The sequence below is a fragment of the Homo sapiens genome, chromosome 4, assembly GCF_000001405.40.
Source record: "Homo sapiens chromosome 4, GRCh38.p14 Primary Assembly".
NCBI classification, from domain to species: domain Eukaryota; kingdom Metazoa; phylum Chordata; class Mammalia; order Primates; family Hominidae; genus Homo; species Homo sapiens.
Genome location: NC_000004.12, coordinates 109,379,537 through 109,910,847, shown reverse-complemented (window position 1 = coordinate 109,910,847; position 531,311 = coordinate 109,379,537). Strand labels below are relative to the sequence as shown.

General features: G+C 39.7%; 8 protein-coding genes, 4 long non-coding RNA genes, 1 other non-coding gene and 5 pseudogenes across 59 annotated transcripts, besides 30 other annotated features; 9 read left to right on the top strand and 9 right to left on the bottom strand.

Moving 5' to 3' along the window:
* On the top strand, positions 30,955-31,901 carry KRT19P3 (keratin 19 pseudogene 3; annotated as a pseudogene).
* LRIT3 (leucine rich repeat, Ig-like and transmembrane domains 3) lies at positions 38,533-62,741 on the bottom strand. Of its 3 annotated transcripts, NM_198506.5 has the most exons (4): positions 62,531-62,741; positions 58,872-59,344; positions 42,902-43,207; positions 38,533-41,203 (listed from the first exon to the last, which is right to left on the bottom strand). In NM_198506.5, the coding sequence occupies exons 1-4, from the start codon at positions 62,644-62,646 to the stop codon at positions 40,059-40,061; spliced, it is 2,040 nt and encodes a 679-aa protein (NP_940908.3). In that variant the 5' UTR covers positions 62,647-62,741; the 3' UTR covers positions 38,533-40,058. The 3 variants fall into 3 exon arrangements, with proteins under 3 accessions (NP_940908.3, XP_016863656.1, XP_016863657.1); XM_017008167.2 differs by lacking the exons at positions 58,872-59,344; positions 62,531-62,741 and adding an exon at positions 45,573-45,989; XM_017008168.2 differs by lacking the exons at positions 38,533-41,203; positions 42,902-43,207 and adding an exon at positions 45,614-45,729.
* On the bottom strand, positions 65,906-82,876 carry RRH (retinal pigment epithelium-derived rhodopsin homolog). The gene is made up of 7 exons (NM_006583.5): positions 82,715-82,876; positions 77,519-77,709; positions 75,383-75,482; positions 74,688-74,841; positions 73,243-73,411; positions 68,201-68,379; positions 65,906-66,765 (listed from the first exon to the last, which is right to left on the bottom strand). The coding sequence occupies exons 1-7, from the start codon at positions 82,818-82,820 to the stop codon at positions 66,651-66,653; spliced, it is 1,014 nt and encodes a 337-aa protein (NP_006574.1). The 5' UTR covers positions 82,821-82,876; the 3' UTR covers positions 65,906-66,650.
* A 3,234-nt stretch (positions 82,877-86,110) lies between these two features.
* GAR1 (GAR1 ribonucleoprotein) lies at positions 86,111-95,338 on the bottom strand. 3 transcript variants are annotated; one of them, NM_032993.2, is made up of 7 exons: positions 95,303-95,338; positions 94,470-94,695; positions 92,758-92,912; positions 91,788-91,847; positions 88,360-88,501; positions 86,815-86,883; positions 86,111-86,430 (listed from the first exon to the last, which is right to left on the bottom strand). In NM_032993.2, exons 2-7 carry the CDS (start codon positions 94,681-94,683, stop codon positions 86,417-86,419), a joined length of 654 nt encoding a protein of 217 aa, NP_127460.1. In that variant the 5' UTR covers positions 94,684-94,695; positions 95,303-95,338; the 3' UTR covers positions 86,111-86,416. The 3 variants fall into 3 exon arrangements, with proteins under 3 accessions (NP_127460.1, XP_047271745.1, NP_061856.1); XM_047415789.1 differs by having other exon boundaries at positions 94,843-95,323; NM_018983.4 differs by lacking the exon at positions 95,303-95,338 and adding an exon at positions 95,044-95,086.
* Positions 94,341-94,410: an enhancer, noted in NCBI's record as "active region_21812". NCBI's record gives its function as "activates an Ori minimal core promoter by ATAC-STARR-seq in GM12878 lymphoblastoid cells {active_cell/tissue: GM12878}" and the evidence as "EXISTENCE:reporter gene assay evidence [ECO:0000049][PMID:35858748]".
* Positions 94,581-94,630: an enhancer, noted in NCBI's record as "active region_21811". NCBI's record gives its function as "activates an Ori minimal core promoter by ATAC-STARR-seq in GM12878 lymphoblastoid cells {active_cell/tissue: GM12878}" and the evidence as "EXISTENCE:reporter gene assay evidence [ECO:0000049][PMID:35858748]".
* Positions 94,981-95,030: an enhancer, noted in NCBI's record as "active region_21810". NCBI's record gives its function as "activates an Ori minimal core promoter by ATAC-STARR-seq in GM12878 lymphoblastoid cells {active_cell/tissue: GM12878}" and the evidence as "EXISTENCE:reporter gene assay evidence [ECO:0000049][PMID:35858748]".
* Positions 95,041-95,440: an enhancer, noted in NCBI's record as "active region_21809". NCBI's record gives its function as "activates an Ori minimal core promoter by ATAC-STARR-seq in GM12878 lymphoblastoid cells {active_cell/tissue: GM12878}" and the evidence as "EXISTENCE:reporter gene assay evidence [ECO:0000049][PMID:35858748]".
* On the top strand, positions 95,466-97,929 carry GAR1-DT (GAR1 divergent transcript). Its single transcript, NR_186620.1, has 2 exons — positions 95,466-96,017; positions 97,248-97,929. It is a non-coding gene; the product is annotated as a GAR1 divergent transcript (long non-coding RNA).
* Positions 95,611-95,710: an enhancer, noted in NCBI's record as "active region_21808". NCBI's record gives its function as "activates an Ori minimal core promoter by ATAC-STARR-seq in GM12878 lymphoblastoid cells {active_cell/tissue: GM12878}" and the evidence as "EXISTENCE:reporter gene assay evidence [ECO:0000049][PMID:35858748]".
* On the bottom strand, positions 104,260-107,176 carry LOC124900757 (uncharacterized). The gene is made up of 2 exons (XR_007058226.1): positions 107,013-107,176; positions 104,260-104,407 (listed from the first exon to the last, which is right to left on the bottom strand). It is a non-coding gene; the product is annotated as an uncharacterized LOC124900757 (long non-coding RNA).
* CFI (complement factor I) lies at positions 108,849-179,866 on the top strand. 20 transcript variants are annotated; one of them, NM_001440985.1, is made up of 15 exons: positions 108,849-108,933; positions 144,024-144,294; positions 146,158-146,311; positions 149,156-149,331; positions 150,212-150,325; positions 150,468-150,578; positions 152,892-152,912; positions 153,065-153,085; positions 158,345-158,380; positions 161,246-161,349; positions 161,527-161,630; positions 164,346-164,626; positions 168,253-168,357; positions 176,052-176,189; positions 179,506-179,866. In NM_001440985.1, exons 1-15 carry the CDS (start codon positions 108,877-108,879, stop codon positions 179,613-179,615), a joined length of 1,803 nt encoding a protein of 600 aa, NP_001427914.1. In that variant the 5' UTR covers positions 108,849-108,876; the 3' UTR covers positions 179,616-179,866. The 20 variants fall into 20 exon arrangements, 17 of the variants coding, with proteins under 17 accessions (NP_001427914.1, NP_001362207.1, NP_001362208.1 ...); NM_001375278.1 differs by having other exon boundaries at positions 152,889-152,912; NR_164672.1 differs by lacking the exons at positions 176,052-176,189; positions 179,506-179,866 and adding an exon at positions 169,738-170,153 and having other exon boundaries at positions 152,889-152,912; positions 164,348-164,626.
* Positions 179,784-180,660: an enhancer, noted in NCBI's record as "H3K27ac hESC enhancer chr4:110651344-110652220 (GRCh37/hg19 assembly coordinates)". NCBI's record gives its function as "activates a minimal SCP1, AML or CMV promoter by ChIP-STARR-seq in naive and primed H9 embryonic stem cells {active_cell/tissue: H9 hESC(naive and primed)}" and the evidence as "EXISTENCE:reporter gene assay evidence [ECO:0000049][PMID:30033119]".
* Positions 180,650-180,989: a silencer, noted in NCBI's record as "silent region_15626". NCBI's record gives its function as "represses an Ori minimal core promoter by ATAC-STARR-seq in GM12878 lymphoblastoid cells {active_cell/tissue: GM12878}" and the evidence as "EXISTENCE:reporter gene assay evidence [ECO:0000049][PMID:35858748]".
* On the top strand, positions 180,778-200,859 carry PLA2G12A (phospholipase A2 group XIIA). The gene is made up of 4 exons (NM_030821.5): positions 180,778-181,246; positions 192,089-192,165; positions 193,135-193,300; positions 196,353-200,859. The coding sequence occupies exons 1-4, from the start codon at positions 181,039-181,041 to the stop codon at positions 196,469-196,471; spliced, it is 570 nt and encodes a 189-aa protein (NP_110448.2). The 5' UTR covers positions 180,778-181,038; the 3' UTR covers positions 196,472-200,859.
* Positions 181,320-181,389: an enhancer, noted in NCBI's record as "active region_21807". NCBI's record gives its function as "activates an Ori minimal core promoter by ATAC-STARR-seq in GM12878 lymphoblastoid cells {active_cell/tissue: GM12878}" and the evidence as "EXISTENCE:reporter gene assay evidence [ECO:0000049][PMID:35858748]".
* CASP6 (caspase 6) lies at positions 201,081-246,460 on the top strand. 5 transcript variants are annotated; one of them, XM_047416244.1, is made up of 7 exons: positions 201,081-202,393; positions 212,506-212,548; positions 213,080-213,226; positions 214,362-214,438; positions 216,148-216,323; positions 219,839-219,998; positions 221,280-222,220. In XM_047416244.1, the coding sequence occupies exons 1-7, from the start codon at positions 202,378-202,380 to the stop codon at positions 221,516-221,518; spliced, it is 858 nt and encodes a 285-aa protein (XP_047272200.1). In that variant the 5' UTR covers positions 201,081-202,377; the 3' UTR covers positions 221,519-222,220. The 5 variants fall into 5 exon arrangements, 4 of the variants coding, with proteins under 4 accessions (XP_047272200.1, NP_001217.2, XP_047272201.1 ...); NM_001226.4 differs by lacking the exon at positions 201,081-202,393 and adding an exon at positions 207,403-207,492; NR_133012.2 differs by lacking the exons at positions 201,081-202,393; positions 214,362-214,438 and adding an exon at positions 207,403-207,492.
* Positions 206,982-207,031: an enhancer, noted in NCBI's record as "active region_21806". NCBI's record gives its function as "activates an Ori minimal core promoter by ATAC-STARR-seq in GM12878 lymphoblastoid cells {active_cell/tissue: GM12878}" and the evidence as "EXISTENCE:reporter gene assay evidence [ECO:0000049][PMID:35858748]".
* Positions 207,192-207,481: a silencer, noted in NCBI's record as "silent region_15625". NCBI's record gives its function as "represses an Ori minimal core promoter by ATAC-STARR-seq in GM12878 lymphoblastoid cells {active_cell/tissue: GM12878}" and the evidence as "EXISTENCE:reporter gene assay evidence [ECO:0000049][PMID:35858748]".
* Positions 207,632-207,741: a silencer, noted in NCBI's record as "silent region_15624". NCBI's record gives its function as "represses an Ori minimal core promoter by ATAC-STARR-seq in GM12878 lymphoblastoid cells {active_cell/tissue: GM12878}" and the evidence as "EXISTENCE:reporter gene assay evidence [ECO:0000049][PMID:35858748]".
* Positions 207,922-207,981: an enhancer, noted in NCBI's record as "active region_21805". NCBI's record gives its function as "activates an Ori minimal core promoter by ATAC-STARR-seq in GM12878 lymphoblastoid cells {active_cell/tissue: GM12878}" and the evidence as "EXISTENCE:reporter gene assay evidence [ECO:0000049][PMID:35858748]".
* Positions 208,742-208,801: an enhancer, noted in NCBI's record as "active region_21804". NCBI's record gives its function as "activates an Ori minimal core promoter by ATAC-STARR-seq in GM12878 lymphoblastoid cells {active_cell/tissue: GM12878}" and the evidence as "EXISTENCE:reporter gene assay evidence [ECO:0000049][PMID:35858748]".
* On the bottom strand, positions 222,129-350,602 carry MCUB (mitochondrial calcium uniporter dominant negative subunit beta). Of its 2 annotated transcripts, none has more exons than XM_006714246.4 (8): positions 349,831-350,602; positions 251,762-251,837; positions 250,483-250,653; positions 246,454-246,558; positions 228,106-228,266; positions 226,202-226,405; positions 225,481-225,597; positions 222,129-223,333 (listed from the first exon to the last, which is right to left on the bottom strand). In XM_006714246.4, the coding sequence occupies exons 1-8, from the start codon at positions 349,840-349,842 to the stop codon at positions 223,256-223,258; spliced, it is 924 nt and encodes a 307-aa protein (XP_006714309.1). In that variant the 5' UTR covers positions 349,843-350,602; the 3' UTR covers positions 222,129-223,255. The 2 variants fall into 2 exon arrangements, with proteins under 2 accessions (XP_006714309.1, NP_060388.2); NM_017918.5 differs by having other exon boundaries at positions 350,412-350,602.
* Positions 236,527-237,069, bottom strand: HIGD1AP14 (HIG1 hypoxia inducible domain family member 1A pseudogene 14; annotated as a pseudogene).
* LOC124900755 (uncharacterized) lies at positions 291,731-297,337 on the top strand. The gene is made up of 3 exons (XR_007058224.1): positions 291,731-291,772; positions 292,678-292,781; positions 297,255-297,337. It is a non-coding gene; the product is annotated as an uncharacterized LOC124900755 (long non-coding RNA).
* Positions 293,525-294,026: an enhancer, noted in NCBI's record as "NANOG hESC enhancer chr4:110537978-110538479 (GRCh37/hg19 assembly coordinates)". NCBI's record gives its function as "activates a minimal SCP1, AML or CMV promoter by ChIP-STARR-seq in primed H9 embryonic stem cells {active_cell/tissue: H9 hESC(primed)}" and the evidence as "EXISTENCE:reporter gene assay evidence [ECO:0000049][PMID:30033119]".
* Positions 344,374-344,591: a silencer, noted in NCBI's record as "fragment chr4:110487413-110487630 (GRCh37/hg19 assembly coordinates)". NCBI's record gives its function as "represses an EF-1alpha promoter that drives an FKBP-Casp9 reporter gene in an ReSE screen in K562 erythroleukemia cells {active_cell/tissue: K562}" and the evidence as "EXISTENCE:reporter gene assay evidence [ECO:0000049][PMID:32094911]".
* Positions 349,716-349,915: an enhancer, noted in NCBI's record as "active region_21803". NCBI's record gives its function as "activates an Ori minimal core promoter by ATAC-STARR-seq in GM12878 lymphoblastoid cells {active_cell/tissue: GM12878}" and the evidence as "EXISTENCE:reporter gene assay evidence [ECO:0000049][PMID:35858748]".
* Positions 350,336-350,655: a silencer, noted in NCBI's record as "silent region_15623". NCBI's record gives its function as "represses an Ori minimal core promoter by ATAC-STARR-seq in GM12878 lymphoblastoid cells {active_cell/tissue: GM12878}" and the evidence as "EXISTENCE:reporter gene assay evidence [ECO:0000049][PMID:35858748]".
* On the bottom strand, positions 355,035-355,740 carry CDC42P4 (CDC42 pseudogene 4; annotated as a pseudogene).
* SETP20 (SET pseudogene 20) lies at positions 356,712-357,796 on the top strand (annotated as a pseudogene).
* Positions 362,032-362,091: an enhancer, noted in NCBI's record as "active region_21802". NCBI's record gives its function as "activates an Ori minimal core promoter by ATAC-STARR-seq in GM12878 lymphoblastoid cells {active_cell/tissue: GM12878}" and the evidence as "EXISTENCE:reporter gene assay evidence [ECO:0000049][PMID:35858748]".
* On the bottom strand, positions 369,952-477,033 carry SEC24B (SEC24 homolog B, COPII component). Of its 19 annotated transcripts, none has more exons than NM_001300813.3 (25): positions 476,846-477,033; positions 461,339-461,431; positions 447,204-447,947; positions 437,662-437,844; positions 429,067-429,171; positions 419,441-419,521; positions 415,992-416,233; positions 404,336-404,517; positions 400,737-400,839; positions 398,765-398,891; positions 396,992-397,101; positions 394,208-394,320; positions 390,364-390,482; positions 389,676-389,731; positions 389,222-389,428; positions 385,907-386,030; positions 385,344-385,502; positions 384,449-384,622; positions 383,416-383,526; positions 380,384-380,559; positions 379,326-379,463; positions 378,105-378,209; positions 377,163-377,255; positions 372,252-372,355; positions 369,952-371,287 (listed from the first exon to the last, which is right to left on the bottom strand). In NM_001300813.3, exons 1-25 carry the CDS (start codon positions 476,976-476,978, stop codon positions 371,173-371,175), a joined length of 3,897 nt encoding a protein of 1,298 aa, NP_001287742.1. In that variant the 5' UTR covers positions 476,979-477,033; the 3' UTR covers positions 369,952-371,172. The 19 variants fall into 19 exon arrangements, with proteins under 19 accessions (NP_001287742.1, XP_011529838.1, NP_006314.2 ...); XM_011531536.4 differs by lacking the exon at positions 476,846-477,033 and adding an exon at positions 459,075-459,219 and having other exon boundaries at positions 404,336-404,520; NM_006323.5 differs by lacking the exon at positions 461,339-461,431 and having other exon boundaries at positions 404,336-404,520.
* Positions 394,533-394,702: an enhancer, noted in NCBI's record as "experimental_71805 CRE fragment used in MPRA reporter constructs". NCBI's record gives its function as "activates a minimal promoter by MPRAs in K562 erythroleukemia cells, with activity observed for both the introgressed and non-introgressed 4:110437387 variant alleles {active_cell/tissue: K562}" and the evidence as "EXISTENCE:reporter gene assay evidence [ECO:0000049][PMID:34662402]".
* MIR576 (microRNA 576) lies at positions 422,053-422,150 on the bottom strand. Its single transcript, NR_030302.1, has one exon. It is a non-coding gene; the product is annotated as a microRNA 576 (primary transcript).
* Positions 456,566-456,735: an enhancer, noted in NCBI's record as "experimental_71781 CRE fragment used in MPRA reporter constructs". NCBI's record gives its function as "activates a minimal promoter by MPRAs in K562 erythroleukemia cells, with activity observed for both the introgressed and non-introgressed 4:110375354 variant alleles {active_cell/tissue: K562}" and the evidence as "EXISTENCE:reporter gene assay evidence [ECO:0000049][PMID:34662402]".
* Positions 457,291-457,871: an enhancer, noted in NCBI's record as "OCT4-NANOG hESC enhancer chr4:110374133-110374713 (GRCh37/hg19 assembly coordinates)". NCBI's record gives its function as "activates a minimal SCP1, AML or CMV promoter by ChIP-STARR-seq in primed H9 embryonic stem cells {active_cell/tissue: H9 hESC(primed)}" and the evidence as "EXISTENCE:reporter gene assay evidence [ECO:0000049][PMID:30033119]".
* On the top strand, positions 459,780-460,076 carry RN7SL55P (RNA, 7SL, cytoplasmic 55, pseudogene; annotated as a pseudogene).
* Positions 476,021-476,315: a silencer, noted in NCBI's record as "tiled region #6018; K562 Repressive non-DNase unmatched - State 2:TssF". NCBI's record gives its function as "represses a minimal TATA promoter and a strong SV40 promoter by Sharpr-MPRA in K562 cells {active_cell/tissue: K562}" and the evidence as "EXISTENCE:reporter gene assay evidence [ECO:0000049][PMID:27701403]".
* Positions 476,054-476,203: an enhancer, noted in NCBI's record as "active region_21801". NCBI's record gives its function as "activates an Ori minimal core promoter by ATAC-STARR-seq in GM12878 lymphoblastoid cells {active_cell/tissue: GM12878}" and the evidence as "EXISTENCE:reporter gene assay evidence [ECO:0000049][PMID:35858748]".
* Positions 476,280-477,139: an enhancer, noted in NCBI's record as "H3K27ac hESC enhancer chr4:110354865-110355724 (GRCh37/hg19 assembly coordinates)". NCBI's record gives its function as "activates a minimal SCP1, AML or CMV promoter by ChIP-STARR-seq in naive H9 embryonic stem cells {active_cell/tissue: H9 hESC(naive)}" and the evidence as "EXISTENCE:reporter gene assay evidence [ECO:0000049][PMID:30033119]".
* Positions 476,280-477,403: a biological region, named in NCBI's record as "H3K27ac hESC enhancer GRCh37_chr4:110354865-110355724".
* Positions 476,694-476,963: a silencer, noted in NCBI's record as "silent region_15622". NCBI's record gives its function as "represses an Ori minimal core promoter by ATAC-STARR-seq in GM12878 lymphoblastoid cells {active_cell/tissue: GM12878}" and the evidence as "EXISTENCE:reporter gene assay evidence [ECO:0000049][PMID:35858748]".
* Positions 477,014-477,403: a silencer, noted in NCBI's record as "silent region_15621". NCBI's record gives its function as "represses an Ori minimal core promoter by ATAC-STARR-seq in GM12878 lymphoblastoid cells {active_cell/tissue: GM12878}" and the evidence as "EXISTENCE:reporter gene assay evidence [ECO:0000049][PMID:35858748]".
* SEC24B-AS1 (SEC24B antisense RNA 1) lies at positions 477,031-480,885 on the top strand. The gene is made up of 3 exons (NR_039978.1): positions 477,031-477,114; positions 479,102-479,156; positions 480,068-480,885. It is a non-coding gene; the product is annotated as an SEC24B antisense RNA 1 (long non-coding RNA).
* Positions 491,258-491,795: an enhancer, noted in NCBI's record as "OCT4-NANOG hESC enhancer chr4:110340209-110340746 (GRCh37/hg19 assembly coordinates)". NCBI's record gives its function as "activates a minimal SCP1, AML or CMV promoter by ChIP-STARR-seq in primed H9 embryonic stem cells {active_cell/tissue: H9 hESC(primed)}" and the evidence as "EXISTENCE:reporter gene assay evidence [ECO:0000049][PMID:30033119]".
* Positions 516,831-517,331: an enhancer, noted in NCBI's record as "H3K4me1 hESC enhancer chr4:110314673-110315173 (GRCh37/hg19 assembly coordinates)". NCBI's record gives its function as "activates a minimal SCP1, AML or CMV promoter by ChIP-STARR-seq in primed H9 embryonic stem cells {active_cell/tissue: H9 hESC(primed)}" and the evidence as "EXISTENCE:reporter gene assay evidence [ECO:0000049][PMID:30033119]".
* Positions 517,332-517,832: an enhancer, noted in NCBI's record as "H3K4me1 hESC enhancer chr4:110314172-110314672 (GRCh37/hg19 assembly coordinates)". NCBI's record gives its function as "activates a minimal SCP1, AML or CMV promoter by ChIP-STARR-seq in primed H9 embryonic stem cells {active_cell/tissue: H9 hESC(primed)}" and the evidence as "EXISTENCE:reporter gene assay evidence [ECO:0000049][PMID:30033119]".

Genomic DNA, 531,311 nt, shown 5'->3' with positions numbered 1-531,311 from the left:
ATCTCAAAAAAATAAATAAATAAATAAATAATAAGTTTATGTTCCTACTTCTGGATAAAACTGAACCTTTCTTGCACTCAAGAAAGGTTGAAATAAACTCTTTATTTTAAAATTGATAAGAAATGCACTATAACTTATAGGTTTGAGCTGCCAAATATGATTTAATTTCTGGAATTGAGTTAAAGTTAACTAATTCATTCGTTAATTAAACAGCTATATATGATAGAGCACTGCCTGGAGTACAAGAAACAGAAGTCGTAGTCCTTAACATCAAGAGCTTGCTGAGGTTGATTAACAGCAACAACAGAGAGTATGAGTATGAGCTAATGAATGACCAGCCACCAAGTACATGACTGGTCACAAACTGGGTGTCAGGAAAGAAGGAGGGGAGCTGCAATGTACTTTGGACTACAGCATGCAGTGTGAAGCTCTGTGGAGTAATTAGGATGCCTCAGAAGGACATAGAGAAGGAGAAGGGTCATGCTGACAGGATGTGGAACAGGAATGGACAAAAATTTTTTTTCTTATTTAATAGTTCCTTAGATCCTGAAGGGACACAGCTGGGTGGGGGAAACCCTGCTGGTAGGTCAGTAAGAAAGTTAGACATTAATAGCAAGGAGATAGCTCTGAATGGTTATAAGTGTGAGTGGACAGCAATAGCTGGAAGGGACTATTGGGACATATGTTTATGTGTGCTTGTCATAAAATTCTAACTTTTCCGATGAAATTTCCTCATTGAAACACAGGGCACCTAGTTCTCCTGGGTTATGTATTTACTGTGCTCAGCACCTCTTACTAATCATTGCCACCGCCACACCATCAACAGATTACTTCCTTAATTACAGCATGTCTCCTCATCATTCTCCCAGGTATTTTAGTTTCTAAAAATGTAAAGGTTTAGGGAAAGAATTCTGGATTTCCCAAAACAATCTTTCCCTACCCTTCAGTTCTGCTCAACCTATGAGAAGTAGAGTACCATTAAATGAAGAGCACTTCAAGTGCTCTACAAGGCTTGACAAGAGAACTAAAGATACTGTAAAATGCATATAATGAAACACTACTTGCTGGAAGTAATGAAAATGCAAACCACTATTTGCAGCTCTTATTATATGTATAAAACTGTGAATCAGGCAGGGCACGGTGGCTCACGCCTGTAATCCCAACACTTTGGGAGGCTGAGGTGGGTGGATCACAAGGTCAGAAGTTCAAGACCAGCCTGGCCAATATGGTGAAACTCCATCTCTACTAAAAATACAAAACAAAACAAAAAACTGTGAATTAGTATCCTCTTTGCTTGCCACTCAAAACTGGAAAGATGTATAAAATAGATGGTGGAGAGAAAATATTTGAGTTGGTGACATATGGATTATTTCAATTTTAAATACCAGAGAAACAAAATAAATTAAGTTGCTTTCCTTTGGTTTTCCCAGCCTGATTTCTAATTAAGATGCATTCTTTTTCATTTTCATTAAAGTAAAATTTATATAAAGTGAACAGATCTTAAGTGTACAATCTGATGAGTTGTGATAAATGTATATATACACTTCATCAATACCTCAAACTGTCTTTTAAAAAACACCATTTTTGGTAGAAATTTCCAAGCATAGAACATTTCCTTTACCGTCAAAATTTTCCATATACTCCTTCCAGTGAATCCCGCTCATAGGTAACCATTGTTCTTCTTTCTCTCATCATAGATAAGTTTTGTCTGTTCTTGAACTTTATATAAAGGCAATCATACAGCACGTTTAACTTTGGGTCTTGCTTCTTTTGTTTAACATAATGTTTTTGAGACTCTTGTAGGTTGTGCATATCAGTACTTTATTCTTTTTTATTGCTGGGAAGTATTTTTGTATGAATATAGTACAATTTGTTTATCTATTCTCTTGTTCATGAACCTTTGGATTGTTTCCAGGTTTGGCTCAATGAATGTTTTCATTTCTCAACATTTAATACCTAATTACTAGTTCATAGGGTAGATATATGTTTAACTTCATAAGTAACTGCCAAATATTTTTCCAAAGTGGCTGTTCCATTTTATACTCTCTCCAGCAATATATGTGAGATCCATTTTTCCATGTCTTCACCCACATTTGGTATTGTTAGTCTTTTAAATGTTAACCGTTTTTGTACATGTGACGTAACACATTGCAATTTTAATTTGCCTTTTCCTAAGGACTAATGGTATTGACCATCTTTTTTTGTGTTAATTGATCATTCATATATCCTCTTTTGTAATACATCTGTTCAAACCTTTTGCCTATGTTTACTGTATTGCTCAAAGTTTCATTATTGATTTGTAGAAGTTCTTTATATATAATCTAGATTCAAAATCCTTGTCAAATCTTTGTGTTACAAATATTTTTTCTAGTTTGGGGCTTATGTATTCCTTTTCTTTTTCTTTTTCTTTCTTTAAGAAAAGGTCTCACTCTATTGCCTAGGTTGGAGTATAGTGGCACAATCATAGCTCATTGTAACATCAAATTTCAAGCAATCCTCTTGCCTCAGTCCGTCAAGTAGCTAGGATTATAAGTGCACACCACCACGTCTGGCTAGTATTTTTACTTTTTGTGGAGATGGAGGTCTCACTATGTTGCCCAGGCTGGTCTCAAACTCCTGGCTTCAAGCAATCCTCCCACATTGGCCTCCCAAAGTGTTGGGATTACAGGCATAAGCCGCCACACCTGCCCTCTATTTATTTTCTTCATGGTGTCTTTTTTTTTCCAATAGGTTTTTGGGGAAGAGGTGGTGTTTGGTTACATGAATAAGTTCTTTAGTGGTGATTTCTGAGATTCTGGTGCACCTGAGCAGTGTACACTGTACCCAATGTGTAGTCTTTTATGCCTCATATCCTTCCCACACTTCCCCCAGGTCCCCAAAGTCCTTTGTATCATTCTTATGCCTTTGTGTACTCATAGCTTAGCTCCCACTTATGAGTGAGAACATATACGATGTTTGGTTTTCCATTTCTGGGTTACTTCACTTAAAATAATGGTTTCCAATTCCACCCCAGAGTGTTGCAAATGCCATTATTTCGTTCCTTTTTATGGCTGACTGGTATTCCATGGTATATATGTACCACATTTTCTTTATCCACTTGTTGATTGATGGGCATTTGGGCTGGTTCCATATTTTTGCAATTGCAAATTGTGCTGCTACAAGCATGTGTGTACAAGTGTCTTTTTTGTATAATGACTTTTTTTCATCTGGGTAGATACCAAGGAGTGGAATTGCTACATCAAATGGTAGACTTACTTTTAGTTTTTAAAGAATCTCCACACCTGTTTTCCATGGTTTACATTCTCACCAACAGCATAAAAATGTTGCCTTTTCACCACATCCACTCCAGCATCCAGTATTTTTTTATTACGGCCATTCTTATAGGAGTAAGGTGGTATCTCATTGTGGTTTTGATTTGCATTTCCCTGATAATTAGAGATGTTGAGCATTTTTTCATATGTTTGTTGGCCATTTACATATCATCTTTTGAGAATTGTCTATTCATGTCCTTAGCTCACTTTTTGATGGGATTGTTTGTTTGTTTGTTTCTTGCTGATTTGCTTGAGTTCCTTGTAGATTCTGGATATTAGTCCTTTGTTGGATGTGTAGATTGTGAAGATTTTCTCCCACTCTGTGGGTTATCTATTTACTCTGCCAATTATTTCTGTTGCTGTGCAGAAGCTTTTTAGTTTAGTTAAGTCTCATTTATTTACCTTTGTTTTTGTTCCATTTGCTTTTGCATTCTTGGTCATGAAGTCTTTGCCTAAGCCAAAGTCTAGAAGGGTTTTTCCAATGTTATCTTCTACAATTCTTATGGTTTCAGATCTTAGATTTAAGTCTTTGATCATCTTGACTTGATTTTTGTATAAGATGAGAGATGAGGATCCAGTTTCATTCTTTTGCATGTGGCTTGCCAATTATCCCAGCACCATTTGTTGAATAGGATGTCCTTTCCCCACTTTATGTTTTTGTTTGTTTTGTCGAAGATCAGTTGACTGTAAGTATTTGGGTTTATTTCTGGGTTCTCTATTCTGTTCCATTGGTCTATGTGCCTGTTTTTATACCAGTACCATGCTGTTTTGGTGACTATGGCCTTATAGTATAGTTTCAAGTCAGGTAACGTGATGCCTCCTGATTTGTTCTTTTTGCCCAGTCTTGCTTTGGCTATGTGGACTCTTTGTTGTTTCATATGAATTTCATGATTGTTTTTTCTAGTTCTGTGAAAAATGACTGTGTATTTTGATGGGAATTGCATTGAATTTGTAGATTGTTTTTGGCAGTATGGTCATTTTCACAATATTGATTCTACCCGGCCACGAGCAGGGGTTTTGTTTCCGTTTGTTTGTGTCATCTATGATTTCTTTCAGCAGTGTCTTGTAGTTTTCCTTGTAGAAGTCTTTCACCTTCTTGGTTAAGTATATTCCTCTGTATTGTATTTTTTTTCAAGCTATTGTAAAAGGAGTTGAGTTCTTCATTTGAATCTCAGCTTGGCCGCTGTTGGTGTATAACAGGGCTACTAATTTGTGTACATTAATTTTGTATCCTGAAACTTTGCTGAATTCATTTACCAGTCCTAGGAGCTTTTTGGATGAGTCATTAGAGTTTTCTAGGTACAGGATCATGTCATGAGCAAGCAGCAAGAGTTTGACTAGCTCTGGCTAAGACCATAGTGTCTTTTGATAAGCAGGTGATTTTAATTTTGATAAAGTTCAATTTATCATTTTTTTCTTTTGTGGTTAGCATTTTTTGTGTTCTCTTTAGTGGTGATTTGTGAGATTTTGGTGCACCCTTCACCTAAGCAGTGTACACTGTACCCAATGGGAATTGCATTGAATTAATAGATTTTGCAGAAATCATAATAAATCATTCTATTTTGTTCTAGGTACTTTTGAAGTTTTTGCTTTTTGTGTTTGGGTTTGTGATTCATATTAATTAATGTTTGTATATTATGTAAAGCTGAAGTTGAAGGGTTTTTTTCTCTATTTAGATATTCAGTTGCTTCAATGTCATCTTATGAAGAGAGTTTTCTTTCCTCTTGAATCACTTTGACACTTACTGAAAAATCATTTGAACATCTATGTGTGGGTCTGTTTTCAGACTTGATTTGTTGACTGCTTTGTCTGTCCTCATGCCAATACCATATGGTCTTGATTACTATTGCTTTGTAGTAAGTCTTTAAAATCTGGTAGGGTACATCCTCAGACTTTGCTGTTGTTTTTTTCAAGATTATTTTTGGCTATTCTTGGTTCTTTGCATTTCCATATACATTTTAAAAATAGTTTGTTAATTTCTACCAAAAATTTCTTTTGGAGTTTTGATTGGGATGTCAATGAATATATAGTCCAATTTGGGAAGAACAATCTTAACAATATTGAGTCTCCCAGCCTATAAACATAGCATATTTCTCCGTTTATATAGATCTTCTTTAATTTCTCTCATTTATATTTTTGACTGTTTAGTGTAGAGCTTTACACATCTTTTGTTAAATTTATTTTTGTTTTGTGTTTTTTGGATGCTTTTATGGATAGGATACTTCTATTTGTTTTATATTCCAATTTTTTGCTGGTGCTTTATATAAATAAAATTGAGTTTTGTCTATGGGCCTTGCATCTTTCCACCTTGCTAAATACTTCATTATGTCTGGAGTTTGTTTATTGAGTCCAAAGGCTAATATTTCTCCCACAATACCAGAGGTAAAATAAAAATAATAGAATAAAATGCCTATCTGGGTTTTTCAAATATCAGCCACCTTCGTTTGCCATCATTCAGGACCCACCACAAGGAAGAAGACTGAGGAAGAAAAGCATTATCTAACCTTGATGAAAGTAGGCATTAACCCAATTTATGGAAGATAAATCTGAGGTTAGAAAAGTTAAAGAAGGCTCCACATGGTGACTCACACCTGTAATTCCAGCACTTTGGGAGGCCAAAGCAGAAGAACTGCTTAAAGCCAGGAGTTGGAGACCAGCCTGGGCAACAGAGTGAGACCCTGTCTCTACAAAAAAATTTTTTAAATTAGCTGGGAGTGGTGGTGGTATATGTACCTATAGTCCCAGCTACTCGAGAGGCTGAGGTGGGAGGATCTCTTGAGCCCAGAGGCTGCACTGAGCTATGATTGTGCCACTACACTTCAACCCAGACAATAGCGCAAGACTATGTCTCAAAACAGAAAAGATAAGGAATTTGCCCAAAGTCTCACAACCGTCTCTAGTACATGAACCTAAAACACACTCTTTTTTAAGGTTTATTTTATTTCACTAATAATGTTATAATGAGCACCCATTCCCCCATGCTTGCTCCTAAGACCATCCCATCCATTCTTCCTGGTTTTACCAACTTATTTGGTGTTCCCCTGCATTTAAAATTCCACGTGTAAGGTATATCTGGCTGCTGCTGAATGCCATAATTTGTGTTGTTTGAGAAATGAAGTATTCTTCTTCAGTGATCCATAAAGATGTCCCTGGAGATAATAAGAAAAAGAGGCAGCCATGAAATTAAATAAACAGATGCCCTGATCTTCAAGGAAGTTTAAATCAGTGCTCAAGACGGGAAAATCAAATAAGAATGTAAGAAAAGAAAGCAACCCCAAGAATGAATGCAAGTGAGTGTCTTACTTGTGGAATAGCCAATAAATGGTGTTATTCCCAATTTTACACAAAGATTTTAAGTATTTTGGAGGGAGAAGAAAGAAAGGGATTTAGCCACTTTTGCTAAGACTAAAAGTCATCATGAGGCAGTTTTAAAAACACCAGATCTCAGATCCTGTCACCTGATTTAAATCAATGTCATGGAAGGGATCTATTCTCTCTGACATCACCTATGGCTCCAATTTCCCTAAGTGCTATCACATGTATATTTTAGCCATTTCATGAAATGCATCTGCTAAATCAAGAATAATAGAACAATGCAACTCTGGCACTGTGCAGATGAAATCACTTATGTAAGGTATTTTTTAAACTATACCTCAGAATCTGACTGCTTTATTTATTAAGAGGAAAGTTATGTTGTTTCCAAGAAGTTTGGGAACCAGTTGTAATTTTCTTTTTTTTTTTTTTCTTGAAACAAGGTCTCACTCTGTGTTCCAGGCTGGAGTGCAGTGGAGTGCAATCACAGCCCATGACAGCCTCAACCCCTGAAGGGCTCCTCCCGCCTCAGCCTTCCAAGTAGCTAGGACTACAGGCACATGACACCTGGCTCATCTTAAAAATATTTTGTTGAGATGGGGTTCTCCATGTTGCCCAGGCTGGTCTCAGACTTCTGGGCTCAAGCAACCTTCCTACCTCAGCCTCCCAAAGTGCTGGGATTACAGGCATGACCCATCTCACCGGCCATAATCTTCATTTTTAATCCTCTCAAGTGTTGGAGATTATGAAGTAAAATGAGATCTAACATGCATATACACAAGTAAAATTACAGCCTCAGCCCTCTCACGTATGCTATGGCAAAAAGAAGAATGGAAATAACCATACCTGAGGCTTGGGCCACAGAGTTTCCAAAATGTGACTTAGAGAAGAGGGGATCTACTTTAAAATTATGACCAAAGGGCCAGGTATGATGGCTCACACTTGCAATCCCAGCACTTTAGGAGGCCAAGGCAGGCGGATCTCTTGAGGTCAGGAATTCAAGACCAGCCTGACCAACCTGGTGAAACCCCATCTCTAATAAAAATACAAAAATTAGCCAGGTGTGGTGGAGGGTGCTGTAATCCCAGCTACGCGGGAGGCCAAGGCAGAAAAATCACTTGAAACCAGGAGGCAGAGGTTGCAGTGAGCCGAGATCATGCCACTGCACTCCAGGCTGGACGACAGAGCAAGACTCCGTCATAATTAGAAAAAAAATTATGACCAAAATGAAGAGAACTGAGGTTTGTGATTGCCTGGCCCATTCACAACATGAAGATTTTGGCACAATTGCTGGATTATATTCTTATTCTGTATGTTAAGAAATGATATATTTTATTTCTCACCAGTTGATAAATGGTTAGTTAATGTGGCACATATGTAGATCTTGTATCAAAATAAGTTTGACCTTTAAAAGCCAACTTGCTTTTGGTATAGCCCTTCCAGCAAGCTATGTGGCAACACATTTTAGTCATAAAAATATTCATAGGTGTTGACCATGTAATCTCACTCCTGGCAATTCTCCCTAAAGGAATAATCTCTCCACTATAAAAAGAAATTCTAATCATACAAATATATATTGCAATGTTATTCATAGTAGCAAACATTTAAATCCATTTTCAGTTACAATTAGCGAAACGGTTAAGACATTGTTATAAGAACATGATACAGTCATTAAAAGGGAAGTGTTTACCACAATATTAATAGAAAAAATACAAAATCATATCTACTCTACAATTACATTATTTTTTATTTTCATATACATGGATAAGAAACAGAAAAAAATGAAAATAGCTTATTTGAATAGGTAGTCAGATTATGGGCTTTTTCCTTTTTGATTTAAATTTTTGTTATTTAAAGTTGTAATTTTAGGCCAAGCACAGTGGCTCATGCCTATAATCCCAGCACTTTGGGAGGCTGAAGCAGGCAGCTCACTTGTGGTCAGGAGTTTGAGACCAGCCTGGTCAACATGACAAAACCCTGTCGCTATTAAAAATACAAAAGCTAGCCAGGCGTGGTGGCGCACCTGTAATTCCAGCTACTCAGGAGGCTGAGGCATGAGAATTGCTTGAATGGGGAGACAGAGGTTGCAGTGAGCGAAGATCGTGCCACTGCATTCCAGCCTGGGTGACAGAGTGAGACTGTCTCAAAGCAAAAAAAAAAAAAAAAAGGCATAATTTTAATGAGACTTATGAAGCCATCCACTGACCTTCAGGTGAAGACACTGTATTCAGTTCTCTTATAGCCTAAAGCCCCTTTCCTCAAGTCTGCTGCCTATGATGGTGCTCCCCTGCCCTCCATTCTGATTCAGAAGTTTTCAGCTCTATCAGACCCAATTGCCCCACTAATATCCCAAAATGACATTGACAGATAATAACCTCCCTGCCCACATATTTTTAAAAAATCAACATAATTATTAATTGTATTATAAATGAGAAATAAAAAGAAAGTAAATCAACATATGTATATAAATATATAAATGTTTGGGCATGATTATACTAGGGAAGACCCATTGAAAGTGTCAAAAACTTACCAAGTTAGGTGGATCACTGTGAATTCAAAAGCTACCAATACAGATAGAATGAATTAACATCTCAAATACTATGACTGGTCTTGCCATCAGGGGCTCAACTTTCCAAAGGGTGAACAGCTCTTAGGAACAGTTCAAAACAAATCAAAGTACAGCCTTTCTTCCATTTACATGGTGTCATAAAAGATTCCCTGTACCTAAAACCATGTAAAAATTACATTGTGTTTATATCTAAAAAGAGTTAGTCTCTAGGCTAGTAATTGTTAACCATGATTGCATATTAAAACAGCCCAGGAAGCCTTCAATGCTCCAGATGCATAGGACTCACCCCAGTCAGTTCAATCACACCTTCTGGGAGGGGGACCCATGAACCAGTGTCTTTGCGTCACCTGGAGCTGGTTATATGGGACTCTTAGGCCACATATAAGACCTGAAGAATTAGAATCTTCATTACATAAATATAAGTAGATAGAAAGGATAAGTTATAATATTCAATAATACAGTAGGGAAATTATAATAAATAATAATTTATTGTATATTTCAAAATCACTAGAAGAGAAGAATTGTAATGTTCCCAACACAAAGAGAGGATCAGTGTTGCAGGTAATGGATATCCCAATTACCTGACTTGATCATTCCACATTGTATACATGTATTAAAACACCACATGTACCTCAAAAATATATACATCTATGATATATCCGTTTTAAAAATACAAAAAAAAACCCTTCACTACATGAAGGCTCCCAAGTGGTTCATATGCCTATTAAAGTTTGAGAAACACTGGTCTAGGCTCAGATAATCACACAAAAATGTGCTCCATTAGCCTGAAAATCCAGCAGAACATCCAGGGGCTGTTTGAGATTTGGAAAACTCTTTATGGTGTGGGACTTTCTAATACATGGGGACATCTAGGATTCCTGTCTCCCTACCAATAATTGCCAGTTAGACAATCCCCCCTCCCACAATCATTCTGATAACTGAAAACACCCCAGAACTCTCTAAAAACTTCCTAGGAGTTGGAAGTATTAACCTAGGAAGAATTAACCTAATTTTTTGAAAAGTCAAGTTTACTTTCCTTGCCTTCACTACCAAACTACCTACTCTTCCCTTAATGGTAAAACTGTCACCTCGGGACTCCTAGTTGCAATTTGTTACCATTTCACACTCTCCTTTGCCTCACAGAGTCTCTTCAGATAGAGAGTAGTCATCATTCTGTCCTTTATCCACTCAATAAATATTTATTGAAAGCACTCACAGAGGGTGGAGCAAAGATGGCCAAATAGGAACAGTTCCAGTCTATAGCTCCCAGTGTGAGCGATGCAAAAGACGGGTGATTTCTGCATTTCCAACTGAGGTGCCGAGTTCATCTCACTGGGGAGTGCCAGACAGTGGGTGCAGGACAGTGGGTGCAGTGCACTGTGCGTGAGCTGAAGCAGGGCAAGGCATCGCCTCACCTGGGAAACACAAGAGGTCAGGGAATTCCCTTTCCTAGTCAAAGAAAGGGGTGACAGACGGTGCCTGGAAAATCAGGTCACTCTCACCCTAATACTGCGCTTTTCCAACAGGCTTAACAAAAGGCACACGAGGAGATTATATCTCGCACCTGGCTCGGAAGGTCCTACACCCACAGAGCCTCACTCATTGCTAGCACAGCAGTCTGAGATCAAACTACAAGGCGGCAGCAAGGCTGGGAGAGGGGCGCCCGCCATTGCCAAGGTTTGAGTTGGTAAACAAAGCGGTCTGGAAGCTCGAACTAGGTGGAGCCCACCACAGCTCAAGGAGGCCTGCCTGCCTCAATAGGCTCCACCTCTGGGGACAGGGCACAGACAAATAACCTCTGAAGACTTAAATGTCCCTCTCTGACAGCTTTGAAGAGAGTAGTGGTTCTCCCAGCACGCAGCTTGAGTTCTTAGAACGGGCAGACTGCCTCCTCAAGTGGGTCCCTGACCCCTGAGTGGCCTAACTGGGAGGCACCCCCCAGTAGGGGTGGACTGACACCTCACACGGCTGGGTACTCCTCTGAGACAAAACTTCCAGAGGAATGATCAGGCAGCAGCATTTGCGGTTCACCAATATCTGCTGTTCTGCAGCCACCGCTGCTGATACCCAGGCAAACAGGGTCTGGAGTGGACCTCCAGCAAACTCCAACAGACCTGCAGCTGAGGGTCCTGACTGTTAGAAAGAAAACTAACAAACAGAAAGACCATCCACACCAAAAACCCATCTGTACGTCACCATCATCAAAGAACAAAGGTAGATAAAACCACAAAGATGGGGAAAAAACAGAGCAGAAAAACTGGAAACTCTAAAAATCAGAGTGCCTCTCCTCCTCCAAAGGAATGCAGCTCCTCACCAGCAATGGAACAAAGCTGGATGGAGAATGACTTTGATGAGTTGAGAGAAGAAGACATCAGAAGATCAAACTACTCCGAGCTAAAGGAGAAAGTTTGAACCAATGGCAAAGAAGTTAAAAACCTTGAAAAAAAATTAGACAAATGGATAACTAGAATAACCAATGCAGAGTAGTCCTTAAAGGATCTGATGGAGCTGAAAACCACGGCACGAGAACTACATGACAAATGCACGAGCCTCAGTAGCCAATGCGATCAACTGGAAGAAAGGGTATCAGTGATGGAAGATGAAATGAATGAAGTGAAGTGAGAAGAGAAGTATAAAGAAAAAAGATTAAAAAGAAACGAACAAAGCCTCCAAGAAATATGGGACTATGTGAAAAGACCAAATCTACGTCTGATTGGTGTACCTGAAAGTGACGGGGAGAATGGAACCAAGTTGAAAAACACTCTGCAGGATATTTTCCAGGAGAACTTCCCCAATCTAGCAAGGCAGGCCAACATTCAGATTCAGGAAATACAGAGAACGCCACAAAGATACTCCTTGAGAAGAGCAACTCCAAGACACATAATTGTTAGATTCACCAAAGTTGAAATGAAGGAAAAAATGTTAAGAAGGGCAGCCAGAGAGAAAGATTGGGTTACCCACAAAGGGAAGCCCATCAGACTAACAGCTGATCTCTCAGCAGAAACTCTACAAGCCAGAAGAGAGTGGGGGCCAATATTCAACATTCTTAAAGAAAAGAATTTTCAACCCAGAATTTCATATCAAGACAAAATAAGCTTCATAGGTGAAGGAAAAATAAAATCCTTTACAGACAAGCAAATGCTGAGAGATTTTGTCACCACCAGGCCTTCCCTAAAAGAGCTCCTGAAGGAAGCACTAAACATGGAAAGGAACAACTGATACCAGCCACTGCAAAAACATGCCAAATTGTAAAGATCATCAAGGCTAGGAAGAAACTGCATCAACTAACGAACAAAATAACCAGCTAATATCATAATGACAGGATCAAATTCACACATAACAATATTAACCTTAAATGTAAATGGGCTAAATGCTCCAATTAAAAGACACAGACTGGCAAATTGGATAAAGAGTCAAGACCCATCAGTGTGCTGTATTCAGGAAACCCATCTCACATGCAGAGACACACATAGGCTCAAAATAAAGGGATGGAGGAAGATCTACCAAGCAAATGGAAAACAAAAAAAGTCAGGGGTTGCAATCCTAGTCTCTGATAAAACAGACTTTAAACTAACAAAGATCAAAAGAGACAAAGAAGGCCAAGAATGGTAAAGGGATCAATTCAACAAGAAGAACTAACTATCCTAAATATATATGCACCCAATACAGGAGCACCCAGATTCATAAAGCAAGTCCTTAGTGACCTACAAAGAGACTTAGACTCCCACACAATAATAATGGGAGACTTTAACACCCCACTGTCAACATTAGACAGATCAATGAGACAGAAAGTTAACAAGGATATCCAGGAATTGAACTCAGCTCTGCACCAAGTGGACCTAATAGACATCTACAGAACTCTCCACCCCAAATCAACAGAATATACATTCTTTTCAGCACCACACCACACCTACTCCAAAATTGACCACATAGTTGGAAGTAAAGTGCTCCTCAGCAAATGGAAAAGAACAGAAATTATAACAAACTGTCTCTTAGACCACAGTGCAATCAAACTAGAACTCAGGATTAAGAAACTCACTCAAAACTGCTCAACTACATGGAAACTGAACAACCTGCTCCTTAATGACTACTGGGTACATAACAAAATGAAGGCAGAAATAAAGATGTTCTTTGAAACCAATGAGAACAAAGACACAACTTACCAGAATCTCTGGGACACATTCAAAGCAGTGTGTAGAGGGAAATTTATAGCATAAATGCCCACAAGAGAAAGCAGGAAAGATCCAAAATTGACACCCTAACATCACAATTAAAGGAAGTAGAGAAGCAAGAGCAAACACATTCAAGAGCTGGCAGAAGGCAAGAAATAACTAAGATCAGAACAGAACTGAAGGAAATAGAGACACAAAAAAACCCTTCAAAAAAATCAATGAATCCAGGAGCTGGTTTTTTGAAAAGATCAATAAAATTGAAAGACTGCTAGCAAGACTAATAAAGAAGAAAAGAGAGAAGAAACAAAAAGACACAATGAAAAATGACAAAGGGGATATCACCACTGATCCCACAGAAATACAAACTACCATCAGAGAATACTATAAACACCTCTACACAAATAAACTAGAAAATCTAGAAGGAATGGATAAATTTCTCAACACATACACCCTCCCAAGACTAAACCAGGAAGAAGTTGAATCTCTGAATAGACCAATAACAGGATCTGAAATTGAGGCAGTGATTAATAGCTTACCAACCAAAAAAAGGCCAGGACCAGATGGATTCACAGCCAAATTCTACCAGGAGTACAAGGAGGAGCTGGTACCATTCCTTCTGAAACTATTACAATCAATAGAAAAAGAGGGAATCCTCCCTAACTCATTTTATGAGGCCAGCATCATCCTGATACCAAAGCCTGGCAGAGACACAACAAAAAAAGAGAATTTTAGACCAAGATCCTTGATGAACATTGATGCAAAAATCCTCAGTAAAATACTGGCAAACCGAATCCAGCAGCACATCAAAAAGCTTATCCACCATGATCAAGTGGGCTTCATCCCTGGGATGCAAGGCTGGTTCAACATACGAAAATCAGTAAATGTAATCCAGCGTATAAACAGAACCAATGACAAAAACCACATGATTATCTCAATAGATGCAGAAAAGACCTTTGACAAAATTCAACAACGCTTCATGCTAAAAACTCTCAATAAATTAGATATTGATGGGACATATCTCAAAATAATAAGAACTATCTATGACAAACCCACAGCCAATATCATACTGAATGGGCAAAAACTGGAAGCATTCCCTTTGAAAAAAGGGACAAGACAGGGATACCCTCTCTCACCACTCGTATTCAACATAGTATTGGAAGTTCTGGCCAGGGCAATCAGGCAGGAGAAGGAAATAAAGGGCATTCAATTAGGAAAAGAGGAAGTCAAATTGTCCCTGTTTGCAGATGACATGATTGTATACCTAGAAAACCCCATCGTCTCAGCCCAAAATCTCCTTAAGCTGATAAGCAATTTCAGCAAAGTCTCAGGATACAAAACCAATGTGCAAAAATCACAAGCATTCTTATACACCAACAACAGGCAAACAGAGAGCCAAATCATGAGTGAACTCCCATTCACAATTGCTTCAAAGAGAATAAAATACTTAGGAATCCAACTTACAAGGGATGTGAAGGACTTCTTCAAGGAGAACTACAAACCACTGCTCAAGGAAATAAAAGAGGATACAAACAAATGGAAGAACATTCCATGCTCATGGCTAGGAAGAATCAGTATTGTGAAAATGGCCACACTGCCCAAGGTAATTTATAGATTCAATGCCATCCCCATCAAGCTACCAATGACTTTCTTCATAGAATTGGAAAAAACTACTTTAAAGTTCATATGGAACCAAAAAAGAGCCCGCATTCCCAAGTCAATCCTAAGCCAAAAGAACAAAGCTGGAGGCATCACCCTACCTGACTTCAAACTATACTACAAGGCTACAGTAACCAAAACAGCATGGTACTGGTATCAAAACAGAGATATAGACCAATGGAACAGAACAGAGCCCTCAGAAATAACGCCGCATATCTACAACTATCTGATCTTTGACAAACCTGACAAAAACAAGCAATGGGGAAAGGATTCCCTATTTAATAAATGGTGCTGGGAAAACTGGCTAGCCATATGGAGAAAGCTGAAACTGGATCCCTTCCTTACACCTTATACAAAAATTAAGTCAAGATGGATTAAAGACTTACATGTTAGGCCTAAAACCATAAAAACCCTAGAAGAAAACCTAGGCAATACCACTCAGGACATAGGCATGGGCAAGGACTTCATGTCTAAAACACCAAAAGCAATGGCACAAAAGACAAAATTGACAAATGGGATCTAATTAAACTAAAGAGCTTCTGCATAGCAAAAGAAACCACCATCAGAGTGAACAGGCAACCTACAGAATGGGAGAAAATTTTTGCAACCTACTCATCTGACAAAGGACTAATATCCAGAATCTACAATGAACTCAAACAAATTTACAAGAAAAAAACAAACAACCCCATCAACAAGTGAGTGAAGGACATGAACAGACACTTCTCAAAAGAAGACATTTATGCAGCCAAAAGACACATGAAAAAATGCTCATCATCACTGGCCATCAGAGAAATGCAAATCAAAACCACAATGAGAGACCATCTCACACCAGTTAGAATGGCAATCATTAAAATGTCAGGAAACAACAGGTGCTGGAGAGGATGTGGAGAAATAGGAACACTTTTACACTGTTGGTGGGACTGTAAACTAGTTCAACCATTGTGGAAGTCAGTGTGGCGATTCCTCAGGGATCTAAAACTAGAAATACCATTTGACCCAGCCATCCCATTGGTGGGTATATACCCAAAGGGTTACAAATCATGCTGCTATAAAGACACATGCACATGTATGTTCATTGCAGCACTATTCACAATAGCAAAGACTTGGAACCAACCCAAATGTCCAACAATGATAGACTGGATTAAGAAAATGTGGCACATATAGGCCATGGAATACTATGCAGCCATAAAAATGTATGAGTTCATGTCCTTTGTAGGGACATGGATGAAACTGGAAACCATCATTCTCAGCAAACTATCGCAAGGACAAAAAACCAAACACCGCATGTTCTCACTCATAGGTGGGAATTGAACAATGAGAATACATGGACACAGGAAGGGGAACATCACTCACTGGGGCCTGTTGTGGGGTGGGGGGAGGCGGGAAGGATAGCATTAGGAGATATACCTAATGCTAAATGACGAGTTAATGGGTGCAGCACACCAACATGGCACATGTATACATATGTCACAAACCTGCATGTTGTGCACATGTACCCTAAAACTTAAAGTACAATAACATAATAAAATTTTAAAAAGCACTCATAAATGTTTATTGTTATTGAGTTAATATTATTCACTCAACACATATTTTATTTATGCAAAGCACTACTCTAGATTTAAAAAACTGATTAAGACCCAATTCAATTGTGCCTTATCTAAGAGGGAAAAGCCATGTGCTAGATACTGTAATATGATGAAATATGAGTCATAATAAAAATGCATTTTAAAACTTACATGGAAGAAAAAGAGGAGAGCGTAACAACATATTCATAATTAGCTATATCTGGTAATACAGAATTAAACTGAGAAGTTTGAGAACTTTCCTTTTCTCAAAAAAATGGATTTTTTTTGACACTAGTGTAGTGTTTGATAAATCAGACACTACAAATTTTGCGTACTAATTTGCAAAGTAGCAAAATTTTTCTGTATAAACAATGCAACACTAAAGCCATTCCAATCAAATAAATAATTTTGCAGACTTAATTAGTGGAACCCAGATTAATAAAACTTGCTTTATTCTAGCTCTAGAGCTCTGATAAATAATTTCTCTTTAAACAGCAAAACATGGATATTGGTGATCAAACCAGTAGTAAAAACGTTTTAAAGGCACACTGTATTAGTCCATCCTCACATTGCAGTAAAGAACTACCTGAGACTGGATGGTTTGTAAAGAAAAGAGGTTTAATTTACTCACAGTTCCACAGGAGGCATGGCTGGGGATGCCTTGGGAAACTTATAATCATGGCAGAAGGTGAAGGAGAAGCAGGTACAATTTTCACATGGCAGAGCAAGAGAGAGAGTGAAGGAGGAGGTGCTACATACTTTTAAACAACTAGATTTCATGAGAACTCACTCACTATCACGAGAACAGCAAGGTGGAAATCTGCCCCCATGATCCAATCACCTCACACCAGGTCCCTCCCCCAAAACTGGGGATTACAATTCAACATGAGATTTGGGTGGGGACACAGAGCCAAACCATATCAGACTCTTTAGAGTGTTCTGCTTCTAGCTGAGTCACAGCTAAACTACTAAAAATTTCATGCAGAATTCAAGACTTCATATATGTAATGATTCTAGAACCTAATCCTGATAGTTCATGTCAAGAACATTCTGAGTCAAAAACAAACATTCTCTTTAAAAATTGAGGTATTAAGATTAAAAATATTCTCCAGAGGATGTATGGCTTAAAATTTCAAGTCTCTGTATTTCCCATTGTAATTAAGTTAATTTGAGACTTAAGCTGGGACTATAGGCACATGCCACCATGCCTGACTAATTTTTTAAATTTGTGTAGAGATTGCCCACATTAGCCTTGAACTCTTGGCATCAACTGATCCTTCTGCCTTGGCCTTTCAAAGTACTAAGATCATAGGCCTAAGCCACTGTGCCTGGCCAGCACATTAATTTTTTTATCAACACTTCACATATTTCCAGCATAGGAAGAGAAACACAAAACCTCAACAGGACACTTTTCCCCGGACAATGACTAAAAAAATAGATGTTTACTTAACATAATGATTGAAAGTAAGGATATATTGGTAATACATGTGCTTAATCAGTTTTATTTTGTATGATAGTTTTCTATTTCTACCTTACTTGTTTCCCTTCTGTCTATTTTTTGATGTGTATGTATGGATGTATTAAAGTATTTCTTTCAAAACTCCTTTGAGAATATCTGGAGTTAGCCCACCGCTGTGTCTCTTCAAGATGAGACTTTCCATCACTTTCTATATGTTCGTTGGTCTTATAGTGTTAAATGTTTTTCTTATATTCAAGTAAGTGTTAAAGTAATAATGTAATGCAGTTATATATTTTTTAATATTTTATTTCCATAGGTTTTGGGGGAACAGGTTGTGTTTGTTTACATGTGTTTGTTTACGGTGGTTTCTGAGATTTTGGTGCACCCATTACCCAAGCAATATACACTGAACCCAATTTGTAGTCTTTTATACTTCACCCCCTTCCCATCCTTTCCCCCTGAGTCCCCAAAGTCCATTGTGTCATTCTTATCCCTTTGCATCCTCATAGCTTAGTTCCCATTTAAGAGTGAGAACATACAATGTTTGATTTTCCATTCCTGAGTTACTTCACTTACAATAATAGTCTCCCATCTCATCCAGGTCACTGCAAATGCTGTTAATTCATTCCTTTTTATGGCTGAGTAGTATTCCATTGTGTGTATATATATATATATATATAGATCAGTTTCTGATCAATATATATATAGATATATATATGCATTTATATATATTGATATTGATATATATATGCATTTTTAGTCATTGTCTGGGGAAAAGTGTCCTGTTGAGGCTTTGTGTTTCTCTTCCTATGCTGGAAATACGTGAAGTGTTGATAAAAAAATTAATGTGCTGGCCAGGCACAGTGGCTTAGGCCTATGATCCTAGTACTTTGAAAGGCCAAAGCAGAAGGATCAGTTGATGCCAGGAGTTCAAGACTAATGTGGGCAATATATATATATTTATATATATATATCAGTTTCTTTATCCACTTGTTGATTGATGGGCATTTGGGTTGGTTCCTCATTTTTGCAATTGTGAATTGTGCTGCTATAAACATGTGTGTGCAACTATCTTTTTCATATAATGACTTCTTTTCTTCTGGGTAGATACCTAGTAGTGGGATTGCTGGATCAAATGGTAGTTCTACCTTCAGTTCCTTAAGGAATCTCCACACTGTTTTCCATAGTGGTTGTATTAGTTTACATTCCAAGCAGCAGTGTAGAAGTGTTTCCCTTTCACCGTATCCACACCAACATCTACTGTTTTTTGGTTTTTTGATTATGGCCATTCTTGCAGGAGTAAAGTGATATCAAATTGTGGTTTTGATTTGCATTTCCCTGATCATTATAAATTTTTTAAACCAGTTTCCATGTGGAATGTTTCATGTGTAGCAATCTTACCACATCTGAGTCTTCAATGAGAAGAGTTGGTCTCATGAATCACCATTCTTTGAGGAAAACATAAATGCCTAGTCTTGAGAGTGGCAGAAAACATAGCCCCAAGAGGGTAATATTGGCATAGGATTAAAAGACAAAGACATGTCTTTGGGCTATAAATTGAAGATTTTTTTCATTTATGGAGAAAAACAATTTCTTATCTCCTACATTTACCGAGAGGAGTACCAGAACCATAAAATCAAATTAAAAGTTAGAAATCTTTTTTGATTATATCACTGATAATTTATATATGATAGCTGTAGGATCTTCTGGATTCAACAAACATATGAGATAGCCTTGACATTTATCTGAAGGGTTTGGTGTAGTTTCAATGTAGGAATCTGATTCCTATAGTACTCCAGGAACAAATGAAACTACAACAAACCCTTCAGATTAACTCAAAATCACATAACTGAGAAGGCTTGTGCTGGGAAAAGAGCCTGGATCTTAAAATTTTCCCACTTCTTTTTTTTTTTTGAGTCCTGAAAATATATTACTGCTTGATGACTGCCTTATTTTTTATTCAAAGTTAATGATCTCAGAGGAAACCTCTCCAAAGTGCTTCTACAATATTCCTAAGTCATATGACCAACCAGACATTTTGTCAATCCAGAGACACTGTCTGCAACAGAGCAGGCACTCAGTATGTCTTTGTCAAGTCAATAAATGAATGACCAGTGGGTTAAAAGTGAAAAAAAGCAGAAAAAAAATCTTGTGGCACGTGTGTGTGTGTGTGTGTGTATACAAACATAAAGACTCAAAAAATCAACTCATAGGCAAATAGTTTTCAAAAATGCTGCAATAATAGCCTTCACAAGGCTGATGGTCATGTAAAGTGCCTCTCCCTTGTGGAAATTGTCCCCAAAATATAGCATCAGTCCAAGGTAAAAACCACCTGATCATTTGGAAACTTTTGAGGAATCTGCAAGGGGAACAGAAATGTGTCATTTCTACCCTAGAGGGAAATTAGGCCACTGGGAAGGAGAAGCAATGCCCTCCTGTGAGAAGCCCTGTGACCCTATACAACCTCCCAGCTGCCCAGGAAGCAAAGCCAACATGTGGATCTCAACCTCAAATGCCATGATGAGAGAGAAAATCTAGAATGTGGCATCTGAGTCCCATAGCCAGAGACACACCCTGTTTTGGGTCACAGCTGTCCATGCTGTTCTTGGATGGGAGGGACAAGGAGGAGGCCAACTGAGAGTAAAGTCAGAAGACTTTGGCTCAGGTCATAGGAATGAATTTGTTGGCTGAACAATATCTAAACAAATTGATCTGTCCTAGAATTAATTTATTTTAAACTAGAACTTCATTTGATGCATTTGATGACCCCTTGTTCTTATTTTTTCCAACACGCCACATAGCTTGGGGTAATTCACATTTACTGACCCTTACTTAACATTCACTTGGAAGTTACTGATTATAAAGGAACCAAATCAAGAGTTAGAGAACACCAGGCTCACCAAAACCCAATAATAGGCCTTTTACTTAGTTTGTTATAAACATGCTATTTATTTTGAAATGAAGAAAGGAAAATTTTCAGCACCCACCAGTTTATTTCCCATGCTTTTTTATGTTCCTGAACACTCAGTTAATTGCATTCCTGAGAAGGTGACATTTCTCGGGCACAGAAACAATGATATCCACAGCTATTTCCCCAACCACGTTTACTACCTGGAGCAAAGAATGTCCAGTTGATGCTCAAGGGAATGTGTTTCACCTGAGATCCCCTTAGATTGAATGCATTTGTTTTATGCTGTTTATGTTGAGCAAAAGTCTGTTGGATATTTAAGTCAGTAAATCTAAAGCAAATTGTGTTCTGCTAGTCTAACACTTGGCTTTGAGTAATTCACCCGCATGAAAGTAAGGAAACCTGTGTGCCAACAGGGGCTCTAGTATCCATAATTGGTATGTTGTTATGTTGCTTTATTAAAAAGGAAAATGAAAAACGAACACACTCATGTTAGCATTTTGCCTTACAAAGCTCTTGCAAAAGTTTTCCATTTTGAATGTGCAATTAAATCATAGTAGAAAGTAATACTTATAAAACAAATTAATAAATTCACTGTCATGGGAAATTATGCTGAAAACTTTTATTAGACTGATCAGTTCTTCAGTTCTCTTAAATCCATTGTGTAGATTAAAATGCACTCAGAAGATTGTGTAGATTTTATCAACCCAATACCAAGGTCCTAGTGGTTTCCTTAGAACAATGGATTATGGCCCAGGGTGGGAAGGCCTTAGAACTGAAATTTAGAGAAATATTACTTAAATCATAGTTAAACTTTTAGCAAATAATATCAGATAGGCATCATTAGGAATCTTTAAGGCTGTGGTTCTCAACCTTAGCCACGCACTATATAATCACCTGGTGAGCTTTTAAAATCCAAGACAGCTAGGCCCTGACCAATAAAATCAGAATCTCCAGGATCTGGCAGGAGCATTTCTAAAAGCAAGTGATTACTTTAACCTGAGAAAGCTGATGGCAAAAAAATAAAATAAAATAAAATAAAAGCAAGTGATTCCAATGGAACACTTAAGATTGAGAACTCTGCTTTAGAGAAGAAAATGGAACTCCACCCCCTCAATAATTCTTAGAATGTATAGAATGTTTCGTCTAAATGGCCAAAACATATGTCATTCACTTGTCCCATGATGCAGATTACCTAAGCAGATCATATATCCGTCTTGTGGTTCGGTGTTCCACCATTCATAAGTAGTAACCCTCACAATCAATTCACCTCAGAGATGACTGAGATAATCAGAGAGGTATGTTTTTCTCAGCTATATTATTTTCCCTAACACTTATTGTAAATGTATTACATTTCATACATTTCAAGTCTGATCCTTCTACTGTATAGTTCCAAAAAATATTTTTAAATTTACAAACCAAGTTAATTTCAATTCACCCCGTTTGGCATTATATTTGCCCTCTATTTCATATCATACATAAATTAAATTTTATATAGATTAGAAACTCCAAAGTAAAATACAATTATGAAAAGTCCAGAACTTTTGGAGAATATCTAAGCAATTTCAGGATGAGGAGATCTTTTCAAGCATGGTAATAAAGCCAGAAACCATAAGAGTAATATGAACTGATACTACACAATGATGTAAAACTTCTTTATTTAAAACTTCATAAATAAAAGCTGAAAGACAAGTGAAAAACAGGGGATGAATATTTGCAGTATATATAGCAGATGAAGAGTTAATATCCTTAAGAGTTCAATGTTTTTACAAACTAAAAAGGCAAAGATTACCAACCCAGTAGAAAAACACGTAAAGTCTCCAAATAAACTATTCACAAAGAAGCATAAACAACCAAACTAGATGAAGAGATATTCGATCTCAGCGAGAAAAAAGAAATTGAAATTGAAATAATGAAGAAATGTTTGAGTACTTATCTGATTGCCATGATTTGATTAAGTCAGTGATTTCAATGGTGTGGGAAACAGACACTTTAATGCACTACCGGAGTCCGATCTTTCAGCTGAGAATAGTTTGAAAATACGTACTATAATTTTTAAATACACTTTGACTCAACAATCCTGTCTAGGGGTTTATCCTGAGAAAACAGAACATGTAGGCAAACATGAACAAATTAGGATATTCACTGGAGCATTCTTTATAATATCAAAAATATGGAAGCAACCTCATTATTCATCAATAGGAACTTGGCTAAATTAATGTGCTTCATCTTTATTAGAGAAAATTGTAAAGGGATGAAGTTGGTCTTTATCTACTGACAAGAGATGATGCCATCAATATATTGCTATTTTTTAAAAGCCGATTTCAGAACAACGTATGTAATTTCATCTTACTTAATGTAAAAAATGTTTATTTAAATTTAAAAGTCTAGAAAGGTATATACAAATTACTAATCGTTGTTATCTTTAGGAGAAGTGGCAGATGGAACAAGTAAGAACTTTTGACTCTACACATTTCTAAGTTGCTTGAAAAAAATTCATACATTAACAATCACCAAACACAAAAAAAGCTGCTTCCGTTTTGGAAAAACAAAACAAATACCTCCTGTCTGTGATACTCTAGGCCACGTGCCTGCGTTTGCACACTCCCAAGAATACGTGGGCCCCTTTGAAAGGAAGTAGACCCTTCAAACAGCCTCACTATGGGGCCTACAAGCTTAAGGGCTGAGCCTGACAAAGGCTGATGCAGTTTATGGAATTATTTCAAGCAAGTGTCTTTTGAGCTCCTTCTCTACGCTGTGTTCAGCTGTTAATTAATTATATAAAATTCATGGTTAGTAATTTTTGCATTACAAAGCGAACCAGTTGTATATAATTGGCTTAAAAAGGATACTAACATTATTTTTTCTTTTCCAGCCTTCACTAATTACGAGAACATAAAGTATCTTCCCAGTGAATAGGTAAATGAATGAATGAACAAATCAAGGAAATCTATGCTGACTATAATGAGATCTTAATTTTTTGATGGGGAAATAACTGATCCATTTTAATCTTCGATTATCCTTTATAAGGACTTTTTTCTGCCACCAAGTAAAAAAAGATAATAATTTGGCTCAGACTAGTCAAAAATATTAGTGAATATCAGAACCATAAAACTGTATTCTCCAAAAGACTTTAGTTCCTTGGTCATCATGGTAACACACGTGAAACAACCACACGTTGTTTTAGTAAGTTGACAGACATGGTCATTTCCTTCCAAGAGTTTGGTCTCTAAAATGTGATCACAGTCAATAAACTTATAGCCATACATCAAGAAACCTATTTGAACTCCAAGAGATGACTACAGGGCCAGTTTATCAAGAAGCAGACTATCTTGCAGGCATGCAATCATGCACACACAGACACACACATATATTTTTAAAAGCCAAGATGTGGGACACACCTCTTGAGCAATGCTTTGAAAATGAAAACCCTAGATGTTCCATTTTACAAATGTGCACATTGCTAGAGTGAAATAAGATTCTGCTAAGGGTAAAATGATATCAGGATTGGCAGGGATGTGTGGGCAGGGGTGGGGTGTGATGGGAGCCCTAAGGGAAGTTAACTCAATAAATGTTGAGTTTATAAGTATATCCCAGGGTTAAGGACTCCATTTGTCCAGAAGAAAGAGAATCAGCTGCTGTGTTTGGACATTGGCTATTAAATGGCATAGATCCTGTTTAAGCAAATACCAAAATTGCCTGCCTCCCTAAAGTAGTCATATTCTAATAATACATGAGCACCATTGAATTAAAGATGCACCTTAATTACATTAATATCAAATTTCAATTTTTCAATTTTCACTACTTCTCCTTCAAAGTTAGTTTTTCCTCAACAAGCTAAGGACCCTGATCTAATCATGTTCATCAAGGTGCTGGTGCTTTTCTCCAGTACATGTTGAACATGTGGAAAATGATTATAAAAATCATAAGCATCACCAACCTGAACAAAAAAAGTTTTATAACAGATTTCTGTTATAAAGATAGGATGAGGCTTGAGCAGGGTTTTTATTTCCTACCTTCATTTTAGTAGTTGATCTACTATCATCTTTTAAATAAATTTTTTTTTACTTTGAAATAATTTCTAACTCACAGAAAACTTGCAAGTGAGTTCCAAAATATCCTTTATCCAGATTCACCAGTTGTTAAGATTATGCTACATTTGCAATGTTAATCTCTTGCTATCTCCAAATATATATTAAAATATAGCTTGCATACATCTAATACATCAAAAAATCAAGGCCTCATTATAGACAGCATAGATTGCATTTGCTCCTTTTTTATTATTATTATATGTGTCTCTCCTAAGAACATGAATATTGAATATTGCCTTCATTATCTTACATAATCTCAATCAGTTATTAAATTCAAAAAATTTAGCATTGATATAATACTTTTACCTAATCTGCCATTCTTATCTTAATATTTTCCATTATCTCCATAATGTCCTTTTTACGTTCTTCCCCTCCTGCCCAGGATAACATGTTACTTAGTCGTTATTTAGTCTTTAGTCTTCTTTAATCTAGAACAATTTCCCAGCCTTTTTAAAATGCTTAATGACACAGATATTTTTAAAGAATACAAGCCAGTTATTTTTGAGAATACGCCTCAATTTAAAAATGCAGTTCTGCTGTTACCTTAGTTTAAGTGCTGTTTTTAAGAAGTCTGATGGCAGCCTAATTTTCTTAATCTTATAACTAACCCGATGTGTTTTGCTTGATCTTTTCTTTATCTTTAAAGATTGATAGTTTTTATCACAAGGACAAAAAACCGAACACCACATGTTCTCATTCATAGGTGGGAACTGAACAATGAGAACACTTGGATTCAGGAAGGGGCCTGTTGTGGGGTGGGAGGAGGGGGAAGGGATAGCATTAGGAGATATAGCTATTGTAAATGAGGAGTTAATGGGTGCAGCACAACAACATGGCACATGTATACATATGTAACAAAACTGCACGTTGCGCACATGTACCCTAGAACTTAAAGTATAACAAAAAATATATATATATATATAGAAAAAAAAGAAAATTGAGAGGCCAATTCTATTTGAGGTTGCCAAATATAGTAGGCGCCTATCTTACTAGCTATTTTCCAGGCATGGTGCCTGTAAGGACACCACCTTTGTCCAGAAATCCATGACCTCTTGTTAGGAACTCACCTACTTCTAACCTGGAGTCATTTGTACTGCTGAGCCTTTCCTGAGACTTTGGCAAGGCTGACTCTTTTTATAATTCTAACCTCTGCATTTATATATTCTTATCTTTATCTTTGTTCTTACCTCTATAAAATGAGGATGGTTATATTTCCTTGCCCATCTCCATGGTTGATGGATGAAAGTTATTTCATGAAGCGATTGTAGTATTTTATCTGTGACGTAAATTTTTATGTGATTGTGTGACAGGTCATATTTCCCCATTTTCCTTTATTGTTGTGGATAGAGTTTTATTTAAAGAGTCAATAAAATGTTTTTCTTTTAAATACAAAAAAATAAACATTGATAGTTTTAGTCTTTCTATATTTGATCTCTTGTTTGTCTTTGTTTTAAGCTGGCTTTTAGGAAGAGATGCATTTTGTTCTTGTTGTTTTAGTGTCTCTTATAGTCTCTTTCCATTCTCTTTTTTTCTATCTAACATTTTACTATCTGGTCTATAATTTTTAGTTTTTAATTTTTGTGGGTACATAGTGGGTGTATATATTTATGGAGCACACGAGATGTTTTGAATGCCTAATAATAACATCATGGAGAATGGGGTATCCATCCCTTCAAGCATTTTTCCTTTGTGTTACGAACAATCCAATTATACTCTTTTAGTTATTTCAAAATGTACAATTAAATTATTATTGACTGCAGTCACCCTGTTTTTTTTCAAATAGTAGGTCTTTATTCAGTCTAACTTTTTTTGTACCCATTAACCATCTCTACCTCTCTTCCATCCCCCCACTATGCTTCCCTGCGTCTGGTAACCATCCTTCTACTCTCTATGTCCACAAGTTCAACTGTTTTGATTTTTAAATCCCACAAATAAGTGAGAACACGTGATGTTTGTCTTTCTGTGTCTGGCTTATTTTTCTTAACATAATGATCTCCAGTTCCATCCATGCTGTTGCAAATGACAGGATCTCATTATTTTTATGGCTGAATAGTACTCCGTTATGTATATGTACATTTTCTTTGTGATCTATAATTTTTAAATAGTATTTTTTGACTACCACATATTACTTATACAGCAGGCAATTATTTTTTCCACTCTCTTATTTCTGACTTCCTTCTCTTCCTGCTTTTAGGTGCATTCTTTCTACTCTATCAGTATGTATAAATAATGTTTACATATTATTCTTCTACCCATATGATCACTCTTGTTTTAGTCTTGATCTACAATTAATTGTATTAAATGCTCAATGTCTATACTTTGGACTTAATTTTCTCCATTTTGCTTCCTTCTTTTCTCCTATTGTCATGTTTTTGAAGGACATCACGCCTTCTCTAGCTCCTTTTACCCTAGTAGCAATGCTTTTCCAGGGCTTCCAACTCTGGTCCTCTCCCTTTCATGCCCCTTCCCTGTAGGCCATGCTACAAATTACCAAGTCTCAGGCCTTTGTTCAGAATATTGGCACTGGTTTGGTTTTCACCTTCTGGATGTAATTTTGTTTGTGCTTCGCATACATCCTAAGCTCTCCTCTTCTCTTTCTTGTAGTCTCTCAAGCCTTCCTGCTTTCGCTCTCCATATCCACAGGCTTACAGCTATGGCAAAACATTTATTGGAATCTCAGCACTTTGGGAGAATATGGGAGATATTCAAAGGCACAGAAATGCCAATTACTAGAGAAATAAGATTGACTAGAGGTAGAATTATTTTATATTTTAAAAAATCATGGCATAGAATGCAAAATTTACATAATGTTTAAATAAAATAAAATTTGTAGAAATGTCTCTCTTCTGGCAGCCACTTAGGACAATTGTCCTGGTTTCTCCAGGAGCACATGTTTATTTTCCCCTCCATTAGGAATATTCAGTGAAAAAGTGTGAGAAGCACTGAAATAAGATACACTGTCTATTTTCATGCCCTCTACAAAGTTGAGAAGCCTCTATGTTCATCCAGCCATTGGTGAAAATGCTGAATAAAATAGGGTAAAGGCACGCTACTAGAGACTATAAAGCCATTAATAGACACTCTTGAAAAGAGACAATCCCATATTGCTCCATCACGGTGATACCAATTGCTAGCTGTTTCAATTTGATTTTCAAGAAATCCGTTGATCTATGTGCTTAGTATCCTCATAAAAAATAAATCAGATGAGTGTATCAAACTTGTCCTTACTTCACATTTGTTGGTTACTAATGACCTTAACATTCATTTCTGAATGCTCAAAAACTAGAGCATTTTTAACAATCTGTTGTTAAATCTGCAAATATGAATCAAGTTGTCTATAATTTCCTGAATCCTTTCTGTTCCTCTCTTAAAAATAAACATGAAATGTACCCATCTGTGGTCTTGTGGCACCTCTCCTATTTGCCATGACTTTTCAAAGACTACCAAACAGTTTATAGCTGGAAATTCTATTTGCACCCTGGTACATAATTTATCTGGTCTCATTTTAAACATCTTGGAGTTAGCTTGCCAATCCCTCTTTTATCTTGGGCTGCAATTTCTACTTTTCATAGTTTATTCTCCATATTCAATTTAAACCCCAATCTAGAAAAGAGAGGAGAAAAAAAAAGAATTGAATGATGCTGTCTTGTCTCTGATATACCTTCTGCTATCATCTCTAAGAAGTAGACTTATTTCCTTGTTCTTTTTGAAATCATGGATTGACAAATTGTAATTGTGTGTGTGTGTGTGTGTGTATATACACACACATATACCTTGTGTGTATATATATACATATACCTTGTGTGTGTGTATATACATACACATATATACCTTGTGTGTGTGTATATATGTATTTACCTTGTGTGTGTGTATGTATGTGTGTGTGTTTATATATATATATATACACATATATATATACACATATGTATATATATATACAGGGTACAAAGTAATGTTATGACATATGTATACAACATGAAATGACTAAATCAAGCTAATTAATATATCCATCACTTCAATACTTATCTTTTTTGTGGCAAGAACATTTAAAATATATTGTCTTAGCAATTTTGAAATATACATTATTATTAAATATAGTTACCATGCTATACACTATATCTAAAATAATTCCTTCCTCCTGTTTAACTGAAACTTTGTACCCTTATGAGCTCCCTTAGCTTATGGTAATGAGCTCTCTTAGCTTTTCTTTGTCTAGGAAAGCTTTTATTTCTCCCTCATTTCTGCTGAGAAATCCACTGACATTGAGACTACCTTGTATGTGATATGTTTATCTTGTGCTGCTCTCAGAATTTTTAATTAGTCTTTGATTTTTGATAGTTTGATTATTACATGTCTTGGTTAACTCTTCTTTGAGTTGAAATTGATTGCAAACTCCTGCACTTACTGTACCTAGGTATCTTTTCTCCCAAATTTGGGGAGTTTTCAGGCACCATTTCTTTAAATATGCTTTCTGACACTTTTTTTCTCTCTTCTTCTTGAATTCCTATTATATGCATGTTAGTTCTATTGATGGTGTTGCATAATTCCTGTAGGCATTCTTTATTCTTTTTTCTCCTCTGACTGAATAATTTAAAATGTTCTGTCTTTGAGATCACTGGTTCTTTATCTTGACTGAGTCTGCTGATGAAGTTTTCTATGCAGTGTTTTCAGTCCAGTAATTGTATTCCTCATCTCTAGGATTTCTAATTTTTTTAAAAGTACCTATTTCTTTATTTTTTTGTCAAACATCTCATTTTGTTCATGTTTGTTTTCTAAATTTCATTTAATTTTCTGTCAATATATTTGTGTAGTTCACTGAGCTTCTTTAAAAGAATTATTCTGAGTTCTCTGTCAGTCATTTTATAGAACTCCCTTATTTTATGGTCCATCATTGGAGCTTTATTAGTTTCTTTTGGAGGTGTCATGATTTTCTGATTCTTCATAATCCTTGTGTCCTGGGTTGGTGTCTGTGTATTTGAGGAGACAGCCACCTCTTACAGTCTACAGGTGTTCTTTGGCAGGGATAGACTTTCACTATTTAGTCTACCCTGTGATTCTGGATAGATCAGCTAGTAATGGCCACAGTAGGTAGAGTTGCTGTTGGGTTCTCTGGTTGGTTGGGCCACTGCCGTTGCTCTGAGGTTGTCTGAGACTGCTGGCTGGGCTCTGCTGTGAAGTGAGACCACTGGCTGGGCTCTGCTATCAGGTGAAGCTGATGGCCAAGCAACATGATGGTCCCTGATCAGCCAGGTAACAGGGTATATCCCTGGCTGGGTGGTATCACTGTTTGGGTTCCACAGCTGGGCAGGGCTGCAGGCTGGGTTTTGATGCTAGCAGAGTTGCCATTCGGGACAAATGGGATCAGAGGCTATACTCCATAGAAATGCACAGTTGAGGCTTGTTGCCCTGCCTGGGTGGTGCCTTGATGTGGGCTCTGGGGCCAGATCAAGCCACTTTTTGGCCTCCCATGTCAGGCAGGTTTGGCACCTGTGCTTTGAAGAAATGCAATGTTGTGGGCATCTCCCTGAGTAGGCAGGGCCTTGAAATAGGCTCTGAGGCTGGTCGTGGATGCTGGATGTCTAGAGTCTAAAGCCAGCTTGAACTTCCCACCATGATTCTGGGAGTGATCAGTCCAGCTTTGGACTTGGGCTGTGCTGTTGGCTGGTATCTCTGACTAGGCACCACAGCTGGCAGGAACACAGAGCTACTGCCAAGATCTGCACACTGGTCACTGTGAGCTCTGCCTCCTTTTTTTGTTTCTAACTGACCCCACACAGTCTAACCATGCCATTACTCCCAGTGTCCCCCATAAGGCAAGACTGGTCTGAGCTTCCAGGAATGCACCTCAGAATGCTAGGGAAGCTGGATGTCTGTCTCTTGTTGTTTTCCCATTTTAAAATCATGTGCCCCAGGCCCTCCCATGACTACAGCCACTACTACGGGACCATCGAGTACCTGTGCTACAAGATTCTTGGTGACATCATTGAGAATTCCAGGATTGTCCTGCAGATCAACAATGCCTGTCTGGCTGCAGATGACTTCTGAACTAAGTATGAGAGGGAGCAGACTCTGCTCGTGAGTGTGGAGGCTGACATAATGGCCTGCACGGGGTGCTGGTTGAGCTGACCCTGGCCAGGACCGACCTGGAGATGCAGACCGAAGGGCTGAAGGAAGAGCTGGCCTACCTGAAGAAGAACCATGAGGGGGAAATTAATGCCCTGAGGGGCCAGGTGGGAGGCCAGATCAGTGTGGAAGTGGATTCGGCTCTGGGCGCTGATGCCACCAATATCCTGAGTGACATGCAGAGCCAATATGAGGTCATGCCAAGCAGAACCGAAAGGATGCTGAACGCTGGTTCACCAGCTGCACTGAGGAACTGAACTGGGAAGTTGTTGGCCACATGGAGCAGCTCCAGATGAACAGGTCCCAGGTCACCGACCTGCGGTGCAACCTCCAGGGTCTTGAGATTGAGCTGCAGTGGCAGCTTAGCATGAAAGCCGCCTTGGAAGGTCACCAGCACGCTTTGGACCACAGCTGGCGCAGATCCAGGCGCTGATCAGCAGTATTGAAGCTCAGCTGGGCGATGTGCGAGCTGACAGTGAGAGGCAGAATCAGGAGTACCAGCTGCTCATGGACATCAAGTTGTGGCTGGAGCAGGAGCTCGCCACCTACCTCAGCCTGCTCGAGGGCCAGGAAGAGCACTACAATAGCCTGTCCACCTCCAAGATCCTCTAAGGAGGCAGGCTCCTGGGCTTCTGCTCTCCTTTAGAGGGTGTCTCCTGGGTAGGAGGATGGGAAGGAAGGGACACTTACTCCTGGCTCTTCCCTGATCTACCAATAAAATGTTATGGCTCAAGGATAAATAAAATAGAATCATGGGACCCAGGGGAATTCTGTCTGTGTGGCCCTCTGCCAACTTGGGGGGAAGGGAGGAGAGATGCGGTCAAAATAAGACCATTTCTCTTACCATTTTAATGTGGTTTTTATCCAGTTCTGTGGTCCACACTAGTGTCAGGCTCATTCCCAATTTAGGGGTTTTTTCACATAAGTTCTTGTCTGTGGATAGTTGTTAGTTGGATATTTTGTTGAAGGGACGTGAAGTCTGGGACCTTCCCATTCAACATCTTGCTGTTGTCACTCTCCCCTCCTTGTTCTTTTTGACTAAAAGAAGCATCCGTCTGGTGCAGTGGCTAATGGCTATAATCACAGCCCTTTGGGAGGTCAGGGTGAGAGGACAGCTTTAGGCCAGGAGGTTGAGGCTGCAGTGAGCCATGATCATGCCACTGCACTACAGCCTGGACAATACAGTGAGACCCTATCTCTAGAAAAATAAATAAATAAAATAAAATAAAGCCTCATGGCTCCTTTTGGTCATTGTTACCTTTTTTTTTTTTCCTCAAAAAAAGGTCACCTTTACCTTTTTTTTTTCCTCAAAATCATCTTTACCTTTTTTTTTTCTCAAAAAAAGGCCACATTTACCTTTTTTAAAATCCTCTATTCATTTGGGTCTTACTTTATAGAACTTTTATAGTAGATTTGCTACATTTCCCTATTCACCTTTGGTTACTCTCCCTTCTTATATCTTATAAACATGTCATTTAAAATTTGAGATAAATAGACAACGATTCAACTTTCCTGAGCTGTCTCCCATTTTATTTGAATTATTTCTTGGTTTTAAAAAATCTCCCTTCATTAGCCATAATCTTATTTGAGACTCAATTTCATGGGTCAAAACAATTTTTTTCCTTGAATTTTTTTAAAGTTTCCCCAAAGCCAGGGTATTTGCCTGACTCTATTCAGGGTTCCCTTTTCTGGCCATGATAAGAGCTTTGAACGCTCACAGTTTTTCATGTCACAGCATATTATTGATAATAGTCTCACAGGTGACACACTCTCACTGGTATACCATAATTTTCACAAAACTCAAATACATTTTTCCTGAAAATAAAACGTTGTAATCATTTTTAATTGCCACATATATTGGCTATATACTAGTTAGGCTTGCTCTCTACAATGTTTCTGGGGATATTGATAAACAAGCTATTGATTATGTGGCATTCTGTGCTACTTTTGCTAACACCAATCTTTCTCTCTCACTTAAGAAAACATACTTGTAAGAACATGAGAGCAATGATATCATTGAGATAACCTTGACTACACTCAAATGTATGTATTTTTAGAAGGCAGATCATGTGCAAATTTAGTGCTTTCACTATTAGTAATAAATTACTTGCAACACACCCCATGTGTCAAAACCAAGCTGAGAAATAGTCCAGGTGCGTTCTCCTGAGGTTCCTATCCCCCTCCACACTATCAACTAGCTTTTTTACTCCGTCAAAATTAAGTCCAGGCTTCGCTTGATTTTCAATATGAGGACAGTGAGTAATTTTTCTGATCAGGATGGTCCAAGTAAACTGCCTTGACAAATAACCTGCCTTTGTACAATTCAGGCACCTTTCCATATCCACCATTTGGCTCGGTAGTCTGTAACATTATACAGTCATATTATTTCTAATATTGGTAGTATTTTAGTATTCTGTTTCTATGAGCCTTTTAAATTCATGGCAATGAAATTGCATGACATCATATAGCAGAGTAAAGACATAAAAGTTTCGTAACCTTTTAATTTAAAATAAGTTGATCTAAAATAAATTCAAGCTAAACACAAAATTGTCTGCGAAAGGTATTTTTTAAAAATTGAAACAATGAATACTGAATTGAAAACTGTTAGCTCATTAGACAATGCACTGAGTGATGAAAGCACCAAGGACAACCAGGCCTGAAAGAAAGGAAAGGAGAGGGGAGGGGAGGAGAGGAGAGATGAGGGGAGGGAAGGAGAGGAGAGAGGAGGGGAGGGGAGGGGAGGGGAGGGGAGGGAAAAAGGAAAGGAATAAAAGGAAAAGAAAGGAAAGGAAGGGAGGGGGAAGGAAAGGAAAGGAAAGAAAATTACATAAGAAGGGGAATTTGGGGAGTTCTGAGAAGGCTATCCATTCATACAGATTATGCCTAAACTAGAATTATTTTTTCTTTTTAATTAAGAACCATTTAGAATGAACAATTTTTCCATTCTACAGCTGCTTGTATTATAATTTCTAGAAAGTGGTACCTTAAAGCCAATCTATTTCTTACACAAAATATTGTATTTTCTTATTATTTTAAATTTAAAAATTATTAAATTTTCTTTCTATTTCAGGACTGCTGACACAGCTTTAGAAATCTATTCTATACTCCCAAATCCTCCCTGTAACTAGAATATAATCTTTAGCAAGATGGCGGCCACAACTGCCCCCACTGCATGCTTGTGGCATCAAGAAAGGGAAGGGGATGGAGGCCCAGAACACTAGGGGGACTTCTACCCATGTCGGGGTAGAGGTAAGGGAATCCAAGAAGGGAGTGGGTGAGACTTGTAGACAGGAGTAAGGGAGAGTCACTAGAACAGGACCTCTACACCTTCTTTGGGCAGCCAGGTGAGAGGTGCCCAGCCAGCGAGTCCAGGTACCCCAATCAGCATTAGGGTGTCCTGCAGAAAGCATATTATGAAGGAAAGACAGGAATGAGTGGCATCCTTGGAACTATCTGGTGGGAGTTAAACTGCATCGGCAGAGGGGATATGGCAAGTCCAGCATCCAGTTGAGCAATTAAGGGAGATCATGAGAGCAGCGTCCAGCCGTGGATAGGGGGCAGTCTCACCATGGATAGGGGGCAGTCTCACCATGGATGGGGGCAGTCTCACCATGGATAGGGAGCAGTCTCACCATGGATAGGGGGCAGTCTCACCATGGATAGGGGCAGTCTCACCATGGATAGGGGGCAGTCTCACCATGGATGGGGGCAGTCTCACCATGGATAGGGAGCAGTCTCACCATGGATATGGAGCAGTCTCACCATGGATAGGTGAGACGGATGGGTGCACCTCACCATGGATAGGGAGTCTCACCATGGATAGGGAGCAGTCTCACCATGGATAGGGGGCAGTCTCACCATGGATAGGGGGCAGTCTCACCATGGATGGGGGCAGTCTCACCACAGATAGGGGGCAGTCTCACCACAGATAGGGGGCAGTCTCACCATGGATAGGGGGCAGTCTCACCACGGATAGGGGGCAGTCTCACCATGGATGGGGGTAGTCTCACCATGGATAGGGAGCAGTCTCACCATGGATAGGGGGCAGTCTCACCATGGATGGGGGTAGTCTCACCATGGATAGGAGGCAGTCTCACCATGGATGGGGGCAGTCTCACCAATGGATAGGGGGAAGTCTCACTATGGATAGGGGGCAGTCTCACCATGGATAGGGGGCAGTCACACTAATGGCAAAGGAGGGGCAGTTGACAGTAACCAGGGCTTGATTGTGAAGAGTGGACAAGTGGCTGAAGGTTGGTGAAGGGATGCTCAGCAAGCCAGGTTTGGCCACTCAGTGGGTGACCAAAATGACCCTGTGGTGGAAATTGTCAGTGACTTCAGTGCTGAGTAATCAGTGAGTAGGTCTCAAGAAGCAACATGTCGATGTGGAATGTTGGGCCACCTGGAGCAGTGAAAGACAGCAGGCAAACTGGGGCTTGGAAAATGGCTCTAGGGACATAAAAGGAGCTGAATGGACTTGGCAGTAGCAGGCTTGGAGCTGCTTGATTGCAGAGCAATGACAGGCCAAAATGGAAGAGGAGGACCAGGAGAACTCAGAACTAAGCAGTAATGGCTGCAGACACTGTGCACTGGAGGATGTTGTAGATACAAAAGTGTGATCTTGGAGGTGGTCCAGTGAAGTCAGAGTTTCAGGTTTTGTCCATCCCAGATGGCTGCCCAGCACAACTGAGTTTTCCAGGAGGTGCAGGCCATAGAAACTGCGGTGGAGGTGGCCTACTAGGCAAATGCCAGCTAGCGATTAGTCAAGGTTGGTGGGCCAGTCTCCATGGCTATCCTGGGTGTTAACGGTGAAGGTGTCTTTCAGCAGGTAGAGAAGTCTATGTTTGGTCCAAGAGGGCATGAAGTAGTCACTGCAGATATGATGGGGCAGGGGTCCTCATAATGCTGATACAAGGTGCACAGGCAGTGCCTGGGCCCAAAGTGTGTCTGTGACGTGAAGGTAGAGAAACTTTTGTGCACGAGGCAGCTCCTCATAGACCAGATAGAGTCAAGCTGGGGTTAAGGGCTAGATGAGTGTTGCCTCTGTCCTGTGAAGATGGAAGGTGTGTAAACCCACTGGAGCACACCTAAACGTCTCAGTAGCTCTCTTCCTTCCTTTGTGGTAGGTACCTCATCCACTTTCAGCCCTGGTTGTAAGGAGGCTCATGCTGGATTGTGCTGCTTGCCAGGCCATAAACAGCCATTGTGACAGAGCACAGGAATAGCTTCTGTCACGTCTGCCTGCTCTGGGCCCAGAGTCCCACCTGACTGTGCTTCCTGGAGAAGCTTGACAGGATCTTTAAGTAATGAAATCAATCTTCCCATCTTTGGAGATAGCTGCCAGCTGTTGTATTCTTGGCCTGTGAATTGTAGACCCTTCCTGTTCAGTACGCACACCACAGCCAGGTGGCACTTTTCCTGTTGGGCCTCTGCATCAGGTGTTTGAGCAGGCTTCGAATTTCTGCTTGTGTCAAAGGGCCTACAGTAGTACCCCCTTATTTGAGGTTTTGTTTTCCACGTTTTCAGATACCCAACTTCAACCACAGTCCGAAAATTTTTAATGGAAAATCTACAAATAAACAATTCATAAATTTTAAGTTGATCTTGGAGGTGGTCCAGTCAAGCTAGAGTTTCAGGTTTTGTCCGTTTCAGATGGCTGCCAAATGCAAGTAGGGCTCTTGAGTGTTTCCAGGAGGTGTGGCTGTGAGTTGTCTGATGAAATATTTTGCCATCCTGCTCCGTCCCACCCAGGACATAAGTCATCACTTTGTCTGGAGGATCCACACCATGCACTCCCTGCCCATCAGTCACTTAGAAGCCGCCGTGGTTATCAGATGGACTGTCGTGGTATCACGGTGCTTGCATTCCAGTAACCCTTATTTTACTTGACAGTGGTCCCAAAGCACAAGAATAGTGACGCAGGCAACTTGGATATGCCAAAGAGAAGCTGTAAAGTGCTTCCTTTACGTGAAAAGGTGCAAGTTCCTGACTTAATAAGGTAAAAAACAGAAAAACAAAAAACCCTCATATGCTTCTATGAAGCGTAAGAAACCCTCATAGGTTTCTAAAGATTTAAGGTAAGAATGCATCTTCTATCCATAAGAATTTTCTTAGTCTGTTTTCTGTGGTCATAACAGAATAGACAGGCATAAGGGAGAGTCACCAGAACAGGACACTGAGTAATTTATAAAGAAGAGAGGTTTACTTTGGCTTACAATTCTGGAGGCCTAGGAGTCAAAGATCTGCCCACTATATCTGGTCAGCTTCCAGTGAGGCCTCTGCCATGTCACAGCATGGCAGAGAAGTGGAAAAGGAAGTGAGTGTGCCAAAGGGAGCCAAGGCAAGGAAGAACCTCACTTTGTAACAACCAGCTCTGACAGTTACTAACCGAGTCCTGCTAGACAGAGTGCTTGCTTTGGGATCCGAGATTAGTTCTTCCTCACCCTCGCTGTTTGCGGAGGTGGCAGCTGCTTTCTTAACTGTGTCCAGGTGGTGACTGGCAATGCCTGTGGTGCTGCTGGGGGTAATCTGGTGCACTCAGGATGATCACAGCTCACAGGCCTCCAGGTCAGCCAGGTGCAGAGTGGCAACTCTGAGGTGAGCCCCTATGATTTGGATGTGCTGCTCATGGGCTGCTGCTGGCAGCACCCAGCAGGCATTGTAGGGGGTGGTAAAGCCCTGGAGAAGCCGCACTGTCTCACTGGGAGCATGCAGAGGAACAGGGATGGCAGCAACATGCCCGTTGGTGATTTGGTGACTTTGCTAACGGCATTAGACCGGGGTATGTTGGAGAAGTCTCTTTCCCCAGTTGGCAGACAACAGATAAGCTTTCTGTGGAGAAGATGTACTTGAGCCTTCTTGGTCTATGGGGTCATGATGCCAGGACCTTTGGGGACGAGGAGCTCCTCTCCCACAGCTGAGGCTAGAAACATACCAGCTGGTGGTTGGCTCTTCAAGCCCAGGGTGTCCCCCAGCCTACAGCATTCCTACCACCCTCCTCCTAGAAGCCCACCTTCCTGTGGGACCAGAGTGGTCTTAAAAGTAATTTTGGCAAATTTTACCTGGTGGTGACCTCCAAAACAGAGGCACAAAGTAAAGATAGAAGGCAGCAACACATGTGAAAACAGAACAAAAACTGCCAGACCCACTGTAGAGTGTTCCTCAGACCTCACCCAATCTCTCGATCAGAGCCAGGCCCTGGCCACTCTCCCTTGATCCTCCTGTAGAAATGGGTGTCATCACTCATTGGCTTACTCAAATTTCATCCTCACTGCTAGTTGTGTTCTGAGGTTTTGGGTGGTCCCAGCTAGCCAGCTTCACAAGGGTGATTTATCCCTGTCATCAAAGATGAGTCTTAGACACCATCTAATGCTCAAGTAGTTTATTCCAGCAGTGCTCTTACAAGACAGAAAGCAGGAGCTGGCTGGTGTCATAGGCCGGATATAGTCAGAGGTCAGATGACCAACTGACTAGGAGAGCTTCTATTTGAGGACCGTTCTCAGAGTTTGGGAGATCTTTCCCATTTCTTATACATGTATTCAGTCTGGGTCAATTACCAAGTGTTTCTTTCATAGAGCAAGTTTAATCTAGTAAGGTTAGGCTTTGTTCTAAAATTTATGAAAGTTGCATCTGTGCTGAGGTGGCCTTGTCTTCTGGAAATCCCTAGGCCAGGTTGCATCCTGCTAAGTGACATGTAATATCACCACTGTGAGATGCTTGAGTGGGCCTTATCGCTATCGTTAATCTTAAAGCCATGAGATGTTTCTTGTAGTATACTACAGTTATTAAAATATTCTCTTTCTAAAAAAACTAAATTTTATTTGTGAACTCCTTTCCTATGTATTTAAGTTCCCCGATGTTTTTAACCTAGGAAAAGAATCTAACCAAATGAATCCACTGAAGCTTCCCTTTTAAAGTCCTAAAATATCCTTTGGGGTTGTAAAACAGACTTTCAAAGGGCAGTAAGTAATTTCAAAAGCTTTCTCTTTATCAAGAGAATCAAAAGACAATATGGCAAAAGACAAACAGCTTGGCTCGTGATGCTTTGGCTACTTGTATATCTTCTGACAGAGCAGAAGAAAGAAAGAATGAAGGAAGGAAAGGGAGGGAAGACAAGGAAGGAAGAAAGAAGGGAGAACATAAGAGCAAACAGCAAAATATTAAAAGATTGATTTAAAGTTATTTTTAAATATCCATATAATCTGTCAGTCGATGTGTTTAAATGCAACAGTTACCATTTTTAAAGAAATGGTCTATTTGTCATAATCCTCTTTGTATACTTACTTTTGCTAATACCTATATTTCTAAAGAAAAGCAAAAATTTTTCTTACAAGAAATATGAACACAACTCTATAGTATCACAATGCATAATGGTACCAAGAGACAGAGCCCTCTCTCTCCCGTGAGTTAGATTTAACCTTAGTGAACACAAAATCCTTTATGATCCCACGCTCTCCATTAGGCAATGTCAGAAAACATCCACAGCAAATGCTATAATGCACTTCGAACATGAATAAACATCAAGGCTTAGCTGGTTTTGCTAATGTTTCCTCATGACTCAAAAAACTATATTTTTAAATACAGAGTTCACTTGCTACTTTCACATGAACTTATTTTTAAGAACTAAAACATTACCCTAAAAAGTATTAATAATTTATTAAGCACCACTCTAAAAATTATTTCTGTAGACCTTTTCCACACAAGAAAAAAAATCAACATTATTTGTCTTTTCAGTTCAGAGGTCTCATGGTATTTTTTAAACATACTTAAAAGCATTCCATTTGTGATTTTCATGTACAATGTGAAAGTCTGTCCAAAAGTCATCCAAACCTAGGGTCAATTATACCCTTAGATGCTAGTTTTGTAGCTCACATGCACCTGAGCTGCAGAACCTTAGCAATAATACTCTGGTCTGGAACCTTCACTTTTAAAAGTCACCTGAGATTCCACACTTGACCTAGAACAAAGCAGCAATTTCTCTGAGTCATCCCTGTGGCTTCGTGTCCAGAGCTCACCTACACTTTGAGACCTGGGAAACAGGGTCTCAAATTGGATATAAGTCTCCTTTGCCAAATCATCTTCCCAAAAAGGTTCTGATTTACATTGCAGTTTGCAAACTTTGTACAACAAGAAACAAATCAATGGTAAGATAACAACACAGGCAGTACTGGTCACCACGAGAAGGAGAGACCATTGAGAATCATCTCCTTCAACTCTTTCAGTAGAAAAGGTGATGCATTGGTCTTTCTGGGGAGGCACTCCTTTTGGACAGACACAGGCCATGTATTGCCCACCGGGTTCCAAGCCATCTATGGTTACTTGGTTCTTGCTGGAGTCTGCATTCAACAGCAGCAGGTCCTTCCCACCATACTTGGAATACAACACAGTCACTGCAGAGTTATGTGTGGTGTTGATCATATTCCACGTCAATGTCACACTCTCTTTAGTCTCACTGACCACCCTGAGGTTTTCTATTGCGGCATTTGTCTCCGTAAGCATTGTTTGATCCAACAATGCCAGCTCTTCTTTCTTACTTGTGCTGGCTGGAGGAAGCTTACTTCCATTCTTTGCCACCTTTAAATTTCTTTTCCCACCTTGGTGGAGCTGGAATGATCGCTTGTTGGCCATGGTGGTACTTGCTGAGATGCTTGTGCTCAGAGTTGTGGTTGAAGAAACAGTGGAGGAGGAGAAAGGAGATAAAGAGAAGGAAGCAGTAGAGGGAGGAGACAAAGTAGAAGCAGAAAAAGAAGATGTGGGGGAGAAGGAAGAGGACCAAAGATATGATGATGCGCTAGATACAGATGTAGATCTTCCAGATCCCGGCTGGACATCCCACTCAGGATGATCTCCAGTTCTTTCAGAAGTGTCTGGTGGTATTGGAGTTGTGGTAATGCCAAGCACTGTCACAGTAACCACAGCTTCTGACATCCCAGCCAGATTTTTGGCCTTACATTTGTAATCCCCAGCGTCTTTGGAAGAAATGCCTGTCAAGCTCATTATGGACCATCTGACTCCTTCCTCTGGAGATTCTTGTATTACTGGAAGAAAACAAATGTATAGTCTGTGAGGAACAAAAAGAAAATTCAAGCCACCATGCCAACTGAGGAGGAAACAACTATCCACTCTACATGCATCCTCTCACAGAAGCCAAGAGGGAAATGGCACCCTGCAAGTCTCTGACAGTGGGTGATAGTTCTGCAAACTGCTTACATCAAGGTCTAGGACCTGCCAGGTGTTGTGAGGTCTGTACAGGGAATAGTATTTTTAAAAGACAAAAGGCTGGGAATCAGGACACTTGGGTTTTAGAAACTTTTGCCCACTAAACAGTGTTTGGTTGTAGATAAGTCAATTCATATCTTTAGGCTTCTGTTTCTGCATTTATAAAATAAGAGGATGAGACGAAGTAATCTCAAAGGTCCCTTTCAATTTTAAGTCACTGTGATTCTATGGAATGTTTTTCATAAGATCTTACTTAAGTATTTCTTATTATATGTTTTCATGGTAATAAAATGCATATATCTCTATAGCCAGAGGTACAGCAGATCATTTTCTGGCATGGCAGAGTCATCATTTGTATTCCGAATAATTTATTTTATATTTAACTTAGGTAAACTGGCAAATCAAGGATTCTTTTGTTTGCAAATAACATATAGTTTTTTAAAAAATCAGAATTTTGCTATCCTAAACTCTGATATCTGGGTATATTTTCATTCTTCCTTGATTTCAGAAGCTTTTCAAAGAATAATAATAATGCGCAGAACAGTAGCCCAGTAGCCCAAAACTTAACTCACTAGCTGAAACTGTGGACCATTGACTACCTATATATAGGAACATTAGGCCTTAACTTCTTTATTTCCATCAGGTTTCATTATTTCAACCTGAATTTTAGTTTAATATTGAAGAGTTTTAAAAATATATCACTTTAATTGTCAGAATATCACTCTTGAAATTGGGCACAAAGCATACACATTGTCACACTAGGATCTGAAAAGTCTATATAATCAATATTTCTAAAAATTATACTTTTTGATTCATAATAAGGTGTCCATGTAATTTATTATTTAAATAATTATTCAAAAATGAGAGACTTGTACAAAAGCCCCCCGTCCTTTTTTTTTTTTTTTTTTTTTTAAGACAGTCTTACTCTGCAGTGGTGCGATCTTAACTCACTGCAACCTCCACCCCCCAAATTCAAGCAATTCTCCTGCCTCAGCCTCCTGAGTAGCTGGGATTACAGGTGCACACTACCAAGCCCAGCTGATTTTTGTATTTTTAGTAGAGACGGAGTTTTGCCATGTTGGCCAGGCTGGTCTCAAACTCCTGACCTCAGGTGATCCACCCACCTCGGCCTCCCAAAGTGCTGGGATTACAGGTGTGAGCCACCGCACCCAACCAGCAAAAGGCCCTTTTTAAAAAATTGTAAAGGCTGTACATTTTGAAGTAAGCTGTATCCAAGTTGATGAAGCAAGACAAAGACCTTGTCTGCCATTGATCCATCCACTGCATTGTTTCATTCTACCTAAGAAAAAGAGTTTAGATTGTTTAATTTTATCTAGGTAGTTAGATAAACTGAGGAGAATACTAATGAATAAAATGTACCTTTAAAATCCCTTGCACCCAATAATCTTGAAATATTTTATTAGTGTTAACTAGCTAATTTCAAATCACACAACACATGATGTTAACTTCAAAGCTTAGTAAACTCCTTTGATCATGGGGCTGAATTAAGAAAATACCTGTATAATTAACTGGCGAGCTGTCAGATCTGGTCCATGTGATCTGTGGGGTGGGGAAGCCAGTGGCATCACACCGCAGTAGAACATTACTGCCCAGAGCAGACATGATTTTGGTGGCTGAGGTCATCACTGATGGTTTCAGACAATGCTCCAATTCAGCCCGCTGAAACAAAATTCCTGTGAGGCGCTCAGGTTCACTGCAAGTCATCAGTGGATCCAGAAGCACTATAGCAGGGTCAACGACCTTTGACAACTCAATCATTTTGGAAATATGACAGTCACAGAACCAAGGATTGTCCTGTAGACCTAAAACAGAAGGTGGGAAAGGTTGACAAAGATTATTCTGATGACTTCAGTTTACATCCTGCCTCTTGAGAAAGTAGGGATCTACACTGTCTCCCTATAAACAGAAGTGCTTTGAGGGATGAAGCAGAGTCACCTTTATGTCAGTTTTGCTCTGCAATCCAGCAATCTCGGTGAACATATCCTGTCCATTAGTTCAGATCATTAATAATCATGGCTAATACTTATTGAGCATTCACTCTGTGCTAGATTATGTACTAAGCACTTACCTGTATTATCACATGTAATCTCAATAATCCTATGAGAAAATGATATTATTATTCCTATGTTAAAGATGAAGCTCAGACTTCATCTATCCCTATGTTAAAGATGAGGCCTCAGAGGGACCCAATAACTTGGCCAAGGTCACAAAGCTAATTAGTGTCAGAGCCAAGACTTTAATCCAGGTACCATAGAATGCCATAATACAGTAATAAAGATCTTTCAAAGGTGCTATGAAAGTACTTACAGTATTGTAAGTATTATAGGGTGCTCAGAGACACCTAACTCAACCTGGAATAGGTTATGGTTTTATGTGATTTGAAGGTATATTGAGGTAATGCAAGCTTTGTGTGGCAAAAGATATAGAGTGAGATGCTGGCAATGGCAGTAGAGAAGTCTAGAAAGACTGGTGGAAGCAAGAACATGGCTTGGCATGAATGTCATATATGGTGACCATGAAGGTGACTTGCTCAATACTCCCTTCAAGAGAGAATCAGCTGCAAGCAATGCGGTTAGCGGACAGCTTCCAGTTGCAAGCATCTTCAGGATGTCTCACTTTCAGAATTGTTAGCAGAAGCCTTTGGGCCTTCAGGAAGGCTATCAGTGAGGGCTTGAAGAAAAGTGAGGAAAATGTTGCTGGAAACTAGAGGAAAGAGGATCCTTGCTACTGAGTAGCAAAAAGTTTAGCAGCACTGTCACCTGTGGTCCACATGGAAAATCAAAAACATACTCAATGCAATGTGGTCTACCTAAGGATAGTTCCACAAAGAGTATTGAAACTACTCCCTGGTGTGTTTTAGGTAATAAAATATAAAGGAGAGGCAACAGTTAAAGAAGAACTGTTAAATATAAAGGAATCGAAATTTGCTGAGTTCAATTAAAAAATTGTTTCTTATTCTCGGCCTCTCCAAAATTCTCAAATTAAGATAGAACTTCAGAGCAAACATCGAATCCAGGCGTGACTGTAAAATTTTGTGCTAAAATCTCAGAAGGATCTAAGATGGAGCTTTAGAGCATTCTGTCAGGCAAAAGTCTCTCTAGGATCTTAGGGGTGATGTTCCATAACAGCCTCATATAAAGCCCAAGATAGAAAAAAATTTGTCACAGAGATTTGTGGTTATAGCTTTTTACTAATGGAGTGGATTATAAATTGAGAAGAAAAGACGAAACTGCAATTTTACAAATTCTAACCATGCTGGAAATGTAACTGTTAGTTCATAAATTCTATATTTTTATTATACTTTTTAAAAATTATAATAGCAAGTCATGACTGGCTCGTATTTTTCTGCCAGGATTGGTAAAAGTTTACTTTTTCATCTCCTGTTTTAGAAGTATGCTTTTCTTCCATGGGTGAATAACTTTAAACTTTTCCTCTTATATTTAATCTTGTTAATCTATACCTAGTTATTGAATCAATATTAATTTGAATTCTATTCTCTTAACTGTTGGCTCTTTCATCCAATTTTATATGGTAAGCAGACTTTCTAGTTTATTTTATATTGCTATGATTAAGTGTGGCTCTGGAACCTAACGTCTGGGCTGAAATCTTGGTTCTGTCAAGCTTCACCCCCATGAGATATCTATAATAACAACCTCTCTCAGCCTCATCTATAGAATGCAGTAGTTCTTTCATAGAGTTGCATGAATTTTTAATTACATAATTCATGGAAATTACTTTGAACAATGGTTTATTCATAGTGACCTTTAACCTTTCTTGCTAAACATAGTACTTAAAATCTTTTGTAAAATATAGTCATTTCAATCTCTGAATAAGTAACAAATTTCATTCACACAAAACATATTCCCTATACTAGAGTCCATATTTTCTTGATCTTAACAAAAGAAACCAAATGTAATACAATCTGTATGTCTACTAAGAAAGAATTCAAAACAAGTACATAAGTAATGGTGGAGATATGATCTGATAGATACCAAAACACCTATAATAATGTAGTCAGTTCATAGACATTCAAAAACCCATTTCACCACCAGATACCACATTAGATATTCAGTCATTATTGTACGTATTAGTTGACCTGATATGTGAAGGCCAGATTTAAATATATGAAAGAGAAATTTTAAAAGTAATAGGAAATGACATTCTCACCAACTTTACTGTGCCTGGGTTCCTGATGAGGCTCAACCATTAGTTAATTCTGTGACCTGGGTGATGCAACCTTGCTGAGCCTGTTTTCTCATCGGCAAAATGGGAGAGTTGACTAGATAAATGCTAGAGCTTTTTACAGCCGTAACGTTCTATCAGCCTATAAAATAAAAATAATGATCATAGACTAAAAGAAACCAAAGATGGAACAACAAACTAACACTAAAATCCATCATCACTCAGTAAAAAGCAGAAGAATATGATAGAATGCCTAATTTGTAACATTTTTATCTCTATTGATTGAGGTGCTAAAGATAATCTGTGGATCTAGACTCTCCTAATAGTGCTATTTTTAAATCTTTCAAGTTTGTGACTTTTCTATGTCTACATTGATACACAGTTCAAATGTGAATATCATACAAAGTGAAGCCAGTTTATGAACTTTGACTACAATACAGACTAAAAGTAGTCAATTCTCCTTTTATAAACAATATAACTGATTTTACTTATTAAAATGGAGGGGAGGGGGAATCATGAACCTCTTCCAAAGGCTGAAATCCTTTCAGTAGTTTATTTTACTTTGTACATGTATTTTTCACATTAACCAGTTTTGCCTTATATACATGTAAATGTTATTATAAAGAACTAAATTTGGAATTAGATTGTTAGACTGTGACCCACACAGTTTAACAAATTAATCAGGTCAGTTTGTGTATAATGTGCCAATAACCTCTACAAAAAGTTATAAAAGATTAAAAATGTTGCTATCAGTTGGTATTGTCAGCATTGTGAGCTGTAGTTTGCAAGAAATCAATGAATAAATATATGGCTTGCCTCTCACAAATAATTAAATCTCAAAGTGAGGATCCAATCACATGTCTGCTCCCTGAGTGAAAGAGAAAACCAGCAAAGAGAAGAGCACAGGATGCAAACTGGCAAGTGTCCTCTAGGGCAAAGGGATGTTATCATAGTGCCTAAGAGGAGGAAAGGGGATATTTTAAGTTAGATAAAAACAATCAAAAGATTTAGAAAGGAACATGTAAACACCCACCTTAATATAGTAAGAATTCATAAATAGAATGATACTAAAACATTTATATTGAAATAAAAGGTTACTTATATTTTATATCTATAAATTTGTGTCAAAATTTATATATAAAAGCTATGCTCATCATAGCTATTTTATTATTTAATTTTAAGATTAATTTCTAAATCTGCCAGCACATCAAATTTATTCAGTTATATAATATGTATAGACTATTTCATAGTTTGAAAACACTTCAACTTATGCCAGATTTTTTTCTTTATGTAATACTACCAATGCAAGTTACAAGTTTTGATTGCTTCCTATGTGGCAAAGACCGTGCTTCTCCAAAACTGCAGAGGCTCTGAGATTTGACCCTACTTTAGGGTGACCAACCTATTCCAGTTTGCCAGCAACTCATTTCAGTTTGCCCAGGACTTTCTTGCTTTTAGCACTGAGAGGTCCACATTCTGGGAAACTTCTCAGATATGGGCAAGTTTGCCTGCCATCGTTTTATGGATGTTGGTAGAAGACACAAGACTCCTGCTCAGGGTTGAAGGAGCTCATTGCTCACAGCACTGAAGGGAGACATCTTTATTATACTGGGTAGTAAGCATGCTTACCCTTTGCTCTGGAAGGAGATATATTTCTACCTCCAAAGCTGTTCTCTTGAAAAGATAGTGCAGAATAAAAGGTAATCCTTGAAAAGATAGTGCAGAATAAAAGGTAATCAATGTCTGCCTCTGCTCACAAGACATGCAGAGATTCAGGAGATCAAAGAACAACGGCACTAAGCGTCTGAAGGATGGACTGACTCAATCCTCACAAAAGCATGGGATAGGTAGTACTATTATCATCCCCATTTTAAAGATGAGAAAACCAAGGTTCAGGAAGCTTAAGGAATCTGCCCAGGGTCACACAATTGGACAGCCAGGATTTGAACTTCAGTATCCTGATCTTAAACCACCATGCTGGTTAAAGGTTTTAACCACCCACCACAGTGGTTAAAGCTCTTAACCGCCATGTTATGCCTTCTACCACCTCTGGAATCTGGTATTATTCTTCCAGTTTTACACCAAAGGAAGCCAAAGCACAAAGATATTACTATCTTGACTTTGTAAATGGCTTAGAATCCTACATCCCAGATTTTTTTAGCATCCTAATCTAATACCCTTTCTATCATAACTCATCTCTTTGCCATCTAAAAACATTTAGAGTCATAGTGACAGTCATAAGCGCTATTATTTACAAATAAAAAAATGTCCAGGCACAATGGCTCACACCTGTAATCCCAACACTTTGTGAGGCTGAGGTGGGAAGATTGCTTGAGGTCAGGAGTTCAAGGCCAGCCTGTGCAACATGGCAAGATCCTGTCTCTACAAAAAATACAAAAATACAAAAATTAGCCAGGTATGGTGGCGGCACTTGCCTGTTGTCCCAGCTACCAGGAGGCTGAGTTGAGGGGATCAACTGAGCCCAGGAGTCATGGTTTGTGCCACTGCACTCCAGCCTGGGTGACAAAGTGAGATACTCTTTCAAAATAAAATAAAATTTAAAAATGTTAAAGCAGCAATATCTGGAGTATAAATGTTTACACAGGGAAAGATTTAAGAGCTATACAATGTTAACAATTTATTTCATGCTTTGAAATTATTAAAAAATGTATTAATGGTGAAAGAAAATTCTTTAAAAAATTAATTTCACTGGTTATATATAAAAGTTATGTAAATATTTTTAAATCCTTCAAAAATAAAATGTCTATTTACTCCAGCTTGAAACTTCTAAGGTCAAAGGTACAATTTTTAAAACCTGAATAAAAATAGTGATCCAAGAACTGAATATATTTAAGTGTTTTTTTCTTCTGAGGACAAAGGAAAGAGAACTCTCTCAAGTTAAACTGTTACTTGCACTGCATTCCTTCAAGGCAATACATCAACTACAATTACACTAATTTGCATTAATTAGTTTACTTTATATAACTATTCTTGGATGGGACAAGTGAACTTTATCCTTTCTAAAAGAATAGTATTTATATGCATCAGAATAGTTGGACTAAATGCGCTATTTTTGTGTGAAAAGTGAGCAATAAATTTTTGTACAAAAGTTATTCTGAGGACTATAAGCCCTTGAAGGCAAAGACTATGCCTACTCAGCTTTGTGGAGACAACCATGTTTAACAATTCAGTAGGGAAAGGAACGTCTTTTTAATGAATGGTGCTGGAACAAGTGGACACGTGTTTGCAAGCATATGAACCTCAACCCCTACTTTACACAATACTCCAAAACTATTTTGAGATGGATAATAGCTATAAGCCTAAGAGCTAAGAATATACAGCTAAAAATTGAGTATAAAGGCTAAAACTATAAGAAAATATCATATCTGTGATTTTGAGGTAGGCAAACATGTTTTAGATGATACACAGAAAGCACTAACTGTAAAAGGAAAAAACTAATGAATCAAATGTCATCAAAATGTAAACCTTTTTTTACTAAAGACACCAGGAAAAAATAAATAGGCAAGTCAGCCTTGGAGAAAATATTCACAGTGCATATAACAGACAAAAGACTTATATTCAATAAAGAAAAGACAAATAGCCCTTAAAAATTAAGCAAAAGATAGTTCATAAAGGAAGATATACAGTGACCCATAAGCAAATGAAAATCTGGCCAACACCATTAATAATCAGGGAAATGGAAATTAAAAACACATTGTGATACCGCTTCCTGACCCACCCACCCCCCAGAATAGCTGAAATGAAAAAGACCAACAACATTAAGTGTTGGTGAGGATATGGAGCAACCAGACTGTCATGCAGTGCTAGTGGGAATGTATAATGTTATACAGTCTCTTTGGAAAACAGGAAGTTTCCTTAAAAGTTATACATATAGCCATTCTTTTTCTCTTTTTTTTTTTTTCCACCCAGGATGTAGTGCAGTGACGTGATCTCAATTCACTGCAACATCTGCCTCCCAGGTTTCTCCTACCTCACCTGAGTAGCTGGGACTATAGGCATGCACCACCACACCTGGCTAATTTTTGTATTTTTTAGTAGAGGCAGGGTTTCGCCACATTGACCAGGCTGGTCTCAAACTCCTGACTAAAAGTGATCTGCCTGCCTTCGCCTCCCAAAGTGTTGGGATTACAGGAGTGAGCCATGGCCCCCAGCCATATAGCCATTCTATAATCCAGCAATTTCAATTCTAGGAATTTATCCAAGATAATGAAATGAAAACATGTGCCACAAAAAGCTTTGTACAAGAATGTTAATTGCAGCTTAATTTATTATGGCCCCAAACTCGAAACACCCATGTGTCCAACATCAGGAGAAAGGATGAACAATTGCTTCATTCATACAATTGAATACAATTTTGCAATAATGAACTACCAATACATGCGACAGCATGGATGATTTTCAAAAACATGATGCTGAGTGAAAGAAGCCTGGCACAAAGGTTCATCTTATATGATTCCATTTACATAACATTCTAGAGCAGGCACAATTAACCTATAGTGATGAAAATTCAAATAGGTGAGGCAAGATTGACTGGAAAGAAACACAGAACTTTCTGAGGTCATGGAAATATTCTGTATCTTGATGATGGTGTAAGTTATGTAAGGGTATACATTTATCAGAATTTAACAAACTGTAGACTTACAATCCTGCATTCCACCTATACAAAGTATACCTTAATGTCTCCATTAAAAACAAGGTTTTAAAAAGTAAAGAGTGATGTCTTTGGAGATTAACTGTAAATTTGAAACTTGACTCTGCCAGCTATAGAAAGAGGGTGAGGATTAGAGCACCCAGCAAGGCATAAACCTTACCTATGTGGATTTGTTTCCTCAAACCAAAAAAGGGTGGGGCACATCTACAGAGATTGATAAGTGTTTTTTGAACTAAATTAACACCATTTTAGAAAAGTCTGGAAATACTAGGGCTGCCACCATCCTTCAGGCAAACTCCATTTCAAATAGGAAAAGAGCCCATGTTTACAATTCAGCAAATTTGGGTACAAGTAAAACAACACCCCCAAAAAAAAAGCATTTTATGTTTTATTCTACCACAGGCCTTTTTCTCTGAGACAAACAGTGTCAGGACTTACAGAATATGCCTGTGTAAATATTTACTTAATCTTAAGAAACAGGCCATGGAAATTTACCTGCATTGCAAAACAAAACCTGGTTTTATAGTTAATTCCAATGTTTATTTGCAGGGCAATAGTTTAAGTATTCATGGATACAATAAAGGACAATTTTACTAAGTTGATGTTTTTACTCCTGTAGAAGAGAAAGAGTAATTGAAAAGCCTCACCTTATGTAGGGAGACCCCTTGAAACTATTGCTATGGAATAAAAGATGAAATGCTCCTGATTATTGTAAGTACAAAATTGCATGCAGGATTGTGTAAGGACAATGCCAGGCTGGACTGCCAGAATGAGCCAACATGCGTGATGTGCTTCCCCCTGCAGAGAGCCTATGAATGGATGTGCAGTCAGGGAGGTTTCACATCACTAAGATTCCTATCCCAGAAAAGCAGATGTTCATAGCTCTGGGAATGGAATGTGACCCTTGTGGAGAGCCTATAAACGGATGCATGAGGTGCACCTGTCCATATGCATAAGATAGGGCTATAAACACCCTCATCTTGCCATGGCTCTTCTAGGCCTCTTTAGGGCATACTTCCTTCTGAGAATTTCTGGTCTAACCGGTTGTCTAGCTTCACGTCCTGTTTCTATGGATTGTTTGTAACCAGCTTTTGCTGCAACTGTTACTGCTGATTAATATCTTGCTAATCATAGGTTATGAAAAGACTGTGTTTCTGTTTTAAGGCTCTGTTAGAAATTACTGATGCACACACTATATTGTAAATTCTTATCTCTGTATACTGTACTTCTGCATACAGATGTTATGTTAAAGAATTACTTCATCCCCATGTGACCATCTCACACACACAATCAAATGACCCTAAATCCCTCACTAACCTACCCCCACCCTCACTAAACTTAATAATAAATGCTGGTATATCTAGTGCATTGGTGGCACCGTGGGACCAGAAGGTGGTGACCCCCCTGGATCCAGCTTTCACTATCTTGTGTGTGTCTATTATTTTTTGACCTGCTGATCTGCCTGGGAACAAAAGAAAGAGCCCCATTGCATTGTGGTTTGCTGGCCAGATCCCGCAATATCTGGCACCCATCTTTTGGAAAATTAGCTTATGTGCATGTCACAGTTGACACCTTTTCCAATTTCATCTGGGCTACCTGTCAAACCAGAGAAGCCACTTCTTATGTTAAAAAACATATGTTTTCATGTTTTGCGGTTATGGGAATTCCTAGTGAGCTCAAAACAGACAATGGTCCAGCCTATTGCAGTAAAGCTTTTAAAAATTTTCTTGATCAGTGGCATATTAAACATATTACTGGTATTCCTTATAACCCACAAGGCCAAGCTATTGTAGAAAGAAGTAACAGAACTTTAAAATTACAATTACTTAAACAAAAAGAGGGGGATAAGGAGTCTACCCCTCACATACAACTAAACTTGGCATTGCTCACATTAAATTTTCTTAATATTCCTAAATCTAGTTCTGTTACTGCTGTCGAAAAACATTTCTCTGGTAACCGTCCCATGGTAAACCAAGGAAGGGAAGTATGGTGGAAAGATGTTCAATCTAATATATGGTCAAAAGTTTCTATTTTAATGTGGGGAAGAGTCTACGCTTGTGTTTCCCCAGGTGAACATCAATCTCCTGTTTAGATTACTGCTAGACACCTGAAATTGTGTCCTGAAGATGCATGCAACAACGAGACAGAGAAATTTGCTGAAAAAATGCCACAGCAGGAAACAACTAACACATCCAATTGTCAAAAAAGAAGAAAATGACCATGCTAACTCCTTTACAACAGACAATCCAGTCAGCCATCCTGAACAACTTGTCTCCAGCGATCCAGGTCCAGCTCAACCTCTGCCTCCTCCTGATGACATTGCTCCTTCTACCCTCTGTCACTCTATAGACTGTTAAAAACTATACATATTGGGCCTATATTCCTTTTCCTCCTCTTATTCGAGCCATGACATGGATGGACGCTCCTACTGAGGTCTATGTTAATGATAGTATTTGGATGCCTGGTTCTGTAGATGATCGTTGTCCTGCCCAACCTTCAGAAGAAGGAACCCCTTTCAATATCACTTTAGGTTTTAGGTATCCACCTTTGTGCCTGAGACCCACTAATGGATGTTTCTCATTAGATATTCAAACCTTGGAGGTCACACTACCATCTGGTCACTCTGTCCCTCCTTTAGGACACTTGGTATCAGGGCTCTCATTAAAACCTCTAAGACAGATCAAAATAGGAATCGCTGATTATATTCACACATCCCAATATAAGCCTTTAGGACCTGTGTGTCCTCTCAACTTGTCTTCAAATGCTGACAAATTAATATGGAAGGATTGTGTTAGTTCAGAAGGAACTGTGTTATTTAATTCTTCTCACTACACCATTGTTGACTGGGCTCCTAAAGGTCATATTACTAATGATTGCTCTCAAGGCCACAGAGATTGTCAACATTTTCTCTATGATATTACTTATCAAAAAAGTAGTGACAACCCTTCCCTATTATATCATAGATTTAACTCCTTTTTTCCTTTAAAGTGGAAAGGGGCAGGGATTGCCCCTCCAAAGCCAAGGCTTGTTGTTCCCCACTTAGGACCTGAACATTCAGAATTATGGAGATTAACCATAGCTATGATTGGTATGAGAGTTTGGGCTGGAGAAAGGGTTATAAGTAAATCCACCTTGTCACCTTGAAAACTAAGACAACAGATTGATTTACACTACTATTTCCACACAGCCAAAAATATCACTATGGCAATCATCAAAAGGTCAATTCAAAGATGGGACAGTAAAGATTATGAGGACTTATACCCCCCTGTTGCTAATGTCCCCCTGCCACCTCTCATACAACCTATTCCCCCCACCCCACATTCACAAAAAAGAGTACCATCCCAAAATATATATACTATCTATATGGAGTCCAACAAAACTATACCACTTAAAAGTTGTGTTAAACCACCATATATGTTATTAGTAGGAAAGATGCATATTAGTTCAAAAACCAACATAATTACCTGTGTTAATTGTTACTTGTATACTTGTATTGACTCATCCTTTAATCAATATCATAGTATTTTAATAGTCAGAGCCAGAGAAGGTAGTTGGCTCCCTGTAGCCTTACATAGGCCTTGGAAATCTTCCTCTTCTATCGATGTTATTAATAATATTCTAAAGAAAATTCTTAAAAGGAGTAAACGATTTATTTTTACATTAATTGCAGTAATAATGGGCTTGATTGCTGTTACGGTGACTGCTGCTACTGCTGGAGTTGCATTACATCAATCTATTCAAACTGCTCATTTTGCGGATAAATGGCAAAAAAATTCTATTTGAATGTGGAATTCTCAGTCAGGTATTGATCAAAAATTGGCCAATCAAATTAATGATCTAAGACAAACTATTATATGGATGGGAGATAGAATTAAGAGTTTAGAACACGGATTACAAATGCAATGTGATTGGAATATTTCTGATTTTTGTATAGCTCCGTTCCAATATAATGAGTCTGTTCACAATTGGGAATCAGTAAAACGCCATTTACAAGGAAGTGAAGATAATTTGAGTTTAGACATAAGCAAGCTAAAAGAAAAGATTTTTGAGGCCTCTCAAGCACACTTAACTTCTTTACCCAGTGATGAAGTTTTAGATGGTATCTCTGAGGGGTTATCTAATCTCAACCCCATTCAATGAGTAAAATCTTTGGGAGGATCCACTATCGGTAATTTTGTTCTGTGTATAATTTGTGCTATTGGTTTATTGTTCATGTGTAAAATTGGAAAAAATATTATTCAATCCAATCATGATCAGCGCCAAGCTATGATTGCTATGGTTCATTTAAATCAGAGAAAATGAGGAGATGTAGGGAGACCCCCTGAAACTATTGCTATGGAATAAAAGATGAAATGCTTCTGATAATTGTAAGTACAAAATTGCATGCAGGATTGTGTAAAGACAATGCCAGGTTGGACTGCCAGAATGAGCCAACAGTGTGTAATGTGCTTCCCCCTGCAGAGAGCCTATGAATGGATGTGCAGTCAGGGAGGTTTCACATCACCAAGATTCCTATCTCAGAAAAGCAGATGTTCATAATTCTGGGAATGGAATGCGACCCTTGTGGAGAGCCTATAAATGGATGCATGAGGGGTGCCTGTTCATATGGATAAGATAGGGCTATAAACGCCCTCATCTTGCCACAGCTCTTCTAGGCCTCTTTAGGGTGAAGGCATACAAACTGTCTCTCAGACTACAGTGCAATCAAACTAGAACTCAGGATTAAGAAACTCACTCAAAACCACTCAACTACATGGAAACTGGACAACCTGCTCCTTAATGACTACAGGGTACATAACAAAATGAAGGCAGAAATAAAGATGTTCTTTGAAACCAATGAGAACAAAGACAGAACATACCAGAATCTCTGGGACACATTTAAAGCAGTGTGTAGAGCGAAATTTATAGCACTACATGCCCACAAGAGAAAGCAGGAAAGATCTAAAATTGACACCCTAACATCACAATTAAAAGAACTAGAGAAGCAAGAGCAAACACATTCAAAAGCTAGCAGAAGGCAAGAAATTACTAAGATCAGAGCAGAACTGAAGGAGATAGAGACAGAAAAAACCCTTCAAAATATCAGTGAATCCAGGAGCTGGTTTTTTGAAAGGATCAACAAAATTGATAGACCGCTAGCAAGACTAATAAAGAAGAAAAGAGAGAAGAATCAAATAGACTCAATAAAAAATGATAAAGGGATATAACCACTGATCCCAAAGAAATACAAACTACCATCAGAGAATACTATAAACACCTCTACACAAATAAACTAGAAAATCTAGAAGAAATGGATAAATTCCTGGACACATACACCCTCCCAATACTAAACCAGGAAGAAGTTGAATCCCTGAATAGACAAATAACAAGTTCTGAAATTGAGGCAGTAATTAAATAGCCTACCAACCAAAAACAGCCCAGGACCAGATGGATTCACAGCTGAATTCTACCAGAGGTACCAGAGGTACAAAGAAAGAAAAAAAGAAAAACAGGAATTCATTTTATGAGGCCAGCATCATCCTGCTACCAAAACCTGGCAGAGACACCACAAAAAAAGAAAATTTCAGGCCAATATCCCTGATGAACATTGACATGAAAATCCTCAATAAAATACTGGAAAACTGAATCCAGCAGCACATCAAAAAGCTTATCCACCACAATCAAGTTGGCTTCATCCCTGGGATGCAACGCTTGTTCAACATATGCAAATCAATAAATGTAATCCATCACATAAACAGAACCAGTGACAAAAAGCACATGATTATCTCAATAGTCGCAGAAAAGGCCTTCTATAAAATTCAACACCCTTTCATGCTAAAAACTCTCAATAAACTAGGTATTGATGGAATGTATCTCAAAATAATATGAGCTATTTACGACAAACCCACAGCCAATATCATACTGAATGGGCAAAAGCTGGAAGCATTCCCTCTGAAAACCGGCACAAGACAAGGATGTCCTCTCTCACCACTCCTATTCAACACAGTATTGGAAGCTCTGGCCAGGGCAATCAGGCAAAAGAAATAAAGGGTATTCAAATAGGAAGAGAGGAAGTCAAATTGTCTCTGTTTGCAGATGACATGATTGTATATTTAGAAAACCCCATCATCTTAGCCAAAGCTGAAAAGCAACTTCAGCAAAGTCTCAGGATACAAAATCAATGTGCTAAAATCACAAGCATTTCTATACACCAATAATAGACAAACAGAGCCAAATCATGAGTGAATTCCCATTCACAATTGGTAAAAAGAGAATAAAATACCTAGGAATACAATTAACAAGGGATGTGAAGGATCTCTTTAAGGAGAACTAAAAACCACTGCTCAAGGAAATAAAAGAAGATATAAACAAATGGAAAAACATTCCATGCTCATGGATAGGAAGAATCAATATTGTGAAAATGGCCATACTGCCCAAAGTAATTTATAGATTCAATGCTAACCCCATCAAGCTACCATTGACTTTCTTCACAGAATTAGGAAAAACTACTACTTTAAATTTCATATGGGACCAAAAAAGAGCCCATATAGCCAAGACAGTCCTAAGCAAAAAACAAAGCTGGAGGCATCACGCTACCTGACTTCAAAATATACTACAAGGCTACAGTAACCAAAACAGCACAGTACTGATACCAAAACAGATATATAGACAAATGGAACAGAACAGAGGTCTCAGAAATAACACCACACATTTACAACCATCTGATCTTTGACAAACCTGACAAAACAAGCAATGGGGAAAGGATTCTCTATTTAATAAATGGGGTTGGGAAAACTGGCTAGCCATATGCAGAAAACTGAAACTGCACCCTTTCCTTACACCTTATTAACTCAAGATGGATTAAAGACTTAAATGTAAGACCTAAAATCATAAAAAACCCTAGAAGAAAACCTAGGCAATACCATTCAGGACATAGGCATGGGTAAAGACTTCATGACTAAAACACCAAAAAGCAATGGCAACAAAAGCCAAAATTGACAAATGGGATCTAATTAAACTAAAGAACTTCTGCACAGCAAAAGAAACTATCATCAAAGTGATGAACAGACAACCTACAGAATGGGAGAAAATGTTTGCAATCTATCCACCTGACAAAGGGATAATATCCAGAATCTACAAGGAACTTAAACAAATTTACAAGAAAAAAGAAAAACAAACAACTCCATCAAAAAGTGGGCAGAGGATATGAACAGACACTTCTCAAAAGAAGACATTTATGCAACCAACAAACATATGAAAAAAAAGCTCATCATCACTGGTTATTAGAGAAATGCAAATCAAAACCACAATGAGATGTAATCTCATGCCAGTTAGAATGGCGATCATTAAAAAGTCAGGAAACAACAGACGCTGGAGAGGATGTGGAGAAATAGGAACGTTTTTACACTGTTGGTGGGAGTATAAATTAGTTCAATCATTGTGGAAGACAGTGTGGCAATTCCTCAAGGACCTAGAACCAGAAATACCATTTGACCCAGCAATCTCATTACTGGGTATATACCCAAAGGATTATAAATCATTCTAGTATAAAGACACATGCACATGTATGTTTATTGCAGCACTATTCACAATAGCAAAGACTTCGAACCAAATGCCCATCAGTGATAGACTGCATAAAGAAAATGTGCCATGTACACACCATGGAATACTATGCAGCCATAAAAAGCATGAGTTCATGTCCTTTGCAGGGACATGAATGAAAGTGGAAACCATCATTCTCAGCAAACTAACACAGAAACAGAAAACCAAACACTGCATGTTCTCACTCATAAGTGGGAGTTGAAAAATGAGAACACATGGACACAGGGAGGGGAACATCACACACTGGGGCCTGTTGTGGGGTAGGGGTCTAGGGGAGGGATAGCATTAGGAGAAATACCTAATGTAGATGACAAGTTGATGGGTGCAGCAAGCCACCATGGCATGTTTATACCTATGTAACAAACCTACAAGTTCTGCACATAAAGTATAATAATAATAATAATAAAAAGAACCAGAGAAATACACATAGAACCTAAACAAGACCAAGTTCAAAATTCCAAAACTAGTCACAGCTAAACTAAGAGACCAAATCAGTTAGGAGAACCATTTGGGGCCAGTAAAATAACTGGTGTTTCCACCATTTCTTTTTAGATTAAGGAAATTTAGAAGCTATTCTTCCTAACTAATGAAGCCACTGCTATCGCATAAAGATGCCAGTGCCCCTCTCCTGCTCCTGAAGAACCTAATGAAGAGTTGAAAAGCAAACTGAGCAGAACTTTGTACCAGAGTATGGAGCAATGCTGTGCTCACAAGAGTCTATGCAGTTGGTTGATTCTGTCTCTCAGCTGGATGCTCTTTAAGAGAAATGGTCCTCTCTCCATTTATGATGCAAGTTCTTCTCCACTTTTCCACACATGTATGTACACACATGCATGCACACACACACAGCTCTTACACCTTACACAGGAGAAAGGGTAACTTGACCTAGGTTAACTAATAAGGTACTATTCCAGTAAAAGTGCAATTACAGAGTAAAAAGCCAAATCCAACAAATTTTAAAAGACTGGACAAAAAAAGCTATGCATAGCAAAGTAACTATAGATGAAAAGCCCAGAGGCTTGCGAGCTTACCAAGAATAATCCTGCTTGGGGAAAGGTCCAGGACTCCAGAAGGTGTTGAAACTAAATGAGTCCAGCTCTCCAGGAAATCTGGTGGCAATGTGGTGAGTCTGTTGCTTGATAAATCCAAGTAGGCAAGGTTCTTCAGATACCTGAGCGCCTCATTTGGCACACTGGTTATTTTGTTATTGTGCAAGTCCAGGGTCCTCAGAAGGGGCATGTCCAGCAGAGATGCCCAAGGGAAAGCAGCCAGAGAATTCCCATCCAAGCGCAACTCATGCAGTTGCTTCAGGTTGTAAAAGCTGCTGGGGTCAATGCTGGCCACGGAATTGTAAGTCACCCAGAGATACTGGAGCTCCACCAGGTAATAGAAGGCCTCCGCAGAGATTCTGCGGATGACAGTCTTCTCTATGCGAAGCTTCACAGTGTCCACGGGGAGGTTCGTAGGCAGCTCGTTCATATCCATGTCATTACATAGCACCAACCTAGTGTCACAACATGAACAATGTGAGGAAACTCACTTTCCAACACCCATTTGAAAAAAATACTTCTCATTTGAAAAATGTATCAATTTTCAGCTGGGCAGTGGCTCACGCCTGTAATCCCAGCACTTTGGGAGGCCGAGGAGGGCCTTGGTTCAAATCTAACCAAGGTCTAAGGTTTGCCACCTCCTCTGTGGCCATGGAAAACCACTTCACCAGTGTCTCAACCTCATTTTCCCATATGGCACTGTTATGGATGATTAATTACAATGGATGTAAAACTCTACAACTTCCTGGCACAGAATAGGTACTCAGTAGGTATTTGCTGCTACTGTCAACAACCTCGGTTTTACATGGAAAGTAACTGAGGCCCACCAACATTCAGTAACTTTCCAAGGTCACCCAGCTAGTGGGTTTCACAGCCACCTTTCAAAACCACTTCTGTCCAACTTAAAGTGCACCTCTTTAGGAAATGGCCCATTTTAAAAGAACCCCCTGTTAAAATAATAAATCAATCCTTGTTCAGAGAATAATTTATTTAGGTGAAAAAAAAAAGTGTTCACAGTACATGTTTAAAGTTGAACTCTGTTTTAATAACGTGACTTGCACATTGCTTTCTGCCTAAGGAATAAACCAGAAATTAGGAGTTGACCTTGAGCAAGTCACATTTTGATCTTGTTTGTTGGCACATATAAAACAGGCATAGAAAAACAACACTGGGCAATGTCCCAGCTGGGCAATGTGGCTCATGGCTGTAATCCCAGCACTTTGGGAGGTCAAGGTGGGCAGATCACCTGAGGTCAGATGTTTGAGACCAGCCTGGCCAACATGACGAAACCCCGACTCCACTAAAAATACAAAAATTAGCCAGGCGCGGTGGTAGGTACCTGTAATCCTACCTACTCAGGAGGCGGAGGTGGGAGAATCGCTTGAACCTGGGAGGCAGAGGTTGCAGTCAGCCAAGATCACGCCACTGCACTCCAGCCTGGGTGACAGAGCGAGACTCCATCTCAAAATAGAAAAGAAAGAAAGAAAGAAAGAAAGAAAGAAAGAAAGAAAGAAAGAAAGAAAGAAAGAAAGAAAGGAAGGAAGGAAGGAAGGAAGGAAGGAAGGAAGGAAGGAAGGAAGGAAGGAAGGAAGGAAGGAAGGAAGACAACACTGTCCCATGTGTAAATTTAAAGTATGAGGAATCTGAGAATTTAGATTCATTTTAGCCTGGAAAAAGACTTATCTCCTATGAGATACTCATCTGAATTATGAAAAATGAACAATAAGAAGTTTTGCAAAGTATCATCTAAATTATAGCACACTATAAATTTAGTAAATAATTACAATAAAATAACCCTTTAGTGAAACATATGACATTAAATCAGTGGATTTGAAAAACCAGCTCATAATGTATACACACGTAAGCAGCATAAAGCTGCAATGTAGTGGTAGTGTTATGTCCTTTCTATAACTTCAGGAAAAGACCTCATGGAATCTTTGAAATCCTCTAGGGATATCTCTTACTTTTCATCTCTATTTTATATCACAGATTTCAGTACTACTTTATACCAGAATGGTAGCAGTTTCTACTCATTAAGAAAGTATTGGCCGGGTGCGGTGGCTCACGCCTGTAATCCCAGCACTTTGGGAGGCCGAGGTGCGTGGATTACCTGAGGTCAGGAGTTTGAGACCAGCCTGGCCAACATGATGAAACCCCATCTCTACTAAAAATACAAAAACTAGCTGGGCATGGTGGCACACGCCTGTAATCCCAGCTCCTTGGGAGGCTGAGGCAGGAGAATTGCTTGAGCCCGGGAGATGGAGGTTGCAGTGAGCCGAGATTGTGCCACTGCACTCCAGCCTGGCTGACAAAGTGAGACTCTGTCTCAAAATAAATAAATAAATAAAATAAGTATCTCAGCATGCTATCATAGAAGAAAGTCTAGTTTGTACGCTAAAAGATCTAGCATCTTTATGAACTTAGTTACTACATCAACACAATTATATGATCTAGGACAAGTCATTTGGTCTCCATACAGTTTAGTTTCTTCACTTATAAACTGACAAGGGGTTGAACTAGATTATTTCTTGCCAGGCCTAATATTCTATAATTTTTATAAAATCCATCAATAATGGGGTCACCACAAAGAAGGAAACATTTCTGTGATAGTTTCTCAAAAGTACCCTGGCCTGATCCTTCACTGCTACACGTCCCTGGACAAGTAGGTCTTTAACTTGCTACATTCTCTTCATTGTCTTTAACCACCCAGTGAATATCTCAAAAAATACCAAGAATTGGTTAACTAAAGTTTATACAATAACAAGATAAGCTTTTCACAAATATGTCTTATTTATTATTATTTATTTGTTTAAAGTTATAAGACATAAATTGGGCAACTCTTTTAACAAATTATTTTATCTGAGACACCGTTTACTTCAACCAAGTCACAAATAACCTGATTTTGTTATTAAATAACCTCTCAAAAAAAAAATTCAAGTTCTACTGTGTTTAGCTAGCAAGAGTTCTGTTTTGCATTTAACATATCTAAAAGGCCTCATGCACAATATAAGTAAATAACTCTTCTCACTACACAAGTAGATGCTAAAGCAACCTAGAGATTGAATAACTTCTGTGAGATCCTGCAGTGTCTGAAACAGACAGTATCTTTTTCAATCTTCTTTATTTTGTAAATTCCATCAGCTTAAAATGAAAAATTCTAACTATTAACCTCTCTAACTTCACTCTTGAGATCTTTCTTTCTGCCATTCAATTGGCATGAATAGTTCTCAAAGGAAGTGGAGAGCCATGAAAGCAAAGGATCTGAGCATGTCACGCAGCTCCTGTTCAGCCTGCCCTCTTAGCCTTTCTATAATCAAGGGCTTAGCTGGCCATGCACCTTTAAATCGTTTGATCTCAAGCAACAATTTGTGAACATGAGCATAATAAAAATTTTGGAACATAGAATGTGTTTAGAAATTTCCAATACCTTGAGAGGCCTTTGAGAGTTAAACTGCTCAAAACGAAAACAGTGAAGGAGTAGGTGACCAGTGTTAAAACAATTAAGTTAAAGCTTATGGACACTAAACATTCTCTTCTGTGATTTCTGATCCCCAAACATTTGCTTTCAAAAGTAGGCTTTCTTGTTTGGGTCCTTTTTGTCAAAATAATGAGAACACTTAGTAACAAGCAGAGGAGCATACCTTGATCCTGAGCCGTCATTTCTGCCGTGATAATCACAGGTGCACTGTGAAGGACACAAACAGCCCACTCCTTCCAAAAAGCTAAGGACAATGCACAGACATGCAAAGAGATGCATTGCTCCTTTTAGAGGTTATTTAAACAAAAGGTAAAAACCGAATCCTAAGCATTCAGAACCTGGTATGCCTGGAATACAAACAGCCATTTAGTAACAGCAGATTACACGGGATTAGCTGAGATCTGTAGTTACTTAACCTTCAAGTGTATCTTGCAGGAGATCAATTGATCCAGCCTTTGAATACAGTTTCAGCAAAGTAACACATTCTAAGGAAAATGAAAATCAAACACATGACAAGCAATTTCAATAGTTACCCGTAACTAGATTTGCAAGAAAATGCCTATTAAATCCCTTTCTTCTGGATGTACTTGCCACTACACCTTAAAAATATACTTAATGTAAAATAATTCAGTCTTGGCAGATGCAAGAAAATTCTGTAGATTATTTACATGTTACAACATTATAAAATGTTTTGCATTTGGTTTTTGCCAGAATGTGTTACTAATTCAGTTTTACAAAATTTAGTTTTAAAAATAGAAGCACATGACATAAAAATGATTTAGAAAAGAGTTATCGATGTTGCCACATACTGGCTATCTCTAAAAGTAAAGTAAAACAAGTCAGTTACACAGATTTTATAGGGAAAATGCTTCAATCCACTACTGATGTGGCAGGACTAAGTTCTCCAATAAGAACGTGTTCTGAGACTCTTCCAGGTCATCTCAGTGTGTGGAAGGTTTATCCCAGCACATTTATTTTTAATGCAGGCAACTATCTCTGTTCAATAGTTTCCCAAGTTATCAGCATCAAAGCCATATTTGAAGATCAACTCTAATTCTTTCAGCTATATTAGGCTCTGTCAGAAAATAAAAATTAAATGTAATTAAATTTAAAAGTATCTCCACACTCATAGAGTGGAGAATCCACAGGGACAATCAAGGATTTAAGTAATAAATATACGTCATTTAACCTTCTTAGTGGCTGCTTCTAACCATCCTCTTTAACTAAAAACCTTTTTAAAAGAAAATTAATTCTATAAAAATAAGCATATTATAGAAAATGTTATTTAAAACCAATAGAATGTATATAAAAACCATACAGTCTGAAAAACTGTGCTCAATTAAAATAAAATACTGCAGGTTTTCAGATTCTGCACAACTCGTTTGTTCATCAAATATTTACTGAGTACTTATTCTCTGCTGAGCATTGAGGGGTACAAAGATAAATAAGACAGTTATTACACATAAGGAACTCACACGATAAAGGGAGGAACAGACTACTAAAGAAGCACGAGAAAAGAGCATCAAACCCAGCCTGTGTTAGTCAAGCAAGACTTCCTAGGGTGGGTGGTGCCTGGCTGCCTTTTACAGGGTGCATGACGATGTATTATGGGAAAATCCAGAAAGTTGCATTGCAAGCAAAGGGAATAGTGGGAACAAAGGGAGGGAAGTGAGAAACAGTGTATTGTCCTCAGAGAATTTCAAGCACTTCTTGTTGCTCAGGCATAAGATTTTGAGGCAGGAAGTTAAAAAAGATAAAGCTGGAGAGATAAGCGGGGATGAAGTTATCAAGGAAACCCTTAGATTCCCTATGGAGAGCTTACTCTCAGCCTACAGGCAATGGGAGCAATAAAAGTTAGGCTTGGGAGTGGCATATCAGCTTATCCTTTCAGGAAGAATTCTCTGGCGGCTGTGTGGAGAAAAGGTTTAGACAGAGCAAGCAAGAAGAAAGGAGGAAGCTTCTAGATAGAGCAAGCAAGAAGAAAGGAGGAGGCTTCAGGTGGATGTCTGTGGTTATAGTCCAGGTGAGCAGCCATTAGGCTACAGCCTTGACTGCTGTGCTAGTAATCGTTAGGATAATGCAGCTTCAGGAAACACCCAGGAGAGAGAAATGATTGATTAGACGTAAGGATGAAGAAGGGATTTAAAAACAACCCTAAGGTTTCCCAGTGCTGGAGATGCAGTGAGAGGTGGTGGCCTCGAGTTTTTGAGCACAAGAGGAAAAAGAAATTGGATGGGTAAAGCTCTGATCGCCAAGTGACCAAGGGTTTTTGAATCATTAATTTCATGGATGTTATGACTTACATGGAAGCAAGACGTGCCAAATTGAGCATAGAAACGCTGTTTAAAGATAAAAACATCAGAAATTAGCAAACTAAGAGGTCAGAGGGAACTATGTAACCAAAGCCAGGTCTTCCTAGTTTTATCATATAAGCAAATTAAAAAATAAATAATATAGCATTGAAATATAATTACTGTACACTGTTGAAGTCCTTTATATTTGAGGCAAAGTTGCTTCTTGCTTATCGCTGGAAATGAGTTCACAGCCTTGCAAATTGGAACTCTGAGTCCATTTTTCTAGACATTATTACAGAAGTTGTCCTGGCCTTTTAATGGCTCTGGGACTTTGGGTGCAGATTTCACTATGCTTTCCCTGTAAAAAGGCTCGGCTATGATAGACAGGATGAGCGAAGACCTAGTGACACAAAGCATTCAGAGCTCTCTCGGAACACTAGACATTTTAATTTGGCCATGAAGAGAGACAAAAAGCTGAAAAGTCCCTCTTGAAGTATGTTAAAGAGGGCCTTGAAAATCCAGCTGAGGGGTTTATACTTACTTGGTGGGTGAGTGAAGGTTTTTAGCCAAAGAATTTGGGCATTGGAACTTTATTTTTAAAAGATTAGCTATGAAATTGTATTGATTGAGGTTGTATTGTATGAATTGATTGCAGTGGGAAAGTCAGAGAGTTAGGAGATAAGGTAGATTACTATGACAGTTTACCTTTCCATATACGTAGAAGACTGTACACATAAAACTAATACCTGTATTTTACTTAATATGTAGCCAAAGGTGCTAAAGAGACAATTTATAGGAAGAAAAAATAGAGATTAAAAAATACAATATGCAAAGATACACAGCCTCACTAGCAGTTAAAGAAATGTGAAATAAAATGACTTTAAGTTAGAGTATATAACTCATAATTTAAATATATACAGGACTATGAGCAGGAATATGCAGTGAAAAGCTCACTTAGACACTGCCAGTATCAGTGAAAACTAATTCAATCTTTCCATAAAGCAAGCTAGCAAAAATAATAGTGTTTTTGTATTTGTATCCAGTATTTCTAGTCTGAAAAGAAACACTCAAATAGAATAACTTCTCCAAAAGAAAAAATATATTTGCACTGAAATATTTTCAGTGGTATATCCATGAAACTAAAAACTGGAAAGCAATTTAAATGTCTACTATTTAAACAATGGTATATTGTATTATGCTTAACAGTCATTTAGAATGACAAATATGTGAAGTCTACAAATTCATTTGACATTGAAAAAATATTTATTGAGTGCCTACTACATGCCAGACAGAATTGGGTATATGTGCTAAGGATACATCAAAGAACAAACATATAAAAATCTCCACTCTGATTGAAGTTAACTCTGTTGGCAAATATATGGAATATATATGCAGAAAAATGGTACTCAAAATTGCAGAAAACATCAAAATATGCACAGGGGTCATAATGCTATATAATATATATGCATTGACTTAACATTTTATTTAGAAACAATCATGTTTAATGTTCATTTATTTTTGTTTAATAACATAAGTTAATTGATTTAAATGTTAAAATGTTGAAATTCAAAAAATGCTTTCTATTCTAACTGGGAACATCCAACAACTCATTTCAGTAATTATCTAGAATTATTCATTTATTCTAACATTAAATTAGTGACTGCTTTTATTCTAATGGAGGAGCCAGGCAAGTTAAAGGTCATCAGTACAGTGTAATGCATGCCATAATAGGGAGAAAGAAAGGGGACCTTAACCTCTGATGCCTAATTCATCAAAGGAGATGAGCAATAAGTTGATATATCAGGACACAGAGAAGCATACACTACAGCAGCCAGAGTGCACAAACAGAAGCACGAGCTGTGCTTGAGGAGCTTACACTCTCATAGGACAATGATCCATGTCTGCACTTGATCTAAATGGGCTCATATTTAAAAGAAAAGCATTGTCAAAAAACTAAAGTGTTTTGATAGTGTGTCCTTTTATCTTATTTCAGATTCTTCCAGAAGCCAATGGGTTTTGAGATACATCCATGGGTAAAATACTTGTCACAGGCATTGTTTGGTGAGTCTGACATTTGAACATGGCAAGCATTGCCCTCCGAAACCTACGATAAAAAAAGGAAAATCTGGCATTAACCCATAATGATTTGGAACTTCTAAAGCATTTTCAAATATGGCTAAGATGCCACTACTGCCAATTTACATCTCTGGATAAATTTCTGCCTCCAACTTTAACATGTCCTGTTGAGAACCTTTATAAATATATAAAGTATATGGTACAGTTAAAGCCCATTTTGCACTATTGATTCTATAGATTTCCTGTTGAGAAACTTTATAAATATATAAGGTATATGGTACAGTTAAAGGTCAATTTTGCACTGTTGATTCTACAGATTGAAGACATCTACTAAAAGTAAATAATTATATGTATTTAAAAGGATGCTACTAATGTCAAGTGCCATGAGTTGTTTATTTGAACTAACAATGTGTATTTCATCCATCTGTTCTTCCTAGCAAGAATTTTCCAAAAGAACTACCAGCAGATTCTGAATTTAAAATGTGTTCTTCATTCTTCTTATGTGGTCTGTTTGGTCTGTAAAATTTTATGTTTCTTCACATACCTGTAGCTAAAGCTGCTTTTCCAAACATTGCCATTCCAGGATAAAATTACCTGACCTCGGCTGGACGCGGTGGCTCACGCCTGTAATCCCAGCGCTTTGGGAGGCCGAGGCGGGCGGATCACGAGGTCAGGAGTTCAAGACGAGCCTGGCCAAGATGGTGAAACCCCATCTCTACTAAAAATACAAAAATTAGCCGGGTGTGGTGGCGGGCACCTGTAATCCCAGCTACTCGGGAGGCTGAGGCAGGGAATTGCTTGAACCTGGAGGCAGAGGTTGCAGTGAGCTGAGATCACACCACTGCACTCCAGCCTGGGTGACAGAGAGAGACTCCGTCTAAACTTCACTGAGGAGGCAGAAAAGGAACATTTTGCTAAGAAACCCAAAAAAGAGAGGAGGTAAGAATTCTCTAGTATCCAGATGCCTTTTATGTTGGGACTAAACTTTTCCCTTGCATTTGAATGATATGTCTTATTTCTTGTAAATATACATCTGTGCTACCCACCAAGTGAGCCCAATGTTGCCTTGTCCATTTTCCAGTTATAGAATCCCTCTTTTCTTTGGAAACCACTATTCCATGTATTTGGGGTGGGGGTAACCATTTGAACTAAGCTGACCACTGACATCCCAGGCTCTTTTCTGCCAGAGAGCCATCTGAGATGCAATTGGCATTTGGGGATGCTTAGCTGGTAGAACTTGGGTCTGGGGTTGCCCACAATCATCTCTGCCACTGTGTGGGAAGAGTCTGTAACAAATCTGGAGCTCTAAGCATTTAAGGTCCTAGATGCTGCTCCAGTCACATGAGGCAAATGACCTTTATGCTAGATTGAAGTGGGTTTCTGTCACTTCTCTCCCAAGAAGTCTTAACATTCTTTTTATATCAGTTTTATTTTGTACTGCAAGCATTTTAGACATTACTTACTTTTTATTAGCAACCACATAAATGCAGGGGTTATAGAATGTAGAAGATTTTGCAAACAGTGGAGCTATGATGGCCATGGGGGGAGGAATCTTCTTTGGGTCACCAAAAGAAGCCCATAAGCACACGATGGAATAAGGGGACCATGCCACCAGAAACATGCAGATCATGATCACAGACATCTGAAAAGAAATAAATATTCACCAAGCCCAATACCTAAAATATTTAAATATTAATATATCTAAAGTTGGGTAAAAATCTATCTGGGTTGGAATTTGAATATGTTTATGTTTTTGATGACATAAAGGAAATAGTTGAGTTTTTTTTCTGCCTTCAATGTTCTTTTTTCAAGTGCCTGAAGTCCTCGATGATAATAAGACCTTGTGAAATGGGTATATCAAGAATATATAACATTGCTTTTAAGAATGGTACACACACATAAGGAATGCCCTCTTTCTTTCTGCGTGCTAGGGGAGAGTACAAAAGCTGACTTTGATGAAAGACAGATAAAAACCCACCCCACCCCACTTCACATCATTATGCTATGAACTCCTGGCATGGCTATTATTATTATTATCACCATCATTATTATTTGCTCTTACTGGGATTACCTGCTAAATTAACAAAAGTAACTTTCTAACTTTCTAAACTCAATCTGGAAACAAATACAATCCTATCTTGAGCTCAGTGAATTCTAACACAGGCCATTTCTGCTGGATATATGTTACACACAATGCAGACAATTTTGTAAAGGAGATCTCTTGCATCTTGTTTAAATGGAAAAATTATATTTTTATATTGCTTCCCTAGATTGCCTGCTAAAATTATGGAACAGAGGTTAAAGAAGACATAAAACCATAAGGACAGAGAATCAGAGATTAGATAATACATATTTTTAATGGAAAAAATGGCCATTGGATAAGTGGCAAATTATGTAAGAAACATGAGAATAATTTTATAAATAAGTAAATAAATAAACGTTAAAAAGAGCCAACTATGAGGGAAAACCAGATACAGACCAATCCATACTACAGAGCTACAGAAATTCTAGTAACAAAGGGTACCAGAAAACTCTAGATGTGGGGGTGCACATGGAGCTCAAAATAGAACTGGTTGAAATCTACAAAGAAAGTAGACTTCCAAATCTTTACCCCTGTCCACTCAGTCTACTCAGTAACTTCCCCTTCCTCTCCCTAGAAGACTTCCAGAGGCTCAGTATAAAGAAAAAAGAAGGCTAATTTGGGAAACTCAGAACACAGGGACACCAGGTTCAGCTAAGCACTTCAGTACTGTATTGAAAAGAGGGGTACCTGTATGCTGCTCCCTCCCTGCACTGAGTGTGAAAAAACTTGGAGATAGACTTGTGCCTCCCACCCAGGAACATGAAAGGAACTGATCTGCCCAGAATAAAATACCTAAAGATATAGTTACCTAGACAGTTAGAAATTCCCCCAAACCTCCATTCCATCATTTTAGCAGGCAATCAGGAGGGAGCAACATGAAAAATATAATTTTTCCATTTAAACAAGATACAAGAGAGCTCCTTTACAAAATTATCTGCATCATGTGTAATATATATCCAGCAGAAATGGCCTGTGCTAGAATTCACTGAGCTCAAGATAGGATTGTATTTGTTTCCAGATTGAGTTTGGAAGTTAGAAAAAAAATTTTTTTGATTAGCAGATAATCACAGTGAGAGCAAATAATAATAATGATGATGGTGGTCATAATAGTAATAATAACTACAGAGACAATTAGAAATTCCCCCAAAAGAAACATCTTGCTAATGAGCATCTCCATGCTTACAATCAACATTTTTAATGCATTACTCTTAAGTATGAAGGGACAATCACTGACCACCAGACATTAAGAAAACTTTTACATTGACAGGCAAAGAAAAAAAAAAAAACAGTGCAAGAACTCAGGGGAAACAAAAATATGTGGTAAACAGAAGGAAGTATAAATATATACATAATATCACAGAAATAACAGGAGATATACATCCATAAAACAAGGAGAGAATAGAGTATAAAATAGCTGTTTTATCAATAAAAATGGTTTTTAACTCAAGAAGAGAACCCAGGCAATACCATTCAGGACATAGGCACAGGCAAAGATTTCATGATGAAGATGCCAAAAGCAATTGCAACAGAAGCAAAAGTTGACAAATAGGATCTAATTAAACTAAAGAGCTTCTACACAGCAAAAGAAACTATAAACAGAGTAAACAGACAACCGACAGAATGGGAGAAAATTTTTGCAATCTGTGCATCTGACAAAGGTCTAATATCCAGCATCTACAAGGAACTTAAACAAATTTATAAGACAAAAACAAGCAACCCCATTAAAAAGTGGGCAAGGGACATGAACAGGCATTTCTCAAAAGAAGACATACATGCAGCCAAGAAACATGAAAAAAAAAAAGCTCATCACTGATCATGAGAGAAATGCAAATCAAAACCACAATGAGATACAATCTCATACCAGTCAGAATAGCTGCTAATAAAAAGTCAAAAAATAACAGATGCTGGTGAGGTTGTGGGAAAAAAACACTTTTACACTCTTGATGGGAGTATAACTTAGTTCAACCATTGTGGAAGATTGTGTGTGGCAATTCCTCAAAGACCTAGAGACAGAAATACCATTTGTCCCACCAATTCTTTTACTGAGTATATACCCAAAGGAATATAAATCATTGTATTATAAAGACACATGCACATGTATGTTTATTGCAGCACTATTCACAATAGCAATCATGGACATGACATGGAATTAACCTAAATTCTCATCAATGATAGACTGGATAAAGAAAATGTGGTACATATACACCATGGAATACCATACAGCCATAAAGGAATGAGATCATGTCCTTTGCAGGGACATCGATGGAGCTGGAGGCCATTATCTTTAGCAAACTAATGCAGGAACAGAAAACCAAATACCTTATGTTCTCACTTATAAGTGGGAGCTAAATGATGAGAACACATGGACACACAGCGGAAGCAACACACACTGGGGCTTGTTGAAGGGTAGAGGGAGGGAGGAGGGAGAGGATCAGGAAGAACAGCTAATGGATGCTGGGCTTAATACCTGGATAGTCTGTGCAGCAAACCACCATGGCACACGTTTACCTATGTAACAAACCTACACGTCATGCACATGTACCCCTGAACTTAAAATAAAAGTTGGAAATTTAAAAAAAATGGTTTTTCTCCTATCTGTAAAAGTGAGAGTAGAATGTAAAAAATGTTACAGAAAGGTTGTATGATATTATCAGGCTGGGAACAGGGGGAGGTGAATCAGGTGAATTATATCAGTGCAGGGTCGGATCCTGTTTTTATTTAAAATTTCTATTTTGTTCAACATAATTTTTACATTAATATTGTTTTTTAAGTACTACATTAAACCACTTTTTTTATTAATGAGTTTTTTGGTGCTTGCTTGAATTTTGCACCCAAGGGTTGGCCTTCACTATCCTCACCCTTATCCTAGACCTAGATATGGTTAAGCAAATCTCCCAGAAAGTAGAAACAAAAAGAAACAAACAACAACCACAAAAGAAACAAACAAAAATAGACAATATAGGAGAGAAAATTTAAGAAAATTAGAAGGTAAATCTAGCAGATTAAATATCTAAATAAAAGGAATTCCAGGGAAAGAGAAGAAAAGAAAAAACAGAGGGACTGAAATAATCAGAGAAATGATACTAGAAATCTCCTAGAAGAGGAAGACTGGAGTCTCCACACTGAAAGTACTCACCAAGTACCCAGCACTGGATAAATACTCATACCAAGGTGCATCAGTATACATTTTCAGAAAACTAGAGACATAGAGAAGATCCTATAAGCTTCCAGAGAGAACCCACAGATCACCACAGAGCATCACCCACCAGAATGCCATCAGCCTTTGTAGTAGCAATGCTGGAAGCTAGGAGACTGTAGAGCAATGCCTTCAAAACTCTTTGAATATTACTTTTGCACCTAGAATTCTAGACCAGGCAAACAATCAGTCAAACATGATAGTAAAATTAAGACATTTTCATTCATGCAAAGTCTTAAAAAATTTACCTCTCCCATAACCTCAGGAATTAATTGAAGAATGTGCTCCACCAAATCAGAGGAAATAAACTAAGAAAAAAAAAAAGGAAGACAAGCATTCCAGAAAACAGGGGATTCGACCCTGGAAGGAGGTGAAAGCATCCTGAGCTGGTGATGAAGGGAGGCCTGAGGATGTTGGCTTTCTGAGCAGTGGTCCTCAGGAGCAATCAGTTCAAAGCAGAGCAAGAGGCCCCAGGGAACCAGGAGGATGGCTCCAAGAAGAGGATAAGGTTCATCACATCTGTGGTGTGTTTAAACATACTGAGAGCAGAGAAAGAGCCTCTTTATCTAACCAAATATTGTTAACATTATACTGACAGGTAAGGAGAGAGAAAGGTGTGGAGGAGGAGTTGGGCAGGTGGGTGGTATAAGAGAATAAATCCTCATCATCCATAGTAGGAAATCAAGAGATGATGACCAACAAAAATATCCAAAAGAGCAAACAGCATATCATTCAGAAATAAGAAGGCAAGTGGCCAGGCGCATTGGCTCACACCTGTAATCCCAGCATTTTGGGAGGCCAAGGCAGGTGGATCGCCTGAGGTCAAGAGATCAAGACCAGCCTGGCCCAACATGGTGAAACCCCATCTCTACTAAAAATACAAAAAAAATTAGCCAAGTGTGGCAGCAGGTGCCTGTAATCCCAGCTACTGGGGAGGCTGAGGCAGGAGAATCACTTGAACCCGGGAGGCGGAGGTTGCAGTGAGCCGAGATCGTGCCATTGCACTCCAGCCTGGACGATAAGAGTGAAACTCCATTTCAAAAAACAAAAGCAAAAAACAAAAATAAAAGCAAAAAAAGAAATGAGGAAGCAAACACAGAAGAAAGAGCTGGGGAGTGAGAATTGGAGATGAGGGAGAGAAGACTGCGGTGGTCCCAGGGACTCTTTCAACTATGAGTGGGTAAAAGCTCCATGACAACAATTTTTCAAGGATTTTGATCTCTTACCTTTGTTACATCTATCTGATCTGACCAGTCTCTGTTGAGGGACTCAGTGCAGTCACTGGTAGTGTGATGTTTAATGGATAGCGTGACATGGTAATAGCAGTAAAACATCACTGTCAAGGGCACAATAAAATTTATCGCAATAACTGTCATGGTGTAAGACACAAAAGATCTGAAAATAAGAAAAGGCAATCATGATTGCTCATTTAATGTCCTAAGTGGGGGAAGGAGAAAGAGGAGATAATTATTAAAAACAATACTGGTAGTCATTATATTGCTAAATAATTTTAGAAGTATATTTGACTTTTAGTTTATTTAGGCCCGGAATTGGCAAACTATGGACTGTAGGCCTATTTCAGCCTATCACTCATCTTTGTAAATAAAGTTTTATTGGAACACAGCCATGTACCCTCATTTACATACTGGCTATGGCTGCTTTTACAGGATGATGACAGAGTTGAAGAGCTGTGATAGAGAACATCTGGGCTATAAAGCCTAAATTATTTACTTTTAATTCTTTTCAAGACATAATCTTGCTCTGTCACCCAGGCTGGAGTGCAGCGGTGCAATCACGTCTCACTGTAGCCTTGAACTCCCCAGCCCAAGCCAATCTCCATTTTAGCCAACCGAGTAGCTGAGACCACAGGCATACACCACCACAGCCAGCTAATTTCCCACCCCCCGCACCACCCTCTGCTTTTTTTTTTTTTTTTTTTTGTAGAGACAGGGTCTCAATATGTTGCCCAGGCTGGTCTCAAACTCCTGGGCTGAAGTGATCTTCCTGCCCCAGCCTCACAAAGTGCTGGGATTACAGGCATGAACCACTGTGCCCAGCCTTTACTTTTTGAATCTACAGAAAAAAATTTAGATCAGGTTTGAGATCTAGAAATTTTCTGTTCATGTTTATGTCATCCTTCATTTCCTCTAATGAACTAAATTATTATCTTGTTCCTGGAAAATATAAAGAAGCCTCACTAACTAGCAGGCAAATCTTTGCAGTGACTGTGCTTTTGCTACGCAGTTCTCAGAATGTGCTGGAACACCAGACCATCTTGAAAAGACAGCAGGGAGGCAGCCTGGGCTTTTGCCAGAACTGCACACTCTGTCTAGCTTCATTAACCCTTTTCCTGCTCATGATCCTACCTTTGAAATGTGCAAATATTGGAAGGGTGATTGGTACCCTGCATTGCTGCCTTAAGAGAGAACACAGGGGAGGGAGGAAGGAATGGGATAAAGGAGACAAAGGGAGCTGGATGACCTTTACTTGCAAACAAGCATAAGTCACTTTTCTCAATTCCGTCTTTGAACTGAGAATCACATCATCACTACCAGGGAAGTGCTTCGCCACCTTCTGTATGAGGAACACATGATCTGAGCTTAAATTTGAAAGGGTGAGAAAATGTCTACATTAGAAGCATTTGATTATAAAGTGTAAACTTGTCTCTTACCTATCATTTTTCCTCCAGTTTATGGTACACGTAGCACCAGTAGGATCTGGGGCATAACTAGCCCACCCTATGATAGGCATCAAAGCCCAAAACAGGCCATTGATCCAGGCTCCCAGAATCAAGCCGATGTAAGTGTTGGTGGTCATTCTTCTCCCTATTATCAAGCACAGGAAATATTAGCAACATTTGCCATTAATGGGACTCACTTTTTAAACTTGCTTGATTTGTAAGTGTTATCAAGTAGATTCTTTACAGAGCACTTTGATTGGCCTTAGGAGCCAAAACATGAGTGCAACACCTAATAAAAGTAACACAAATATTCTCCCTTTTACTAAGCCTATCTACATAAGTTCACATTCTGGAAAAAAAAAAAGACATTTAAGCTGAAACCTAAATGAGAAAAGAATCAGCCAGAGGATAAGCAGGAAGAGTAGCTTTCCAAACCTAGCAAAACAGCAGGTATGAAAACCTCACTTTGGGCTTGGACCGTACCTCAAAGTGTGAATAGCCTTATGAAATTTGGATTTTATTCTAAGTACAATAAGAAGCCATTGAAACATTTGAACAATTATTGGCAGAGAAATAAAACTGACCCTAACTACAAACCATTAGGTTTATATTTTAGCGTATATATATATTGAGTGGCCATTAGTCAAGAAATGGATTCATTAAGAAAGCTGAGAAAAGTGTTGTACCTACGTCAGGAAGGCAGATGGTCAGGTATCGGTCCACAGCCACGACCGTGAGTAATCCAATGCTTGCCATTCCAAAAAAAATATTCAATCCAGCATAAACCTGAAAACCAAAATTGAAAAGACTCTACCATTCTAAACACCCTCCCAAGAAACATTAAATTTTTGTCCATTGTTAGAATATATCTCAAATATACTAAAGGTTTTTTACTTTACTACTTTAAAATACATCTTCATTGTCAAATTATAACTGGTTTAATAAAAGAATTTATGGAAAGTAATTTGTAATTTCATTAACTAAAATGGACTTTTTTGAAAATTTTAAGACTTACAGTGAAATTTCTTTACAACACTCTATGAACAGAGTGCAGAACAACCACAAACCAGCAAAAGACTAGTATTCAGAAGATGGGTAATTCAACAGGAGGAAAAGACAAACTCAATAGAAAAATGGCCAGATGATGAACGGGGTATTCACACAAGCCCATTAGCATTTGAATGTTTATAACATAAGACATACAACCACAATAAATATTCAAAGAAATACTGATTATAAGATGGCATTTCACACTCAAGAAAATGAAAATTTAAAAGTCTGACAATCCCAAATGTTAAGGAGAATGTGGAGTAATAGATGTTCTCATAATCTGAATAACTATTTTGGACAGCAATTTGGCTACTTCTGATAAAGTTGAAGATGAACATTCTCTACAACTTAACCATTCCACTCCTAAGCAATGTGGCTAAAGAAACTCACATATTGCAGAAGGAGACATATGTAAGAACATTTACTGAAGCCTTATCTGTGACAGAAAAAAAAATGGGGGTCCGGGCGCAGTGGCTCATGCCTGTAATCCCAGCACTTTGGGAGGCCGAGGTGGGAGGATCATGAGGTCAGGAGATCGAGACCATCCTGGCTAACACGATGAAACTCCGTCATTACTAAAAAAAAAAAAAATACAAAAAAAAAAATTAGCCAGGCTTGGTGGCAGGCACCTGTAGTCCCAGCTACTCGGGAGGCTGAGGCAGGAGAATGGTGTGAACCCAGAAGGCAGAGCTTGCAGTGAGCGGAGATCACGCCACTGCACTCCAGCCTGGGCAACGGAGCGTGACTCCATCTCAAATAAAAAAAAAAAAAAAAAAGGAAAAGAAAAAAAATGGCAACAAAGGTCCAATAAGAGTAAAATGAAAATGTACATTGGGCTTTCTACGTTCACAAAATGGAATATTATATAGCAGTTAAAATGAATGACTTACAGTCATATCCATCAACATGGATAAACCTCAAAAACATAATATCTAACAATGAAAGGAAATCGCATAATGCAAACAATATGATATCATTTACACAAAACCTGAAGTATTCAGACAGTATCTGGTTTATGTGCACATATATTAGAGAGAAAAACATTCATGGGAGGAATAAGATTGAAGATGGCATGCGGTGGCCTTCATCATTATCTGTATAGTTTTATATCTTTAAAAAGAAAAACAATCTGAAGCACAGATTGCGAAACATTAAGATTTAACAAAACTGGTTGGTACTTACGTGGTTATTCAGTATTCACTACTACTTTCATTTTATTCTCTATAGTTTTTAGGTTATGATAGTAAACTGCTAAAAGAATTAGCCTAAAAGTAATATTTGCTTACTGTCTTAAGGCAAATTAATATTAACTCATTTCCTTTTTACTAAAAAATAACATTTAGTAACAATTCTTATGGAGGACTTTCTATAGGAAAAAATTCAACAACATGGTAGCTTAACTATCTTCCATAATATTATGATTAAATCACTACTTTATTGTTTCAGATGAAAGCAGGTTATTTTTTTTAATTTGCAATATGCAAATATTTATTTGAATATGCAAATCAGCACTCTTCTCCTTTGGTTGAATGCTAGTTATTTTGTTTGTTTCTTCCTTTGAGTTGGGAGAATTTTGAAAATATAACAATGGTTGGTGATTTAATTTCTCTTATTAAAGAATATATTCCTAGTCACTTCTGTTGTTTTCCATAAAAGCACTGTATCTATTATTCTACAATATTCAATTTAAACTCTTGGGATTCGTTTTAGACATTTAAATTTACATTTATTTGATCTATTTATTTTGCTTTCATTCCAATGATCTCCAATACCTGACAGCCTGCGTATCCAAATTTCCAACTTCCATACAGATCTGAGGCAGCAGACATGGGATAGCCAATGCTACTGACCCCTATATCAGTAACAGCCAGGTTAATAATAATTGCATTTGTGGGTGTCCGAAGTTCCTTGTACTTAATGAAGATGCCCAGAACTATTATGTTGCTGATAATACTTATCATACCTGAGAACACACACAAAAATATGATGCATTTTGTTTAATTTGAATGTTTCAAAGTAGACTCAAAATTAAATATTTAAGCCCCTTTAAAAACATAACAGATCTATTTTAGTTCATTTATTTGAAGAGCTCCTGCTGTTCTTAAAACTGTATGTGACATCTTCACATCCCTTCTGTGAAACAGAAATGAGAAAATTAAAACACAAAGAATCTGGTAATTGCACAAGGCAGCACTGAACGTTGGTTTTAATGTCATTGCTATTGAGTGTTCTGTCCTTGAAACTCCTTCATTGGCTTTCATACCATTCCTACTGATTTTTAGGACAAATATATGACTGACCATGCCCTCTTTTTGTCAGCTTAACTTCCTCCTCTTCCTTCCTGGGGCCTGGGGCTCTTCTTTTTCGATAGTTGCCTTTCTCAAGCTTCAATTATCATTCTATCCTCACAGCACTTTTGTCACTATTTTCAGCCATGACACAAGCTCCAGTTCCATATCTTCTTTTTTCATTGAACTCATTGTCGTTTACTAAGCATCTACCATATGTAAGCTCATATGACTATTCCAGTATTTCTTGAAACTCAACATGTCCAAATTCTTCATTCCAACACACACACACACACACACACACACACACACACACACTACCCCAATAGAAGAATGCATACTACAAGACTTGACTATCCAGAGAGGAAGTTGAGCCAGCTTTTTGGTCCATAGAGAAGCCTCACAGCTGATACCACCTTAATCAAGTTTCTGGAAATCAAGTTTCCAGAACCTCAGTGTTGTCAGTGCCCCAGATTGGTTGCACTGAGGTAGACAGATAACTAAACTTATTAACCAGAATGCCACTGTTTTATTTTACACTGAGAAATACTGTCGAGTGTACTGGATGTGCATGTTCAACATCCCCTACATGCTGTAAAGGGCATAAGCCAGATATGGGCATACTAGATCCTAAAGGGGTGTGAGGGGGTGGGGTGTGAGTAGATTTCATCCAAGAAGCTAGAATCATTACTGGATTGTTAGAGACTAAAGGAGGGTTGTGCAACAAGCAGGAATAGAGTTGAGTTCCCCATCAAGAAAAGAATTACTTGGTGATCAATCCCCAACTATTGTCAGAGAGGGACAGTTTCCAAGCACCAACATACAACATCAGCTCAGTAAAAACTTTTAACATATCTTGGCACTTCAGTCAGAACTTCTGCCTTAGCCTGTTAAACTAACCTTCCAGATTCCTGTTCTTTTCCTCTCCTTGCTTCTGGCAGAATCAGCTTGCTATAACATAGACTTAACCATGGTTCTTCTCCTCCCGAAAACTTGTAGTATTTCCCACTGGCTGTGGGATAACAATCCAAATTTCCCAACCTGATATTCCAGGCTCTTTGCCTCATCTGTTGTCACTCTCTAGAAGCAAATTTCTACACTTGTCAAGTGAACTCTCCATTCTAGTTTTTGCCCAGATACACCATGCTTGACTCATATTTCTCCCACTTGGAGCACCCTGCTCCTTCTCTTTTCCTATCCAAATGCCATCCATCCTTCAAACTTCAGTTCAAGCCCCTAAGCCTTATCCTACCCACACTATCCTCTCCTCCCTAAATTTCCAAACTACTTGCTTATGATTAACTGAGTCTTATGTAACACTATATAATTTAACTGTTACTTTTCCTTGTCTTTTCATGTGGATTTCAGGCTCCTCATGATTTCTGTGGTTTTTGAATACGTGACATACAGCAGATTTATTTAATAAGTGGGCTACAACTAAAACCCATATTGCTTAATTTCTATCATTCCTTCAAGATAATTAGCACACAATGACAGCAAATTTGATGATTCTTTGGCCCTATTTTTAGCATCTAGGATTGTAGCATGTATACAAGATATACTCCGAAGAATTTAATGAAATGAAGACTCTTTCTGGGCTAGCTACAAATTCAATGACTTTTTAAAGTTAGATAAAAACAGTGCAGTAAATTGCTGCCTACCAAGTACGCAACCAGAATAAAGGAACTATAATTCTGGGAGTCTTAGAAATAATGGGGGTTATGAACTAAACAGTTTAGCCCTTTTCTCTATTCTCTCTGCAGCTGTACCAAGCACACTGCCTTGTTTCCACAGCTGTAGGTCTTCTAATGAGTATACAAAAGATCACCTAGTTGTTAGATTTTAGTTAAGTCCCATTTCACAGTCAGTCTAAACACTAAGTAGCACTTGATGTTGATTTCTCCTTCACTCTTGAAACATTTTCCTTCTTGTCTTCCGTGACTTCCGTGCAATCTCTTCAACAGACCCTTCTTGATCTACTTCCTGGCCTTTCTTTCTCCATCTATGTCTTATTAAATATGTGCATTGTCCAACCTTCTGTCCTAGATCCCTTTCTTTTCACATTTAACACATACTCTGAGTAATTTCTTCATACCCAAGGCTATACCCTGATATTTTTCAGCCTCCGGACACTCAAACCCATGTGTCCAGCTTTTTATTGGACACCTCTCAAACTGAACTGAGAGACTTTTTCTCCTGCCTCAAACCTGTTCTTCCCCAGGTGTGTTCCCATCTGATGAAGAGCATCACCATCTATTCAGTGGCTCAAAAAAGAAACCTAGGCATCATCTTTGATACTTCTCTCCTTCTCCCACAATCCCAACATCCAATCATCAATTCCACCTTCTGGCTCTTGAATGTATCTACTTTTTTCTGTCCCCACTGCGATTACTCCCTCCTCAGAATCACTGCAATGGCCTCCTATGTGGTCCCTTAGCTACCACTATAGCACATTTCTAAAACACAAATCAGATCATGTCACTCCCATTTCAAACCCTTCAGTGACTCCCTGTCACCTTTAAAACTTACACGGCTCATCACTGTCTGGTACTCAGCCATCTTTTTCAACCTCTCACCCTTCATTTTACAGTTCAAACATAATGATTTATTTCAGATCCTCAAATTCACCATGTCCTCTTACCTCCCAGCCTTAACTGGGGAAAGGGAGAGTGCTCAAGGACACTAAATTAACAAAATGTCTGTTGCACTGGAAGTTGTAACAGTTTATAGGAGCCAAACTATAAATGAAAGATCAAATTAAAAATTAAATAAAAAATCTAAATAGGCCCTTGGTAAAAGTAACGAATGAAATAAATGCTTTCACTACACCCTTTCCTCATAGTTTTGGTTTTGATTTGCAACTTTAAGTGAGTTTTGTTAAAGGAGGAAAGTTAGGGGATCTAAAGAAAAATAGATGCTTGATACAGGGGCAGAACAAAAGCATAAAGAGTTCAGCTATGCTTCCTTCAGTGGATCCACCAGAAACACAAACAACACACACTCATTGTATACCTTGATAAAGCTGACTCTTGGATTTATATGTGAGGGCTCTAGAACCAAAATGCCTGGGTTCAAATCCTGGTGTAGCTGCTTAGTAAATGTGTGTGCTGGACAAGTTTCTTAAGCTCTTCATCTGTATAAACTAGAGAAATAAAACTGAAGAGTAACTTACTAAATTAGTGTAAGGATGAATTATTCTGTATGTGTAAGGTTTTAGAACAGTGCTTGGTATATAGCAAGTATTCAAATGATAACATTAGTAGCAGTAGTAGTAAGATTACTATTATTATTACTGTTACAGAGATAAGAACTAAATAGAATATTTTCTGCATGCTAATTTTGTAACCAGGTCAAAAAAGGATAGTTTTGGTTGTTTTTTGGATTTTTTTTTTTTTTGGTCATCTACAAATAACTAACTAAACCAAACACTTGTATACAAAGTATTTCCATGTAATTGTTAGGAGATTTTCTCAGTCTTTTTTGCAATTACAAAAAAACTAGAACTTGTCTAGTACTTATCATAGAGGTATTCAAATGAACGAGATAACGTCACTAAAATCGCAAAACTTAACTGAGGAACTCAATTTCCAGTACTAGAAGTAATACGCTGAATTATAAGGAAGAAACGTAAACAATTATAAACTGGGTATAGGATGGTGTGTTATACTTTTCACTCTACTTTTGAATGTTTGAAAATTTTTATAAAAGTCAATCCAAAAAATAATGAACTCAATATAAGAGTTACTTCTACAACTCGTTAGAGTATAAAGTTGAAAATTAAGTGATTGCTCAATATAAAAGTTACACAATTCAATGATACATTAAAAAGATAAAAAGTTTCTGTCATTCCCCCATCCCTTTTTTTCTGCAAACAATCCTTTACATCAATGAGTGTGTAGGGAGGAAAGGGAAAAAGAAACAAATATTTGTCCAACACCTACTATATGGCATTTATGTGTCACTTAATTTTACTCCTTATAACAATCATGACAGATAACTTATTCTTATCCTTGTTTTACAGATGAGAAAATGGAAGAACAAAAAGGGAAGATACATGCTCACAGTTGCAAATATACTAAAAGATGAAATCCAAAACTCAAGAGTTTTCCAATAAGCATTCTGGAACAAGCTGAATTTTCAGACTCTGTCCTCAATGACAATATACCCTGCTCTGTCTTCTTAGGACTTTTTCTTTCCAGAACCTTTAAGTTCTTAGCTAAATTCTACCACCAAGAACAAAAATATGAGGGTTATGTATAAGAATAGTAAATGACATAAAAATATGTTTTTGCCATGGTGCATACTCTTCTCCAATAAAAACTTTAACAATCCAATAATCAAATACATAGATTTTTATGAAAGAACTATTTATCACATAGAAAACTTTTCTCAGCCCCACTTCACTGCTCTTATTTACCAAAATTCAAAATAACCTGTGGCAATGGCCATCACTAACAATGCTTTCCCTTATTCTTTCACCCACATTATCTTATTTGATCTTTACAGCCCAGAAATAGAGTATCATCATCCTCATTTACCAACGAGCAAGCCAAGTCAGGATAAATGACTTGTCAAGGTTGGCCAATAATATGGAACTTGAAACAATGCATGCCTTATGCTGAAAACTTCTGCCTTTCTTCACCCATTCTAAAGAAAAATAACTTACTTAAATATCCATACCTGCCATAATCAAGTAAGTTGCAACAATATTGTGTTCAGTCTGTGAAAAGACCGAGCCATCTTCATTTTTAGAGTCTGAACTGTTGCCTAAATTATTTCTTAGCATTTTGGAGGGAAGATACCGAAACACCCTTCATAATAAGCCTTCGATAATTATGAACTGCTTTATGAGCTACTGAGGAAAGATTTTTTAGGACCAATCATTTCCACTTAGAGACCTCAAAGAAGGGCCTTTTCATAGAGGCCCTCCCTTAACAAATTTAATTGGGCTAAAGAGGAAAGGACTTTAATTCCCAGAATAAGGGAAAAGCTTATTAGCAAAACAAAAAGAAATACCAAGCACCACACATTTTAACCTATTTGGGCATCAGTCTTCTATCTAAGGAGATTATCAAGCACACACATCCCATTTAACAATAAACAAACTCAGGAAATCAGTATAGGAGCCAGCCTTAGTCCTCTAAAACTATTCGGATTAAGGTCCCTGTTTTCTGTTGACCATTCAAGTCTTTCCATTTCGGCTCCTTTTGTTGTTTTTTTTTTCTTAACAATTTAAATATTAGTGACAAAGAAGTAGTCTCCTTCCTACTTCCAAATCTCACTCTCCTAAAGGTACCAGTATTGTTTGGTGCATATCCTTTCTTAGGCTTTTCTCTGCTTATACACATATTCATACAAGTGTTTCAGGTTTCCTCCACTTTCTTCTTGTAAATAAAAATGAGGGAAAAAAATAAGTACAAATGTATATATATAATGCAACTTGTTTTCCCATAAGGCTGTATTATAATATCCAAGTTAATAAACCCAGAATCTAATAAAGTCTAATTTATTAGTAGCTATGTATTTCATAGCATGGATATAATATGATCAACTCCACCATCCGTTAATTTCCCCTATAGTTTGATATGCACATGAGTAATTAATATTATCTGATGATAGTAATCATTGTATACTTTGCCAGAGTATCTGAATTCAATCACTGATATTGTAAAGTACAGAATAAAAATATTCTGGATTATCACATTACAACCTGAAAACCAACCTGAGCATGTTTTGTTAGAATAATAAGGTATCCCTATTACCTTTTTTCCCATATTCTTTATGCCATTAACATTATTAAAATCTGATTCTCCTCAGTTTCCTAAAATCAGTAAACATTAGAGAAATGCTTAGATGCACCAAAGTTAACAGTGTAAGCATAAAACAGAACCACTAGAGGGCTATATTTACCCACTTAGTTTAATTTTATAAAAATCCTAGAATGGCACAGCAGAAACCTAAGATAATCCTTTTGCTTCAGTTCTCTTGCCTGTGTATAAACTCAAGATGAACAGGTTGATTTATCTGTCCCAAATCTTATAGCTACCAGTACTCACATTTTTATAAATGTAATATTGTTATACCTATACTAGAAAAGCGAATCTCGTCAGTATTGTTTTCAAATGACCCTAGAGCAAAAAACATAATACCCAAGAGGAAATCACTCCCTTTAAAAAGTCTTTGTCTTTTCTTTCATTCAATATGCAAAACAAAACTTAAAATTTTTGAATTTGCTTTGGGTCATACTACCTTCCTTTTCTGTAATAAGTTATACCTAGTTGTAGCATCCATGAAAAATTTTCCAGAAATAATTATTTCTAAGAACTGAAAAATATATAATTTCAGATAGTCAGCTTTCTGCTGCAGATGAAAGTTTTGATATGAGTGAGGTAGGTGCATTTGAAGTTCTTTTTTATGCTTCCTTCATGGGTGATACAGAAAAGCTATATTGGGATAAGGCTTAGAAATACATGTGAATTTGATTCAAAATGAAATGCCTCAAAAAAACCCAGAAACTAGGCCAGGCGCAGTGGCTCACACCTGTAATCCCAGCACTTTGGGAGGCCAAAGCAGGCGGATCACCTGAGGTCAGGAATTCGAGACCAGCCTGACCAACATGGAGAAACCCCATCTCTACTAAAAATACAAAATTAGCCGGGCATGGTGGCGCATGCCTGTAATCCCAGCTACTTGGGAGGCTGAGGCAGGAGAATCGCTTGAACCCGGGAGGTAGAGGTTGCAGTGAGCCGACATTGCACCATTGCACTCCAGCCTGGGCAACAAGAACAAAACTCCGTCTCAAAAAATAATAATAATAAATAAACAAATAAATAAACCCAGAAACTATAAGGAAAAAAAAGGAAAAGATGTGGAAATAAAAGCTTAAAGATGGACAATGAAAAAAAGATATACATAAGCTAAACGGTAAAATTTCCAACTGGTTTGTCTACTGATCTATATGTTATTTCCATTATTGCCATTTTAGATTTATTTTTAATGTTAAAAAAACAAACTGTAGAAATGTTGCGCTATTATTATTTGTCCTTGGGACAATGCCATCACCCTTTGGTGCTTACTAACATCTTTTCCAAACCACGAGCAAAAGCCCTGGCCCTAACACTCCATGAAAATTTCATCACCACAATTCCAAATCAAATAATCTCCTGTCCTAAGCTGTAAAAGCATAACTGCCTATTCCTGTAAAAACTGTAATTTTCAACACATTTGCTCATCATATATATTAATGGCCTATGTATTTATTCATCCTGCTGCAATTCCATCAATCAGAAAAAGATAAAACCCCAAATACTGACAAAGACAACACTGTATGCTCCTCAAATGAGCATTCAAGAGCGTTCCTCCATGGGCATGTTAGAAAATTTAACAAACGATATAGAAACATCATTCCTTTTGAGAAGTGAAAAATGAATGGCAGGGTAAATGGCTCCATATCATGGCATTCTAACTTGCTACCACAGTCATTTCTTTACATCCACTAGCAATGGTGACCAAAACCAATTTCATTTCTAACATCCTTACCCAGCAATCTGAACATGTAGTATGCAATCGAATTCGTGTAGTATACTACACGAATATTTACGTGTAGTAAATAACACCTTAAACTTTTAGAGTCCCTTTAAAAAAGTAAAAATAAAATAACATTCAGTAAAACTTCTAATATTCCATTTATGTTGGATGAGAAAAATTAACTTTAGAAATTTCTTGCTATAGTTTTCACTTCAACAGAGCTACTGCATCTTTAATACATTACTAATATGGAAAATTTTTAAATCAATTATTAATTGCAATTAGAGAAACAGCTTAACTGATTTATGTATTAAAATACAAAAGGCAAATACAAAGCTATCTTCTCATACATAAAAGGCCAGGGTTTTGAAAGGCAGTGTCAACTTGTAAATTATCTTAAAGTACTGCTACAGTAGTCTATTTTTTAAAAGATCAGTAATATAAATAAACAAATCCTTTTTTCGATCTGCAATTCACTGGGTTTAAGCTTTAGTTATTCCTTTCTACTTTAAAAAATGGGTTTCATTTAATAAACACACTCTAAATAACTTAAGGGAATAAAACACTTTATTTTAAAAATTCAAATATGCTTCAAATGAAAACTCCTATCCATTTATTGAGCACCCACAGAGTGCCAGGCACTGTACAAAACATTAGAAAGACTTGTTCATGCTCTTTTAGAGCAAAATTCACTATTCCGTTGCACTTTGCATGATGCTGACATTTTAGATCCATTGTCATAAAATGACCAAGATCTTCAAGACTTGTTCAAGAAACAAGTTTCCAATCCATAGTAGAAACAGATCATGCAGGTTAATGCAGAAGTCAACTGGTGATGTCTGTCAACTGTTTCACTTAATGTCCTCTCCCTGATTAAGAGAAAATTAAAGTATTAAGGGCACAGAAAATGGATTTTTAATAGTATTATAACCTAAATCTCAAGTTTAAAATCAGCATTAGTTCCAATAATGTTTAGCAAACATACTTTACCAAATTTAACTGTCATTCATATTACACCTTTATTTTTCAAATTAATAATAAAGCAAAACAAATTAGAATTAGGTGAAAAAATTGAAAAGAAAAGGCAAAAAAAAAGTGATATAAAATGAAACCACAAATTAGGCTAAGCAAAGAACACCATGGTGTTCTATATACTTGCTGGCAGAGAAAATTAAACTTAAGTAAAAACAGAAAATGCCAGATAATATCAATTTTAAACATTAAGCAATTTAAAGACTTTTTAAAATACTCACCTCTGAAACCACCACCTCTTCCTCCTCTGAAGCCCCCACCTCCACCTCCTCTTCCACCTCTAAAACCACCTAAAAAACATTTATTAAATAATAACGCAAAGTATTTAAATAACAATAGAATATAATAATCATTAAGTTATTAACTGTATAACCTCTTATATTGATAAGCCTAAAAAGATCAATACAATAACTATAATTATAATGAATAAATATAGATTCACATATTTTATCAGGGAAAAAATTTTAGAAGATAAAAATGGAGAAACTGTAGTAGTTTACCAACTGGGCAACAGGCTAAAACCCCAGATTATTCCATTTCAATAAATTAGAAAAACTTGTTAAAGTATGATTCAGTCTTGTTAAATGTATGACTATTGCCTTAGCTCTTGCTTATGATAAATACTTTTTTGATTCAACTAAGGATAGTTTGATGGAACTGTGGCTTTTTATCCTAACAACAAAGGGTGGCAGATATGGGTGCTTTTGCTCTGGGGGTAAGATAATAAATATGATAGTTAAGATTAACTGAGCTACATAAGTAAGATTTTAAAAAAATAAGACAGCTGTGAATTTTTTGAAATGTTAAATGATACTCAACATAACATGAGAATAGGGGAATCTCTGTTCATCAAATTCTCAAGAAGGTACCCCTGAGAATTTTCCTACCTATATGGACACAAAAAAATACCTTTATGGAGTGAAATGGTGATTAAATTGAGAAACGCCAAAAGTGAGGCGTTCCTTCTCTTTTTCTGATCCAGTAACAAAAGCTGTCCAAGCCCAACTTTCAGCTCCTCTCCCTTTCCACTTTGGCTCTGCCCATCACCCCATCACTCGCCCTTCTCCTACTCACAGGGCATGGCAGCCCCACTCCCCAGAGCCCTGCTCATCACCTAGCTGTCCATAATGATGAATGTGCCCAAACCTTAGGGGAAAGGCATACATCAAAACAGGCATACATCAAAATACCCCAAAACCTTGGGGGAAAGGCATACATCACAACAGTGAGATCACAGTAATGAATTTATTAGTAATAGTTCTTGACATGACATCAGAAGATATGCATTTTAATTCTTGGGTCTGCCAATTGTTTGATTGGGGCAAATTAATTTCTGTAAGTCTCCGTTTCCTCATTCATAAAATAAGGATATCATCTATCTCAAAAGGTTTCGCTGAGTATTAAAAATATATACATGGAAATTAAAAGAATGTATGACCAGCTTTCAGCATGCAGTCTACACTCAATAATATTAACTAAGGAATTAAAATTAAGATAATCTTACGGTTTATTAAAATGTCCAAGAAAACATGAATAACCCAAAGAAATGAAGTCCCTCAAAAGTATACTTTAGTAGATTTTCTTCTTTTTAAGTAAGTTGTTGAAATGAAGCATTATTATTATGGACAATCTGCCAATATTGGAAAGCAGCTTTAATAAAAAGAACCATAAGGGAGGTTTGCTATGTACAAAGCTAAATTGTATTGTATGAATTAGCTGTGAAAGTCACAGTTAATTTCATTAGAAATTTTCCCCAAGTAACTTACCGCCTCTGCCACCACCTCTGCCACCTCCTCCTCTTCCTCCTCCTCGGCCTCCCCTGCCACCACCTCTTGGAGGTCCTTTCTCACCTGGAGGTCGAGGTAAAAACCTCTGCAGTGGCAGCAGCTTATATGGGTCTATATAAAACTGGAAACATAATAGAAGCAATTAGTATACAACTTGGGGGACAGTATAATATAATCATTAAGAAGCTACATGATAGAGTCAAAACTGCCTGGGTTCAAACCCCAATCCTACCACTTTCTACTACATATCCCTGGGTAGAGACTTAATTTCTTACTAACTTAGGTTTCTTTTTTTTTTTTTTTTTTTTTTTTACCTTAAGTTCTGGGATACATGTGCAGAACGTGCAGGTTTGTTACATAGGTACACATGTGCCATGGTGGTTTGCTGCACCTATCAACCCATCATCTAGGTTTTAAGCCCCGTATGCATCGGGTATTTGCCCTATTGCTCTCCCTCCCCTTCCCCCCATCCCCCGACAGGCCCAGGTATGTGATGTTTCCCTCCCTGTGTCCATGTGTTCTCACTGTTCAACTCTCACTTACGAGTGAGAACATGTGGTGTTTGGTTTTCTATTCCTGTGTTAGTTTACCTTAGTTTCCTTATCTGTAAAATGTAGAGAATAGAGTATCTATCTCACATGTTTGTGTGATGATCAAAAAAGTGATGTATATAAGGCACTTGTACTTTGGCACACAATAAGCATTACATGCATATTAAAAAATCAAGACCAATTCAATATCATTTCTCTTTAGAAATAGATTATTTAACATTTCCACTCAACAGAACTGCCGTAAGAAAAATAAAACTATTAAAAAACACAGCATTAAAATTCAAAATAAAGCATTCGCATACTAGTTGTTTCAAGTCTTTAATAAAGGATCAAAAGGGTATCTTCTGAACACACAAAGTAATGAAGGATATACAGAAACTATACCCATCCTATAATTGGGGTTAAAGAGGACATTTCTCAAATAATGAGATGTAAAGAGCATATTGTATCATAGTTCTTCTACATAAAACACACGAGGATTTCAAAACTGTAATATATGACTTATAATAAGATCTCTGAATCCCTCTCTAGATATCACCTTATTACTCATCTTCCCTTCACAGCCCATCATCTCAAAAATATTGTCTAGATCTACATTGTTCAATATGGCAGCCACCAGCCACAGGTGGCTTATATTTACATTAATTAATGTTTAAAAATTCAGTTCCTGAGTCACATGAGCCACACTTCACGTGCTCAATAGCTACATGTGGCTAAGAGCTACTTTACTGGGCAGGGATTCCCATCACTACAAAAAGTTCAAGTGGAGAGCACTGGTCTACAAACTTCACAATAACGCAGGCTGGGTAAGGAGGGCTGAATCTCAACATAGCAGGGGGTATGGAAACCGGGAGAGGTAGAATGTACTCAAGTTAGTATCTGTAATTAAAAAGCAAAAACCCAAAAAACTAAACAATAAGCCCCCAAATAAATAATTCTGAGAAATTTAAGTGATTTAAGGGATTCTGATGAATTTAAGTGGCTATTACCAGCATTTTTTTTTCAGGTCACAAGATGAGAATCCCTTTTCAGCATTGTTTCTTTCTGGGCTCAACAGCTCCAGGCACGCCAGAAGCAGTCAATCCCCTGAGTACTTGCCAAGGTTTCTACAACTAGTAGCCATATGCTGACAACAAGCTATTGTCTCCCTCTCATTTCCTAATCCATTCTGGCTCCCGGGCCCACCAATGCACTGGCTCCATGACTCCCTGATGTCTATGTGGCTGTCTTCCAATGAACACTTTGCAGCCTTTTGCCATAGCTGAGCAGTCCCTCCTGGAAACACTCTTTCAATTTTTGTGATACCACTTTTATGACAGGCTTGTGGTTTGCCTTTTTTTTTTTAACTGGCAATTACTTCTGAGTTTCCACTACCAGACCTTTAGTTTTAGGAGGTGCCCCAAAACTCTTCATAGGTGCTCTTTTCCTTTCATTCTTTCTTCCTACAATGTTTCATGTACTGTCTGTATACTTAACAAATTCCCAATTCTATTTCCAGTCTAGACTCTTCCTTTAAACTGACCATGACTGTCTCACAAGTACCTCAACCTCACTATGTCCAAAACCCAACTCATTATCTTCCCCCAATCCCCCTCCTCTGCATTGTTGCCCATTTCATTAATTGGTACCATCACCCACAAAGATGTTGATGTCAGACATCTGAAAGATGGTGATTTTTTTACTTCTTCAATTTCAATAGCTAGTCAATTACCAAGTCCTATTGATTCTACTTCCTGTATCTTTCATAAATCCATTTTTTCCATTTCCACTGTCACTACCGAGTCCAAAATACCATCTCTTTTAGAACTACTATTATAGCCTCCTATCTGGCCCCTCTCACACAATATTGACCGCTTCCCAAGGTGCCTTTTTATCTTCCCAGTATTCTTTTGAAGCATTCATTTAACTGTGTTATCCCATTATTCAAAAATAAAACACAATTGAAACTAAGGTCTAAACTCTTTCCTGTCACCTGAAGGCTTAAGTTAATCAAGCCCCCTCCTACCTCTCTGGTCTTAATTCACAACTTTCCCCACCTCTCCTAAATGTTTCATTCCTAACCTATATGTCTGCCTTTTTGTATCCTTTCAGTTGCCTGCTCTCAGAGACTGCACATACTGTTTTCTCTACTTGGAATGCACTTTCCTCTTCCTCTTTGACTAGCTCAGCAGCTCTCAAGTGTTTGACTAACTACATCAAAATTATCCAAGTGCTTTTCCTTTTTAAAATTGAATCCTGGACGCTACTTAAGAGCTCCTAGGTCAAATTTCCAGAAGTGGAAACTAGAGATACATCTTCTTAAAAGCTCCCCAAGATAACTCTGACATGCAACCAGGTGTGGAAATCACTGTTAGTCAACAATCAGGCCTCAGCTTCAAGCTCACTTTTTCAGGAAACACTACAGACTTAAAAAGCTGGTGGCACTACAAAGCTTCTCATGGCAACCTGTATTTTTCCTTCATAGCATATATCATGTTATTGAAGTTCTTGTGAAATCACTTAGTACCTACCGCCTCTCAAATAACGTAAGTTTTACAAATTAAGATTCTACCTAGAATGTTTGGTCATGAAAGCTTTTCAATAAGAGAGTTTTACATAAACAAAAAACTCTTACTCTAGCAGTTTACAGATTTTGGTAATATGAGCAAAAGTTGTAATTTTTACTTTCTAAAGGCTGTATCAAATAAATCACTTTTAAAGATTAGTGTGTTCAATATTTATAGCATGGAACATTTCAATTTAAGAGCTTTACTAGTGATATGTTGGGAAAGTCTCAAGTGCTCCAAGTAGGACTTTCCTAAGATAGGTCGTTCCCTTATAAAACCAAGGATCCCAAGTATCATAAGTTTGACTCACCTTCTGTAGTTTTTTAAAGGATGAAGCCTTCATGTTTTCTGACAACTTAACTGAAAAATACTATTATTTTCATTAAGGAACAAATGAGCAATTAAGATGAAAGATGATATCAAATGTTCTGAATTCATGTATAATTTCAAAAACAAGGTTAGAATGTATGGATATATATAGGAAAGATAAGAAATGAATTTCCAGGGGCTGGGCGTGGTGGCTCACACCTGCAAACCCAGCACTTCGGGGGGCCAAGGCGGATGGATCACTTGAGGCCAGGAGTTTGAGACCATCCTGGCCAACATGGTGAAACCCCACCTCCACCAAAAATACAAAAATCAGCCGGGCATGGTGGCGCTCACCTGTAATCTCAGCTACTTGAAAGGCTGAGGCACGAGAATTGCTCGAACCCAGGAGGCGGAGGTTGTAGTGAGATGAGATCGTGCCACTGCACTCCACCCTGGGCAACAGAGTGAGTCTCTGTCAAAAAAAAAAAAAAAAAGGAAAAAAGAAAGGAAGGAAGGGAGGAAGGGAGGGAGGGAAGAAGGCAGGGAAAGAGCAAGAGAGAGAAAGAAAGAGAGAGAGAAAGAGAGAGAAAGAAAGAAAGAGAGAAAGAGAAAAAGAGAGAGAGAGAAAGGAAGGAAGGAGTTTCCAGAGTAGTGGGGGCACCAAACAACTTCTAATTCTACATTTCCAGTGGCACCACTACATCCAAATCAGCCAACTTAATCCTGTAGTACTTATCCAAATGGCCATCATTAATAGAATTTTCCAAAAAAAAAGTCACCGTTCTAGGGTCTGTCATTTTAATATCTATGGATGAATACATTCTCCCCTTGATTCTCCTTCATGGTCCAATCTGTAGCAATCCTGTCTAATTTAATGAAGCAACAACTTTAATTTATACTTAACTGCCTCCTCAGAAAAATGCAAATAGCAACCTTTGAATATTATCAGGCCTTCCAATGAAAAAGGATACAAAATCTCTGAGTTGTCCAAATATTTCATCCACTTTTCCAATTTGTTCTTTGTTTTCTAAGTAAACAGGAGCATTGAAATAAGGCACCTTATTTTCATCTGTGGTACATTTACAAACTATGTCATCTTCACAGGGATGCAGGAACTCTCCTAATACTGAAACAGGACAAGAAAATGTTAAAACATAGAACTATTTCAAACGATACTGACCAACTGCTTCTGGAAGCTTTCTTTTTGGCTACCTGGGACTTCACCATAACTGCTCTCCTCTGAGGCAGAAGACCACAGTCTTAGGACTTCCTGGGCTGGTATACCAACTCCACAACACACTAGCTATTTGACCTAGGAGAAGTTACCCACCCTCTCTCTAATTCAGTGTCTCATTTTTAGTATGCACTAATAACATATAATGTATAGCTATACCTAATATACAGTAATGTAAGCACTCAATGGAATAACAAATGTCAAGTGCTTAGAACAGTGCCTGGCACACTGACACCATTCAACCTGTAACAGTTATGTTATTACAACTTATTATCTGATTCAAAACTCTGCTTCATTCTCTTGGTTCTCCCTTTTCTTCAATGCCTAACAGAATCAGCCTTCATTCTTTTTTTTTTTCTCTTGCCTTAGAACTTTTCCATTCCCACTACCACCTCTTTAACAATGATTCATTGTTTTCAAGGACATCTGGAATCTCAAAATAACTACCTTTATTTCTAACTAGACTGTCACCCCAAACTAAAATACCACATTCCTGCAAAACCAAGTCTTCATTCCTATCACCCAAGCTCAAAACCTGGAACCCTTTATTATCAGCATTAGCTAAGTTCTACCGATTTTGTTTCCTTTGAAATCTCTCTCCTATCTAACCCTTCCTTTTTTTTCCTCACTGTCACCATCCTGATTCAGGCTCTCAAGGTCTCATGTATGGACTGGTACAACAGCTTGTGGGCTGGGACCTTTTATTCTAGAAACTGCTCCTTTCAAACCATCCTGCATACTCATCCAAGCCATTCTTAGTTAGACACTACTCACCCTCTCTCCTCTTTAATGTAGTAAGTTTCACTTTCTGTGACTTCCATTCCCATCTCATTGTTAATTACTCTAAAACTACCCTAAATAGGTGTTTTTCTAGATTTCCTCTCTGGCAGTTTCCCTCTCAAGCAAATTGTTTTCTCACTTATCTACTTTTGAGTAGTAACAGAAAGCATGGGCTTTGGAGTCAGAATACTTGGCTTTGTATTTCTTTCTTTTCTGTACAGACAGGGTCTCCTGCTTTATTATCCAGGCTGGTCTCTAACTCCCGGCTTCAAAAGATCCTCCCGTCTTAGCTTCCCAAAGTGTTGGGATTACAGGCGTGAGCCACCGCACCCAGCCTGTATTTCAGCTATATCACTAATTGATCACTTATCACTAACCTTATGACCCCAGCAAAAAAACTTAACTCTAAATCATAGTTTTCTCATCTGTAAAATCGGGGAATTAGGCATAAGTACTCACGATTACCTATTTAATATCTTCCTGTCAACCCTCAAGTTCCACCTCCAAGATGCATTCTAAGTATCCCTCAGCTTTCTTGATCTCCCCACTCCACCCTTACATGCTACATTCTCCACACAGGCTTGTGTATCCCAAACTTGCTGCCTAACAACACAAACCCCCAACCCACACCTACTCCTTCAAATAAGCTAAATACTGAAGACTGCATACAGACTACACGTTCTGGAGGTCCTTGGTCTTGGCCTTTGTTAAAGCCTCCGCGGCCACCCCCTCGTCCAAATCCTCCCCTGCCGCCGCCTCTGAAATTGCCGCCGCCTCCACCGCCGCCTCCACCTCGGAAGTGGTTGCTGCTGCCACCTCGGTTGAAGCCGCCACCTCCACCACCTCGATTAAAGCCTCCACGACCTCCGCCTCGAAAAGACATTCTCTCTCCTCCCTGATGAAAAAAAAACGACCTATGTCTTCTGATCACTGTAGCCTCTGAGTATACTCCAACCCCTCGGAGCTGCGGTGAGAACACCATAAAGGAGACAAAAGCAGCCCTGTCACCTCACCCACGGTCAGACAGCCAGTGACCACCAACCTGATGGGTGAAGAGTTTACTTCTCCATGGTCTCGTGAGCGCCGACCGACCACACACCACCCTTGCCGCCCCATGATTAGTATCTCCTCCCCCTACAGACAGCAAGGTCTTCGCACCGCATCCCCTTCCTTCCTCCCTCCCTCCGGCAGTTGGGTTCCACGTCCAGCATTTTCAAATCCTCCGGCTTCTACGGCCACTCACCGGCGCCACGTGCCCCTCTGGCCCTGGCCTTGCGCACACACCCACCCGCGGGGTACTTCCGCCGCGCTGGAACCTCCTCGGTTACCGTACCGCCACAGAGTTTTTTAAAGACCAGAAACTTGAATAACTGGTTTGCCAAAAAAAAAAGCCAATCACCCGCGGAACAAGCAACACTGGTTCCAAAACAGCCTTTAGCGCTGGAAAAGTGGCAATAATAGATAACCTTAACCACTAATTTACAACAGAGAGGCCAACTTGCCTGACGCTGAGCCGTGGAAGTGACGTATAACAGCGGCGTCCTTTGCAGCACGACGTCCCGGAAGTGCTGCGGCAATGTTGCTCTTGGAGATAGCTGGCGTTAGGGATCCGCCTTCTCTCCCAGAGGCGGGGCAGGTTTCTGTTTGGTTGCCGCCCTAACGGCCAGAACTAAAGCACCTTGCAAGGAATGAAGTTGGTTCTTGAAGTCCGTGCTGACTGGCTGGGCGCATTTGCGCATTTGCTTCTCTGGCTGCAAAATGGCCCGCAACAGCACTCACTAATTTGTTGCTAACTTCAGGAACTGTGCGGACAGGTCTCTGAGGCTTCTGAGCCGCGCTATGTCCAGTAGATCTGGGCGCCTCAGAACCTGTCACAGCCGACGGAAGCGTTTATCTGAGTTTCTTGTTTCTTCCCAACCTTTTGATTTTCGCACCATTACGCGCTCAACTATGCCTCTTCTTTTGTCCTATGGTCTCAACTAATTAAAGGAAGAAAAGCAATGCATGTGTGTGTGTAATTTTAAAGAAACTATGCTGTCTTATAGAAAACCAAACCATCATTTTTATCTTTTGTACCAGGTATTCAAGTATGTTTTGAGCACCGACGGGCTGTGAACTGGACTGTGCTGAAAGCTCCTCTCCCTCTTCTCTCTTTAAGCCCTTTATATTTGACATCAGCTTCCCCCACATTCTCCAAAGCTTCTCTCACAAATAAAGGTAATGACTTCCCATTTATTAAATTTGGTTGGAGTCTTTTACACCCAAACCCTCTGAGACCTTACCTTGATATTTGATCTCGTGTTTAGAAGAGGGTGGAACTTGGTACCTATCTAATTCAGAGGGTTATTGTAAATGGGATTTTAAAATACCTTTGTAGGCGGGGCGTGGTGGCTCACGCCTGTAATCCCAGCACTTTGGGAGGCCAAGGCAGATGGATCACTTGAGATCAGGAGTTCGAGACCAGCCTGGCCAATACGGTGAAACCCCTTCTCTACTAAAAATACAAAAATCAGCCGGGCATGGTGGCACACGCCTGTAATCGCAGCTACTCGGGAGGCTGAGGCAGGAGAATCGCTTGAACCCGGGAGGCGGAGGTTGCCGTGAGCCGAGATCACGCCACTGCACTCCAGCCTGGACGACAGAGCAAGGCTTGGTCTCAAAACAAACAAAAAACAAAATAAGTGAGAGAGGAAACTTTACTTGTTCTTTTTCTTTTAGTTTAGTAAATGCTGCAATTTGATTTTAACGAATGTTGGTCTTTTTATGGGCCTATATAAGTGTATTATTTTTGAAACAAAAAATGAAAATTACCTATTTAGTATGAAACCTTTGCTTATCTTTTGCTGTGTATTTGCTCAATTCTGAATTGAACTTGAGATTGTCACACACAGATTGCATTTTCAACTGAAATGAGATGATTTTTGTCTTTACTCTTAAAACTTAGTGAGAAAAAGCTTGCTTGAACAAGAAGTTTTAAAGTATGTCAAAATGTTTATTACTTTCTTAAAAATGTCAAGCTGCTCTTCTTTCTCAGAAATCCAAAACTTGTAGAAGCACAGATCAGGCCAGGTGCTGTGGCTGACGCCTGTAATCCCAGCATTTTGGGAGGCTGAGGCAGGCAGATCACCTGTGGTCAGGAGTTCAAGACCAGCCTGGCCAACATGGTGAAACCCTGTCTCTACTAAAAATACAAAACTTAGCCGGGCGTGGTGGCGGGCGCCTGTAATCCTAGCTATTTGGGAGGCTGAGGCAGGAGAATCGCTTGAACCCGGGAGGCGGAGATTGCAGTGAGCCAAGATTGCGCCACTGCATTCCAGCCTGGGCAACAGAGCAAGACTCCGTCTCAAAAAAAAAAAAAAAAAAAAAAAGAAGGAGAAACACAAATAAGTACATTTCATCTTATATCTACAGTCATACATTCACAAAGTTCTTCCTCTTTTCTCAAAGCCAGGTGCTCAGGCTGAGAAGATTCAAGGAAAGGGTTCCTCACGTAGTTATACAGTTGTGTTCCAGGGGAAGGAAAATATTGTTCGGTTTTGTTCTGCAATTCCCCACGGTGGTTTTCGGTAAGACTTGAGACTTCCTTATTCTAAAGTCCAAGCAGCAGTGGAAACATTTCAAGATCCCTTTTTGCAATATAACTTTTCCAAAGATTCAATATTTATTTAAACCCAAAAATCTTGTCACTCGAAGTAAAACGATTTTCTCCAGGGCCTGAAGATCCTTGTTCAACTAGTTCATGTGATGAAAATGTCTGTTAAGTAGGTGATATGGTTTGGATGTTTGTTCCCTCCAAATCTCATGCTGAAATTTGATTCCCAGTGTCGTAGATGGGACCTCGTGGGAGGTGATTGGATCATGGGGGCAGAATTCTCATGAATGGCTTAGCACCATCCCCTTGGTGATAAGTGAGTTTTCACTCAGTTCACTTGAGATGTGGTTGTTTTAAGAGTCTGTGACCTCTTCTATTTCTCTCTTGCTCCCACTCTTGCCATGTGACATGCTGGCTCCCCATCACCTTCCGCCATGATTGTAAGCTTCTAGAGACCTCACCAGAAACTGATGCCAGCACCATGCTTCCTGTAAAGCCTCCAGAACCATAAGCCAATTAAACCTCTTTCTTTATAAATTACCTAGCCTTGGGCATTTCTTTACAGCAATGCAAAAAAAAACAAAAATGCTGGTTTCCACAGCCATTCTTTATCTTCAAAGAATTTGGTAAAATCTGGGCTACTGTTTTCTTGAATGTATTTCTGTGATTCACTTTCTAGGTCAAGCGTCCTGTTAAGGAGCAGAATCTGTATTACCTTCTCTCACTCCAATCCGTAGTGTCAATAAACATTATTTTGTGTAATTTCTGTAGGTCAGAAATTAAGGAGCAGCTTAGCTGGATGATTTTGACCCAGGGTCTCTCATAAGGTTGCAGTCAAGGTATCACCTGGGGCTGCAGTCCACTGAAGACTTGACTAGGGCTGGAGGATCCTTTTCTGAGGGAGCTCACTGACATGCCTAGCAAGCTGATGCTGCCTACTGCCAGCCCCAGTTCCTTGCCATACAGACCTCTTTACAGGGTGCTTGAGTACTGACATGACATGCCAGCTGGATTCCCCCAAAATGATCTGCTAAGCCATAAGATTTACGCATGTGGAAGGAGATTTATATGGGCCTTGTCCAGGTTTTCACATAGTTTAAAAAAAAAAATTTTTAGAAGTGAATTGCATTATGTTTGATAAGTCATCTTCATAGCATCATCTAGAACTTTTTTCATTTCTGCTCCAAAACTTTCTGACATCAGCACTCTCTGGGAAGAAAGCAATGAGTTGTGAATATGTCAGGATTTTAATGAGAATTGAAATCTCTGAGGGAACCAATCGTTGATAGGGTACCATAAATAGATACTGACACAGTTCTTCCAAGAGGTACCTTCTTTTTCCAATATGAAGACAGTAAATATATCTTTACCTTTGCTTCTTTGCAGCAGTGTTTAATAGAAGAAAAATTTTCTTGAATTTTGCCGTAATTTATAAATCTTGCAAATGCTACTTTATGACATTTGTTGTTGAAATCTGATGATTCATCAACCTGGATGAGAAGTTGTTAGGTTCTTTTGATGCTATGCAGCATTATGTGACATGTCATCAATCACATCAATTTATCAAACTTTGAAAGTGAAACCGTTTTAGTTTCTCATTACATCATATGCTGGCGTCTGACTCTCTGTAATTATACATGCTGAAATTGTGAGGTCCCATCAATTGTGGGGCTCTTTCCTTTTCTAGTCAAAAGGTTCTTCTGCTAAATAACTTGCTTTCTGGGCCTTTTTACTGAAGGTGACTTAAAAAAATAAATACATTCTTTACTCTGGGTTTCCAAAGGCCATATAAAATTATCTGCTCCTTTACTATGGTTTGCAGTTAAGTGTCTTTTCAATTTTGCTGGAGCCATTGCTTCATTTATAAGTTGTGATTCTTCATTACTAACTTTATCAGAATTATTAAGACTTAGAATTCTCTTCCATCTCCCAGTTCATCTTCAAAAATCACCACATTGGACTATAAGTCATGTTTGTAAAACACAGATGCTAATCAAGTATAAAACAAGCAAACTAAACAAGGAAATTTTTTTAAAAAATGATATCTTCAAATGCAATTCACTTTTAACCTGCAAGCTCCATGTGTCAGGCCTCTGAGCCCAAGCCTGCGTGTATACATCCAGATGGCCTGAGTCAACTGAAAACTACAAAGGAAGAGAAACAGCCTGCTCCTGTCTTAACTGATTGACCAACCTTAAGACATTCCATTATGACCTGTTCCTTCCCTGCCCAACTGATTGATTGATCGACCTCGTGACATTCTTCTTCTGGACCATGGGTCTTATGATCTCCCCACCATGCACCTTGTGACCCCCTCCTCTGCTGACAATAGATAGCCACCTTTAACTGTAACTTTCCACTGCTTATCCCAGTCCTATAAAACTGCCCCACCCCACCTCCCTTTGCCGACTCTTTTCAGACTCAGCCCACTTGCTCCCACATGAAATAAACAGCCTTGTTGCTCACACAAAGCCTGTTGGTGGACTCTTCACATGAACACGGACGAGCGTGACACCGTGTTTTACAACGTTTACAACATTAGCAAAGCAACAGGGAGGCATTTGAGTTATGGGGCATTAAAATTGCTTCCTTAAAATGTTGTCTTTGATTGTCTATTACATCAGGAGAGCTCGTTACCTGTCAGTTGACTGAATAAAGGGAGGCCAGGGGAGATTAGGAAATGTAAATCAGGAAGGAGAGGCTGATGTCATCAACCTATTGTCTCTCCCTCTCCCTCAACCTGTTGTCCCTCCTTAATTCAGCACCCACCAATCATCAACAGCACCCCCTGTTTGCATCAAAAGCTGAGAATGGACTCAATGAAATGAACATAGTTGTGTGGAGCACTGTCATGTTTGTGAATGACCTCTAGCGAAATTCCTAACAGAGTTGTTTGATCACTAGTCATTTACTACAAGTGTTGGCATTACATGGAGAAAGAAGTTCAAAAGAATGCCAAAAAAAAAAAAAAATTCCAATCTCTTCTGGAATCCCTAGTAACCGCTCCTAGACCCCTAATGACATCTGCAGAAACTCACGCTAGAGTATAAGCTCCTGAAGAATGACAACTACATCTTCTTTGTTTTGGTACCCTCAGCACTTAGTACAGTGCCTGGAATAAAATTGATGCTGATGCCCAATAAATATTTGTTAAATGGAACTGAATTCCTCTGTGCTTTGAATTTCTGCTCATGCCTTGAGAACCTACTTATCAACAAATGATCATAGAATGATGGTCAAAGAGACAAAGAAAATATGAAAGAGATGGGGGTAGAGAAAGTATATTAAGCACAGTCTAGTTGTGGTATTCAAGATCTAAGAAGGTGTCCATCCAGTTGTTTCACTGGAAGGTTAGGACATCTAATTAAAATACCAGTAAGGAGATACAGATGTTCCTCAACTTAACGATGGGGTTATATCCCAATAAACCCATCATGAGTTGAAAATATCTGAGTGGAAAATACATTTCATATATGTAACATACTGAACATCATAGCATGGCCTAGCCTACCTTGAAGGTGCTTAGAACACTTACATTAGCCTACAGTTGGGCAAAACCATCTGGCAGCACAGCACACTGGAGAGTCTCATTTGCTGCTGCTGTCCAGCATCATAAGAGAATATTGCACGCATATCACTAGCCAGGGAGAAGATCAAAGTTTAAAATTTGAAATACAGGTTTTGCTGAATGCTTATTGCTTTCACACCATTGTAAAGTAGAAAAATTATTCAGTGTAACCATTGTAAGTTGGGAGACTGTATTGCTAATGACAGAGAAGAGGGCTGGTAGCTAGGAATAGGGCTGAAATTTTTTATATTAGAACAAAATTTTAAAAGTACTTAGCTGAAGCTAGGCATGGTGGCTCACGCCTGTAATCCCAGCACTTTGGGAGACTGATGGGGGGCAGATCACCTTAGGTAAGGAGTTGGAGACTAGCCTGACCAACATGGTGAAACCCTTTCTCTACTAAAAATACCAAAATTAGCCGGGCTTGGTGGCGTGGGCCTGTAATCCCAGCTACTCGGGAGGCCAAGGCAGGAGAATCACTTGAACCCGGGAGGCTGAGGTTGCAGTGAGCCAAGATCGTGCCACTGCACTCCAGCAACACAGCAAGACTCCACCTAAAAAAAAAAAAGGCTGGGCACTGTGGCTCACACCTATAATCCCAGCACTTTGGGAGGCCAAGGTGGGTGGATCACGAGGTCAAGAGATCAAGACCATCCTCGCCAACATGGTGAAACCTCGTCTCTACTAAAAATACAAAAATTAGCTGGCCATGGTGGCACACATCTGTAGTCCCAGCTACTCGGGAGGCTGAGGCAGGAGAATAGCTTGGACCTGGGAGGCGGAGGTTACAGTGAACCAAAATGATGCTACTGCACTCTGGCCTAGTGACAGAGTGAGACTCCATCTCAAAAAAAAAAAAAAAGAAGTACTTAGCCAAGGTGCCATTAATTGTAAATATTAATGTGAACTCATGACTTTCTCTTTTATTTGGTTTTTATTATGAAAATTTCAAACGTAAACAAGAGTTGAAAGAGCAATATAATGAACTTCTCTGTACAACACCTTCAGCCTTTTGCAAATGTTATTCCTCCTATTTCCTCACTGTTATTATTAAAATTATTATTGCTAGAGTGTTTTATAGTAAACATTCTGTTCATAAATCTCCAGCAGAGGACTTTTTTAAAAAACATAAGCACAGTACCATTACCACACCTAACAAAAATTTTCTTAGTATTAGCGAATGTCCATGTGGAATTTTTCCAAGTTATTTCAAAATGTAATTTAATAATTGGATCAATCAAATGAAGATCCAAACAAGGGCCATACATTGTATTTTATTGATATGTCTCTTAATTTTCTTTTATTCTGTGTCAATTTCCTCTCCCTGTTTTTTTTCCCGCCCTGCCCCGCCATGGCATTTATTTGTTGAAAATACTGAGTCTTTTTGTCATGTAGAATTTTCTACTTTCTCACTGATTACATCCTTGTGGTGGTATAAATTGTTTTTCTATCCTCTGTATTTCCCATAAACTGGTAGTTAATTGATAGTGAGATCTAGAGACTTGATTGTTTTCAGGTTCTTTTCTTTTCTTTTCTTTTCTTTTCTTTTTTTCCTCCTTCAAGAATACTTCCTACCGTCCCATGAAGAGACACATAATATTTCTTATCCTTGTGGTGGTATAAATTGTTTTTCTATCCTCTGTATTTCCCATAAACTGATAGTTAATTGATAGTGAGATCTAGAGACTTGATTGTGTTCAGGTTCTTTTTTTTTTCGACCTGCAAGAATACTTCCTACCATCCCAGGAAGAGGCACATAAAGTCTGGTTGTCCCTCTTTGGAGATGAGATCAGTCAGTAGGATCAGTGTTATCAGCCTCATCAATCTCTTAGAGTTCCCTGCCAGCTTTTCATCTAACGGTTTTAGCAGCTGTTGGTGATCATCACTAGATCCATTGGCTCATAAGGTAGTGCAAAATAGTAATATGATAATTCTATCATTTATTTTGCAATTATTAACTGAAATAAAGAAATTTCCTTTTTTATTTCAATTTTTTGCTATCATTGTTCCTTATAATGCTTAAAATATTTCATCTTTGAGAGCCCCTTCAAGTATTTTAATACCACCAACTAGCCTCCAATGGCTTCCTTGCTTTCTGGTACAAAATATTTCTTTCACATTTTATGCCCCAGATGTGGAATCGCCCTTTCTCCAAAGAGCCTTAGTTTTTTAAATGGAAAATGGTAAGTAGAGAAGACAATCTGCCACTAAGGAGTGCTCATTGCTTCTGGATTGTTAGGACTTCTAGGCCCTATCAGTGGACACAGTGGACAACTAGAAGGTAATTATTTTTAGAAAGAAAAAAAACTGAGGGTCATAGCGGTATTTCCAATTCAAAGTTAAGACTACAGGGTTTCCATTTCTTTGAATTTAAACTTGTGTTTGTCTTACCCTGAAATTCTTATGACATTAGCATAATTATTTATTTGCCTTAGCCTCCATATATATATATATATATATATATATATATATATATATATATATGCTGTCAAGTAAGTATTATTATTAATGGTAAGATTACTGAATACTACTCAAGATTTTGTATCAGTTTGCTAATATTTTGTTTAGAGTTTATGCATCTATATTCATGAGTGAGGTTGGTCTTTTTATTGTGCTGTACCTCTGCTTTTGTAGATTCTGATTATAGAGCTCTGCCTTCAATGACTGCAGGAGAAGGGTGGGATATGAGGCCTCAAGGGTTTGCCTATGGCTTGCCTCTTAAGTTCAGAGACTCCCTTAACTTCATGGAGGCTGGTGTCATCTAGAATGCTTCTCTGCTTCTGCCTCAGTGTCCACTCAAGGGGTTCTGGGTTAGAACATGTGCTATAGAGAGCCTTACTGTAGGCTTTAGCCTGGAGTAAATGCTCAAGTTACCCCCGAGTGGGGCACTGGCTCAAATGTTCTTCCCTTTATTTATTAATTACTTAGTCTATCACTTATCTCAGATTCTACTGTTTCTATTTATTCTATGGTCTTTCTTATTTTGGATATCTCGTTGTCACCTATATGAATTTGACACTTCTTAAACTCCTTTAAGTTTTGCAGTTAATCTTTTCCTGTCTATTATATGTATTCTAGTAATTCCTCACTGTTTATGTCCTATTAATGAATCCTTCTTCATTTTTCAATGGTGCAATGGAATTACTTTTATTTTTATATTTATTTTCATTGAGATCATAGGAGGAAAGAGACTTAAACTGAATAAAATTTCAGTCCTCATGAGCACTTTACATTTTCTTTTTGTTAACTACTGTATTGGTCCATTCTTGCACTGCTATAAAGAAATACCTGAGACTGGATAATTTATAAAGAAAAGAGGTTTAATTGGTTCGTGGTTCCACAGGCTGTACAGAAAGCATGATGCTGGCATCTGCTCCGGTTCTGGGGAGGCCTCAGGAAACTTACAATCATGGCAGAAAGCAAACGGAAAGCACGTGCATTACATGGCTGGAGTAGGAGCAAGAGAGAGGGGGCATTTTAATCAGAAAGGATCAGAAACAGTTCTCATTCACATGGAATGGGCAACATATACACTTAAAGTTTTCCCAGGCCTTATCTGCCACCTTCTGATATAATATAATATGCAGAGATCTGGAGCATCTGGATTTCCCATAAGACACCATTGTTTTTCCATTGATAGCATTATCTTGATCAGAGGAGATGAGGAAGTAGCATGCTAAATACTTTGGTAAGACAGATGTGCTCCAGAGGGTAGGAAATAAAGCCTGGCACATCGGTAAAATTTTTAGGAAACCAGTGTTCAGGAACGTGCTAGCACATCCTCTTTAATGTAAAAGACAAATTATTGTATCTTGTACTTTCTTTAACAAAGAAGGAAGCACAAAATCTGATGAGGCTTTTTGGACTCTGGGAGCAAATATTCTGCAGTAGGGAATACTGCTCCAGCTGCCAAAGCAGAAATGGCTTCTGCAGTGGTCCAGCAGACTCTATGGCATCAGAAGTCTCAGTGATGGGGGAAAAAATGCTGTGTGGTGTTTGAGGAAGATCCTGTGGGAGAACCACAATATAGGACCTCAGGGTTCTGGAGCAAGGCCATGCCATCTGCAGCAGAGAATTGTGTGTCTTTTAAAGACCAATTTGTATATTACTGGTTCCTGGTAAATGTAGAATAATGAATCACAGGACACTACATCACCATACGGCCAGAACTGCCCATTATGATCTGGATCCAAATGGACCCGCAAAGTATAAGGACAAGCAGGCCTAGGAAAAATGTATTGTAAGATAGAAGTGTGACATCCAGAGCCAAACACAAACAGGACCAGAGGTATGAGCAATGTGCATAAACAGGTAGCAGGTAGCCCAGACTGCCCCTGTCCCCAGCATCCAAACAGTTGCACTCATGGCCCTTCCTTAGCTCACACCTATAGCTCCCTGGGGAATTTGGTATGACCAGCTGAAGGAGGAGAGAAAAGGTCACATTTTGTTTACAGATGGGTTGGCTTGGTATATAGGCAAGTTAAAAATAGACAGAGGCAGCTTTACAGCCACACTTTGGAGTGGTTTTGAAAGACAGTGGTGAGAGAAAGTCCTCCCAAAGGGCAGAGCTGCAGGGGGTACACCTGGTCATCCACTTCGTGTGGAAAGAGAGGTGGCCTGAGGCTAGACTTATATAGAATCACAGGCAATAGTGATTTCCTGATCATCTTTTGTTCCTGAAATGAAAAATATTCAAAGATCAAGAGCAAAAAGTTCTGGGAGGCAAACAGCAACTTTAGCCTGAGAAGTGAATGGTAACCAAGGGTTCAGACCACTCCTGAAAGAGACCGTGGGTCATGTCATCAGGTACGTCACTGAGATCAGCAGAGGTGGGAGGTCGGAGTGAAGAGAATCTAGAATGGATATGTGTACATACAGGACTGGGCATGAAGTATACAAATCTTTGTATCATGGCCAGGCACGGTGGCTCACGCCTGTAATCCCAGCACTTTGGGAGGCCGAGGCAGGTAGATCACAAGGTCAGGAGATCAAGACCATCCTGGCTAACACAGTGAAACCTCATCTCTACTAAAAATACAAAACATTAGCCGGGCGTCATGGCGGGCGCCTGTAGTCCCAGCTACTCAGGAGGCTGAGGCAGGAGAATGGCATGAACCCGGGAGTCGGAGCTTGCAGTGAGCCGAGATCACGCCACTGCACTCTAACCTGGGTGACAGAGCGAGACACTGTCTCAGAAAAAAAAAAAAAAAAGAGAGAGAGAAAAAAGAAAAAGGAAAAAAAATCTTTGTATCACATGTTAATGCCTACTAGAAAGCATCCACCAAAGAAAAGGCACTAAATAACCAACAAAATGGCTCAACCAGTTTGGCTCAACAAAACGATTGAGCCAAAATGACTGAGTCTCAGTCATCAGCCACCCCACTGCTGGCACGATGGGCACAAGAATGAAGTGACCGTGGTAACAGAGATAGAGGCCACCCATGAGGCCAATAGCACAGACCCCGAGGCTTATCTAGCTCCCATCATTAACAAATGCCCAACCTGACAGCAGCTGACACTAATACTGTCCCCACAAGATGGCACAATTCCTCAAGGAGACCAACTAGTCACTTAGTGGCAAATTAATTACATCTGATTCTTTCACTCTTTGGAGGGTCAGTGGTCTATTCTTACAGGAATAGACATATTTGAGGTATGAGTGTGCCTTTCTTGCCTGCAGGGCCTCCATTAGCACCATAATCCAGAGAATTATAGAGTGCTTAATTATCTAGCAAAGATCACATCCTGCCAGACAAGGGTGCCCACTTTACAGCAAAGCAGGCCCAGGAGTGGGCCTGTGATCATGCAATCCCCTGGTCATATCACATACCACACCACTCAGAAGCTGGTGGACTTACAGAATGTTATAATGGGCTGCTGAGGACAGAGCTGAGGTGCCAGTTAAATGCAAAACTTTGTGAGAATGGGGTGCTATCCTCCAGGAAGCAGTATATACATTCAATCAAAGACTTTCATATAGCATTATGTTCCCAATAGGAAGAATACCTGGGTCTGGGAACCAAGGAATAAAGGCAAGAATTACCACACTTACCATCACCACCATTGACCAACTGGGGGCTTTGTGCATCTTGTCTCCACAGTTGTAGACTCTGCAGGGTTCGTTATCTTGGTCTCCAAAGGACTATACTTTCACCAGGGGCAAGCAAGAGTCCCATGGAATTATAAACCAGAGCTGTTGCCTGGGGTACGCTGGGCTCTTTGTGTCTAGGAACTAGCAAGAAAGAGTCAGAATCCACAAGGGTAATTGGCCCTGATCATTCCGAGGAAGTAGGGCTGCTATTACTATAATGTGGGCAGGGAGGAAGATGTGTAGAACCCACATAACCTACTGGGGTACCTCTTATTTTTTGCTTTTTTTGGTTTCTTTTTTAAGAGAGGGTCTCTCTTTGTCACTTAGGCTAGAGTGCAGTGGTGCAATCATGGCTAACTGCAGCCTCAACCTCTCCCTGTGTTGCCCAGGCTCATCTCAAACTCCTGGCCTCAAGCAATCCTCCTGCCTTGACCTCCCAAAGTGCTGGGATTACAGGAGTGAGCCACCATGTCCAGCCTGCCTCTTGTGACAGTAGGGATAAAAATGGCAACTTTTGCCTGAGAAACAAAAGGTAACCAGGGGCTCAGACCACTCCTGAAAGAGAGTGTGGGACATGTCATCCAGTAAGTCACCGAGACCAGCAGAGGTGGGAGGTCAAGGTAAAGGGAATCTAAAATGGATAGGAAGGGGGCCAAGGGTAAGTTTCAACTACAGCCCCAAGATCAACTGCAAGGGTAGGAGCTGTAGTTTTTCCCATTAACTTCCTCTTCTAAGTTTTCTCTCAAGAATAGGGACCCACTGAAATGTTTAAGGAGCCACTCCTGGAGTGTATATGGAACATAGATCTAAGAGGTGCAAGTATGTACTCTGAAAGACACAGAGATGAGTTTCCCAGAACCCTTGTCAAGGAAGGTCTTGCTACCTGGCTGTAAAGAGTGTAGTCAGAAGATACCTCCTCCTGATAGCACATAACTGTCAGATCCTTCTGTGTCTGCCTTAGCTACAGAAAACTGTCTCACCTAAGTGTATGCCCTTCCTGGGCAATATATAGTAGGGGACCAAGCAAGGCAGAATATAATGGCCCAGCCATTTATACTGAAATCAGGGGCACTGTGACAGGTCACACTCACTCCAGTTCAACTTCTACCTCTGTTCACCCCTGCTTCCCCTCCCTTCCTTGTATGGATATCGATCCCTAACAAACACTTGTGCCCCACACTCACTGTCTCAAGTCTGCTTCTGATGAACCCAACTGTGTCAGCATTTCTGCTATCACAGATTTATTTCATAAATAGATAAACCCTGCATGATAGTTGGTACTGGCACAAGAATACTTGTTTTTAAAATTTCTTGTACTCCAAAAATACAATTTGATCACAGCACAACAAATGCATGGTAAAGAAGCTGGTTTCTAGAGTTTTAAATGTATTTTGCAGCCTTCACTATATGGTCTACTTTTATTCTTACTGTCTCCTAGTCTTCAACCTTAAGTTTAAAAAATTATATTTTTACTGTACAAAAAAAAAACCAAAAAATTGCTTCCAATATAATTTCTGTCTTCCCTGGAATACAGAATTGAGTCATTGCAATTAACAGGGTGGGAGGAAATCAGTCTCTTCTGGTGGAAACAAGTTCCTATTGGTCACCTCCCTCAGCTCTTTAATGGGAAGGCCATTTTTTGGTTTCAGTTACGGTAAATCTCTCTGGATTTCAGCCAAATTCTTTCAGAGTTCAAAAGTACAAAGCTCTTTAGGAGGTTTGTTCTTTTGAAACATTTTTTCAGAGGTTAAAAATTAAATTTCAAAAGAATACCTGGAGTGGAAAAGAGTTCTCAGCAGAGACAAAGACCCCGAACACCTCCAACATGAAGCTTCTTCATGTTTTCCTGTTATTTCTGTGCTTCCACTTAAGGTTTTGCAAGGTAAGTAATTCAACCTTTATGCAAACAATTTTAATTGATAATTTAAAGGTTGTAAAAACATAGAAAATAATCTTAAATATATAATTTTGATTTAAATATTACATAGTTCAGTTACAACAATGCCACTCTATAGTCAGCAACAAATGTTTTATGTTAATATCTTGATAAAAGTGATTTTTTAAAAATAGTTCTTTTTATGTGCTTATATATGCAGAGGCATTGAACTGAACAAGAATTTTACTAATACAAGGCTGTGATTTACTGTAATTGTAGTAAATCAAAAATATTTACCAGGCTCCTCCTGTGTGTAAGGTACAGTGCTACGAAGACAGTGAGACTGATCTCTTCCTTCAACAGCCTCTTAGTACGCTCTATAGTTATAGAAAGGGGAAATAATAAGCAAATTTGAAACATCTGAAAACACAAAAGTGCAAGTTACAAGACAGTATATATTTAATTGTCAAAAGTGATACAAATATGTGGTAAAGGACTTCAATGAGAGGACAAATCACTTCATGCTGAGAGGTCATGAAGAGATTATAGATCAAGTAGGATTTGAGCTGAACGTTTAATTCTGTATTACATGTGATCAGTGGTGAGAAAGAGGAGTGATTTCCAGCTTCTTTAGCCAGGAAAAGCAGCAAGTGCTACCATAGGAAGGCAGCAATGCACTAGGCCCCTCCAAATAAATGAATCCATTTGATCAGAATGAAGGCTTTGTGGGCTACAAAGGAACTCGAAACTGAAATGACATATTTTATTGAAGTTAGAGTGTCATCTATTAAGGTGAAAAATGTTTAAAATATTTTGGATACTTATTGATGATTGCCAACTTTGGTGGCAATCCAAAACTATCTTGTCTTAGTGCCAGCTTGTAGAAGAAAATATTTAAAGAAAACTACTTAAGAAAACACACTTTAAGATTCTTGTAACTTCTAAAATAGTTGCCATCATTGCAATGTTTATAATAGAGAATAAATGGAAATAACTAAATGCTTATTAATAAGACACTGGTTAAATTATTGTATATCCAAAATTGAACTATTACATAGCCATTGAAATGACATATTTATCTAAATAAAAAGTCCTTACTACAATTTTATTTTTATTGAAGAAAAACACACACACACATATGTATGTGTGTTTATATGCATATATATAAATGCATACTTATACCTACTTATATATATGACTAAAAGATCTTACAGTGTATGTATCAAACAGTTAATAGTTGCTATCATTGGCTAATAAGATTACTGGTGATTCTATTTTCTGTTTTCGGTTTTACTGAACCTACTCAGACAAGGAAACTAGGGGATTCAGAAAAGATGGAAAAGAAACCCATAGCACAGTGGGAGTGGCTGCTGGGGCCTTCTAATGGGGGGAATAACCAGAGGATGTTCAACAACAAGGAAGCTGACTAGGTGTGGGGGTTCACGCATGTAATCCCAGTACTTTGGGAGGCTGAGGCAAGAGGATTGCTTGAGCCCAGGAGTTTGAGGCTGCGGGGAGCTCTGATCATGCCACTGTATTCCAGCCTGGGTGACACAGCAAGATCCTGTCTCAAAAAAAAAAAAAAAAAAAAAAAAAAAACAGAGAAGCCAAATATTTCAGTCAACATGATTACCTACCATAATTGTGCTGTGACGTAATCACCAACTGATACCCTAAATTTTATTTTACCCTAAAATTTTATTACAAACTCAGGCACATATGGGTGGCATTTTAGAGAGAAAGAACTGGGGTAATGTTAAGCAGAATGACAACATCCTGGAAACAAGGGTGGCACACAGGAGGGTGTGCAGTGCAAGTGATGGCAGCGGAAATGGCAGAGTAGGCAGATCCACCAAAACCAAAAACCAAAAATCCATTTCTACAGAAACCAAAGGGAAGCTGTCAGAACCAACTTTATTTAGAACTCTGGAAAACAGTCAAAGGTTTATAGCACCTAAGAAAATGTTGAATGCAGGAACAGGCAACTAAAAATGGTATGAAAGCTTAGTAGCATTTTGCGTGTCTGTCCTTTGTGTCCTTGCCCCATACCCTCCCTAATTTGGCAGTGGTCTTGAAGGATATCTGAGTACATAAAATAGCCTTAACACAATAACAACAAATTTTGGTTTATTAAAACAAGTTCACACATTGTCATTAAAAAGACATTTTGAAATTCACTGTATTCTCATTACCTTAGTTTGCAAATGTTAAAGCAATTTTCTTCTAAAAATACAAACTGTTTCTCTTACTATGCAGAATATTATCCTAATCACTTACCACACTTCTATCACCCTATCACTTATAATACTGTTGTAAACCAACCACTAAGTGGCCTTTCCACTTACAATTTCTTCATGTATCTTAGATTTCAGTTTCTTAATCTTCCATGGGAAAGTATATAAATCTGTCTATCTAATATGGAAGAAATTCTCCTAACTCTGGTGCAGCAAACACTGACCATGTACGTTTCTCACTCAGGGAGGGACCCGGTTCCCTAGCACTGGAAAGAACAGAGAAGACCTTATTCAAAAATAATGTGTTTGTCTTTTCTATCCTAAGGCCTTCCTGTAGGACAGACCCCAGGCACTTGTCTTGGTTTCACCTAGCTCAGAACTCAGAGCAGAAAAGCATTAATATTACAAAGCACAGGCATTGCAAGATTAATGAGCAATCTCAGCTGTCTGGGGCAAAGGATTACAGTGGAGGCACACAACAGAGCACCAAAGCATGGGGAAAAACTAAGATCCTATGGAAAATTAGGGCATTCAAAAGTGCCTGTGTGTATTGGGGAGTTTAGGAAGCCCCATACATGCTCAGGGCAGGATACATGCTCAGAAAGACCTCAGAAGACTCTGAGCCTGCACCTCTGGTGGTTGTCTAAGTTCAGTGCAAGTATGAAGTGAAGGCTAAGGTAGAGTTGCAAATGGCCTGGATGAGTGAGTGCCCAGGACAGAACCAATCTGCAAAGACTGGGAGAGATTTTGAGATTTTGATTTGTTTTTCTGGGTTTCTTTTTCTTCTCTCTCTCTCTCTCCCTCCTCTTGCATTGAAGGAAATCTCTGTCTAAATACTAGCTGAATATAAGTCAAAGGAACAGACTTCAAAGACCACATGTGATAAAGAATAGACTTGCCAAAAGTAGTTTAGAAAAGTCATCAAACAAACACCAAGCAACCAAAGCAAACCCCAAGCAACCAAAACAAACCCCAAGCAGAAGGAAGAGTCTGATTTCAAGAGTTACTGTAAGAGTCAAAGTGTCAACCAAAAATTTTCAACCAAAAATTATGATGCATGCAAAGATATGAGAAAGTATGGACCATTTACAGAAGAAATGAACATAATCTGTTCCAGAAGAACCACAAACTTTGGACTCACTAAACAAAGACTTAATGGTCTTTTTAAAAAAAAAAAACACTTTATTGAGTTATGATTGACATATAATAAACTCTACATATTTAGTGTACATAACTTGATGAGTTTGAGTTTGGAGATTAGTATATGTCTGTGAAAATATCACAACATATGCCATAAACGTATTCACCACTTCTAAAAGTTTCCTCTCACTCTCTTTATTTATTATTTTGTGTGTGCATGTAACAACTCTTAACAAAGAAATTGTGCTCTTAGCAAATTTTTAAGTATACAATACAGTATTATGAACAATAGGCACTATTCTGTAGCATAGATCTCTAAGAATTATACATCTTGACCTTTGACTAACACTTCCCTGTTTCCCCCTCACCCAGTCCTTGGCAACCACCATCCCACTCTCTGGTTCCATGAGTTTGACTATCTTAGATTCCTAATATAAGTTGTATTATGTGGTATTTATCCTCCTGTCCCTGCCTTGTTTCACTTAGATTAATGTCCTCTAGGTTCATCCATATTGTCACAAATGGCAGGATTTCCTTCTTTTTTAAGGCCAAATAATATTTCATTGCATGTATATACCACATTTTCTTTATCAATTCTTCCACAACTGTAGAAGAATTTCCCTTTCTGCATATCCTCAGCTACATTTGTTACCTTTGGTTATTTTGACAATAACCATCCTAACTGGTGTGTGATTTTGATTTAAATTTCCCTAATGGTTAGTGATATTAAACACCTTTTCAAGTACCTATTGACCATTTACATATCTTATTTGAAGAAATGTCTATTCAGCTCCTTTGTCCACTTTTTAAAGTAGACTATTTGGTTCTTGGCTTTTGATTTGTAGGAATTCCCTATGTATTTTAGATAGATATTAACTTCTTACCAGATGTATAGTTTGCAAATATTTCTTCCATTGTATATGTTGTCTTTTCATTTTGCTGTGCAGAAGGTTTTTAGCTTGAGGTAGTCCCACTTGTCTGTTTTTGCTTTTGTTGCCTGTGCTTTTGTCGTCATAGTCAAGATATTATTGCCAAGACTAATGTCAAGAAGCTTATCACTTATGTTTTATTCTAAAAGTTTTATGATTTCAGGTGTATGTGTAAGTCTTTAATCCATTTTGAGTTGATTTGTGTGTATGGGGTAATATAGGGGTCCAATTTCAGTTTTTGCATGTGGATTTCCAGTTTTCCCATTACCACTTATTAAAAAGACTATTCTTCACCCATTATATATTCTTGGCTCCCTTGTTGAAGAGCAGTTGACTATCTATGCATGGTTTTATCTCTGAACTTTCTACTTTGTTCCATGAATCTATATGTCTGTTTTTATGAGAGTACCATATTGTTTTGATTACTGCAGCTTTGTGATATTTTTTGAAATCAGGAAGTGGGATGCCTCTGGCTTTGTTCTTCTTGCTCAAAAAATTGTTTTGGCTATTTTGTGTCTTTTGAAATTCCATGTAAATTTTAGAATTATATTTTCTATTTCTGTAAAAAAATGCCTTTGCAATTTTGGTAGGGATTGTATCAAATCTGTAGATTATTTGTAATAGTATAAACATTTAACAATATTAATTCTTTCAGTGAAGGAATGTGAGTTGTCTTGCCATTTCTTTGTGCCTACTTTAATTTCTTTCATCAGTGTTTTACAGTCTTCAGGGTATGAGTTTTTCACCTTGTTGGTTAAATTTATTTCTAAGTGCTTTATTCTTTTAACTGCTATTGTAAATGAGATTGTTTTGTTTTGTTAAAGACAGGGTTTTGCACTGTTGCCCAGGTGGGAATGCAATGGCAAATTATAGCCCACTGCAGTCTTCGCCTCCTGTGCTCAAGCTACCCTCCTACCCCAGCCTCTCAAGTAACCATGACCAAAGGTGTGCACTACCATGCCAACTAATTTTATTTTTTGTAGTGATGGGACCTTGCTATGTTGCCCAGACTAGTCTCAAACTCCTGGCCTCAAAGGATCCTCCCACCATGGCCTCTCAAAGCACTGGGAAATAGGCATGAACTGCTGCACCTGGCCTGAGATGGTTTTCTTAAAATTCTTTCTAGGACAGTTCATTATTGATGTATAGAAACACCACTGATTTTTGTATGTTGTTTTTGTATCCTGCAGCTTTAGTGTTGCTGTTTATCATCTTTTCATTTCAACTTGAATAAAACCTTTTATCATTTCTTGTAAGGCAGGTGATGTATTTCCTGTTTTGATTTATTAGGGAAAGTCTTTATCTCTCTTTCATTTTTAGAGGATAGTTTTTCTGGGTGTAATATTCTTGGTTGGCAGTGGTTTTGGGGTTTTTTGTTTCTTCGTTATGACACTTTGAATATATTATCCCACTCTTTCCTGGCCTGCAGTGTTTCTGAAGAAGAAGAAATTTGAAGAATAAATCCACTGATAGTTTTATAGGGTTTTCTTTGTATATGACAAGTTGCTTTTCTCGTTCTTTCAAAATTGTCTTTTTGTCTTTGACATTTGAGAATTTGATTATAATGTGTCTCAGTCTAGACCTTTTTAGGTTAGATATCTTTGTGATCCTTTTGGTCCTCATGAATCCAGATGTCCATTTCCTTCCCTAGATTTGAGATGTTTTCAGGCATTGTTAATTTAAATAAGCTTTCTTTCCTTTTCCCTTTCTCTTCTCCTTCTGTAAATAACATAATGCATTCATTCGTTGGCTTGAGGGTATCCCACAAGTCCTGTAGTCTTTATACTTTTTCATTTTGTTCCTCTGACCATATAATTTCAAATAACCTGTCTTTGAGTTCACTGATTCTCTCTTCTGTTTGACTAAGTATGGTGTATGAGCTCTCTACTGAATTTTTCAGTTCCTTTATTGTATTATTTTCACCTCCAAAATTTCTCTTTGGTTCTTTTTTATGGTTTATGTTTGTTGAATATCTCATTTTGCTCATGAATTATTTTCCCCTAATTTTGTGTAGTTGTTTATCTGTGTCCTTTTATAGCTCTTTGAGCTTCTTTAAGATGTTACTTTGAATTCTTTGTCAAGCAATTTGTAGGTCTCCAATTCTTTAGAGTCACTTATTGGAGCTTTATGTGCTCCTTGGATAGTGTCTTTTTTCTTCATAATCCTTGTAACCTGTATTAATGTCTGGATGTTTGAAGAAGCAGCCACCTCTTTCAGTCTTCACAGACTGACTTTGGCAGAAAAAGTCTTTCACAAATCAGTCAGCCAGAGATTCTGGGTGGGTCAGCTGGCAAGGCCCGTGTGAACGGCTTGTTGCTTGAGACCATGTGTGGGTGGGCCTGGTGCCTGGGTCTACCAGTGGGCTCGGTGCTGTGGTCCACGGGCAGGCCTGGTGCCACCGTCACTGTGTGGGTAGACAGTCTTGATGCCAGTGCCCAGGAGCAGGGTTGCTCTCTTTTTCCCCCACAAGAGAGCTCATGATCCAAAGGAATCTCTTTCAGCATCGTGTATGCTGTGTAGGGTAAAGGGTAACTCTATAAAGTGAAATTTATTTTCTTATCCTTTCAATTTTTTCTCATATATTTGTTCCACTTGCATGCTGTAACCTCTCACCTTGATCCTGGAGCTCTCATAAAGGTATTTTTATTTGTAGATGGTTGTTACATTGGTGTTTCTGTGGGAAGACAAGTGCTGGGACATTTTGTTCCACCATCTTGCCAATGTCACACGCTTCAACTGTCTTAAATGTGCTCAGAGCTACAGGAAACCCTGATAATAATGTATAAACAAATATAGAATATTAATAAATAAATAGAATTGTTTTGGAGACAGAGTCTTGCTCTGTCACCCAAGCTGGAGTGCAGTGGCACAATCTTGGCTCACTGCAACCTCTGCCTCCCAGGTTCAAGCAATTCTCATGCCTTAGCCCCCTGAATAGCTGGAATTACAGGTGCCCACCACCACACCCAGCTAATTTTTGTATTTTTAGTAAAGATGGGGTTTCACCATGTTGGCCAGGCTGGTTTTGAACTCCTGAACCTCAAGTGATCCACCCACCTCACCCTCCCAAAGTGCTGGGATTACAGGTATGAGCCACCGTGACTGGCCAACAAATAGAAATTTTAAAAAGGAACTAGACAAAACTTCTGGAGTTGAAAAGCACAATAACAAACATGAAAAATTTTCTAATAGGTTTCAGTAGAAGATTTGAGCAGGCAGAAGAAATAGTCAACAAACTTGAAGATCAGTCCATTTAATTAATTATCCAGTATGAGAAGCAGAAAGAAAAAAGGATGACAAGGAATGAACAGAGCCTATGAGACTCGTGTGACACCATAAAGCATACCAAAATATATATAATGGAACCCCAGAAGGAGAAAATAAGAAAGTAAGAGAGAATATATGAAGAAATAATGGCTGAAAAATTTCCACATTTGATCAAATGCATGGCTGTCCACATTCAAAAAGCTCAATGCAATCCAAGAAGGATAAACACAAAAAGGTTCAAACCAAGACACATTATAATCAAATTGTCAAAACCAAGGATGAAGAAAGTCTTGAAAACAACATAGTCATGAGATTCCGTAAGATTAGCAGCAGCTTTCTCATCAGAAACCATGGAGGGCAGATGAAAATTTTATTTGTTGAAAGTAAAAAACTGTCAACCAAGAATTCTGTATCTGGCAAAACTATCCTTCACAAATGAAGGAGAAATGAAGAAATTCACAGATAAATAGAGGCTGAAGGAGTTAGCTACTAATAGACCTGTCCTACAGGAAATGCACTACAAGTAGCTGGGTGTGGTGGCTCATTGCCTATAATCCCAGCACTTTAGGGGAATGAGGCAGGAGGACTGCTTAAGCCCAGGAGTTCAAGACTATCCTGGAAAACACAGCAGGAGCCCATCTCTCTAAAAAATAAAATTAGCTAGGTGTAGTGGCATGTATCTGTAGTCTCAGCTACTCGGGAGGCTGAGGTGGGAGAATCACTTGAGCTCAGGAGTTCAAAACTGCAGTGAGCTCTGACTACACCACTTCATTCAAACCTGGGCAACAGAGTGAGATCATCTCTAAAATAAAATTAAATTAAAATAAAGAAATACAGTGCAAGTCAGAGAACCCTGCATACTGCAGTGAAAGGACATTTGGCAGTTACTTGAAGTAATATGAAGAAATAAAGAACTCCAGTAAAGGTAACTACATAGGTAAATATAAAAGCCAGTATTATATTATTTTGGTTTTGTATCTCTTCTTTTCCTTTCCCACATGAGTTAAAAGACAACTATATAAAACGATTCTAATTCTGTGTTAACAGTGCACAATGTATAAAGATGTAACATGACAATAACAACATAAAGGAATGGATGGAGCAGTATAGGAACAGAGTTTTGTATGCTCTCAAAGCCAAGTTATCAATTCAAACTAGATTACTATAAATTTAATCACTATTAATTGTAATCTCCATAGTACCGAAAAAGAAAATATCTAAAAAATATACACAGAAGGAAATAAAGAGAGAACTGAAATAGTTGAATATGAAAAAATCAACTAAACACAAAAAGGGCAGTAATGGAGAAAATGAGAAACAAAAAAGGTATAAGACATACAATAAACAAATAGCAAATAGAAGAGTAAGTCCTTTCTTATCAGCAATTACTTTAAATGGAAGTGGATTAAATTCTAATATCAAAAGGCAGAGATTGGCAGAATCAGTTTTTTAAAATTATTATCCAACTATATGCTGTCTAAAGAGGCTGCCTTTAGGTCCAAAGAAATAAAGGATAGAAAAGATATTATGTGCAAATAACAATCAAAAAAGAGCTAAAGTGGCTATACTAATACCAGACAAAATAGACCTTAAGTCAAAAACCGTTACAAGAGATAAATTACATGATATATTAATGAAAGGGTCAATTCTTCAGGAATATATAACAATTATGAATATTATACACTAAACAATAGAGCCCCAAAAGATATGAATGAAAAGTGACAGAATAAAAGAGAGAAACAGACAATTCTTGTTTTGGGGGGGGTGGGTTTGTTTTTGTTTTTGTTTTTGTTTTTGAGATGGAGTCATCCAGGCTGGAATGCAGTGGCATGATATCGGCTCACTGCAGCTGATTCAAGTGATTCTCATGCCTCAGCCTCCCAAGTATTTGGGATTATAGGAGTGCACCACCACGCCCGGCTAATTTGTGTATTTTTAGTAGAGACAGGGTTTCACCATGTTGCCCAGGCTGATCTTGAACTCCTGACCTCAGGTGATCTGCCCTTGGCCTCCCAAAGTGCTGAGATTATAGGCGTGAGTCACTGTGCCTGACCAGAAATAGATAATAATATAATAATAGTTGGAAGCTTCAATACTCCACTTTCTATAATGAATAGAAGGTCAATAAGGAATGGAGAACTTGAACAACACTATAAGCCCAGTAGACCTAATAACTAGACATATATAGAACTCTGCACTCAATAATAGCAGAATACACATTTTTCTCAAGCGCACATGGAACAATTTCTAAGATAGACCGTATAGGACTTGTCACAAAATGAGTCTTAATAAATTTTACAAATATTGAAATTATACAGAGTAGCTTCTCTAACCACAGTGGAATAAGGCTGGAAACCAATAACAGAAAGAAAATTAGAAAATCTACAAATATGTGGAAATTAAACAACATATTCTTAAGCAACCAATGGTCAAAGAAGAAATCACAAGGGTAATTGTGAATACTTGGAGATAAATGAAAACAAAACACAACATACCAAAACATATGATATGCAGCGAAAGCAGTTATCAAAGATAAATGTATAGCAGTAAATGCCTACATTAAAAAAGAATAGAGGACCCAGAAATAAGGCTGCACCCTTACAAGTATCTGATCTTCTACAAATCTGACAAAAAGAAGCAATGGGGAAAGGACTCCCTATTCAATAAATGATGCTGGGATAACTGGCTAGCCAATTGCAGAAAATTGAAACTGGACCCCTTCTTTAGACCATATACAAAAATTAACTCAAGATAGATTAAAGAATTAAATGTAAAACCCAAAACTATGAAAACCCTGGAAGACAACCTAGGCAATACTATTCTGGACATAGGAATGAGCAAAGATTTCATGACGAAGACACCAAAAGCAATCACAACAAAGCAAAAATTGACAAATGGGATCTAATTAAACTAAAGAGCTTCTGCACAGCAAAATAAATTATCAGCAGAGTGAACAGACACCCTACGGATGGGAGAAAATGTTTGCAAATTATGCATCTGACAAAGGTCTAATATCTAGTATCTATAAGGAACTTAAACAAATTTACAAGAAAAAAACAACCCATTAAAAAGTGGACAAAGGACATGAACAGATACTTTTCAAAAGAAGACTTATATGCAGCAGCAATCATATGAAAAAAAGCCCAACATCAGTGATCACTGGATAAATGCAAATTAAAACCACAATGAAATACCATCTCACACCAGTCAGAATGGCACTATTAAAAAGTCCAAAAAAATAACATGCTGTCGAGGTTGTGGAGAAAAAGGAATGCTTATACACATTTAGTGGTAGTGTAAATTAGCTCAACCATTGTGGAACACAGTGTGGCAATTCCACAAAGACCTAAAAAGAGAAATTCCATTCAACCCAGCAATCCCATTACTGGGTATATACCTAAAGGAGTACAAATTGTTCTATCATAAAGACACATGCACACATATGTTCATTGCGGCACTATTCACAATAGCAAAGACATGGAATCACCTTAAATGCCCATCAATGGTAGACTGGATAAAGAAAATGTGGTACATATACACCATGGAGTACTACTCAGTCCTAAAAGAGAACAAGATCAACAAGATCATGTCTTTTGCAGGAACATGGATGGAGCCAGAGGCCATTTCCTCAGTAAACAAATGCAGAAACAGAAAACCAAATACCACATGTTCTCATTTATAAGTGGAAGCTAAATTATGAGAACACATAGACACATAGAGGGGCCTATCAGACACACTGGGCCTATTAGAAGATGGAGGCTGGGAGGAGGAAGAGCATCAGGAAAAATAACTAATGGTTACTAGGCTTAATACCTGGGTGATACAATAATCTGTACAACAAACCCCCATGACACGAGTTTACCTACATAACAAACCTGCACAAATTTACCTATAAAACAAACCCTGAACTTAAAAGTTTTAAAAAAGAGTAAAGATCTCAAATTGATAATCTAACTTTACAACTTAAGAAGCATATCTTCTTTAGAAAAAGGAAGAGCAAACTAAACCCAAAGCTAGAAGAAAAAATAGAATAAAGATTAGAGTAGAAACAAAAAATATATAGTAAGACAATAGAATCAATGAAATCACAAGTTCGTTCTTTGGAAATAGCCACAAAATTGTCAGACCTTAGCTAAACTGAGAAAGAAAAAAGAGAGAAGATACAAATACCTAAAATCAGAAGTGAAATTGGAGGTATTACTACTGATCTTACAGAAATAAGAATGATAAGAGAATGCTATGAGCAATTATATGCCAGCAAATTAGATAACCTAGAAATATTAATGAATTCCTAGAAACACACAAATCACCAAAACTAATTCAAGAAGAATTAGAAAATCTGAACAGACCTATAGCAAGTAAAAGTATTAAATCAGTAATTTTAAAATTTCCCAAAAAAGAAATATCTGTAACCAGATGGCTTCACTCGTGAATTCTACCAAACATATAAAGAGAATTAACACTAATTTTTCTCAAACACTTTCAAAAGGTAAAGAGGAGGGAACACTTCCTATGCATTCCGCGAGGCCAATAAATTACCATAATAGCAAAATCAAAGATACCACAAGAAAAATTGCAAAACAGAGATGAAGACTATCTTCCCACCAAATCAAAAACTCCCAAAGATTTCCAGTATCCTTAATTTATTTGTATAGATCAGATTTCCCTCTGTGATAATTTTCCTTCTGCTTTTTCTTGTACTGCAGGTATGCTGCTAATTCCTTCAGCTTTTGTGTGTCTAAAAAGGTTGTTCTTTTGCCTAAATTTTTGAATGATATTTTTACTGGGTATAGAATTATAGATTGCCAATTTTCTCTTTCAGTACTTTAAAATTGTTGCTGCATTGTCTTCGCATTTGCATTATTGATGAGAAATGTCATACTTATCTTCGTTTCTCTGTACATAGTGTCTTTTTTCCTTGACTCTTTTGAAGATTTTCTCTTAGTTATTGGTTTCCAAGTAATTTGAGTGTGACATGGTTTGGTGCAATTTCCTTCATGATTCTCCTGCTTGGGGTTCATTCCTCATTTGTTCTCAAATTTGGATAAATTTCAGCCATTATTTCTTCAAATATGTTTTTTGTTCCCTCATTTTGTCCTCTTTTTTGGAGGCTCCAATTACATATGTACTAGGCTACTTGAAGTTGCCCCACAGTTCATTTATACTCTATTCTTTAATTTTTTTATTTTTTAAAATTTTATTGTAGTTTCCATTGATATGTCTTTAAGTTTCCCAGTCTTTTCTTCTGCATATCTGGTTTGGCTTTGGTTCCATCAAGTGTATTGTAGTTTTTATCCCTAGAAGTTCAATTTGGATCCTTTTCATATCATCTGTGTCTTTATTTTTGAACATGTGGAATACAGTTAAAATAACTTTTTAAATCTCCTTGCCTAGTAATGTTAACACCTGTTTTAGAATTCTGGGTAAGTTTCAATTGCCTGTTTTTTCTCCTCATCATGGGTCATATTTTATGACTTCTCTGATGCCTACTATTTTGTATTAAATGTCAAATATTATTAATTTTGCCTTGTTGGATGCTGTTTGTACTGTAATATGTATTTTAAATTTACTTTTTAAATTTTTTACAGATTTGATTATATATCTGAATTTCCATTTAAAAATGTTCACTTTGCATTTTCTTCATAATTCATTATTCCTTTCATTTCATGATTTTTACTAAAAATAATTTTCTTATATGGGGGTGTTTTAAAAGTGTCTGTGCTGTGGGACAAATACACTAAACTTGCCATTAGTTTTGCAATTCATATTCCAGATAAAGTGCTGGTTTCTTTAATATATAAAGAGTTACTACAAAAAACAAGAAAAAATCTATATCACTGAAAGATATGGTTAGGATGTAAAGAAAGAAGTAAAAATCTCTCTTAAAATTTGAGCATACGGAAGATGCTCAACTTCACTCAGAAAAAAATGCAAGTAAAAGTGTGCTGTGGAAACATAATATATACTCTGTAATCAAGAGTATGGAAACTAGATATTCTCATATATTGATGATGGGAATGCAATTTAAAACAACCTCTGTAGAGCAAAATTAGCCAATATCTTTCTGGATATTAAAATTACTCATTCCTTTGATTCAGCAATTTCACTTCCAGGGAAGTATCTGGCAGATATACTTAGCATATGTGAGAAATGATGTGTATTATATAAGGAGATTCATCATAGCATTATTTATAATAGTAAAACATTAGAAACTATCTAACTGCCCTTTGCGGGCTGATTATAGGGCCACTAGTTACAAATGCACTGATGTTGGGGCACAGATTGGAGAGTAACATGGGCTCATGTATACATTCATGATCTCTGGAAAGACTCACAAAGAGCTGTTAAGTGGTTGCCTCTGAAGTGGGGCCTGAGTGGATTGAGAGGATAAGGAAAGGAAGGAAACATAACTTTTACAGGCACATTTTTGAACCTGTTTGAACAATTCTCTCTGTTTCCTATTCAAAAAAATCTATTAAAAATTTAAAAAATAGACAAAATTTTAGCCATCTTACATTCATTATGAAAAAAACAAGACCAGAAAACTAGACAGATGATTTTCTTTTTAATCTCTAAGACAAAAATAATGGAGTTGACCCCAAAACAATATTTCCAGTTTTTTAGAGAGACTAAAAATTAGCACACAAGAAGCCATCCTACCTGACCACAGCATACAGTCATCTTCCCACAATTCCCAACAACATTCTGATTCTGGAAAAAAGATGAATATTTATTTTTAAAATTAAAAAAAAAACAAAAGACCTTATCAAATTTCTTATGTGAATTGGAACAATTCATTGTTAGGTATTACCAGAGAAACATTCTCTCCCTATTTTTTAATCTGAATAGAATGGTTGCTGTTAAGGAGTTTGTGGGGCATCTGTGGCATCACTTTATGTCAAAAGCAGGGCTGCTCCCAGGTACAATGCAAAACGGGCAGCTCCAAGGAGAGAAAAAAGTGGAAGAAAAATTGCTAGTAAAGACCATGATGGGAATAACTAAGGCCACAGGGGGCCTAAAACTCTTTCAATGGAAAGGTTTCTGATGTGGTTGTTAACTCTTGGGATCCAAGTTGCTTATTCACTTCTGGAAGAAAGACAACAGTTATATAGTTGGCTGTTTTTGAAAGTTTTCCAATTGTTTTTCTCAGTGATTTCCAGGGAAATCATCATTGTACCAGTTGGTTAATGCCATAATAATAAAAGCACTACATAATCTCAGTGGTATACAACTTTATTAGGTATACAAGTCTGTAGGTCAGTGGGGAGTCAGCTGGCCTATACTGGGCTCAGAAGGGCTGGTTCTTCTTTTTATGTCTGTGCTAGCCTGGTCATGCTCTTCTCCTAGCTATTCAGAGAAACACAAGGACAAACCCAGTTGCACAAGTACTTTCCAAGCATCTTTCAAAGAACAGGGTAATACACCCTGTGCCCGGTAAAGCATACAGTAAAGAACTAGGGTGAAATGAGGATAGAACAAGGAGGGGCTATAGGCAGTCTACCAAAATCATTATCATATTCACATTTATACAGATCTTCAATGTTTATTTGTGTTTCCCATGTATTTTTCATCTGATCCTCACACTATCTCTGTGTGAACATTATTTTTATTTTCCACATTTTATAGAAGAGGAACAGGATCAGAAGGATAAAGTCACTTATCCAAGATCACACAGCTAATTAGCAATAGAAGGGGAACATTCCAATAGTACCCAGAAGAAAGGGAAAGGGGTGGACTTTTCCTTGCTTTAATCATAACTGATCATGTGTTTTTCTTGTTTATAGGTTAAATATGGAAAAGACAGGCAAAACAGGGCAATGAAGAAACTTGAGGATAAGGCATATAGCTATATACTGGGTTAATAAGGTCTAGAAAAAGGAGGTTGTTTTATTTCTTGTTTGTGTTCTAATGAACGACCATCTAAAATTGTTTCACTGGTCTCCTGCCTAGAGAAAAAAAAGATAAAGTTTACATAAAAATAATTGCTATGTCACTGCAAATACCAAAGAAATAATTTTTAGGCTGGATGTGGTGGCTCATGCCTGTAATCCCAGCATTTTGGGAGGCTGAGGCGAGTGGATTAATGGAGGTCAGGAGTTCGAGACCAGCCTGGCCATTATGGTGAAACAGCATCTCTACTAAAAACACAAAAATTAGCCGGGCATGGTGGCAGGCACTTGTAATCCCAGCTACACAGGAGGTTGAGGCAGAAGAATTGCTTGAACCCAGGAGACAGAAGTTGCAGTGAGCTGAAATTGTCACTGCACTCACTCTCAGAGCTAGACTTTGGTTTTTTTTGTTTTTTTTTTAAAGAATTTTTTAAAAGCCCATTGTATTAGTCCATTTTCATACTGCTATAAAGAACTGCCCAAGACTAGGTAATTTATAAAGGAAAGAGGTTTAATTGACTCACAGTTCAGCATGGCTGGGGAGGCCTCAGGAAACTCACAATCATGATGGAAGATGAAGAGGAAGCAAGGCACCTTCTCACAAAGCGGCAGGAGGAAGTATTAAGTGAAGGAGGAAGAGCCCCTTATGAAACCATCAGGTCTTGTAAGAATTCACTCGCTATTACAAGAACAGCATAGGTGAAACCGCCCCCATGATTTAATTACCTCCACTTGGTCTCTCCCTTGACACAGAATTATGGGGATTATGGGGATTATAATTCAAGATGAGATTTGGGTGGGGACACAAAGCCTAACCATATCACCCATATACACAGAGAAGCAGCAGCAGCTAGAGGAGATGGAATCATGTTTTGTAGATCACCAGGCTGATTAATAATTGTTAAAAAGATTTTGGGGAGGGCGGGTGGAGAGCAAAAAAGTGTGGGTGGGGAGCAAAAATATAAGTAAATAAATTTCTGAATATGTGCTCCTAATATATGTGAATGTATTTATATATAAATAATAAGTGCACTGCTGTACAAAGAAATGCATCTTAAAACAAACAAAATTTTCAACACAAAGATAATATTTTAACAACAATTTTGACTACTACTCTTTCATGGAATAATGCCATTAATCACACTTCATTATTTTTAAAATTTTTCACTTTATTTTAATAACATATTGGCTGGGAAAGATGTCACGTGTGTCTGTGTGAAGAGACCACCAAACAGGCTTTGTGTGAGCAATAAAGCTTTTTAATCACCTGGGTGCAGGCGGGCTGAGTCCGAAAAGAGAGTCAGCAAAGGGTGGTGAGATTATCATTAGTTCTTATAGGTTTGGGACAGACAGTGGAGTTAGGAGCAATTTGTGGGCAGGGGGTGGATCTCACAAAGTACATTCTCAAGGGTGGGGAGAATATTACAAAGTAGCTTCTTGCGGGGGTGAATATCACAAAGTACATTATCGCAAGGGTGGGGAGGGTGTATTGTCATAAGGTCAATTGACCGGTTAGAGTGGGGCAGGAACAGATCACAATGGTGGAATGTCATCTTTTGTGGTTCTTTCAGTTGCTTCAGGCCATCTGGATGTATACGTGCAGGTCACAGGAGATATGATGGCTTAGCTTGGGCTCAGAGGCCTGACAAAAGATACTTGAGAAAGAGCAACATGCACAGTAAATACATAGGAGGAGGTTCATCATTAATGTGTTAGATGTAAGTCTGTATTTCAAGTAGTCTTTTTAGTACTGCTGATGGAGAGAAAGAACTGACTTCTTGTCATATCTGATTAGCTTTTCATTATTTTTTCTTCTCATAATGTGGCTAATGAACAGCTTCTACTGATGCTAGAAGTGTAGACTCTGACATTTTTTGTTTTTCATTGGTGTTGTATTTTGGCATTGTTTTTAATCCAGGATTCATCTATCAACAAGAATCTCTTTAAATCACTTGTCAGTTTGTGAGGATTAATTTAGCTAAAACTAGATCACATAAAATTCCTTAATCAAGCGCATGTATATGATTCTCTATCTTAAAAGAAAAACTCTCCTTTAACCCTATACCCTCCTCCAACTATCACCCCATTTCTCTAAACTGTGCCCCTTCACATCTAAACTCTTAAAAATTTGTTATGCTTATTTCCCTCTTTCTATTCTTTCTTGAATGTAATTAGGCTTGGTTTTCCCCATTCCACTAAAATTACATTTGTCAAAGTCACAATGGGGAAGTATTTAACACAGTTGTTCATCACTTCTTTTTATTTATTTTTTTATTTTTCCATTAGTTATTAGGGTACAGGTGGTATTTGGTTACATGAGCAAGTTCTTTAGTGGTGATTTGTGAGATTTTGGTGCACCCATCACCCGAGCAGTATACACTGCACCATATTTGTAGTCTTTTATCCCTTGCCTCCCTCCCACTCTTCCCTCCAAGTCTCCAAAGTTCATTTTATTATTCTTATGTCTTTGGGTTCTCATAACTTAGCTTCCACATATCAGTGAGAACGTACGATATTTGGTTTTCCATTCCTGAGTTACTTCACTTAGAACAATAGTCTCCAATCTCATCCAGGTCACTGCAAATGCTGTTAATTCATTCCTTTTTATGGCTGAGTAGTATTCCATCATATATATATATATATATATATCACAGTTTCTTTATCCACTCATTGAATGGTGGGCATTTGGATTGGCTCTGCGATTTTGCAATTGTAAATTGTGCGGCCATAAACATGCATGTGCAAGTATCTTTTCAGAATAATAACTTATTTTCCTCTGAGTAGATACCCAGTAGCGGGATTGCTGAATCTGATGGTAGTTCTACTTTTAGTCCTTTAAGGAATCTCCACACTGTTTTCCACAGTGGCTGCACTACTTTACATTCCCACCAGCAGTGTAGAAGTGTTCCCTGATCACCACATCCACACCAACATCTACTATTTTTTTATTTTTTTATTATGGCCATTCTTGCAGGAGTAAGGTGGTATCACATTGTGGTTTTGATTTGCATTTCCCTGGTCATTAGTGATGTTGAGCATTTTTTCATATGTTTGTTGGCCATTTGTATATCTTCTTTTGAAAATTGTCTATCCATGTCCCTAGCCCATTTTTTGATGGGATTGTTTTTTCTTACTGATTTGTATGAGTTCATTGTAGATTATGGATGTTAGTCTTTTTTCAGATGTAAAGATTGTGAAGATTTTCTCACACCCTATGGGTTGTCTGTTTACTCTGCTGACTGTTCCTTTTGCTGTGCAAAGGTTCTTTAGTTTAATTAAGTCCCAGCTATTTATCTTTGTTTTTATTGCATTTGCTTTTGGGTTCTTGGTCATGAAATCCTTGCCTAAGCCTATGTCTAGAAGGGTTTTTCCAATGTTATCTTCTAGAATTTTTATACTTTCAGGTCTTAGGTTTAAGTCCTTAATCCATCTTGAGTTGATTTTTGTATAAGGTGAGAGATGAGAATCCACTTTCATTCTCCTACATGTGGCTAGCCAATTATCCCAGTACCATTTGTTGAAAAGGGTGTCCTTTCGCCACTTTATGTTTTTGCTTGCTTTGTCGAAGATCAGTTGGCTGTAAGTATTTGGGTTTATTTCTGGGTTCTTATTCTGTTTCATTGGTTTATGTGCCTATTTTTATACCAGTACGACACTGTTTTGGTGACTATGGCCTTATAGTATAGTTTGAAATCAGGTAGTGTGATGCTTCCAGATTTGCTCTTTTTGCTTAGTCTTGCTTTGGCTATGTGGGCTCTTTTTTTGGTTCCATATGAATTTTAGAATTTTTTTTTCTAATTCTGTGAAAAGTGATGGTGGTATTTTGGTATTTGGATTGCATTGAATTTGTAGATTTCTTTTGGCGGTATGGGCATTTTCACAATATTGATTCTATCCATCCATGAGCATGGGATGTGTTTCCATTTGTTTTTGTCATCTATGATTTCTTTCAGCACTGTTTTGTAGTTTTCCTTGTAGAAGTTTTTCAACTCCTTGGTTAGGTATATTCCTAAGTATTTTTTTTTTTTTTGCAGCTATTGTAAAAGGGGTTGAGTTCTTGATTTGATTCTGTGCTTGGTCGCTGTTGGTGTATAGAAGAGCTATTGATTTGTGTACATTAATCTTGTATCCAGAAACTTTACTAAATTCTTGTATCAGTTCTAGAGCTTTCTGGAGGAGTCTTTAGGGTTTTCAGGGTAAACAATCATTATGTCAGCAAAAAGTGACCATTTGACTTCCTCTTTACCGGTTTGGATGCCCATAAAGAGAAAGAAATAAAATTATTTCTCTTGTCTGTTTACTCTGGCTAGGACTTCCAATACTGTGTTGAAGAGGAATGGTGAGAGTGGGCATCCTTGTCTTGTTCCAGTTCTCAGAGGGAATGCTTTCAACTTTTCCCCATTCAGTACTATGTTGGCTGTGGGTTTGTCATAGATAGCTTTTATTACATTAAGGTATGCCCCTTGTATGCCGATTTTGCTGAGAGTTTTAATCCTAAAGCGATGTTAGATTTTGTCGAATGCTTTTTCTGCATCTACTGAGGTGATCATGTGACTTTGGTTTTTCATTCTGCTTATGTTGTGTATCACATTTATTGACTTGTGTATGTTAAACCACCCCTGCATCCCTGGTATGAAGCCTACTTGATCATGGTAGATTATCTTTTTGATATGTTGTTCGATTTGGTTAGCTAGTATTTTGTTAAGGATTTTAGCTTCTGTGTTCTTCAAAGATATCAGTCTGTAGTTTTCTTTTTTGGTTATGTCCTTTCCTGGGTTTGGTATAAGGGTGATGCTGGCTTCACAGAATGAATTGGGGAGGGTTCCTTCTTTCTCTATCTTGTGGAATAGTGTCAAAAGGATAGGTACAAATTCTTCTTTGAGTGTCTGGTAGAATTCTGCTGTGAATCTGTCTGGTCCTGGACCTTTTGTTCATTGGTAATTTTTTAATTACCATTTCAATATGGCTGATTGTTATTGGTCTGTTCAGGGTATCTAATTCTTCCTCATTTAAGCTAGAAGGGTTGTATTTTTCCAGGAATTTATCCATCTCTTCTAGTCTAGTTTATGTGCGTAAAGATGTTCATAGTAGCCTTGAATGATCTTTTGTATTTCAGTGGTGTCAGTTGTAGTATCTCCTGTTTCCTTTCTTATCGAGCTTATTTGAATTTTTTTCTCTTCTTTTCTTGGTTAATCTTGCTAATGGTCTATCAATTTTATTTATATTTTTAAAGAACCAGCTTCTTGTTTCATTTATCTTTAACTTTTTTTTCCAATTTCATTGGGTCAAAAAGAAAATCAAGTTGGAAATTTTTTTTTATACTTTAAGTTCTAGGCTGCATGTGCACAACGTGCAGTTTTGTTACATATGTATACATGTGCCATGTTGGTGTGCTGCACACGTTAACTTGTCATGTACATTAGGTATATCTCCTAATGCTATCCCTCCCCGCTCCCCTGACCCCATGACAGGCCCCAGTGTGTGATGTTCCCCACCCTGTGTCCAAGTGTTTTCATTGTTCAATTCCCACCTGTGAGTGAGAACATGCGGTGTTTGGTTTTCTGTCCTTGTGATAGTTTGCTCAGAATGATGGTTTCTAGCTTCATCCATGTCCCTACAAAGGACATGAACTCATCAATTTTTATGGCTGCATAGTATTCCATGGTGTATATGTTCCACGTTTTCTTAATCCAGTCTATCATTGATGGACAGTTGGGTTGATTCCAAGTCTTTGCTATTGTGAATAGTGCCGCAATAAACATACGTGTGCATGTGTCTTTATATCAGCATGATTTATAATTCTTTGGGTATATGCCCAGTAATGGGATGGCTGGGTCAAATGGTATTTCCAGTTCTAGATCTGTGAGGAATCGCCACACTGTCTTCCACAATGGTTGAACTACTTTATAGTCCCACCAACAATGTAAAAGCGTTCCTATTTCTCCATATCCTCTCCAGCACCTGTTGCTTCCTGACTTTTTAATGATCGCCATTCTAACTGGTGTGAGATGGTATCTCATTGTGGTTTTGATTTGCATTTCTCTGATGGCCAGTGATGATGAGCATTTTTTCATGTGTCTGTTGGCTGCATAAATGTCTTCTTTTGAGAAGTGTCTCTTCATATCCTTCGACCACTTTTTGATGGGGTTTTTTTATTTTTTCTTGTAAATTTGTTTGAGTTCTTTGTAGAGTCCAGATATTAGCCTGTCGTCAGATGGGTAGATTGCAAAAATTTTCTCCCATTCTGTAGGTTGCCTGTTCACTCTGATGGTAGTTTCTTTTCCTGTGCAGAAGCTCTTTAATTTAATTAGATCCCATTTGTCAATTTTGGCTTTTGTTGCCATTGCTTTTTGGTGTTTTAGTCATGAAGTCCTTGCCCATGCCTATGGCCTGAATGGTGTTGCCTGCGTTTTCTTCTAGGGTTTTTATGGTTTTAGGTCTAACATTTAAATCTTTAATCCATCTTGAATTAATTTTTTATAAGGTGTAAATATACACCTTATAAGGAAGGGATCCAGTTTCAGCTTTCTACTTATGGCTAGCCAGTTTTCCCAGCACCATTTATTAAATAGGGAATCCTTTCCCCATTTCTTGTTGTCAGGTTTGTCAAAGATCAGATGGTTGTTGATGTGTAGTATTATTTCTGAGGCCTCTGTTCTGTTGGATTGGTCTATGTCTCTGTTTTGGTACCAGTACTGTGCTGTTTTGGTTACTGTAGACTTGTAGTATAGTTTGAAGTCAGGTCACATGATGCCTCCAGCTTTCTTCTTTTGGCTTAGGATTGTCTTGGCAATGTGGGCTCTTTTTTGGTTCCATATGAACTTTAAAGTAGTTTTTTCCAATTCTGTGAAGAAAGTCATTGGTAGCTTGATGGGGATGGCATTGAATCTATAAATTACCTTGGGTAGTATGGCCATTTTCACAATATTGATTCTTCCTCTCCATGAGCATGGAATGTTCCTCCATTTGTTTTTGTCCTCTTTTATTTCGTTGAGCAGTGGTTTGTAGTTCTCCTTGAAGAGGTCCTTGACATCCCTTGTAAGTTGGATTCCTAGGTATTTTATTCTCTTTGAAGCAATTGTGAATGGGAGTTCACTCATGATTTGGCTCTCTGTGCGTCTGTTCTTGGTGTATAGGAATGCTGGTGATTTTTGCACATTGATTTTGTATCCTGAGACTTTGCTGAAATTGCTTATCAGCTTAAGGAGATTTCGGGCTGAGACGATGGGGTTTTCTAAATATACAATCATGTCATCTGCAAACAGGGACAATTTGACTTACTCTTTTCCTAATTGAATACCCTTTATTTCTTTCTCTTGCCTGATTGCCCTGTTCAGAACTTCCAACACTATGTTGAATAGGAGTGGTGAGAGAGGGCATCCCTGTCTTGTGCCAGTTTTCAAAGGGAATGCTTCCAGTTTTTGCTCATTCAGTATGATATTGGCTGTGGGTTTGTCATAAATAGCTCTTATTATTTTGAGATACGTCCCATCAATACCTAGTTTATTGAGAGTTTTTATCATGAAGGGCTGTTGAATTTTGTCGAAGGCCTTTTCTGCATCTATTGAGATAATCATGTAGTTTTTTGTCTTTGGTTCTGTTTATATGATGGATTACGTTTATTGATTTGCATATGTTAAACCAGCCTTGCATCCCAGGGATGAAGCCAACTTGATCATAATGGATAAGCTTTTTGATGTGCTGCTGGATTCGGTTTGCCAGTATTTTATTGAGGATTTTTGCATCAGTATTCCTCAGGGATATTGGTCTAAGATTCTTTTTTTTTGTTGTGTCTCTGCCAGGCTTTGGTATCAGGATGATGTTGGCCTCATAAAATGAATTAGGGAGGATTCCCTCTTTTTCTATTGATTAGAATAGTTTCAGAAGGAATGGTACCAGCTCTTCTTTGTACCTCTGGTAGAATTTGGCTGTGAATCTGTCTGGTCCTGGACTCTTTTTGGTTGGTAGGCTATTAATTATTGCCTCAATTTCAGAACCTCTTATTGGTCTATTCAGGGATTCAACCTCTTTGTAGTTTAGTCTTGGGAGGGTGTATGTGTCCAGGAATTTATCCATTTCTTCTAGATTTTCTAGTTTATTTGCATAGAGGTGTTTATAGTATTCTCTGATGGTAGTTTGTATTTCTGTGGGATCGGTGGTGATATCCCCTTTATCATTTTTTATTGCATCTATTTGATTCTTCTCTTTTCTTCTTTATTAGTCTTGCTAGCAGTCTAGCAATTTTGTTGATCTTTTCAAAAAACCATCTCCTGGATTCATTGATTTTTTGAAGGGTTTTTTGTGTCCGTATCTCCTTCAGTTCTGCTCTGATCTTAGTTATTTCTTGCCTTCTGCTAGCTTTTGAATGTGTTTGCTCTTGCTTCTCTAGTTCTTTTAATTGTGATTTTAGGGTGTCAATTTTAGATCTTTCCTGCTTTCTCTTGTGGGCATTTAGTGCTATAAATTTCGCTCTACACACTGCTTTAAATGTGTCCCAGAGATTCTGGTATGTTGTGTCTTTGTTCTCATTGGTTTCAAAGAACATCTTTATTTCTGCCTTCATTTCGTTATGTACCCAGTAGTCATTCGGGAGCAGGTTGTTCAGTTTCCGTGTAGTTGAGTGGTTTTGAGTGAGTTTCTTAATCCTGAGTTCTAGTTTGATTGCACTGTGGTCTGAGAGACAGTTTGTTATAATTTCTGTTCTTTTACATTTGCTGAGGAGTGCTTTACTTCCAACTATGTGGTCAGTTTTGGAATAAGTGTGATGTGGTGCTGAGAAGAATGTATATTCTGTTGATTTGGTATGGAGAGTTCTGTCGATGTCTATTAGGTCTGCTTGGTGCAGAGCTGAGTTCAATTCCTGGATATCCTTGTTAACTTTCTGTCTCATTGATCTGTCTAATGTTGACAGTGGGGTGTTAAAGTCTCCCATTATTATTGTGTGGGAGTCTAAGTCTCTTTGTAGGTCTCTAAGGACTTGCTTTATGAATCTGGGTGTTCCTGTATTGGGTACATATATATTCAGGATAGTTAGCTCTTCTTGTTGAATCGATCCCTTTACCAATATGTAATGACTTTCTTTGTCTCTTTTGATCTTTGTTGGTTTAAAGTCTGTTTTATCCGAGACTAGGATTGCAACCCCTGCCTTTTTGTTTTGTTTTGTTTTCCATTTTCTTGGTAGATCTTCCTCCATCCCTTTATTTTGAGCCTATGTGTGTCTCTGCACACATAGATGCGTTTCCCGAATACAGCACACTGATGGGTCTTGACTCTTTATCCAATTTGCCAGTCTGTGTCTTTTAATTCGAGCATTTAGCCCATTTACCTTTAAGGTTAGTATTGTTATGTGTGAATCTGATCCTGTCATTATGATGTTAGCTGGTTATTTTGCTCGTTAGTTGATGCAGTTTCTTCCTAGCCTTGATGGTCTTTACAATTTGGCATGTTTTTGCAGTGGCTGGTACTGGTTGTTCCTTTCCATGTTTAGTGTTTCCTTCAGGAGCTCTTGTAAGGCAGGCCTGATGGTGACAAAATCTCTCAGCATTTGTTTGTCTGTAAAGGATTTTATTTCTCCTTCACTTATGAAGCTTAGTTTGTCTTGATATGAAATTCTGGGTTGAAAATTCTTTTCTTTAAGAATGTTGAATATTGGCTCCCACTCTCTTCTGGCTTGTAGAGTTTCTGCGGAGAGATCCGCTGTTAGTCTGATGGGCTTCCCTTTGTGGGTAACCCCACCTTTCTCTCTGGCTGCCCTTAATATTTTTTCCTTCATTTCAACTTTGGTGAATCTGACAATTATATGTCTTGCTGTTGCTCTTCTCGAGGAGTATCTTTGTGGCATTCTCTGTATTTCCTGAATTTGAATGTTGGCCTGCCTTGCTAGGTTGGGGAAGTTCTCCTGGGTAATATCCTGAAGAGTGTTTTCCAGCTTGGTTCCATTCTCCTCGTCACTTTCAGGTACATCAATCAGATGTAGATTTGTTCTTTTCACATAGTCCCATATTTCTTGGAGGCTTTGTTCATTTCTTTTTACTCTTTTTTCTCTAAACGTCTCTTCTCGCTTCATTTCATTCATTTGATCTTCAATCATTGATACCCTTTCTTCCACTTGATCAAATTGGCTACTGAAGCTTGTGCATGCATCAAATAGTTCTTGTGCCATGGTTTTCAGCTCCATCAGGTCATTTAAGGACTTCTCTACACTGGTTATTCTAGTTAGCCATTCATCTAATCTTTTTTCAAGGTTTTTAGCTTCTTTGCGATGGGTTCGAACATCCTCCTTTAGCTTGGAGAAGTTTGTTATTACTGATTGTCTGAAGCCTTCTTCTCTCAACTTGTCAAAATCATTCTCCATCCAGCTTTGTTCCGTTGCTGGCAAGGAGAAGAGGTGCTCTGATTTTTAGAATTTTCAGCTTTTCTTCTCTGGTTTCTCCCCATCTTTGTGGTTTTATCTGCCTTTGGTCTTTGATGATGGTGACGTACAGATGGGGTTTTGGTGTGGATGTCCTTGTTTGTTAGTTTTCCTTCTAACAGTCAGGACCCTCAGCTGCAGGTGTGTTGGAGTTTGCTGGAGGTCCACTACAGACCCTGTTTGCCTGGGTATCACCAGTGGAGGCTACAGACCAGCAAATATTTCAGAACAGCAAATGTTGCTTCCTCTGGAAGCTTCGTCTCAGAGGGGCACTCGGCTGTATGAGGTGTCAGTCAGCTCCTACTGGGAGGTGTCTCCCATTTAGGCTACTCGGGGGTCATGAACCCACTTGAGGCAGTCTGTCCATTCTCAGATCTCAAACTCCATGCTGGGAGAACCACTACTCTCTTCAAAGCTGTCAGACAGGGACATTTAAGTCTGCAGAAGTTTCTGCTGCCTTTTGTTCAGCTATGCCCTGCCCCCAGAGGTGGAGTCTACAGAGGCAGGCAGGCCTCCTTGAGCTGTGGTGGGCTCCACCCAGTTAGAGCTTCCAGGATGCTTTGTTTACCTACTCAAGCCTCAGCAATGGCAGACGCCCCTCCCCCAGCCTTGCTGCCACCTTGCAGTTTGATCTCAGACTGCTGTGCTAGCAATGAGTGGGGCTCCGTGGGTGTGGGACCCTCCGAGCCAGGCACGGGATATAATCTCCTGGTGTGCCGTTTGCTTAGGCCATTGGAAAAGTGCAGCATTAGGGTGGGAGTGTCCCAATTTTCCAGGTACCATCTGTCACTGCTTCCCTTTGCTGGAAAAGGGAATTCCCTGACCCCTTGCACTTCCCGGGTGAGGCGATGCCCCACCCTGCTCCATGGGCTGTACCCACTGTCTGACAAGCCCCAGTGAGATGAACTTGGTACCTTAGTTGGAAATGCAGAAATCACCCGTCTTCTGCGTCGCTCACACTGGGAGCTGCAGACTGGAGCTGTTCCTATTTGGCCATATTGGAACCTCCTCAAGTTGGAAATTTAAAAATTCTTTGAACTGAATGACAATAATGACACAACCCACCAAAACCTCTGGGATACAGGAAAGGCAGTGCTAAGAAGAAAGTTCATAACCCTAAATGCCTACATCAAAAAGACTGAAAGAGCACAAATTGACATTCTAAGATCACACCTCAAGGAACTAGAGAAATAAGAACAAACTATATGCAAACCCAGCAGAAGAAAGGAAGTAACCAAGATCAGAGCAGAACTAAATGAAACTGTCATTCCTTTTTTATTGCTTTTGTGCCATCTGCAATTTATTTGCCTTTTGCTTCACTGACCACATATTCTCAGTCTCCTTTACTAGTTCTGCAGCATCTGCTCAACCTCTACACACTGGAGGGTTTACACCCTCCAAGGGCTTTATGATTCATTCAGAGTATAAGCCAGTCTTTACAGTAGCCAACAGGTTCCTACAAGATCTGTCACCCACTCCTCCAATTCTGTGACCTGATCTCCTCCTATTCCCCCTGTTACTTATTCCCATCCACCCACACTGGCCCCTTTGACCAAGAATGTACCACATACACTTCCCCAGAGCTCTTGCCCTTGCTATCTCCTCTGACCATGATACATCACCCCTAGAGAGCTGCATAGCTTGCTCCCTCACCTTCAGGTTCCTAGTCCAAGGGAAGGTTTTCTCCAAAATCTTCTCTGACAACCCTATAAAAACAGCAATTCTCCCCTCACTCTCCATATTCTGTATCTTTCTTACCCTACATAGCATTTATCACCTTATGTCATCTTATATATTTACTGTTTATTCATTTTTGTCTGTCTTGCCTACTAGAATGTAAACTCTATGACTTTGTCCTGCTCACTCTTGTATCTCCAGGACTTACAACAGTGACTGGCCATAGTAGGCTCTCAATAAATATTGTATGAATATAGGCCCAAGTGATAATCTATGTTTAAATATTAGTAAAGATTTTTTTCTTACTACTTTCTAAATAAAACATATAAATCAATAAAATTTCTGATATTTTTTCCACATTCCACTGATTCTTTCATATATCCCAAGATGTGAATAAGCCACTTTGGAAATTACTGGGCTACAATAGTGGTTTTCAGTTTTGGGGACACATAAGAATATTTATGGAGCTTGTTTACAGTGCAGAATCCAAGATCTGTCCCAGAGATTCCGATTAAGAAGGTCTATTGTTCGGGTCCAAAAATCTGCATTTGTAGGATGATGCGCCTCAGGTGGTTTTGGTGCAACTAGTCTGGGGCCACAGTCAGGAATACCTGATCCATGTGTTTGATAGTCTCCTATTTCAGCTCTTAACAGCCAACCCAGTAAAAATGAGAAAAAACTTATTTAACATACCTCCCACCCACAGAATGATTTAAGTCCCATACTCCCTACACCAGTAGTTCTCGAGGGTTTGAATTATAAAGAGTGTATCATCCATATAGGCTATGTTGTGCACCAGTAAGAACCAATCCCCAACTCTCAGTGGCTAAAACACAACAATTTATGTTTGTTTGTTTTTGAGACGGAATCTTACTCTGTCGCCAGGCTGGAGTGCAGTGGCGCGATCTCGGCTCACTGCAACCTCTGCCTCCCAGGTTCAAGCGATTCTCCTGCCTCAGCCTCCTGAGTAGCTGGGATTACATGCACACGCCACCATGCCCCGCTAATTTTTGTATTTTTAGTAGAGACCATGTTGGCCAGGATGGTCTCTATCTCCTGACTTTGTGATCCACCTGCCTCAGCCTCCCAAAGTGCTGGGATTACAGGCGTAAGCCACTGCGCCTGGCAAAAGTTTATGTTTTGTTCATGCAAAGCCTACTGTGGGTCTGGGTGACTCTGTAGGGAACCCATGTTACATGTGTTGGCCCTGCATTCTAGGCTACTTTGATTCTATGGTATCGCTACAATTTGTGTTCCCATGATCACATGACACAGGAAGAGAAAGTTGGGTTGTTGAGCACTGGCAATTAAATGCTTCTCTCTGAACCCAACAAATTATTTCAGCTTACATTTCACTGGCCAAAGGAAATCACCATGCCCAACCTCAAGGGGAAAATGCAATCTTTCTATTTTCCCAGAAGTAGAGGAAAATACGATTTTAGTAAGCAGTATTAATGTTTACCACAAAACTAAACATTAAAAGACTCTCAGGTTAGGCAGGGTGGCACACATCTGTAATCCCAGCATGTTGGGAGGCTGAGATGGGAGGATTGTTTAAGGCCAAGAGTTTAAGACCAGCCTGGGCAACATAGTGAGGCCCCATCTCTACAAAAATATTTTTAAAATAAAAATTAACTGGGCATGGTAGCATGTGTCTGTCCTAGCTACTCAGGAGACTGAGGCAGGATGATCACTTGAGCCTATGAGTTTAGGATTACAGTGAGCTGTGATCATACCACTGCACTCCAGCTTAGGCAACACAGTGAGACTCTGTCTCAAGAAAAAAAAAAAACGATCAAATTCACCACTCCATCTTATACCACCAAAAACACACATAATAGTAGTTGTTATTTTAATCTGTTATTCTGGGAGACACAGAAATGACAGTAACTATAGTTTCAATGGTGATTTAAATAATTTTTCTTATTAACCATAATAGCATTTACATATATTCAAAACACAGGTGTACATAGACATATGAGGCATACTCACATCGTTTATATTTTGTCTTCAGGCAAAGCCTGGTGTACACATGCATTTACAAACCTCTTTAATAACATCCTCAAAGATCATCAGCTCATATTTTGGCAACCACTGTTCTAGACGTTGAGATACATGTGACTTACCAATTCTTTTAAATTAAAGCTACTGTCATCACGTTTTAGACAGTGTATAAATAAACCATATTCTTACTATGCCCAGCTATTTTTCAACAGTGATTTTCTGTCTCTCCGTTGATTAATGTTGCCCTTGTTAACAGCCACTGTGTTCGTGTTATCCTTTACCATCCATCTGAAATTTAAAATGGTAATGTTATCATAAAGTTGCTTCCAATTTACAATAGGAAATTATAAGTATAGCAAACTGCTTAATTTCTAAGGTGAACTTCACCGTGCTCTGATTGCTTCTCCTATCCCCTCCTCAACCTTGTTTCAACAATTTCCCCCTCTCTCTCCTTCTTGAAAATGCAATCTCTCCTGTTTTGTTAAATTCCTCCCCTTAGCCTATAACCATGATGAAATCCCTTTTATCCTAATGAAAACAAAAATCTCTCTTTACTCCGTGGCCCTTTATGCTACTATCCCATCAAATGTTCTCCTGCTTCAGAGCCTAGCACTTAATCTTCTACTTTTTTTTTTTTTTTTTTTTTTTTTTTTTTGGTGATGGAGTCTTGCTGTGTTGCCCAGGCTGGAGTGCACTGGTGCGATCTCGGCTCACTGCAACCTCCACCTCCTTGGTTCAAGCAATTCCCCTGCCTCAGCCTCCTGAGTAGCTGGGATTACAGGCACACACCACTACGCCCGGCTAATTTTTTTTTTTTTTGTATTTTTAGTAGAGATGGGGTTTCATCATGTTGGCCAGAATGGTCTCAAACTGCTGACCTCAGGCAATCTGCCTGCCTCAGCATCCCAAAGTGCTGGGATTATAGGCATGAGCCACTGTGCACAGCCTGCCTAGCTGATTTTTTTTTTTATTTTTAGTAGAGATGGGGTTTCATCATGTTGGCCAGAATGGTCTCGAACTGCTGACCTCAGGCAATCTGCCTGCCTCAGCATCCCAAAGTGCTGGGATGATAGGCATGAGCCACCATGCACAGCCTGCCTGGCTAATTTTTTTTATTTATTTTTTATTTTTTTTGTATTTTGAGTAGAGTTGGGGTTTCACCATGCTGGCCTGGCTGGTCTCGAACTCCTGACCTCATGATCCGCTGGCCTCAGCCTCCCAAAGTGCTGGGATTACAGGAATGAGCCACTGCGCCTGGCCCTAATCTTCTACTTCCCTACTGAAAGCATAAGGACATCAGATCTTACTTAAAATGAAAAGCACTCCTATCACCCGTCTCCCACCCCTAACTCTCTCTCCAGGGGCAAGCACTTTCAAATCTTTGCTGTTTCTTCTGCTGTTTACAACAGATTCCTCAGTAACATGTTCATACAACCATCTCTTTCAACCAGTTCCCTGTTTGTTAGCCACTCCTTCTTCAGAGGTACTAGGTCCCCCAGTTCCTAAGCTTTTCTGGGGTTCTGTGGGGCTTAGCTTTCAGTTCTCCTTGATCTGCTAAATCCATTAGCACTAGCCCATCTGTTTTCCAGCTTCCAACATTTTGATATCTTATATCCTGCAGTCCTCTCCCCACTCTCTTTGACCTTATGGTTTATGCCCTTTAAAAAAATTCCTGTATTCTCAATTTAACAGAGCTTGGAGAGGAGACAGAGACTTTCTTTTTTTTTTTTTTTTTTCTGGTCTGTGTTCATATTTTCATGTCTAAATGGCAAAACCAGTAAAGCGGTTTCTTTTTTTTTCTTTTTTTTTTTTTAGAGATGGAGTCTCGCTCTGTCATCCAGGTTGGAGTGCAGTGGTGCGGTCTCCGCTCACTGCAAACTCCACCTCCCGGGTTCAAGTGATTCTCCTACCTCAGCCTCCTGAGGAGCTGGGATTACAGGTGCCATCATGCCTGGCTAATTTTTGTATTTTTAGTAGAGATGGGGTTTTGCCATGTTAGCCAGGTTGGTCTCAAACTCCCGACCTCAACTGATCCTCCCACCTCAGCCTCCCAAAGTGCTGGGATTACAGGCGTGAGCCACTGTGCCTAGTCAAAACCAGTCAAGCTTCTACTTCCACTTCCTCACCTCCCATTCCAGCCTCAACTCACCAATGTGTGGTTTCCCATTTCCTTAAAGTTTCAGTTTAATTACATGCCACTTAGCATAAGTGACTCCATTTTGGTTTGGTCTTTGGGGCTTGGTGCAGGAGTACAGTTTAAAAAAATGGCTTCCCGTAATTTTATGTAACAGAGTGAGGTAGCGTTTTCCCTTCCATCTCCCACCTGCACCCCAGGCAAAGAGGATGGAAGGTGCTGCCGCTTCTCTTCATTGTGAAAGGGCTTCCCACAGGTTCCCTTGGAGTGCTTGACATGTGTTCCCTGAAGTCTGAGGAGAAAAAAGAACTAGTACTTGACCCATACCTGAAAGGAATAAGGACCCAAGGCTGGAGGTGCCTGGTGGCAGAGATAAAAGAGGTGGCTGTGTTGGAGCAAGCCCTGTTTCAATGGTAGGCAGCAGGGCAGGCAACAGACAGGTGTGGGTCCTCAGGAGGGAAACAGGACTCCTGCCCAAGAGGCTCCCTGCCAAAGGTAAGCAACCTCAGCAGAAACGGGCTAGTACTGTTGGATACTGGAGCTGAGAAGACATGGACCATGAGCAGCCAGCTGGAGGAGAGGTACTGCCAGCATTGAGTGAATTGACATCAAATGTCCCCAGTAGTGCAATCTCTAGAGAACCTCATAGTACCCCGCATGAGAGAGTTGGCTCTAACCCCCACCTTGCCAAGGCTAGTTCTCAGCCGTAAGAATCAGGTGAGACCCGGCTGCTGTCCCTCTCTTCCTCTCCTGAGAGGTGGAAAGCATGACCTGAAAGCTGTGGAATGGAGGAGAGCTCAGAAAGGACCCATCACACACCCTGGAAGCAAGTCTGAGCTGAGAGGAAGGAGAGGCTTTCATCTGACATGAAGGTCAGAGCTTCAGTGGTTCCACAGCACTAGACATTGTCATTGCTATTTAGTGACTATTCCTGGAACTAAACATCCTTTAATTTTTTGTTTTTGTTTAAATCTAAGAGTGACTGAGAAAGTTATGACACTTGCCAAAGTTTCTATCCAAAGATCAAGGAGGAATGAGATTTCAGAAATGATTTAAAGGAATAAAGGTAGAAAAAAATCAAGTTGCTTGGATTTCTCATCCAATGAGAGCATCATTGTTTCAATATAAAGGTGATAAATAAAACCTGCTGTCAGGACACTTGCAAGCTGGTCAGTGGAAGATACAGGAGAGAAATTATTACAAAAATTCCAACTCTAATAAGTGCCAAAAAGAGATACGTGGAACCATGAAAAGTGCGTAACTGGCATATTTCATTCTAGATCACTGTGTCAAAAGCCAGTTTCCAGAATGACCAATTTGTCATTTGTGTGTGTGTGTGTGTAAAGCTATTTGTACAGTTTATTGAAAAGCAAATTATGGAGAATGACTTTGACAATCCTTGCAAGGTTTTGCATGGTTTTAATTAGCTTATTTGCCTTCTTAACGGCATTTAAAGACTATGATTTTTGTCTGCCCCAGCTTGATGCTTCACAGCTACAGGGCACTGAGGAAGGAGCGGGGCTCACTGCGGGCAGCAGGGGAGACTAGAGGACAGGAGGCGCATCCTCAGGAGGAAGCTCTGGGGGACAGGGAGACAGCATTGGCTTTTCTTCGCAGATTGGCTTTTGGCCCAATTGGCCTGTTCCCAGCCCTCATATTATTTCTACTGGAGTCCTGCAGGGTAATAATAGCTCTCATTAATTTTATGCCTAGTACCTGTCAACCATTACAAACATAGTATTTCTAATCTTGCAAAATAGGAGATATTATCTCATTTTACGATGAGGAAATTCACGTTTCAGGAGGGTCACTTGCCCTGCATCATGTAACAGTAAGTGCCAAAACTGGGTCTAGAAGCCAGGTTTGTCTGATTCTTTTTTTCTTTTTTTTTTTTTTTTTTTAGGATTTCTTCATGGTCAAGATGGCAGTCATACCATTCTTTTTTTTTTTTTTTTTTGTACTTTAAGTTTTAGGTGCATGTGCACAATGTGCAGGTTAGTTACATATGCATACACGTGCCATGTTGGTGTGCTGCACCCAGTAACTCGTCATTTAACATTAGGTATATCTCCAAATGCTATCCTTCCCCCCTCCCCCCACCCCACAACAGGCCCCAGTGTGTGATGTTCCCCTTCCTGTGTCCATGTGTTCTCATTGTTCAATTCCCACCTATGAGTGAGACGATGTGGTGTTTGGTTTTTTGTCCTTGCAATAGTTTGCTGAGAATGATGGTTTCCAGCTTCATCCATGTCCCTACAAAGGACATGAACTCATCATTTTTTATGGCTGCATAGTATTCCATGGTGTATATATGCCACATTTTCTTAATCTGGTCTATCATTGATGGACATTTGGGTTGGTTCCAAGTCTTTGCTATTGTGAATAGTGCCGCAATAAACATACGTGTGCATGTGTCTTTATAGCAGCATGATTTATAATCCTTTGGGTATATGCCCAGTAATGGGATGGCTGGGTCAAATGGTATTTCTAGTTCTAGATCCCTGAGGAATCGCCACACTGACTTCCACAATGGTTGAACTAGTTTACAGTCCCACCAACAGTGTAAAAGTGTTCCTATTGCTCCACATCCTCTCCAGCACCTGTTATTTCCCGACTTTTTAATGATCGCCATTCTAACTGGTGTGAGATGGTATCTCATTGTGGTTTTGATTTGCATTTCTCTGATGGCCAGTGATGATGAGCATTTTTTCATGTGTCTTTTGGCTGCATAAATGTCTTCTTTTGAGAAATGTCTGTTCATATCCTTTGCCCACTTTTTGATGGGGTTGTTTGTTTTTTTCTTGTAAATTTGTTTGAGTTCATTGTAGATTCTGGATATTAGCCCTTTGTCAGATGAGTAGATTGCAAAAATTTTCTCCCATTCTGTGGGTTGCCTATTCACTCTGATGGTGGTTTCTTTTGCTGTGCAGAAGCTCTTTAGTTTAATTAGATCCCATTTGTCAATTTTGGCTTTTGTTGCCATTGCTTTTGGTATTTTAGACATGAAGTCCTTGCCCATGCCTATGTCCTGAATGGTATTGCCTAGGTTTTCTTCTAGGGTTTTTATGGTTTTAGGTCTAACATGTAAGTCTTTAATCCATCTTGAATTAATTTCTGTATAAGGTGTAAGGAAGGGATCCAGTTTCAGCTTTCTCCATATGTCTAGCCAGTTTTCCCAGCACCATTTATCAAATAGGGAATCCTTTCCCCATTTCTTGTTTTTGTCAAGTTTGTCAAAGATCAGATGGTTGTAGATATGCGGCATTATTTCTGATTCTTGAAGCCACCAGACAACACCATCCTCATCTGTACTGTGGGCTGTATCTGTTTTGCTCTTTTCCTTCACTTACTCATCTTCAAACAGGAGTCTTTAATTTGTTGCTAAGTTAATGTTTATTTTGCATTTTACAGGTCACTTATACATCTCAAGAGGATCTGGTGGAGAAAAAGTGCTTAGCAAAAAAATATACTCACCTCTCCTGCGATAAAGTCTTCTGCCAGCCATGGCAGAGATGCATTGAGGGCACCTGTGTTTGTAAACTACCGTATCAGTGCCCAAAGAATGGCACTGCAGTGTGTGCAACTAACAGGAGAAGCTTCCCAACATACTGTCAACAAAAGAGTTTGGAATGTCTTCATCCAGGGACAAAGTTTTTAAATAACGGAACATGCACAGCCGAAGGTAGCAAGAGACTAGTTTTCAAGTCATTCTATGATATAAAAGGGTATTTGTATGCCATACTTTCTATCAGAAAATAATTCTCTTGTGTATGTTATGATGACAACTCAAAATTTTTTTCTAGACTCTCAATAATAATTGGAGTAATCACTAAACAAATCAGGGGTTGCCAGAATCCAGCCAGCCTTTGAGTGCAGAGCGTGGGATGCTGAGTCCAGACCTTCCTTCAGTGCCGGTGCCACTCCCTGCTGCCCAGCCCTTTAGAATTGTCCCCACCCTCACTTCTACTTGGTTAAAGGGATTATTCCCAGGGCCATTGAGTTGGTTCAGAACCCAGTGAAAAGTCTTCCAGTAAGGTTGGTACTCACATGTAGTCTAGTCAGGCCTCAGGTCCTCCTGTGGCCCCAGTAATTTCTGTTTTTGTTTGTTTTGTTTTTTTGAGACGGAGTCTGGCTCTGTTGCCCAGGCTGGAGTGCAGTGGTGTGATCTTGGCTCATTCCAACCTCTGCCTCCCGGGTTCATGCCATTCTCCTGCCTCAGCCTCCTGAGTAGCTGGGACTACAGGTGCCTGCCACCATGCCCAGCTAATTTTTTGTGTTTTTAGTAGAGATGGAGTTTCACCGTGTTAGCCAGGATGGTCTCGATCTCCTGACCTTGTGATCCGCCCGCCTCGGCCTCCCAAAGTGCTGGGATTACAGGCATGAGCCACCATGCGTGGCCTACCCCAATAATTTCTTTCAACAGCCGTCCCCCCCAACCCTCTCCCCCAGCCCTGACCCCATTGTTCCTAAATATCCAAGGGCCGCTTGAGCCACTGCTGACCTGGGACATACTCCAACCTAGCAAACCCAGACGTCAGACCCAGAGATCTTGTCTACAGTCCCTTCCAGGTGCTTCATGTGCTGAGGAGGCTGGGGCCCTAGCATTCAGACTAGTGGGTAGTTATGATTAGGGATTTCGCTGTCAGTCCAATTGAGTTTCAAGTCCCTCCAAACCCCACCTTGGTTGTTGACAAGCTGGACCTCACTGGACCCCAGTTCCCTCATCTGTAAAATGTGAAGTTTCTAAGTTGTACAATTCTTGTGAAAATTAAATAAAACAATGTATGCAGGGCTCTTCACACAGTGCTTGGCATGCAGAAAGTGCTTGTTACATTTTATGTCTGACAGCAAAGCTTAGGTTCATTGTCTTCTGATAGCAAGTTATTACAGACACTTCATTACCTAAGGAATGCTTAAAACATTCTTTTTAAAGGCACCATGACATATATCAGCTCACAGCAGCCTGTATGTTTTTGAGATGCTGAGTTAAGATGTTGAGATACTGTGGAAAAGGAGGGGAAAAGCTCCCTGTTTGAGCTCATCTATCATCCCTGTTGGAAAGGCAGAAGGCAATAGTGGAGGTTATTTCATCAGTGTCAGACTTTTCTTCTCTTGAGGCATTAAATGCCTTAAATACACGAGAATACATAAACCCTTTCTACATTTTACATTTTCACGGTTGGGCTTACTTTTGAGAGCATGGACTTTGGAGTGAGATCAACTGAGCAAGTTCCAAATCCTGGCTTCATCACTTGGGCCAGGAACTTAACTTCCCCTAGAGGTTCCTTGTGTAAAAATGGGAATAAATAGGCTTTATCCTCATAGGGTTGATGTGAGTATTTAATGATCCTCTATACAGCTGAATAGCACTGCCGCTGACACATAATAAATACTCGTAAAATGATTGCTTACTATTACTTGTTAAAATCGTCATGATGTTCAAAGCTCACTTGACATTAAGTACATTATTATTTTTAAAGACTTTTAATTAAGAGAAAAAAGTGAATGGCTACATATTGCACATTATTTTGTTTTTTTATTTTAGGAAAGTTTAGTGTTTCCTTGAAGCATGGAAATACAGATTCAGAGGGAATAGTTGAAGTAAAACTTGTGGACCAAGATAAGACAATGTTCATATGCAAAAGCAGCTGGAGCATGAGGGAAGCCAACGTGGCCTGCCTTGACCTTGGGTTTCAACAGTGAGCGCTTGTATCAGTGGATTTTCTCATGGCTGATTTAATTGTTCTGTTTGCTTTTTGATTACCTAACCTTTCTGTGTATTAATTTCCATATGTGTAACCTAAGAAAATTAACTATGTGCATCATAGCATTGTTATGAGGATGATATGCATTCATGTTTACCCAACACTTGGAACCCTGCTGACAACAAAGCATGGATAATAAGTCTGTTGAAGTATCTGGATGTGAATCCTTTAGTGATTCTGAGAGTCACAAACACATTCATTTCTGTCTGTCTCCTACTCGTCTACAATTATGTACACTTTTTCACACTTAGTATAGTTTATATACTGTGTGTGAGTATAGTTTATAGTTATATAATATAGTTTATACTATAAACTATACAGTGAGTATAAACTATACAGTTATAGTATAAACTATATAGTTAGGATAAATTATAGTTTATAGTTTTATAGTATAGTTTACTATAATTATAGTATATAAGTATATATACTATGAGTATAGTGTACAAACTATAATTTATATATAGCTTATATACTATAATTATAGTATATATACTTATATATAAGTGATATTTTATTTATTGTTTGGTTCAGAATATCTTCTAACTTTCAATATAATTTCTTCTTTGCCCCATATGTAATTTAGAAGTTTTCTTTATTATAATATTAGTTTTAATTAATACGTTAGTTTGCTTTTGGTTAACTTTGTGTTATTGATTTTCTTATTCTGTGTGGTTAGAGAATATCCCTGTATGATAACAATTTTTTCAAATATTTGTTGAGACTTGCTTTGTGGCTGAGTATTTTTCAAATGCTCCACGTGCAGGGTTCTAGATAATAGATATGTTACTCATTATTAATAGAATTAGCTGCTCTGTTTAGATCTTTCTCTATTTCTTTACTTTCAGTCTTCCTATATCTTTAGATTTTAAGCATGTTCCTTATAAACAGCACATATCTAGATTTGTTTTAATTCAATATTACAATCACTGTTAACTAAAGAGTTTAGTCCATTTACCTTATTATACTTACTTACATTGTTGAATTTATTTTTCCTCTTGTTTTTAGGCTTATTATTTACCCTGCTTTTTGTGTGCTTTTGTCCTTTTTCCTTTTATAATTTCTACTAAATTAAAGATTTTTAAAAATCTTTCCTCTTTTCCACCTCTAGTTGGTTTGAAAATTATGCATTATATTTCTACTTCTTTAGTTACCTTTGAACTTATACCATAAATCATTGATTTAGGAAGTCCTCACCTTCAGTAATAATAGAAAAAAATGTAATTAACCCATCAAGTTTCTAATATTTAGTTCCACCTTATTTTTCTATATCCCAGAAGTTAATCACTATGATGATATAATAAGCCATTATCACTACTATTAAGGCAATGCTTACTCAGATTTACTTCATGTTTACCAACTTCTTGGTTTGTTCTTTCTTGTATCTCACCCCTTCTTTCTGAATTCAATTTTCTTCTTCTTAAACCACATCTGCTAGTAGTTCATTAGTGAGAGTCTCTTATATTGTTAAATTAAGCCATAGGCTATTTCTGAGTTTCAGCAGTTTGTTACCTACAACTTATGGTTCAACCTACTGGTAGATTCTCTCAGTATTTTATTTCTCAGTATTTTGCTCTTATATTTTGCATAAGCTCATGAACAGACATCTCTAATTTTAACCAGTGCAGATTTCCCTTACTTCCTTAAGAACTCATTGAGGAAGAAGATGGCATTTTATATAGTATTTTTAGATATTTTTAGGTTGGTACGTTTTTCAGATTATTAACCTATAAGATTGCCTCAAATGGCTCTTGTTTGTTCTCATGGCACAGCCTCATGATCTGAAATAATTACAAATCTTGGCTTCACCTTGTTTTATTTTTGCTTTTTATCCTAGTTAGTCTAATATTTATATTGTCATTACTGTTCTATTTTTGTTTCCATTTACCTGATGCATCTTTGCTCAATTTTTTATTTTTAACCTATTTTCCCCATTTACTTCTAGAGAGAAGCAAGGAACAATTGAATGTCCTAGAAGAATAGTTCACTGTAAATCATCATCTCTAGGATAATACGTCACTGAGGAAGTCTCTTCTCACAAATTCTGAGCAAATTGAGAAGTCCAAGCAATGGCACACAGATGCCAAAATATCACCTTAATACTGTCAAGGCTGAAGTGAAGATGTAGCTTACTGTAAAAGCAAAATTGACCTACAGGAATTAAACTAACCTAACCTTCCAAGTCTTAGGCAATAATTGAACCAACCAGCTAAAGTTTACAGCATGGGGCAGGCAGAGAGATTCCCAAAAGGAAAAGATGGAAATTTTTTTTTTTTTTTTTTTTAGACAGAGTCTCACTCTGTTGCCCAGGCTGGAGTGCAGTGGCACGATCTCAGCTCATTGCAACCTCCACCTCCTGGGTTCAAGTGATTCTCCTGCCTCAGCCTCCCGAATAGCTGAGACTACAGGTGTAGGCCACCACACCCAGCTAATTTTTGTATTTTTGGTAGAGATAGGATTTTCACCATATTGGCCAGGCTGGTCTCGAACTCTTGACCTCAGGTAATCCACCCTCCTTGGCCTCCCAAAGTGCTGGGATTACAGGCGTGAGCCACCACCCCCAGCCAAGTTTTAGTTAATCTTTACAAAACCCAGTGAGGTAGTTATATTCCCTTTTATAGATGAAGGTACTGAGGCTCAGAGTTTCGGTATCTTGCCCAAGCTGTAACTCCTATATAGAGAATGAGAGGACATTACTCTAGTTTCTTACCTGCTACAGTAGGGTTATAAATGCAAAGTACTAATTATTCTACCATAATGTTTCCTTTATTCTATTTGCAGAGGTGCTGATACTCAAAGAAGGTTTAAGTTGTCTGATCTCTCTATAAATTCCACTGAATGTCTACATGTGCATTGCCGAGGATTAGAGACCAGTTTGGCTGAATGTACTTTTACTAAGAGAAGAACTATGGGTTACCAGGATTTCGCTGATGTGGTTTGTTATACACAGAAAGCAGGTTGGTGGAGTATTTGCCTGTTATTTTCCCTTCCTTGAAGGTTGTTTATTTTACACCAAGCCTATAGTAAACAAATGATTGATGCCTCGTTGCCAGTCACAGAGGCAATAATATAGATTCTGTCAAGTTTTGGGCTTTAGAGTCTAAATTGGTACCTTTCCCCTATTGTACCATTTTGCCATTCAAACATTGCCTCTCTACAGGTTCACATATGGGAAGCAAAGTTGCCTGACTCCCCTTGCTTCATTTGAACATCTGGATTAAAGTTACTGTAGCAAACACAAGTCAATCAAACATAAGAAGAAAGCTCAGCATCTCCTTTAAGAGGGCCAGCATATATGAATTTATTTAAAACCTTTAAGTGACCACATTGGTGCCTCAGTTTTCAGGCATTCATTGAGACTTTTCTCCTCCTTCCTGACACTGGAATATTTTAGTCATACATGTAGTTTTAAAGACCAAACCTATACCCACTCCTTTTCAGTGCTAAAAAAAAGTACCACCAAAATGTAAACAAATGGCACTAACCAAGCAAGTCTTGGGAGTAGGGGTGAGGATGAGTATAGCAGCATGAAAGAAATGGGTGGAAACCAGTGTTTGTCAATGTCAGCACGTACTCTTGATTCCTCCCCATCTCAGCAAATATAGACTTTCACAATTAATACTGACTTTCAGAGATAATAGAAGAGCCTCCATAAGCCAGGTTTGACCTTTATTTTCTGTATGAGTCATATGTACTATGTTGATAATACCAATACGTTTTATACATTTTTTTGAAGTTTAACTTTCTCTTAATGACTCCATTATCCCAAAAATCTGATAAGGATGTCATGCCACCACTCCATAAATAAATTTCACAAAGATAATTCCTGCTTTACAGATTCTCCAATGGATGACTTCTTTCAGTGTGTGAATGGGAAATACATTTCTCAGATGAAAGCCTGTGATGGTATCAATGATTGTGGAGACCAAAGTGATGAACTGTGTTGTAAAGGTAGACATAAATCTAGCCTCTAAATCCTCTAAATTCATTTTTCTGACTAAAAGAGGAAAAGCAACTTTACTATTGAATTTTATATTGTACCTCATTCAACTTTAAGGAATGAAAAAAACCTCTCCTGCTTATGTTTGCACAGCATGCCAAGGCAAAGGCTTCCATTGCAAATCGGGTGTTTGCATTCCAAGCCAGTATCAATGCAATGGTGAGGTGGACTGCATTACAGGGGAAGATGAAGTTGGCTGTGCAGGTAATTGAAAGACTTGGGGTGACTTTTTTTCATTATTGAATCCAGGGATTCTGAAACTTTTCTTTAGGTAAAGTATAATCTTAAGGGGAACATAGATGGGTGTAGCAGTAAGAACACTGAGTGGGCATTTGCAGAACTATGGAATGTTCATCTCCTCATATTTTCATCCGCTAAATATCTACTTGTTATTTCAGAACTTTCTATTAAAAGACGGTCTCACTGCACATACAAAAAATAGACCATTAGAACCAATCCTTAAGTACCCATTTTCCACCTGCAAGTTATTGATAGTTTGCCAATCTTGCTTATCTCTCTTCCAGTTTGTTTGTTTGTATGTTTGTTGGAGTATTTTATTTTATTTACTATTACTTTTTTTGTGATGAAGTCTTGCTCTGTTGCCCAGGCTGGAGTGCTGTGGCACAATCTTGGCTCATTGCAACCTCAACCTCCTGAGTTCAAGTGATTCTCCTGCCTCAGCCTCCCAAGTAGCTGGGATTACAGGCACCTGCCACCATGCCTGGCTAATTTTTGTATTTTAGTAGAGACAGGGTTTCACCATGTTGGCCAGGCTGGTCTCAAACTCCTGACCTCAGATGATCTTGGCCTCCCAAAGTGCTGGGGTTACAGGCATAAGCCACCACACCTGGCCTGTTGCAGTATTTTAAAGTAAATTTTAGATATCATATCACATCATTTATATGCATCTCCAGTGATAAAAACACTATATATATATAAAACCATTCATTCTCTCATTTGTATATCTAAAATCTATGTTAGATATAATAATTCACTATAATAGTAATTCACTAACGTCATTTAATAACAGCCATGTTCAAATTTTCTCAACTATCTCAAAAATGTCTTTTTTGAATGAATAGATTCAAATCAGGATCTAAAAGAATCTGAATGTTCTGTTTGGTTATTACGTTTTTAAAGTCTTCTTTATTCATCAAGAGTTATCTTCCCCACCTCCCTACCCCAATTTTTTTCATACTATTATTATTTTTTTTTTTTTTAGAGAAACTGAGTCGTTTGCCTATAGTATACGTCTATTCTAGATTTAGAGAGACTTGATTATAACCAAGGTTTTGAGCTTCGAGTCAATGACAAATGAACACTTTTTTTTAAGAGCAAGGTTTAATATTTTAGGCAAGAATTCTTTTTATTTTCTTTTTTTGAGACAGAGTCTTGCTTTATTGCCTAGGCTAGAGTGCAGTGGCACAATGTAGGCTCACTGCAACCTCTGCCTCCTGGGTTCAAGGGATTCTCCCACCTCAGCCTCCTGAGTAGCTGGGATTATAGGCATGTGCCATCACGCTTGGCTAATTTTTCTGTTTTTAGAAGAGACAGAGTTTCGCCACATTGGCCAGGCTCGTCTCGAACTCTTGGCCTCAAGTGATCTGCCTGCCTCGGCCTCCCAAAGTGCTGGCATTACAGGCATGAGCCACTGTGCCCGGCCTTAGGCAAGAATTCTTGATGAGTCTTGCATGTATTTCCTGTTACACATAATGTCTTCTTGTCTGGTTGTCCCTCCTCTAGTGATGCTAAGATGATTACTTGATCAGCTTGGTGTGTCCATTTCAAAGTGCCCCACAATCTTTTGCCTAATGGTTTTAGCAGCCTTTTAAATTGTTGCCTATGTCCATTTTGTCAATAGGGCTGTAAAATGGCAATTTCTAATTTTATCATGCCTATTGCACTTATTAACTAGAAATCTATAGAGAGGCAGAATAATGCTTCATTTTTTCCTTTTACTTACCAAGTTTCAAAGCAATGAGTTGGTGCTCTGGATAACCTCCAATGGTGAAAAATATTCCTTATGTACCTATTCTAGACTATACAGACTGACTCTTTGCTTCCATCAGTGCTTTCTGGAGGAAAAATCTCTTTAAGTTATATTTATTCATTTACTTGATGAATATTTATTCAGCTGCTACTGTGTGTGCCAGTCCCTGCTCTAGGTGGTGGGGTTCCATTAGTGAATAACATTTCAAAAATCCCTGCCCCAGCCAAGTGCAGTGGCTCACGCCTGTAATCCCAACACTTTAGAAGGCGTGTTGCTGGGATTACAGGCATGAGCCACTGCACCTGACCTCCTTTTATCTTTTTAAAATCTGTTTCAAAAACACATTTAGCCAACTATCATTGTTACTTCAGTTTACTCTTATTTAGGGATGAGCTCTGCCTTTGCATTTTAGTAATGCTTCTAACTATTAAGTTGTACTAGTCTGAAATTTAATAATTTGTGCATATTTTATTCAAATCAAAATGATCTCTTTGCTATAGTGAGTTTTTTGTTTTTTGTTTTAGCAGCTAGACATCCTACAATTCAAGGTAAATCATTTTTATAATAGAAAAATTATATTACCGAAGAAAACAGAAATAAGGTGCAATGGTTTTCATGATATATGTATAGTATATTGCTATAGTGTGCATTTTTTCCAAAAATTATCCTTTGATAAATTTTTTGTTTTTGTTTTCTTCAGGCTTTGCATCTGTGACTCAAGGTAAAATTTTTATTAAAATTTGGGGATATTAAAAAATTGAAACAAAACTCAGGTTCTTTGGTCTTATATTTTAATGTAACTGTTAATGGAGCATGATATGACCACATTTTAGTAATAACCCAGCCTGAACATTAGTTTAGGCGTAGAGGCCTTTTCTCAGTGTGATAAACTTTCACTCTCACACACCCCATCCACAGCCTGCTGACCAAAACACCATCCAGAGTGGACTCTTCCCTGCACATTTCACCTTTGCCGAATACCTTTCTCTTCATTTTCTCTCAAAATCAAGGTAGCTCCTCAAGAAATTGCCACCTGAATAAAGATAACATCTTTTCATGATAGGCATTTTCTTATTTACTTCTATCAGTCAGATGTCCCCAAATGCTCTAGCTCTTTGGGACCACCCTTTTTAAAAATATTCATGTAAACTGCCGGGCGCGGTGGCTTAAGCCTGTAATCCCAGCACTTTGGGATGCCAAGGCGGGTGGATCACGAGGTCAGGAGATTGAGACCATCCTGGCTAACACGGTGAAACCCCATCTCTACTAAAAATACAAAAAAAAAAAATTATCCTGGCGTGGTGGCGGGAGCCTATAGTCCCAGCTACTTGGGAGGCTGAGGCAGGAGAATGGCGTGAACCCGGGAGGCGGAGCTTGCAGTGAGCCGAGACCGCGTCACTGCACTCCAGCCTGGGCGACAGAGCTGGAGTCATGTAAATGTAAATGTAAAATGACTCATATCCCCAGTTCATATAACGTCAAAGTTCATGATCCTCCTCAGAATTTCTTTCTTTCTTTCTTTCTTTCTTTCTTTCTTTCTTTCTTTCTTTCTTTCTTTCTTTCTTTCTTTCTTTCTTTCTTTCTTTCTTTCTTTCCTTTCTTTCTTTCTTTCGAGACGGAGTCTCGGTCTTGTACTCGGTCTTGTAGCCCAGGCTGGAGTGCAGTGGCCTGATCTCGGCTCACTGCAACCTCCACCTCCCGGGTTTAAGCAATTCTCTGCCTCAACCTCCCGAGTAGCTGAGATTACAGGCACGTGCCACCACACCTGGCTAATTTTTGTATTTTTAGTGGAGATGGGGTTTCACCATCTTGGCCAGGCTGATCTTGAACTCCTGCCCTCGTGATCCACCTGCCTCGGCCTCCCAAAGTGCTGGGATTACAGGCGTGAGCCACCTCCTCAGGATTTCTTAGGATTCCTGAGGGACTGGCTAGCTCAAGACCACCCTTTGCTCTAAATGCCTATTATTTCATTGCATTCTCTCACTTGTCATTTTGCCCTCTGAAGCTGCTGTTCCTCCTCCTCCTCTTCCTCCTCCTCCTCCTTCTTCCTCTTCTTCTTGTTCCTCTTTTCTCTTCTTCTTTTCTCCTTCTTCTTCCATCTCTTCCCTCGTCCTCCTCCTCCTCCTGCTGCTTCTTCTCTATTCCTTTTTTCCCTCCCTCCCTCCTCTTTTCCTTCCTCCTCCCTCCCTAGTTTCAGATCTCAGAGGCAAAGTGATGAGTTAATGATACTCCTCAGCTCCTTATACATGATCATCAGGGGTCAAGCAAGGCCCCTGTCTTGTTTGACTCATTTATCCCTCTTTATCACTATACCTTACTCCCATTCCTCTTCCCCAATAGGCAACCATTTTTCAGTGGTTTAATATGTACGTTTTTTTGTTTGCATGCATTCTTATCCAATGTGTATTGTTATTTTGCAAGCATACATTTTTTACTCACATAGTATTGTGTTGTAGATCTCTATTTCCTTTTTTTCTTTTCACAACTCATTACATTTTAAAGACCTGTCCATGTTACTGTGTGTTCATCTAATTTGTTGCTTCTAACTGCTGTATAAAATACTCCACTGTGTTTATCTTGCACAATTTACTCTCCACTTTCTCAGTAATGGACTTTCAGCCCACAATCATACTGTGATGAATATCCTCTCCTTAAGTATGTGTGGGAGGATTTCTTCGAGGCATCTAGCTGGGCAAGTGTCTTCTTTTGTCTTGCTATAACACAATACCACAGACGGGGTAATTTATGAAGAAAATACATTTATTTCTTACAGTTTTGGAGGTTGTGAGGTCCAAGGTCGCAGGTCCCACATCTGTCAAGGGTTTTCTTGCTCCATCACCCATGGCAGGAGGTTGAAGGGCAAGAGAGCAACGGAACAAGAGGAGTCCGAACTCACTTTTGTATATAACAAGCCCACTCTCACTACAGCTAACCCACTCCTGAGATAACGACATTAATCTATTAATGAGGGAAGAGCCCTCATGACCTAATCCCTTCTTATTAGGCCCCACTTCCCAACACTGTTGTGTTGGGGATTAAGTTTCCAACACATGAACTTTGGGGAACACACTCAAACCATAGTAGCAAGTTGAATCTTAGAGTATGCATATCCTTAATTTGATTACTAGTGCCTGTATGTTCTTTGGCAGTGCTGTTATATACCAGTCCTTACTTCCACCAATAATGCCTGCGGGTTTTCTTCAACCCCACCAACATCAAGCGTGTTTCTCCAGCTGTCAAGTGATGGCATTGTTTATTAACTTCAATTTTTATATTAACCAATGATTCTGAGTTTCTCTTCATGTGCATACTAGCTTTTTAGTTTCATCTTCCTTTTCTCTGTTCTTTCACTGGTTCACATCCTTTGCTCAATTTTATATTTCTTTCATTGTAATCTTTCTTACTGATTTGCAAGGGTTCCTTTTACAGTCTACAAATTAGTCCATTGTCAGTTTTAAACATTACAGATACCTTCTTCCATGCTGTCTCTCATCTGTGAACTCTATCCATGTGAGATTTGTTGAATAGAAATCCATAATTTTTATATAATCAAAGGTGTACTAGCTGTTCTTCTAATACCTAGTACACCTCAGCTTTGATTATATTAAATCAAGTTAGTGCTGTTCTTCTAATACCTAGTACACCTCAGCTACACTGGACTTTCTCATCTTCCTTTGTTGGGCATTGAATGTGAATATTTGAGTCTTCTCTGATTCACAAGCGTGCTTTTGTGAATGCATCTGAGCAGAGCCTCTCTCTACCCCAGAAAACAACTTAGGTGTGTGGCATAACAAACACTCATATGCCTGTCCCAAAGAGAACTTAGCAAATTCAGTGAGAAGACACAGGATTGCAGCAAAGTGACGCTGCCATTCTGGGCTATGTGATCCCCAGCCATATCCTCATCCATGACAGAGCAACATGTTGGTGGGAATTCACCTTCAGATCCCCAGGTCAAAGAAATCTAGAACACAGAAATGTTCTAGAATGGCAGAGCAAAGATGAAAACATCTGGTATAACTTCAAGAAAAAAATCTAAAAAAAAAAAAGAAGATTCTTTTTTTTTTTTTTAACTTCTGCATCCCAGATGCCTAATGCTAACCCATACCTGTACAAACTGAGAGGAGCCTTTTTCATGTCAGCTCAGGACTCCCTTGGCTAGTGCTGATGACTGCTCCCTACCTTATGTTAACACCTTGGGAGGCCAGGCACAGTAGCTCACACCTGTAATTCCAGCACTTTGGGAGGCCAAGGCGGGTGGATCACGAGGTCAGGAGTTCAAGACCAGCCTGACCAATATGGTAAAACCCTGTTTCTACTAAAAATACAAAAATTAGCCGGGCATGGTGACGCACACCTGTAATCCCAGCTACTCGGGAGGCTGAGGCAGGAGAATCGCTTGAACCTGGGAGGCGGATGTTGCAGTGAGCCGAGATCGTGCCACCGCACTCCAGTCTGGGCAACAGAGTGAGACTCCGTCTCAAAATATATATATATATATTTTAAAATACATATTTGATAAAAATATCAAATATATAATATATAATATAAAATTATACATTAGATAATATATAATATAAAATTATACATTATATAATATATAATATAAAATTATACATTATATAATATATAATATAAGATTATACATTATATAATATATAATATAAAATTATACATTAGATAATATATAATATAAAATTATACATTAGATAATATATAATATAAAATTATACATTAGATAATATATAATATAAAATTATACATTATATAATATATAATATAAAATTATACATTATATAATATATAATATAAAATTATACATTATATAATATATAATATAAAATTATACATATTATAATAAATATATAATAAATATATATTATAAATATTTATTTATATAATAAATATATATTATAAATATTTATTTATATAATAAATATATTATAAATATTTATTATAAATATTTATTTATATAATAAATATATTATAAATATTTATTATAAATATTTATTAATATAAATATATATATAAATATTTATTATATAATAAATATATTATAAATATTTATTTATATAATAAATATATATTATAAATATTTATATAATAAATATATATTATAAATATTTATTATATAATAAATATATATTATAAATATTTATATAATAAATATATATTATAAATATTTATTATATAATAAATATATATTATAAATATTTATTATATAATAAATATATATTATAAATATTTATTTATATTATAAATATATTATAAATATATATTATAAATATTTATTTATATAATAAATATATTATAAATATTTATTTATATAATAAATATATATTATAAATATTTATTTATATAATAAATATATATTATAAATATTTGTTTATATAATAAATATATATTATAAATATTTATTTATATATAAATATATAATAAATATATATTATAAATATTTATTTATATAATAAATATATAATAAATATATATTATAAATATTTATTCATATAATAAATATATAATAAATATGTATTATAAATATTTATTTATATAATAAATATATATTATAAATATTTATTTATATAATAAATATATATTATATAATATTTTATATATATATACAAAACACCCTGGGGATGCAGAGAGTTGAAATAGAAGCCTTCCTCTTCTGGGCTGTGCATTTTGCGTGCTCTAACTACTGGAAACTGTGACACCATGAGTCTCAACATTCACTAGTACCAACAGATATCTCTAGTTTGTGCCAGCAAGAATTTCTATACAGTGCATCTTGAGCCTTTACAATTACCTAATTATAGAAAGGAAATAAGATGACATGCCTTGGGGATTTTGTACAGTTCTTTATAAAAGGGAGGATAAGTTTTAAGGCAGAAAATTATAATCAGTGTTTAAATGATTTTAATGATTTCATTTTGACTATAATTAACAACTTTAAACATTGGAATCTTTTGTTTTATCATAGAAGAAACAGAAATTTTGACTGCTGACATGGATGCAGGTAAGCTAACGTTATACTTTTTTATTGGTGGCTCACTGGTTTAGGCTGTAATTTCAGTGTCATTTGCATATATATAATTGATTCAAGCAACAAGTAGTTTTGGTATCAATTTAAATTAAAAAATATAACATTATTATTCTCCTTTCTCTGTCACTTTTAAGAAAAGCAAGCTTAAATGATTCTTGAGAATTGCTTTTAAAACTGGATTAATTCATATGGCTAATTTTGAAATGAAAACAATACTCCAATCATACATAAGCTTTTTCTATTTAAAACGAACTTTGTCAGGTCAGTTTTGTGAAAAAACAAGCAGCTCTCAAGCATGACTCATGACATAATTTTTTGAAATAGAAAAAATAATAGATGTTAATTGAATTAACCATTCTTTCACAATGTTTTAAATCACGGTAATAGGAGACCTTTGAAGATCTGTACCTTGGCCAGTTGTGCGCTAAAAGCCAAATTAAATTAAAGTATTAAGTTCCTGGGAAGATAGCAATTGATTAGAGATTTCTAGTCAGACAGACTTACGTTAAATTCTGACTCAGTTATGTATTAGCTATAAAAACTTAAGAGAGTAACTCAACCTCAAATACAAATTGGGAATAAAATAGCTCCCTGTTTCAGTGGGATTTTTAAATGAAGTTCATGTAGACTTCTTTCTAATTGTCAGTAACCAAAATTAAGTAACAATCTTTAAAAATCAGGCAATGAGTAAAAGATTTAAGGCTGGGCACAGTGGCTCAGGCCTGTAATCCCAGCACTTTGGGAGGCCAAAGCAGGCGGATTACTTCAGGTCAGGAGTTCAAGACCAGCCTGGCCAACATGGTGAAACCCCATCTCTACAAAAATATAAAAATTAGCCAGACATGGTAGCAGGTGCCTGTAATCCCAGGTGCTCAGGAGGCTGAGGCAGGAGAATCGCTTGAACCCGGGAGGTGGAGGTTGCAGTGAACCAAGATTGTGCCACTGCCCTCCAGCCTGGGCAACAGAGTGAGACTCCATCTCAAAAAAAAAAAAAAAAAAAAAGATTTAGCTCTCGAAGCTATAGATGTTAGTCAAAAGGCATTTTCAACAATGGCCCTTTATTTTTACTCAGAATAACATTCATTTTCAGATACTACCTAAGTTGGTTTCACAGTCCTCAGAGCATGAGATCCCTCTTCCTTCAAAAGTGTAAGCAAAAACTTACCATCACACTCTTCCCCCACCCCAGTTCTTAGGATGGGTGAGACCAAAAAAAACCATCTTCTATCCATGTGTTTCACAGTGGGCAGGTTCACACAAATCAGCCCCCAAAGTCTAAGGAAGCTGAGAGGCCAAACAAAGAGGCTGACATGTCCAGTTCCTTAGAAAGAAACATTTAATAGGGACTTACTAATGGAAGCCAGGTCTGTGTCCTGGACAACAGTGAGACAAGATGGTGGATCCTTGTGCTAGTTCTCTCCCGACTCAGAGATTATATACTGTAGGGGAGGGGCACACAGGCTTCAGAGCTAATGGGTAGGAATTTGCCATAAGGCCAGGATTTATAGTAAGTACATGCTCTTATACAAGGAATAATAGATAAACTGGAAATCTCAGAGGCCTTCCCGGAATTGGGGTTAATCAGAAGCTAACATGGCAGATTAGTATCCAAGATGAAGTTGCTTTAGCCTCCATACAACAACGGCTCTTTCTTGGGGGCCTAACTCCTTTCGGTATGCCCAAAATTATTAACAGCAATATTCATTTTCCTTTCTCATCTGGGGCTAAGAAGCAAGTTTACAAAAATTTTCATGACATGTTAAAATATAGAGAGGAAATAAAGGGATATATTTTACTTTCTTCAGTCATCATAAATTCTTTGGAAAATTCAGGTCATAAACTTTGCTCTACCGTGTTTTCTCATGACAAATGCGCCAGACGTCTGCATGCTCACAGACAGAGGAAGGAAACATTGTCACATGTCAAATGGCTAAAAAACACTCCCCAGCCCGCTAACCCACTTGTCCCGGGGTCACTGGCACATCATCTCTCAGGGTTAATAGGATGATTAAATGAGATAAACTATATACAAAGACTCAGTATGGGGCCTGACATATAGAAAGTACTTAATAAGAGTATCACTATGTTAACATTGATATTAATATAAGAGTTCCATATAAACAGCCTCTAGAAAATAAAAACTATGGCTGGGCGTGGTGGTTCACCCTGTAATCTCAGCACTTTGGGAGGCTGAGGTGGGCAGATCACATTAGGTCAGGAGTTCGAGACCAGCCTGGCCAACATGGTGAAACCCCATCTCTACTAAAAAAACAAAAATTAGCTGGGCGTGGGGGTGGGCGCCTGTAATCCCAGCTACTTGGGAGGCTGAGGCAGGAGAATCCCTTGAACCCGGGAGGCGGAGGTTGCAGTGAGCTGAGATCGTGCCATTGCACTCCAGCCTGGGCACAAGACTGAGACTCCATCTCAAAAAAAAAAGAAAGAAAGAAAAGAAAAGACACAGTTTGCCATGTTGTTAGTTTACCCTGATGATTTCAGAATGTGATTCCCTTCTGAGCTGCCACTGCCACAGTGCCTGGACATGTGGCATCCTTTATCAGCTAGAGGCTGGTAAATGTTTAACCTCTTGGCCAGCCCTTTTCTGCCACTAGTCTATCTTTAGGCAGAACTTCAGAGAATCAAGCCAATTTTAATATCAAGCCAGAATTTTTAAATAAGATGAATAGTATGGTTTAGCATTCAAAATAATTTACTAATGATTCCAGCCTGTCTTGTACTGGCTGTGACTCTCCTGTTTTTGTGGCATAGATAATCAAGAAGTGTGTTAAAAACGCTAATGGGTTCAAGATAATAATGATGTAATCTCTTCCTTTCTTGAAGAAAGAAGACGGATAAAATCATTATTACCTAAACTATCTTGTGGAGTTAAAAACAGAATGCACATTCGAAGGAAACGAATTGTGGGAGGAAAGCGAGCACAACTGGTAAAGTCGCATGAAAAGTCACAATGCAACTGCCCAGAAACAGCCTAAATTTGGGGGGAAAGGGGCAGGAGGATGATGTAATTATAAGAGACTGGGAGTCTTGCCATGGAAATATCTTAGGGCTGTTTGTATCGCTATCTGTTAGAATGGCAGTGACCACACAAATGTCTTTTACAGGGAGACCTCCCATGGCAGGTGGCAATTAAGGATGCCAGTGGAATCACCTGTGGGGGAATTTATATTGGTGGCTGTTGGATTCTGACTGCTGCACATTGTCTCAGGTAAAAGATGTCTTCAGTAAATTTTAGATTTCCCGAAACAATGAAAGTGAGTAATAGAGATTGTGGCAGATGATAAAGCATATCTGAAAAAGGTACTGACAAACTCCACTATATTAATTGCAAAGTATCCTCTGGTATTCGCGACTGGAATTCCAGAGGCTAATCCCGTAGAATCTACTGTGTCCTCCACAGACCAAAATTGCTGATCTCACTGGCAAAGGCAGATCAAACCCATAGCTGCCAAATTACTTCACCTGGCTTATTTGCAAAGTGGGAGAGTGGGTAGGTACTACTTACATTTTGTTCTCCACTGTGGCCTACCTATATTTTCTTTACTGTGTGGCTCAAGAGTCATGTTGCCATACCTAGTTTTGATTACTTGTCACCTAAAATGCAATGACTTTGCATTCCTCTTAGGATAAGAATTGAAACAAAAATTTTAACATGGCCCATGAGGCCCCATGTAATCTGACCTCTGCTAACCTTTGCCAATCTCATCTTGCCCCACAGAGCCACCTCCTGCTCCCTGTTCCACCACCTCTACTCTGGATTGCTTTCTGCTACTCAAGTGCATTTGCCCCCTCCTGCAAAGGGACCTTCATATATTGTTTCCCCTGCCAGAAATGATCTTCCTTACCCTTTTCCCTACTTAGTCGTACCCTTTGTTCAGATCTCAGCTCAATCTTCACTTCCTTAGGGAACCTTCCCTGACTCCCTTAAGTCAAAGCCCTCTTGATAAGTTCTTAAAAGCCCACATACTGTTCATTCCTCTCACTTTTCATGGTAGAACATATTATTTTCATCAGTGTGATGATCCATTTACTGCTGCATCTTTCCCTAGATCGTGAACTCCATGAAAGCAGGAACTGTTTCTGATTTTGCTCATTTCTGCATCTCAGTGCCTAACACAGTGCCTGGTACATATAGGTTCACACTAAGTATTTGTTGAATAAATTGACTAAATAAATAATATTTACAACCTGTGATCCTGAAAAACAATCAAAATTAATATGAAGGACAGTATTCTTGGAACACTATAAACAAAAGCTTCCTGAACATCTCATTATTTCCTAGGACACCACCTTTTAAGGTGGTTACCTGAATCACCCTTATGTAAAGATAAATTCTGTTCAGTTAATGCTGTTTGAGAAAGCAGAAGTTATATAGATCAGGGATACTCTACCCCTGAGCTGCAGACAAGTACTGATCTGTGGCCTGTTAGGAACTGAGGTGAGTGGTGGGCGAGCATTACCACCTGAGCTCCACCTCCTGTCAGATCAGCAGCAGCATTAGATTCTCATAGGAGTGCAAACCCTATTGTGAATTGCACATGTGAAGGATCTAGGCTGTGCAATCCTTATGAGAATCTAATGCCTGGTGATCTGAAGTGAAAGCGTTTCATCCGGAAATCATCCCCTCCTCCCCCGAGTTTTCCACAGTTCCATGGAAAAATTGTCTTCCACAAAACCTGTCCCTGGTGCCAAAAAGGTTGAGGAACACTGATATAAATAATACATTTTTTGAAAAGATTTCCATTAAATTGTTTAAAAATAAGTTTTATTGCTTAAGAAAAATCCATTCTGTAAAATAATTTATTGTTTGGAAATGTTAGACTATGAGGTCATAATTTAGCACCCTACTTCTAATCAAACCAAAAAAACTAAGCTATAATACTTTGCCGAAGTGACTCTATACTGTTCCATGAGAAGATGATGGTAGATGCCTGATTTGCTTGAAACTATGAGTTGAAAATTGATAAGAGGCCAGGTGCGGTGGCTCACGCCTATAATCCCAGCACTTTGGTAGGTTTGAGACCAGCCTGGGGAACATAGCAAGACCCCATTTCTACAAAAAAATTTTTTTAAATTAGCTTAATGTGGTGGCACATGCCTGTAGTTCTAGTTACTAGGGAGGCTGAGGTGGGAGTGTCTCCTGAGCTCAGGAGTCAAGGCTGCAGTGAGCTATGTTCACACCACTGTACTCCAGCTTAGGCAAAAGAGTGAGACCCTGTCTCTGTTTTAAAAAGAAAGAAGGGAAGAAAGAAACTTGATATGAAAATGTAGTGAAGCATAAGAATAGGCAATATTTAGCTCATTCACCATTTCAACAGGATTTTAAAACAGCTACTATGATCCAGATATAATAGTAGGCACCAGGGCTGCACAGATGAATCAGACCCCATCTCTGGCTTCAAGCAGCACAGTCTAGTGTGAGGAAAGGCATGTGAACAAATAAATACAATGCAATGTTAGGATAAAGTTAGTCTTAAGGGTCAGGATAATGACTGCTGTGGCCTTTGCCCTGGGAACCTCTAGGGTTGGCAGAGTAATGAGTGTGTGTGGTCCAACTCCCTAGTTCCTTAACTACATTTATGGCAAGATGCTGTCTGGTCTCTGCTTAAACACCTGCAGCGACGGCACACTCACTCCAGAGGCAGCAAACTCATTCCACTTTTGGGCATCTCTAGTTGTTAATGTGTTCTTTATGTTCCTCATATTGAGCAGTTACATGGATTATTCCTAGCTTTATCATTTACCATTGACCTAATTCTGCACTAAGTAAATTTAATCTCATTGCTTCATGACAGCAAGCATTTACAAAATTCTGGGGAAATGAAAAAGGTTTTTAAAAGGGAAAAATATAAAAGTGAAGTGTCAGAATTCCTATTTATATTTTTTCTCAATATATTTTATTTCCTTTTTTTTTCTGTTATAGAGCCAGTAAAACTCATCGTTACCAAATATGGACAACAGTAGTAGACTGGATACACCCCGACCTTAAACGTATAGTAATTGAATACGTGGATAGAATTATTTTCCATGAAAACTACAATGCAGGCACTTACCAAAATGACATCGCTTTGATTGAAATGAAAAAAGACGGAAACAAAAAAGATTGTGAGCTGCCTCGTTCCATCCCTGCCTGTGTCCCCTGGTCTCCTTACCTATTCCAACCTAATGATACATGCATCGTTTCTGGCTGGGGACGAGAAAAAGGTATATGTTTTACAGTTTGTTAATCAGAAGCCATGAGTTGGAAATGAAAGAGAATAGAAATGTATAGGAGCTAATTTCCTAGCACTCAGAGAGAAGCATAACATCATATCCAGAAAAGTAAACATCCAGCCATGGCTGGCTTCATGGGTTTGCAGCATGTGCAGCTGCCCAGCACCCCATGCTCAGAAGGCCCTGAGGCTTGATTTATTGCTGTGTTGTCACCAGCATGAAATTCTTCATAATTTTTGAAATGGCCCCATTCCACATTTCCATTTTTCACTGGACTCTGCAAATTATGGAACCAGTCCTTATCTAGGCTTTCAAAGGTCATATATATTCTCTCTATGATCCTGTGGCAAACTTTGAAGGGTAGCCATTCACCAAGAAAAAAATATAGAGACAGGGAGACATACAGCATGGACTGTTTGGATTTGTTGGGGAGATGTGGGTAAAAGATAAAAAGGTTTACAAAGGGATAGCCTTGGTGTATGTTGAATCGCTGATGCCCACAACCCTCCTTCTCACTCCCCTCCTCCCTCTTTCCCTATTCCCCAGCACCTACCCTCTCTACAAAGAAAAAAAGAACATAAGGAATTCATTTTTTGAACTTCTAAGAAGACTTGTGGTGAACACTTCATACGAATAAAAGATGTGGACACTCAGAGACAAATTCTTAGAAAGATCTGCTGAATTAGAGATTAGATTAGAATTAAACTAGTCAACACCTTTCCCTTCATCTTGAAGATTTAACCTTGGGCTGGGCATAGTAGCTCATGTCTCTAATCCTAGCACTTTGGGAGGCCGAGGCAGGTGATCACTTGAGCCCAGGAGTTTGAGACACTGTCTCTACCAAAAATTTAGAAATTAGCTGGATGTGATGGTGTGTACCTGTAGTCCCAGCTCCTGGAGGTTGAGGGGGGCTGAAGTGGGAGGATCACTTGAGCCCGGGAGGTTGAGGTTGCAGTGAGCCATGATTGTGCTACTGCAGTCTAGCCTGAGTGACAGAGCGAGACTCTGTCTCAAAACAACCACAAGCATAACAGAAAAAAAGGAAGATTTAACCTTAAAATTTAGCTTCCTTTCAACATCTTAAATTCTCTTTGATAGCAGAAACTCTAAGTACCTTCATTGCATTGGTCTTTTAGACTCATATTCCAACACATTCATTATAATTGCCACATTGGAAGGTGTAAAATATATGTAGAAATTAATCTGGATTTGTGGTATGTCTGAATACCTAAAACTTCTAAAACACCAAATTGTATTAGGAATTAATTCATCAAGAGAGTATTGTGTCCTTATACTTGTTCTGTTTTTTTAAATCTTTTATTATGTGCATTTACAAGTATACACAAAAATAGAGATTAAAGTATAATAAACCCTTACTTATCCATCATCCAATTTTCACAGTTATCAGCATTCTGTCATTCTTGTTGTATCTCCCCATATTAATTGGGGTCTCAATGGAGCAATTAGGAAGATTTATTTATAAAAGGGTTCATTACAAAGATATACGTAGGGGGTTGGGGAATCACAGGGGCTACGCAGGTACCCAGGACTAGAGGTACCAGAGCTGTCTTAACTCCTGGATCTGAAAGCGGAAGAGTAGGAGAAGTTACTAGATGGAGAAAAAGTCTCAGGTAGAGCAGGCTGCCTTGAGAGAAGCAAGGATCTTGAGCTGAAGGGTATAGCCAGTCCCAATCTCACTAGCCTACCTCTTTCCTTCCCTCCCTCCTGCTAGGGTCCTCTTTGTCTAAAACCACCTGGGAACCAGAGGCCACAGGTCAGGCTCTTAGGGCAGGATGCACGGCATTGAAGGGTGGAGAATGGTCTGAGGCACATTCAGGAGCTATTCAACATATTCCCCCACATATTTTTCCTGGAGTATATTAAACCATATCCCAGATGTCATATAATTTCACCCATGAATACTCCAGTATATATCTTCACCAGATAAGGACACAACACCATTTTCATACCCAATAAAATAAAGCCCATGTTTAATATTCCTCATTTATTTTTAAAAATATTTTTATAATCAGGTTATTTGAATCAAGATCCAAACAAAGTCCACACATTGCATTTGGTGGTTATTTTTCTTAAATGTTTTAATCTAGAATAGTTACCCCTTCCTTTTATTTAAAATTTAATCATTAAAGAGAATGGGTAATTCTTATTTTGGAATTCCCATACCTTGAATTTGGCTAATCACATTCTTTATCTGGATTTTTTTTTTTGAGACAGGGTCTTGCTCTGTTGTCCAGGCTAAACTGCAGTGGCACAAACCTAGCTCACTGCAACCTTGAGCTCTGGGGCTCAAGCGATCCTCCCACCTCAACCACCAAAGCAGCTGGGACCACCATGCCTGGCTAATTTTTGTATTTTTTGTAGAGATGGGATTTTGCCATGTTGCCCAGGATGGTCTCAAACTCCTGAGCTCAAGTGATCCTCCCACCCTGGCCTCCCAAAGTCCTGGGATGAGCCACTGTGCCCAGCCTGATCTAGCATTTAACATGTTCCCTTATTCCATGTACTTCATATAAACTGATAGTTAGATATGTCCTTAATCAATGATCAAAGGTTTAACACATTTATTAATAATGGTTTAACACATTTATTGAGGATTTACTATGTCTGCAAGATAGCAATGCTAAAGTGCTAGGATTTCACTGATGGAAAATATGGACCCAGTCAACAAACAAGGGGATGAATAAGTTCCATGGCTGAAAGATGAAGTCCAGCTCTCAAGGTGTTTACTGACCACCTTAAAGTCTAGTAGTTAAAATTCTGCCCTTTCGCTGCCTCAGCTACCGTCGGAGAGCTGCCTCAAGAAGCTTACAAGAGTGCCAAGGCACAAACTATCTCCTGGGCCATTAAGAATTGCTCACAGTTTTAAAGGCTTTTCCCAAATTAGAGGAAATAAGAAATTACTATTTTTAAAAAAGCTCTTGTTCTAAGGAAGGCAGGTGTCTTGAGACTAACTTGAAGTAGAGCTTAAAGGAAAAAAAAAATAAACTCCTTCCTGGCTGGGCACGATGGCTCATGCCTGTAATCCCAGCACTTTGGGAGGCTGAGTGGGGCAGATCACTTGAGGAAGAAAATCTTAAATCCCCTTTTAAATAACTTCAAATCACTTAGGAGATGGATTTTTCTTCTCAGACACACAAAAACACACAAACATTGATAACTTCGTATGTATTTCCTTTATTTGAAGTTCTTATATTAAAACATTGTTTTTGCTTTAACAAACATTCTCAAGGAAATAAGGGACTGTGAGAAGATAGGAGGTATTTATGTGAAAAGACCTTATCACTGATTCCTATCCAATTGCCTGACTGAGTTCTGCAACCAAAAGGGAAAGATTTATCTCATTCAACTTAAGGTACCAGCTCTTTATTAAATGAATGTGACTTCAGACCATATGTTCAATAGTCCCCCTTGACTATCCATCCAATTTTAGAAATAGACATATGATATGATTAAACACGCTAAGGAAGAGTTCTCAAAAATTTATATATATTGAAAACTATACACCCTTTCATAATCCCAATGGTTTAAGTTATGAGAGTATGTATTTAGATTTCTCATTTGTGACTTCTAAATGTTTGCTTTCTCACTTTGTTTAGATAACGAAAGAGTCTTTTCACTTCAGTGGGGTGAAGTTAAACTAATAAGCAACTGCTCTAAGTTTTACGGAAATCGTTTCTATGAAAAAGAAATGGAATGTGCAGGTAAGTGCCAAGTGGTTTATCCAAGATGTCAAGATGTATGTATTTCCCCTATCAAACATCTCCTCCCACCACATCAGCCCCCATGCTTTGGGCCCTAATTCCCTCCATTTGGCCTTCTGGCTGTAGCACTCTCAAACTCTTTCAGTCCCTTCCCTGTAGCTCAGGTTTCTTCCTCTAATACTATGAGGAAAAATCCTCCTTAAGCGATTCTATAGCAGCACAGCAAGGTGACTAAGAGCACGGCCTCTGGAACCAGACCTAGATTTATATCCCAGCTTTTACTAATTGCTAGTCATGTGACCTTGAGCAGGTTTCTTCATTTGTAAAATTGAAGATCATAGATAAGGCATCTGAGATGCAGAGCAGTTACATAATTTGTCCAAAGTCTTACAGACAAGAGGTGGTACACCCAGGATCAAAACTAAATTACTTTTAAATACAAATTCAAGTTATCTCATCTCAAATGAGATGAGATTTACTTCCATTTGGAAGTAAATTTTTCCCTCCATGGAAATCACAGCGCATTTCTTACGCCACGGACTCCTTTGATAACATGGTTAAGCTAATTCTACTGCCCAATACAACAATAGCAGCTCCTACTTTTGGAGGTGATACAGAGGCAGGCAAAGTACCAGCCAGTGTAGTGCATTTAGGTGCTTTATTGAAACCATTTCTAAATGGTGTATTACTGAAAAGGCAGTTATTGACATCCTATAACTTACTGGTTACAGTGATTTAAAAATCTCAGAAAATCATGAGTAAGAAGAAAGTGTCCTCCCATCTTGAAATGGAGTTCAGGATTACAGTGGACAAAATAGGTGAATAGCACAAAATCTCCCAAAAGGGAGTATCATGGTCAAGAGGACAAGCTCTGAGGTGTGGTTGCCTGGGTTCAAGTCCAGGCCCTGTCGTTTGTTAGCTGTGTGACCTTAGACAAGTTAAACTCCGTGTCATAGTTGTCTTATGTATAAAATAGGGGCAATAATGATATTTGCCTCATAGGGTTGTGGTAAGAATGAAGACAATGAATGACTAATAAATATTTAGCACTCAGTAAGCACTAGGCAGTCCCATCATTTTCCTACTCAGCATTTGATGCAACTTTCAGGTTGCAATCTCATCTCAGTACTCAGTCGTATAAAGTAGAGAACACAGGAAGAACATGCTGAATTGGGGGAATAAATAGAAGACTCGTAAAGAATTTTCCAAGCTGCATCTCTGCAACTCTGCAAGCCCAGCCAGGGACTCTAAGGAGAGCCCATGCTATTGCTGTCAGGAAACTGTAAAAAAGCCAAAGTTGTTAAATGCCATGGAGGAGGCATGGCAGCCTTGAAAAATGGAAGGAAATGTGTGATTTTCTCTTTCACATTTCTTTCTTAGGTACATATGATGGTTCCATCGATGCCTGTAAAGGGGACTCTGGAGGCCCCTTAGTCTGTATGGATGCCAACAATGTGACTTATGTCTGGGGTGTTGTGAGTTGGGGGGAAAACTGTGGAAAACCAGAGTTCCCAGGTGTTTACACCAAAGTGGCCAATTATTTTGACTGGATTAGCTACCATGTAGGAAGGCCTTTTATTTCTCAGTACAATGTATAAAATTGTGATCTCTCTCTTCATTCTATTCTTTTTCTCTCAAGAGTTCCATTTAATGGAAATAAAACGGTATAATTAATAATTCTCTAGGGGGGAAAAATGAAGCAAATCTCACTGGATATTTTTAAAGGTCTCCACAGAGTTTATGCCATATTGGAATTTTGTTGTATAATTCTCAAATAAATATTTTGGTGAAGCATACAAGTTTTATTTATCAGAAAATTTTATTAAATTATCTCAATGCGGGAGTGATTTATTGACTGAAGTTACAACTAATTGAATAATGTTGGACTTACATAAGGTTGGGTTCAAATCCCAGCTCTATCACCTACTATGCCCTGGACAATTTATTGTCTTCTTTGTGTCTCCTTTTCCACCTATAAAATGGAAACTGGAATTCTGTGAAAATGAAACTACATACTTACATAAATGTTTGGCATAGTACCTGTCACAGGGTAATAACTGACTTCACAGCTCTTGTCCCATTTCCCTGCTTCCTCTTTATTTCTTTCTCATCTTTTCTCTCTTTCCTTCTTTCTTTCTCTCTTTCTCTCTCTTTCTTTCTTTTTCTCTTTTCTTTCTTCTCTTTCTCTCTTTCTTTTTTTGAGGCAAAGTCTCCCTCTGTTGCCCTGGATGGACTGCAGAAGTGCCATCATAGCTCACTGCAGCCTTGAACTCCTGGGCTCAAGCAATCATGCCACCCCAGTCTCCCGAGTAGCTGGGATTACAGGTGCACACTACCATGCCTAGCTAATTTTAAATTTTTGTAGAGAGGCATCTTGCTTTGATGCCCAGGCTGGTCTTGAACTCCTAGGCTCAAGGGATCCTCCCACCTTGGCCTCCCAAAGTGCTGGGATAACATGCGTGAGCCACCACACCAGGCCCCTGCTTCTTTAAGTATTAACATTTCTTGAAAAATTAGCCTTTGCTCCCCCATTTCACAAGCATTCCTTGACCCTCTCTCTAAACCTATCCACAGATAATTCAATACAACCACCTACCTCCATGGTGTCAGACCTCACAGTCACTTCTGTTCTCATCGCAGCAGCATTAGCCCCTCAGGGCATCACACTCCTCCCTCACTGCTGTTCTCAGCCTCTTCCTTCTGGTTGCTTCTCTCACTTTGCCTTTCCCTGGTAATCTCATCTAGACTACGTTTTAAATCCTGCCTACAGTCCGGTGACTCACAAATCTGGATCTTCAGCTCTGACCTTTCCTAGAACCTCAGATTAGTATATGCCACTGAACACTAGTATATACCATTGCCATGTGAATATCTAGTAACATTTCAAAAGAAAAGTGGTCAACCCAAACTCAACAGTTGCACTTTCTTAACCTACAGAAAATAGCACCCCCACCCGACCCCAAGGCTATTGTAGGTGCCCAGTCTCCCTCTGTCACACCACCTACTTTAATCTCAGCATAGTACTTTTCTTCCCCCAGTGTATTCTGTTTTGATTGGGTTGTCTACCTCTTCTCAACACTGTCTCCTCCAACTACAACATAAGACACATGACAAGAGAGACCTCATTTGTCTTCCTTCTGGCTACATCCCTACCACTTGCCTCATAGAGGCTGCTCAGTGAATAAACATTAGCTACTCTTTTTTTTTTTTTTAAGCACAGCTATCTTTATCCTGAAGACAGACATATATGTTTCACATAAATATTCCCTTTATTATTTTATTTAGGGCCAGTCTTGGATAGATCCCTACTGATTTAATAATATAAATACCCATTTTTACATATATTCCAAAATCAGTTACTGCCCAGATTTTCTTTTAAAAATTGTGGTAAAATATGTATAACATAAAAGTAACAATTTTAACTATTTGTAAGTGTAAAGTTGAGTGACATTAAATACATGCCCATTGTTGTACAATCATTATCACCATCCATCTGCAGAAAATTTTCATCTCCCCAAATTGAAACTTCATATCTATTAAACAATAACTCACCACTCCTCCCTCCCATGCTGCCCAGATTTTTCATCCATTAAATTCAGGAAAGTATTTGGTTATTTATTGCTGGGAAGTTCCCCTTCCAGTCTCTCATGCTGTTGCCGTCAGACAGGATTGGACCAGAGTTATCACGAAGGCTTATTCACTCATGTGTTTGGTGCCTGGGCTGGGCGGACTTAGACAGCTGGGGCTTCTCAGATATGTCTCTCTGCACTCTCCCCATGGGCTCTTAACATGGCAGGGCCGGGGGCACCAGACTTCCTACATAGCAGCCGATGAGCCTCCCAAGAGAAACTGCAGAACCTGCATGGCCTTCTCTAACCCAGCTTTGGAAGTCCCTTAGCATCACAAAGACCTGCCCAGGCTCAAAGGAAAGGAAATAACCCATCTCTTGATGGCGGCAGGGAGGAGGTGTATCAAAGAATTTATGGACATATTTGAAAACCACCTTGTCCTGACTCAGCAATCCGGGAGCAACGCAGCACCTTAGAATATGTCTGTGTATGAGATAAAAAGAGAAAAGTGGCTGGGCGCAGTGGATCATACCTGTAATCTCAGCACTTTGGGAGACCAAAGTTGGTGGATCATTTGAGGTCAGAAGTTTGAGACCAGCCTGGGCAACATAGCAAGACCCCATCTCTATCACACACAAAAAAAGCTGGGAGTGGTGGTGCACATCTGCAGCCCCTGCTACTTGGAAGGCTGAGGTGGGAGGATCATTTGAGCCCAGGAGGTTGAGGATGCAGTGAGCTGTGATTGCAGCACTGCACTCCAGCCTGGGTGACAGATCAAGACCTCGTCTTAAAAAAAAAAAAAAAAAAAAGAAAAGTACTCCAGTGCTACAAGGTGGGAAACCCAGCATATAGGGCATCCTCAGCCAATCTAGGAAGGGGGCCCCCAAAAGGGCCAAGCCAGTCTGCACAGTGACCTAGCATCTGGCAGCTTCACAGAAAAGTAGACCAGGGTCAAGCCTTGAAGGGTGAAAGTCAGCCCTCTGAAGCGACTCTATGTGACAGAGACCAGGAACAGCAGGAGTGAGATGACCTGACTCCAAGCTTCTCCTAGTTTAGAGGTCTGTCTCAGCGCTCCTAATTCCAGACTACAGAAGCCAATCTAACTGGTTTAATGAAAAAATAGATTTATTCAAAGATATTATGCAGTTCACAGAATTTCCAAAAGAGCCAGAGAATTGGAGTCTACACATCTGGAAATAACGCTCACAGACCACACTGCAGGACTGCTCCATCAGAGACTACCATGGCCACTAGCATGGGTCCCAGTCTCCACGTACAGCTTGTACTGCAGAGCCTGGGCACTGGACATTGCTGCTTCTGTGAGCTCGCCTGAAGGTGGCCAGGGACACAACTCATTGGATGTGGAGCTCTGCCATCGTCTTATATTTAACCCTGGTTTCAGAGCTCTCTGTCTTACAAGAGAAATGGGAAAATAAATTATGCGGCTGCACCTTGCCAGGTACAATGGTAAGGAAAACTAAAGGGAGATCTAGAAACCAGCCTGACATATTAAAGAGGGCTTCTGCAGAGGTGAGCTTAGTCTGAATTATGGAAGAACTTTCCAGGCAGATACAAATGCAAAGGCCCTGCAGTGTGAGGAGCTAACCACACACAAGGATGGAGAGCAGTTCATAGTGACTGGAGCCCAGGGTGCAGCTAAGGAGCTGGAGAGGGGGAAAGGCCATACCAGGGAGAGCCTCATACCAAAGAGTTTGGACCATTAAAGGATTCTAGGAAGTTCAAGCTGGAGACAGCAAGGAAGATGTATTGGAAGTGGGTGAGAGAGGGTATGGAAGATGGTTAAGACACTCTTGGAGTAATCAAATGAAAAATAATGAAGGTAGAAACTAAAGCAGGGATAAAAAGGATGGCACTGACTCTAGATATGTTGAGTGAAATAGATGGCATTTGGGGACAAATAGATTACAGTACTAGGGAGAGGGATTTGAGACTAGGATAATTCCCAGTCTCTTAGATGGTGAGGTGATTGGTGTTGCCACTGAGTACAGAAAGGAAGGAAGTAGAGGAATGGAATCAGATTTAGACAGTTAGGGATATTTTGAAGTTGTGATGTCTAAGGAAGCCCAGTGAAGGTGTACAGTACGTGATAGGAAATACGAAGCTGAAAATCAACCAGAGGTTTGGAAGTAGCCAGGAACCCTAATTAGAAGAACTACATACGGACTCTGTCCTGATGGCTTAAAACCCTGCAGTCTCAACTAAGTGGGTTCTTTCCATCCCTCCTGTGTGCCAAGCAATCTTACATTGTGCATACAAAGATACCTTGAAAATATCTTTTTGATCAAATTTTCTTGATGGTAGACCCCCCACCATACCCAAGCAGAGGATCATTGTCTTCAACATATTATGGAACAAGCCCATGCTCATAGATCTGGTGCAGCCATCTCTTGCCCTTCACTTTGTCCCAGCTTGAAAGCTATTAATGCCATTGACTTTCTAGCCAAAGGCTGGAACCTAGTACTTATTTCTCTTTAACTTAAGTTCCCTTTTAGAGATGAAACTTCTAGCCTTGGTGCGGTGGGAAATTAAAGAAATAAAGAAAAATAAAATTAAAAAGAGAAAGAAGTAAGCTTTCCTGTATTAGGCTGACTCATCCCAAAGGCAGTAGCAGGCAAGGCCCAGACCCAGGAAAAAGAGTCTTGATAAACACTATCTAAGAAGCTAGGACACAAAGGAATGTGCTCTGGAGACTCTCCCAGCACTCCCTCAACATAAGGAGAAGAAAAACAAATTTTCCTTTCTCTTATAGTATGAGTTTATAGATTTCTGTTCTCTGTAACTAGCAACTTCAAGCATTCTGTTTTATCTAAGTAGTGGAGTGAAGGTCATAAACTGTCTGAGCAGGCCTGAGATACAGCCACCTGGACGCCATAGTGAAGGTCATGGAATAAGCTGTGCTAGGCACTAAAGGAAAACCTAGATAACTGACATCTGGGTTGCACAGCAACGGTCATGTGTAATCCTGAGTTATGAACCTGTCACAATTTGATTAATTGCTCTGCCTCTGTATCCTTGCTTTCACACCACTGTAACTGTAAGCCTGCTTCAAGCTAGCCCACTCCCTTTTTGAAGTGTGTATAAAAGTCAAGTGCTGTCTTTGTTCTAGGCCCAGTTTTCCAGATGTAAGTCTGAGTACACTCAATAAAGATCCTCCTGCTTTACCCCGAAGTCTCTCTCATCCGCCTGATTCCCGCGACATTGGCACTAGCCATAGATTAATCATTATGGATGGAATTGCTTCACCATGTGGCTTTTATTTTCATCCTGGACAAAAATTAACCATTATGGCTGGAACTGTTTTCACCACGTGGCTTTTATTTTCATCACAACACTGCTGAGGCCATTAGTGAGACATTGGAAAATACTAAAAAATAGAAATTGCTGTTTATCATTAATATTTTATTGATTTTTGTTATTTAAAATAACACAAAGCATTGTGTAATATTGTAGTTTCCAAGCATTCTAAGTTAATGTGGTACGTTAAACCCCACAAATTTTGCATTCTCATCTCATCAATACTACCATGTTTTTCCATGATGCTCATATATATAGAAGAAACCATTTGGTGTTTCTAGAAGAGATCTGAGATCTGACTGCCTATCCTGATTATTGTTCTGGGAAGTTCTATATAGAAAATATAGTGTAGGGCTGGGTGCGGTGGCTCATGACTGTAATTCCAGCACTTTGGGAGGCCAAAGCAGGAGGATCACTTGAGCCCAAGAATTCAAGACCAGCCTGGGCAACACAGGGAGACCCCATCTCTATAATAACAATAACAAAAATTAGCCAGTCACAGTTGTGTACACCTGTATTCCTAGCTACTCAGGAGGCTGAAGTAGGAGGATTGCTTAAGCCCAAGAGTTCGAGGGTACAGTGAGCTATGATCATGCTACCCCCACCTGGGTGACAGAATGAGACTCTGTCTCTGAAAAAAGAAAAGAAAAGAAAGCCAGTCTTGGCCACCCAGAATCTCCCATTCCAAGGTATTTATTAATATATCATTCAGACAAGAATAAGCACAAATATAGTATATTTTATATTTTCATAATTTATTTTGATATTCACTGTAATTGCATTTCTTTTCTTTTCTTTTTTCTTAGACAGACTGTTGCTCTGTTGCCCAGGCTGGAGTGCAGTGGCACGATCTCAGCTCACTGCAACCTCCACCTCCTAGGTTCAAGCAATTCTCCTGCCTCAGCCTCCCGAGTAGCTGGGATTACAGGCACCTGCCACCACGCCCAGGTAATTTTTTTGTATTTTTAGTAGAGACAGGATTTCACCATATTGGCCAGGCTGGTCTCGAACTCCTGACCGTGTGATCTGCCCGCCTTGGCCTCCCAAAGTGCTAGAATTACAGGCATGAGCCACTGCGTCCTGCCTGTAATCGCCATTTCTAATTCTTTTCTTCCTCTGACTACAACTGTGTTTTCTCCCTAGTACTTCAATGAGACTCTTGTGAAGTTCACCAATAACCCCCAAGTTACTAAATCTAGTAGTCAATATCCGGCCCTCACCTTCCTCATATCAGCAGAATGGGTGGTTCTGTCTTTCTTTGACACACCAGAATATAGCACTTTTCCACTTCTGCTGCACTTGGCTGCTCCTTCTTAAGCGCCTTTGTTCTTTTTTCCTTGACCTCCTAAGACTTAGACCTTGCTCTGCTTCTTTGTGTACACTCACTTTTTAGAGGATCTCATTTAGTCCCATGTTATTTATTTATTCATTTATTTAAGACAGGGTCTTGCTCTGTTGCCAGGCTGGAGTGCAATAGCGCAATCTTGGCTCTCTGCAACCTCTGCATTCCGGACTCAAAGGATCCTCTTACCTCAGCTTCCCAAGTAGCTGGGACTACAGGCATGTACCACCATGCCTGGCTAATTTTTGTATTTTTTTTATAGAGATAAGGTTTTGCTATGTTACCCAGGCTGCTCTTGAACTCCTGGACTCAGGCGATCTGCCAGCCTTGATCTCCCTAGGTGCTGGGACTACAAGCATGAGTCACTGCGCCCAGCTAAGCCCCATGACTTTAAAAGCCATTTCTATTCTGACAACTTCCCAATGCGTTTCTAACCTTTATGCTGAACTGCAGACTCAGAATAAGCTTCTTGGATATGGTATGACTGAAATTTATTTTTAAAATTTTCCCGCAAAACCCTCTCCTTCCACAATTCTCCCCATTTCTGACAGTTAGAACTCTCTCTATCCTGTGGCTTAGGCCAAAATTTCAATGCCATCCTTGATTCCTCTTTTTCTCTCATATTCAGTCCATCAGCAAATCCCTTCTGCTCTACCATCAAGTTACATCTAGAATATGACCACTTTTCACACCTCCACTGCTCCTTTCCTGGACCAAGCCATACTTATGCCATACCTAGATTACTGTATCATAACTGACTTCCTATCTTCAGCTTCTGCCCACCACAAAGTATATATAGACAAGCTAGCCACTCTCTAGCAGGAAAGACCTGGAACACAGCTGTGGATTTGCAACTAATGATGTCTGTCATGAAAATAACAGGTTTTGCTGGTTAGATGAAAGTGTCCTGTAAAGAAGGCTCTTTTCAAACAGTTTATGCCAAAATTTGGGAAGAAAAGATGGAAGTGGGTCATCTAGAAGTTACGTGAGATGAGCTGGGCACAGTGGCTCATGTTGTAATCCCAGCACTTTGGGAGGCCAAGGCAGGGGAATGACTTGAGGTCAGGAGTTCGAGACCAGCCTGGCCAACTTGGTGAAACCCCATTGCTACTAAAAATACAAAAAATTAGTCAGGTGTGGTGGCGGGCACCTGTAATCCCAGCTACTCGGGAGGCTGAGGCAGGAAAATAGCTTGAACCTGGGAGGCGGAGGTTGCAGTGAGCTGAGATTGTGCCACTGTACTCCAGCCTGGGCAACAGAGCCAGACTCAAAAAAAAAAAATTTATATGATATGGTAAATCAGAGCATGCATCCTGTGTAGTGGCACAAGGCCCCACAGTCAAAAGGGCTCTGTACTTATTTTAATGCTCTGCTGTTATCACCTTGAAATTCTTTTTTTTTTTTTTTTGAGACAGAGTCTTGCTCTGTGGCCTCGGCTGGAGTGCAGTGGCACGATCTTGGCTCATTGCAAGCTCTGCCTCCCGGGTTCACGCCATTCACCTGCCTCAGCCTCCCGAGTAGCTGGGACTACAGGTGCCCGCCACCATGCCCAGCTAACTTTTTGTATTTTTAGTAGAGACAGGGTTTCACCGTGTTAGCCAGGATGGTCTCGATCTCCTGACCTCGTGATCTGCCCATCTCAGCCTCCCAAAGTGCTGGGATTACAGGCGTGAGCCACCGCACCCGGCCATCACCTTGAAATTCTTAATTTTTGAGCAAGGGGCTCTGTATTTTTATTTTGCACTGAGCCCTACAAATTATACAGATAGTCTGTGGTCAGTGCAGATCCCTGGTATTTAACAGCATCAATTAAGAGGAAAACGTAAACCTTGTAATTACTGCAGCAGAACAACAAATATATAATGATTAAATGTGAAAAGAATGTGAAAATAAAACTTAGAGTCTTGTTTTCTACAAAAATGGTGGTGATTCTCATGGGGAAGACAGTGGAAAGATTTGCTTGAGAGAAAGAGAACAGCTGCATCAAGCCAGAAGAACTGGCATTTGAGAATTTAATCCCTAAGGAGAGATCAGACAAAGAAAACTACGTCTGATTCCTCAGAGTATAGGCTGTAGTTAAGGTGTAAGAAATTAGATGAGATCACAAAGAAGTAAATAAATAGAGAAAGTGGGGGAAAGGAGAGGCTTTGGGTCATAACTGAGGGCTGGAACTAGGTTATTTTATTACATTCTATCCTTTCTTTTGAAAGTCTTGTCCCTGGACTAGGGAGTTGTAAGAACCAAGCCTGGTTTAAGGATTCAGGTGGTGGTATCTCAGAGGTAATCTAGTCCAACTTTCATACTTTGGAGCTGAGAAACCAATGTTCCAGAAAGCTAAGACAATGATTCTAAGTTCCCTTTTTAAAATGTATTGAAATGTGTTGTCTAAAAATTAAAAAATAAAAATATCTGTGGTATTTTGTGAAGACAGAGGCCTTGGTTTGGAGTAGATACTGTCACATGACTTCTCACCTCGACTCTTTTATTGTAAAAGAGGAAGATAATAATACCTTCCAGGGAACATTCTTCCCCCTTCTCCATTGTGGTAGGAATTAATCACTGCCCAAGACTCCTGGTTGAGGGGCTGAGTGAAGTGCAGGCAGTCTCCAGCCAGGAGCTACACCGTTTGTTGGGCTACCCTGTTTGTAGGGAGGAATGCCTTTCTATGTTTCTAACTTGCCCAAAGTCTGCATCCTTGTAAAGTAGTGTTCTGAATGTGAGCGATCATATTCATGAAGTGCCTGGCACATAGTAAGCACTCAATAAAGAGGGATGTAATTTTTATGAACTGTGCACTGAACGTTTATTATAAGCTCATTTAGTTTGTAACAAACACAAAAGGCCAAACCTAGAACTTATTGGTAATTCTTATAGAAAGGACACACCTATGCCCAATACTTACTCACTTTCTTTTTTTTTTAGAGTCTCGCTCTGTGCCCCAAGCTGGAGTGCAGTGGTGCAATCTCAGCTCACTGCAACATCCATCCACCTCCTGGGTTCAAGTGATTCTCCTGCCTCCGCCTCCCGAGTAGCTGGGATTACAGGTGCCCGCCACCACGCCCAGCTAATTTTCTGTATTTTTGGTAGAGATGGGGTTTCACCATGTCAGCCAGGCTGGTCTCGAACTTCTGACCTCAGGAGTTCCAGGCCTCCCAAGGTGCTGGGATTACAGGCGTAAACCACCGCGCTTGGTCTGCCCAATACTTTCAACATTGCTCTGGATCTTACTGTAAAATTCTTGGAAACTGCTGTGATACTAAGATAACCAGATATTTACAACTGATACAAAGTACTACTGCAATAGTTATTTATGGATCCCGCACAATGCTGGGGGCAGGGTGGTAGGTACAGAGAAACAAACGTCACTGTAACTATCAAGTTACAAAATCCCTTGAGTAGAAAAACAATGACTTCCTTAAGATTTATTTTACTTTTTACTGTATTTAAGTTTACACTACTGTTTCTTCCTTACCAGGGGAGAATTTTATGATTTTTATGTTGGCCCATTTTCTTTTTCCGGAAAGTCTAAACTAGCATTTAGCTCGTCCTGATTAGAGTCAGGCACCGCCAAGGCATGGGTTGGCATCTTCCAGATCCCGCTCCCCCAACCGCGGCCACAGCAGATCTGGAGGACCGGGAGAGGACGCAAGGAGGAAAAGCCCTGCTCTGCGAGCTGACAGCCGGACTCTGCCCACATTGCCAATGGAACCACGTCTTCAAGCCGGAAACTCAGCTGGACCTCTCGCAGCGCTCTCTGCGAGGGGGCACAGGGGTTATTTTCTCCGATGTTGTCCACACCCAGAAAAGCTTGTCTCTCGGGGCTACTGTGCTGAGCCCCGACTGGTCAGGTTAGGCCACCGGGGTTAGCTCTGCAACTCTTGCTTCACGGTTAACAGCCCGGAGAGCTTTCTTAAAAAATACCGACGCCCACTGCCACCTGGGACAACGTAATCAGGCTCCCTAGAAAAGGGGCTCAGGCCTGGGTACTTTTTAAGGTTCTCTTGTGAACCAGGACCAAGGGTCTTGGGAGGGTGCCGCGGAGACCACGTGGGCATGGAGGCCCCGCCCCCGTTTCCCGCCCCGCGCGCCCCTCCCCCGGTTCCCCGCCCCCCCCAACCCCGCCCCCGCCCCGCCCCACCCCTGCGCGTCCCGCCCCTCCCGTGCGCCGCTGACGCGCCGTGCTCCGGCGCAGGCGCACAGGGGACGGTTGCTGGCCCAGGTGAGCGGGCGCGCTGGTCCAGGTGAGCGGGCGCGTCCCCGCGACGGCGCTGCCTGCCCGAGGCGGTTCACGTAAAGACAGCGAGATCCTGAGGGCCAGCCGGGAAGGAGGCGTGGATATGGAGCTGGCTGCTGCCAAGTCCGGGGCCCGCGCCGCTGCCTAGCGCGTCCTGGGGACTCTGTGGGGACGCGCCCCGCGCCGCGGCTCGGGGACCCGTAGAGCCCGGCGCTGCGCGCATGGCCCTGCTCTCGCGCCCCGCGCTCACCCTCCTGCTCCTCCTCATGGCCGCTGTTGTCAGGTGCCAGGAGCAGGCCCAGACCACCGACTGGAGAGCCACCCTGAAGACCATCCGGAACGGCGTTCATAAGATAGACACGTACCTGAACGCCGCCTTGGACCTCCTGGGAGGCGAGGACGGTCTCTGCCAGTATAAATGCAGTGACGGTGAGGGGGCACCCGGGCCCAGCGAGGGCTCGTGCTTTCGGGGGATTGGGGTGACGGAGATCCTGGAGGTGTGAGTGACAGATGCAAGGCAGACCTTGACGGTGTCCTTCGGCTGTGGAAAAACTTAACCACTGCTAGAATCTTGCCGTTCTAGTGATTGAGCAAGCTGGGTACAAGTTCGCACCACTATTGTTAGAATGTGAGAGGTCACATTCTAACGGAGAGGTGTACCCCCCGTCCCATTTGCATTGCTTCTGAATTACCTTTTCCCCCCCTCAATTGCACCAAGTTGCCGAAGAACTTACTGACGTAGGAATCATGGGAATAGAGTGGAACAGACTGGTTTTAGCTCATTTTTGCTTCTGTAAATTGGATGAACATGCGAAGCAAACTGAGAATTTAAAAACCATGCCGTATTAACTTTCTCTATAATTGATATTAAATGGTTTTTTTTCTGCAAACCCATAGACAATAACTTGCGACCTTTGTACAGACTTTTGGTGTACTCGAGTGTTGAGAAAGGGTTCCGATAACTCTTCTTTCCTTAGATATCAGTGACCCGCCTCCTCCTCATTGTTGGTTAACGTTAATACAGTTATCTTCATTTACTCTTTTAATATTTTTTGAACTTTCTCTTTGAACCTGAGAATTTGTTTGGTGGCGGTATGAGTACTAATCAACTCAGTATTTCAGGCAGAGATAGTTCTTTTGTAGCACATTTTTGAGTGCTTAAATATTTTAATAGGTCAGAAAAATATTGGACTTTTGTTTGGAAATTGAAAATGTTAAGAGAGCAGTTGGGAGATCATGTTTCCAATAAGATTAGCCAAGGTTAGAGTCTCATTATGCTGGCAGCGGAAAATAATCGGGGATCCAGTGACTTCATTGTTGGAACCTGATTGTATAGGTGAACTTAAAAGGAACTGGTATCATGTAAACCTATGATGCCACATGCTGCCTGCAATTTTCAAGATAATTTCTAGTTTTATGTTAATAGAAGTAAAGGATGAACTGTATCTTGTATACTTTAAAGCGCTGAACAGGTGCTGAGACATGTTGCATTGCTTCTTAAATTTGTGCCTAAACGTTACCACCTAAACGTATGCTTCATGAAGATGTTTTTATTCTTGTAGAACTTGTTCGGAGGATTAAGTGCATAATTTAAGGATCAAATAGTTGCCTTTCCTAAAGCAAATGTTACAGTTTTACTTAGTCATTCCTATTCATTATACAAATATTTGAGTCCCAACTGTGCTTCAGATGTTGTTCTAATTTGAGATTCAGCAGTTAATAAAACAGACAAAAATCTCTGTCCGTGGAGCTTGAGTTCTGGTGAGGGAGAGATGGGCAGTAAACTAGTAAATAAGTAAAATTAGGGGAAGTGTGGAGTCTGATCAGGGCAGACGAGGGGCCATGTTGGAGGCAATTTACTCTTCTAAATGGGTTGTTCAGCAAAGGCCTCACTGATGAAAGAATATTTGAGAAGAAATCTGCACGTGGTAAGGGGAGGGAATGTGGTTATTTGGAGAAACAGCATTCCAGACAGAGGGAATAGCAAGTGCAATGGACCTGAGGAGAAAGGCCAGTCAAGGATGACTCTGAAGGTTTTGGCCTGAGCCAAAGGAAGGAAACGGTTGCCATTTACAGAGATAGGGAAGACTTGGAAGGAGTCGTCTTCATAAATTTATTAGTCTAGGGTTCTAGAGTTTATTTACATTTAAAACATGCCTGAAGTTGAATGAATACCAGCCTTGTTAAAATACTGTTTTAGTCTTTTTATTTTATTTTTTGTTAATATTTTTGAGGCAAGGTCTCCCTCTGTGCCCAGGCTAGAGGGCAGTGGTGTGATCATTGCTCCCTGCAGCCTCCAACTCCTGGGCTCAAGCAATTCTCCTGCCTCAGCTTCCCAAATAGCTAGGACTATAGGCCATGCCCCCACTACACCTGGCTTAATCTTTCTTTTTAATCTTTTTCATCTTCTACAGGCTTCTCAAAATTTACTATTTGGAGTTTAGAGGAAGGTCTCTGGCACAAAAAAACACAAAGGAATTTGAGAATTTAAGAAATGTTATATGCCTCAGTGAAAAAAAATTTTTTGTCTTAGTAAGTACTCTACGTTTAACGGACATGTGGTTTCAAGTCCAAGTCACCATACTGATAGATAATTGGATCTCAATGAAAAAAAAAATTAGGCAGGACGTAATGGCTCATGCCTGTAATCCCAGCACTTTGGGAGGCTGAGGCGGGCGGATCAGTTGAGCTCAGGAGTTCGAGACCAGCCTGGCCAACATGGTGAAACCCCGTCTCTACTAAAAATACAAAAATTAGCTGGGCATGGTGGTGCACACCTGTAGTCCCAGCTACTTGGGAGGCTGAGGTAGGAGAATAGCTTGAACCTGGGAGGTGGAGGTTGCAGTGAGCCGAGACCGTGCCTCCAGCCTGGGTGACAGAGCAAGACTCTGTCTCAAAAATAATAATAATAATAATAATAATAAAATTGCTGTTACTCGAGCAGTCTCTCTGGAACAATTCAACCTTTCCTATATTTTGGAATTCAGGTGACCAAATCAGAACCAAACAGAACAATCCCAAATCTGGAGAAACATGGTGATTAAGGGGTATTTTTAGTTGCACGAAAGAGATCAAGAGAGCTTTAAAAAAAAAAAAAAAGAGTGAGTTAATGGTAGGGAGAGGTTGGTCAAATAAAGGGCACATGTCCTTGCTTTACCTGAGGGACTGGCATTATGGAGACTTGCTCCCTTAGTTTTGGCCATCCTCTCTTGGGTAGGAAAAAGGCCTTATTGAGAGTTAAGTATTTAGGGAAATAAATTTGATGATCCGTTATTTTCTTCAACTTTTTTCTCCCTGACAGCAAGGAAGATTTAAGGAAGAAAACTTTTCGATTTCCTTTGAAAAATAGAACACAAAACTGGCTTGTAAATGTTTTTAGAATGATGAATAAGTCATTAATTAATTCAGTGACGTATGTTTTCTAGGATCCCTCTGGCTGTTGTGCTGAGAACAGAAGGGGTCAAGGGAGTGGGGGAGTAAAAATGGAAGCAGGGTGACGCATGCAGGAGTCCAGACAAAAGACGGGTGATTTTGCTCAGGTTGGTAGCAACAGAGGTAATGAGAAGTAGTTGGATTTTGGATATATTTTGAAGGAAGGACCTAAAAGATTTGCTGATGGCTTAGAAGTTAGGTATGAGTTAAGTCAAAAATGATACCACAGTTTTTGGCCTGAACAACTGGAAGGACAGAATTACCATTAACTGATATGGGGAAGACCGTGGAAAGAACAGTTTTCGGGCATTAGGAAAAATAATAACACATTTGTATGCTTTTGAGAATGGTTCAGTGGAGAGTAGAAATACTGACGAGGGAGAGAATTATTGGAGTCATAGCCTTGGGTAAGTGAGAGGGGGTAGTTTCTAGTACATACTTAGAGAGTTTGGCCAAGAGCATATAGCATAGCCCTGTTAATAGGAACACAGGTAGAGGATATGAGCACTGGTGCTGGTTAAGTGGGTGGATGTTCAAGTTCTCCTGATTGCCTGCTTTTTTCAGTAAAGTAGGAATCCAGGTCATCAGCTGACAGAGAAGATGGGGAATGGGGATGTTGGAGATTTGAGGAAAATATAAAAGTGAACAGACTAGAAAAATAAAGTAATATAAGGACCTTTTGGAGATTAATGATCATGAATACTTAAAGTCTCAAGTGTTTGGGAGTGCAGGTTGGAATCTTACAAAACTCTGCCATGAGACCTTTGTGTGACCCAGCAGACTACTTCTTGTGCTTGTCATCTGCTTCATATTCTGTCAGGTGAAAACAGTTGGTCTATCTGGAAGTATTTGCATCAAATTTAGAAAAAATACATGGAAAATAATCAACTTTGTCTCAGTCTATGAAAATCTTTAGATTTCTGCAGTCCATACAAATGATAAACAATCAAGAGAAGGAGCTATTGCTTAAGTCAAAAATGGAAATTAATGAATAGTCTTTCCATGCAGTTGTACACAGTGGATTTGGTTTGTATCCGCTTACAAATTTTAGAGGACAATGGCCGCAACACATCATGGTGTTTTGATGTTACTCTGATTTTGTTTCTTCCATTATTGAGTTTTTGCTTTATTTGTAAAAACTGGCACCAGTAGAAATGCTAATTTTTAAAATGCTTAGCCATTTATAAAACTATAACAAAATTTAAAATATTAATACATTTGTAACATTGGTGTCTGAATCAACTTAACCTCTAATAAAGAACTGTCTATATAACTTGCCTTGTTCAGAAATAACTATTTTAATTTAAAGGTGAATTTAGAATTTCAAAATACTTTAGAATTTCTCAGGAAACTAGTTACTTCCAAGTTTTCAGTTTTTTGCTGTGGATAAAGAATTATTTTAATTTCATCAAAGAATGTTTCCCATTTTTTAATCTGGTAATTTATTGGGTGCCCACTGTGTGCTAAATATCTTCTAGGTGAGCAAGACTAAGTCCTTTCTTCATAGAAACCGACTAATGTTAATGTTAATTAGGTCAATAAATGCTAGAAAGAGAGGGGGTGCTATTTTAGATTGGGTAAGCAGGGAAAGCCTCTCTGAAGAAATGACATTAGGAGTTTGCCTTGAAAAAAACTAAAGAACCATACACATATGCCCCTTTTGCCATTTACACTGGGGAGCCAAACTTTTTACCAGCATTTATTTCATGGTGTTATTATCCAGTTTTTCATGTACAGTAGATGTTGGCTCTTTATTACTTGATTTTTATCAACTTTTCTTCTTCAGACAGTTATAACCACTAGCCCTGTTTGGCACAGCAGCCTCCTACTTCCTTGTACCTCCATTCTCATTTTTGCCAGTTGTCCTTCTCTGTACTATCTCTTCCTCTTTACTCTCCTATGGTGGGCATGTTTTTAGTTTTTCTGACTTCATTTGTGTCTGATCATTCTCCCATTCAAAGGTAATTATCTCTTATGAGAAAATGTCTATATATGTACACGCATGCATACACATATATATGTATCACTGTCATTACACACATCATCAGCATCAGGAATGTTTTTATAGATTTGAAATCAGAGTCTATGGATTTAGATAAAATACAAAAGGAAGGAAAAATAGAAGTACTGCTGTTGTATGTACATTGAGGGAAGTATCTTTCTGATTAAAAAAAAAAGGCCGGGCGCGATGGCTCACGCTTGTAATCCCAGCACTTTGGGAGACTGAGGCAGGCGGATCACCTGTCAGGAGTTCAAGACCAGCCTGACCAACACGGAGAAACTCCATCTCTACTAAAAATACAAGATTAGCCAGGCATGGTGGCGCATGCCTGTAATCCCAGCTACTTGGGAGGCTGAGGCAGAAGAATCGCTTGAACCCAGGAGGCAGAGGTTGCAGTGAGCTGAGATCATGCCATTGCACTCCAGCCTGGGCAACAAGAGCAAAACTCAGTCTCAGAAAAAAACAAACAAACAAAATAAGACAATTGAGACACATGTCTTTAAAGCCATAGGCCCATATCGGTTGTCTGAGGGTGGTAATCTTTGCTTCTCATGGAACAGGGTGAGGTGCCAGAAATCTCTAGACTGGCAGATGGGAGGGAGGGAGAATGTACAAGGTGTCTAAAAAGTTGGAAACATAGGATAAACATTATGTTTTATTTTCAAATGACACACTCAATATGTTTTTCATTAACCACTAGACACTTTTTTAGATGATATACTTCTAAATTTAAAACAGTCCAGTTGTTAACCTGAACAATATATATTGTAAATACACTATTATTCCTGTTTCCAGACTTTTTGAACATTCTCTGGTGTATTTATTGTACTTTTTTCAGATTAACAACTTGACCTATTTCTTAGTGTGTATCTCTAGATATGTTTCTAAACATTTTGAACAGTTGATTGTCAAAACCCCTGACGAAAGAGAGTTTCATGATGAAGCTTGAGGAACTAGAATGGGCTTCCCAAGAATTAAATGCTGATCCAGCCTCCTTTTCTGTGAAGAGATTTATAGTGTGTTAGGGCAAAGAAAACTATAGATAAATGTATAGTTTCTCATGATACTCCTGTGAGAAAAACTGGTTACTATTTGATGACTTCACGGCTGCTTGGAGAGAGGACTCATCTGTAGTGGACCTCTGTCCTGATTAATATCTGCATCTTAAGTTTGTGAATATCTGGGAGCAACAGGCAACACTGGGTGAATAACTCTAGATTTAAAAACTGCTCAGCAGTCGAGAATGGTGAACTGAAACTAACAAGATTGAATCTTATATACAATCTTATATTTAGACTCAAAATTAAATTGCAGAAGTGCTAAGCCTCTAGCAGTAAGTATTAAAAAGTCCATTTTAGAAAGAACTGATGATTTTTTTTTTTTTACTACTGTCTATGTTAGCAGTCAGGCACAGCTGAAACATACTGTGTTAGGCTGTTTTAATACAAGTACTTTATCCAGCACAAAAGGTTAAAAAGCCCATCTTACCCTACAGTGTTCAGTCTGAGGTGCTGTATTTTAAAGAGATGTGACAAGCTAGAAGTCATCAGTCTTTGGAGGCTGGCTGATGAATGCTCACCAAGCCCAAAAGAGACTCTAGGGCAAACAGCAGGGTTTCTTAACGGATAATCTCCATTTATAATGAATATTCCAAGCCTTCCAAGTCTTCTGTTCATTAATTCATCACATACTTATTGTAAAAATTCATCACAAAGTTATTCCAGGCACTGTTCTAGGCATTGGGAATCCAAAACACAAAAATGTCTGCTTTCGAGGAGTTTACATTTTCGGATGGGGAGACATAATAAAATAGGTAGATTAGTGATATAGTATGTTAGAAGGTCATATGTGCTACAAATAGTATGGTCAGGGAAGACTTGCTGAGAAGGTGAATGTCTTAGTCTGTTCAGGCTGCTGTAACAAAATGCCTTAAACTGGGTGGCTTATAAACAATGGAAATTTATTCCTCAGTTCTGGAGGCTGTGAAGTCCAAGATCTAGCATTTGGCAGATTCAATGTCTGGTAAGAGTCCACTTCCTTGTTCATAGATGGCACCTTCTAGCTGTGTCCTCACATGGTGATGGATGGGGCAGGGCAGCTCTTTAGGGCCACTTTTATAGGGCACAAATTCCATTCATGAGAGATCTGTCCACATGACCTAATCACCTCCAATAGTCCCACCTTCTAATACCATCACATTGGTGATTAGGTTTCAACATGAATTTTGGGGTGATGCAAACATTCAAACCATAGCAGTAAAGGAGAAACTAGTGTCAGGAGAAAGAGCATCCACATACAGGAAGAGCAGGTTCAAAGGCCCTGGGACAGGAGCAGACCTGCAGTGTCTGTGGAACAGCAAAGAGGAATAGGTTGAGGAAGAAAGGAAGAGAGACTAGGAAGAGGATGAGGTCAGAGAAATCATGGGAAGACCAGGTTATACAGGGTTTCATAGGCTTTATAGACTTTGGCTTTTGTTCTGAATAAGATGAGAAGCCATTAAAGCGTCTCTGAGCAGAAAAAGACTTGATCTAACATATTTTAATACGATCATTTGTGCTCGGTGTTGAGACTGGATTATGGGGGTTGGTGTGGAGCAGGGGAACCAAAGTAGGGCAAATAGTTAGGAGTTTATAGCAATAATCCATTGTGGCTTGGAGCAGGATTGGTAGTAGTGGAGGTGGTAAGAAGTGATTAGATTCTGAATATTTTGAAGGTAGAGTCAACAGGATATACTGTTGGATTGAATGTGGGGTATAAGAACGTAAGAACATAAGCAAAAATGTCTGACATTTTTGCTCTGAGCATCTGGAAGGACAGAATTACTGTTAACTGAAAACAGCAAACTGTGAATGGAGCAAATTTGAGGTGAATGTCAGGAGGGACAGCTTAAGTTTGAGATGCCCACTGGACCTTCCTCTGTAGGCCCTTGTAAGTAGGAAGCCAAGTCATAAACTGTTTTCTTAGGAATGAAGGACTGGGCCGGGCATGGTGGCTCATGCCTGTAATCCCAACACTTTGGGAGGCCGAGGCGGGTGGATCACGAGGTCAGGAGTTTGAGACGAGCCTGGCCAACCTGGTGAAGCCCCGTCTCTACTAAAAATACAAAAATTAGCCAGGCCTGGTGGCACACTCCTGTAATTCCAGCTACTGGGGAAGCTGAGGCAGGAGACTCACTTGAACCCAGGAGGCAGAGGTTGCGATGAGCCAAGATCGCGCCATTGCACTCCAGCTTGCTGGGAGGCAAAGCGAGACTCCATCTCAAAAAAAAAAAAAAAAAGAATGAAGGACTAAAAGTAGGCGATGAGAGTTGAAGGATCATGGTGACTCATCTGTGATAGCCTGAGTCATCTACCCTCATCTTCCAAGGGTCCAGAAACAACCCTTCCTTATGGACAGGGCTGGAGAAACAAGACGAAGTGCTATCATTGGCCTTCCCTTTTCTAGACTCATCTTAACCATTCCTTTTTGTATACATTTTTCCTTTAGAGCAGGCTGTAGGTTTTGTTTTTGTTGTTACTGTTTTTTGAGACAGAGTTTCGCTCTTGTTGCCCAGGCTGGAGTGCAATGGCACGATCTCGGCTCACCACAACCTCCGCCTCCTAGGTTCAAGCGATTCTCCTGCCTCAGCCTCCCAAGTAGCTGGGATTACAGGCATGTGCCACCACATTGCCCAGCTAATTTTGTATATTTAGTAGAGATGGGGTTTCGCCATGTTGGTCAGGCTGGTGTTGAACTCTCGACCTCAGGTGATACACCTGCCTCAGCCTCCCAAAGTGCTGGGATTACAGGTGTGAGCCACCGCTCCCAGCCCAGGCTATAGCTTTATATCTTCGTGAGGTTATACTACTCTCTTGAGGCTATGTATGGTGACCTTAGTTGAGCATGGAACTTCTGAGCAAGTCACTGAAACCGTTTATTTTTTTCTCTTTCTTTTTTTATTTTTTTAAAATTCATATATATATATATATATATATATATATATATATATATATTTTTTTTTTTTTTTTTTTTTTTTTTTTTTTGAATACAGACAGAGTCTCATCATGTTGCCCAGGCTGGTCTCAAAAACCTGGGCTCAGGCACCTCAACCTCCCAAAGTGCTGGGATTATAGGCGTGAGCCACCACGCCCAGCCAAAACCATTTTTCAGTTATTACCTTGAGGGGTTCCTTATTTTGATGGTTGATTACTGAAAGAGCTGCTTTTTTACCCTCAATTTATTTTTGGAGGGTAACCTTGTCTTTATAAAATCTACCAATAAATGTTAAATGAAAATTGGCGGAATACTTTGTGTCACTCCTATGTATCCAACTGTGGGGTTGTATTTGGAAACTGCCATGTCTTAGGGTAAAATACCTGGGAATATCTCATTTTAGAAGGCAAGATAAATTGTAGCCCAAAATATTTGAAAGGATTATTGTGTAAAATAGGGAGTTGGCTTATTTTTCTGTTTCCCCAAGGGGCAGAGGATTGTTTATAGGTAGAACTTAAAAGAAAGCAGAAGAATGTCTTAACAATTGATGTCATTTCACAGTAGAATAGGTTATTTCTTGATGTAGGAGGGTTGTGGGAAACATTCAAAGAGCCAGTAGGTGACTGGTAGGTTGAAGTGATTTCTATACAAGCATACTTCATTTTAATGTGTTTTGCTTTAATGCACTTCACAAATAATTGTGGGGTTTTTTTTTGCTTGTTTGCTTTTTAACAAATCGAAGGTTAGCGGCGACCCTGCATTGAGCAAGTCTATCGGTGCCATATTTCCCACAGCATGTGCTCACTTAGTATCTGTGTCAGCATTTTTTAGCAATAAAGTATTTTTAAATTAAGATCTGTACATTGGCTTTTTTAGACAGTGTTATTGAGCACTTAATAGACTACAGCATAGTGTAAACAAAACTTTTATATGCACTGGAAAACCAAAAAAATTTATGTGACTCACTTCATTGTTATATTGGCTTTATTGTGATGATCTGGGACTGAACCTGCAATATCTCTGAGGTAAACCTGTATTAAATGAGGTGAGGTGTTTCTGAAGTACCCTCCAAAATTTAAGATTGCTATGATAATGTCATCTTTTTCCTTGTTACTGAACCCTTGATGCTACTGGGGAACATTAGCCTTCCAAGTCTTCTGTTCTTTAGAAGTACTTCATTAGAACTACAGTACTTCTGGAGTACCGTAGTTCATCAAGTATCCCTCCTAACCTTTTCCTTAGATGGCAAAGAAGTATATTTGTGGAATGGTTGACTCGGTGGGAGGGCAGCAGGCAGAATGCGTGGTCTTGTAATGTCTTGTAGTACTAAGGTTATTGAATGATCATCAGATGACCTTGTCTTCCTTAGCCTTAGGCTTTGCCCAAGTAAACTGGTTGGTTAATGGTTATTGAGGTTTGTATGCAATGAAGCATTTGTGGGAGTTGGGAAGATACTGTCTTAGCCCTAAAAAACAAAGTGTTAGAATGTACAGGAAAACAGGGTGGATTTATCTTTCATACATATGAACCCTATCTGGCAAGTGACCTCTGAAATCTCCAGAAGTCCAGGATAAGCTTTTGTATGTTTCGTATGACATAGGCTTACAAATAATTACATTTTATGAGTTGCTATATATGTGTATATGTATATATGTGCACATTTGTATATATTCCTCACCACAGGAGAAATAAAAAGTCTAATTAGCATTCTTAATGCTCATCAGAATAAAGACATATGCACTTATGTTAGCATCCAAGTAAATATTACATATTTCTAAGGCTAATGTAGCATATTGACCTTTTTGAGTATGTATTTTACTTTTATCATATTTGAAAATTAATTATGATACCATTATATTTTATAGGATCTAAGCCTTTCCCACGTTATGGTTATAAACCCTCCCCACCGAATGGATGTGGCTCTCCACTGTTTGGTGTTCATGTAAATATTGTCTTTTATTTGATAAGTTTTGTAACTGGTAAATCATGTAATACTTTTGGTGATATAAGACTATCAGCATGTTCTTAGATTCACAAATAATTTAGCTGGGTGTAAGAGTGATCAGGTTTATTAGATTCTTTTTGGCAAAACTAACAAAAGTAAATGAAGTAAAATTGTTTTATTTTTGAATCTTATAGATGTTCGTACTATTTAAATGATATTTCCCAATATCACATACATAGTTGAAAAGTTTGGAGTACAGAAGTGCTACTACTTAGAGGGAAAAAGTATAGATAAATCATGTTTTCGACATTAAAACAAGGCTAAGTGGGATAGCTGTGTGGTTGTTGTAGGAGTGACTGGATCTAAGCCAAGTATTATGGGAAAAAAATGTTTATGAGAATGATTCCTAGACACAAGGATTTTGTGTATAAAGTTATTTAAAATAATTGAAGTTATAGATTCAGAGTAATAGTATCTTTGGGGAATGGAGAAATATTTAAAGATTAAAAAACAAAAAAATTTGAGTTGTAGGAAAGTTTTCTGTGATATTTCACATAAAGTAAATTTTATTTGGAAGGAGAGGCCACAAACACTTTGAGTATCCAAAAATCATACTTACCTAGCCCCTGGAGAATCTTTAATGGACTTAGCCTCATCTTTCTTTTTTTAAAACTTATGTTTTGTGTTTTGGACAAATGGAAATTTTGTTACTGACAGGTAACTGTGAGTGTTCTAACGCTGCAGAATAGGGAGCAGTGAGGCATAGCTGAGAGAGTAACATGGGTGGGTATGGGTAAGTGTAATGGGGAGATTTATAACACAGAAAATATTTGTAGGCAGAAATGGATTTTGGAACTATCTATACAGCAGTCATTATCATTTATACCTATTTAGTCTATTTGAATGCAGTACTTCAGAGGAGTTTTGCATTTCATTGACAGTAATCCATCCAAATGCCTTTTGCAGCTTAACATTGGTATCCCTTCCCTGACAAAGTGTTGCAACCAACACGACAGGTGCTATGAGACCTGTGGCAAAAGCAAGAATGACTGTGATGAAGAATTCCAGTATTGCCTCTCCAAGATCTGCCGAGATGTACAGAAAACACTAGGACTAACTCAGCATGTTCAGGGTAAGGATGATCTGGTGGCTTGGGGATGAGTGTACTTTTTAAAGTTGTATCAAATGCTCTATGTTTTAGTATAGGATTTACCAATAGAAATCTTTCACATATATTATCTATTGTGACACAGACTTCAATTTTCTGAGGTGAGGAGCTGATGATTTTATAATCTAAAATGATTTATAGTCACAGAAGCAAAAAGCATTAGGAAACCTTGGGAGAGTAGGGGTGTCTAAGGCTGAGAGAGAGAAGAATTCATCTACCTTGTGCCCTAAAATATATCTCCAGTCATCATGTAAGAACCTAAAGTAGCTAAAGTTTGAAACTCTGATTCCAGTTGTCTTAGTCCATCTGGACTGCTACCATAGACTGGGTGACTTATAGACAACAGAAAGTTATTTCCTACAGTTCTGGAGGCTGGGAAGTCCAAGATCAAGGCACTAGCAGATTTGGTGTCTGATAAGGACTCATTTTCTAGTTCGTAGCAGATGCCTTCTAACTGTGTCTTCACTTAGTGGAGAGGACTAGATAGCTCTCTGGGGCCTCTTTTATAAGAGCACTAATCACATTTACCATCTTTTGGAACTTAGACACCTCCAAAGGCCTCACCTTCTGATTTCATCACTTTGGAGGTTAGGATTTCAACATAAATTCTGGAAAGACACAAACATTCAGACCATACCACCAGTGAATTTAAGAGTATAGCACACTGGATTTGGAGTAGGAATTTCTAGAAGACTTGTCTTATGGGTTTCTGTTGGGAAGGTCCCCAGATGACCCCCAGGTTCAGTGATTTACTAGGAGGACTCACGGGACTCAGCATATAGTTGTACTCACTGCCATGAGGTATTATGGTGAAGAGATAGAAAGCCAAACTAGCAAAGGGAAAGGGCCCTTTGGTGTCATTTTTAAAAGAATGATGATACTCACCTCACAGAGTTGTCATAAGGATGAAGTGAAGTATTTGTGGAAATACAAATAAATCACCATTCAAATACTGGTAGTTATAAGATTTCTCTACTGTCAAGCCAAAGAACATATCATACACTGAAATCAGAAGAGGCAAGGCAGGAAAGGAAAATAACATTTTAAGCACTTTCATAAGATACTGTGCTAGATATTTTATTCATGTTTTCATTTGATGCCAACAAAAACCTAAAGAGGTAGGTAGTGTTATCCCCATTTTTCAAGGAAGGAAACGATGGTTCAGAAAACAGTAACTTGCCCCAAGTGAGCATTTAGCCTGACTTTAAAATCTGTGTTCTGTCTATTATACAGTATTCTCCAAATAGTCTCATATTATAGCCCTGATTCTAATATCCTAATAATTCATGTCAAGGAAGAAATCTCTGCTGCAGGTAATCTTGAATTCACAGCCTCTGTATCCCTTTGCAGCTTTTGGCTAAGGTAAACTAGCTGTAAACCTGAAGCATAGATAGATTTATTTCCTGTTTTCTGATTTAAGAAGAATGTGAAACCAATCATCTTGTAACCTCCTATTTAATAGTCATAGCCTCTCCACTTCTGTGGTTGGTTGTTTCTTAATGGCAAAGTCTTTTGGAGAACTTTGAAAATGTTAAGATTTTGTAATGACAAGTTTCTTCCTTAACATGAATATTTTGAAACGAAAAGTATTTGGATAACTAAAAGCCACTCTGTGCTATATCTCTGTAAGTGTAACATGTTAAGATAATCTCACCTGGATGTTTCAGGTTTCTTAGAATAAGAAAAGTAAATAAATTACCTTTTCATAGTCTTCAAAAAATTTAAAAACCTAACTGGGGCCGGGTGCGGTGGCTCACGCCTGTAATCCCAGCACTTTGGGAGGCCTTGGCTGGTGGACCACTTGAGCCCAGGAGTTTGAGAGCAGCCTGGCCAACATGGTGAAACCCCATCTCTAACAAAAAATACAAAAATTAGCCAGGCGCCTATAGTCCCAGTTACTCAGAAGGCTGAGGTGGAAGAATCACTTGAACCCAGGAGGCAGAGGTTGCAGTGAACCAAGATCATGCCACTGCACTCCAGCCTGGGTGACAGAGTGAGGTGAGACCTTGTCTCAAAAAAATAAATAAAATAAATAAATAAATAAATAAATAAATAAAATAAACCTACCTGACTGGGGAAAAATACTTTTGATTTATATGCTCCCATATCCCCAAGTCAAATTAGGACATTGGTCAAAGAGATTGGATTCCGTTTACTTTAAGCCTCTTAACTGATGTATGATCAGTCCTCAGAAGCCATTGGCCATAATGAAATGTTTTGAGATTTCAATTTTTAAACTTTGTTTCTTCCGCACATAAAACATTTTTTCTTAAAATGCAAATTTAAGAGTATTATCAGACAACTCTGTTAGTGATTATGTTTTTCAAATAAAAAGAAAGTTAAAACACTGATTAATCAGTGCTATTTTAAAAGACTTTTATTTGTCTAGTTTAAACAATTGGGCCAGGCATGGTGGCCCACGCCTGTAATCCCAGCACTTTGGGAAGACAAGTCAGGAGGACTGCCTGAGTCCAGGAGTTTGAGACCAGCCTGGGCAACATAGTGAGACCTCATATCTACTAAAAACAAACAAACAAACAAACAAACAAACAAAAATAGCTGGGTGTGGTGTTGTGTGTCTGTTTAAAATTAAAAATTAAATTTAAAAAATTTAAATTAAAAATGAGCTGGCCATGGTAATGCCAGCTACTCAGGAGGCTGAGGTGGAAGGATTACTTTAGCCCAGGATGTGGAGACTGCAGTAAGCTATGACTGCACCATGACACTCCACTCTGGGTGTCAGAGTGAGACCCTGTCTCAAAAAAAAAAAAAAAAAAAAATTGGGTTAAACAGTTGAATGCAAACAAAAAATAAGATGCATGAGACTAAAACTGGAAATCTGTAGATATATATGTGTGTATGTAAATATGCTACAGGTTGTGAGAGTTTGGTGATTTCATCTAGCATACATTTCAGTGCTCACGAGGGATATGCTTGTTGCTGTGCTGTAATGTGTAACATAGGTGAAAAGAGCAATGCAGTTGCCCAACAGTAATCCCATTTTCTTGTTTTGCAGCATGTGAAACAACAGTGGAGCTCTTGTTTGACAGTGTTATACATTTAGGTTGTAAACCATATCTGGACAGCCAACGAGCCGCATGCAGGTGTCATTATGAAGAAAAAACTGATCTTTAAAGGAGATGCCGACAGCTAGTGACAGATGAAGATGGAAGAACATACCTTTGACAAATAACTAATGTTTTTACAACATAAAACTGTCTTATTTTTGTGAAAGGATTATTTTGAGACCTTAAAATAATTTATATCTTGATGTTAAAACCTCAAAGCAAAAAAAGTGAGGGAGATAGTGAGGGGAGGGCACGCTTGTCTTCTCAGGTATCTTCCCCAGCATTGCTCCCTTACTTAGTATGCCAAATGTCTTGACCAATATCAAAAACAAGTGCTTGTTTAGCGGAGAATTTTGAAAAGAGGAATATATAACTCAATTTTCACAACCACATTTACCAAAAAAAGAGATCAAATATAAAATTCATCATAATGTCTGTTCAACATTATCTTATTTGGAAAATGGGGAAATTATCACTTACAAGTATTTGTTTACTATGAAATTTTAAATACACATTTATGCCTAGAAGGAACGGACTTTTTTTTTCTATTTTAATTACACATAATATGTAATTAAAGTACAACATAATATGTTGTTTCTCTGTAGCCCGTTGAGCATATGAGTAAGTCACATTTCTATTAGGACTACTTACAAGGACAAGGTTTCCATTTTTCCAGTTGTAAAATTGGAACCATCAGCTGATAACCTCGTAGGGAGCAACCCCAGGATAGCTAAGTGTTATGTAATATGCCTAGAAGGTGATGTGAATGCGATTCAGAAGCATAGCCACTCCCATTTTATGAGCTACTCACATGACAAATGTCATCTTTTGCTATAACCTTTGCCAAGTTAGAGAAAAGATGGATTTAATGAGATAAATGAAAAGATATTTAACCTAATATATCAAGGCACTATTTGCTGTTATGCTTTGTTATTTATTTCCCAGCACTTGTTCCTTATTGTAGATTTTTTAAAGACTGTAACCTTTTACTAACTGTGGTCTTACTAAAATTTGTGCTTGATACTGCTTTTCAAAAAGCCTTTAATTAGAGCCAAAAGGATGGAAAAGGCAAGATATAAATGCCTTTTATAGATCTCTTATTTACATTGAAAATTATTACCATATGTTTAGAGCAAATCCAAGAAAACTTCAACAGCTTCTGAAGATGTCTATGAATGTTGAAAACTTTTCAATCTCTTGGAATGCTCAGTTATGTTCCTAGACCGGTCTTTGCTGACTACTGGTTGTTAACCTTTCCCTAGCCTGGGACCTCAAGCCATATATATCCTTTGGGTGACCCATGGCCAAAGTTATTAAGATGAACTGACTTTCAAAGTCAGAGAAGGACAGCATAGGGAGAGGCGGTTATTTGTAAGTCATTACAGGTAGAACAGGGCAGAAGGAAAAGTATGTTCTGGAGAAAGGGCCATGTTCCTAACTTTGGAGATATGTCATTGCCGGGAACCTAGTATCTTCCAACTTGAATTGGTGGCAGCTGTTCCAGTGAGACAAGGCACATGTATGCCTTGTGGCTAAGTGAGCAAACTGGGTTTCCACTTAAATGTTTGGGACCCTCAATTGATTCTTTATTTCAAACCTTTATAAAAGGTACAGTTTTGTAAGCCATTATTAATAATTAATGCTTATCGGCTGGGCACAGTGGCTCACACCTATAATCCCAGCACTTTGGGAGGCTGAGGCGGTTGGATCACTTGAGGTCAGGAGTTTGAGACCAGCTGGCCAACATGGTGAAACAGCGTCTCTACTAAAAATACAAAAATTTGCCGGGCGTGGTGGCGCATGCTTATAGTCTCAGCTACTCAGGAAGCTGAGGTACGAGAATCACTTGAACCCAGGAGGTGGAGGTTGCAGTGAGCTGAGATTGTGCCACTGCACTGCAGCCTGGGCAACAGAGCAAGACTCTAAAAAAAAAATGGTTTATCAATATTTACTATTGAAATATTTGTCCAGGTAACTTTACACTTACAATGAATTCATGGATTTTGTTAGCAGCATTGGCTTTCTCAAAAGGACAAACTCAATATCGTTATAAAATATAATTCGTGATCACAAATTATACAAAAATCAGTAGAAACAGTTTTTTATGTTCAGATTAAAAAAAAAAACTTGGGATAATTTTAGATTTACAGAAAAGTTGCAAAGATACATGGAGAGCTTCTGTGACCACTCACCCAGTTCCCCCAGTGTTAACCTTTTATTTAACCATGAAGCATTTGTCAGAAGCTAAGTAACCAGCAATGGCAATTACTATTAACGGAACTTTGACTTTATTTTTCAGATTGTACTAGTTTTTTAATTAATGTCATTTTTCTTTTCCAGGATCCAATCTAGGATACCACACTGAATTAGTCGTCATGCCTAATTAGCCTCTGGTCTGTGATAGTTCCACAGTCTTTCTTTTTCATAACCTTGACAGTTTTGAGGAGTACTGGTCAGGTGTTTTGTAGAATATTCCTCAATTTGGGTTTGTCTGATGTTTTCCTCATGGTTAGAGTGGGGTTATAGATTTTTAGGAAGAATACCAGAGGTGAAGGTCCTTCTCACTGCATCATGTCAGGAGTTACATGCTATCAGCTTGATGGTGTATTAACTTTGGACACTTGGTTAAGGTAGTGTGTGTTGGTTTTTTGCTGCTGAAAATTACTGTTATTTTCCCTTTCCATACTTCTGTTCTTTGGAAAACAGTCACTAAGTCCAGTCATGGGAGGTGGTGGGTGGGAAAGATTACATTCAACCCCCTGGAAGTGGGAATATCCATATGTAGTATTTGGAATTTTTCTATATGGAAAATTTGTTTCTCCCTCCCACCCTAATTTGTTTACATCAGTATGGACTCATGTATATTTTGTATTTTGGGTAACACAGTATTTATTTTGTTGCTTAAGTTGTCCAGCTTGGCTATTAGGAGTTCTGCCAGGTTGGCTACTATGTCCCTTTGATGTGCCCATCCTTTTGATTTTTGAGCACTTCTTACTTTCTGGCACTACAAGATGCTCCAGGTTCATCTTGGATATTCCCTGCCCCAACCCTAGAATCCCTAGAATCAACCCCTGCTCCAAAGAGCCCTGGTTCCTTTTGTTGGAGAATCATACTTAGAAACCAAGATCTGGGCATTAGATGTGCTTGTTGCTACTGGGATGTCACTGTTTGTAGCAGAGTTGAGAAATATGTATGTATATTAATCCATGCATATGTACACATCTATAATTATTTATGTGTGTACAAAGCTAAACATGAGTTTGTACTGCCGTCTTCAACTCAAAATTTGTCCCAAAATTTTGTGGCATATGTTTAGATTTTAAAGTTGATATTTTCCCTATTGACAGAATAAACTCATTAAAAGAGCAAAAAAAAAAAAAAAAAAAAAAAGGCAAGAACTAACTGTCAGCAGCTCTTTGCAAGAAATGTAATATTGATACTTTAAAATAATACTGCCTTCAAATGATGCCTGTCTCTTTAAAATCTTTTGACATAGTTCTTCCAGGGACAGATATGGCTGTATTTATTTCATAGATGGAGAAACTGAGCACAGAGCTGTAATGAAGACAGAATTGAGATATAAGGGCAAAAGCTAATTAAACGCATCCTCACAGGTAGCCTTTCTTTCAGTGAACCTGTAGACTAGTCCAGTAATACTTATTAAAATTAGTTGTTAGAGGCTGGGCATGGTGGTTCAAGCCTGTAATCTCAGCACTGTGGGAGGCCAAGGCGGACAGATCACTCAAAGTCAGAAGTTCGAGACCAGCTTGGCCAACATGGCAAAACCCTGTCTCTACTAAAAATACAAAAATTAGTTGGGTGTGGTGGCACATGCCTGTAATCCCAGCCACTCGGGAGGTGAAGGCACAAGAATTGGTTGAACCTGGGAAGCAGAGGTTGCAGTGAGCTGAGATTGCACTGCTGCACTCCAGCATAGGCGTCAGAATAAGACTCTGTCTTGGAAAGAAGAAAAAAAATTGTTAGCCTAAAACCAACTCTCTCTAAATTTAAAAGAGTGATTATTTATCTTAGTATTTATAGAAGTATGAGATTATCAGAAGGTGCGATGCACAATGCTCATTATTTTATCCTAGTACAAGACACGTATAACATCTAACAGTAAAGAAGATGGAATCTTTCTATAAAAACAATTCTGTTATTAATAGTTGACTGACTTCAGTAACTTTGAGGAGTAGAATGAAACTTATTAGGCAAGATCTTTCCACATACACTACATTGTATTGTTCAAAATTCATAGAAATTACTTGCAATATATTGATTTAAGCCTTATGTAGTGACTGTTGCTATATTTGAAGTAGCATTTTTAGTTTGCTGTTTTTCCTCACTGCTTAATCCTACAAAAACCAGCCATCTGCCTAAAAAATAAAAGAGCAAAAATGAATCAGTGCAACCGGTATACGAAAAATAATAATTATTAATAAAACTGTAAAGGGATCACTAGTGTCATCTTTTATATATGTCACAATGATGTTAGACTTTTTGCCTCAGGCTTACTTATTCAGTTTCCATAACATCCTTCAAAAATCTCCTTGTTGACAACTTGACAAACATTTCTCTGTTGGCTTTCAAGTTTTAAGTATAGCAATCAGAATCATCATAGAAATTAATATTTCTATGAATTCTGTAAGAAAAAATATTAAACACCAAAATCAGTGACCAAAATTTTTAAGTTGTAGAATTATCTCTGAACTTAACTTTATTCCCTATATTTCATTCCTATGATAGGTGACAAGCCAAGACCTTCAGTTTTAATAAGTTCCACTTTTATTTATATTTTAAAATAATATATTGCCTTTGAATAATGCCTATCTCCTTAAAATCTTTTGGCACATTTCTTCCAGGGACAGAGATGGCTGTTTATTTCATAAAGGAGACATTGAGCACAGAGAAGCTGTAATGAAGACACGATTGAGATATGAGGGCAAACCAGTTTCAATAAGTCACTTTTATGGAAAACTATTCAGATATAGGAAGAATCAAGTCATCCTGTCAGTTAACTTAGTGTATCTGAATTTTAATGGATTTGCTGTGGGAATATTTTTCTTTGAGAGGGAAGAGAGTGCTTGGTAGGATTCCAGTCTATGTTGGTGGTTCTCAAACATGAGCATGCGTGAGACTCACTGGCAGGCTTGTTAAAACACACTGCTGGACCCCACCCCCAGAGTTTCTGATTCAGTAGGTCTGGGGTAGACAGGAGAATTTGCATTTCTAACAAGTTCTCAGATGATGATACTGCTGGTTCATAGACCACAGCTTGGGAAGTAGTTTAGGTAATCTTCAGTGCTGAAAATAACTAATGTACTGAAAGCTTGCTGTGGGTTCAGTACTTTCATAGGAGTTTGCAATTTACTGTCTCAAAAACTCTGGAATAGATTTGGACCTCATTTTACAACAAAGAGTTTGAAGCTATGAGAGGTTAAGTTGCATTACCTGTCACATATCTAACAGCAAATAAAATGGGGAAGCCGTGAGTAGAACCTGGGCAGCCTGTTTCCCAGTCCCAGGCACTCAGCCATTTTATTGTGGCTAGCTGTTGCTTTAAGAGGCTAAAATTATACATTTGTAATTCTGAAATAAGTACCCAAGAAAATGTTCTGTATTTATGTTTTTAGACAAAATCCTGATCAGTGGTGAATAAGGGGAAAAAAAGGTAGACAAAATATTGTTTTAAAATACTTAACCACATAGACTATAGTAGTAATGTTGAGATAATAAGATACTTATGGAGAAAAAATGACAAATTCCTTCCATCTGCTCTTTTCAGATAAGTAGAACGTCAGCCAACTGGAGTTCCACTCTTGTCGAGGGAATGTTTTCAGGACTCAGAGACCCTGAAAGTGAGGCCAAAGGACTGGAAGTTCTGGTGGTCAGATAACTCATTCAGACTGGATAAAAGCCAGAGTGTAAATGTGAAAACCCTGAATTGTAGTCAATGGCTAAATATTGAGCCACATGCAAGGCAACTGGGGTAGGTAATGAGGAAACCAAAAAATGCCACTGCTGTTTCCAACGAGTACAACAAGATGGTAATAACCAATATTCATTGAGCTCTTCACATGGCAGGCAGTATTCTGAGTCCTTCACAGTCACTTAACCCAATCATCACAACCACCATACAAGGGAAATATGGAAATTCCATGTCTTTGTTGCAGGATAAGTTACTAAGACAGTGATTTCTGAAATATTTTATGCATACAATGAACAGTAAATGGTTTGAGTAAAAACCCTTCTTTGATTTCGTACTCTAATGACATCAAGACTTGAACCACAGGCACATGTAGAAGTTACCAAATTAGATTTTTTCTCTCCCAAATAATAGTATGAGATGAGTTCCTTATACTTATTTCTTAAGTATTCATTATACTTATTTTAATATATTAGAAGTGGTGCCTTAACACATTTTAATTTTTTTCCCACTCTAAGGTTGCTTACTTTTAAAATTACAAGGTCCAGAGGAATTACAAAAGATAAAGCCACCGTTTCATCAAATCTGAAAGCATTGTCAAAGTAAATTTTTTACAATAGCCAACCACCCAAGGAGGAGCTAAATTAAATCCAACATTGAGCACCCCATGGCACCTTGTTGGCACACTGTTTGGCTGCTATTTTTGGGGTAGGACAACATGCTCTCCCCAGGAAACACCATTATCTAGAGACCCTCATCATTCTGTGAATTTCTGCATGGTTCTGTCCCTGAATTAGCTCTACCTATGAAAGCCAGATTTGAAAAATCCAGGAGAAGCCAGGTGTCGTGGCTCATGCCCGTAATCCCAACATTCTGGGAGGCCAAGGTGGGCAGATACCAGGTCGGGAGTTTGATACCAGCCTGACCAACATGGAGAAACCCCATCTCTACTAAAAATACAAAATTAGCCAGGCATGGTAGTGCACGCCTGTAATCCTAGCTACTTGGGAGGCCAAGGCAGGAGAATCGCTTGAACCCGGGCGGCAGAGGTTGCGGTGAGCTGAGATCATGCCATTGCACTCCAGCCTGGGCAACAACAGCTAAACTGTCTCAAAAAAAAAAAAAAAAAATCCAGGAGTTACCTCCAGTTTACTTTGGCCCAAGTTTCATATACAAAGAACATTTAAAATAAGTTACTGCAAGTCCTACAAAGTAACTTGCACTGGGGAAAGGACTACACATGAAACAGGAACATATATGCCACCCCCTATGGGATACCTCAGAGGGATTTCGAGTTTGGTTCCAGACCACCAATAAAAGAGTCACACAAATTTTCTGGTTTCCCAGTGCATATGAAAGTTTTTCATACTAAAGTGTAGTCTGTTAAGTGTGCAATAACATGTCTAAAAAAATAATGTATATACCTTAATTTTAAAATATTGCTAAAAGATGCTAGGGATCATCTGAGCCTTCAGCGAGTTATAAATGTTGGTGTGGGGTATTGTTGAGGGCTGCTGACTGATTAGGGTGGTAGTTGCTGAAGGCTGGGATGACTGGCAATCTCTTAAAATAAGGCAATAAGGAAGTTTGCTTCATTTTTTTGTTTGTTTTGAGATGGAGTCTCGTTCTGTCACTCAGGCTGGAGTGCAGTGGCATGATCTTGGCTCACTGCAACCTCTGCCTCCTGGTTCAAGTGATTCTTGTGCCTCAGCCTCCTGAGTAGCTGGGATTACAGGTGCCTGCCACCGTGCCCGGCTAATTTTTGTTATTTTTAGTAGAGACAGGGTTTTGCCATGTTGGCCAGTCTGGGCTCGAACTCCTGGCCTCCCAAAGTCCTGGGATTACAGGCATGAGCCACTGCACCTGGCCATCCATTGATTGTTCCATTCACTAAAGATTTCCCTGTAGCATGTGATGCTGTTTGGTAGCATTTTATCCACAGACCTTCTTTCAAAATTGGGGTCAATCCCCCCAAACCCTGCCACTGCTTTGTCAACTAATACCCTGAATCCTTTGTTGTCATTTAAACACAATTCACAGCATATTCACCAGGAGTAGATTCTATCTCAATAAACCACTTTCTTTGCTCATCCGTAAAAAGCATCTCCTCATCTATCAAAGTTTTATCATGAGATGGCAACAATGCAGCCACATTTTCAGGCCCCACTTCCAATTCTATTTGTCTTGCTACTTCTGCCACATCTACAGTGACTTCCCTCACTGAAGTCTTGAACCCCTCAACATCAGTGATGAGGATTGGAATTAACTTCTTTCAAACTCCTGTTAATGTGGAGATATATGCATATACCTATGTATAATGTATGTGTGTGTGTATATGTGTGTGTGTATATATATATATATATATATATATATATATATATATATAAAATGGATAGGTATGTTGTCCTGCCTGTAAAATACCACCCAGTGTGCCAATTGAAATATATATAATTTTTAAATATTTATATATGTATTTTATATATATTATATATATATATATATATATATATATATATTTTTTTTTTTTTTTTTTTTTTTTTTTTAAAGAGTGTCTTACTCTGTCACCCAGACTGGAGTGCAGTGGCACAGTCAGCTGACTGCAGCCTCAAACTTGGGCTCAAATAATCCTGCCATCTTAGTGTCCTGAGTTGCTGGGAATACAGGCATGTGCCACCACTCTTGGCTAATTAAAAAAAAAAAAAAATTGTAGAGACAGGGTCTTGCATTGTTGCCTAGGCTGGTCTCAAAACTCCTGGCCTCAAGCAATCCACCTTGGCCTCCCAAAGTGCTGGGTTTACAGGCATGAGCCACTGTGGCTGATACATGTACTTTTAATTTTTCGTTTTTCTTTTTTTCCCCCTCTAGTCTCTAGTTACATACCGTAAGTGGATATTTTGACCTCCCATGAATCACAAATGTTCTTAATGGCATCTCGAATGATGAATCCTTTCCAGAAGATTTTCAATTTACTTTGCTCAGAACTATCAGAGGAATCATGATGACAGCTATAGCCTTATGAAATGTATTTTGTAAATAAGACTTGAAAGTCAAAATTTCTCCTTGATCCCTGGGCTTCAGAATGGATGTTGTGTTAGCAAGCACGATAACAGCATCAGTCTCTGTACATCTCTATCAGAACTCTTGGATGACCAGGTGTATTGTCAATGAGGAGTAATATTTTGAAAGGAACCTTTCTTCTGAGCACTAGAGCTCAACAGTGGGCTTTAAATATTCTCTAAGCCATGCTGTAAATAGATGTGCTGTCACTAACTAGCCTTTGTTGGTCCATTTATAGATCATATTTAGCATAATTCTTAAGGGCACTAGGATTTTCAGAATGGTAAAGGAATGTTGGCTTTAAAGTCATCAGTTGTATTAGCCCCTAACAAGAGCATCAGCCTGTTCTTTGAAGCTTTGAAGACAGGCATTGACTTCTCTCTAGCTATGAAAGTCTTAGATGGAATCTTCTTCCAATAGAAGGCCGTTTCATATACATTTAAGATCTGTTGTTTTGGCTGGGCACGGTGGCTCACACCTGTAATCCCAGCACTTTGGGAGACCGAGGCGGGCAGATTGCTCAAGGTCAGGAGTTCAAGACCAGCCTGGCCAAACATGGTGAAACTCTGTCTCTACTAAAAATACAAAATTAACCTGGACATGGTGGCACATCCTGTAATCCCAGTTACTTGGGAGGCTGAGGCAGAAGAATCGTTTGAACCCAGGAGGCAGAGGTTGCAAAAGATCGCACCACTGTACTCCAGCCTTGGTGACAAAGCAAGACTGTCTCAAAAACAAAAGATTGTTGTTTAGTGTAGCTGCCTTTATCAATGATTTTAGCTAGATCTGGATAACCTGATGCAGCTTCTACGTTAGCACCTGCTGCTTCACCTTGCACTTTTATGTCATGAAGATAGTTTCTTTCCTTAAACCTCAGGAACCATCCTCTCTGCTAGCTTCCAGCTTTTCTTTTGCAATTCCCTCACCTCTCTCAGCCTCCATAGAATTGAAGAGTTAGGGCCTTGCTCTGGATTAGGCTTTGGCTTAAGGGAATGTTGTGGCTGTTTTTATCTTCTATCCAGACCAACTAGAACTTTCTCCATATCAGCAATAAGGCTGTTTAGCTTTATTGTCTTTTGTGTGTTTACTGGAGTAGCATTTTTAATTTCCTTCAAAATTTTTTCCTTTGCATTCATGACTTGGCTTTTCTCCTTTGCACTCACAACTTGGCTAACTGGAGCAAGAAGCCTAGCTTTCTGCCTACCAACATTACTTCCTCACTAACTTAATCATGTTTGCTTTTGATTTAAAGTGACAGGCTCTTCCTTTCATTTGGACACTTAGAGGCCTTTGTAGGATTATTAGTTGGCCTAATTTCAAAATTGTGTTTCCAGGAATAGGGAGGCCCCAGGAGGGGGAGAGAGAAGGGAAAGTTCGGTGGAACAGTCCAAACACATACAGGGCTTATGGATTAATTTCCCCTTCCTTTATGAGCGCGGTTCATGGTGCCCCAAAACAATTGCAATAATATTAAAGATTACTGATCACAGATCACAACAGCAGACATAATAACAATGAAAAATTTTGAAATATTGCGAGAGTACCAAAATGTGACACAGAGACACAAAGCGAGCCAATGTTGAAATACAGGCAGTATCTGCTAAGCGGTATAAAACAATCTATGCCTGTACCTCTAGAAAGTACAGGCATAGCAAAGTAAGGAATAGCAAATGTTTGGGGCAGCTGGGATTAAATGAGTCCGAGCTCACACAAGTGATGTGAAATTGCCTCGGGCTAGGCGGTCTGTGTGTCCCCCCGGGTGGCAACTGGCATGTCCCCAGGGCACGGTTAGTCCCAGCGGGCCTGGAGGCGAAGACCGCGTACCTCTCCCTGCCCCCGCGCTCTTGGTCCCCGCGGGCTCCGGAGCGACTGGGAGGAGCTTTAACTCTGGGAAGGACCAGCCCGATCCACGGGAGCCCGGGCGGCGCGCAATCAGAACCAACTGGCCCCACGCTCGGGGGCAGGGGGCGGGGCCGCCGAGGAAGGGCCGAGGGCGGGGCCGGGCCCGGGAGCCTGTGGCTTCAGGAAGAGGAGGGCAAGGTGTCTGGCTGCGCGTTTGGCTGCAATGAGCTCGGCCTCGGGGCTCCGCAGGGGGCACCCGGCAGGTAGGCAGGGGGCGTCGACTGGGCACCGAGCAGGTCTGCGTCTTGCTCCGGCTGGAGGGGAAACGAGGGTTAGTGGACCGGGCGCGCGGACCGGAGTGGGGCCGCGGGTTCCTTCGGCTTTGCAGGGCGGCCTGGAGAAGTTGCACTCTTGGATTGAAGCGCTCAGGGCGGGTGGGGACGGTTTCGCGCTTCAGTCTAAGAAACACTCGGGGACCTGGCTGCCGCCTCCTGGCGGTCCCGAGTAGCGACGCCGGCGCCGGGGCGTGCCCCTGCCGCCTTTGTCCTCCGGGGCGATGAGCGCTTTCGGGGCGCCCCGGCTGTTTAAACCTTAAAAGGCTGTCCCCACGCGGGCCTGGCGTTCCCCCACACCTGGCCGTTTGAAATGTTGGGGGTTGGATCTTTTGTTTGCTCACTTCGAAAAGTGAAAAGGAGGGGTTGTTCCGCCGAGTCATAATGAAAACATAACAGGCCCGCGGGGTGCCCGGGCCAAGACCCTGGGTCCTCCCGGGCTTCAGCTGGAGGCGGCCAGTTCCTGGCGGCCAGCACACCCCGGTATCTCTCTTCTTCATCCAGGAAACCTGCTGCTGTCTGTCGGTTTGAGCCAAAACCACAATAACTTTTTTCTGCAAAGTAATCAACTGCTAAGAGCGTACGTTCTGTCACTTATTACTGGTAAAGTTTAGAAACTTCAAGCCTGGCCAGAGTGAAACAAACAAAAAGGTCGAAACGCCTGCAGTTGGCCGGCCGTGGTGGCTCACGCCTTGTAATCCCAACACTTTGGGAGGCCGAGGCGGGCGGATCACCAGAGGTCGGGAGTTCTCGACCAGCCTAACTAACACGGTGAAACCCCGTCTCTACTAAAAATACAAAAAAATTAGCCAGGCCTGGGCGCAAGCTACTGGGGAGGCTGAGACAAGAGAATCGTTTGAACCCTGGAGGTGGAGGTTGCAGTGAGCCGAGATCGCCCCACTGCACTCCAACCTCGGCGACAGAGTGAGACTTCGAATCAAGAAGAAAAAAAAAAAAAAAGAACGAAACGCCTGCAGTTGGTTAGAGTGCCTTTGTTTAAGAACTCTTTATATTTTGCTGCACAAAGGAAATGGTGCTCCAGAGGCAAGCTGTAAAAGTCACATGGTCGTAGAGGAGGTAGATAGGTAGCCTTGTCCTGGAGGCACAGTGCAGGGTCCAGTTGCAGTCTCTAGGGGCGGGAAGCCGGGGCTTTCCTTCACTCACCTGCTCCCTTCCTCTTCTTCCTCCACCGCACTCCCCAGTGCATGTTCTAGGCCTGATGGAGGTTACTCTACATAGGGTTACTAAATACATTGTTGATGGAGCCGATGGGTAGATTTTCATAGAGAGTGCAGTGAATGAAGACGATGACAGTAGAATGACCGAAGTCGTTTGGGAAGTTGAACAAAGTTTAGAAAGGTAGCCGGTCTCGGGTGGGAGGGGCTGCGTGGGGATGGGCCTACAGAGACTTTGGAATCTGTAGGTGGGCTGGCTTTCAATCCCAGCTTCACTTTGCCGACCTTGGCACGCCTGGCCCACTTTCTCTGTCCCTGTTCCTGAGCTGTGGAGCTGTGAGATAAGGTATCTAAGGCATCAGGCCATCAACAAATGGTAGCTGGCAGGATTATCTGGAGGGACTATCAAATTAGAGTGAGGTGAAAAAAGGAATGATTAGTTTTGTAAAACCTAAGCTGATTTAAGGAATAAGGAGGTGGCAGTTACATTATCCTGCAAAGGAAGAGAAGTGAAAAGAGGGCCAGACACAGTGGTGGGCGCCTCTAGTCCCAGCTACTGGGGAGACTGAGGCAGGAGAATCGCTTGAAACCTGGAGGTGGACTTGCAGTGAGCCAAGATTGCGCCACTGCACTGCAGCCTGGGCGACAGAGGGAGGCTCTGTCTCAAAAAAAAAAAGTGAAAAGAGGTCAAGAATCAGGTTTAAAGAAGGGCACATTTTTGATAAGTAGATTGCAGATGAAAAGGAATTTCTATATCTGTTATACAGGGTAGCTCCTTCATTAAAATTTATTTTCTCCATATCAATAAAGCTATTTCTTACTTTATCCAGGTTTTTAAATATTAACGCAGGCCGGGCGTGGTGGCTCATGCTTGTAATCCCAGCACTTCCAGGAGGCTGAGGCAGGTGGATCACTTGAGGCCAGGAGTTCAAGACCAGCCAGGACAACATAGCAAAACCCTGTCTCTACTGAAAATACAAAAAAAAAGTAGCTGGGTGTGGTGGCGCATGCCTGTAATCCCAGCTACTCAGGAGGCTGAGGCGGGAGAATCGCTTGAACCCGGAGGCGGAGGTTGTGGTGAGCCGAGACCACGCCACTGCACTCCAGCCTAGGCAACAGAGCAAGACTCCATCCCAAAAAGATAGTAATAAAAAATAAATATTAATGCGGCATAATGATACTTAAGTGCCCCCTTCTGGAAAGCTTGTCTTCTTGGGATACACAGCTCAAGGTGGTCATGATGTGTTATTTTCTCTCAATCTGTGGGTAAAGTTTATCAACTCCAGAAAAGTATTGGAACTTAGGTCCTGGCATCTGTCTCCATAGCTTTTTGTTCTGATTCAGTGTTTGCTAGAGTGGCCACTGGACCTGGTCATTAACTGGTACTGCAGGATGCAGGGTGCACTTTGTGAGAGTGAAGGTAAGTTACAGCTGGCCAGCATCAGAATTGGGATGTCCAGAGCCTAGGTTTTTTTCTACATCCGTAGCATTAACAAACAACAACAACAACAAAAAACTTAAAAAAAAAATCCCTCACTGAGGTTGCCAAATCTGTTAACTTTGAAACTGAATGTATTAAGAGATGGGGTCTAGCTCTGTTACCCAGGCTGGAGTATGGTGACTATTCACAGGGGCAGTCATAGCACACTATGTCCTAGAACTCTTGGGCTCAAGAGATCCTCCTGCCTTGGCCTTCCAGGTAACCGGGACTATAGGCTTGCCACTATGCCCGGCCAGAACGTCATTTTAAACAGATTTTCTTGAGCAGCTACTTAATACTAGTTAGCCATTCCTAAACCTGTAGGTCTTGACTAATGTGAGGGCATATTTGAGACAACCCAAACTCACATCTTAAGTTATTAATTTTAATGTGTCAGCTAACAACTGGGAAGCTACTTCTTTGGCAATATGAGAAACAAGAGTTTTAAAGACCCAAGCAAGAATACATCTCCAGTGTTTTCACCCTGAGGGATATGAGTTAGTTTGCTGAGCAGCCATTTGGCACAGCTTCCATGAGTTAGGTTGTGAGCCGCCTTCGGCTCAGCAGTCAGTATGGAGCAGAAGCCACAGGAGGTGAGCCGCTGGCCTGCTGCCACCGAGGAGGACACTGAGACATGAGTGCTTTCCAAGTTGTGCAGAATTTTGGCATGTGAGGAGGATGGTTGTGACATATGGATTTAATTTTCTTGAAGTTATTGTTTCTTTATACTCTAATTGGTTAAAAGATAAGCAGGTGAGGTTATCAAAAGGCAGTAGATTCCGACAGCTTTTGAAAATGGGAAGAGTGAAATCCCTGTGCTGTCTTCATAGAGCAGTGTGTGGAGTAGGAAGTACCTCGTTACTGTGCTCACCTAGGGCAAAGGTCGGATTAAACAGCTTTCTCATCTGCCATGCAGCGGGGAGGACCAGTTGGAGAGGTTGCTTTTGGCTCTCACACCTTAGTGTAAAAATCACTTTGTGAAAAATGCAGCTGTCACCTCCTTCCTCCAAGATTCTGATTCTGCCTCAGTTAGGATCCAGGAATCTGCATTTTAACATGCACACCAGGAATTCTGATGCCCAAGGTTGAGCAAAACTGACTTAGGGCGTACAGACAGAGGATGCCTTAGTGTGGGGTCTTAGTTGGGTCTCATTGCTTGGGGCAGTTCCAGGAGGAATAGGCTAAAAGGGACTTGAACTGAATTCCCCACCTTGTATTTTTTTTGAGGAGAAGTGAGGTTAGATCAATCAGGTGATGGGGGCTAGTAATGGGGAGATCTCTAAGGAGAGGGGAACCAACCCTTTTGGCTAGGAGATGATGGGTAAGAGTCCATGCTTTAGGGTCATTCTTCCTCAACTGAAGGGTGCATCTTGCTATACTGCTAATATTTCAGTTTATTCATTGCTGTCTCCCCTCTAAGCTGTTGAGCTATCAGGTAAAAACAGATGCATGAGTGGATGGGGCCTTTATTGTAGAAGATGCCACACTTTGCACTGTCCAGTGTAGAAGCCACTGGCCAATTCATTTAAATTGACAATAAAATCGAGTTCCTCAGTTGCATTAGCTGCATTTAAATGCTCAGTAGACACATGTGGCCAGTGGCTACCTTATGAGACAGTGCAAATACGGAACAATTCCACCATCACAGACACTTCCATGACATAGCACTGCTCTAGAGAGTAGAGAGGAATTCAGTGGAAGGCTGTCCAGGGAGTAGGGAGTCCAGTTGAGAATGGAGAGCAGAGGGCTCCCCTTACAGGGTTGGAAATGCAGATGTGTCATGCAGGAGATCCAAGGTCCAAGTCTTTGCCCTTGCCCTTCCCTTCCTCCACCCAAACTTCTACCTCTTCCAGGCTTACACCACTGCTAATCCAGCATTAACCACAAACTATATTTCAGTTTTCCTGTAGGACTTAATTCTTTTTCAGAAAATGTGCAAAAACATTTTCTGCATAACAAAGCAACTTCATATTTCAACTCCGTAATCACAGAACTGTTACTCTAGGCATATTTTGCAGTGAATGCATTTGTGTAATATTTTCTCCATTTCTGTTTATAAGATTGTTATTTTGCAGGTCAAGTTGGGGGTGAGAAAGCATAGAGCTGTTATAGTTTGTTTATTAGTAAGCAGTTTCCCTTCATTTCCTTTTCTTCACATACTTTGGCTTTTAAACTAACCAAAACAGAAGGGTCTTAAGAGTTTGGGAGTCAGAAGGGGGATGGGAGTTCCTACTATATTTTACTGCCATAAGTAAAAAATAATTAACAAAAATCAACTTTTTTTAATAGGTGGGGAAGAAAACATGACAGAAACAGATGCCTTCTATAAAAGGTAAAGCTGTGCTCTTTTCTAATAAAGGTCTCTTCCTTTGATGGTCATGATCAGCCTACAGAAATCAAAGCAAGAATGGGTCCTGGGAGCTAGGAAGTAAAACTGAGTAGGCCAAGTTTTAGCCTTTGGGGAGCTCATTTGTAGATAGGCAGGTTGTGCTGCCCCTGGTTGTCGAGGGACCCGGAGTGATGTTCAGAATGCATATTAATTGGCATGGCATGAGCCTAGAGCTAGAACTTGGTTCTGAGCCTCGTGGTTATTCCTGGTTGCTGGATCCTGGGGGCCAGGGGAAAGACATCAAGGCAGAGGGTTAGGGATGTGTCAGGATGGCACATGGCTGCTCTTTACCAATTGGCAGAGAGATATTTCAGGACTTTCCTTATTAGCATGGCCTTTCCTGGAGCACACCCATGGAACATCAGCCTGGCAAGGAGGAAGCTCAGATCTCTATCTACATGTTGACCTAGAACTTGGAGGGGCTCATTATTTAATATGACTTGAAGTGATTGTTTTTCAACTTTTCATTAACAGAGAAATGTTTGATCCGGCAGAAAAGTACAAAATGGACCACAGGAGGAGAGGAATTGCTTTAATCTTCAATCATGAGAGGTTCTTTTGGCACTTAACACTGCCAGAAAGGCGGGGCACCTGCGCAGATAGAGACAATCTTACCCGCAGGTAGTAGTTTTATCTACCTATCAAGATGAGGCAGTTAAGTGATAAAATTACTTTTGGCCAGGTGTGGTGGTTCATGCTGGTAATCCCAGCACTTTGGGAAGCCAAGGTGGGAGGATCACTTAAGGCAAGGAGTTTGAGACAAGTCTGGGCAACAGAGTGAGACCTGGTCTCTACAAAAAATAAAAATCAATTAGCTGGGCATGGTGGCGGTAGTCCCAGCTACTCTGGAGGCTGAAGGGGGAGGATTGCTTGATCCCAGGAGTTCAAGGCTGCACGGAGCTGTGATCATGCCACTGCACTCCAGGCTGGGCAACAGAGTGAGACCTTGTCTCTAAAATAAAAAATAAAATAATTTTTTTCCATGTTTCCAAATGAAAAGTTAAAAAAAATTAAAAATTAAAAAAATTCCAGACTTCTAGATGTAGGGAAAAGTTACTTATCATAACTTGTCAACACTAATGAGGTAACAACAGATCAAGAGTGTTGGAGCATGGGCCTTGCTTTGATGCAGCCTCCCTTAAGAACTTGCCTGAGTTGGCCGGGCATGGTGGCTCACTCCTGTAATCCCGGCACTTTGGGAGGCTGAGGCGGGTGGATCATAAGGTCAGGAGATTGAGACCATCCTGGCTAACATGGTGAAACCCTGTCTCTCCTAAAAAATACAAAAAATTAGCCGGGCGTGGTGGTGGGAGCCTGTAGTCCCAGCTACTCGGGAGGCTGAGGCAGGAGAATGGCATGAAGCCAGGAGGCGGAGCTTGCAGTGAGCCAAGATCAAGCCACTGCACTCCAGCCTGGGCGACAGAGTGAGCCTCTGTCTCAAAAAAAAAAAAAAAAAAAAAACTTGCCTGAGTTATTTTCCTTACTCTGTTCTATTAAATGTTGACAGGCTTTTGCATTTGTACTAACATTTGCATAGTAGACAACAACACTCTAAATTGAATCGGCTGTCATTATGATTAAATCCTTTCCGACCATGGTGAATGAAGGGAAAACCACCATTGTTATATTTCATTTCTTTTCTCCTAAAGAAAGCAAATTTATGTGTCGTTAAAATGTGTATAGATTCTTCCAAAGTAAGGGTATTTGACAACTTTGAAAAGTTTATAGGCTAACATTTCATTTAATATACCACTAGGTTTTCAGATCTAGGATTTGAAGTGAAATGCTTTAATGATCTTAAAGCAGAAGAACTACTGCTCAAAATTCATGAGGGTAGGTAGTTTTGCTATCATATAGTTCATCTTCCTCTAATGAAACCGAGTCCTTTATCCTATCTGTAAAGACAGGTACAAGTAATTACTTGTGTGACAAAAAAAGTATTAATTTAGCACAGGTTACAGGTTTTGGGTATGCTGCTGTGTTTCCGTTACCCAGCACATTTAGAGACCCTTGCAAATAATTATGCCTCTAAAGTTTATATTTAGCATACCACTAGTTACAGTCTCTTGTAGAAATGAATGAAATGACCCCTTCAATTGGCAGTAAAAGCCTAAAATGCAAGTACTACAGGTGCTGGGCAGTCAACAGGCTCATTTTCTCATTGACTCCTTTCATGCCTCATTTTCTCACTGGTTTCCAAATAGTGTTGGTTTACATACATTACCTCCTTTAATTCTCACAGCGTCAATAGGGGGTAGGTATTCTAATTATAACAACCTATATTATAATCATCGCTGCATGCCAACCATTATATTTGCATAATTACTTTAAACTTTCTTCAGAGCTCTTCTTTAAACTGCACATCATTCTAACTTTGGCTGCTTTTACCAGCTTTTCTACTTTGCTCAGAAGCTTTGGAGGACATCAGTCTCATGGCACCGCACCTGGCTTTGAGTACTCTTTTGGAAGCTCTAAGTGCTATAATCTTTTTTTTTTTTTTTTGAGATGGAGTCTCGCTGTCCGCCCCAGGCTGGAGTGCAGTGGTGTGATCTCAGCTCACTGCAGCCTCCACCTCCTGGGTTCAAGCAATTCTCCTGCCTCAGCTTCCCAGGTAGCTCGCCCCCATGCCCAGCTAATTTTTGTATTTTTAGTAGAGATGGGGTTTCACCGTGTTGGCCAGGCTGGTCTTGAACACTGGCCTCAAGTGATCCACCTGCCTCGGCCTCCCAAAATGCTGGGATTCCAGGCGTGAGCCACTGCGCCTGGCCCTAAGTGCTGTATTCCTATAGTGAAAGTGCAGCAATGCGTGGGGAGCTGTTGAGCAGCAGTTTCTGGGTCTTTCCACTCTGCTCTAAGGTCTCTGCTGATTCAAGGAAATTTTTAGTTTATTGCCAAAATAACTTGGATCTTAAGTGAGATTCCCTATCGTAATCCCTTTATGTTTTCCACATCATTCTGTGTTTTAGAAAGGCTAATGAAATTTGGTCAAACTCTATTACTCTGAACTTTAATAAATTTGGATTTTTTTAAAAAAATAAGATACAGTACGGTATATTGTTTGATTAAAGACTAAGTTGTTTCATCACAGATATTTTACACTTATTAAAGAGTAGGCCGGGCATGGTGGCTCATGCCTGTAATCCCAGCACTTTGGGAGGCTGAGGCGAGGTGGATCACCTGAGGTCAGGAGTTCGAGACTAGCCTGGCTACATGGCAAAACCCCGTCTCTACTAAAAATACAAAAATTAGCTGGATATGGTTTCAAATCTGTAATCCCAGCTACTTGGGAGGCTGAGGCAGGAGAATCGCTTGAACCCGGGAGGTGGAGGTTGCAGTGAGCCAAGATCGCGCCACTGCACTCCAGCCCTGGGCACCAAGAGTGAAACTCTGTCTCAAAAAAACAAAAAAGACAAAACCACAAATTTTCCTCCTCCCCAATCATGTGGATGTAACTTTATTCTTGTGTTAATAAACTGAATTTTTATGTGTAGATAACAAGCATCATATTTTCATTTCTATATTCTCTTTTGGGTCCTTTATAGTGTCAACTGTTAGCCACGCAGATGCCGATTGCTTTGTGTGTGTCTTCCTGAGCCATGGCGAAGGCAATCACATTTATGCATATGATGCTAAAATCGAAATTCAGACATTAACTGGCTTGTTCAAAGGAGACAAGTGTCACAGCCTGGTTGGAAAACCCAAGATATTTATCATTCAGGTAAGACTGAGTACATTATCATCTTAATTATAAAGTCTGTCATTCTGAACATGTGATAAAGGTCTAAAAGCCAGTTTTGAAAGTAACTTTCTCCAGTAATTGGACAGGCCGTTTTTGAATTCTGGCCAATCATAGTTGCACTTTGAGCTGTTAGTAATAATTCTTTGACACTCTCATTGTCTATATTACAAAATAACAGCATTTGGATTGAGATTTGAAGTGACTCACAAAGTAACCAATGTGCTACTCCCTGTCCGAGCCTGATACCAAGGAGAGCCATTGGAAAGCGTACCTGCTGATTGAAGAGTGCCGCACAAGGCAACCTCATCAGACTAGGTTTGCTTCTTTGGGAGGTGGAGAGCATATAAACCAGTGGAAAGAATGGAAAAATAAAGCCTTCTAGTCTTATCCTGTCTCATCCCTTTCACATTGCCCCTTAAACCAAGATTGTTTCCCCGCTGCCAAATTGGTTTTAGGGATAAAAGTATTTTTTACAGGCGTGATGGCTCACACCTGTAATCCCAGCACTTTGGGAGGCCGAGGCAGGCAGATCACCTGAGGAGTTCAAGACCAGCCTGGCAAACATGGTGAAACCCTGTCTCTACTAAAAATACAAAAATTAGCTGGGCATGGTGGCAGGTGCCTGTAATCCCAGCCATTCGGGAAGCTGAGGCATGAGAATTGCTTGAACCTGGGAGGCAGAGGCTGTAGTTAGCCGAGAGCATACCACTGCACTCCAGCCTGGGCGTCAGAGCGAGACTCTGTCTAAAAAAAAAAAAAAATTTTTTTTTTTGCATGAATATTACTTGGCACATCATTAACGATTTTTTTTTTTTTTTTGAGATGGAGTCTCGCTCTGTCCCCCAGGCTGGAGTGCAATGGTGCAATCTCGGCTCACTGCAACCTCCGCCCCCAGGTTCAATTATTCTCCCACTTCAGCCTCCCGAGTAGCTGGGATTACAGGCACCTGCCATCATGGCTGGCTAATTTTTGTATTTTCATAGAGATGGGGTTTCACCATGTTGGCTAGTGTGGTCTTGAACTCCTGACCTCAGGTGATCTGCCCGCCTTGGCCTCCCAGAGTGTTGGGATTACAGGCGTGAGCCACTGTGCCCGGCCAAAGATTTTGAACTACAAAAGAGAAACCTGACATGCCAGTGTCACAATTCTGTATTTCCATGAATAGCATGGAGGACATGAAATAACATTATGTTAGTCTATTCTTGCATTGCTATAAAGACCTGAGACTGGGTAATTTATAAGGAAGAGAGATTTGATTGGCCTACAGTTCTGCAGGCTGTACAGGAAGCATGGTGCTGGCATCTGCTTCTGGTGAGGCCTTAGGAAGCTTACAATTATGGTGGAAGGTGACAGAGAGCCAGCATATGACTTGTTGGGAGTGGGAGCAAGAGAGTGCCAAGGGAGAGGTCCCAGACTCTCTTAAGTAACCAGATTTCATGTGAACTGAGTGGGAGCTCACTTACACCAAGAGGATGATGCTAAACCATTCATGAGAGACCCTCCCCGATGATCCAGTCACCTTCCACCAGGCTTCACCTCCCACACTGGGAACCACATTTTAACATGAGATTTGGAGGGGACAGACGTTCAAACCGTATCAAACATGAAACTGCATTTCGCATCCTACCATAAAGCCTTGTTTTGGGGTGAGGAAGTGGCTGTAAGTGAAGAATGACTGCCTCGTTTCTGGTTTGGACAACTGCATTGGAATGTCTGTGGGACATGGAATTGGTCATACAGGTGTAGAACCTAAGACAGGTGGCCTCGGCTGGAGAAATAAATCAGGAGGTGGTCGTGGAAGCCATGGGATTAGATGAGTTTACTCGTGTTGAATACAGCCTGAAAAAGGAGCATAAAACAAAACCGAGGGGCACCCATGAGGAATGGGCTGAAGAGGGAAGATACTGAGGAGGATGGACACCAGGAGAGAAACAAGAAACAAATAATGACATGATTGTTTTGTGAAAAGGGGAGTGGCCAACACTGTCAAACACAAGAGAATTGGAAATAACTAATGAGCTACTGTGGGAAGAAAGCCACAAATGAAATCGTTTTCCAAGTTACTTTCTCTCTCTATGCCTTAGATTCTTGGTAAAAAGAGCACCTGCCTCATGGGGTGGTTGTGTGGGCAAAATCACCTGACTGATTTAATGAATGCAAACCACTTAGAACAGTGCCTGGCATACAGCACGCCCTCAGTAAAGGCTCGCTCTTACTCTTATTGCAGTTGACTGGGCAGGTGATGTCATTAGGTTAAAGGTGTTCTGTTATATTTAGGAAGGACAGTAGAAAAAAGGCCTGAAAATAAGCCTGCTGATACGAAGATTAAAATCTGCCTATAAAAACGGGATAGTAGGGATTTTCTATTTATTTTATGATTTGAAATCATTCAGGACTTTCTTTTGATGCTCATAATTCTTTAACCATTTCAGAACTGATTGATGCATTTATAATGCTACAACAGAATCTTATTGGCTGGCTGTATTCGTGTATAGGGTGACCATAACAAAGTACCACAGACTGTGTGGTTTAAACAGCAGGAATTTATCGTCACAGTCCTGGAGCTGGAAGTCTCAGATGAACGTGTGGGGAGGATTGGTTTCTTCTGAGGCCTCCCTTTTTGGCTTGTAGGTGGCCATCTTGTCCCTGTGCCTTCATATGGTCTTTCTTCTGTGCATGTCTGTGTCCCAATTTCTTCTTATGAAGACACTAGTCATGTTGGATTTGGTTTCACCCGTATGACCTCATTTTCCTTAATCACCTCTAAAGGCCCTGTCTTCCAATACAGTCAGAGTTGAGGTATTGGGGCTAGGACTTCAACATATGAATTTTTGGGGAACACAATTCAGCTTGTAAAAGTCACTTATGAGAAGAGTTTAATGTTAGCCTCTGAGTGAGTCAGAATTTAATGTTAATTATGAGTCTAAATTTAATGTAAATTCTGAGTGAGTCAGAATTAGTGGGTAAAAATTTGAGACCTCACTTTTTAATGGGCACACAAGGAAGATGGTGCATTAGTAGGTATCTCCTCAGGTCAGGCTGGATGTCATTTTAACTCCTAACAATTTATAGCAGCAGCCAGGCAAGCAAAAGTCAATCTGGAAATACACTGCCTGCCTAAACAGAAACACTTAGGTCAATACTATAGCTTTCAAAAGGGAAGGTAACACCGTGTGCCCTGGGTGTGGTTAATCTGTAAGAAATTTTAAAACCACAAGCTTTTTCCTCTACAGTATACCCTTCTACCAACATAATTTGATGTATACTTGGGGATGCCAATTTTTTCTTAAAACATTAACTAAAAGAAAGCCTAAGTAAGGAAACAACTTTGTTGGCTTTTGTGCCCTCCAAACCTGAATGTATTGCTTCTGAACTGCTCAGAATGTGGTTTCTGTTGTAATGAAGGGGTACTGGCTTACACATTCACTGCACACATTAAGCACTGGGAAGGAAACAGTAGGCAAAGAGGTGGGTTTTTCCTCCTTGTCTTGTAGGCATGTCGGGGAAACCAGCACGATGTGCCAGTCATTCCTTTGGATGTAGTAGATAATCAGACAGAGAAGTTGGACACCAACATAACTGAGGTGGATGCAGCCTCCGTTTACACGCTGCCTGCTGGAGCTGACTTCCTCATGTGTTACTCTGTTGCAGAAGGTGTGTGGTGTTTAAAACAAACATATAATTGCCTCTCTTGGCTAAGGTCCTGTAAGTTTCACCTTTGATTGGTTTGGGTCAGATCTTTCGGTTGGGACATGGTGATTCCATCCTGAAGCTCACAGACTTAGAATTTCTTTGACCACATGGCACAGAGTGATAAATGAAAGTGTAAAGTACCTTACAGAAAAATAATTCCTGAGAGTTATGTTGAGTAAAGCAACAGTCTAATTAATTATATTAGTATTAGCAGCCTACCATCAGTTACTGAGGGTGGTAGTGCCATTGTGGTAATTGTCATGGAAAGCTTTAATTTTTTTTTTTTTTGAGACAAGGTCTCAACTCTGTCACTGAGGCTGAAGTGCAATGGCATGATCATGGCTCACTGCAGCCTCAATTTCTCAGGCTCAAGCAATCCTCCCACCTCAGCCCCCCTGTAGCTGGGACTATAGGCATGCACCACCATGCTTGGCTAACTTTTTAATTTTTCGGTAGAGATTGGGTCTTGCTATGTTGCCCAGGCTGGTCTCAAACAATCCTCCAGCCTTGGCCTCCCAAAGTGCTGGGAGTACAGGTATGAGCCATTGCGTGCGTGCGTGCGTTTTTTTTTTTTATAGTCTCACTCTGTTGCCCAGACGTGTGTGTGTGTGTGTATTTTTTTTTTTTTTTAATAGTCTCACTCTGTTGCCCAGGCGGGAGTGCAGTGGTCCAATGTCAGCTCACTGCAACCTCTGCCTCCTGGGTTCAAGTGATTCTCCTACCTCAGCCTCCCGAGTAGCTGGGAATACAGGTGCCTGCCACCACGCCAAGCTAATTTTTGTAGTTTTAGTAGAGATGGGGTTTCACCATGTTGGCCAGGCTGGTCTCGAACTCCTGACCTCAAGTGATCTGCCTGCCTCAGCCTCCCAAAGTGCTGGGATTATAGGCATGAGCCACCATGCCCAACTGAAAAATATTTTGATAATGGTTCTTTGCTTTTGTAGTAAATAATTTTGACTTCTTTTTAGTAATCTCATGTCTCAATCATTGTCTATCTTGGGAATTTTTTAGGAAATGGAAGAAATTATACAGAATTAACCCCGTGTATATAAAACTATATAGAATTAATCTCTTTTCCCATTTGAAAAGAGTCAAAAAAATTTAAAAGCCATTTATATCATGGACACATCTTAAGACTCTTCTAAGGATTTTTAAGAACTTATACTTCTGTAACTAAAAAGAATACACACAGTAATTGAAAGCCAGAAAACTGCAGCAACATTTTCCTTCTCACTTTTTTAGGATATTATTCTCACCGGGAAACTGTGAACGGCTCATGGTACATTCAAGATTTGTGTGAGATGTTGGGAAAATATGGCTCCTCCTTAGAGTTCACAGAACTCCTCACACTGGTGAACAGGAAAGTTTCTCAGCGCCGAGTGGACTTTTGCAAAGACCCAAGTGCAATTGGAAAGAAGCAGGTTCCCTGTTTTGCCTCAATGCTAACTAAAAAGCTGCATTTCTTTCCAAAATCTAATTAATTAATAGAGGCTATCTAATTTTACACTCTGTATTGAAAATGGCTTTCTCAGCCAGGCGTGGTTACTCACACCTGTAATCCCAGCACTTTGGGAGTCCAAGGTGGGCGGATCACCTGAGGTCGGGAGTTCGAGACCAGCCTGACCAACATGGAGAAGCCCCGTCTCTACTAAAAATGCAAAAAAAAATTTAGCTAGGCATGGCGGCGCATGCCTGCAATCCCAGCTACTTGGAAGGCTGAGGCAGGAGAATCACTTGAACCCAGGAGGTGGAGGCTGCGGTGAGCCGAGATTGCGCCATTGCACTCCAGCCTGGGCAACGAGTGAAACTCCGTCTCAAAAAAAAGAAAATGTCTTTCTCTTCCTTTTATATAAATATCGTTAGGGTGAAGCATTATGGTCTAATGATTCAAATGTTTTAAAGTTTAATGCCTAGCAGAGAACTGCCTTAAAAAAAAAAAAAAAAAGTTCATGTTGGCCATGGTGAAAGGGTTTGATATGGAGAAACAAAATCCTCAGGAAATTAGATAAATAAAAATTTATAAGCATTTGTATTATTTTTTAATAAACTGCAGGGTTACACAAAAATCTAGCTGATTTAACTTGTATTTTGTCACTTTTTTATAAAAGTTTATTGTTTGATGTTTTTAAAGGTTTTTGAAATCCAGGAATTAAATCATCCCTTAATAAAATATTCGAAATTCATATTTTATTACATTTTTCTAACTCACATTCTTGTTCATTTGTGTAATTGATAGATGTTTTTTACTCGGTCATTTAAATGTTTAATATTTCATCTACATATGAATTACCACATTTTGTGTATGACTTTAATTCCTACTTTAAAAAAAATCAGCATTCCAGAATTGTTGTATGGCATTCTGAGGATGAAATAGAAAACATAATTCTTAGCCACTATAGGTTGAACACCTGCAAAATCTGATTCTGTCAGCATCTTCCATGTTAAGTTCCTACAAACAGTCCAACAGTCATCAGACCCATTCACACACAATCACATTAATAGAATAACAGATGTTACTTTCAAGGTTCAATTCTTATTAATATGATATAGAATCTGAATAATACTGTTTTGTTAATAATCTGCCAGAGGCTGAAGAAAGTTAACTGTTTTGGCTTCGATACCTGAAACTTGTGATTTGCAGGTTCAAAAGCAATCGTTTATATACACTGTTTCAGTTGAAGTTCAAAAAGTACCAACTATACTTTATGGTTGGTGGAACATTTATGCCTTTTTGATAAATGATAAAAAGATCTTACTCCCAACTACTGCATATTAAAAAAAGAAGTTAATGACAAGACGATTCCGTGGGAGGTTGAGGCAGGAGGGTTGCTTGAGCCCAGGAGTTTGATTTGGCAAGACCTGGTCTCTGATTTTTTTAAAAGGATGATTCCAAATTAAGTCTAAGAATGGAAGTGAATGCCAAGCACAGACCCTTTCACCTCCACATAGAGAATAAACGTGGGACAAGCTGACAAGGATTTTTAGCTAACAGCAGCCACCGTTGCTTTGATAGACGCATACAAGCCCTTTCTAACATTAGCAAGTCATAAAAATCCAAAAAGTAAAAATCTCAGTTGAGAACTTCAAACAATACTTCTGTTTTACAAGAATTTAATAACAAAGATTAAACAATCAAAATGAACCATGGGACTCAAAAACATCCTAAGTTGCAAAATCAATACATAATGGAAAATCTGACGACATTTAAAACTGTAAGATTAATTCTTTTCATTGAGTTCTTCTACTTGCATTTGCAAACAGAGAGAATGACGCGCCTGTTTCAGGGATTCTTTAGCCTGTCATGGGAAAAAGAAAAAGCATGTGATCAGAAAGAAGAGAAACATACCAACATTACTGCTTGAGAGGAATTCTATAAACTTAGCGTCTCCTTACAGCAATAAAATGTTTAAACTATTAGTGGCAAATGGCTGAAATATATATATATTTTTCTTGAGATGGGGTTTCATTCTGTCACCCAGGCAGGAGTGCAGTGCTACCATCTCAGCCCACTGCAACCTCTGCCTCCCTGGTGCAAGTCATTCTCCTGCCTCAGCCTCCCAAGTAGCTAGGACCACAGGTGCCCACCACCATGCCCACCTAATATTTTTTGGTATTTTTTGTAGAGATGGAGTTTTGCCATGTTGCTCTGGCTGGTCTTGAACTCCTGGACTCAAGTGATTTGCCCACCTTGGCTTCCCAAAGTGACGGGATATAAATATTTCAATTTTATATGTGGATCTTTTTAAAAGATGAGTTTAAGTTTACTAATTCATCCTTATGCCTTAAAAAAAAATACAGTTTATACCCTTTATAATGGTTTTCCACTTAATATTCTTAAAAAAAAAACCCTTAACCTACCACTTTATCTTTTTATCTCCACTTTATTACCTTAAACATAATTAACAAGGTGTTATATTTAAATTTTTTTATTTTAGAGATGGGGTCTTGCTCTGTTGCCCAGGCTGGAGTGCAGTGGTGTGATCATAGTTCACTGCAGCTTTGGAACTCTTGGGTTCAAGGGATCTTCCTGCTTCAGCTTCCCAAGTAGCTAGGGCTACAAGCATGTGCCACCATGTCCAGCTAATTTAAAAACAAATTTTGTAGAGATGAGGTCTCACTATGTTGACTAGACTGGTCTCCAATTTCTGGACTCGAGATCCTCCCACCTCAGCCTCCCAAATCACTGGGATCACACTAGGCTTACCTTCTAAATCTCAAATGCACTGTCTTGTAAACTAGCTGAAAGAACATTCCTTAGCCTTCTCAGATAGGATTATTCAAATATAAGGGAATCCACAAATTTTTTTTAAAAGCATTATATTTTTCCTATAGAATGACTATATGAAATAAAATACATTTTTTAAAAAGGCTTGGCTGGACATGGTGGCTCACACCTGTAATCCTAACACTTTGGGAGGCCAAGGCAGGTGGATCACTTGAGGTTAGGAGTTTGAGACCAGCCTGGACAACATAGTGGAACTCTGTCTCTACTAAAAATACAAAAAGTAACCAGGTGTGGTGGCGGGCGCCTATAATCACAGCTAACTCAGGAGGCTGAGGCACAAGAATCACTTGAACCCAGGAGGCGGAGGTTGCAGTGAACTGAGATTGCACCACTACACTCTAGTGTGGGCAACAGCAAGAATCTGTCTCAAAAAAATTTAAATTAAAACGTCCTTCAATTTTTGGACTACAAAATTTGAGTGATTCTGTTTTAAATTCTAGGGATGAGTAATTTAGAAAGTACACATAACAAAAGGTTTGATTACCAGCTACTAAACAAGCATGCATTGAGCAATGGAGGATATTTTTACCAAACTTTTTTGTTATGAAATTACTGATAAAAATGAAAAATCCAGTGATGTGCTGAGAAGTCACCATCTGAACAAAGTTAATGAGTAAATTGGGAGGCCAGAGATAACTGGCTAACAAGCAGACTGTGAAAAAGTACTTAAGAATATAGACTCCGAAATCAAACTTGTGTTCGTACCATGGTTCCTTCACTTTTTAGCAGTGTATACCTGAGTAAGTGCCTTTCAGAAGGGAAAAAGATGAAGGGAGGAATACTATAATGATTCTTCTATCTTTAGGGACAAGAAACTTATAAATGCCTTAAGTTCCTTATCACAGTGTTCACCTTCCTAAAATGCTATTTTTTATTATTTGCTTAGAAATGGATTTCCAGTGAAAACTTTTATTTTACTATCTCAAGTCATTTAAGAAATTTTAACACACATATTTAAAGCTATCTTCATGTACAGAAGAGTAAAACTGGGATATGAAATTAATATGAAATATGTCAACCATTTCAATGAACAATCCCACAACACACAGAAATCTAGGACCAAGATTTAATTTGTGAGGATGAGCCACCAGTTATACTTCCCTGATACTAAGTTCTGGCTCCCAAACAAACCAGCTATAAGATGTATTTGTAGTATACCTTAGCAAGGTCTTCTTTTAACTTGTTGTATTGCTGCACATCAAAGTGCTGTTGCTTTGATTTCTTGTGGAAGAACTGAAGAAATTGCCTACTCTTAACAGCTGAGTAAGTATAATCCTTAAAAAAAAAGAGAGAGAGAAGAAAACAACATGTTTTGAATGAACATAATGCCTCTGCAAGAAAGATACTTGACTCAGCAACACCAAAGCAAAAGAAGGCAGATGAATGAGTGAAATATTTGCAATGGCCATGAGAGTAAGCATAAGCCAACACAAAACATTTAGTCTCATTTAAGATCTGCTGCTCCTTTCAAAAACAGGCAAGCTGGGAAGAGAAATTACACATAATGGGAAAGAAGAAGGAAGAAATAAGAAAAGGGAGATTTTTGGCATATTAAATAACCATGAGGCAAAGCTGATGTTACTGAATGTTTTGCAATGCAAATTCAGTTTTTTTTATAAATGAGGGCACAGAGAACACATATTTATCCCAATGGAGGAATTTGTGTGTTACACTAATTACTTCTCCAAAGAAGTTATATATAATTTCTCTGTGTTGTGAGTCTTCATTCAGTCTTGTGAAAAACAATAAAAAATTTACCAGCTCATAAAAACCAGATGGCAGTAATTCAGTAAATAAAAAGGCTTTTTTGCTCATTGCTTAGATAAGACATTCTTTGCAAAGATGTTCTAACTTACCATTTTCCTAACAAACTACTCACCTGTCGAGTGACTATAAAGTATGCAAAAAAGACCATAGAATTTGCAAATGTGATGAAGTATGTAACTGGCTCCATGATATCCCAGGAGTACACCCACCACGTGAGCCAGGCCAGTGCCCCACCCTGAATGGACAGCAGTGCCAATCCAGCCCACAGGAGTCCACTGGTTTTGGCTTCCGAATGAGCTTCTATTCCAGCTTTCACCTGAGGGGGAATGAAAAACTGTTAATTCTGTTTACAAATACACCAACTAAAGGGACAAAAAGCAAGATGAAAAGGAACTCTTGCCGGGCGCGGTGGCTCACGCCTGTAATCTCAGCACTCTGGGAGGCCGAGGTGGGCGGATCACGAGGTCAGGAGATCGAGACCATCCTGGTTAACATGGTGAAACCCCGTCTCTACTAAAAATACAAAAAATTAGCCGGGCATGGTGGCAGGCGCCTGTAGTCCCAGATACTCAGGAGGCTGAGGCAGAAGAATGGCGTGAACCCAGGAGGTGGAGCTTGCAGTGAGCCAAGATCACTCCACTGCACTCCAGCCTGGGCGACAGTGCAAGACTCTGCGTCAAAAAAAAAAAAAAAGAAAAGAGGAACTCTTGAACAAATGCACATCTGCATTACTTTGAAGAGGTCAGACATATGGAAAAACAATTTATGAAACATACATGAATGAGTAAATGCTCATTTCAAATCAGCTCACTAATAAAACTCTTTAAAACTATAAAGGTAATAACTGCCCTTGGAAAAATGAATAGTAAAGTATACAATTGAAAACTCAGAAGTCATCCTCTGAAACCCAACTAAAATTAGAGGCCTATTTGACTCAGCAATTCTACTTCTAGGAATTCATTCTGAATATATACCTGCATACACAAAACCCATTACAGATTCATTCTCAATAGCTGAAGTCCTAAAAGAATCCATATGCCCATCAAGATATTACACAACTGTAATGAAGCTCTGTGCCAATAAGGAGAGATTTCTATAATACACTGAAAAAAGATGAGAATAGTGCATAATAGTGTGCTTCCTTTTCTGAGAAAGAGAATAAAATAAGAATGTATTTGTTTGTACACAGATAAAGGAAATCTGAAATGATTCATAAGTGTGGAGAATATAGTAACTGTGTGGAGGACAGGGTGGGAGGAAAACTTTAGATTTTAAAATTTTAATCCAAGTAAATATATTACAAGTAAAGAAAAAACTAAAATGGTAAACGATAAAAAAAACCAAACAAGTCCCTCTCTCTGCCATCCTCCAAATACCCTTAGAGGTAATCACTATTAAAACTTCCTTACATCTCCAGAAACTTTCCATTCATATTCAAAGATACACATATACCTTCCCATTTAAATAAAAACCACAAATGGGATTATAAGTCTAAAGAATGCAATTCTTTCCCTTGAAACAAACCAATTTCCCCAACTATCCCCCCAAATCAAAGTTATTTTTTCCACACCATTGATTAACTTTAGATGCTAGCCATTACCAACTTTCCAGCTGCAATTCTGTTAGGCACAGCAGGGGCTCTGGGCCTATTCTCTAAAAAGGAAAGGGAGGTAGGACTCCAGCTAGTGCTGCCCTGCTCATATTATACTTATTTACAGAGACATTATGACTGATCTCTGGAGAGGAGGCATGGCATAGAGTTTAAGATGGCAGCTCTGAACACAGGCCACGTGAGCTCAAGTCCAGGCTCTACCATGTATTAGCGATACAGCTCTGTTGCTCAGTTTCCTCATCTGAAAAATGAGGAAGATAAAAGCACTGAACTTACAGGTTTTTTGTGAGGCGTAAAGGAGAAAATTAGCATATGGAAAGCATTCAGAAAAATGCTCACATGAGGAGCACTCAATAAACACTAGGTATTATTTTCAAATATACTCAACCGTGATGCTTCCTAACCTGTTCAAGGGGCTGCAGCTGTTCCTTCAGGTGGTCAATTTTCTCCAGTAAATGGTGCTCTCTCTTTTTCTGAGACTCTTCTAAATGCAAGATTGTAAATAGTCTGTGAACCAAAGATTTCATGTGTTCCATCTCAGCAGTGTGCTCATTACTTGGTTTTTCTGAGAAAAGACACAAGGGAAACAAGCCAGTCACCACATTGTTCCCGCAGGGTGTGTAAATCTTTCGGTCCCCAATTCTCTTTCCAAATATTATCTTAGGATCCACAGGGTAAGGAAGCTGGTGTACAAACATGTAAACAAAGGTGTAATATACATTTGAAAAGCAGTTCAAGTGTACTTTTCAACAAAGAGAGTCACAGTAAACAACAAAGTGTGGATCTGAAGAGCAGTTCATATACAAGGTAAAAAAAAAAAAAGTCACCAAAAAAATGACTTTGGCATAAGGATTATTTTCAGCTGAAGGCAATTGAGCATAAGCAGCTACAAGAAAGGCTCTCTGGCCTCTCCCTTTTTGCCCAAAAGCAGGACACAAATTTTACAAAGACCTCGTGAGAGACAGAACTAGCTGGATTTCCTAGGCCAACTAAGAATCCCTAAGCCTAGCTGGGAAGGTGACCGCATCCACCTTTAAACACGGGGCTTGCAACTTGGCTCACACCCAACCAGAGAACTCACTAAAATGCTAATTAGGCAAAAACAGGAGGTAAAGAAATAGCCGATCATCTATTGCCTGAGAGCACAGCGGGAAGGACAAGGATCGGGATATAAAACCAGGCATTCGAGCCAGCAATGGCAACCCCCTTTGGGTCCCCTCCCTTCGTATGGGAGCTCTGTTTTCACTCTATTTCACACTATTAAATCTTGAAACTGCACTCTTCTGGTTCGTGTTTGTTACTGCTCGAGCTGAGCTTTCGCTCACTGTCCACCACTGCTGTTTTGCCGCCGTAGCAGACTCGCTGCTGACTTACATTCTTCCGGATCCAGCAGGGTGTCCACTGTGCTCCTGATCCAGCGAGGCACCCCTTTGCCGCTCCAGATCGGGCTAAAGGCTTGCCATTTGTTCCTGCACGGCTAAGTGCCTGGGTTTGTCCTAATTGAGCTGAACACTAGTCACTGGGTTCCATGGTTGTCTTCCGTGACCCACGACTTCTAATAGAGCTGTAACACTGCATGGCCCAAGATTCCGTTCCTTAGAATCCGTGAGGCCAAGAACCCCAGGTCAGAGAACACGAGGCTTGCCATCATCTTGGAAGTGGCCCACGACCATCTTGGGAGTTCTGGGAGCAAGGACCCCCGGTAACACTCTCTACCAGAAAGAACAAAGGTAGATCGCCAGAGACAACTTTAGACCCTTTTCAGCTTGGAGACTGCACCAGAGGAATCTACAGACAAACTTTAGTAGCTTTTGACTACCTTTAACCAACTTATTTGCTTTTCCACAATTTGCTGACCCCAGAGACTCAAGGACCTTTTCCTTTGACTTGTCACAACTCTAAAAATGTATTATTCTTTGTAGAAGATGCTCTATCAGCTGAGGTTCAGAGCCACCTCTTTGAGAATTACTCATTCCTTGGATACCTCCCATGTGTCTATGGAATATACACATTAATAAACTACTGTTTGTTTTCTTCTTAGTAATCTCTCTTATCACAGGGGTCCATCCCAGCTAAGAACTAAGAGTAAAGGGAAAATTATTTTTCAACTCTTACAGGAGTTACGGTTTCAGAGTTTTTAATATAAAGTTCTCTTGATTATAGACTTCCCTCATCCCACCTCCTCCATGGGTTTATAAGTCCATATAAAATTAGGCTCTGCTATGAGAAGTCCCTCAGATTGATACCCTTCTGAGAGCTGTAATTGTTCATTATCACTGTTAAGAGAACCTGAGGGAGGACAAGGTGAGAGGAAGGGAAGATGGACCTTCCCACCAGGCAGCAGCAAACAACTGCAGACAAGAGAGACATATGTCTAGAGTTGGTATCAGCCCAGTAAGTTTTCCAGTTTGTGTCAGTAGTCCTGAAGTTATTTTTCTTCCATCACTACCCAATTCAAGACTGCTGTGGTCTTTACCCCCTTCCATAGTCTAGGCTATAGCTGCCACAGAGGGGTGAAAGCTAGGTGTTCTCTTTTAGGCTTTGAGATCTGTAGAAGAGTCAGAGTCCTTTTGTTAATGAAAAATGTATTGGTACATAAAACATATACATACAGAGAAAAGGCATAGATGGAAGATAGGCAAAGCTAGGCACTAAAACAGCAAGGGTAAATTTTATTAATAACTATTGCAATAGGGTCCAGCGTGAACTGAACTCAACTTCAATTTGTGCAGAGATGACTGTTTTAAAGAAAGAATGACAGAATGGGCAGGGTGAACAGCAGGGGCTTGAACAGAGTCAGGGAAATGAAAATTTACAAAAAGTGGATAGTTGGTTAATGTTACTGGGCCATCTGGGTTTGTTAACTGGTACCTATCCAGAAGAGAAATAAACTTCTCATACCTTATGACAGGATGCAAGTCAGAGCCAGGCACCCACGGGTTGGGAGTAAGAGCCAGAGTTATGTCCTTGAACGTTAACATTTCAAAGAGAGACTCCCAAGTCCTTGAGAAGACAGGTCTGGGTGATAAAAAATTTATACCCTCAGGCCAGGTGAGGTGGTTCACGCCTGTAATACCAGCACTTTGGGAGGCCAAGGTGGGTGGATCACCTGGGTTCAGGAGTTTGAGATCAGCCTGGCCAACAGGGTGAAACCCCGTCTCTACTAAAAATACAAAAATCAGCTGGGCATGGTGGTACACACCTGTAGTCCCAGCTACTCAGGAGGCTGAGGCAGGAGAATTGCTTGAACCCAGAAGGCAGAGGTTGCAGTGAGCCGAGATTGCACCACTGCACTCCAGCCTGGGTGACACAGAGAGACTCTGTCTCAAAAACAACAACAACAACAACAACAACAACAAAATTATACCTCAAAGCGGGAGAGAAAGTTCATAATTGCAAGCTTTCTAAAGTAACTGCTTGTCTGAGTCCACTAGTCCACTTTCTGCTTCTATAACACGATACCACAGACCCCATAATTTACAAAGAACAAAAATTTGTTTCCCCCTCTCCCACTCCCTCTCTACGGTCTCCCAGTCTCCCTCTCTTGCCGAGGCTGGACTGTACTGCCATGATCTCGGCTCGCTGCAACCTCCCTGCCTCGGCCTGCTGAGTGCCTGGGATTCCAGGCACGTGCTGCCACTCCTGACTGGTTTTTGTATTTTTGGTGGAGACGGGGTTTCGCCGTGTTGACCGGGCTGGTCTCCAGCTCCTGGCCTCAGGTGATCTGCCCGCCTCGGCCTCCCGAGGTGCTGGGATTGCAGACGGAGTCTCGCTCACTCAGTGCTCAATGTTGCCCAGGCTGGAGTGCAGTGGCGTGATCTCGGCTCACTACAACCTCCACCTCCCAGCCGCCTGCCTTGGCCTCCCAAAGTGCTAAGATTACAGCCTCTGCCTGGCCGCCACCCCGTCTAGGAAGTAAGGAGTGTCTCTGCCGGGCCACCCATCGTCTGGGATGTGAGGAGTGCCTCTGCCCAGCTGCCCCGTCTGGGAAGTGAGGAGCACCTCTGCCCGGCCATCCCGTCTGGGAGGAAGTGAGGAGTGCCTCTGCCCGGCTGCCCCTAATGGGAAGTGAGGAGCGCCTCTGCCTGGCTGCCCCATCTGGGAAGAGAGGAGCGCCTCTGCCCAGCTGCCACCCCATCTAGGAAGTGAGGACTGTCTCTGCCTGGCTGCCCCGAATGGGAAGTGAGGAGCGCCTCTGCCCGGCCACCCTGTCTGGGATGTGAGGAGCGCCTCTGCCCGGCCGCCACCCCGTCTGGGAAGTGGGGAGTGTCTCTGCCCGGCCGCCCCATCTGGGAGGAAGTGAGAGCGCCTCTGCCCAGCTGCCCCGTCTGGGAATTGAGGAGCGCCTCTGCCCGGCCACCCATCGTCTGGGAAGTGAGGAGCACCTCTGCCCGGCCGCCCCGTCTGGGATGTGGGGAGCGCCTCTGCTTGGCCACCACCCCGTCTGGGAAGTGGGGAGTGCCTCTGCCTGGCCGCCCCATCTGAGAGGTGAGGAGCGCCTCTGCCCGGCCGCCACCCCGTCTGGGAGGTGAGGAGTGCCTCTGCCTGGCCGCCACCCTGTCTGGGAGGTGAGGAGCTCCTCTGCCCGGCCGCCCCGTCTGGGATGTGAGGAGCGCCTCTGCCCGGCCACCGCCCCATCTGGGAAATGGGGAGCGCCTCTGCCCGGCCGCCCCGTCTGGGAGGTGAGGAGCGTCTCTGCCCGCCCGCCCATCATCTGGGAAGTGAGGAGCGCCTCTGCCTGGCCGCCCCGTGTGGGAAGTGAGGAGCGCCTCTGCCCGGCCGCCCCACCTGGGAGGTGTACCCAACAGCTCCGAAGAGACAGCGACCATCGAGAACAGGCCATGATGATGATGGCGGTTTTGTCGAATAGAAAAGGGGGAAATGTGGGGAAAAGAAAGAGAGATCAGATTGTTACTGTGTCTGTGCAGAAAGAAGTAGACATAGGAGACTCCATTTTGTTCTGTACTAAGAAAAATTCTTCTGCCTTGGGATGCTGTTAATCTATAACCTTACCCCCAACCCCGTGCTCTCTGAAACATGTGCTGTGTCAACTCAGGGTTAAATGGATTAAGGGCGGTGCAAGATGTGCTTTGTTAAACAGATGCCTGAAGGCAGCATACTCGTTAAGAGTCATCACCACTCCCTAATCTCAAGTACCCAGGGACACAAACACTGCAGAAGGCCGCAGGGACCTCTGCCTAGGAAAACCAGAGACCTTTGTTCACGTGTTTATCTGCTGACCTTCTCTCCACTATTATCCTATGACCCTGCCACATCCCCCTCTCCGAGAAACACCCAAGAATGATCAATAAAAACTAAAAAAAAAAAAAAAAAAAAAAAAAAATTTGTTTCCTTATAAGGAACAGAAATTTGTTAGTGGAGGCTGGGAAATCCAAGATCAATGCACCAGCATCTGACAAGGGCCTTCTTGCTGCATCATAATGTAGCAGAAAGCATTACGTGGGTGAGAGAGAGCAAGCAGGGGCTGAACTTGTCCTTTATTAAGGAACCCACTGCCAAGATAACACACTCCCATGATAACGACATTAATCCACTCACGTTGGTCCTCATGACCTAAACACCTCTAAAATGTCCCACTTCCCAACAGCTTTGCATTAGGGATCAAGTTTCTAACACATGAATTTTGAGGGACACATTCAAACCATAGCATTCTGCCCCGGCCCCTCAAATTCATGTCCTTTTCCCACACAAAATACATTCACTCCATCCCAAGAGCCCCAAGCATCTACTCAAAAGTCCAATTCCAAAGTCTCATCTAAATCAGATATGGGCAAGAATCTAGGCATGATTCATCCTGAAGCAAATTATCCTCCAGCTGTGAGTCTGAAATCAAACTCACAGCTGGAGTTTGTACTTCCAAAATACAATGGCTGGATAGGTATGGGATAGATATTTCCACTGCAAAAGGGAGAAATAGGAAAAAAGAGGTAACTGGTCCCACGTAAGTCCAAAACCCAACAGGGTAGTAAACAACATTAAATCTTAAAACTTCAGAACAATCTTTGAATTCATATGCCACCTTGTGGATACACTAAGGCAGGGGTTAGGTCCTCAAAATCTTGGGCAGTCCTGCCCCCATGGCTTTGCTGGGCTCAGCCCAGGCAGTAGCTCTTATGGGTTGAGGTTTCATGCCTGCAGCTCTCCCAGGATGCTGCTGCACACTGGTAGCTCTAAAGTTCTGGATTCTCAAGGGGCAGCTGTGAATTTTCCAAATATTTTACATTCTGCCTCATTTTTAATTGTGAATTCTGTCTTTAAATCTATTCTCCTCTCATTTTACTGTATGCAGTTAAAGAAACCATGCAGATTCTTCAATATTTTGCTTAGAATTTTCTTCTGCCAGGTAAATTAGTTTGTCACTCTTAAATTCTGCCTTCCATAAAGTCCTTGGATATGAAAACAATTCTTTGTAACTGCCCAGTCTTGTGCTATTCTGCTATTGCAGCAGAAAACAGATTAAGACAGAAAATTGGTACTAGGAGCAGAGTTACTGCTATAACAAATACCTGAAAAGGTAGAAGTGGCTTTGGAATTTGGTAATGGGCAAAGGCTGGAAGAGTTTGGAAGAGCAGACTAGAAAAAGCCTGTATTGTCATGAACAGAGTATTAAGGGCAATTCTGGTGAGGGCTCAGAAGTTCTTTGCAAGTCCATAACAATAATGGTGTTTATTCCAGCTTCCAGTAAGATATTCCTCATTTCAAAGAGCTTATCAGATTGGCCTTTACCATATACATATTTTTGGATTTTTAGTAGAGACAAGGTTTCACTATGTTGGCCACACTGGTCTCAAACTCCTGACCTCAAGTGATCCACCCGCCTCAGCCTCCTAAAGTGCCGGGATTATAGGTGCGAGTCACCACACCCAGCCTACCATCGATATTTCTACAAACATTCTGATCATGACCACTTAAGTAAATCTCTAAAAACTTTTAGACTTCCTACAGCTATTCTCTTCCGAGCCCTGACCAGAATTGTCCTTAACACTCTGTTCATGGCAATATAGGCTTTTTCTAGTCTGCTCTTCCAAACTCTTCCAGCCTTTGCCCATTACCAAATTCCAAAGCCACTTCCACCTTTTCAGATGTTTCTTATAGCCCCACTTCTGGTACCAATTTTCTGTCTTAATCTGTTTTCTGCTGCAATAGCAGAATATCACAGACTGGGCAACTTAGGAAGAACAACATTTTATTTCCTCACAGTTCTGGAGTCTGGGAAGTCCAAGACCAAGGTGTTGGCATATTTGGTGAGACCCTTCTTGCTGCATCATCCCATGGCAAAAGGGAGGCAGAGAGAAAGCAAGTGTTTATGCACAACAGCACAAGAAGGGGCCAAACTCATCCTTTTATAAGGAACCTACTGCCAAGATAACCTCTCCAGTGAAAATGGCATTCATCTATTCATTAGGGCAGTGCCCCCATGAGCCAAACACCTCCCAATACGCCTCACATCCCAACACCACAACACTGGGGATCAAGTTTCCAACACATCAACTTTGGGAAACATACTCAAAGTACAGCACTGCTCTAAAGATGAGGTTGTATGGCTTATTGACCTATCACCAGGTTTTGGCTGGAATAAACAGTAAATTTTCCAGAGGGTACTGAGCTTTCTCAGACAGACATTCTAAAAGAACCAGAGTTGTCATCCAAATGATGTGGCCTTGAGCTATGAGAAACTATGCAAATGTTGGTTCAACTCTCTTAGTGTGTGTGGTGTGAGGGGGGCAGTGTTGACAAAATCTGTGCTGAGAGTTTACAGTTTTTATAGGCCATGGTTAACGCCTAGTTGAGAAGAGGGTTCCGAGGAACCTGACTGAAGTTTAGTCAAGGTGAGAGTCTTTGTCAAGTGGCACGAAATGTTTATCTGAGTTCAACAATGAATGCCCTTGGCTCTGCTCTTTCAGAAGCATGGGCACCACAGAATTCATGTTACACCACCAACCTAAACTGACTCATAACATTTGTCTGTGGCATTTCCTAATAAAGGCCAAAAATGAGAGAGAATTATTCTTTTCCTTTTCTTTTTTTTCTTTTTGACATGGGTCACTTACTTTAATAACAATACATATACCATGTTATCACTATGGAATTAAATTCAGATGAGACAAGAGAATTTCACAAGTGTGATAGCCTTCTGTATATTATATAAAAGTTTGGGTATACTGTCTGGCCAAACCAGCTTGCTCGTAAGTCATTAATCAAATCCGTTATAGGTAATTTGTTCAGTTCAATGTTTACAATTCTTATGTAAAAAATAAGCAACACACACATTTAAAAAGTGTTCATTTACCTTTGCATGAGTGCTTAAAATACATATTTCTATTTCAAGATGACATTTAAAAATTATTCTAATATATCAGCAGCAAAAATATAATTTGCAATTACAAAAAACTAAACTAGAATCCTTAAGTTATTCTCATGTTTACAATTGTGATTCTTTAATAAATACTAATATTATGCAGCTCTATTGTTTAAGCTTTCTGGATTTGGTTTAAACACATGCACATATATTGTCAATTGTGGGAAGCTTTACAAATTATATTCCATGCACTTTTTGGACAGAGTTCTAACAGAGTCAGCCAGTCCACAAAACACGCAGACAAAAGTTGAATTAACTGGGGCAAATAGGACTCTTATACAACATCCAAAATATGTGAGATTCTGCAGCAAACTGGGAGTACCTTCAGGATTGGCCTGTTATCTTCTTTAGAACTAAGTTCATCTTAAAAATTTAAGAAGGTGGACATTTCAACACCATCAAGTGCATTTAGGTGACATGTTTAAGTTAACTTGACTTCCTTGAATGACGGAGTTAGTAAACTAGTCACTAGTAATTCAGTCACCAGGCAAATCAAGCCTGCAAGAAAGGAAGCCAGTATTCAAAATGCCATGTTACCATCTAAACCCATACAAATTAGTTTATTTCCAACAATAATAGGTAACTTCAATAATGAGACGTCTAACTAAAGCAAGCTCCTCCAACAAGGCAGCATCTCTTCTTCTAAGGCTTAGGTTTTGCCCAGAATTCCCGATACATGGAATAGCCCATACCAACAGTCATTGCTCCTACAACAAAGCCTTGGGCTACCACACGCATGTGGATCAGATGAATGGACATTTTAGTATTTCCCCTGCTCTTCAGTTTGTGTAATCCATATGCAACAACTGCTGCAAAACCTGCTATTCCAATGGGTACGAATGGTGCCTCTTTAGCTTTTCGAATAAGTTTGGATCCCTGATATTCCTCATATGAAGGAAGAGAAACACCTGTGTCTGCTGACATAGTGATTGCTTGAAGAATCTCCCTAGAGCGAAAAAACCTCTCACCCGCCAACCGGCTTCTGATCTTTTCCTTTTCTTCAGAAGCTTATTTCTCATTTATGTGTCTTCCTTGTGAACTTAATTTTCATACCCCAAATTTTCAAATCCACATTTGCAATGTATTAGGAATATTTTAGTTAAATGGAGTTTAAATAACTTTTTTGAAAACTCCAAATTTGTAATTTTATAAATTTCATTTTCAGTTAATCCAGTATGATTCCTCTGCCATTGTTTTCCTTCTAACTATACCTGCTGTGTCCCTGTTTACTTTACACTGTGAGACTTGGCAAGTCTGATACAGTTTTCATAAGCTGAGGTTACAGGGAAACCTGGGCTCACTGACCTCCCATCTCCAGGGAGGCTTCTGCCCTAGGAGTTCAATCCCAACACACAGCCCTTCCAGCAGCAAGAGGGGTTTTCTAATGAGTGGGCAGGAGTGCGGAGGTTGTGCTTTATCCCACTTAGACCTAAGGCTTATGGTCCATGTGGTGGTTTGAGGGATGGGAAGGTCATATGGAGTAATGGGATGGCCTGTAAACATCTATTTCCACTTGTTTGTTCATAAATGCAACCCAAAGAACAGCAAGTGAAAGACCTTCCAGGGTGTTAGGAACTCACTGGACATGAAAGTTGTATAATATCTTAACAGGGATTTCCTCTTCCATATTTTCCAATTTCTGTCACCCTTCTCTCTTTGAAGTTAAATACTGCCCTGATGTTAAAAGAGAATTCAGAATGGAAGCAAGTTTGTAAGTGTTGAAATGAGTGATTCATTTTAATTTCTTTTTTCTTGTTTGTATTTGAAAATCCCGCATAATGTTCAAATATACAATTAAAATTTTAAAAAATTATTTTTGTTTGAGGGGTCCTCAGAGAAATGGCTGATAAAAGTGATGGGACATGATAGGTACAAGGTCAACCTGGATCATCTTTCTATATCAAAAAGTAAAAGTACTTACAAAAAAAGGGGGAGAGGGAGCAAGTCACAAAGACACAGGAGTCACTGGTGTTCAAACTGTACCAGATAATGGTTAGCTGGAGCTGCTTCAAGCTGGAGGACTTTTTTTAACAGAAATTTCTTATCTAAATTCCCTCCCTGTTGATGGCTCTTGCCTGATCTAGAATTTGGCTGCAAAGTGATGATTTTCCACCTCCAGAAACTCTCCCACATTTACCAGTAGATGCTCAGCACCTCACTGTAAGTAAGAGCCTTCTATTATTTGTTGATCTATTTCTTTTATCACCAATTTATTAAGGCATAGACTTATGAATTTCTTCCTCCTACCCTTAACAGTCTATAATTATAGCTTACTGGGAGAAGAAGCCTCAGGAGCCAATACTAGCCAGAATTCTTAAACTGTAATTGGTGAATTGCTGGACACTCAGTGTAAACTAGCATTGAAGGAAAAACTCCCACACTTTCATGAGTTTTATCTCCTGGAACCTTACCAGGTTCTCACAGTGAAGATCAGAGATCAGAGAAAAATACTCTCCCTGCTTTGGGCAGGAGGGAAGGAAAAATAACCATTCTGAAATAGCCCTGAGCACATGTCCTCCATAATAGGAAACTACTTTACCAGAGCCTTATCTGGCTTGGAGAAAGGGCAATTAGTCAACTACAGACCCCTCTAGCCTTACTGCCTCACACAGGAGAATAAAAGAGGCTAAGAAACTCTTGTAAATATTACATTTTAGAGACACAGGCCCAATTAAAAATATATATATATTTAATAATAAGATTATAGAATGATTCCTCTCCTCAATATCTTACCACTACATTAACAGGGCTCCAGTTTTATACAAGGCACAGATTCTATTTGAGAAAGAATTTATAGGGAAACCCCAAAACATCAGGAGAAACAAAAATAAGGACACTAGAGGAAAGCCTCTGATACCTACAGCTACAGCAAACATTAAACATCTAACTCCTAGCCACATAAAACCTCACACTAAAGACCTATTCAGCTCAGTTTCTATTGCCTGATACATCATGTCTAGCTTTCAGCAAAAAATTTAAAGACAAGCTAAAAGGCAAAGAAAAAAACAACAACAACCACAGTTTGAAGAGACAAAACAAGCATCAGAACCAGGCTCTGATATGGCAGAGATTTTGGAAGTATCAGAGTAGGATAGTAAAGCAACTATGATTAAAGGCTCTAATGGAAAAAGTGCACAATATGCAAGAACAGATGAGTAATGTAAATGGAGAGATAGAAACTTAGAAAGAACCAAAAGGAATTGCTAGAAATAAAAACCACTGTAACAGAAATGAAGAATGCCTTTGATGGGCTCATCAGTAGACTACACACTGGGGAGGAAAGAATCAGTCAGCTTGGGGGTATGCCAACAGAAACTTTCTCAAACTGAAGGTCAAAGAGAAAAAAGAATGGAAAAAAAACCTAACAAAATATCTAAGAACTGTGGGACAATTGCACAAGTGTAACTTAGGCATAATGGGACTACTAGAAGAAGAAAAAAGAGAGAAGGGAAAAGCAGCACTATTTGAACTAATAATGGCTGAGAACTGTCCAAAAGAATATTGCTAATGGCCAAAATGGTAATTTGAGATGAAAAAAGCTCTCTTTAAGAAAAAGTTAAGACTTCCAGTTTCCTGTCTGACATAAAAAAACTCCAAAGTTGTCAGTCCATCCTAACAATTAATAAATGGCTGAATACAATGAAAATCAACAACTTTTCTTAGATGCATAAGAAAACTAAGGTTAGAGGGAAAATTGCTGTCGCCAAAATTGAAAAGATAGATAAATACAGACAATGACAACTTAGCGAAGCAGAGACTCATGAGCAGAAATCTGCAAAGAATCAGTACCAGGGTAGGAAAACCTGAACTGTAACTGACAAATTGCTGGAGGCTCAGCGTGGACAACTCTTGAAATGTAAGCATTCCAGGGAGTCCCATAGGTGGGCGCATTCCCACACTTTTGTGAGTTTCACTTCTAGGAGCTCTACTAGATACAGTGAAAACTGAAGAAAAATCTCCTCCTCCTTACGGCAGCAGGAAAGGAAAAGTAGTGATTTTGAAATATGCCAGAGAATTCTGTTCTTTTTCTTTTTCTTTTTTTTTTTTGGAGACAGAGTCTCCTCGCTCTGTTGCCCAGGCTGGAGTGCAATGACATGATCTTGGCTCACTGCAGCTTCCGCCTTCCGGGTTCAAGCGATTCTCCTGCCTCAGCCTCCCGAGTACCTGTGATTACAGGCACCTGCCCCCATGCCCAGCTAATTTTTGTATTTTTAGTAGAGACAGGGTTTCACCATGTTGGCAGGCTGATCTCAAACTCCTGACCCAGTGATCCCCACTCCCTCAGCCTCTCAAAGTGCTGGGATTAAAGGCATGAACCACTGCGCCTGGCCAAATTCTGTTACTCTTAACAAGGACTGTCCACAAGGTAAATTATTTTCCCAGAGCCTAACCGATTGGGATTTCATTAGAGCTTAGTTAACCTAGGGGAAAAGAAAAACCCAACTTCAGCAACCTGTAACCATCCTATCCCACCTAAGGTGGTGGGGGGTGGGGGAAGGGCTGAGAAGCACTTGTGAAGTTCTAAGTCCAGGGGTACAGGCTCACTAAAAGACTGAGACCTAGTCCCCTTAATCATAGGACTACAGAACACTTCCCCTCCATACCTTACTTTATCACTATATTATAAAAGGCTTATTTACTGCAGTTCCCTTTATCCAGTATATCACATCCAGCTTTTAACATAAAATTACAAGACTTACTAAAAGGCAAAAAACACAGTTTGAACAGACAGAATAAGCATCAGAACGAGAGCCAGACATGGCAGGAACATTGGAATTATCGGACTAGCAACTTGAAATAACTACAAATAATATGCTAAGGAATCTACTAGAAAAAGTAGATAACATGCAAGAACAGATGGGTAATGTAAGAAGACAGATGGAAATTCTAAGAAAGAATCTAAATAAAATGCTAGAGATAAAGCATTGTAATGGAAAGGAAGAAGGCCTTTAATGGGCTTGTTAGTAGATGAAACATAGCTGAAGAAAGAATCTCTAAGCTTAAGGATATTTCATTAGAAACTTTCAAAACTGGTAAGCAAAGAGAAAAAAGACTGAAAAAAAAAAAACCAGAACAGAACATCTAAGAACTTTAGGACAGCCACAAAATGAATAACATGTATGTAATGAGAATACTAGAAGGAGAAGAAAGGAAAGAACAGAAGAATTATTTGATTAAGGACTGAGAACTCCCCCCAAACTAATGTCAGATAGCAAACCACAGATCCAGGAAGCTCAGAGAACACAAGCAGAACAAATGCCAAGAGAAAACTACACATACGTATATCATTTTCAAACTGCAGAAAATCAAAGATAAAGAAAATAATTCTTAAAGAAGCCAGGGAAGGGGGGAACCCTTAGCTATAGCAGAGAAAAAAAAAGAAATTAAACCTGACTTCTCTGAAATCATACAAGCAAGAAGTGGGATAAAATATTTAGCATTCCGAGAAAAAAACAAAGCAGCCTAAAATTTGGTACCCTGTGAAATTATTCTTCAAAAGTAAAGGAGAAACAAAGATATTTTCAAACAAAAATTGAGTGAATTTGTTGCTAGCAGGCCTGCCTTGCAAGAAATATTAAAAGAAGTTCTTCAGAGAAAAGCAAGATGATATAGGTTGGAAATTTAGCTCTACAGAAAGAAAGAGAATCAGAGAAGGAATAGTGGAGGTAAAATAAAAACCTTTATTTTTATTATTCTTAATTGATCTACTAGATAACAGTCGGTTCAAAAGAATAATGCTAACACTGGTTTTGACTATGTATGCTTAGTATACCTATGCTTATGAATCACTGAAATGAATGACAGCCGTGAGACAAGGGGCATGAGGGAGAAATCAGGATTATTTTGTTATTATAAGGTATTTGCACTAGCCGTGAAGCAATATAATGTTATTTGAAAGTGGACTTGCAATAGTTGTAAATGTATATTGCAAACTCTTAGGCAACCGCTAAAAAAAGAAGTATAAATAATATGCTGGAAAAGGAGAGAAAATGAAATATACAGAATGCTCAATTAAAAACCAAAAAAGGCAGAAAAAATGTGGAAGACAAAAACAGGAAAAAAAAAAACAGTGGCAACAAATAGAAAACAGTAGCAAATATGGTAGATATTATGTATATCAGTAATCAATTTGAATGTCAATGGCCTAAATGAACCAATCAAAAGATAGAGCTTGTCAGAGTGGGTCAAAAACCCAGATCCAACTATATATTGTCTATAAGAAACCCACTTTAAATATGAAGACATATATAGATGAAAAGCAAAGGGATGAAGAAAGATATACTATGCTAACACTAATAAAAAGAAAGCTGAAATAGCTATATTAATTTCAGACAAAACAGACATTAGAGCAAGGAAAGCTACCAGGAGTAAAGAGAGACATTACATAATAATAAAAGGCCAATTCTCCAAGAAGACAGAACAATGCTTAATGTGTATGCTCCTAACACAGCATCAAACTACATGAGGCAAAACAAAAACTAATAGAACTACAAGAAGAAATAGATGAATTCATGTTTACAGTTACAGACTTCAACATTCCTCTATTAGAAATGGACAGATCTGCCAAGCAGAAAATCACGGGGTATACAGTTGAACTCAATAGCACCACCAATCAACTGAGATAAACGTGACATCTATAGACTATCCAACAACAGCACAATACACATTCTCAAGTTCACAGGGAACATCTCATCAAGACAGATCACAATGAAGGCTATAAAACTCACATGAGTAAATGTAAAAAAAGAAAAATACAATGTATGCTTTCGGATCTCAGTGGAATTAAACTAAAAATCAATAACCCAAAGATAGCTGGAAAATCCCAAAATACTTAGATATTAAATAATGTACTTCTAACACATGGGTCAAAGAAGAAATCACAAGAAAAAAATTAAAATATTTTAAAATAAATGAAAATACAACTTATCAAAATTTATGGAAGGCAGTGAAAGCAATGCTCAGAGGGGAATCTATAGGATTGAATACATATAACAGGAAAGAATAAACATCTATAAGATCTGAACTTATACTTTAAGAAACTAGAGAAAGAGGAGCAAATGAAATGAAAAGCAAGCAGAAGAAAAGAGATAATAAATATAGTAGAATATTTATTATGTAGAGTATATAATATACTCTACATAATATATATTCTATTCTATATTATAAACATAGAGTAGAAACCAATGAAATTGAGAACAGGAAACCCACAGAGAAAAATCAATGATGTTAAAAGCTAGTTCTTTGGAAAAAATCAATTAAATTGATAAACTTCTAGCCAGGTTAATCAAGAAAAAAAGAGACAACAAGTTACTCATGGTAGAAATGAAATGAGAGGATTTAACTACAGATCCCATGGACATTAAAAGGAAAATAAAGAAATACTATGAACAACTCTATGCCCACAAATTCAATAACCTAGACAAAATAGATTAATTCTCTAAAAGGTACAATCTATCAAAACTCACACAAAAAGAAATACACAATCTACATAAGCCTATACCTATTAAGCAACTGAATCAATAATAAATTTCCAAAACAGAAAGCACCAGGTCCAGATGGATTTTCTTGGTGAATTCTACCAAACATCAAAGGAAGAAACTATATTAATTATCTACAATCTCTTTCAGAAGACAGAAGCAGAGGGAATACTTCCTAACTCATTCTATGAGGCCAGCATTACCTTAATACTAAAACCAGACAAAAACACTGTAAGAAAACAAAACCACAGACCAATATCTCTCGTGAATATAGACACAAAAATCCTCAGCAAAATAATAGCAAATAAAATACAACAATGTCTAAAAAGATTGCTACACCACAACTAAGTGGGATTTATCCAGGTATGCAAGGCTCAACACTTGAATATGAATTCATGTAATCCATCATATCAACAGACTAAGGAAGAAAAATCACATGATAATATCAATAGATGCAGAAAAAGATTTGACAAAATTGAACACCAATTCACAATGAAGACTCTCAGCAAACCAGGAACAGAGGGCAATTTCCTCAACTTGTGAAAGACAATGAGAAAGCAAGCCATAGCCTGGGAGAAAATATTTGCAAAAGACGTATCTGATACAAGACCGTTATCCCAAACATACAAAGAACTCAAAAGAAAATGAACAACCTGATCACAAAATGGGCAAAGATCTGAAAAGACACCTCAACAAAGAAGACATAGATGGCAAATAGGCGTATGAAGAGATGCTCATCATCATACATCATTAAGAAACTACAAATTAAAACAATGACTACACACCTACTACAATGGTGAAAATCACATCCAAATCACTAATACCACCAATTGCTGGCAAGGATATGGGGCAACAGGAATTCTCATTCACTGCTGGTAGGAACACAAAATGGTACAGCCACTTTGGAAGACAGCTTGACAGTTTTACACAAAACTAAACACTCTCACCATATGTGCCAGCAATCATGTTCCTGGGTATTTAACCAAATGATTTGAAAATCTACGTGCAAACAAAAGCCTGCGCATGTGTATTTATAGCAACTCCATTCATAATTGCCAAAACTTGGAAGTATCCCAGATGTCCTTCAGTAGGTGAATAAACTGTGGTACATACAGATAATGAACAATTATTCAGCACTAAAAGGAAATGAGCTAACAAGCTCTGAAACACATGAAAGAAACTTAAATGCATATTACTAAGTGAAATAAGCCAAGCTGGCCTTCCTCTTCACTTTCTTCTTTACTGCCTCGTCTCCTCCCTTATCACTCCCTTTTCTTCTCTTTGCTCTCTCTTCCTTTCCCCCTTCTTCTTTCCCCTCTTGCCTTTCTTTTTTTCCTCCCACTCTCCCCCTTTTTTCACTCCTCTCTCTCACTGTTTAGTATTTTCCCTGTTGTACCCCCTTTCTTAAATATCCTATTTTCTCTTCCCTTGCTCTCTCATGTCCCTGGCCCTACTACCATGCGCCCCCACCCCTGCCAAAAAGAAAGAAAGAAGCGAATCTGAAAAGGCTATACAATCAGCCCTTCTTATTTGTGGGTTCTGCATCTGTGAACTCAACCAACCATGGATTGAAAATATTTGGGAAAAAAATCTAATAAAAATTAACAATACAACAACAACAAAATGAATGAAAAAACAATATAGTATAACAACCATTTACACAGCATTTACACTGTCTTAGGTATTGTAAGTAATCTAGAGATTTAAAGTATATGAAGGGAGTATGGAGGTTAAATGCAAATATAACAAACATTTTGTATCAGGGCCTTGAGCATCCTTGAATTTTGGTAGAGTTTGGTAGAGTTTGCCTGGCCCTATTCTGTATAATTCTTAATGTCATAGACAGGTTCTTGAAAACTGCAACTTTAAATGAAACAACTATAAGGAAACCAATTTTACCATAGGCTAATTGATATAAGCAAGAGTTAGGTTCTTACAGCATATTTCTGGTCATAAAAACATCATTAAACATCTAAATAAAGACCCAAGACACTTTTAATGTTAAATATTAAAATAAATGTAAGCTACATATACATTTAAGAAAGATTAATAAAAACAAGATGATTATTTACATTATGTACATTAATGATGAATACATGTAGTTCTACATTTGTCACAATCTATAGAATATACAACACCAAGAGTAAACCCTAATGTAAACTATGGACTTTGGGTGACAATGATGTGTCAGTGTGTTCACCAATTTTAATAAATATACCAGTCTGGTGTGGGATATTGACAATAAGGGGCGTGGGGTGCAGAGAGCATATGGGAACTCTCTCTACATTCTGCTCGATTTTGCTTTGAACCTAAAACTGCTTTAAATAATACAATTTTTTTTTTTTACAAGAGTTAAGAGCTATACAATCATGTATACTTGAATTCTTGATTTTCAGGCCTACCTCTCTCTTAACCCAATAATGTCGGTTAAGCATTCAAGATCCTAAAGTAAAATCCTGAAAGTCTAAAAAGAGTATACGGGACTAAAAGTCCTGCTAGGCAACTGTAGGTGATCACTTATACCCCTGCTGGAAAAGCTTAAACACTGGTTTTCCAAAGACTTCTTGGTCATCTGATAAATTTAAGATTCTTAACATAAACTTTGCTCCCTCTGGAAACCTCACAGCTAAAGGTAAAAGTGAAGATACCAGCCTGGACAACATAGGGAGACCCAATCCCTAAAAAAATGTTAAAAAATTAGCCAGGCATGGTGGTGCATGCAGGTAGTCCCAGCTACTCTGGAGGCTGAGGTGGGAGGATTGTTTGAGCCCAGGAGTTTGAGATTACAGTGAGCTATGACGACGTCACTGTACTCCAGCCTGGGAAACAGAGCAAGTGAGAATTCATCTAAAAAAAAAAAAAAAAAGTAATAGTTGGATAGCTGTGTTTCTTACCTCTCTTTGGACACTGCACATCATATGCTATTTTATTAATGACAAGTTTAAAATCATTCATTAGCAAAATATCCATCAAGGTAGAAGCTGAAATCATGTTGCCATCTGAAAGAAAAACATCATGCATGAGCATGTCTTTGTTTTAGAACAGTAAGAACCATTTTCCAACACATAGAAAATTACTAACCCAGGTCTTTACAATATAATAGTGGACAATTTACTTTTGTGGGGGGTGTCCCCAAACCCAAACACTATTCCCATTGAGGGGAATCCTCCTCTATTGCTCTACCTCCCATTTCCTTGGACGAAATGGAACAGGCAGGCACTCCCTCTCCCACCCTGTCAGCTGTGCTGGAATCCAGGTAGTGCCCTTGGTGAAACTGCATCTGTGGAGAGTCATGCAAAGGTTCAGGGGAGGTGGAAACCCTTCACAGCAAGGCCAGAGCAGTGGCAGGTGACAGTTTTGGGGGTAGGGTGGAGTGTAGGCAGCAGAGCTCATCAGGTGGTTACTGGGTTAACCTGGTCTCAGCTCCTGTCTTCTCTTAGTTCCTGCCCTCTTCTGGGCCTGTCTTCTGCCACTTCCAGCATGAGAGCCTGTTGACATACTCCTCTGCTTAGCCAGAGTCCATTCTGCTGCTTATGGCCAAGCTTCTGACTGGCACATGTAGGCATAAGGGTATAACTATTTAAAAACCCTGCCTTTCTCTTATTTTTAATTATTAGAGGTAACTGATTTGTGGTGGTTAAAAATTTAGTAGCTAAATAGCACCACAAGCTATCACCACATGGGCTCATCTTCCTTTCAAGCTTGAAAAAAATGAAGAGGCAAACTGTCAAGGAGGTGAGGACAATAATGAACGTGATGCCTAAGAAATAAATTTGCATTGTATGGTTTATTTTGTGGAAGGGGAGAGAGGCAGGAGAGATTCTAACAGTAATTTCAAATATCCTAGGAGTATTTCAGGAAAAAAAAAGTCTTGAAAAATTTTAACCACAATGTGCTTTGCACAGCCTCTCATAGAGCCTAGGTTTTGTTATATTTTTGAACCAAACTTTAATGTAATCCAGGTGTTAAGAAAGCAAATTCACTGAACAATAAGCAAAAAATTGGTGCTGGGTAGAGGTTTCTTTTTCTATCATTTTCCCTTCAGAATAGTTCACATATAATTACATGAAATTAAGTCCAGGAAAATGCTGGATGTGTATTTTCAAATCCCGGCCTGACATTCATTTGGTTACATTCAACCCGAGCTATTTTAGCTATATTAATATGTGTGATGACAGGACTAACACTAGTAACATCCCGAAGAAACTGGCTGCTGCCTCTTGTCTGCCTCCCTATAGTTCTTTTGTTCTGGAAGACTGCAAATCAAGTCTGCACCTGTGTCTGTTCCTAGAATTTGGCTGTTTGGGTTGCTGTTCATCAGTTGCAGTGAGATCATTTTCCAAAAAATTGCCAAATAATTCAACCCACACAATGGGCAAAACTGTGACAAGCTTAGAACACTCTTTTCAAGCCCAAATTAAATGCAGGCAAATTCCACCCACAGAGTCTTTTAAAAAGAAGAAAAAAAAAATCAGCAACACACCAATCGCTTTATCTTTCCAAGTGTCATTTAAAAATTTACATGTAAATGACTTCAAACCAGCTCCTTAAAATCTTACTAAAAAAGACATACACTGAATATGATTTCTCAGTTGAAATACTATATTATCCTTTATACAAAGGTATGAATAGCAAAAGACTGACGTGAAACATTTTTAAGCACTAGTGATACAGTGTTAAATTTTTCATGTATTCTTGGGTATCAATTTAAACCCCCGATAGGGTGTTTGCACTCAGTCCAAAGAGTCCCTTTTCTCTAAGACTTCTATTCTCTTTCTTTGTGCTTTCTGTTTCAAAGCTACTAACTTTATTTTTAGAAATAAGCAGGATAAACATCTATCATTTTAACCTCTCTTATTTCATTCACTTCAATACTAATTGAGTACACACCACCAGGCAAGTGCTGCTCAGTGCAGGCCCTTCTGACTTCCAGGTTTGGGTCTGCCTGCCCCTAGAAGCTTAGAAAGAGGGCCCTGCCCCTGTGGAAAACGCCCATGGACATTCCAGTGTTCCTGTGCCTGGGGGAAATGTCTGTCTAGTTCAAGGATGAAATATTAGGAAGCCCATTGTGCCATAGGGCTAAAACCTTATTCTCTGATCCAGGTTTTAGCAGGAAGAAACGTCCCTTCCAGCTAAATCTATAGTCCTAACAACAACCTACAATAAGCCTTTCCTGATCTGCCCTTCCCCACCTCTCAGAACTCCTCCTTTCTCCCAGCTCCCTCCTTTGCGGTCACTGTGTAGTAGGCTCCCACCTCAATGCAGTCTCACTCTATCACTCAGGCTGGAGTGCAGTGGTGCCATCTCGGACCACAGCAACCTCCGCCTCCCATGTTCAAGCGATTCTCCTGCTTCAGCCTCCTGAGTAGCTGGGATTACAGGTATGCAACACTACACCTGGCTAATTTTTGTATTATTAGTAGAGAAGGGGTTTTGCTATGTTGGCCAGGCTGGTTTCAAACCCCTGACCTCAGGTGATCCACCCACCTCGGCCTCCCAAAGTGCTGGGATTACAGGTGTGAGCCACCGCATGCGGCCCAGAGCTCTCTTCCCTCTACGTGACTCCCTCCCTCATTTCCCCCAGGTCTTTGTGCAAATGTAATCTTATCAAGCCCACCCCTGCCCACACACATCTTCCACACTCTGCTTTATTTTTCTTCGTAACACTTATTATTTAACATAATACATAATTTATCTTGTTTTTTTCTCCTCCTAAATATAAGCTCCATAAGGGCAGGAGTTTTTATCCCTTTTGTTCTCTGCACTACCTCTAGCGTATAGAACAGTGCCTGACATACATTAGGTGCTCAATAAATATTTGTTGAATGAATCAATTAATCTCCATTTTCCAACTTCTCTATCTTTTAATTAATTTGGAACTTGGATAGGGAAAAAGTCTGTTTATTTCCCTTTCAAAACTGCAACAGTAATCATGAACCTAAATAACTTTATTCTAAGTATTTAATATCATAATGAAATAATGCAAATTTATTAATTTATCTATATTTGCAGCTGCTATGTAGTGGGATAGGGTAAATAATTCTTTATTCTATTTAGAAGCAGTTGGTCTAAGACCATTTCAGACTATGAGAACATGAAAGCTGTATTCTAAATTTTAAATGTCTAAGTGATGACATACTTCTGGTTTTTTAAAAAATGTATATTCTTCCTAAGAACTAATTCTGCCAAAAAACATACTAGACTGTAATTGCTTTATAACAGTGGTGAACAAATTTTTTGTGTACTTTAATTATTCACTGGCTTATTTTAATAATTAAAACTGCATTTTGTTTTCTAATTATTCAAATTTTGCTGAGAATTGCACGCTAATGCCTGTGCCACTAAGATTTTCTCATGAAAAACCTTTAAGGCTAAGTTTATAAAATAAGTAACTGAAATTTACATTAAATTTATTCCATTAATTTTTCATTCAATGAAGTTAAATTTTTTTTTTTTTTAATTTTCTTTTCTTGGGATGGAGTTTCACTCCTGTTGCCCAGACTGGAGTGCAATGGCGTGATCTCGGCTCACTGCAACCTCTGCCTCCTGGGTTCAAGCAATTCTCCTGCCTCAGCCTCCCAAGTAGCTGGGATTACAGGTATGTACCACCACGGGTGGCTAATTTTGTGTTTTTAGTAGAGACGGGGTTTCTCCATGTTGGTCGGGCTGGTCTCGAACTCCTGACCTCAGGTGATCCGCCTGACTCGGCCTCCCAAAAGTGCTGGGATTACAGGTGTGAGCCACCACGCCAGGCCAAAACAGTTTTTAAAATAGTGTTGATGCATAAAAATGAAAGAATAAAGACCAACCATTTATTATCTAATGAATTAAACAATGTACTTCTAGAAAAGTAAAGAACCAAACAAAAGTTCAGGAGAGACAGAAACCCTGGGACAAAGTTGTAAAATTATATACATATATACCTGCTGTGAAGATGGCTGCAGTTTTGATACCCTTATCTTCATTTTGTAGGTCCTGAAGGAATGAACCAACTGTTGACAACATTGGTTTGACTACGAATTGACAACGTTCTTTTCTAGATGGCAAGGTAAGTGTTACCAAGGGAAGGCCATGTCTATAAATAACTGTTATTTCTGTTAAGGAAAAAAAGAAAAAAAAATGAGTAAATTTTACTTTAAAAAAAACCATAAATACAAGAATTCTAGAAGGAATGCTCAAACATGAAATTCACAAACCTCTGAAGTCTTATAAAAATTTGTATTGCTCCAATAATGCCTTCATTATACTACAGTTTACATATTCCCTACCATTCTATAACATTTTAGTGTAGCACATACCACACTTTATTATCTGCTTAAAGTCTTCCCAGGTGGCCGGCATGGTGGCTCATGCCTGTAATCCCAGCACTTTGGGAGGCTCAGATTGGTGGACTGCCTGAGCGCAGAAGTTTGAGAGCTCTCTGGGCAACATGGCGAAACCCCATCTCTACAAAATATACGAAAATTAAGTCTGGCATGGTGGTGTGCGCCTGTAGTTGCAGCTACTTAAGAGGCTGAGCTGGGACGATGGCTTCAGCCTGGGAAGCAGAAGTTGCAGTGAGCCGAGATCGTGCCACTGCACTCCAGCCTGAGTGACACAGCTAGACCCTGATTAAATGAAAAAGAAAAAAAGTCTTCTCAGGTAAACACTTAAGTTCTAGTTTTCTTGAGGACAGAAACTATTTGTTTTTTTTTCTTTCTTTTTGAGACAGGGTCTCACTCTGTTGCCCAAACTGGAGTGGCACGATCATGGCTCACTGCAGCCTCTACCTCCTGGGCTCAAGCAATCTTCCCACCTCAATCTCTTGGGTAGCTGGGACTACAGGCATGTGCCATCACACCTGGCTAATTTTTGTATTTTTTGTAGAGATGGGGTTTTGCTTTGTTGGCCAGGTTGGTCCCAAACTCCTGAGCTGAAGTGATCCGCCTGCCGTGGCTTCCCAAAGTGCTGGGATTACAGGCCACCACACCCACCCGACTATTGCTTATCATCTCTGACTCCTCTGATTCTGAGGTGGGAATTTGACAAAAGACAGCAGCTATATTATGGGAGCACAAAAAGGTGGAAGTGAACCCAATCAGGGTGGGGTGGGATGGGGATAGTGTAAGAAAAGTCTATTCTGCTCAAAACTCTCGCAGCTCTTTATTTGGAAGAAAGGGAAACAATTAACATATGAATCAAATAAATGGTAAGAAAGCTTACCATCAGGTGGCACCACGGTACTATAATGGTGTGACTGGTAGTATTTCACATTTCCACACAGCTTCACACGCAAAACCTACAAGAAGGAAAAATTAATTTGTTTTTTTAAAAAAAGAGTGGGAAAGATGAAATAAGTGTCTTTATTTTACCATAAGATTCTTTTTAATACTATATGAAAAGCATAATGAAAAACTCAACTTGTCATGCATCCCAGGGTGAGCCCTTGGCAAGCTCACTGAACCTTCCTGGCTATATGCTTGCCTGCTACTATGTATGCTGTAGCAGTAGCACACCAGGACGGGATCCCTAAATTGGGGTATGAGGCCCCCTGAAAATCCTAGAGTTCTGTGAGAATTTTTACTTTCAGTATTTCCTTTCAGGTAATAATCTAAAACAAATGGACATAAGTATATCTAGTCTAGAGACATGCTTCTCAATATGTGGTCCCCAGACCAGGAGCATCTTGGGGCTAATTAAAAATGCAGAATCGGGCCGGGCATGGTGGCTCACGCATGTAATTCCAGGACTTTGGGAGGCCAAGGTGGGCGAATCACCTGAGGTCAGGAGTTCGCGACCAGCCTGACCAACATGGAGAAACCCTGTCTCCACTAAAAATACAAAATTAGCCAGGTATGGTGGCACATGCCTGTAATCCCAGCTACTCGCGAGGCTGAGGCAGGAGAATCACTTGAACCCGGGAGGTGGAGTTTGCCGTGAGCCAAGATCCCATCATTGCACTCCAGCCTGGGTAACAAGAGCAAAACTCTGTCTTAAAAAAAAAAAAATGCAGAATCACAGATTCAGACCAGATGTACTGAATTCCAGTCTGCATTTTAACAAGATCCTCAGAAGATTCACATGCACATTAGAGTCTGAAAAACACTGCTCTAGATCTGTGCTGTCCGATATGGTAGACACTTGTTAAATGTGGTTATTTAAATTAGTTAAAATTATGTACGGGTGGGACACGATGGCTCACGCCTGTAATCCTAGCACTATGGGAGGCCGAAGCAGGAGGATTGCTTGAGCTCAGGAGTTCAAGGCCAGCCTGGCCGACACAGTGAGACCCTGTCTCCTATAAACAGCAACCACAAAAAAATTATGTACACAAACATTCAGAACCTCAGTCACCTTTGCCACATTTCAAGGGCTCAAAAGCTCCCTATGCCTAATGGCTATCTCACTGAAAAGCAAAAGCGCAGGAATAGCATATTTCTATCATCACAGAAAGTTCTATTGGACAGCAGTGCTGAGTCTACAACATCTGAATGGCCACCTCACCACGGAACATGTTTTGGGGGCTTGCATTGGTGTTTGTGTTTACACAATTGCACTGGTGCTTAATGAAGACCGAATAATATCATGGTGCACTGTGTGAACAAAGATATTGTGGGAGTAGAAAGAACAGGCATTGGGGAATTGGTTCACAGGCATTTGGAACTCAAAAGGACTTGTACCAGAGAAATTAGTACCAAAGTCACAACACGGTGGCTGTAACATACTGATCCAGATTTTTTAATGCATCACCTTACAGTAGTTTATTAACAATAAGTTTGCCAGTAATTGTGCAAAGAATAATTCTTTTATAAACTGCATTTTTAAATTTTTCAGGATTTGAGGGTACACTATTAAAATAATAAATCAGTGGTTAAAAGTGTGTTCGCTGTTTCAAAAAATAAAGATGACACTGACCCAAATGAAGGTCCATTATGTTCAAAATTAAAAGAACCTCATCAATAAGTAAAACAAAACATTCAAATACATATTTTAGTATTAAACACAACATAGGCAATAAATGTCAACACAACATCATCTTTTACATTAAGACTGTTCATTTGAGCTTTCTATTTTTTTTTTTTTTTTTTTTTGAGATGGAATATTGCTCTGTTGCCCAGGCTGGAGTGCAGTGATGCAGTTTCAACTCACTGCAACCTCCACCTCCTGGGTTCAAGTGATTCTCCTGCTTCAGCCTCCCAAGTAGCTGGGGTTATAGGCACCTGCCACCATGCCTGGCTAATTTTTTGTATTTTTAGTAGAGATGGGGTTTCACCAAGTTGGCCAGGCTGGTCTCAAACTCCTGAACTTGTGATCAGCCTGCCTCGGCCTCCCGAAGCGCTGGGATTACAGGCGTGACCCACCACACCCGGCCTGAGCATTATTTCTAAAAATGTAGCTCACTACTAAGATGAGAAGAAAAAGGCAGATGATGTCTTAAAATAGATGCAACTCTCAATAAATAAATATAGGTAGAAGTTCTCCAAGTGTGGATAATGGATATTACAATACCGTCTACTACTTTTAGCAAAACTACATAAAAATGAGACACATCAGAATTCTCTATCAAAATTCTTCTATAAAAATAATGAGACAGATAATTTTCTGTGCATAAAAGTCAAATACACGAAGGTAGGGAGTAGGCCAGGCGTGATGGCTCCTGCCTATAATCCCAGCACTTTGGGAGGCTGAGGCAGACGGATTGCTTGAGCCCAGAAGTTTGAGCCCAGGTAACATGGTGAAACCCTGTCTCTACAAAAATTACAGAAAAAGTCTGGCATGGTGGCACATGCCTGTAGTCCTGGCTACTTGGGAGGCTGAGGCAGGAGGATTGCTTGAGCCCAGGAGGAGGCGGCTGCAGTGAACCGAGATTGTAGCTACTGCACTTCAGCCTGGGCCACAGAGGGAAACCCTGTCTCCAAAAAAAAAAAAAAAAAAAAAAAAAAAAAAAAAAAAAAGTAGAGAGTAAAAGTTAGAGCCCCTCCCTTTACTTCTCTATAATCCTGGAAGTCTCCCCAGAGGTAACCACTGCCAGTGGTTTGGCATGTATCCTTCCAGATTTTTTTCTACACGTTACCTACCAAATTCTATGCTAGAGTCCGTATAATGCTAAAGACATATGAGTCAGGTTCCTAAATGCCATTGGTGATAATGCCTGTGAGAATCCAGGAATCCAGTTGGAGGCAATATAAAATGATTACAAAGTATCATTTAATATACTGATAAAGTTGCAGGTGTACTACTGAAGAAGTAACTGTAGCACCCACAAGATAGAGGCACCCACATGACAACCAGAAGATGCTGAAAGAAGGCAGAGTGGCCTGAGAAAAACAGCAGGGCTTTCTCAAGCTTTTGCTTGCCTAATAATCACCTGGAAGCCTTAAAAACACAGATTCCCAGACCCCATACACAGAGATTTTTAATCTAAAAGGTCAGTTTGTGAGGATTTGCATTTTTAATAAGCTCCAGAGGTAAACTGAAGTTTCAAGGGTGAGAACCACACTGTGAGAAGCTGGGCTTTAGCCAACCTCCCCACAACCCCCACCACCACACACACACACCCCCTGCTGCCCCAGGCTTCGTGGCAACATGCTAGATTTCTGCGTAGAATCATTCCGAATTCCAAATTTTAGTGCCTGGTCAAGCGTTACTGCCTTTAAATGGAATTTGCTATCAGGGCAAAAGATGATTTGGGCTTCTCTTTAACCATGAAGCATTTTTTGTTCCTGACCACAGAGCTCCTGAATCCCTTGGAATTTCACGAGCGATTGAAGTTTCTGTGGTTTTAACAAGGTAACTCTTGGTGGGATGCTAGATGGCTTCAGGATGGGGCTGGTTGCTAGAAAGATCAAACCTTGATTAAAAGCCTAGAATGTTCAGTCCCATCTTCCCAGCCTCCAGGAAGGGGACAGAGGCTGGAGACTGAGTTAATAAAATCCATTATGCCCACATGATGAAACCTCCATGAAAGTCCCTAAACAATGAGGTTCAGCGAATTTTCAGGTTGGTGAATGCAACCACGTGTTGGGAGGGTGACATAATCCAACTTCATGAGACAGAAGCTTCTGGGCTTGGGACCTCCCAACAGTGAAAACTATGTTCACACAAACTGTACCTTGCTTTATGTATCTCTTAATCCAACAGTTTAGCTGTATCCTTTAGAATATCCTTATAATAAACCAGTAAACATAAGTAAAGTGTTTCCTTGAGTTTTGTGAGCAATTTTAGTAAATAGCTGAGGTTGAGGAGGGGGTCATGGGAACCCCTGATTTACAGCCTCCTGTGAGAAACATGAGAGGCCCAGGACTTATAATTGGCATCTTAAGTGGGACAGTCTTGTGGCACTAAGCTATTAACTTGTGGGATCTGATGTTAACTCCAGGTAGGTAGTGTCAGTATTGATTTAAATTGTAGGGCACCCAGATGGTGTTTGGAAAGTTGGAGAATTGGTTGTTGGTATGAGGAAAATATCCACACATGTGCTGCCAGAGTGTTCTGTGGGTAGAAAGAGATCATAGTAACCCATATGAGCATTATGATTTTACCTATTTCTGAAAATTATCTTTTAATAGTCCAAAACAAGAAGTAACTGAGAATTTGACATTCTATTGGCAGGAGACTAAAAGTGGCCCATGTGAAGATCAAGCTAAGCCTTCCAGTAGTTTCAGAACTTGATCTATGATTTTTTTTTCTTTTTCTCCTGAGACGGAGTCTTGCTCTGTCGCCCAGGCTGGAGTGCAATGGTGCGATCTCTGCTCATGGCAAACTCCATCTCCCAGGCTCAAGCAATTCTCCTGCCTCACCCTCTCGAGTAGCTGGGATTACAGGCGCCCACCACGACACCCAGCTAATTTTTGTATTTTTAGTAGAGATGGGGTTTCACCATATTGGCCAGGCTGGTTTTGAACTTCTGACCTCAAATGATCTGCCTGCCTCGGCCTCCCAAAGTGCTGGGATTACAGGCGTGAGCCACCACACCTGGCTGATATATGATCTTAAGTATCACTATAACATCCAGGACAGGGATCTTATGCTGGTAATTTAAGAGCTGGCTCAGGCCACAGGAATCCAGTTGGAAGCAATATAAAATTACTAGACAGAAAAGGGTAAGTGCAGAAAGAAGGATAAATTCCTACTTAGAATCTGTAATCCAAAATTTGAATACATGAGGAATTAAATGCTAAGAAAAAAAAAACAACACATTTATTTTTAAGATTAATTTACTTTAGAGAAAATAAGAGTCTTCCAAAACTGATGTTAACATAAATTATATTTAGTGTCTTCACAAAGATAAAAGGGATAACTGGCTTCCAGAAAATGAACAAGAAATTATGATACTAAAGTTGGTAGAAATAAAACAAAAATGAGTGACTATGATTAACTAATTAGAATTCCTGGAAACAAAAAAGGTCTATGTACATGTAAAAAGCCCATCTTAGGCTGGGCGCAATGGCTCATGCCTGTAATCCCAGCACTTTGGAAGGCCAAGGCAGGTGGATCACCTGATGTCAGGAGTTCAAGACCAATCTGACCAACATGGTGAAACCCCATCTCTACAAAAAATACAAAATTAGCTGGATATAGGGTGCAGGCCTGTAGTCCCAGCTACTCAGGTGGCTGAGGCAGAAGACTCACTCGAACCCGGGAGGTGGAGTTTGCAGTAAGCCAAGATTACACCACTGCACTCCAGCCTGGGCAACAAGAGTGAAACTCCATCTCAAAAAAAACCCACCTTAATAGCCTAAATTCTAGTCTGAATAAAGTCAATAGAAAACGAATGAATTGGACAATAACTCTCCTAGGTGCAACACGGAAAGACATAGAAACTCTAGGAATACAAAAAGCAACTAATTCTCATATATTGCTGGCAAGAATGTAAATGGTAAAACTATTCTGGAAAACATTTGGCAGTTCTTTCTTTTTTTTTTTTTCTTAAGACGGGGTCTTGCTCTGTCCCCCAGGCTGGAGTGCAGTGGCATGAACTCGGCTCACTGCAACCTCCACTTCCCAGGTTCAAGTGATTCTCCTGCCTCAGCCTCCTGACTAGCTGGGATTACGGGTGCATGCCACCAAGCCTGGCTAATTTTTTGTGTATTTTTAGTAGAGACGGGGTTTCTACCAGGTTGGTCAGGCTGGTCTTGAACTCCTAACCTCGCGATCCGCCCGCCTCAGCCTCCCAAAGTGCTGGGATTACAGGCGTGAGCCACCACACCCAGCCTGACCGTTCTTTATAAAGTTAAATATACATTTATATGTGACCCAGTAATCCCACCCCTAGCTCTTTACCCTAGAGAAATGAAAGCTTATGTTCATACAATTTGTACAAATGCCATTTCATTTCCTCCCACTAGAGTGCATACTCCCCAGGAGCAGGCAGGGACTTGGTCTGGTTCACTGCTGTATCCCCAGCACCTAGAATGGCGCCTGAAACATAATAGGGGCTCAGTAAATACACGTTAAATAAATGCAGGAATGTTTTCAAGATGCTAAGGAAAATAATTACCAACCTAGAATATTATGCTCAGGAAAATTACTTCAGGCTTGCTGTGATTTGATTGTGTCCCCCAGAGTCCATGTGTTGGAAACCTAATGCCCAATGCAACGGTGCTGGGAGGTGGGATCTAATGGGAGGTGCTTAGGTCATGAGGGCTCCACCTTCATAAATGGATTGATGCCAATTATAAAAGGGCCTGAGGCTGCGGGTTTGATTGAGCTTTCTCTCTCCGCCTCTTGCCCTTTCACCTTCTGCCATGGGATAATGCAGCAAGAAGAACCTGACCAGATGCGACCTCTCAATCTTGGATTTTCCAGCCTCCAGAACTGTGAACTAAATACATTTCTGTTCATTATTAATTACCCAGTCTATGGTTCTGTTACAGCAGCACAAAAGAGATTACAGCAAGGCTGAAAGAAATGAGTTTTTCAGGTATAATCAAGATTATGGCTTATTTCCACAGATTTTTGCTAAAGAACTTCTTCAGGAAGAAGAGAACTAAACTCAAGTGGAAGCTGAATAGAACACTATTATGAGCTGAACTGTGCCCCACCCCCTGCAAATTCATATATTGAAGTCTTAACCCCTAGTACCTCAGAATGTGACTGTACTTTAAAGAGGTTAAGTTAAAATGAGGTCATTAGTATAGGCCCTAATCCGACATAACTGGTGTCTTTACAAGAAGTGGTGATTTGGACAGACATGTACACCCAGAAGAAAGACGGTGTGAGGACACAGGGAGAAGACAGCCATTTACAAAACAGCCATGTACAAGCCAAGAAGGCTTCAGAAGAAACCAACTGAGCCAACACCTTGAACTTTAACTTTTGGCCTACAGAAGGGTGGCGAGGAAGGTTTCTAAACAGTGGAGGCGCAATTAGTGTGGGTGTCATAGCCCAAATGGGATGAAGACGGCCTCCACATGGGAAATAGGCTCAGAAAAAAATGTTGGAGCCCAGTTGGGGTAAGAAAGCCATCTCTGCAGGGGAAGGAGTGGTAGTGGAGATGAAAGACTGTCACATGCAGAAGAAAAAAATATATCAAGAATAATGGAAGTCAGATTTATCCTGTGCAAGAATGGAACTACAATTATGGAAAGGGAGTAGAATAAACCCTGTAGTGTTAGACTGAAGTACTGGTGTGAATTCATGGTTTTTAATGTGTAATAATGTAAAGAAATATAATTAAATGAAATTAAATATAAAATTTTTAAAAGATGCAAATGTTTAATGTACGTGTGTATGTAAGTATAGAAATTTTAAATTTTACATATTTATGTTTTCATACTGACATATATATGTATATGTATATTCTCTTTCTGAGAGAGCCTATGAGCAGTGGCACTTCTAATAACATCTAGCATCTAGCTCTTGGCACCAGATACTATGCTTACCTAAGAGGAAGCAAGCCTCCTTGGAGAAATGGCTATTCTAGGGCTGGGCATGGATAAGGACAAAATGAACCTAGAGCATCTTGCTGTACTAGAAAGCAAGGAAGTGCTCAATGGATGATGGAAGACTTATCAAAAGAACCCAGAAGGCAGGTCAAAGGGTGTCCCTGTGGTAAAATCTGGAACAATTTTTAGCATTAAATAATGATAGTAACAAATTATAATCCACTGAAGGAGATAGGAAACCATGAGTGTATTCTGACATAATTAACTGAATAAATTTAAAGTTTAATAAGGAATGAGATATTTACACAGTTTTAAAATGCCTTCACACAAAAGCATTAATCCCAAAGGAAAAATAATAACTTCAAAGGGAAGAAGCCTGACAGATACCATCTTAATTGATCAAAATTAATATTATCAGTAATGGGGTGAGTTGAAATCATGCAATGAGAATACATGGGACACTTTTGAGATATTCCCGACAAAGATGCTATATAATCTGAAGCAAATCACAAGGAAATACCAGACAAACCCAAACAGAGGCATTCTACAAAATAATTGTAATCTTTAAAAGAGTCAAATCATGAATGTCAAAGAATGTTGTACTGATCCAGAGTGGAGGAGACATGACAACTAAATTAAACTGTGATTCTGAACTTCTGCCAATAAAGAACATTATTGGAAAAATTGGCAAGATTTTAATGAGGTCTAAAAATTAGATGGTGGTTATGTACTAACATTAATTTTCCTATTTTGATGGTTGTTTGTCATTAAGTTGGAGAATGTTCTTATGTTTCAGGGGAACTGGCATCAAGTTTGCAATGTATTCTCAAATAGTTCAGAAACAAAATAGTCTTCCCACTGTGGTTACAACTTTCTTTATGTTATGTTTGAGACTGTTTCAAAATCACACAATTCTGAGAGACTGGTAGGCCAGGGTAAAAAAAATTAATAATTCAAAAACAATAGGTTTACAACACCAAAATTACCATATACAAAGATAAGTGATTAATAACAAGGGGTCAAATATTAAACCTTTTTTGCATGCCAGTAGGAAACTATGGTTACTTGGGAAATTGAAAATAAAAAATTTTTTAAAGCAAAGACACTCCTGTACAAGTTTTTATTTAGAAACCCCAAGAATATTGACAATCCTCAGACATGTTAGTAAAGCTTAAAAGAGAAACTACCATACCCTGTAACAACCCTTTTTAGAGGGTTATTATTAAAATTCTGAAAATCTTACACAAACCCATCATGCATGCAGAGCTGAATTTCAAGAATGACTCACCAAAACTCAGGTCTTCCTTTTAGTTTACACCTCACCTCAAACCCATCTTGAGGAGCCTACCATTCCCCCCTTGATAGGGGGATATGATAGTTTTGAATAAACAAATGGTATGAACCAAATCTGTTGCTTTTCATTTAATCCAGTTAGCCGGGCTGCTCCTCCATACCACACCTGGGTTCAGATTCCCCAAATCAGGCCCCACTTCTCAAATCTAAGGATTCTCAGGATGAGTCCTTAGATTTAAGAAGTATAATGAGTCCTAGCTGGACGCAGTGGCTCATGCGTGTAATCCGAACACTTTGGGAGGCTGAGGCAGGAAGATTATTTGAGCCCAGGGGTTCAAGACTAGCCTGGGCAACAGGGTGAAACCATATTTCTATTTTAAAAAATCATAATAAATGAGTCCCAGGCAGGAAAAATGAAATTAACTCTGTCCCTGACACAATGTGATGAAACTACAGAACCCCAGAAACAAAAAATTCTTATAATGCCTGAAAAAAAAAGAGATTGCCTACAAAGGAAAGCAATTAAATTTACATAAGGTGAATTAATAGACGGCAGAGGCAAAGGAGTATCTTCAAAGTTCTGAGGGGAAATAACAATCAACCTTGAATTCTATAGTCAGATAACCTACCATTTTGAACAAAACTGAGACTGAGCGACTAAAACATGTTTACTGAAAGCATTTTGCAGGAAAAAGGAAATCAAACACATAAGAAAACAGGATGTAAGAAAACTTACACACCACAGGATGTAAAACTAAATGAAGAGAGAAAAAAAGTGTGTACTTCCAAACCAATAGAGATAAAGGAGTATAAAAAAACATTTAGCCAAATTATGAGAAGATAAGAAAGGAGAAAGAAAATGAGCAAAGGAAAATCAGGATGAACAGAATGCACAGAATAAGGTGGTAGATAGATATCCACATTTGTCTGATATCACAATAAATGTAAACAGATTAAACTCAACAGTTAAAAGGACAGAAGTTGTTGGATTTATAACAACACAGACTGAGGGTTTAACTACTCATAGGCTTTCATTGAAGGCACTACTCAGCTGTAGTGAACAAAATGTAACACGAACAAGGAATAAGAATGCATGAGAAATTCTGAACAAGCAAATTGGTAAAATATATGCATAAAATAAATAAAAACTCCATCATTTTAAATGTTGTTTTCCGTGTCACTTAATATAGCGTACTTTTGTACTCCACAGAAACAAGAAATTCTTGTGTGAGGCAAGAAAAATGGTGCTTTTGGGGTTAGGCTGCTTTGTACTCCTCAGTTACATAGTTGTTTTGCTTTGAAGCTTGTCTTTGGGTTCATTAGTTCTACATCCTGTGGTGCATCATGATCTTTTGTAGAATCTCACACTGAGCGTCAAGCTTTAATGATTTTTTTTTTTTTTTTTGCTTCTCTGTACCAAAAAAAAAAAAAAAAATCAAACTGCTATATAGGAGCTCTCTTTTGATGAACTCTTACTTGCCTCTAGATCTATGTATCTCCCTAACAAAAACTGCATTTTGTAGCACAGACTAGAAAGTTATCTTAATATTTCAGTCTCAGGTACTACATGAATCATCACTGTGAAAATAAATTTTTTCTTCTTCTGGTCTGGACAGCCCAAGACGAGTAGTTAATCCACAAAATGACTGAAACAGAACAGAAACAGAATACGTTTGGCATTTGGCTAATACAGTACAGAAACAGAATACATACATACAATATTTGGCTAGCAGCCAACAATAACTTCCACCTACTGTAATTTCTCACCAGCTCCCTCTCAGCTAGACTGTATTTACATCCCTTCTGAGAACCAGGCATTTAAGTCAGTCATCCCTTTGGAACTGATCTCAACAGGACCACTGAAATTATATTCCTGTATAAATGCATTTTCCTCCTTCTCTCTCTCTTTCCTTCCATTTCGACAGGACATTGGTTTTGAAAGCAGATAACGAAGGACTACAACCCAGAGAAAAGATGTTAGACAATCTTCCTGTCCTACTGTCGTCTGTTAGAAAAAATATTGAAATATTTGGGTATATTGCCTTAAAAATACATTATTTATAATTAATAAACTTTTTCAACATCATTATGTGAATGCAGTTTCTTAAGATCTGTTTGTAATGGAAATACCTAGTACTTTTTCCTCTAGTTCAGATCACTTATGCCTGGAAGCCTTGTTTTACATGGTTTTCAACAGTGTGAAGCTGGTTTTAACAGCTACTATTTCCATCTGCCCAGCACCTCTTCCTTACACTGTCCCAACAGGTGCGGACACACAATTATGTGGGCCAGGTGCAGTTCTACATCCCTTTTACCATAAGGTGGTGGTTCAGCGGCACATTTAAAAGGGTGGGGGCTCCTAACTATTAATACTAGACTGTGGTCGGTTATTATGGGTGTGACCTTAGATTACTTAATCTCCATGTGGTCCCTGCATTTCAGTATTCTAGCAATTAAAATATGGTAAATAAACTGCACATGGATGTTTATAATGGCTTTGTTTATAATTGCCGAAACTTGGAAGCAGCCAATATGTTCTTCTTAGTAGATGAATGAATAAATAAACAATGGTACGTCTAAATAATGGAATATTATTCAGCACTAAAACGAAATGAGCTATCAAGCCATGAAAAGACATGGAGGAACCTTAAATGCATATTACTAAGTGAAAGAAGCCAATCTGAAAAGAATCAGACTGTGTGATTCCGACTACATGACATTTTGCAGAAGGCAGAACTGTGGAGACAGTAAAAGGATCAGTGGCTGCCAGGGGTTATGGGAAAGACAGGGATGAACAGAGCACAGAGGATTTTTAGGGCAGTGAAACTCTCTTGTATGACACTATAATGTAGACACATCACTACATATTTGTCCAACTCCATAGAATATACAACACCAAGAGTGAACCCTAATGTAAACTATGGACTTTGGGGGATAATGGTGTACCAATGAAGGTTTATAGGTTGTAATAAATGTACCACTTTGGTGCAAAATATTGATAACACCAGAGGCTGAGGAAGTGGAGGTAGACAGACAGTATATGGAAACTCTTAGAGCTTTCTGCGTGGTTTTGCTATGAAATTAAAACTGCTGTAAAAAATGGTCTATTAAAAAACAGTGGGGAGGGGTACTCGCTTCGCCCCACATGCTGTTATTTGCCAGCTCTTGTTCTATAGTTACTTCTATCAATGCTGAGTTATTTTTTTGATAGATACATAAATACATTTTAATGAAAAAATATGAGAAACAGTAGTGTTTGCTTCATAGTTGGTAAGAAGATTAAATAAGATACCACATGTAAAACACTTAGCTACACAGAGAGGGAGAGAAGAACATTCCAGACAGAACACCATGTGCTATGTCCCTGAGGTCTAAGAAACTTGTCATGTTCTAGGAATTGAGGGAGGACCAGTAGGACCACAGTAAGGTAAGTGAGAGGAGCGGGGAGTGAGATGAGACTGGTATGAGGAGCGCTGTCTAAGTTATGTAGCATCTCATTGTCCACAAGCTTTTATTTTGTTAAAGTGTAATAAGGATTTATTGAAAGGTTTTAAGTAGATGAATGGAGTGATTCTATTTACATTTTAAAATCACTTTTCCTGCTTTAAAAAGGGCAGCCTAGAGGAGGGCAAGGGTGGAAACCAGTTTAGAATCTGGTACAATAGATGGTGGTGACCCGGCCCAGAGCACTAACAATAAAAATGGAGAGAAGCAAATAAAAGTATGCAGGTAGAATTGATAGCTTAGTGGACTCAAGAACAACTCCTGGGTGTGACTTCAGCAAGTGCGGAGATGGTGAGTCAGTTACTGCACGGGGAAGAGGGGGCCAGAGGAAGCTGTTTCATGGGAAAATCAAGAGTTTTGTTCTAGATCAATTTAGTTTCCCATGTCTGTGATTATGTAAGGGTAGATGTTAGTCAAGTATTTGGATATTCTCCTTTGGACCTCAGGAAAGGTCTGAGCTAGAAAGCTGAGGGGCTGGAGACAGAAACCAGATGGTAGTATGCTGAAGAGTGAGTGGGAAGTGATGATGAGAAGACAGCCACTCTAGATGAACTGAAAAGTTTGGCTAAGGGGAGCACATGAATGGGGCAGTAGCTGGAAGGCTATGTGGTTACTGGAGGGTTTGCGACTTTCTTAAGCTGAGAGACATCAGAGTATATTTGTATGCTGATGTATGTACTTGCATAGCGTGAGAGGTAGTGAGAGAGTGACAACTAAGGGAGTAAAGGGAAAACATCTGTTTGTTTGAGAAAGCCTGAGGGACACAAGATGGAGAGCATCTGAGCAGGGGGACTGGCCTTTGAGGAGGAAGACCGCTGTACTGCAGGAGGGAAGGAAGAGATGGTAGGTAGAGATTGAGTCTACAGATTTTATGGTGGGAAGATGAGAGTGGTAAGAGCATGCACAGTGGGTACACTGAGCAGGGCTCTCTATGCAGTGAGTAGAGAAAGTATAAAAGCAAGGAAGCATGCAACAGCATGCCACGTTCAAGAAACTGTGATGGGTTCAGAATGTCTGAAATAGAGGGTTGGGAGGTGGGTGGTGCTGCGGATGATAAGGTGAGGCTGGAGAAGAGGATACAAATCAACTCATGGGAAGTTTTTTTTTTTTTTCTTTTTTAATGTTTCTCTTTGCAATAGAGGTCTTTAAATCTAGAAGTAATTTGACTTTACTTGATTTTAGAAGATTGGAATAGATTTAGATCTGGAATTGGTTGGTGGGGGAAGCCAGTTAAGAAACTGTTAAGGTAATCTAGGGGAAATAAGAATCTGAAGTAGGGCAGTGGCGATGGAGGGGAGAGGATAGGATGGATTTGAGAGGTCTGTATGAAGTACAACCAGTAGGCCTTAGTGACAGTTCAGTTGTAACTACTCGTACAACCTCTACCAGTTGATTTTAAGGAACACTAATTTAAGATAACTTTTAGCCTTCTAGTTCTAATGATTGGTAGTGGAGCCAGTTTATCAAGAAAAAGAATAAAGGAGAGAATCAGGTCTATAGAGGAATAAGAAAGAGCTCAGTTCAAAAAATGCTGAGTTTGAGGTACCTGGGGACTATCCCAGTGAAGACATCTGTTAGATATGTGTGGGAGTGAGTATAAAGGGGGAGGCTTGTTGCTCCAGGAATGCCGAAGTGTGTGTTATTGTTTGAGTCCAAACCTTCTAAAGATATGCTTGTTTAGGTTCAGACTACTACTAACCTGGGATTATGTTGAGAAAAGCAACATGAAAAAAAATTCCCCAAAGAAGTTTGATAATACATTATCAGGATCCTAAAGCTATTCATACATTATGATCTCATCATTCCAAAATTTACCCTATAGAAATAAAAATGCAAACAAAGATTTATGTGTAAAGGTGTTTGGAAGCAATTTAGGTGTAATGGTGAAAAACTGCATACAATGCGTAGAAAATAAACTGCAAAGTATACATCAATGTTAACTGTAATAATTTAGATGATAGCGTTATTGGTGATTTATTTTCTCCTTTTGGCATGCCTGTGATTTACACATTTTCTAAAATGAGAATGTGTTCCTTTCCAATGAGGAAAAATGAAGGTGGAAATAGTATATAAAATGGAAATGCCTAACAATAGGTAAATAGTAAATTCTGTTAGATCCATAGGACAAGATGTGATAGAGCTATTTAAATTACTTTGTTTATGCAAAGTTTTTAATGAGGTGGGTAAATGTTTAGAAAATGTTAGCAATCAGCCTTTAGTTGACTATGACAACGTGAGCTTATCTATCTATAGACAGATTGGCATAAAAAGTCAGGAGTTAGTGGGATTGTGGCTGCTTGTTTTTTGTCTTCTCTATTTTCCAAGTTTTTCAGAATGACTTATAATTTATTTCCGTCATATTTTTAGTTTTGTTTTATATAGTTTTTGCTCCTTTTATTACTTTCCTTGAAAAAATCTGTTCTATTTATTTTCTACCACTTTAGAAACTATACACATACTATACTAACATACACACATATTTAACTATAACTTTTCTAACAAAGCCTCAATTTTTTTATCTTTGCCCCTCTACTGAACATGACAAAGACCTTCACATTTTCTAAGAATCCACTGAATATAATGTACCTAATTTTTTTTTAATCGGGCAGCCTCCGAACCAGAATAGGTTCAGCGAGGCTCCCCCAAATCTTGTTTAACATTTTTTTACTCGTTTTAACACAAATTTGTTTAAAATGTCTTAGAGCAAATAGTTTATTTTCCAACATGTTTTACAGCTTTAGTGTTTGTATTTGTTTCCTAGGGCTGCCGTAGCAATGTACTACAGACTGGATGGCTTAAAAACAAGCATCAGTTATTTATAAAATCAGGTGCAGTGGCTCATGCCTGTAATCCCAGCACTTTGGGAGGCTGAGGTGGGCGGATCACCTGAGGTCAGGAGTTCTACACCACCCTGGCCAACGTGGTGAAATCCCATCTCTACTAAAAATACAAAATTAGCTGGGCATGGTGATGCATGCCTGTAATCCCACCTACTCAGGAGGCTGAGGCAGGAGAATCACTTGAATGTGGGAGGCGGAGGTTGCAGTGAGCCAAGATTGCGCCATTGCACTCCAGCCTGGGAGACGAGAGTGGAACTCTGTCTCAAAAATATAAATAAATAAAAATAAAAAAGTAAAATAAGGCCAGGCATGGTGGCTTATCCCTGTAATCCCAGCACTTTGGGAGGCTGAGGCAGGTGGATCACTTGAGGTCAGGAGTTGGAGACCAGCCTGGCCAACATACTGAAACCCCGTCCTTGCTAAAAATACAAAAATTAGCTGGGTGTGGTAGTGCACACCTGTAATCCCAGCTACTCAGGAGGCTGAGGCAGGAGAATTGCTTGAATCCGGAGGCAGAAGTTGCCGTGAGCCAAGATTGCGCCATTGTACTCCAGCCTGGGCGACAGGGAAACTCCATCTCAAAAATAAAAGAAAATAAGTCTCACCTACTCAGTCAAGTTTGAATAATATTTTTTCTCTTGGATGTTTAAAAAAATGGTAAGTTGTTTCCCGTATTAAAATCTAGCTGAGAGTGGCCGGGTGCGGTGGCTCACGTCTGTAATCCCAGCACTTTGGGAGGCCAAGGTGGGCGGATCACCAGGTCAGGAGTTTGAGACAAGCCTGGCCAACACAGTGAAACCCCGTCTCTATTAAAAATACAAAAAATTACGCCATTGCACTCCAGCCCGGGTGATGGTGCAAGACTCCAACTCAAAAAAAAAAAAAAAAAAAATCTAGCTGAGAGTACTGTATATCAATAACTCTACTACATATCATTTAACCAAAAAACAATATGTCAGGGAGTATGACAAAAAGAACAGTTAAAAAAAAAATTTCAGTCTTCATCTCTTTAAAGTAGAAATAGCAGCTTTTTGTGATCCAGCCTCCTATTCTAGAAGCATTAGGAAAATGTCAAGTATCAAGTAGAAAATATAGCCTAAAAAGAAGTTGAGCTCAAGCAGAAAATAAAAAAGATGCAGCAGCCTGATTCAAAAAGGAAACAACTTTTTAACCTGGGGTGAAGAAAAAATACTGATACATAATGAACAGCAGGGACTAGCATAATTTGCCTAATGACTATAAATCAGAGGATAGCAGTTTAAGATTTCTTAGTATAAAAGCGACAGCTAACACACTGATACAGAAAAATAAATAAAAACAATTACTTCTAAATATAAGCCTTTTAAGGACAACTTTAATTACCCTGCCACAAAAGCACCATATCTGACAATAATCTCAGTATGAGGCTTTCGAAAATAATATGGTGCTACGATTTGCCCTTTCCATATCCATGGGCAAGAACTCCATTATTCTTGCTGTTTCAGGGCTCACTCAGTAGTATTCCACAGATATCATTAAATCATGTAATTTACTTTAAAAAGATTGAAGACAGAAGCTGAAACCCGGGTAAGAAAAAGCAACAGACTTGGTTCATAATATTTGCTTGTCAAAAACTATCCCCTTGAAAAGATAAATTCTTATCACCACTAAAGATCTTCAAAATCATATGTTTCAGGATCCAAAAACAACTCCAAAAATGCAGTCACAGTATTTTGTGAAATCAATACAATTATCTATTTTCCTGAGCCAAAGATAATTTCTTTAGCTATGCATCTAGACCATAGAATTTTGTATACAGACATAAACTATTTAAATGAATACATCTATTTATAGTCACCACTTTTATATAATGCAGAAGTACTTGAAGATCTTTTCGTGACAAAGGTAGTAATTCCAAACTGGGAAACAAATGGGAACTACATGAAGGTAGTAACACATCTGAATTTCTAAAGCACAGAATTCTAAGTTGCTACACCCTCTGTTGTAATGAATATGAAATCAGAAGGTTCCTTCACAGGAGGTTTGAATACACAGAGAACTGACAAATGAAATGGCAGTATACAATGCCTGAAAATACAGGCATACTTCATTTTATTGTGCTTCACTTGATCACATTTCACAAATACTGCCTTTTGTACAAATTGAAGGGCTGTGGTAACCCTGCTTCTAAGCCAGTCTATAAGCACCATTTTTTCTTAAAGCATGTGCTCACTTTGTCTCTGTCACATCTTAGTAATCCTCACAATATTTCAAACTATCATTACTATTACATCTGTTATGGTGATCTGTGATCTTTGATGTTACTATTGTAATTATTTTGGGGCACCAGGAAACATGGTCGTATAGGATGGGGAACTTAATTAATTAATATTGTATGTGTTAGGCCGGGTGCGGTGACTCACGCCTGTAATCCCAGCACTTTGGGAGGCTGAGGCAGGCGGATCACGAGGTCAGGAGATCGAGACCATCCTGGCTAACATGGTGAAAACCCGTCTCTACTAAAAAAAAAAAAAAAAAATACAAAAAGTAGCCGGGTGTTATGGCGGGCGCCCATAGTCCCAGCTACTCAGGAGGCTGAGGCAGGAGAATGGCGTGAACCCGGGAGGCGAAGCTTGCAGTGAGCCAACATCACGCCAGCCGGGGCGACAGAGTGAGACTCCTCTAAACAAAAAAAACACTGTATGTGTTCTGACTGCTCTGCCAACCTTTCCCTTCCCATCTCCCTCTCCTGGGGCCTCCCTATTCCCTAAGGACAATATTGATATTAGGCCAACTAATAAGACTACAATGGTCCCTAAGTGTTAAAATGAAAGGAAGAGTGGCATATCTCTTACTTTAAATCAAAATCTAGAAATAATTAAGCTTAGTGAGGAAGGCACGTCAAAAGCTGAGGTAGACTGAAAGCTAAACTTCTTGTACCAGTTAACCAGGTAGTGAATGCAAAAGAGAAATTCTTGAAGGAAGTTAAATGTGCTACTCCAGTGAACACACGAATGATTAGAAAGTGAAATAGCCTTATTGCTGATATGGAAACATGATAAGTGTTAGTGGTCTGGATATCAAACCAGTCACAACATTCCCTTAATCCAAAGCCTAAGCCAGAGCAAGGTCTAACTCTCTTCAATTCTGTAAAGTCTGAGAGAAATGAGAGAACTGTAGGAAAAAAGTTGAAAGCTAGTAGAGGTTGGTATATGAGGTTTAATGACAGAGGCCATCTCTATAACATAAAAGTGCAAGGTGAAGCAACAAGTACTGATGTAGAAGTTGGAGCAAGTTATCCAGAAGATCTAGCTAAGATCATTGATGAAGGTGGCTACACTAAACAACAGATTTTCAGATTCCAATACTGCCTTGCATTGGAAGACGATGCCATCTAGGACTTTCATAGCTAGAGAGGAAAAGTCAATGCCTGGTGTCAGGCCTCTGAGCCCAAGCTAAGCCATCATATCCCCTGTGACCTGCACATATACATCCAGATGGCCTGAAGCAACTGAAGAACCACAAAAGATGACATTCCACCATTGTGATCTGTTCTTGCCCCACCCTAACTGATCAACTGACCTTATGACAATACACCCTCCCGCCCTTGCGATAATGCACTTTGAGATATTCCCCTGCCCTTAAGAAGGTACTTTGTAATATTCTCCCTGCCCTTGAGAATGTACCTTGTGAGATCCACCCCCTGCCCACAAACTGCTCCTAATTCTACCGCCTATCCCAAACCTATAAGAACTAACGATAATCTCACCACCCTTTTCTGACTCAGCCCGCCTGCACCCAGGTGAAATAAACAGCCTTGTTACTCACACAAAGCCTGTTTGGTGGACTCTCTTCATACAAACGCACGTGACACCTGACTTCAAGGCTTCAAAGCTTCAAAGGACAGGCTAATAACGCTGTGTTGGGGCTGATAGGGGCTAATAATGCATCTGGTGACTTTAAGGTGAAGCCAATGCTCATTAACCATTCCGAAAATCCTAAGGCCCTTAAGAATTACACTAAAGCTACTCTACCTGTGTTCTATACACGCAACCACAAAGCCTAGATGACAGCATATCTGTTTACAGCATGGTTTACTGAATATTTTTTTCTTTTTTTGAGATGGAGTTTCACTCTTGTTGCCCAGGCTGTAGTGCAACGGCATGATCTCGGCTCCCTGCAAGTTCTACCTCCCAGGTTCAAGCGATTCTCCTGCCTCAGCCTCCTGAGTAGCTGGATTACAGGCACCTGCCATCATGCCTGGCTAATTTTTGTATTTTTAGTAGAGACAGGATTTTACCACGTTGGCCAGGCTAGTCTCAGACTCCTGACCTGGTGATCCACCCGTCTCGGCCTCCCAAAGTGCTGGGATTATAGGTGTGAGACCCTGTGCCAGGCCAGTTTACTATTTTAAGCCCACTGTTGAGACCTACTGCTCAGGGGGAAAAAAAAAAAAGGATTCCTTTCAAAATATTACTGCTCACGTATCTGTTCATCCAAGAGCTCTGATGGAAATGTAAAAGGAGATTAATGTTTTCATGCCTGGTAACACAACATCCATTTTGAAGCCCATGGATCAAGGAGTAATTTACACTTTCAAGTCTTCTTTAAGAACTGCATTTTGTAAGGCTATAACTGCCATAGATAGTGATTCCTCTAATGAATCTTGGCAAAGTACATTGAGACCTTTCTAGAAAGGGTTCACCATTCTAGATACCATTCAATATATTCATGATTCATGGGAGGAGCTCAAAATATCCACATTAACAGGAGTTTTGAAGAAGTTATTTCCAACCCTCTCGGATGACTTTGAGGGGGTCAAGACTTCAGTGTAAGAAGTAACTGCAGACATGGTAAAAATAGCAAGAGAACTAGAATAAAAGTAGAACCTAAAGATGGGACTGAATTGCTGCAATCTCATAATAAAACTTTCACAGATGAGGGGTTGCTTCATATGGCTGAGCAAAGAAAGTGGTTTCTTGAGATGGAATCTACTCTTGGTGAAGATGCTGTGAATTTCACTGAAATGATAACAAAGGATTTAGAATAAATTTAGTTGATAAAGCAGTGGCAGAGTTTGGAGGGACTGACTCCAATTTTGAAAGAAGTTCTTCTATGGGTAAAATGTTATCAAATAATATCACATGCTACAGAGAATCGATCATAAAAGGAATAGTTGGTGGATGCAGCAAACTTCATGGTTCTCTTATTTTAAGGAATTGCCACAGCCACTCCAACCTTCAGCAACCACCATCCTGATCAGTCATCAGCCATCAACATTGAGGCAACACCCTCTACCTCTAGCAGCAAAAAGATGACTTGATGAAGGCTCAGATGATTGCTAGCATTTTTAGCAATAAAGTATCTTAATGTATGGTTTTTTTTTTTTTTTTTTAGATATAATGCTATTGCACACTTAATAGACTACAGTTCAGTAAATGTAACTTTTTGAGACAAGGTTTCGCTCTGTTGCCCAGGCTGGAGTGCACTGGCATGATCTCAGTTCACTGCTGCCTTGACCTCCTGGGTTCAAGTGATCCTCCTACCTCAGCCTCCCTAGTAATTGGGACTACAGGCATGCGCCACCATGTCCAGCTAATTTTTGTATTTTTTTGTAGACATGGGGTTTCACCATGTTGCCCACGTTTGTCTCAAACTCCTGGGCTAAAGTGATCCTCTTGCCTTGGCCTCCCAAAGTGCTGGGATTACAGGCATGAGCCACCAGGCCCTGGACTGTAAACATAACTTCAATATGCACTAGGAAACAAAACAAAACAAACAAAAAATGTTGTGACTCATTTTATTGCAAGACTTGCTTTACTGTAGTGGTCTGGAACCAAACCTGCAATATCTCTGAGGTATGCCTATATACAGTCATTTTAAACATTTTAAAAATTTACTTAATTATATTTTATTTCAATGGGTTTTGGGAACAGGTCGTATTTGGTTACATGAATTAGTTCTTTAGTGGTGATTTCTGAAATTTTGGTGCATTCATTACCCAAGTAGCACTGTACCCAGTGTGTAGTATATTCCCTCACCCCCCTCCCACCATTTTCCCGAGTCCCCAAAGTACACTGTATCATTCTTACGCCTTTGGGTACTCATAGCTTAGCTCCCACTTATGAATGAGAACAAAAATGTTTGGTTTTCCATTCCTGAGTTACTTCACTTAGAGTATTAGTCTACAATTCCATCCAGGTTGTTGCAAATGCCATTACTTCATTCCTTTTTATGGCTGAGTAATATTCCATTGTGTGTGTGTGTACACTACATTTTCTTTATTCACTTGTTGATTGATGGGCATTTGGGCTGGTTCCATAGTTTTGCAATTGCAAATTGTGCTGCAATAAACAAGGGTGTGCAAGTATCTTTTTCGTATAATGACTTCTTTTCCCCTGGGTAGATACTTGTATAAAGTCATTTAGTCCTCAATTAATTCAGCTAATTTTACTGAACACCTAGTATGTACTGAGTGACTAGCCTCTTTCAAACTTCAGCCACAAAACCAGTCATCTTTCCCTGCTCCCTTATGGTTACACTGGAAGAAGTCTTTCTGTGTCCCCATAGGGCTGACACATTTCCCCACAGCTTGGGATCATATCTCCTTCCAAGTGACCTTACTTTACTGAGTATCTTTCTCAACTGCATCTTCCTCATCAGCAGGTAAGTCTGCTCAAGCTTCTCCTGCCTTCTGACTGCCCTTTCTCTATGCCTGCTTCCTCTTCCTTCCATAGCTAAATGACTTGAACAAGTTGGTGACATTTATTATCTCTATCTCCTCATCTTTCACACATTCCTGACCCATTGCAATCTGGCTTCTGCCCCATCATTTCACTAAAATTACTCTCAGAAGGCCACTGGACTACTGGTCTCTAGATCATATGAAAGCTTTTCATTGCTGACCTTGCAGAAGCAATCGCCACTTTTGATCACTCTCTCTTCCTTGAAACATTTTTGTTGTTGTTTTTTGAGATGGAGTCTCACTCCGTCTCCCAGGCTGGAGTGCGGTGGCACGATCTTGGCTCACTGCAACCTCCGCCTCCCAGGTTCAAGCGATTCTCCTGCCTCAGCCTCCCAAGTAGCTGGGATTACAGGTGGGCACCACCATATCAGGCTAATTTTTGTATTTTTAGTAAAGATGGGGTTTTGCCACGTTGGCCAGGTTGGTCTCGAACTCCTGACCTCAGGTGATCTGCCCGCCTCGGCCTCCTAAAGTGCTGGGATTATGGGTGTGAGCCACTGTGCCCGGCCAAACATTCTCTTTCTTAACTTTCATGACATCACATTCCGTTGGATTTCTGATTATATTTTCTCAGTTTACTTTAGAGATTCCTCTTCTTGTCATCCTTTAAATGTTGGTGTTTTCCAGAGTTCTAACAGAGGCTACCCTCTCTTATCTCACTCTAAGCAGTGTCCTTAGGCAATCTCATCTAGTCACGTTGCTTCAACTACATTACTTTGCTGATGGCTTGAAGCTGTATCTCCAGTCCAGAGCCTCTCCTTGTGCATCTAATTTGTATATATGTGACTGAAACCTTTTAGGGTATCTACCCAGTTCATACAATCTCCGATGTTTTAGAAATTGCCTCTACTTCCACCTAGAATGCAGCAGTGGTGGGCCTCCCAAAACCATGTCTGTACTATGTGACCCTTAATCCCCTCATTGTAATTGACCAGATACCAGCTCCAAGCTGGGTCAGTTAGATACCCAGTCCCGGAATTAGATTGAGACTAAGTCTATGCTCAAAATGAAACTTTTGTACACTACTGTTGGGAGTGTCAACTACACTTTGGAAAACTGGCAGTATCTCTAAATACACATATACCTAATGACCCAGAAATTCTACTCCTAAGTGTAAACCAAAATAATTAATTGCATATGTTCTTAAAAGACAAACAAAGTTTAGAGCTGCATTTTACATAATAAGCAAAAACTGGAAACCACACAAATCTTCATCATCAGTACAAATGATACGGCTCGGATGAGTGGAGAAACACCAGGGCTTTTTTGTTTTACCTTGAATTAGATGAGAAGACACAGACACACGTGGAGTGGTTTTAAGGAACAGAGAATTTAATAGGCGAGAAGGAAGGGAGAAGGAAGGAAGGAAGACGCTCCCTTGTAGAGAGAGAGGGAGGGAGGCTCCAAAGCCGAAAGAGAAGACCCCAAGTGGGGCAGAAATTAGCCAGGTATATACAGAGACTGAAGGAGGCGGTGTCTGATTTGCATAGGGCACAGGGGATTGGTTTGACCAGGCATGTCATTTACATAGCCTGCAAAAAAGCTGGCCCTCCTACCCTAGCCTTTTAATATGCAAAGGAAGGGCACCATGATGTTTTACACACGTGGATATGTGGGGGCGGCTATGTTGCCAGGAACGTGGGGCAAGGGTAAGAAGGCCGCAGGAACTGCCACGTTTGGGTGGACCCAGTTTCTAATGCCTGGCATTTGCATATTAAAGGTTGCTGGCCTGGCTCTAAGTGCTGGGTATATACCCAAAGGATTATAAATCATTCTACTATAAAGACACATGCACACGTATGTTTATTGCAGCATTGTTCACAATAGCAAAGACTTGGAACCAACCCACATGTCCATCAATGATAGACTGGATAAAGAAAATGTGACTCATATATACCATGAAATACTATGCAGCAATAAAAAAGGATGAGTTCATGTCCTTTGCAGGGACATGGATGAAGCTGGAAGCCATCATTCTCAGCAAACTAACACAGGAACAGAAAACCAAACACCACATGTTCTAACTCATAAGCAGGAGTTGAACAGTGAGAGCACATGGACACAGGGAGGGGAACATCACACACTGGGGCCTATCAGGGGGTTGGGGGGCTAGGGGAGAGAGCATTAGGAGAAATACCTAATGTAGATGACGGGTTGATGGGTGCAGCAAACCACCATGGCACGTGTATACCTATGTAACGAACCTGCATGTTCTGCACATGTATCCCAGTATAATAATAATAATTTAAAAAGAGCTGCTTTAAAAATGAAAATGTCCAAGGACCCCTTTTCCTTTCTATCTGCCTAAAATAATTTAATAACTTCTACCACACAATGAATAAATAATGGCATCTTCATCAGATGGAATACAGTAACAATGCAACAACATGATTGAATCTCACAAAGTTAAGCAAAAAAGACAGACACAAAAGAGTATATGAGATTCCATTCATATAAATTTGAAAAAGAGGCAACAGTAATCTACAGTGTTGGAAGTCACAATGGTGGTAACACTGCTGGGCTTAGGTAGTGACTAAAACGGAGCATGGAGACACTTCTTTTTTTTTTTTTTTTTTCTGAGACAGAGTTTCGCTCTTGTTGCCCAGGCTGGAGTGCAGTGGCGCAATCTCAGCTCACTGCAACCTCCGCCTCCCAGGTTCAAGCGATTCTCCTGCCTCAGCCTTCCTGAGTAGCTGGGATTACAGGCACGCGCCACCACGCCCAGCTAATTTTGTATTTTTAGTAGAGATGGGGTTTCTCCATGTTAGTCAGGCTGGTCTCGAACTCCCGACCTCAGATGATCCACCCACCTCGGCCTCCCCAAGTGCTGGGATTACAGGCATGAGCCACCGTGCCTGGCCTGCATGGAGACACTTCTAAGGTGCTGACAGCATTCTGTTTTTTGTCTGGATTCTAACTGCATGGCATGATCACTCATTAAACTTATGGACTATACATTTTCTATATGAATGTTATTCTTCAAGATTCTCAGCTAAATCTGGACTGGACCTCTGAAATGAGATTTAAATTCTCCTTGGTGAGATTTCTTTATAATAATAAGAGTTAGGACAGGAATAATACAATGAAAGTACAGCGTGATAATAAAAAGAATAAATAAAGTGTAATAGAGCCCCAGAGAAAGAAATAATTTAGGAAGAAAAGCTGTACATGGGCGGGATGGTGGGGGTGGGGGTGGTGTCTCTTAGATAAGAACATATACCAATTTTTTTCCTAATCTAAGCCAATTATTGTCAAGCACGGTCTCAAAGGAAGAGAATCTACATGGCGGTCTAGCCAGATGGTGCTAACAAAGTTGTCTTCCTTGCTTTGATGCCTGGGTGTCTGAGATGATAGAAGGCTGAGAGCCACATGGGGTAGCACAGTTGGCAACTCTATTCAAGTCGTGCAAATCAACACATAAAATGCTTTACATTTATTCTACTTCAGGCATATTTAGTGATGTACTTATAGTTTCATTTAAAAATTAATTAAAGGCTGAGTGCAGTGGCTCATGCCTGTAATCCCAGCACTTTGGGAGGCCGAGGCATGCAGATTATGAGGTCAGGAGATCGAGACCATCCTGGCTAACACTGTGAAACCTTGTCTCTACTAAAAATACAAAAAAAATTAGCTGGGCGTGGTGGTGCATGCCTGTAGTCCCAGCTACTCAGGAGGCTGAGGCAGGACAATGGCGTGAACCCGGGAGGCGGAGCTTACAGTGAGCCGAGATCGCGCCACTGCACTCCAGCCCGGGCGACAGACCGAGACTTTGTCTCAAAAAAAAAATAATAATAATTCATTATAAAATATTATGTTCTATCCAAATACACGCAAAACAAAAGACTTCATCTGAAAACTGGAATGGTTTAAATTTTATTTTTTCAGTAGGTATTTCTTCACTTCTGTCGCTTCTGTTATAAATTTATAGTCATACATTTCATTTTGGATCCCTTCCTATAATACAATGTATGTATTTCTATCACATGTCACCTCCTTACATCTCTACTTTCTAACCTCACACCTTCTTACCTATATTGTAGTTTCATAATCATTATTTTGGCATATCAGCCTCAGGGCTTGACATTCACTTGGCCATTCCACCCTGACACCTATCAAGATAGTGCTGATATAAAAATTGGCAATGACAGGGCAGGTGTGGTGGCTCATGCCTGTAATCCCAGCACTTTGGGAGGCCGAGGCAGGCGGATCACTGGAGGTCAGGAGTTCGAGATCAGCCTGGCCAACATGGCGAAACCCTGTCTCTACTAAAAATACAAAAATAAGCCAGGCATGGTGGTGTGCATCTATAGTCCCAGCTACTTGGGAGGCTGAGGCAAGAGAATCACTTGAACCGGGAGGTGGAGGTTGCAGTGAATCAAGATCGCGCCATTGCACTCCAGCCTGGGCAACAGAGTGAGACTCCACCTTAAAAAAAAAAAAAAAAAAGCAATGACAGAAGACATAAAAGGGATAAAAAATTTAAAAACTAAAAAATCATCACCACTTTAACCAGCACCCACAATCTCATTCGAGACACTGAGCTGGTACCGCCTAGGTAATCTGCTCCCAAATTCCTGCCCCACATAAACTGTGAGAGCAATAAATTATTACTGCTGTCTTAAACCACTAAATTTTAGAGAGATTTGTTATGCAACAATAAATGGTAAGTCTAAAATTCAGACTTCTCACTATTTTAGATTAGATTTCTCTAGTTGAAAAAAGCAAGATTTTACTTTATGCATACTCTGAACCAGCGTTCAGCAAACCATGGCCCATGAGCTAAGATTTTTTTTAATCTTTTCAAAACACTGTTTAAGAAAAAGAAGAATATGAAACAGATACATATGTGGTCAGAAAACCTAAAATATTTACTATCTGGCCCTTCACAGAGAAAGTACACTGACCTCTGCTGTAAATAAATTTCAATAATGGAGGGATGTATTATTTCAGTTTTGTTCTTTGGATCTTAGTGCTCCTTAATAACATTTATCTAGGCTGAGATTCGGACCTCTTCAAAGAGGGTGTGGTTATTGGCTACATGAGAAATACACAAGCATCAGCGCCAAAGAGCCAGAGGTGGGCTGTGAAAGGGGCCTGCCGTTTGTCAGCAGTGTAAACAGGACCAAGCTGTTCTCTAGACCAGCCCTCTTGGTGGGAGGAAACCAGCCAGAAGACTGGGCTGGAGCTGCCTGAGAAACAGCCTGCAGGTGGGGAGAGAAAGGTCTGAGAGTGCTGCTTAAGTTGATCTGTGAGGACCCCTGGGCTGAATAAAGGAAGGTGAAACAGAACTGGAAGGACAGTACCGATCTACTGTTGCCACCATGCATTGTCTCCCCAGGTCCTGCACTGACAGAGCCTAAAGCTGCACAGCTGGTAAAGGAGAAATGTTGACAGAGTCCAACTCCAATATCACAAAGCAGGGCAAAGAACTATAGATTTGGGGCTGACGGATAATAAATTAATAACTGAAACTATACTTCCTCTTTTTTTCCTTACTGCACTTTGCACTGCACTTTTTAAAGGAAAATCCTGCGAACATGTATTGTGTCCAAAGCATATATTTAATATTTACCACAATATTTAGTACATATGCCACAGGCACTCAATTTCTATTATTTATTTTCTGAATAAAAAAGAGCTATGTGAAGGAGTTTCACATTCCTATCTAGTTATCTGATGTTGGGAGATGAAAAATAAAAGAGGTGTGATAGTTGAAAAGAAAAACAGATTCCTAGAGTCACAAAACATGAGAGATGAGTAAAGCTCATCAACTAGAAATGTGTTGACATCAGAAGCCACAAATCAAGTGCCCGTGTGTAGTGTGGTGTTAAACATCACAACAAACAGAACTGTACAGATTGTGTGCATACTCAGTTTCTAATTGAGCGGAAATTATTTATATAATAACTTGCTTCCTCTGAAAGATTATCCTCTATGGCAAATTATACTAGCTTGATCTCATCTGAGTTGCCACTGACTTCTGTCCAGAAATTGAGTATCTAGGCAGAAAAGGTGAAAAAGAGAATAAACTATCATATAAAGAATCAAAAAGAATTCTGTATGTTGTCAGGTCTGCGAAATGGTGAAGCTCAGGGACTCTTCAAATAATGAGTCAGCTTGTATAATAGGAAGTCCAGGAACGGCAGTACATTTAATGCAAGAATAAAAAAACAATTTTGCAGGCCAGGCGCAGTGGCTCACGCCTGTAATCCCAGCACTTTGGGAGGCTGAGGCGGGTGGGTCACCTGATGTTGGGAGTTCAAGGCCAGCCTGACCAACACGGAGAAACTCCGTCTCTACTAAAAATACAAAATTAGCTGGGCGTGGTGGTGCATGCCTGTAATCCCAGCTACTCGGGAGGCTCAGACAGGAGAATTGCTTGAACCCAGGAGGCAGAGGTTGCGGTGAGCCAAGATCATGCCATTGCACTCCAGCCTGGGCAATAAGAGCAAAAAATCCATCTCAAAAAACAAAAACAAACAAACAAACAAAAAACAGAATTTTGCAGCTGAAATCATTTATGTATCATCTGACTTATATTATCTGACTGAAAACTCCCAAGAAAAAAAAATTTAGATAATGAAGAAAAAAATTTTTTTAGAGATGGGGTCTCACTGTGTCACCCAGGCTGGAATGTAGAGGTATGATCATAGCTCACTGCAGCCTCCAACTCCTGGGCTCAAGTGATCCTCTCTCCTCAGCCTCCTGAGTAGCTGCGACTACAGGCTTGCACCACGAAATCTGGCTGTTTTTTATTTTATTTTTTCAGAGACAAGGTATTGCTATGTTGACCATGCTGGTCTTGAATTCCTGCCTCAAGTGATGCTCCCACTTCAGCCTCTCAAGTAGCTGGGATTATAGGCACAAGCCACCGCACCCAACAAGAATTCTTTTTTAATCTGATAAAAAGAAAAAAAGCAGCTATGTTTCCTGTAATACTATGAAATATATATTTGGTCTACTTCCCCGTTTCCTGGCAGAAGCTCTTAAAATCCTTGGAATCTTCAAAGTGGTAAGTGTCTTTTATATGCTAATGTGTTGACCGATAGCTGCCAGCTCCTAGGTAGCTTCAGGACGGGAGCTACTCACTAGAAGGACCAAGGCAGGATTAGAGGGTTGGGACTTTCAGCCCCACTGCCCAATCTCCAGGAAGTGGGGGAGAAGCTGAAGGTTAAGTTGATCACCAATGGCCAAACGTTTAATGAATCATTCCTACATAATAAAGCTTCCCTAAAAATCCAAAAGGACTGTGTTTGGAGAGCTTCCAGGTAGTTGAACACATAAATGCTCCGGGGGAATGGCATCCCCAGAGAGTGGACAGAAGTGCCACACCCTTCCCACATGTTTTGCCCTATGCATCTCTCCATCTGTATCCTTTGTAATATCCTATATAGTAAACGAGTAGATGTGTTTCCTTGAGTTTTCTGTGAGCCACTCTAATAAATTAATAGAACCCGAGGAGAGGACAGTGGGAACCCTGATTTATAGTCAGTCAGCAGCATAGGTAAAACAACTAGTGTCTTTAGATTATCATGGGAAGCTATCTCCAGGTATACAGTGTCAGAATCAAATTGAATTAGAGGATACCCAGCTGGTATCCATTGCAGAATTAACTGATTGATGGCTGGTGGTGAGAAATCTCCATGCAATTCTTGGTGACTAGGGGTCACAGAAGTCTTCTGTGTTGATTGTTGTTAAGACAATAGAAAAAACACTGGTTTTTATTCCTATATTTTCAGGTTCCTCAAATCAAATTTCTAGTAAACAGTCTAGGCTGGACAAAAGCTCTAACTTAAGCTCTTAAGGCTGAGGGAAGAGAATCGCTTGAACCCAGAAGGCAGAGGTTGCAGTGAGCCAAGATTGCAGCACTGCACTCCAGCCTGGGTGATAGAGCAAGACTCCATCTCAAGAAAATAAAAATAAAAAATTAGAAAAAATAAAAGAAAAGTTCTAAGGAGGACTGACTCAATTTTAATTTAGGGAGATGAAGAAAACATAATCTAAATTTCGCTAAGACCCTACCTAACAGGTCCCACAAATAATTCTTTAGCACCAAGTCCTAAACTGCTGCTCCAAACATTTCACTCTTCGGTGGCTTCTACACCTTTGGCCGTGGCTTCCTTTGCCTTGAATGCCCTTCCTCCTAGACTCCAGTCTATAATTCTAACCATAAAGACAAACAAGCAAGGTGCAGGCTTCAGAGGCAGACTGCCTGTATCGACGTCCTGGCTCTATCTGCAGGGCCTGCGCCCACGTCCTTAACCTTTTAGAACCTCACTTTGCCCTCTCTCAAGAAAAGCTCAATTTTGCAGAAGGGTAGAAATTATTTTCTCTCTATACTCAGCCCTTCACCTACTTTTCCCTAGCTCAGTAAGTGGTACCGCCATACACCCAGCTGCTCAAGCCAAAAACCAGGCTTTCTCTTTCAAACATACAATCCCTCAGCTGGTGCTATCAAATCTGCTTTCAAAATAAACTCCAAATCAATCAAATTTGTTCTTATTTCCACTGTCTCCACCCTTATCCAAGCCATCACCATCTTTCCCTGACTACTTTGCCTCCTAACTGGTTTCCTGGCTTCTACTCTTGCCCTCTGCAATCATTCCCCATGTAACAGCTAATGTGATCTTCTAAAAGCATAAATCAGATTGTTACTCCCTTGATAAAAACTCAATATCCCACCATTATCACTTAGAATTAAATCTCTGCCTTGTCTGGCCTCTGCCTACCTCCTTTATTTCATCTTCTGTTTCTCTTTCCTTCGCTCTTTCCTCTCCAGGCGCACTGGCCTTCTAATGTATTCCTTACATACATTCTTAAATACAATTTCATTGCTGCTTGTGGACTTTGCACTTGGCCATTTCTTCTGTCTGGGATGCCCTTCTATCAAATCTCTGTACCACCAACTCCTTATCATTCAGAACTCGCTCAAATGTTGCCTCCTCAAGAGGGCCTCTCCTGACCATCCTACCCAATGTTGCTCCTGCCCCAGGACTCTTTGTCCTATACCCCTCCTGTTCTAACATCTTCCTAATTCTTATTTCAATCTGAAAACAAATGACTTATATGTTATATGTTCCCTTTTTTATTGGCTTCTCCCTACTAAAACTTCAAGAGAGCAAGGATCCTCTTTTTTTTTTTTTTCTTCTGAGACAGAGTCTTACTCTGTCACCTAGACTGGAGTGCAGTGGCCTGATCTCAGCTCACTGCAACCTCCACCTCCCAGGTTCAATTGATTCTCCTGACTCAGTTTCCCGAGTAACTGGGATTACAGGTGCGCACCACCACACCTGGCTAATTTTTGTATTTTTACTAGAGACAGGGTTTCACCATGTTGGCCAGGCTGGTCTCGAATTCCTGACCTCAGGTGATCCGCCTACCTTGGTCTCCCAAAGTGCTGGGATTACAGGTGTGAACCACCGTGCCCAGTCTAGAGAGTAAGGATCTTGCCTCTGTGTTCTCAACTTTATCTGCAGCACCAAGGGCCACGCCTGACACATGGCAAGCACTCATGAAAATATCTGCTGAATGGAGGAATGACTGTATAAACAACTACAAGATAATGTGACAGTTGCTGTAATAGAGTTATGAAAAACTGCTATGGGAGCACAGCAAAAAGCTGTTGATTTCCTAAAATGCTTGACAGATTCCATTTGAGGAGGCAAAACCTAGACTCTTTCAATTCCCTGAAATCATGTATCATACCACCTTATCCTCAAGTAATTATTGAGATTAATTTAATTCTTCAACAACAAAAAACTAAACTACTCCTTTTGTCATTCCTTCCAAAATGCTTCCAGATACATGCCAGCAAACACTGGTCATCTTCTGTCAGTCACAAAAAAAGTGAAGAATTAGGATTTATTTGGGCATAAAGTATATTGAGGAAATTTCTGAAAATATTAAAAAACTAAATTTAGAAATAGTGGTAAATAATAGAAGACTAGAACTGAAAACTAAATATCCCTAGCAAATGTTCATAATTCATCCACTAATTCAACATATGACATTAGCAATTTTAACATATTAATGCCTATATTTTGTCCTTCTTTGTTCTATTTACCCCTTAATGTTGAACAAATATCTCCAAATAAAATTTGTTTTGTCCTAAAAGAAAGAAAATCAGCCTGTTTTAATTATAATGTGACAAAATGCAGCTAATGCTCCTCAAGTTGTTTACTACAGTCTTGCAAGTACGAACGCTATCCAGGCTTCCTTTTTTTTTTTTTTTTTTTTTTTTGAGTCGGACTCTCACTCTTGTCACTCAGGCTGGAGTGCAATGGCACAATGGCATGATCTCAGCTCACTGCAACCTCCGCCTCCTGGGTTCAACTGATACTCCTGCCTCAGCCTCCCGAATAGGTAGGATTATAGGCGCATGCCACCATGCCTGGCTAATTTTTGTGTTTTAAGTAGAAACAGGGTTTTGCCATGTCGGCCAGGCCTGTCTCAAACTTCTGACCTCAGGTGATCCGCCTGCCTCGGCCTCCCAAAGTGCTAGGATTACAGGCATGAGCCACTGCGCCTGGCCCAGGATTTCTTTTTAATTAAAAAAAAAAATCCTGATTCTCAATGGACTTTTCATGAGTCTGTGTATTCTGAATTATAACTATTTATCTATGTAGCGACAGAGATGATAGCACCTATGTACTACAGCCATGATTTCTGAATATTAAATTTTTGAGTATTAAATCTACTAAATCTCTTCTATAAAGGCTTTTACACTCTTCTTTAAAACAGCTTATTTATAATCACTGGAAAAGAAAATTTGTGATAAGAACTTTTTTTCTTGTAAATTTTCTCTGCCAGAAAAATCTTCCACATATCTCCTCTAAGAATTTCAGGAAGGAATTTGGGATTGGTGAGAACTGTAAAATTAGTCCAGAAGGAAATTATGTAGGAGAGAATCAAGTGCTTAGTGTAAACAGTGCTAACAAGCCAGTTTTGTCACAGTCTTAGAACCTAAATTTCACTTGAGGAGTTACCTCAGACTGTAGGACACTGGTCAACAGAAACCCTAATCTAGGACACCCATTTGTAACTAAAATGATGATAGAAAAAGGCTAAAACTGAATCATGTCTGAGCTTTAACACTGAGGACGAATGCATTAAGGAAAAATCATTAAGGAAAAGACTTACAACAACCTAAACAAAAATTTTTCTTTGCAGATAATTTAAGACAACCTAAAGAAATAATTTTCTGACTACTGTATACTCAATGGAAACTGCATTCCTCAGAACGATGAGATACTGTACCTCACCCTGTATCCTCTCTTTCTCCCAAAACCATTTATTGACCATTTATTATATTTGCTATATAATGCACTAGACTCTGGAAATCTACTAGTAAACAAGATACAGTCCCTACTCCATGAGATCAAAGAGTGATTGTAATTGTAATATGGATGCTCTTTAGCTTATGATGAGTTCATTCCAAGAACCCACTGTAAGTTGAAAATATCATAAGCTGAAAATGCACCTAACCTATTAAAATAAACTTCAAAGATTAGCCTAGCTTACAACTCAAATGTGCTCAGCATGCTTACACTAGCCTACAGGGGTAACATCTTCTAACACAAAGCCCATTTTATAATAAAGTGTTGAATATATCTCATGTAATTTATTGAATACTGTACTGAAAGTGAAAAACAGGATAGCTGCATGGATACTCACAATTAAGTAACATACACAGGTGAATGCATACTGGGCCTGAAGAATGTTTGAAGCATTGAACTAAAATTAATTGCTGGATGATGGGGATGCTACTGCAACAGGGTCATTAATTTCTCTTCTGATGAGGCCTGAGAGTAGCTGGGAGAAGGCACTGGGGCATCGATACTTGTTAATGGTTTAGCAGGCATAGTGTTCTTCAGGAAGACATCAAGTTTTTTTAATTTTTAAATTTTAAATTTTTTGTTTTTTGAGACAGAGTCTTGCTCTTTCACCCAGGCTGGAGTGCAGTGGTGCGATCTCAGCTCACTGCAACCTCCACCTCCCCGGTTCAAATGATTCTCCTGCCTCAGCCTCTTGAGTAGCTGAGACTACAGGCATGCTCCACCACACCTGGCTAATTTTTGTATTTTTAGTAGAGGCGGGGGTTCACCATGTTGGCTAGGCTGGTCTTGAACTCCTGACCTCAAATGATCCACCCACCTTGGCCTCCCAAAATGCTGGGATTACAGGTGTGAGCCACCAGCCTGGCCGACATCAGGTTTGGACTATACAGTTTGTTCTCCTTTTCATTATATATTTCTCTGTAGCAAGCAAGAGCATCCTGTACTGTGTGTCAGCTCCTGTGAATAATGACATCCCTTTCTTCTAACTTCTGAATGGCACTGCTGATAGTGGCAAATATCTCTGCCAGTTTCTTTGCCGTTAACTTTCTTGGTGCCTCAGGTATAACTTCTTCCTCTTTCTCAACTTCTTTCTTCCTCCAGTTTGATTATCTCCTCATTGGAAAGCTCTTCAGATTCAATGCCAAGAAGTTAATAAATATCCTCTTCATCAATTCTAGCTATTCTCCAAGCACTAGTATCTTGTTACTGTTTCATCAACAGCAGAACCTTGCTAAGGCCTTTGAATGTGTTCACATGTCTTCAAAACTTTTTTCCAAATGCCATTCATGCATTGCTGTGTGACTTCTTTCCATGCTCCAGTGATATTCTGGATAGCATTTAGAATGTTAAAACTTTTCCAGAACTCTAGGAGCATTCAGCCAGATTCATTCACTTCAACAGCCGGAGCAAATGCCTGGCATAGTGTGCTTTGAATGCAGCTATTGTGCCTTGGTCCATGAGTTGAGTGTGGTTGTGTTTGGCAGCAAACTCATAACTTTCCATAAGAATGCATGTCACCTATATGCTGTGGGTGCCCTGGAGCACTGTCTAAGATCAGAAGAATCTTGAATGGGGCCAGGTACAGTGGCTCGTGCTTATAATCCTAGTGCTCTGGGAGGCTGAGGTGGGAGGACTGCTTCAGTCCAGGAGTTTAAGACCAGCCTGGGCAACATAGTAAAATCTTGACTCTACAAAAAATTTTTTAAAAATCAGTCAAGTGTGCTGGTGTGCACCTGTGATCCTAGCTACTTGGGAGGCTGTGCCAGGAGGATCATTTGAGTCCAGGAATTCAAGGTTACAGTGAGCTATGATCACACCATTGCACTCCAGCCTGGGTGACAGAACAAGACTGTCTCTCTAAAAATAAAAATAAAAGATCTTGAATGAAGTCGTTTTTTGCTTACAATATTCTCTTGCCTGTGGAAGAAAACAGTTCAAAAGCCAGTCTTCGAACAATGCTGAGGTCCTCCAGGGTGTCTTGTTATGGTGATAATAAATAAGAAGCGAATGCTTGCTCACATTCTTGAGTGTTCTTGGGTTCCCTGAGTTGTAAATTAGGAAAAGCTTTAATTTGAACCCTGCAACATTTCCACCCAAAAGCAGCAATACACAGTCTGAATGCCTTAAGTTCTTGACAGGTTGCTTCCAGAGCAACCCTATTTTATTTACATAAAATATTTGTCCTGGGAAATATTTATTATCCACAATTATCGTGTACAGCTCTTCCTAAAAGCTTTGACACATTCAATATCAGCGCTTGCTGACTCTCTGCTGACCTTCACATTAAGAAAATTATGATGCCTTTTGAAGCACTGGAATCACCTATGACTTGCCATAAACACTTGTGTATAATAGGATCATCGACACATTCATTCACTCTTTTAGTGTAATCAAAAACACTTCTTGCCCTAGCTGGCATCATCAGTAAGTAGTATGCCCTTCGATATCTGGTCTTACATCCACATGACAAGTAATTTTTCGATATTATCAATCAGCCAAGCTCTTTTCTTCGTGACAGTGGATTTAACTAATGCTGACGATTTCACTGCCTCACTGATTCACTTCTTATTCTTTAAGATGGTTGAGGATCATGGATCGTGAAAGTCCCAACTCTTGTGCAATGGCCATTAATCCCTTGCCGTCTTCATGCAGGGCGATTATCTTGAGTTTCATCTCAAGAGTAATTGCCTTCCTCTTCTTCTCACCAGAAGCAGGAGGCATAGATGAGCATACTGTAGACATGACAGGATGCAAAAGCGCGAAACACAATGTCCAAGAAACGCCAGTCACACAATACACAGCAGAGTATTGGTTGTTGACCTGCATGATGCGTGGCTGGCTGGGAGCTGTAGCTTGCTGCTGCTGCCCCACATCGAGACAGAGTATTGTACTGCATATTGCTAACCCAGGAACAGATCAAAATTCAAAGTACAGTTTCGACCAAATGCACATTGCTTCACACCATCATAAAGTCGAAGCCATCATAAATCAGGGACCATGTGATAAGGTGTATGATGGATTAAGTTTGGGGTGCTGTGGGCACACCCATGGAGGCATATATATAACTTAATCTTGAAGTGATTAGAGCAGATTTTATCAAAATTACAATCTACATTATTGGTTTTTAAAGTGCCTCAGAGGATCCTCACTTTTAAATCAAACTGACATTTCTAAAAGAAACGAAACATCCTTGCAGTCCAGAATTGCTTTTCAAAATCTAAAGTTCCAGATATCTTTCTTAGTAGATTTTAACTTTTAGTTTCCATCCATTGAAATCTCTTGGCCAATAAATAATTTGGTTATTTTACATATTTTATCCCACATTTCAGAAACATTAGATTTTCTATTCCTTATTAAAAATTTTTTCTTTAAAATAAACAAATATACACTACAGGTTACCACAGGATGTGTGAAGTGAGAGACAATGTAGAGAACAGACTTTTGTCTTTTGCTTTCTAACACTTGATTCTTCAAGTTCTTTTTACAAGCAGCATGTTGTCCTTTTATAATTCAGAAACATATACATATAATTATTAAAAATGCTCACCAGGCACAGTGGCTCATGCCTGTAATCCCAGCACTTTGGGAGGCCAAGGTGGGCAGATCACTTGAGGTCAGGAGTTGGAGACCAGCCTGGCCAACATGGTGAAACTCCCTCTCTACTAAAAATACAAAAATTAGCTGGGCATGGTGGCGGGTGCCTGTAATCCCAGCTACTTGGGAGGTTGAGGCAGGAGAATTGCTTGAACCTGGGAGGCAGAGGTTGCAGTGAACCAAGATCATGCCTCTGCACTCCAGCCTGGGTGACAGAGTGAGACTCCATCTCAAAAAATAAAATAATAAAAAAAAGTCCTAAAATCCCCACATTATAAGTTTCATGTTTTCTATGGATGAACAACAGAGGTGTAAGTACACTAGTCATTTCATTGTGATTTAATTATTCCTTGGTAATAACTTATAGTGACATTATAATTTTGTGACTTAACATTAAGCAGGAACAAGAACAAAATAATAATGCTCTATTTAATATACTCTGCCCCTTATTTTATTACAGTGTAGAAGCTTAAGGGATAAAATTTGCTTTATTTCTTCTGTGTACGGCCACTGTAGAACATTACGTTCCTTTCTCTCAGGGTATGATAATTCAGTACTGCTGACTTAAATTCATGTCCTTTTTCTTCCAAGCCATTTCAAAGTGTCATTTGGCATTCATCTACCTTGTAACATTTCTGTGTGATATATTAGAAATAATTAGGATAATCCTTTTTTTTTCCTCAAATATGCAGGGTAAAGATGGAGGATGATTATATAAGCTCTTTGTACCACCCAACTCTAAGAGTAGCCTTCAATTGTATAATTTGTAACAGTTATAGAATCAACTAAACTCTTAATAGTATCTTAATCATTACTCCTCATCCCATTCTTCCTTTCCAACCAATTCAGTCTATTAGTAGCCATTGAAAAACAACAAGAAATTCAATCAAACTGGTAAGATTTACTGTGGCTTAAAAGTTAGAAGAATGAGGGGGCTGGGTGCAGTGGCTCACACCTGTAATCCCAGCACTTTGGGAGGGCAAGGCAGGTGGATCACGAGGTCAGGAGTTCGAGACCAGCCTGACCTACATGGTGAAACCCCGTCTGTACTAAAAAAATACAAAAATTAGCCGGGCGTGGTGGCATGCACCTATAATCCCAGCTACTCAGGAGGCTGAAGCAGGATAATTGCTTGAACCTGGGAGGCAGAGGTTGCAGTGAGCCAAGAGAGAGCCACTGCACTCCAGCCTGGGTGACAGAGAGAGACTCCATCTTGGGGGAAAAAAAAAAAAGAAGAAGAATGTTGAAGTTCTTGTTCTTTGAGCAAGTTATTTAGCCTCTCTGAGCTTCAGTCCCATAACCTGTAAAAGTAGGGATAAAGTTGCCTCTTGACTACCTGGAGTTGCTCAAAAGCTTAGGGGAAGAGGCTTTGTGAATTATAAAGCATCATAAAGACAATATGTTATTAATGTAATCAATACTCTTTACTTTTAATCAACTGCCAGTCTCTTTACATCAATAACAAAGAGAAAAACAAAATTATTGCCATAGGATCATTAATGCACAGAGGCAGTTATGATAACAATTGAATGCTAATTTATACATTCATGAGATTATAACACCTAGCTTGCTTCGGAGGATCTCAGCAAACGCTTATCTTCTACTACCTTCTCCTGTTATATCTAGTATGTTACTTGAAGTTTCTTCATAAATGGCTCTTTAGGGCACATGTACAATACATTTTAGGGTCAAGGGAGGGGCAACTAAAATCCTTCTATGATACAATTGAATAAAATTCTGATACAATAATTTATTATAATTAGTACTGTCCAGTGAGGAACTATTTCCTGCCCACAGTGTGCCATAAAGAAAGAAATCAGGATGTACAGACAGGCCTCACCTCTGACCTGTTGCTGAAGTTAGTGTGCCTGGATTTGCTCCTCTGAAAACCTGTTTTGGGATATCAGAATTTAAATTTACATTGCAGTTAGAAGTAATCGAGGCATCTGTCTGACATTGGTTGTGCCTGTAAGCAAAACGAGAAGGAACAGAACACTTGGTAGTTGACCATGAATCCACTCAGCAGTTCCTCCAACACTGTCCTTAGGGATATCCGGCTGATGCCTAGAGGCCTCAGAATCTATCTGATGAGACAGGGAACTGGCATGAAGAGTTTAAAGGCAGAGCTCAGTTAGGCAGGCAGGGATGGGTATCCACACTGTCACTCAATAGCTATGTGACGTAGGTACCTTAACTTCTCTAAACCTCAGTGTCCTTATCTATACAATGGGGATAACAGTACCTACTTCACAAGGCTGACACAGCATTAAAGATGAGCAGGCTTGTGTAAAGTGATATATGCCACAATATCACTTTACTATAACTATTATTATTATAACTTCTCAGGCAGAAGCAACATGTCCCCAAAATACAATTACAGACTAACTTACTGATGATCTAAAAGCTTTGTTACTTTTTTCTTTCTCGAGACAGAGTCCCACCCAGTCACCAGGCTGGAGTGCAGTGGTGCGATCTTAGCTCACTACAACCTCCACCTCCCAGGTTCAAGTGATTCTCCTGCCTCAGCCTCCTGAGTTGCTGGGACTACAGGTGTGCGCCACCATGCCCTGCTAAATTTTGTATTTTTAGTAGAGATGGGTGTTTCACTATGTTGGCCAGGCTGGTCTTGAACTCCTGATCTCATGATCTGCCTGCCTCAACCTCCCAAAGTGCTGGGATTACAGGCGTGAGCCACCACGCCCAGCCTTTGTTACTTTCAAGAAGAGCAACACATCATAGAAAGAGGTTTACTGGGCCAGGCATGGTGGCTCACACCTGTATTCCCAGCACTTGGGGAAGCCAAGGCGGGCAGATCACCTGAGGTCAGGAGTTCGACACCAGCCCAGACAACATGTGAAACCATGTCTCTACTAAAAATACAAAAAAAAATTAGCTGGGTATGGTGGCAGGCACCTATAATCCCAGCCACTCGGGAGGCTGAGGAGGCTGAGGCAGGAGAATCGCTTGAACCTGGGAGGCAGAAGTTGCAGTGAGCCAAGATCACACCATTGCACTCCAGCCTGGATGACAGAGCAAGACTCCATCTCAATAAATAGGTAGGTAGGTAGGTAGGTAGGTAGGTAGGTAGGTAGGTAGGTAGGCAGGCAGGTAGATAGGTAGGTAGGTAGGTAGGTTGGTAGGTAGAGAGAGAGAGAGAGAGAGAGAGAGAGAGAGAGAGAAGTTTAATGTTCAATAATGAACTTGAAACCAACTGGGATTTCTGGTGTGTACATTTACAGAGGGTAATAAATGCATCTTCTAAGAAGCTTATTGTTATGTTGGCAATTTTATTTATTGAATGTAAGTCATAAGCAAGAAAGATTCTATAGAAAAAGACCATTCTAAGCACATTTTAGACTATGTAACTATTTAAAGACTAATGGTATTTACTAGAAAATAATACCTTCAGTTAGGTCATATGATATTTTATTTCCCCTATAGGTTCTACTTAACTTTGGCCCACTGATTTTGTATCTTTGCTAATTATAATCTGTCACACCAGGCTGTTTTCTCACTTGCCATTTAGTTACGTTAAAGTATATCATATGAATTTAAGAAGAAGCATAATAAACAAAAAAGTCCTAACATGAATCTTAGCTTGGGTTTCCCCAAAAGCAGAGCCTAAGACAAGGATTTGGGTGTAGTAACTTCTCTGGGAGGTCATCTTATCATAAAGCAGGAGAAAGAGAATGGGAGGCATGATACAGGAAGGAAAAAGAGCTAATGTAAGAGCATTACTGAGGTGACTGCTAGAGACAACAGGGGACTCATTCTGCCAGTACCTATGAGTAGCACTTAGAATATCACTCACAATTGTCCATCTGAAAGACAAGAGGCTGAAACATTTATTCAACCATTTGAGGGTTGTCCTCAGCTCCCTGATATGGGAGCAGAAGGGAGATAGAGCGGGGAAGAAGGGGCATTAACTCCACAGTCCTCCAATGCTGCACTGGGTATACAGGCTCAGCAAACTCCCGAGTTCCTGTGCTGCTGAAGAAGGCATTGAGCAGAATACAGAAAGACTGGGTATAGCTTGGGTTTGAGATGAAACACCAGCAATGGAAGGTGAGTCTGAATTTGTAAGAAACTATCCACCAGTTACAAATGAAATCAGAGGTGGGCAAAAATGGATGCATGCAAGGACCAAAGGCATCTCCTACAAATACAAGAAGTTACATGTGAAAACAAGACTTCCCAGGCCTTTCCAAGAAATAAAGAGAAGCTACTCTTATTCTGATCTTCCCTAAATAGCTCTGAGAACATCTTTACCTAAAGTAGGTATAAAAAGAGATCAAAAGAGAAAATAAAATTTTTGCATATTTCTTATTGTGGGTTTAATAAATACCTAATTAGATTTTATCTATAAAGATGTTAACTGTAACATTATTTATAACAGCAAAAAATTGAAAACAATTCAATTGTCCAATAATAATAGACAGGTTAATTATGAATCTGTAACATATGATGATTATGCATTCATTACAATTGCTTTCAAGAAAATATTAATGATACAAGAAAAGATTCATGACAATGATACTTTGAAAAACTTTAGACCCCAAACTATACATAATGTTATTGCAATTGTGGTCTTCAAATTTCTTACATTTCAAAACCAGCACTTTGATAATTACACATTTTCACTTCTAAGCCACCTTTACATGAAATTTGGACTTCAATGCATCAGTTACCCAGCCATGGTCCTCCCTCCCACCCCCGACACACTAAATGTGGAAATGTGTGGGGAGCCTTATTTGGCTGTCACATTGACTGATGGGTGCTAAAAACGTGTAGTATACAAGGTCAGAGACACTAAACATTCTGCAATGCACTAAACAGAACTTACCAAAAAATTGCCCTATCAAAATGTGAAGAGTGCCACAAGTCAAACCAATGAGCTAAGGGAATAAACACTTAGAATGATCCTATAACAGCCAACAGGCCAATTGTGCAAGCATCTGTGCCAGAGTTGAGGCAAATTGGGTCTATTAATTTGCATAAATCATTATTATGTAAAACAGTGAAGATAGGTAAATCAAAATGCTGATAGTGTTACAAAGCAGAGAGATCACAACAATATGGTTAGGACAAAGAAGGACATCAACTAGAGGTGCAAAGAATGGTGACTAACATAACATAAAATTAGATATTCAGACTCTGGCCAACTGAATATGCATATATTCAGTTATAAATTTAAAAACTAAAATTAAAGCCCATGTTCAAATACCAGAAATCCATGAACACTAACTGTACCTAAAATATATAATTCGCAATTTTAATACATGTTCTTGCTTTTTTGGAAGAGGGCAAATCCATAGAAAGTATATTTTATAATTTTGTACTTTTGACTTTAGTACATGTTTTTAAAAACATATTATATACAAACATGCTTGTACACAGAGAAGATGGAAGGTAAGATACCAAAATATTAATATGGTTATTTCTGAATGCTGGAATTATCAGAGGTTTTCCTTTTCTTCTTTGCTGAAATTTCTTAAAAGAAAGACCTACGTATGCAACTCTCTCAAGAAAATCCAAGAGTCAGCAAGACAGGCTAAGTTAAACATGTTTAAAGTGTCAGGTCCAAGTAAAAGCAAAATAGAGCTGGGCTGCATGAAAGGGGAGGATGACAAGATTTAGAGCTATGTTTTCTTCTCACAGCTGGTTATTCTGTTGGGTAATAAATGGCTCACAACATGGACAATACAGCCCTATTGTGCATATTCCACTAGAGGTAGGGTACTGTGAAGAAATTCTCTGCAAGATTCATAGAAGTGGAAGGTACATTAGTCAGGACAGTATACATAATAAAGGCATAAAAGTTTGTCCAACTACTAAGATAAAGCAGTTAAAATAAAATGCAGAATTCTCCAGCAGGAGGTAGCTACAATGTAAGCAAAGCTGGTTCCTGGGAAAGGAAATAATTAAAAGGCAATCTAGAAATATGCACTAAAGGGGAAAAACAAGTAGCAAAATATTCATTTATTCACTCTGCAAATGTGTATTGAATGAGAACTAACTGCGAGGCACTATGGATCTATCACTCATCATTTCACATATATCCTTTTGGAACTTAAATTTTTGGCCTATGCCCTTTCTGTGGTGACTAGTTTCATAAGTTACTACTCACCATGTTGGAGGTACTTCCTTTTCTTGTCCAAAATGAACATGATGGTGCACAGGTGATGACACCTGTCACTCACTGATCGCCAGCACTGATGTAACTGACAGGTGTTGCTCAAGAGTCCCCTCTCCCTCAGCACTACATATAGTGACCCTTCTCAGATGTGCACTTGGAAGAAAAGAGACAATCTTTCACAGATAAAGGAAGACTCTTTTTGATTAGTGTACTTATCCTAAAACCATTTTCTTTAAATTAAATCTTTGTTTTAGCTTGCTGAGACCTAGCAAATAAATTCACATCTATGCCGGGCGCGGTGGCTCATGCCTGTAATCCCAGCACTTTGGGAGGCCGAGGCGGGCGGATCACAAGGTCAGGAGTTCGAGACCATCCTGGCTAATACGGTGAAACCCCATCTCTACTAAAAATACAAAAAAAATTAGCCGGGCGTAGGTGGTGCATGCCTGTAGTCCCAGCTACTTGGGAGACTGAGGCAGGAGAATGGCGTAAAACCCGGCAGACGGAGGTTGCAGTGAGCCGAGATCGCACCACTGCACTCCAGCCTGGGAGCTAGAGCGAGACTCCGTCTCAAAAAAAAAAAAAAAAAATTCACATCTATGATAATAATACTGTTGAGGATTTTATACAATGCCAGTATCTTCAAGTCTCTTCTTTTGGGTTGGCCATATTCCCCACAAGACTCTTCTCATCTGCTTGGAAGATATAATCCCGGGGGCTGACATCTGCAATATGGGTAAAGAAAGATGGCTCAACCTCACTAAGTTAACTTTCACCCAATTCTGTTTTCCACAGAGTACGCAAGCTCTCAACTGTGCCAGATATCCTCAAGTCTAAAGAAATAAAACTCTGAAGTTCCTTCCAGGGGGAAAAGAGGGCACTTGCCAGCTGTGCAGAGTAGAAAAGAGAGTTTGGAATCTAATAGTTTCTTGAGCAGATTTTCAACCAATTATCATGCTTCTAGCCTACAATTTACCCCGTATTTCTGAAAGCACTTGTTCTGTCAAATCCTAAGGTTAAACAGTATAAACTGGTTGATTTGTAGCTTTTCCCATTGCTGCCTAATGATAAGCTTTCTGTGCTGTGTATCAGTTGGGTTCATCCAGAGAAGCGACTACTATGAATGCGTATGAGTGACTATATAAAGATTTGTTACAAAGACTTGGACTTGTACAACTGTGGAAACTGGTTAGGCAGTCTCTATAAGGCGTTTTCTTCATGTCTGGTCTGATTCTAGAGCTGAGGTCCACAGGGCAGGACATCAGGAAAGGATGACGGATGAAAAGTGGGGAAATGCAAAAACAAGATGAAAACCACAAGCACGACCTTGAGTCCCTGGGGGTCTCAGTCAATCTAGGATGCTGTAACAGAAAACCACAGACTAAGTGGCTTAAACAACAGAAATTTATTTCTCACAGTTCTGGAGGCTTGGAAGTTCATTAGGGTGCCTGCATGTTGGGTTCTGGTGTGGGTCATCTTCCGAGTTGGCAAATGGCTATCTTATTCTATGTCCTCACATAGCGGAGTGCAGAAAGAGGAAGCAACTCTGCCCTGTTTCTTCTTGTAAAGACACTAATCCAACCATGAGAGCTCTATCCTCATGACCTAATTACTTCTCAAGGATCCCATCTCCAAAAGCCTCCATTGAGGCTTAAGGTTTCCACATATGAATTTATGGTGACACAAACATTCACTCAATCCTACAGCATGGGTTTATAGATGGAAAGAGACTCTGTATTTGGAGCTGTACTCAATGCTGATTCAAATGACACAATTCTGGACTTTGAGCTGACGCTGTAATGTTCTGGACTTTGGGCTGACAATTTTGGGGCACTGGGAGGGGGTTAATGTATTTCTGCATTATGAACCAGTATTATTTTGCATTGTGAACCACTGGGTAGACTGTTGCATGCAACTTTCAAATACAGTCCTCTAACATTAGGAATATCTGGTTGTGGTGGTGGATACATGAACCTACACATGATAAAAGTATACAGATGTAAACTCATGCACACAAGCACAAGTAAAACTGGGGCAATATAAATAAGATTGGTGGATTATATCAACTTCAATATCAGTCAATATCTGGGTTGTGATATTATACCACAGTTTTGCCAAATGTTACCTTTGGGGGAAAATGGAGAGTATATACCTGATTTCTCTGTATTATTTCTCACAAACTGCCTGTGAGTCTGCAGTTATCTCAATAAATACTTTAATTTTTTTAAGAATATGGCACTCAGTGATCCTGCCTCCTGGTATTCTGACCCTTATGTAAGTGTAATCTCTTCCTCTTGAATGTGGGCAGGACCCAGTGATGTACTTCTATTAAATGGTATGGAAAAAATGATGGGATGCGTCTTCCATGATTACATAACAAATGAATTACTTCTGTCTGCTAGATTCGCTCTGTTGTCTATCAGCTTGCATACTTTGATGAAACAAGCTTCCATGTTGAAGAGGACCAAGTGGAAGTGAATTGAGGGCAAGCACTGGACAACAGCCAGAGAGAAAGTCCAAAGCCCATTCCCCTATAAGTAACTGAATGCAGCCAACAACCAGTGAGTGGACCTGAAAGCTTTCCAACAGCCTTGTAATGACTACAGTTGCAGCCAACAACATGATTTCAGCCTGCGAGAGACCTCAGCATACCTGGATTCCCGGACTACAGAAACTGAGCTAATAAATGTGTGCCATTTTGAGCCACTAAGTTTTGGCACATTTTTTTGGGCACATTAGATAGCAATAGTAGATAATTAATAGAAGCTTGTTACTATTTGTCCCTCTACTTTCTACTCCAATATTTTGTTGCTATTGTCTTCTTTCCCAATCTCTTTATCCTTGTGGGCTGATATATTTTTTAATTCCTGTATTCTTTTTTTTCTTTTTTGAGATGGAGTCTGGTCCTGTTGCCCAGGCTGGAGTGCAGTGGTGTGATCTCGGCTCACTGCAAGCTCTGCCTCCCGGGTTCACACCATTCTCCTGCTTCAGCCTCGCGAGTAGCTGGGACTACAGACGCCCGCCACCACACCCAGCTAATTTTTTATATTTTTAGTAGAGACGGGATTTCACCGTGTTAGCCAGGATGGTCTTGATCTCCTGACCTTGTGATCCGCCCGCCTTGGCCTCCCAAAGTGCTGGGATTACAGGCGTGAGACACCGCACCCGGCCTAATTCCTGTATTCTTATTAGGATTTCAGGAAGGAAATTTATGTATTTGTCAAGCCTGCCATCTTTTACTGGAAGTCATCCCAGGTCTTCTGTTATGGATTAAATATTTGTATGTCCCCCTCTCCCCCATTTATATGTTACAGCCCTAACTCCCAATATACTGGTATCAGGAGATTGAGCCTTTGAAAGATAATTAGGTTTAGAAGAGCTCATGAGTATGGAGCACCCATGATAAGATTAGTGGCCCTTAAGAGGAGGAGGCTGGGTGTGGTGGCTCACACCTATAATCCTAGCACTTTGGGAGGCCGGGGCAGTCAGATCACCTGAGGTCAGGAGTTCAAGACCAGCCTGGCCAACATGGTGAAATCCCATATCTACTAAAATACAAAATTTAGCCGGGCATGATGGCAGGTGCCTGTAATCCCAGCTACTCAGGAGGCTGAGATGGGAGAATTGCTTGAACCTGGGAGGTGGTGGTTGCAGCGAGCCGGGATCACACCACTGCACTCCAGCCTGGGTGGCTGGCTGAGTGAGACGCTCTCAAAAAAAAAAAAAAAAAAAGAAAAGGAGGAGGAGGAAGAAATACCAGAGCTTTCTCTCTCCTCCTGTTGAAGAATGCAACAAGAAGGTGGCCATCTGCAAGCCAGGAAGAGAGCCCTCAATAGGAAAACAATCTTCCTGCACCTTGATGTTGGACTTTCCAGCCTCCGGGAATGTGAGAAATAAATGTCTCTTTATAAGCCACCCCATCTATATTTTGTTACAGCAGACTATGCAGACTAATACACCACAAGACTAACACAATTAATGGAGACAAAATTAACAAGCAGTCTGTTTTAAATGAGTTATTCTAAAATTTTCACACTACAAGTCTAGTCGAGGAGATCAAGAGAAATTCTGTTACAAAATGTTCTTTCATTTTAATCACTTGATCAATGCAGCATCATCATAGGGCTTTATTTTCTTCTTATAGTTTTAGCTAGCAGTGGAATTTAAAATGCCCCAGTTTGCCATCTGCTTCATTTTCACAGGCATGAACCATACCAATAAAAAGAAATGGACTTCAAATCATCAGCCTTTTTTTTAACAGAGAGAAAAGAAAAAGAGAGAAAAAGAAATACATGTCTAGATTGTGGCTTCTATTTGAACTACTGTGAGGTTTGGTCCTAATTTTGAAAAATCCTCACTTGTATGATATCTAAGGAATTGAATATCTCTATTATCTCCACTAAGTCACAATTTTTTTGTTGTTAAACAATAGGGAACATCAGAATTGTGTAAGTATTCTTTGTAGATGTGGGGAAATAAGATTTATCTGGATTTTGCTTAGCTTCTGTAAAAAGCCCTAGCCTCCCAAGACATGGAAATACATACACCATAAAGCTAGAGAATTTGCTTTCACTTCCCCTAGAAGCATTTTACTTTTCACATATCCTGAGGATTAGCTCTATAGCCATTTGTCTACTTAACTGCTCTAATCCAAAAGGATGATAAAACTTCTCTTATCTCTACAAGTGGGTCAAATGGTTACAGCCCAGAATAGGCCCCTGGGCTAAGTTCCAAAGTGCCAGGAAGACTCTCTCTGGGTATTTACAGAAGCCTAGACCTTGGAAACACCTCCTGGTAGTAACTTCCCCACTCTCTCCATGACAGAGATGTTTATCTAGCCCTTGGAAAGTCATATTTACATTCCAAATGGTTTATAAGAACTCAAGATTCTTCTTATCCTATCTCAAAGGAATAAAAGTTTTTCTCTCTCTTTTTAGAAGAGGAAGTTGGTGGCTACCTCTTTTCTGTATACAGAGAAAATACATTATTCTCTATCACTTTTCTATGGGGTGAAACCTGCCACCCACATACAAAATTTCCATTGATTCTCATCACAGGCCTATGGATCTGGGTACGGGAGAAGATACTCATCTTTCTGCAGTTACTATATTTTTACTGTACATTATATATGTTTCAGATACAGAAAAACTTCCCATAGTGTTGCAACTTCCTACAGTATTCAATATAGTAAGATACTGTATAGGTTTGTAGTGTAGGAACAATAGGCTATACAATATAGCCTAGGTTTGTAACAGGCTATGCCATCTAGGTTTGCATAAGTACACTCTGATGTTCGCATAATGATGAAATCGCCTAAGGATGCACTTCTCAGAATGTATCCCTGCCGTTAAAAGACGCGTGACTGTTATCTTTTTATGTACATCTCACATAACTTTACAACTATACTAATGTCATAGTCTTCACAAAACAGTAGGGAACAGCAGATCTAAGATCAAACAAGCAGGTTAGAAAGGGAACATCCACCAGGAAATGAACACTATCTCTCAATATATTTCATCATATTCGTCTTAGAGAAAAGCTTCCCCAGATGTGAGATGCTTATAGAATCATTAAATTAAAAGATATAATAGGAGAGGGGCAGAGAAAATGGCCAGATCCAAGCTGCCACGGATCCTCCCCAACCTCCAACAGGAACACCAAATTTAGCATCTACACAAAAAAGACACCTTTATAAGAACCAAAAATCAGGTACCAGTTCGGCCACATGGGGTAGAGCACTGAGCAGGCTCTTGGGGTCTGCCATTCCAGGCACTGGCTCTTAGACGGTATTTCTGGACCTACTCTAGGCCAGAGGCGAGCCCACTTACCTGAAGAGTAGAGTCTCAGGCCTGGTAGCATTCACCATGAGCTGACCGAAGACCCTTGGGCCTTAAGTGAACATTGGCAGTAGCCTGGCTGTACTCCCCATGGGCCTATGGTGGCAGTGGCCACAGGGAGAGGCTCCTCTGCTTGTGGAAAGGGGAGGGAAGATTAGGAGGAACTTTGTCTTGTGGTTTGAGTGCCAGCTTAGCTGCAGTAGAACAGAGAACCAGGCAGATTTCTAAGGTTTTCATCTCCAGTCCCTGGCACCTGGATGGCATCTCTGGACCTGCTTCGCCCTCGGGGAACTCACTGCACTGAAAGGAAGGACAGAAGCCTGGCTGGCCTTGCCACCTGCTGATTGTAGAGTTCTAAGGTCTTGAGTGAACATAGGCAGTAGCCAGGGAGTGGCTGCAGCGGGCACTGGGCAAGACTCAGTGCTGTGTTGGATTCAGGTCTGAGCCAGCACAGTCCCAGTGGTGGTGACCATAGGGGTGATTGTTTCAAGAGGCATCTGAACCAGAGCAGCTCCATCTTAAATAGGGACTGGGTAAAATAAGGCTGAGACCTGCTGGACTACATTCCCAGGAGGTTAGACATTCTAAGTCACAGAATGAGATAGGAGGTCGGCACAAGATATAGGTCATAAAGACTTTGCTGATAAAACTGGTTGCAGTAAAGAAGCCAGCTAAAACCCACCAAAACCAAGAGGGCTACAAGAGTGACCTCTGGTCATCCTCACTGCTACACTCCCATCAGCACCATGACAGTTTACAAATGCCATAGCAATGTCAGGAAGTCACCACATATGGTCTAAAAATGGGAGGCATGAATAATCTACCCCTTGTTTAGCATATCATCAAGAAATAACCATAAAAATGGGCAACCAGCAGCCCTAGGGGCTGCTCTGTCTATGGAGTAGCCACTCTTTATTCCTTTACTTTCTTAATAAACTTACTTTCACTTTGCACTGTGGACTCACCCTGAATTATTTCTTGCACAAGATCCAAGAACTCTCTTGTGGGGTCTGGATTGGGAGCCCTTCCCAGTAACAACTGTGTCACCCCACTCCCAGCTCCAGGCAGCTCAGCACAGAGAGAGAGAGAGAGATCCCATTTGTCTGGAGAAAGCAACAGAAGATAACACAGAGTCTCTGTCTGGTAATCCAGAGAATTCTGGAGTTTATCCAACACCAGCAAGGCAGTACCTCTACAAGTCTTGAAGAACCACAGCGTTACTAGGCTTAGGGTGCTCCCTAATGCAGATATTGCTTAGATCACAACACCCAAGTCCCTTTAAATATTTGGAAATCTTCCCAAAGATGGGTACAAACAAGCCCATACTGCAAAGACTACAATAAATACCTAACTCTTCAGGCCGGGTATGGTGGCTCATGCCTTTAATCCCAGAACTTTGGGAAGCCAAGGCAGGCAGACTGCTTGAGCCCAGGAGTTTGAGGTCAGCCTGGGCAACGTGGCAAAACCCTGTCTCTAAAAAAAAAACAATAATAATAATACAAAAAGTAGCTGGATGTGGTGGTGCATGCCTGTAGTCCCAGCTACTCAAGAGGTTGAGTGGGAGGATCAATTTAGTCAGGGAGGTCATGGCTGCAGTGAGCCATGACTGCACCACTGCACTCCAGCCTGGGCAACAGAATGAGACCCTGTCTCAAAACAAAACAAAACAAAACCTAACTTTTCAACGCCCAGACATCAATAAATATCTACAAATACCAAGACCATCCAGGAAAACATGACCTCACCAAACGAACTAAATAAGGCACCAGAGACAAATCCTGAAGAAACAGAGATACATGACCTTTCAGACAGGTATCTCAAAATAGCTGTTTTGAAGAAACTCAAAGAAATCTAAAATAACAAGGAAAAGGAATTCAGAATTCTATCAGATAAACTGAACAAAAAGATTGAAATGATTTTTAAAAATCAAGCAGAAATTCTGGAGTTGAAGAATACAATGGACATACTGAAGAATGCATCAGAATCTCTTACTAGCAGAATTGATCAAGCAGAGAATTAGTGAGCTTCAAGACAGGCTATTTGAAAAAACACAATCAGAGGAGATAAGAGAAAAGAGAATTTTAAAAAATGAAGCACACCTACAATATCTAGAGAAGGGCTTCAAAGGGTCATATCTAAGAGTTATTGGCCTTGAAGAGGAAGTAGAGAAAGAGACAGAGGTAGAAATTCAAAGGGATAAATAACAGAGAACTTCCCAAACCTAGGAAAAGGTAACAATATTCAAATACAAGAAAGTTACAAAACACCAAGCAGATTTAACCCAAAGAAGACTACCTCAAGGCATTTAATAATCAAATTCCCAAAGGTCAAGGATAAAGAAAAGGCTCCTAAAAGCAGCAAGAGAAAAGAAACAAATAACATACAATAGAGTTCCAATATGTCTAGCAGCAGACTTTTCAGTGGAACTCTTACAGGCCAGGAGAGAGTGGCATGACATATTTAAAGTGCTGAAGGAAAAAAAACTTTTAACCCTAGAATAGCATATCCAGTGAAAATATCCTTTAAACATGAAGGAGAAATAAAGACTTTCCCAGACAAACAAAAGTTGAAGGATTTCATCAACACCAGACCTGTTCTACAAGAAATGCTAAAGAGAGTTCTTAAATTTGAAAGAAAAGGAGGCCGGGCATGGTGGCTCACGCCTGTAATCCCAGCACTTTGGGAGGCCAAGGCAGGCGGATCACCTGGGGTCAGGAGTTTGAGAACAGCCTGGCCAACTTGGTGAAACCCTGTCTCTACTTAAAATACAAAAATTAGCCGGGCGTGGTGGCAAGCACCTGTAATCCCAGCTATTCAGGAAGCTGAGACAGGAGAATTGCTTGAACCCGAGAGGCAGAGGTTGCAGTGAGCCAAGATCGTGCCATTGCACTCCAGCCTGGGGGACAAGAGTGAGACTTTGAGAAGAAAAGAAAGAAAGAAAGAAAGAAAAGGATGTTAATGAGCAATAAGAAATCACCTGAAAGTACAAAACTCACCAGTAATAAGTACACAAAAATCAAAGAATATTATAACACTATAATTGTGTGGTGTAGACTATTCTTATCTTAGGCACAAAGACTAAAAGATGAACCAATAAAAAATAATAACTATGGACCAGGCGTGGTGGCTCATGCCTGTAATCTTAGCACTTTGGGAAGCTGAGGCAGGTGGATCACTCAAGGTCAGGAGTTGGAGACCAACCTGGCCAACATGGTGAAACCCCATCTCTACTAAAAATACAAAAATTAGCTGGGCGTGGTGGCAGGTGCCTGTAATCCCAGCTACTCAGGAGGCTGAGGCAGGAGAATTGCTTGAATCCAGGAGGCAGAGGTTGCAGTGAGCCGAGATCGCGCCATCGCACTCCAGCCTGGATGAAAAGAGTGAAATTCCATTTCACACACACAAAAAAGAACTATGATAACTTTTAAAGAGACAGTAAAATAAGATATAAATAGAAACAATAAGTTAAAAAGCAGGGGGATGACACTGAAGTATAGAGTTTTTATTAGTCTTCTTTATACTTGTTAGTTTGCTTGTTTATGCAATCAATGTTAAGTTGTCACCAGTTTAAAATAATGGGTTATAAGATAGTATTTGCAAGCCTCATGGTAAACTCAAATAAAAAAAATACACAAGAATGGATACACAAGAAACAAAAAGCAAGAAATTAAATCATACCACCTGAGAAAATCTACCTCCACTAAAAGGAAGACAGGAAGGAAAAAAAGAAGGAAGAGAAAACCACAAAACAACCACAAAACAAATAACAAAATGGCAGGAGTAGGTCCTTACTTATCAATAATAACATTGAATGTAAATGAACTAAACTCTTCAATCAGAAGACAGAGAGTGGCTAAATGGATTTAAACAAAACAAAAAAAACAGGCCAGGCACAGTGGCTCACACCTGTAATCCCAGCACTTTTGGGAGGCCAAAGCGGGTGGATCACGAGGTCAGGAGATCGAGACCATTCTGGCTAACATGGTGAAACCCCGTCTCTACTAAAAATACAAAATATTAGCTGGGCGTGGTGGCAGGTGCCTGTAGTCCCAGCTACTTAGTAGGTTGAGGGAAGAGAATGGCATGAACCCAGGAGGTGGAGCTTGCAGCGAGCAGAGATCGCACCACTGCACTCCAGCCTGGGCAACAGAGCGAGAGTCTGTCTCAAAAAACAAACAAACAAACAAACAAACAAACAAAAACCCAGGCCCAGTGATCTACTGCCTACAAGAAACATAATTCACAAAGAGACACATAGACTGAAAATAAAGGGATGAAAAAAGATATTCCATGCTAATGGAACCCCCCCAAAAAAGGAGTAGTTATATGGGACAAAATGGATTTCAAGACAAAAACTATAAGAGACAAGAAGGTCATTACCCTAGAACAGGGAATTATATATTCACCAAGGGAATATAACAATTATAAATACATATGCACCCAACACTGGATCATCCCAATATATAAAGCAAATATTATTAGAGCTAAAACAAGAGACAGACCCCAAAACAATAATAGCTGGAGACTTCAACGCCATACTTTCACCAATGGATAGATCATCCAGACAGAAAATCAATCAAGAAAGATTAGATTTAATCTGCACTATGGACCAAATGGATCTAATAGATATTTACAGAACATTTCATCCAACGGCTATAGAATACACAATCTTCTCTTCAGCACATGGATCATTCTCAAGGATAGATAATATGCTAGGTCACAAAACATGTCTTAAAACGTTCAGAAAACTGAAATAATATCAAGTATTTTCTCTGACCACAATGGAATAAAATTAGAAATCAATAGCAAGGGGAATTTTGGAAGCTATACAAACACGTGTACAATAAACAATATGCTCCTGAATGACCAGTGAGTCAGTGAAGAAATTAGTAAGGACACATACAACCTACCAAGATTGAACCATGAAGAAATTCAAAACTTAAACAGACCAATAACAAGTAACATGATTGAAGCTGTAATAGCCTCCCAGCCAAAGGAAAAAAAAAGCCCAAGACCCAATGGCTTCACTGCTGAATTATACCAAACATTTAAAGAAGAACTAATATCAATCCTACTCGAACTTGTGAAAAATAGAGGATGAGGGAATATTTTCAAACTTATTCTAGAAGGCTGGTATTACCCTGATACCAAAACCAGACAAAGACACATCAAAAAAAGAAATCTACAGGTCAATATCCCTCATGAATATTGATGCAAAAATCCTCAACAAAATGCTAGCAAACCAAATCTAGAACACATTGAAAAGGTCATTCACCATGACCAGGTGGGTTTTTATCCCAAGGAGGGAACCATGGTTTGACATATGCAAATCAATCAATGTGATAATGTGATACATCACATCACCAGAATGAAGAAAAACTGTATCATCATTTCAATGGATGCTGAAAAAGCACTTGATAAAATTCAACATCCTTTCATGATAAAAACTCTCGAAAAACTGGGTATAGAAGAAACTTACCTCAACGTAATAAAAGCCATATACAACAGACCCACAGTTAGTATCATACTGAATGACGAAAAACTGAAAGCCTTTCCTGGATCTGGAACACGACAAGGATGCCCACTTTCACCACTGTTATTTACCATAGTATTGATAGTCCTAACTAGAGCAATCAGACCAGAGAATGAAATAAAGGGCATCCAAACTGGAAAGGAAGAAGTTAAATTTATCCTTGTTTGCAGATGACATGATTTTATATCTGGAAAAGCCTACAGACTCCACCAAAAAACTATTTTTTTTTTTAAATTTTTTTAGTATTTATTGATCATTCTTGGGTGTTTCTCACAGAGGGGGATTTGGCAGGGTCACAGGACAATAGTGGAGAGAGGGTCAGCAGACACGTGAACAAAGGTCTCTGGTTTTCCTAGGCAGAGGTCCCTGCGGCCTTCCGCAGTGTTTGTGTCCCTGGGTACTTGAGATTAGGGAGTGGTGATGACTCTTAACGAGCATGCTGCCTTCAAGCATCTGTTTAACAAAGCACATCTTGCACCGCCCTTAATCCATTTAACCCTGAGTGGACACAGCACATGTTTCAGAGAGCACGGGGTTGGGGGTAAGGTTATAGATTAACAGCATCCCAAGGCAGAAGAATTTTTCTTAGTACAGAACAAAATGGAGTCTCCTATGTCTACTTCTTTCTACACAGACACAGTAACAATCTGATCTCTCTTTCTTTTCCCCACATTTCCCCCTTTTCTATTCAACAAAACCGCCATCGTCATCATGGCCCGTTCTCAATGAGCTGTTGGGTACACCTCCCAGACGGGGTGGCGGCCGGGCAGAGAGGCTCCTCACTTCCCAAACGTGGTGGCCGGGCAGAGGTGCCCCCCACCTCCCAGACGGGGAGGCTGCCGGGCGGGGGCGCCCCCCACCTCCCAGACGGGGCAGCTGCCGGGCGGAGGGGCTCCTCACTTCTCAGATGGGGCAGCCGGACAGAGGCGCTCCTCAGTTCCCAGACGGGGTGGTGGCCGGGCAGAGGCGCTCCTCAGTTCCCAGACGGGGTGGTGGCCGGGCAGAGGCGCTCCTCACCTCCCAGACAGGGTGGCGGCCAGGTAGAGACGCTCCTCACCTCCCAGACGATGGGCAGCCAGGCAGAGACACTCCTCACTTCCTAGACGGGGTGGCGGCCGGGCAGAGGCTGCAATCTTCAGCACTTTGGGAGGCCAAGGCAGGCAGCTGGGAGGTGGAGGTTGTAGAGAGCCTAGATCACGCCACTGCACTCCAGCCTGGGCAACATTGAGCACTGAGTGAGCGAGACTCTGTCTGCAATCCGGGCACCTCGGGAGGCCGAGGCAGGCAGATCACTCAAGGTCAGGAGCCGGAGACCAGCCCGGCCAACACAGCGAAACCCCATCTCCACCAAAAAATACAAAAACCAGTCAGGCGTGGCGGCGCGCGCCTGCAATCCCAGGCACTCGGCAGGCTGAGGCAGGAGAATCAGGCAGGGAGGTTGCAGTGAGCCGAGATCGTGTCAGTACAGTCCAGCCTCGGTAACAGAGGGAGACCGCGGAGAGCGGCAGACAGAGACTATGGAGAGGGAGATGGAGAGGGAGAGCCAAAAAACTATTAAACCTGATAAATTTCATAAAGTTGCAGAGTACAAAATCAACATACAAAAATCAGTAGCATTTGTCTATGCCAACAGTGAACAATCTGAAAAAATAAAAAAGTAATCCCATTTACAATAGCCACAGATAAAATATCTAGGAATTAACCAAAGGAGTGAAAGATTCCTGCAATGAAAACTATAAATCATAGATGCAAGAAGCGGACACCAAAAAAGGAAATATATTCCATGTTCATCGATTAGAAGAATCAATATTGTTAAAATGTCCATACTTACCAAAGCAATCTACAGATTCCATGCAATCCCTATCAAAATGCCAATGACATTCTTCACAGAAATAGAAAAAACAAATCCTAAAATTTATATGGAACCACAAAAGACCTAGATTAGCCAAAACTATCCTAAGCAAAAAGAACAAAACTGGAGAAATCACATTACCTGAGTTCAAATTATACTACAGAGCTATCATAACCAAAACAGCCTAGTACTGGCATAAAAAGACACATAGACCAATGGAACAGAATAGAGAACCCAGAAACAAATCCACACACAGTGAGCTCACTTTCAACAAAGGTGCCAAGAACACATGCTAGGGAAAAGACAGTTTCTTCAATAAATGGTGCCAGGGAAACTGGATATTTATATGCAGAAGAATGAAACTAAACCCCTATTTCTTGCTGTTTACAGAAGTCAAATAAAAATGGATTAAAGACTTAAATTTAAGACCTGAAACTACAAAACTACTACAAGAAAACATTGGGGAAACTCTCACTGGAGCAGGCAAAGATTTCTTGAGTAATATCCCACAAGCACAGGCAACCAAAGCAAAAATGGACAAATGGACTCACATCAAGTTAAAAATCTTCTGCACAGCAAAGAAAATAATCAACAAAGTGAAGAGTCAACCCACAGAGTGGCAGAAAATATCTGTAAACTACCCATCTGACAAGGGATTAATAACCAGAATATATTAAGGACTCAAACAACTCTATGAGAAAAAAATCAAATCATCAAATTAAAAAATGGGCAAAAGATCTGAATAGACATTTCTCAAAAAATACATACAAATGGCAAATGTCCATCAACATCAATCATCAGAGAAATGCAAATCAAAACTACAATGAGATATCATCTCAGCCTAGTTAAAATGGCTTATATTCAAAAGGCAATAACAAACGTTGGTGAAGATGTGGAGAGAGGGAGCCCTTATACATTGTTGGCAGGAATGTAAATTAATACAACCACTAAGGAGAACAGTTTGGAGGTTCCTCAGAAAACTAAAAATAAAGCTAGCATATGATCCAGCAACCCCACTGCTGGGTCTATACCCAAAAGAAAGGAAATAAGAATATCAAAGAGATATCTGCACTCCCATGTTTACTGCAGCACTGTTCACAATAGCCAAGATTTGGAAGCTACCTAAGTGTCCATCAACAGATGAATAAAGAAAGTGTGGTATATATACACAGCAGAACACTATTCAGCCATTAAAAAAAGAATGAGATCTCGTCATTTGCAACATGAATAGAAATGGAGATTATGTTAAGTGAAATAAGCCAGGCACAGACAGACAAACTTTGCATGTTATCATATTCGTGGGAGCTAAAACTTAAAACAATTGAACTCATGGAGAGAGAAAGTAGAAGGATGGTTACCAGAGGCTGGGAGGGGTAACAGGGGTAGGGAAGGGAGTGTGAATGGTTAACAGGTACCCCCCCAAAAAGTTAGAAAGAATAAGACCTAGTATTTGATAGCACAACAGGGTGACTATAGTAAATAATAATTTAAAAGAGTATAACTGGGTTGTTTATAACACAAAGAATCAATGCTTGAGGGGATGGATACCCCATTTACTCTGATGTGATTATTACACACTGCATGCCTGTATCAAAATATCTCATGTACCCCATAAATATATACACCTACTATTTACCCACAAAAATTGAGAGAATACTTTTTTTTAAAAAAAGATACAATAGGCCGGGTGCGGTAGCTCACGCCTGTAATCCCAACACTTTGGGAAGCCAAGACAGATGGATCACAAGGTCAAGAGATCAAGATCATCCTGACCAATATGGTGAAATCCTGTCTCCTCTAAAAATACAAAAATTAGCTGGGCTTGGTGGTGGGCACTTGTAGTCCTAGCCATTCGGGAGGCTATGGCAGGACAATCGCTTGAACCCAGGAGGCAGAGGTTGCAGTGAGCTGAGATTATGCCACTGTACTCCTGCCTGGTGACAGGACGAGACTTAGTCTCAGAAGGAAAAAAATATATATATATAATAAAAATACGTGTCAAAAACTCAAGTCGCCCCATAGAGAGCTGGAGGCCTCTCAATTCTAGCCCAACCTAACTAAATCTTGTTCTCAAAGCTAAGTTTAGGAACCAGGGTTTTTCTCAGTTCCCTGTCAGGCCTATTCCTACCACCAGCTGACAGAAACCCAGGAATATCCAATTACCTAAAGCAATGTTTCATTCCCAAAGAGCTAACCCCATTTAGGTCAGTGTGGGCTCCTCAGAGCATCAGATGGGTGACTGTGTTGGACTGATCCTTAAAATGGCTTTTAACCTATGGTCTACCATTTTACTGTAATAAAATAGAAAAGCAGAAAGTGGAAAGTTAGCATACTCATGGCATCTGAATGAGAAATGGGATTTTTACAGGCATTAAGGACTAGTAAGAGAAGGAAAATCTCCATCCTAGGCTCATAGACTCTAGGTTACCTACTTCTATCTGTTGGGGAATCATTTTTCAGATGAGGGCTACATGGCCCAAAAAGAAACGAAGTACAGGTAGTGGCAGAACTAAAACTAGAAGCACAGGTAGTGGCAGAACTAAAACAGGTAGTACAGGTAGTGGCAGAACTAAAACTAGAAGCAAGATCTCTTGAATCACATTAAAGTGCCATTGCCATTTAATCATTAAAAACCTATATTTCCAACAGTGGAAATGGGTTGTTCATCACAGCCTAGATAATACATCCCTTAAATCCTGGTCCAACAAACAGTTTTCTGATTGATTTGCATCTCCAAGATACCTCAATATTAGGAAAGCACTATCTTGCGTACAACATACAACACTTCAGACTCTAAATATCAACATGGGGTGCGGTGGCTCATGCCTGTAATCCCAGCACTTTGAGAGGCTGAGGTGAGCGGACTGCTTGAGGTCAGGAGTCTGAGACCAGCCTGACCAACATGGTGAAACCCTATCTCTACTAAAAATACAGAAAATTAGCTGGCTATGGTGGTAGGCGCCTGTAATCCCAGCTACTTGGGAGGCTGAGGCAGGAGAATTGCTTGAACCTGGGAGGTAGAGGTTGCAGTGAGCCAAGATTGTGCCACTGTTCCAGCCTGGGCGACAGAGCGAGATTCTGTCTTAAAAAAATAAATAAATAAATATTAACATGATTTTAATAAAAGGTATACGTTTGGCCAGCACAGCCTAGTTTTCTCTAGGGCCAGACTACCCAAGGGAACTTACAAAACCAAGATTCTGAATCCTCAAGATCACTCACAGGATCCAGCAAAAAACATTCAAAAAGCAGAGCTACCTCCAAGGACCTTCTAGACAGACTTCCCTCAACACTACTGAAGTATAAAGGCCTCAGATACTCTAAAACCACATACTTTGGAGCTGAAAAAAATTTAGATTCAGAAAAAAGAGTAAAGGTTGCAAAGTTGTTTCCTGTCGTTTCGGTGGTCTTCATAACTCCCAAGATGTTTTCAATCGCATAAGACACACAGCCAAAGGAGGCTGAAGAGGAGGATCAAACAAAGCTGGGAGGGGTGGGATGGGGCTTTAAATGGAAACTATGCAAAACAAGTTTCACCTGATTTGATATTCAAACCTAAGCAAAGCTCAACACTTGATTAAGTAAGGCTTCAACTTAACCTGTTGAAGGTTAACACTGTAACCCACGATATTCAATTCTGTTCTTGGACGACAGAGCTTAATTAAATATCCATTGTTGAGAAGACCTTCTCTACTTTCACCTTTTTTCCCCAGATGAAGTGAAAGGTTTTTAAAAATATATTAAATGTCAAGGACATTCAACACTTTTTCATCCAAAAGTCAAAATTTAAGCATCCTTCATAAATGATTAATGCCTAGCCTATTTATTCTGACAACATTTGGCTGATAGAGAATAGCTAATTTACTGTATTCAGAACAGCTGAATATATATTGGTCTATGGATATATTTTCACAATTATTTCTTTGTTACCAATTTAGAGAAAATAAAATTAACCATTTGACTATGGAAAGAACAACTGCATATATGTATTTTAAAAGGAAACGAACTCAATAAGAAGTCTCAGCTTGATGTTCTCGGACAAATCCTTTGTAACCAGGCCTCACCAGCAATAAGAAAAATCAAGGGCCCAGATCATAATTGAAAGAGAATTTGGGAAGCTTTGAAATCCAGCTCTCCCTCTCCCTCTCCCTCTCCCGTCTCCCCACCGTCTCCCTCTCCCTCTGTTTCCACGGTCTCCCTCTCATGCCCAGCCGAAGCTGGACTGTACTGCTGCCATCTCGGCTCACTGCAACCTCCCTGCCTGATTCTCCTGCCTCAGCCTGCCGAGTGCCTGCGATTGCAGGCACGCGCTGCCACGCCTGACTGGTTTTCGTATTTTTTTTGGTGGAGACGGGGTTTCGCTGTGTTGGCCTGGCCGGTCTTCAGCTCCTAACCGCGAGTGATCCGCCAGCCTCGGCCTCCCAAGGTGCCGGGATTGCAGACGGAGTCTCGTTCACTCAGTGCTCAATGGTGCCCCGGCTGGAGTGCAGTGGCATGATCTCGGCTCGCTACAACCTCCACCTCCCAGCCGCCTGCCTTGGCCTCCCAAAGTGCCGAGATTGCATCCTCTGCCCGGCCGCCACCCCGTCTGGGAAGTGAGGAGCGTCTCTGCCTGGCTGCCCATCGTCTGGGATGTGAGGAGCCCCTCTGCCTGGCTGCCCAGTCTGGGAAGTGAGGAGCGTCTCCGTCCGGCCGCCATCCCATCTAGGAAGTGAGGAGCACCTCTTCCCGGCCGCCATCCCATCTAGGAAGTGAAGAGCGTCTCTGCCCGGCCGCCCATCGTCTGAGATGTGGGGAGCGCCTCTGCCCCGCCGCCCCATCTGGGATGTGAGGAGCGCCTCTGCCCGGCCGCGACCCCGTCTGGGAGGTGAGGAGCGTCTCTGCCCAGCCACCCCGTCTGAGAAGTGAGGAGATCCTCTGCCTGGCAACCGCCCCGTCTGAGAAGTGAGGAGCCCCTCTGCCCAGCAGCTGCCCCGTCTGAGAAGTGAGGAGCCTCTCCGCCCGGCAGCCACCCCGTCCGGGAGGGAGGTGGGGGGGTCAGCCCCCCGCCCGGCCAGCCGCCCCGTCCAGGAGGGAGGTGGGGGGTCAGCCCCCCGCCCGGCCAGCCGCCCGGTCTGGGAGGGAGGTGGGGGAGTCAGCCCCCCGCCCGGCCAGCTGCCCCATCCGGGAGGTGAGGGGCGCCTCTGCCCGGCCGCCCCTACTGGGAAGTGAGGAGCCCCTCTGCCCGGCCAGCCGCCCCGTCCGGGAGGGAGGTGGGGGGGTCAGCCCCCCGCCCGGCCAGCCGCCCCGTCCGGGAGGGAGGTGGGGGGGTCAGCCCCCCGCCCGGCCAGCCGCCCCGTCCGGGAGGGAGGTGGGGGGGTCAGCCCCCCGCCCGGCCAGCCGCCCCGTCCGGGAGGGAGGTGGGGGGGTCAGCCCCCCGCCCGGCCAGCCGCCCCGTCTGGGAGGTGAGGGGCACCTCTGCCCGGCCGCCCCTACTGGGAAGTGAGGAGCCCCTCTGCCCGGCCACCACCCTGTCTGGGAGGTGTGCCCAACAGCTCATTGAGAACGGGCCAGGATGACAATCGCAGCTTTGTGGAATAGAAAGGGGGGAAAGGTGGGGAAAAGATTGAGAAATCGGATGGTTGCCGTGTCTGTGTAGAAAGAAGTAGACATGGGAGACTTTTCATTTTGTTCTGTACTAAGAAAAATTCTTCTGCCTTGGGATCCTGTTGATCTGTGACCTTACCCCCAACCCTGTGCTCTCTGAAACATGTGCTGTGTCCACTCAGGGTTAAATGGATTAAGGGCGGTGCAAGATGTGCTTTGTTAAACAGACGCTTGAAGGCAGCATGCTTGTTAAGAGTCGTCACCACTCCCTAATCTCAAGTACCCAGGGACACAAACACTGCGGAAGGCCGCAGGGTCCTCTGCCTAGGAAAACCAGAGACCTTTGTTCACTTGTTTATCTGCTGACCTTCCCTCCACTATTGTCCTATGACCCTGCCAAATCCCCCTCTGTGAGAAACACCCAAGAATGATCAATAAAAAATAAATTAAAAAAAAAAAAAAGAAGTTTAAGAAGACCTAAATAAAGACATCTGTGTCTTTTCCTAAGGCTTTGTGAGGCACCGAGTCAAGGGAAGAGAGGAAGTGCTAAATCTCACCAGACACTAGAGAGTGATATGGGGATGCACCGTCATGGTCCTCCCTGCTTTGCCATGCTGATGATAATGAGAAGGGACTGTGGATGGCAACTGCAGTTCCACATTGAGATCATCAACTCCTAAGGGCTGGCAAGAAGGGCACTGTGTCTACTGTCCCTATTAAAGGTCTAACCTGGTCTGGTGTGTCTCATGGGCTCCCCCAGCTAATGGGATTCTTGAGACTTGGACCTTGCTGCCTCCTCTTCTCCCTGAGAAAGAATTTCAGTGAGGTTTGCCCCCTGTGTCCAAGGACCCTGTTTTGGACTGACAATGGCCATAGGAAGCCCCAGTCTGCTCTGATATATGACAGAGCCAGAAATCCCAGTTCCCATCCCCAGCCTTATTTTCTTCTCACCGGGGGATCTGGGAGGCAGTTGGGCTCCATCTTCCTGAAGATTCTGGGCACCTCTGCACATATGGATGGACTATTGGGCCCTGCTCTGTCAACCTAGAATCAAGGTCGGCTGGGGTTTGGGATGCCTCAGTTTCCTCTTTGGCAAGCACCTAGATGGAAAGGCAATATTTGGCTGATTCTCCTGGGAGCAATGTAGTGCAGCCCCAGGTGAAGGATAAGAGGCTGGCCTTACTGGTAGGTGGGGCTGGGGCTAGGCATGCTAATGATTAGGTGGTGACCCTAAGGACTAGTGGAAAACAGAAGTTTACAGAAGTTCATCTTTTCTCTACAATTTCCTCACTAGAACTCGTCTCCCCAAGGGCCAGGTGACAAACAGGGCTCCCTCTGATATTACCCCCACCCCTACTCTTATCTCAATTATTGGTGATTTTATCATTGGTCAAGATGACCCTACAATCTCCTCCATTCTAACCTCAAATAAACCTTTTCTGCTCTTCTCCTCAGCTATTCACTCCCACAGTCATACCAAAACAATGCTATTCTATGGAACTTCTGTGATGATGGAAATCTCTCTCTATGCTGTCCAATATAGTAGCCACTAGCCACATATAGTTGTGGTGCACCTGAAATGTGCCTAGTGCAACTGAGGAGTTGAATTTTTTATTTTATTTAATTTAAATTTAAATAATCATTGGACAATGATGCTCTAGACCTCATCATCACCATAATTGTACTATTGCTCAAATTGCTTTTTCTAATTTTCCATTCTTTGATTACTTTCTTCTTTCAGTTCACCTTTTCAATAACCCCAATATTTCTTCAGATATGATAAGGTCTTCCAGTTTATTGACGCTATCATTTTTTTACAGCCACCACCCCTGACATGCTCTTGCATGTTTCTTTACCTAGTGCAGATTCCGTGGTTAATTATCATCTCTCCCCTGCACTACCTCACTCCCTTGGCCCACTTTCTTTCTGCAAACATGTATGAGATGAAGGCAACCGTCTCCCTGTTCCATGCCTACAGAATAAGGGAACATGGCTGGGACAAAACCAACAACCATGAGGCATGGTCTTCATTTATATTCATGACCACATATATCAACTGGACTAATTTCCCAATGAATTTATTTAGTATGTTTGCATTTATATTTTCCGAGTTGAATAATTTACACCACCTCCTCTCCAAATGTTTGTTATTTCGGTTGGAATAAATGGTGTCAGAAATGAAACCTGAAAAAGAACACTATTGGAAGGGATTGGCAATTCTTGGAACTGGTGTGCAGGACCCACTAGAGCCCTTTGAGCTCTCTGCTTCCAAGGCTTGCCTGTTCTTCCCTGGTGAGTCTTCTCTCTGGCTGAGCCTCTCTCTTTTTGGTATTTGATATTATTTGGGATCTGGTTTGGATCACGCAACCTTAATAAAGACCATACATCTCTCCTTAAAAAAAAAAAAAGAAAGAGAATTTTTCCGGAGGCCTCTCCCTTCCATCCTCACTTCAGGCTGAGCTACTCTGTCTTCTTGAGGCTTTCTCTCCAGGGATTATTGAGGGGGCTGCCTTTCCCTCCTTTTTTTTTTGAGACAAGTCTCATTCTGTCACCCAGGCTGGAGTGCAGTGGCGCAATCTTGGCTCACTGCAACCTCCGCCTCCCGGGTTCAAGTGATTCTTCTGCCTCAGCCTCCTGAGTAGCTGGGACTACAACAGGCATGCGCCACCACACCCGGCTAACTTTTGTATTTTTAGTAGAGACGGGGTTTCACCATATTGGCCAGGCTGGTCCTCCCTGTTTTTAATACCAGTGTCTAGTAATATGACAGTGGGCTTCATTGTGCCCTTCACAGTTCTCTTGAAAAGCTTTGGAAATCTGAGGCTAGCAGGCCACTAGGCCTATTATGACATTCCTGAATAACATATGCAAACTGGACCCCACTGTAACCCTCACAACAAAACTACACTTTTTGACAGCCTTCACAGAATCTATGAAGCAATTTTTTAGACAGATATTTACTGAATGCCCAATATCCACGTAGACTGTATTCCATGCTAAATACTCTGTTTTAGAAATTCTCAAGGATCTGCTGAATTTGAAAGAGAAGTGACAGGCTAGTAGGCAGCAGGCATGGAAGCATTGAGCTATACCAGAACTAAGGCTATACCTCTTCCCACAGGCTTTTCTTCTCTAGTGAGACTGAGTAACCCTTTGCCAATAATTCATGTCAAGGAACAAGTCAAGGTGACAAGTACTTCTAGAGTGCTAACATTACCCTTGGACTGACTGGACTATATAGCATCCGAAAGGCACAGAGGCAGCACTAGGAAAATTTACACAGACTTAAATTCTGCCCATTGACTTCATATCTATGATATGATGCCTGGGAGAAATTGAGCTAAATGATCTGGAAAAAATGTATTATATTTTATTACTAAAGATGATGAAATAAAGTAAAAATCAAAATAGCTGAAACTTCTAATGCGACATAATTAGCTTGCTTTTATGACTAGATCCAAAGTGGGAGATGTAAGGGTATGTTGCATTGGCAATGTTAAGATAATCAGGTTTTCTTAATTATAGAGCTGCTTTTCAAGTAAGTCTTTTCCTTCTTTCTGAGTAAGAATATTCACTTGGTGTTCTAAACAAATTTCACTAAAAATATTCATTTCATATTTTGGGCACTTTACCTGTGGATCATCATACATGCAGATACAGAAAGGAATGGACACACTTTTCAGAAGGCCCAGCGTGATCTCAGATAATCATCCAGTCTCTGAATCACTCTGTCTTAGACATGCTTGAAAAAGGCAACAGGGCTGCATCAAGTGGGGCTTAAAGTTCCAGTAGGTGCTTTCCCCAACTCCATGGGAAAACTGGAAATAACTGACATTGGGTATCTTTTCCCAAGGTTACTTTACAACCAAAGACTGGACTATACTGTTTCTTATTATCCGAGTGATTCCCTATAGACTCATCCAATCTTTAGGGAGAACTCTTTTTTAAATTACGTAAAAAGGTATTGATTGACACGAAATAAGATTCCTGATATACCTTTGGGTATCATCCTAACTGCCCCTTTTCACTACATCCCATCCCTGCTAACACACGAGAAAGATGCACGCATTTATATTTGTACACACACAGAGCCAACTTGCTCTAGCCTTGAAGTGAGCATTGGAATTTTCAGCACTGAAAGAAGCATTTGTCTGTTATCTAGAAATAACTGAAGAAAAAATTAAATCATGAGTGGTGTCTCCCAAGTAAATGCGTAAAAAGGAATTTATAACAGAACATACCTTAAACATGTTTTTTTCTGAGTCTGTTACTCTCAAAATATCTGTGTGTATATTAGAGCTTTCAAATTCTCTCCATGGCTAAGAGAAAGCATGAGAGAACTTGCTGGTGTGATGGAAATGTTTTATATCTTTATAGAAGTATGAGTTAATAGGTCTGTGTATTGTCAAAACTCCTGAAAGTGTGCACATAGGATACATGTATTTCATTTAAAATTTTATTTTAAAAAGAACTATAAACAAGTATGGAACTAGAGTAGATTTACTTTTTGCAGTGGTATGGAATAACAGTTTAAAACTACTACTTTCTGTGTATTCTAGGCTGGAGTAAATGATTAAATATAGTGAAATAATGGCTGACAGGTTCCTCCTGTTAGATAATCAGTTACAGAAATGTGGAAGATGAGAACATAACCTTAAGTGTGGCACTGGAGTTGTTGGTTTCAAACATGAACTTGTGGCATGTTTGTGTTACATAAAAATATCTACAGGTGTTATAAAACATACATAAATATATATACATATAATTTTTTTTTTTTTGAGACAGAGTCTCGTTCTGTCACCCAGGCTGGAATGCAGTGGCATGATCTCAGCTCACTGCAACCTCCACCTCCCGGGTTCAAGCAATTCTCCTGCCTCAGCCTCCCGAGTAGCTGGGATTGCAGGTACACGCCACCATACCCGGCTAATTTTTGTATTTTTAGTAGAGATGGGGTTTCGCCATATTGGCCAGGCTGGTCTCGAACTCCTGACTTCAAGTGATCCACCCACCTCGGCCTCCTTTCAAAGTGCTGGGATTACAGGCGTGAGTCACCATGCCCAGCTGCATTTTTATTAAAGGAGGAAATTCAGCAAATAAAGTATAGTTCTTGGAAATTAAAGAATTAAAACAGCAGAAAGAGAAACCTCAAAAGAACATTTAAAAGATCAAGTTAAGAAAATACTCGAGAGGCTGGGCGTCGTGGCTCACGCCTGTAATCCTAGCACTTAGGGTGGCTGAGGCAGGTGGATCACCTGAGGTCAGGAGTTCAAGACCAGCCTGGCCAACACAGCAAAACCCCATATCTACTAAAAAATACAAAAATTAGCCAGGTGTGGTGGCGCATGCCTGTAATCCCAGCTACTTGGGAGGCTGAGGCAGGAGAATTGCTTGAACCTGGGAGGTGGGGGTTGCAGTGAGCTGAAATCAGGCCACTGCACTCCAGTCTGGGTGACAGAGCCAGACTCCATTTCAAAAAACAAACAAACAAACAATGGGACTTAAAATACGATGGAGAAACAACTCAAAAATTCTCTCTCTAGTTATTGATGTAGTCAATGCAACTAAACTACCCACTGTTGTCTTTGAAAAATGTATACCACTCATATATATACTTCCCCCTCCCCCAAGTCTACTGAAAGAGGTCTTCTACCAAATTGAGTGACTGAACCAACAAAGTCTACACAACAGAATTTAACATGAGAGGCCTGGAGTGGTGGCTCACGCCTGTAATCCCAGGACTTTGGGAGGCCAAGGAGGGCAGATCACCTGAGGCCAGGAGTTTAAGACCAGCCTGGCCAATATGGTGAAACCCTGTTTCTACTAAAAATACAAAAATTAGCCAGGCGTGGTAGCGCACACCTGTAGTCCCAGCTACTCGGGAGGCTGAGTCATGAGAATCACTTGCACCTGGCAGGTGGAGGTTGCAGTGAGCTGAGATCGCACCACTGCACTCCAGCCTGGGCAACAGAGTGAGACTGTCTCAAAGGAAAAAAAAAAAAAAAGAATTTTAACATTTAACATGAGAGAGGACGATGGTGAAAAGGAGAGAACAAAGTGGCAGCTGTGCAGTAGACAGGAAAGGCATGTCAGAAGGCTTCAGGGAAGATTTCTTTAAGATAAAACTGAAAGAATTTCCAACGAGTTTCAATGTATTGAGAGGAGATTTACACAGCTGAAGGAACATTTGAGATTTTGAGATTGAATTACTAAGTGGTATGAAGAGAAACTAATTGCAAATGTGGGTGCATGCATACCAACAATTTTTAACTTCTGACAAGACATGATTACCTTGTGTAGAAAAGACAAGGTAATCATGGTTTTCTACATGTCTCACCAGTGAATAGCCTTTATGTAGTCACAACAAAATAAACCCTGAATACTAAGCTAAGATTATGATAACACTTTATAGAGAGAAAGGGGAGACAAGCATGGGGCAGGAGTGAAAAGAGCTAAATCCTCATCTTCTATAGAGGTCAACAGAAAATGCCTAAAACTGAAATATCAAGTGACAGCAACAGAAGCGTTATCATTCAGAGCCATGAAGGTAAGTAAAACTTACCAGCTAACAGTAGTAAGTGATTGCTTTTAAGGAGTGCATGGAAGTCCGCTGTTTTTCATAGCAATTTATACAACTATTTGACTTGTAATGTATGCACATATAAACCTGATAATAAAAACTAAATTTTAAAAACTCAATTTTTTTAACTCCTTTTACATGGGCTTTCCAATTATTAATAAAAAGAAGCTCAATTTTTAAAATCCCATAAAACAGCTAGATAACACACGGAAATGGCATTGGATTTAGTTTTCACTATTCTCATCAGTGTTTCAAAACTGGAGTAGAAAGTATTTAAACTATAAGCAAAGAAAAGCAAAAGGGTAAGCCAATTATAGAGCAATGACAATTGTAAACACCATACTGATCATGAAATACTTCCAAATATATCCCAGTTTTACACAAAATTGGCAAAGAAATTGAGGATTATAGGGTTATTACTTACTCTTAGAATTAAAAAATTAACGATTATTTCTAGCATAATTCTAATGGCCTTAAAAAAGTCAACTTTTAAGAATATGCCTTTCTCACAAAATAACAAAAATGAAACAGATAATTGATATGAATTTGTCTTAATTGAAGAATATTCCTCCCTAGTTAAAAAAAGGAACAACGTAGAGAGCTTACCACTAGACAAATTGGTTGATGGTAATTTTTTGGATCTGTATCAACTAGAGGAAAGAAACACAAGATGTTCCTAGCATTCTTATCTAAGATATGATAAGGCAGTTCTAAATAAAAGCCATGTCTGATAAAGAAGTGTGAGGATTCCTGCATGGTCAGGCAGACGGACAAAAGTCAGTCAGGTGAATAGTATGCACGGAGCACCCACTCTGTGCCAGGCAACCTGCCACCCCCTGAGGATACAACAGTAAACAGGATGTAATCCCTCCTCTCATAGATCCTACTGGTCAGATCTAAAAGGAAGGAGAGAGAGAGAAAAAACCATCACCAGAAATATGCTGATTTCAGTAAGCTGCCATTAAAGCTTAACCAGGAATTTGTGTGAACACTACTGAAGGGACTCAATTCAATAAAACAATCTGTCTCTGTGTCTCCGTTTCCACATCCCAGCACGGAGGATGGCAAGTAAAACGAATGTTATTTATAGGATTCTGCCCAAGATCCCTAAACCTAAGGGCTTTCTCTACTGCTCTAAAGTAAGTGGGTGAAGGCTGAAGTATCCAGCACAGGATTCATGTTTGCAGAGAGACGGGAAGCACTTCCTGGGTTAGAGTAAACCAAGTTTTCAGTAAACTCCCTGGAAAGTTATTCCTAGAGGGGAGACAAATGCCAGAGTGTAGATGATGAGCTAAACCAAGCAGTCAAACTAGTTCTGCCTTGCCTTCTGGCAATCAGGGTTCTCTGGGAACATCCACCCTACTCATTCACACAAGGAGGAACTACTGGGCCGGGCATGGTCTGCACCTTGAGGCAAAAGAACTGAGTAAAGACCTTATACTTCAGGTTCTACCTTACAAAGAAATCTGTAAAGACACCAGTAGCTCTCACTTGGAGGACCATCAGAAGGATGCCAACATAGTTACACAAAAATAATTTCAAAAAGCACAATATATTCAATGCTGCCCTGTGTTAATTATGGTTACCTTAATGACTTCTGTTAGGACAAGTCCCTTCTCATTATTTTTTTTTCAGAATTTTCTAGACTGTTCTATCCTTTTACCAATGAATTTCAAAAATGGTTTACCAGGTTGTATGAAAAATTCTATTACACTTCCTTTTTATCAATCATTCTTTATATCCAATTTAGTCCCCACAAAAATATGGATTTACTAGAACTGAAAACAAAAGCCAAGATTTGATGGTGTAGACTAAGCTATCAGAGTGAAGCATAAAACTTGGCCCTTGTCTTCTTGATACACATGACAGGGAAAAAGGTCAGGCTGACTTATTTATATTCATTATCTAAAAGAAAGATGTCAGTTTTTCAGGAGAGAAATTTTTGCTGATACTGAACTAAGAAATGTAACCCTTCATAAGAGATAAAATAGCAGATGGAATCTTCAATTTGGTGGGGGTGAGAGTGGCAGCAAAACAAAATTTTTTTTCAAATGATATTAGCCATTTCCAATATCAAACTTTGCTAAAAGCTGACAGTTTTAGCATCAGAATGCAAACATCAAAATCTCCACAGGAAACACTGAAATGTCAGATTAGCTGGCACAGAGTAAGATGCAACTGAATTCAGTGACTCAAATACCGAGCTCATTCTCACTGCAGTCACACAGCAATTTCTCGGCTGCTGCCCAAGGACACAGAATGAGTTACCTGACAATTTGCATCACCACCGCAAAATGAGAAACACATCCATTGGTTGCAAAATTTCACTCTCACTTCAGCGTGTCATTCTTTAGCATGAATATTTTTAAACAATGATAAATAGATGGCACATTGTTAAAGATATATTCTTGTCAGTTCAGCCACAATCCTACCTTGCCCTTCAGTTAGGACACTAATGTGAAGAGGCCATCATAAAATTTTAATGTGGCTTCTACAGTTGTGAAGATAAAGGCTACTGCAAAACTAAGTAGTTACAACTAACTCCTTAAAAGAGAAACAAATGAATCTTTTCAGCACTGTCCATTAGATACTTAACGCAACACTTTAAGGTTTCTGTATTTTAAATTATATTATAGCTACTAACCACTTAGAATTTTGCTTCTAATTATTTCAAATCTATGAAATAGCTATCAAGTTTTCATTTCGACTGTTATTTTTTCAGTGCATTAAGACAGCCCAATTATTACTTACAACATCTGAGAAAAGACTTTTGAATTAATTTACAAAGCTTCCAGGATAGGCCTATATCTCTTATTTTTATGAGTCTATTTCTTAGAAAAAGTTAAGGTTTTGATCTCAATACTTATGCAACACTTAAAACAGTTTTATAAATGTTACTTTATGATTGTTTCTTACTAAAATCTAGAACCTTTTTTTAAAGATAATATTCTGATTTCCTATAAACTTGTTTCAAACCTGTAAAAGTAATTTTTTAAAAAAAGTTTTTTGGATTTCCGTTCCAAGATGGACGAATAGGAACAGCTCCAGTCTGCAGCTCCCAGCGTGATTGACGCAGAAGACGGGTGATTTCTGCATTTCCAACTGAGGTACCTGGCTCATCTCATTGGGACTGGTTGGACAGTGGGTACAGCCCATGGAGGCCAAGCCGAATCAGGGCAGGGCATCGCCTCACCCGGGAAGCACAAGGGGTCAGGGGATTTCCCTTTCCTAGTCAACGGAAGCCGTGACAGACGGTACCCAGAAAAACGGGACACTCTCGCCCAAATACTGCACTTTTCCAACAGTCTTAGCAAATGGCACACCAGGAGATTATATCCTGTGCCTGGCTCAGTGGGTCCCACGCCCATGGAGCCTTGCTCACTGCTAGCGCAGCAGTCTGAGATCGACTTATGAGGCAGCAGCCTGGCAGGGGGAGGGGCATCCGCCATTGCTGAGGCTTGAGTAGGTAAACAAAGCAGCCCAGGAATCTCAAACTGGGCAGAGCCCACCGCAGCTCAGCAAGGCCTGCTGCCTCTGTAGACTCCACCTCTGGGAACAGGGCATAGCTGAATAAAAGGCATCAGAAACTCTGCAGACTTAAACGTCCCTCTCTGACAGCTCTGAAGAGAGCAGTAGTTCTCCCAGCACGGTGTTTGAGCTGGGAGAAAGGACAGACTGCCTCCTCAAGTGGGTCCCTGACCTCCGTGTAGCCTAACTGGGAGACACCTCCCAGTAGGGGCCGACTGACACCTCATATAGGCAGCTGCCCTTCTGGGGCAAAGCTTCCAGAGGAAGGATCAGGCAGCAATATTTGCTGTTCTGCAGCCTCTGCTAGTGATACCCAGGCAAACAGGGTCTGGAGTGGACCTCCAGCAAACTCCAACAGACCTGCAGCTGAGGGACCTGACTGTTAGAAGGAAAACTAACAAACAGAAAGGAATAGCATCAACATCAACAAAAAGGACATCCACACCAAAACCCCATCTGTAGGTCACCAACATCAAAGACCAAACGTAAATAAAACCACAAAGATGGGGAGAAACCAGAGCAGAAAAGCTGAAAATTCTAAAAATCAGAGCACCTCTGCTCTTCCAAAGGATCACACGCCTCACCAGCAACAGAACAAAGCTGGACGGAGAATGACTTTGAGAAGCTGACAGAAGTAGGCTTCAGAAGGTCAGTAATAACAAACTACTCCGAGCTAAAGAAGGATGTTCGAACCCATCGCAAGGAAGCTAAAAACCTTGAAAAAAGATTAGACAAATGGCCAACTAGAATAAACAGTGTAGAGAAGACCTTAAATGACCTGATGGAACTGAAAACCATGGCACGAGAACCATGTGACACACACACAAGCTTCAATAGCCAATTCGATCAAGTGGAAGCAAGGGTATCAGTGATTGAAGATCAAATTAATGAAATAAAACAAGAAGAGACGTTTAGAGAAAAAAGTGTAAAAAGAAATAAACAAAGCCTCCAAGAAATATGGGACTATGGTAAAAGACCAAATCTACGTCTGATTGGTGTACCTGAAAGTGACAGGGAGAATGGAACCAAGTTGGAAAACGAAAACACTCTTTAGGATATTATCCAGGAGAACTTCCCCAACCTAGCAAGGCAGGACAACATTCAAATTCAGGAAACACAGAGAATGCCACAAAGATACTCCTCAAGAAGAGCAACCCCAAGACACATAATTGTCAGACTCACCAATGTTGAAATGAAAGAAAAAATGTTAAGGGCAGCCAGAAAGGTCAGGTTACCCACAAAGGGAAGCCCATCAGACTAACAGCCGATCTCTCGGCAGAAACTCTACAAGCCAGAAAACAGTGGGGGCCAATATTCAACATTCTTAAAGAAAAGAATTTTGAACCCAGAATTTCATATCCAGCCAAACTAAGCTTCATAAGTGAAGGAAAAATAAAATCCTTTACACACAAGCAAATGCTGAGAGATTTTGTCACCACCAGGCCTGCCTTGAAAGAGCTCCTGAAGGAAGCACTAAACATGGAAAAGAACAACCAGTACCAGCCACTGCAAAAACATGCCAAATTGTAAAGCTCATCAATGCTAGGAAGAAACTGCATCAACTAACGGGTAAAATAACCAGCTAACATCATAATGACAGGATCAAATTCACATACAACAATATTAATCTTAAATGTAAAAGGGCTAAATGCCCCAATTAAAAGACACAGACTGGCAAATTGAATAAAGATTCAAGACCCATCAGTGTGCTGTATTCAGGAGACCCATCTCACATGCAGAGACACACACAGGCTCAAAATAAAGGGATGGAGGAAGATCTACCAAGCAAATGGAAAGCAGGAAAAAAGTAGGGGTTGCAATCCTAGTCTCTGATAAAACAGACTTTAAACCAGCAAAGATCAAAAGAGACAAAGAAGGCCATTGCCTAATGGTAAAGGAATCGATTGAACAAGAAGAGCTAACTATCCTAAATATATATGCACCCAATACAGGAGCACCCAGATCCATAAAGCAAGTTCTTAGAGACCTACAAAGAGACTTAGACTCCCATACAATAGTAGTGGCAGACTTTAACACCCAACTGCCAATATTAGATCAACAAGCCAGAATATTAACAAGGATATCCAGGACTTAAACTCAGCTCTGGACCAAGCAGACCTAATAGACACCTACAGAACTCTCCACCCCAAAGCAACAGAATATACATTCTTCTCAGAACCACATCACACTTACTCCAAAATTGACCATAGTTGGAAGTAAAGCACTCCTCAGCAAATATAAAAGAACAGAAATCACAACAAACTGTCTCTCAGAACACAGTGCAATCAAATTAGAACTCAGGATTAAGAAACTCATTCAAAACCACGCAACTACATGGAAACTGAACAACGTGCTCCTGAATGACTACTGGGTAAATAACAAAGTGAAGGCAGAAATAAAGATGTTCTTTGAAACCAATGAGAACAAAGACACAAGGTACCAGAATCTCTGGGACACATTTAAAGCAATGTGTGGAGGGAAATTTACAGCACTAAATGCCCACAAGAGACAGCAAGAAAGATCTAAAATTGACACCCTAACATCACAATTAAAATAACTAGAGATGCAAGAGCAAACAAATTCAAAAGCTAGCAGAAGGCAAGAAATAACTAAGATCAGAGCAGAACTGAAGGAGACAGAGACACAAAAAACCCTTCAGAAAAAAATCAATGAATCCAGGGGCTAGTTTTTTGGAAAGATCAACAAAATTGCTAGACTGCTAGCAAGACTAATAAAGAAGAAGAGAGAGAAGAATCAAGTAGACGCAATAAAAAATGATAAAGGGGATATCACCACTGATCCCACAGAAATACAAACTACCATCAGAGAATACTATAAACACCTCTATGCAAATAAACTAGAAAATCTAGAAGAAATGGATAAATTCCTGGACACATACACCCTCCCAAGACTAAACCAGGAAGAAGTTGAATCTCTGAATAGACCAATAAGAGGTTCTGAAATTGAGGCAATAATTAATAGCCTACCAACCAAAAAAAGTCCAGGACCAGAGGAATTCACAGCTGAATTCTACCAGAGGTACAAAGAAGAGCTGGTACCATTCCTTCTGAAACTATTACAATCAATAGAAAAAGAAGGAATCCTTCCTAACTCATTTTATGAGGCCAGCATCATCCTGATACCAAAGCTTATCCACCACGATCAAGTTGGCTTCATCCCTGGGATGCAAGGCTGGTTCAACATACACAAATCAATAAACTTAATCTATCACAAAAACAGAACCAAGGACAAAAACCCCATGATTATCTCAATAGATGCAGAAAAGGCCTTCGACAAAATCCAACACCCTTTCATGCTAAAAACTCTCAGTAAACTAGGTATTGATGAGATGTATCTCAAAATAATAAGAGCTATTTATGACAAACCCATAGTCAATATCATACTGAATGGGCAAAAATTGGAAGCATTCCCTTTGAAAACTGGCACAAGACAGGGATGCCCTCTCTCACCACTCCTATTCAACACAGTGTTGGAAGTTCTGACCAGGGCAATCAGGCAAGAGAAAGAAATAAAGTGTATTCGATTAGGAAAAGAGGAAGTCAAATTGTTCCTGTCTGCAGATGACATGACTGTATATTTAGAAAACCCCATCATCTCAGCCCAAAATCTCCTTAAGCTGATAAGCAACTTCAGCAAACTCTCAGGATACAAAAATGAATGTGCAAAAATCACCAGCATTCCTATACACCAAGAACAGACACACAGAGCCAAATCATGAGTGAACTCCCATTCACAATTGCTTCAAAGAGAATAAAGTACCTAGGAATCCAACTTACATGGGATGTGAAGGACCTCTTCAAGGACAACTACAAACCACGGCTCAACAAAATAAAAGAGGACACAAACAAATGGAAGAATATTCCATGCCCATGGATAGGAAGAATCAGTATCATGAAAATGGCCGTACCGCCCAAGGTAATTTATAGATTCAATGCCATACCCATCAAGCTATCAATGACTTTCTTCACAGAATTGGAAAAAACTACTTTAAAGTTCATATGGAACCAAAAAAGAGTCCACATTGCCAAGACAATCCTAAGCAAAAAGAAAAAAGCTGGAGGCATCATGCGACCTGACTTCAAACTATACTACAAGGCTACAGTAACCAAAACAGCATGGCACTGGTACCAAAACAGATACATAGACCCATGGAACAGAACAAAGTCCTCAGAAGTAACACATCAACAACCATCTGATCTTTGACAAACCTGACAAAAACAAGAAATAGGGAAAGGATTCCCTTTTTAATAAATGGTCTGGGAAAACTGGCTAGCTATATGTAGAAAGCTGAAACTGGATCCCTTCCTTACACCTTACATAAAAATTAATTCGAGATGGATTAAAGACTTACATGTTAGACCTAAAACCATAAAAACCCTAGAAGAAAACCTATGCAATACGATTCATGACACAGGCATGGACAAGGACTTCATGACTAAAACACCAAAAGCAATGGCAACAAAAGCCAAGAATTGACAAATGGGATTTTTTTTTTTTTTTTGTTAAACTGTGATTTTTTTTTTAAATTTTATTATTATTATACTTTAAGTTTTAGGGTACATGTGCCCCACGTGCAGGTTTGTTACATATGTATACATGTGCCATGTTGGTGTGCTGCACCCTTTACTCATCATTTACATTAGGTATATCTCCTAATGCTATCCCTCCCCCCTCCCCCCACCCCACAACAGGCCCCAGAGTGTGATGTTCCCCTTCCTGTGTCCATGTGTTCTCATTGTTCAATTCCCACCTATGAGTGAGAACATGCGGTGTTTGGTTTTTTGTCCTTGCAATAGTTTGCTGAGAATGATGGTTTCCAGCTTCATCCATGTCCCTACAAAGGACATGAACTCATCCTTTTTTATGGCTGCATAGTATTCCATGGTGTATATGTGCCACATTTTCTTAATCCGGTCTATCATTGATGGACATTTGGGTTGGTTCCAAGTCTTTGCTATGGTGAATAGTGCCTCAATAAACATGTGTGCATGTGTCTTTATAGCAGCATGATTTATAATCCTTTGGGTATATACCCAGCAATGGGATGGCTGGGTCAAATGGTATTTCTAGTTCTAGATCCCTGAGGAATCGCCACACTGACTTCCACGATGGTTGAACTAGTTTACAGTCCCACCAACAGTGTAAAAGTGTTCCTATTTCTCCACATCCTTTCCAGCACCTGTTGTTTCCTGACTTTTTAATGATCACCATTCTAACTGGTGTGAGATGGTATCTCACTGTGGTTTTGATTTCCATTTCTCTGATGGCCAGTGATGATAAGCATTTTTTCATGTGTTTTTTGGCTGCATAAATGTCTTCTTTTGAGAAGTGTCTGTTCATATCCTTCACCCACTTTTTGATGGGGTTGTTTTTTTCTTGTAAATTTGTTTGAGTTCATTGTAGATTCTGGATATTAGCCCTTCGTCAGATAAGTAGGTTGCGAAAATTTTCTCCCATTCTGTAGGTTGCCTGTTCACTCTGATGGTGGTTTCTTTTGCTGTGCAGAAGCTCTTTAGTTTAATTAGATCCCATTTGTCAATTTTGGCTTTTGTTGCCATTGCCTGTGGTGTTTTAGACATGAAGTCCTTGCCCATGCCTATGTTCTGAATGGTATTGCCTAGGTTTTCTTCTAGGGTTTTTATGGTTTTAGGTCTAACGTTTAAGTCTTTAATCCATCTTGAATTAATTTTTCTATAAGGTGTAAGGAAGGGATCCAGTTTCAGCTTTCTACATATGGCTAGCCAGTTTTCCCAGCACCATTTATTAAATAGGGAATCCTTTCCCCATTGCTTGTTTTTGTCAGGTTTGTCAAAGAACAGATAGTTGTAGTTATGCGGCATTATTTCTGAGGGCTCTGTTCTGTTCCATTGGTCTATATATCTCTGTTTTGGTACCAGTACCATGCTGTTTTGGTTACTGTAGCCTTGTAGCATAGTTTGAAGTCAGGTCGCATGATGCCTCCAGCTTTGTTCTTTTCGCTTAGGATTGACTTGGCAATGTGGACTCTTTTTTGGTTCCATATGAACTTTAAAGTACTTTTTTCCAATTCTTTGAAGAAAGTCATTGGTAGATTGATGGGGATGGCATTGAATCTATAAATTACCTTGGGCAGTATGGCCATTTTCACGATATTGATTCTTCCTACCCATGAGCATGGAATGTTCGGACAAATGGGATCTAATTAAACTAAAGAGCTTCTGCACAGCAAAAGAAACTACCATCAGAGTGAACAGACAACCTACAGACTGGGAGAAAATTTTTACAATGTACCCATCTGACAAAGGGCTAATATCCAGAATCTACAAAGAACTTAAGCAAATGCACAGGAAAAAAACAATCCCATCAAAAAGTGGGCGAAGGATATGAACAGACACTTCTCAAAAGAAGACATTTATGCAGCCAACAGACACATGAAAAAATGCTCATCATCACTGGCCATCAGAGAAATGCAAATCAAAACCACAATGAGATGCCATCTCACACCAGTTAGAATGGCAATCATTAAAAAGTCAGGAAACAACAGATGCTGGAAAGGATGTGGAGAAATAGGAACGCTTTTACACTGTTGTTGGGAGTGTAAACTAGTTCAACCATTGTGGAAGACAGTGTGGCAAATCCTCAGGGATCTAGAACTAGAAATACCATTTGACCCAGCCATCCCATTACTGGGTATATACCCAAAGGATTACAAATCATGCTACTATACAGACACATGCACACGTATGTTTATTGTGGCACTATTCACCATAGCAAAGACTTGGAACCAACCCAAATGTCCATCAATGATAGACTGGATTAAGAAAATGTGGCACATATACACCATGGAATACTATGCAGCCATAAAAAAGGATGAGTTCATGTCCTTTGCAGGGACATGGATGCAGCTGGAAACCATCACTCCGAGCAAACTATTGCAAGGACAGAAAACCAAACACCGCATGTTCTCACTCACAATTGGGAACTGAACAATGAGAACACGTGGAAACAGGGCGGGGAACACCACACCTTGGGGCCTGTTGTGGGGTGGGGGGCAAGGGGAGGGATAGCATTAGAAATACCTAATGTAAATGACGAGTTAATGGGTGTAGCAAACCAACATGGCACATGAATACCTATGTAACAAACTGCACGTTGTGCACATGTACCCTAGAACTTAAAGTATAATAAAAAAATAATAAAAAGTTTTATGTTCATTTTTGGGGATTTGGTTCATTATTTCTTCTCTAATATAATTGCTATTTTCAGTCAGACTTTAAATATCATTTTTATTTTGACTCATTCTCTGGATAAATTTAAAGTTGGCAATAACACACAGCTCTTTTCTACATGGCAGTGGTCAGGATTTTTGCACTGATCCTTAGGTGCCTTTAGTGAATTTAAAAGTTGGCTTCCCTTCCTCGATACATTCATGGTCATTTGCCAGAAAAACATAATAAATTTACCTATCCACAATGCAAATGCCACGTCTTACATGTAGCACCCTAGATTAAGTGCAAAACCTGCCTAATGCTATGTGGTGGTCCTGCTTTGCTTTAAATGTGAGGTTTACACTTTGGGAGGCCGAGGCGCGTGGATCACAAGGTCAAGAGATTGAGACCATCTTGGCCAACATGTTGAAACCCCGTCTCTACTAAAAATACAAAAATTAGCTGGGCGTGGTGGCATGCGCCTGTAGTCCCAGCTACTCAGGAGGCTGAGGCAGGAGAATCGCTTGAACCCAGGAGCAGGAGGTTGCAGTGAACTGAGATCACGCCACTGCACTCCAGCCTGGTGACAGAGCGAGACTCCGTCTCAAAAAAAAAAAAAGTGAGGTTTAATCAGAGTCTCAACAACTCAAATATGCTATGGAGGAAAAAGAAATCAACCCATACACTTCTGAGTTTCAAATCCACAACCATGCATTTTAAAGTACAAAACAGAAGTATCACACATGGTCCCTGACCTCAGAGAATGTCTAGTCTAACAGAAGTAACAAATCATGGGAAAAACCAATGCCCTGTATAGTGTATCAGTGACAATGAAGGCAGCGGAAGCAAGTGTGAAGGAATATTGGAGGCGGGACTCCAATGAACAGGATATGGTTATGTAAACAGAAGGAAAGTAGAATATAAAAGTCCCGATACTTTCAAAGAGCAAGCTGATTTTTCTTGTGACTTGTTCATTTTTGTTCTCCAGGAATTAAGGGGATTTCCTTCATAGGGTTCATCTTCAGTTTGCCCATGTCTATTTCTGTGCTTCAAAAAAGAGAGAGGAGAAAAATAGGGCAATGTCATTTTTTGAAAGCATGAGATTCTTTGGGAGGCCGAGGCAGGAGAAGCACTTGCGCCAGGAGTTCGAGACCAGCGTGTGAACACAGTGAGACCTTGTCTCTACAAAAAATTTAAAAAAAGAAAAATTGGCCAGGCATGGTGGTGCACACCTGTAGTCCCAGCTATCTGGGAGACTGAGGCAGAAGGACTGCTTGGGCCCAGGAGGTTGAGGCTGCAGTAAGCTAAGTAAGCTATGATAGATAGCATCTCTGGACTCTAGCCTGGGTAACAGAGTAAATCTGTTTCAAAAAAAAAAAAAGTATGAGATTCATTATGAAGACCTGGATTTAAGTCCTGGCTCGACTACCTACTAACTGTGTGAAACATTTACTTAACCTTTCTGGGCCTCAATTTTCCCATCTATATAAGATGTATGACAAGGCCATGTAGAAATTATATGAGATTGTACATACAGAAAATATTTTGTAACAAGTTATTTTTAATGAGTTATCAAATTTTCATACATCAACCAGCCATTCAGATTTCAAGAACTATATTCCCATATATTGGTTTATGAGCACTTAGGAGGATAACTTTAAAATTTAAGATACTGGATTTTTTGTGTGTGGGGGGAAGAGAGAGAGATTGGTTTTAAGCAACAAAAGAGATAGCTATGTACTAAACTCTAATTTTGCTACAGATACGATACTGAGCCAAACTCTTTTGAAGTTCCTTGCCCAATATTCTTGGATTATTTGAAGTCATATTTGACATCTGACTATGCAAAGAATCAAACTCTCTTTTAATTAATTGAAGTTTTCCACATAAAACTGATGTGGCTAGGTCACTTTTGTGGTCCCTTTTAATATTTAATCTCATAGGTCTTAAAGAATTCAAGTACCCGGCCGGGCGCGGTGGCTCACACCTGTAATCCCAGCACTTTGGGAGGCCGAGGCGGGCGGATCACGAGGTCAGGAGATCGAGACCATCCTGACCAACATGGTGAAACCCCGTCTCTACTAAAAATACAAAAAATTAGCCGGGCGAGGTGGCGGGCGCCTGTAGTCCCAGCTACTCGGGAGGCTGAGGCAGGAGAATGGCGTGAACCCCGGGGGGCGGAGCCTGCAGTGAGCCGAGATCGCGCCACTGCACTCCAGTCTGGGCGACAGAGCGAGACTCCATCTCAAAAAAAAAAAAAAAAAAAAAAAAAAAAAGAATTCAAGTACCCATTTTAGGCTATGAAACGATCAAGTTTTAGCAATATTCAAAGCTCTACTTCAATTAAGTCAGGTGACAGGCTGGGTCTGAGCCTTAGTTGCTTTATCAGTTGATCAATAAATACAGGGTAATATCAGTACCTATTTCCCAGGACTCCCAGAAGTGAGGGGGACTGAGTGAGACAAAGCTCATGATAGTGTATGGCACATGCTAAGCATTAGCTATCGTTTTACATGTATTATTAATGAAACAAAAGGAGTGCTGACTTCAAAAGCTGCTGGTATTAAAAACTGCACAGGATTTACTTGGAAAAAATTAGCTCTGTCATTAAAAATGATTGAATAAAGCACCTGAAGTTTTAACCTGGACTGAGGATTTTTCCATTTCAGTTTTAATAATATTAGAAAGTTCATGATTAAAGGAACCATAAAGAAATAATTTCTGCCCAGGTGTGGTGGCTCACGCCTGTAATCCCAGCACTTTGGGAGGCGGAGGCAGGCAGATCACTTGAGGTAAGAAGTTCAAGACCAGCCTGGCCCACATGGCGAAACCCTGGCTCTACTAAAAATACAAAAATTAGCTGGGCGTGGTGGCACATGCTTGTAATCCCATCTACTCAGGAGGCTGAGGTGGGAGGATCACTTGAACCTGGGAGGCAGAGGCTGCAGTGAGGCGAGATTGCGCCACTGCACTCCAGCCTGGGCAACAAAGTGAGACTCCATCTCAAAAAAAAACAAGAAAGAAAAGAAAGAATTTCTGAGTATCTGGCTTGGCCCTTGACACAGGGTTGTTGTCCACAACCCCTTCATCTTGCCCATCAATAGTAGTCCAAGGTTAGTACACCATCCCTAGTGGTTCCCCTGCGCCCACATCTCTGTGAATCATCCTTTGTGTATAAACTTCCCTCTAATTATCCTAATCTAAGTGGGCCATCTGTTTCCTGTTGGACCATGAATTATACAATCACTTTACACTCTCACTAGCAACACAAAAGAGTTCCCACATCATGCCATGCTTTACGCTTTGAGTTTTTTGTTTTTCTTTGGCAATTTGACAGGCAAAAAAAAAAAAAAAAAGGCAAATGTTATCTTTTTCTACTATTGTTTTTGCATTTTTTTGACTATCAGTGAGGCTGACCACTTTTCATGTTTATTTGCATTTTTATTCCCTGTTCTGAAAACCACTCATGTCTTTTACCCATTTCTTAATGTTTTTCTGATAAGTTTGAATGATCACTTCATATATATTTGTTATTTGGATGAAAGAAACAAATACCTACTTGACTTACCATAAGTAAGAATGGAAATTTACTCTGAGGACTTAGGAATGTCTCTAACGGAGACTACATAGAAGGATTTAATTAAGCCTCAGGAATGGACTCAGGATCAGGAACTGGAGTGTTATATTGAGGTTGGGAAGTCCTCTTGATCCGTATTTCGTCTCCTCCTATCTGCCTGTCAGCATCATTCTGCTTATCACTATAAAATGAATTGTTACTGCTTCTTGGTCCACATGGTAGAAAATGGTCACCACCAAATGGCCCCAAGTACAACTCCACTATTCAAAAGAGCAGCCAGCAGAGGTGAGAATCCTAGACTTAGTTCTAAATTCCTGGGTCAGGTGGCCAATTGAATGAAGGTCAGGTTGGACTAAGATGGCCAATTCGACTAAACCAGGTAGATAAGAGTGAAAAGGTTCCCAGGAAAGCAGTGTGACTAGCACAGACTACAAAGCTGTTCTAAAGTTTCAAAACCAAGAATATTACTATGCTATTATAATATTAATAATTTTAATGGTCACTGCTATACTTATGAAATGACCTTTTTCTAATGTCTAATAGCCTTACATAAATGGGATAACTATAAAGATATTTCATCCTAATTTAGTGTGAAAGATACATTAAGGTGGTATATTTTCTCTCCAAGAGAGGTTAGACTTTGGTGTCAGTTTTCACATAATTGCAGGCATAACAACTGTTGATTACGATGCTTAGTCACTGGCACAAATTCAGACTCCACTAATTAAATGGCAGCACAATCCCACTAAATTGAATAAACTAATTAAACGAATGTGGCTGGATTCGTTATAAAGTGAATTTCATATGTCAAGATGGACTATAACCTGTCAGTACAGCAGCCAAGCTTAAGCTCAAATGAACAACAGTTATGAGTAGTACACTTGAGTTGGTTTCAGGCAAAACCTCACAACAAACAGTCTAACCCCCAATGACCTTTTACAGAAAGATTAATAATATCATATCAATAAAAAGCTAAAACAAAATTACTCTCACTAAATAGTTATTACACTATAAATAAGCCAAAGCTTTTCCTTGGTGGGGAAGGCAGATGGTAAGGAGCGGGCAGAACAAGGGATGAACAGCAGTAGGCTAATTTTAGCAAGGCATCTGAGTTTATCAATCTCCAAACCTCAGTGGTTTCTGACATTGTGATAGATATCAAAGCTGGGTACCCAAGGGACCTCAGAGAACATCAGCGATGAAAGGAAGCGTAGAGATTAAGATCACCTCAGCTTCCATTCTGACCTGCGGCAGCCCTGGGTCTCAAATGCTCCTATTTAAGCTAACTTTTTGGCTTCTCAATAATCTACCCATCTTTCTTTCTACTCAGTCTAACTTCTCATGCAATTGTTAAGTCTCATACTTTTTTTGGATCTCTGTCTTACCCAATCCATCTCTGGGTTGGATTCTCTGTCCCTGGAACAAGTGCTGCTTCCCTGATTTCTATTCTAGGCACTAACACTGTATTTAAAATGAGCACTTCGTTATCAGTGCTTGACCAGTCCGGCTCTGTCTCCCATCCCTCCTTGGCCTGACCAGCGTGGCAGTGCTCATGAGTGCAGCTGCCACCTTCAAGTACTGCACAACAGCTGCTGTCTCATTCCTCATATGATGGTTATTAACGTCTTGTATATGCCCTCAAATTCTCCCTTTTTGACTGCTCTGTGAAAATAGATCTGGGACCTTTAAATATTTTTCCTTTGCTGACTGGCACTGAAGTTTTTTCAGTAGAGGACACTAGAGAGCCACTGACGGAGGAAAAGATTTTGCTTCCTGGTTCGGGTGTGTTCACTTCACAGGCTCCTATTGCATAGATATAGATGGCTTCTCCAGCACCAGGCTCTAGCTGTGTTGGCAGTTTTTCCAGTGCTTCTTTAGCTTCTGCCTGAGTTATTTTAGAAACTTGGGAGTCCTACACTTCAAGAAGCAGTCTATTAGGGAACAGCCAGAATGGATACAAAAATTTTCTTGAACTGAGCTGAACTCTGCCTACCTATTCTGCTCTATCTTGGGAGTAATTTCCTTGCTTGGAAGCAACACAGAATGACAACCTTCTTTCACATGATACCATCTCAGATATTTGAATGCAAATATCTTGCTTTTCCTCAGCTTCTTTTTCACTAGATTAAAAATATGCAGCCCCAGTCGGGCACAGTGGCTGACACCTATAATCCTGGCACTTTGGGAGGCAGAGCCAGGAGTTCAACACCAGTCTGGCCAACACGGTAAAACTCTGATTGTACTAAAAACGCAAAAATTAGCCGGGCATGGTGGTGGCGCGCCTGTAATCCTAGCTTCTTGGGAGGCTGAGGCAGGAGAATAGCTTGAACCTGGGAAGTGGAGGCTGCAGTGAGCCGAGATTGCGCCACTGCAATCCAGCCTGAGCAACAGAGCGAAACTCTGTCTCAAAAAAAAAAAAAAAAAAAAAAATTCAACCCTTTTAATCATCTCCTACAAGAACTCTCACCATCTTAATCATCTTCTGAATGCACCTCCCTGTCCAGCTTTGTTAGTGTTCTTTGTAAAGTACTGCCCCAGTAACAAAACACAATGCCCTTGACTCAGTCTGACAATCAATGTGACAATCCCAATGTAATGAAATGGAACTGTTTCTTGCTGTAATCAGATGCTGCATTTCTCTTCAATTAGTTAGGAGCCATACTAGCTTCTAGAATCCATCATTCATGAGTGGATCAACGGAAACTTCCAGATCCTTTGTACACAACTACCAAGCCAGGACTCCCTCATCCTATACATACTTTTCTCCCCCATTAAGAGAAACAACCTTTTCCTAGCATTGCTAAATCGGTTTTGTTTCTACCACTCTTCCTTTTTTTTTTTTTTTGAGATGGAGTCTCACTCTGTCGCTCAGGCTGGAGTGTGGTGGCGCGATCTCCGCTCATTGCAAGCTCCACCTCCCAGGTTTACGCGGTTCTGCTGCCGCAGCCTCCCGAGTAGTGGGGACTACAGGTGCCCACCACCACGCGTGGCTAATTTTTTTGTATTTTTAGTAGAGATGGGGTTTCACAGTGTTAGCCAGGATGGTCCCTATCTCCTGACCACATGATCTGCCCACCTCGGCCTCCCAAAGTGCTGGGATTACAGGCGTGAGCCACCGTGCCCAATCTGTTCCTAATATTCTTAAAGCAATGGTTAATATGTGCTTACTAAGTGCAGATTAGTCTGGTGCAGTGTAGGATGAGAATAATAAGACTCCAGAAAAAGACAATTCCACAGGACCTACAATGATATTTTATGTTTTGACATTGCTGGGCACAGGTACAGTTTATAATATGTTTATATCAGTAATAATAATATTAAATACTTCCAATACTACATATATGTACATATTATAAATAGCACTTTGGACAACTCATTAATTGAAGCCTTACTAATATTCCACAGACAATACACAAGAGTGACTAGTTCAAGAAATATATAATGTAGCTATGGCAATCTAGCCATTTCATTATATAAAGCAATAATTATATTGTAGTAGTATGAAAAGCCATTGAAAATATATCTAATATCTCAAAGTTATGCATTTGAAACTGATCAATAGTGACATCCAAATCTGACAAATTAAAAAACCAAGTATATAAGTGACGTAATTAAGTAAATAACATGACTTCATTATATGAAGTCATGCTAATATAGTTATTAATCTCTTTCTAAATATACCCTGAACTAGAGTGAATTAGTGTCAGTTATGATATTATATACTAAGACACGTTTTATTCTGAGATACAGTTAGTTAACATCTTTCAACTATCCTAAATATCTAAGATTTCCAGTTTTTAGAACATATTTATAACAAGCTTGTCTATAAAATGCTACTAAATTAATGTACCAGATATGCATAATACTTTTAATAACTATTATTGCTCATTTAGCTATTAATCACCAGAATTCCTCTAAAGTAAGTCCTCCCTAAAACCATATCGTCAGCATCTTTTCTCAGCTATATTTATTTTCTTCCTTATCAGATGTTATTGCATAAACTTCAGTTCTGGCCTCAAATTCTAATTTAACCATTATAATGTATTTCTCTCTCTTCCTTAGTGTGTAAGTGTACAAGACTATATCCTTTTCTATTATGATACGCCTGGAGGGCGGCTTATAATGAACCCAATAAGGTGTCAAATGTTCCTGTTCTAGCTCAAATTACTTTTTAAGTTTTTCAGAGAGAAATAAAGTTTCCTTGTAAATATCTATTGCTGAGGAACACTTATAAGTGAGGCTCAATAGTGTCTTGGAAATTCAGTGACCCCCAAAACAAAACTACCCCGTTTCTGGACAAGGGGACTGTGGCAGATGTAGCTAAACATCTGCTAGAATCCATTCTTCCTCTTCCCACAGTAATCAACTTTTAGCTAGAATGTGGTTCCTGGCCAGGACTACATATCTCAGCCTTCTTGAAGCTAAATGTGACCATGTGACATATTCAATAAAATATTCAATGGAACACACACACAAGATATGTAACACTCCAGGCCTAGGCCATAACATCTTGCAAAACTGAAACATCCTCTGTGCACTTTTGACTTTGGAAGTCACATGTAGAGATGACAAAGGAACAGGTCAGCTTAGCTCCCTGAATGACTGTGTGGAGCAGAGCTACTGCTTGACCTGTAGAGCTCATCACAGAACCATTTCCTAAGAGGGAAAAAACTGGCTTTAACAATAGCCTGGCACGGTGGCTCATGCCTGTAATCCCTGCACTTTGGGAGGCCGAGGAGGGTGGATCACCTGAGGTCAGGAGCTGGAGACCAGGGCGACCAATATGGTGAAACCCCATCTCTACTAAAAATACAAAAATTAGCTGGGCAGGATGGCGTGTGCCTATAGTCCCAGCTACTCAGGAGGCTGAGACAGAAGACTTGCTTGAACCTGGGAGGCGGAGGTTGCAGTGAGCCAAGATCGCACCACTGCACCCCAGCCTGGGTGACAGAGTGAGACTCAGTCTCAAATAAATAAATAAATAAATAAATAAAGTTTAATCATTAGGTTTTTTTGTTTCAGCAGCACAGCTTACTCTGAACCAGAAAGATATATAAAATTCGTTTCTTAAAAAAACAGTTTGGGGAAGGAAAAAGAAGGAAAAACATACACACACTAAGTTCTAATGTTGGGCTAGATGAAAGATACCCATGGTTTAATGATTCTAAAGAGAAATAAACCTATTGGAATAAACACCTGTGCCAATGCACTGCCTTGAATGTTCCTTAGCCAAGCCTTTTCCTTTTCATCCATCATGTCACTTCTCTCATAGGAAATGCAACTCACTACTGACTCTGATTCTTCCCTTGACTTCAGACAGGAATTCATTATACATCTTAGTCCTAGCATTCCCATTCTCTTCCTTCTCTCATACTTGCCAGGCATTGTGGCCTCATGGTTAGTTATAAGGCTAACACAGAAAACTGCTGAAATCTCTACACATCTTTACATTCCTCCTGTTTTTCCATTGTATCCATTCCTGTTATTCCAGCTCCATGTACAATAACCATGACTTCGTAATTGGTCCTTATTAACGTACTTATCTCATCCCACTATACATATACGGTATTGCTACATCTAAATTAGTCCTCTAGCATAACATCTGTATTAGTACTTCCAAAATCTTGATATTGAGTCTACAGACCAGAAGCTGGCCAAAACTACAGCCTATGGGCCAAATCTTGTCTGTGGCCATTTCTGAAAATAAAGTTTATTGGAACACAACCATGCTTATTCATTTAGGTACTATTTATGGCTGCTTTTGCACTACAATGGCAAAGTTGAGTAGTTTGGACAGAGGCCAAAGGCCACCAACAGTGAAAATGTTTACTATTTGGACCTTTACAGGAAAAGTTTACCAATCTCTGACATAGACCAACATAATTTCTCATAAAGACAATGACAGCTATCTCCTTATACCTCATTCATTTAACACTAGGACAAGTACCTGTACTAGCAGAATAAGAAATACAAAGATATACATTCCCAAAGATATAAAAGATACAGCACCTGATCTTCGAGATTACAATGTACAGAGAAAGAGAAGGTACATGGGGGGATGCAGGCATGGTGGTAAGCTCAATACATAAAAAAGCCCTAATACAAGGGAGTACAGAAGTACCAAATGAGCAGTAAAATAAACACTATATGGAGATAGATGAAAGAAAGATGATTTTCATCTAGGTAATCAGGAAAGGCTCTATTTATGGAAGTAGTGATGTCAAAGATGGATTTTTAACCAGAAATAGTATGGGTGAGTGGCAGGCCAAGAGAGCATGAGACAAAATGTTATGCTCTATAACATGCATTACATGCCCTCTTCTATTTCAGGTTTAACCATGGATTACCATTCTCGGAACTTCTTTATATTGCTTCCTGACAGCCTCCAACAGCATTCATCTCACAATGTCTCAATCTATTTAGAAACTTTTGGTTGGCTGGTCAGCCACTGGAACAAGATAAGGCACAGGCAGAGCTGCTGTAACACAGAGACCTGGCCAGGAGCGGTGGCTCACACCTGTAATCCCAGCACTTTGGGAGGCCGAGGCAGGCCAATCACCTGAGGTCAGGGGTTCGAGACCAGCCTGGCCAACATGGGGAAACACCATCTCTACTAAAATACAAAAATTAGCCAGGTGTGGTGGCAGGCACCTGTAATCCCAGCTACTTGGGAGGCTGAGGCAGGAGAATCGTTTGAACCCGGGAGGCAGAGGGTGCAGTAAGCCAAAATCGCACCACTGCACTCCAGCCTGGGCAACAGAGTGAGACTCCATCTCAAAAAAAAAAAAAAAAAAAAAAAAGGGATAGCCAAGAAAATACTTATATGCCAGGCAGTCCTTCCAGAATTTATATTTTGTTAAATTTTGTTAATTATGCCCTTTAAAAATCCTGATATGAAAGTATATCTGAAATAAAACAATTAATCAAAATATGATTTAAGACTACTATTCATGGCCAGGCGCAGTGGCTAACGCCTGTAATCTCAGCACTTTGGGAGGCCGAGACGGGCGGATCACAAGGTCAGGAGATTGAGACCATCCTGGCTAACATGGTGAAACCCCGTCTCTACTAAAAATATAAAAAATTGGCCGGGCGTGGTGGCAGGCACCTGTAGTCCCAGCTACTCGGGAGGCTGAGGCAGGAGAATGGCGTGAACCCGGGAGGCGGAGCTTGCAGTGAGCCAAGATCGTGTCACTGCACTCCAGCCTGGGTGACAGAGCCAGACTCTGTCTCAAAAAGAAAAAAAAGACTACTGTTCACTTTTAATAGAAAATGTAATATGTATAAAGGTTCTTTTTGTTAACTTTTAAAAAATCTTCAATTATTCAACAAGTAGACAAGAATGCTTCAGGTTTTCCCCCTAGATTAAGTGGAGAAGAGGAAATTGCGAAGATAAAACCTGAACAGAACACACCATTAAGGAACTTTATATACTATTTTGTTCTTTGTCATCTATCCATTCATTCATTTGTTATGTACCTACTGTGCCAGGGCAGAGGGGATCACAGATGGAGAAGAAACAGTTCCGACCACAGATTGCTGAGAATCCAGGTGGGAAAGTCTTACAAGCACAACTAACTATAATGTATGGTCGAATGATGTAAGTTCTGTAAGTATTGTGGGGCTGAAAAACAAAGTATAATGGAATCTGCCTTCAGAGATCTGAAGAGACCTCACGAAAACTGAAGAGGGGTCTGTGGGGAGATGGGGGGTGGCTATTGAAACTCAGCCTTGAAAAAAGAGTAGAAGTCAGGAGGGTGAAGAAGCGGGGTAAAGGGAGAGAGGCACTACCGCCTGGGGAACACCATAAACATCAGCAACGAGGGGTGAAAATACATGACAAGCCACAAGAAGAAGAGGAATTAGCTCAGCCACGCTAGAGCGGGGATACGGAAGAGATAGAGCAGAAGATGGAACTGGAGGGATGAGGCCATGGCTCTGGTTCAACTGCAGTTTATGTTTTAAGGCTTGCTTACCTGCTTACCTTTGTTTCAATAATAACAAACCCATAAAAGGGTATTTACAAGGTCCAAAGGAACTATATTTTCTCTTGAAAAGTGAAAACCGGTTTATTATACCAATTCTATCTTCTAAAACATTCCCGAAGCCGAGTTACAGAAATGAGTATTAGACTACAAAATGTCTTAACAAATATTCTCTAGCAAGGGCTTAGAGGGCCAATGATGTCTCTTTGCAAAACACTCTCTAAAATAATTTTTCCCCCCCAGGTTTATGGTCACATTACAGTCAGTCTCTAGAAAGAAGTTATTCATCAATAACTTTTTAAATCCCCTGTTCAGGCCAGGAGCGGTGGCCCACACCTGTAATCCCAGCACTTTGGGAGGCCGAGGCGGGTGGATCACCTGAGGTCAGCAGTTCAAGACCAGCCTGACCAATATAGTGAAACCCTGTCTCTACTAAAAATACAAAAATTAGCCAGGCATGGTGGCGGGCGGCTGTAGTCCCAGCTACTTGGGAGGCTGAGACAGGAGAATTGCTTGAACCCGGGAGGTGGAGGTTGCAGTGAGCTGAGATCGTGCCACTGCACTACAGCCTGGGTGACAGAGCAAGACTCCATCTCAAAATAAATAAAATAAAAAGCCCCTGTTCAAATATCCCATTCAGCCACTAGGAAACAAACACTTTGTTTGTTTTTGGAGATCGAGACCGTCTTGGTCAACATGGTGAAACCAAACTCGGTCTCTACTAAAATACAAAAAATTAGCCAGCCTTGGTGGTGGGATTACAGGCACGTGCCACCATGTCTGGCTAATTTTTTGTATTTTAGTAGAGACCAGGTTTGGTTTCACCATGTTGGCCAAGATGGTCTCGATCTCCAAAAACAAACAAAATGTTTAACAAAAGAAAACATACTATGTTTGTACATAACATGTATGTACTGTACATGCCCCACAGGAACACATACAGTACCATGCAGAGTCAGAAAAAACAAGAAGGACTTATCAAATAGATAAGTCTTCCTTCCTCAGCACAGGATCAGGGCATTCATTATTTACTGTTACGCCCAAGAGGTTGAAAATAAGCAAATTCATCTTTAGGTTCCAGAAATGTGATTTGGGCAGTGCATTCATTATAAAAAGTTATATATGCAGTTGAATATAATACCACCTGTGTCCACAGCACTTTTTTTTTTTTTTTTTTTTTTGAGATGGAGTCTCGCTCTGTCGCCCAGGCTGGAGTGCAATGATGCGATCTCGGCTCACTGCAACCTCTGCCTCGCGTCTCAAAAAAGACATCTACTCTTCAACCAATTCTCCTGGCTCAGCCTTACAAGTAGCTGGGATTATAGGTGCCTGCCACGACACCCAGCTAATTTTCTGTATTTTTTAGTAGAGATGGGGTTTCACCATATTGGTCAGGCTGGTCTTAAATATTGATTAATCTAACTAACATCTGCTATATAAACTAAATGCGTTTGGGTCATGAATAGAAATGAGCAACTAATTTGGTTGGTGTTAAGCTAGCAATGCGACACGTGAATGCCTGCCAACCTGGCCCTACCACCACTTAGCTCTGTGAACTTAGCTGAAGTCATTCAGTCTATTTGGGCCTGTTTTGTCCCCTTCTCAAAACAAGGAGATTCGTCTAATTGGTCTTAAAAGTCCTTTTCATCCCTAAAATTGCCATTTTGTTGTTTTACCAGGGGAATATAAATACACCATTGAACAAAATATTGTCAATGTCAGAATGGTCTTAATGATTGAAAAATTCTCTTTTATGATCTTAGGCAGTCAACAGAGTGGTAGTTTTACTTAGTGGTTGTAATAACTGTTTTTCCTTTATTTATTTATTTATTTTTTTTTTTTTGAGACAGAGTCTCACTCTGTTGCCTAGGCTAGAGTGCAGTGGCGCGATCTCGGCTCACTACAAGCTCTGCCTCCCGGGTTCATGTCATTCTCCTGCCTCAGCCTCCCGAGTAGCTGGGACTACAGGCGCCCGCCACCAAGCCCGGCTTATTTTTTTGTATTTTTAGTAGAGACGGGGTTTCACCGTGTTAGCCAGGATAGTCTCGATCTCCTCACCTCGTGATCTGCCCACCTTGGCCTCCCAAAGTGCTGGAATTACAGGCGTGAGCCACTGTGCCCGGCCACTGTTTTTCCTTTCAAAAGAAATTGAAATTTGGCTGGGCACAGTGGCTCACGCCTGTAATCCCAGCACTTTGGGTGGCCAAGGCAGGAGGATCACTTGAGCCCACAGGGTTGAGACCAGCCTGGGCAACATAGTGAGACCTTGTCTCTACAAAAACAAACAAACAAAACACAAAAAATTAGCCAGGCATGGTGGTGTGTGCCTGCCTGTAGTCCCAGCTACTTTCGGAGGGTGAGGTGGGAGGATCGCTTGAACCCACGAGGTTGAGGCTGCAGTGAACTGTGTTACAGCATTGCACTTCAGCCTGGGCAACAAGAGCATGACCCTGTCTCAAAAAAAAAAAAAAAAAGAAATGAAAATTTATTTGATGGGTTTCGCATATCATAATGAATTAGAGTAAGTCTCTCTCTAATGCTTCATTCTGTTACCAGTGTTTTTATCTGTGAAGTATTTCTTATTCAGGATTATCGTCAGAACCCTAAAAGCTTTATATAACAGACATCTTAGGTTATCCTAGAAGTTATCAACCATTAGATAATGAACGAAACAGCATTATCTCAGCCATATTCTAGAAGAATCTTTTTTTATCGCATTTACTTTAACAGTATTAATTTTCCTTGTTTTTTAAACACACACCAGCTCGCTGTTCTCTGAGCTAAGTATTTAACTTTGTGGCATAGGAACCTTCACCCAAATGTTTTCACTGAATTTTCCACATTGGCATACCTTTGAAAAAAGAGGTTGATGAAACATTGGTAGTCAGTTAAAGGTACCCATTAAGAGGACCCATGGAAGAAATTGCTGTCTAGTCTTAATATTAGAATAGTTGGGTTTCTCCAGAGCAGATGCAGTGTATATTATACAGACAGTGAAGCGTATAGCCAGTGGTGTTGTTTATGCAATGGCTGTCAGAACGCTGAGGATCAGATTTTTGACCCACTTCTAACAAATGTGAAAGACCTATGCCATGCATGTTATGTATTTACAGTACTCATAGTTTCATCTTCTCTACCTTCATTTTCCTCTGGTCATATCACCACCCATTTTTCCATAAGCATCTTTTAATGGGAAAAAAGTGATGCATAAATAAGGTTTTAAATAAAAATCAACTCTTTAATACTTGAACAAATATGTTCTAAGTAGTTAATTGTGGAAGTGTGGCAGACCAGTCTCTTTCTTGTTCACTTTGTCTTTTTGCTGCTTTGCCCATCGAAGGTGCTCAATACATATTGATTGTGTTGCATGGAGTTGCTGTAAGAATCTAATTTTGATGCTATAGTTCTCTCTCAAAGAAAGATGGTAGTACTGAAGTTACTACTCTCCTCACTCACTTATGGAAGTGGATTCCTCTTTTCTTCCTGCTGCCCTCACCTGCTCTAAATCTTCCTATTTCCTTGCTACCCCATCCCCACCTGAGTTAAAGTATAGTTTGCATCAACTACCAAGCCCTGTAACCATTTGTTCTGAGAGTTTCCTGTGTCATAAACTTCCAGATGTGTTGATTTTACATAATTTTTACCTTAATTACAGGTTCACTACAAGTATTGTAGATCAGGTTTGCATTTTGGCAGCTCTTTAGGGAACAGATTTCAGTCCAGGATTCACAATATTGATGAGAAATCATCTATGAAATCTGCATGATAAACAAGGTCTATTGAAGATAATTTTTTTGGAATAGATTTGAGGGCAAGAAATAGGGAACAGTGAAAGAGAGGCAAGATATGGGGCTAGACTTGAAATGCATATAGCCAGCCGGGCGCAGTGTCTCATGCTTGTAATCCCAGCACTTTGGGAGGCCAAGGTGGGCAGATCACGAGGTCAGGAGATCGAGACCATCTTGGCCAACATGGTGAAACCAAACCCGGTCTCTACTAAAATACAAAAAATTAGCTGGCCCCCATGGTGGCACATGCCTGTAATCCCAGCTACTTGGAGGCTGAGGCAGGGGAATCGTTTGAACCCGGGAGGCGGAGGTTGCAGTGAACTGAGATTGCGCCACTGCACTCCAGCTTGGCGACAGAGCAAGACTCCGTCTCAAAAAAAAAAGAAAAGAAAGAAATGCATATAGCCTATAAGCAGAAATAAATAAGAAATGACATAAAACATTGAATCTCATATCAAGAAACTGACAGGTTCACAAAGCTTTGCTGTGGTAAACTTTAGAGAGGAAAATCTTGAAGACTGGCAAGGGTCACCCCACAAATATGAGTTCTTCCTGAGGATCTTATGATATTTACTAGATTGAGTAGATTATTAGGTCTGGCTTTTTCCTTTACTTTTATTTTTTTAAGAAGTGCTGTGGGCTGGGCGCGGTGGCTCACGCCTGTAATCCCAGCACTTTGGGAGGCTGAGGCAGGAGGATCACGAGGTCAGGAGTTTTAGCTCGAGGTTTTCTACCTTAGTTTCACAGGTACCTCATTCAACAAATATCTTTCTGCCAAGACACAAATGATTTCCTAGCTTAGAATTTGCTGTAAAACAGCACTAATACCATTTAATCACAATAACAAGCAAAATCTAAAAAAAACACACTAATACTTAAGTGCTGCAAAAGTGGTAATGTTTAATATTTAATTGACAAGCTGGTCTAGCATTACTTTGAGATCAAAGCATCAATGTCTTTTCCATAGCGTAAATACAATCACCAACACTTAACCAATTGCTCTCCTCAGGAGAGGGCTCTGAAGTTAGTTTTATAGAATAGAATACAATGTACCAACTGCAAATACAAGAGATAGAATAGTAGGAACATGTCAAACAAGAACGATATGTTCATTAAATTAAAAAGATGAAAACAATTTCTAAGTTGACATCTTGTGGTGGAATTTAAACATCCATATGCTTTGTTTCTAGAAGTTAAAAAAAGCATACTCGATACTTAAGCTGCTCTGCAGAGTGCTTGATGTAAAAATTTTTTAAACATAGCTTATGTATGGACTCAAATGCTGTACTGGGGACATGAAATCGTATCAGGGAGTTTCTCAGTCTAAGTAGCACAAAATCCAAATTAAGAAAGGCACATTTAGGCAAGGGCTTTCTGTTCAGATGTAACTCACCAAGCACCACAATTACTCAAAGCTGAGTCTTTGTGCACAGAAACATCAGCAGGAGCCATGGATTGCCCTGACAACCACTCAGCTAGAGTGCTGACAAGCAGAGATGCTGCCACCAGAGCGTGATTATGGCCACCAGGCCATGCCTTGCCCAAAGATGAATACAATATGCTCTTGCTCTACTACGCTTCAGACTAAATGTGTTCTTTAAAAAACAATTCTGTATATCCATGTCAACAAACTGTTTTTTTTTCCCCTCACCCAGAAAACACTAGCAGACAATTGCTCACATACAATATGAAGTATGAGAATTGTGTATTTTTCAAAGTTATTAAATGCTCCTATAAGGCACACTCATAGAAGTGTGAAAGACTTCAGAAAGACCAATTATAGTTGGGAACGCTTATTTGAAATACTGCTTACGACAAGTCCTTGCAAGCTAAGATTTTATGAGCTGTCAGGTCACAAACTACTTGTTTTTCTAGCTGCTTCATAGGCTCTAGGGGTCTGAATGTTTCTGGGAAAAAAAATAAATAGAAATAATACTTGCCTTTACCCACAGGATATTTCATAACAAGTGGGAAAGCCACAAAAGAGTGATATCTTAGAATGAAAAATGTCCCGATAGCCAGGTAATTTGATTAGCAGAAAATGGTTTAGTAGTCCTAGCTAAAACTCCTCAAGAGCCAGAATATTTTTATCGGTTTACTCATGGTAAAATGTAAAAGCTGTATATAAAGAACAGCATTTCCACTTCTCAAGTTCTGAAAATTGTCTTTATAGCTGGACAGTTGGCTTAAAACAAAAATTTGCAAATTAGAAACATTCAAACATAACGCTTCTTACGATGATTCCTAACTACTGTTTCCCTGTTATTAGGCCTAATAAGCCCGATGGTACCATTTTCTTTTAAAAGGGTATCCACATTCCTGCTGAGGTATGCAATGGCACCACCCTAGACAGCATCAGATGGGAAATATGGAGAAAAGGATTTGCAGGTGATAATTTGAGAAAGGGCAGCCAGTCCCGGGATCCACAAAAATGCTACTCAACGTGTTAAATGGACTTAATAGAAAACACTTGGGGCTGGTCGCGGTGGCTCACCCCTGTAATCCCAGCACTTTGCGGGGCTGAGACGGGCGGATCACAACGTCAGGAGTTCGAGACCAGCCAGTCTGGCCAACATGGTGAAACCCCGTCTCTACTAAAAATACAAAAATTAGCCGGGTGCGGTGGCGCGCGCCGGTCATCCTATTTTCTGGGGAGGCTGAGGTAGGAGAATCGCTTGAACCCAGGAGGCGGAAGTTGCAGTGAGCCGAGATCGCACAACTGCACTCCAGCCTGGGTAACAGAGCAAGACTCCGTCTCCAAAAACAACAACAAAAAACAATAATCTGTGTTTAAAATGGCATGTGAAAGGGGTTCCTCGTATTGGGTTGTTTTAATGTTTGGTATCTCTTTGACTACACAATGCAACACTTACAGTAAAAGTACAACCTTTAAAAGTATAAAAAGCCCATCTCCCCAATGACTTTATAAGTCTACCATTTTACATTTTAAGGAGTTTGCCCCTGTTCTTACATTTAGTAACAACATGGCCTTCCTCATTCTCTTTCAAACATTCCTGGAATTGATTTTCTGAATGCACTTAATCCTTTGGTCACAAGCTCAATGAAAAGGAAAAAAAAATGCACTTAAATATTCCCTGCATCAATTGAAACTGAAGCCCTCAGACAGCTGGAGGAAAAGGGGGGGAAGGAAAAAAAAGAACAAAATAAACAGGAAGTGAAAGTGACAAGAGAATCACACTGCTTACTTTTTGGCTTTTAAGCCTTTAACAATCTGAAAGTAATCTTAACAGTGTGGGGGAGGAACAAACGAAAACTCAGAAACAGCTCCCTCCCCAACCACACACACCCTGAAGGCTTTGGCTGTCTTTCCTCATCTGGGTCAGAGTTTGCACTCCCGGGCTCCTGTCAGGCTCCATCGCAATCCTCCTTAAACTCAGCGCTTTCCCCTTCTTCTAGTCTTTTTTGGTGCACATCCACTCTCTACTCCTCCAAGCCACGGTTCTCCACAGACCACAATACAACGGTGTCAGGCCAACTGTTACTCACCAGCACACTCATGATTCACCCGTCTCTCGGGTGTCTGAACAAAACGCGAGTTTTTCTTCCTTCTGGGAAAGGGAGGTGCTCGCAGATTTCAGGATGGAAATTTCACTCTCCTGCGACCGTCCACACCCGGGACGGTCACTGCCCCGTTCATCGTTTCCGGGCTCCTTAGGGGCTCGGGCACTGATCACCAAGAGGGAACCGGCCCCGCGGCGCAGCGGCTTTGGAAACTTGCTCCTGACCGAGAGCTGCAGCCCAGAAACTGCCTCCCAGGTTATTCTGCTGCTCCCAGGCCGAAGTCTGGTGGTCCCCGCACCCTATCTCGGCCCGGGTGAGGCACCCCCAGCCGCAGCGCTCTGGCTTCACCTTCCCCGGGCCCGGAGTCTTGACCTCAGCCCAGGCCTCCGTGACCCACGTCGGCCGCCCGGCCACCACCTGTCGGGACCGCCCGGCGCGCGGAGCCCGGCAGCCAGCAAAACGCAGTTGACTGCTCGGCCGCTCGGCTTTTGCTCCCGCCAAAGTTGTCCAACGCAAACTTTGCACCAGCCTACCCCGAACCCCCACAGCCCGGCACCCGCTCTTACCTGGGGCGGAGGCGGCAGCGGCCACGGGCGCGCTGGGCGCCAGGTGCCAGGGGTCGGCAGCAGCCGCGTGCGCCACGGCCAGAGGCCCCTCTGGAGCATCCTCCCGCCCCAGGCGCGCGGCTCCCGCAGGCGTCAGCGGCGCATCCTCCCTCAGCCGGGCTCCTCGTCAGCGCCTGGTGGCTCCGAGCTGTGGGCGCTCCCGCCCCGCCTGCTCGCTCAGCGCGCCGCGGCTCCAGCTTGGGCGGGCTCACGGGAGGGTGTGTCCCTGTTTCCACTTGTCGGCTCTCTACGCATCCGGGCGCAGGGCTGTTTTCTTTCCTCCGACCAAAAAAAAAAAAAAAAAAGAGAGCGAGAGAGCGGGAGCCCGAGAGCGGGAGCCCGAGGTCGAGGGCCCCCTCCTTCTCCAGCAGAAGACCCTCTGGAATGAACAGCAGCAGGCGACGCACACCTTGCGAGCTCTAGATTTCAAAACTCGCTGTTAATTCCCGGTGCTGCGTGCTCTGAGCGCCGTCTTCGCCATCCAACCCAGACGGGGATGAGACGAAAACAGCGTCCGGCATCTGGAGGGGGCAGGGCCGCTCAGGAAGTTTGTTTTCCCCACCGAGCTTGGAGAAGACGGATTGAAGCGGGTCGGCCGAGGCCTCTCCCACCTCCACAACCTCCAAGGCCTCTGCCCCGGGCTGCGGTGCCGGGCCCCTGCTCGCTGGCGAGTGCGGTGTGAGGCGGGCAGCCCGGGCCTACCCCTGCGGAGGTTTGTAGTTCACGGTATAGGGGCCCAAACCCGAGTTTTTTGGGAAAGTATCTCCCACAGAATTGGCTTCTCTTTTGAAGCACGTTTTTAATTGAAGAAGCTTCGGAACCGGTATTGAGTTCTTCTAACTACTGGGAAATCGGATGCTTTGTTTTGAGACTACTTATTTTTGAAAGCAAACCAAAGGCATTAAAGAGCAACCTAAACCAATTACAGTAGGGTTGTTAGATAAAATATAGGATGCCCAGTTAAACTTGAATTTTAGATACAAATAGTGAAGTATGTCCCAAATATTGCATGGGTCACATTTATTATTTTAAAAATGAAATATCTGGGATATACTAAATTATTTGGTGTTTATCTGAATTCAAATTTAACTGGGCACTCCGCATTTTTATCTCCTGAATCTGCAAGAGGGTTCAGTTAATGAATCAAAATTGGCAAACCTGCAATAAGTGGCAAATCACTCCTGGCGGTAATCTCCTTTCCTTATTGAAAAGGGAAAGAATCACAAGTTTCTACTATAGTAAAAACTTTATCACTATTAAAGGCTGATTCACCTGTGTTAACTAGCATGTCTTTCAAAATACAGTTGCCCCAGATGGAGAGTGACACATGAAACTTTAAGTTCATATGGGAAGGTAAATTACCTTACCTGAATCTTTTCCTCCTATTAGCTAGTGCTCCAAGTGAAAGAAGCGTGTATTTTTGTTTTTTTGTTGTGAAGGGTTCTTGTTTAATACAACTGAAAAGAATGCCTATACAAAGAATTGACATGAAAAAGCATTGATTCAACACTCATGAGCTAGGTTCTGAAAGGTGTAAAAAAATTACCTGAACATTTTTAGAAATTGGAAACTACAACTAAAACTGATAAAAATCCCTATTAACATTTGTGAAGAATCTTGATAATGTGTCCTGAATTGGTGGGTTCTTGGTCTCACTGACTTCAAGAATGAAGCCGCGGACCCTGGTGGTGAGTGTTACAGTTCTTAAAGGTAGCGTGTCCGGAGTTTGTTCTTTCTGATGTTCGGACATGTTTGGAGTTTCTTCCTCCTGGTGGGTTCAGTGGTTTCGCTGGCTTCAGGAGTGAAGCTGCAGACCTTGGCAGTGAGTGTTACAGCTCTTAAGGTGGCGCGTCCGGAGTTGTTCATTCCTCCCAGTGGGTTCGGGTCTCACTGGCCTCAGAAATGAAGCTGCAAACCTTCACGGTGAGTGTTACAGATCATAAAGGCAGTGCAGACCCAAAGAGTGAGCAGCAGCAAGATTTATTGCAAACAACAAAAGAACAAAGCTTCTAGAGCGTGGCACGGGACCCAGACAGGTTGCCACTGCTGGCTCTGGCAGCCTGCTTTTATTCCCCCATCTGGCCCCACCCACATCCTGCTGATTGGTCCATTTTACAGAGCGCTGATTGGTCCGTTTTGACAGGGTGCTGATTGATGTGTCTACAATCCCTGAGCTAGATACAGAGTGCTGATTGGTGTATTTACAATCCTTTAACTGGATATAAAGGTTCCCCAAGTCCCCACTAGATTAGCTAGACACGGAGCACTGATTGGTGCATTTACAAACCTTGAGCTAGACACAGGGTGCTGATTGGTGTGTTTACAATCCTTTAGCTAGACATAAAGGTTCTCCAAGTCCCCAGGAGATTAGCTAGATACAGAGTGCTGATTGGTGCATCCACGAACCCTGAGCTAGACACAGAGCACTGATTGGTGCATTTACAAACCTTTAGCTAGACAGAGTGCTGATTGGTGCATTTACAATCCTCTAACTAGACATAAAAGTTCTCCAAGTCCCCACCCCTCTCAGGAGCCCAGTTGGCTTCCCCTAGTGGATGCCATGCCAGGGTTGCGGGCTGAGCTGCTTGCCAGTCCTGCGCTCGTGCCTCGTGCCTGCACTCAGCAGCCCTTGGGCAGTCAATGGGACTGGACGCCGCTGAGGCAGGGGCGGTGCCCCTCAGGGAGGCTAGGGCCTAGCAGAAGCCCACCGCGGGGGGACTTGCACATGGCGGGCTGCAGATCCGAGCCCTGCCCCATGGGGAGGTGGCTGAGGCCTGGTGAGAATTTGAGCGTGGCGCGGGCCGGCTGGCAGTGCTGGGGGACCTGACGCCCCCCTCTGCAGCTGCTGGCCCAGGTGCTAAGCCCTTCACTGCCCGGGCCGGGGGTGCCGGCCGCCCTCCGAGTGCGGGGCCACGGAGCCCACGCCCACCCGGAACTCGCGCTGTCCCGCAAGGCCACATGCAGCCCCGGTTCCCACCCGCGTCTCTCCCTCAACCTCCCTGCAAGCAGAGGGAGCTGGTACCAGCTTCCGCAAGCCTGGAGAGGGGCTCCCACAGTGCAGCAGCGGGCTGAAGGGCTCCTCAAGCATGGCCAGAGCGGACTCTGAGGCCAAGGAGGCGCTGAGAGCCAGCGAGGGCCGCCAGCACATTGTCACCTTTCAATAAGATTCTTTACACAATTTTTATTAAACCAGAGAGCCAGCCAGGCGTGGTGGCTCATGCCTGTAATCCCAGCACTTTGGGAGGCCAAGACGGGCGGATCACAAGATCAGGAGTTCAAGACCAGCCTGGCCAACATTGGTGAAACCCTGTCTCTACTAAGAATACAAAAATTAGCCGGGCGTGGTGGAACGTGCCTGTAGTCCTGGCTACTCGGGAGGCTAAGGGAGGAGAATTGCTTGACCCCGGGGAGGCAGAGGTTGCAGTGAGCCGAGGTTGTGCCACTACACTCCAGCCTGGGCGACAGAGCAAGACTCCATCTCAAAAAAAAAAACAAACCAGAGAGCCTCATTTGGGGGCTCTTGGGTTCCTCGTCTGCTACACAGAAGTGAGGAGATTCCCCTGACTGATCTCATGTTGTTAAGTGTTCTATCCATCCCCACCACACCCCAACTTCTTCATGAAGCAGGTCTCCATCCTTATAACTTGAGAGGCTGTGAATCATTCCATAGATGTCGGTCTTCTGCTACCGCTCTTCACATTGCCTCTACATACCAGGTCTTCAGCTGCATTCTAGAAACATCATATACTATTGATTGCAAATCTATAATAATATAAGACAATGACTGACAGGGAAAAAAGTTTTTTTAAGTTACAAACTCAATCCACTTGTTGCATTTCAAAGGTGCAATACTTTTCTTTATTCATCAGTTAAAGAAGTTAGAAATTAACTTCCCCAAAAATCAGCAACCGGCAAACAAATTTCCTTGAAAGTCACAGTCACATATTTAGTGCATCCCAGAAAAGAACAGGGGCAAGAGAATTTTCACCCACTTTCATGAGTTTCATCAAATACTGAGCCTACTCAAGGGTGGAGAGAAAAGGTAACTTTCAAAAAGAGGTATGTTATTAAATAAGGCATTTACTATATTCTTTCCTAAAAGCACCCCAGATAGGGAACATGTTTTTTAAACTAGATTTAGGAAGTCGAATATGGAGTCAATCCGTCCTTCTCCTCTTAAGGACTGACCACTGGTTAATGAATTAAAAAAGAGAAAAGAAAAGAAAAGAAAAAAGACTAAAAAACAAACCCTACAAACACTCCTCCTCCAAAAAAGAAAAAAATAAAACCCCACTAAGATGTCCCAGATTACCCTCCAGAATGGACCCAGGGAGCAGCTTCAACAATTCCAATTAGTCTGTTACACAGTCATCACAAGCATGCCTTGCTTTTAAGTAAAAACAAAATTGTTTTTTGAAACAAAAACCAAAAATGAGTACTGATCACTTTTCTAACAATACACAATTACTCAGAATTAACTAGTATTGGGAGGGAGAAGTGGGCCATACCTCTAATCCCTGTCTCACATGGATGCATGTGGGTTGGTGCAGGGTATTTGTCATTATTGCATAAATGAATTTTAATTTTTAATCTTTTGTTTGATTTAAACATTGCTTTTAGTATGATGCCTACACCAGCTGTGCAGAAAGGGCTCTGGAGAGATGTTCATAGCAGCATAGGCTTCCAGCTCTTCTTCAGTTCTGGAGGCTCCAGGACAGCCAATATTGCTTTGTCAAATCCATTCTTTAGATCTTGCTGTGTGGGTACAGGACCGTCCATATACTTGACAGCCTTCAGGTTGTGGGCCGGCTTTTCAGCAGTCTCTGGAGTGATAGGCTTCTATTTGTTCTTGGTAATTTTCTCAATAATAGACCCTCTGAGATCAATTTGGGTTGTGACAAGCAAGAAAGGAGCCTTTGGACAGTGGTGAGTTATCTCAGGCCCTCACTTTTCTTTCATACTTTAAAATGAACATGGAGAGACCACTGAGAAACAGACTAGAAATATATCTGTGTAGATAACTCAGGAGTTATAGTCTGTCATAATCTTCTTGCCCTGCAGAATTAAAAGTCTAAGAGTATATGGCTCTGCACCAGTCCTAACTGTGAGTGCATAGTTGTCAAAAACAGTCTGTATCTATTAGGATGGAAATTTGTTGTGTAGGATATCAGGAGACATGTTTTACCAACAACTGCATTGACCACAACAATGCAACTAATTGTCTGCATTGCTGAAATAGTTTTGTATCCACTTTAAATATTTGAAATCTGATGTTGACCTCAGTTCTCCAGAAAAGAGTCTTATTAGGAAGGAGGGGAATGGAGAAGAGGGGGAGGAGATGTCCGTTTTGCAGCACAGAATCTGGCCACAAAGGTGGGATTAGCAAACTCCTGTGGGAGAAGCTCCGGACACTGCAGACAGAGCGGGTTTACCGGGGAGGCACTGTCCACAAAGTCGCTCGGCACACATAGATGTTTCGGGTGCACAACAAACTTTCCCACAGTATATAGGACTCTTGATGAGACAAAACGATTACTCAATGTGAGCTAGTTCATAAGTATTACTTATATGTCACAGCCTTTTCACATTCGAATCTCTGATCTCGCTTTTCAAAAAAAAAAAAACTTTGTAAACAGCTCTATTAAGGTATGATCTACATATCGTAACTTTCATTTATTAAAAGTTATTTTTGGCAAATTTACAGAGTTGTGCAACAGTCACCACAATCAATTAGAACATTTCCATCACTCTAGAAAGATTCCTCAGGCTCATTTGCCTCACTCTCCATTCTTACCTCCAGCCCCAGGCAACTACTAATCTACTTTCTGTCTCTCTAGGAAGCAAAGAGCAAGCTGAGCTGGAGATACATTTACTTTGGGTTTAGTGGGATATTTTTGTGTGGTTCATGGTCATTTCTATGTATTGTTAAGATATTGCTAGCCATGCCCACGTAGGAATGGCTTCCAGGAATACTCCTGTTATCCATTGGGCCTCCCACTTTGATAGAATTTTAATGGTAAATAGAGAAGGATATTCCTTTCCCTATTCTGTCTCCAGGTCCTGGACCTCCATTGCTAATAGAGTATTAAAGAACTCTGTACCCAAATGAGAGTACACATTATTTCAAACACATATGGATGATTCACAATGTAATGCCCACATGGTGGGCCTCAAAGGGAATCTCAAAAATGACCTTAAACTTGCTAACATATAAGCTATGTTCATGAAATTAAATATAAGAAATTGGAGTTTTCTGCCTGAGCAAGGAGACTGGTGGTCTGGTTCTTGGGCTTCCCTAGCAGCCTGGCCCCCAAATGCCAGTCTTCCCTCCTGTCTCGAAAGAAGACACCAAGACCACCTCCTGTTCTGAGACCAGAGGAGACTTCGGCCTCTGTAGGCTTGCCAAAGAAGGGCGAAAAAGAACAGCAAGAAGCAATTGAACACATTGATGAAATACAAAATGAAATAGACAGACTTAATGAACAAGACAATGAGGAGATTTTGAAAGTAGAACAGAAATATAACAAACTCCGCCAACCATTTTTTCAGAAGAGGTCAGAATTGATCTCTAAAATCCTAAATTTGGGGGTAACAACATTTGGCAATCATTTACAAGTGTCTGCACTGCTTGGGAAGGAAAACGAAGAGACATTGCATTATTTGACCAGAGTTGAAGTGACAGAATTTGAAGATATTAAATCAGGTTACAGAGTAGATTTTTATTTTGATGAAAATCCTTACTTTGAAAATAAAGTTCTCTCCAAAGAATTTCATCTGAATGAGAGTGGTAATCCATCTTCAAAATCCACTGAAATCAAATGGAAATCTGGAAAGGATGTGACGAAACGTTTAAGTCAAATGCAGAATAAAGCCAGCAGGAAGAGGCAGCATGAGGCACCAGAGAGCTTCTTGACCTGGTTTACTGACCATTCTGATGCAGGGGCCGATGACTTAGGAGAGGACATCAAAGATGATATTTGGCCAAACCCATTACAGTACTACTTGGTTCCCCATATGGATGATGAAGAAGGAGAAGATGATAATGAGGAGGAGGAGGAAGGATTAGAAGACACTGATGAAGAAGGGGATGAAGATGAAGGTGAAGAAGATGATGATGAAGGGGAGGAAGGAGAGAAGGATGAAAGAGATGACTAATAGAATACTGATGGATTCCAACCTTCCCCTTTTTAAATTTTCTCCAGTCCCTGGGAGCAAGTTGTAGTCTGTTTTATTTTGTTTTGTTTTTGCCTCCTGTGCTCAGTCGCCCTATTCTTGAGGTCTCTTTTCTCTACACTTAATTGGGGGAAATATCTTGAGCAGACTACATTGAGAAAAGAGTCTCTACCCCTTTCTGTTCGAAATTCATTTTTATCCCTTCCTGTCTGAATAAAAACTGTATGGAATCAACACCACCAAGTTCTGTGGGAAAAAAGAAAAACCTGCTCCCTTCGCTCTGCTGGAAGCTGGAGGGTGCTAGGCTCCTGCGTAGCAGTGCATAGAATTCTAGCTTCTTGCCTCCTTTCTCTGTATATTGGGCTCAGAAAGTACACTGTGTGTCTATGTGAATATGGACAGTTAGCACTGACCAACATGTATCTATTTTCTCTTGTTTAAAAAAAAGAAAAAAAAAACTTTTAAAAATGGGGTTGGCTGGGTGCAGTGGCTCACACCTGTAATCCCAGCACTTTGGGAGGCCGACGCGGGTGAATCACCTGAGGTCAGGAGTTCGAGACCACCCTGGCCAACATGGTGAAACCCCGTCTCTACTAAAAAAATACAAAAATTAGTTGGGCGTGGTGGCAGTCACCTGTGATCCCAGGTACTCGGGAGACTGAGGCAGGAGAATCGCTTGAACCCAGCAGGCGGAGGTTGCAGTGAGCTGAGATGCGGTTGGTTGCATTAACTTCTACTTCCTGCCAGTTAGCCCTTACTCTGCTTTTTTTTCCCTTTAGCATTTAATCATTACCTGACATATTACATACTTTTAAAATCTGTCTCCCCCAACTGGAATGTAAGCTCCATGACAGAAGGGACCTTGTCTGTTTTGTTCACTGCTCTATCACCAGCACCTAAGTAGTAGGTTCTCAAATATCTGCTGAATAAATTTAATAGATCAATAATAAAACAGGACTTTAAAACTACAACCGCCCTTAGGCTGGGCACAGTGGCTCACGCCTATAATCCTAGCACTTTGGGAGACCGAGGTGGGTGGATTGCCTGAGCTCAGGAGTTTGAGACCAGCCTGGGCAACATGGTGAAACCCCATCTATACTAAAATACAAAAAATTAGCCAGGCATGGTGGTGTGCACCTGTAATCCCAGCTACTCGGGAGGCTGAGACAGGAGAATCTCTTGAACCTGGGAGGCAGAGGTTGCAGTGAGCCGAGATCACTCCATTGCACTCCAGCCTGGGTGACAGAGCAAGAATCTGTCTCAAAAAAAACAAACAAACAAAAAAACAAACCCCAAAAAACTACAGCCACTTTTAAAAATAATAGAAACACACAAACTTGTGGTTAGTAGTACATGAGGATTTGCCAGACACTGTTCTAGGCTGATGGTAGAGTGATGAATAAAAACGATGAGTTTCTATATTCACAAACTATGTATTTGTCAAAGGACTAATATCCAGAATCTACAAAGAACTCAAACAAATCAGCAAGAAAAACACAAATAATCCCATCAAAAAGTGGGCAAAGGATGTGAATAGACAATTCTCAAAAGCTTATACAAACAGCCCACAAACATATCAAAAAATGCTCAACATCACTAATTATCAGGGAAATGCAAATTAAAACCACAATGAGATACCAACTTACTCCTGCAAGAATAGCCATAATTAAGAAGTGAAAAAACAATAGATGTTGGTGTAGATGTGGTGAAAAGAAAACACTTTTATACTGCTGGTGCTAATGTAAACTAGTCCAACCACTATGGAAAACAATATGAAGATTCCTTAAAGAATTAAAAGTAGATCTACCATTCAATCCAGCAATCCCAATCCCACTACTGTGTATCTACTCGAAGGAAAAGAATTCATTATATGAAAAAGACACGTGCACACACGTTTACAGAAGCACAATTTGCAACTGCAAAAATATGGAACAAACCTGAATGCCCATCACCCAAGTAAATAAAGAAAATGTGGTGTGTATATATATATACACACACCATGAAATACTACTCAGCCATAAAAAACAAAATAATGTCCTTTGTAGCAACTTAGATGGAGCTGGGGGCCATTATTCTAAGTGAAATAACTCCAGAATGGAAAACCAAATATAGTATGTTCTCGCTTATAAGCAGGGGCTAAGCTATGAGGATGCAAAGATGTAAGAATGATATAATGTACTTTGGGGATTCAGGTGTGGGGAAGGTTGGGTGGGGGTGAGGGATAAAAGACTACATAGTGGGGTCAGGCACGGTGGCTCATGCCTGTAGTCCCAGCACTTTGGGAGGCCGGGGCGGATGGATCGCTTGAGGCCAGGAGTTCAAGACTAGCCTGGCCAAAATGGCAAAACTCCATCTCTACTAAAAATACAAAAATTAGCCGGGCATGGTCGTGTGTGCCTGTAGTCGCAGTTACTCGGGTGGCTGAGGCATGAGAATCGCTTGAATCTGGGAGGCAGAGGTTGCAGTGAGCCAAGATTGGCCACTGCACTCCAGCCTGGGTGACAGAGCAAGACTCCAACTCAAAAAAAAAAAAAAAAAGAAAGAAAGACTACATATTAGGTACAGTGTATACTGCTTGGGTAATGGTGATGGGTGCATCAAAATCACAGAAATCACCACTGAAGGACTTATCCATGTAACCAAAACCACCTGTACCCCACAAAACTATTGAAATAAAAAAAAATTTAAAAAATTGACACTTAAGAACTTTTTTTTTTAAAGATGAGTTCTGTGTTCTTCCTTACACAGAACCTAGTGGGGAAGCTTGTTCACCTAGTGAACAAGTAATTAAGTAGAGTGACATAAAGGTTATAAGAGTAAAACTACAAGGGCTATGTGAACATACAGCAGGGAGACCCCACCTAAGCTAGTGGTAAGGGACAGGCTGGCATCAGTACACACTAATAACTGAAGGAGGAAGAGCAGCTAACCAGATAAAAAAGTAAAGATGAGTTCTTAGCAGGAGGAACAGCATGTTTACAGGCTCAGAGGCTTAAGAGGTCATAACCACTATTGTAATAAAGAGATAGGTCAAAAGCCTGAGAAAGTCTTTTTGGAATAAACCTGATAGCAAAAACAAACAAACAAAAAAAAACCCACAATTGTGACTTACTGGTGAGCATCGAGTTTTGAAGTCTGATGTTATGTACATGTAATGAACTAAGACTACTTGCTTCTTTCTGTATACCCATCTGTACTGGATGGTCTGAAGCAAAAAAGTGTAGTTAATACATCGATCACAGTAAAAGTGGAGGTAGCAGCAGCCCACATGATAATATTTTGGTTTTCCATGTCCAGTGTGGAATAATTGCAGTGAAGGTGGAAAGTGATAGGAGGGCAAAGGGCAGGCTCAATGTGGGAGTATTATTACTATTATTACTGTTGTGCTGTTATTTTGTTAAGACATTGACTGCCATTTATCAAGTATTTACTACAAGTAAGGTGCTGCACAAGAAACTTTACATACTCGTTCCATATAATTCTCACAAAACTCTTACCAAGGAACCATTATTCTCTAGTAGGGATATGAAAGCTCAGAGAAGTTTAGAAACTTACCCCAGGTAACACAGCTAACAGAGGAACTATAATTCAAATTTTGTTCTGTTTGGCTTGCAAACCCATATTCTTTCTATTACAGTCAGTCTAACATAATGTGACAGATCCAGTGCTAGAACTGAATTCTTTTTCACTATCAAATTTATTCCCACTATACCTCTCAGACTGTCTTCTAATTTCCCTTCAGCACAGTACGGAATGTTGGTTGGTTGGCATTCTTTACCTGGTGGGAGATGCAAATCTTACTTTTGAAGAGTTTGAATCATTAGTGATCCATTCTTTTATTAGGCTGCTATATTTCTTTAACTTTTAGTACTGAACATAGAAGTATTACGAGGCACTCTGGAAAAATCCTCTAGATTTTCGATATAGTCCTCCTTGCCCCATTATGTCACAGCAAATCAATTCCTCTTCATAATCAGGATGATTCTTCTTCTGGTTGTTGACAAAAGGAACCCAAAATGGCTAGGTAATACTCGTAACTTCCAATACAGTGGGAACATTGCTGTGTCCCTTTGAGAACTAAGCATCTCTCCTTTGTAAACTAAGACCCTAAAATTTGGGGACTATATTAAGGGAATGATTTCACTTTCAATTCTTGATTCTTAGACCTGTGTGTCTGGCTACAGGGGAAAAATGTTGGTTGCTTATTCAAAGCATATACTGTATCCTGTAGGATGATACTCCAACCATCACCATAACTGAGTCATCAGAAGAACATTCCACCTTTCTGCCAGGTCAGCTGCTTTTTGGGGTATGTAGTAGTCTGTTCCTGCATTGCTATAAAGAGCTACTTGAGACTGGGTAATTTAGACATAAAAGGCTTAACTGACTCACAATTCCACAGGCTGTACAGGAAGCATGACTGGGGAGGCCCCAGGAAATGTACAATCACGGCCAAAGGCAAAGGGGAAGCAGGCACGTCTTACATGACCAGAGAAGAAGGAAGAGAGATCAGGGGTAGGTGCTACACACTTTTAAACAATCTGATCTCATAAGAACTCAATATCACAAGAACAGCAAGGGGGAAATCTGCTCCCATGATCCAATCTAATCACCTCCCACCAGGCCCCTCCTCCAACCTTGGGGATTACAATTCGACATGAGATTTGGGCAGGGACACAAATCCAAACCACATCAGGGTGACAGGTTGTAGTAAGAGCAGTGAATTCCCATTAACACACTTCTTTTGCTATGAGTTCCTTGATCAGAAGCAATGTTGTGGAGGTCATATGGCAATGATGAAGGCATTCTGTAAGCCCACAGATGGTGGTGGTAGCAGAAACACTGCAAGCAGGGCAGGCAAATCCATATCCAGGTTGTTTGTCTATTCCATTGAGGACAAATGCTCCATGATCAAAGGGGTACAATGTAATCAACATATCAGGTGGCTACTAGTTTTCCCCAAGGAATGATGCCATATTGAGGAATCAAAGAAGGTCTCAGCTGACAATGCTTAGAAATAACAGTGGCAGTAGCCAGATCAGCCTTGGTGAAGGGACATCCATAATATTTAGCCCACACATAGCTTCTATCTTTACAAGTATGGCAACTTTGTACATGAACCATTGAGCAAATACTGGGGTGGCTACAGAAAGAGGCTGATATTCACAGGATGGGTCACCTTCTCCACCTGATTGAGATGGACAAATTTTGCTGCAGATGCCCTTTGGGGTGCATTGATATGGAACATAATTATCTCATTTGCTGTGTCCATTTCGTGACGTTCATTCAAATCCCTCTTCTCCAAACCTCCTTGTCACCAATTTTCTAATCCTGTTCCTACCAAGACCTTTGTCATCTAGTCATTTGCCATTGCCTATGAAGCTACATAGATCTACATCTTTTGAGATCTATATAGTCTAGACAAAGTGGCGATCAATGTACTGCTTGAAGTTTTGCCCACAAAGAGGATTTCTTTATTATTAGACTAATACTATAGCAGACCAGTTGATGCCAGCACTTTGTCTTAAATTCAGGTTTTAGTTTCTCCCTTAACTGATTATAGGAAAACATCCCCATGAGGCCATAAATGCGAATGCAGGGAAAGGAAGCCATGCAGCAGGAGCAGGTGTCATGAGTCAGAGCTGCCAGCTCGTGCAACTGACTTCAGGATCTGCTGAGCCTAATCCCTTATATACTAACGTTAAGCTGCCACTTAACGATAGATCGCTATTGTGCATGTTCACTTCTACTGCTTGGTTCACACTGGTCAGCATAGATCCCAAGGACATTTGACATCCTGTAGTAGACAGCTTAATAGCAATATAAGAGCTTCTCTCACAAAGGTAAGTTTTTTTTTTTGCTTTTTTTTTTTGTTTTTTTGCAGAAGAGGGTATGGCTCTGCTCTAAAACCCTAGAGAAGTCTGACTCTCCAGTTGAGGCTTGATGTGGCATTTGTATTTGCCGCAGACACTCCCAAGTTGGATCTGCTGGGTCAATAAAGCCCATGTGGCAAAGCAGTTTGCACTGAAGTCTGAGTTGATGTAGAGGCTTCTTTTGCTCTAACCACACCTCAGATTGGCAGCCTTACAGGTTACTTGGTAATGGAGTACAGTGACACACTGAAATGTTGTATACATAGCTTCCAAAAAAAAAAAAAAGCCACCAAGCACTGTGCCTCGCATTATAGAAGGTGGCACAGGGAGCAGCAATTTGTCTCCTACATTAGTGGGGATTTTGCAAGATGCTCCAGACCACTGAAACTCAACTTTGAGGTGGTATACTCCTGAATTTTCATAAGGTTTATTATCTACCTTCTGGCACCATTCTCATTCTATGTCAGATTTTCTTTCAATTTCTATCTAGTGTAGTATAGTATGTTTCTCCTCTTATCCAACTGAAACTGTCTTTATTTTTATTCACAGGTCTTCAATGCATTTTCTGTCTAGCTTGGAATAACATTGGTTCTGCTGGACACAGTGGCTCACACCTGTAATCTCAGTGCTTTGGGAGGCTGAGGTGGGAGGATCGCCTGAGCCCAGGAGTTCAGTACCAGCCTGGGCAACATAGCAATATCTTGTCTCTACCAAAAATAGCCAGGCATGGTAGTACATGCCTATAGTCCCAGCCGCTCAGGAGGCTGAAGCAGGAGGATCCCTTGAGCCCAGGAGTTTGAGGCTGCAGTGAGCTATGATCGATACCACTGCACTCTAGCCTAGCAAGACCCTGTCTCTAGGAAAAATTGGTTCAACAAACATTTACTAAATGCCTACTATATGTCAGGTATAGGGGGCACTATGACGAAGAGAACCTGGTTCCCATGTTTGAGGGAGAATGTCAATTGTAACACAGTCTGATGGGGGCTACAGTAGAGATGAGAATGTGTTATGGATACACACAGGAAGGAGTATTTAACCCAGATGAGACAGCCATCAGGAGAAGCTGCCAGGAGGTAATGATCCCTAGGCTGAATTCTGAAGGATAAGGAGGAGTAAGTGCTAAGAAAGCCAGGAAGGGAATGAAAGACAGTGTTTTCCAAGCAGTGGAGCAGCATTTGCAAAGCCTGGATGTGAACAAAGGACAGCCCCTGTAATGATGTACATTTACCTTCTTTTCCTTTCAAAGTTATTCTTCTGGTTCCTACTCATTCTCCACCCCAATTTTGTCCTCACTCCTTCCCAGATTATGACCCAAAAGAGTGCCATAAATGCTATGAAGACGATTTAGGTTCACTACATTTTTGGTAAAAACCTTTTGAAAGACCACTTTTTGCTTGTGAACACAGTACTCAGGGTCTTAGTTATTAAATAACTCAGCTTTAAGTTTTGACCTTTCTTGTTAAACATCTTATTCATCCATTTCTCCATTTACCTCTATTATTCCTAACTCTGCACATAATTACTTACTTACCAGCTTTTGATAACTAATAGGAGACAGGCTAGAGACACAGTATCTTCCACTCTATTAGAATTTTTCTGGTTCCATAGGAAGTGCATGTAATAGGCGTTTCCTATTGTTACTATGCAAGTCATTAGACCTAAGCCCCAAAGAAGCAGAATTTGAAAGAAATTGACTACAGGGGAAAAAGATCCATAAAAACTTTCATTAAGAATGGGAAAAAGTCCTCCTAACTGGTATAATGTTTTACAGATTTCCCAAGGGTCACTGTGAAATGACTCCACTATAAGAAAGGCTAATAAGCTTTTGCAGTTGTTCAATTAAATTTAAATGTGTCTCTGCCATGTATTCTGTCTTGGGAAGAGTACCTGGGGATATGTGAAGTGGGATAAGAAGTATAAAGAAAATCCAAAATACAATCCCTGCTCTAAAGCAAATTCCTAAGTAATAAAGACTTGAGAGGAATATATAGAAATTGCTTATTGTTTATTTTTAAAGAGAATGAGCTTAAACATATGATTTAATATTATAAAACAATATCCTATTAAGTTAAAAAGAAACCAGTTATAATACGGCAGTTGGCTTAATTTTATATAAAAGTTATTTAAATTAGCACATATTCACTGGCTACATCATCAAAATGTTATAAGCAATATAGAGGGGTAGGTTATGCATATTTATTTTTAGCAATGAAAGTATAATTATTTTTCTACCAAAAATATTTAAAACCCAGTTATAGAAAAATAGAAAAATATAGTGAAATATGCATACATACATCATTATATACAAATCAAATAATCTATAGCAATCTCAATGGCTATCAAGCTAAAATAATACATATCTGAAATGCAAAAATAGCAGAAAAACCATGAACACCTCCCAACAAGATAATACATTCATAAGAAAATGCTTGAGTACTGACCGTAGGATAGTTTCTGTCAGTTGTCTGACCTGCTGTGTGACAGTATCTGTATATACACTTTTGTGCATTCTTGCAAAATTACAAACCTTGTACAGGGACCAGGCATCTTATAAGTAGAATCCTAAGCAAACTCTAATAAAACACTGATTTTCATTTGTGGAAACAAATTTTAGTGGTCCTTTGTAATTCACTTATTAGTAAGTAATAACATTACTAGTAAGTACTTGTAAGTAATGCTGATTGGTCCAAAAGTAAAAATCCACAGAACTGTGCATTGTTTACTAAAGGAAACAAAAAATAATTAATTTTTGGATCTGCCCATGCCAAATCTGAAGGCAATGAATACATTAATAGCTTCTGTGTCCCCTGATTATGGCTACCTTCTCCACTTAAGCCAAGTACACATACACACTTCCTGCCCACTTGTTTTATATTACGTACTTACTTCTTATGGTTATTATAAGAATGCAGGCAGGAGGAGGATACCAATTTGCTGGTTGATACAGATCCTGTCTCTGAATTCAGAGGCAAAAGATGAATGAATTATGTAGTATCTTCTATTTTTGTTTTTCAGGTTTCATGTGCCAAACAGGGCTTGAGTGTTATTTTTTTTCTTTAAAAATTTGTATTTTTTTTTTTCTTTCAGACAGTCTTGCTCTGTCATCAAGGCTGGATTACAGTGGTGCAGTTGTAGCTCACTGCAGCCTCAAACTCCTGGGCTCAAGTAATCCTCTCACCTCAGCCTCCCAGGCAGCTAGGACTACAGGCACACACTACCACAACTGGCTAATTTTTTATTTTTTATGGAGATGGGGTCTTGCTGTGCCGCCCAGGCTGGTCTCAAACTCCTGGCCTCAAGAGATCCTCCCACCTGGACCTGCCAAAGTGTTGGGATTACAAGCGTGAGCCATCACACCCGGCTGAGTGTTTATTTTTTTCATAAATTGTCTTCTTTCAGTAATTTTTAGTTCTATCTAGATGATGTCTGCAATGTTATTTTCAACTTTGTTGTGAGTTTTCTTCTTTTCCTATGTCTTCAAAAGTATTTTAGTGAGAAGATACTTAGAAGAGGAGGGCTCACGGTTTCTTTAATATAACACTTTGCTAATATGTGCCTTTCCTAGCCTCACAAGTTGAATATGTAACAGTCAAATCCCCAAATAGCTATCAAATAGTATTTGCCACACACATATATACATATTAATGTATGAATACTTTTAATACATTAATGTATGCATTTTAATGTATCTCTGGCCAAGCCCCTAATCAGGTAGTGAATATGAATTGAGGTATCCAAAAAGCTCGCCCAGGAAATTCTGATCCCATCCCTACCAATAACACTAAGAACCACTACCTTTTTTTAGTTAGTTGAAAAAGCAGCTCACAGAATTCCTGACAAGCATACCCCTTCCTCTCACCCAACACTCCCTGCCTCACAAAGCAAATGGCCAAAGAGACTTGTCCCATAAGGAGGCAATGAGAATGGATTATCCACCTCCCATCAGGATTACTCTCGTCGTGCCTATATTTTGGTTTATGTCAGTCTCCACACACGCTAACTGAAACCTGGCTGTCTTGAGGATATTACCTTCCTCCAAACCTGTCAAAGGACGGCTGTGTTTGATCCTAAACCCCAGGCAGGCATCCCTCTACTCCTCTGTTGGCATCCAGATTCTTCTTCCTCCTTGCCTACCTCAGGTCCTCAGCATATCCCCTTGCCACTCCTCCTTATTGCAATCATTTACAGTCTCCGTGTCCCCAGCATTATTCCTGTCATTTTTTGGGGATAATTTTAATAATCAAATAGATGATCCATTTGAAATCCTGGGCTCTAAGTTCTCACCTCCCTACCTCTAGTTACCTTTAATAACATCTCAACCACTCATTCCCCCAGTCTTGTCATTATCTAAACTTCTCCCAAATCTCAATTCCAAGCTTTTCATATCCTAACCACTACATTTTATCTTTCCAACTCATTCTTTCTGACACCTATACTCTTAATAGCTTTTAACCTCAATGGGACCTCCAAACAACTAAGCCCGCTACCCATCTCTACCCATCACTATCCATCACCCATTTTGTGCTCTTGTAGCTTAAATGAGTCACTCCCTTGTATACATCCTAAATTCTCTTGCTCCTCCTCTGTTCCTTGTAGCCAACTGTGGTTAAATCCGACTTCCTACCAAGCACTGAACATAGCTAGAGGAAAGAGGTACAGTTATGCTTATTAGTTTCATTCTAAGTTCGACTCACAGCCCAAGATGGGTCCTCACAATCCTATTACATACCAGTAGTAAATTCAACATCTTACTCTCCTAGACTATTTTGCAAAACCTCTAACCCTCTTACACCCTTTCAGCTGATAATTCTGTTGCTTCTTTCACAGAGAAAAGAGCACTCGCAAAGTAAGTTCTACATTCATCTACCACAAAGTTCTCCTATTTGGACAGCTCTTGTTCCAGGTATCTATGTGGCTTTAGCTCTCTGCTCAACTCTCATCTTCTTAAAAGAGCCTTTCCTGCTCACTATCAAAAACAGTATTTTCCATCTCCTTTCCGAGCTTTATTTTTCTTCATAACATTCACTATACTTACATAGAATTATATATCACACTTACAAATTATATAAAATGATTTTTGCCTCTCCCCAGTCTTCTACGTTCTCACTTCAGAGTATAAGCTTTGTGGAAGTGAAGATTTTACTTTGTGCCTGGAACAATATCTGGCAAGCATTAAATGCTTACAAATATTTATTGAATGAGAGACAAAATATCCAGACAAAAGATTTTTGTCTTTTATAAAGAAGAATTATACTTTTTATGGTAAAATTGCAGTATTTAGTTGCCCTTAGAGTACTAAAGTTTCTCTCTCTTTTTTTTTGAGTTGAAGTCTGGCTCTTGCCCAGGCTGGAGTGCAGTGGTGCAATCTCGGCTCACTGCAACCTCTGCCTCCCAGGTTCAAGTGATTCTTCTGCCTCAGCCTCCCAAATAGGTGGGACTACAGGAAGGCACCACCATGCCTGGCTTAGTTTCTCTTACTGTTCAGATTCTCTCTTGCTAGAGGCAGCATGGTATAGGGACAAGTATGGTCCTGTGGGTGGGGGGTGGGGTGGGAGTAGGTTGTGGGTAGGGAGAACATTTGGATTTTTACTATTAGCATTGACACTAATTAGTAAGTAATGTCATTTAGGGTGAGTCATTTAACCTCTCATTTCCAGCAGGGAATGTGAGAGTACTTTTATTTTTATCCAAAGAAATGAGATCCATGAAAGCACAAAAACAGTAAAAATAACCCACTACACAGCAAGCCTTTTTCTTTTTTTTTCTTTTTTTTTTTGAGACAGGGCTTCACTCTATCTCCCAGACTGAGTGCGGTGGTGTGGTCAGAGCTCATTGCGACCTTGACCTCCTCGGCTCAGGATGTCCTTCCACCTTAGCCTCCTGAGTAGGTGGGACTACAGGTGCACACAATCCCTGGCTAATTTTTTTGTATTTTTGTAGAGACAGGGTTTCCCCCATGTTGCCCAGGCTGGTCTCGAACCTCTGGGCTCAAGCCATCCGCTTGCTTTGGTCCCTCAAAGTGCTAGGATTATAGGCATGAGCCATCATGCCTGGCAGAGTCTTTTTCCTTCCAAAGTTTGTTGATGGGGACTTTCATAGTGTACAGAATAAAATTATGTCCCATAATCTAATGGATCCTTAAGAGTTTTTTATAGTAAATAAGTTGTTAGTGAATGAGAGGTTTCTTGATCAGAAGAAAATCACTTTCAAAATTCAAGATGGCAATCTTAAAGTCAATTAAATAAATGGGATAGTGATATGTGTTACTAAAATTTTCTTGCTATAAGTGTGCAGGCAAAAATATCTAATGTAAATAAGAAAGACAATTTAAGATTATACTTACTAGTTAAGAATATTTTTGAAAGTAGCACCATTTGTTTTAGAATACAAACAGAATAAGTACTTGGTAATGTCCACAGACTAATGAAAGTGTATTGATTCATATATATTACTTTTTTTTTTTTTTTAAGATGGAGTCTCACTCTGTTGCCCAGGCTGGAGTGCAGTGGCGTGATCTTAGCTCACTGCAACCTCAGCCTCCAGGTTCAAGCGATTCTACTGCTTCAGCCTCCTGAGTAGCTGGGATTACAGGTGCCCGCCAGCACCCCTGGCTAATTTTGGTATTTTTAGCAGAGATGGGGTTTCATCATGTTGGTCAGGCAGGTCATGAACACCTGACCTCAAGTCATCTGCCCACCTTGGCCTCCCAAAGCGCTGGGATTACAGGCGTGAGCCACCGCGCCTGGCCTGATTCATATATATTACTAACTGAAATGCAGTATCACTGCACTTCCCCAATTAGTAAATTCAATACATCCTGTATGTAAAAAAACCCACCAATCCCCACAAAAAACCAATCAAACAAAAACCCCAAAAAATCACCAAACCATACTGTCAAGCGAAATAGTTTTAATTAGTAGGCTGATCATAAATAAATCTACATAAAAGATTTAACAGAATTACAAAGAGTTTTGTGTTCCTTTGTGGACTCAATTCATAATATGCATTAGTCAACCTCATTCTCTAACTGTGACAAAAAGAGTTGTCATCCAACAATGCAGCACAGTTTAAGCAATTCATATGCTATAGTTACATTTTTACATTTTCTTTACAAATGTAACATTTATGTACATTATATATAGATTTTTTTCTATAGTTCATGTACTGAAACTCTATTGTTTTTACAGAGAAAATGTTGAATTCATTTAATGAATAAGAAACATTCCTTGTTAAAAAGTAATTCATATAAACAAATAACACGGTACCAATGCCTTTTGGCATCTCTTGCCAGAGTTCAAGTCCAGAAATGTTATATTAATTATAAGAAAAAAGAATTTATCTAATTTTACATTATGACATATCATTCCACATAGCTACATAAATTTGCCAGCTTGCAATGAACAGAGCACTGTACTGCCATACTACTGGAAATGTGTAGAAACCAATTCAAAATATACTTGGTGAAACAGCATCATCGTTACCATTAATTTGAGTTGAAAAAGATCTGTCAAGTTCTTTCTTCCCCTTTACTTTTTACCAAAGCCTCAGACAGAGTGCTGTGCGTTGCATCTTGTATTAACAAATGCCTTCATTTCAAATTTCTCACGCGCTTCTCTGACAGATTATGCTTTACCTAGGTTATAGATCTTTTTCTTATTCAATTTTATTCTACTTCACTTACAAATCTGCTGCTGAACATGAAGCAAAAATTCATAGTAAGAAAATGCAGCCTCTGTCCGGTCTTCAATCAAATGCTGAAAAAATTCTGCTTTGGCAGGACTCTCATCTCTGGAAGAAAGAAAAGGGCATTTGTCTAAACGTATTTAAAAGCCCTGATTTCACCACTTTGCAATCTAGCTCATAAAATTACACTTGTATCCTGTAAATTTATACAAATAAAATAAAAGTGCATATTTCTAAAAATAGTATATATTTTAAAAATTACTGGGCTGGCAGCTCACACCTGTAATCTCAGCACTTTAAGAGGCTAAGGTGGGAGGACTGCTTGAGCCCAGAAGTTTAAGACCAGCCTGGGCAAGATAGAAAGATCCCCATTGCTTAAAAAAAAAAAAAAAATTTTTAAAATTGGCCGGGCGTGGTGGCTCACGCCTGTAATCCCAGCACTTTGAGAGGCCGAGGTGGGTGGATCACCTGAGGTGAGGAGTTCAAGACCAGCCTGGCCAACATGGTGAAACCCTGTCTCTACTAAAAATACAAAAATTAGCTGGGCGTGGTGGTGGGCGCCTGTAATCCCAGCTACTTGGGAGGCTGAGGCAGGCGAATCGCTTGAATCCAGGACGCAGAGGTTGCAGTGGGCTGAGATCGCACCATCGCACTCCAGCCCGGGTGACAAGAGCGAAACTTTGTCTCAAAAAAAGAAAAAAAAAAAATTAAAAATTAGCCAGGTGTGGAGGGAAGTGCCTGCAGTCCCAGCTACTCGGGAGTCTGAGTTGGGAGGATTACTTGAGCATGGGAGGTCCAGGCTGCAGTGAACTGTGATAGCAGCACCCCTGCACTGCAGCCTGAGTGACAGAGTGAGACTCTATCTCAAATTAAATAAAGAAAGAAAGAAAATTAAAAATTACTAATATATGGAGATGTCAGAAAATGGAATACAGGGGATTTAAATCAAGTAACAACATTTTACCATCAGAATATATTTTGCTACTATTTAAAGTTTGCTTTGAAGACAAGCAATTCCACAGACTACATAGGAAAGACAACTTCATAATTAAGTTACAAAAGTACTTACTTTACTATGTGAAGGATTGGACTTAATGGTCTGCTGTCTCTAAGCCAAGTTATGAAGGATCTGGCTCTTTCTGATGAAAGTGTATCTAGCTCTGGAAGATGTGTCTGGTAAAAGAAATACAATTAGGAAACTTTCCTTTCTCATAGACTTCAGCAGTAATAGAACAAAATCATGATTCCTACCATCACCCCCAACTGCCAGCACTCTATTTCTTAGCCTCAACAGCAGCAACTACACAAATAAAATTTAAACTGTTGAAAAATCTGTTTATATTTTTCTGGATAAGTCAATAAAATATGTGCAATGACAAGTATGTCACTGACATTTTAACTGACTATATTTTTCTTGGTAAGTCAATAAAACATAAACAACGATTAGCATGTCACCAGTATTGTGTGGCGGCTTTATGTTTCTTCTAGAGGAAATGTTCAAATGAAGGGGGATACCATTAAATTCCAAATTCCCTTAGCAATTATATATGATTATATCCTATTCTAAAAACAGCCATTCTGGGAGAATTTCATGTTTTCTTTAATTTAAAGGCAAAGAATTTTAAAGTACAGTGTGGATATGTAAATATATTTTAAAACTATACGCGAGACTATTTTAAAAGGACCTAAAAGTCTATTATTTTTTATATACATAAAAAGGTAAGATTTACTTTCCTTTTTCAAAGCCAACTGTAAATTAAATAGCAAATTAACAGTAAATTAAATAATTCAAAAATGTAGTATATAACAAAATTTAAATAGACAAGTTTGGAATAATTATGTTTGTAATTCCGGTCAATATTTTAAAAACCATTTCCATTTTGATGTGAATTTTTTCAGATGTTTTCTAAATTATTACTAAGTATACAAACACATTTTTGAAAATACAAATGGGGATCATATCATGCATATTATTCACTTCAGGCTGTATTCTTCTTCTTTTTTTCTTTTTAAGAGATGGGGTCTTGCTAGGTTGCCCAGACTGGAGTGCAATGGCTGTACACAAGTGCAGTCATAGTACACTACAGCTTTGAACTCCTGGGCTCAAGCTATCCTCCTGCCTCAGCCTCCTAGCCTCCCAAGTAGCTGGGACCACAGGTGCATGGCACAGTGCCCCAGACTGTATTCTTTTTAATAAATGCACAGCTATTATTTAATACTATAAGCATGTGTGTATATATGCCTACTTCTATGAATATATCTATGGGACACATTCTTTGCAGAATAATTTACCGTGTCATAAAGAACATGATTTTCACAGACATTGTCAAATGGCCCTCTAAAAAGGTTATATAAGTACTATATATTCCAGTCAATAATGCTCAACAGTGTCCACTGTCCTAAACTGTCTACATGATTGCCTATTATCAAATTTTAAAATTTTTGACAATCTGGTAAATGAAAGAAATGCTAAATTACTATTTTTTTTCCTAATTATGAGTGAGGTTAAATATTGTTTTATATGACCTCTACTTTATTCTTCTTTTATGAATTGCCTATTAAAATCCTTTACCCAGTTTTGTCTGGAGGAGGCAGAAAGTAAGGAAGGTCTTCTCAAAGATTTGTAAGAGAACTTTTTATAGAGAAGTTAGCCCTTTTCAGTCTTATGAGTTACAGATAATCTTAAGATTTTATTGTTTGTATTTTGGCTTTATTTATTTATTTATTGTTACCAAATATAAATGTTTTATATTTGTGCTTTCAGATTTATTGATCTTTTGAATCACCGACTTACAAAGGCGTTACCCATTCTAATATTATAAAAAAAAAAAAAATTTGGCCAGGCGCAGTGGCTCACGCCTGTAATCCCAGCACTTTGGGAGGCCGAGGTGGGGGGATCACAAAGTCAGGAGATCGAGACCATCCTAGCTAACACAGTGAAACTCCATCTCTACTAAAAATACAAACAATTAGCTGGGCGTGGTGGCAGGCGCCTGTAGTCCCAGCTACCCAGGAGACTGAGGCAGGAGAATGGCGCGAACCCGGGAGGCAGAGCTTGCAGTGAGCCAAGATTGCGCCACTGCACTCCAGCCTGGGTGACAGAGTGAGACTCCATCTCCAAAAAAACAAAACAAAACAAAAAATTCACAAATATTTCTTCTAGTGATCTGCATGGTTTCCTTTTTTACATTTAAATGTTTGATCCATTTGAAAGTTATTTTGATATAAGGAATAAGGTAAATATCCAGTCTTGTTTTTTCCTTAATGACTAATCAGTGGTCCCAAGATTATTTTTCTAATATTCCATTTCCCCACAGTAATTTGAAATGCAATCTTTACCACACTGTATTTTTCATTAATTAGATCTGTTTCTGAACTCTATTCTGTCCCACTGATCTGTTTACTGTGCCAGTATCATGGTACTTAAATAACTACAGCTTTAGAATAAGGTTTACTATTTTACTTAGAATTTATTTTTCATATATTTCCCCCTTTGCTGACATTATTCTCCCTTTTCATTTTCTTATTATCCTCATTTGTTGAGTTTTACCAATGAACTCTTGGATTATCTGTCATTTAAAAAAAAATCAAACAATGACAGATTGTAATAAGGATTACACTGAATTTATATTAATTTCAGGAAAAAGGACATATTTACATTACCTAACAATAAGCTAGGCCAGCCTTCCCTTTAAATTAATTAATTATACAAATCTGTTTTCAGAATCATATTTCCTTGGTATTGGTTAGCATACATTCAATAAAATCCTACTGAAAAATTTGTGTTTAGTATAAGCAAAGTAACTTTTTTTTTGAGACGGAGTCTTGCTCTGTCACCCAGGCTGGAACGCAGTGGCGTGATCTCGGCTCACTGCAAGCTCCGCCTCCCGGTTTCATACCATTCTCCTGCCTCAGCCTCCTTAAGAGCTGGGACTACAGGCGCCTGCCACCACGCCCAGCTAATTGTTTTTTTGTATTTTTAGTAGAGACAAGGTTTCACCATGTTAGCCAGGATGGTCTCGATCTCCTGACCTCTTGATCCACCCACCTCGGCCTCCCAAAGTGCTGGGATTACAGGCATGAGCCACCGCGCCCAGCCACTTTTTTTTTTAGACGGAGTCTTGCTCTGTCGTCCAGGTTGGAGTGCAGTGGCGCAATCTTGGCTCACTGCAAGCTCCACCTCCCAGGTTCAAGTGGTTCTCCTACTTCAGCCTCCCGAGTAGCTGGGACTACTGGCACCCGTCACCATGCCTGGCTAATTTTTTTTGTATTTTTTAATAGAAACGGGGTTTCACCATGTTGGCCAGGATGGTCTTGATCTCTTGACCTCGTGATACACCCACCTAGGCTTCCCAAAGTGCTGGGATTACAGGTGTGAGCCACAGCGTCCGGCCCAGCAAAATAATTTAAACCCAAAGTTAAAGTTGTTGGAAAACAGTTTGGCAGTTCCTCAAACAGTTAAACATAGAGTTATCATGTGACCCAGTAATTCTACTCCTAGGAATATGCCCAAGAGAACTGAAAACATATGTTCACACAAAAACTCGTACATAAGCATTCATAGTAGCACTATGCACAATAGTCCCAAAGCAAAAACAACTGAAATATCCATCAGTGGATGAATGGGTGATCAAAATGTGGTATGTCCATACAATGGACTATTTTTCAGTCATAAAAAAGAACAAACTGGCCAAGCACCGTGGCTCACACCTGTAATCCCAGCACTCTGGGAGGCCAAGGCAGGAGGACTGCTTAAGCCCAGTAGTTCGAGACCAGCCTGGGCTACACAGGGATACCCCATCTCTAGAAAAAAAATTTTTTTAATTAGCCAAGTGTGGTGGCATACTCCTGTGGTCCCAGCTACTCAGGAGGCTGAGGTAAGAGAACTTTTTATAGAGAAGTTAGCCCGTTTTCAGTCTTTTGAGTTACAGATAATCGTAAGAGTTTGTTGTTTGCATTTTTACTTTATTTATTTTTACCAAATAGAAATGTTTTATATTTGCGCTTTCAGATTTATTGATTTTTTGAATCACTGACACACACAAAGGCCTTACCCATTTTAATTTTTTTTTCTTTTTTTAGTTGGAGTCTCGCTGTGTCACCCAGGCTGGAGTGCAGTGGCACGATCTCGGCTCACTGCAAGCTCCGCCTCCCGAGTTCACACCATTCTCCTGCCTCAGCCTCCAGAGTAGCTGGGACTACAGGCGCCCGCCACCATGCTCGGCTAATTTTTTTGTATTTTTAGTAGAGATGGGGTTTCACCGTGTTCACCAGGATGGTCTCAATCTCCTGACTTTGTGATCTGCCTGCCTCTGCCTCCTTAAGTGCTTGGATTACAGGCGTGAGCCACTGCGCCTGGCCCATTTTAATAGTATAAAAAAAAAAACCACAAATATTTCTTCTAGTGATCTGCATGGTTTCCTTTTTTACGTTTAAATGTTTGATCCATTTGAAAGTTATTTTGACATAAGGAGTAAGGTTACTACTGATTCCTACTCAGGAGGCTAAAGTGGGAGGACCACTTAAGTATGGGAGGTCGAGGCTATAGTGAGCCATTACTGAGCCACTGCACTACAATCTGGGCGACAGAGCAAGACTCTGTCTAAAAAAAAAAAAAAGAACTACTAATATAAGCTACAACATCAATGAATCTTAGAAACATTAAGGAAAGTGAAAGAAGCCAAATACAAAAGGCCACATATTACCATTTATATAACATATCCAGAACAGGCAAATCCATAGATAGAAAGTAGATTAGTAGTTGCCTGGGGACAGGGATAGGGAAGAATTGGGAGATATGGGGTTCTTTTAGGGTGATAAGAAATGTTCTGAAACTAAATAGTGGTAATGGCTGTAAAACACTGTGTAATACCAAAAATTACTGAATTGTACATTTTAAAATGGTGAATATTACATGAATTTTACATCAATAAAAAAAAATGAGCAAACAAAAAGTTAAAGGTGTATAAAATCTACTGACCATTTTCTGTGGTATTGATGCAAAATTAGTATATCCAAGCACATCCTCTATGAAGTTATTGTCACAGCCTTTCCCAACCCAAATGTAAAAAACCTAAAAAGAAAAAGCAACAAAATATTAAAACTCCCTAATAGTTAATTCATTTTCATTAATGTTCTCAAAATTATCACCTCAAATAAGGTAGAAACAAACAGAAGAGTAAAAAGGAAATCTATAATTGTTACATTGTGAATCTATATGTAAGAATCCAGAGTGGTTCACATCGTCTTTGATTAAATGTTAAGGCTTACCATAAAATATATTTTACCTTTTGCACTTATTTTCCCAATAGAAATATAATCCTTTAATCAGTATAATTGACTCACTGTATTTCCCATCCACTATTTCATTACTGTCTGTGTATTTTCACTCATGCATTTCTCCCTCTTCTGTGGCTATCCAAATCCTTTTTCTGCTCATAAGGCATCATTTTGAAGCCATCTTAACCATTCTAACTCCCTTCAACAACTACCCCTGCCCAGTGATTTCTCTTGAACTCCTAATCATTAATGAGATTTCTGACAATGGATGTAAGTTGAACTAGATAAACTCTTGAAATACTTTTAAATTCTAGACTCTAGATGGTAAAGTCCCTAAATATAGGAATTTACCTCATTAGTTCTCTTCATCAAGTATATATAATTCATGACAGTAAATAATCCATATTAAAATGTATTACTCTATCAGTATTATCAATACAAATATCAATAACATCAATATAAAATGAAGTCCAAATAGAAAAGTTTAAAGTAAATTGACCTCCAGTGCTAGTTACCAATTTCAGCTCCTAATCCTAATTCACCTTTCACTACTTGCTCTGTGATAACAGCTGGACCCTATAAGTGTTTCTTTGTTTTTGGTCAGCTCAAACAGTGTTAAGCTTTGCCAGTAAAGGGTGCTTACAGAGCCACAGTCCATAAGGAAAGCACCTTCTCTTGTCAGCTTCTCTGCAGACAATTTTTGAAGAGGTGGCTGTGGTACAATCCTGTCATTAACATGTACTGCACCCTGAAAAGAAAAAGAGAGAATGTGAATGAGATTACATTACTATCATCACAGTTTGGGAGCTAATGGTCACTAACCCTTTATGAAGCATTGGAAAATAACACTTGGGAGTTTTGCATGATATAAAAAATACTGATTATATGCTACCACCTTGGCTGTAGAATCAACACACTCAAATGTATTCAAATTTAAAAAGTAAAAACATGAATACATAAAATGATCTGTCACATTCCCTTCCCTTTTAGGGTGGGGTCAGAATATATTACAAGTGTGACTACTGGCTCTGTTGCATAGCCAGCTTTTTTTTTTACATTTCTTTGGCAACATAACATTATGTTTGGAATACTAATTCCAAAGAATACAGTTTTCACACAGGGAAGATAAAAGACACTACATATTTGCACATTAAAATTATTATTGGATACCAGATTTGGTTTACTATATAATCAAAATTGCAACTGATCTTATCAAAAGCAGTCAATATTGGCCAGGTGTGGTGGCTCATGCCTGTAAACCCAGCACTTTGGGAAGCCGAGATGGGCAGATCACTTGAGGTCAGGAGTTTGAGGCCAGCCTGGCCAATATGGTGAAACTCTGTCTCTACTAAAAGTACAAAAATTAGCCAGGCGTGGTGGCATGTGCCTGTAATCCCAGCAACTTGGGTGGCTGAAGCAGAATTGCTTGAACCTGGGAGGCAGAAGCTGCAGTGAGCCGAGATCACACCACTGCACTCCAGCCTGGGTGACACAGCAAGATTCTGTCTTTAAAATAAAATTTAAAAAAAAGAAAATAAAGAGAAGCAGTCAATATCTACAAAATATAAATGGAAATGTCCACTCTACAACTTAGCTTTGTAATACATATTATAAGCAAACCTACAAGACAAATTACTTCTGATATGAAACTATTTTTTAAAACTACTTAACCACTGATGGTATTTAAGAGTCCTGCCATCCAATCAGATCCACAGCCAGTGTCCTTATTTAATGTATTACTACCACAAGGGGGAAAAAGAGTTAAAAAGAAAAACCAGTTGATAGTATATTATCATCTTAGCTGTAGAACAAGACACTCAAATATATTCAAATTTAAACATTTCAAATGCACTAAAATACATACCTCATCTGTCAATCTGTCTATCCTGTATAAGTTGGGATGAATCATTTTCATTAGATGAACAAGTGGCTGAGACTTTATCTGACACATGGCATATACACGATCATCCAGCCGTGTGCTTGTACCCGTTCTAAATGCTTTCTACAAGGAAAAAGATAAACGTTTTCAAGTAAAATACAAATATGGTGGACAAATATTAAAACAAATATACACTGTCAATCATGGAAAAAGCATGGCCTTTAAATCAGACAGACCTAGATTCAATTCTCAGCTCTGACATTTAATAGGTATGTGATGCTGGAGCAAGTTACCTAGCTCCTCTGAGCTATACTGTCATCATGAGAAAAATAGGGAAAATAATACCTCTTTAGGTTGTTGAAAGGATTAAATAAAATGATGCATTGACACCTTTTATGGTGCCAGAGACATGGAAAGATGCTTAATATTAGTTCCTGTCCTTAAAGAGTCTCTTTCCAGAGGACATATTAAGAGTGAGCTATGACTGCACCATTATGCAAACTGCTCACACACATTAAAGAAGAGAGAATATGGTTTCACTAAAGTCATCATGTATTTGTATACCTTCATTTTCCACTGATCTTTTCTTTTTTTTTTTTTTTTTTTTTTTTTGAGACGGAGTCTCGCTCTGTTGCCCAGGCTGGGGTGCAGCGGCATGATCTTGGCTCACTGCAACCTCCACCTCCCAGGTTCAGGCAATTCTCCTGCCTCAGCCCCCAGAGTAGCTGGGATTACAGGCGCGTGCCACCAGCTAATTTTTGTATTTTTGGTAGAGGCGGGGTTTCACTATGTTGGCCAGGCTGGTTGCAAACTCCTGGCATCAGCTGATCCGCACACCTCGGCCTCCCAAAGTGCTGGGATTACAGGCGTGAGCCACCATGCATGGCCCCATTGATCTTTTTCTATTCTTCAAAACTCTTTCAATGCTAAAGTGAATAATCCTCTAGTTAAGTATTAGAAAACAACCTAGATTTCCTTTCTTCATGTACATATCTGAGAATTTTAAAAAACAATATTAAATATAGCAATGTATAAAAAGCTACCTGTTTGAGAAGGGCCAAAACATAGAGAGGAAACAACTTGAGGGAGCTGGGCGCCATCAATGCAGAGTGCTGTAAATTTGAGACAGTTGAGCCATATGCAGACAATGAGTCCACTACAGCATTCACTAAGGCATCTCTTGCATCTGACAGACTTGATGAAACGGACCGATCCACAGCTAAAAAGCAACCAAAGTGAAAGGTATTTTAACCATTAGAATCCAATGGGCACTATAAGAGAGAAAATTTATACGCATTATTTAAGAAACAAAATTCAGCTAAGTTTTTAGGATGGAAAAATGCATTTCATCAGCTCCCTCATTTCAAATGTCTTCTTATACATTTTTTTCTGAAATAAATCTGACAATCAGAACAAGTCTAGATTCTTTTGGACATTTTTGTTTTAATCTCTTAAGTCTAAAAACATTTAGCCAGGCTGGACATGGTGGCTCATGCCTGTAATCCCAGCACTTTGGGAGGCCAAGGTGGGAGGATCACTTGAGCCCAGGAGTTCATGACCAGATTAGGCAACATAGTGAGACCTTGTCTCTACAAAAAATAAAAAAATTAGCTGGGCATGGTGGCACGTGCCTGTAGTCCCAGCTATTTGGGAGGCTGAAGTAGGAGGACTGCTTGAGCCTGGGAGGTCGAAGCTGCAGTAACCTGTGATTGTGCACTCTGGCATGGGCGACAGAGCAAGACCCTGTCTACAAACAAACCCCAAAACATGTAGCCCCTATTGATATTAGTGAAATGCATATTTTTCCATTTACTTCTGAAAAAGCCTTGGGAAGGTTTCCATTACTCAAACACCAAGTCACATGTATCATTTTTTTCTGCTCAACCAATGTAATTTCTGCAATCTGAATTATACCTTGTGATCCTCTACAATTTTTGTAAAGCATTCCAAGCCAACAAATTTTTTGAAAGGGAAAAATAAACACAAGTTTTCATGCAGCCATTAAGACACAGGTAACGTGAAACTTATTTTTCTACAATAATATATTCTATTAAAATAGGGATAACCTATAATATATATGCCCAAGCACTAAAAATAGAATTATATTAAAAAACAATTGGTTATGGCATAATTAATTCAAAATCTATATATAAAATTATACTTAAAAAATCTGAATCCTGAGGTTTGGGGTACAACTGATTCCATCATAACGAACGTGCATATGTACTCCCTGAATCAAAAACAAAAGTTAAAATTAAGAAATAAATCTGATATACAAGCTTTTGATTTTAGTTAAATATTTAAGAGAATCTGATTAAATCCTTCTTCTTTTTCCCCCCACCCCCGAGACAGAGTCTCCCTCTGTTTCCCAGGCTGGAGTGCAGTGGTGCGATCTTGGCTCATTGCAACCTCTGCCTCCCGGGTTCAACAGATTCTCCTGCCTCAGCCTCCTGAGTAGCTGGGACCACATGTGTGCACCACCACACCCAGCTAATTTTTGTATTTTTAGTAGAGACAGGGTCTCACTTCATTGACCAGTCTCGTCTTGAACTCCTGAAGTTAAGTGATCCACTTGCTTCAGCCTCCCAAGTACTGGGATTACAGGCATGGGCCACCACACCAGGACTGATTAAATGCTTCTGTTATTTAAAAAAATTTGGATCCTTCGGTAAATGCTATTATAATTTTTCCCAAATTAGTATTAATAACTCTCTTTCTCTAGGACTACATGGGAAATAGCAAGGCTTGTTTCATGTCTAAGTTCATCTACAAGGCAAATTCATTGAAAACATTTAAGTGCTATGTTAATTCTCAAAAGGATTTTTTTAGACTTACATATAATTAGTTTAAGTACAGTTCTATAGTGGTTATGTGTCAAATGCATAGCCATGTAATCTCTACCACAATCAGGATACACAATAGTTCCATCACTACAAAATTATCCCCCTATACTTGCCCCTTTGCAGTAAAACCCTCCCTCAGTCTCAATCCCAATTAGTCACCATTTGATAATTTTCCCTTTCCCTGAATGTCATTTATATAGAATCATTTGTATGTAGCTTTTTTTTTTTTTTTTTGAGATGCAGTCTCACGCTGTCACTCAGGCAGGAGTACAGTGGCGAGACCTCGGCTCGGCTCACTGCAACCTCTGCCTCCTGGGTTCAAAGGATTTTCCTGCCTCAACCTCCCAAGTAGTTGGGATTACAGGGGTGCAGCACCACGCCCAGCTAATTTTTTTCTTGTATTTTTAGTAGAGACAGGGTTTCACCATGTTGGCCAGGCTGGTCTTGAACTCCTCACCTCAAGTGATCCGCCCACTTCAGCTTCCCAAAGTGTTGGGAATGAGCCCACCTGGAATGAGCTCATTACAGGCATGAGCCACCACACCTGGCCTATGCAGCTTTTTGAGTCTAGCTTCTTTTATTCAGCACAATGTCTTTGAGAGGCATCCATGTTTGTTTAAGTATTGACAGTTCATTCCTTTTTATTGCTGCATTATATTCTATTGTATGAGTGTACCATGGATTGTGCATATATTATTTGAAGGACATTTCAGTTTTTACCACATTTTTAGAGATTATGAATTCCCTCAAAGATTTTGAAAGTAAGATTAAGGAAGAAATGTGAGGACAGTCTGATTCACAATGCAGTAAATAAAAATGTAAAACATATGCTTTTTAAATAAGAGAAAATCCTAGCTTCAGTTTCTTTCTTTCTTTTTTTTTTTGAGACAGAGTCTCACTCTGTTGCCCAAGCTGGAGTGGAGTGATTGGAGTGATGCGGTCTCGGCTCACTGCAACGTCCGCCTCTCAGGTTCAAGCAATTCTCCTGTCTCAGTCTCCTGAGAAGCTGCGATTACAGGCGCCTGCCACCACGCTCGGCTATTTTTTCGTATTTTTAGTAGAGATGGGGTTTCACCATGTTGGCCAGCCTGGTCTCAAACTCCTGACCTCGTGGTCCGTCCGCCTCAGCCTCCCAAAATGCTGGGATTACAGGCGGACGCACTGCCACCAGCCAAGCTTCAGTTTTTAAGATAGAAAAATACATTTCACATGTTCCTTCAATTTTTACTCACCCATGTTTGCCAGAAGGCAGATGGCAGCTTGTACATCCACTCCCGCATATACATCTGCTAGTGAACTTACCACTGGCAAACAAAGTGTATGTACTCTAATTCTCCGCTCACCTAAAAAAAAAGTCATTGAAAATACATTAGATCAAAAAGGAAATAAAGCAAAGCAAACATGTCAAATACTTTTTTTCTTTCTTTCTTTCTTTTTTTTTTTTTTGAGACGGAGTCTTGCTCTGTCTCTTAGGCTGGAGTGCAATGGTGTGATCACAGCTCACTGCAACTTCTGTCTCCTAGGTTCAAGTGATTCTCCTGCCTCAGCCTCCCAAGTAGCTGGGATTACAGGTGCCTGCCACCATACCCAGCTAATTTTTGTATTTTTAGTAGAGATGGGGTTTCACCAGGTTGGCCAGGCTGGTCTGGAACTCCTGACCTCAGGTGATCCACCCACCTCGGCCTCCCAAAGTGCTGGGATTACAGGCGTGAGCCACCGCCACATCCAGCCACAAGTCGAATTTTTATTCAAGTTATTGTTTTGGCTAGATTACATCACCAACAGGATTTTGAGATGTAAAAACCAAGTTTTACAATGAACATTTTTAAAAGAAAATTAAACACTCTCCAAATCTGCAGAGTATGAACATACGCTATATCACTCATTCTAAATTATATCCTATAGAGTAAAATACCAGAAAACTTAACTGTCAAGTAACAAATGAAGGCCTTAATTGCTAAGCAGTTTTTTACTTTTTGGGGCAAGAAATAATACAAAGAATGGCATAGCTGGATTTAGCATGAACTGTTTTGAAACAAGATTCTAAGAATACAAGTCTTCCATAAATTAAAAAAGTGTGCTATTTAAAGATGCAAAAGTGAGAGTTAAAAAAAGAAAGAAAATAACAACATATGTTTGATTAACTAATACAAATTCCATTACTTCCCACTGTGTATTCATTCTTTTTCCCCACTCCACTAAAGGCCATGTGAAAGGAGGGAGGAATTACTGCTGCAGACTATATTTCATTTCTGTTAACATTACCTTTGCTTGATGTATATAATAGGGCTGTTTGAAAACATACTAAGGAAGTATCTGTTAAACTTTCTTCAATTGACAACTGCACCGCAAATCCAGCATCAGGATTGATGTTGGCAAGGGATAACAAATCAGTAGAACGGACAAAGAAGTTACCGTGAAAAGTGTGCATTGAAAGACCTAAAAAGGAGAAAATCATAAAAAATCAAGTTAACAATAGTATCTTCACCTCAAGCTAAAGTTACTTTTTTAAGTCAAAGATGTTTATGATTTTGAATCAAAAGGATAACTGGGGAGTCAAGGTTCAAGCATAGGCAGAGTTTCTAAAATATTAATTCAAAAAAACTAGTGGACGTTATATAAAAGGGAGACTATACATTTCACTTGTATTGACACCTAACCTTATTTACATTTTCTCACATGTGACTTGAAGTCAGACATAATCTGACTAAACATTTAATTTACAAAATTAAGCAAATGAGGGTTATTATATAACTCATCCTAGATTTAAAATAAAGGTAAAATAAAGGATTAAAACAAATATTCACATAAAACCAAGGAAGTGTACATTAAATGATTATGAAGGCAAAGACCCTTACTTTGACAATTCTTATTTAAGATCTTCCCTATTCCTCTAATTCTCCTTCTAAAATCATTTCTAATATAGGCTTTCTCTTAGGTTCTTCTGAGTAAATCAAACATTACTTTTGTCTACTTATTCAAGTTATTTTTAAAAATTGGGCAAGGATTATTCAATAACTATTATCTATTTAAAACATGGTATAGCTAATGAGATCAAACAGTCTTCCATCATGAACAGTCAGAGGTAGTCAATACATGGAATGCTCACTGACTTTGATACAAGTATTTAATATAAAATATAACTTTTACAACTTCATACCTTTAGTACACCTTATTCTCATAACAGCTTCAAACCCAATTTTTCTTGTGAGATACCGTTTTAGGTCTTTTTGTAACTTTTCTGCTTGTGAAGGATTGTGAGTATAGTGGAATGATGGATAATAATAGATGCACCCTGCAGAATACTTGGACATGCAAGCTTTAGAGAGAAATACAAAAAGTATTAGCTATAGAAATAATAATATTTTACTTGTCCAACAGTAGTACAGATTCTACATTATGAAGAAATCTAAGTCATGAGAAAACCTAAGCCATCAAAATAAGAACATACAAATCTGAGAAAACAGTAATATCTATAAAATATATGATAAAGTTTACTGTTGAGCAGAATGGTAAGGGAATCATGCTATCTAAACAAAATACAAGTGACATTTTATATTTGTATAGTGCTTTAAACTTTACTGGTAGTTTTCATAGATATTGTCTATCTAATGCACATGCTTTTCTCCCTAAAATATAGAGAATGCTTACTGAAGAGTTTAGATTTAATTATGCATTAAAAATGTTCATTTAAACAAATGTACCCATGATGACTTTCCTTACCTAGAGAAGCAAGATCAGAATACTGTGAACTTAAAAGGAACAAATCCACTGCAGTTTGCTGTCCCGAGCAATCTAATGCAAGTTTCTTATAAAAATCAGTTGCAGGGCCAAGATGTTGTACCACCTAAGTCAACAGATCATATAGTAAGAGCTAGCAATCTTTATGCTCATATTTTCATGTCATTTTTATAACAAAAAGGATATCCTCTGCCTCCCTACCAAACTAAGAGTTTTCTAAATGTCTAGGCATTTGGTGCAGATTCCCTATGATAATAATAATGATAGATAATCTTTATAAAAAACACTTATGTGCCAGCACTGTTTCACACAAATTAATTTTCATAACACATCTCATATGGTTTTTATCATCTACATTTTCAGACGAAGAAACTGAGGCAATAACTGATTAAGTAACTTGACCAAGATTACATAGATATTGAGAAGTGGATATTGGAATATCAACCCAAGAAATCTGGCTGCAGAATGAGTGCTGTTAACCATTATTAAATATTGTTAAATAACTTAAGAGAGTAAAAGATTAAGGAAGGTGTTTCTTTTGGTATGAGAAGACTTGAGCTGAGAAGGTGACACTGGAGAGAGTCTCCAAGTTCTTAATCATCATACAACATTTCCTAAAAAAAAGTTTCAATCCTCTTAATTACACTGTATGATGATTATATTAGAGCTTACTCTAATATAAGGAATTAAGGATATGAAGGAATATGTAAACCAGAACAGATACTGAAACTTTAGAGTCCTAGGCAGACAGATAGAGAATATTTTTGAAAGTTAAATGAGAAAACAAAACAAATCAAAACAAAGCTCTATCAAAGGATTCAGTAAATATATATCAGCTTCCTGTGTTCAAAACACCACAGTAATTTATAATGGATTGTAATGGGTCAACGAACTAAATGCCAGCTACACTTGTTGATGAGTTTAAAATACATACTTATTTTAAAATTAGCTTCCTTCTCAAATGCAATTTTAAAATACAATTTCTATAAAGGGTGAAATATGGTGCCTTTTTTTCTCTAGCATATTGGTGAAGAATAAAAAAAGCAATGCTACTTAATGGTGGTTACAGGATGAGAGTCCTTAAGAAGAGAAGTTGATTAAAAAACCCAAATAAACAAAACATTCTTTATTTAATAACTTAAAGATTATGCCCTTTAACCCAATAATTTCACTTCTAGGAATTTATCCTAAGGCAAATCTGGATATGTGGCTAAAGATTTATGACACTATTAAAACTGTTTAATTCATACTCATAACTACTTATAATGATATTTTCTCAAATATGTTAAGGCCAGACAGAACTTGTACAAAAGAAAAATGAATATTTTTGTTCATTTATTATTTGAAATAGGGCTTAAAAATGCCTGACCAAATCTTCACATAAAACCCAAGTAATGTTCAGCTTCGTATATTCCTTTCATTGTTATTATTATTATTGTTTTTCTTTTTTTTTGAGACCGGGTCTCGCTCTGTTGCCCAGGCTGGAGTGCAGTGGCAGTGATCACAGCTCGCTGCAAACTCTGCCTCCCTGGTTCAAGTGATTCTCCTGCCTCAGCCATCTGAGTAGCTGGGATTACAGGCTTGCATCACCGCACCCAGCTAATTTTTGTATTTTTAGGAGAGATGGGGTTTTGCAATGTTGGCCAGACTGGTCTCAAACTCCTGAACTCAAGTGATCCACCCACCTTTGCCTCCCAAAGTGCCGGGATTATAGGTGTGAGCCACTGCACCCGGCCATTATTGTTATTTTTTAAGATAGGGTCTCGTTACATTGCCCAAGCTGGTTTAGAACTCCTAAGCTCAAATGATCCTCTAGCCTCAGCCTCTTGAGTAGCTAAGGTAACAGGCAGGTGCTACCACACCCAGCCCTTTTTTAAAAAAAAAATAGTGCAAATACAGGTCTGGCTCACATCTGCAATCCCAGCACTTTGCAGGGCTGAGGTAGGGGTATTGCTTGATCTCGGCAGTTTGAGGCCAGCCTGGGCAACACAGCAAGATGTTGTCTCTACTTTTAAAAAACAAAAGAAAAAAATACTGAAGACAACTATTTAATAGCTGAAAAGCAATCAATTGATTACTTTCACATTTACTTTCTCTGTGACTTCAGAGAATGCGCACAATATATTCTCCAATGAAAAAGGTCAAACACACACACATATATATACACACACACACGTATGATGTCCAATTATGCTTATTTGTATGTTTGTATAACTAAATGCTAGTATCGTTAGATTATTGGTGATTTATGCTTTTCTCCACTTTCCAAGTGTTATACAATGATCTGTGTTATCTTCATAATTAAAAAGTTTATTAGTATGAGCATGTTGAATTACAATAGTTACATTTAGTAAGTTTTACCACTTACGTAATAGAAAAGAACACTGGAGTCAGAAAATCAAGTTGCACTTTTACCATTAAATAGTTATTTAACCTTTAACTAGACACTCTACTTCCTCATCTATAAAATGAAAAAGTTAGACTAAATGATTTCTAAATTTCTATGACTTACAAAGTATAAAAAGAACATACTGTGACACAAAACCAAAAAGATAATTTGAGTTAAAAACTCTCGCCGGGCACGGTGGCTCACGCCTGTAATCCCAGCACTTTGGGAGGCTGAAGTGGGCGGATCACGAGGTCAGCAGATTGAGACCATCCTGGTTAACACTGTGAAACCCTGTCTCTACTAAAAACACAAAAAAATTAGCCAGGTGTGGTGGCAGGCGCCTGTAGTCCCAGCTACTAGGGAGGCTGAGGCAGGAGAATGGCGTGAACCCGAAGGCAGAGCTTGCAGTGAGCTGAGAGCGCGCCACTGCACTCCAGCCTGGGCGACAGAGCAAGACTCCGTCTCAAAAAAAAAAAACAAAAACAAAACAAAAAACTCTCAGGCAGCCGGGCGCAGTAGCTCATGCCTGTAATCCCAGCACTTTGGGAGGCTGAGGCAGGCGGATCACCAGGCCAGGAGTTCGAGACCAGCCTGACCAACATGGTGAAACCCCCGTCTCTACTAAAAATACAAAAATTAGCCGGGTGTGGTGGTGCACGCCTGTAATCCCAGCTACTCAGGAGGCTGAAGCAGGAGAATCGCTTGAACCTGGGAAGCAGAGGTTGCAGTGAGACAAGATCGCGCCACTGCGCTCCAGCCTGGGCAACAGTGTGAGACCACGTCTCAAAAAAGAAACAAAAAACAAACAAAAAAACCCAACTCTCTTGCCAGTATTTTATTATTAATGAAATAGAATAAACAAATAATTACACAATCTTGAATATGACAAAAAACTAAACATAAAATACCTTTGTACTTGATCTCTGATTAGGATCTTCTCTGGATTGCAGAAGTCCTGCACCCAAGGAAGGTAACTGTGTCTGAAATACAGACACACGGCCACCTGTTGGAGACATTAATTTAAAGGCAGCCTGAAGTGCAGGACCAAGGGCACTGTGTGTTTCTCTTGTATTGGTGAACATGTTTGGTAATGCATTCAGTAAGTCTTTTATAAGCTGAGAAAACAAAGATCAAAAATTGAATTACTGAGAAGGCAAAGGAATAATCTTATTTTAAAACATTCCATAGTGTATCATGTGTCACTGTATTTCTGGGGACTGGAAACTGAGGAGTCAATAGATATGCCATTTATATTGTCTATTATTTGTAATACTAATATATCAAGTAAACAAATGTTAAATATTTTAGTTACCAGTCACAATATAAATATTTTTATGCTTTAAGAAAATAAATCAATCTTACCTCTTTACTTTCATATAGATTCACAAGTAAACTATCCGGTGTAGGTAGAAAAACATCTATAGGGAAAACACATATTTTAATCAACAAATCGAACAAAAGAATACATTAGAAAATCTTAGTTTTTATCAGGTCATACATGTAATGTGTACTATAATTTTGCTTTATTTTATTTATTTTTTTGAGATGGAGTTTTGCTCTTGTTGCCCAGGCTGGAGTGCAATGGCATGATCTCGGCTCACTGCAACCTCCACCTCCCGGGTTCAAGCGATTCTCCTGCCTCAGCCTCCTGAGTAGCTGGGATTACAGGCATGCGCCACAACGCCTAGCTAATTTTGCATTTTTAGCAGAGACGGGGTTTCTCCATGTTAGTTAGGCTGGTCTCGAACTCCTGACCTCAGGTGATCCACCCACCTCAGCCTCCCAAAGTGCTGGTATTACAGGCTTCAGCCACTGCGCCCAGCTAATATTGCTTTATTAAATATACACACTCTGTATATATTATACATACATGTGTGTAATACATAGGCATAACTTAGAATCAAGTATTTCCAGAAAAACAATTATTTTGAACAAATACTAAAGTGCATGACATTATCCTCACAGCATATAGCAAGGTGTATATTAAAATAAAGTAGCCCCCATTTCAAAGTCCGTAGTTAGAAAGGCTTTTATTTTACTGACTGCTTACCATCTATATCAGACACAATCAACATTTGAGGCTGTGATAATCCTTCTTGTAAATTGTAGAAATGAATAGTGCTATCAAAGGTCATGAATCCTATTCTTGTTCGTGAATCTCCAGGAAGCCTAAAGATAAAAATGACAATTTTAAATTCAGAGTGCTCAGTAACATATTTCATTTCAGAAAATAATGAAATAGTAATTTAAGTCCAAGGATAATTACACATATGCTTTTCTACAGGGGACAGAAAAATTATCCCTATCTAAACAAATATATATCAGAGAAGAAGACCAAGGTGAAAACTTACTTCCAGTTCCAATATTAGAACAATAGTATATCTTGCTTAAGCATTTTAAGGGCAGAATGACAAATAAGTACTTTCCAAGAAAAGATTGAATATACTGCAAATCAGATTTTAATGTGTAAAATTTTACACAAAAACCACATTTATGAACACTGAAACATTTTATCTATCATTAATCTTTTAAAATGCTGTTAGAGCTGTTTTCAAAAGTCGATGCTACAATACAAAGAAAAAATTACCATTTCACTGCCTGTCAAGCTTTCTTTATTAATAAGATAGATGCCTCATCTCACAGAAGCATATTACTAAGTACTACCAACTATGTTAACTTCAGTTATGTAATTTATTGTTTTAGCAATGCCTTTAAAATATCTTTGGATACTACAGGATGCCAAAATAGAATATGCATCGAAGCAAGAAGCATTATCACTGCTATGGATGACTGATCAGGGTATTAAGATATAGTCTGCAAGGTGGGTCAAGAGCATTTCAGAGAACAGAAAGCTACAAGTTATGTGGATGTTCAGCTTACCAGTATGGTGAATATTTATGATGTTTCCACAGACTAATCTTCACTCCTGTGAGACTTCTAAGATCACTGAGGAGTGGGGTCATTTGTTACTGGCTAGAGGAGACTACTGACCTACTCCAAGCTAAAAATACACAAAGTTGAGCTGAAACTGCTCCAGCATCAAACTCTTCTTTCTCAAAGAAGTTTCCAGAGCCCTTTCCAAAAACATATTATACATTTGTTGCTATTCTGTCACTTTCTTTTTCTTTTACTTTCTCAATGCTTGTTTTCTGCTGTAATCAAATAGAAATATTTTTAAAACATTTTCCATTCCCAGTTTTACACTTTTGGTTTTGCACAGTCTATTTAATTTACAAGTTGTCAATCATCTCTCTCAGTGTGGCTCCTATATCATACTTTTCCATACAAGGCTAATAGAGTAAATGGATTTCTGGAGCACAGTGACGGAATAGGAGCTTGCTCCATCCACTCCATGCATCAACCTGGTATTTTAGTACCTCCAAGAATGGTGTACCCTCTTGGGGGATTAAAACTTGGTATTTAAAGACAAAAACAAGCCAGGTGCAGTGGCTGTAATCCCAGCACTTTGGGAGGCCGAGGTGGGTGGATCGCTTGAGCTCAGGAGTTCGAGATCAGCCTGGGCAACATGGCAAAACCCTGTCTCTACTAAATATACAAAAATTAGCCGAGTGTGATGGTGTGCGCTTGTAGTCGCAGCTACTAAGGAGGCTGAAGTGGGAGGATCACTTGAGCCTGGGAGGTCAAGGCTGCAGCGAGCAGAGATCACACCACTGTACTCCAGCTTGGGGAACAGAGCAAGCCTCTGTCTCAAAAAAAAAAAAAAAAAAAAAGACAGAAACATCAACAACAAACCAACAACAAGCCAACCAATCATTTCTGTAGAGCAGTCTTCCGTTGCCACTCACTGTTAAAGCTATTTTTGAAGTAAGCACTTGTGACTAAAGTAGGGGCAAATACTTCAAGGATTAAAACATGAAAACTCTTAGTAACAAACACCAAAAGCAAATCTCTCAATATCTCTCAATTTTTAAAATCTTGAACATCTTAATGTTATCAGTTTCCTTTCAGGCCAAGATCAGTGATATGAAGACTATGGTGACTAGAAGTAGCATTCAACAGGGCAAGGACTCTTCAAGCTCAAATGAAAGATAGAGGAGAACCTTTTGGAATCACCAAAGTACTTGGGACAAAGTATTCATATATAACAAGCCCCACACCTCGACAGATGTTGAGAACCACTGCAGTAGTGAACCACTCTCACTAACAACCTGAAGCCACATCTCTTGTGGGTGTTGGAGTGAAACGGAAATGTGCAAACAACTGTACTTTCCAGAGATTTGGATGGTTCATTTTTAAAGCTAGATGAGGGGCTCCTTCATGACTAATCTTGGTAGACACAGAGGAGGGAATTAGAGCCAGGTATAAGCCACGTATCCTATACTTGCTATTTCCATTTCCACAATCCAGCTCATTACTAATGTGACAAAATGCTCAGTTTCTTAGCCTAGTGTGGTGGTGGGTGCCTGTAATCCCAGCTATTTGGGAGGCTGAGGCAAGAGAATTGCTTGAACCCAGAAGGCGGAAGTTGCAGTGAGCTGAGATCGCGCCACTGCACTCCAGCCTGGGCAACAGAGCGAGACTCTGTCTCAAAAAATAAATAAATAAATAAATAAATAAATAAATAAACAAACAAACAAACAAAATGCTCAGTTTCTCGCTTCCTAACATATTTAGCACAAAATCAGTTCCCTCCTTCCCTTTAAACCAGCTCATTCTGTCATCAGTGCAATTAAAACAAGTTTATGGAAAAAATTCCTTGCTCAGGCATAAATTACAGCCAGATTTCTCTCATCCAGATTCTTTTTAAAAAAATCCTTTTATCTTTTTAAATTTTATTTAAACTGACAGATAAGATTGTATGTATCTGTCATGTAAAACATGTTGTTTTGAAATATATATATCTACACTGTGGAATGGCTAAATCTAGCTAATGAATATATGCATTGCCTCACAAAGTTAAAATTTTTGTAGTGAGAACACAACAATTCTCATCTCTTAGCATTTCTCCAAGAATACAATATATTGCTATTAACTATAGTCATCACGTTGTACAACAGATCTCTTGAACTTATTCCTCCTATCTTTTACACTTTGGCTAGGATCTCTCAAAACCTCCCACCCCACCCCTGGTAACAACCACTGTACTCTCTACTTTTATGAGATTTACCTTTTTAGCTCCCACAATGAATGAGAACACGCAATATCTGTTCTGATTTCACTTAACGTAATGACCTCCAGGTTTATCCATGGTATCACAAATGAGAAAAAATTTTCTTTTTAAAGGCTGGATAGTATTCCATTTGCACATATACCAGTTTCTTTATCCATCCATCTGTTGATGGATACTTAGTCTGATTATGTATCCTGACTCTTGTGAATAAACTACAAATGCTACAATAAACATGGGAGTGCAGATATATCTTCCACACACTGATTTTATTTTCTTTGGATATATTCCAAGTAGTGGGATTGCTGGATCATACGACAATTGTATTAAATTTTCTGAGGGACCTTTATACTGTTTTCTATAATGGCTGTACTAATTTACATTCCCCAAAGTGTGCAGTTTCCCTTTTCTCCACATCCTCACCAACATGTTATCTTTTGTCTTTTTGATAGTCTCATCCAGATTCCCGATATACTGGCTAACTCAACATTTCTGGCCCCTGTGTTCAGATTGGCTGAGTCAGACAGTTAGATGAGATCTAAATTCCTGACTAAATACTAGATTTTTATGATTTTATAATTCAGATACCAAGTCATAAATCATAACTCGAGTATCTGCATTCTTATTCTGTGGTACATAAGTAGTACTCTTTTTAGTTGATAAATACAACCAAACCCAATCCCACAAACTGCGAACACTTCATATTTATACACATTTATATATATAACATACACATATGTATAGTATGAATTAAAAATATTCTTACTTGTCTAGATTTTCTAGGAGTGACTGGCACAAAATTGTCAAATATCCAGCTTCCACTGCATTATGAGACACATCTAAAACAAACAAGTAAACTGCAGGTTGAGGAGGACGCAGCTGAAAGGAATAAAAATAAAGTAAGTTATTTGGTAGGTACAATTTATTCTTTTTATATATTACTATTGCTACTGGATATTTACTGAATATATTAACACAAAAAATACACAAATAGGATTGCTATTTTGTAATATGTGCTCATGAAAATGATATGCTTTTAATTTTTTTTCTTTTTAGTTGGTTGTGGACTAAGCATGATAAGGCAGTTGATACACAGCCACAGTTAAATAGATGGGTTAAATGTTTTTCTGATAAGGAGTGTTGGCTAAGAGTTCATTTTTTAAAAATTAGGCTTATGATTTAATACTAAGCTCTCTAGATGTACATCCCTTCCCCTTTCCTAAAAACAAATTTTAAACCCAACAATTTGCCATTAGTACCAGCTATTGGTTTACCTGGAGGTGACTGAATCCTAATGTTTAAGTGCTATGTGTAAAGAAAGTCCTTGTGATGGTATTATAAATACTTTTCTTTTTTTTGGAGACAGAGTCTCACTCTGTCATCCAGGCTGGAGTGCAGTGGTGCAGTCTTGGCTCACTGCAATCTCTGCCTCCCAGGTTCAAGCGATTCTCCTGCCTCAGCCTCCTGAGTAGCTGGGACTACAGGCACATGCCTCCACGCAGAGCTAATTTTTGTATTTGGTAGAGATGGGGGTGGGGGGGGGTTCACTATGTTGGCCAGGCTGGTTATGAACTCCTGATGTCACTTGATCCGCCCGCCTCAGCCTCCCAAAGTGCTAGGATTACTGGTGTGAGCCACTGTGCCTGGCCTTTAAATACATTCTTTGAAAAGTCCTTATGGTTGATAATTGTTGAAGCTTGGTGATGGGTAAAGGATGGCTCATTATACTGTTTTCTTTGGAGTACGTGTGAAAACTGCTGTTATATAAAGTTGAAATAGGCCAGGTGCAGTGGCTCATGCCTGTAATCCCAGCACTTTTGGGAAGCCAAGGTAGGTGGATTGCTCGGGCCCAGGAGTTTGAGACCAGTCTGAGCAACATGGTAAAACCTTGTCTCTAGCTTGGGTGACAGAGTGAAACTCTGTCTCAAGTAAAAATTAAGTACATAAATAAGTAAAGTTAAAATAAAAGAATATATTAAATCTTTTCTTAAAAATATGCTAACTGGAGCCAGGAGCAGTAGCTCACGCCTGTAATCTCAGCACTTTGGGAGGCTGAGGCCGGTGGATTACGAGGTCAGGAGATCAAGACCATTCTGGCTAACATGGTGAAACCCCGTCTCTACTTAAAAATACAAAAAATTAGCCGGGCGTGGTGGCGGGAGCCTGTAGTCCTAGCTACTCGGAAGGCTGAGGCAGGAGAATGTCGTGAACCCGGGAGGCAGAGCTTGCAGTGAGCCGGGATGGTGCCACTGCACTCCAGCCTGGATGACAGAGCGTGACTCCATCTCAAAAATAAATAAATAAATAAATAAAAATGTGCTAACCAAGGGCCATATGAATCATATGGCAAAACTTAAAAGATTATTTCTTGCTTTACCACTTCAATTAGATTAAGATTCCTAAGGACCCAATATGGAGTGGGAAAATAATAAATCATAAAGAAGGTAGGGCTTGAGAGTAAAAGTGATCAAGATAAAGTTTATTACAGTTAATACAGAAACAAACATGAAAATGGTAGTTAGGTGGGCATATGCCAAATTAGACACAAAAGAACACAAAAATTACAAAAATAAAGATGAGCCAGGCGCCAAAAATTTAATGCACATCGCTTACTCCTTTTCACTAGCAGCAGTTTAAGTTTTGCGGACAACAAGGATTAGAGTTGTAGCTACAGAAGATATAGTTTTTTGAGTTTGTTTGTTTGTTTTTGAGACGGAGTCTTCCCCTGTTGCCCAGGCTGGTGTGCCATGGCACAATCTTGGCTCACTGCAACCTCCCCCTCCCACGTTCAAGCAATTCTCGGCCTCAGCCTCCCTAGCAGCTGGGATTACAGGCGTGCACCACCACGCCCAGCTAATTTTTGTATTTTAAGTAGAGACAGGGTTTCACCATGTTGGCCAGGCTGGTCTTAAATTCTTGACCTCAGGTGATCCACCCACCTCAGCCTCCGCAAGTGCTGGGATTACAGACGTGAGCCACCACACCCAGCCAATACAGTTTTTATAAATATGTTAAAAAGAGAAGATATGATAACGAAGATGAGCAAACCTTAGGGCCAGTAATTCGTTTTTGAAGTGAAAAGAAGAATGAGATCTTACAGTTCATATAATTAAAGAAGAGACAGAATTTTCTAATTGCAACAGAAGAAAAAATTAGAAGTCCATATCCACTTATCTTGGTATCTTGGTGAAAAAACTTAAGTTTTGGGCAAAAATGTGCATTTCTCTGTTTTGAGAGTCTTAAATGTTAAATGGTAAAAGGGTATCTATATCCATTCCATGCAAGGAAATCAAAATGGCAACAAGTCATAGATGCTAGTGCCCATCATAAGACAGAACTAACATTTCTTATTCATAGAAAGCCTTCTAGGAGATCGAATAACCTTTAGAAAGATTTTCTCTTTGTTAAATATAAACTTCCAGCATTAATTTGTTTTTAAAAATTATGAGTATAAACAACTTCAAAATCTCGATAAGAGTTCACTTAACAGAAAATTACAAATGACCAATGTAATTGTGTTCCATAACAAATCTTAACACTGAATAGTTACCATGTAATCTGAAGAAGCAATGAACTCCACAGTTGAATTCTGAACTTCTGGTCGTTTATGAGGCTCTCCATAAGATCGGGTAAGGGGGTTATACATAAATTCTTCAGGAACTAGATAAGAGGTCCCAGTACAAATTTAGAGACACAATTTGTAACTAAACACATATATACACACCTAAAAATAAATATCTATTATCAATATTTACACGAGGTTTAGCAACAGTTCTGCGAACATTTAATGGTAAAAATCAATCCCTTAAGCCCTCCTTAAAAAATAGATCAGGGCGGTGGCTCACGCCTGCAATCCCAGCACTTTGGGCGGCCGCGGCGGGCGGATCACGAGGTCAGGAGTTTGAGAACAGCCTGACCAACATGGTGAAACCTCGTCTCTACTAAAAAAACAAAAATTAGCCAGGCATAGTGGTGTGCGCCTGTAATCCCAGCTACTCAGGAGGCTGAGGCAGGAGAATTGCTTGAACCTGGGAGGCAGAGGTTGCAGTGAGCTGAGATTACACCACTGCACTCCAGCCTAGGCGACAGAGTGAGACTCTGTCTCCGAAAAAAAAAAAAAATAATAATCAGGGGGCCAGGCGCAGTGGCTCACACCTATAATCCCAGCATTTTGGGAGGCTGAGGCGGGGAAGATCACGAGGTCAGGAGTTCGAGACCAGCCTGGCCAATATGGTAAAACCCCATCTCTACTAAAAATACAAAAATTAGCCAGACATGGTGGCAGACACCTGTAGTCCCAGCTACTCGGGAGGCTGAGGCAGAAGAATTGCTTGAACCCGGGAGGTGGAGGTTGCAGTGAGCTGAGATCGCACCACTGCACTCCAACCTGGGTGACAGAGTGAGACTCCATCTCCAAAAAAAAAAAAAAAAAAAAGATCAGGCTTAGGTGCAGTGGCTCATGTCTGTAATCCCAGCTCTTGGGTTGGGAGGCTGAGGTGGATGGATCATTTGAGCCCAGGAGTTCAGGATTAGCCTGGCCAACATAGCGAGACCCCATTTCTACCAAAAATACAAAAATTAGCCAGGTGTGGTGGTGCAAGCCTGTAGTCTCAGCTACTTGGGAGGCTGAGGCATGAGAAAAACTTATAGCTTGAACCTGGAAAGCAGAGATTGCAGTGAGCCATATTGTGCAACTGCACTCCAGCCTGGGTGACAGAGCGAGACCCTGTCTCAAAAAAAAAATTAAAAAAAAAAAATAGATCAGAAGGATAAAAAAACTTATGTTCTGAAATCAGGTGAGAAAACCAGGATGCAAGTAACCTTCCTTCTTAGACTTGTATCCTATTTATTATATCAAATGACATGGAAAAAAATCAGACAGAGAAACATAAATTTGAAAGCAACTCTAGTAGGGGAACCCGAAGAAATGAATAAAGGGAACAAGAGACAGACATATATACATGCATGCATCCAGATACACTGGCAAAGTTCTACCTGAGTTGAATGAACCAAATATACAAATGTAAGACAATCTTACTGTCAGGGACAAGCATAACTAGTCTGCATAAGCTCACCTGCATGAGTGTCACTGTTTCTATTTTTCTTACTTTGTCCTCACTGTTACTCTCCTCATTGTCAATTATCCCCTTGGTCAGCCAAAATGAAGAATCCCTAGTCCTAGCCTTAGCCTATATTCCCTCTACTAAAAATGGCATGAAAATTCTTTTTAAAGCAATGAAGAGAGAAACCAGGAGATGACAAAAATCTCAAAAAAAAAAACCTGAAAATAGGATTAAAACACAATTAAGAATCTAAAACTCACCATCGTTTACTCTATAGCACAAATTGCATTTCCATCTACGTTGATCAATGAAGGATACAAAGGGGTTAATATACGTTCGACAGGATCGGCACCTCACAATGGTATTTGATGTTATCACTGGTAATTGCTAGGAAATAAAATAAAGAAGCTGTAGCAGAAAAAGGCACCCCAAGGAAAAACAGAACGTACACAGATCTGCTCCAAATACAGAACATAAACCTTAATTGTTTTTATGTGGTTTTATATGGAAGCATATTAATAAAATCCAGGGACATGTTGAGCAACACATGTAGCCATCAAGTTTTCTCCCTCTTGTCACAAATCATAACACTAAAATAAAGTCATAACAAACATTGGCCAAGAAAATAATGTAAGTGAGATCTTATCAGTTTAACTTTAGAAATAACAGTGAGAGAGAAACATACCATATACAAATACCTTTGTCTTTGTTGACTGCACGTGGTACTAGACTATTAGGCACTGCTCATTAGACTGCCACAGCAACTTCTGACAGGAGCTGAGGCCAGAAGCAGTCAAACACAACGTGCCTTTAAAAAAAATTACATCTCTATGCTTAGTTTGGGAAATGAATTTTATATTCAAGTAGAAACTTTAGAAAATATGAAAAAAGATTAAGAGATCACATATTATTCTATGTCTCTGAATTAACCTGCTATCATTTTAGTATATCATTCTGTTTTTTTCTATCTGCACATGAACATTTTGATCTTTGTATTTAATTTTTTCACATATATGATTATTATTATGCAAGTAACCACATATCTGTTGTAAAAAAAAATCAGGAAATATAGTTAACTGAGAATGAGAAAATAAAAAATTACAGAACTCTATATCACAGAAGATGTCACTGTAAACAATTTAGTATACATGCTTCCAGAAGGTATCATGTATATCTGTATTTAGAGAAAAACTCTCTCATATATATACATATATATAGTATACAATTTCATATATATATGAAATTAACTGTCTTGGTTTATAGATAAGGTTTTCAGAGTATTATAGGTGATTAAAAATATTTACCCAATGAATAAATTCACGGTACTTATCACATATTACAATTTTTTATTTTCTATTCATTTTGATCTTTTCTATACTTCCTGGTAGTAAAGTAAGCTTCACAAGGAAGCTTTTAATTTACCCTTTGTATCTCCAGCTTCCAACGTGACAGGTAGTCAATCAATATTTTTTGGATGAATGACAGCAAAAGAAAACTCAGAACCAGTAAGAAGGGTAGTAAACAACAGTAGTAAAAAAAAGTTTGAGACAGAAATGCAACTTATGAAGTACAAATAAAACAGCCCTGAATAAAATTATTTTTGAAGTTTTCAAAATTTAAAACTTTTAAAACTTTACAAGTTTAAAAATCCCTACTGTTACAAAGGTTATTTGTTGAATTAACAAATTTGTTTAATTTGTTAAGGAACAGGCAGTTTTCCTCTCTAAGTGGACATCACTGTTGGTGTTTCCTTTGTGTTTAATAAAGAACTCCGAAAGTGTATCTACCTTCCAGGGCCATTCCACCTTCCAAAACTACTAATCTTTCAAAATCCAGGACAGACTTCAACACTTATAGAAAACTTTTGCTATTGTATCCACAGGGAATCACTTCTCATACTGTACTCACTACCTAAGTATCTCATAGAATTTGATTAATTACATGTATTAATTATCCTGCACTGTAATTATTTTTACATCTTTGTTCCCTGTTAGATAAGAACTTTTTGGAGGCAACTTCAATGACTTGATCATCTCTGTACTACCAGTGCTTAGTTTAGAGCTTGTCACAAAGCAGGTGTTCAAAAAATGTTTGCCAAGTTGTTATGGAAATGATTATTTCTAACTTCAAATAAAAGAAGATATAGAAAATTCTAAGAAAATATAAAATTTAAGTACCTTGTACATAAGCATACATGTCAGTACCCATAAATATTATAAAATGTTACTTTACCGTTAGGTCTCTGAAGGGATGTAACAACAATCCTAAAGGAAGCTTAGCTTTATTCAGTAAAGCCTGTGTCTGTGGAATATTTGTCAAAGTACACCGAAATGAACTGCAAAAAACATAAACAACATGGAGGATATTAGCTATCAGAGAAAAATACACTGAAGTAGATAAGATAACTAAGAACATTTAAGGACATAAGTGAAAATCATTTGGGCATGTTACTGTAACTGTAAGCAAGAAGGTCCTGATTAATTAGGCATGTATGCAATATATGTCAAAAAATCTAAATTAAAGAGTCAACACTTTCATGGTGGAAAAATAGTACACATTCAGGGAAGACCAACTACTCCATTATGACTAGCCTGAAGGAGATGAATAGGAGCACACAGAAAACATAAGTGAAAAGGCCTACTTTTTTTTTTTTTTTTTTTTTTTTCTGAGATGGAGTCTTGCTCTGTCGCCCAGGCTGGAGTGCAGCAGCCCGATCTCGGCTCACTGCAAGCTCCGCCTCCTGGGTTCACGCCATTCTCCTGCCTCAGCCTCCTGAGTAGCTGGGACTACAGGCGCTTGCCACCATGCCCAGCTAATTTTTTGTATTTTTAGTAGAGACGGGGTTTCACCATGTTAGCCAGGATGGTCTCGATCTCCTGACCTTGTGATCCATCCGCCTGCCTCGGCCTTCCAAAGTGCTAGGATTACAGGCGTGAGCCACTGTGCCTGGCCAAATAACTTATGAAGTTTTAAAGTCAATAAACAAAGAATGAATAAAGGAGATGCCAAAGCAGTAAAAAGCAGAAGTACTGAAAGCCAGGCAAGAAATTTTATGAAGAGTCGTTAATATCATGTAGAGATATCTATTTATTCCAGCCTTAGTGTTGTTCCTTGAACACAAAAAGCTTGTTCCTGCTTCAGGACCTCCATATTTGCCATTCATGCAGGTTGGAACCCTTTTATTCCCAGAGAAGTCATGTGGCTTACTCTCTCACTTCACCCAGATCTCTACTCAAATGTTAAAAGTCTTTGGGTAAACCTGTCCAGACTCTTCTATTTACAAGAGTCACCCTCCACCTGCACTCCTTATTCTGATTTATTTTTCTTCATTGTAATACCCTAAACATTACATTATATATTTACTAGTTTGACTGTTCATCGGAGAATATAAGTTCTGTGATTCCACAGAGATCAGGAACTGTGTTTTGTTCACAACTTTATCCCCAGTACACGGAAAACAGTGCTTTGCATTTAACTTCCAAGGCATTTGATAAATGTTTATTGAATGATTTATTTTAGTATGCTGATACTATTATTATTCCTGTTTTACAGTTGACAAAACTGAGACTTTGAGAGGTTAAATAAATTGCACAGTTTCACAGCTACTTAGGTCTGCTCAACTCTAAAGCCTGTACTCCTAATTATTTGTTATTTTGATAAAAGAGACATTTTCGCAAAACACACATAACTGGGTAGAAAAATGTATGCCTTCCCCTTACCTATGGGTTCTCTTATACATATGCAACATATTTTTTTTTAATAATTTTTTATTTTTTTGAGACAGGGTCTCACTCTGTCACCCAGGCTGGAGTACAGTGTTATGATCTTGGATCGCCACAACTTCCACCTCCTGGGCTCAAAGGATCCTCCCACCTCAGCCTACAGAGTAGCTGGGACCACAGGCACATGGCACTATGCTCAGCTAATTTTTTTGTTTTTTTGGAGGAGAAGGGGTTTCGCCATGTTGTCCAGGCTGGTCACAAACTCCTGGGCTCAAGCGATCCACCTGCCTTGCCTTCCCAAAGTGCTGGAATTACAGCCGTGAGCTACTATGCATGGCCCATACGCTACATTTACCTACGTAGGGGGTACCTAACCTTTTATACTACAAGGTCATAATTTACAAACTTATCAACCTGGTAGCAACTTATATTTGGAAGGATGGGCAGCTGTTTTCAACCTATAATCCATGACACTCTGTATTTTTACGGAAACAATCTTGGCAGTACCTGAGGCACTGATGGTGTGTGGATGGTACAGTGGAAGAAGAGGGGAAATTCTCAAAGCAGCTCCACTTCTTATTTTCTATATTGGAATTCTATATAATATTTTGGTTGAAGAGTGGTTTGCCGCTTTTTTTTTAAAGCTGGAAAACTACTGCTTTAAGAAAAGGGAAATAGGCTGGGCACAGTGGCTCACGCCTGTAATGCCAGCACTTTGGGAGGACGAGGTGGGCGGATCACCTGAGGTCGGGAGTTCGAGACCAGCCTGACCAACATGCAGAAACCCTGTCTCTACTAAAAATACAAAATTAGCTGGGTGTGGTGGCACATGCCTGTAATCCCAGGTACTCGGGAGGCTAAAGCAGGAGAATCACTTGAACCTGGGAGGCGGAGATTGCGGTGAGCCGAGATGGCGTTATTGCACTCCAGCCTGGGCAACAACAGCGAAACTCCGTCTCAAAAATAAAAAAAAGAAAGAAAAAAAGAAAGAGGAAATATTGGCTCTAAAGAACACTAATTCTCCTAATGCAAGGAAGAAGACAATGTTGGCCAAGCGCGGTGGATCACACCTATAATCCCACCACTTTGGGAGGCCAAGGCGGGCAGGTCACCTGAAGTCAGGAGTTCGAGAACAGTCTGCCCAACATGGTGAAACCCCATCTCTAATAAAAATACAAAAATTAGACACGCATCATGGTGCACACCCGTAATCTCAGCTACTTGGTGGCTGAGGCACGAGAATCACTTGAACCTGGGAGGCGGAGGTTGCAGTCAGCTAAGATCGGGCCACTGCACTCCAGCCTGGGTGACAGACTGAGACCCCATCAAAAAAAAAAAAAAAAGGAAGACAATGTTGTTCTGTGAATCAGTGTTTACTTTATGAGGAGGAGAAATTCCAGATGCAGGAGGATGTCTTCCAAAAAAAGAAAAAAACTAGGACCAGGGGGATATCCTATTCATAGGATACAGAACTAAAAGCATGCAAGAACAAAGACATGAGGCACTGTGAAGTGAGTAACAGAGCTCATTCACACAAAGGTACACCAGGGCTTGGTGGTTGCCAGTGCAGTCTGCCAGCTAAACTTCTCTATTAAAGGAAATCCAGTCTAGATTCAGACTGGATTAAGCCTGGGAGTCAAAGGTCTTCATACTCTATATTGAGTGGGAAAAGAAAATTCTGAGATAAACCATTTATCTAAACCTGTTCTTGAGATTACATAAGTGAGGTCTATGTTCTTTTCAAGCAAAGCCTGAAATTTCAAATATCTGTCCTTATTGAAAAGATATCAGAAGTTATTATTATTGAAAAGTGAGGAAAAAGATTTAAGAAATAAAAAATATAGTTATATTTGGGTTCCTGAAACCCTTCATTCAAATAGAAATAATTTCCCTAACATTAGGTGATGGGGGGAAGGGACTGGATTGAGACAGAGATGGGAACAAAAAGAGATGACCTAAGTCAAATTTTACATCTATACAAACTAAAAGAGAAAAGTCAACATTAATGAAACTTCCAACCGAAGAAATAACATACTACTTTTACTATTTTTGAAAGTCATACAATGTTTTCATCACTTAAGAAAGATTATAAAATAAATAAATACCTACTCTGGGCTACAGTTTAATTTTTTGAGGTCTGCATTCAAGTTAGGTACAGGAGCCCAAACAGGAGTCATAGGTAAAATATTCCTCTCCTGAGTAAGGTTTACAGGTCTCAGGCTTTCTGGTTGTGGAGAACTCTGAAGACTCAATCCTCCTATACTGGAGGATAGCTGGTTCACACCAGGATACTGCTGAAAGAGCAATTCAAAACAAAATAAAAGAACAATAAAACATAAATAAATTTTCTTATATATACTACATATCTCAACATACAGAAAAAGCAAAAAGGTAAGAAAATTTAAATCTGGCTTGGTATGCAGTCAATCTAAAGCACACTTGAAAAAAACTCAAAGCAAAAGTACTGAATAAATTTGAATCTTATTAGCAAGGTTAACCCTCGCAATGAAATTTCAGCAACAATGCTTTTCAACATGAGCAATTTGGTTTCCCTGAATACAGTTTATACTTGAAAAACACGATAAGTGCCCCACTGTTCTCAAGGTTCCCCTCCCCCAATTACCAACTTTCACAATAATGAGTTGGTACCATAGAAATGTACAATCGTGTTCAATAGGTTTTGCCTTATTTTGTTTCCTATGTTTTTAATATTATCATGAATTAATGGCTTGTTATCTCAAACTGATGTAATGAATTACAGTCATTATTCTTATGATGTTCAAACTACCCAATCTTTAGCCAGTGAAAGCCCTTTCAAGATGGCCCCAGTGTCCTTTTATATGAACCTAACTAGCCTTTGATAGTTTCCTTGCTTTCTTACACACTATTTTATACTCTTTTACTTCAAATCTAGAATTGTTTGTCTAAAAAGGAATCTTGGCTCCTTTTAAGTAGAGATGATATCTAAAAACCATAATCTGGATGATAAAGGTGCTTATTGCTAGTGTGCTGTTATTACTTCCAGATACTTGGCAACAGGTAAAGATGGAAAATACACATGTTAAAGTAGAAGCAAATAATGAGTCCACGTTGACAGTTCCAATACAAATTTAAGATGACGGGGTTTTTACTTAAGTTCTTTGATTTTATACCGGTATCTCTGTTCTCTTTTGCTACAAATCTTTATTTCTAATGGTAACAGCATTATTTTATCCTATAATATACATTTATAACACCACCAATATTATGTCAGATTATTAAATTTTTCATAGTTCTTTTTGTCCTTACGTTATATCCCACTGAGATGTATAAAATACTAGGTTTTAAGATCAGCTTGAACAGTACTTTTCTTGGTATTAGAATGTATCCAACTTGATAAACAGGTTTTTTAATTTTATTTTGTTTTTCATATTTAAGGATCATTTTTAATCTTTTTGGTTTTTGAGTAAACATAACATTTATATAATTCTAATGTCAAAAAACATTACAATAAGGTACTAATACAATAAGGTATTCAGAGATATCTTATTTCACTCTTGACACCTCTGCCTATAGTTAACTATTTTTATTAGCTTATAGTTTAATCCTTCCATTGTTTCTATTTATATAAGCTAAACATATATACTGTTGTAAATATAGCCCCCTTTTCAACTAAAAAAATGTCCTGGCAATAACTCTATGTCTATACCTTCTGCATTTCTTTTTACAGCTACGGAGCACTCCATTATGTTAATGTGCTATAGAATTCCAGCTAATATATGGATAATGATAAATTCAGAAAAATCACTATTTAACAATCCATACTGAAATAAATGATTCAGGTAGTGGTCACTTGTAATGGAAGACCAATAGATATCAACAGATGATAAAGCCACTAGGTGAAAGCTTAATGAGGAACTTCACAATTAAAGGATCAGGCTGTCATTGTATGAGGCACTAATCAAGCCTAGCAGTGGTATAAGTGAAATAAACAGATATTATTTTGAAGTGTACATCACCAAAATACATATTATGGCCTAACTAAATAAATAATTGAAGTAATACACCTAAATATAATCAACCATTAGATCTAACTCCCAATCCATAGAAAATGAAACAGAAATAAGTTAAATGATACCACAAAGAAGCAAACAGCTAAATTCAGAATGAGGGACATTCTACAGAACAACAGACTCAGTTATTTTACCAAAATCAAAGGCATTAAAAAAAGGGAGTGGGGCTTGTTTTAAATTAAAACAAGAATTAACAGGCATAAGCAAATAGAATTAGTAAACTATTATTTGGGTTTTAATGTGAACAAAGTATACAAAGGCATTTTTGAAACAGTCTGGAAAATCTGAATATAGACTGAATTTTAAATGACATTTAGAAATTATTAATTTTGTTGGCTATGATAGTAGTATTGTGGTTATGTAAGAAATGCTGTCCACCTCCCTAATTTTAAAATCCTCAGCAAGAAAAGTGGTGGTGGGATGGTAGGCAGTGTGGACCCATATGAAACAAATATAGCAAAATGTTGACAGTAACTGAAGGTGGTGATGTTAAGGAAAAAAATGACTGGATAATAAAAAGGATTCTCTTTTTTTCTGTAGAGCTGTAAAAAATCAGAAAAATGATCACATGGATTAATAGCAGCATATAACAGAAAACCCCCCAAAAGACCCAAGTTTCTAAGAATTTAGGATATAAAATAAAGGTAGGATATTTAATCAGAGAGAGAAGATACATTATCTAATAAATGATAGTGAACTAAGGGTAAACCATTCTGCAGGTGAAGGGGAGAGAATGAGACTTATTTACATTATGTACCAAAATAAAACCTTAGATGGATTAATGATGCAAAACCAAAATCATCAAAGAACTAAAAAAAACCAGCTAGAATACTTTCCTGATTTTAACGCTGAAAAGACCTTTTAAAGGATACAAACAAAGGTAAAAACAATAAAAGAAATTATAAAATGAGGCCAGGCGCAGTGGCTCAAGCCTGCAATCCCAGCACTTTGGGAGGCCGAAGTGGGCGCGTCACTTAACTTCAGGAGTTCGAGGCCAGTTTGGCCAACATGTTGAAACCCTATCTCTACTAAAAATACAAAAATTAGGCGGGGCACAGTGGCTCATGCCTGTAATCCCAGCACTTTGGAAGGCCGAGGTGGGTGGATCATGAGGTCAGGAGTTCAAGACCAGCCTGGCCAACATGGTGAAACCCCATCTCTACTAAAAATTGAAAAATTAGCTGGGTGTGGTGTGGCGGGCGCCTGTAATCCCAGCTACTCGGGAGGCTGAGGCAGGAGAATCGCTTGAAACCGGAAGGCAGAGGTTGCAGTGAGCCGAGATCGAGCCATTGCACTCCAGCCAGGCAACAAGAGTGAAACTCTAACTCAAAAAAAAAAAAAAATTAGCCAGGCGTAGTGGCACATGCCTGTAGTCCCAGCTACTCGGGAGTCTGAGGCAGGAGAATCGCTTGAATCTGGGAGGCAGAGGTTGCAGTGAGCCAAGATCGCACCACTGCAGTTCAGCCTGGGCTAAAGAGCAAGACTCCGTCTCAAAAAAAAAAAAAAAGAAAGAAAGAAATTACAAAATAACTACATAAAATTTAAGTATTTCTCCAAGGTAAAAAATAAAAACACACTAAAATTAAAAACCAATGTCAACATGGCAGAAAATTACAATACACAAACACAAAAGGTTTACACTTATTGCAGACACACACAACAATGGTGAAAAAATATAAACAGGGATTTCAGTAAAGAAATACATATGACCAATAATTATAAAAAAATTTTTTGCTTATACAAAATAATTACTGGGGTACTTCACAATATAGAGAAAGGGGCAATTAAATACATTCTTGCTTGAAGTATACATTGGTACATTATTTCTCCATACTTGACCAACAACCACTGATCAAATACTGTTTGACATCTCCATTAGGTATTTTAATTTAACATGGCCAACTCAATTCCCATTCCTAGACCTTTGTCTTCATTATCTTAGTAAATACGCTAACCTCTACCCAGGTGTTATGCCAAAAACCTAGGAGTTACTCTTGACACCTTCCTTTCTCTCACCCACCACATCCAATCCACTGGCATATAAAAAGTTATCTCTTATCTATTCACTTTTTACAACCTCCATGATACTACCTTAGCACAAAGAACAACCATCAATTTCCGAATTAGGGCAGAACTTCAATTTGTCTCTCTGTTTCCATTTTGTCTTTTCAAATACTCCTATCTCTAATCCATTCCTCACACAGCAGCCAAATGATTTTCTAAATATGTAAATTAGATGTCATCCTATTACATAAAATCTCTGATACCTCTCTTATGCACCTCGGATAAAATCTAAGCTTCTGACTGTGGTCCTTTAGCTCTTCGATCTCATCCCTATTACTCTTCCCATGGCTGAATTCCCACAACACTGGGACTTTATTCCTCAAACATGTCAAACTTGTTCCTGCCTTAAGTCTTTGCATATCAGTTTACTCAGCCTGAAATGCTTTAACCACAGATCCTTCCATGCTTTTTCTTTCTTCCATATGTTAACTCAAACCTAACTTCTACAATGAAGGCTGCTTATCTGACCACCTACTCCACATTTTCACCCCAGAAACTACTTCAACTTGTCTTACTTCATAGCACTTGTAACTACCTGAAATTAATTCTTTATTTGTTTACTTATTTATTGTCTTATTAATCCTGACCTCCCACCAACCTTCTTAAGAGCAGGAACTGTTTGGTTCACTGAGCCTCCTCTCGTATTCTCAGTGCCTAGAATAGTACTGCCACAGAGTAGGAATAAACTTCTATTGAGTAGAGAGAAATTCTAAAGTCTTAAAGAATTAAATGCTGGCCGGATGCAGTGGCTTGCGCCTGTAATCCCAGCACTTTGGGAGGCCGAAGCAGGTAGATCATCTGAGGTGAGGAATTTGAGACCAGCCTGGCCAACATGGTAAAGCCCCATCTCTATTAAAAACACAAAAATTAAGGTGGACATGGTGGCACACGCCTATAATCCCAGTTACTCGGGAGGCTGAGGCAAGAGAATTGCTTGAACCTGGAAGGCAGAGGTTGCAGTGAGCCGCGATCCTGCCATTGCATTCCAGCTTGGGACACAGAGTGAGACTTCATCTCACAAAAAAAGAAAAAAACAATTAAATGTTTTGATTCTGTAATTCCACTTAAGGAAATAGTTAAGGCAAATGCACAAATTGTGTGTGTAGTCACGTCGCTTAATGATGAGGACATGTTCTGAGAAATGTGTCGTTAGGTGATTTTGTCCTTGTGCAAACATCACAGAGTGTACTCACAAACCTAGATGGTATAGCCTACTACACACCTGGGCTATATGATATAGCCTATTGCTCCTAGGCTACAAACCTGTACAGCACTGTTACTGTGTTGAATATTGTAGGCAACTGCACACAATGATATTTGTATATCTAAACATAGAAAAACTACAAGAACAATATAGTATAAAAGATACAAAATGGTACACTTGCATAGGACACCTAGTATGAATGGAGCTTACAGGACTCAAAGTTGCTCTGGGTGAGTCAGTGAGTGAGTGGTGAGTGAAGGTGAAAGCCCAGGACACTACTGTACTGTAGGCTTTATAAACACACACATTTAGGCTTTATCAAACCTATAAAAATATAGTTTTTGGCCAGGCATGGTGGCTCACATCTGTAATCCCAGCACTTTGGGAGACCTAGGCGGGTGGATCACCTGAGGTCCAGAGTTTGAGACCAGCCTGAATAACATGGTGAAACCCCATCTCTACTAAAAATACAGAAATTAGCCGGGCGTGGTACTGGCAGGCGCCTGTAATCCTCCAGCTACTTGGGAGGCTGAGGCAAGAGAATTGCTTGAGCCCGGGAGGTGGAGGTTGCAGTGAGAGCCAAGATTGTGCCACTGCACTCTAGCCTGGGTGACAGAAGGAGACTCCGGAGGAAAAATAATTTTTCTTTCTTCTGTAATACATTAGTTTACATAACTTCTTTACCTTATAAACTATTTATTTTAATAGGTTGGTGCAAATGTAACTGTGGGTTTTGTCTTTTTTTTTTTTTTTTTTTAAGATGGAGTCTTGCTCTTGTTGCCCAGGCTGGTGTGCACTGCTGCAATTTTGGCTCACTGCAACCTCTGCCTCCTGGGTTCAAGCAATTCTCCTGCTTCAGCCTCCCTAGTAGCTGGGGTTACAGGCACTCGCCACAATGCCCAGGTAATTTTTGTATTTTTAGTAGAGACAGGGTTTCACCATGTTGGCCAGGCTGGTCTCAAACTCCTGACCTCAGGTGATCCACCCACCTCAGCCTCCCAAAGTGCTGGGATTACAGGTGTGAGCCAATGCGCCTGGCCTGTCACTACTTTCAATGGCAAGAACCGCAATGACTTTTGCACCAATCTAAATAACTTTTTGACTTTTGCAAAAACAGTGTAAAACACCCATTGTACAGCTGTACAAAAAATGTTCTTCCTTTTACAGCCTTATTCCGTAACTTTTTTCTATTTTAAATTTTTTTCCTTTTAAACTTTTTTGTTGAAAATGAATACACAAACACACACATTTGCTTAGTCCTACACAGGATCAGGATCAATATCACTGTCTTCCATCTCCACATCTTGTCTCACTGGAAGGTCTTAAGGTGTAATAACATGTAAGGAGCTGTCATCTCCTGTGATAACAATGCCTTCTTCTGGATTCTTCCTGGAGGACCTGTGTGAGGCTGCTTTACAGTTAACTTTTGTTTTTTATAAATAGAAGGAGTACACTCTAAAATAAAGATAAAAAGTTTAGTATGAGTAAATACATAAACCAGTAGTCATTTATTTTCATTATCAAGTATTATGTACTGTGCATAACTGTATGTGTTATACTTTTATATGACTCGAAGTGCAGGTTTGTTTGATGCAGAGCATCACCACAAACACATGAGTAATGCACTGTGCTATGACATTAGCACAGCTACAAAGTCAATAGTTGACAGGAATGTTTCAGCTCCATTATAATCTTATGGGACCACCATCACATATGTGGTCCATCATTGACTAAAATGTCATTATGCAGCACATGACTGTATGCATGTGCGTTTATGTATGATAAAGTATGTGTGTGTATATACACACACAAGGATTTTTTTTTTCTTTTGTCACAGGTTCTTGCTATATTGCCCAAGTTGGTCTCAAACTCCTCAGCTCAAGTGATTCTCCTGTCTTAACTGGGATCACAGAAGCACACCAAGCTTAAAATGATGTTGATTTTGAAACTGAGTTATGCCCCGCAAATGGGAGACTCATTATAAAACATACAAGTCCCAAAATGATGAAAGATATAATAAGAAAGGTTTCTTCTTATACTGTTAAACAAATTTAAACATTTTCCAAAGTGATATTTGTATTTTTCAACTTCTTTTGTTTGTTTAAACAAGTCATCTAGACAACCAGCTTCTTGCCTGGCTTCCCTAGCAAGGTGTAGTGAAAGAAACCTGGAAGGACAGACTCCAAGCATTGCTGTTTACAACCTGGTAGAAATACTGGTTAATATTTATTAGTATTTTCCCTTTTGTTTATCTGCATTTTCTCTAATTGATCTCACTAAATTTGTAATTTTTAAAAGCTATATAGTATCTATATCTGGTTTTTCATATATTCACTGAAAATATTTTTCTAATTTTTATTTTTGTTTTTAAACATCAGCCTTTTCCCTGTTTTTCCACCCTAAAAAACAAATTTTAAGGTGTTTTTTTTTCCTGTCAAAAACCAACTGTTAGGGTTTCCCACTACTTAATAAGTCATCTCAAATTAATCAATACAAAGAAAAGCCCTTACACAGAGCTCTTTCATTGCACTACATTAGGTACAACATTTAAAGGCATTTCAACTTTATTATGACTGTTAAGACTGTTTAAAGCTAAGCTAAGATATTATTACCCTACCTGGAACTTCAAAAATAAATGAGCCAGGCGTGGTGGGTCACACCTGTGATCCCAGCACTTTGGGAGGCCAAGGCGGGCAGATAACGAGGTCAGGAGATCCAGACCATCCTGGCTAACACAGTGAAACCCTGTCTCTACTAAAAATACAAAAAATTAGCTGGGCATGGTGGCACACGCCTGTAGTGCCAGCTACTTGAGAGGCTGAGGCAGGAGAATCGCTTGAATCTGGAAGGTGGAGGAGGCAGTGAGCCGCGAGCCGAGATTGCGCCAATGAACTCCAGCCTGGGCGACAGAGCAAGACTCCGTCTCAAAATAAAAAAAGGCTTCTTTTAAAAAAGTTTGATAATTTTAATCTTCGATGAAAATTTATAATCTTTTTTTAGTAGACAGGTAAGAATTTAAATGTAGGTCCTAGCTGTATACCTAAATCATTACTGTTCACTGACCCTAAAACAGTAGTGTTCAAAAAATGATTTCAAATTCAGATCAGACAAAAATAGCTGCTTGTAATCTTCCTTGGAAAGATCCATCTATCAAGTCTGAGTATGATTTTTTACTGTACAAATCCTTACCAGTTAAAGAGAAAAAAAGTGCTTAATTCTGTACTGCAAGGTCTTTTGCATTCTTAGAACCAAGCCTGGTACTGGACAGGTGATTTCACTTATTTGAGTTTCTATTTCCTCACAAAATGAAAGGAAGGTGACTATTTACAATTTAGAAAGTCAAAATTCCAAGTGTTGACAAGAATGTGAAGCAACTGAACTCTCACACACTGCTAATGAGGTAGAAATCAGAATATCACTGTGGCAAACTGTCTAGCTTTAACTGCTAAAGTTGAAAAATGAATATCCAGTGGCCCAGCAATTCCATTCCTAGATATATACACTCACTAAAAGACAGGGACAGAAATGTTCACAATAGCATCATTCATAATGGCCCCACACTGGAAAGTTACCCCAATGCCCATCAACAATAGAACAAATAAACAAACTGGTCTATTCACATGATTGAGTACCACATAACAATGAAAATGAATGAATTACAATCACACAATAAGCATAATGTTGAGCAAAAGATTCTAGACACAAGTACATATGGTATGCTTCCAATTATGTAAAAAAAAAAAAAAGAAAGGTGGGAATGGTTGCTTTCTAATAGTCTACTTCTAAATATTTTGGCTTTATGATGCTCACTTAAGTGTGATTAATAACCCAGGTTACTTTTTAGTATATCTTTGTCCCCTTTATCCAAACTTTCCTAACACTTGTACTAGACCCAGAATATAAAAAGGATTGTGATTACAGAATAAAATGATGTTGTATTTTTTAATTCTGGTAGAATATTTATTTTTACTCTTATCCCAAAGGTAATTTTTTGACTTTTCTAAAATAACCTCCCAAATAAAATACGAAATGAAAAATACTTCCTACACTCCTTTGTCACGGGTCAGCAAACTTTTTCTGTGGATAGTCAGAAGGTCATTATTTTAAAGCTTTGAGAGCCACATGATCTCTTTTGCAACTACTCAACTGTACTACTGTAGTGCAAAAGCAGCCATAGACAATAACATAGAAGAATGGGCATGGCTGTATTGCAATAAAACTTTATTTACAAACAGGCAGTGGGCCCGATTTGGCCAGAGGGCCATGGTTTGCAGACTATTGTCCTAAGTTATTATGTAAGACCATTTACTATTTCAAAATAATTTTTTTTTCTCCTTGCTCAACACTCCCAAGAATCAATCCTTTCTTTGAACCTGGTTTTCTCATCATAAAAATTCTAAGTAAATAATATGTTACAACCCCAAATAGGAATTTGCCTAAAAGCACAAGAGTCAAACAGGACAGACTTAAAAATTGTTTCACATGAAACAACAGAGCCATAAAGAAAATCTAGCAAAATGGGAGGCAGAGAAATCTGTACTAACCAACCATATTCCTCTGATGTCTCTCAGTTTTCTTCCTTTTTCCTCTGTACTTTAGTTCTAAGGTTAAATTCCAGAAACAAATAATTTTCCTTTTTCTTTTGCCCCACCCCTGCTCAAGATGGGCTCTTGGTATGTCACCCAGGCAAGATTCAAACTCCTGAGCTCAAGCAATCCTTCTACTTTAGTCTTGAGTAGCTAGAACTACATGAGTAAGCCACTACTCCTCACTGATTATCCTATTTCTCATTTTCATTCTTACTTCACCATAAAATTTCTATAAGGTTAGTCAACTGAGAACAGTTTTCTGTAAGTAGCAATACTCTTGTCATTAAAATTGTTTCCTGGCCAGGAGCAGTGGCTCACACCTGTAATCCCAGCACACTTTGGGAGGCCGAGGCAGGCGGATCACTTGAGGTCAGGAGTTCAAGACCAGCCTGGCCAAAATGGTGACACCCCATCTCTACTAAAAATACAAAAATTAGCCGGGCATGGTGGTGGGCACCTGTAATCACAGCTACTCGGAAGGCTGAGGCAGGAGAATCGCTTGAACCCAGTAGGCGGAGGTTGCAGTGAGCTGAGATAGCGCCACTGCACTCCAGCCTAGGCAGTAGAGTGAGATGCCATCTCAAAAAAAAAAAAAATTGTTTCCCTGTATTTTATTTTCTTTCAATAAATATAGATGTGAATGTAATACTGTCCTGTTAAGTATTTAACTGTATAAATATCATATCAGTTGTTAAACTGCTAAGTTTATGAGGTGGCTCCAGAAAAGGTCATGTCAGAATGGGTCCTAGCAGCAGTGATATAGGAGTTAAAAAGAAATCACTTAGGCAGATAGTGAGGGTATGGGAATCCTCAGTAAGGCTTTTCTTTTTAATGAAAAGCAGCCCCAAACCATTCTCTAACGAAGAGCAGCCTGTAAAGTCGCGCTGCAGACACAGACAAGCAAGCTGGGAGCCTGCAAGAGTGAATGCTGGCAGGAACTAGGGGCTAGACATGTTCAAGATGGCAGCTCCATCATCCCTTATCTGCCAGTCACACGAGCAGACAAGATGGTGCTGGCCAAAGATAATTCATTTGCATAATAAGATTAGGGTAGGGCAACCAGCCTTTCCCCCAAGGCCTCATGTAAATGTCACAACTAATCGAACCGATCTGCGAGCCCTAGGTAAATAAGACATTGCCTCCTCAAGATGGACTATAAAATTTGGTGCATCCACCTCCAGCCAGTGTTTTCCACTCAGAGGCCCTTCTCTATGGAGAAAGCTGTTTCTCCTTCTCCTCTCTTCTGCCTATTAAACTTCCACCCATAAACTCCACGTGTGTGTCTGCATCCTAAATTTTCCTGGCTGCAAGATGACGAACCACCGGTTTAGACCCCAGACAATGTAGCCACTTCAGCGGTAAATGAGCATGTGAGCCTATGAGCATATTTATGTGTGTGGAGGCTCTCATCAAGGTGAGTTATGTGTCATAAAGTTCTTCAAATGCAGGGTAGGGACCAAATCACATTTTACCTGTCATTTTCTAAGGAGAATGCCAGCTTGATAATATAAAATTTTTTTAAAAACTTAACATTTACTTAAATTTTCTGATTATAAAATTAATACTTGCAATTGTAGACTCTGAAAAATAAAGATATCATGAAGAAAAATAAAATCATATCTAATATCTTGATCTAGATTTAACCTCTTTAAAAATGTGATATTTATATTTCATTTAATCTTTTTCTACATATATACACACAAAAAAGCTGAGATCAAATTCTATGTATGTTTGATCTAGGCTGACATGTATTTGTACCTAAGTTCCACTTGGATCACAGGTACAAATCCCACCAGTAACTTGTCAGAATTAAGTTTTATAACTGTTACAATGTGTGTATATGACTGAATACATACTTGAGGATACTGCTGGAATCCAGAATATACCGGGTTACTGGGCTGTACTCCAGAAATAAGTGGTGCTGTAGCATTCTGATAACCAGGCTGAAGTGTTGGATAGCCATAGCCAAAAGGCTTAGCCATTTTTGAAGGCTGAGGGACGACAGGAGCTGGAGCTGAAGCTGGAGCTGGAGCAGAAGCAGGATCAGGTTCAGGGGCGGGATCAGGAGCAGGACTGCTTGCTGATGAAGAAAGCATATCTAAAAAATGGAAACACATGGTGTTAACAACTGAAAATCAAGACTCCACAAAGACTGGACTCCTGATCCAGTCCATAACCCCTGACATTTCCTTTTTACTTTTTAAAGCTTTTTATTCTAAGAAATTTTGGACACACACAAAGTAGGGGGAATGATGAACCCCATATACTTATCACTAAGCTTCAATAATTATCAATATTTTGTTATCTTGTTTTACATGTTGTCATACTACATCTTTTTTTTATTCCTTTTTACAGAAACTCCACCCCATATTTTACATCACTTCACCAACAGATACATTAGTTGGTATTTCTTTTTTTTAAAATAGAGATGGAGTCTCCCATGTTGCCTAGGCTGGTCTTGAACACCTGTGCTCAAGAGATTTTTCTACCTCGGCCTACCAAAGTGCTGAGCATACAGGTGTGAGCCCCTTGAGTTGGTAATTCTAACAGATAAGAATATATTTATATAATACACACAAACGCACACACAAAGTTAATAAAGTTTTAAAAAATTCTCTCAGCAGAGACTAAGCACCACAAAACAAAGCAAGCAATAAAAAGGGTGCCAACTACTCTTTTCTCTAATTTGCTTTATCTAAACCTACCATCTATATAAAAACTAACTATGGAAGGAGTAGCATGTTTCCATAATCCCCTAAAAATATGCATTATTTGCAGTAGCAAAACTGTTAGTCAAGTATGAAAGATAGTGTCTAGAGGCTGGGCGTGGTAGCTCACTCCTGTAATCCCAGCACTTTAGGAGACTGAGGTGGGTGGATCATGAGGTCAGGAGTTTGAGACCAGCCTGGCCAACATGGTAAAACCCCGTCTCTACTAAAAATACAAAAATTAGCTGAGCATGGTGGCAGGCACCTGTAGTCCCAGCTACTCAGGAGGCTGAGGCTGCAGTGAGCCGAGATTGCGCCATTGCACTCCAGCCTGGGCCACAGGGCGAGACTCTGTCTCAAAAAAAAAAAAAAAGGTAGTATCTAGAATAGTGTCCTGCTCCTAGAACAATGTTTAGTATGTAATAAATGTCAAATAAAATGTATTTAATGAATGAATGCCCTTATTTAAATTTAAAACAGAAAGTGGAAAACAAAAAAACTGCAGAAAACTTAAATATCATATACAAAAACAGTAACAACAAAAAGAAACTCTACACATAACCATTATTAACAATTTGGCATATTGACTGTTTAGTCCTATTTTGAAGTCAACTCTACAATGTGCATTCATTTTAGTTCGTAAGATATCCTTCACCAGCATTTGGGATTCTGCAAAAATATATTCTTAGAAACATTTAACTGAATCAATCTATTTTTTTTTTTCTTGAAGAATCACATCTCCTTATTGGGTCTAATTCTGAAGATACACTCCTAGACATTCTGCTATCATCTTGTGCTGATTAGGCAAGGATCAGCTTACTGGCTTTCTGGTAACCTCCCAGACTTCTTAAAAGGATAAGACCTTCAACATGCTGTCATAATCCTTAGATCTCCTGCTTGTCCCTCCTCATGGTGATGGAAACATAGGCAGAAAGTTCTCTTAACATGACAAGTTATCAGCATAAGAAATAAAAAAAAACAATGGCGCTGGGTGCAAAGGCTCAAGCCTATTATCCCAACACTTTGGAAGGCCAAGGTGGAAGGACTGTTTGTAGCCAGATGTTTGATACCAGCCTGGACAACAAAGTGAGACCCCATCTTTATGAAAAGAAAAAAAAAAAAAAAAGCTGGATATGGTGGTGTGCACCTGTAGTCCCAGCTACTTGGGAGGCTGAAAAGGGAGGATGGCTTGAGCCCAGTAGTACCAGGCTGCAGTGAACCACGATCATGCCACTGCACTCCAATAAACATGAAGGTCTAAATCTTCTCCCCTTCTTCAGGAAAGAATAATATTTCTAGGTTTCTATAGATCTATTCTAGTACCTGACATATAGTAGGCCTACAATTCATTTAACATTACTGCTACAGATGCTCACGTAGTTCTTTAATTTTGGTGTAGTATAAATAGAAAGAAAACTTGTCCAAGGTTACTGAAATACTCTCAACACATAGTTCATTATAAGATTAGAATTCGTTGACTGAATGAATACAAAGAAACCAAAGTCTGACTGCAGGGCCAGAATCTTTCAACTATACTACACTAGACATTTCATTTCACATTAATCTAGAGCTCATGGGATACTATATGGTTGTTCATCTTTTAGTAAATGAAGCAACTCTTCTAGAAGATCTTGATAAGAGATTGTTTTTGGAATGGTTTACAACTTCTTACACACACAGACACACACACACAAAATTCCTAGGGGAAAAATCCTTAACTACAAAAAACTGAGTCGTTTATTCAAGTATTTTTAAAATATTACAAGGGAATTCCATACTGAGCTGAAAAGATTAGTTTTCTACTGATTCATAGAATAGTGATAGCAAGATAGCATGGGTTTTTTTTTTTTTTAAGTATAGAACATTCCAACTTCAATTAAACTTCATCCTGGATCATCAACAAAGAGATAAGAAATAAAAAGAAGGGCAAAACTGCTTTTTCTGTTAGTTTTGAAGCTTGGAATCATTAGGAAAAGAGAGAGAGAGATCAGGTACAGTTGTCAGGTTGTCAGTGATAGGAGACAGGAGGGCAAGAAAAATCACAGTATATTAAAATGAAATGATAGTTTTTTCTTTCAATACTATCTACTCCTGTACTTGAATGTAATGGCTAAAGTGATTTCCAGATATGGTTAAAAGTGATGTCTCCAAAACCTACCCCCAAGTTGAAGGTAGCATCTATTTACCTACTAGAAGCAGCCAGAAGCCATTGAGGGAGCAAAGAGTCAAAGACTATACTCAGAGGCTGGTTGAAAAGAATTCAAATTCAAAGACCTAAGCATGACAATAGAAATATAAAATTTATTTAAGGAGTAGTTATTCTTTAAAAAGAAGGGGAAAGAAGAGAAAGGCTACTGAAAATCTTTTAGAAAAAGATAAAGAGTATTATAACAACAAAAAATAATAGCCCCAGAAACAAGCTTCATAGTTGTTAGTGACAACGCTATTAAGTTGAGGCTGAGAAGTGCCAGAAAAATGTCCTTTTTTTCTTGTTAAAAATATAGCCTGCTATTATGTGTAATACATGTTCACATTTGAAGGCAACTGATGGTCAATAACTTTCAAAATGAAGATCAAGCAAGCACAAAACAAATTACCTGGGTAACTGCCTCCTTCCAGGGCATCATAACTGTTGGGCATTGGAGAAGCACTGCTTGTGGTAGAAGAGCTGTCAACACCTAAAAGGAAAACCAAAATATCTACTAGGTTTAAAATGACAAAGTATCTTAAAGCAGCCTTTGGCAATTTTGAAAAAGATGTTTTTGCGGAACTAGGAAAATTCCTGATTCTAGTAAAAAAGTAAAATGATTGATGTCTAGAGACATTTTAAAAACCAATGAATTTCTGTTAAGAATAGAAGATGAGAGTGGAGAGAATATGAAGCTGATGAGTGGGATAAAATTCAGTTAAACATGTAAAGTATCTTAGAGAAGAACAGATATTAAACTATTAAAACTAGTCAAACACATAAACAAAAACTTTAGGTTGATAGAAATGTTAATATAGTCACATCTTAAGGATTACATCTACCAAATATACTACTAAATATATTTTATCAATATTAGGGTATTTTAAGGTAATTAAATTTTAATGACTTTTATTTATATCATAGCACACTGAGACATTCATAAATGAGGAGTCTGTGGCTTAGGTTGCTATCTGGCATGCTACTAAGCTTTTCTGTGTCTCAGTTTACATATCTGCAGAATAGAGATTAAATAACACCTGCCATATTTAATAAGGTAATATAAATGAAAGGCACACTAATTCATATAAATGTTAGACTATAAGAATTTTCATTATGTGTGCTCATTCAAAACCTGTTAAGATGAGAGTTCAGTGACAATTTATGATGAAATGTGGTCACAGGTCACATGAAAAGAACAAGCAATATACTTCTTCCATTCATTCAACAAATATTTTGAGACCTACAATTATCCTGGGTACGTATGCTAGCGTATATTATGATGAATAAAATAAAAAATCTGCATGATCCTTCTATTATGTTAGAGATCTTGCTTTGTTTCACAGTAAGACAAAATTCTGTGCTACAGAGGTTATCCCTTGCTATTAATACCAGTATTATAACTGGTGTTTAAACTACATTTAGGTTAATTTTCAATTGTAATAGGGAAGGAACAGGTATGCATAATTATTTTTCATTGAATAATTTTAGATGAACATGAGAATCAGGTATACCGACTCAGGGCATAATAGCTGATGTTTTTTGTGTAGGAACATTTTCTTATCAGCAAAGAACATGATTTGGAGGCAAAGACTGCAGTTACATCAACTCCATCATTTACTTGCTATGTAACTTTGTGGTTCTTTTCTCCTAAGAATAAGTGAAGGTAACTTGCTATATAACTCTTCTGCAAAATGCTAACGATTTTTTAAATGTCCTATGTGTGGTTTTTTATGTTCTTATAAGGTCTAAATGAGACAGTGGATATGAAGACACCCATTAAATAAGTAATAGGTAGAAGACACTAATATTTATGCAGTGCCTTCTTCGTGATAAGTAGAACAATTTTGCACATATATTTTTCCTCTTAATAAAGAATGGAAAGTAATGCCCTTTCCTTTGTGTTCCTTTTATTTGTGAATTTTAAACTAAAGCAGAATGCTGATATATCAGGTCAAAAGTCTCCAAATATTCATCAACAGATGAATGGATAAACAAAATATGGTATATCTATAAAATGGGATATTATTTAGCCATAAAAATGAAGTATGGATACACGCTACAATGTGAATGAAACCTGAAAATTTGCTTAAGTGAAATAAATCAAACAAAAAAGACCATATATATTATCATATGTATATATCACATGTATATATCATATATATACCATATATATCATATATATACCATATATATTATAATATATAATATATATAATTCTATTTATATGAAAGACCCAGGCTGAGGGGAGGGGAAAATGGGGAGTGACTGAGTGTAGGATTTTCTTTTGGGATGATGAAAATGTCTAGTACTTCACAAAATTAGATAGAGCTAAATAGAAGTGGGGACTGCACAACACTGTACATGTACTAAATGCCACTGAATTATACAATTTAAAACAGTTAATTTTATGTTATGCATATTTTTCCTTAATAAAACTAAACAATTTACCATGACATTTCAATGGGGAAATAATATTCTTTTCAGCAAATGGTGCTGGAACAACTAGACATATCCACACGCAGAAGAACAAAGCTGGACCCCTTCCCTACACCACAACTAACTCAAAATGGATCATAGACATAAAATGTAAGTGCTAAAACTATAAAACTCTTAGAATACAGGAATAAATCTTCATGACTAAATGAATTTTTAGATATGACATCAAAGGTACAAGCAACAAAAGAAAAAAGATAATTTGGACTTCATCAAAATTAAGAACTTTTGTGCTCTAAAGGTTACCGTATCATCAAGAAGTAAAAAGACAACCCACAGAATGAGAGTAAATATTTGCAAATCATATATCTGATAAGGGGTTAATATCCAGAATATGTAACAAACTCTTACAACTCAACAATAAAACAACAAATAACCAAATTTAAAATGGGCAAAAGATTTGAACAGATATTTATCCAAAGAAGATAAACAAATGACCAATAAACACATGAAAAGATGCTCAACATCACAATCCCATTAGGAAAATGAAAATCAAAACAACGAGATAACATTTCACATCCACTAGGATGGTTATAACCAATCGAATGAGGATTCCAATTTTTCCACATCTTTGCCAAACCTTATTACCAAAGACGTGGAGAAATTAGAATCCTCGTTGGATTGTAAAATGGTGCAGTTACTTTGGAAAACAGTTTGGCAGTTTCTCAAAAGTTAAATACAGAGTTCTGACCCAGCAATTCTACTCAAGAGAAATGAAAACATAAACCTACACAAAAACTTGTTGACAAATGTTCACAGCAGGAGTATTCATAACAGCCAAAAAGCAGAAACAACCCAAATGTCCATCAACTCATGAATGGATAAATAAAATGTGATACATTCACATATGGAATATTTTTTGGTAACAAAAAATAATAAAGTACTGACATATGCCATAATGTGGATGAACCTTGAAAACATTATGTTAAAAGAAAGATGCAAGTAACAACCACATATTATATGATCTCTACATATAAAATGTTCAAAATAGACAAACCTGTAGAGACAGAGGATTAATGGCTGCCTAGAGCTGCGTGTGGTTGTGCGGGGAGGGTAGAATGGGAAGAAGGCTAAAACATATGAAGTTTCTATTTTGGGGTGAAGAAAATGTTCTGGAATTACATAGTAGTGATGGTTGCTACTTTGTGAATATGCTAAAAACTGCAGAACAGCACAACTTAAATAGGTGAATTTTATGGTATGTGAATTATTTCTCAAAACTGCTATTAAAAATATCATGGGCATTCTAAGAAAAACTTTTAAATGTATATATCAAGAAATAACTACTCTTGAAAAAAAATAAAGTCCAAAGATAAAAGATTACTTATATATGAACTTATTCCAAAGAACATACTACTACTCAGTTAAGATGTTTAGTTTCTTTCATGTCAAATCAACTGTTAATATTTTAAAGATTGTTCATTTTAATAAGGCTATAAGTTTTAAAGTATTAATTTTTTTATTCTATTTTGTTTACTGAATAGTTTGAAATCTGCTAGTTTACTTTAAATTCACTTTCAGAAGAAAAAATGACTGCAAATCTCTATTTGTGAACCTGTCAAAATATCAAAGCAATGATAATTGTTATAAACCCAAATAAATCAGTAAGCTAAACAGACTCATGATATTTTGCTATTTAGATTAATGCGTTCTAAGTAACGCATTAATCAGAGGTCATGCCATTACTGGCAAATAAATCAAAAAGGTATTTTTATAAAACAGTACCTGATTGAAAACTTATGTGTTAACATTCTGAACATGCTTAGAAACAGCCTTTACTAATTTCCCCACCATCTTAGTGAATAAGGTGTAAATGCCTTCACACTGTCATAAAACAAACTTCAAAATTTGGCTTCTACTTGTCCTTTCCACCTGCATCTCTCACCTGTCCCTTTACCATCCTCCCTTTTACCTTATTTTGCAGTTACACCAAACTTCTGACTCTTGACCCAATACTACATTTTTTTCTTCTGTTTATGCATTATGTCTGTTAGCCATAATTTCCTTTCTTCACATGGCAAATTACTACTCATCCTTCAAATTTCAAATCCTTTGTCAAACTTTTCCTGTATGCCCACAGAAAATCATTTCCTCTTCTATGCAGGAGCACATTCTCAATCCTGAATTAATACACTTTTCTTTTTTTTTTTTTTTTTTTGAGACAGAGTCTCACTCTTGTCACTCAGGCTGTAGTGCAGTGGCGTGATCTCAGCTCACTGCAACCTCTGTCTCCCGGGTTCAAGTGATTCTCCTGCCTCAGCCTCCAAAGCAGCTGGGATTACAGACGCCAGCCACCACGGCCGGCTAATCTTTGTATTTTTAGTAGATATGGGGTTTCGTTATGTTAGCCAGGCTGGTCTCAAACTCCTGACCTCAGGTGATCTGCCCATCTCAGCCTCCCAAAGTGCTGGGATTACAGGCGTGAGCCACCGCGCCTGCTTACACTTTTCAAGTTGTACTGTAATCATATGGTATCTGTTTCCCTATCATATTATACGTATTTGATGGCCAGAGCTATGCTAATATATTGATCTTTGGAATCCTGATACCAAGCAAAATACTGCTTTCAGCATACAAGCTGGTTTCCACTGAATCAATGGCTTTGGTACTTGTCCCATGCTTAATCCTTGGATAGCATCGATTTGCCTCAGTCACTTCACACTACAATTACTGATAATAAGTATTCTGAGATCAAATGGGGGTCAAGTATGAAATGCAGTACTTGGAAATAATTTTCTCTCATTCTTCTACTGGCTCTATGTTACAGCTTGAAAGAAGAAAAAAGGAAAGAGAAAAAGAGAGGGAGCTGAAATCTAAAGAAGTAACGAGGAGAACAGATCAGAAGAATAGCTCAGAATCCTTGAAGCTAGAGAAGAGTATCAGAAAGCAATTAAGCCTTTAAAAAAAGGCTTAAGCTGTTTTCTGTCTCTAAAAGACAAGCAATATGGGTCAACAAAGGCAATATACTTACTAGTATTGCTAAACTTGAAATTAGCCAGATAATTTGAGATTTCCTCATAACCTGCACAAAACATGAAAAGGCTATAACTCAAACTCCATGTCCACTCCCTAACAGTTGAGGGAAAATGGACACCTGACATCTCTGAGCTGCTCCTCATTAGTAACAACAGATTTCATAATAACACCTACTCCACAGAGCTACTATTACAACTTCACAGATATCACAGGTATAACAGATATTAGCAAGAGACTCAGGAAATGTTCTTCGTGTTCTCTCTTCCCTCTATCTCCAAACAGTGCTACAGAGGGGGAAAAAACAAAACAAGACAGATACCTCCTGATAGATTTTCCAATTGTTTTTTTTTCCTCAGCTTTCAGCCAAACTTTCCTCAACACTTAACACTGCTAACCCAGTAACTTCTGATTCTCCACCCTGCTGGTTGATTTTTCATCACTGTTCAGTAAATTTTTTTCAAAGTTGGAGAACAATCCCACATAAACTAAACACACAAAAATCTCACAAATAAAGGGAATAAATGCCACTGAAATGCTTAAGAAGTAGAGCACTCCAAATCGCTACTTTATTAGACACTTACATGTAATTCCCACACCAATTTCAGCCACTTTCTTTTTACCTCTGTACATATGAAATAAATTATTGTAACTGGGCAAGGTTTAAAAAATAAAATTCCATTTAAAGCTAGACTTTCTTCCCATCCCACCACTGAGAATGTTTCTTTAATTTGCAACCAACAAAGATATTATTTTAAAAAACCATTAATAGAGAACACTAAGATTATAGTAAAAATGTCAATAATATAGTCTTATTTTGTGGAGTAGAAAAAAACACAGGAGTAAGATAACATGTACGTTTAACACTGTAGTGACTACCGTCATGTGCCCTTTACTCCCACCTACTCTGGCCGTTTATGTTCTCTCACTAGATAGGAAGACACCTTCTTTTTCATACTTTTCTGCAGAAAGACCTCAGTTTGAATCTCTATTCTGCCTACTGAGCAGCTGTGTGACCACAGACAAATGTTACTTAATATGTTCAGGCTGCAGTTAATTCATCTGTAAAATAGAGTTGATTATTTCTGCCTTGCAGAATTGTTGAGAAGAACAGACAATAACACAATCTCAATGCTGGTAATGACAGCTAATCTTTCTGAGTGTTTACGATTTGCCACACACTGTTCTAAGCTCTTTACAAACAGTATCTTCAATCCTTAAAACAACTATATGTAATTGTTACTATCATTATCACAAAGCTAGAAAGTGAAAAGTCGGGATGTGAGTCTAGAAAAACTGACACAAAAACCAAGGGAGACATACTAGCTCTGTATTGCTACGACTGGCATTCAGTAAGTGCTAAAAATGTTAGGTATTATTAAAATCCAAATGCCATAAAAACTCAGGAATTTTAAATCTATAATATACTCAAGAAAAATAATAAACAAGACATTAGAAAAAAGCCATAAATGCTAAATCTTTTTTTTTTTTTTTTTTTTGAGACAGAGTCTCACTCTGCCACCCAGGCTGCAGGGCAGTGGCGTGATCTCGGCTCACTGCAACCTCTGCCTCCCAGGTTCAAGCAATTCTCCTGCCTCAGCGTCCAGAGTAGCTGGGACTATGGGTGTGCGCCACCACACCTGGCTAATTTTTGTTATTTTTAGTAGAGACAGAGTTTCACCATGTTGGCCAGGCTGTTCTCAAACTCCTGACCCCAGGTGATCCGCCTGCCTTGGACTTCCAAAGTGCTGGGATTACAGGCGTGAGCCACTGCACCTAGCCACCAAATCTTTCTGATCTCTCTCTCTTTTTTTTCTTTTTTTGGAGAACACAACATTTAAATAGTCTCAAAGAAACTCCTCACAAATGACTTATTAATTTTAACAGGGAAAAACAGTAACTTTATAGTGGAGAAACCTGGCAGATACCACCTTATTCAAATAATAAAAGTTAACCTCATCAATATGAGAACAAATTGACATCATGTGCCTCAAATAGGATGCACTGAGAACACAACATTGTTTTAGTGGTAATCCTCCGAAAAATGCATGGTCTGAATCTAATCATGAGGAAACCTCAGATAAACCCACACTGGGGAACATTTTACAAAATAACTGGTCTGTACTCTTTGAAAATGTAAAGGCAAGGAAAGAGGCTAATGAACTGTTGGAGACTAAAGGAGTCTAACATGACAACTAAATTCAACGCATGATCCAAATTGGATCCTGGACCATGAAAACAGCTTTATAGCTGATCTACTTCAGACAACTGATATTTGACAATGAACAGTGTTATCAGATATTATTGCATCAATGCTCTATTTCTTGATAACTGTATTTTGGTTATTTAAGACACTGACCTTATGATTAGGAAACATAAAGTATTAGGGGTAAAGTTCATGATGTCTCCAATTTACTTGCAAATGGTATAGCAAAAATATGTTGATAGAGAATTATAAAGCAAATGTGGCAAAAATGGTTTATCTGGGTAAAGCGTACATGCGGGTTTCTTTTAACTTCTGTGAGTTTGAAATTTTGTTAAAATTTAAAATTACAAAAAAAATTTCAGAAACATAGATGGGTACTTACGTATTTAGAGTAAGAAAAATTATTTCCCACCTGTCACCCCCAATTTTTATCCCGAGTCGCATATAATGATTTAAATATTTTTAAATGCACAGGAAATAGAAATTTTTGGTTAAAATGATTGTTTGCAGAACAGATCTTCACATTTAGAACAGGAGAATTGTGGTCACATATAATAACTTGAAAGATCATCAGTTATTGGTTCAGTCTTAAACTATAGGTTGAGAGTCCCTAATGTGAAAATCCAAAATCTTAAATGCTTCAAAATCCAAAATTTTATGAGGGCTGACATGACACCACAAGTGGAAAATTCCACACCTGACCTCATATGACAAGTCACAGGCAAAACTCTGTATCATGTACAAAATTATTAAAAATATTGCACAAGGCCGGGCACTGTGGCTCACACCTGTAATCCCAGCACTTTGGGAGGCCAAGGCAGGCGGATCATGAGGTCAGGAGATCAAGACCATCCTGGCTAACACAGTGAAACCCCATCTCTACTAAAAACACAAAAAATTAGCCAGGCGTGGTGGCGGGTGCCTGTAGTCCCAGCTACTCGGGAGGCTAAGGCAGGAGAATGGTGTGAACCCGGAAGGTGCAGCTTGCAGTGAGCCGAGATCGCTCCACTGCACTCCAGCCTGGGCAACAGAGCAAGACTCCATCTCAAAAAAATATATATATATACATACATATATATATATATATAAATACATAAATACATATATATAAATACATATATAAAAAACATATGTATAATATGTGTGTGTGTGTGTGTGTGTGTGTATATATATATATATATATATATATATATATATATATATATATAGTACAAGCCTGGCAAGGTAGCTCATGCCTGTAATCCCAGCACTTTGGGAGGTTGAGGTGGGCGGATTCCCTGAGTGCAGGAGTTCAAGACCAGCTTGGGCAACATGGCGAAACCCCATCTCTACAAAAAATACAAACATTAACTGTGCAGGGTGGCCTGTAGTCTCAGCTATGTGGGAGTTGAGACAGGAGGATGGCTTGAGCCTGGGAGGCGAAGGTTGGCAGGAGCCATGATTGTGTCACTGCACTCCAGCCTGGGTGACACAGTGAGATCCTGTCTCAAAAATAAAAAACAAAGCAAAATAAAAAAATATATATAGTACAAAATTATCTTTAGTTTATGTGTATAGGTGTATATGAAACATAAATGAATTTAGTATTTAGACTTGAGTCCCATCCTCAAACTATCTCACTATGTATATGCAGCAAATATTCTGAAATCTGAAAAAATATGAAATTTGAAACACTCTGGCCCCAAGCATTTCAGATAAGGGATATTCAACCTGTATTAGAATTAATGGAGGAACTGAACTGCTTAATTTTTTAGCAGTGTTCTACCTATCAAAGGCAGAAAAAGATATTAAACAGTTTGCAACACATAACCATATGCACAACTTCTTCAGCTAGCAAGATATGTACTATTTCATGAAGCAGGAAAATAACTACAAATTCTGGGCCTTCTAAATACATGACAAGAAAAGCCAAAAGGACCTCACTGAAACACTGTCCTATTTCTCTATCCCTATTATAAAATCCACATGGCTTATTTTGATTAGACTAAAGTAGCAGGCAAAGCAGAAAATGAAGCATTATTCCTAAAACGATGCTAGAGCAATCATCAGCCAAAAGCTTCAGTCAGTACTCATTATTTTGCATGTGACATGGGAGAAAATGCATTTCTGAAAGAAGAATGCACTCTACTGTCATGAAAGAGGAATTCTGATTCTATTATTTACAATATGGCAAAGATGCCTAAAGGAGGAAAAACAAAACAAACACCTTATTTTATGTGACACATCTTCTATAATGCAAACCTCGTAAGTTCATCATGCTAAATCTTCAAAGACTCTTTTTTAAAAGGCTAAGTAAGACTGTGGAAACAAAAAGAAAACTTGAGCAGGAAAAGATCAAGAACTGGTGTAAAGCTAAAGCAGACCTGCTTCCTCATCCTCCTCCTCCTCTTCCTCATCATCGGAAGTTGATGACAAGGGAGTTGGTGCGGAGCTAGCTTGGTTATTAACATATTCACCATACTGCACGCCTGTAAAGTGGAAAGCACAAACATAAGAGTCAAACCAACAGGAAAGATGAGAAATAAAAATTTGACATTGCATTAAAAGTGAGAAAGAACTCTGACATTCCAAAGAACATCCCAACATGCATATTAATATTAGCAAATTCATTATCAAAACTAGAACCATTAGAAAATCTCTGCAAAGCAGTTTAGTAAAAGCAGCTTTAATATGGACTGGCTTAAGTGTGAAAAGGTATCTATCATGTATTGTCCAAAACAGTTAGTATTTAGGAAGCTGCAATAATATTGTCTGAAAAGTTTACTGAGCTCTATACATGTTTATCTCCTTTGACCTTATGGCCCTGTGGTATATTTCCTTTGGGATTGTGCATTTTTGGTGGGCAGTGATCATTTATAGTGAACTGATTTTGTACAGCATACAAAACACATACGTGGTACCCCTTCCTTCTGCTAATGTTACCTTGATGGTAAACTCAGTTCCCATAACAGAAGAAGAATCACAGTTAAAGAAAAAAACTGTATTCGGCATAGTTCTCTGCTAACAGTAGATACTCTGGGAGTGGGGGACGGGGGGCTGGGGGACTTATTATCTGTGACCCTACAAGTGTGAGAATTACAGAAAACTGAATTTTCTGAGACAGCCAGTCATGTCAGTGTCATCCTATTGCCTACATGTGAGTCCGAAACAGGTGAATAAGACTGGTCCTGTGTGAAATATACCAACAGAAGGCAGATTCTGTAGAAAAGGGCACAATAAACTGGTATTGGTAACTGTTTACTAATTCCCTTAAAAAAATGTAATTGGGTATTTCTATTATTTGATCTGATAGAATGAGGACTTTAAAAATTAACATATATACCGTTTTTAAGAGGAAAAATAAAAATTATCTTAATTGAAAATGAAGGCCGGGCATGGTGGCTCACGCCTGTAATCCCAGCACTTTGGGAGGCCAAGGTGGGAGGATCACAAGGTTAAGAGATCGAGACCATCCTGGCCAACATGGTGAAACCCTGTCTCTACTAAAAATACAAAAATTAGCTGGGCGTGGTGGCGCACGCCTGTAGTCCCAGCTACTTGGGAGGCTGGGGCAGGAGAATCGCCTCTGCTGGGAGGCAGAGGTTGCAGTGAGCAGAGATTGTGCCATTGCACTCCAGCCTGGTGACAGAGCAAGACTCCATCTCAGAAAAAGAAAAAGAAAAGGAAAAAAGAAAATGAAAACACTTCTTAAATAAGAATAAACATCCTTGTATGGAAAATCTCATGGCTCTACTTTGAAAAAAAAAGAAAAAAGAAAGCCAGAAACATAGTGGGGATTTTTAAGAACATTTCCTAATATTGGGGTACAATGAAGCCCTGCCTCACCAAAATCACACGATAGTGCTTTAATGCTCTCTTTATTTTTTTTTCAGGTGACTAGCATACTTGATTAGCATGGATAAACAACTCATCACTAGAGTAAGAAAAAAACTATTAAGAATAAAATTTTAGTTTAGAAGCAAAGGTTAAACTGTAGATGAATGAAGCTTTGATCTTTCAACAATGACTAAAAAAAGTCATGGAAAAATCTGCTAGCTTTGCTGAAACATCTTTTAATATCGGTAAAATAGCAGTATCCCAAATTCAAATCAATGTAAATAAAATAAAAATCAATAAAATAAAAATCGATGTAAATAAAATAAAATAAAATCAATGTAAAATAGGTTCAGGTAATGCAAGAAACAAACTTAATACCAAAAACAAATTCAGAGTGGCACATTCTTCTGACAAAAAGCCCAATTAAAACGAATATTTGAGCCAAGCACAATTGCTCATGTCTATAATCCCAGCACTTCATGAGAAAATAAAAATAAATGTAAAATAGGTTCAAGTAATACAAGAAACAATATCAAAAACAAATTCAGAGTGGCACATTCTTCTGACAAAAAGCCCAATTAAAACAAAAATTTGAGCCAAGTACAATTGCTCATGTCTATAATCCCAGCACTTTGGGAGGCTCAGGCAGGAGTATCACTTGAAGCCAGGAGTTCAAGACCAGCCTGGGCAACATAGTGAGACCCCATCTCTGTAAAAAGTAAAAAAAAAAAATTAGCCAGGCATGGCGCCCTGCTCTAGGTTGGGTATAGCACATACAGACTACAACAAATGGGGAGCTACAGCCGGCAAGGGGTTGATAGCCAAGTCATCTATTCTAGGATATGTGAATGCTTCCTGAAGTGCCTCTAATTCAGATTCTCTTTAAGAGCCAAAATCTATGTATGAGATACACAGATCAAATATATAAGGTGGTAAAATATGACATCCTTTCCCAGAGCTCAGCCTGAAACCCACTGTAGAAATGTATGTACATGGAGTAGCTACCTCTACCACCACCACCACCGAATGGAGAAGGAATGTTATATCATAATTTATTCTATCTTAACCAGAGCTTCCAAGGTATAAATCTACTCAACCAAGAAACATGAAACACTTTATAGAATCTAACATGATGCAGCACTCTGTTATTCAAAGGGCCCCAATATTTTCGAAAGGACATTTAGTTTAAATAACCAACCATTAAAGTACCCTCAGGCAAATCTTTCCAGGAGAACATATCCTTGGTGCTGCTTAATATTCTTCAGTGTTCCCTAGATACAGCTATACCACGAATAAATCAAACTAATCTTAAGAGAACAAATCTCTTGTGGAGATTAGCTTTTTTAAATTCAGGAGTTCAGACTTTTGAGTAACTGCTCTCTTTCCTAAACTGGAAACTAGGTGTACACACTAGAAGACTTTTCAAGGGTCCCCACAAAAGAATGGTTTTAAGGAAATCAATTTTCAGATGTCGATTCCTGTAAGTACTCTTTCCTCAAACTTACCCACCTAAAAAAGTGCCCGTGTTAATGACAGCCTTTCTTTTATTTTACAAAGGAAACACATGACCTTAGTTTATCCTAATTTTTACTATGACACACTGCTGTAATGTATGCCAGTCTCTTATTATACAGTACACAGTAGGAAATACTGAACAGAGAAGGAGCGTAACATTATGGATAAAGAAGAGGACTCTGGGTTCAACTCCAGGTTCTATCACTTAACTACTGGTATGTCCTTGAGCAAGTTACTAACCTCTGTTCTTCACTTACATTATCTATAAAATAGGGTAATACTTCAAATGGTTGTGGTAAGGATTAAATGAGTTAATATATTTCAAATGCTTAGAATGGTGCATGACACATACTAAATACAAAATAAATGTGAGCTATATCACTAACTTTAAAAACATGTTTTTGGGTATATTCAATTAAAATTATTTTCAGCTGTTCTTTTCAGGGCACATCATTAGAAAAAAAAGAACCACCCACCAACACTCAGTCCTGCTAATTATTTTATTTTATTAATTTTTTTTTTTTTTTTAAGACAGAGTCTCACTCTGTCACCCAGGCTGGAGTGCAGTGGCATGATCTCAGCTCACTGCAACCTCTGCCTCCCCGGTTCAAGTGATTCTCCTGCCTCAGCCTCCTGAGTAGCTGGGATTACAGGCCTGTGCCATCACGCCCAGCTAATTTTTTTTTACATTTTTGGTAGAGATGAGGTTTCACCATGTTGGCCAGACTGGTCTCGAAGTCCTGACCTCAAATGATCCACCCACCTTTGCCTCCCAAAGTGCTGGTATTACAGGCGTGAGCCACCATGCCCAGTTGTAATTATTTTAAAAACAAATGGAGTATTTTCTAGGACTACCAAGTGTTTTTAAAACATACTCACTAAAACTCAAGATAAAAATTCTGTGATTTCAGTCAATGTGACATGTGCAATAAAATATTTTACAACCTTTTCATGATAAAATATAGTCAATTCTTAATTTTTATATTTTATAAAATATTTAACACTTTCTACATCCTTTTAACAAAAAAATATTTACCAACAAGTGAATCTGTTAGTACTTAGTAGTATATGCTTTGATAAGTTTTGAGGACTGCTTTTGCCAATTAGGTCATATGGAGATATCATCCATAAAATAAATGGCCTGTATCATAGCTTGTTTTTGATAAAAACACACTTACAGGGTATGGTAGCCAGGCACAGTGGCTCACACCTGTAATCTGAGCACCTTGGGAGGCCAAGGTGGGATAATCACTCGAGCCTGGGAGTTCAAGACCAGCCTGGGCAACACTGTAAGACCTCATCTCTACAAATAATTTTTTAAAAAATTAGTCAGATGTGGCAGTGTGTGCCTGTGGCCTTAGCTACTCAGGAGGCTGAGGTGGGAATATCGCTTGAGCCCCAGTGGTCTCAAGGGTCGAGGCTGCAGTGAGCTGAGCTACTGCACTCCAGCCTAGGCAACAAAACAAGACCCTGTCTCAAAATAAATAAATAAATAAAAATAATAAAAAGTATGGTAAGCTATATTGGCCATGGTAGAAGGAAATTCAAAATATTTTGAATAACTGCTGATAGAGTAAAACAAGTACTGAGTTTGAAGGCAAAAGGTGTGCAATGGGCCTGGGTACCTCTCCTTCCAACTCTGTAGGTCTTTTTTTTTTTTTTTTTTTTTTTTTATTTGAGACGGAGTCTCGCTCTGTCGCCCAGGCTGGAGTGCAGTGGCGGGATCTCGGCTCACTGCAAGCTCCACCTCCCGGGTTCACGCCATTCTCCTGCCTCAGCCTCCCAAGTAGCTGGGACTACAGGCGCCCGCCACTACGCCCGGCTAATTTTTTGTATTTTTAGTAGAGACGGGGTTTCACCGTTTTAGCCGGGATGGTCTCGATCTCCTGACCTCGTGATCCGCCCGCCTCGGCCTCCCAAAGTGCTGGGATTACAGGCGTGAGCCACTGCGCCCGGCCAACTCTGTAGGTCTTAAGGTAAGACATGTAACCTTTCTAAATTTAAATTTCCTCACTTACAAAAGGAAGAAAACATATGATATGCTTGTTCCATGTGATGAGAAAGTAAGACAGATAGAAAAAGTTAAAGGGATTTGCAAATTACAAACTGTTATATGAAATAATAATGTTAACAACTACCACCTGGAAAATAAAATCTAACAAACAATAATTTCTGACATGTAACTCAGAAGGTTAAAAAGAGTAAAAGCAAAATAAAGCAAAACAGAATGATACTGCTTTAGCAGAATTCTTACAAGTAATTCTAATCTACTTTATGTGAACAATGTTTCTCAGCAATTATATGTATGAAAATAAAAACTAAGAATGAAATTTATCTGAACATTATCATATTCTAACAATGAATCATATTCAACTCAGATACAAAACTATAGTGGGGAGAGGAGACAGCCCATTCATTTCACTGAAAGATGTATTTCCAATAAAAACGTACTTCACATAAATACCAAAATTCATGATGTTTATGTTGTTTTGACCAATTTTATACCAACAATAAAAGCTGTAGTGATTGGCCAGGCACAATGGTCACGCCTGTAATCCTAACACTTTGGGAGGCCTAGGCAGGCAGATCACTTGAGGCCAGGAGTTTGAGACCAGCCTGGTCAACATGGTGAAACCCCGTCTCTACTAAAAATACAAAAATTAGCTGGGCATGTTGGCACATGCATGTAATCCCAGCTACTCAGGAGGCTGAGACATGAGAATCGCTTGCATCTGGGAGGCAGAGGCTGCAGTGACCCAAGATCATGCCACTGCACTCCAGCCTGGGTGACAGAGTGAGTCTGTCTCAAAAAAAAAAAAAAAAGAGAGAGAGAAAAAGTTGTAATGATTGATGGCTTCATTCAAAAGAAAATATACTATTTAGAGACTTAAAGTCATAGATAATAAAACAAATTTTAACATTTCATTTTATATATTATGGTCATGGAAAAGCACAATAGAGTGATAAAAGAGTTTCTAGTGTAAGCATATATTTTATTATTACATTAAGGAAAGGGGATATGCCATCAAATAGAAAAATGAAAAATGTAAACTTCCCAAATGTTAAAGAAGGGGTATTTGTGTGTTTTGCAAAAGGACGATGGTAGGTATCATTCCAAAGGGTACATTTGAAAGAATAATGTAACATCTCAGTTTTAAAAGTCAGCCAGCATATATGTTAAAAACTGCATAACTACAAGTATTTAAATTTTTGATGAAAAATTTTAGATATCAATCTAAAAAATGTTCAAGTAGGTAGTTTATAAAAAAAATTTTAGGGGCTACCCAAACAAAAATTTGATGTCTCCCCTAAAAACAGAAAAAAAATGCTTAGTCTTGGGAGAACAACTAAGCAACGGTGTCTTTGAATTTGGAAGAAAAAAGCTAATCTCTTTTTAAGTATAATCACTTTAGTAGTTCATATCAGGCCCACAGTAAACCCTATGCAGATGATACACTGCACAATTCGAAGAAGCTCCATTCATGCAAATGACAATTCGCACCACCATATGTGGTAGCCCTGACTCAATTAGGTTGTATAGCTCAGATCTCTCCAAAGACAAAGAAGTCACTAAGAGGCCATTCTCCTACTTATGAAAAAGGAACAATAAAAACTACAATTCAGATGTCCCCAGTATGATATTTTCTGTTACTTAAGCAAGAAACTTATCTTAGGTAAACCAAGAGTTAGTTTGTCAACAGCCAATGACAACAAAAATTCAGCTTTATTTTATAGAAAGAATACAAGATAGAGAGATCTGAGTTAAAAAATCTTTTGCTTTGCTACTTATTAACTTGTAGTCTTGGGCAAGTTACCTAACCTCTGTCAATCTCACTTTTCTCATCTGTAAAAAAGGAAGAATATCTATGTCATAAGATTAATATGTGAATTAATGAGATATAAAGTATCTGATATATTGTATGTGCTCAATAAATGGCAGCTTCTTCTACTTTCAAAATATATTTTAATAGAAAAAAGAAGAAACATAATTGCAATTGTTTAGTGGGCAAACCATTTACAAAATATTATTTATAAAAAGATGATAGGATGGTATTTATAGTAAGATGGTAAAAAAGAAAATATGATAGGGGCTGGGCGTGGTGGCTCACGCCTGTAATCCCAGCACTTTGGGAGGCCAAGGTGGGCGGATCACCTGAGGTCAAAAGTTCGAGGCCAGATTGGTCAACATGGTAAAACCCCATCTCCACCAAAAATACAAAAATTAGCAGGGCGAGGTGGCGTGCGCCTGTAATCCCAGCTACCCAGGAGGCTGAGACAGGAGAATCGCTGGAACCCAGGAGGCAGAGGCTGCAGTGAGCCAAGATCATGCCACTGCACTCAACCCCGGGTGACAGAGCAAGACTCCCAACTCCAAAAAAAAAAAAAAAACAATAGGAAGAAATAAGCAGCAGGGGCAATGTAATAGGCCAAAAAAAGCGAAACATTTAAGAAATGGAAGGCAGTCATCAATGTAGAGGAAAAACAAGAAAAGACACCATTCATTTAGTTAGGGCTTTGATCTATCCTAAAAGCTTTTTTGATTTGTGATAAACAAAACTTCTACTGGACCTTCACTTTGAAGGCAAATACTTTTAAGAACTAAATTCAGTTTCCAGTATACCCACTGGTTTGTTGAGAATCAACAGGCACTCTTTGGTGCTGCAGTTACTTTTCCTAAAAAACCAAGTAAGAAAATGTGTAATGTATCATCTGATCAATTGACAGAAAGGTCTCTGTTGATCACATAGACACTCAACAGATACAAGCAATGAGATCACCCTAGGAATTTATCATGCTTTTTTCCTTTTCTCAGTTTCAGACCTATAAGAAGGTTCTTCACACTCAACGTTAGGAGCTGTCATTACATAGTGAGTACAGTCCCTAAAATAATACAATGGTTGCTCTGGAAATACAAACTACAGATTCTTGAAAACAGTTCAATCATCTCTGATCAAATAAAAAATGCCATATATTAACCTGAAACATCAATACTTTGGAATTTTAGCCAGACAGGAAAAACAAAAACAAAAACAAAAACTGCCAAAAGAAACAATGTGGGGAAGCAGGGTCAAAACAACACATTTTATTACCTTTTACTTACTTAACACATGGAGAATATTAAACAAACAATAAATCATATAGTTCTTCAATGACGCAAGAGTATGGGTTACAATTTCATTTTCACCCCCTTTCATTTGCAAAATTCTGTCAAAGCTTACTTTCTGTTATCAATAACAAAAAGCACAGAAATAATCAAATAGGATATGGAGAGTCACTAAATAATAAAGTTTTGGCTTCTCTATCCTAAAAGAAACTATAATAACCTTTAAAAAATAGGAAATAAATGTCCCATGACAGAGGAATGAAATAACCATTATACATTGACACAATGAATAATTAGCCATAAAAAGAGCAATAAAGACTCAATATATATGAAGAACTATGTGTAATAAAAAGAAAAGCAAAATACAAAATGGTATGTAATTATGTAAAACATATATGAGACACTGTAAGTTAATATTCCAAAAGTTGTGTTTGGATTGAGATTATAAGTAACTTTTTTTCATATCTTCTATAAATACGTATGTGTGTCTGTGTGCATATACAATAATAAATATCTCAAATACCTTTTTGTTGTAATAGCTCTGATGGCTGTGTAACTGAGGTCACAGGCTCAACTGGGTGATTTGCAGTGGGAGGTGTTCTTGTTGATGAGGATCCTGAGGATCCTGATAAAACAGTGGATACCACTGGGCTGGACTTGGGAGGCTGAACATTTTGCATAACAGGACAGGATAAAGAATCTGCAACTGAAGAGAAGAAACTATTTCATCCACAGAAACTTGAAATATATTAATATATAATATAGTACCACATACAATACTATATATAATGTATATAATATATAATATAATTATATAATAATATATATCACTAACAAAATAGTTTATCTGAAGTTCTTGTAGAAACTTCAATAGCATCACATTTACCTAGTATATCTAGAAAAGGTGGTACAAATGATTTTTTAAAAACTGAAAAATTACTCATCAAATATTTTAATAAACTTTAATGACAATTTTCCTAAAATATTTCGCAATCTTCCTTACCTTCTTAAACAAAGTGAACTCAAAAAGCTTTTATTTACTAATGATCTCTATGAATACTAATTATTGCACAGATTATTGTACTATGCAATGGTGACTCAGGTAAGGAGGTGAGTAAGAGGTTTTTGACTCTGCAATAATGTGGTCTCTGAATTCCATAAACACTTCTAGTATCAGTTCAGATCTCATTTTGCACTGTAAACTGCTACTTCTCATTTGCTGTTTCTAACCAGATGCCTTATTTCACATGTAACTAAGTAAGAGCCTAACCATAATACGAGGTTGAACTTCTGGAATAAAGTGCATGACTCATCATTGGTCTTTGTGATAGCTCAAAATACCAAATGTCTCCTAGAAGGCAAAATCGTTCCCGGTTGAGAAATACTGGGTAAGTTATTGAAGGTAATCTTCAAGATTATCCAACCAAGAGATAACTGAAAAACCTATGGCAAAAGACTACTGGTGAGCAGTCACGATATACTGAATAAATCTACATATATATACCTGCACATGTATGTATGTGTGTCTATGTATAGTGTGTGTGTATATATGTAAACAACCTTAGTTCTGAGACTGAAACAAATAGGAATATGGTGACAAAACAAAATGTGTTATATGTCCTAACAGTGTAAAAACAACATAAGCACATATGAGGAATGGGGAAAGAAGGTAGTCTAAATATGCTGACTGTTTCATCATTTTTAGTAGGAAGACAAACTATCATTGTGGAAGATTAAAAACATCATCACAATATTTTACAGTTCCTTTCATCAATATGGAGTCTATTTTACCACCCTTTGAATCAGAGCAAACCCTGTGACTGGCTTTAATCAACAGTATGTGGCAGAAATAAAAGTGTACAAGTCCCAGACCTCAAGTCTCGAGGGACACTGCAGCTTACACCTTTCCACTCTGAAATGCTGCATGGATCATCATGCAGGGAAGCTGGTCTAGCCACGTACAGAAAAACATAGGAACCCTAGTGAAGAGTCTGCACCAACTGCTAGACATGTGAGTGAAGCCATCTTAGAATCTTCTAGTCCCGCAAACCTCCAGCAAAATGAATTCACATGAGTGAATTCAAGAAAAACCTGCAGAACTACCCAGCAAACCCACAGAACCAAGAAAAATAATAAATCATTGTTATTTTAAACCAGCAATAGATAACTGACATTATCACTAAAACTGCCAACATAAAACAGTGATTAAGAATATTTAACAGTATCCAAGTAAAAACTGAGAAAGATATAATTGTCTAAAATTAGGGTCGGGTGTGGTTGCTCATACCTATAATCCCAGCAGTTTAGGAGGCCAAGGTGGGCAGATTGCTTGAGCCCAGGAGTTTGAGACCAGCCTGGGCAACACGGCAAAACCCTATCTCTACTGAAAAATACAAAAATTAGTCGGGCATGGTGGTGCGCATCTGTGGTCCTCAGCCACTGGTGAGGCTGAGGTGGGAGGATGGCTTGAGCCCAGGAGGAGGAGGTTGCAGTGAGCCAAGATCTTGCCACTGCACTCCAGCCTGGGTGAAAGCGGGAGACCCTGTCTCAAAACCATAAAATGAAATCATATCAGGTATATGTGTACGTACATGTATGTATTGATACACATGTATGTATGTGTATATATACATATATATGCATAATAAAATAAATACCCATGAACTCAGCATCCAATTTTGAAAATAAAACATTTCCAATATTGTTGAAGCTCTCAATATGCTCCTCACAGAAGGCATTCCCCTGCCCCCTCCTGAATCATGTTTATTATTCTTTTGCTTTTGTTTTCAAATAGTTTACCACACATATAAGTATCTCTAGACATTATTTTTGCTCTTTTTATAAACTTTATAACAATAACATACTGCAGGTATTCTTCCATATTTCCTGTGCTACATTCCTGGGATTCAGTCATGTTAATGAGTGCAGCTCTACTTCATTTTCACTGCTATTCAGAAATCCAATGGAAGAATATAATTTATTTATTCATTCTGCTATTAATGGACTTTTAGGTTATTTCCAATTTTTTGTTTTCACAAACAGTGCAACTATGAATACTCATGCACTTGTCCCTGGTATAGATGTGCAAGTTTCCCTAGGGCAGAGCTTCTATACATAGGTGCCACAGCTCAAATATGTGGAGGTGTGCAGCAAGGGATATCGAATCCCTCAGCCCTGGGGACAGCTCTGTAGGAAATGAGGTCTTTGGCCTAGAAAGCAGACTAGTCTCTTTGTCCAGTATCTCAAACAAAAATCATTTGCCATAGAGGCATCCATCTAAAAGAAGTGGTGCTTTATGGCCCTCATACTCAAAGTGTAGTCTACAGACTAGCAACACCTCATGTGGAAGTTTGTTAGAAAGTAGAATCTTAGGCCAAGCCATAAAAGACCTGGTGAATTAGAACCTACATTTTAAACAGGATCCCAGGTGACACAGATGTATAGTTTGAGGAGAACTTCTCTAGAGTATATGGAAGACAGATAGCTGTGTTGTGGGATGTGGTTATTTTCAATCTACTAATGCCAAATTTTCCTAAAATATGAATGAATATAGCCTCCTACCAAGAGTGTCTAAGAGTTTCCTGTTACTCCACATCCTGACCATTCCTTGGTATTGTTAGACTTTCTAATTTTTACCCATCTGTTAGTAGGTATAAGATGATATCCCATTCTAGTTTTAATTTGCTTTTCACTGTTTATTAATGAGATTATGTTTTCATTTCATCTTCTGTGCAATGCCTATTCAAGTATTTTTCTTTTGGTTGTTGGTCTTTTCCTTATTAATTTCTATGCAGCACTTGTATATTCTGGGTAAATACTGTAAGCATATACATTTTTTCCCAGTTCGCAGCTTATGTTTTTCTTTTTTTCATGTTGTCTTTCAATAAGGAAAAGTTTTAAATTAGAAATGAGTTGCGTTTATCATGTTTACCCTTTGTGGCTAGCATTATGTGCATTGTCCTTAAAAATTCCTTCCCTACTCCAAGGTTCTAGAGATAGAGATTTTCTCTGAGAAGTTTTAAAGTTTTGCCTTTTTGCATTTACACATTTACTTCACCTGCAATTAATTTTATACATGGAGACTTTATCCTTCAGATTACAGCTGAAGTATTACTTTCTTAGGGAAGACTTCTCTAGGCTTCATGACTAATAGGCTAAATGCACCTAAAGTAATGCTCCGAAGTACCATATACGGTTGCTTCATGTTGCTTAAATAATAATAGGAATTTTACATTCATTTGTGTTTATCTGGATAATACTTGCTTCTCTAAGTGAATTGCAAACTTTATGAGGATAGCACTAAGTGTTTTTACTCACTATTTTATCTCCCAACATTAGAACAACTCATGGAACATAGTTAGCTTTCACGTATTTGTTGGATGAATGGAGACAAGGTCTACTAACATTAAGGACCAGGGAGGCACACCAATCAAGAAGCTGCTCCTTTCACAAAGGGAATTTGACAAAACAAACAACACATAAAACTGGACTACGCGAAATGCACTGCTGCACTGTTTAGTTTCTGAGGTGTGATTTCTAAGAGAAGGAAATCATGATTCAAGAATAAATATTTTCTTTTTTTTTGATAATTATGGCAGTTCCTCAGTTAATTTTTTACTTTTACTCCTGGGCTCAAGTGATCCTTCTGCCTCAGCCTCCCAAAGCGCTGCAATTACAGGCTGAGCCAACATGCCGGGCCTTTAGTTCTTAGTAGCTCCTTAGTTCCCTGTTAGTTACTTAGAATTCACTTCTTCATGCATAACACATATGATTAGGTATGTAGATGGCCTCTGAAAAGAATACTCCTTTATTCATATATCCTGTAAAAGTAAGCCCTATCTTAAGTAATTGTGCAAAAAATTCTTTAGAAACTAGGAGCGATTAGTACCACTACCCATTCAAGTTGTTCAAGCTAGAAATTTTAAGTCATCTTGTATTCTTCTTTTTCCTTCATAAACTACATCAACAAATCCTTGAAGTCATCTCTATCATGTCTTCTGCATAAATAAATCCAGCCCAAGTTATCATCCTTCACCTAGATAATTGTAATAATTCCTTTCCAGCTCGTTTTCCTGATCTAGGTTCTTCCTCCTCCAGTTATCTACTACACTGTTCACAGAAGAAAGTTCTGAAACACAAATCTGATAGTGCCAACACCTTGCTTATAAACTTTTAATGGCTGCTGATTACATATAGGACAAGGAGTATGTTTTTCTTTCATTAATTCCTCTCACCTATCCAAATGCCACAGTCCAGCAGAAATTGAGGCTGATACTCTGGAGAGGGGATAACAGCTAAAGCCAGAATCTGAAGTAAGTGAACACAAAGATGAACATCTCGTCTTCTCAGCTTGGAGAGGGAGAACATGTAGAAAAATTTACAAGTAGTGGGCACAAAGTTGAAAAAAGATGAAAAAAGGTTCAAGAGTATCTTTAGAAAAACTGAAGGAATAAGTATGTGAGGGAGTAAAATTACGCTATTCCCATAACTCTACAATCACACAAGTTTCCAAAACTAAAAATAGTCTCTTGTACTGCACTACTTGTATTTTGTATGAGCATTTTATTTTTCCAATGTGGTTGTCTAATTTATTTCTTACTTATATTTCTATGTCCAAATAATCATGTCCTACAAGGTATTTGCTTTTGCTTTTCCTCAGGCACATTACCAACCAGAGATGACAGATACAGTATTAACTTATCAGTGACTATATCTTAGTGTCATGCGTGTAGTGGACTTTTATTTAAGAATTATATACCGCTTCTCGGCCTTTTGGCTAAGATCAACTGTGAAGAATTATATAAACACTTATTATTTTTACTCAAGTAGCTTTTTAAATGCTTTTATATAAAACTGTGCATCAGAAAACAGCATTAATCAGGCACTACTGTTTTATAATACGCTATCAAGATGTGGTCCTTATTAAGCAAGAAATTTTCAAAATAATTAATTTTAATCAAAATAATTTTTCTGGCAAAATTCTACATCTTGGCAACAAGACTTATCTTGCTAATTTTTAAAAGTATGTGCTTTGTAAAACAAAGGGATACTAAAGACAAATTAAGAAAATTATTTTAAATGAATCTACAGTTTTGGTACTCATCTTGCTGTCAAAAATGGGCATCTTTACATCCCCAAGTCACACTCAGGCAACTTCACCTCAAACTAAAAAAGAGCTTCTGTACTTATTATCTATTACAATTCTATACTAGGTTACTTGACTATACTAGAGATTCAACTACAGTGACAGTTTTAAAATTTTTAAATGGCCTAACGAAATGACACCTTTTAAACACTAGCCAAAAGTGCAACCAACTTTAACAACTAATGTAACACTCAAAACATACATACTTGGAGCGGACTTTTTTTTTTTTTTTTTTTTTTGAGACGGAGTCTCGCTCTGTCGCCCAGGCTGGAGTGCAGTGGCGCGATCTCGGCTCACTGCAAGCTCCGCCTCCCGGGTTCACGCCATTCTCCTGCCTCAGCCTCCCGAGTAGCTGGGACTACAGGCGCCCGCTACCACGCCCGGCTAATTTTTTGTATTTTTAGTAGAGACGGGGTTTCACCGTGTTAGCCAGGATGGTCTCGATCTCCTGACCTCGTGATCCGCCCGCCTCGGCCTCCCAAAGTGCTGGGATTACAGGCGTGAGCCACCGCGCCCGGCTGGAGTGGACTTTTTAATAAAATAATTGAAGTTCTAGTACTGAATTATAATGTACTAATAGGCTTTTCTAAAATAAAGCAAATGAGATAATATTTAAAGGTCCCCTTTAGTCTATGTTTTGAATATGAATTCATTAGCTGCCTAAAAATAACAGTATGTATCCATCTGTCATATTTTTGATATTTGCTTAACTCAGGTTTATACTTTTGCATCTCCAACTCTATAAAATGACTGAGGACTTTTAGTATATCTGAAATGAAGATAGTATAATCAAGTAGTAAAGAAGGTAATCATTTTTGTCAATTATTCAAAGGTTGAATTTAACACAAAACTATTGGCCGGGTGCAGTGGCTCACGCCTGTAATCCCAGCACTTTGGGAGGCCAAGGCGGGCGGATCACAAGGTCAGGAGATCAAGACCATCCTGGCCAACATGGTGAAACCCTGTCTCTACTAAAAATATAAAAAATTAGCCAGGTGTGGTGGCGGGTGCCGCTAGTCCCAGCTACTCGGCAGGCTGAGGCAGGAGAACGGCATGAACCTGGAAGGCGGAGCTTGCAGTGAGCTGAGATGGCGCCACTGCACTCCAGCCTGGGTGACAGAGCGAGACTCCATCTCAAAAACAAAACAAAACAAAACACAAAACTATGTTTAATACTTAAGATTTTCATTTTAATGTGAAAATATAATTTGAGTATTGAAAGCAATTATGTTGCCAGACTTTCTAGAACATTAAACTCAGTATTCCCTTACCCTGTACCTAGTACAAGGTACTTTTACCTAGGCTCCCCAAGGCACTGCAACAAATTCACAGGTTTCCAAGGAATATTTTAAATCGTTAAGAAAAACAGTGATATGTGTCAGATACCTTACGAACTACTACTAAGTTACATGGGGCACTTGAAAAATATTGAAACGTATCAACTGAGAAAGTTTGGGAACTTTGGCAATATTTAATTTTAAAGTAGATTTTTAAAATAACCTCTTTTTTTTTGAAATGAAGCACGTTTGTCATATTAACCTGAGATAATATTTAATTTGTCAACCTCTGAACTTCAATTAAAAAGTAATTTACCAATCTAAATGCAGGGGAAAAAAACCCACTTCTGAACACAAATTAAATTCTAAAATATATTCATTATGGCATCCACAGTACAGTACTAAGATTAAAAGAATGAAAATATATCCTGCCTCTCTGCCTACAGGACCCATTAGAGCAGTTACTCAAACAGAGAATAGTTTTGTAATTATTCTCCCCCTTTATTTAATCTTTTCTTAATGACAGGCCTTTCCCAATTACATGTTCTGTTCATTAGCCAAGTGACCCCATATTTCCCTGACACATCTCAATATAAATTAGTTCCATCCAGGGTGCTATTTCCACCTCAGAACTAAGATAGGAATTACTTGTATTTCCTTTGTCATGAAAGTCACAAAATCCTTAAGTTGGAAGGACTTTAGGATAAGTGGATCTGTAAATAGAATGTTGAAAGAAGAGAGAGGAAAACAATTTCTAGAGGACAGAAAGCCCTGGTTCTGAGGGAGACAGAAGAAACTGACCTCTAGGCCAAGCTCTGTTTCTACCATTAATGACCACAGGCAATTCAACTTGGATAACTTTCTTCATTTGTAAAACAAAAGGACTACAGTAAAATTTAGATGTGTTTCACAGCATCACTGAAGATCCAGTTAGAAATAGATTCTCAAGAGTACCCTGGAGATTCTATTCTAGCTCAGTAATTTGTAGTTGAATATCACAATCTGTGCCAGTGATTCTGGTAGACAGCCAGATTTCGGAACTGTGACAGACACTTTGAGTTGACTCACCCAAGTCAGTGCTAACTCCCTTTTTTCTTGTTCGCCTCTACTATGGATGCTAAAAAAAAGATTCAATATTCATTTTCCAGCCTTCCCTGAAGCTAGGAATGGTCTTTTAAACAGCTATGGCAAATGATCTGTAAAATGAAGTCTGTCAATGCCACTAACCAGTCCCCTTTCCTCTCCCTTCTTGGTGCTTTTAATTCTGACTTAATGTCTATAGGTACAGAAGTATCTTGTTTCTATAACCTACATGCTGCAGGTGGCAGAGTGGAAAGAGAAAAAAGGATACCAAGAACAGCGGGATCCACTGCATCCACCTAGACTTGTGATGTGAGGAAAATACCCCCTTTTTGTTTAAACTACTATTAGCTGCTTGTATCTGAAAGCATTTCTAAACGACATAGCAATGAAAGAGTAGATGATCTCAAATGTACAGCTTGGGTCTAATATTAAAGTTCTAATTTTAAATAATCTCATTGTCCAGAGAAGGATATCTTTCCACAGCATCTTTGACACATGGCTATCCAGATAATGATACACAATCTAAAGGCATCATTCCAAAAGTTACCACAGCTTTACCAATTCCCATTTTTTACATGCATTTTCATTCGGTTCAAAAGCAGATTCTGTTAAATTCAAGTCACAAATTGAATTAAAATGAATATATCCTAGGGAAAGGAAACACTGCACTTAAAAAGCCACATTGGGCCAGGCACAGTAGCTCGCGTGTTCGAGACCAGCTTGGGCAACATGGCAAAACCCCATCTCTACAAAATTAGCTGGGTGTGGTGGCGTATGCCTGGTAGTCCCAGCTACTTGTGGGGCTGAGATGGGAGGATCGCTTGAGCCCAGGAGGTCAAGGCTGCCGTGAGCTGAGATCATGCCCAGCCTGGGTGATAAAGTGAGACCCTGTGTCAAAAAAAAAAAAAAAGGGCAAGCCACGTCTTACATACATAATTTTTAAATGAAAAAATTTAACAACACCTTGGTTTAGGAAGGTCAGAAGGGCTGAATACCAGGGTATTCTTCATGCATCTTCCTTTCCCTTCCCCATCTTTCAGCCTAACTTACTAATCTGAAAATGAGAAACACTGTTTACGTGCAGGAAAGATGTCTTCTGCAAAAGTCACTAATAGGGGCTAACTTGGGGAAACCAGTGCACTGCTGCAAACCATCCTTTTTTCTAAGTAAGTGGGGCTCTGGCTAAAAAAACAACTGTCCCAAGGTTGAACTAGTATAAAAGAGAAAATAGTGGCCAACATATCCTCAAAACAGACCCTTCCATTTTGCCCTGTATCTAATTCACATTAAAGACAACTATTGCAGATGTATAAAATATATCAATAAATGTTGACTGATCATGGCAAGGAACCAAGCTAGACAAGGCAGATGGTTGGGTGGCTAATTGGGAATGGATGAGAAGAAAGGGTTCAAAGAGGTGCTACAAAAAGCCACAATAAATTAGCAAACTTCCAGTTTTTCTATTAGGCAATATCACCTCTAACCTTCATGTAAATAATAACTTAATTGGGAATGCACTGATTTTCAAACATGTTTTGGTGAACTTTTCATTCAACCTACCAGTAATGGTTGGGTTGTTGTTCGCTACAGCCAGGGATCCTGTGTGGTTTCGGATGAGATTGTCTTGAGTCGATGGAAGGCCTGGAGATGACCACGTTAGAGTACTGTATCCTGAAAGACTTTGCTGCTGGTGGTGCTGTTGTGATGGTAGAGGTGGAAGTGGCGATGGATGGCTGATAGCTGTATTTTGACCAGAGAATGAATTATCTTTAACTGGCCTAACAGTCGGAGCATTCTGTGAGGTAAACATTTGCCCATATGTATCACCAGCAGGCAGAGAGGGATATGAAACACTAGGATACGCGGCATTAGAAACAGTTGACATAGCATAATGACCACAAGTAGAGGGAAATCCCTGAGACGCAACAGAAGAGCTGGCAGAGTACATGGCTGGACTATTGTAGTGATTCACAAAAGAGGAGTATGGTTGGGAGGCACTCGTATGCAAATGGGATGCTGACGATGCAGCACCTTGGAAAGATCCTAGAGTGGATCCCACAATATGAGGGGCAGGAGGACCCCTGCTGTACAACTGCTGTGCTCCTGGTTGCTGGTTCACTGTGTTAGGAGTCACATTTTGTGTTGGTACTGTATAGAGAGCAGAGTAGTAATCACCACACTGGGTATCCAATGGCAATGAGGTCATTTTCCCAGGTCCTTGAGAGTAATGTCCTGAGGGAGCAATATAGTTTTGATGATGCAATCCATATCCAGATGGAACCTGCATTTGATTCTGGGCTGGACCTGAAAAAGCAAGTATTTACAGGTATTTGTAAAGAGATAACTAATTTTTAAAAATAGCCCCCATTTAAATATTGAAGCAATTAACTTTCTTTTCCATAATCCCAACTTATTACAAAAGGTATACACTGTTATAGACCCATTATGGTAGCCTGCCTCCAACATGGCCCCCAATGATCCCCACCTCCTGTTATTCACACCCTTGTAGTCCTCCCTCACAATGTACCAGGACTGGTCTGTATGAACAGTAGCATACGGCAAAGGTGATGATATGTCACTTCCATGTTAGCCCAGTCTTGAGCTCTGGCTCTCTTTCTCTCAGATACCCCAGTCTGAAAGAAGCTAACCTGCCAAGCCGTGAACAGCCCTATGAAGAAGCCCATGCAAGGAGGAACTTAACTCTCTGGCCAACAGCCAAAGAGAAACTAAGATCTGCCAACAACCACGACTGAGCTTTCAGGCAGATCCTCCAAACTCAGTAGAATCTTGAGATAACTATAGCCCAGCCAACAGGTTATCTCATGAGAGACCCTGAGCCAGAACCACCTAGCTAGGCTGCTCCCAAGTTTATCTTCCTGAGAAACTGTGAAATAAATAGTTGTTGTTTTACAAGTTGTTAAGCTTAGGGGGTATTTTGTTATGCAGCTATCAGTAACTAATATACCCATCCTGGAAGAAGTTTAAACTTTGAGACAGGGTCTCGCTCTGACCCCAGGCTCTATAGAGTGTGATGGCTATAGAGCGCGATGGCATGATCATGGTTCACTACAGCCTTGTTCTCCTGGGCTCAAGCAATCTTCTCACCTCAGCCTCCCGAGCAGCTGGGACCACAGGCGTGCACCATGGTGACCAGCTAATTTTTACTTATTTATTTTTTACAGAGACAGGCTCTCACTGTGTTGCCCAGGCTGGTCTCCCATACACCACGGCCCAGCCAATGTTTCTAAATTTATTTTCTTGTAGAGACAGGGTCTCACTGTGTGCCCAGGCTGGTCTTAAACTCCTAGAGTCAAGTGACTCTCCTCCCTCAACCTCCCAAAATGCTGGGATTATAGGCATGAGCCACTGCACACAGCTAAAACTTTTTTCTCAGTTTTTATTTTTCCTAACTAGAAAAGTAACAATATACCCACTGTAGAAAAAATTCAAACAATAAAGAGTATGAATTAAAAATCTCTGCCTAGTAGCTTATATCCTATTTCCCAGATATAGTTACAGTTAATGCTTATGCATCCTCTGTATATCCATGTATCTATGTAATGCATATGTAAGCATGTATATAATTTACTTGATTTTTTAAACACACAAAAAGGATATTACAGTTCCGCAACTTGCTTTTACTTAATATATGCTGAATATCCTTAAGTATTAGCATATATAAATCCTCATTATTCTTTTAAAAATTTACATATAGTACTTTATTGTAGAGATATAACATTATTCACCAAATCTCCATTGATGAATATCTTGGGGTTGAACTAATCTATATTTATGAGGTCAACTTTTATGATGAAGCTATAAGACAAATTTCTAGAAGTCAAACTGGAAGTTCAAAAGGTTTATGTTTTTAAAATTGACATTATTGGCAAATATCTCTTAAAAGGTCTATCAATTTATACCTCCCATCAATAATGCTTCATATTGCCTCATTGTCCCAATACTGACTATATATTAATCTCTGCCAATCTGAAAAGTGAGAAACACTTTAGTTTACAGTAGTTAACTTTGAATGATGCTGAGACTCTCATTTGGGTGTCTTTCTCTGCTGTTTGCTTTTTCTGTAGCATTGCGATTTCCTTAATGATTTCTAGCTGTTCTCACACAGTAGAAAATTAGCCTAATGTTATGTGCTGTAAGTATTTCCCCCAGGTTACTGTTATGTTTTCACTTTGTTCATGGTATCTTTTGCTATAGTTTCTTGATTATGTAGTAAAATTCTTTTTTTATGCTTGACAGATTTTTAAATCATACTTAGTAGAGGTTTCTTCATTTCAAGATTATAAAACTATAAAACCATGTTTTACTCTAGTGTTTTATACTTTCATCTTTATATATCTTTGATAAGTATAGCATATATTTATTTTATTAATACCAACAAAACATTAATCCTAATATTAGTCTTATTAATATTAATATATTAATATATTACATTATATGCCATTCACTGTTCTAAATGCTTTACATATATTAACTTCTTTAATCCTCTAAAGTAAATAGTATTATTATACCCATTTATCAATAAGTGAGCCACAAAAGTCAAGATGTTTAACACAGTTACATGCTTAGGAACTAAATGGGCCGGAATTTGAATCAGGCAATCTGGCTCAAGTTTATGCTCTTAACCAATGATCTGCTGTCCTTTGCTACAAATGGCCAATTGTCCCAAAAACAGAATTCTAGTTTTAGTTCCAATTACTTTTCTTTGGGTTTTGGGCAAATCTTAATTATCTTGGAATCTAATTTTTCTGTCTTGTGGAAGGAAACAGGTATCTGTGCCATATCTCAAATCAAAGGATAATTTAATAGAAAATTGACAAGATGTTTTAGCTCCACTGACACAAGTACACAAAGGAAGTACCACTACACTCCTTGCCATAATAATGTATTAAAATACTTGTTTATAAAAGAGATAAGAATAAAGCATACATTTTCTAATTGTTTTCAATTTGTACTAAGTAATGTAATGGAATCTTCATTTCTGGTCATGTAATATATATTCTACGGCCAGCATAAAAATAACTTACACAGTCAAGCTGTAAGGGAAAAATATCATCTACATTCCTCCTATAATTCCAAGAAGTATACAGAAAACCAAAATACTGATAACGCTATTTTACTAGGTGTATAATTTACTTTTCTTAGATTATTTTAGATGGTAATAATTCATCTGAAAGAATTTATTTACTTAAGGAAATAAAGTCTGTTAGGATCTTTCATTAACACGACAAAAGTAAAATGTTGTCCTCCTTTCTCCTATTTAAATATATTAAAAGATGGATCTGCTACCTTTCACTGTAGTGTCAGAAAACTCTACACTAGTAGAATTTATCAATGAAGAGCCAAGTCAGATTTAGAGAAATCTGTTCAAATATCTACCCACTTAGTGACTGATCTGGCATATCCATGCTACATGATCTGAAACGAGAAATAATCATTATGTCCCAACTATTCAAATGTCATTCTTTTAAAAATAACAGGAATGTCCTAGCTGCTGAAATTTATCAGAAGTGAGTTGCCCACCAGAATAAGTCTATTTACTTTCTAGCCTATCAAAGAAAGGTACTTACTCCAGGAAAACATGGGGGGTGGGAATATCTAATATATCTAATCATATGTGGATGCTTACTATTTCATACTTTATATCAAGACCTAAATGTTCCCAATGTATAAAAAAGTATCTGAAAGTAATTAAAGTTAATAAAGACAAATGTAAATCATTTTTAACATGTATTCAGTATTTTTAAATTACTGAGATATTTTGCTTTTTTGTACTATTTCTTCAAAAATCATTATGTATTTTACACTTATAGCACTTCTCAATCTGATCAACCATATGTCAAGTACTCAACAGCCATGTACAGCTAGTGGCCACCACACTGGATGGTGAAAGTCTACAGCATATGTCTATGATTCCAGTTGTTTCTGCCTCTCATGACAGATTAAATTTTCTGCCCTCAGTGTTTTCCCCCTATTCTTTTCTCGTGTACCTGCTTCAGTTTTCTTCCACATTTATTTAAGCTCTATGGCCTCCAAATATTGTATTCCAAGAAAGAACTATTTTTTCGAAGAGTAGAGCAACACAGTGCATTATGTACACATATACATATATTATGTTTAACTTATCTGAATAAAAAACTCTTGTAGTAATTATTCATCTGTGATCTTTCTTGGGATTCAAAATGATTCTGCAGCATGTATGAAAAGACTGCTGGTATTTTAATACTTCTAAAATAGACATAAAAGTTGTGGAGGAAAAAAATTTGTTACATATATAGTAAAATTTCTGAAAAATAACTTCAGAAGTACTTTTCTTATCACAAATGTGATACAGTCATTGTAAAAAAAAAAAATACAGAAAGTGATCAAATAAAAATCATCTTAATCTTCCCGAGATAACCTGCTAACATTCTGATGTATATCCACCCAGTATTTTCTTTTTGCATATATATGTATAATTTAGTTAAGCAAAAGTGGGATTATAATGTATCTTTTAAATGATTCCTTCATTTAGCATGATTTGAATATCTTTCCATCATTATTTTTAATGTCTGAATAGTATTCCATTACATGAATTTACCATATTTTAATCAATTTTCTATCTGCCATTTAGGTTTTCATTTTTTTAACATAAACCACCTAATAAATAGATCTGTAGGTAATTTTTGTGTTCATTCACTTTACTAAAAATAACTTCCTACCAGTTGCAATTGTTGGGTCAAGTCTCTAGTTGGCAGCTTAACTGTGCAGAAGTGGGAGATGTCAGGATGCCCAGCAATAAGGGAGGTAGAGATCAGAATCAAAGTGGGCCCAGAAGCCAAATTTGGCAGAGACTGCAAAGTCTTTATAAATCTATTCCAAAAATGAAAAGAAAATATATTCCAAAAATTGGGGGAAAATGTTACCAGTAAATGAACAGACAAGGGATATCGAGAGAAATGAAAACTATTTAAAAAATATTCAAAATAAAACAAATAAATATGCTAAATGGTCTCTACAGTATGGCAGAAGACTTAATGAACCTTGATTAAGTTGACCAACCTTGAAGATTGGTTAAGAAAATGATCTAAGAAACATAGAGAAAAAAAAAAGGCTGAAGAAAAATGAACAAAATTCGAGAGACCTGTGGGACAACACATAGCAGTCTAACACTTGTAATAATCAGTAAAGCATGTAGTGGGCTAAAGAGTGGCCCGCTAAAAGATTATGTACACATCCTAATCCCCCCAATCCTGTGAAAATTACATGGAAAAGTGTGATTATTGCCTTAAATGACAAAAGACATGCTTAGGTTAAAGATCTGGGGAAGAGGAGCCTCTCTTGGATTATTTGAGTGGGTTCTAAATGCAATCACATGTATCTTTATAAAATATACATACAGAAGAAAAGACATACACATAAACAGAGAGAAGGCAATGTGAAGTTGGAGCACAGAGTGATGTAGCCACAAGCCAAGGAATGCCAACAGTGAGACAAGTAGGAAGAGTCAATGAACATATTACTCCCCTATGAGCCTACAGAAGGAGCATGACTGCTATGGTTTAAATGTTTGCTCCTCCAAAACTCATCTTGAAATTTCATTGCCATTGTAACGGTATTAAGAGGCTGTGCCCTTATGAATGCATTAATGCCACTATCACAGAAGTGAGATTGATATAAAAGGGCAAGTTTGGTCCCCTTTTCTCTGCCCTCACCTTTGCCCTTCTGCCACGTGATGTTTTCTGCCATGTTATGACACAGCAAGAAGGCCCTAGCCAGGTGCTGGCACCTGATCTTGGATTTCCCAGCCTCCAGAATTGTGAGAAGTAAATTTCTGTTCATTATAAACTAGACAGTCTCAGGCATTCTGTCATAGTAGCACAAAATGGACTAAGAAGTAGACCTGCCAACACCTTAATTTCAGACTTCTAGACTTCATAACTGCAGAAAAATACATTTATGTTGTTTTAAGCTACCTACTTTGTGGCCATTTGTTTCAGCAGTCCTAAGACATTAATAAAGATATAGAACAGAAATTCTCAAAGTGTAGTATACAAAACTCCAGCAGTGCCAGAAACTCTTTGGGGAAAATCCATGAGTAAAAACTATTTTCATAACAGTACTAAGATGATATTTGCCTTTTTCACTGTGTTGACAATTATACTAATGATACAAAAGCAATGATGGCTGCAATGTGAACCCTGGGGCACAAACTGAAGCAATGGCACCAAGCAATACTAGCAGTTACTATATTCTTCACCACCATGCACTCACACATAATTTTATTAGATTAAAAATGATGGTCTCTGTGAAACATAAAGCACTTTTATTGCACACTGAAGTATAAATGTTATCTTCAGGAAAAGTATTTGTTTAACTTAGCTGTGAGCTCTACCATTGAACAAAACTTCAGCAAATAGAAAACAACAATATATTGAAAGTAAAATACATTATGACCAAATGGGGTTCATATTAGGAATACAAGGCTGACTGACCATTTGAAATACATTCAATGTGATTCAACATATTAACAGACTTAAGAAAAAGCCACATAATCACATCAATAGATACAGAAAATGCATTAGATAAAACTTGGCATCCATTCATGATAAAAACTCTCAATAAACTAGGAAGAGAAAGAAACTTTCTTAACCTGATAAGGACTATCTACTAAAAACCTATAGCAAACCATACTTAATGGTAAGGGACAGACAGACTGCTTTCGTCCTAACATTGATTACATGGAAGGCAAGATGTCCTCTCTCATCATTCCTATTCAATAATGTACAAGATGTAACAGCCCCTTCAGTGAGGCAAGAAAAATAAATAAATAGTAGATAGACTGGAAAGGAGTAAAAAAAAAAAAAAAAAAACAAAAAAAACCTGTCTTTATTTGCAGAATGACATGACTAAGTAGAAAATCCCAAAAAAATCTTCCAAAAAATGCCTGGAATTAATAAGTGAGTTTATCAAGGTCATAGAATATAAGGTCAATATACAAGAATCAATTATGTCTCTAAAGATCAGTAGTAAACAAGGGGAATTAAGATTTTAAAAAACAGTATCATTTATAATAGCACAAAAAGAAGTACTTAGATGTAAATCTAATGAAATATGTTCAGAACCTATATAAAGAAAACTACAAAACGCTGATGAAAAGAAGCAAGGATTTAAAGAAATGGAATGACATACTGTGTTCATGGATTAGAAGACTTGATATTATGATGTAACTTATCTCAATTTTGATCTTTAGATTCAATGCAATCATAATAAACAACACCAGCAGGTTTTTTTTGTAGATATCAACAAGCGGATTCTAAAATTTCTATAGTAATACAAAGTTACTAAAAACAAAGAAAAACTGAAAAGGAACAAAGTTGGAAGACTCACATTACCCAATTTTAAGGCTTACTTTATAGGTTACAACAATTTAAGAAGTGTGGTATTGGTGAAAGGACAGATACACAGAATGCAACAGTCTAGAAACAGACCCATAAAAATACAGTCAACTGATTTTTGACAAAGGTGCCAAGGCAATGCAATTGAGGAAAGATAGTTCTTTCAACAAATGGTGCTGGAATAACTAGATATCTACATGTGAAAAAAAGAAAAGAACCTCAACATATACCTCTGGTCTTAAACAAAAATTAAGTCAAAATGAATCACAGGCCGGGTGTGGTGGCTCATGCCTGTAATCCCAGCATTTTGGGAGGCCTAGGTGGGCGGATTACCTGAGGTCAGGGGTTGGAGACCAGCCTAGCCAACATGGTGAAACCCCATCTCTACAAAATTAGCCGGGCATGGTGGTGCATGCCTGAAATCTCAGCTACTCGGGAGGGCTGAGGCAGGAGACTCGCTTGAACCTGGGAGGCGGAGCTTGGAGTAAGCCAAGATCGCACCACCACACACCAGCCTGGGCGACAAAAGTGAAACTCCATCCCAAAAAAAAAAAGAATCCTAAATCTCATTGTAAATTAAACACTTAAGAGAAAATATGGATTTTTGAAGGGAATCTGGGATTGACAATGAATTCTTACTACAGAGGCCAAAGGGGCAGCTCCCCTTGGCCCTCTGAAGGTGTGCTGAAAAATCAACTTGCAAAAGGCAGATTAACAGGATAAAAGACATACAAATTTATTTAACGTGTAGACCCAAAGATAGAGGAAACTGTCCATTTTTATCCTTAGGTTCAACAAAGTACGGACAGCCATGCAGAAGTATAATTGGATAAAAAGGCTATAATCTAATGTGAACAGACTGAATGGGGAAACCCAGGAAGGCCTATCTGTTTAGATTCTTCTTGGCCTGAGCACACATTCTTTCTTTCTGCTTATGGGGCAGGACCCTCTCTGGAATAGGGGTCTTATGACCTACATTCAAACAATGTAGGTGAGATAATTTCTTTAAGGCCAGTTTTTACACATAGGACAGAGGGAAAGTTAGAATAATATTTTTAGGTTTTGTGGCTTGCTTTGGGGAAAAAAGGTTCCAGTTTCTATGACCTGCCTTGGGGAAGAGGGAATCTGGTTTCTAAGGCTAGCCTCAGGGGAGAACGGGACTGAGAGACAGGCAGGCAACAGAAAGTCAGAGAAAAACTTTTGCTTCTGAGGCTACTTCTGAGGCCTTCATTTTGGAGTTTTGTTTTATTTTTCTTTCTTTTTTTTTTTTTGGAGACAGAATCTTGCTCTGTCACCCAGGCTGGAGTGCAGTGGTGCGATCTCAGCTCACCCCAATCTCCACCTGAGGGTTCAAGTGATTCTCCTGCCTTACTTTCCCTAGTAGTTGGGAATACAGGCACCCACCACCATACCTGGCTAATTTTTGCATGTTTAGTAGAGACAGGGTTTCATCATGTTGGCCAGGCTGGTCTTGAACTCCTGGGCTCAGGCAATCCTCCTGCCTCGGCCTCCCTAAGTACTGGGATTATAGGCGAGAGCTACTGCACCCAGCCTGAGGTTTCATTTTCTGAGCCTCAACATTACCTATGATACTCAAAGCATAGTCAGCAACATAAAATATTGAGAAACTTGACTTTACCAAAATGAAAAAAAAAGTTTGCTCTGTGAAAGGAGCTAAGGATTAAAGACAGATAAGACACAGTTGGCCAGGTGTGCCTGAGGTCAGGAGTTCGAGACCAGCCTGGGCAACATGGAGAAACCCTGTCTCTACTAAAAATACAAAAATTAAACGGGTGTGGTGGCGCATGCCTGTAATCCCAGCTATTTGGGAGGCTGAGGCAGGAGAATCACTTGAACCCAGGAGGTGGAGGTTGCAGTGAGCTGAGATCACGCCATTGCACTCCAGCCTGGGGGACAAGAGCGAAACTCCGTCTGTTGCGGGAAGTCAGGGATACCGAACGGCAGGACCTGCTGAAGCCGTGACAGAAGAATATAAATTGTGAAGATCTCATAGACATTTATCACTTCCGCAATCAATACTCTTAATTTCCTATGCCCTCTTAATCCTTTCATCTTCGTAAGCTGAGGATGTATGTCGCCTCAGGACCCTGTGATGACTGCGTTAACTGCACAAATTGTTTGTAGAGCATATGTGTTTAAACAATATGAAATCTGGGCACCTTAAGAACAGGATAACAGCGATTTTCAGGAACAAGGGAGATAACCTTAAAGTCTGGCTGCCTGTGGGCCAGGCAGGCAGAGCCATATTTCTCTTATTACCGAACACGGGTAAGAGAAATATCGCTGAATTCTTTCCCCAGTAAGGAATATTAATAATTAACAGCCATTCGGGGGGGGGGGGGGGGGGGCCTAAAATGGCCACCCTAGGAATGTCTGCCTTATGCAGTTGCAGATAAGGGATGAAACATGCCCTGGCCTCCAGCAGCACCCCCAGGCTTGCTAGGATTAGGAAATTCCAGCCTGGTGAATTCTAGTCAGACTGGTTCTCTGCTCTTGAACCATGTTAAGATGTTTATAAATGACAATGCATGCACAGCGGGACATGGAAGTTCATTAGTGATTCTAGTTTTGCCCTGACCTTGAGATCTCACCCTGATCTTCTGCCTTGTGATCTTTTGTTGCCCTTAAAGCATGGGATCTCTGTGACCCACATCCTATTAGTACACTCCCTCCCCTTTGAAAATTGCTAATAAAAACTTGCTGGTTTTAGGGTTCAGGGGGCATCACAGAACCTGCCGACATGTGATGTCTCCCCCAGATACCCAGCTTTAAAATTTCTCTCTTTTGTACTCTTTCCCTTTATTTCTCAGACCAGCTGACACTTAGGGAAACAGAAAAGAACCTACGTGAAATAACGTTGAATTATTGGAGGCGGGTTCCCCCGATATCTGTCTAAAAAAATAAAATAAAATAAAAATAAGACACAGTCATGAAAATGTTCAGGAAAATTAAAAGAATAACACAGAAAGAAAATGTTTGCAAATCAGATACTCAATAAAAAACTTGTATCCAGAATACACTAAGAACTCTTAAAACTCAACTAAAAAAATAGACAACCCAACCAAAAATTGGTAAAACATCTGAAAAGATAATCACCACAAAAGATGTAAGAATGTAAAATATACATGAGAAGATGCTCATCATTAGTTATTAGGAAAATACAAATTAAATTACAACAAGACACTATCAAAAACCGAAAATATCAAATGCTGGCAAAGATGTGGTGCAAGAGAAACATTCACTCATTGTTGGAGGGAATACATACTAGTATAGCCACCCTGAAAAATAATCTGGCAATTTGTTATAAACTTAAGTATATATTTACTATGTAACCCAACAGTCCCACTGTAGTTATTTACCTAAGTGAGCTGCAAACTTGCGTTCACACAGAAGCCAGTACATGAATGTTTATGGTAGCTTTTTTTATAACTACCAAACACTGGAAACAACCAAGATGTCTGATAACAGAGGAAGGGACAAATAATCATGGTATACACATACAACAGAATACTACTTAGCAATAACAAGGAACAGAATATCAATTTGTGCAGTAGCATGGATGAATGTAGCTAAGCAAAAGGAGCCAGACCCAAAAGGCTACATATTATATGGTTCCGTTTACATGACATTCAGAATAACAAGGATAGAGAACAGAGCAATGGCTGCCAGGGGCTGGTGAGAGGTACTGACTATAAGAACTTTTTTTTTTTTTCATGGTGATGGAACTGTTCCAGATGGTACTGCAGTGGCATAATAGATACATGATTACATATGTTTATCTAAACCTATACAGCTGTACTCTACAAAGAATGAAAGGAAATATACTATAGGTAAATTTTCTTTAAAAATCAACCAGGATATCAAGAAAACCTAGGCTAGAATACAGACTGTGACAGATCAGTCTAACTGTATTACAAATGTATGATAACCTAACTGAATGATGTTTAGGTAATACAGATACAGATAGACACAAAAATAATTATAGATGGGTTAGCATATACATATACATACTCACATTTCATAGCTCTGTCGACTTTCAGAGCCTGAAGCAGTGACACACCCGTAGTAATAAGCATATCCAACACCCAGTTCTTGGTTTCTAAATATCATCCTCCAATAAAAGAAACCAGAGTCCCTTGGACATAGGGCTGATTTTGGTACTGGGATAAGGCAAGTACAAGATAGAGTAACTTGTAGTGTCAGAAAGTAAGGAAGTGGCCAAACAACAAAAAGATTGGGGGAAAAGGATACAGAAGCCAACTTGAAAGAGCTCTCAATGGCCACAGCTGCAATAATCTGAGCAACAAAAGTAAGTATCAATAGTATTGGCACTTTGGGAGTCAAGGTAGGAGGATTGCTTGAGGGCAGGAGGTTGAGACCAGCCTGGGCAACACAGCGAGACTCCATTTCTTTAAAAAAAAAAAAAAAAAATTAGCAAGGCAGATGACACCAGCTACTTGAGAGGATCGCTTGAGCCCAGAAGGTTAGGGATGCAGCAAGCCATGACTGTACCACTGCACTCCAGCCTAGGCAATGGAGCAAGACCCTGTCTCCCTCTCTATATACAGCATTGGATTATAGCCCAAATAATAAAATAAATATTTGTGAGTTTATAATAACATACACAAATGATTGAATAAATTTTAAAATGGGATTAAATGGGCAAATCTCCCTTATAAGAAACAGGGAAAGAGGAAATTACCATTAGAAATCCACAGTAGCTGGTGCTGTGGCAAATATTTGTAATCCCAGCTACTGGGAAGGCTGAAGTGAGAGGATCCCTTAAGCCCATGAGTTCTGGGCTGTAATGTGTTATGCTGATTGGGTGTCTACACTAAGTTTGACATCAATATGGTGACCTTCCAGGAGCAGGGGACCACCAGGTTACCTAAGGAGAGGTGAACTGGCAGAAATAGGAAATTAAGGAAATCAAAATTCCCATGCTAATCAGTAGTGGGACTACAACTGTGAATAGCCAGTGTACTCCAGCCTGAGCAAGAGGAAGACTCTGGCTCTTTAAAAAAAAAAAAAAAAAAAAGAATTGCACAGTAGTAATTGATGCAGGTGAGAGTAAGCAAAACTCATGAGTGACATGCTAAAATTAGTGAGTAAATTTTTTTTTTTTTTTTTTTGAGATGAGTCTCACTCTGTCACCCAGGTTGGAGTGCAGTGGCGTGATCTTGGCTCACTGCAACCTCCACCCCCTGGGTTCAAGCAATTCTCCTGCCTCAGCCTCCCAAGTAGCTGGGATTACAGGTGCCTGCCACTGCGTCCAGCTAATTTTTGTATTTTTAGTAGAGATGGGGTTTCACCATCCTGGCCAGGCTGGTCTTGAACTCCTGAACTCATCATCCACCCGCCTCTGCCTCCCAAAGTATTGGGATTATAGGTGTGAGCCACCGCGCCTGGCTGTGAGTGAAATTTTGAGAAGAAAGAGAATGGTAGAATAACTTCAAAGTATCTCCCAAAGAATATTTCTTAATTACTGTGGTGATTTGAACATAAGCCCACAAATCATTTGGTATACCTCACTGCAGCAGGTAGAGTTTAATTCCCTTTTTTCCCTACATTTTTAAGAGACAGGGTCTTGCTCTGTCACCCAGTCTGGACTACAAAGGTATGATCATAGTTCACTGTAACCTTGAAGCCCTGGGCTCAAGTGAACCTCCCATCTCAGCCTCCAGAGTAGCTGGGACTACAGGTGAGTGCAACCACACCCTGGTAATAATTTTACTTTGTTTGTAGAAACAAGGTCTATGTTAGCCAGGCTGGTCTCGAACTCCTGGCCTCAAGTAATCTTCCTGCTTCGGCCTCCCAAAGTGCTGAGATTACAGGTGTGAGCCACTGCATCCAGCTTCTCTTTCTTTTCAAAGTAGGCTGGAGTTAAGTGAATCACTCCTAATAAACAGACCATGAAAAGGAAAAAATAACCTCACAGAGGAAGAACCTCGTAGACATCCCTCTATTATGGACTCAATGTTTATGTCCCTCCAAAACTATGCTGAGGCCCAATGTGATGGTGTTAGGAGGTGGGGCCTTTGGGAGGTAATCAGGTTTACATTAGGTCATGAAGGCAGGACCACCATGAGAGAAGGAGTGCCCTTATAAAAAGAAGAGAGAGATCTCTCTACGTGCACATACCAAGAAAAGGCCATGTGAGCACACAGTGACAAGGTGGATAGAGGGCCCTCATTAGAATATGACCATGCTGACACTCTCTCAAACTTCCAGCCTCCAGAACTGTTGTGAAAATAAATGTCTGGGCGTAGTGGCACACACCTGTACTCCCAGCAATTTGGGAGGCCGAGGCGGGCAGATTGCTTGGGTCCAGGAGTTCAAGACTAGCTTGGGCAACATGGTGAAATCCCGTCTCTACAAAAAAAAAAAAAAAAGAAAAATTAGCCAGGCATGGTGGCACGTGCCTGTAGTCCCAGCTACTTGGGAGGCTGAGGTGGGAGGATTGCTTGAGCCTGGGAGGTCAAGGCTTCAGTGAACCATGATTGAGCCACTATACTCCAACCCAGGTGACAGTGAGACACTGCCTCAAAGAAGAAAAGAAATGTCTATTGTTTAAGCCTCAGTCAATGATGTTTCAATATAGCAACCTAGCTAAGACAACCCTCTTAACCAAGTGCCCAAGGTTAACATGATCAGTAATAAAACAAGCTGGTATCACGTAAACCCTGAAATGACTCAATAAGAAGCATACTTCACCTGTGTGGTATTCTTACGAAAAATTCATACACACAATCTAATCATGAGAAAGCATCAGCAAACTCAAAGTGAGGAACTGTCTACAAAATACCCAATCAGTACTCTTCAAAAACGAGGAAGTCATTGGAAAAAAAAAAAAAAGACAAGACTAAGAAACTGTCAGACTACAGGCTAATGAGACATGACAACTAAATGCAACATGATATCCTGAATTAAATCCTGAAACAGAAAAAAAGACATTCATGTAAAAACTGGTGAAACATCAGTAAAATTTGCAGTTAATTTTATTTCACCAATGTTAATTTCCTGGTTTTGATAAATGTACCAAAGTTTCGGAAGACAGGCTGGGCACAGTGCCTCATGCCTGTAATCCCAGCACTTTGGGAGGCTGAGGTGGGCAGGTCAGGAGTTCGAGAACAGCCTGACCAACATGGCGAAACCCCATCTCTACTGAAAATACAAAAACGCAAAAATTAGCCAGGCGTGGTGGCAAGTGCCTGTAGTCTCAGCTACTTGGGAGGCTGAGGCAGGAGAATCGCTTGAACCTGGGAGGCTCAAAAAAAAAAAAGTTTCATAAGTTATTGTTAGAGGAAGCTGACTGAAGGGTACTGCACTTTCTGTATATCTTTGCAACACTTCTGTAAGTCTAAAATTATTGCAAAATAAAGTTTTTAATACATCAGTAGAAAAAGGTACTGGAAATGACCTATTAAATTGTATGACACACCAAACGTAGCCAGAGTGATTTTCCTAAAAAGCAGATCTGATATTGTTACTCCCTGGTTTGATGCCTTCTAATGGTTTACCTTGCCATAAAAAAAAAAATTCAAATTATTTAACATGACCAATAAAACATATGTCCATATCCTAATCTCTGAAACTTGTGAATATGTTAGATTACCTGGCAAAGGGGAATTAAGGTTGCACATGGTATTAAGAATGTTAATCAACTGACCTTAAAATAGATTCTTGATTACCCAGGTGAGACCAATATAATCACAAACATCCTTAAGAGCAGAAAAGCAGAGGTAGAAGAGAGTCAGAGGGAGATGTGACTACAGAAGAATTCTCAGACAGATGCAATGTTGCTGGCTTTGAACATGGAGAAAGTGGGCCATGGACCAAGGAATGTGGGCAGCATCCAGAAGCTAGCTGACAAAGGCAAGAAATTAATTCTCCCTTAGATTCTCTAGAAGGGAATGCAGCCCTGTAGATGCCTTGGTTTTAGCTCAGGTGGACTTCTAACCTATAGGTGATAAATTCATGTTGTTTGAAGCCACCAATTTGTGGTCATTTGTTACAGCAGTAAATAGAAAACAATGCAAAGACTCTCCATCATCTGACCTCTGCTTACCACTCCTGCTTTATCACTCACCACCTCTTCATACAATAATTTTCAAGAGGTATGCCTTAATATACTAGTATACTAGTAGTCTTCCACATGCCTCTGCCAACATTTGATCAATAAATAAAATTTAATTTTGCTACACTTAAGATGCTTACTGATATGGTGAAGTCAAATAGAATGCTGAGCTGGTGGGAAAAAAATACTGTTTGCCACAAAAAAGCAAAGAAGCCACAGTACAACATCAACTAAGATTGTATGCTTGAGTTTCACCTCAAGAGGCCCTAAAAGAGGTTCATCAGGGCAGAAGACAGTTTTACTTTAAGCTGTCTTTTAGAGGCTTCTGAAGGGGATCAAGTGAGTATGTGATACCTTTTTTGAAACTTTTTTTTTAATACAAGTGTTCAAAGTGTAATTCCTTTAAGAATGCCACCAAAAATTTTAGCACTAAAGTAGCCATGAGTATGAAAAGGCTGAGAATCACTGTTCTACACACATCCTTATCATGCTAAATTTTTTTCAAGCCATGCTTCTTCACCTCTCAATCTTCAGATAGGCTTTTCCCTGTATATGGAACCTTCCAAAATACCCTCTTCTGCTTCACCTGACCAATTCTTAACTTATTCTTCAGATCTCAGCTCAGCTCTTCTCTAGGAAAACATTCTCTAATCCTACAAGTGAATGCATGCCATTATATAATATTGCTTCCACAGTATTTTGGACCCTTATGACAGAACTTTTCACATGGAACTGTAATTGTCTAATTGTAAATTCTGCAAGTGAAAAAATTCAGTCTAGTTTGCTCTTAGCTCTATCCTATCCCCCAAAGCTTAGTGTAATGGCTGGCTGATGGAAACTATTACTGTATTTTTATAAAATGAAGCCTAGTAAATAATCATCAAGTATTTCTGTATCAGGCACTTATCACAATGTATCAATAAGGAATACTACATGCTACTTAAACACAAAGAACATGAAACTTTAAAAGCTTTCACTATGTAAAATAATTTATACCATAATACAAAAACAGGTCTTTTTTCTGCTTTGGCGTGTTACACTTTTTACCCTGTTCACGTATAAGAAAAGTGTTTTTAACAAAAAGAAATGAAAATCTATCGTATTTCATTATATCTAAGGTGTGTTTTGATACTGCCACTATTTATCTTCACAGGTGTATTAGGTTCCTGCTGCTACTATAACAAAGTACAACAAAGTCAGTGTTTACAACAACACAAATTTATTCTCTTAGAGTTCTGGAGGTCAGAGGTCCAAAATCAGTTTCACTGGGCTACAAAGTGTCAAGGGACAGGGCTGGTTCCCTTTGGACACTCTGAAGAGACAATCCGTTTCCTTGCCTTTTCCAGCTTCTAGTGGCCACTGGTATTCCTTGGCTTGTGGCCCCTTCCATCTCCAAAGCACATCACTCTAACTTCTGCTTCTGTCTTCACATTTCCTTCGCTGCTGGCTCTGACTTGTCCTGTGTCTCTCTAATAAGAACTGCTGTGATTGTATCAGGCCTACCAAGTTCCAGGAAAACCCCATCTCAAGATCCTTAACTTAATCACTGCTGCAAAGGTTTCAGGGATTAGGACATGGACATAGCTGGGGAACCCATTATTCAGCCTACCACATCAGGTATCAATGGCAGATTCTCACACAACTATATTATGATTTCACTTTATGGAAAGCAAGTTTAGAATTCCACTGATTCTAAAATGCACCCCAATTTCAGAGGTAAAAAATGTAAAAAAAAAAAAAAAAAGCATCTTAGAATAAATTAATTTGATTATTGCACTCCCCAAATTGCCCAATACAATGCCTTACATAAGCATCAAATAATCACTGAAAAACTAAAACAGGCTGGGTGCGGTGGCTCACACCTGTGATCCCAGCACTTTGGGAGGCTGAGGCAGGGGGATTGCTTGAGTCCAGGAGTTTGAGACCAGCCCAGGCAACATAGTAAGACTTCATCTCTACAAACATGAAATAAAAAATTACGCAGGTGTGGTGGTTTGTGCCTGTAGTCCCAGTAACTTGGGAGGCTGAGGTGCTAGGCTTGCTTCAGCCCAGGAGATTGAGGCCGCAGTGAGCCAAGATTGCACCACTGCACTCCAGCCTGGGTGACAGAGTGAGACCCTGTCTCAAAAAAATAAATAAAATAAAATAATAAAAATAACAGGCTGGGTGCCGTGGCTCACGCCTGTAATCCCAGCACTTTGGGAGGCTGAGACGGGCGGATCACGAGGTCAGATCGAGACCATCCTGGCTAACACAGTGAAACACCATCTCTACTAAAAATCCAAAAAAAAAAAAAAAAAATTAGCTGGGCGTGGTGGCGGGCGCCTGTTGTCCCAGCTGCTTGGGAGGCTGAGGCAGGAGAATGGTGTGAAGCTGGGAGGCGGAGCTTGCAGTGAGCCGAGATTGCACCACTGCACTCCAGTCTGGGCGACAGAACAAGACTCCGTCTCAAAAAAAAAAAAAAAAAAACAAAGAAAGAAAGAAAAAACTAAAAAAATGGCCAGACGTGCTTGTAATCCCAGCACTTTGGGAGGCTGAGGCAGCAGACTGCTTGAGTCCAGGAGTTCAAGACCAGCCTGGACAACAGAGTGAAACTCCATCTCTACAAAAATTACATAAAATTAGATAGGTGTAGTGGCGCACACCTGTAGTCCCAGCTACTCAAGAGGCTGAGGTGGGAGGATCACCTGACCCCAGGAGATCGAGGTTGCAGTGAGCAGTGATCGCTCCAGCTTGGGTGACAGAGTGAGACCCTGTGTCAAAACAAAAACAAACAAAACAAAAAAATTCAGTTTTTATATAATCTCTGAAAGAATTTTATATTCTTAGCTTCAAGTGAACTATGTCAAATAAAAGAGGGAAACAGATGATTCTGACACATTATCTACTCACTGGTACCAATCTGAATGAAGAAATAAAATATTTTTAACAAATGGTCTATAATATTTTCAATGGAGCTGCTCAGCTGGTCAGCCTGACTGATATATCATGTGCCAGCAAGATACAGCCTATGATTTTCTATAAGCATGTATGCCCTCCTTAGCAGGACTAAATTATCACAAGATCTACCCCCAGGACATATCTGTCTCAGTAGCATAACCTCCTTTCAGACACCAGATTCTCACCAAAGGAAAACTGATTCTCTTGCTTTAAGAAAACCTAACATGAAAATTAAAATTTATAAAACAAATATTTCATGCAAGTCTAGTCCCTGTACCAAAAAAAAAAAAAAAAAAAAATCACAGGATCTCTTTAGGGCATATGAAATACGATTTGGTTTGAAAAATTCTCTACCTGACTTCCCTTTATTCTACTTTCACTTCCCTCTAATTCATTACTAACACCACCAGAGTACTTTTTAACATTCCTTACCACACAATCTTTAATGGCTCTTCTTTGATCCAAATGAAGTCTAAACTTCTTAGGACAATTTCTAGGAACTTCCATTAGCAGCCCCAACATAATTGTAAAAACTATTCTTTTTTTTTTTTTTTTTTGAGATGGAGTTTAGCTCTTGTTGCCCAGGCGATGGCATGATCACGGTTCACTGCAACCTCCACCTCCCGGGTTCCAACAATTCTCCAGCCACAGCCTCCCAAATAGCTGGGATTACATGCACTCGCCACTACACCCAGCTAGTTTTGTATTTTTAGTAGAGATGGGTTTTTACCACGTTGGCCAGGCTGGTCTCGAACTCCTGACCTCAGGTGATCCACCCACCTCAGCCTCCCAAAGTGCTGGGATTACAGGCATGAGCCACCACACCGGGCCCAAACCATTCTTTCATTACTCTCTCTCCCTTGTACCCCTGCACTGCTCAGAGTACGTTTTTTAAATTCCTTACCTTTGATTCATGCATTTTTACCTGACAATTCAAAATGTGTCCATCATTTTAGATATAGCTGAAGTTCTAACTTCCTCCCTTAAGATTCCCTATTACTTTAACCAAAAAGAATTGTTTCCTCTTCAAAACTCTGGGCACCCTTCTCACAGGCCTTATGAAGGAAACACATGTTCAGTGCTGACAGTCCTCTCCTCTTTTACTGAGGGGTACAGAACTCCTGGAGTGCAGAGAACATTCACATTTGTATGCCCAGAGTATCTAGCACAAAATGTTATGTAAAGAGGAGCTACATAAATATTTGCTAGGAATTGTAAATTAAATTTATAGGCCAGGCATGGTGGTTCATGCCTGTAATCCCAGCACTCTGGGAGGCAGAGGTTGGAGGGTCACTTGAGCCTAGGAGTTTGAGACCATCCCAGGCAACACAGTGAGATCTCGTCTCTAAAATAAAAGTTATATATAACTGTTAGGATTACATATGCATTGCATAAAATAAGGTTCAGGTGTTTAAGATCAAAATTGATGGTAAATGAGATAATCGGAGGGACAAAGTTCTTAAAAGAGAGGGAACAGAATTCTGTACCCAAATAATCTGAATTTGTCTCAGATAACACAAGAATAATATGCAGGAAGACTGACAGATTTGGTGGCAGAAGATTAATACTTTATCTTCAGATTGTCAGATTGCTTTCAATTTCTTAGTAAAATAAGTAAGGTCACCATTGGAAAGGGAGGCAGAGAGACAGGATACTGAGAATTTGAGGGAAAAGGGGAGCATGTGACACTGGGAATGGAGCAGGGAAATACCACAGGACTAACTGGTACTGAGAGCTCACTTAAGAGATATTACCATAAATATAAAGTTGGAGAAACTTCAAGGAAAATAAAGCATCAACATTGGATTATTCTAATATTACAATACAGCCATTTTATAGGGAAAAAAACATTTGACATAAAAAGGTTACCAAACCTAGTAAAAATGTGCAAAATTGATAAATGAGTAATATAAACATACAGGAAAACACAAAAATAAAGCAAGTTACCTGAATAAGATTGTAACAGTCATGATTTCCACCATACTACAATTATTGTTTAAAAAGAAAAAAATGAAGAGAGAAAACAAAAACCACATCTCTAATTTGACTACTCCTGAGATTTCCATAATAGCATGATCATTCCCCCTCCCTGAGACACATTTTAATATTAAAAATAGTTGTTTCATTAATATTTTCCTGAATTGAATTCCAACTTTTTTTTTCAGTCAGATCAAAGTCAGATTTCAGTTTCCATTATCTGAACACAAACATCAAGGTCAGCAAAGTACAAGTTCCTTTATCCTACTAAGATAAATTCATACTAACTTTGAGGTAGAATCAGATCGAAGAATGTAATCACTGAATTCATTCATCACTCAATTACAAAGAAATAGGCCAATATTCAGTCAGTATGCACCCAGGTATTCATTTTAACAATTATCTTTGTTAAAATGTTAAAATAGCTCTGAATCAGTTGGTAATGAGTCATAGCCATGGTCCTATTCCCCTGCTTTACCCCACCATGCTAGCCCAAACCTTCTCATAATCCGCAGCTGAAGGAGTAATGCCTGGCACAGCTGAAAGCTTATAGGATCCTGCTCTGGTATGAAGGATGGTATCCATTTAGTGGTCAGTATACACAGTACTGATTACTGAATATTTTAATATACTCTCCCTGCCAATAAGGTATCACTAACAATGCCAAAATACAGATTTTTAATGGGCATAAAAAATGTGCATGCTTGCACACCCACACACCCCTAAGGCAATAGGCAATTACAAACCTTGGTGATTTCAAAAATGAGGAGTCTCAGATTACATCTGGATATCCTAGGTTATCATAATGCAAGGATAACAGTTATAGAGCTTCTTCCCAAGCTCTGAGAGAAATGTTTTCTTGTATTCTTTCTCTCCTACATTCCATAAACTGCAAATATACCTGAGGATGAAGGTAACTGTTCCAGTCACCGCTGGCGGACAGAGCCTACAGACACAGGCTATGTAAACAACTGGATTAAATCTCACTGCATTAAGTATAGATTATTCCTGCTACAACATCAATTATCCTTCTTGGATACCACGACAATGAGTGCTATGAGTGAGGGGCCAAAAGACAACCAAGGCCACACATGGTGGCTCACGCTGTAATCCCAGCACTCTGGGAGGCCAAGGTAGGAGAATCACTTGAGCCTGGGCAACATGGTGAAACCCCATCTCTACAAAAAATACAAAAATTAGCTGGGCATAGTGGCATGCCCCTGTAGTCCTAGCTACTCAGGAGGCTGAAGTGGGAGAATCACCTTAACCCGGGGAGGTCAAGACTGCAGTGAGCTGTGATCATATCACTGCACTCCAGCCTGGGTGACAAAGTGAGGCCCTGTCTCAAAATACAGAAAGAAAAGAAAATCAATATTGGTTCAGAATCTACTACATGCCAGATACCTTGCTTTTCTACATATAATCTGATATGCTTCTCAAACAATTCTGTGAAGTATCACTATCATCTTTTATATACAAATAAACAGGGCCATGAAAGCCCACTAATTCATACGAATTCAAATCGTTGGTAAGGAGCAAAGAAGCCAGGCATTGCTGGTTCCAAAGCCAGGCTTATACCTCATTTCACAATATCCATTAATCAGAAATCCTAAGGAAAACAAGTTAAGACTTGGCCACTGGCTAGGCAAGACATGATTTTACCACTCCCTCTCGCTACTTCATCCTGCTTTTCCTCAGTTCCTGTTACAAATGACTTCTGGCACACAATTTTAGAAAACTTAAAACCCATTAAACTTACCTTTCCATAAGCAAACTAGCTAAAATAGATGGCCTATTACCAGAAACCTTCCAAGAATGCATTTGCGGACATAAGGGATGGAGGACTGGAAAGCAGAAGAAAATAAAGAGAAGACTAAAATAGTGATTGAGCCTTAAATACAAAAAAGGGGAGAGGGAGCTGGCACACAGACTCCTGTCAGTGGCCAGTCTTCAAAAGCAATAACGAATAGGAAACCAAGTTCACTTAACTGAGTGCCTATTACAAGCTGCTACTACTGGGCATATGATGAAGAAAACTCATATGGTTTCTGCCACCTGAAGAATTTATAAAACGGTGTTCTGAAGAAAATGGAAGGGAGGGACTCTAATTGCTAAGCTCCTTCTAGGGCTAAGTACTTTAAAAATAGTACCTTATTAAATGTAGTTCTATAAACAACTCTGTAAGAAAGGTATTATTATACTCTGAAGCATGTTAAGTAAGTTTCTCCACAAAAATTTGGGCTATATCAAAGCCTACAACCTTTTCACTAGTCCACTCCTTCTGGACAATTCTGAGTATGCTCAGCCTATTGAAAATAGTAGCTTCTCCAGGGCTGAATATATATAACATGATCTTTTCTAACAATGCTGACAATGAAGATGCCTCATTTCTAGGAAAGAAAATTATTCTAATACCTTTAGCATAAAATACTTCAGGAATTACAGATGAATTGGAAAGATAAAGTAACATGAAATACTAGTGGTGGCAATGAATATGGTTTACAAAATTAATTACTGCTACAATCCCAGAAACTTGGGGGGAGAGGAAGGGAGTGAAAAGACACTGCAAACAACTAAAGCAATATATATAGCAATAAAAAATAAAAATTAAACCCAGATATAAGACCCTTGTTTACATATGGAGTGAATACTTTAAGATCTTTTTTTTTTTTTTGCGACGAAGTCTCGCTCTTGTCCCCCAGGCTGGAGTGCAATGGCACAATCTTGGCTCACCACGACCTCCACCTCCCAGGTTCAAGTGATTCTCCTGCCTCAGCCTCCCGAGTAGCTGGGATTACAGGCACCTGCCACCACGCCTGGCTAATTTTTGTATTTTTAGTAGAGACGGGTTTCATCCTGTCGTCCAGGCTGGTCTCAAACTCCTGACCTCAAGTGATCCGCCCGCCTCAGCCTCCCAAAGTGCTTGGATTACAGGCGTAAGCCACCATGCTCGGCCTACTTTAAGATCTTTGAGATATCTATCAATCAGCTTAGAGCCAGGCTCAGTGGCTCACGCCTGTAATCCCAGCACTTTGGGAGGCTAAGGCGGGTGGATCATCTGAGGTCAGCAGTTCAAGACCAGCCTGATCAATATAGTGAAACCCTGTCTCTACTAAAAATACAAAATTAGCCAGGCATGGTGGCGCATGCCTGTAATCCCAGCTACTCGGGAGGCTGAGCAGGAGAATCGCTTGAACCCGGGAGGCGGAGGTTGCAGTGAGCTGAGATTGTGCCATTGTATTCCAGCCTGGTCAACAAGACTGAAACTCAGTCTCAAAAAAAAAAAAAAAAAAAAAAAAAAAAAAAAAAAAAAAAAAAAATCAGCTTAGGAGGAAATTATGTATTCAGACACAGTCACTTTAATACCACAGGGGTATATTCATGAGAGGACCTGATGCTTCCGGTTAGCTATAAATGGAGACTAGAAACCTGAGACACTGATGTGGCTCTGATCAAAAGGAACTTATTTGAGATACACTAGGGAGATTTATATCATTTTAAATGCTGCATGTGCCCTCAAAGTTTAAGGGTTTCCAGTGACTGACCCGATAGTACTGCTGTATGAATGGTATGTTTATTTACATCTTCCATAGTGAGTTCTAGTAATTCCCATTACTATCTCATCTTTCTTGCATTATTAACAATTAAAGTGATAAAACTGTAGTTTCATTCTGGAAAAGGGCATATGGAAGGATTAAAATATACTTTCATTTGAAAATGAACACCATTTGCTTCCTAAAAGTAAAATTAAAAAGCAGCAGCTTATTATTAAATCTGACTGCCCCATCCCCTCACCTCCCAACAAGTTCATTACCAGGCTATTACTTTAGTCAGTCTTCCTACGTTTGAGGACTCAGCTTTGGAAGGAATCCCAAAAGGCAGAGTAAAAGGTAAGAAATATTCAATTAATGCTTGGTATGGAAATACAAATAGTTTTAAAAATCCATATATTGCTCAATGAAAAATGAAGGATAGAAATACAACACCAAGGAAGGAAGCTTAAGAGAAAGATTTCACAGACTTGAAATCAAGTCAAGCTGTATCTTCGAATAAGTGGAGGAAACATGCTAGCAGTTACACCTAGAAAACAAGTAAAAGTGATCATGAAGACTAGGTTTTCTGCCTCTCTATTCCTTTCTTCTCAAACATCAAAGTTTCTAAAAAGAATTTTCTTAGAGTCTGTTAACAGAAAGAGATCTTTAGGCTGGGCATGGTGGCTCATGCCTGTAATCCCAGCACTTTGGGAAGTCTAGATGGGAGGATCACTTGAAGCCAGGAGTTTGAGATCAGTCTCTACAAATTTTTTTTTAAAAGTTAGCTGGGTATGGTGTCACACACCTATAGTCCCAGCTACTCAGGAAGCCATGGTGGGAAGACTGCTTGAGCCCAGGAGTTCAAGGCTGCAGTGAGCTATGATGGCAACACTGTACTCCAGCTTGGGTGACAGAGTGAGATTCTGTCTCTAAAATAAATAAATAAATAAACAAACAGACAAAAAGTTTTAAGAAGAGATCTAGAGTTGGAATTAGCAAAAATAAAATGGACTTCATTTAATACATGTCTAATGAATACCTGTAACTTGCCTATACTGTTCTAGGCTCTTATTATACAACGTGAACAAGAGACAGAAAAAACTGCCACCCTCACAAAGCTTTCACAGAATTGGTAGAAAATGTACCTACTTAACCTTTCTGAATCTTCATTTCATCTGTAAAGGTAGGGATCCAAACTATGTGTTTTTCAAACTGTGCTTAAAAACAACTGAACTTCTACTTCTATTTTAACCGCAACCACTTTGCTTTTTTCTGATTTCTCTATCAGGGATCTATATACAATATCCTTTGGAAAAACAAATCTTAAAAAACGTTTGTGGGCCAGGCACGGTGGCTCACGTCTGTAATCCGAGCACTCTGGGAGGCCGAGGCAGGTGGATCACAAGGTCAGGAGATGGAGACCATCCTGGCCAACATGGTGAAACTCCATCTCTACTAAAAATACAAAAATTACCCAGGAGTGGTGGTGTGCGCCTGTAGGCCCAGCTACTCAGCAGGCTGAGGCAGGAGAATCGCTTGAACCCAGGAGGTGGAGGTTGCAGTGAGCTGAGATCGTGCCACTGCACTCCAGCCTGGGCGACACAGCGAGACTCCGTCTCAAACAAACAAAAAAAGTTTGCCATTTGCTAACCACTTGTAAAAGAAAAAACAGGGCCCAGCCCAGTGGCTCACACCTATAATCGCAAGACTTTGGTAGGTCTAGCCAGGACGATCACTTGAGGCCAGGAGTTAGAGAACAGCCTGGGCAACATGGTGAGACTCAGTCTCTACAAAAATAAAAATAAAAATAATTAGCCAGGAGTGGTAGTGCATGCCTATAGTCCTAGCTACTTGGGAAGCTGAGGCAGGAGGATCACTTGAGCCCAGGAGGTTGAGGCTGCAGTTAGCTATGATGGAGTCACTGACTCCAGCCTGGGTGGCAGAGTGACACCCTGTCTCTAAAACAAACAATAAAAAACAAAAAACTTCTTTCACTCTACTCTCATTCTGCACAGACCACTTCTGTGACCAGATGTGTGAATTTTTGTTTTTATTTTTCCCCAACAGACACCAACTGGGGGTCCTCCAACTCAATTCAATTCTGACACTACCTACCTGAAGTTAGACTCGGATCCCACAGATTAAGGGTTCAGTCCCACAAGATGGCTCCCCACTTCAGATGCCTATCATAAGTATCACAAGTAGCAGGTTGCCATCTGTACTTCTGAGGAACCAGTTACAAACTGGAGTTTCTACTACCCCCTCCTTAGGTTCAATTACTTTGGTAGAAGGGCTTGTGGAAGTCAGGAAAACATTTAAATTTATTGTTTATTATAAAGGATATTACAAAGGATACAGATGAACAGCCAAATGAAAGAGATGTACAGGGCAAAGGATGGGGGCAGGTGCCGCCACCCTCCCAGCATCTCCACATGTTCAGCAACCCAGAAGGTCACCAAATCTTACTGTTCCAGAGTTTTTATAAAGCTTCATCTCCAGCCTATCCACTCCCCTTCAAAGGGGATGATGGGTGGGGACTCAAAGTCCCAACTCTCTAATTACTTGGTCTTTCTGGTTACCAGCTCCAGCCTGAGGCTGTCTAGGAGACCCATCCTAAGTCATCTCATTAGCACAAACTCAAATGTGATCAAAAGACTCCTTATGAGTAGCAAGCGACACTCCTATCACTCAGGAAATTACAAGGGTTTTAGGAGCTGTTACAGGAACCCAGGACAAAGGCCAAACGTATTTCATATCACACCACAACACTGAAGTGAGTGATTTCTAGGTACCATTCCAGTTTTACAATTCTGTCTGTTTTATGCTCATATTTCTGACCTATTTCTTTTTCACCATGTCTGGAATTCCATAGAGATATATTAAAAGGCTAACTACTTTTGTAGGACTGAAAAATAAATGAGAAACCCAAATGACTGCTTACTACATGCTGATACCACGTAGCAAACTTTTTTTTTTTGAGATTAGCAAACAAAACAAAAAGAGATTTAATCTTGTTTCTCTACTTAAACTAATCCCTTCCACAAAAACAAAAATCCTTCTGGAGGATAAGGTGTGAGGATCACCTGAGCCCAGCAGACCAGCCTGGGCAACACAGGGAGACCTCGTACTCTACCTGACCCTAGTTCTTACACTTTACCATAACTTTCAAATTTCCTAGCATAACATTTAAGGCCTTTCTGCAACCTGACCCCTTTTAACCTGCTCCTTTCGGCTTCGATGCCTTGGCTTCCCATGCCACCCAGCACCCTCTGCACCTCTTGACTCCTTCCACTTTCCAAGCATGCCCTGCACTTTCATATTTCCAAACTTTAGTTCATGCTGTAACCTCTGCCTAGAGTCAACCTTTCCCTCCCACCCCAACCTGTCGAGTCCCTCAAGGCTAGCCAGAACCAATTCAAACATTACCAAATACAGGGCAAGTCAGGAGAGAGGCAGGGACTCTGTCTCATCTGCTACCCTAACCTTGAGTCCCCAACTGGTAAGCATGCAATAAATGTTGAAATGATTATTGCAACATTAAAGGAAAGTAGTGATTATAAACAAGAGAACTCAAGCATCATCTATATTTGGCATCAAAACATTGATTTGTTCTTACAGATTTTAACATCCTGATTACACTTGGCTGAGTACATATCCTGGCATTCTTGAGTGTTCACAAAATTTATAAGGCTGTAATAAACATTTGCCACTTTAAAAACTGTTCACTAAGATGATAATGCATATTCAGAAAATCAAGGAAAGACACAATCCTTGAATCACTGGTAAACATGAGTCTACAATGTTCTAAAAGACTTGGGCTCTTTTACTAAATTATCGTGTTCTAGTTCCTTCATAAAGCTATTTTAAAAACAAACAAAAACAAGAACTTATATTAAGGTTACAAGAACAAACACTGCTCACAAATAGTATTTTTACATTTGTTCAGAACAGGTTTATATCCAAAAGCGATTATAGTAAACAATGACTACTGAGAGTACAGCATGTAATACTGATAGGTAAGGCTGATCCAAAGAATATTAAGGCTAAAGTATCACTCAACTTCTGATCCTCAGGACAAACGATACACTTCATGTTTGAAAAGCATCAGTTGTAAAACTTAGATGTTGATTAAACTAATTCATAAAGTCCAGCAGATTTTCATTAGGAAATTAGATAAAACAGGTCAATCATCTGGAGAGTACTAATGCAGTTTGGTTCTCGTACCAACACAGGACAGAGGTATTTTTCTAAATTCAGTCAATTACTTTCCAAGGTTCTCATCTGACATACTAAGAAGTCTGTAAGGAGAATTCCTCCACCCTTGGCCCCTATCCGCGAACATTCCAAATCTCAGCATTAGGGAATGCATATCCATCATTTTGCAGCCTACTAAAAGCCCACGACCTTAATATGAAAGCGGCTTTCGTGCTGCATTTGGCTGCTGCCTGTATGAAGGCCCTGCCTCAAAGCAGGGCCAACTCTGGCACGTTTTTTCATCTCTGAAAGTGGAGCTAGGAAAAACACCCAGATCTAAAGATGTTCGTTTAAATCCGTTTACATCTGCTCCCTTTCAAACACTACAAGCAAACTCCAAAAGCTTGAGCAGCAGCCGCAGCGGCAATGACAGTTCTTGAGGCCGAACTGGGTCAGGGTTACAGTTACACTTATATAGCATATTTACACCCTTTTGTCTACAAACTTGAGTGCAAACTTAAGTTTCCTCAAGGCAGCGTGTTCGCTGGGCCTCGGGAACCGAAGCAATTTTCCTGAGACAGGAAGGGCACAATCCACCCTGCTGGGTGGCTGCACCAGCCTTCTCCGGACCACGCACTCAGCGGCCTCGGCTTCTGGCCAGCTCTCGCAGCCAAGGGGTCGCTCGGGGCAACTCGCCCGCGTCCAGGCTAGGTAACTGGGTTTTACTACGTGGGCTCCCAGCTTTTCAGTCGCCCCTACTCGCCCGAGGCCGTTTCGGGCCTGGGGTCGCATTACATAAACAGCCACGGCCCCAGCTTTCCCAGGCCGGCCCCCGCCCCCACGCCAGGGGCGTCCCACCCCCGCGCGCCCCGCGCCGTGCCTTCCCTGCCCCCTACCCGCACCCAACCCGGACCCCGCGGCCTCCGCACCGCGCCCGCTCCCGTCCCTCGGGCCGGGCCTGGCCCCGAACGCCCTTCCCGGCCCGGCCCGCCCCGCCCCGATGTGGCCGTGCAGGCCGCCCAGCCGGTGCTAGGCCCCGCGCTCCGCCCGGGCCGCCCGCCTCACCGTTCTGCTGGTGCGGCGCCGGGCCCGCACCCGGGCCCGCGGGCGCTGCGGCTCCTGAGACGGCCGCTCCGCCGAACTTGGGCGGGATCCGGGCGCTGGCGGCCGGGTGAGAGGACCCGGCGGGGGCCGACATGACGGCGCTGGTGGCGACGGCGGCTCCGCTTCAGGGAGGTGGGCGGAGGGAAGGGAAGGCGGGGCCGGAGAGGAGAGAGGAAGAGGAAGGAACGCGCCTGGCGTCACTGAGGGTGTCACCCGGGACCGCGGCTCAGGTACCCAAGCTTCTCCGCGAGTCCAGCGCTGCCACTCGGCGGCCGCCGCGGGCGCGGGGATCCTGGGTCGCTCCGCCTTGACCCACGCGCCCCACGCCCCGGGACTTACACCTGGGGTCGCTCCCCGCACGCGCGGGCCTCGCGCCGGTGCCGCCGCAGCGCCCCCTGCAGGCCGGAGCCGAGCTGGCCCAGGCCTGAGTCTGGCCCGGGGTTCCGTGGCCCCAGTGCCGGCCCCGCGGCTGCTGCTCCGGCCCGGCCAGGTGCCTTCGTGTTGAGGCGAAAGGACTGGGCCTCAGTGGGTGAAGGGACCGGGTGGCCCGCTTCCACCTAGGGCAGAGGCTGGATCGGCCGCGGCGAGGCTGGGCCCAGCATTACTGGGAGGGGAACTTGAGAGCCGCGGGTTGATGTTCGGAGCTCAGGCGACGACTGACCACCCACCCTTCCTCGAAGAGGAACAATGGCTTGGGTTTGGTTTTTAATTTTTGATTCCCCCACCTCCCCTTTCTTGATTCCAAAGGAAATATAGCATTCAAGCGCCATGTCTGTTGGGAATATATAATTCCTTGGCAAAGAAAGAGGAAACATTTCTCTGATAAACACAAGAATCTCAGTAAGAATTGCATTATTGAGAACTTTTCCCACTGATAAAGTAGGGAAGAGGAAGGGGAAAATAGGGTAAGGGAATGCTGGAAGACAAACTTTAAACTTTATCTCCTTTTTTTTTTTTTTTTTTGTCGATTGTTGGTGCATCCTGTTGGTGTTCCGAGAAGTTGTGGCTCAGCTTGCTTTGTCTACATTAGTGGAATCTTTAAGTCTTTCTGGTCTGTCTCAGCATACTCACTGGCAGGCCCTAGACTACATTACCCAAGTCATTTTGCCGTCTTGGAATCCTGAGTATGTCATCACTCTGTATTGGAGATGAGATTGCTCAGAAACACTGAATTCAGAATGGGATCTAGCAAGATGGTATTTCTGGAGCAATAAGTCATTTACTGAATGATTATGCAAAGCATAAATTGCATTGTAGTCCTAGAATAATACAAAGCTTCCCTTTAGTTGTTGCCGTAAATTAATAACTGGCATTTTAATGCACTAAATGAATTTTAGTAGTTAGATTTATATCTTTGACTTCTAGGAATTTCAACTACATTAGAGTTCATATACACAAAAGGGGCAAGCCCTTTTCCACAGCATTTCCAGCTTCTCCACAGAAACCTAGCCCCACATGAGCAAAAGATCACACTCTGTGCTTCATCAAAGAGATTACACAATTACAGATTCCAGCATCTCCCAGGAGTCCTTTGAATTTGGATTAAGGTCTATAATTACGTGGGTAAGGGAATAACTAGGTAATTGGCTTTCTGCACCTGGAATGTATTCTCCTGGGTATAAGAGGCTCCTTTTAATCAGAAGTATATGGGATGAAAGTGAACCCTGTCTCTTAAGGGGAGACTCCTTAAGAGGAGGATTGGGGCCCTGTGTTTTAATAGATCTTCTCCACAATCTTTAATACCTAAGCTCCTTCCCCTTGTCCACTAATTTGCTGTAGAATTTTTCTAGCATGTTTATGATGGTGTTCAGGGCACACTACCCCAAAATATAACACCTTGGCATATTGAATGTTTTAAGCTGATGGAATTTGAGAAATGGCAGGTGTGAGGACTCTGACCTTCCCATGAAGCAGGTCATAAGACCCTCATGTGAGAGATGCCCTCTCTATACCTGGAGAAAAGAAGCAGTCTTATTTGTGAAGACAGAGAGACGCCAAGAGGAATCTAAATGAATAGGCCTTGGTAGGTTTCCCCCAGTTTACTGCCCTTAGCCCATCTTTTTGTCTTATCACAGTTTTCCATAACAGTCTACTCTTCATCAAGCTTGGTATAAAACGCTCAGGTTTCTTCAGGTCTTCGTTTCCTTATGAAGGCTCTGGTGCCATGTAAAACTTACATTAAATATCATACATTCATATGCCTTTCTTTTGTTACAGGAACCCCAGACGCACGGGCCTTGTGCTGTCGCTGCCGTGGCACCCCTTCTAGAAGGTAGATATTTTTCCTCCTGACAAACACTACAACCTTTATGAAAATATTTCACTCTTTTGCTTTAATTTCCATTACTACTATAAGTGAAAAAAGGATGAAGAATTGAATGAATAGGATTGAACCATCTACTAGGCACTGTGCTTGTAAATCTAGATATGTATTTTTTTCTATTTAATCCTAACAATAACTCCATGGGATATTTTTCTTATCCCTATTTTATCTGTGAAGAAACTAATGTTTATAGAGCTGAAGTAATCTTAGTAAAAATCATGAACCTGGAATTAGCAGAACCAGCGGTCAAACCAAGGATTATTTAGCTCCAGACCATTGCTTTACTATAAACTATACTGGGTTAATTTACATTTTTCTTCATAAAGCTATGCTAGTTATGATTTACTGTCTTGCTGTCAAAAGATTTTCAGTTTTTCATATTTAGAATTTGTTCCAGTGTACTCTACAATGGTAGATCTCAGAGTTTTTGAAATGCAGATTTGTGGGCCCAAACCCTGGACCGTATACTGATTCAGAAGTGGTGGAGATAGGGCCCTACAGCAAGCTCTCCAGGCAATTCTGATGCATGGGGAAGTTTGAGGACCACTGCTTTTGAATAGCAGAGTTAAGCTGAATTGGTTCATTCTCTTACTTTGGAAGATGATGGTCCTTTCTTTCAGGACATCTCTTCAATCTTTTACAGACCAATAAAAGTGATATTTTGTAGATTTGTGATTACAGTGTCACAAATGCCAATTATGATGTTTCCTATGTCAACTCAGATTCTCTGAGGTATAGTGTTGATGCAGATGCTGAGGCCAAGTCTGTTCAGTGAGAAAGAGTGGGTAATTGAATTAATCTCTGCTGCATATATGGAAGTGAAATAATACGTGTGTTACTATTTGTCATCCCCAACTTAGGACTCTATTCTCTATAACAGAAGTGGGAGCCTTGGACAACTGAACGCCTATCTCTAGCTCAAGAAATGTCAGCTCTTTTTTTTTTTTTGAGACTGTCACCCAGTCGGGAGTACAGTGGCGCCATCTTGGCTCTCTGTAACCTCCACCTCCTGGGTTCAAGCGATTCTCCTGCCTCAGCCTCCTGAGTAGCTGGGGCTACAGGTATGCACCATCACTCCTGGCTAATTGTTGTATTTTTAGTAGATAATGGGGTTTCACCATGTTGGCCAGGGTGGTCTCAAACTCCTGACCTCAGGTGATCTGCCTGCCTCGGCCTCCCAAAGTGCTGGGATTACAGACGTGAGCCACCATGCCCAGCCAAGAAATGTCAATTCTTTATCGTAGCCTGGCTTTCCATATTTCTCACTAGGGTTTTTATTCTCTAGTTTGTAAATCACATTTGGCGTTTGTAGATCACTCCTTCCCTTTTAGTGGCATTCTCTATTAGGTGTCCATCTCCCAATATGAAGAAACAGTTTTCTGCTTTTTCCTCCTTTATCTGATCCATTTACAGATTTATTACATTTATAATAGGCTAGGTATTGGGGATACAAAAATGAATAAGATATGGTCTGTTTTCAAAGGTATGCAGAAACTTTTCTATATATTCCTACTGACTTGTATTTGTATTTCTTGAATTAAAAACAATCCTGGCTGTGTTTTTTTTTTTTTTTTTTTGCTCTTAGTGAATCTTTGTTTCTTCTTTTCATTATGGCATTCCAGTTGAGTTTCACCACGCATTATCATGAGAATAAATAATTTCACTGACTTTAATAATATTTGATCACTTATGTTGATGTCATTTAACTCTCATTTACATTTCAGTGGTCTAAAACACAACTAAGATACTAAAAGAAAAATAAAAGATGAGATTATTGGCAAATAATTACCACATAGTCAACTCATGAACAATAGTGCATGCACTTACAGGAAATTCTCTGATTGTCACATAAACTATTTGGCTGTTGTTTCAGACATGCTGTAATTTCTGTAGTTAGACACTTAACTAGTCCACAGCAGATTAGAAACTATGAATCACAAGGCAAGGGAAGGAAATGCTGTTAATATAGGTAGTTTGAGAGGAGCAATCTCTATTAGTTGGCAGAATAAGCACAGGAAAAACAAGACAATTAGAAAAATGAATTAAAAATGCACGGTATTCTGACACAATTAGTTACATTGAACAACCCTATGTATTCCACTGGAAATATGATAAACATAGTCCACAAGTCTCTGCCATCTGAGAAATTTATAACCTAGTATTCTGAAGGAAATAAAGTGAAGGGAACTGTCACATACCGAACACCTGCTTTATAACTTGAAAGCGCTTTATGACATCACCATATATCAGGACCAAAACAGATATTCATAGATTTGGTCCTCAATTGCAAAGAAAAATTAAATTATGTTCTGTACTCTGTTTCAGAAGACCAGAGGAATACAGAACCCATTTTGGAACTTTAGAAACTCTTACATATGAACAGGTTAGGTTCCAAAATTTCCATTGTTCGTAAGTCCCAATACTCACAAGTTCGGAGTAAGCCACATATGCATTTCCAGAAAACAGAAAAGTGAGGCAGTCCTTTGAAACTTTAGAACAAAGCTTACTCTTCTTTTTACTGATATAAGTTGTATAGTGGTGCAACCCAGACTAAGGCGCATATGAATCTCTTGATGATCACGTTAAAATGAAGATGCTTATTGGGTAGGGTTAGAATGACCTGAGAATCTGCATTTCTAGCAAGCTCCCAGGTGATGCTGATGCTGATGCTGCTGATCCATGGACCACACTTTGAGTAGCAAGGTTCCAAAGGGCATTTTTTGTTGGATTTACATTTGAAGTCCCTTAAGGAAGGAAATGCCCCTCCTTAATGAGCCTAAAGGAACTTCTTAGCAGCTGGCGTATATTCACACCTGCTACCACTCATGTTGATGTTGTACAGATTAAAATGTGCCTAGCGCTCTTGCTTTCCATAACTTTACTTTCTTAGGCCTTTAAGATACTTGAACCATCTCCTAATGGGTTAATGGGTGCCCAGAGTTGACACTGATCCTCTCATCACATGGTCAACAGTGTGTACATTTTGTCAATTACTTTTCTTCTTACTGATTATTGTTATATAAAAATGGTGAATTAGTCTGCTTTGGCCACCATAACAAAATACCTTAAACGAGGTGGCTTAAACAACAGAAATGTGTTTTCCCACAATTCTGGAAGCTGGAAGTCTGAGATGAGAGTGCCAGCATGATCAGGTTCTGGTAAAGGTTCTCCTCCTGGCTTGTAGATGGCCACCTTCTCACTGGTCCATACATGGCAGGCAGAGATGGGGAGAGAGAAAGTTGTCTGGTGTCTCGGTATAAGGGCACCAGTTCTATTGGACAAGGCTCTGCCTTTACGACTGCATTTAACCTTAATCACCTCCTTAAAGGCCCTCTCTTCAATATAGTTACATGTGGGGTTAGGGCTTCAACATATGGATTTTGGAGGTACAGAATTCAGTCCATAGCAAATGGCATTTTCATATGGCATGAGTCACTCTTTGCTTTTCAGAATTGTTCCCAATTTCAACTGGGTCATACCACTTTATTGTATATTTATTACTATGAATTTTCATTTTTCAATCTCTGCTTTTTTAATCTTCACATCACTCTTACTACCACCTTCAAAATTCTCACTGCTTTCTCACTGACATCAATGTTGGGATTAATATTTATAAAGCACATTTTAAAACATAAACTCATAATAGGCCCCAAATTAATAAAAAGATGACCTACATCAGGGCACCACTACACCAGGGCACACTGAATGAGTGCAATTCATTAAAAGATGTATTAAGATATTAATCCTCTTCAGACATTGGGACAACTAGGGGGTACTCAAGTGATCCTCAGGCTAGTCTCCTTTGGCTGCAAGCATCCTTGTCTTTTACCCAACAAAAATATCCTTATTTTCTAGCTATGTTATAACATGAAGAGGCTGGGAAGCACTGCCCTAGACTAAAATTACTAAATTACTGTGCACAATCTTCAGTGCCATCTGCTGGAAGGAGACAAAGTTACTATACTATGGTTCTAGAAGGTAGATTTATGTATTCGTTCATTCATTTGAGACAGGGTCTCACTCTGTTGCCCAGGCTAGAATGCAGTGGTGCAATTACAGCTCACTGCAGCCTTGACCTCCTAGGCTCAAGTGACCCTCCTGCATTAGCCTCCCAAGCAGCTGGGATTACAGGAGTGCACCACCACACCGGGCTAATTTTTTAAAATTTTTAGTAGAGGTGAAGTCTTGCTGTGTTGCCCAGGTTGGTCTCTCAAGTAATCCTCCAGCCTTGGCCTCCCAAAGTGCTGGGATTACAGGTGTGAGCCACCATGCCCAGCCTAGATTTATTTTTATGTATAAAACTAAGTTAAAAGATCATACGAAGGGGTATTTCTGTGTTACAAAGGATTGGTTTTAAAACTTTTTTTACTAGTTGAAAGGATAAACTTCAATTACCTGAAAAATGTAAAACACAACTGTTTCTTTAAAAGAGAAAAAGCTAGACAAAAAATGTTGTTGGGGCAGACACAGTGGCTCACACCTGTAATCCCAACAGTTTTGGAGGCCAAGGTGGGAGGATCACTTAAGCCCAGGAATTTGAGACCAACCTGGGCAACAGAGTGAGACCTTGTCTGTACAAAAAGTTAAAAAATTAGCCAGGTGTGGTGGCGTGTGCCTGTGGTCCTAGCTACTCAGGAGGCTGAGGCAGGAGGACCACTTGGGCCTAGGAGGTCAAGCCTGCAGTGAGCCATAATTGTGCCACTTACACACTCCAGCCTGGGCAGCAGAGTGAGACTCTGTCTCAAAAATAAATAAATAAATAAATAAAATTGTTGAACATACTAATTCAGTTAGAAAGGACACACTTTTAAAAAAGAATATTGATAAGTCAGAGCACCACTATGATGGCAGGGTGTTTACAAAGCTTGTGGTACACCATATACAAAAATCAACTCAAAATGGACTAAAGACTTAAAAACCTGAAACTATAAAACTAATAGGAGAAAACATAGGGAGAGATCGTGCCACTGCACTCTAGCACAGCGACAGAGTGAGAGTCTGTCTCAAAAAAATGAAAAAATTAAAAGATTTTTCCGTATAACAACTTTCTTCTTCACTAACGAAAAGTAGAAATCTAGTATAGTCCTGTAGACAGTTTCTATGTAATAGATTAAAACAAGTTAAAACAGGAATTTCTCCCATAAGATTCTCTCCTTCTAAATACAACAGAGTAGAAGGGGCAGGTGTGGTGGCTCATGCCTATAATCCCAGGACTTTGGGAGGCCAAAGCAGGAGGATCGTTTGAGACGGGAGTTTGAGATCAGCCTGGGTGCATAGAGATACCCTATCTCTACAAAATAATTAGAAATTAGCCCGGCATGGTGACACAGCCTTGTAGTCCTAGCTGCTCAGGAAGCTGAGGTGGGAGGATTGCTTGAGCCCAGGTGGTTGAGGCTGCAATGAGTCAGATATATATATCTGGCTTTATATATACACCTTTGTTTTATATGTATATTATATACTTTATTATATATACATAAAACAAAGTAGAGAATGTTAGTCCCCGGAATTTCTCTGTAAGAAAATGTCTCATGCAAAAATCATTCAGGAGGAGAAAAATATACTTTGTAGGGGATGCTACATGCTTCTTGCCAAGAAGAGAGAGAGAAATGGGAGGCCATTAGCTGTCTTCTATGTATGGTTGGTGGGCAGGGGTACAAGAGAAGCTTCTCACTTTTACACCATGTGGGAAGAAGGTAGTGAACAGGGTAGAAAGAAAACTGTGAGATAACAACATGGAAGGATTGGGAGATTGAAAGAGGAGGAGAATTTTAGCAGCCGTCATAAGTAGGGAACTTTGGAGGGAGGAGAGATATAGAGAAGTATTGTTGGAAGCTTTACTTTCTATTTTTCTGGGAGAGACCCCTGTGTTACACCTTTACGGAAACTCATAATAAAAATCTCGATCGTTTATCAACATTAGTCTCATTATTTTTGAACGAGAATCCCCACAGAAATGATATCACATGACACTTGAGTTGTAAATTGTACAAACTGCATTCAGAAGCCATCACCAAGGCCTAGCTGTTCTTTTTCCTGAATCTAGACCATTTATGTCATATGAGTATCTACTTTCCAAAACTGAAAGCTCCTCACTTGGTCTTCCACAGAACTCCAGTGGAGCTCTAAATTGTATAGCTGAAAATGGGGCATATAATTCATACACTTTCACCATAATTCAGGGCAGGGAGGGAATGTCACTGGTTATGGTATCTGTTAGTTTTCCCTGTTAACTGACATTTGGAAAATATGTGCTCTGAGACACTCACACTTTGGGTTTAGATAACGTTTCTTCTCTCGGTGTCTGTGTTTCATGTTGTTGTTGTAATTGGCCAATAGCGCTGTAGTTGCTGCCAATATATAAGTTTGTTGCAGATACAAAATATGGACATTTTGATAGTTAATGTGCACACACACATAATACACAATAGGCATAGTCATAATTTTGTTACATGATCATTTGGCACAAATGATGAAACTGTGCACAAGTTACTATAATTAATGCCCTATACTTTCTTTTTCTTTCTTCTTTTTTTTTTTTTGAAACAGAGCTTTGCTTTTGTAGCCCAGGCTGGAGTGCAATGGCTCAATCTCAGCTCACTGCAACCTCCGTCTCCTAGGTTCAAGTGATTCTCCTGCCTCAGCCTCCGAAGTAGCTGGGATTACAAGCATGCACCATGCCCCGCTAATTTTGTATTTTTAGTAGTGTAGGGTCCAGCCCTACAGGGCCTGTGGGTTTTTCCTTAGTGTGCAGAGATGAGAGATTGTAGAAAAATAGACATGAGACAAAGAAATAGAAGGAAACACAGCTGGGCCCAGGGGACCACTACCACCAATGCGCGAAGCCTGGTAGTGACCCTGAATGCCTGGACACACTGCTATTTATTGTATGCAAGGCAAGGGGGCAGGGTAAGGAGTTTGAGTCATCTCAAATGATTAATAAGGTCAAGCAAGTCACGTGTCCACGTGACGGGGGGCCTTTCCCTTTGTGATAGCTGAAGCAGAGAGGGAGGACAGTATATGTCAGCATTTCTTCTGTGCACTTATCAGGAAGATCAAAGACTTTAGTACTTTCACTAATTTTGTTACTGCTATCTTTTAAGAACTTAAAAGGAGGTGCCAGGTGTACAGGCAGAACATGAAAGTGGACAAGGAGCATGACCACTGAAGCACAGCACCACAGATGTTTAAGCCTCCAGATGACTGCGGGCAGGCCTGGCTAATGTCAGGACTCCCACAAGAGTTGGTGGAGCAGTGTTCTCTAACTCCCCCCGGGGAAAGGGAGACTCGCTTTCCCGGTCTGCTAAGTAACGGGTGCCTTCCCAGGCACTGGCGCTACCGCTAGACCAAGGTCTGCCGAGTAACGGGTGCCTTCCCAGGCACTGGCCCTACCGCTAGACCAAGGTCTGCCAAGTAATGGGTGCTTTCCCAGGCACTGACCTTACCGCTAGACCAAGGAACCCTCAAGCGGCCCTTATCCGGGCGTGACAGAGGGCTCACACTCTTGTCCTTTGGTTACTTCTCACCATGTCCCTTCAGCTCCTGACTCTGTATGGCCTGGTGTTTTCTAGGTTATGATTATAAAACAGAGATTATTATAATACTAAAAGAGCAACACTACCAACTAAAGATTGATAATATTCATATATAATCATGTCTATATCTTATTTTTAGTATAACTTTTTGTATTCTAATTATTTTCTTTTATTATACTGGAACAGCTTGTGCCTTCAGTCTCTTGCCTCAGCACCTGGGTGGCTTTCCGCCCACAAGTAGAGATGGGGTTTCTGCATGTTGGTCAGGCTGGTCTCGAACTCCCGACCTCAGGTGATCCACCTGCCTCGGCCTCCCAAAGTGCTGAGATTATAGGCATGAGCCACCGTGCCCAGCCTGCTTACTTTCAAAATAAGGTAAAAGTCTGAGGAAAAAATAATAGTTCCCATTTCTGGAGCATTTAGGCTGTGCCAGGCATTGTTCTATGTATGTTCATGTATTATTTCCTCAAAAAAGTACACACTTTAATTCTGCAGATGAGAAATCTGAAACTCAAAGAGATTGAGAATCTTCTCCACACACATGATTATCCCAATAATCTGGTGAGTTGAATGAGAAATAGAAGTCAAAGAGGAAGAAGGCAGGGTTGCCTGAAAGATTCCAGAATCTGGATATAAAGGTGCATTCTCCAGCAGCTGCTGATGGCCACTAACAGGATTTTCTCTTATATATCTTAGTTGGGCATGAAGGGTATGAGAGATTTCAAGCATACTGAGGAATGACACTTTCAATTGCTTCCCCAGCCAAGTAGCTTCAATGGACAGATTACCCAGAATTTAAAACAAGAAAAAATATAATCTAATTAGATCACTTATATTACTTTGTCATTGCCATATCTTTCTAACAATTTAAAAAAAAATGGACTTTTAAAAAAAGCCCCGTATCTGAGGCTCTAAAATCCAACAGTCCTCTTCGTTTTAATGCTTAATTTTGTTTTTGTTTTTGTTTTGAGATGGAGTCTCGCTCTGTCACCAGGCTGGAGTGCAATGGCGCAATCTCAGCTCACTGCAACCTCCGCCTCCCCGGTTCAAGCAATTCTCCTGCCTCAGCCTCCCGAAATGATTAGTTTTACAAACAGACCAGAAGCGGGGCGCAGTGGCTCACGCCTGTAATCCCAGCACTTTAGGAGGCCGAGGTGGGCGGATCACAAGGTCAGGAGTCTGAGACCAACCTGGCCAATATGATGAAACCCCGTCTCTACTAAAAATACAAAAATTAGCCCGTAGTGGTGGCCTGCGCCTGTAGTCCCAGGGCTTGGGAGGCTGAGGCAGGAGAATCGCTTGAACCCGGGAAGCGGAAGTTGCAGTGAGCCAGGATCGCGCTGCTGCACTCCAGCCTGGGCGACAGAGCGAAACTCCGTCTTAAACAAACGAACAAACAAAAAACAAAAACAAACAAACAAAAACCCAAAACAAAAAAACCAGACCAGAAAGCCCCAACCCGCTTTTCCATCTGGACGCTCTTCCTACGTAGTCTACAATGTCGGTGGGCTTCCACCGCCATCTGGTGGACGATGTGTAGATGTGCTCTGACTTGAGGAGACTTCGCTGGCGTGGAGAGGAATGTGATTAATGAGAAGAGTTTTCCATTCATGCAATTGATTTGAAAGCAATGCATAGGAATCTAAAAACTGAATAGATAAAAGTGCTTACTTCTAGGCAATCAAAAAGGGGAACAATTTGTATGTGTTGACTTATTGACTAGGATGAGATGGAACCAAATAAATTAACATTTTCTTTAATGCTGCTAGAATCCTTCAACTTCGCACTACATAGCATGCAACACTTTTTGAACAGTCCCAGCACCATGAATCTGCTTAAGTAAAGCTGTTTATGCAGTCGTCTCATCTGAGAGTACAGGAAACTCTGTATCTACATCCATTTCTGTTTATCTTTATAGTCCCCTTGTCCCACACCTAAAATTTCAACATTAAGAATCTACTTTCTCACTGGGGCCTGTCAGGGGGAGTGGGGGAAGGGAGAGCACCAGGAAAAATAGTTAATGCATGCTGGACTTAGTACCTAGATGATGGGTTGATAGATGCAGCAAACCACCATGGCACATGTTTACCTATGTAAAAAACCTGCACATCCCATACATGTACCCTGGAACTTAAAATCATAAAATAAAATAAAAAGAATCTACTTTCTGAGCTGGGCGCGGTGGCTCACATCTGTAATCCCACCACTTTAGGAGGCTAAGCTGGGAGGATCACTTGATCTTAGTTGTCCAAGACCAGCCTGGGCAACAGAATAAGATCCTGTCTTTATTACAAAAAGAATCTACTCTGTTCTGATAACACTGTACTATTTCTTTTTATTTTAAAATTCAGGTAAAGTTTTGTCTGCATTTTAACCTTAAAGTGTTAGGGTGGGGACGTGGTGGGGGAAAGTGTGTGGCAGAGAATAAGCATTGGTACTGCGGCTACCATATTGTTCTAGCATTTCACCATTGGCACATGACTGCCTTGCACATGGTGATTAGATTGGACCATGGGACCAGTTCTGGTCAGTGAGTTATGCTTTAATATTTTAAAAATCCATAGATTCTAGGCAAATAGTTATCATATGACAATAAGGCAGAGTAGATCTCATAATATTCAGTGATTTGGGGGGTTAATTTCCTTTGTCACTTCTTAGTTTGTAAAACAAATGAGACATTAAGTATATACCATGCTTAATGTCATCTTCTCCTATCATAAATATAGGACAAATGGTATGAATTGTGATACAATATAATGAAATTAATTTTTTTCATACTTCTCAGCACATAGCCACATAAATAAATGCTGCCTTTCAAAGCAATCAGCTTGGGTAATGATACGTTTATTTTAGCAATGTGCATGATATGGTTTGGCTCAATGGTTTGGCTCAATGTTCCCACGCAAATCTCATTTGAATTGTAATCCCCAGTGTTGGGGAGGGACCTGGTGGGAGGTGGTTGGATCATGGGGGCACATTTCTACCTTGCTGTTCTCATAATAGTGAGTGAGTTCTCATGAGATCTGGTTGTTTGAAAATGTGTAGCACTTCCCCCTTCACTCTCTGTCTCTCCTGCTCTGCCATGTGAAGATGTGCCTCCTTCCCCTTCACCTTGCATCATAATTGTAAGTTTCCTGAGTCCACCTCAGAAGCAGACACCAGTACAGCCCACAGAACCATGAGCCAATTAAACTTCTTTTCTTTATAAATACCGAGTCTCAGGTTAGTCTTTATAGCAGTGTGAGAATGGACTAGTACAGTGCTAGTACTCGAAATAAACTGAAAATCGTAAGCTTCAATATTTTCTTAGTTCTGCTGCTCATGCCTGTAATCCCAGCACTTTGAGAAACCAAGGCTGATGGATCACCTGAGGTCAGGAGTTCGAAACCAGTCTGGCCAACATGGCAAAACCCGGTCGCTACTCAAAATAACAAAAATTAGCTGGGTGTGGTGGTGGACACCTGTAATCCCAGCTACGCGAGAGGCTGAGGCAGGGAGAACTGCTTGAACCCAGGAGGCAGAGGTTGCAGTGAGCCAAGATTGCACCACTGCACTCCAGCCTGGGCAACAGACTGACACTCCATCTCAAAAAAAAAAAAAATTGTTTTTTTCTTAGTCTCAGTACCTTTAAATTTGGCTGGGCTCAACCAATAGATAAGCTACTACTAAGCAAGCTATATAAGGAGCCTCAGCCCCATCAGTTGTTGTATCTAATATGTAAACGAATGAGACCTAAGCCCTTCGTGTCGGCCAAAACACATCAAACCTGACCCTGCTCTACCTACATTGGATTGCTTACTAACAAATTTAGGGTCAGCCCTATAGTTGTATAGGTTTACTGGAAGACTTAGTTTCTTCCTTTTAATCTCGACCCAGGTGGCTTGGTGTAGAGAATAACTTATTAGGATACTGTAACCAGACACAGATTTGGCTGCTCATAGCTGAAAAGCCAGACATGAGAGGCGAGGGTTGGTGGAAGGAAAAGCAGGTTTAACTGGAGAGCCAGCAAACCTGGAAGATAGTGAACTAGCTGTCTCAAGTGCCATCTTAAATTTTAAAATTTATCATAGAGTTTTTAAAGGGAAATTTGGTATAGGAGACATGGGGGAGTGGTGCAGGATGTGGGGTCTGTGTGTCTTTGTTCAGATGGCTAGCTTGCGTAATTCTCTCTGGAGGTCTGCTTGGTGTCATCTTTACTGCAGCCCAGTGGTGGTGGACTAACTGTGACCCCTGCTGAGTGGGAGGATGCTGCAGCTGGGACTCCGCACCTGGTTTGTTTCAAGATTAGCCTCTGGAATTTCTTAAGTAGGAACATAATTAGATAAGCTTGCATTGCTGGAGGGGAGTGTCTAGAGAGGGAAGGAATGAAGGGGTAAGAGAGGAGGGAAGGGAGAAAAAGAGAATGGGTGATTAAAAAATATGTTTAAAACTGAGATCCTGGGTTACAATGCTTCTGTCTAGTTCCATTGAGTTTTCCTTCCTCCCTACCCCCATCTACTCCCTGGTTCTCATAGTTACAGCCATTCTTTCACTACATGACCCTGCTTGGACACTTGTTGCTTGGACTAGGAGTAGGCACTTGACAAAAACAAAATTTTGATTTTTGAAAAGGTAAATAAAAGTTCCTTCACTCTCAATTTGAGAGTGAAATAAAATAATCCAGTCTCAGTTTGCAATCTCTCTTAAATGGAGGAGATGTAAATTCTTGAGCTGCAGGGGTCCATCTTCAACCAGACAGAATGCTTACCAACAGCATTTCCCTCCTCTACCTTGTAATCCCATTCATTGATATCAGTGAAGAAAAGGAGGAAAAGGATGAAAGACTGAATGAAGTATCACTGCGAGTGGAGGACTTGCAGAAAGGAGTGACAAAGAGTACTGCTGCCAGTGATGAAGGGCCTGATTCCAGCCCATTCCAGAGTCTCGGCTGTACTCCTACTCCTTATAGTAAGAAATGCTCCCTCCTTTCTATTGAAACTGCATGTTGAGTATCCCCAGTATAAAAGTTTGAAATCCAAAATGCTACGCTGAGCATTTCCTTAGAGTGTCATGTTGGTGCTCAAAAAATTTTGGATTTTGGAGGATTTGGGATTTTCAAATTATGAATACTCAATCTGTAACTTGATAGAGTTTCTGTTTCCCGCAGCCAAATGAGTATAAACCAATACTCCAAGATTCTTGCATGCCTTCTGATAAAATTATTTTAAAAATATCTTCAGAGCCAGTTTATAGGCCAACCACAAAATCAGTTTTACAACATTATAATTACCTTTTATGAGTTTGGTGACATTTAATACAGCATATAATCAGTAAATACTTACTTTGTGCAATGCACAATGCTTGTCAATCAAAGGAATCCAAAGATTAGTAGAAGCTAACAGTTTTTGTGGGAGAGAAAACAATTTACAAAAGTAGTGATAGCTAATAAGTTCCATGACAAAAGTACAAGTAAAAAGAGTAGAGGACAGAGAAAAGAGTGATTTATTCAGATTTTTAAAAATTATCAAATGTTGAAATACTAACAACATGCTGAGGAGTATATTGTGATCCAGTGATAGAATGCAGAATGGAACATAATCTCTTACTTCAAGGAGCTTAAATTTTATCACAAGGGTAAACACAAGGGTGTTTGGCAGCCAAAGGAGCACTAACCATGTGTTGGGGCTGGGGGCAGGTTTGAGAAGGCATCCAGAAGAGACAATATCTAGGCAGATATGGAAAGATAAAAGGTTAAATAGAATTAAATGAAGGTGGGCTAGAAGAAAGAAATATCAAATACAAAAGACTCTTGGGAGGCTGAGGCAGGAGAATGGCGTGAACCCGGGAGGCGGAGCTTGCAGTGAGCCGAGATCCCGCCACTGCACTCCAGCCTGGGCGACAGAGCGAGACTCCGTCACAAAAAAAAAAAAAAAAAAAAAAAAAAAGACTGATGAATTCTTTTTTCTGAGACTGAATCTCGCTCTGTTGCCCAGGCTGGAGTGCAGTGGAACGATCTTGGCTCACTGCAACCTCTGCTTCCTGGGTTCAAGCAATTCCTCTGCCTCAGCCTCCCCGCTAGCTGGGACTACAGGCGCCCACCACCACACCTGGCTAATTTTTGTATTTTTAGTAGAGACGGGGTTTCACCATATTGGCCAGGCTGGTCTCAAACTCCTGACCTTGTGATCTGCCCACCTTGGCCTCCCAAAGTGCTGGGATTACAGGTGTGAGCCACCGCGCCTGGCCAAGAATTCTTTTAGCAGCATTAAATGCCCAACTCTCAGATTCCATTACTCCCCACTTTCCTGTTTTTGCTCTTATCTGTTGGGCTCCTTTTTAGTCTTCTTTGTCCTGGGTTCCCTCCTCTTTCCCCTCCCCTCTCCTCTCCTGCTTGGAGTGTTTTTAACTAAGCAGTACAAATCTTGAGACCAGAGCTGTGGTCAGTGAGTCCTGTTAACCTTCTGAGATCTGTGCCCTATGGGTAGGCTGCTGGGATCCCATCCTCCAGAAATTTCCATGTCACCAGCAGGCTGAATGTTTTTGTGGCAGTCATACCTCTCCTGAGAGGCCTGACTCTCAGCCTTAGTGGGGAAATGCCCCTTCTAAATTTTTTATTTTTTATTTACTTATTTTTTTAACTTATTTTTTGAGACAGGGTCTCGCTCTGTTACCCAGTCTGGAGTGCAGTGGCACGATCATGGCTCACTGCAGCCTCGACCTCCTGGGTTCAAGCAGTCTTCCCATCTGGCCTCCCAAAGTGCTGAGAATACAAGAGTGAGCCACTGTGCCTGGACTGCCCCCTCTAAATTTTAACATTTTCTTCTTCGTGCACTCTGCATTGGCTTTAGAGGTAGTGGCCACCATCTGCAGTTGCTATTTCTATACCCCTTAGAGTCCTCTTTTATCTCTTTTAGTAGTACACCATATTTACTACTTAATAATTATTTATATTAAACTTTTCTGTTGATATAACCGGCATGTTTTTAGTCTCCTTATTCATCCCTGGTTGATATAATGAGGCAGAGAGGTGACTTGGGAATGACTCCACAAAAAAGCACAAACCAGCTGGGTGTGGTGGCTCATGCCTATAATCCCAGCCCTTTGGAGGCTGAGGTGGGAGGATCACTTCAGATCAGGAGTTCAAGACAAGCCTGGGACCTTGTCTCTGCCAAAAATAAAAAACAAAAATAGCCAGGTGTGGTGGTGCACACCTGTGGTCCTAGCTACTCAGGAGGCTGAGGTGGGAGGATCTCTTGGGCCCAGGAATTTGAGGCTGCAGTGAACTGTGATCGTCCCACTGCACTCTAGCCTGGGTGACAGAGTGAGACCCTGTCTTAAAAAAGAAAAGCACAAACCATAATATAAAAGAACTGAATAATTTGACTTTATGAAAATTAAAGACTTCTGTTCTTTAAGTGATACTTTTCAGAAAATGATAAGGCAAGTCAGTCCAGTAGAAAATATTTGCAATACATATATCTGACAAAGGCTTGTGTACAGAATACACAAAGTATCTCAAAAATAAGAAGACTGTTAATTTGCTAGGGCTGTCATAACAAAATACCACAGACTGGGTGGCTTCAATAACCCAGATTTATTTTCTTATAGTTCTGGAGGTTAGAAGTTCCAGATCAAGGTATCGGCAGATTTGGTTTCTTCTGAGGCCTCTCTCCTTGGCTTGCAGATAGACTTCTATCGGCTAGAAGACTTGTCTTCTCACGGTGGTGTCCTCACATGGTCTTTCCTCTGTGCATGCACATGTCTGTGTGCTAATCTCCTTATAAAGACCAATGAGAAACTTGCAGTTTGCATGGTCCGAGTGTTCTCCCTATTGCCATAGTCCCTCTCCTCCTATTGTAATAATCATTTTGAATCAAGTCTCTCCTTACCCAAATCCACATTTGTTTTTATTTGCCATTTCCGTCCTGCTTACCATGTGTTTAGCTGTGGCAGCCTAGTGGGAATTGAGCAAATACATAGCCAACTACAACCTAGGAAGGTATGTATTGTGCAGGGCCTGTTACATCATTTTCATGTAAGATGAAAATGCTGAATGCCTTATTCAAAAGACAAAGGCAAAAGTGCCCCTGAAGTACTAAAATATGTTTTTGCTTTTCTTCTATAGTCTCTCTCAACTTGTTACGGTGTCTCTTTTAATTTAGTGTAATTGTAAATAAATAAAAATTAAATTTTTTATTAGCATGAATTTACTATTCATCATTATATTGTGCAATGTCAGTTAAATATATGTATGGCCAAGTGTGGTGGCTCATGCCTGTAATCTGTGCACTTTGGGAGGCTGAAGTGGGAGGATTGCTTGAGCCCGGGAGTTCAAGACCAGCGGGGGCAACAGAATGAGAGCCCCCTCTCTACAAAAAAAAAAAAAAAAAAAAAAAAAAAGCTAGCTGGGTCTCTACAAAAACAAAACAAAACAAAACAAAACAAAGCTAGCATGTGGCACATGCCTGTGGTTCCAGCTACTTGGGAGGCTGAGGTGGGAAGACCCTTTGAGCACAGGTAGTTGAAGCTATAGTGAGCCATGATCACATCACTGCACTCCAGCATGGGCAGCAGAGCAAGACCCTGTCTCTAAAAATTAAATAAATAAATAAACAAACAAATAAATGCAAATATAAGAGCACTTAACTCATATGTGGAATTACCAAAATTACACAATTCATACCTCGTTCATACATGCATATGCATTTTGTTCCCAAAAGAAGAGAGGAAATGCTGCACAAAATTAACTCTTTTTTTCACTTCTTGATAGGTGCACATTTTATGAATACTCTACTTTTAACTTACTGAAAAAGAAGGAAGGGTTGAAAGAAAAAGAACTATGAGTTCTTCCATATTTCCCTCTCCTTCTATGTCATTTTTAGCATAGGTGGTTGGCCAATACTGGGAAGTAACATGAATAAGAAAGGATATGGTAAGCTTCCTTGATTGTTCGTGTTTCTTACAATGCCATTGCCTTCCTTTTTCATTCAAAGCAAATTCTTGTTTGAATGAAAAATGTGGCTTTTGGGGCTGTCTGCCAACTCCACAGTCATAGACCTAACATGCTTATGTTACACTCCCTTAGAGTTTCTCAGAAACTCCATCTCCTCCACCATCACCACCATCCTCCTACAAGCTGCCATCCTCTATCACTTGGACTACAGAAATAATTTACTGAGTAGTCTATCTGCATCCTGTAATCCATTCTACACAATGCAACCAGAGGGATCTTCTCAGTGCCAAATCTGATCATGTTATCCTCAGCAAAAAAAAACCCTTTAAAGCTTTGAGATCAAAGACAAAACTCCTATAGACACCTGTACATTTTTCTCCTACATTTTCCCCCCTAGTTTCAGTTTGCAGCAGCCTCCATATCAGTGCTCTCCATTCCTGAGTACTGGCCTCTCAGCACTTTGATTAGCCCATTTATTTAGACTCTTTTCTAGAGAACCCTTCCCCACCTCCATCCAGAGCCTTGTGGAGGAAAAGTTAAATACTAAATTTGAACTCAATTGAACATAGACACAAACAATGGTCACCAAGTCCTGGAACAGGTTGTGTGAGCCCCTTGAGGCATTCGTCCAGCACTGTTTTGGAGAAATCTCTATTTCAATCTATTCCTATATGTTAGTTGTTGAAAAACAACAGACAATCGCAAAAACAAGTTGACCTTTTTGTGTTCCTTGAGTCCAGTCGTGAAGGGGCCTCGTGACTGGGCCTCATGCCAAACAACTCATTACAAAAGGAGCTATGGTCCCAGACCACAACGAAGCTTCATGAGACCTCTCCTCATCTGTGCACGGACAAGTGTCTGACTCTGGAGCCCAGGCTGTTGCTTTCCAGTCTGGTGGTGAATCCTTCACAGTCTGGTGAGTGTAAATATATATATATCTTTTCCTTTCTCCTCTCCCCATTGCAATTTGCTTATTACATCCATTTGCTTATTACATCATTTGCTTATTATATCTGCATTGCCATTTACGTGGAATAAAGGTTGTTTACCCTTAAAGGGATTGTGTGTGTGTCTTTTCTTCATTGCTCGTGTGTTTCCGGCACAGAACACCCCTTCTTCACATAATGAAATTCCACTTATCCTGTAGATGAAAGTTCAAAAATCCCTTCCTCAAGAAAGCCATCCCTTACCTTGCTGACAAGGCCAACTATTCTAATTATTTCTCATAGAACCATCTACCTCTCCTTGTAGCACTCATCACAGTTGCACTTGTATATTTATTTTTGTTGTTATTTGATTATTATCCATCTTTTCTAATGTGTACATAGAAGAAAGAGAAGAAACCCCCTTCCTACATATATATTTTTTGTTTTCTTAACACTTGTTGTAGATGGTGATTGATCATTTATACAGGAGATTGCCTAAATAATGTATCTTTCGGAACAGACCATTTTTTATTTGTTCATTATTATTCTGCACCACCTTCCATACCTAGAACTTTTCCTGATACCTACTAGGAGCTTAACAATTAATCATTGAATGAAATGATAGCCAAGTTGATTAGACTTTTCCTTCTCAATTCTAAAGAATTGCTGATTTCAATGAGTGCCTAAGTAGCACTGGAAATAACATGTCAGGATGTCTGAACACTTCCTTTCTCCTTTGTCTTCTAGCTTTATCTTAGTCTCTTTCAAAATCTCAGTTGCAGGATGGGTATGCTTCTAGCACTTTGAGATGGAGAGTTTCACGGATTCCCATGATCTTGCTTTAGTGTGCTTATCTGCTTATCTCTCTTCATGTCCACTCACCTATGGGCCCTTTCCTTTTCTGTCTGTCACTTATATAGCTCATGTTCAAATCCCCTCTTCTCCTCTTCTTAGGCCAGTCTCATAATGTTTCCGACATCTGGTATGGTTTAAAGGAACTCTTGCCTGGAAATAGAAGTTCTTTCCAGACCATGATATAAATTTCTAGTAAAAGCAAATGAATGAATATATAGCAAGAAACAACAATTCACAAGGAAGTTGCCCTGGAAGTGGGCTGTTGTAGTAAAAGGAGGCATTTGCCTGTTACTGAGTCCCAATAGCCTGATCACTCTTGCCCAATCAGGAACTTTCTGTCACATTGTGCTGTTTGCCATTGCAGTGCTCAGCAGACTGAGGATTACAGTATGTGCATTGGCACTTGTTATACAGCAAGTGCAAACAGCTGGGTTTCTTGCTGTTCATGAGTGCCAAGATATTATTCCTCATAAGACTTTTTAACTGCTTTTGCAGTTAGTAACATCAGTGCCTGGGAAATCAAACATTTTATCTAGTGGTTTGTTAACTTAATGCTATTTTCCAGATGTTTTTTAGGGCTGTTCCTCCAATGTTGATTTGTGGTGGCGTTGATATTTTCTTTCTATAGCATTTTATTATTTTTGAGCAGTGATATTTAATTTAGTTTGGGGAAATGTCTTTTCCAAACTTTTGTTTCTGATGACACACAGTTATTTTGAATCTTGTGTCAATCCCACAAACTACAGGACTTGGCCTGATTATAGACATGACTAGACAAAAGAAGCTCTAGAAGAGCTGCCACACCAGACTTTCACTTTTATTGAGGTTACCACTCACACTGATAGATTACAGGCCCATGGCATTTTAGAGTCAGAGACATTCTTTACTCAGATCCCCTCTTTATTCACAACAAAATAACTGGAACTTATAGATGTCAAATAATTTTACCTTAGCCCACACAGCTAGCTGTTAGTAAAATCAGAACTATGACCAGATCTCCTAGGTACAGGGGAGAGGAAACCTTTTTTCCATGCTTCTCACCTGGAGGCGTATGTGTGAATCCCCTTACCCCCTTTAGTGGCCTGAGGATTCATTCATTGGCAAAGAAGTCTCCTGACAGCATTTTGAAGAGGCAGAACAAACTCCTGCTGCCAGTCTACAGGAGCCATCACTCTTTCCCAGTGAGCAGCTGGCATGTGGCCAGCCTTCCCTTTCTGCAGCTTGGACTGCTAAAGTATCACGTGGATGGAGCAGCTCTGTGCAAAGCCACTTTTCCAGAACTGTTTCCATGTCTCCACTCCCCAATCCATCCTTCTCCCCACAAGCTCTCTCCTACCACACAAACACACCAAGGGCCTCTTAAAGCTTTCTCCATCCATAGTGAGAGAGAGAGGGGGGAAAGAATCAAGTTTGGTATGCTGGAACATACATGTGAGGCAGAAAAGTTCTGAAAGTTGAGAGCAGCTTATAAATAACTCAGGTTAGATGTTGCCGATGATGGGAAGTATATATAGGAAACACCATCATTTAAAAAATGTATTCTTTGAAAATGAAGAATGACAGCATACAGACCAAACTCCCAAAAGCTTAACAGAAATTCTCATAAAACTGTAGGTAGACTTACATTATATTACACAAATTTTAAACTCTGGATCTGGGCCGAAAACATCACCTGCTTTAGGTCTTCAAATAGACACTTAAGAGCTATGGAATAGTACAATTGACCGGGAAAACACTTTAAGATTTGGTTGTAATCTACAGACTGTCAGCTTAGGGGTAACTGGTAAAGTAATTTGTGCTCTCCTTTTGTCCATTTTAATTGATGATATTCCTCTGCAGCAAGCCTTACAGGAGAAATCGAAACACAGCTGCTACATTGTAAGTCCACAAGTGAAATAAGCAGTGTCCAGTGGATAACAAGAAGGCTCCCAGAATAGCTCCTCAAAAAATCTGCCTTCTTCCTTTACTACCAAGAATCCTAACCTGTAGGCTCAAAGATGATTCAAACATTGAGGGCAGTGGTACTTGGGATTCAAAGGCACATTGGTGCAGAAAGGAGCCCATAGCATGCTGTTGACAATTTGACCAGGTGAGTCAACAATAGCAAAGAAGGCCTAGAATATGAGCTTTGAAATCCGAGTGCAAAGTCACCCCTACGAGAATATACCTGATTTATTTTGTTTGATTATATTGACACTTTTGCTATTTGTCATCATTTCAGCATGCATGCACTTAGATTTGTTAGTCCCACTGTCCTGTAACATCTCCCAATCCAGAACACATTAATGATCAGTAGACTGTGGCTGTCCAGTTTGGTGTCACCTTTAAGGGGCTCCTCTCTCCACGTAGGCCAGGCAAGACTTCACTGCACATTTACAGAACAAGGACCTTCTGTCTCAGATGCCTGACTCACCAGCTCCACTGCCCTGCATTCCGTTCTCTCACTCTCTTGGCTTCCAGTGTTGTTGCCAGTGGTTTGGGTCCTCACCCTACTCTTTCACCTCAATGCTTAATATAGCCATGTTTGGCTTTTGAATTTGCTTTTCCTCTCATCTACATTTTCATCTCTCCACCGTGGCTTGAAGTAATCACAATTTTGGGATAACAAAGCCATTCTATGCTTGGCTTTGGTCAGTCCCTAGAATTTACCAAGTCACAGCCAGGTGAGGTGGCTCACGCCTATAATCCCAGCACTTTGGGAGGCCAAGGCGGGCGGATCATAAGGTCAGGAGTTCAAGACCAGCCTGGCCAACATGTGAAACCCCGTCTCTACTAAAAATACAAAAATTAGCTGGGCGTGCCGCCTGTAATCCTAGCTACTCGGGAGCCTGAGGGAGGAGAATTGCTTGAACCCAGGATGCGGAGTTTGCAGCGAGCTGAGATCGCGCCACTGCACTCCAGCCTGAGCAACAGAGTGAGACTCCGTCCCAGAAAAAAAAAAAAAGGATTTACCGAGTCACTTCCTGCCCTTTGTTATGGACTCACCACCAATCTGTCCCAGCAAGGCCCAAATACTGTTTAAGGAGTGATGGTAGTGAGTAGCCTTTTAAAAAGTTTATTCAGGGAGGTTGAAATAAAGAGGTTGGACATGTAAATGGGGAATGAAACAATGGGTAAACTCACCTGTTCAGATTATTCAGCTATTCAGAAAAAGAATACATGCCTTAAGTCCTCCAAAGGAATACAATTTGATGGCATTAACATGTTGCTTTATTAAAATGTCCTGTATTTATTTGGCATATATATTCCATTTGCCTATTAAACTCTTAGCTTCTCAAGGGCAGAGATTGAACCTTCTCTTCTTTCCCCTGCTGAATAGACACTCAATTTTAATTTTAATTTTTTAATTTTACAAAAATTGAAATAGTGTCTCGCTCTGTCACCCAGGTTGGAGTGCAGTGGCACCATCATAGCTCACTGCAGCCTTGACCTCCTGGGGTAAAGCGATGCTTCTGTCCTAGCTCCCTGAGTAGCTAGGACTACAGTTGACATCACCACACCCAGCTAATTTTTAAAAAAATTTTATGGAGATGGGGTCTCACTATGTTGCCTAGGCTGGTCTTGAACTCCTCACCTCAAGTGATCCTCCTGCCTCAGTCTCCCAAAGTGCTGGGATGACAAGCGTGAGCCACCATGCCTGGCCTAGAGTCCATGTTTTAAAGTGACAGATTCATTAAACCAAGGCCTATATGTCTGAAGTGTGAGTTGTCGATTTGGGTATAGATGTCACAACCCATGTAGAGGGCAATTCCTGTGGATTGTAAACACGGTAAATCATACTGTGTGGCATTGTTTCCCCTACCTCCCCACTCAACCTCAAAACATGGACATTTTTATTCAGGTGAAATTCCATTAAAGTAAATTTGACTTTATCAAGATAACCAATATTGGGATCTTCAGTCAGTAAAACTGATGTCCGTGTATATTGTACCCGTGTGTATGTGTTTATGCATGGTAGTGTGGTGGCACAAGGCTGGGGAAAAATTAGTGACAATTATCAAAAGAAGACAACATTTAGCCTTTATTAGGGGTCTGAGGAAGCGGGGTGGGGGGATTGTCGTTGCCAGACCACTTATCTTTTCCCTCTTGCATTACTTAGTGAGTGGCTTTGGTAGGTGGAGACCTTAACAATACATTTTCCTCTCTAGCATGCTGTTTTCACTGTCTCTACTCTAGTTCAGGTCTTCATCAATCTCAGACCTGGATTATTGTTAATAGCCTACTCATTTATTTTCCTGTCTCTAGTTCTTCTTCTAATCCATCCAAAACACCCTTGTAAGATTAATCTCCCCAGAGTACAGGGCTGATTGTGTCAACTGTTTAGTCATAAATGTCCAGTCACTTTCATTTATTTAAATTCCCCATTTTTCCTTTGTTCAGCACCATCCACAGTCTAGCTCTAACCGAGGTTTCCTACTCATCTCCCAGTAGTATCTTCCTGTACATTCTCTTTCTGCTCAGTGGGGAGCTCACCGCTCCCCAACACCCACCATGCTTCTGCCCCTAGGCAGTTCCAAAGCTGACTGCCCTTCCCTGCAATGTCAGGCATCTGAATCACTCGCATCTTCCAAGGCCCAACTTAAAAACTACCATGTCCAAGGATCTTCCCTGAACAGCCCTCTGGAAGTGTTATCTGCCACCTCTGTTTTGCTGCAGTATATTATAGTTTTATATTTCTCTACTCTTTTTTTCATTCTTATTTATGTACCTGAACTGAGTGGTTAAGTGCTGTGGGCTAGATGGCCTAGATTTTAATCCCAGATTTGGTCATTTACATGATCTTATTTATTAGCCTTTTTAAGTCTTGGGTTATTCATTGTTAAATTGATAATAATTATAACTACCTCATACTTTCTTTGGTGAAGATTAAATGAAATAATGAATATAGTACACTTACCCCAATTCTATTTTAATTTTTAATTTTTTTTTTTGAGATAGAGTCTCGCTCTGTACCCCAGGCTGGAGCGCAGTGGTGCGATCTCGGCTCACTGCAACCTTTGCCTCCTGGGTTCAAGCGATTCTCCTGCCTCAGCCTCCTGAGTAGCTGGGACTACAGGCGCACGCCACCACACCTGGCTAATTTTTGTATTTTCAGTAGAGACAGGGTTTCACCATGTTGGCCAGGATGGTCTTGATCTTCTGACCTTGTGATTCACCCACCGTGGACTCCCAAAGTGCTGGGATTACAGACGTGAGCCACTGCGCCCAGACTAATTAATTAATTTTTTTAAGAGGCAGGGTCTAGCTCTGTCAGCCAGGCTGGAGTGCAGTGGTGCATTCATAGCCCAGTGTAGCATCAAAATCTTGGGTTGAAGCGATTTTCCTGCCTCAGCCTCCCAAGTGTCTAAGACTACAGGTATGTGCCACCTCTTATGGCTAATTTTTATTTGATATTTTTTGTAGAAATGGGGTCTTGTTCTATTGCCCAGGCTAGTCTCAAACTCCTGGGCTCAAGCAATCCTCCGGCCTGGGCCTCCCAAAGTGCTGAGATGACAGGTATCACCCATCACAACCAGCCTTAACCCAGTTCTGAACACACAGTAAATGGTTGAAAGTTATAAGTTATTGAGTTTGTTCTATTGTTATGTTTTAGTGTCCTTTCTAGACTCTAAGTTTATTGAGTGTTAAATCTGTCTCGATGGCAGGGGTCAGCAAACTTTTTCTGTAAAAGACAAGATAGTCAGTATTTTAGGTTTTGCTGGCAAAATATCTCTGTCATATATTCTTTACTCTGTCTGTCCCCTTTCTAAACAATCTTTTAAAATGTAAATTCATCCCCAGCTCACAGGCTGTAGAAAAACAGGCCACATACTAGCTGTGGTTTGCCAACCCCTGCTCTATAGTCCATAGTGCCTGGATCAGTGCTTTTCATGTAGACGTTAACTGAGAAATGTTGTCTGGTTAATTCAACAAGTGATTGCATGATTGAACTCTGTAGAAGTGACTGTGTTTTTTATCTTTTGCAAATGACTCCCTTTGCTCCTTTTCGCCTTGCACCATTCTAAGTCCTGAATATTTCCAGTGAGTCTGATTCTATGAACAAACTGGCTGAAGCCCCTAAAGCATGGGGCTGTGGGTGAGTTGTCCCTTCTACACAATGCTTCCTCTCTGGGTTGTCAGTTTGTTTCTGTTCCAATCTAGCCAGGGAGTTGTATGCTGAGTCAGGGAGCATAAATTATTCTGGGACAAAAAGTGGTGTGACTATTAGAACAATGTTAAATACTGTATTATTGCATTTAGATGGCAGCTCTTTATGTTTCTCCATGAATGTGTAAAATCCTTGCTCACACCCTGATTTTAATTGATGTCTGACAAATCCAGACTTACTGTGGCAAAAAAAATGACAATGTTAATATTAGCATAATTTTTCTCTTTGCTAACTGGATTTACATATCAACTCCTGGGATAGCATACATTATTTTTTTCTTTGTGCCTTGATTTAATCACAACAGCAACAATTACCTCTATTAGGCCTCTTTCTATAGATATATAGGAATATGGATGAGGATGAATGGCTTACTCTGAGAATTATTATTACTAAAATCTAAGCATTGGCTTTGCTTCCCTTACAAAGTATACATTAGGAAATAATTAGTATTACATAGTAAATTTGAAGCACAGACTTATATGTATCTTCACACTTATTTTAAAATACTTCTCTTTTATCTTTTCACAATGACTGTGAGGCTGATTATTGTTCTTATATTAGGTGAAATCTGTAACTTCACATGTTGGCTCACCAGAGCAATATTAAGAGAGATAATCATCAGCAATATCCACACAAATTGCATTCCTTAAAGCAAACCAATTGCTTTGAAGGTAAGCGAAATGATTCTTCACGGAGAAGTACCAAAATGTCCACTATGTGGTGCTGCTGTACCTGAATTACACAAGGAGGGTAAAACAGTACACTGTACCCTGAATTACACAAAAGAAGGTAAAGAAGTACACTGTACCCTTAATTACACAAAAGAGGGTAAAGAAGCACAAAGTAATAATAATTTCACCCACAAATTCATTATCATCATTGTTCAAGCAATTGTTATTGGGAAGACAAAGAAGAAAATATGTGATACTGAAATTATTACTATATGATGTAAAAGAAGCTATTTTTTTTCAACTTTGTTTCATATATGGAGAGAAAATTATCTTAGGAGAGAAGCTAATAAGTCAATGTGGGTGTTAATTTTTTGGAAAAACAATCAGAAAGAATACATAAACGGAAATTTTAGGGCATGCAAAAATTATAAATAAAGTCTGTGTGCATCTATATATACATACACACACACACATACACATAGAGAGAGAGACTTTAGCCAATGCTATATTTTAACAATGTTGAAAAACTTTTGGCTAAAATAACAATTATTAATCTGGGAATTTCATAAAAATTTTTTAGCAATCAGAATTTTACCAAATATTTTTCAGAATTTTTTCTGTAGCAATCAGAATTCTGTAGCAAGCCAAGTCATAAAAGAAAAAGAAAACCTTAATTTTGATTTCGACTCAAAATTCAAGCCCTATTTATTTTACTTTCAGGCCTATGGAGTAGCAATAGTTGCCAAAATACTAAACATAAGCTGTAAATTTTATGGACCATGCTTTCATTTACTTTTTAGGATTGAGATGTTGGAAGCTTTAGAATGTTGATTATGATGATACCCAAGACTCAAGTTTAAGAAGGAAAGGAAGCAATAAGATCATGCCTGCTATTAGTATAGTCGTCACAGTTATTGTGTAAAGGTAATGTGAAACAATGCAGAATATTTATGTTTTAACAGTTTCCATTTTATGCGACCTGTGGGGAATGAGAGTTATCCAAACTATATAGGCTGTGCCCCTCTTCCCTCCGAAGCAGCGAAGCCCGCGATGAGAACATTACTGCTGCTCTGGTACTTCCCTCTTATGGAACAAATTTGCAAAGTCTGTGGCAGTGATTCATAGTTCAGGAAAGACACACCTTTCAGAAGCAAAGATGAAGAAAGAAGGATGTTATATGTTTAGTCTTTGCTATTTTTACTCTCTGGTTTTCAGTTAAATTGTGACTTACAATTATTTGGTTATGGTGACCCATTAATTCACCAAACAGAAGCCCTATTTGAGTCAAAGAATCCTGTTTCCAAGCTTAAAAGAAAATGAATCTGTATGTTCTTATACTTTCCCTGTAATATGTTCTGTCATTTTACTAATGCTGAAAGTCTATCCAATAGACCTGGACTCATCACAAATAAAAATTTAGAGTTTCACAGAAATGGGTAAAGAGCAATTAGTATTTTCATTAAGAACTAACAAATATAAAGATCAAATTAGGGTTTTTTTTTCTTGGCCCTTGTTTATAATATGCACTAAAAATTACTATTGTACTTAGGAAGTATTTTTAATATTGAAGTTGACCTAAATTGTACTGAAATACTTGAACCTTCTGGTTGGGTCATATGGTATGGACTGTGTGCCACATAAAAATGCCTTTTATGTATTAATTGTGCCTATATTTCTTTAGCATCTGCCTCTCTCATTGGACTATAGACACCACAAAGACTGTTTTATGTCAACAGTGTCTATATAAATAGGTGCTTAAAATTTTTTGTAGAATCAACTGGCAAATGAATAAATGATGATAAACATTGCTGAATTAAATAAATGAAATATAAGCCAGGGCTAAATTCAACCTTAGTAAACAAATTTGTGAACTGTGAGCCATCCAGACTATTCCTAAGACTGAGTGTAGAAGTCCACTGGTAGGAGACTTCTACCAGTTTACATTTAAGATCTTAAGGAACTTACCATCTTGGTTGTTTCCTAAACTTTCTAGATCCTTAACTTCTACTGCAGAATACAGTTTTTAGCTTTCTTGCTTTCTTTTCTTTCTTTCTTTCTTTCTCTTTCTTTCTTTCTTTCTTTCTTTCTTTCTTTCTTTCTTTCTTTCTTTCTTTCCTTCTTTCTTCTTTCTTTCTTTCCTTCCTTCCTTCCTTCTTTCCTTCCTTCCTTCTTTCCCTCCTTCCTTCTCTCTCTTTCTTCCTTCTCTTTCTTTCTTTCTTTCTTTCTTTCTTTCTTTCTTTCTTTCTTTCTTTCTTTCTTTCTTTCCTCTCTCTCTCTCTCTTTCTCTCCTTCCTTCCTTCTTTCTTTTTTTTTTTCTGGAGTCTCACTCTGTCACCCAGGCTGGAGTGCAGTGGTGAGATCTTGGCTCATTGCAATCTCCGTCTCCCGGGTTCAAGCAATTCTCCTGCCTCAGCCTCCTGGGTAGCTGGGATTACAGGCGTGTGCCACAATGCCTGGCTAATTTTTGTATTTTTAGTAGAGATGGAGTTTTGCCATGTTGGCCAGGCTGGTCTCAAACTCCTGACCTCAAGTGATTCGCCCGTCTCGGCCTCCCAGAGTGTTGGGATTACAGGTGTGAGCCACCGCGCCTGGCCAACACCTTGTTTCCTGACTCTGCTGTTTCATGACAATAAACCCAACATTCAGATAACCAATAGCTGCATAATACTTTCCAATTTCATCTATGATCTCTAGTCTCACTAGATATGCCAGGTCCATGTCAATAAGCATTATTGTCACCCAGGCTGTAGCGCAGTGGCATGATCACAGCTCACTGCAGCCTTGACTGCTGGGGCTCAAGCGATCCTCTGCCTCAGCCTCTTGAGGAGCTAGGACCACAGCACATGCCACCACACCCAGCTAGTTTTTTTAAAAAAAATATTTGTAGAGACAAGGTTTTGCTGTGTTGCTCAGGCTGTTGTCGAACTCCTGGCCTCAAGTGATCCTCCTGCCTTGGCCTCCCAAAGTGCTGGGATTACAGGCGTGAACCACGGGGCCCAACCTTGTGTTTGGTTCTGTGCTAGTATTCTACATACACCATGATGTTTTATTCCTTTATGCCTTTATTAATTGTGATTTCACCACCTTGAATACTTTTTCCTTCCTTCTTTACTTGTGTAACTGCTATACATTCTTTAAGGCTTATCTCGGGCATTACTAGCTCCATAAATCCTTTCTTGAGGCACAAAGCTGGAGTCCCATAAGCTGCTAAACATAGCTCTATTGGAGAACTTAGTATATTTTGTTTTGGTACACATAAACATTACCTGTTTATACATCCATGTTTTCCATTAGATATGAGTTCCTCAAAGTAAAGCAATCAGAAGCACATTAAAGAGAAATACCTCCTATTTCCATTATCAAATATACAAACCTACTTGTTTCAGTATCCAAATACTCTGTCTTACTTCCAAGAGAAATGGATGGACAGCCATTGATTCAGCTAAGGCCGATTCATCTGTTTGGGCACTTCCCTTGCACTTGATTTACAGTTTGTCTAGGTATAGAATTCTACTTTGGAAATAGTTTTCTTTCAGGAGTTTGAAGCCATTGCTTCATTGTCTTCTTGCTTCCGGTGTTGCTAAGAAATCTAAATCATTCCTATCATTCCTTCTTTGTTTATAAAAAGAACTCTGTATTATAGAAAATTTAAAATATGTTCAAAGAGAATTATATGATGAATATATAATATAATGAATTCCCATGTACCCATCACTCCACAATTGTCAATGTATAGCCAGTTGCATTGCCTCTACAGCACATCCCCCACTTCTGACCTTTTAATTATTTTATTTTATTTGTTTATTTACTTCCTTTTTTGAGGCAGGGTCTGGCTCTGTCACTCAGGCTGGAGTGTAGTGGTGCGATCATGGTTCACTGCAGCTTTGAACTCCTGGCCTCAAGGAATCCTCCCACCTCAGACTCCTGAGTAGTTGGGATTATAGGTGTGCACCACCACGCCTGGCTAATTTTCTGTAGAGATGGGGTTTTGCCATGTGGCCCAGGCTGGTCTCAAACTCCTGGGCTAAAGCAGTCTGCCCACCTCGGCCTCTCAAAGTGTTGGGATTACAGGTGTGAGCCACCACACATGGCCAACTTTCAATTATTTTAAATCAAAATCCAGAATTACTCTGTTTTATTGTAAATATTCAGTATTTTTCTCTAAAAGAGATAAAGGATCATATTTCCAATCCTTTGCATGTAATTAGTTTTATTCTCTCTGAGAGTTTAGGAAATTATTTTTCTTCTTAGAGTTCTGAAATTTTATGATATGTCCATTGTGCCTGTTTTTCTGTGGGCCTTTTCTATCTGTAATCTCATGTTCTTTGCTTCCAAGAAATGTTCTTGAATTGTTTCATTGATGATTTCTTTGCCCCATTACTCAGATGTTGGACCTCTTAGAATGGTACTCTAACTTTCTTTCCTTTCTGTTTTTCATCACTTTGATTTTTGGTTCCACTTTTCTGACAGATTTTCTCAACTTTCTCTTCCTACCCACCTATCACAGTTTCCATTTCTGCTATTATATTTTAATGTCTTAGAGTACTTTTCTAATTTTCTGCATGTTTCTTTTTTGTGGTATCTTGTTTTTGTTTCACGGATGCAATATATTCTCTCTTTTCCTTTTTGATAACATATTTTTGAAGCTTCTCTGTCCTCCAAAGTTGCCTTCTTTTCTTTGCTTATTTTGGGTTCCATCTTCTTGATAGAGGCTTTCTTCATCGAGTGTCTAATTCCTTTGCTCTCTGCTCATGATCAGTAAAGTGTGAGACTAAAAAACTGATGGGCACACTGAGCCTGTGGGAAAGACTTAACTTTGATCTTCACTGAAGTGGAATCTGGGTGGGCCATTTGTAGAGGAACCTCTGCAGTTAGTATCTAGGTCTTGCTCTTAAGCAGGTCAGATTCTGCAGAAAAGAGTTTTTCTCTTTCCTTTCTGGAGGATAAAGCTCTGGCTGCCAGCATTCTGGGAGTCGGATTGGGGAAGAAGACTAGGGTTGTCTGCATTTAGCACTAGATGTGCGATCACCAGATACCTACTCTCAAGACATCCCTCCTCTGTTTCCTCTAGGTTGGGGTCAGGGATTTGGGAATCTAACTGCTTCTCAAACAACTTTACCCACATCTCCTTATTTAGAAACCTGTTTTTACACTCAGTTTTAGATTTTTCCAGTGTTGCCAGTTTCTGATCGTTTTGAAGACTATGGTGCAAATTATGTTGGTTTTGAACTTTCCTTGCTGCCAGCTAGGGATGTGGGTTTCTCAGGAGTGTTAAATCAGTTATCACACATTGGTTAGCTTGCCAACTTCCAAAATTTTGTTGCTGCTGCATCCTTTACTATTTTCCTTACACTAGTAGGTTTAGGTATAAAACAAAACTCATTTATTATTCTTCCGTGGGGTTTTAGGAGGGAGAAAAATAGGTGTGTATGTTCACATCATCTTAACCTGAAAGAGTCCCTCCTTTCCCCCTTTTTTAAACCTTAAAATCCCACAATCATTGTTTAATATAAAAGTGAACCCTGTTTCTCATGGAGGGCTTATTGGTAAGATTTCTGGTGGCCAACACAGCCACCGGGGCCTCTGAACTTCTTGGATTTGCAGTGAGGGGGTCAGCTGGCAGTAGGGGCTGGTTGTACTGGGTGAGGATGTCTTCAGTCTCCTTCTTGGAAGCCTCATCCATGTTTTTCTGGCTCTGGAGATCAACTGGCAGATTTTGTAAATCTAGGCCATTTGACCCATGGGCATACCAGTGAATTGGTCTTTGTCCAGAAGCAGAACAGATTCTGCTACTGTTGCAGTTTGCTTGGCTCAGTCATTTCCAGAGCCATCCGTTCACCTTGTTGAAAGTGTTGGCCTGTTTGCGGTGCACCAAGACCCACATAGACTGCAGAGGGCCCTTGGACAGCAGGGCTGCTGGTGAGGACAAAAGTGCCTACTGTGCAGCTCTGCAACCAGAAAAGGAACGGTCCCTTTTTGAAAATAACCTTCTTCCCTTGAATTCTGGGATTCCACACTTGCCTGGTTTTTTTTTTTTTTTTTTTTTCTTACCTCGCTGGCCACTCAATCAAAAATAATTATTTGAGAAATATTTTTTGGAGTGTTTTCTAGATGCTAGGAGCCATTTAAAATAAAGGCAAAACAATAGTGATCAAAATAGACAAGTTTCTCTCTCATGGGCCGTATATTTTCCCTTCTCTTTACTGGGTTCTTATTGTTTTTCTGGCCTCTAAGTTATATTGGGCTCCAAGGTATGGTCCCTATGCCTTTCCTTTTCTTCCTAAGTGATTTCCTTCAGTTTCATGGCTTAAAAACATCTATAAGATGATAACTCCAAATTTACATATTTACAACTCAGATCACTTTCCTGAATTCTAATCTCATATACCTCATTGTCTACTCAACATAATCACTTGACGTCTGTAGTGGCCTGACTGGTGGTGCCAAAGAAGATATTCTACTTTCTAATCCCCAGATCCTATGACTGCTAACTTATTTGAGAAAAAAAAAGGGGGGGGGTCTTTGCCTATTTAATTAAAGATGTTGAGATTAGATTATCCTGGATTATCCAGATGGAGACCAAACCCAGTGACAGGTATCCTTATAAGAGACATACAGAGGAAAAGACAGACACAGGAGAAAAGTCACTGTGGCCAGGCACAGTGGCTCATGCCTGTAATCCCAGCACTTTGGGAGGCTGAGGCGGGCGGATCACCTGAGGTTGGGAGTTTGAGACCAGCCTGACCAACATGGAGAAACCCCGTCTCTACTAAAAATACAAAATTAGCCGGGTATGGTGGCACATGCCTGTAATCCCAGCTACTAGGGAGGCTGAGGCAGGAGAATCACTTGAACCCAGGAGGCGGAGGTTGCGGTGAGCCGAGTTGGTGCCATTGCACTCCAGCCTGGGCAACAAGAGCAAAACTCCGTCTCAAAAAAAGAAAAGAAAAGTCGTTGTGAATGTGGAGGCAAAGATTAGAGTGACGTGGCTACAAGCCAAAGAATGCCAGGGAATGGTAATAGCCACCAGATGCTTTATTTGAAATGAAGATTGGCAATAATCTAAATGCCTGTCCATAGGACATTGGTTAAATAATTATAGCTCAGCCATTAAATGGAGTGCTGTGAATTGGTTAAAAATTAAAAAAAGAACAAGAAAGTTCTGTATATGTAAGAATGAAATCATTTCATTTTAAGTGGAAAAAGCAAGGTGCAGAATAGTATGCTACCATATAGATTTTACAAATCTACAAATGCATATTTGCAATTATAAACATAGACGCTTTGTAAGTATATACAAGAAACTGGTAACAATGCTTGACTTTGGTGGGAGGTGGGAGGGTTTGAGGAAAGGTTTGAGAATAAATCTTTTCCCTGCTGCTGAAGTTTTAGCCCACACACTTATTTGCTCTGTTTTATGTTTCTCTCCACACCACCTCCCCACTTTCTCTGACTCTTCTGTTCCTTCTCTCCACCCCCTCCCTCCCTCTTTCTCTTCTCCTCCTCCTCCTCCTCCTCATTCTTCTTTTCCCCAGCATTTTAAAAAGAAGTTTATGTTAAATTCAACATTTCTGGGTGTTTTTCAGGAGGAAGAATTTAAGGTTACATAGTTCATAATATTTAGAGATATTGAAGTCCTTATTATTTTTTAAACATATTTCTGCAAGTGGAAGCTGGGTAAAAAGGTCTGAACTTGTTAAAAAAAAATTGTGGAAGCGCATTGCCAAATTGGTCCTTAGAAGATTATACCAATTTGCATTCTCACCTGCAGTTAATGGAAATGCCCCCTTCCTTGAACTCTCATTGGCATTTGTGCTATCATTTTTTAAAATGCCAATTTGATGGGCCAAATTCATATCTTATTATTTTAATTTGCACTTTTAAATTATAACGAGTTGAATGTTTTTTCAAAGTTATATTGGTCATCTGATTTCTCTTTTTATCTTTTTTTTAAATAAAAATTTACACAAGAAAAGCATTGATCACATTCTCACCATATGTGATTGAAACCACAGAGGAAATACACAAATATATGATAACATGTGGTGTTAGGTAAGGAATCTAACTTTCTTTTTACAGAATTAACAAAATTTTAAACTAGTTATTTATTAAAAATCTACCCTTTCTCTATTGATTAAAAAAGCACTTCACTAATTCTAAATCTGTATGTATTTTGGATGTGTCACTGGATTTGGAATCTTTTTCATTGATCTCTCTGTCTAGTATCATGCCAGAATTAAGTTGTCTACATATTTTGCCCAATAGTTTAAATTCTTCTATTTATTCTTTTGTTACATAGTTTTGGGGTTGGAATTTTGAATGGAATTATATTACATTTATAAATGAAATTTGGGAGATTTGAAATTTTAAAACATCAATTATTTTCATCTGAGAACAAGGTATTTTGCTCCATTTATTTAGAACGTCTTTTAGATTATCCAATAAAATTTGTATTTTTCTTTGTGTCAGCACTGCATATTTCTTGTTAAGTTTACTCCAAGATATTTGGGATTTATAGCCCCTTCCCCAATGGTTAGGTTACTTTATTGTGTTCTTTGTGTCATATTATATGACTCAGTATCACTGTAGCTCCTGGCAGTACCCCTGCTGTCAGAATAGTTGATGTGAGCTTTGAATACCAAAGGTCTGGTGGATATTATTTATTCTTCTTGTGCTTGAATATGGCCACTTCTTATTCTTTTTACTCTTTTTGTTATGGCCTGTGGAGAGTTTACAGTGACCTACCACTGGACCAAGAACCAGAATCTGTAGTAGCATTCCTCATTTACATTTACAACAGTTAACAGGTTGGCTGCCAATTTTTACAGTGCCATCCCACAGTGTGGAGAGTATAGCATTTATGCTTGTGATCTCTGCTTGCATATCTAATTTCAGGCACTTCTTTTCTCACAGGACTTGTCCCCACCCAGGGCCCCCTGAAGAACCCTAGAAAAAAGTTAATTGCTTGCTTCCATTTGAACCCAGAGGCTTGCTACTGTATTTGTTAAATATCTACCTGATATTATAGGACATATAAAGAGCCTGATCCTGAATCAGACAATTTCAAAAACAAAGAGAAAAACAATAGCCTTTTTCTATTGAAGCTCTTTATGCCATAAGTGGGGAGTTGATTTTGTTTGAAGGTAAAATAAAATCTTATTAAAAAGTTGTTTTCCATTTTTTTCTTTTTTATTGTGGTAAAATACATATAAAATTGACCATCTTAGCCATTTTTATGTGTATAATTCAATAGTGTTAAGTATATATACATTGTTATGCAACTAATCTCCAGAATTTTTCATCTTGTAAAACACAACTCTGCCCATTAAACAGTAACTTTCTATTCCCCATCCCCTGACAACTACCATTCTCTTTTCTGAGTTTGACTATTGTAGGTAACTTTTTATAAGTGAAGTTATACAGTATTTGTCTTTTTATGACTGGCTTATTTAATTTAGCAGAATGTTCTCAAGTTTCATCCGTGTTGTAGCATGCATCAGAATTTCCTTCTTTTTTTTTTTTCTTTTTTGCTGGGGTGCTGTGGTGTGATCTTGGCTCACTGCAACATCCACCTCCCAGGTTCAAGTGATTCTCCTGCCTCAGCCTCCCAAGTAGTTGGGATTACAGGCATGTGCCACTATACCCAGCTAATTTTTGTGTTTTTAGTAGAGATGGGGTTTCACCATGTTGAACAGGCTGGTCTTGAACTCCTGACCTCAAGTGATCCATCCACTTCAGCCTTTCAAAGTGCTAGGATTACAGGCATGAGCCACTGTTCCTGGCCAAGAGAAATCTCACCATTTCTGTGGGGTTTTGTTTGTTTGTTTTTTAGAGATAGGGTCTCACTATGTTGACCAGGCTGGTCTTGAACTCCTGGCCTTAAGCGATCCTCCCATCTCGGCCTCCCAAAGTGCTGGGATTACATGCATGAGCCACCCCACCCAGCCTCCTTCCTTTTTAGGACTGAACAATATTTCATCCTATGTGTATATCACATACATTCTTTTTTTAATCCGTTTAACTGTTGATAAACATTGGGTTGTTTCCACCTTTGGCTATTGTGAATAATGCTGCTATGAATATAGGTGTACAAATATTTCTTCAAGACCCTGTTTTCAAATACTTTCTAAGTGTTTTACTAGATTTATCTTATTTGATCCTTACAACAACTTTATAATCAAAGTACTCTTAAGATCCCAGTTTTATTGATGTGGAAACTGAAGCATATAGAGGGTAAGTTATTGTGATTCTAGAACTCCTGTGTTTAACACCACTCTATACTGTTTTCCAACAGAAAATCTAGGTATCTTGCACCAAGAAGTGGAAAATAAAGAAGAGAAATGAGAACCATGTTTGTATTGGCTGTCTATAAAATAAGAGGTAGGCATTAACTTTTATCATTCACTATATTCAAAGAATAATACAGTAAAAATTATATTCAGGCTATATCTCTTCTGACAGAATGAATTCCAGCAGACCCCAGACTTTTTGGCACCAGGGACCAGTTTCGTGGAAGACAAACTGTGTGAGGCATGGTTTCAGGATGAAACTGTTCTGTCTCAGATCATCAGGCATTAGTTAGCTTCTCATAAGGAGCTTGCAGCGTAGATCCTCGCATGTGCAAGTTCACAGTAGGGTCCGCGCTCCTGTGAGAATCTGATGCAGCCACTGATCTGACAGGAGGCGGAGCTCAGGCCGTCATACTGTCCTGCCCGCTGCTTACCTCCTGCTGTGCGGCCTGGTTCCTAACAGGTCATGGACTAGTACCGTCAGTGGCTCAGGGGTTGGGGACCATTGAATTATAAATTTGAGAGCTCTCCTGATAATTCAGGAAAACAACTTGCTTTTGAGTTACCTATCAAAATAAATTTTATTCAGATGATTGCTTTGATATAAATAATCTAGTAAGGCTATTTTGTATTTCCAAAATTAAACTCTCAATTTCCTGTTTGTGTATAATGAAATAGATAAGATGCAAATTAAAAAGGAAAGAGAATGACTGGTCTGTGAAAACCTCATGAAACAGAGCTTCTTGTTTAAACTGTTACTATCTACAATTATTGCTTTTAAGGTATTTCTTATATATTAAAATATCCTGTATAATCATTTGAAATATTATTTTAGGAAGGAAAAATGAGTTTGAACAATAGACTCTTCATTGTTAAATAGCCCCTGTGGGAGATACGGACAGCCTGGTGATGACTGTCACCCCATGGCGTGCATTCCTGTACTATTGATTCGACTGTGTCTTAACTTGCACATATTCCACATATGCTTTTGCAGCACAAATTCCAAAATCTCATGAGAAATGTAAAAATGTGTGCTGGGGACTGTTTCTTAATGGGTTGTCTATAAAGTAAGCGTGTGTGTTGCATATATCTTGATATTTTTTCTTTTTCATTTTTTTCAACTTAGCTGCACATTAAAATCATCCATCTTCCTTGGTCTCAAAACACGGCTGTATTTTCAGGATCAGGAAATAAATATGTTTTTGTTTCCTGCCCCCAAAATAAATTATTTGAGTTGTTTTTCTAGGCTGAATTGTATTTCACTTCCTTTTAGATTTCTTTTACCACCAGACATTTTTTCAGTTAGTGTAAAATTTATACCCAGTAAACACATTTCTTTCAAAAATGTCAAGTCCTTTCTAAAAACAGACACTATTTAATACTTGTTCCACAAAATTATCCTCAAGATAGATGGAGAATGTTTTACCAAGTCTGATTAGTTTTGGTTGTACAAAGATATATGTAGTCATGAATAAATAAAGAACATATTTGAGGCAATTTAAAAATCGTCCCAACTTAAAAATAAGTAAAAGAAAACCTTGCTACTGAGAAAAATACAGAGATTAGAGGTGACGTTTTTATAATTGTTACTCTACTCTGATCATATTTATATGATGGGGTTTTAGGGTGACAGTACTGGAATCTCATCACAGGGATGTCGATGACAATATCTTAAGTTTAATACATGGCTTTTGGTTATGTGACAGGAACTCAACTCAAATTTGTTGAGATATGAAAGTGATTTTATTTACTCACTGAATCCAAGAAAAGGTTGAACAGGCAAAGCTGTGGCTTGGGCCTCAAGAAAAATTGGAACCAGGTCTTCAATTGCTGTCAGCACCTTTGTCTCTGTTTCTTTCTCTGCAAATTTACTCCATCCCTGTCACTGTAGACCAGATTCCTCCATGTGGCAGGAAGCATGGCCCACTGACAACTGCCTGAGTCCTCCACTGTTAACCACTGTACCAGACACTGCTGCTGCCCTAAACATGTGCCCTCGGCCCATCTCTGAGGTCACTTGTTGTTGGAGAATTGTTCATCTATGGGTCCCAGGCCTTCTACCTCAAGCACCTACATCTTTCTGCCTGAGGACGTTCTCTGGCTAGGGGCTGGGGGAAATGGGCTGGGATGGTAGGACAAAAGTGCCAGGTGGTTAATAGGCCCAGGAGTAACCCTCAGCCACAGATGATGGGAATGTGTGCATAAATACGTTTCCTTATACTGCAGGGAGTGCATTGTGAGTTTTGTTCTATAGGCCTCTTAGAGGGTGCCCAGCAGGACTGAACATCTTTTCTTATTGCTTTCTCCTTTCCCTTTCTCACTTCCACACTCTCTTACCATGCTTCCTGGGATCAGCTCCCAAATAAACTGATGGAATCCAAATCCTTGTTTCAGAGTGAGATTTTGAGATAATCCAGACAAGGACAACCACCAAAGAATAACAGGTTTGGGTTTCCTTTGTGACCCAGTGTAAAATCGTGGAGAAATTGTTAGATTGGCTCATCTTAGGTCGAGTGTTTACCCACAGCCCAAGCAGCTGTAGCCATGTCTTGTAAGGACATGGCATTCACATGGCTAGAACACGGAATAAAATATTCTGAGTCAGAGATAAAGGGAGAAAGAAAAGGAGCAGGTTAAAAACACAGGAGGGGCCGGGCGCGGTGGCTCACGCATGTAATCCCAGCACTTTGGGAGGCCGAGGCGGGCGGATCACGGGGTCAGGAGATCGAGACCATCCTGGCTAACAGGGTGAAGCCCCGTCTCTACTAAAAACACAAAAAATTAGCCGGGCGTGTTGGCAGGCGCCTGTAGTCCCAGCTACTCGGGAGGCTGAGGCAGGAGAATGGCGTGAACCCGGCAGGCGGAGCTTGCAGTAAGCCAAGATCGTGCCACTGCACTTCAGCCCGGGCGACAGAGCGAGACTCCGTCTCAAAAAAATAAACAAAAACAAAAACAAAAAAACACACACAGGAGGATATTATTCACAGAAGATAGGATATATTGGGACGGTGAATTGGTTGGGCATATAGGACAATAGATATTTACCCATAACGTATTTAATAGAGTGGTTTATAAAAAGTTTGTTCTGATTCAACGTTTTTTGATAATTTTATTTTAAATTAATTTCAAACTTCATAAAAAGCTGCAAGAATAGTCAAGGAACTCTAATATGCCTATCGCCCAGATTTACCAACAACTTATGTTTTGCTTCATTTGTTTTTATAATTAGCTCTCTCTGTAAATGTATATATACATCTACACACACATATATGGATACAAATAACTCCATATATACAAATATATATTCATGTGTATTTTTTCCTGAACCATTTCAGAGAATGTTATTTTATTTTACTTTATTTTAAGAGACAGGATCTCACTGTGCTGTTCAGGCTGGTCTTGAACTCCCAGCCTCAAGCAGTCTTCCTGCCTGTACCCCACTTGTATCTAGGAAGAAACGAACTTGCTTTTGATTTTACAGGCTCATAGGCAGAAGGGACTTGCTTGTCTTAGATGAGACGTTGGACGGTGGACATTTGAGTTAATGCTGAAATAAGTTAAGACCTTGGGAGACTGTTGGGAAGGCATGATTGGTTTTGCAATGTGAGGACATGAGATCTGGGAGGGGCCAGGGACAGAATGATATGGTTTGGCTGTGCCCCCACCCAAATCTCATCTTGAATTGTAACTCCCATAATTCCCTCATGTTGTGGGAGGGACCCAATGGGAGATAATCAAATCATGGGAGGTGTTCTCTCATACTGTTCTTGTGGTAGTGAATAAGTCTCACAAGATCTGATGGTTTTATACGGAGAAACCCCTTTTGCTTGGTTCTCATTCTATTTTTTTGCCTGCTGCCATATATGTAAGATGTGACTTGCCCATCCTTGCCTTCCGCCATGATTGTAAGGCCTCCCCAGCCATGTGGAACTGTAAGTATACCTTATATTATGTCTAGCTCTGAGTAGACTAAAACATAAAAGAGAATGTTCATTGATTTAAGCTAGACAATACAGTATCATTGGATTGTGGATATAATCAAAGTGTCAGTGATGAATTTTTCAAATCATCCTTTTTTAAAAAACAATACTATTCAAAGGTGGTCTGTAACCAAAACTTCTATACAGCATGTGGATACGTTGAATATATCATAGATATTTATAGCTAGGTGGAACTAGAGATTATTTAGTGCATTGTACAGAACAAAAACTTTAGATGTACTGAACTTAGGAAATTTGACTGTGGTAGTCCACAGAAAGTCAAGAGTAGATCCCACATCCTCCTGATATCCTGATCCCTTGCCCAGTGTGCTCTTTCAATCCTGCCCCAAGTCATCAAAACTATGCTACCCACTGAAGCTGTCATCTAGATTCCTATTTGTGATTTGGTGATAATGCAATTTTCAATGTAGTTGATTAATCTCATTATCAAATGAAGATTTACCTGGAAAGTTTTTACTTTAAGGGCTACTACCTAACAAATGATACTAAAAATTAAGCAGCTCTTCTGTACCTCAAAACATTCTGCCAATAGAAAGCCCTCCATATCTCAATGAACAACTGTTTTAATACCTTCATTTCTGATGTTTAGATTCTTATATTTTAGTTATTGTTTTTAATTAGAAGAAAAGGAGTCTCCACTCATTATATTAATTTAAGAGCAATGCACTTCAAAGGAATGCAGATCCATTCCTCTCAGTTGTGACAAAACAAGGGAGAGCAGAGCTCTCTCTTTAACAGGAAGATGTGGCTGAAAGGTCTTCTGGTGTAGTGGGAAGCACAAGTGCTTTAGAGTCAGTCAAATGGAGTTTCAAATTCCATATCAGTCAATATTTGCAGTATGGCTTGGGCACCTTAAGCAACCATTCTGAACTTCAGGTTCCTTATCTGCGTAATAGGAGTAATAATATCAATTATTTAATTCTCTCTGCTGCTGTAAGCACTTACCCTTCTAGATGACAGAAAATGTATTTTAAAGTCTCTGATGTGGTGTCAATGCTCAATGGTCTATTTTAGCAATAATTTTCAACTGGGTAATTGTCCAAGACCTGTGCTATGAGTAGATAGTCAGAAGCATCATTATAGGGTGAGGAAGCTGATCCTATCAGCTGGTGCTAAAAATCATTCAAGACTGTTATAAACAGTCCATACAGTTAGTTACCTTTTAAATTTGCTTTGCTCCAGGTTTGGGACTAGCAGTTAGCAAGTGTTCCCCTCTTCTCCCTTACTTCTGTGACTGGTTAGTTGCATTAAAAAAACCCCAAAACCAAAACAAAAAACAAAAACCAAAACTTTCTTCACTCTTTAAAGTTGCCCTAGATTTTTTACTTTCATAGGTTTCACCAGCATAAGAATGCTTTGGGTTAGGGGGTCCTTACAGCAGGACTTGTTCTGCACTCCCCTTGGGTGGCCAATGCTGTGATTATGTACCCCTTTCCTTTCTTAATTGAAAATGTGACTTAAGTGTCACCTGTATGTTAGTGAAACTAGACATGTTACAGAGGCTTCTTGAAATGTAAAATGATCTTTATGCTTTTTGCTTTTGTATTAGTTTTCTCATCTCTAAAGCAAATTAATAAAATAAATTTCACAGTGTTTCATAAAAACATTTCTTCCTGGGTTAGAGTCAGTAATGTCAAGTTAGGCATGAATTACAAAGTTCTGAAAATGGGACCTATAATGAAAACTGCAACTCAACCATGTAAACACAGCTTTGAACATGTGAAACTATGATACAGATTCAGTCACTGCCTGAATAGATTTCTCTACTTTCAAGTCCTGTGGAATTGTTCTTCTCTATCCTTCTTTTCCTGTCTAAACAGAAAATTTACCAATTGTATTAGCAGTTATCAGTATGAATCAGCTGCTTTTGAGCCTGATAATTTTCTTGGAAAAATGTTTTCATAGCAATTTGCCCAGCACATGACAATCATAGAATTGCTAATTTGGGAGGAACAGGGAAGGTCACCAGTCCAACCTCCCAGTTGCAGTAGTCATTCCCTATTCAGTTTCTGAGAGATGGCTAACTAGGCTCTAGATCATTCAAAATGATAAAATAAGTCATTCTAAGGAAAAAGGTGAGTTTCTGTATTTTGGGCTTTACAGTCCTTTCTACCTCATTTTAATCATCATTTTCCAGAAACAGAAAATATAAAATGAAAGCAAACTGGACGCTGTATTATAAACATGCACATGGGCATGCACACCCTCACAGATGCTTAAAATATTAATTAAAAGTCTGGTGGTGAGACTGCTGAGCCTGATAATGAGGACTGGACATTTTACAAACAGCAGTCATGTGCTAGATGCAATGGCATCTCACAGCCAGGTGTGATTTGTGTGCTCTAGCAGGGAGCTCTCAATCATAAGCCACACAGTGGTTCAGTCTCCTGGTATCTTTATTTCAGAAAGAGCCAGCAGGTGACAGGAAAGCTGTAACAGCTGAAAATAGAACCAGATATGATAGAAAGTAGAAGTAGATTTTTTGTGGCATATTGTAAGCTTTATTTCTTGGTAGTCTTATATAGTAGGAAATTTTGTTTTCTGCCTGTCTTTTTTATCTGTCCCTTGGGGAGACACTTTGATGATCAGTCCTGGTCTCATATTGAGCCTTCCAGCCAAAGACTACTGCTCATGTTGGGCTGCAGTTCCTGCTAGTGCCTCATTTCACACACGGATTGGTGTGTGAGGTGGAGGAATGACCCCGGAGAGCCGGGAGAGAACAGCTGTCTGCCACATAGCAAACAGGGACGGCTGCGATCAAGGCCAAGCTGAAACACATGGCGGGCTGCAAAGCTTTCAGAGCTGCTGAAAATTGAATCCTTCCTTCTAGCTCCTGACCCTATCAAATCACAATGCAGGAGTTACTCTTAAGAAATTAGAGTTCCTAATTTTTATTTTACTCCACACATTTGCTTCTGATTTTACTCATGGTAACCAAAAGAAGACCTAAAAAGCAAAGAGATTAATGTTTTGAGAGGTTGAGAGCAAATGTCTCTACTGAAACCTCACTTGTGCTAACCAATAGGCACTCACAGAGTTCAGTTCTGTTTTCCACAGCTTGAGTCTCTCAGTGCCAACCTTTTGAATGAATGCTGTTACGCTATCTATTACTAACCATTGAGCCTACCTTATGGTTACTGTTTATTATATACCAGTGGGTCATAAAAATGAAAGATTAAGGTCACTATATGTTTATTTGCCATTGGAGATGACTTTAAAAAAACAAATTCAGTGGCTGCAGAAATGAAGTGTTTAGTCATTCCTGAGCACTCATGTGGCCAGAGCAGCCTGTTTACCAGGTTTTAGACACTGACTGCTTTCAGGACTCAAGAAATTCTAGCAATTAATGCTTGTTTAGGGTTGTTCCACCTACTTAGCAGGGCGATTCTACCCATCAGCCACGGTTTATTGACAATCCTTTATGTGCCAGACACTCTACTAGGTACTTTGGAGAATTACAAAAGAAGAAGGCACACATTAAATTGTAAACTCCTCAAGAGGAATTCAACCAGAGAAACATAAATAAATAGATACCTGTAAATGTGAGTGACAAAATAAAAATCAGTTCTATTCCCTTGAGTGTACTCGGTGCCTTTAGTAATAGATGTGTTACTCCCATACCATGGGCACTAGGAACAGATACTTTTAGGAGTTCAGGAAATAAAAATCTTGTGTTTTTTCTCTCTTGTCCCCAGAATGGTAACTGTAATGCCATAGTTTCACAGTTCGTAATTAGTAAAGTATGCAACACAGTTTTGACTGAAAAACAGCAATGTTCTCAAGTATCAGAAATGATGCTTGAATTTGGCAAAGTAGTCAGTCCCAATTATGTAGTGAACATGCTCTTTTTTGGAACTAAATGGCTAGGAAAGCATGTGTGGGGTTCTGAGGATAGACTTTGTGATGCCACGGATCTAAACTAGGCTTGTCAATTTAGTTAATTCACTTAAGAAACACTGATTGAATGCCAACTACCTGCCCAATTCTGTTTTAGATTTGCAGGATTTAAAAATGAATAACAGAGAGGACTTTTTCTCAATGAGTTCATAGTATGGGTGTATATGGGTGAAGGGGAGAAGCTTGGGTGGAGTGCAAGTAAGCAGAAAATTGTATTACCTTATGGCAATTGCTATAGTGATTTTTATTTTCTACTGTGATTTTGTAGTGGGGTTCAGAAGGTTGGCAGCTGGCTTTTGGATTAACACCTCTAGTAAAGTAAAGGAAAATCTATAGGTACTTAAAAATCAAATCAAAATTATTGACAGGCTCAGGGAAAATGCCGGCTTCAGCCCTGAGTGGCCACAGTCCCTCTAATAAATTCCAGTCTTCTTTATGGAATTGGTTAACCCCTTTATTAAGACCTCTCTTGCTTATTTGTCTTCTTGTATTGATATTTGGACCCTGTATACACAATACTATACCTCAAATTGTTTCTTCTCGCCTAGAAGCAAACTCCAAATGGTTCTGTAAACTAACTACACATGGACATGCCATTCTTCGGAGGACCCTTAGATCCACCCTAGGAGGAGCCCTAGCTGCTGTTCCCCATTTGATGCCCCTTTTCAGCAGGAAGTAGCCAGAAGGAGTCGTTGCCCAAAACCCCCTAACAGCAGTTAGTGTGGCATCTCCACATGGGGGAATGTTGTAGGAGTTATTAAGAAATTATTTTAGGCAGATAGACAGGAAAAGGGGTCCTTGGGAAGTTTTCTTTTTTGTTTTTTCTTTTTTGTTTTGAGATGGAGTTTCCCTCTTGTTGCCCAGGCTGGTGTGCAATGGCACGATCTTGGCTCACCACAACCCCTGCCTCCCAGGTTCAAGCGATTCTCTTGCCTCAGAGTTAAGAGAATCTCTTGCCTCAGCCTCCCGAGTAGCTGCCTGGGATTACAGGCATGCACCACACCTGGCTAATTTTGTATTTTTAGTAAAGACGGGGGTTTCTCCATGTTGGTCAGGCTGGTCTTGAACTCCCGACCTCAGGTGATCCGCCTGCCTCAGCCTCCCAAAGTGCTGGGATTACAGGCGTGAGCCACCGTGCCCAGCCCTAAGTTTTCCTTTTTTTAAAGCATCTCCGCAAAAGTTTCTTGTAAAGCCCTGGCTCTAGAGCCAGGCTGGCAACCTTTGATATGCAAACGCCAGCCATTAGAAACTGGGTCCACCCAAACATGGCGATTCCAGTGGCCTTCTTGCCCTTTCCCCACATGTTTTTGGCAACATGGCCGCCCCCACGTATCCCCACGTGTGTAGAACGTCACGGTGCCCTGCATTTGTATATTAAAAGGCTAGGGCAGGAGGGCCAGCTTTTTCGCGGGCTATGTGAATGACATGCCTAGTCAAACCAATCCCATGGACCCTATGCAAATCAGACACCGCCTCCTGCAGCCTCTGTATGTACACCTAGCTGGTATCTGTGGCAGGTGGGGTTCCCTCTCTCGGCTTTGGAGCCCCCCTCCCTCTGTCTCTGTACAGGGGAGCTTCTTCCTTCTCCCTTCCTTCTTGCCCCTTCTTGCCTGTTAAATTCGCCTCTCGTTAAATTAAAAAAAAAAAAAAAAAAAAAAGAGGTTGGCAGCTGTGCTGCCACTAACATTTCTGGGGGCTGGGGAGGGGGGATTTTGAGAGATGGTTCTGTTGCTGTGTATAAGTGTTGTGGGTCAGAGACTTAAGGAACAAAAAGAGTTATGCTGTCTCCTGGAATTCTAAAATTCTGGGGCAGTGAATTCTCAGGCATGACCATAAGGTGGAAGAGAGTCTGTAATAATCATTGTCAGTGCCTGGCCTATTTCCTTTCTGGCTTGTCATTGTAATTCACTACTATTGCTGGCTTCTGACAACCTGATCAAGGTATCCTCTGGCAACATGGGCAGGCTGGGTAAGCCAGGAATCTAATGACCCCTTCCCAGACCCCCAGCCCCACCAGTAACTGATGGGAGGAGGTGTATGTGTCCCAGTTCTTTCACTTCTCTGGTGGGATAACTCTGAGACTTGACACGCAGAGTTTCAGAGAGCAATTAAGTTCCAGTTGCCCAGAGTGGGTGACACAGCCAGAGTGAAAACACATCTTAATTAGCTGACTTTTCTTCCTCGTGTCTCATTTCTTTCTTTCTTCATTGGGATGACATCCAAATCAACTGCAGCACTCAAAACTTTGTTTCAGAATCTGCTCTAAGGGGAACCTGTCTTTGCAAAAAATTGTTCACTGACATCCTGGCTGAAAACTAACTCAGCTGGTGGAAGTTTTTGGATGATCCTAGACAGCTGGTAAGGGTGGTCTTTATCAACCCCTCTTCTCAACTAATCCAATTTTTTTTCTCTCCTGAGCCTAAATAAGATAAAGAATGTCCAAAGGTGAATGGCTGTGGATAAATATTCATGTTCTCAGCCTTACCCATAGACTCCTGCTGACCTAGGCTGATTTTCAGGTTTGTTATGTGTAATTGGGTAAATTCCATAATGTGTAAGTTTGCCCTCTTGGCTATAAATATAAATAGGTCTGGAGTGGGCCAGTCTATGAGTTGACTTACATGAGGCATTCATTCATTCATTCATTCAAAAAATACTTATTATGTGCCAAGCCCTATACCAGGCATTGTGAATGTAGCATTAAACAAGGTAGATTTAAACTCATCCTTTATTAGGCTTTGAATGCAAAGCTTATAGAGATGGCAAAAATGAAATTGTTACAGGATTCTTGGGTGTCACTTCACCAGCTAGAAACCTCTGTGGCCAGCTGTGCCTTTGCCTGAGATTTGCTCAGGCCCACTGGGACCACTCAGCCTGAAAGGCTGTGCTTGGCTCGTGTTACTGGCCTGGATCCCATGCCTGCCAAGGATGAGTGGAGTGGTGAGAGGTATGTGAGGGAGCAAGTGTGGGGTCTGGTCACTGCACACAGCCAGGCATACTGGCTGCGGTGGGGCGGGCAGCTTCAGATGCCAGCATGAGCGCCAGCTCCCTGTGAGGCTGTGGCTGGACTGGGCACCCTGCAAGCAGCTTCCATGGCTGGCACGGGGGGACATGGTGGCACCTGGAAGGTTGGGTGAGGCTGTGGCTGGATGGGGCATCCTGCAAGCAGCTTCTATGGCTGGCATGGGGCAACACGGTGGCGCCTGGAAGGTTGGAGATGTCAGGAACTGCAGAGCCCCAAAGAGAGTGTCACAGCCCTGGCTTGGGGAGCTCCTAGGTCTGGGCTTTCTGAAGGGCTGCAGCTTTTCTCTTTTTTTTGTCACCCGCAATATGGTGAGCAAGGGGCATGTTTCAGCCCTGTCTGTGTTACAGCTCTTTCATCCCTGCCATTTGGTGGGTCTCGCATTCTTGTCTTGCACCCAGGAAGAATGAGGTATGTGGACAAGTTGGAGGGTGAGCAAGGTGAAGAGGAGCTTTATTGAGCAATGGAACAGCTCAGAGGAGACTCACAGTGGGTAGCTGCTCTCTGTAGCCAGGGTGTCCTGACTAGTGTTCAGCCCTTAACAGAGAGGAAACCCTGCAGTGGGCAGCTCCTCTCTGCATCTGGCTATCCCAATGTCTCCTGATTCTGGGGTTTTTATGGGCTTCATAAGGGAGGAGGTGCATGCTGATTGGTCCATGGGTGGCCATGGGCAGGCCAGAAAAAGCACTATAAGTTCCCATTTCTGTCCTTGGGCTGGCAGCCTGGCCTCCAAGCTTCAGGCCTTCCCTGGCTTGAAGGTGGGGCTTCACTGGGGACCCATCCCTTTTCATCCAGGAGCCTGTCTGCCTTCTGCTGCTGTTCATGGTGCCCAGGCTGTTCATGCCAAGGGGTGCCTGCAGGCCCATGCCAAGCTGCCCTTACCCCTGACTCAGTCTCCCTCTCATGCTCATTGGTGCCCAAAGTCCAGAGTGGGCCGAGGTGGAAGGAAGCTGGCATGTTAGTGCTGCTCCAAGCACGCACACACGCTGCAGAGAGATTGTCCAGATTGTCACAGCACCCAGGCTCAGCCTCAACTTTGCTCTGAGATTGAAGTGGGTGCCGGGAGCAGGGAGAGGCCAGGCAGCAGGAGCAGGCATTTCTGAGCCTATGGGGGCAGGGGGTCTTCCTGGGCCCCCAACAGTACAGAGATGCCCAGGTCCGCAGCCATGACTTGGGTGGCTGCAGCTGCACCTGGGAGGGCGGGGTTCCTGCCTGCTCCCAGACCCCAAGAGCACAGGGAGACCTGGGTCTGAAGCCATAGCTGGGAGGCTGCAGCTGTGCCCAGGGAGTGTGAAGCTCCTGCCCTGCCAACACAGAAGGGGGTGGGGCTTCCACCTGTTCCCAGTTCCCACCGGCTGCATGAAGTGCACAGCCCCAGCTGTACCTCCCACACTGCAGCCAACGTCATGACAGTGGCCACTCTAGACAGGCTGCTGCTGCCATCAAAATGGTGGCAGAAGCTGGGAGGTATACAATAGTTACATTACACGGAAATACAGAAGCTATGAGAAAAGGAGAGTAGAGACCGTTTGGTAGTAGAAGGAGAAGCTGAGAGAGACATTAATAGAGGCAGAGATGAAGACTTGCAAGGTCATGGTAATGTTACAACACTAGATTTTTGGGACCCATGAACCTGCTGATGAGATGGCAGCAAAGTAACTGGGTTGAAAAGCTTCACTGGGTTCCAAAAGCTTCACTGGGTTCCAAGGATAACCCAATTTCCAAACTCCATTCTGTGAGCTGCCTCTGCTTTAGGTACTGTTCATCCATGTCTTTGGGATCTGAGATTCTGGTTTCTTATTTTCTGATGTATTATAATTGTTATTATTTTTACAACAGAACTTCATTAGTTAAGGAACCTGTGAGTGAATTCTTTTTCATTTTATAGCTGATTAACACAGAACTGTGAACATGAAATTTAATTCTCGCTTTTAACGGATGATGAAACTGAAGCCCAATGAGGCAAAGTGATTTTCTGTTGAAGTAAAAACTCTGACTCCAAATTCACAGCATTTTATATCTATCAGAACAAATAATAGTAACCTCACTTACTGTGAAGAGGCCCAGAAACAAGGCAATCTTAGAATAGCCAGCATCCTAAAACTGACATTTCATATAGTTTTCAGAGGTTCATAAAAATCCTGTACATTTCACTAGATTTTCACCGGTCCAATTCATATTTATCAGTGCAATCCTCCAATCGTTCTTTTTGTTTTTGGTTTGTTTTGTGTTACCCTACATACATTTAAGTCAGTAGTATCAGGTTCACCTGGGAAATTGTCAGAGATGTAAATTAACAGGCCCCATCCAAAACCTACTAAATCAGAAATTCAAGGTTTGGAGTTGAGCAGTTTGTTTTGATGAGCTCTTCAGGTAATTCTGATGGCATGCTAAAGTTTGAGAGTCTTTTCTTTAGGCTAAGAAAATGTCTGGATCCACTTGTAGCAAATATTTTCCTATAAAAAAGTTTTTAAAGAAGAAACAGTATATTATCTTAAAAATTAATCTCTCTGATGCTTTTTAGGCCTATTTTTGCTGGGTTTTTTGGTTGTTGTTTGTTTTTTTTTGTTTGTTTTTGTTTTTTTTTTTTTGAGACAGAGTCTCTCTCTGTCACCCAGGCTGGAGTGCAGTGGCACGATCTCGGCTCACTACAAGCTCTTCCTCACGGGTTCACGCCATTCTTCTGCCTCAGCCTCCCAAGTAGCTGGTACTACAGGCGCCCGCCACCACACCCGGCTAATTTTTTGTATATTTAGTAGAGACGGGGTTTCACCATGTTAGCCAGGATGGTCTCGATCTCCTGACCTTGTGATCCACCCACCTCAGCCTCCCAAAGTGCTGGGATTACAGGCGTGAGCCACCGCGCCTGGCCTATTTTTGCTGCTTTTATTGTTGATGATGATGATGATGATGTGTGTTTGTGTTTGTATCTGTGCGTTTTTCAGTTCTAGGTACATGAAATCCACTGGTGTGCTGGTAAATGTTTAATAACCAGTCCTCTGGAAAGGAGAAAGTTGAAGACCCCATTTATACATTTGCTCATTTCTGTGGTGTAAATACCCTGAAAATAGCTGATTTCGAGCTATCAACATTACTGAAGATGGAGCTGGGAAGAGGTGAGCATAAGTGACACTCAAAAGTCAGTACTGGCTGTACTCATTACTTTGGATTCCATAAATTTAAGCATAAAGTTTGAGATTGAGTTGTTATACTTAAATGTTAGTTGAATGAATTGTGGACGAGTAAACTAAGACTATGGGACTGGAATTTTATTTTTTGGGTAGGGAAAAATTTAGTGTGAATAAAGACTTTAACATCTCAGAGTATTCTTCCTGGATTTTAGTGAACGTCACAAAAGTAACAACAGAAAGAAAATTAAGAATGCATTTATTGAGAATGTATTCTTTAAATAGCACTCTTTATTACATACTGTAACAAATCAGGCTATTTAAACACAGGCTGTTTTCAGCATAGCACTTTATGGCAATAAAACACTTTGCAAATCAATTTTATTGTTCCTCTCTACAACCTCAAGAGGTAATAGATATGAGTTCCCTATTTTTACAGATGAAGAAAGTAAGGCACAAAGAGATCTTCAAACTTTCACATAGTGTGTTAATAGAAAAACTGGGATTAAGACTTGAGTCCTGGAATTTCCCAGTCATAGTTTATTAGGTTATGTTTTCTGAAATGTGCATAATTTAAAATGGGACTTTAATTGGCTTTGGTCTGCAGGGGTGGCTATGCTTTCTATTGGTACAGTGTTGCAGACCTGAGCTACATTATGATGCTTGTCCTGTCCCTTCTTGCCAGCCTTGATCTGTCCAGAGTCTTTGCTGAGAAGGGCCCTTAGAGGGCCATGATTTTTATAGGATTCCTAAAATCATTCGTCCCCCAAACCACAGCTGCTTGGATTAGAGGTGAACACCAGACCCAGGGGTGACCGATCAATAGATTGGCCTGTGGCCTAAACATAACAGGACTGTCATACTCCTCTCCAGAATTTGGAATAACAAAGAATGAGAAAATTAGTGTGGGTGCTGCAAGGTAAAAATCATGATGTAAAGATATGCTGGAAAGGCCAGGGTGGACTGTGGTTAACTAAAATCACGAGAGCAGAAATTACTAGTAAGTAGAAAGTTTGACTTAGAGAACAGAGAAAGATTAGATAAGGAAGCAAGTCGTTAGAGTAAGAAAAATAAATAAATATTCAGGAAAAATAAATAGACACCATGAGAGACAAACCATGTAGCAATTGATAGCTGGTGGAGACAGAGCAGCCAATTCTTAGGGCTGCTCCTGTGACTGGCAGCTTTCCAGCTTCTATCCATGTATATATGTACAAGTTCTGCTGCACAAAACAGGAACTCTGCATTAGTGACTTAGCCCAAAGGGGGTTTGTAGTCTTCACATAACAAGAAGTCTGCAGGCAGGCGGCTCAGGGCTGGAGCAGCAGCTCCACAACATCAACAACACACCAAGCTGCACTAGCTTTCCACTTCACCATCCTGGACAAGCAGCTTTTCTCCTCATATTTGCCATCTCACAGCCTCCAGCTTCACATCTATTTCCATGAGGGAAGAAATGATGAAGATAAATGTGTTTTCCATGTATAAGTATCAGAAATGCAAAACTTCCCCCAAAAATCCTGCTTTTTTTCTCATTACCTAAACAGTGACATGGACTCTTCGCAACAAAAACTTTTTTTTTTTTGAGACAGAATCTCACGCTGTCGCCAGGGCTGGAGTGCAGTGGCATGATCTTGGCTCACTGCAACCTCCGCTTCCTGGGTTCAGGCGATTCTCCTGCCTCAGCCTCTCAAGTAGCTGGGATTACAGGCGCCTGCCATTATGCCCAGCAAATTTTTTGTATTTTTAGTAGAGACGGGGTTTCACCGTGTTGGCCAGGCTGCTCTTGAACTCCTGACCTCATGATTCACCCGCCTCGGCCTCCCAAAGTGCTGGGATTACAGGTGTGAGCCACTGCGCCCGGCCAAGCAAAACTTTAAGAAATATAAACCCTTCTCCTTTTTCTGTTTTTAGCTTAGCACATTGTTGCCCAGGACAAAATTGGGAGTCCAGGGCTGGGTGCGGTGGCTCACGCCTGTACTCTCAGCACTTTGGGAGGCCAAGGCAGGTGGATCATGAGGTCAGGAGTTCAAGACCAGCCTGGCTAAGATGGTGAAACCCCATCTCTACTAAAAATACAAAAATTAGCCACACATGGTGGCATGCACCTGTAATCCCAGCTGCTCAGGAGGCTGAGGCAGGAGAATCGCTTGAACTCGGGAGGCAGAGGTTGCAGTGAGCCAAGATCACGCCACTGCACTCCAGCCTGGGTGACAGAGTGAGACTCCATCTCAAAAAAAATAAAATAAATAAAATAGAATAAAAAAGAAAGAAAGAAAATTGGGAGTCCAGTTAGTAAGAAGAAGGGAAAGACTGGTGAAGCAACTAGCACTGCCTTCCCAGCATACTTGTACCTAGACCCCCACTGCTTGAGGAACTCGTGTGAATCTTGAAATAAATTTTCAAGATTGGAGGTAAGAGGTATGTGGTTGTTCCAGGAAAGGTAGTCTGGTCATCAGTCATCATAATTCTGCTGTCTCCGACTTTGAGCAAATATAGCTGGCCCACCCAGAAGAGTGCTATCTTGTTTTAAAGTACTTGGGGGGAAAAATCCAAAACATTAACTGCTAATAGCAAATATGGATTTGTTAACAAGTTGTGCCACACTAACTTTATAAAACATTTTTAAAAATTACACTGAGAGGTGGGGAAATGCTGTAGATACAGAATGTCTTGGTTTTGGCAAGGCAATTAATAAAC

What these genes read in the sequence shown, in the direction of transcription:
- LRIT3 (NM_198506.5), bottom strand. Translation starts at nt 62,646, where the DNA reads ATGCATCTCTTTGCATGTCTGTGCATTGTCCTTAGCTTTTTGGAAGGA. An exon ending in CCCAAGCAGGATTATTCTTG is followed by an intron (nt 43,208 to 58,871) that starts GTAAGCTCGCAA and finishes CTTCTGTTTTAG; the next exon opens with GTCTACAGGACAATCCTTGG. An exon ending in CTCGCCAGTTAATTATACAG is followed by an intron (nt 41,204 to 42,901) that starts GTATTTTCTTAA and finishes GTTTTCTTCCAG; the next exon opens with TAATACAAGAATCTCCAGAG.
- RRH (NM_006583.5), bottom strand. Translation starts at nt 82,820, where the DNA reads ATGCTAAGAAATAATTTAGGCAACAGTTCAGACTCTAAAAATGAAGAT. An exon ending in CATCTGCCTTCCTGACGTAG is followed by an intron (nt 74,842 to 75,382) that starts GTACAACACTTT and finishes GCTTGATAATAG; the next exon opens with GGAGAAGAATGACCACCAAC. An exon ending in TATGTGGTTGCTAATAAAAA is followed by an intron (nt 66,766 to 68,200) that starts GTAAGTAATGTC and finishes TTTTTATCGTAG; the next exon opens with GTTTCGGAGGGCAATGCTTG.
- GAR1 (NM_032993.2), bottom strand. Translation starts at nt 94,683, where the DNA reads ATGTCTTTTCGAGGCGGAGGTCGTGGAGGCTTTAATCGAGGTGGTGGA. An exon ending in ACCTCCAGAACGTGTAGTCT is followed by an intron (nt 92,913 to 94,469) that starts GTATGCAGTCTT and finishes GTCCTGTTTCAG; the next exon opens with TATTAGGAGAGTTCCTGCAT. An exon ending in TTGGACAACTCAGAGATTTT is followed by an intron (nt 91,848 to 92,757) that starts GTATCCTTTTTC and finishes TGAAAATAATAG; the next exon opens with TATTTTTCAGTTAAGTTGTC.
- CFI (NM_001375278.1), top strand. Translation starts at nt 108,877, where the DNA reads ATGAAGCTTCTTCATGTTTTCCTGTTATTTCTGTGCTTCCACTTAAGG. An exon ending in CTTGACCTTGGGTTTCAACA is followed by an intron (nt 146,312 to 149,155) that starts GTGAGCGCTTGT and finishes TTCTATTTGCAG; the next exon opens with AGGTGCTGATACTCAAAGAA. An exon ending in CTTTGCATCTGTGACTCAAG is followed by an intron (nt 153,086 to 158,344) that starts GTAAAATTTTTA and finishes GTTTTATCATAG; the next exon opens with AAGAAACAGAAATTTTGACT.
- PLA2G12A (NM_030821.5), top strand. Translation starts at nt 181,039, where the DNA reads ATGGCCCTGCTCTCGCGCCCCGCGCTCACCCTCCTGCTCCTCCTCATG. An exon ending in CCAGTATAAATGCAGTGACG is followed by an intron (nt 181,247 to 192,088) that starts GTGAGGGGGCAC and finishes TATATTTTATAG; the next exon opens with GATCTAAGCCTTTCCCACGT. An exon ending in CTCCACTGTTTGGTGTTCAT is followed by an intron (nt 192,166 to 193,134) that starts GTAAATATTGTC and finishes TGCCTTTTGCAG; the next exon opens with CTTAACATTGGTATCCCTTC.
- CASP6 (NM_001226.4), top strand. Translation starts at nt 207,453, where the DNA reads ATGAGCTCGGCCTCGGGGCTCCGCAGGGGGCACCCGGCAG. An exon ending in CCGCAGGGGGCACCCGGCAG is followed by an intron (nt 207,493 to 212,505) that starts GTAGGCAGGGGG and finishes TTTTTTTAATAG; the next exon opens with GTGGGGAAGAAAACATGACA. An exon ending in GTGTTACTCTGTTGCAGAAG is followed by an intron (nt 219,999 to 221,279) that starts GTGTGTGGTGTT and finishes TCACTTTTTTAG; the next exon opens with GATATTATTCTCACCGGGAA.
- MCUB (NM_017918.5), bottom strand. Translation starts at nt 350,510, where the DNA reads ATGCTCCAGAGGGGCCTCTGGCCGTGGCGCACGCGGCTGCTGCCGACC. An exon ending in TGCAGCCATCTTCACAGCAG is followed by an intron (nt 246,559 to 250,482) that starts GTATATATGTAT and finishes TTTTTCTTTCAG; the next exon opens with ATGGCAACATGATTTCAGCT. An exon ending in TGTGCAGTGTCCAAAGAGAG is followed by an intron (nt 228,267 to 246,453) that starts GTAAGAAACACA and finishes GTCTTTTCTCAG; the next exon opens with AAAAACCAAGTAATGAGCAC.
- SEC24B (NM_001300813.3), bottom strand. Translation starts at nt 476,978, where the DNA reads ATGTCGGCCCCCGCCGGGTCCTCTCACCCGGCCGCCAGCGCCCGGATC. An exon ending in GGAGGAGGATGAGGAAGCAG is followed by an intron (nt 419,522 to 429,066) that starts GTCTGCTTTAGC and finishes TTTTCCTTTTAG; the next exon opens with GTGTTGACAGCTCTTCTACC. An exon ending in ATCTATATGAAAGTAAAGAG is followed by an intron (nt 389,429 to 389,675) that starts GTAAGATTGATT and finishes TTGTTTTCTCAG; the next exon opens with CTTATAAAAGACTTACTGAA.